We start from the raw sequence: 576,716 nt of genomic DNA on the forward strand, positions 1-576,716 counted from the left end.
CATGAACAGAATATTTCCCCAAGAGGACAGATAAATGGTCAACAAACACATGAAAATGTGCTTATTATCTCTAGGCATCAGAGAAATGCAAATCAAAACCACTTTGAGATAGCACCTGACCCCAGGGAGACTAGTTCACATCATACAGTCCCAAAGCTGCAGATTCTGGCATGGGTGCCGTGAGGGGAGACACTTATGCACTGTTGGTGGGATTGCAAACCAATACAGCCTATTCGGTAAAAAATATGGAGAATCCTCAAAGAGCTAAAAGTAGACATTCTGTTTGATCCCACAATCCCATTAACTAGATGTCTATCCAGAAGAAGAAAAAACATTTTATCATGAGGATATTTGCACTTGGATGTTTTCAGCAGCTCAATTCACAATGACAAAGATATGGAAACACCCCAAGTGCTCATGAACACATGAGTGGATTAACATACTGCGGTACATGTGTACCATGGAGTTCTGCTCAGCCGTAAAAAGATGGAGACTTTGCATCTTTTGTATTTGCCTGGCTAGAGTTGGAGAACATTCTTTGTAGTTAAGTATCTCAAGAATAGAAAAGCAATTTTCCAATGTACTCAATTCCATGTTAAAACTAGTAGATGAAAAATTATAGGCACACATGAGAAAAAACACAATTACATTCCAGAAAGGGGGAGAGGCTGGAAAGAGGGGAGCAAACTCCCCTTACCAAATAGGGACAATGCAGGAGTATGTGACACATTACCTGGGAGAAAGATTCACCTCAACTCAGACTTTACCTTACAAATGCAAACAATGTAACTGAATCGTAGGTACCCTCACCTCTTTCATGTTTCATGGATGGAGCTGGAACATATTCTTCTTAGTGAAGTATCTCAAGAATGGAAGAAAAAGTATCCTGGGGGAAGACTTCATGAAGAAGACTGCCATGGCAATTGCAACAACATCAAAAATAAACAAATGGGACTTCATTAAACTGAAAAGCTTCTGTACAGCTAAGGTGACAATAACCAAAGCAAAGAGACAACCCACACAATGGGAAAGGATATTTGCATATTTTCAATCAGACAAAAGCTTGATAACCAGGATCTATAGAGAACTCAAATTAATCCACATGAAAAAAGCCAACAATCCCTTATATCAATGGGCAAGAGACATGAATAGAACTTTCTCTAAAGACGACAGATGAATGGCTAACAAACACATGAAAAAATGTTCATCATCCCTATATATTAGAGAAATGCAAATCAAAACATCCCTGAGATATCATCTAACCCCAGAGAGAATGGCCCACATCACAAAATCTCGAAACTGCAGATGCTGGCGTGGATGTGGAGAGAAGGGAACACTTTTACACTGCTGGTGGGACTGCAAACTAGTACAACCTTTCTGGAAGGAAGTATGGAGAAACCTCAAAGCACTCAACCTAGACCTCCCATTCGATCCTGCAATCCCATTACTGGGCATCTACCCAGAAGGAAAAAAATCCTTTTATCATAAGGACACTTGTACTAGACTGTTTATTGCAGCTCAATTTACAATCGCCAAAATGTGGAAACAGCCTAAATGCCCACCAACCCAGGAATGGATCAACAAGCTGTGGTATATGTATACCATGGAATACTATTCAGCCATTAAAAAAAATGGAGACTTTACATCCTTCGTATTAACCTGGATGGAAGTGGAAGACATTATTCTTAGTAAAGCATCACAAGAATGGAGAAGCATGAATCCTATGTACTCAATCTTGATATGAGGACAATTAATGACAATTAAGGTTATGGGGGGGGAAGCAGAAAGAGGGAGGGAGGGAGGGGGGTGGGGCCTTGGTGTGTGTCACACTTTATGGGGGCAAGACATGATTGCAAGAGGGACTTTACCTAACAATTGCAATCAGTGTAACTGGCTTATTGTACCCTCAATGAATCCCCGACAATAAAAAAAAAAGAAAGGAAAAAAAAAAAAAACTTATAAAAAAAAAAAAGTATCCAATGTACTCATCTCTATTATGAAACCAATTTAATGGCTTTCATATGAAAGCTATAACTCAACTATAGCCCAAGAAGAAGGGGAAAGAGGAGAGGGAGGGGAGGGAGCCGGATGGGTGGAGGGAGGGTAATTGTTGGGATCACACCCGCGGTGCATTTTACAAGGCTACATGTTAAATTTACTAAGCGTAGAGTATAAATGTCTGAACACAATAACTAAGAAAATGAGGTGAAGGCTATGTTAACCAGTTTGATGAAAATATTTCAAATGGTATATAAAGCCAGCACATTGTACCCCATGATTTAATAAAAAATAAAAATAAGGAGAAAGATGAAAAATTAAAAACTTTATATGCTTGATGAATTAATTACTTTCAGAAAAACTGAGTTTTGGGGATATTCATATATTCCATACAGAATATCATATGGGATGGTCTTATTTATGGTATAAAGAGACTGATTGGTAGATTGGTAGATACCTGTGTATTGGTGATTGGTAGATACCTGTGTATTCTAATATGCGTGCAGCTCAGTAAGTGCTATATATATGAATGCTACAATACATGTGTCATTCGATAGCTATGGATGTATTTTACGACATTTTCGCCAATAATTTTCCACATTTTAGGATTAGGCAATCAATCATGAGAGATCAGTAATAATTGTCTGATATAAGAAGTTTGCCATTAGTATCTTATTTGAACCAGAAAAAAAATCATCTACTCTTATCGATTTACCACAATTATTTAGAAAGGGTCTTTTATCAAAAGACTAAATATATTTTTTCTACAAATATTTAGGATAGCTTCTCTTATGTTGTAAATTCTCGATTTGTGTCAGTTTTTATTCTTTTTAGTTAAGTTTGTTGGTCTCTATTGACAGTAAACGAGAGACACTAAATCAAACTAGCTTAGAGAAAACAAGGCTTTTATCGGCTTATAAAATTGGAGAGCACTGGCTTCAGGCACAGCTGAATTCAGGTGGTCAGTGGTGCTGGGAATCTGTCTCTTTCCATTTCTCCACGCTTCTTTCCTCTTGGGTTGACATGTTGGGAGGCAGCTTTCTCTGATGAGATGTCTGCCAGCACCCGCAGGCAAATACCCAGCAATCTTCAAGAACAGTGTCTGGGGAGTTTCTTTGTTTCTATAGTTCTGATCAGAGCTTCAAATTGAGTCTTATTGGTTCTAACTGGCCTGGCATGTGCACACAGTCCTCCATGAGCGGCGAGTGGTCACAGCTGACCAGAGCCTCCAGCATCCCAGCAAGCCAGGCCTGGGCCACGATTCTCAGCAGCTTCTGAATCATAAGGAGAGAGATCATGGGAATCAGAAAGGCAAATGCATGCCAGCCTGGCAAAAGAAAACAACAGATGTCCCCAGCTTCACTTCCCACATCCCCAGTGTTCCCCGTGTTTCTGCTGCAGCACCCGCACTGACTGTTATATGAGCAAGAGAGGGAGAGAGTGGAGTGTGTGACTGGGAGGGCCTGGGCACAGCAGGAAAGGAGACATTCAAAATGAAAAGAAGCAATCTCGCCCCTCAAAGGAGAGACACCTGTCAGCACTAAAAACAATCAGAGAAAAGGACTCTGGGATGAACATATTGATAGAGATGGCAGAAATTCAGAGCAAGAGAAGACCCTTGGAGGGGGGAAGGTGTTGGTTGATGGACCACATGGGGATGGGTGGAGCTTGCGGAGAGGACTACAGCTTTGAGGCATGGAGTTTTATTGGTGACATGGCTGAGAGTTGGACTGGTACCCCAAGAGCTATGCTGGGGTGCAAAGGAGGTGGTGGAGGGGGTGGGAAGCACAGTATGAGGCTCCTGAATTCCAGATGGAGCCACTTAGGCAGGAGCTCCTAAAGAAAGGCAAAGTTGAGGCAAGAGCTCATAAAGGGAGGCCAAGTTTTGACAGGAGGTGTGGGTTAAACTGTCCCACATATGCTGCGCAAGGCAAGTCTGTAATGGGTTAAAAATGGCTTTTGCTAACAGGGGCAAATTTTGGGAAGCCGAATCTGGTTAACAGGCTGCAGGATGTGTAGAAAGACAGCAGATGGTGGGTATCTAGCGTGGTGTGGAGGCCACCGCAGGATTGTGGAGTAATGTGACAGAATGAGATGTGGCCAAGGAGGAGGAGAAATAGTGATGTTGAGAAAAATATTAATATTTCAAAGAAAGGATAAGGAGGATTTTGAGGAACTAATGCAGAGGAGCAGGAAAGAGAAGGTGATTGTTAAGCCCTGGGTCCAGGTGATAGGAATTGTTAGAATGGGGTCACAGGGCCGGGCACAGAGTCTTACATCTGTAATCCTAGCACTCTGGGAGGCCAAAAGGGAGGATCACTTGAGCTCAGAGTTCAAGATCAGTCTAAGCAAAAGTGAGACCCCCATGTCTACAAAAGATAGAAAAAGTTAGCTTGGCATGGTGGCACAAATCTGTAGTCACAGCTACTCAGGAGTCTGAGGCAGGAGGAGTGCTTGAACCCAGGAGTTTAAGGTTGCAGTCAGCTGTGATGATGCTACTACACTCTAGTCTGCAACAGAGCCAAGAGCCTATTTAAAAAAAAAATGTAGTGACAGAAGCAATCATTTCATAATATTTACGCTGCTTTTCTCAGCAACATTCTCTGTCCCTACACTGTAGCTATTTACATGCATGTCTGTCTGCAGAGATGATAGCTAAGTCATTTATCTCTTTCACAGTATGAAGTTTGGTGTTTTGCACATGGGTGAATCAATGCATGTTTGCTAAATCAATTCAGAGAAACTGATTCCTGAGCAGGTTAAAAATTGTTTACTAGGCAAGTTAGTATGGCAGTAAGGGTCATCTTCTTGTTAACAACTTCCTGCTGCTTCGTTCTCTGTAATCTCATACCATCTTGGGGGAGAAGTGAATTTCACCAATATGAGCTGTCTGGTCAAAAATTGAAGCAGGCATCCATATTCTTTCATATATAAGCTTATAGTGCATTTCCAGATTACACCACTTGAAAAAAATCTCTTTCAAAGTTAAAGTATCAGAGGCAAGTCTCTGTGTGACCCCTTAAAACTCTTAGTGGATTTCATTTAGTTTGGCAATTTTTCTTTTTTTTTTTTTTTGCAGTTTTTGGCCGGGGCTGGGTTTGAACCCACCCCCTCCAGCATATGGGGCCGGCGCCCTACTCCGTTGAGCCACAGGTGCCACCCTAGTTTGGCAATTTTTAAATTTCAGAGACCATGGAGTTCTTCTGAGCAGCACTCCAGACATACTAAATCAGAACATGGAACTAGGGCTCCACTTAGCATTACAACAAATTCGCCAAGTGATTCAGATGCACTGAAGTTTGAGAGCCATTTGTCTATGGTAACATCCCTTGAATGACCTCATTGAACCTCTGATTTTTACACTTGAGTTTCAAATCGGTGTCACCTGGAGATCTTGTAAAGTCACTGATTGCTGGGCCCACCCTCCATTTCTAATTCAAGGAGGTCTGTGGTCTGAGAATTTGCATTTTTAACAAGTTCCCAAATGATGTTCAGGTGTCAGATTACTATAGGCAACCTTTTGCAAACCTCATCTCCCTTTAACAAAGGTCCTCCCTAGATGCTTTTGAAATTGGCTTTTGAAAGAGCTATAAAATTTCTGAGTTATCCATGAATGTGTATGCAGGACACAAAGACTCCATCCGATGAAATGTGTAGTCCCAGGAAGTGCCAAAGCCAGTTACTGGGTAGTCCCAGTAAAACTAACCAGAGAGGGCACACCCCTGGGGGATGCCTAATCCTTCCCTGCAAGCCGTGATTTATGGTTAAGTTGCAAAATTAAGGTTGAGGCAGTGCCAGAAAAAAAAAAAAAAAACAACCCAGAGCTAAAACCTCCCTTCTGAATTTCTGATTCAGTTTAATAAAATAGGGCTGTGGCACTGGGCTATCATCTGCTTCCGAACAGCAATTTGTGCATAGCACAAGATCACATCAGTGAGGGAGCCTGCATCTCCTTATCAGGAGAGACTAATTGGAAGCTGCAATTAGCTGGGTAGTAAATGCCAGGAATACGGAATCACAATTGCAAAGTAGCTTTCACGTGGCACCCGCATGTGTCCCGGCAGTGATGGTCACCGAGCAAGAAGAGATGGGATTCTTTGCCTGCAGGAGCTGAAGCTCTTGAATATAAATGGGTAAGTGTGGCAGATTCCCTCTCTCTCTCTTTGGATTGTTGAGGTAGAAGATGGGGAAGGAAAAGTTGGCATTGTAGGCTGAGCTGTTTGATAGGCATGAAACTCTGGATTCAATTTTGCCTCTGTCATCATTGGGGTGCAGGCTCAGTGCATGAATAGTGTATCTCCAGGGTGATTTGAATTTGACTGATTTGAATTTTGACAGAAGTGCCCTCTCCTGACCTTCAATCCTGAACGGCCTTTGAAAGGCTTCTTTCTTTAGAGAAAGGCTTTGGCTCTTCTGGAGTTCCATGGACATTCTAACATATGATGTTTTTCCATCACAAGAACGATATTCATTTCTGTATCTGTTTATTCCTTTGATCACTCATTCGTATGGTAAATAGTTATGAATCATTTATTACAGTTCTGGCATCATTTTGGGCAAAAGAAGAATGACTTCTGCCTCTAGGACTCCCTATCTCACCATCATATGTCCTGGTTAGTTTTTTTTCTTTTTTTAACCTACCCTGTTTCCCCGAAAATAAGACAGTGTCTTATATTAAGGTGCGCTCCCAAAGATGCGCTAGGTCTTATTTTCAGGGGACGTCTTATCTTTCCTGTAAGTAGGTCTTATTTTTGGAGGATGTCTTATTTTCGGGGAAATAGGGTAGGTTTGTTTTAAAAAAGAAAAAATGATCCTCGTGTTTATTCCTTATCTAGAATCTATAATATTTTTTAAAAAGTAATACAATGGATATTGAAGAAATGAAATTTTACCCTTTGAAGTTGGAGACAAAAAACTTTGAAAATTGCTACCAAACTTTTGTGCTTCTAAAGATGAAAAATGTTGATTTCCTTTGATAACAGGTTGTCTTACTTGGACATCAGGCCTCAGATTCTGATTTCTTTTTTTCACTCATTTAGTTAAAAATATTTGTTGAGCAACTTCTCCACATGAAGCACTGGGAGCTGTTAGTGAACAAGACAGGTTCCCTGCCCTTCTGGAGAGCACATTTAGATGGAGGAGAGAGACCACAGGAGGATAAATAAGATGTGGCATTTAGTGCTATGTGCTCAGGGAAGAGAGTGTGCAGATGGGGCAGGGAATAGACCCTGCAGGGGATGCTGTAGACCTGAATACAGAGCATGTAGTGTTCTCGGGTACCATCTTTGAAGCCATCATCACTCTGAAAGCAATTACCTTGAAATGTTACTTTTAGCATTGCGATGTAGATATTTCTTAAGAGACCATTTATGTATTTCGGCAAAACTTCTTTGAACTTATTGTTTGGCTTTGGAGGGTAAGTGTGAGACCCCAGTCCTCCAGAAAAATGTGACTTCTCATCTCATTTAATGATGAGACTGTGAGAAGGCTTGGTAGAGTCCTGTCTGAATGGGGCACCAAGCCTGGAGTGATTCAGATAGAAGATCTCCGAGCTGAAGAATGTAGGACTATGGAGGCCTAGCCCATCTTTTCGATCTAAGCAGGGATTAGTGTTCCCTCCAAAAGGACTAAAATCTCCCACCGCGGGCAGGATATAGGAAGGCATAATTAGGGGCCTGCATTTTGAGAGTTGAGAATACCTTGTTTTATATAGTGGGAATGTCTGAGCACAAAATCAATAACAGGATAGTAGAATTTTTCTTTGATGTGATAATCTATTTCTAGATTAACTACTAAGTCTACAGAACTCTGGAGCCTGGTAAAATAATACTGAACTAATAGATACTAAGGGTACCATTCATTTGATGTCTCTCGTAACTGGATGCCTTGTGTAGGATTACTGTCATAGCATTTGTAAAAGCATCGTGCCATGTGCCAATAGTCAATATAATACTTAAATGTGAAATATATAAGGTATCACTTTAAGCTGGAGTGAAATAAGGTTTCTCATTTTCATCAGTGTTACTTGTTATTCTGGAAATTTTGACCTACACAATAAGACATGAAACAAAAATAAAAAAGTGTAACTACTATAAAAGAGGATTGTTACCTAGAAACGTTAAAACAATTAGCTGAAAGAACTTCATAATTTGTAAGACTCAGGTAAGCTCCTGAGCACAGGCCAATATCTAGAGACTACCATTACACAAACATTATGCAGTTAGAAAATATAGGAAGAAAAAAATTCCATTGATAACAAAATCCAACCATAAATCTTCTGGGAAATCACTTACTAAGAAATATGTGGAACTTCTATAAGGAAAATGATAAAACTTTTCTAAGAAATATAAAAGAACTAGATAGGAAGGCAAACTACAGTGCAGGATTGAGGAAAGCAGTGCTGCTACATGATATAAATATACTCACTTACCTTACATTATTGTGTATGTTTAATGTAATTACATTTGGGAGCTTGCAGTATAAACCTTGTGTTATGTCTATAGCACCCAGAACAGTGTAGAATGTAATGTGAGAGCTTAATTTGGAACAAATGAATTATATTTCTAAAGGCAGGAGGCAGAAAATAAGAAATAGTAAGGTGAATGAACGTTATATCCATTTCCACAATTGCATCCCTGCTTCCCTTGTTCCTTCATTTGGAATGCCGTCCCTTATTCTTCTTGGCTACATCCTACCCTGTTTTCCCGAAAATAAGACATCCTCCGAAAATAAGACCTACTTACAGGAAAGATAAGACGTCCCCTGAAAATAAGACCTAGCGCATCTTTGGGAGCGCACCTTAAAATAAGACACTATCTTATTTTCGGGAAAACAGGGTACTTACTTTCCACTAAAGTCTCATCTTATCACCTCTTCCCTGAACTACTAAGTCTACAGAACTTTGGAGCTTCCTGGTAAAGTAATATTGAACTAAAAGGTACTGTGGGTACCATTCATTTGATGTCTCTCATCACTGGATGCCTTGTGTAGGATTACTGTCATAGCATTTGTAAAAGCATCGTGCCATGGACAAGAAGTAGGAGGGCATGTGTGTGATGAGATAACCAACTTTAGGACAGTGCTTGTGAATGGAGAGAGAGAAGAAAGAACTGAACTACTACAAAACATGAATCTGGCTGTGGGTCGTGGATGAATGTGAATATTCACTATTTAGTTGATTCTTTAATCTGTCATTGACAAAATCAGGGTTATGCATCTTTGTGTGTAGTTGGACAATCACTAGTTTTAAATATGAAAAACTCTTCAAAAGGACCATAAAATCATCCAAAAAATCTATTAAAAAATAAAGGCATAAAATACGTGTTACGAAGAATCCATAGAAAAATAAATTAATCCCTTTCAAATGTCAGCTAATATTGAAAGGCCATGGAAAAAGCATCATTCAAAATTTGTTGGAAAGTCAGGCTTTGATGAGGCAAATATAGGGGTCAAATAATTTTACTGTTAGGAGACTATTATTTCTAGCCCTCTTTTTCTCTGCCAGTATGAAGGGAAAGTAATATTCTTTACATTTGCAACACACGATGAAAAGACTGTGGGCAATTTAACACTCGAGCTTGATCTTTTTAGTTCTACAGGTGTGAGCTTCTAACGTGGAAAGACATTAGAACACTTCAATTTATTCGGGGGCCAATGGTGATAATCTAGGTGGGAGCAAAGCTACTAAATGGATGAGAGACGATTTCTTACACTGAAATAGAATCCCAAAGTTAATGTATCATCCCTTCAAAGCATCAGGTACTGACATTTATCGAGCCCTTTCTCTGTACCAGGCATTAGGGACACAGGTAAGCCCTTTCTTCATAGTAGCACATTTACCTTTGATAATAATCCCATGAGGTATTAGAATCCCCAGGTGACACACAAGGAGATTGTGGCTTAGAAAAGTTGAGTATAGCCCCAAACTCACACCCTCCAGATTTCGGAAATGTGTTTATGAACTTTATATATTTCCCACAGAAGGCAAATACTAGTCATGCAAATGTATTACCTGTTTCATGGTGAAGATGAAGTTTTCTGAATGGTAGTTTTCTTTCAACCTGCAAGAATTCCATGCCAGTCCGACACTGGTTGCAGTCTGTCAAATGATAGCAGCAAGTCAGGGGGAAAGACAGCTGTAATATTCAATTGTCTGTAACCAATGTGTTAGGAGTCACCGTCTTTCATCTAGACGGTACAGTTGCATTTTTAAAACTTCTATTGCCACATTAGGGGCAACTCATAACAGTCCCTTATAGAATGTTTGTCTCAATTGTGATTATTTAATGTCATTATACCAAATTTCAAAGTGTTCTTATGATAAACAGACATAGTGAAATACCAGATGAGTACAAACTCATTTTCAAGTTCTCAGAAGTCAGTGCTTCGTTTTCTATTTTTTTAAACTTATGTTTTAAAGTCTCCAATTTCTTCATGAATTACAAAGCTTCTTCATTAAAGATAAGACTTTCTTAACTTTTATTATTATTGATGTGGGTAAAAATCAACTTCAGAACAAATTGTCCAATATTTTGACATAGCTATGAAATGATGAACTTATCATGCATATATATTGTTAATAAACTTCTTGTAAAGAGGGAAAGTTATGTACGATGCTCACACATGTGCAAAGTCAGATGTGATGTTCCCTAGGTAAAAACTCTGTGTCAAGTTCTGGCTCTGGCAGATTTAAAGAGATGAGCCATCAGGTTGTGGTAGACACCTATAGTCTCAGCTACTAGGGAGGCTGAGGCAAGAGAATCACTTGAGTCCAAGAATTTGAGGTTGCTGTGATCTATGAAACCACAACACTGTACCAGGGGTTTTAAAGTGAGACTCTGTCCCCCAAAATAGCTGAGTTATGAACCCATGAATAATAAAAGGGTCAGACCGGAGATACTGCCAGACCCTTAACTCCAGCAGCACCAGCAGGCATGACTCTCAAAATGGAACAAATCACAGGAGACAGCAATGTGTTATCTCGGACCAGGTCCTAAGCAATTGGAAAGAGCTGGAAATTATCTTATTCCGAACTGTGGTTACATTTGTGCTTTCCAACCATTTCTTATCTCTTTTTCCAAAGGCACAAGGCACAGTTATATGCAAACAAAATTAAAAATAATTAGCAATATTTTTTATTGTTCTAATTTAATGTTATTAAAACAACATAATGTTGCTTTGGAAGAAAGTGGTGGAAAGCAAACTCTCTTAAACAAAAATTAAGTACCAATATGCTGGCATACTTTCTATACAGCTTGGCTAGATTACTTTCTATATCCCTGCCATGGGAAAGCCATGACACAAAGATATAAAGAAATCTTGAAATATGTCTGTAATTCCCAAAGCTGCTCTGACACTTTTAAGACGTGAAGATAGAAGAATTTTAAGTACACTGAGCCTTTCACAAAGCAGGGGTTTAACATTTGTTGCTAGGGATTCAAAGTACGTGAACAAATACAAAATATTGAAGTGCTTTCTTAGGGGAGGCATTCAGGATATCATGGAACTAATCCTAAATATTAGCAAATATTGACTCCAGCTTCAGGGTCAAAAACATGTCACCAACTTTAGCAAAAAATAAAAATGAGGTGCAGCAAAGGGTGTGTGACAAGATCTCAAATAATTATTTGATCTGTGGGCCCCTATTGTGCTATTATTTCTAGTTGTGTATTTTTGAAATTTTTAATAAAAGTTTATTTTCTAAAGTTATCACTTCCAGAAGGCATTGTGTGATGGTCTCTTCACTTCCTAAGTGTTTGGCTATGTATATCAAGGCCAGTTCAAGTAGGCCTATAAATACTTTCAACAAAATGTTCACCATTTTCCATCACACGTGAGTTTTAGTGCATTGCATGTTGCTTGAAGTAAGTGCTTGTGTGGGATTCTCTCTACAACTACAGTATTTGTGTAGCACTGGGATTTGCCCAGGTTTGATAAAGGCCTCTGCAAGGAAAACTACTTTGCAGAACTGCCATCTGAAGATGACCAACTGGGTCCTTTCTTCCAGTGGAAAAACCCGTAAAGCTGTCAGCACACATTGAATGCAGTCGCAGAGTCCCAGAAACATTCAGTGACCTCAGACATGAGCTAAGCAGAATAGTTAACAGATAGATTTAAAGCAAGCTGGGAAAGAAGATTTGGAGATGTCTTTGTAAACCAGGAAAAGCTATTGACCTGCTAATTCCACCTGGCCTGACCTCTGTTTTTAATCTTCTTAACTCAGAATAAATTGTCTTCAAAGTCTATAGTCATCTTCAGTTTTTTGTGTTTTTGTTTGTACTTGGCACAACCTGTTGGTCCAAGTTCAGCTCACAGAAAGCAAATCGAAGGACTTAACAGTTTCCTTGCTCCTCTCCTGGACCAGTGAGAAGGCAGCTGACTGTATGATGAGAGCACTTTTCTCCACTTGTCCTTCTGTCCTTCTAGAACTGCAGATGGGTGCCCACCCCTTCTGAGTCTGCTTCCCTTGTTTCTATTTCTTACATACATGGAGAAGGTCTGTCTCACCAAATCTCTCAGATCGCCACCTGATTTCTTGGGCTACTGGCCCACTTTATTCTTGCCACACTTTGCACTGGATGGAGTTCTTTTCCTACTGGGATAGATTTCCTGGAATGGCCATGCACTTCACCATCTCACTCTGGGACCTAAAGACACAATCCATTTTTGCTCCTCTAGATTGGAAATGTCCTTTCTACCCTTCCCAAACTATCCTGGTCCTGGGAAGGTTTGCCACACTTATGATACCACTTCCTCCTATCTAGGTTTAGTCCTTTTGTCATTTTCCACTTGTTCTTTGTGGGGCACTTTAACCTCCTTCCAGCAGGTAAACTCTGATAGAGCCTATCAAGCTATATGTTGTCCCACATGGAAAAAACCCCAGTGTTAAAAAAATGGGAGTTATAATGTTTATAAAGTGTAAATATATAGCATAGACAGTAGGATAGAGGTGTGTGCGTTAACTTCATCTTCACCTGAAAGATAGTCATACATCCTAATTGGGGGTTCCCAGGATGGGGCGGTCTCCTAGTATTTTATCAGGAGATTCACACTACACAGGTGGCTACTCTTAGTGCTTCTTCTGTTCTCTTCAGAACTGATTTACACCAAAGACTTAGAAAAGTAGTGTGATGAAAGATAGAAGTAGGTTATCAATGATAAAATTAGTGGGTTATTAATTAGCAAAATAGTTATTTGAAATTAGCCCTCATTGGTAATTTAGTGGTATTCAAGATAATGTAGAAACCCAACACCACAGTCCCAACCCTTGCCCCAGGCATCAACTCGGTTACCCAGGCTTGATTTTTCAGATAATCCTCCACCCCATCACTGAGTTGAAAGGTTTGGGGTCTCCCTACTCCAATAGATGATTATTTGCATCCTGCAGCTATAGAATTATCACATTTGTGCAGGTGAAGCTTTCATGAAGTTTTTGTGCTTTCATCTCTTGTGTGTAAAAAAGGACCTAGAGGCTGGACTTTATGAAGGTTGTTTGACTTATTTTGTGCCTACTTGCTAATGAATCTAAGTGTGACAAAATCTGGTCAGAGACTTGCTTTTGCTATAGTCTAATTTAGATGCAAACAGTGAGGTAGACTATACACAGCTGCTGATATCCACCAGAGTAACTGAGGTCAGTTTATTACAGAGTGTAATAAATACACTTTATGTATTTACAAAATTATGTGTCTACCTACCTGTTAGCCAAGTCTTTTTGGTGTCTAAAGCCTTCTTGCCTAGGAGTTGGCAAACCATAACCCATGTGGCACACAGACTATTTTGTAAATAAAGTTTTATTGGTACACAGCCATGTCCATTTATTGACATATCGGTTATGGCTGCTTTCATGTGCAGTAGTCACTGGTTATGGGTAATTGTGATGCAACCGTATGGCTTTCAAAGCTGAAAATATAATTACTATTTGTCCTTTACTGAAAAAGTCTATTGACTCCTGTTGTAGCCTATCAGGGTTTCATCCCTTTTTAAAAGGGCAATTAAATTCTTCTTAATTTTACTTCCAAAGACCACAAACTCTTAACGCAGTAGGAAGTGATTAAGGGAGAAGGCATGATCTTGTGTTAAAGATTTGCCGAATGGGGTGGCAGGCAGAGGGGCCATCTCTAAGTAGATGTTCATTTACACAGACATGTACCTCAGAATAGATCAAGCAAGTCTGAGACTTCAGGACTAAGAACTGTCATGTGTCTCCCCCATTCTTTTGATTTTGTCATGACCTCTAAAGCCACTCTTGGGCCTTACTTTTTGAAGGTCGGGGAGGAGTGAAGGCAGTTTTACTAGCCAATCAGAAAGAGGGGAGAGAAACCATCCATCTTCTTGAAACTGGGAATTGAAACTGAAGATAGAGTTTCTTTGATCCCCTTTTAGAGGGCCACCAAGTGTGGGCCAAAGCATATACCTACAAAAGGCTCTTACCTACAGAATTGTGACATTAGACCACCCTGCCACCTGCAAATTGCTCAGACATGCTAAAGAGCATGTCACATTCTCCCAGTTTTACTTCTTTTTTGACCTGAGCGACAATTCACTTGACAACTCTCTAACTTCATAACTTAAACAACCAAATATACCCACAAGTTCATTTCCTTCCTACAATTAAGTACCATGGTGGTGAAAGATATCGATAGTGTAAATTACTATGTGTCTCTGGAGTAATGAAGGACCCAGGATGAATATGATCTGTGTATTGATGAAGTCAAAATTTCATTCTTAATTTGTCAGCCACTGAGAGAGTCAGGGTAAGCATCACCCCTTAGCAGAGCACAGACCATGGCCGGACTTGCTTCATGATAGGTTCCCTCTGTTCTGTGCTTTAGCCTCAGAGAGGAAGAAATCCAGGAGCTGTTTTCCTCCCATGGTATCATCACAGGCACACTTTCTAGACATATAAACACAATTGTGAGGAGGACATTTAGGATAATTTATGCATTTCATAAATTATCCAGACATTAGCCAGACATGGTGCTAGATGCTAGATTTATAGTAGTGATTCTGATAAATACGGTTCTTTGGAGCTTAGAGTCTAAAAAACTCAACTCTCAGGAAGATGAAGGGTAAGATTTTTACCTCATTGTGAGTCTTCTCCTAAACCAATACATTTAGCAGGAGAAACGAACAACCCTATATCCCTATTTCTGTTAGAGTTGCAGAATCTAAGTATTTCATAACTTTTCTTTTTTTTTGAGACAGAGCCTCAAGCTGTCACCCTGGGTAGAGTGCTGTGGCATCACAGCTCACAGCAACCTGAAACTCCTGGGCTCAAGCGATTCTCTTGCCTTTGCCTCCTAAGTATAGGAGCCCAGCACAACACCCGGCTATTTTTTGGTGGTAGCCGTCATTGATGTTTGGCGGGCCAGGGCTGGATTCGAACCTGCCAGCTCAGGTGTATGTGGCTGGCGCCTTAGCAGCTTGAGCCACAGGCATTGAGCCAGTATTTCATAATGTTTAAACACTGAATTAAAATGAGTATGGTTAGGCTTTTCCTTATTTTTATATGTGTTTGTCACATTAGCTGAACATTCACAAATTTTAGAAACTTTTCAAGAACTGAGCTGCTATATTCTGAAATCATTACACAAACACCTTTAATAACTGATGTTGCAGAAAAACAAATTGGTAGCAATGTGTCTTAATCTGCTGGTGCTGCTATAAAAAAGGCTGAGTAATTTTTACATAATAGAAATTAATTTTCTCACAGTTCTGAAAGTAAAGGAGTCCAAGATTCTAGGGGCTTTGGTGACTGGTGAGGGCCTTGTCTTTGCTTTTGAGAGAGATGGTGCCTTGCTGGTTTGTTCTCTGGAGGGAGAAATTCTGTATCCTCACATGGTGAAAGGTGAAAGGGTTAAAGAGGCCTGAAACCCATTCCTCCTGACTTTTTATAAGGCACTAATCTTTATGGAACCCTCATGACTCAATCACTTCCCAGAAGGCCCCACCTTTCACTACCATGGGGATTAAGTTTCAGCATGAATTTTGGAAGGGACGTATTCAAGCTGTAGCACCATGTTAACATCTATTCATCTAGTCCTAGAATAGTGTTAAATGGTTACTGTGTGCCAAGCAGACAGAGGAAAGAACTTACAGTGACTGGAATCAGTTTCAACAGGGGGAAACCAGGGTGCAGGAAATCCCATCCATAGTAATGAGGCCTGCCCATGGAATCTGAGATTAAATTCTTGACACAGACAGTAATCGATACACAATGATGTGAAGTGAAATGTGCACTAAATAATAATGTGTGAAATGTCTGAAGTGAAAAATTCAATGTGGGACTTGTTTGAACTCTGCAGGTAATAGGTGGAAGATATTCCCATTGAATTCAACCAACCATGATATTCCAGGAAATAGGGAAAATATTTAAACCAGCAAGACTAAACAGATCCCTTGTGCCCTGTCTTCAGGCAGTTACTTTATCTTTAGAACTAAGAAAAAAGATTCAGCATTTGTGTAGCATCACTTAGATTGCTGCTGAAGAAATTAAGAATTATAAAATTCTACCAAATGTTCACAAAACCATGATCGTCTTACACGTACAAAAATAAACATGTTAAACATGTAATCCTACTTATTAATCAGCAAGGGATTAACTGAAGCGAATATAATAATTGGCTCAGGACAGAAACTTAAGGCCACAACATGTGTAGAGAAAGGAATTTTGAAATGTATGTGCAAATGGAAACTTTCTGGGGGTGAGAGGGAAGTCAGCTCTTCATCTACGGAAGAGAATTTGCATGTCTGTAAATAAGAATTACTTTCTGTTCTATAAGTTTACAGTTTACAGAGCTGTAAAGTCATTTCTGTGAAATCACAATCAGATAATCCTGTGGTATATCCTTCAGACTCTAGACCATACAGTTTTTCACTGAAGCGCAAATGCCTTCTTACAGTTCTAAACATGGAACCAGCATATTGTTTTTCACCATAATTGAGGATTACTAAAAACAAAATGGTCCATTCATATAATGAAACAAGTATTACAGACATCAAAGACATTTCAAAGTACGAAATGAGGTATATAGCAGGTGGTTGAAAAATATTTGTTGAATATTGCTACAGGAATATCATTAAGTAAATCATTCAGTTAAAAATGATAAGTGCAACAATGGAGTCCTATATGGCAATAAAATAAATCAACTACAACTGTATACAAAAATATGGATAATCTCACAATCAAAATATTGAACAAAAAAGTTAGGTACCGGAATTAGTTACCTCTTGGGGGGAAGGTAATAATTGGGAGTGAGCATGAGGGGAATTCTTGGGGACTGCCAGTGTTCTATATCTTGAAATGGGGGCTGGCTAAATGGAGCTATTTACAATGAGTTGTATAATTTTTGTATGTATGTTAATCCTTAAAAAACTTTATGAAAATGGTATATCTGTCTAAAAACAGCATCTTGGTAAAGTTGTGTTTACATTAAAGATATATGTTCATAATGTAAATATAAAACCATGTTAATAGTCATCTCTGGATGGTGAGATTATGGAGTTTTACTTTCTCCTTTTTTATTAATTTAGTCAACTTTGTATGCAATAAATCTGTACTTTTTATATTAAGAAAACTACAAAGTTGTCTTTAATGAAAACAGATATGAATATATGTCAGTGAATTATGAAATTAAAGATTAGGACTTTTGGACATGAGACATACCCCTATGAGGCTCATGTGATTTTGGAGGCTGAAAAGCCCTGCAAGTTGAAGACACAGGGAAGCTGGTGATATATTTCTAGTCCACGTCCAAAGCCCTGATAACCAGAAAAGACAATAGTATAAGTTTTAGTCCAAATCAAAAGACCTGAAAACCAGGAGGGGTGATGGCTGATAGTGCAAGTCTCAGTTTCACAACAGGAGGAGATTGATGTCCAGCTTAAACTGTCAGGCAGAGAGAGGACATTCTCTCTTCCTCTGCCTATTTGTTTTATTCAGGCTGTCAGTAGTTTGCATGAAGTCTGTTTACATTGGAGAGTAGCAATCTGCTATACTCTATCTACTGATTCAAATACTAATCTCATCCCAATACACGCTCATAGGCATACTAAAAAATAATGTTTAAATACCTGGGTCCCTGTGGCCCAATCAAGTTGACACAAAAATTAACCATCATATGCGTCTTGTTGAATTTATTTAAATCATTCTGATGAATTTCAGTGAATGTCTAGAAAAACTTTTAAAGAACCTTAGCTTAAATATCACAGGTAAGTTCATGGGATTCATTATTTTAAATAGAGGTGATTCGTGTTCATCACAGCTCTGTGATGGCATTGACTTCACAAAATCATTTCAGCCAAGAGCTCATCCTTCACAAATTTGTTGAGAACTCTCAGTCACCATGGTTAGGTATTTGTAATATCCCTCATGTTATCCTTAGAAAAGAAAACCACCTGGTTTTGTTTTTCAAATGTCCTGTCTTTAAGTGCACAATTGTAGAATTCTTGAGTGACTGAAATAGTGCAAACTCTTGGAATCAGTATTTTAGCTGTGGCCATGGAGCCACTTAAACCTTCCCATCTTGTTCGTTTTCAAGGTGGCAGTGAGATGGGTTTGCCAGCCTGGGTGGAGAGGTGGTCAGGGAAGGGCAGTAGAACTTACACTCTCAGCCTAATTTTGAACAACCACTATCTCGGTCTAGGCACAGGAAGCCCATCCAGAGTTGGCTTGTGTGCCGGGCAAAAATGCATTTATCATTTCAATGTTGTCTTGACGATGTTTTCCATGTCAGGTCTTCATAAAAATGAAAAATGTTGGTGTAAAATGCTATGATTTAAAAAAAAAAGCAATTCACATACCTTGCTAGGAAAACATTTGGCAAGAAGAAATATATCTGTATCTACAACTATAAAGAAAATCTGTGTTTCTCTATTTAAGACATAAGAAAAGAAATATTCTAGTACATTTCCTCAAAAGCAAGAAATTTCAGATAAGCTAATTCAGTTCAACACATGTATTTCATATTAGTTGGATACTGCTTCTTGAGGATGTGATGATTAATATACAACTTTTGCTCTGAGACTTAAGTTTTCTTAAAAGTCAAAGACTTCTGTGATTTTTATAAAAGCTATAGACTGTCTCAGAAAATACCCAAACCTTTTAAAAAATGCATGCCTTTTGTCTACTTTATACGTCTTACCATGCTCATGAGAGATGAGACAATAACAATAATACCCACATTGATTACTAGCCATGAGTCAGTTCCTGAGTTAAGTGAGGAAAGCTTATGGAGTTTACTCAAGATGACTTAGTGAATATATGGTTACCAAGCCCAGGTTGGCACTAGTCATCCTGAGTAGACATCAGTTCAGTTTCCAGATAAGTTGATGAGGTGCACTGAAGTAAAATTCTAAGTGGTTTGTTTGGTTATACACCTTAAATCTCAACTTGCTGTTTGTCCATGTAGTATTCACTATTAAAAGACAAGTTTACTTCTCACAGTTTTAGAATGTGAAAATGGAAAGAATAAAAAATAAGAAATTAAGAAGCATACAACTTTGGTAAAAATAATCACATAGCTCACAGAAGAGACATCTGCAAAATATAAAGAGAATGGACTGCAGGGGCCTGATTGCATGAAATAGGGCCCAAACGCTGTCCTTTTTTAGTTTATGATGTCATGCATCCCTTGACTCATTTCTCCAGAATTCATAGTACCCATCATTTGTAGACGAGTCACATAATTTCCCTCAAGCTATCCAGAGGAGCTACAGAAAATAAAACAATGATTTTATGTCATTGCTTTGCTAATGCCCTGGGAGCTATTCAGCCCACCCACATTCTATCAAGATGCCATTATGGGGAGAATAAGCTCTTTGTAACACAAGGCAATATAATTTCAAGAATGTGGTATTCTGTGTGCCTGTAATCATTATAAAAATGTCTATTCAAAGTAACCCACAGCCATCTCATGATGCATTGCTTTCACTAATTCTGCATTAGATCATTTGAATATAAAATAATCAAAAGTTCTTTCATACGTTGAGACAGAGAGTCTAGTTTGCTTAAGGACTCCACCCTCCACACCTCTCAATTCTATGTACAAAAGTGAGGCCAGAGCAGCTAGATCATAGGGTCACTATAATTTACCATGTTTTAAAATAATATGGATCAAGTGTGTAATAGAAACAGAATCAATAATGAAACATGTGCATTGAGAATGATATTTTCCTCTACTTTAGTCTGATTTTCTACCCAATTTAATATTTTTCTTTTTTATGATGAAGTATAATACATTCTCTCATAGTTTGTTGTATTTAGATGATTCTGTGTTTACTGGGAGTCAGTTTAGCCTGCTGGTTAACTGAACAGGCTGTGGAGATAAGACAGCCTGTGTTCACATTCAACTGGTAATTGACTAGGGTGGTGGTTCTAAAACTTTTGAGAGAGTGAGAATCACCTGGAAGACTTAATAAAAAATAGGTTATTGGGCCCCATCCCTGAAGATTTTGATTAAGTAGAGCCCAAATTTGCATTTTTAATAAATTTCAAAGTGGTGCTAATACTGTTGATCCAGAGACTCTACTTTGAGAGTCACATGTCAATTTAGCTGAGCCTCAGTTTCCTCATCTGTAGAGTAGAGATAGTAATAATAATTTCTACTTAGTAAGCTTATTAATTTCCAAAGGGTGATGTAGGGAAAAAAAATCTCAAAGTTTACTATTTTGATGCAGATTGTAAGTAATTGAATACATTGTGATTATTTAGTTTTGCTATTTAAGTAAATCTTACATCTGATGATCTGGGTTTACGTTAAGAACACACATTTAATTCTTCACTTTTAGAGAGCAGTTCTTTATCAAGGATTTTTTATTTGATCATGAGAATAGTTATCTTTTCTATACTGTTTAGAGCCAACTTTGATTTATAATTAGGAACATGCTCTGGTTATAACAGATCCTACCGGTTGCCCCCAGTTATTTCTCCATCTTTCCCTTTTAATCTTTTTGTTCCTCATTCCTCCATGTACGCACCTTCCTAAAAATGGCTGCATACTTTAAGGGAAGCTGGAGACGTTTCTTTCTGTGTCATGATGAGATTAATCTAAGCCCCTTATGGCAGTCCTGTCTTAGGAACACAGGATGAAACTCTGGCCAATGAGAAATATGGGTCAATCTTCCTGAGGCACTTCTGGGAAATGGCCTTTGTTCGCATAAAGTGACACTTAGAGTCACCTACTTTTTCTGCTGGATCTTGAGATGCCTGTAGGTTACCTGATATGGCTGCATTGTCTCATGACCATAAGAAGAGTCAGCCTAGAGATCAGAAAGATAAAAAGAAGTCCGGGCCTTTGATTATGGGATTGAACCATAGAGTAAACTAACCCCGGAATTACTATCCCTTCATGCTCACTGTTGTACTAGACAATAACATTGTCCTTATCATTTAACCATTTCCACTTGTATTTTTAGTTACTTGCTGCTGAAGGTTGTTAATTGATGTATCAATTTATAAAGCACATTATCCTAGAAATTAATTAAAATTATCAGAGTAGGGCTATTCCATGGGCCTCATTTTGGCTGCAGCATTAATGGGCAATGTAATTGAGTACATTATTTAATATCTCTTGGCTTCAATTCCCTCATTTGTATAATGATGTTGTTGGGCAGAATCATCTCTGAAGTCATTTTAAGTTTTAAATGTTGGAACTATTTGATTCCATGCCATGTGAAACATATTGATGCTATCTACATTGAACAATGGGTTACACATGTGTACCCTAACAACTATACAATGCGATGGCACATATGTAACATAATGACCACATATGTACTTTTATAATAGTTTAATGTCACACTAATTATATTCTCTGATTTATTTAGATTATCTGGTATTACCATGATGGAGTTAGTTGAAAATTTCAGCTCTTTAAATGGTACTATAGCAAGAAATAACAGATTTCTCACAGTATTTCTAATGGGGGACAAATAATACTTTTCAAAGGTTTACAAATGGCACATTTAAATATATAAATATGGACATGTGTGATTATTTTGAATTAAGTTTTCCATTAAAATGAAGAGAAATGAGAATACAATTTTTTTCTCTCTTTGAGTATCCTGAACTGCTATGCAGCTACAGAAAGGTAGCCATATGGGGATGGAAATACACAGATATTCTACCTACATCCAAACGAAGCTTTGCTGTTAAGATGGGGACAAATGTCATAAACTGTGTAATGCACATATGCAAAAATGTAATAGAAAATTTTCTTTGTAGTTGCACTGAAATTGGATTTTAATTCCATACCCTCTAATGGAAGAACAATTAAAAAAAAATAAGGTGAAACATTCCACTTTCTGAATGCTGTTAGTTCCTTCCTTCTGGATTAATTTTAATCAATTCAAGATACATTCACAGATGCCTTCTCCTTCCCTTCTCTTTAGTTTCAGGATGAGTATATTGCATCAGGGAAGAGACTTGTGGCCATTGGCCCCTAATACCAATGGTTTCTGCTAATACATGAACATTCCTTTGCTCTTAGATCACTTATCTCCGTTGTGTCTGCAGCTGATCTGTTCATGGCTACCATTCTTCTTTAGTCATTGAACCATGAGATCCCTTTTGTGTCCTCCTTACCCTGGCTATGAAATTTTTTTGGTCTCTGAGTCCACCAACTGCTCAGCCAATTCTTTGTCCCTCTTAGGTACAAAAGAAAAGATTAGACACTCCCCAATACCCCACTAGATGGGTGAACAATTCAGGGTAAATGGCTAGTGTAGACCCTGTCTATTTTTTTCCTTTCTGATGTTAGATATCTCTTATCTCTGTGTCTGTATTTATGTCTGGATATGATATCTGCTATATTACTGTCCTGTTTTTGTATTGCTGGGAGCATTTACAAGCTTGCCTAACAAGGTTCCTAACATTATTACTCTATTAAGGCCAGCATGATGATGACATGGAGACTTTTGTTTGAAGGTCATCATCATGTTAAGCATCACCCAAGAAGCAAGACACAAGTCTGTTCTCTGGTGGTCACACCCAAATCCCTCTGGGTTCTTTATCAAACCCCCTGTCATGGGGCTCAGCTGTGGGCAGGTAGCAGCAGAGCTCTGAACTCACTCCATAGCTTCTGATCCCTAGGCACACCCCTCTGAGTCTCCTCTTCATAGCTGGCTGGATGTTTACATACTTTTGCGTTAGAACACTGTCACTATGTCTTCTCACATTCCTTCAAGTCATTTAAGGCCTGAACTCTGCACCGTGAGTCCCTTAGGCAGCTCATCTTGATGTGCAAAGCTACATGTTTAGACAAAAAATATCTTAATAAGCTTGATCTTTGATATTTAAGGCCCCTGCCTGTGCTCTGAGTCCACAGAACAAGGAACCAGGAAAGAACAACAATGCCTAAAAGATACACCATGGAAATGATTTTAGAATTTAATCTTGTCTTACTTTAAAAACCAAGCAACCTGATTTTCCTTTTCTTTTTTGAAATTGTGACTGTGTGTGCAGCATGCTTATTTTCTTCCTTAATATATCAGCATAATGAACTTGACTTTTTGAGCTCTTTTTCTCTGCCATCAGTCTGTCATTGCTGTCCCCATCATGTCTACCATTGCCACAGCTTGCTTTCTTTTCTCACTGCCATCATTTTTCACAGGCTTTTATCACTTTTCTCTTTTGATTATTACGAAAGTCTACAGACTAGTTTCTACATTTCTTTTTTCCCCCCATTATAGTCCATCTCATATAAAGATTGTCCATTCATTCATTGATTCATTCATTCAAAAAACATTTATCAAGTGCCAACAGGGTGCTTGGTGCTGGGCTAGATGCTTTTGATCTAATATTGAGAAAGAGACAAAGAACTACTTCTTAAAGATCTTATAGTCTTTTAAAAGAGAAAAATGTAAAACCAAAGGATTAAAAAAGTGTGAAAAGAGTTATAATAGGTGGATATAGCCAGGTCATTTATTCTAGTCAGGGATACCAGGAGACAATTTCTACAGGCTGGAATTTTAAAGCATAGTCACTAAAGAATGAAGAGGATTTAGACAGAAAGAATATTGTTGGTAGGAAAAATTGTTTGTGAAAAGGATCAGAAATGAGAGGGCACGTGTCAGAGAAATGCCATTTGGTCAGAGTCTAGAGTTCACATGTTTGGGAGTGGGACAGGGCAGATGGGATCTGGAGAAACAGCTCAGAGAGGGTTATCAAAGGCCGTGCCAAGAAAACTGGGTGTCATCTTGAGGGCAATGTAAAGTGATTGATGGACCTTTCAACAGGAGAATGATCCGTTTCAGGGTTTAGACACATTAAGGTTGGTGGTATAGTTTAAAAAAAAAAAAACAACTGTATGCAAGTTAAAAAACTGAGACTACTATCCAAATGAAAAATGATGATTAGCTGGATTAGGGTCTGACAGTGGTAATGGAGAGACATGGAAAGGTTTGAGGCATTGATCAGTGCTAGGAGTATGAGTATTCAGTCAGGATTGTTGGGTGTCTGAGTATTGATTGATGGTAGGTGAGTGAGTACTCGGTCAGGATGATTCTTGGGTGTCTGAGTATTGATTGGTGGTAGGTGAGTGAGTACTCAGTCAGGATGATTCTTGGGTGTCTGAGTATTGATTGGTGGTAGGTGAGTGAGTACTCGGTCAGGATGATTCTTGGGTGTCTGAGTATTGATCAGTGGTAGGTGAGTGAGTACTCAGGATGATTCTTGGGGGTCTGAGTTATTGATCAGTGGTAGGTGAGTGAGTATTCAGTCAGGATGATTCTTGGGGGTCTGAGTATTGATTGGTGGTAGGTGAGTGACTACTCGGTCAGGATGATTCTTGGGTATCTGAGTATTGATCAGTGCTAGGTGAGTGAGTACTCAGTCAGGATGATTCTTGGGGGTCTGAGTTATTGATCAGTGCTAGGTGAGTGAGTACTCAGTTAGGATGATTCTTGGGGGTCTGAGTTATTGATCAGTGCTAGGTGAGTGAGTACTTGGTGAGGATGATTCTTGGGGGTCTGAGTTATTGATCAGTGCTAGTGAGTGAGTACTCAGGATGATTCTTGGGGGTCTGAGTTATTGATCAGTGCTAGGTGAGTGAGTACTTGGTCAGATGATTCTAGAATATCTGAATTGGGCAACTCTGTTCTGAAGGAGCATCATTTTCTGAATCAGTGAACCCAGAAAGAGTTGTATACCAGGATTACATTTTGGCCAGAGATCTGCAAAAACACATGAACCTTGCCTGAACAATCTCACACAACTATGGCCTCTAAAGACCCAGTGGCAATGTATACAAAAGAAAAAGGAAGGAAGAGTAAACTAAAAAACAGTTATTAGCAAGGATTTCACCCTGTAGTGAAAGTTAAAAGACAGACTACATGGGAGAATCTTGCAACCTTAGGCAAGAAGCCTTGATCTTTGTTGCCTCTACTCCTGCCAAAGCTGAAAGCTTCTCCTATTCATTAGTATTTTTATTCTTACCATACATCTTCATAATAGAGTTTAAGTTCCTTGAGGACTTGATTTGTTCACCTTGTCTTTATTTATTCATGCAGTAAATATTATTAGGTGGTCATTATATGTATAACTCTTTATTAGATGGTGAGATTACAATGTTGACAATTAAGTTTGCAAGCTCATTCTAGAAAAAGTGTTACATACTTCATTCCTGAATATCACTAGGGTCACCTTCAAAGTATCCCCCTTGGGAAGCTATGCATAGATGCCAGCTCCTAGTCCATCCTTCAAAGAAATTTAGGGGTTCTTCTTCTGGGATGGCCATCAGAGCTGTCATCTTAGGAAGTCTGGCAATTAAGTTCATGGACTTGTCTTAGGAAAAGAGATACCTACCACATTGGTGAGGGGTACAAATGGCCAAGGGGAGTACTTCAAAGGTGAGGTATGTAGTCCTTGTATATAGCATTCATTTTGTAGGATGGGAAATTGACAAGGATCTAGGGAAGTTTCAAGCAGAGTAAGAGGTCTTATACAGAGGTAGAGCAGGATTTGTTGGACTGAGGAGAGGGCCTGAACCCCATGGTGATGGGAACTTTGTAGTACAAGCCTGATGTTTTCACAAATAATGGTACACATTTACCAAATTAATTTTTCTACTATTATAGTTCAGTACTCTCATTCTTTTTTTCCGAAATTAGGAACTTTAATAAACTCTATTTTCCCCTATTAAAACTTTTATTCTCAGGGGGTATCCTCACATTTCTGCTTACCCCTGGCATATTAAGTGTTTCTACATACTGGGCAAGGTTATGTGCTGAAGAAAGTGTGTAGTGTGACTATGAGGGAGTAAGATTGCTGCAATCAGAAGTGGGTCGTGGCCCAGCTGGTGAGGTGGACCATGGCTACTTGGAGTGACAGCTGAGGCCTGAGACCCGCACATGGAGAAGGGGACCAGGAGACCTGTGCAGGCCCTACAGATCTGCCTGGCTGCCCATCGGCCAAGCAGCCTCAGAAGCTCCAGGTCCACTGGCCATGCCTGTGGCCATCTGGGCTGTGGCCCTCAACATGGCAGGGAAGAACTAGGTCCTAGGAGACAGGGAAGGGTGGGCTTCATAGAGCAGGTAGCTGCAGAAGGGCAGCACCATCTGCACATTTACTAGAGGAGCACTAGCCCTCATCAGATGTGTCTGTTTTGGCCAAGAGCTGGCTACTTTCTCGAGGGGTGTTTTTCTGAAAGTTTGAGAAAAAAATGTGGTTGTGCATTATACATGGCAAAATATGGTATATAACATTCTTGAAATTACCAGTTTGTTGAAATGGAGAACAAAGTAGTGGTTGCCAGGTGTCAAGGAAGAGTGGGAGGAAAAGAGGATGTGGACGTGTCTGTTAAGGGGCAGGACAAGGACTCCTGCGGGGGCAGACCTGTTCTTTATCTTGACTGTGCTAACATCAATATCTTAGTTGTGATTTTGTTACATTGTTGCATGATATTTTATTATTAGGGGAAACCATGGAAAAAGCTACACAGGGTCTCTTTGTATGGTTTCCTATAATTTCCCATGAATCTACAAGTATCTCAAAATAAAAAAAATTAAAAATTACCATCCAGAATTACTTCTGAAATATTGTCAAAAAATTTTCAGAAAATACTTTCAACTGGCTTACTCTCCAAGCATTCAAGAAAGGGAGAACTTTGGAGTTTAGTTGAGAACTAATTTCATTTATTATAATGCAGAAGGGCAACCTGCTATATTCATTTGGGGGGTTACCCACAAATATCTATGAGAAGGGTTCATAAATTTTTATTTTCATAAATCAAATCTATTTATCACTTAGCTCTCTTTCAGTTGTCAATAAAATAAATCCCAATGCAAAGTGGGATTAACAAAAAGGGAATATATTGGCTCATATAGTTAAAACGTTTGGAGGAAAAATCTTTAGGTGTGATTTTTATGCTGTTTTCAGATCTCTGCTCCATTTCTCTACAATTCTGATCTCTCTGTACTTAGTCATGTTCTATCCTTATCCTCAGGCCAGATCTCTCATGCTATGCTAGTTCTAGACCGTACAGCTTTAAGCCATGCCATTGACTTTCTTCTCAGAGAACAGAAGACAATTTTTTTTCCTGAGATTGCCAGCCAATAATACTTCTTTGTGTCTCATTGTCCTAACATGAGTCCCTATCCCTTTCCTAAACTATGGCCAGGAAAACAGGAAATGCTGATTGCTTCAAGAAGTCGGGGCCTGCCCTTCAAGGAGAAGATGGGTTACCCTGATGAGTGCTACAACTGGCCAGGGCCAGCTTGTGAGAGCCAATTGTTAAATTTTCAGGAATGTTGTTAAATACAGCTATGGTTAACAATAAAGTTATATAACTGAAAATTAAATGTATTAAAAACAAAGGTGACACATGCCCACAGCTTACTACTTCCTAATCATTTTCCTACATTTTACTTCTATCTATGTTCTTAAGATTATTCGTGTCTCTTCTATCCGGTAGGGTGAAAAAGGACATTGTTAAGCGTATTTTACATCTCTTAACAATTCCACACCTACTGATATCACTTTAGAGCTTTAAACTGGCCATTGTGAATGTATTTACAGGATGGAAATAGAAAATGCTAGAAATCAATGCTTCTCCCTCACCATCCCCAGTGAGATTATTGTTAAACATTTGCTGGCTATCTTGGTCCTTTATTGTTGCTATAGCAAAATTCCTGAAGCTGGGTAATTTATAAACAGTAGAAATTTACCTCTTATGGTTTTGAAGTCTGGAAAGGGGCAGCTCAAGCTATCAGCAGATTCAGCATCTGGGAGGACTGCTCTCTGCTTCCAAGATGCCAGCTTCCTGCTTTGTCTTCACCTGGCAGAAGGGCAGAGTGGGGCTGAACTTGCCCTTTTATAATGAACTCACTTCCCAGAGAGAGAATGAACCCACTTTAACGAGAACAGCTCAATCCGTTTATGGTGGTAGAGCCTTCATGACCAAATCACCTCTTAAAGGTCCCGCTTCTTAATTCTCTTTCAATGGTAGTTCAATTTCAACATGAGTTTTGGAGAGAACACATATTCAACCCCCTGAGTCAAAGTCATTCAATCCATAAACAGTGGCTAGAAAATGTAGGTTATTGCTGTAAAAAATAAAGGGGTAAAACTTCTCGATGGGGTGTCAGCCAATGTCCGCCATGTTGTACAAGAGGGTTGCACTTTTAAAATCTTTTATCCAACTCTTTCATACAGTGCTCTAGAAATTAATTTGGACAGAAGTTCCTGCATAATCAAAAGCCAAAGTAACATTTTTAGAGAATTGGTTTCATTCATCATGAATCCTTCTTTTTGACGCACTCCTGAGTTGGAACAAATTGAGTGAAATTTGAAACTGACTTATATTGGCATATGAATCCCCTTGTGAGGTAATTGGTTTTCCAGACTGTGAAAGCTGGAGGCAGAGATCCTGCTTAGAGACTTCTGGACACTGATTCTGCTTTTTCCCCACAGGAAATGAAGCTATCACATGACCTTGTAGCTGTTGAATGAAGCCAATATTTGTAAATATCCCCGTAAGTGGAAGCATTCATGGCAGAGGATACATAAAAGCCTTCTGAAAAGTAATGCTGGCCCCATCTACAAAAGGTTCCCAAATCTCTTAAGACCCTACCCAGCAGGGCCAATGTCACCAGCAGATGCACTCATCCCATAGGAGTTCAAGGAACTGAGGAACTTTGCCCTGACACGTGCTTTATTTGCTTTTTGTGGCCGTTGCTTTTACCCACGTTTCTGTATTCATAACCCTACCTGTGTCTTACAGAGTCTGGATTCTGTTATACAGAAGACCCTGTTCTGCTTAATCCCTTGTGAAGGTTAGATATGTAGCTCTGTGGGTACAAACTGAGAGCATTGAATTCCTTTGCAAAATAGAGTAGGTGTTTGAACCAAGGGATCCATCAGCAGAGGCAGCACTGGGGTAATGTAAAACTGTCTTTTCTACAAACCTTCTCTTCTCTGTGGCCCCATTGCCCTCCTGCAACCTTGATTAGAACTTACGAAACGACTGGTGAGAGGGGTTTACTTTTGGAACCCAAGGAAGAAGCTGTATTTCTTCAGTAGTTTGATTCAGTAAGTAGGGAAAAAGCATCAATTTAATGAAGAGCCTATAAAGCAGAGCCATGGAATTTGCCACAAACCAGCGGAGTGGGCTCGTTGGACTTGCACAGGGGTCTTGAGGGCCACATAAATTGTGCCTGCTATCTAGGGGACAGGGCTTGTCCCCAGACTGCACACCAGTACAAATGACATTCAAGTATTTCCAATTTATTTTTTTCAGTAGGCAAAGTGTTTTCTCTACAGTTTTATATAGACTACTAATTTACTTAACAAACCATTTCTACAAAAGTGAGCTCCACTAATTCTGGAGTTCAACATTGGAAACCTTAGAGGATGTTTTTTGGGAAACTTCAATAGAGGTTACTTAATCACTTTGAAAGTTCAAGTTCAAAAGCTCCCCTAGTACCACCACTCTGAAAAATTAGTTCACAGCATCTACTAAAGCAAAACATATACATAACCTACAACTCAGCAGTCTCACTCTTGAGTGTGTATACTCAACAGAAATGTTTGCATGCATTTACCAGAAGTCGTGTACTAGAATACTTATAGCAATATTATTGTTAATTGCCCCCAACTAGAAGCAATATTAATGCCCATTTATAGTAAATGGACAAATGAATTGTAGCATTATTATGCCACATAGCAATGAGAATGAATGATCTACATCTATACCAGTTTCACACCAATGAATATTTCACAATATGATCTCACAATGATTTCATTTATATAAATTTCTGAAACTGGCAAAACTTACAGTTATCCTGGGAGTGATAGTAGTGATGGTAAGGGGCATGAGGGGGCCTCTGGACTGCTGCTAATTTCTTGATTTAGGGGATAGTTATTTCACAGTAGGAAAATTCATTATATTATATACTTAGGACATGTACAGTGTCAAGCACTGAATTTTGGACCCCATAAATATATGCCCATATGCTATCTTGGAATCTGCGGCCATTACTTGATTTGGGGAAAAGTTCTTAGAAGGTGTAAAGATCTTGAGATAAGAATATCATTCTGGGTTGTGAGACACAAAAAGCAGCCCTAGGAAACTAATACATACGTTTTTCTGTATACGTGCTATATTTTAATAAAGTTTACATTAAAAGGCTACCCTACATTTAGCAAGTGGTTGACGGAGATACAAAGATCCTTTTAGCTTGATCCATTCAGGCATTTTACTTGCTTAGAACTGATAAGCGTGTGCACATGCATGTGCATTGACCTTTCAGGAAGAATAATTCAGTTCTGTCCAGCCCAGACCTCTTGGCAAATGCCACACTGGATTCTGCCCTCACCCAGAACGGACTTGCCCTAGGCTCTCTTAGTCTCTGCTAATGCTGTTGAGTTCTTCAAACTACTAAACTATATGTAACTTTCATATGTCATTTGTAGTCTCTTTCTTTATTGATTCCTGTACTAAGGCAATTCTAGTTTTCAGGAATGCTCTATATAATTTGAATAAAGCCTGGGGCACTTGGAGACCCAAGTTTTCCATGGTATGGTGCCTATAGAAGCATAGATCAGCATCTCAAAATGACTAGACATGCTTCCAATATGAATTGGTTGGGAAACATATAAAGGTATCAAATTTACAACTCATCACAACATCTTAAAAACCTCTCTTTTCTCTTTACCTTCAGTTAACTCCTGAGCTCATTTCCCTATTAGGCACCCAGAAGCCTCTCCATCCAGACTTTTCCATCAAATCTCTATTAACCATTCTTTTCCCACTTGAGCTCAAAAAATTTCTCTTTTCTTCCCTCTACTCTTGGGTTTCTCTATTCTCTCAAGAACTAAACTTGACCTTTTCTTTTGCAAATTCCTTTCTTTGCCTTTCTGATTCTTTCTTTCCTTCCTGTTTCTACCACCATGCTTCAAGATTTGAGATTCAGGTTCTTTCTTGGATGGTGGAAGATGAGGTTGAGTGGACAAAGGAAGCTTCCATTTAGCTGGTGAAGGAGGGAGAAGCTTGGGAAAGGTGGGGAGAAACAGACTGCAAAAACATAGAAACTTGAAACTTAATAATGACTTGAGATGATAAAGGAAGAAGGTTTATGGTGGCCAAGGCTCAGACTGGCCCAGGACAATTTTTTCATTGATTTTTAACATCTTTTTTTCTCTGTGGTGCCAGCAATGTGAAACTTGCCTTCTATCTTAATAGTAACAAAAAGGCAGGTAAATGCTATTTCTAAGGAACCAGGCACTGCCCTGTATATTTTAACTACTCGATTGTCGCAGCAACCTGCTGGTTATGGAATTCTTTTTTATTTTTTTTATTGTTAAATCATAGCTGTGTACATTAGTGCAGTCAAGGGGTACAATGTGCTGGTTTCATATACAATCTGAAATACTCTCATCAAACTGTTCAATGTAGCCTTCATGGCATTTTCTTAGTTATTGTATGTAGACATTTGTGTTCTGCCTTTAGTAAGTTTCGCCTGTACCCATTCTAAGATGCACAGTAGGTGTGGCCCCACCGATTATCCTCCCTTTACCCTAACCTCCCCGCTCCCTTCCCCTTCCTTGGCCCTTTCCTCATAGTCTTATGCTATAGTTGGGTTATAGCCTTCATGTGAAAGCTATAATTTAGCTTCATAGTAGGGCTGAGTACATTGGATACTTTTTCTTCCATTCCTGAGATACTTTGCTAAGAAGAATATGTTCTAGCTCCATCCATGTAAACATGAAAGAGGTAAAGTCTCCGTCTTTCTTTAAGGCTGCATAGTATTCCATGGTATACATGTACCACAATTTGCTAGTCCATTCGTGGGTCGGTGGGCACTTGGGCTTCTTCCATGACTTAGCAATTATGAATTGGGCTGCAATAAACATTCTGGTACAGATATCTTTGTTATATTGTGATTTTTGGGTATAAACCTAGTAAAGGAATTATTTCAATTTTACAAGTGAGGATCTAAAGAAATAGAATATTTGAGGTCATGTGGGTAAAATTCAACAGGCCAGGATTCAAATGCAAGATTTCCTGCCTTCAAAACCCAGGGCTACTCACTGCTTTAAATATTGCTTACCAGTATCTTTGAGCACCCGCTAGGTGGCCAGGCAGTATATTGGGTACAGAAAATATGGAGATAGAAGATAAAGTTCTTGGTCTTAAAGAACCACCGTGCCTGTGTGTTTCCCCTGTGACTCTCAGATTCTATCCCCTGGTTCTAATTTTGTTCCCAAGAATCATACTTGAATTGTATCTTACTGTTTAGCATATTTTCTTCCATAGCTTATAATAATCTATAGGAGTAGAAATTCCTTCTATAGATGCTTTAACACATAACATTTAAAATCAATTGACTTCAATAAACGATTATTATTAAGAACTTCCTATTGGCCTATCACCAAGCTGGATACTATGCCTTGGTGTATACAAAGGAGAATGAGACCCACTTTGACCCTCGAGCTGCTTGGTGGCTAGGGAGGAAGACAGCCACGACAGAAGTTTTCATAAGTAGGTATAACACTTAGAGCATTATACTCTGAAGGAAAATGTAAGAAATAGGGAAACTATTGAATAATTTTATGATTTCTAGGTTGGTAGCATTTACAGATAGGAGGTAGTTTATAATGTAGTTATATAGACAAATCTGGGGAGAAAAGAGTAGCCATTGAGGTTTGGATGCTGTAATATCTGTTTCTCATGCTGGAAAACCCATGAATTTTGATCTATTTTTATTTGCAATATTCACTTGGAAATGTCAGTTTGCCTCAGATGCGGAAGCTGGCTTTTCATGAAGCCATCCTTTCATATCCAATTTTCCAGCTGAACTGATGGTTTATGTTTCAGACCTTTACATGAGTTTGGGAGGAAGTGATGCTCGTAAAAAGGATACCAAGACAGAAACTGTAAGAAGGTCATGCTAAAAACTAAAAACAGACAGCAGAGATAGATGGGTTTATTTTTCCTCATTTTGCCAAACACCCGGTCCACTATTGCTTAGAATTTCAAACAAGACTTGATTTTCTGAGAAAGTGGTTGCAACAAGGGTGATACTGTGAGTTCATATGAAATGGTTTTGTACCTTACTAAGTACTTGATCTAAAATGCCTAATGAATAGAAAACATTCTGGGTTTATCTTTTAAACAAATAATACATCAATAAGTTTTGGATAAAAAAAATTATAGTTTTCCTCTTCATAGCCTTCTCTCTGCATCTTCATAGCCTTCTCTCTCTTTTTCATCTTAGCCAAATCTCTCATTCATCAAGGTTACCTGATTCATATAAATATGAAGATAGTCATCCTGTAGGACCTTTTCCTATGGATTTATTTACTTATAGATATACACCTATGTAGTATGTAGTTTTTAATTATTGTTGTGTAAACAGGATTAAACTGTACATGTTGTCTGTACTTGATTTTTTCATTTAATAGTACAGCCTAGAAAACTTTTCATGCCTTGTATGTAGATTTTCCATGGTCTTTTAAGCTGTTAAGTACTATTCTGTACTAAGGATGTAACCTATTTTTACCCATGCATTTATAGATGAATTTTTGGGTTTCTAATTTTTTTGATTTTAGACACTGTTTGGTAATATGCTTTCTCATATGTGCTTTTGGGAGCAAATAGAAGTATTTCACCAAATTCTTCAAAGCAAATTTTGATAAATACCGACCAATTTTCCTCTTGAACATGGTACTGATTCACATGCCTCCTGGTGGTGCACTGGTGTCCTTATTATCCAGATCTTTGCCAACACTGTATATTATTAATATTTAAAGATTTTGCCAATGCCATCAGGGAGAAATGACATCTTAAGTTTTAATTTGAATTTCTCTGCTTACTAGCAAGTTTGAACAAAATTTTCTTTCTTCTATAAATTATTTTTTATTCAAGAATTGCCAGTGTCTAGATCCAAGGAAAGCTCTGTTCAGATTCCTATGCAAAATTCCAGAGACGATTATACCCAAACATTTGGGGAATACAATGCTCATGTGATTAATGTTTAGCTTTCCTTGGTAATTTTTTAATACTGAAATAAATTGTCAATATCCAAGGCTGTTATCAGAATCACCGCTTTTTCTTTAGCTTTGCCTCAGTGGGGATCATTCTTGCATATTCACTTTTAACTGTGAATGATTTTTTTGTGTGTGCCTAGAGTCTTATTCATTTGCACTCGGACCCAGTAATCGATCACTGCCAACTGTCAAGTTTGTAACCAGTGTCTGCACAGACTGTCCCTTACACAACTATAAGCAAGACCTTGTCCCTCCTCCTTTTGTTCCCAGTGTCTGGGGTGGGCGTGGAAGAGCCAGCTCCCCCTGCCTCCCTCCACCTCCACTCTGCCAGCCAATGGACGCCCAGCCTCCCATTCTGTGCAGCTGCGCCCACATTCCTGCTGCCTGGGGCTCTTCTGCATCCCAGCTCCAGGCCTAAGGTCACTCAGGGGGATGATGTCACCACTGATGAAAACGGATTTGTAGAGGGAAATTAAAGAAAATAATAAACTAAAACTGGACCTTGAGCAGGACTTGGAAGGGTCTAAGGGGTATGTGTGTGTGTGCAAATTTAAACGACATCCAGGTTACTGTAAGTCCCTAGTGCTACCTCCCTCACAGCTCCCAGCGTCCATGGTTCCCCATGTCCCGGTCCTAGTGAGAGGGGAAGTGCTCCAGGCAGGCCGCGGTGCTGACAGGGGTGGGGAGCAGAGATGCAGAGCTGGGTGTCTAGGCAGACAGCGCCTCCACCCGCTCCCAGCGGTCGACCGGGCGGTTCCCCAAGGGCACTGCTGACTCCAGCTCCTGGTGTTCACGCTCTGTGTGGTCTCCTCCCACAACCAAGGAGGGCTTATGGGACTAGTAGAGCACAGCAGACGTGACCTGTGTGACATGGAAGCCGAGGTGGGGGCATGATGACTTCTGCCTGGCCTTCTTGAATCATTTCATTTTAGGAGAGCCAGCAGGGTGATGTTAGAACCCTCCCAGCCCTGTGGAGAGGTAAGGTGGGGAGGAAGCAGAGCCCCCCACCCCTTACAGCTGCACTAGCGCCCCACCCCTGAGAGTGAGCCACCTTTCAAACAGCCTCCAGCCACAGGCAAGCCTGGTGATGACCAAGATGTAGATGATACCTGGCACCTTGTGAGCCACCCGGACTCAGGATCACCCAGCCAAGCTGCTCTTGAATATCTGACCCACAGAAGCCATGAAATGCACAAATAATTATTATTGTTTTGAGCTACTGAATTTGGGGGGATTTGTTATTTAACATTCAATAATTACTACCAGCTATGTGACCTTGGGCGGTAACCACATGGATAAGATGACAATAATAGCACCTGCTTTATAGGATTGTGGAGGAGATTAAATGAGTCATATATGTCAAGTCCATATGCTGCTACCCACACAGAGCGAACACCACGTAGTTGCTAAGCATCAGCTGTCTTTCAGTACCCAGTCTGCACTGCATCCAGGTCTGGCTCGGGAGCATAGTCTCTCTCACCTCCCTTGTCCTGGACACTCCAGACCACAGCAGCTCACTCTGTAGTTTGAGTTATATGGAACTAAAAAGGACCACACTTATTTCTCTGCAGTAAATATTAATGATTCCTACAGACGTGACAGGGTAAAGCCCCATCTTCCTAAAGGCAACTTATCCACCATGAATTCTCCCTCGTTGCAGTCTTTGTAGGTCCCTGTTTCTCATGTTTACTTTCTTCAACTGACTTCTCGAACAGAAGAGCTTCGTATTCCCCATTCTCACCCTTGAAATGTACACCCTGAGCTTTCAAGGTTTAGATGTGGAACACGGGATCGGATACCAAAGGGCTTACAGAGAAGTGGCTCTTTTCTGTTTTCACGTTCAGAACTAGATATTGAGTACCTGCTGGCTTGGCTGAGGATGGGATTGTGAAGGTCATTTAGCTCAACCTTTTGTTCTAGAGATGAAGCTCTCAAGTTATCTGTCCTCGATAGTGGCTATTGGATATCAAGGATAGAAGTTCCTTTTGCCACACACCTAACCCTTCTTTTTGTTACTGTGCAGTGATTGCACAAGAAGAATTTCCGCTGACAATTGCACCTTGGCTGTCTTCTCCATTCGTTGCACCCCAGTTTTCTTGTTTATTCTGTCCATAGACTCAGGAAAGAGGAAAAAGGCTCCATCTCCACCTCTCCTGTTTCTCAGCAGGATTGTTAAGCTTATAGGATGCTTTCCAATTTCATGTCCAATGGGTTTTGAAATCTTTTAAAGCCATAAAGGCCTTTGTTGTGAACATATTTTTTGAATAGCACTCTGGTTGTGGTCTAGTCCTTGGAATTAGAACATTGCCTTACTCAGAGATGTTTTTCTTCCATTCGTGAACACTAGTGGGAAAGGTAACTTTTTTCACATGGCCCTAAAACTTCCAGATGTTTTGTCTGCCAAGCTGTGGGTAGATTCTAAAAGCGGCTAATTAGTGTATCCTCTATCTGGTGGCTCTGCTTGCTGTGTAAAAACATCAAGCATAGTTACCAGGCTCCAAATGGGATGTTCATAATTATCAGGAGGACTGTAAAGAAACACCTCTATGATTGAACTAGCAGAAACTTGTCTTTGCTGGAAAGCATAGTCTGCATCTGGCCCCAGAGTTTTCAGCCAAAGAGAAAAGATGGAATTTTGATATGCAGGGGTGGGAGGGGAGAGGCATTTAGACCATCTCTTGACAATCAGAAGTGCAATACACACAGAAAGGAGGTTCTCCTGGACATAGGCAAGCAGTGAATGTATGAAGCAATGAAACAAATTAGCACGGAAGCATCCGCTCTGCCTCTCCCTTGTGGCATTATTATTTAAAGTTCAAATGTCTTTGATATGATTAAATTAATCTTTTTAGGGTATTGCTATGTTTAAAGAACCACAAAAGGAGGCTGAATGAGCTGAGAGAAACACACAAGTGGATCAGCAGAATGACAGCGGCTGCACTGAAGTCTGGATTGTAATATGTCAGTTTCCAGCCCCTGACATAGAATCCAGACAGAGACAGAGCTTTCCGTCCGCCTCGTTATGATTCCCCTCTGTCTGATGCGGTTTGGGTCACATCTGTTGGCTGCATTCTCATCTTCCTGAGATCTGCATTGACGGATAGTTTAAACCCTGTGTTTATCTATGTCTGTGGCTCTTACTTCTCTCCCAGGGAAATTCTCCAGAGAAGCACAGTCTGCCCTGCTGTGAGTCTCTCGGTTTTATTAATCAATAGTCAGTGCCAACATTCAGGCAGTTCTGTATGCTTCCTGCTGGAACATTGGGTGTATTTATTACCTATATCTTCGGACACTTATCATCTCAGAAAAAAATACATTTGATGAAATACAAATGTAAGCCTACTTCCTGAATATCTCGAATGGATTTGAAACAGAACTGCTCTCAGTAAACAACCCAAGCTCTCTGCTTGTTTGACTTCTACATATTTTCTACTCCTGCAGTATGCTGTCTCTCATGATGAAATGATTGAAAATACTGCTTCAACCCTTCAAACTTGGCTAGTGAACTACATAAAGGTATAAACTTAGCATGCTTGTCTGTGCTCAAGCCGCAGAAATCCTTTTGTGTTTCAGCCATTGCTAATGTTTCATATCTACACATTGAATCTAACCCTTGATTTCCTTCGTAGACATATGTAATCTGAAGGCATGCAACATTTTGCAAATGTTGGCCCATATTTTTATTTCATAAGGTCTTATTTGGTCTGTCAACCAAGTTTTGATTACTTCCATATTGCTCTTAATTGCCTTAATATCCCCAAAGACTTTCCTATTTTGTGCAACCCTTTATCTTTCCTTCTTTTATGTCTTGCTGTGAGAGTACAAAATTGCTGACATATTCAATGTATTTAAATCCTGAGTGTTGCAGAAGAGTTTTCAAATCTGTTTTAATTTTCTGATACTCAGCTGAGGACCATTACACATTCTGTTCAGTTAATCTGTTTTTAATCATATCTGTAAATGCTAAAGTTGTACAAGAGAGAAATGATGCGTAAAGTAAAACCAGACTGAGTGTACTTTCGCATGTGTAAAATTAAATTTTTACTTTGTTCTATGTACAGGTTTTATTTTTCTATGGTGACATAGTCCTGACTTACACCAGACTTTATCTACAAAGAGTTTATGATACTGTACTGAAAAAAAAGAAAACACTTCTGCATGTTTAAAATATTAGTTGTCATTCATTCCCTTGATATGACAATGAAAATTGATGAATATAAGTGAACCTTCTATTTCATAATGTATTAGCTCAGACACATTCAGGTGCAAACAACTAATAACTGCATTAATTGTGGCATTGCCATAAAGATAGTTGCTTACTTAATGAAAAATCTGCAAGCTCCAGGTTCCTTCCATCCTTTTGCTCACCCATCCTTGGGCAGTCTGTGTTACTTCCCTTACAGCCACATCTCTAGTTACCTTACCCTCACTCTGCAGTGTCTAAATAGGAAGAGGAGGAGGACAGAAACAAAGACTCTCTCCCTTACACAACTCACACCTTTTTTCGAGGGAAATTCTTCTTGGAAGGCTGCTCAGTCTTATGTAGGCTAGAACTGAGTTACCCTTAAACTAATTACTAGCAAGAATGCAAAAATTTGTGACGACTGGCTTACACACTAACCACAATTCTCCTGGCTCTCACATACTACTGCTTGAACAAAGAGTTTTGTTAGCAAGGAATAAATTAGGCTGGATGGGGTGTGGGGTATGTGGAGAAAGGGATAGCTGTTTTCCACAGTTAGTAACTGTTCAAGGTTTAAGTCATGACTACAGCAGAAGCTACTGCTGTATTTAGACCTATGAAGTCAGCTAAAATGTTCTCAAGTGTTATGTGTTTATATAATACCCCTTGTATCTTAAAATAGCACATTTTATTATAATATTCTTTTTCTGAGTACAATGGTCACTATGAAATATGCTATTCTATGCATGCAGAAGGGAAAACAGCAAAAGCCTAGATGTGGAAAGAAAATTTAAAAAGAGAGAAGGGAAAGGACAAAGACTAAATTATAAAGTATTTCTCTTGCAAAATCATTTTTCTTGTATAACACACGAAGTGCTTTGTGTTTTGACCTACCAATGGTGAATTACTTCCTCAGAATAAAACTCTAGAGCTCAGTGGGTGAAGGGTTATAGTCAGTAGAGCATAATTCTACTGCAGAATCTAGCCAGTTATCTAAATGAATAAATATAGAAATGTGGAAAGCTAGTGTCTTTAGCCATGAATCTTCTCAGTCCTCTTATTCTTTGTGGGAGTTTGGTCCTCTGTTTGTTCTACATTAGAACACAAGTAAGTAGAAAAAGCTAATGTAGGTCAGTAACATTTTTATTCTTAGGGCAGCCTCTGAGTTGACAATTAACGCTTAGCTACCTGTTCAAGACCAGGGAAAAGAATGACTCAAGACACATTCAAGTTTTACTCTGAAATTTAAAGGAAGTACAATCACCCATGTTAGCATTCTGTTGGGTACAACTAATGGGAAATTATTTCACACTAAGCAGCAAAATACAGGTTTTAGGGGAAAAAATATTGGAGGAGCACTGAGACTGAAGGGGAGAACTCACTAATTGTAACTGGGAGGGGCAGTGGTGAGCTGGGACCCAGAGCCCCAATCTCTTCATGTATCTGCTTCATTTCTTAGCTCTGTGTTGTCCTCTGAATCACATCCTTATAGCAATGTGATCAGAGAGGAAAGCGCTGTTTCTCCAGGAGAAGTTTGAAACAGCCTAAGAAAGGACACTCTGAGTTTTCTAGCTCAGATCACCCTGAGTAGGCTTACAGCAGCCATTGTCACCTGCAGGTGGAAGGACGAAGGGATGACAGGGGATGAAGGGGTGACAGGGGAGTGCTTTGTGTTTTGACCTACCAATGGTGAATTACTTCCTCAGAATAAAACTGTAGAGCTCAGTGGGCAAAAGATCCCAGGATTGGTCCATCTTGGGTGGTGTTCTGCTCCCACAGTCAGGACAACTAGGATGGCACATACAGTCTCCCTCCAGACCCTGCTAGAACCATGGCTTTGAAGAAATATTTCCAGAACAAGGAGAGCTGCTCTCAGTGGAAATTGGTAGCAGTAACACAGGCCTCTCTCTTCTGGTATAGAAATGTGAACATGACTCTGATACAGTGACAGATGCTCCCCAGGAATTTGTGATGAGCTGGTGTGGACTCAGCACATACAAACAAACTGACAAAGGAAAAGCTCCACGTTGTATGTGATTCAAGGCCAGCTTTGAGAACCAGTTGAAGAACTCTAAAGCCCTCGTATCTTAGGCCCTACACAATTGTGCAGAAACTGGTCTTCCAGAAGTTATTATCTCCTCCCAAATGTCACTGACCCCCCATAGTCACACTTGCCCAGCTCATTCTTACCAAACTCAATACAGCATTTCAATATTCATCTATGCAAGCGTTGAACAATAGTATTTGATGAATCTGAGGGGTTGTGCTAAAGACAAGGTCCCTCAGTGATAACTTCATGAAAGAAACAGGGGATAAAGTAAGCCAGAGAATAGCAATTTAATTGCCATTTAGGATGAGTACCAGGAAGGAAGTAAACAGCAGACTGTGAAAGTAGGTGTTTATGAGCAATCTACCTAAATAGGATTTATTTGTCCAAAATTCTCCTTAAGGAAAAGAAACAAACAAACCTCTTCTCATCAATGGCGTTGGTGGCAAGCTCTCTCCTGGTCTGCCCCAAAGCTCTTTGATCCACCCTCCTCCGGATTTGCTTTCTTTCCCCTGTTTCTATGGCTTACCCGGAGAACAACTCACCGAGAAGGTGACTTCTGTTCTCTCAGTCCTTCCTTCCTTTCTTAAAGGGGCCTTTCCTCATCTATCTTCTGCTGCTGCCTCTGCCTCCTGCTATGCATAGAAATGAAATGATTGATCTTCTTCTAACTTTGTCCCCTAAGAAAAATGCCTAAAAGAAAGCAAAGAAGCAAAGATCCTTGTTGGCAGACAAATGGTTGGGGAGAAGGAGGGTAGTTTGGGGTCAGGTCTTCCCTGTAGTTTTCATGTTGCCAAAGCAACAACTTAGTTCAATTTCTCTGAATAGACAAGCAAAGCCCCAGGGTAAAATGGGCCGTATTTTTCTGTTCATATGCATTCTCCATCTTTCCATTTGTATTACCTCTTCTTGTTTCCAAACATACCGCTATGCTTATAACAAATATTGTTACCATAATTCCTCAGTATATAACAATAGGTAACTAACGGTGCTGAAGAAATCTCAGTGCTGCTTGGATCTGAGAAAATTTTCTTTCATCACTGGACGTTGTTCATACGCTTTCCGTGACCTTCCCTAGTCTTCCATGCAGATGAATGCTAGACTGTGCACATTCAACAGGAGACCAAAGCCCAGGAGAAAGGCCAAGCTTGTCATGTCTCAGCTGTCATGTTTTCTCTTGGGATAAATTGGTATTTGCCTTATTTCCAAGCTGGCCCGCTGTTTCGTAGCGATGGAAATCTGTCACCAAAATCTTGGTGGGGCTTCCCAGAATCCAGGCTGTGCTGATGTCAGTTATGGAGTTGAAAGGAGTTTGTGGCTTGGCAAAATGACATTTTATTTAAAATATTCTGGTAATGTTTATAAGGCACATTAAGCGCTTTTACAATATTTTAAAAATCAAGGAAAATTTCTCAGTAATAAAACATGTCTTCCAAGGAAATTGTTTTGAAAAGTCATGGTCCAATATTCCCCAAAGCAAATAATTAGATTCCTCACATTATAGCCACAGTGTGTTCAATCTCTCAGAGAGTGAGCCTTTATTAATTCTTCTCTTCCCTTTCATACTCAGGCTACTCTATAATAACACTTCGTTTTCTTCCTTCTGTTGCCACTATACACATATATATATTATTACTATTATTATTTTGGGGGTGGGCTAGCAGGCTCAATTTTTCTAACAGCTACTGGAGCTTTCATTATTATGATATACTTTTCTGAAATCTCTAGACTCTTCTGTTTCTTAAGTCTGTCTTATTAGATAGTCAGCTCATCAAACAGATAATGGAGAGAATGTATTAAATGTTTATTAACTGTTGTGTGAACAGGAATGGGTTATGGTAAGACGCAGAAATACTTCTGATCCATTTGGGACCAGAAAATGACAAAGGAACAAAAATGAAGCCACATGGGAAAGTGGGTCCAGATGGGTGGTTGTGGATACCCAGCTGGATCAGGTTCATTTAGGGGGATATTCTGGACCAATTGAGAGTGAAGGATTGAAGGAAGGACTGGAGTAAAACTGTCCAGGAACTGAGGAGGGGGGCCTCTCTCTACTAGTCCATGGAGTCACTGTGTGATTCCCGGAAGGAGTTCTGTTTCTGGCAGCCTCGTTAAGAGCAACATTATATCACTTGAACTCCTAAGTGCTGATCCGGTTTCCTAGTCTCTATGTATGAGTCAAAGGCAGTGTTGACAACTGTGCACCCCCATAGCAGTTCATTAAATACTTTCAGCTGGACATCGTAAGGGAAAGGAAGAGGTGGGTGTGTATGCTAGTTTGCCTAAGGAGTCTGGAGACACAGTAGCTTTAGAAATACTTTCTTTGCTAAAAAAAAAAAAATGTCCCTGAAATCTGTTCACTGTGGAAAATATCACATCTCCACATTTGGAAAATCAGATTGGATACAGAAATGTAAACCATTCTGAATTGCAGAAGCTCTCTGTTAACCCAGGGAGGATTTTAACAGATTTTAAAGCTTCTGTCTCTGAACTCTATTTTTCTTCCTCTGGTAAGTAGATAAGCAGAGTTAGCCTCACAATCTGACCAAGTGCTTCCTCTTAGCCTTGGTCTCTCCTTCTGGGGAGTTTGAGAGCCTCCCACACGGAACTTTCAGCAGTGTGTAGAAGGTGCCAGAGGTGCAAATGCCTTCCTGCCTTTGCCTGTGCCCAAGCTTTGCCTGGGATTCTCCTCCTTCCATTCTCTCATGCTCAAATATCTCCTGTTTATACTCAAAAGTCATTTCATCTCCTACAACATACCCTGCTTGCTTTCTTTTTTTTTTTAGAATTAAGCTCTTTTTTCTGCCGTGTTCCACAGGCACATGTATCAGATCCCCTACACAGACTTAGAGTACGATATCATCACTGAGAGGGCACGTTCTTATACCCCATCCTATTTGAGCTCTTCAAGGCTGTAAATGTGATTTATTCTATTTGTATCTTTGATCCTTAGTACCATAAAGGGCAGATATTATGGGTTCACATCATTCTTACAAAACAAGAATCAATAATCTGCTTTTGGTGGCTCCTTCATTTCCTTAAAATACTATTTCACCTTTTCTAGGTTTTAGACAAAAAAAAAAAAAAGGATTCCCTTGAAATATGTGTAACACTGCATAGAATTTCAAAACTGCCAATGAACTTGGAGTTCTTTTGATCTCAAATTCTTTGAACGCTTCTTATATCAAGTGCACTCTGGCAATTTGAGCACACAAAAATCTGTTTTCATGTTGCCTTGACTCTACAGCAGACTGTATTATTTCTTTTGCATATGCATTAAATATAGGGGGTCTGCCAGATATTTGATATAAAAAGTAGTGCATGAGTTTGATATTGTGAAATGAAAGTACATGGGAAAGTTGGTTATTTTTGTATTGTTTTCTAGTTAAACATTTATTTTACTGTCTTGTTTTCCAAACAATACATATAGTCAATACTATGTATTCATCCTTTTCTTTCCTCCTGGGAGTTTTATTTGCAGATTATATTTATATTCGAAAATTCTTAAGCATAAACATTCTTGTAAATTGTTGATGAACTTACGGAAATGATTGATATGTCAATAACGTTTATGTGCATATGTGCATCTGTGTACATATTCAGGATTTAAGTAGAATACTGATTTATTGTCAATTAAGGGGTTTTAGTACTAAATGCTATGAACAGTTTCACTACATTATTTTAATAATATAGTGATGAAAATAAGAATTGTTCGTATGTAACTGAAAGAGGAGCCACAAATAAAAATTTTTAAATGCCATGAAAATGGGACAGGGAAAATGGTGTGGGAGTTCACAGGGTGGGTTTTCTTACTAGTGGTGGGTCTGAAGCTTGAGTTCCTCACTTGTGCTTGCAGAAGACAGGGACAGGATATTTTAGTGTAGCAAAAGTGAGCAAAGGCAGAGAGATGACTAGTTTTGAGATCTGTAAGTCACTCAGCTTGGCCAGGGCTCATAGTACATGATCTTTCTTTAGCCAGATGTCACCTGCTCAGTCATTTTAATTCATAAACTGATTCAAAATTAGATTGAGAAAAAGTCAGAAATCTGGGATTTTAAAGAGTGGACTTCAGTTGTTCACTCCTCATTTTTTGGAGGAAAAAAATCCAACACGTATGAAATCAATACACAGAGCATATGCCAAATGCATCTGGGCTTTAGCACCAGTTTGAGTGCAGAGGCTTGATGACACCTTCCTGAGGCAGGTAGTTCACAGGGATGCTCCCTGTAACAAAGAAACATAAGCTGTAGAGAGCTGATCTCAAGGTTCACCCTGCAACAGTCAGGTACCCGGGCAGAAGACAGAGATGAGGCAGGCTCTCCCTGGCTCCGTACTCTAGTCTAGAATGATCAGAGCTAGGAGGGGGGAGGGTAACAGGATCATTCCTATTTAGCAATGGCTTTCTAGTAGCAACATGTTTGAAGGTTCTGTCCTCAAGTGCTCATAGCAGCATAGCTCTGAGAACAGGTGTGACAGGAAACAGAAAGACTAGATCAGAGCAATAAGGGACACACAACTTGGTAGCAACAGTGTTGGCTCCAATGCAGGCCACAGGGTTGGCAAAGTGAAGCTTTGATAGCCTTTCCTTCCTTTCCCCACCCCCACATGACCAGGGTCAGTGCAGAGTCTCTTTGTACAAGGTTCCTTTCAGGCTTTTTGTTTAACAAGATGCAGGAGGCAGCTGAGGAAACCAGGGCTGAGCATTAGAATAAAAGACCTGTTCAGTCCTGGTTGTGCCGCCAGCTGTGGTATGATCAGAGCTTGATCATAACTGCCCTTATCCTGAGCAGCCCTCTTCTGTGTACTTACCACAAGTCCACCATGATATTTCTTCCACTGAGCCCAAAAGATGATATTGCTACAGGAATCGTCCCAAAACACTTTCATTGTAAGAGGATTTTTTTTACGAGTGAAAAATTCATCAAGGCCACAAGGAAGTCATCAATAAAGTTTGTTGATAGAAGGTGGGAATGGTGTGTGAGTATCTCATCTGTGACACAAGAAACCAAAATCTGTGAGTAACTGCCTTCTTTACTTACCCACTCTAGGCAAGACTTCCTTCCTTCCATTTTCCCTCCCATCTTTCTCCTTTCCTTCCTTCCTTTCTTCTCTCTCTCCTTCTGTTGTTCTTTAATTCTTGTCAGAGAAAGTTGGAATGGGAATCTGAGAAAATGAAGATGTGGGATGGGCAGAGTCTTGCTTTAATATTCCCTAGGTCAGTGCTTCTCAACCTTCCTAACGAAGGTTATGCTATGAACCTTTAATATAATCCGAGGGGGTCATGACCCCCAGGTTGAGAACTGCTGCTCTAGATCAAGTCTAAAGCTCACCCATAGGCCAAAGATCACATCAATCACCACACTTGAGTTAGATTTCTAACTACTAAGGAATGCTCTGGGTCTGCTGAATAGGTGTGTTTTGAGGGGAAAAAATGGATAATTCTCCTTTATTGACCTGTGATCCTTAAGTCTAGCAAATGCAAAAGGGCAAAACCAAAACTATTACTGTGGTGGCAATAAGACAGTGTGCCTATTCCTTCATCCCGTATTCTGCTCATCTCACCTCTGTGAAAATGGGGATTTAGCATAATAAATGACCACAGTTATACTACAAGAGTGATGGCAAGAAAAGAGTTTCTGTCCTTTAAAAGCTCCACTCTCAAGACTATCTTATGTGTATTTCCAGAAAAGAAGACTAGAGGAATCTGGGTTCATCATCTCAAGACCCTGGAGATAGGGTAGTGTTAGGGGTCATGTAGAGTTGAAGGAAAAATGTAAATAAAGACATAAAGGTAAGAAGAGGAAAGGGAATTAGAGAGTAAAAGAGCCACCATTGCTCCTCATAGAATGGCTTTGATTGGACTGAAGGCCACCTGGCTAGGCAAAGTCAATAGAGGCAACTAAAATGTCTTTCAGTATGTGAGTCAGAAGTACACGCAGACAGTGGAATATTATTTAGTACCCAAAAGAAAGGAACAAATAAGTCTTAAGCATATGTGGAAGAGACTTACATGAATATTACTAAGTGAACAAAGCCAATCTGAAAAAACTACATATTTAATGATTCTAACTTTATGACACTCTGTAAAATGTAAAGCTATAGATATAATAAAATGATTAGTGGTTGCTAGAGGTTAAAGGAAAGCAAAGATCATCGGTGGAGCACAGAGAATGTCCAGGGCATAAAAGTATCCCCTACCATGGTGGACACGGGTCATTATAAGGGTATCCAAACCCATTGAAAATACTAAAAGTGAACAACTATGGACTCTAGTGATAATAATGTTTATCTGTTGTAATAAATGTACTACTTTGGTGTGTGATAATGATAGTGGGAGAGATTGTATACAACTGGGGCTGGGTTTATATGGGGAATCTCTCTATATGTCTCAATTTTTCTGTGAACTTAAAACTTATCTAAAAAAATTATTAATAAAAACAAAACTAAGTGTAAAAATGCATGCATATGGCTTTTAAAGAACTTACATCATAACAAGAGAAACACAAATTAAAACTATAGAAAAATGTCATTTCTTATCTCTCGAGTTGCCTCAATTAAAAATAGATAACACACTCTGTGAGGCTGTGGGACTCCGCAGATGTTTTATTATAGAATGCAAAATGGACCACTACCTATGAATGGAAGTCTGGCATAGGGAATATATGATATAAATGTTAAACCTTTGACCTAGAAAACCTTCACTATGAGTTTGATGAACCATATATAGGAATACGAACTATATGCACATTATTATTCAGTGTGGCATTATTTGTAATACTAACATGCACGTCCATAGGAGATTGGTGAATAACTTGTGGTATATCTATACAACATAAGCCTATGCAGTCATTAAACAAACAAACAAAACAAAACAAAACAGCATCCTTATGACATACAGTTGATTTATAAAATATGCTGTTAAAAAATGAAGATACAAAACAGTATAGTATGTGATTACTTAGGTTTTGTTTTGGGGAAAAAAAAAGAAAAACATACACACACAAAGAATAAACCAGAAACTAATGAAAATGTTTATTCTAAGGGTGCATTATGGGAATTATGAATGCTCCTAGCAAAATGATCAATAGTTTTATCTGCTATGAATGGAAATTTTTTGAGAATACATTTTTATGTGGTTTTGAATTTTCAATCACATAAACTTTTAAATATTCAAAAATGAAATTTAATGAAAAAGTATAACAAATTCTGAACTCTTTAATTGATTATAAATAGTAACAAATGAACTTAATTGTACACCAAGTTATTCTATAACTACTTAGGGAAAATAATAAATTTAAGTAAATTTTGCTCATAGTACTCTGTAAATCTCTTAGTGATATAATCTAGAGCCAAGAACAATGCAATCAGGATCTTTTAACTTAGTTAGATTTGCTATTATTAATAGTATGTTTGTTGCATTGGTGCAATGTGTAAATATATTAATGGTAAAAGGCAGATTTTCTACACTGGACACAGGGAAAGACAAATACAAAATGAAGAATGTGAAGAAGAATTGTATATTTGAATTAGAGGTATTCATATGAGTACATGTAAACTCATGATTAAAATATTTTATAGTGATTCTAAAGCTTAATGACATTTGCTTTTTTTTGTTGCTTTGAAACTTGGGAATCAAGTTTGAGGGGAAACTTGCCTACATCCCCAACCTCCAACCCTGCCCTAATTCTGTCTACTAAAATGCCTGGAATCTGTGACCCTCAAGGAACAATGGGTTCACCTAGAATCCAGATCTTGTTTCTAAATGGCATTCTCTGCTAAAGGGAACCAGGTTTTTGGAAAAAGGCTGATTCTTCCAGATGCAGAAAATATACGTGGTAAGCCTCAGATGCCATGTGCCAGAAATCAAGGAAGTCCTCTACTCCAAAGGAGTATGTCAAAGGAAAAAAGGGCTAGCTTGAAGGTTTCTACCAGGCAGGTTAGGTACAATTTGACATCTAAATAATAGTAATAATATTAACAGCAATGGATTAAAACACATAGGAAAAGAAATAGAAAAGAGAGAAAAAGAGAAAGAGAAAAAAGGGGGGAGAAAGACTTTTCTATACAGATGAATGCCACATAATAAATCTAGAATGAATGATAGAATTAGAAAAATCACCATTTTACATGACTTTGCAATCAAATCACTTTGCAATAAGTGATTTGAGCAAGGGTTAGCAATGGATGATAGATAATACTACTGGTGAATCTTTATTGGGAAATAAGATAGTTGTTCAATCTTAACGTACCATAACTCAGATGGTACTTTGAGTACCATCAGTACTCAGATGGTAACATTGTACTCTGTTATAGAGACATCTGATAATCAGCAACTGAACAAAATGGTCAAACTTTGTACTACCCATCATGGGACGGCCTGACATGTGGACCTCTTGATTGATAAGTTATAATAAAAAAGAATACAACCAGTCTGTGATATTCCAGACTAAAATCCTTAACCTGAGTCTCATGTGAGGAATATATAAAATTAATCCAAAATGTGTGATATATTCTTTAAGATAACTGACCCGGAATATTCAAAAATTTTTCTAAAGTTAGAGAAGCCGAGAGCAATGTTATAGACCAGGAGTCAGCAAAATTTTTCTGTAAAGGGCAGTTAGCAAATATTTCATGCTTGGGGTTACATAAGCTCTTTGTTGCATATTCCTCCTCCTCCTCCTCCTCCTCCTCCTCCTTCTTCTTCTTCTCTCTTTAAAAATTTAAAAATTATTCTTAGCTTGAACTACATGAAAATGCCAAGAATTGGTCCATGGGTCCTATTTTGATAACTGTTGTTATAGATTAAAAGAAAATGAAGAGACATAACAAATGCAATTTGTGAAATTTAGTTGACTCCTAGATTGAAAACAAAGCATCTATAAAACCCATTTTGAAAATAACAGGGGAACTATAAATGTAGGTCTGTGTATTAGAAGATACTTTTGAATTATTGCTGCTTTTTAAAGGTGTGATCATAATATTGTAGTTATATGAGAAGATGTTCTTCTTAGATGATACCTGCTGGGATATTCTGAAATGAAGTATCCTGATGAGCATAATTTACTCTCAACTATTTCAAGAAAGGAAATAAAAATAAAAGACACTAGGAATCAATAAGTGTTCTTAAATGATTGAATGAATGTTTATCCAATGTACCCATTCTTTTGCAAACATACCTGGAGAGCTGAAAGATCATAAAAATCAATTTCCAGATTCTATGCAGGAATGAATGAAATCGAACCTCTAGATTTGATTTGTAAGTATGTGAAGATTTGGCTCATACTTGAATGGTCAAAGAGGAAGAAAAAAAATGATAATCTTTAGAGTCATAAGGAAATATTAAGAGAAATAATAATGACAAATTGTTTCATGAGTTTCAAATCAGAATACTGGATCTTTAAGAACCATGGAGAGTATGACTCAACCTGCCCATTTTGCCAATAAGGAAACCACCACCTAGACAGGCTTTATTCTGCATCCAAATTATCAAGTGGTTAATTTAAGAACAGGGACTGAAACGCATGGTAGATAGGTCTTTCCACTGTACCATGGCTACTGAATATAGCTCAAAGTTATACATTTGAAAGCCCTCATTTACCTTAATTTATAAGATTAGTTTTCCTACTAAGCCCTTCAAAACAGCAAACTGTTCAATAGTTTTACTTGTTGCTAGCACTAGATAAAAACAGAATGAATAAGAAGTTAAATAATTTGATGGAAATTATGCAGTAAATTCAGGCTAGTGTGCAAACATTTTGGTAAACTTATTCTTAAATATGCAGCCCCTTCCCTCTTACAGAAACAAAACAAAGCAAGTCAAACTCAGATGGCACTCAGCAGTTGTGAAGGCGTGGTGACCAAGGTGTTTATTTGTTTGTGATTTACATTTCAAAGCACAGCAGTACTTGGAGAAGAGATCTATTTGCAAAGGTCTGATGATCTGTAAAGGCTCCTTCCTGAGTCAGAACAGCTTTTTCTTCCTGTCCCAACACAAGCAGAACTTGATGGCACCTGATGGATGATTAAATAAACCACATTCAAAGCTAAGGGAAATACAAGGTGGGGTCCTGGGAAAGGGAGGAATTGGAGGGGTATAAAGCACAGAAACTTCATAGTGTAAAGAGCCTCAGCAGAGAAGATGTGAAGTGGAGTTTTCCTTTCCTTCCAAGAGGATATTTTCATGGTTGGCTTTGAGAGGAAGCGTGAAGAACCCAGGTGTGAAGAACCCAGGTGCTTTGAAGATCCACTTTCATTTGATAAATGTGAATTCCCTCCAGTTTTATATTCAAAATTACTCCTTCATTTGAAAAAAAGAAATTGCAGGGATTGTGTGTTGATAGTGTCCTTAAATCTCTTACAGCTGGAATTATTAAAGTTCCAATTAGCTTATATTGGAGTTTGACATCCAAGGACACCTCTGTGAAAAAGAGGTTGCTGTGTGGTCTATTCTGCAGATAGCTTTGATGTCTTTAGTGAAAGGTGTCTTTTTCAATGTAAAAAGAAAGGAGCAGTGGTCTCCCATGGCTGCCTTCAGTGTGAGATGTGCTGGAATATTTTATTGTTGGGTTGGCATTGAAGTCTGCAGTGAAATGATTTTTATGAATGCTATTCCCTAGGAGGCTCACAGAACTGAGAATTTCATGTCATGAGGCCATGATCCCAGGGAACAGAAATCAAATAAATAAAGGTCTTGGGGAATTATGGTCTATAGGATATATTTTCTTCTCAAAATGAGTCCATAGTTCACTTTGATGGTGAGTTTAAATGGATCATACAAGAGCAGAAAAATACATCTATCTTTAAGTGGTACAAAGTTCCATTTAAGAATTTCCTCTGTAAAAGTAATGACTGAAGCCTAAAATTCAAGAGAAAAAAATAAGAAAAGAGAATAGTTACTATGAGAGAGGAAGATGGTACAGTTTTAGTGTACAGTGTACTTAGTGTACAGTTTTAAAACTTTTGATTTAATGATATTCATATTTAAGGAAATGAGAAAAGGCAAGTTAGAGCTTCTTATTTCATAAGGTCATATGCCTGAGGGTTCTTTTCTGACAGCCATATTGAGTTTCTCCTTAAGGACAAGGAGGCTAATTTGAAGAAGGAAGAGCCAAAAATAGGTCACCACAGCTGCAGACCAAGGAATGAACTTTAACTTGAAACAGAATAGAAGTAACTGCTGGTTATGTTCTCGGTCAGTGCAATCATCTCCAGAGCAGAATAATTTGAGATATTTCATATATGGATTCTCACACCCTGACCCCACAGAAATTCTGAGCAAATGTTCAGTAGGTCCAGATTAAGGAAATTTTATAATGATCTTTCAGGTAATATTAGGGAGGAGGCATGTTTTAAACACAATGGGAGAATAATAATTCAATAAAATCTTCATATTCAAATATAAGACACAGACATTCTTCAGACATTTATATTCTGGAAGACCATTAGATCAACACATGCATTACTAATAACAATGATTTTGACAATGCTTTGTAATGTAGAGTAAGACTATAAATACTTGAGACCACTGTGGTCATAGAACCTGATTGAAATCTAAGAGTAATAAATGCAAGACTTAAACATCTATAATAAAAGCAAAAGAAACATTCTTAGAAAAAGTTTTTTGTATCAGGGTATTAGGAGAGTCAAATGATGTAATTTATGAGCAAACACTGAAAAACCTTATGAAAATATTAGGAAAAAAGTAATGGTGCCAAGCACTAGTAAATGCTCAATACATGTACTTTGATGAATATTAAGCACTTAAAATTATTTGTTTATAACTTTTTCCTATTACATAGTCTACAAATTTGCTGTTAAAATGAGGTGAGTAATACCAAACATTAACATCACAGGCTATAATGTTGAATGCCAATATTCAAGTAAAACAGGATTGTTATTGTAGTGCCAATAAACAAGGACAATGCTAACATATGTAGGTAGAGATAATTCTTCATGTCTCTTTTAAGAAATAATCCTTTAGAATACATTCTAAATTCAGGTAGTAGGTTTCTGTCCAGCATGTGAGGGCTAGGATTTTGGAGACTCCAACATAAATAATAATATGACCAGAACAATGACTAATCTAAGAACAATAATGACTATCTGAGGATAAAACACAAAATGCTTTACCTAGTTTAGTTCCTTTCACTCCCACATGTCTGTAGAGTAACTTTTTTCTTATTGAAAGCAAGGCTAGGTAACTAGCCCAAGGTCATTCAGATAATAGCTAACAGAGCTAATGCCAATGCAACTTAGTCATCCTAACCAGGACTATAGCATTGTAGCTCAAGTTAGAGATGACACCTGTCCCCCTTTCTGTGTAGCCATGGGGTAGTCACCAAGTTCTTCATGTAAACAGTTCCTGGTTCAATGATGCTTTGAGGGGACTATGAGTCTTTAGGGTCCCTTTGTAGTCTGTTGACTGGAAGGGGGAGGACTCAGATTTTAGGAGATTTTTGCTTTAACAGCTTCTCCCAGTGGGTTAGTGTACAAGGTGAATAGAGAAGTGGGTATGCTTGGATCTTTGTCCAAGATAGGCACTTGTCTGTAAGTAACTCAGTCAGACTGGCTACACCAGATTTCAAAGGACCTTTAAGGAGGCAGAAATGATTGGTTCCCCCTTCGATGTCCAATTTGCTGCGTTGTGCTCATCTGAAGAATATAAATATGGAGAAAAATTTGTTCCCCAGAATCAGAGAAAAGTAACTAGGACCAACACTAAGAAATATTCTCCACATTTGACTGTAATTGGATATTTTAGTAAGGTACCAAGAATTACTTTTCAAAGTCTTCAGACTTAAAGACCACTCAGAAATATTCAAAGGAGTTCCAAGTAATTATATCAGTAATCTTCCTGGCTACACAATTCCCAGCTGAGCAAAATTATGACCCAAAATTTGGAGAGCAGAGTTGTGATTTACTACAGTAATTTCCAAAGAGATTCATCAAATGAAGATGGTGATGCAAACAGCCAAATGCTTGTCTGCAATTTTTATTGTGAATTGAAATTTATATACAATACATAATCACTTTTTTTATTAGAGTACTCCCAAAGTCAAATGGAAAATAGCAAGAAAGCAAGATTAAAAAAACATACACACAACAAAAGCACCAGCATATTCTATTTTACCTCTGCTATTTACCTCTCAAGTGACCTTTCATCTCTGACCTCAATTATCAACTAACCAAGTTTCTTCTCTTCCTCATTTCACATAAAAATGGTTTGGACATTGTGTTTGTGAAAGACAGAATGCACGAGACGGTTAGGAGTTGATTCTTTTCATGCCCTCCAATATCTATATCTCTTCAGTCCAAAATAGTAGTGGCAATTCCACATACAGAAGAAGACTTTCATATCCACCCTTTGTTCTCCATTCTCATAGGCATTGGCTATTTAATCCAGCCTTAAACACTATTTAGTGTCCTGCTTACATATCTTGAATATACCTCCTAAACTGCTACCGCTGTCATTTTTTTTCAAAATCAACTATTCAGTTATCCCAGTTTCCTAGTTAGAACACTTTATCTTCTAGGTCATGGGGATATATTAAAGTCAACTTTTAAGCAAGGTGTTTGCACTTCTTTACAATCTGTCATCAGTCTACAGTCCTCGTCTTCTGTGACTGTCAGATCCCTATCCCCCAAATCTACTCCTTAGATACCAAGTCATCCATGCTTTTCTAAATCTAGCTCTCAAAGTTAACCATGCATCAGACTAAAACACAGACACTTGGATACCATCTTTACAATATGGGATTCAGGAGCTCTGAACTAGGGCCCAAGTCTGCATTTCTAACAAGTTCCCTTGTGATGCTGATGATGTTGGTCTGGGAACCACACTTTTGAGAATCTCTTCTCTAAAGCAAGCTAGGTTTTCTATGAGGGCGAAATTCTTTGATTCAGCTCAAACATCCCTTTTGTTTTCTTTTCCAGTGTGGTCTGTTTTGACCACTTCCCAAGCATGCATACAGCTTCTTCTGAATAAGTATTATTTACAATACACAAAACTGCAGTTTGTTAATAAGGCTGTGTTCTTCCATTGAATTCCTTAAGGGTAAAGAGTATATTATACTCACTTTTATATTTCCAGACTCAGCACAGTGCAGAGGAAGTCAATTTCCTTTGCTGAATGAATGAATTTTGGCAATATCATATCTGTCTTCTGGACTGAGCCATTTTCCAGATGTAGAATTAACCATGCCTTTTGTTAACTTTGAATGCTACTGGTGCATGTATTTCAATGACCTTTTGATGACATTTCACATCTTTTAACAATTCACCAAAGGGAATTTTAAAGCAACTCTAATCTTACATTCTAATGAACAAAAGACACAGACATGACAGTCAGAAATCAGTCTGATGAAATTCAATACAAGATGAAACAAAAGACTTTAAAGTTATGCTGGAAGTTTTATGGGCCCCTGTCTAACATCATTTCTTTGCTAAAGGCATGGCTACTTGACAAAAACACAACAGGGATATTGTGTCAGTTAAATGAAAGGTAGCAGGTGAATGAAAAAAAAAAATGATCATAACAGTGGCTTGGCAATGTGTTAACTGTAGCTGATGTATGGTCTCCTAGTTGGTTGTTCTGTGTTAACACACAGTCTACAGGGCACACATGGATGGATTTGATCCGTGGAGGTACGAACAGGATTCTTCAGGCAGGCTGGATCTTTTTATTACTTTTAATTCATGATCCAAAATCACAGATTAGGCCAAGTAGGTGTCAGTTAAGGAGTTGGAACCCAAATCTTCTACTTTCAGAGTCAGTAGACTTTTAGAAGAATATTTCTCAACCTGTTAAGAGAGACCCAGTGGAACGAAAGGTTGGGACAGTTTTATAGCTTGCTGACTGGGCTGGTGAAGCTGGAGAGGGCTGAGGGTGGAAAAGCTGGCTTCAAATTTCTAAGGGCTTTTTTTTGACCTGCCAAGGAGTCTGAATTTGATTGTGGAGACAGTTGGGAGCCACCGACCTAATTCCAGACTGAGAATTAGAGAAAGTAGAAGCAGAGAACCTAATTATAAGACCATTGCAAAAATTAGGACCTGAGCCAACGTAAGGCATTAAGGATGGTGAAGAATACTTCAGAGAAAGAATTTATAGAACTAAATGGCTACATTCATCAGGGTTCTCCAGAGAAACAGAACCAATGGGGTGCGTATGTGTGTGTGTTTGTATCTGTTTTAAGGAATTGCCTCACTTGATTATACTGGCTGGCAAATTCAAACTCCGCACGGTTATTCCAGCAGGCTAGAGATCCAGGAAAGAGTTGATGTCGCTGTTCAAGTCTAAAAGCTGACTGCTGGCAGAATTCCTTCTTGACCTTGTGGTTAGTCTGTTATCTTGTGAAAACCTTTGACTGATTGGATGAAGATTACTTATATTCTGGGGGGCAATTTGTTTTACTCAATGTCCACCAATTTAAATGTAAATCTCATTTAAACATCCACACAAAAAATGCCCTCAGAGAATAATGTTTGACCCAATATCTAGGCATTGTGGCCCATCCCAGTTGATATATATAAAATTAACATCACAGTGATCAATTGGATGGAGAGATAAAAGAAGAAGAAAACAAAGGGTGGACATTTCTGCAGTTTTCATCTTAGATAATTGAGTGAATGGTGATGTTTCTAATGAAGACATGATTCCTGGGAAGAAGACCAAATTTTGACTAGAGTAGATATTTTATAATTCAAGAAACATTCATTGATCGTCAACCTTGCACCAAGTACTAAGCCACATATTTTCTTTGGTGTGTGAGAGGGGATAAATATATAGGAAATAGCATATGGAGATGAGCCATTATGTGGTGGGCAAGCTGTGCTTAGCAGGCAAAGACACTGAAGTTCTGAAACTTGGACCAGTTGCTTCACCTGTCCAACATTCGTCTCTAAAATCAGGTTTTCTTACTATTCAGTCATAAGAAAAGTTAGAGACTGTACATCTTTTCTGTTTACCTAGATGGAATTGAAACACATTCTTCTTAGTAAATATCATAACAATGGAAAGAAGCACCTGATATACTCAATACTAGTATGAAATCAACATATAAACAGCTACCCACCCACACACAAAAGAAAAACACAAGTATAGTCTAGCAAGGAGACGGGAGAAGAGGGGGAGGGTAAGAGGGAGAAGGGAGGGTGATTGGTGGGATCTTACCTAATGTACACAGTGTGAGGGTGTTCAGCACCACCCATTCCCCGGCTAAAGGGCTCAAATAAATAGTTTGAAATTTACCTGAGAAATGACAACAATGTAACCAAAATGTACCCCCACATCGATCTGAAATAAAAAAAATAGAATAAAATCAGGTTTTCTGAGAAGTAGAGAATATACACAGGGTGGCCATAAAGTCCATGTGCACATGAACTTTACAGCTACCTGTATAGCAGTGGTTCTCAACTTTCCTAATGCTGTGAGCCTTTAATAAAGTTCCTGTGGGTCGCGACCCACAGGCTGAGAACCGCCGCTGTATAGTATCTGGCTCATAAGTAATTCATTAAGAAATATCTCTAGAATGCTTAGCTGTACTTTTGCTGCATTGATTGTTGTAAGTACTATAGAATGCTGAACAAATTTGAGACAGAATTTTCCTCAGCCATGCCAGTCTCAGGGGATATGGCTGCTGGGAGGGTACTAAGTGTCTCCTTTTACACTATGCTAAATGGCCCCACAGTGGCTTGAAGCAGGTAATATAGCTCCCAAAGGACTGTGTTGGACCTAGAGAAAAACGCAGGCACTGGTCTCATTGGGGTCTATTATTCACACTTGCAAACAACATCTAACGGCTCTAGTAGTGTGTATAGAGTATTGTATTAAAGTTCATGAAGGTCAGAAATAAATTTAAAATTTAAAAAACAAATTCAAGCCTCTTTTAAACTATTTGATCATAGGTGCTAAGATTACATATATGCACATTTATAAATACAGACACATGGACTCAATACAGAAGATTTTCCCAGTTGATAAAATAATTTAGAATAGTTTGTTCCCTATATGAATGGAACATACAGACTGGTTACACTGCAGATATTTCAAAATCAGGGGTGATGCTATAAAACAGAGGTCAGAGAACCACAGCCTGTGGCCAAATCGACATCACTGCCTGTTTTGTAAATAAAGTTTTATTGAAACTGTGTCACACTCATTTGTGTGGTTTTGTCTATGCTGCCTTTGCTCTACAGGGGCAGAGTCGAGTATTTGAGATGGAGGAGACGTTATGGACTGCAAAGCCTTTTGAGAAAAAGCTTAGATCCCCGTTCTAAAAGGATTTTGGAAACATAGCTGTGTCAGAGTTCAAAAAAGCCCAAATGTGATAAAGGCCAAGCCTAAGGAGAGACTATAAATGCTTTGTGCAGATTAGATGGAAAGGACTGGTGAGACTGGGGAAAACTGGAGTCTGAACAGCATTGAAAGACAATAGCAGAATCTACTCTTTCTCATTTTTTGCCAAAGAGAAACACAAGCCCTACTGTCTTGCTTCTTCCAAATTTAGAAAGGAAGCCAGGTTTCCCTTTCTTTAATCCAATTTTCAGGTTCTGAGTCATTTTCATAATAAAGCAAAGAAGAAAATCCTTTTGCCACCTTTGGCTTAGAAAGTAAGATAAACACTATTGTGGAACAACAGAAAATAAGTGGAATGAACAAGTGACGCAGCTGATTCTGATTTTACAGATGGTATTTCCTTCTCTACACGCAGGCCTCAGTGGACAGATTGAAGCTACACAACGTAAAGAATGACAGACGGCCCAGAAGGAAGAAAGCACCAGGCACATCCATCAATTTCAGAATCAACCCTACCACTTCTAAGGGGACGATGTCTGCAGAGAGAGAGGACGGAGGCACGGTGATACCTGCACGAGGCTGAGCAACTGAAGAAGTAGAAAGATGCATTTACCTGAGCTGCCAAATCACAGCAGATGGTGAGCTCTGAAGGGAGATAAACATTAAGGCCTGGAAAGCAAGCAATTCATCCTGTCAGCTTTCAAGGGCTGGTACAGCTGAAAGATCAGCCCAAGAGCGAGATAGAAACTATACCACAGCAATGTTTGATGATAATGAAACCTGTCTGTCGGGTGGATGATGGAGAGGTAACCCACAGAGGGGAGTGGAATCTCTCTAGCGAAGCTCCCCCCAAACTGCTTGGTGTTAAAGGGCAGAAATTAACCAGATGTGAGAAACTGGATGAAAATAGGGAGTGCTGTACAGAGAAAACTAATTGGCAGACACGTGAAGTGATCACTCTCTTCAGGCAGTGCACAGAGGAGAGAGACAGCCCTCTGTCTCAGAGAGACAGCGAGGAAAGGATCTGAAGATGTTGGCTTGGTTTTTCTGATTTTTAGCTCTCAAGATGACTTGGAGGAACTTCAGCTGCTGCTTGAACTACTGGCAGGGTGATAGGTTGGGACATACGATTTTAAGAGGCTGCCTCCATGCCTAAGTGACTTTCCCACTCACGCTTTTGTTTACTCATTGATTTCTTTTTGTGTTTGTTTCTTAAATGTCTATTTGGCTAAGTGCCTTACTGTGTATCAGACACTGTCCTTGGTGCTGGAGATGGCACAGGGAACAAGACAGAGTCCCTTCCTGGAGCAAATAGTCCCTTAGAGAAGACTCCACCTAACAGATACGTGGCCCCTTAAGGTGTGAGAATTATTGAGACATTTCTGTAAGGAGAGCATTAATTACTATAATTAATTAAGATTTTTATATCTATTTCCCAGGTGCTTTTGGTGTTATCTTGCTAAGAAAGAGATTTGATGATGCCACTCCCTTCCTGGAAGTCTTTTTATTATATAGAGAAGGAATCAGCAAACTTTCTGTAAATGTTTAGGTAGTAAATATGTTGGGCCTTTGAGGCCGTACAGTCTCTGTCACAACTATTCAATTCTGCCATGGTAGAGAAAAGCAGCCACAGCAATATGTAAATGAAGGTGGGGGGCTGGGCAATTATCAAATTTACCGAAACAAATGGTGGGCTGAGATCTGCCCCAGGCTGTACTTGGCCAACTCTTGATCCAGTAGTCTAGGGCATAAAGCCCACTGTATGGCACTAAAAATTGTAATTCCTTCTCATGATCCTCTATCCTTGCTATAAAAATAAACAGCTTGATATTTTCTGATTCCATCATAGCTTCTTTTAAAAATCAATAATGTGTTCATTATAAATTACTCAAATAATGAAGACCTATATGCATAACCCTAATTTTCCCTCCAAAAACATGTTGTTGGTTACATTGTTTCCATCTCATTTTTCTAAAGGACTGCTTCTTATCTCGCTTCCCTGTGGATAAAACACCATTTGAACTCTGCCCTTCCAGCTTCTCACCTGGAGCGCATTTCTGCCTCTGCCTTAAAAAACTATTGCCTATTTGGCAATCTTCTTAAGCTCAAGAACCAGGTGAAATGTAACTTTCTCTGTAAAAATTTGTCCCTCACGCCCTGGGCAAAATTTGCTGTGGGTGGTGGTGGGAGGGGGACAATGTGTTAGACAGTAGTGACAGATGAAGTGTAATGAGTGAATCCTAGATGCCAGGATTTAATCCTTACCTGCATTAACTACCTAAGGGATCTGGTTTCTTGATGCCATGACCAAATTGATTGATATGTGTTTTACTACAGCATTCTAAATTTTAAAACAAGGTGAGTTGGCTTTTTTTTTTTCTTTTACATATAAGTAAAGGAATTATCCTTTATATGGTATTCAGGACCACGTGACCTTGTACATTGATCCTGGCAGATGCAATATAAAGCTGGCTTGTCTCTTCTTTTAAGCTCTGAGTTCCCTGATTGTGGTCATCTCATCAGGCCTTAATCACTTTGGTATCACTCAGGGCCAAGAGAGTAATTTGTTCATAGTTGCATCTTAGTAAATATTTGCCTAGTGAGTTAATGACTCAGCAGTAGAGGTGAGACAATGTACTGAATGAAAAAGGAGTTGGACAACTTATTATCTTTCCCTGGCCCAGTTTCTTTTTTTTTTTTTTTTTAATTTTAATTTTTTTTTTTTTTGTAGAGACAGAGTCTCACTGTACCGCCCTCGGGTAGAGTGCCGTGGCGTCACACGGCTCACAGCAACCTCCAACTCCTGGACTGAAGCGATTCTCTTGCCTCAGCCTCCGGAGTAGCTGGGACTACAGGCGCCCGCCACAACGCCCGGCTATTTTTTGGTTGCAGTTTGGCCGGGGCTGGGTTTGAACCCGCCACCCTCGGCATATGGGGCCAGCGCCCTACTCACTGAGCCACAGGCGCCGCCCCCCTGGCCCAGTTTCTTCATCTTCTAGGTGTTTGTTGTTTTAATCGCTCTGTTGATGGAAAAGATTAGGAGTAAAGGAGTTTATGGTGATATCATAACTCATAACTCATTACTCAAGTTCCAGTCTACAGAAGTTGCAGTTTTTCAGAACTCAAGTGTTTAGGAGAGAGCCTAAATTTAAAACACAAGAATATAATATGTCATCTAATACAGAAAAAAAGAGATATTTTTAGAGTTTTATGTAAGACTCCTGCACTAGAATCTATATAAAATATTCATAGGTGATTAAGCTCTGTGGAGACCTGGTTTCCTTGCAGATCATCAATGCCTTTTGTCTTCCATATTTGAACTCCCTATTCAAGTGAGCAAAGGAGATGTTTGCCACCAAAGAAGCAAAGTCAAATTGAGCGTCACACAGCACCGTGCATTTCCATGTCGGAAAGAGTATGGGGCAGTAGTTGAATCTTGATTTACTGGAAACTACAAGAATGGATCTGAGGATGGGCAATAAATTAGGGGCAATCCTGTACTCATAGCACTGAATTTTGTGGCTTCCTGAGCATGACAGGATAATCCAGTCACAACAACTATTATTCATAACACCAGATACTATGCAAATTGTGCTATAAATATTTTCTCATTTGATTCACATAATAACACTAGGATGTGAGTATTTTCATCCCCATTTTACAGATGAATAGAGACCTAAGTTAGATCCTTTAAAGTGCTTGTGGTCATGCCAATAATGATAGAGCTGGATTTGAGTCTCTCTAACCCCAGGCCCATATTTTGTTTCACCAAGGCAGTCATGACAAAGGCATTCAAACAGAGAAGTCGTTTGTAGATTTTTCCTTAGAGAATCTGACACAGTTTCACCTCATAAATCACCACTTAAGAAGGAAACCAGAAATTCCAGGTTATTATTCTTTAGCCTTGTATCCTAAACCATTTGATGAGTAGAGCTAGTGGATATTTTGAGCTTTTTGTATTGTAAGAAAATGTAAATGTTTTCTCCTCACGAACCTGAGGATGTGGAAGATTATTGTCTTCTTGAGAAATTCCTAAAATGGGAACAAATTGGGACAAAGAAGAACTGGTGAGGTTTATATTCATTTTCCTCAATATGAAGGCAATTCACATAGTGACTCAATTAAGGACCTGGTTCTGCCTTTACATGACTTGAGGCCAAATGAATGGTATCCCTATTATCCGCATGTGTGTGCGTCTCTAGAGCCAAGAAGATGCTCACAGATGCCCAGATTACTGTGCCCTCAACAACACAGTGGAACTTAGACACATTATGCCCGTTGGCTGCCACCCTGGAGTTACCCCTATGGGTGGAAGAGAGCAGAACTTACACGATCAGCAGCCTCCGTTAGTTTAAAAAGTATAAAGCTTTCAAGAGACAATTCTCTGTTGTCTCTCAAGCTTCTGCATGTCTTTAGAGCAGATACACTGAGTATCTTTTCAAGGATAGGTGTATAGTATACACCCTTGAAAGATACAGTCCCTCTCTTGAGAAGAGTCACTCTGATAAAGATAGATATCTATAGTAAAGATAAGTAAATAAGAAAAGTCACTCTGATAAAGATAGGTATCTACGGTAAAGATAATGCATCCCTGGGGGCAAGGCTCAGGCAGGTTTGCTTGTAGTCTGTTAAAAGATGGGAGTGCCATAAATTAGTTTCATAGTAGGGCTGAGTACATTGGATACTTTTTCTTCCATTCTTGAGATACTTTGCTAAGAAGAATATGTTCCAGCTCCGTCCATGTAAACATGAAAGAGGTAAAGTCTCCATCTTTCTTTAAGGCTGTAGAATATTGCATGGGTACATATACCACAATTTATTAATCCATTCATGGATTGATGGGCACTTGGGCTTTTTCCATGACTTAGCAATTATGAATTGGGCTGCAATAAACATTCTAGTACAAATATCATTGTTATGATGTGATGTTTGGTCTTCTGGGTATATGCCTAGTAGAGGAATGAAAGCTATAACCCAGTTATAACCTAAGAATAGAGGGAAGGGGGAAAGGGAGGGCAGGGAGGTGGGGGATGGGCGGAGGGAGGGTGATTGTTGGGATTACACCTGCAGTGCATCTTACAAGGGTATATGTGAAACTTAGTAAATGTAGAATGTAAATGTCTTAACACAATAACTGAAAATGCCAGGAAGGCTATGTTAACCAGTGTGATGAAAATGTGTCAAACGGTCTATAAAACCAGTGTATGGTGCCCCATGATCGCATTAATGTACACAGCTATGATTTAATAAATAAATAAATAAAAGATGCAAGTGCTCTACACTTAAGGGTCTTTAGCTGTGACCAAACCACCTATGTAGTTAACATCTACCCAAGCCACTTTGTATCACACCATCAGCCTTGGGAGGCAAAAGGAATGGAAATGAAAATGAAGTTTATACTGTTTGCTGTGCTGTGAGTAATAACATCCTTTGTTTCTGTCCCTGGCTCTCATGTCTTCTGTCAGGTTAACTTGTTAGTTTCAAGCAGGGTAGAACCTCAGGTCCTTCACAGATCTTGACAAAATCCCATGAATTTACAACTGCATGGAGCCCAAGATTATTTTAGCATGTTTAGATAGGCACAGCCCAGACAAGAGTCCTATTCTTTATTATTTATCTTGATCAGATTTTTTTTAATTGATGGTGGTAGGAGTATGTGGCCCACCACAACTTGAAAAAAAAACAAAACTGTCCTACTTCTTAACAGCAACTTGAAGTTCTTCATAGCTTCCCCTTCTCCTGGGGAAGCAAAATCTTCTTATTAACATGCATGTTACCCTTTCAGACCTTTGACTCTCATTGCCTCTTCCGAGTGACACTTACCATTTCATCACATTCACAGGACAACTCTGCCCACTCTTGCCTCATCCTATACACACTTCAGGCAGCTCCTTGGAAACTGTAGCCTAGCTCATGTTGGACTATTTCTTCTCTGCAGAGTGGGCCTTTGGATTGTGAGTGCTTTCTCTCTTCTGAGATGCTAAGTTGGCTATTCCCTAAGGCTTTGTTGCAAACAGAAGAAGGGAGAAGGCCTGGAACTCTTTACATGTGATTAATTTTTCTTCTATCATACCAGCCTTGTATTCAACACTGCTAACTCTCTAACATCTTGTAACTGGTGATCTTATCACCTGATGATTAAGGGCAACTGTTCTGTGTTTTGATTCTATATTTGGGTTTGCTTCCTAGCTCTGCTGGATAGGATTTCTTCTTAACAGCTCATATTCCCAGGGAGTTTATACAAGCTTTCTCAGCTGGTTCGGCAGGACAGTTAATTAGCACAGCCACCTCAGCTGTGTGACATTGGTTGATGATACCAGTGTAAAACCAGAAATGTTTTGGAATGATAGGCTGTATGAACTGATGCCAAAGAGCCCTGCTGACTTTTTCTCTTCTGTTCAAAATATGTTTAATTGTAAGTCTTCTTCCAAAGCACAGATAACACTAGTAATTAAAGAAAAAACAACAACAACAAAATTGATACTATGGCAAGGCAGATAGGAGATAATCACTGGCCATTAAACAAAATTTATTTCCAAAGAGACAATATAGAGTTGTATGGATTTGAAAGCACAAAACAATGTCATTTGTATCTTGTATCCAGTCCCACATATGGCAATCCTGCTGTGACCAGGCAAAGTTGAGAGACTTGTTACAGTGAGTTTATGAGCTGCAATGGGAACTTGTTCCATTTAATTTGTGCCAGGAGGCTGTTATATGCAAATCACTAATGTGGTACAGAGTTGGTTACAAAAGAAGTATCAGGACAGAATGGGGAGCTGCCTAAATGGGGAGCTACTCCATTTAGGAGTATCTAAATGGTATCGTTTTCCCCTATTAATTTTTGGAGACATTAAATATTAGCTGTCAAGCCTTCCCACTAAAAAAAGAAATATTTTTGATATTTTAGATGAAATTAAGGTCATAATATTTAATGTACTGGGAATTTATGCAAGCTGCCACTTTGAGAAGTCTTCAAATGATAACCCTTCCTTGACTAAGAAGCAGGTGGTTCCATACCCATAGGCTGGTTCGCTTTGTAATACTTGGCTTCAGCCTACTGGAAAGAGTTTGGCACTTCTTCTGAAGGCACCTGACATATGTGCTTTGACATGGCACAAAGACACTGCTTCATAGGGATACTTTTGGTGAAAAATGACTGGCTGAGTCAGGCACAAGTTCTCTTTGGGCTTTTGAATATGATACATTTTGAAAGAAACTGCAGACAGCAGAGTGACCCAGAAGATGAGAGACACACAGGAAGAGTATGAAGCAGCAAAAGCTTGAAGTGAAAAAGAAAGAAAAAGCCACGTGCAAGAGAGGAGAGGGGACTCCACTGACAAGTGAGTACCTGTCAAGACCAGTTGTCTTCCCATGATGGTAGAACTCTAACTCGGGGGTTTGTACTGATTGGACTGAGAGGTTACCAGGAGATCTGGTCACTGTGTACTTTGCTCAAGAGTTTACTGTTCTAATTTTCAGTTCCCACTTACTTCATGAGGCTTCCTGAGATGTTTTTCCCTGTTCCTTCACCCCTGTGAGGATTCGTACACTTAGACCCCCAGAACCCCAGTGCCTGACTATATATCCAGTCTTAGTAGTTCAAGGGTACTCAAGGGACACAGACTCTTTCAAACCACTAAGTTGAATCCTAGCTCTCCTGGAACTAGCAGTTATTTTTTAGATCATTTTTTGTAATCATAGAAGTAAGACAACTGCCTAAAATATGATTGGTTTCTATGTCAGGGACTGCAGATCAGGCAGAGCTGTATAGCCAATTAAATTGTTACTATAGGATCTGTCCTTTCCTATGATATTCAGTTCCAGTTTGGAATTCATGATCTTATTTCTATGTTTCTAGATGTCTCCTAGAATAATTGAAGTATTCCTACAAAGCATTTCTAGACATAAGCTAGAGTTGCCATCCCTTCACTTGGACACATGCAAGGCAAACAGCCCATTCAAAGTTGTGGTTGGGGGACTTCCAGCCCCTCCCTGTTCAGTAGACCTGGTCCGATTCACTGAACAGAACTATCAAGTTTCTTGAGTCAAAGTGAAAGCAAGGTACAGGGGAGGTGAGAAGAAAACATCTGGAACTCCAGTGCGGCAGAAAAGGAATACCGTTTGCTTAAAGTACAGTTTATTTAAAGTAAAGCATAGATAAGCATAGCCTTTCCGGAGAGATTGGAAAAGGGTCCCCCTCGCGAGTGGCAGGTGGTGCCACATCAAGGCAGGATATAAGTGTAGGTGTCTTAGCCCCCCAGAGTCATCTAAAAGCTCTTCATGGTCTCCCGGGTCCTTAGGTATTCTTGTCTACTTCTCATGGGCACAGATCACCTCAGCGGCCACCCGTGCCCAGTTTCTTCTCTTCTTAGCGACAATTGTTCCCTGCTACTTTCCTGACTATTGTATGATGGTGTCTGTTAGTCTCATGATGTTTGTGACATTGCTTGTCACAATCTGGAAAATGCATTTTGTGGAGAACAGGACATACTGGGTCAATTGAGTCTTAAGGTTCCCAAAACTTAGTGTTTGCTGCAAGGCCCTTTTTAACTTCCTTATCTAGGAGGTCAGACTTTTCTCCTGCTTCCTGGTAGCCCTTTCCTATATCCGTAATCACTTGTCACTATGGGATCTTGGGCACTATGGGTACTTGGTCACATTCAGGTACCACCTATGTTTTTGAGGAAACATGGTTCATTTGGGCAAAATGTTACCTTTATTCCCACTAGTTCCCCTGCATTCCCCAAAAGAAATGAAGCAGTTCTCTGAGTTGACAAAGCTTTAAATGATTTATGATTTAAAGAGGCCAACTCAAGGGACACTTTTTTTTTTTTTGAGACAGAACCTCAAGCTGTCACCCTGAGTAGAATGCCGTGGCATCACAGCTCACACAACTCACAACCAACTCCTGGGTTTAAGTGATTCTCTTGCCTCAGCCTCCCAAGTAGCTGGGACTACAGGTGTCCACTGCAACAACTGACTATTTTTTGGTTGTAGTTATCATTGTTGTTTGACAGGCCCGGGCTGAGCTTGAACCTGCCAGCTCTGGTGTACGTGGCTGGCACCTTAGCCGCTTGAGCTATAGGCGCTGAGCCTCAAAGGACATTTGTATGTGTGGGAGAGCAAGTGGAGACCTGTTAAACAAATGTGCGTGCGTGTGTGTGTGTGTGTGTGTGTGTGTGTGTGGGTGTCAAGTCACATTTTCTGGGCCAAAAGTAATTTCACAGAACTGGAGACTTTTAAAAACTGTGAAGGTTAAAAAATGTGGCTCAAAGGACCCCATAGGACTGGGGTGCCAGCCCCATATACTGGAGGGGGGGAGTTCAAACCCAGCCCTGGCCAAAAACTGCAAAAAACAAAACAAACACACAAAAAAAAACTGTGAAGGATTTTTAATAGCTAATGTTCTACAAACTTTTATATATCCCAAGTACTCAGTCAACAACAATTGAGTTCATGGAATCCAAATTTTTAATAATTTCTCAGCTGAAGAGCGGCATTCATTTTTACCTCACTGGTGGTATAATACCCATAAAATTACTTAAAATTAGAAAAAAATGTGAAAACTGGACTCAGTCCTGCTTTTAAAAAATTGTTCAAAAAGGATGCCTAGTATGTGCCAGTTGCTACACTCGATACCTTGTCAAATAAAACATCAACTAGAAGAGAATCCAGGAACCTGTGCACAGAGGTAGCAACTCATTGTTTGTCTGGATATTTGTTGGCAATCCTCTGATGAAGAAAGAATGTCCCCAAATTCCTGTGACACTCTTTTTGCATCAGTGTGGTAGGAGGTCCAGTGGAAATTGAGTCAGACGCAAACTCTGACTTCATGGAGCCTTCCTTCTGTTTTCCCTACAATAACAATGATGTTGTAACGTTGACAACACTGGTGAGTCAGAGCTTGCCCCAGAATGGCCTTATTGACTGAGCAGATGAGGGAAATAATGCAACATGCAACCTAGAAGAATTCTTGGATATAAGTCTCCCTTTGTTTGGCAAAAGGAGCTATGGAAAGTCTGCTTCTGTGAGTCAGGATTTTAAAGAACTGCTGCCTTTACAAAAAAGTGCTGAAGTCAATGGCTCAAAAATGGCATGTGCATTACCACATCAAAGACCATTTCACATTCTCAATGTCTGCTCAGAGACAAACTCTGGCTGACTTCTTATTGAAATTTACTTTCGAACACAATTGAAATTGATAAGACTTTGCACGTTTTTGGACTGATCTAATTAATTTTAGGAAGTTGCCATAAATATGTACGTGAAAAATGATAGTTGAACAACATACAAATTTTTGGCAATATTATTTTTCTATTTTGACATGGTAACATCAGTACTAATGTATAATTTGTGAATTAAGCTTATGCATTTTTATCTTGGAAGAGGATACTTAAAAATACATGTATCAGAGTCCTAAAGGGATTTACGTTCCAAAGAAAGGTTGAGCACCACTGCATTAAGTTATGGACTTTTGAGGAGTATTTTATTGAAAGAAATACACAGCCTCATATAGTTTTCTGGGATAACTGGCCGTTCAACAAATGTTGGCTGCCTGAGTGACGCTGCTGCCTTGGAGTGATTGCTTGAACTTTGCACTGAGAGAATGCATCTCCTTTCACGGCCCCAAACTGTTCTGCAACACACAGGTAATCTGGACTCAAAGCTAAGTGGCAGACCTGTACGAAGGGTTAGAATGAGAGGAGAGAACTAACTGGCTTATTACAAAACCAGTTAGTAAATAAAACTCCCTGCGTCTGTGAACATGGTAGACCTCTGCCTGAAAAGTTATTTATGATGTGTTTGTTTACTTCTCTCTTAGGAAATGAGGCTTATCCCCAAGGATGTTACTGATGCGTACAACTGCCCCTTGTCCAAGGACACACGCAGGGCACACTTCAGAGGCGGCCAGGGCATCACGCTTTCCTGACTGCTTTTTGTTTCTCTCCTCCCGGTCTCAGCCACTCCCTCTCCCGCTCTCTTCCTCTCCTGCCCTGAGTCCCCATCTCTCCTCCTCCATCATCCTCTCCTCCACGCTGTTCCTTTCTGTGAGTTAGCCCTCTGCCTTTGCCTCCGATTACAGGAAAGCAGTAGCTCATTTCACTTGCCTAGAAACTTAGAATTACAAATTAATCTACAGGAAACAATTGCTTGAGCAATTTAAAACTGATGCGAGCAACAGTCCACACAGTCCCCTTCCCGTGGACTCCAGGGCACAGCTGTGGAGGGGCTGAGGGCGACTACTGTGCTATTTCATGCCCTGCCTCCCTGAGAACATTCTCCAGTTAGCCTTTTAGAAGGGTTAAGGGGGGAGGGGATCATTGAAAATGTTTATAGCATTCTGTTGCTAATACAGCTGCTACATGGTTACATTCATTTTCAACTTGATAAAATTATTAACTATTTAACAGCCTTTTGGATTGTTTTGACTGCAACATTTTCACTTATACCTTACTGTAAAAATGTCAACTATAGAATTCCTGTTTGCTAGTGGGGATGGAGTGGTTAGAGGGAGCTTAGCATGCTCTATGCAAGTCCTACTCTGGTATGCATGCGACTTCTCCTTCTCTAGAAATTGCTACGGCATTTGAATTACTTTCTTCTCTTCCTTCCTCACTTTCTCTCTTTCTTTCACATCTGCTGAAAGTATTTTGTCACTTGTAAAGACCTCAAATCCAATATATTTTATATTAAAAAAACATTCTTGGTTCAGGCTAAAACACATTATTATACACTCTGGTTTATTCCCTTCATTATATACCACCATAGATATACATGTGTATGTATTGTATTTATATATGTGTATAAATATGTAAAATACATTTCAAGAAGTGATATAAAATAGAGTTTTTATGTCAACAATAGTTTTTGTCCATGTTGAGAACTTTCAGAGTTAGGAATCATAGTTTTCTCTCATCGTTTCCTCAGGGCCCCATTAGAAGGTAGGACCAGCTCGAGGTATGCTTAATTCTAAATTGTATATGGTTAGATTTCTTGCCAGAGTCAACATTTTAGGTAGCTTCTGTACTAACTTTTTTAATAGTAGTATATTATTACGGTTATTACTCTTGGTAATGATTGATCTTTGTTGATAACACTATCATTCCACTAGAATTCTTTGTTTTTGTTTGTTTGTTTTTGAGATAGGGTCTCGCTCTGTCATCCAGGCTAGAGTGCCATAGTGTCAGCCTAGCTGACTATAACCTCCAACTCCTGGGTTCAAGCCACCCTTCTACATCAGCCTCCCTAGTAGCTGGGACTACAGGTACAAGCCACCACTCCCAGCTATTATTATTATTTTTTTTTAATTTTTGGTAGAGATGGTGTCTTGCTACATTGCTCAGGCTGGTCTGCAGCTTCTGGCCTCCTACATTACAAAGATTACAGGCATGAGCCATTGCTCCCAGCCCCATTATAACTCCTAATTCAATACAGGGTTAAAAACTATCTACTATGATGTGAAAGGCACTATGCTGGATATTACAGCTGGCAGATGAAGGAGACAGAGTCTGGGCCTCGGGGACACATTACACATAATATCTAACTGTGTGAAATATTCCCTCATGTATTTGTTCAACCAAAATTTACTGAGGATCTGTGTTAATAATGCTGCACTTCACACCATAGACCAGAAGTAGATACAGCTCTTGCCTTAAGAAGCATGGCCTGTAGAAAGCATAGAAGAAAAAGAATGACTAAGATCCTAAAAAGAATGTGGTAAATAGAGCCAAAGTGCGGTGAGAACATTGAGGAAGGAAACAAAGTTTGCAACAGAAGGATCAGGGAAGGTTTCTCCTATTGCCCTGGGACTGGAGGAACCAGTAGGAGGAAATAGTAGGGACCAGTGGGTGGGATGAAGGGAGAGTATTCTGATCACAGCAAGAGCAAAGTGCTGGTGAAAAGCATCATGCCTGTCTAGGATAACGTGAGGAGTTGTTGGGAGTGCTTGGGAGCCTAAGACATGTGGCAGGTGAAGAAGTGTGCTCGGGTGAGAGGATGAGAACTTTGAAACTTTCCTCTAGCTAATGGGAAGTCATCAAGTGTACCACGGCATGTTGGTCTAACCCACTCAAATCTCCCACCAGAAAAGTATTAAAAGTTGAAGAAGAGATTAAAAGAGTTGGGCCAATGTGATTTTGCAACTATTCCTCCATTTCTTTGTTAAAACCAAAGAACACCTCAACAAAAGGGAAGCAGAATGTTTTATGATAGTTAGTAGGTAAACTGTACATTTTGGTATTAAGTTTCTTTTTTAAGCCATAATCATGAGTATCTCCATGTCCTTCTCTGTCTCTTGTCTCCTTTCCACTGGCCAGTCCCTTCTCCTCTCCACTCAGTGTCATGCTGGCCTTCACATAACCAACTTAACAGTTCTGAGGTTCTTAGATCTGAGGAGGCTTTTGTTTGGCTGAAAGTGGGATAACATAACTTAGCCTGAGTTCATTGACACCAAACAACTATTTTGGGGTTTGAGTTAGCTCTTTAGCTCTGTGGTTCTAATCTTTCCTTCATCCTGGGAATTCTGACTCCCTGTAAGGAGTACTGAACAGAGGGGGAAAGGGACCCTTTCAAGTAACCTGTACTATTACATGCCTCCGATAGAAAATTAATAGCTGGAATCTTATTTTCTAATGAAACTGGCAGCTTGTGGAACTTGTTAGTTAACTAGCCCCTTTAACAACTTACGCTTACCAGTGAGTACAAGGATTTAGTTTAAAGTTCAAACAGCAGCACGATGTTTGCTGAAATGGCTGGCTTATCCTCAGTCATGAATAAATCTCTCATTCAAAAATATTCTTTATTTTCTTGCATTGTTATTTGTCTGCTGATTAATTCCTTGATACACACTTTCTTTCCATGGACAACTAACTGATATATGTAATCTCTTCTGCCTGGGAAGCATATAAAACATAACATGACTTTTATACAGTATTTTTATTTATAAAATTGACCTTTGGCTTGAATGGACAGTTTTCCTCTTTATATGTGATGCATACACCTGGGAACACAATCAGAAGATTCTTATTGATTGTTCTGAAGCAATTTAGTTCTGGTCATGGTTGTACTGGATTTGCAATTATACTGAGGAGAGGTATTATTGACAGGCCTGGTAATTAGCACACTGACATCAGATTCAGCTGGAGGTGAAACCAACCTACATTTCCGTGTTGTTGTTTCTGTTACAACAGATTGGCACTGATTCTTCCAATCTAGGGGTGAACAACACATGATGTTTGTTTTAGTCACAGCAATTTATTTAACTATGCAGCTCATTTATTTTTGAGTATAAGCAACTTAAGATACTGATTTAAGAAAAATAAATAATGAGAAAGTTATTTATCGACCCATGCCACGTGTACGTTTGTCTAGCAGAACAAATAAGTCACCTTTTGTATCAAAACAATGCCTTCTGGAAAGTTCTTGTAAATAGATGGATTAGTGTTTCATGTATTTCATCAGATTAAATGTGGCCTACTAAATAGTGAGTCCACTTTTAATATAAATTTGTATTTCTTAGATTATAAGAAATAAATATTTATATATAATCTCCTAGCAATAACAGTATGGTTATCCTTAGAAAATAAAACTTGTATGCATGCCAAACTCATGTCTAATTGGTAGTTTGTGGTAAATTTAATGGATCATGTATGGAAATAAAGGTTACATGCAATAAGCTTTCTCTTTTACTTAATACCAATCCTGACTATTCGGAAAAAGTATGCTGTTGTAACAACACTTTGGGTCCTGCAGAGAAACTTGGCTTAACTATAAACTGCTATATATGCATACAAAAGTTAGGAAATGAAAAATATATTGTTCACACCTGACATATAATTAACAAAAATCTACAAGGAATTTGTTCAAAGTGACTTCCAACATGCATATTTGCTTTTACATTTTTCATAATAGGCATAATTTCCTAATTGAAATTAATGTAACTAGAAATTCTTATTAAGTACAAGAATATTTTATTTTTTTATTAAGTCATTTGTACATAGATCATAAATACATTTATGCCATTATGGGATTTGATGTGTTGATTATTTGTACAAATTGGAGTGCTTACATCCTACTAATCAACATAGCTTTCACCTCATTTACCCAATTACAGCATTAAGACATTTGTGTTCTACACCTGATAGATCCAACTTGTACTTGCAATGTGCTCCATAGATGTGGTCCCCCTACTAACCCTCCCTTTATCAACACACCCCCCTCCCCTCCCCTCTCCCTCCTCTTCCCTCCTTCATCCTAGGCTATAGTTGTGTTTCATTTTTCATATGCAAGTGTGAGAAGCGCAAGAATATTTTAAATTGGACTCTTTTTGTTTAGAATGATATCAGTTCTCTATTAGCCATTGAAGCACTGGGCTGTCAGGTTTGATTTGCGTGAAAAAGCAAATTGTTATGATTATAACTTGAACGTTAAACATTAAAGCAGTGTAAATGACTTCTGTCTATGGGGAAAAAATAACATAATTTCCCAAATCCAGTTTTGTTCTGCTCATTTTTTATTAACTTATCTTTAGACTAATATTTATATAAGGATATGGTTTATTTCAACAAACATTCAATTTATACTAGGAAATATGCTTTTTTTTATATTGTCTTGTGAAATACAACAATGCCAGGATCAATATAATAGTTTTAAAGCTGTTATATTGTACTCATCTTTCTGGACAGAACTTTTATCATTGTAGAGTTTAGATAGGATATTTCTATAATGGGAGATTCATCTAACAACTGAGAAATTCCTCTTAAAATGAGAGAATCTTGATCACATGACCTTTCTGATTTAATCGATCCAGCCACAAACACACCAGTCTAGGGATAGGCCTATTATGGGTATAGCCTGACTTTCTCCAATCCCTCAGACTCTTAGGTGAACTGGACTGTTGAGAAATCTGCATTTACTACTTTTGACCATACAGTATTTTAGAATACTAACTTTAAGGAGCTGGACCAATTAGTCGGAGGTAAAGTTGGTTTCTATGATTTCACTGGGGTCCAATTAACACAGAGAAGAGATATGCTCAGCTTTGCAGTCACAGGATGCACATAAACCTCTCCGTCATCATTTTACCAAGGGCACCTTGGTGTCCCAAGGTGCTTTTTCAGTACAAACCCTCACCTCCACTCAGAAAAACTGGGCAAATCTGGAGAAATGTTGAAGGAATCAGCCCAGTGCGATGTCCTGAAGGAGATGGATAAAGAGCAGGCTTTGGCTGCCTTTGGCCTGCTAGAAAGGTATTGGGAGGGGAGCCTGCTCCACTGGCACCTCAACAGCTCTGGCAAGCAAAAGTTTTATCTAAAATACTCAGAAAACTTGGGCAAAGGAAAATGTTCGATTTAAATAGAGTCAATAAGAGACTCAGTTTCTCATTTTGCTTTGGTAGCTAGGGCTGAGTTGATCTGTTCAGGAAGATAAAGAACAGTGTATTGTATTTAAGAATCTAAAATATTTCCAGAGATTTACTATTTCCAAAGGGTCATGCACAGACATGTTGGACGTAGAATATCTGATCTTTTTGCTGGACTCTAAACTCTTACCACTTAGGGATTATCACATTTTTGAAAAATTTATTCTACACCTAGCATATTGAGACCAACCCAGCTAGGCTGTGAAATAGAATTATTGAATAGTCACATTTACTAATGTTATTTCTTTTGAGAGAATATTTGCATCCCCATTTGTCTTCAGAGAAAATGCTGATTTTTCCCTTGTCATTCAGAATTACAAGTTAAACAGAACAAAACAAAACAAAATGAAGGTGTGAATGGAGTCAAAACATCCAAGTGAATTTTAAAAAAAAGAGAGAGAGAGATGATATTGAAGTCAGGACAAAAAGGTAATTTTAAAGAAAATAAAGCTGAAATGAAGCAATGATGGAAAAATGAGACTAGTAATCTGTTCCTTCCTCACTGAATCGAGGTGCCTTTGACACAGTCAAAAAATTGGGGTGTTTTTTGTTTCAAATCTTTTAGTAAATAATGTCTGGGGATAGCATTATTGCTATGGGATAATAGAATTATCCCATAATGTACTGGGATAGCAAGGCAGGACTTGTGACATTTCCCTGATCATCAAAAGCATTAAGCAGTCAATCAGGAGTTGGAGAACCAGAGAACAAAGAGAAATGCAAATACAGAGATTTAAAACCAATCATGAAAACCACCCTGTAGGAAAAGGGTTGAACTTCTACCAGTGTAATACACAAGTATAGAAAGTGAAACACCGCCCCTCCATATAAAGATACCACACTTTATTTTTTAAATACACAGAGAATTGGCTGTCAGAAAATATCAAGCATCTTAATGTGATTTTTTTGCCAGAGTTTTAGGGAATAATTAACTCTTAACATTTGCTAAATTGTGTTAGAGTGTTTAATATGCTGTAATATGAGGTTGAAACAGATGAGACTTTTTTTCTTCAATTAAGGGCCTGCAAAGTTTTGAAAACTTCTAGGGACAGACACCCCCTGACCTTCCCCTCCAAACCTGGGTGTATCCCCTGGCCTGCGCTGAGTGGGCGGGGGACACACAGACTGCAGGGCAGTGTGGCCGAGTTTTCCCGTGCTGTTCACAGAAGATGGGGCACACAGGGCCACCAATGTCCTGCGGTCCTTTGCTTGCCATGGTTAGTCACCGAGATCAGAATGGGCTGTCCTGAGGAATGCTGAACCGGACTGTTGCTCATGTCATTAAAAACTCAACTAGGCAGAAAGCTGGGAAGGAAGGGAGCAGTTGACAAAGATAAAGCCGAGAGCTCCGTGGCTTATCCTTAATTAGGTGTTGGCATCGGTTCTTGTCAAACATGGGGAAGGAGAGTGCGCTGACGCACAGACAGCCCTAGTCACAATTGGAGAGAGCGCAGAGTGCATTCGAGCTGGCATTGAAAGGGATTTAGATAAGTACTGGAGGTAACAAAAATCGAAAAAGGAGGATGATAGCAATGGAAGCTTTAGATGAATTGCAACTGAGTGCACCTTTATTACAGCGTATCAGTCTCCAGACAGCTACAAAACCAACCTTCCTAGTGCATTTCTCTTCGTGCTTTACTGGATTAAAGGTCAAAGTAACTCAAATTTATATGTTCTGTTGCATTGGCGTCCTGTCTCTCCCGTCGCTCACATACATGCCCCACGTATCCAGGTGATTTGGTATCCCGGCATGAAGTGTGTGCTCCTTGAATGAAAAAAGCCTTTCTAAAATGAAAAGATTCCGATCATCTAAAATAATTATCTCGTGGGAAGAGGTTGCAAATAATGCCATATTAAAAGATTACAAAAATGCTACTGGCGTAAATACACACGTGGCGACGTGCCAGCTGTAATTTCTCTTGTCCATAATTAATTATATTTTGCATCTATGTGACATGTTCAAAAAGCTAATATCCTGGTTTATTAGAACCCTGTCTATATGTATTCTCAACATACACAAAAGCTGTGTTTTCATAATATGTATAAGCACTTCAGACGGTAAGCTGTGCACATTGCAGCTAGCAGATGGTAGCTCTTATCACAGATAAAAGCACATATATATGTTTCTGTAACTACACCCTCAGAGAGAACGGATAAGAGAAGAATTCTCTCCACATCACAGCTTACATTACCCATCTACTTAGGCGGCAAACAGCATATGTTTTACCGCTGTGGAAAGGCAATACAGAGAGAAGAATATGATTAAAATAAACTTAGACATAACCTGATGAATAAATACCAAAAAAAGTGTTAATTAAAAGTTAATTGTGTGTGTGAGAGAAAGGGAGAGAGAAGAGAGGGTGACTGACTACATTCAGAAAATTAGACAATGAAGAGTCCAGCTCTCAGGGTTGCAAAATAAAATGCAGGATTCCCAGTGAAATCAACTTTTGGATAAGCAATGAATAGATTTTTAGTGTCAGTATGTCCCCAATTTTGCACATCCCATGTCCTATGTAATATTTGGAATAGTCCTGTAGTGAAATATCACTAGTTGTTGATCCCAAACTCAAATTTAAAGTGGAGTCCCACCCACGTACACACACAATTCATTTTTCTTGCTCAATTTTGCCACCATAGTTTTCCCATATTAAAGTTTTTAACCAGTGCTCCCAGGGTTGCAGGTGAAAGGAGCTGTCAACAGGCAAATCTATTTGGGAAGAATATGATTCAAGGTTCTTTCTGAGCATACAAAGCCAGCAAGGGTTTTAAGTATTATCTGAAAGATGCAATCAATAATAGAGCCGGTATGGATCATTTAGGAAATAGATTTCTTCCCTTCTCGGTTTTAAATTGTGGTTTGGAACTTCGTGGATAATTGTTTCACTTTGGCTATATGAGCTTACCTTTTTATTTCACACCTCCCCCCCAGCCCCTGGATTTTTGGATTTGGTTTATTATTTCAGACTAAGATCTATTTGCACTCATAATATAGGAGACAGGCTTTAAATACTCCAAGTATACACATTTGTATTCTTAGGGTGAGATCGGCATTCAACTGGAAGGTTAAATGGAGTTCAGATAATTTCTTTTTTTATTCTTTGCTCTGGCTTTTGTCTCTCATCTTCCAGCAAAACTGAATAAAGATGTCTCCACTTTACACCTAAGGATTCAATTACTTTTCAAATGCTGGGTAAACATCTGCAGATGAATGATCTTAACCAAGGTATTTGGATTCTGCACAAACTTATGTGACACTTTTTGTTTTCTCTCTCTAAGAGCAGAAAATAGATCCAAGCCTGCTTTCCCAGCCAGAGTTTCCTCTGCCACTAGCGCTGAACTTTTGGCTGTCAGCCAACGAATCTCTGTAGCCCAATGAAACTCTGATTCCATCTGCTCCAGCAGTGCAATATATTCCACTTCAGGTCAAAAGCGGGGAGCCAGCAGTATTAACATTACACTAATCTGTAAAGACATTTTCACTGGGCTAGACAGGCTAATGTTACACAGGCTTTCAGAGCTTCACGGGTAAGGAGCAACAGTGATTGTCAGAGGAAGATGCAGCAGGCAGTGGATTCTTGCCGAGAATATTCTAAGATAGGCTAGATGGATGGTTCTAAAGAATGAAGGAAGAAAGAAATAGCCTTTTAAAAAAGACAAGTCATTTGCTATCTTGTTAAGCAGTTATTTCAAACCCAGCTTAGGATCATTTATTTAGCAACTATGAACTCTATCATTCTTTTTTATTTTTTTCTGTTTACTCCTATGTTTTCAAAATGTAAGCATACTCATTTACAAGCACACACACACAGCCTTACACGCACACACATACAGCCTCAAACCCTACTAAAAAATTGATGAAAACTACATTTGCCTCTGAAAAACCTAGTTGGAAATAGATTTAGTATAACCTTAGCATTATAATCTGAGAACTATCCCTAAGCTCTTAAAAGCTTGTTAGATGAGAAGTGAGCTTCTGGCCAACTCCTCCTGCCAGCCTCTCCTCCCTCCCTACCCCACCTCTGCTACCTCTCTTTGCTTTTTTTGTTCTTTGCAGAAAACATGCTCAGTTTGGGGAAATGAGGCTCTGTAATCAATTCCTCTTTAAGCATAACCTACCAAGGACTTTATTATAGGCCCTCTATGGAAAATGTACTGAAGGGAAATACTCTGAAAGCAGATTAATGTATACAATGGAAATTTAATACCAGTAACAAAAAGGGTCTTTTTCATTTCCCTGGTTCTTCAGTTGGGGGTGGGGAGAAAGGTAGTTTAAGATTCATGCCTTCAGGCACATCAGAAACCATTAAGAACTACATTTCAGGAAATTGTAATGTATAAAAATTCAATTTAGACTGCTTGATTTTCTTTTAGTAGAAGAGGAAAAATGTTTGGCTGGAAATGAACTGTTTGAAAATCCCCACAATTAGGAAGTATACAGTTATGTTCCTGCTATAATTTGAAGTTACGCACAGATGATGTGAAAAATTACTTTTGTGCTAGAATAATAGATTTCCCTCTAGATGGAAATATGCTATCTCTATAATTTAAAAAGTAGTACAACCTACACATATTTTCAATTTTCTTTCATTATAAAGGAAGTGAAAACCTAGGGTTATTTTAGATTTTTTACTTATCTTCTTTTAACTTAAATATGACAGTTGTTCGGAAATTAGTAAAGCCATTACAATTTTCAATCTCAGAAAATAATAAAGGAAATTTGGCAAGCATTTTTATTGTACAGGCTTAACACTTATTGCCTCTCTATATTCCTTGTCATAAAAATGTGGTCATAAAATGAACTAAACTTGCATGGAATTGAAGATTCCCCTCCCCCCCCTTTTTTTAACAGTTCCCTATTTAAATGGAAAATTCACGCAGGGCACAGATTAATGAATATGCATGAAGCGGGAGGCTTCATGCATTGATATACATATGATTTCTCATCTACAAAGAACTGTTTGGAAGACTTGTTATCTGACCAGAAAAGCCTGTAGTAAGTTGAGATAAAGGAGACTGACTCCAATCCCCTCAGCCTTTGCAATTGCTTTATATTCTAATCACTGTGCTAAGCATCTGTCCCCAGCAGGCAGCTTGTTCAATCTAGCAGATAACGAATGCAGCCCATGGTGGCTGCGCTGGCCCTTCCCCACGCTCGCGAGAGGAGCTAGCGTTCCATTCCTCTGATTACACAGGCAGCAGGAAAGCGCTCTCAGAGCTGTAATTGCCTCCGTTATGAAACATCTTCACCTGTTAGCCAAAGCTAAGTTGAATCACAACAGAAATTATTAACAGTGGCTGTTTTCAAGCCGGCTTAATTTGAGCTGCTGCTGCTGCTCACTTAACACAGATGAATAGGTGTGCAGGACCAGAGTCTAAGCAGAGATGACACCCCAATGAATATTTGCTCCCAGCCCTGCTGCGGTGAGCTGGCTTGCACAACAACAGAGAACTGTTAAAATGCTGAGGGGGGCTGGGACATTGGATGGGACTAGCTCTGCTGCGGGCACCTCTGTGCTCCTGAGAACTTCCTGCCTAATGGTCACATCTGACGGCTAAATCATTTTTTCAATTAGTTTCCACAAATGTTGGCAAACACAAACTCTTTTTTGGGGGGTGGGGGGGCGTGCACAATGGTGCGAGGAACACTACCCTGCTTCCAATGTGGCCAGAAATACTCTTTTTTCAGAGAGCTGAACAGGCATTAAAATTTAATGGTCTGCTTTCATTTTCTCTGCAGTGTGCTTCAAGATGATTATAAATTACAGCATTCTGCTTACTTTTGACGAGATAAGTCATGTATCAGCATTTGATTTAGAAGCAATGTGTGCTTGACATATGAAACGCATCTTGCAGATGTGATTTATCACAGAGCTTTTTTTTGGTTGTTTCAGAAGAAAATAGCTGCAGGGGAGGGTCACCATTGTGACAGTGATAGACATCCTCATAGTAGGGAGATAGCTGTGGCTTCAGAGGGTTGACTCTTAAAAGTCTGAAAAACCTGAATATAACTTTATTTTTCGGATTGAGGAATCTGTTTGTCCTTCAAAGCTTGACATGGTTCCCAAAGATCTCACTTTATTTATTTATTTTTTCTTATAACTTTGCTTGGAAAAGATGAGCAAGGCATCACTAGATATGGGGATCATTTCCCAAAGTTGGATGGGGATGTCACAGAGCAAGACATCTCCCTGTTGTGCCAGGGCAATTTGGGAAGCTGCTGGCTTACAGGGTTTCTGATGCAATATGAAAGACCCAGGGGAGAGGTTGAGGCAGATGGAGGATTTGTTAGTTTGTATATATATATTTGGATAAACTACAGCTGATGGGATAAAGAGGATTTGTCATTTGAATGAGTATAGGACCAACCAGAGGGATAATCCTTAAAGGCAGTGTCCAATTCTGCTATCAGCTGGTATATTCCTTTGCCCCTGAGGTTATATCTCTTGGTGAACTGAGCTACAGCAGAGCCAGTCCATTCATTTAGTATTTCTTTACCAACACCTCTGCTGCCTGTACCCAAAATAATTCTGTGGGGACCCATACTGACCATTAAATGGTTTAACCAAAACAATCAATTGGGCCATGTTTTATTTATTAAGTTTGACTAATAACTATAATAGAGCTGCAGAAATCCTACATATTATTAAATCATACTTTGTGGTATTGGATAAAACTTGGCAATACATTCCCCTTCTTTGTCTGCTACTCCATAAAACCAAACTTATGTGTCATCTCACCTCCTGTGTGCAGCTTTATCAGCAACTCCAGTTACTAATGGCCTTTTCTATTCCGATACTTGTGACATTGTACTATAATTATCTGTGGTCTTTCTCTCCCCTTCCTCCATTATCTTTGAAGGTCTAACTCTTAATCATCTTCTTCCCCTCCATCCTTGCTTTGTAGCCTGGTACAAAATAGGTCCTTAATAACATGTTAGGGAGAATTAATGTTGAATGATGAATGTACAAATGAATAACTATATCCAATCAAAGGAAGAAGCGAGGGTGTGTGGCCAGGCTGGTAGTAGTCACTCATATCTGTTTCTCCTTTTCATATGGAAAAAAATAAATCTCAGTTTGTAGTTGAGCACATGGCTTCCTGGAATAATGACTTTACTTCCCAGCTTGGCCTACAGCTAGGTATGACGAGATATTATTTCAAAAATCATACTTTGTATTACAGGGCATAACTTGTACCTTGCAACCACAGGCATTAAAGTTAGTGCCTGCTCCCTTTAGGAATAGAGTCCTGTGTGCTGGAGCAGACCTAGCTCATATTTGGCCAATGGGATGTAGGTGGAAATAGTCCAGTAATTCAGTCAGCCCTCTTGATCATGACTGGAAAGTGTCTGTAATGCTGGGAGCTCAGTGGTCCTTTTGTACTCCGGGGTGCACTTGGGACTGAAACCCCTATACAGTAGAACAATAAGAGAAAAGGAATTAGGGGCTCTGGTACCACAGAAAACACACCAGCCCTGGCCTGATTACTTCTAGGTTTTTTGAATGTGAGAAAGAGAAAATAAAAGCAAAGGAAAAACCCAACCTCGTACAGTGTGGAAATTGAAATCCTTACTATGGTTTACCAGGAGGATCAGCTACAGAATTTGTAGGGTTTGGTACAAAATGAAAATAAGGAGTCCTTTGTTCAAAACATTATTAACATTTCCAAGTCAGCAACCACAGACATTAAGGCAAGTACAAGGCCCTTTTGACCATAGAACCCTGTGTGATGGAGCTGACCTTGCTAACAAAGCCTGGTATTATCTGACTCATGCCAAAACTTCTTTAAATTCACTTTGTACTGAGCCGGTCATCACCTATTAGTCACAGCAGCCTTCTTTCTGTTTCCTGGACATACGACCTCCTTCCTGCCTTAGGACGTTAGTGCTCTGCTTTTCCAAGCTGGGGACACTATGTGACAGGTCACTGTAGGACTCATGATTCTTGTGCTATCTTCTCTTCCTTCTTCTTTATAAAACAGCAGCCAAGGTTACCTCTTTAGAAAAGTCCTTTCAGCACTTCTTTGCCCAGTATTATAATGCCTTCTTATTTTTTTCTGCAGCACACCTATGCTGATTTCTCATTATATTGCTTCCTTTTTAAAATTACCTCACTGGCCTAACTAGAATGTAGGCTTCCTGAGGGTGGGTGCCCTTTGTGTATTATTCACTCACTGATACATTATTCTTATAGCATATTGCTTACTTAGGACATAGTAGGGGCTCACTGAATATTTGAAATATGCTAAATGAAGACAACTTCAATCATGTGGGTATTCACCTGGACCATTTAAGGTCAAGAGTAGATTTCTTGACATTTTTAAAACATTTGGCCTGATTTTACCAACTTGTCCTATGATTACTTGCTTCTCTATACTTGGTTATGTGGAAGTGGCCATATAAATGTAGTGCTTATTTGTCTGCAGATTTCCCTAACTTGTCAGATATGTGAAAAGGAGGGATTTCCTCTCTGCTGGCCATCTGGTCATACTGCAATGCACACACACACACACACACACACACACACACACACACACACACACACTCTCTCTCTCTCTCTCTCTCTCTCTCTCTGAGAATCCCTCTTCCTAAAGCTACTGTCTATGCAACATAACTACATTTAATATTCCTTATCTTTATTGACGTAACTTCATTATTCCGGGAGAGCCTTGCCTAGACATATAACTTGATTGTTCATTAACAGAACTTCCTGAAATACCCATCAACCCTTCAGCAGCAAGCGTTAACAGAGAGTTCTCCTCCCAGATTCTTTGGATCCTTGGCCTCACTTCTGGTCCACCAGTCTTAGTCTGCCATACCACGATCTTTACCCAGTCCTCATCAACTTCCTGTGTTGTGGGAACCACCTTGCAGTACAATTCTCAATACATTCTGACAGTCTTCTAGGGACTCCCGAAAATAAGGTGATAAGCTCCACTTTCGTGGTTGGCAATAAACTCAGTGTGGGCTTCTCAACAGGGTGTATTGCTGATACTGGGGGAGCCACTTTCAACAAATGCCCAGGCATATCAGGTCAAAGATTTAGATAAATGGGGATGCATAATGATCACCATGTGAATCAGAGAGTATACAAAGTGTATTTCTATGCTGATATTGTCTGGCATAGTAGGCCCTAAACATACGTGATTACTGAGCAGTTGCCATGTACTCGTCCAAATTGGAATATTCTGTAAGCATAAGATAACTTATGTCCCCAATTCAATAACTTAGTATGATAGAAGAAAGTAAAATATCTAATTACTATTTTTTAATATTGATTATATGCTGAAATGAATTATTTTGGCTAGAATATAAATATCTCATGTAATTTTTGGATATTATATGTAATGAATTAAATACAATATATTATATGTAACATATTAGTCAAATTAATTTTATCTGTTTCTTTGCACTTTAAAAATATGACCTTGGCCGGGTGTAGTGGCTCATGCCTATAATCCTAGCACTCTGGGAGGCCAAGGCAGTTAGATTACTTGCGCTCAGGAGCTCAGGACCAGCCTGAGCAAGAGCAAGACCCTGTTTCTAAAACTAGCCAGGCATGTGGCAGGCACCTGTAGTCCTAGCTACTTGGGAGGCTAAGGCAAGAAGATCACTTGAACCCAAGAGGGTTTTTGAGGTTCCTGTGAGCTATGATGCCATAGCACTCTACTGAGGTTGATGAAGTGAGACTCAAAAAAAGAAAAGAAAGAATCTGATCTCTAAAATTTTTTAAATGACCTATGTGACTTGCATTATATTTGTACTGAACAATATCACTCTCTAGTTAAAGAAGACAAAAAAAAAGACAAAATCCCAAACCTTGAAAAACTGCATTGCCAAAGGAGAGGAGATGATATAAATATTTTTCTCTTGTAATGTTTTACTACTCTAACCTTACTTATTTAATTAAAGATCCTTACTAGCATAACCATAGACACTATCTTCAACATGTAAACTATCCTTGGTAAGTGGTACTCTTAGTACACTGGAAAGAATGAAAGGAATTACCCGTAAAAGTTAAGAAGCATTTCCAAGTCATTTTGCTCATGAATTAACTTTTAGAGAAAATTCTTCCACAGTTAGCTTAGCAAAAGACATTTCAATGAATGGAGAAAGCGGGGATGCCTGAGTGTTGTTTTCAGTTTGTAGTAAATAGCTAGGCAGATCTGAGACTGCAAAGTGTAATTCAATTGTAGTGAGAGGCAGATGTGATGTGTAATTTTTCTCTGCAAGTGGCTCTTTTTTGCTGGAGAATGATGACTGGCTGATGCCTACATCATGTACTACAGAGAAAATATGTACATCTTCCTTCTGTTATATTGTTTGCTTAGAAAGACTCTAAGCCTGTTGTGTTAGAATATTGGAGGTAGTATACCGTTTCTTCTTGAAAGATACTTTGGAAGAAAATAAAACACAGATGAGACAATCTTAAGGTATTGACTGAAGTCAAAAACAGGAACAAGGCAAGGGCTGGCACAAAGTTTCCTGACCCAAGGTGAAAGTAGAGAGAGAGACTTGTTAGGACAAGAAGTGAGAACATAAAATGTCTACATGCCCTGGGAGGAGGCAATTTTATTCTTTACCATTGAGGACAAGAAAGCTCTGCTTTATTGCAACGTAAGACCCCAAAGTAAAACTAGATCCTGTCCTGGGAAGACCCCTGAGATCCTTGTTTTCTCTGTCCTTTAGGAGGTGTGTCCTTCTTGGAAGTCCCTGTTCTCTGAAGTTGTTCATATGATGGTCAAGCTTGATGGATGTTTCTGCTGTTTAAGTTCTCATACATTGCCAGCGTAGTGCTAACCATCACAATGTTAGCAATTTAAAAATACGTCTTTATTTGTAAGTTTCTCCCATGAACCATATCCCTCCTGTTTTAAGCTGGTAAATAGAAAATGTTATAGTAGCCCTGAATTTTGACCCTTTAACTACACTGTTTCAGCAGCAGAGTAATTCTTTCCTTGATGGAACTTCTGTAGTACAGTTTTCTTGGCATAGGGAATCAAGAAAAGAATGTGTGATTATATTGTAAGACAATCATTTCCCTGATTATTTTCAAAGAAACATTGGGAATCATTCAGAATGATGGGTTTTCTTGGTGACTTAAAACATTTAGAACAGGGCAGCGCCTGTGGCTCAGTCAGTAGGGCGCCGGCCCCATATACCGAGGGTGGTGGGTTCAAACCCAGCCCCAGCTGAACTGCAAACCAAAAAATAGCTGGGCGTTGTGGCCGGCGCCTGTAGTCCCAGCTACTCGGGAGGCTGAGGCAAGAGAATCGCTTAAGCCCAGGAGTTGGAGGTTGCTGTGAGCTGTGTGATGCCATGGCACTCTACCGAGGGTGATAAAGTGAGACTCTGTCTCTACAAAAAAAAAAAACAAAACATTTAGAACAGAAAGTTAGGAAGAAACTGAAATACAAATTAGACCTGGAATCATGATTACTTAAATACCATGACATGAATCTCGAGAGTTGGCCCCTGTCATAAAAGATGAATAGCTCTTCCTTCCTGATTTGGAGTATTTTGCTGAAAAGATCAGTTATATATAGTCACCCTGGACCGAGCCTCTGATATATATCTCTCTCTCCAGGGATCCAGTTTCTGGGGTGTCAAAATTATGTGCAAAAATTATTAGTCTCCCCTCCCTGGGTGTATTTCAGGGGAGGGGAGACTAATACTAAGTGATATCAGAACCCAAATGACTATCTTCATTGAAACATAAATTTAAAAACCTGTCACTGTAAGTGATGGTGGAATTTATAAATACTTATTCTTTGCTGTCTGCTTAATCTCTGGTCTAAATTACTATTTTTGAGCTTTTTTAGAAAGATAGAAGTATAAAAATGCATATCCATTTGTGATACATTTATATTTTATCTCTGTATCTTACTGCGATCTGAGAATCTTGATTTTTTTTGACTTTCAGGAGAGAGAGACCTCAGATGATGGTGAAGGGAAAAAATGCCATTCAAAATCTGAATATAAATCCCATTCATTATTAATTTGTTTTGATCAATGAACTCACTCTAGGCTTTATCTGTAAGGAATAATTTAATTTCAAGTGATAGAAAACTCGATCAAAATGGGTGTAAGTACAACGAGAACTTATTGGTTTGAGTAACTGAAAAGCTCTGGTTGTCTCAGCAGGTGATGTTTGATACAGCAGCTCCAAAGTTGTCACAGGGACTTTACATGCTCCCTCCAGACCACAGAATTGCTGCTTAGTTTGAGGACCACATCCTTCTATTTCTATTTTCAGGGAGGGGGAAATGCATGTTAGGATGGTGCCTCAGGAAAATTAATCTTCATCCCAGTGCTACTGTAAGACTTGTGTTTCCCAAAAATTCTAGTGGAAGTCCTATCTCTGAGGACCTCAAAAAGTGACTGCATTTGGAGACAGGGTCTTTAAAAGGTAATTAAGTTAAAAGAAAGTTATTAGAGAGGACCCCGATCCAATATGATTGATGTTCTTTTAAAAAGAGGGTCATAAAGCACAGAACCTCATGGAGGAGGCGGTCACCAACGGGCAAGGAGAGAGGCCTCCGGAAAGCCCCCAACCCTGCCTATATGTTTGCCTCAGACTTCTAGCTTCTAGAACTCTGAGATAATGAATTTCTGTTGTTTAAGCTGCCCAGTCTGTGGTACTTTGCTACGGCAGCCTAACAAATGAATACACCAGCATTCCTAGCAAAAGCTCAGAAAGTCACTTTGGGCTTGCTCAGATCATGCTACCGTGAGCCCTGGGACCAGCAGCGCTGAATAACTGACCAACTGGTGTAGGCATCACGGCGAAACTTGCCTCTCTTCCTTTAGTTGGTTCACTGAAAGATCAATGCACAATTAGGGCATATTAAGAAGAGATGATTTATTTCTAAATACCATGCACATGGGGAAAACCACAAGAATGATTATCCGATGTCTCAGTGATGGCCAGAGATCTCTTTAGAAGCCTTTTTGAAGGGTGGGGGAGAATGTGGGTGCAGCAAGTGGTTGGTTGCTAGGGAGGATGAATAGATGGAGGAAATGATTGACTTTTAAGTTAACCTGAGAGACAGGTATTTTGTTTTAAATGTCTTGGGGCAGGTCTGCTGGCCTTCAGGGCAGGAAAGGAAGTCAGCTGCCCCCATCAGGCCAGTCTGGTTTTATGCAGATGGAGGGAGCCCCTTCCAATGCTTTCTGGTGGTGAATGGCATTTAATTCAAAATATTCTATATGTTAGTCATATTTTGGGGTAAATTTCTTTAGCTCCTTCACCAGTGTGAGTCACTCTGGGCTTGCCCCTGAATGTGGGGACAAGGAGAGGTTCATCTCCCCCTGAACAACAGGCTGAGACTTGGGGAGGGAGGGGCTTGTGAAGCAAGTCTATGGGAACAGATGGGGCTTGAGTATTCACAACAGGCAAAATGCTGAGAATGCAGCTTCCAGCATGATGTCCTGTTGAAAGCCCAGGCAGATATGATAACCGTTATCAAGGTTCTCCCAGGGTCAGCAGAGGTCTCTCTCTTCTTGGTTCATTGGCTAACTCCCCTGAGTGGCATTTCTGCTCTTAAAACTAGAAGTATTTTCAATTATATCTGCCCTCTAATATTGAGGGGAGTCAATAGAAGGACAGTCTTCCTTTTATCACATTTTACCTTTATCTGGGTGTTATGAGCCTTCCTTGAGTAGCCTGTATAGCTGAGGTCCGACAGTAAACCAAGACTCAGTAAATTGCTGTGTGAGGAAATGGAGATCATATATCACCCACCATATAGCAAACAACTCACTGCAGCTCCTTCTTGAGGGGAAACTGGGCCTCTGGTCCATGCTGACTTCCTCATACCCTTTGCCAGCACTTCTGCTTTGGGGTCCTGCTCACCCTAATCCTGTTTATCTGTGATTCCTCGATATCCAGGTGGTGGGCTCCCTCCCTCCTTCAGGCCCCTGTTCAAATCCCACAGCACTCTGCCTCTCCACACTTCATCTTCATCCCTACTTATTGCTCTGACACCCTACTAATTTACCTTATTATAGTTACATTTTCTGCCTCCCTCTACCCTCTTCGAGGGAGAAAACTTTGTGTCAGACTTCCTGCTGTACCCTTTATTATTTAAAATAGGGCCTGGAATGCAGAAGTCACATGACAGACTTTTGTTGAATGAATGCCTTTCTTTTTCCACTGAGATTTCTTTTCAGCTGCCAATCAGTCATTCCTGTCCTCCTATTGACTCCCCTCAATGTTAATAAACACACACATACATGTGCATGTGGAGACACGTATGTGTACATGTATGTGCGCTCATGCACGCGTGCACACACACACATGCATTTTCCATGACGCTATTCCAGGTCTGTGCTGACTCCTGTTGCACCTGCCTATTGGCAGGGAGCAAAGCCAGGTGATCTCTCCAGGCCTCTTCCAAATCTGTCACGCAGGCCCCAGCCAAGCTCTGGAGCCCTGCGTTGAGTGGCACAGACAGAGGAATCCAATGTTTTCCTCATGTCTTCTTCAGTTACTGATCAAAGAGAAGTCATAGCAATCACATTACCATATTGAGGGTTATTTTTATTTCCGGCAGAACATTTGTCATTCTGAGATTTTTTTTTACTCTTTGAATGCATTTGCTTTTCTGAACCTTTCAAAAACATGTAGTACATTTTCCCTTGTCTTTTGTAGGAAGGACCCGGTTTTTCTTTACATGGCCTGTGTGTCTTACACAATCTGACCCTGTCTGTCTCATCCGTTCTATCACCTGCCACTTCTCCTCTCTGCCGTTCTTTTTTAATTGTGCCATCCCTGCTGGCTTTTCTTCTTCACATGTACTGAACGCCTCCTACCTCCTCAGAGTAGGTCAGAGGAGGTCAGGCTGATCATTGATTTTTGCATTTGTGCTCAAGGTCCAAATTCTTGAGCTGCCTCACACCTCTAGGACAGGATAAAGGGCTGGTGCAGAATTAACTTCATGAAACTCATCTGGGGCTCATTAAACAGAGGATGAAGAAGCAAAACCCATGAATTCTGTGACATTCTTTTGGTCTTTGGGCCAGTATGCATCGTGTATGAGTAAAGGAGCCAGGCAATTTGAATAAGCATGAGGAATGTACAGCATGGCTTTCCTAATTGAGTTTTTTGGAAATTGGACTGTCTAGACTTGCTGGTATTACACCATTGCAAATGGCCACTGTCGTCTAAGAATAAAGCCATCATTAGAGTTACTAATATCCATAAAGGTTCTGTTTCATGGTTTTTGGATTTCCAAGGTGGCACAGCACTCTGCTGTATCCACTTACTTGGTGGCCCAGACTGGGGTGGTGCCTTCTTTGCTGGCAGAGGAACCAAGGGCTTCAGCACAGGAGGCTCCTCAGGCCTTGGCCTTCCTCTCTGTCAAGGTTATGCTGGCTGAAGCATTCCTCTCCGCTGTTACCCCTTCTGCTGTTTTCTAAACTCAATGGAGACTGTGATACTGCTTATCTTATTTACAACTCATCTCCAGTGGCTAATGTAACACTTTATGCAATTACCTTTTTGTGTTTTTTTTTTTTTTTTTTTTTGTAGAGACAGAGTCTCACTTTACTGCCCTCGGTAGAGTGCTGTGGCATCACTTGGCTCACAGCAGCTCTTGGGCTTATGCGATTCTCTTGCCTCAGCCTCCTGAGTAGCTGGGACTACAGGCGCCCGCCACAACACCCGGCTATTTTTTGTTGCAGTTTGGCCAGGGCTGGGTTTGAACCCGCCACCCTCGGTATATGGGGCTGGCACCCTTACTCACTGAGCCACAGGCTGTGTTTTTTTTTTTTTTTCCTTACATTGGCTATTTTGTGCAGTCAAATGCTCTACCACTGAGCTATACCCCCAGCATTGACCATTTTGTAATAAGAGAGGCATCTTAACTCATTATCACATTTAGATTGGGTATTCTAGGAATCCTTGATTTCATCCATAGGATACAGATTTTATTTTATTTGTGTTTTCGTTTTTTAATTTAGTTTTGAGACAGAGTCCCACATTGTTACCCAGGCTAGACTGAATGTCTTGGCATCAGCTTAGCTCACTGCAACCTCATGCTCCTGGGTTCAAGTGATTCTCCTGTCTCAGCCTTCTGAGCAGCTAGGACTACATGTGCTTGCTACAACACCTGGCTAATTTTTCTATTTTTAGTAGGTCTCACCCTTGTTCAGGCTAGTCTCAGTTCCTGAACTCAAGGGATCCTCCCATCTCAGCCTGCCAGAGTGCTGGGATTATAGGCATGAACCACTGTACCTGGCCCATAGGATTTTATTAACCTTTTGGATTGTCTCCTCATTTTTCTGCTTTACCCTTTTCTTAATTTTGTATGTATCTTCAATGCTCTATCCTAGTAGGGGCCTTAATTTTTTATGTTTATTCAACCTTAATTCCAATAAAGGATTCTTTATAAAACAAACCTATGATGCCCCTTCTCCCAAACCTCCTTATACATCATAACCATATAATAATTATTTCTTACATTATTGAATGAATCTTATGTAGGAGCTAAATTTATATAATTAATGAAATTGATAATAGAGAGACAATTTGACATATGGCTTCACAAGGTTTACGTACCCGCAAGGCATCTTTAATCACTCAAGTCAGATAATCTTGATAGAAGTCACAGTAGATATGTAAATGTTTTCATTTGGAATGAACTACTGCTATAATATTAATAACACTGGAAATGGGTAAAGGGCTGAAGGAACAGCTATTTATTTAGCCTGTATCATTTGCTGGCACTTTAATAAAAATGTCCTATCTGATGTTCCTGGTAGGAAACCAAGACCTTGACCAAGTTCACATGGCTGAATAGGTGCTTAAGTTGGGGTTAAAGAAAACTGTATCTAGTTTACTGACAATGGCTATTTTGATATTTCTAACAGCCTGAGATAACTGATTTGTCCATCCTACTGTCTGTGCTTGGATCCATAAACCCTGGAGAGCAGTTCATAGGATAAAACAGAAGGCCTGGTGACCTAAAATCTCAGAAGGGCTGAAGTGGCCAGAGCAGGGATGCTTTGGACTGTAGTAGCAAGGGAGGAGAGAAAGACACAAGAGAAGTCAGGGGGTTTGTGGGAGCAGCTCCTCTCACTAAGAACATCTATTCTCTGAGAGTGCCTGGGTAAGAGAACAGCTTCAGAAACTTTCAGCTTGACCTGGATTCGAGAGGATAATAAGCACACCCTACACTGACATGTCTGATGATGTGCTGACTTTCTCAGTTGACCAACTTCCTGAATTTTCTCCCCTTCCTTCTTCCCTCCCTGCCTCCCTCCCTCCTTCCCTCATTTCCTTCCATCTTTCTATCTTTCTTCCTGGGATTAGGTTTTATTTCTGATCTAATTGTAATAGCTCTGAGACCAGCTGTTCCAAGAACCCTGTGAAGAAAATGTGCACTGGAACCTGGGCTGTAAAAAATTACACTTTAATCAGCTTCGCTAGATAGCCTTTTGTCCTTCTTTCCCTCCTGTACCCCTCTCCCCACCAAAAAATTTAAATATGATTCAAAAGCAGGATAAAAACCATAATGATCAACAGATGAGCCTTTTGTGAATTAAGAGGTTAGGAGGCGTGGAGCCCTGGAGCTATGCAGGAAACAAACTAAGGTGAGTTCTGAGATAGGCTAAGGGAACCGGGACTGGTGGCTCAATTGAACCAACGTGGGCTTTGACATTGTCATATTCATTCATGTGTCACATACATAGTGGAGAAAGGAAAAATGGACATTCAAGAAAGAGGTAGAGATAGGGGGTATAATCACTATAGGTTTAGAGATAAAAGGGAAAATAGAGTGGTAGTTTGTGGGGGACATAGGATAACAAGTGTTTTAAGTTTGTTTGTAGGTTGTCTGAGGTCTGAGGTCTGAGGTCTGAGGACAACAAATAAGCAGAGAGACTGAGGGTCCAGGAATAAATAATGAAATAACTCCCAGAATGTGTGTGATGACAGATAGGAGATGCTCTTATCTGTCTAACTGTTTTAGAAGCTCTTCCTCCAGAAGATCGAAGGTGTGTTGCTCATTGAATCACCTATGATACTGATCAATCTCACATATAGTCATTGACTGTTTATAGAATGTTTGTCATAGAATACTCTTTCAATAGGTTTACCTTGTATTGAGATTTTGAGGTACAAAGCTGAATAAAATTCTGTATCATCAAGTCCCTAACATTCTAATAAGGGTGACAAGTATATAAATAGATCTTTACAAATGTCTAATGCAATGATCAAACATTCACTAGGTATTATAGGTACCCTAAGGAGGGAATACCGACCAGTGGTGGCATATGAATGAATGAATGAATGAATATGAGTACTTCAAAGCTTAAGCTTGTTCACTTGAGCCACCCATCCTAGTTGCCTCAACTGTAAGGATTTGAATACATATATTAATATCACAATAGGAGTCCTGGAAGCAATGATGTGTGAGGTGAGCAAATTTTAAAATTTTATAGCATATTTAAAAAATTAACATGTATATAATACATTTATTATAGAAAATGTTTTAAAAAGAAATTAAAATTTCCTTTTATCTGAAATACAGCATCACCAAAGGAAAGACTCCTGGACTTAAGCCAAACTTTGATTTGGCTTGTGACTTTGACTCTGGACAAGTTTTATCACTTCTCTGGGTATCATTTTCCTCAGGTGAAAAATGAAGAGGTTGGTCTCCATGCTGCTTCCTGCCATGAGAGTCTCTGAGTCTTTGAATCTAAGTACAAATTAATGTGGCTCTGAGAGCATAAGTGATTTCTAATTGCTAAAGTGTGACAATTTAAAATAAGACCATTTTGGTCTCTGTAATTAGCTCTGACACATGTCCCACTCTATGACAAAGGTTAGTCATTTCAATTTCCTGCCTTGCTTTCTCCATCCTCAAAACAGGGATAACGTTTATGATACTTGCCTTTTTTTCACGAGTCTTTTGTCCAGATTAATAAGAACCGTAAGAATCTATTTCTCTGAAGACAGTCGCTCACATGTTGGGGCTATATTAATTCTTTTAGGCCATTAGGACACCATTTGTTTGATTTCAAAATGACAGCCATGCATCCATATTCTCTGGTAAACTTATGGCCTCAGCTTAAAAAACAGGAAAACTATTTAAAGAAAGAATATCAATAATCACAGAGTCTCCTTAGGAGAGGAGGCTGATAACTTTTTTGCCAGTTGGTTTTCTCTTTAAAATGTTATCATGCTGGTACTTAAACAGGCATTTCATTTCCTTTCACCTATCATCTATGAGATAAGAGATATATCACAAGCTGAGAAAACTGTGGGATTTTGCAAAAGTTAAATTCAAGTACGGATTGATTTAGACTCATCTGAGAATCTAGGCTGCTACTTTCCACCTCAGAGTCTTTGCCTTAGGAGATGCACAAAGTGACTCAAAAACCCTTGTTAGCAACCTTTTCTTAACTAGCAAAATGTCAGAAATTGGACCCTGTCATTTAGCTATGCCATTTGGAGTTATGATAATTGTTGTTTGGGCTTAAGTCAAAGAGCATTAATTTATCACAAGCTACCTGCAAGGCCTTGTGGTAGGGGATGTGAAGATGCTCTAAAGGCCCACAATTTAACAGGCTAAACCAATAACTCAACTCAAATAAGTGCATTGACAGTGGTACAAAGAGCTGTGGGAATCAGAGCAGAGGCAGAAATAATGAAGAAATAGAAGCCTTTGAGTGGGCCTTCACTCAGTCAAAATAAAACATTCCCATTAGCGTATGAAAAAGGAAAATGCTTCTTGGGTATTTTTTCCACTGGTTAAATTAGGGTGACCTTAACTGTTGATAGGGGGATTTACCTAAATCCAATTTCCCAAATAGTGTCAAAGAGATCTATTGTGTAATTAACTGGAATTGCTGAAACACTGATGCACCACAACTCTTTTTCCTTTCCATGGTGAACTTCTCTAAATTATAATAACTTGTCTACTTTAGGATTGCAGGTCCTAGAGGAAGAAATAAAATCTCCAGGCACTTTCGGATTAGGATATAGGTGCTTGCATGAAAAATAGCGATTTCCTTTTCCTTTTTCCCTTCTTTGATATTCTAGTCTCTTGGTGAAAAGCTAAAGGATGGTAGGAGAGAATGAATGGAGATTTGAAGAATTGAAATATTTGAAGTCTTAGGAAACATTTTATGCTTTTTTCAGAAACAAGCATATAATGCAAATAACTAAAAAATGATTGACACAAAGAATAATAAAAATGGTTTAAAAATTGTTGAGAAATAGGAATAGTATTCTATATGTTAGATAATGTTAAATTATTTTCTAAGGCTGTTGTACATATTCGTAAATCAATTTGTGTAAGACTCCTGTTCTGTGTCTTTCCAACTGTAGATAATATCTGACTTTTAAATTTTTGCTAATCTGGGGTGTGTAAAATGGTGTCCTGATACAGACTTAATATGTATTTTTTTATTTTAAGTAAAATTGAGCATGTTTTATATGTTTATTTATATTTTTCTCTCCTACTAAGTACCTATTTATTCATTATTTTATTTTTATATATTTTATTATATATAATATATTATATATTATTTTTATATATTTATATATATTTTATATTTATATTATTTATTATTTACCGATTTATTTATTATTTCCTTTCCAGGTGTGTTTGTGTTTAAATTTTTTTTTTCTTTCTTACTAATGAATAAGAGTTCTTTCTGTATTCTTGATTCTGATTCTTTTTCTGTTAGATGTGTTGCTAAACTTTGTTCGCTAAATTTTTGGTTTTTCTTTTCACTTTAAGATACACTTTTATAAACTAGAATTTTTAATTTTATTGAGTTTAAATTTATCAATCATGTTTTTTATATGTTGGGTTTATTGTATCTTATTTACAAAAACTTTATCTGAAGATTATAAAGATATTTTACGTCTTCAAGCATTTTTATAGTTTTGCTTTTTGAATGTAAGTCTTTAATATTTCAAGGGATATACAGAAATCGTAATTATTTATGTGATAAAAATAGGGTCCAATTTTGTAGTTTTTATGATGCTAAAATCAATTATTTCAGCACTCTGTATTAAAAGCCAAGACCTTTATTTCTTCACTGATTTCCCATGACAGTTTTGAAATAAATCAAGAAATCCAGATTTTTTTTTTTCTTTGTTTTTGTTTGTTTTTTATTGTTGGGGATTCATTGAGGGTACAATGAGCCAGGTTACACTGATTGCAATTGTTAGGTAAAGTCCCTCTTGCAATCATGTCTTGCCCCCATGAAGTGTGACACACACCAAGGCCCCACCCCCCTCCCTCCGTCCCTCTTTCTGCTTTTCCTCCCCTCCATAACCTTAATTGTCATTAATTGTCTTCATGTCAAAATTGAGTACATAGGATTCATGCTTCTCCATTCTTGTGATGCTTTACTAAGAATAATGTCTTCCACTTCCATCCAGGTTAATACAAAGGATGTAAAGTCTCCATTTTTTTTAATAGCTGAATAGTATTCCATGGTATACATATACCACAGCTTGTTAATCCATTCCTGGGTTGGTGGGCATTTAGGCTGTTTCCACATTTTGGCGATTGTAAATTGAGCTGCAATAAACAGTCTAGTACAAGTGTCCTTATGATAAAAGGATTTTTTTCCTTCTGGGTAGATGCCCAGTAATGGGATTGCACGATCAAATGGGAGGTCTAGCTTGAGTGCTTTGAGGTTTCTCCATACTTCCTTCCAGAAAGGTTGTACTAGTTTGCAGTCCCACCAGTAGTGTAAAAGTGTTCCCTTCTTTCCACATCCACGCCAGCATCTGCAGTTTTGAGATTTTGTGATGTGGGCCATTCTCACTGGGGTTAGATGGTATCTCAGGGTTGTTTTGATTTGCATTTCTCTAATATATAGAGATGATGAACATTTTTTCATGTGTTTGTTAGCCATTCGTCTGTCATCTTTAGAGAAAGTTCTATTCATGTCTCTTGCCCATTGATATATGGGATTGTTGGCTTTTTTCATATGAATTAATTTGAGTTCTCTATAGATCCTAGTTATCAAGCTTTTGTTTGACTGAAAATATGCAAATATCCTTTCCCATTGTGTAGGTTGTCTCTTTGCTTTGGTTATTGTCTCCTTAGCTGTACAGAAGCTTTCAGTTTAATGAAGTCCCATTTGTTTATTTTTGTTGTTGTTGCAATTGCCATGGCAGTCTTCTTCATGAAGTCTTTCCCCAGGCCAATATCTTCCAGTGTTTTTCCTATAGGAAATCCAGGTTTTATGTAAATGTGGGTATTATTGAAATCAGCCTCTCCGGATAACACTATAAGAAGAGACAAATCTGAGTTCGTTGCATACTCTAATAAGAGAAAACAACACCTGGCAAAGCTTTGACAGTGTCTTAAAGTGGGGCAAGTACGGTCAAAATTTACTTGGAATTGAAAGTATGGTTTAAGGCTAGTCTTTCACTGTGGGGTCTTGCTGAGTATTGGGTAAGGTTCCCGATACTTCAGGGTTGATGGAAAACGGAAATGAAAGATTTTAAGGAAAGAGATTTAAAGAACCTTAGAGTATAAACCATAGATAATTTCCATCAAAAAGTTGTTGCCTCTTTTGATAAGTTCCTATAATAAACAACCAAACCATTTGCTTCAGCAGGACAGTCCTGGAAAAGTAAGGCAATGCTATGACGATAGTAGAATAGCAGAGCCGTGTTAATACTGGCAATAAGGTGTGACTTCAGTTCTCAGTGTTCAGGCTGAGTCTAGAGGAAAAGGTTTGGTTTCTAACATATTTCTGAACTGTCTATGCTGTTCCATTGGTAATTTTCTCTCTGGTCTCCAATACCACCCTTTTAAAATAATTAAATAACATTCTAGTAAGTCAGCATATCTTGTAAGATAGGGAACTCCTGTCATGTTTTTCTTGATGAGTTTCTTGGCTGTTCTTGGCTCTGTCTCTATTTAGAATCAGCTTCCCAAGTTCCTTACACATACACATATGTATATACTCAAATCTTGCCAGAGTTTGATTACAGTTTTAATGAACTATCGATACTTTGCAGCGGAATTGTTTTCTTTGTAATATCAAGTCTTCTAATCAATGAATATTGTATATCTTTCCCTTTATGTAGTTTAAAAAAAATCTTCCTTCATTAAAATTACAGAATTTCCCCCAAAGAGCTTATACATTTTTTGCTAGATTTGTCTTAGTCACTTTCTAGGTTATTTTAGGTAGTATTCTAAGTGTTACCTATTAAAATTATAAATTTTTAATATTTGTTTCTGGTATATAGATAAGCAAGTAATTCTTATGTACCAAATTTGAATCTAGTAACTTTTTTTAACTTTCTAAATAATTCTAATAATTTTCTTATATCTTATTTTTAACTTTTAAAAATTTCAATAGATTAAGGGGGTACAAGTAAAGTTTTGTTACATGAATATATTGCATAGCAGTGAAGCCTGGGCTTTTGGTGTACACATCACCTGAATAATTTACATTATACCTAATAGATAATTTTATATCCCTCATTCTTTTCCCAGCCTCTCCTCATCTGAGCTTTTAATGCCCCTTATATTGCTCTTTATCCCCTCTGTATTCACATCATCTGTGATTAATGACAGTTTCATTTCTTCCATTCCAGTTTTTATACCTTTTATTTATTTATTTGCTTTGCTGTGTGGGATAGAATCCATCTGGAATATAAATGGTGATTTGAGGCATCTCTCTCTTTTTTGTGTGTGGGAGAAGTAAAATGTTTCGTCATCACCTAGGATGTTTGTGGACTTTTTTCTAGATGCTCTTTAACAAATTGAGGAATTTTTGTTAGTCCTGATTTGCTAAGAGCTTTATTTTTTAAAAATCATAATCGGAAGTTAAATCGTATTAAATATTTTTCATACGTATTAAATATTTTTCAATCGTATTAAATATTTTTCACCCTGGTTTTCTCAGGGTGATCATATGATTTATAATTAATATAGTTAATTATTTCCTGAATAGTAAATCAAATTTGATGTACTTCTGGATAAATCTACTTCTGCCATGTTATAGTTTCATATACTGCTAGATTTAAATTGCTAGGATTTGGGCAATTAAAGGCCTTTTTTGTGTGTATTTTTAACTTAAAGCATTGATTTGGCATTTTTCAGAATTTTTTAATTATATTCTACTTGGTTAATTTCAAAATATGCTTGGTAATTTCATCATACTATTTTGCTCAATAGTCACCTATCCCATCTCATTCAAAAAATGTATTCAAGCATATTTAATAATTTTAATAATTCCAATTACAGAAGAGAAAATTCAGCAAACATTAAATAACTTCCAAAGTCACGCAACATGATGCAATTTGGATTTGAACTAGACAATCTACGTTAGAGACCATGCACTTAACCATCCTGGTAAAGATCATCAAAGTTGCAACAGGTTAAAGTCTTTAAAATGTATCTTTAAAGTTTTGGATATTTCTAAAGATTTAAAATAAGTAATTGTTAGTACCAAATATTTGTTTAAAAAGATTACTATGCTAGCAGTGTGGTGAATGGAGTGATGTAGCTGGACTAGAGGAGGCAAGACCAGAAGGGCATCTGTTGTGACAATATAATGGAGGAAGAGTGTCAAGCTAGAATAATGGTAATGAATCTAAAGGAATGTGTGACTCATAAATTAGGGGGACAGGTAAATTTAGTTTTAGTTTACTTTTGTTTTATTTTTTTAAACTTGGGAAACTAGTAGATACTAGTTTTCCTCACTAGGATGAGAATAAAAAAGAATCAGCAGATGTCTTATTAAGTATTCACATGTTGAATTTGAGGCTCCATTTGGGTAACAAATGTTCAATAGTTGAGTAAAGGATATAGAACAACACGAAAGCCTTCCCCATAGTCTATATATCTCTACCCTTTTTATTTCTCTTTGATATTTATCCCCACCTTTTATCCATGTCTTCCTTTTACATGTCAGAGCAAGTGCTTTTACATGCATTTGACTTTACAACAGTCTGAGGGAACCTAGCGAAATTACCTATGTAAAAATCAGATGTGATACAGACACACAAGAGCAGTGTTTCTTGGAATTTAAAATAAGACACCCAAGAGCAGCATTTCTTGGAATTTAAAATACATTGCCTTCTTTCACCAAGCACAAAATCTCTTACTTCTTTTCATGTTATTTGTAATTTCAAAATAAATTATATAGCATGAAATAAATTTATACAGAGTGATTTTTGAATATGCCTCATTGCACAGAATGTGTCTCCCACCCCTTACTGATTCTGCAGAACTCCTCTAGTTAGTATGTTTCCAAGCCTAGAATTGCTGCTGGGATCTAAAGCAGAGATGTCAAATGAAGGCTCACATGATTTTTACACATGGCAGGTATGAATTGTCGTATTCTTTTCCACTTCACCCAAACATAGTATCTGAAGTCTTCTCAACATGACCATTCAAGTAGCCACACCAGTGGATCTGAGATGGCACATAAGACATCAACATTCCATCCTTGATGTAGGGCTATTAAATACTTGAATTTATGTGTAAAGGTCTATTGATCAAAATAATATGCATGCCAATGTTGCACATAGAACAACCGGATAGAACTCACCGAGCTGTATCCCTCTGATTACTCTAAAGTCTACCTGATCCAAGCATCTACCTATAATAACAACATGAATATCTGTAAATTCAAAATACCTTTAAAAGATACTTAAATTACATCGGGAGAATAACTAAGTATATATCCTACAATGTGAACTCTTTATTATGTGCCTTATATATTTATATATTACATATTACAGAAAGAATGTGCAAAGGATTTTGTTATGGGCCTCTGTTGTCTCCTAGTGTAGGACTATAGTCATTGAGCCCAGGGGAATGCCTGCGGGTCAGTTTCCAGGTTCATGGTCTCCACAATGCTTGTGTGCCACTAGTCAAGTATATTGACTATTTTATTTTGAGGCTGGAGAATTTCTTATCTTATTTAAGTTTTGCTAGAAAGAAGGGTCTTTGACTTTTGCATCAGAGTTTCTTATATCTGTGGTCTGTCTGCCAGTAGCATTTTTCCGACCTATATAAATTAGCAGCAAGTCTTTTAAAACTCACTGAAGTGTGTGTGTCTCTGTGTGTGCATGCACGCATGTGCACAAATGAGCATATGTCTGTGTGTGTGTGTTCAGGTAGTTAAGAATGTGCACCCCAGCACATGCTGCCTTGGCATATTGGCTATTTTGAGTTAAAGGCACTTGAAAAATAGCAGGTGCAAGAAGAATCACTCTGGCCTTCCTTCTGTGTCTCAGAAGCAGGAGGTGAAATTCTCATGTGAAAAATATCCTGCTTATTCCAGAAGGAAAGTATCCTTATTGTCAAGGATGGGAAGCTGCAGCTGAGAGAAAGCATTGTACAACAAACCTTGCTAAATGAACCTTTACCTCCTTACCACTTCTTCGACCAATTAACCTCTCAAGCTTCTTTGCCTTGTCACATTTTTATAATTTACTGCTCTTTAGCCAATTCAGTATGTCAATGTCCAGTTCTGACTGTATCTTTAGAGCTTCATTTCATGAAGCTCATAAAACTTATACTAAACAAACTTGTATGCCTTTCTCCTGTTGATCTGGCTGATGTCTATTTAACACTCAGGCTCAACCAAAACACCCCTGAGAGAGTAGGGTGAAATTTTGCCTATCCTCCATATTGCATATGTGTTTTCCTTTCTTGGAGTTCTAATTGAAAATTCCTTCTTCCATGTGCACAGTTTGAAGTCATTTTCTGCATATTATCATCAGACATTCTACCAGCAGCAGGAGTTCTGTTTATTTATTTGTTTTTTGTAGTTTTTGGCTGGGGCTGGGTTTGAACCAGCCACCTCCAGCATATGGGGCTGGTGCCCTACTCCTTTGAGCCACAGGCACCGCCCTAATTTTCTTTTTATACTAGTCAGTCCCAATGCCAAGTTGGACATGTGGAGAGTCCCCTATTATGAAGGTGGGGAGGTGGTTTCCAGATATTGAGAGCTGGGTTTCTCCTTCACAAACATACGCAGGTCCCTGGCTGCCACCTCTGATGTGGAGGATATCACAGGGGAGTGACTAATGGTGTTTCTTGGCCAGGGATGGGTCCCAGGGAGCTCAATATCTGACCCAACCCTGGCCAAGATACACCATGACATGTTAAATATTCCCATGTTTGACCCCAATGTCTGACCCACCCTGGCCAACATACACCAGACATGTCAAACATTCCCATGCTCCAAGTGTTTCATGGATGACCCAAAGCTGCCAGACACTGAGAAATAACTTGGACTTGAACACTGTCCATTCAGCAATAAGAAGTGTGAATCAAAGATTGAAGGAGGCTCTGAATTTCTTGCCTGACTCTGGAGGCTCAAAGAGGCAAAAATACAGAAACCTGACTTAATTTAATAGTGTGTTAAATTGCCCTTCCAAATTCTGCATATAGTATGTTTTTGCTTCTCTGGGGAAAAAAAAAATTCTTGTTTTCAGGATCTAAGATCATGAGAGGCAATATATACGTCTCTTAAGGGACAACCAACTGATCTCTCTACAGTTTGCTAAGACCACCCCACCCCTGCCTCCCTCCTGGGCAAGGGTGTCTTCACTTTACTTTCTCAAGAGTGGATTTTCATCTGTGTGCAGTTTACAATGAAATGTCCATCTTCTTAACTAAAGCAAAAAGGGAAAGGCTTGCGATTTCTTGACCCCTCAAAGCTATCTCTGAGATGTGCCCTTGTTAGTCTGGGCAGGGTCTGGCCTTTCTGTGATGTCGGCCATCCTATTCTAAGGCATTTCCCTGGAGGTATCCCAGCCATTGTGCTGGGCCTCACAAGGCAAGGCCCCTTGGACATGGTTGAAACTGTCATCTTGGCAACCAGCTTTCAGGCACCTGCTCAGTGGCTTCTCCCAAGCCCAGCAAAGTGTCAAATGCTGTGATAAAACTTCCATTTTCCAGGTGGTGCCTGTGGCTCAAAGGAGTAGGGTGCTGGCCCTATATGCCGGAGGTGGTGGGTTCAAACTCAGCCCTGGCCAAAAACTGAAAAAAAAAAAACTCCATTTTCCCTGTTGGCTGGATTTGAGCTCCTGCTCCTGATGTGGTCCCGTCTGTATGTGTCCTTTTGATGAGGAAGGTTCAGTTGATTCATCCCCAGCCCCTCTAGCATCAGCTTCTCTTCATGGGGGAAGTTGTGAGCAGTTTGGAGGTAAGTCAGACTAAGCTCAGAATGGAGCTGGCCATTTAGCCCTGACCCTGTCATGCCAGCAGCTCTTTCAATGGGTTCTGTTTGTGCTTTTTGAATATGACTATCCTGGGTCAGTGCCCTCTGAGCCATTCTCTAACCTTAGAATAAATGCAGACCTATTTTCTGGGGGGCCATTTGAGAACTTAGCTTGCCGTATGAACTTGATTTTAGTAAGCTCAAAGCCTGGACATTCAGCCTTAGTGACTGAAGCCCTGATGTTGTGACAATGTGAACACCTTCAAAAGCTGGACTCCTCAGGTGCTCTGAAACTCACCACCTTTTCTTGGACCTCAGGTATCTGACACTGGTGTGCACATTTTAGCAGTGTGTCACAACCAAGATTCACTCACATATATCCGTGTATTTCCTAGGAGTTTCATGCCTTGGAAACAACTTCAGTTTTTGGTGGGAAGTTATTTTTATGAAAGATAAAACAAACTCTTTATAGCCTATGCTAGCATGTCAGCCTTAGCCTTTGCCTTTGGTGACACAAGCAGTATTTGCGCAATATGGAATCTTTCCATAATTCATATTTTGAAATAATTCCATATTTCGTATTGCTCTGACAAAATAAGTTGCTGAATACTACCCTGTCCTTTCCAGGCACAGAGTCAGTGTTTGGAGAAATTCCAAGTCTGAGATAGGTTTTTACGTTTTGTTTTCAAGACCCTTGTCTTTGTAGATATTCTCAAGGTAGATTTTTGGGGGTTGGCATTATCTGCTAAAAATCCATCTTACTAGCAAATATCTATAATGTTTTGTGCATTTTTCTTTTTGTACTTTTTACTACCATCCTGTAGACACCTGCCTAGTCGTTTGAAAGTACCGCATTACTCTTTCAAACTCAGCCCATCACAGACTCACTGCATTTCGTCCGTCCACACGTGATTCTCCCAGAAGGCCACAGGTGGTTATTTTGAAAGCACAGGGTCCCAGTTTTAGGCATTTTGTAAGTGATGCTCACTGTGACTCAGCAATTCTGGATAAGGGCTACACTTGTATGTGACTCTACAACCCCACATCTTAAATATTCAAGAATTGTTTCTGTTCTTTATTTTCTTCATGTCAGCTTATGTCAGATTCAGCGAACCCCTGCGTGCACTATGCCTGGTGTTCCAGGAAGGTCAGGCAATTTGATGTCAATCACTATTGGGACTCTAAATCATTTCTATAAGCTAAATTAGTTTGCTCCAACTTTTTATGATTGTTTCAGGTTAATTTGAGGGTACAAAGAACAAGGCTACAATGATTGCATTTGTTAGGTGGCGTCTCTTATAATTATGTCCTGCCCCCAAGAGGTGTACCATACACCCTTACATTTTTCCCGTGAGGTAGGAGCACACCCATCCTCCTCCCCTCTCTCCATTCCCTTGTTCCCCTGTCCCCCAAAATTGATTTGAATTTTTCTCTTATGTGGGTGTGTATTATTAGATCATCTACTGGCTTCATATCAGTATTTTGAATTCTTGCTTCTCCATTCTTGTGATACTTTACCAAGAAAAATGTGTTCCACCTCCATCTGGGTTAATACAAAAGATCTAAAGTCTCCATCTTTTTAATGGCTGAATAGTATTCCATGGCATACGTATATCACAGTTTGTTAATCCATTTCTGGTTGGTGGGCATTTAGTTTGTTTCCATATTTTGGCTATTGTGAATTGACTTGAGAAAAATAATAATTTGTTCCAATTTTATGAGTTAAATTAGTCTGCAGCAAAACTTTGCAGCCTTGACACATTGGTCTTAATGATCCTTCATTGTGGGAGCTCCCCATGCATTGCGGAGAGCTTAGCCTTCCTGACCTCTAAGCACTAAATGTCAATAACACCTTCCCTGTTAGCTGCCACAGTCAAAACATCTCCAGACTTTGCTAAATTGTTGGCTACGTAATTGGGGTCCCAGGGCAAAATGTAAACATGGGGCTTTTTCCAAAGTAATTTATTGCTTATAAAACACAATTGGGTAAGGATGATTGTAGAAAACAGCATAAATTTACAAATTATAAAAAATAACACTTTGAGATCATATTTTTATGTAACACAACAAATAAAGACACATTATGAATGTGATATCTTTATCATAATTTTTTTCTGGTTTATTTTTCTGCAAATCCACTTATTAGGCCACCAAATTTGCACTTTTAGCTACTATATTTTATTCTGATATAACTGAAAGCAGTATCAGTTCTTGAAAAATACAAGATTGCAAATAATTTTTAATTTTGAGAATTATCTTACTGCCGATGCAATAATTACTAAGGCTGTTAAAAATATTTTATGGGCTATGTTGATGTTGGAATAAATTTCTGGTACATTTTTTCAAAATTTACATTTTAGTACCTCTAGAGCTGATAATTCTTGGGTAGCCATTTTTCTACAAAGATTTAACTCTTTATACACATCAGCTACACGTTGTCTGAATTTTGTTTTAAATGTAAATTTATACAATGGCATTTTAATATTTCCTTTGACATTTCCTGTGACTTAAAGAGGTCATATAACAAAACTAAAAGTGGTTTCATGATTTGTATCTAACTCAAAATGCCTACTTACATATTCTATCATTGTCTCTTCAATTACAAGGAGAAACTGATTTTAAAATGGTCTCCCTCATTAATAATTGATTCACTCAAAGCTTCATACAAAAATAGTGTATTATTCTGTCAAATGTGACAATAGTTCAGTTTAATTTATATTTCTAATCCTGTGGATGTTTGCTTTGTAATCTTGCAACAGTTTTTAAAACCAGAGATTCTAAGCTCTCTGAAGAATTCTAAGAACTGTTTGATATAATTAATTGCAATGTCCATTTGTACACTTTAATTTTGTAATAATTTACTGATAAAGTGTTTTACCTGAGCACCAGGATTTCCTGCCCTGGTTCTTAGGCCAGAGACTTGAAATTTGTGCAGAAACTCTAAGGACAGACTCTGGGAGTCCACAGACACTGGATCTGGCAATGGCACCAGGTACATCACCCCTCCTCAGAGTGCTCCCTTCCCAGTCAGACTTCACTCACAAAGCACAACTTACAGATACAATAAAAAATTTCCAAAGGCTGATACCAGAGCATTAAAGCATAGTTGAAAGGGGTGCCCTAGCTGAAAGGGGCCCTGTGCAACCACATGGTTGGTAGGCCCATGAAGCCAGCCGGCCACCCTAAGGATTCCTAGGTCATCTGAAAGGGCTACCAATAGTAGGGATGGATGTTCACCTGCAATCTTAGTATGCAGAAATATCACATTTCTCTATTAACTTTAAATCAACCCAAAGTTATTCAAAGCCCCTTTATACTTAATGTTAAAAATTTAATTTCCAAACCATCTTGGAGGCACTTCCATGTGAATAAAGATCCATGAGTGTTACACAGAACGAAACATCAAGGGAGATTTCTAGTACTGCCAGTTGAACCCTGTTAGCAAGGCGGGTGGTGTGGGACAGGGTGCTTTGCACTCATTCTGCCTTGGGCGGCCTAGGGATCTATCATCTCCCCAGATGCCCCGCAGCCAGTGCTCTGGGTGGTTCTGCACCTCCTCCAGCACTTGCTGGGCTGTAGGTCCTGAATCTCAGGACCTGGAAATCCACAGAACAGTCTCCCTTCCCAGCTTAGGGAGAAGAACCCACAGAGGCTCTCTTCTCTCTCCTCTCCCTTTTACTTAAAGTCCTCCAGAAGCTCCGGCTTCTGAAAAGCAAAACCCAGAAATCAGGATGCTTCTGTTTCTATCCGGTAACACAGTAGTCTCCCAGGCCAAGGGATCTCCAAGGCTCCATTGTGGATTGTGAAGTGTGGGTGTGGGGCTGGGGAAAGGGTATAGGAGCGTCATTAGGCTAAGAAGGGACAAATACAGATGGACATATGTTCAAACTCATTCTCGTTATTGAATGAGTGTGACTGGGCCCCCAGTATGTGCCACGTACTCTGCTGTCTAGGAATAAAGCAGTCAACCCACGTCCCCATCCTCCTGTAGTTGACATGTTTATTAGAGAGATAAGAATGAGCAAATAGGTACATAAAATATGCTGTGTTGGGGGAGTGCTATTTAGAAGAACAAAGCAGCACAAGGGGATTGTTGTGTCTGGGTAGGGATGTGATCTGTTATAGGGAAGTCCCTAGTGTGTCACTTGAGCGGAGACCCAAAGGGAATGAGGGAAGATACCTGCAGGTGGACACTCCCAGCAAAGCATCCCCAAGCTGCAGCTGTGGGTGGGCGGAGCATCCCCAAGCCTCAGTTGTAGGTGGGCGGAGCATCCTCAAGCAGCAGCTGTGGGCTGAAGAGAGTTCCACACACGTGGGGAATGGTGAGAGCCCAGCAGACTGAGTAGAAATGAGAGTGAAGATGAAAGAGTTGGGGAGCAGAGCTGTTGTCTGGGACGCTGTTATAGCACCTTGCTTTTCTCTGAAAGGGTTGAGGAGGTTTTGCAGGTTTGAGCAGAGGATTAGCCTGAGTCCTATGTTAAAAGGCCCCCTCTGGCTGTTATCTCCATGAATCATCCTGCCATGGAAGGCCCTTAAATGCCATTTAACTACTGTGCTGGCACGAGTTGCCTTTTGGGAGCTTTTCTGAGTTTATTTGGGGGGCAGAGAGGGATAGTGGGAACGGGACCCAGCTAGTGCAATGTGATGGTTAACTCTACGCTCTACGACTTGGGGAGTGATGTGTCTCCTGAGAGATCCCCCAGATGCCATTGATCCCAGTCCCTCGGGAATAACAAAATGTGGCCACTTAAAGCCTTTCCTGAATCGCTGTACTACCATCAGCAAGCAACTTGTTAGAAATGTGAACAGCAATTCCAGAGCACTGTCCCTCCATTTCTGGCAGCAAAGGGCCTCCTTTCAACGTGGTCTGGCTGTCTGGAAGCGCCTTGCTGCAAGGCGATATTGATTGGCACTTTGCATGGCTGAATGACTACCGCAGCAACAGTAATAACAAGGACGGGTGGTTGTGAAGTGGGTTTTGCAATCTTGAGAGGTTCTGCCCTGCTCAGCTATCATCGGTATGAAATCTGCTGGGTCAATTTGGAAAAGGCATTTTCTCCTGCTCTAGGCTGGCTTTGTCATGAAAAATAGTCTCTGACTTTGAAGAAGGTCATACAGGCCCCACTTGGGGGGAAAGCTCAGTGTTCCTTATTTTATTTTATTTTATTTATTTATTTTCTGAAACTAAGCTCAGCAAGCAACAGGAAAGTAGATCCCTGCATTTCAGCTGAGTTCATCACCCGTCTACATAGTTGTGCGTAATGAGTCATACCACTATTCACATCACTTGCTGTGATGTAGAGAATTATCTACCGCCTGCCTCTCAACTTAAGTGTAGACTTAAGGCCTTAGATTCATAAAAGTACAGATTCATAAATCTGACAGACTTTAATTCCTAAAATGAGATTCTCTGATTAGTAGTTCCCTGAAACAATGTATATTACAGATTGAGATGTGCGGATCTCAGAATCTCAGCGCTGATCACACTCCCTTACCCTCTGCACACATCTCTCCACCACCTTGTAATTTAACTGAAGATAGAAGGATGAGGTAGAGAGAGATTAGAACTGTCAGACCTTTAAAATGGAAAGCACCCTGACAGACTGAAGGGAAAAAAAAGAAAAACCAAGTCTTCTTTTTCCTATAATTTGACTGCGGATAGGTGTCTTGGAATTTTTCATTTGGTTGTTTTGCAAGCTTGGCATTATGGAAGAAAAATAGAATGTCAATAAATTCAACTTTGAACGTCTATTCAATGAGTTATTTCCTAGTAGGAGGAAAAAAAAAAAATGAACCAGGCTATGCAGTCTAAAGGGAGAGCGTGTAAATGACTTGTAACTAAGAGGATATGACCCTCTGCATTATTCATAATCATTAGTCTAAGTGACACTTCTGCAGTTGCTCTGCCAGAGCACTCTAACGTGGTGGGGCTAAAACCCAAACAGTCCACTCAGCAGCAGTCCCTGTGTGATCAGGTTGCTCTGAAAGACTACTCCCCGAGAGACTATATTTGGGATGCAGGATCTTTTTTTTCAAAATTTTTAAACAGAAAATGCTGGCTCAGCTTCATCATGTGTGCAATTTAAGGGTTGCTCAAGTGATTCTTTAAAACTGCATAAAAGCAATTCTGCTGTGCCTGGGAGACAGCATTGCTATAATGTTCTGTGCATACATCTGCATGATTTCTCAGAGCTAATTCAAATTTAATGCATTGGTAATTCCTTTTCTGCTGAAGCCACCCAGCAGTAATCTGAAGGTTACAGAATGATCTTCCAGCTCAAATAACACTTTTAGACTAGCATAAATGGGGAGGCAGGAATATAATGGGCAGAATTAGGCTTGCAATGATACATTCCACCCTCATTACCACTCCGAGTGAGGCTGACCAGAGTTTAGAGTGTTTTTAGAATAATCATTATAGAATTTCAATAAAACTGGAGTCAAGCTATAGTAGTCTTTTATCACAAATGGTGTAATAACCAAATGACAGCACGTGAACAAGTTAGAGAATATTTTCCTAACAATCGAAAGGACCATTCTCAGGGTAAAATTAAGGCTTTGATTAAGGCAGTTAGAGGAACCAACTTATAAATCCATTATATTTGGCATCAGAGACTAAAAATTCAGCTCAATTGTCATAAAAATAGAGCACAATTAAAGTCCATATGAATAATAAAAAGTAAATTGGGGAGTGTTTTTTTTTTTAATTAAATAAGCTTTTACATTTTAGAATAAAATTAGATTTTTCCAGAAAAATTTCAAGGTAGTCCAAAGAGTTCTTGTAAAGCCCACATGCAGGTTTTCCAATCAACATTTTAGATTACCATGGCACATTTGTCATAATGGATGAAGTGTTACTGACGCATGATTATTAACTGAAGCCCACACTTTGTTCAGATTTCCTTTAGTTGTAAGTACTGTCCTTTATCTAAGATATCACATTATAACACACGTTTAGTCATCATGTCTCCTTAGGCTCATCTTCCCTGTGACAGATTCTCAAACTTTTCTTGTTTTTGATGACCTTGACCATTTGAGGAGTACTGATCAAGTGTTTTGTAGACTGTCTCTCAGTTTGGGATTTGTGTGATGTTTTCCTCATGATTAGACCAGGGTTGTGGATTTTGGAAGACCACAGATGACAATGTCATTCTCAACACAGTATAGCAAGTGTTCATGTTACCACTGTGACTTCTCACTGTGGATGTCAACCGTGACCACCTACCCGGGGTGGTGTTTGTTAGGTTTTGTTTCTTTTCTATTCTGTATCCATTGGAAAGTACTCACTGCTCAGCCCACACTTGCAGAGTGAGGAGTTATGCTTTTCCTCCTTGAGGGTAGAACATCTCCCCGAATTACCTGGAATTCTTCTACACAGGGGATTAGTTTATCCTCCTCCATTTACATTTTAATCTTTTACTTTTATCAATATAGACTTTTGGATATTTATTTTATACTTTGAGTTATAATTCAATACTACTTATCTTTATTGCCCAAATTGTTACAAGTTTGGCCCTTTGGAGCTTTTTCAGTTGGGCTCTCTGTCCCTTTAATATGTCCCTGTCATTGTGGAGCTTTATTTTTTTTTAACACTTTCTTACTTTCTGGCCCCCCAAGATGATCCAGCCTCATTTTGTATGTTTATGGCCCCAGTCCTAGAGTCCATTATTTCTCCAACGAACCATGATTCCTTTTTGTAGAATGAACTTAGAAAACAAGGTCTGGTTATAGGTGTGTTGGTTGTCATTAGAGTGTCATCACTTCTATATCTTCTCAGCCCATGGAGCAAAAAATACACATGCACATGCTATCCATGTATATTTATCTGTCTACAAATATTTCTCTTTGTAACCATCTGTATCACAGTAATCTAAACATGAGTTCAAATGGAGGTCCCCAAATCTAATCCTCATGGATTATACTAGGCTCTCTTTCTTGCAATTCTGCAAGACACTTGACTAGTTTAGGAACATTTTCTTTCCTTCTCTTTTCTTTTGTTTTCTTTTCTATCTAGATAGCATAGTTAGTAACTCAAAGTCTTCTCTACCTGAACTTCACTGTAGAATGTCTTTCTACTTTCTACTTAACAGACTGACATCACTTAGAAGTAAGACAATTAACTTATTGATTTCTGAAGTGACTCATTGCCAAAGACTGAATAGGCATTTTTTAGCCTTAAATATTATTCCCTTAAGGCTTAAAAATTATGAAAGAGATTGCTTGGCCATTTCATGCTCTCTAGTGGTTAAAAAAAAAAGCATTTGGCTTCAAAAGTTGGCAACCTATTATATGTCATAGGAATAAAATCAATAAAAGCTGTTCTTTCCTGAAACCAAGTATTACTCATTGGCAGATGTTAACCTGTTAGGAAAAGGGTTGCAACCAGTAACTGCTGGGGATCAAGGTCCTACTTAATACAAAACCCTGACATCATCTGTGTCACTTACAAATCTGGTATTAATTATTTGATAAGCTTGGGGCTGATTTTCTAACACAGACATTTTGTTGTGTGAATGGTGAATGTCAGGGATGACTTATTACCCTCAACACATTTAAAAGGAAGGCTAATACAATTTCTTATAGGAAAGACCCAATGGCAGCTGCATCAGAGAATCAATTACAGTGTTGTGTGTGCTGCACAGACTTATTTTTCGCAGCCAGAGAAAAGGAAGAATAAGGCACATGAATATCTCCATAGTGATGATGTTTTTGCTTCTCTGATTTTTGGATTACAAATGGGAAAGAAAAAGCAAAGGGGAAAAGGAGGACTCTTCCTCAGTAATCTGCAAGTGGGCACATTCATTCTCCACAATGAATTTGTGAGATTTCGAAAGACCACAGAAATACTTTTAATACAATATCCGACTGAGAGGTCATGGAGAGGGTTGTCAGCATTATTGTTATTGAATACAGCTGGATTTTCTATCCTAACAACTCCATAAAGAAAAACCTCAGGACAGAAGTTGTTCAAGTCATTGTGTTTTGCTCATGTGGCTCATTATGGAAAATAAAGAAAATCAAGCCTTAAACCAAACTCCATGAGATGAACTAGACAATATGGCATGAAAATATTCCCTAAAAGCCAGTTTAAATTACCGGTATTTATTGTCAGAGGAGGCACCATCTTTGGATTGAACAGAAGTACATGGAAGGCCAGCCTGGGGTCCTTGCCTGCCTGCAAAGCAGCCCTTTATAGAAGGAAATGGTGTCTCTCACAGAAACAATCCCTTTCTGCTCCTGCCTGATTTTTTCTCTAAAAACTTCAAATTGTCCATATCCTATGTTGACAATTTGCTGACAATGTTGTTACTGAGAACACAGTTTTGTTTCTAATAGAGACACATATCATATGGGCAAACTGGGAACCTGGGTTTTGAACATAAATATATGCTTTCATGATGGCAGGGGATCAGCAAGGCAGGGCATTAACGGTATGTACCTATGGAATATGCTGAAGTTCATTCTATCTTTGAAACCTGGTCTTAGGAATATGGACAAAATCATGTGCATAGTTATAAAGAGACAAACAAAGGCCAGAGATGGCTCTGGATCCTCTCATACCTGGCGCAAGAAGGCAGACGTCCCCAGATACCTGCAATGGGGATGCTAGTGCCCCTTTGAAAATATTGTTTAGTCTTTCTGGGTTTCTACTCAATACAATGATGGCAAACTAAAGGCCCATATAGTTGCTATGGACTGAGTACGTGATCCATATTTGAATTATGAATGGAATACAAGTTAACCTCTATTCTTGACCTCACCTTTTTTTCTTAAGTCAGTTAAAGTAATGAGGTTGATTTAATCAGAAGAAAAAAAAATAAGTATTTGTTGAAAAATCATTGGTAACTGCATGGATTTCAATGAGTTTATGTGATTAAATACACAGGGTGGTGCCCTTTTCGTGACTGGTTCTCCTTAATTGGGAGCTTCCTTTCTCATTCCTCTTCATCCTCTTCCCAGGTGACTGCTAAAGCCTGAAGAAATGGCTTTAAACTTGACACATTTGTATATTTGTAATATAGGATATAAGAATACTTAAAAAAAATGACAAGAATAATGAAATAGAATTTAGTCATTTCCATTTTATCATCATTTCATTTTATCAACTTTTATCAAAAGTTAACTTTAAAAGACACAAAAAGTTTCAGTTACCTCTATTTGAATGGTATAAAAATTTTCTCAAAATCTATATCCAATAATGGCTAGCTAAGCTATGAAAGGATTCTCCATCATATTGATACTTTTTGTAAAAAAAAAAAAAAAAAGAAGTAGAAATAAAATAATCAAGAGAGGAATTTTAAACTATTATCAGTAAATTTAAAAGATTTGATGATACTGATGGCTGGCAGGTCTGTGGGTAAAAGCACACTGGATAAACTGTTGATGGAGGGATAAATGAAAAGATTATGGAGAGATATTTACATGCCAAGATATTTATATAAAATTGCAATTCAAAATATCCCCCAGAAAACTACTGAAATAGTCATCAGTCAAATCACTCAAATTGTTTCAGTCCTACAATGGAATGATACTAAGGTGCTAATAAAAGTGAGCTAGGGCTGTATATGTTGCCAGGAAAGTATCATACACGTGTAGCACAATCCCCTCAAGAAAAAAAAAAAACAACAAAAAACTCACAAGATGGAGATCAGTGTGTGTAGTATAATTTATTTATTAATTAGTATTATAATTTACTTTTTTCTTAAAAAATCAAAGAATTATTAGCCGTTTCCTATTGCAGAGAGACATTGGAGAAAAGGGCTTTTACTTCCTTCTTATATTAGTGTGTATGATTTTAATAACCCATATATGTTTATGGTTTTATTTAGAAAGTTGTCAACAAGGTTAATTGGGCATTGAGATTATGATTCATTTTTTTTCTTATTTTTACTTCACTGTATTTAAAAATTTTTAAATGCTTGCTGTTTAAAATTTGCAACAAGTACGGCCTAAGCTGCCTTTTTAAACTCGATTTCTTCCTACTCCTCTCCCAGCAACCTCCACACTTCATAACTCACTACTTTCAGAATGGGTCATATATTTTCATTTCTCTGCACATAAGGTTTTCTGCTGGGAATATCTTCCTCCTCCTTTGCCAATCTGGTGATGTCCCCTTTTATTGTTTGACACCAACTCAAATATTCTCAGTCCGTTGTTCTCTTTGTATTTTTGGTGTTTAAACTGATGCCTGGAAAATGTTAGTTGGCATTAATATTTTCCCTAAGATGGTCTAAGTATTATGGTACTATTTAAAACACAGCTTAATATTAGCAGATAAGGGTGGAGCTATTTTTTTATGTAGTTTTATTGGTAAAGCTTACAATAGTAGCTTTGGCTTATATAACAAATCTGGAATATTCTGAATTTTGAAGACATAATAGCAATAGTGTGACAATACCCATGTCCCTATCCATACACACCTTACGGAGCGGTGTGAGTGCACACCCAACCCTGGTCGTCCACCTCCCCAGTGTGAACAGCTACTTTTAATAGGCATTGAACAGCAAGCAAGAGGTTAGGATACATATTTTTTTTAACCTTCAGGGGTGGAGTGTGGCAGCAGAGCTAAGGGAGAAGTAATCAAGTGCACTGCATGAGAAATTTGCATTATTATCCGGTAGTAGATTGTTTTGCTTGGGTTGTTTTCCCCAGCCCTGTCCCTTGACAATCACCTTCACACTCAGCTGCACTTCATAGCTTGTTTACCATGTTGCAATGATGTTTACTCCCTAAGTTTATTTGATGTTGGCCATTTGAAAAAAATTATCATTTAAATTGGTTCCTGTAACTAATGAGCATATGTTTCATACGTGTTTCACAGGAACGAGCCAATGGGAGTGTCGGCGGGCAAGCACTATTTTGTAGTTAGACCTCTTAGCCACAGATTTTAAGCCATGTGAGTGCCGAAAGGGAGATCGCCTCTGTCTTGAGAAGACAAACAGAATTTTGTGAGGATGACAAGAGAATTGAAACCCAAAGTGAGATCAGTATAAGTCGTCGTAGAAGATATTTTTGAGTGCTAAATGCTTAAAACTTGCTTTGGGACATTTTGAAGCTATTGAATGAAATAATTATTCCCTTCAGACTTGCTGGAGGGAGATTGCAGGAATGTCGATTCCTCTCTATGACTACAGATTGCTGTGGAGGGTTACTCGGAGTAACAGTGTGCAGAATATACTTCTTGTAATGACACTGTGCAGGGCGCTGCTTGGCCCCCAGATCAATCTGATTTGCATATCCCCCCTCAACTTTGAGAACACGAAATAACTCTAGCAAAGCAGAAAGAGAAGGGTAATTAGGAATGAGATGTAGAACCTGAAATGAAATTCTGCAGAAACAGGGGGAAAAAAATGGCATTGAAGTGAAAATCAGCCACTTAGCATCTTTCAACACTCCTCTGTGACACGCACCTCCCCATTTCCCTGGTGAATCTTTTTCTCCCTCAGAATAAGGCTGTCTTGGTCTCTGACCAGAGGTGGGCGGGCAGGAGAGGGCAGCCAATCAGGACCAGGCATTCTCTTGGCCTCCTTGACTGACTTTGACCCAGGCATGTGACCCAGTGAGAGCCCATATTTGGCATATTTGGTAAGGATTGCTGAGAGAAATGCATGCTCGTTTTCTGCCAGCCCTGAACCTGGGATTGTATAGCTCTGACATTCAACAGGAAAGAGAAGAAGGCTGGGAGAAGAACCAGATTCTGCGGCATTGAGTCTCTGAATTGAGCCATAGAAAAAACTAGACCTACCCAGAACTTTTTATTTATTTATTTTTTTTTCCAGGTTTTGGCCAGGGCTGGGTTTGAACCCACCACCTCCGATATGTGGGGCCGGCGCCCTACTCCTTGAGCCACAGGTGCCACCCCCCCTACCCAGAACTTCTTAATAAACAAGATCCAATAACTTCCCTTTTGGCCTACAGGCTATGTTGGGTTTTCTGTCATTTGCAATAAAAAGAGTTCTGATACGCGACATGATCATTAGATTGTTTTACTTTTAAAAAGTATATAATTGAAGTTTCATGGATATCGAACCAGGTACTTGCTAAGGTTCTTTCCTCAGCTGAATTTATAACCCAATTCTTCTTCCATAATGTCAATTGGCTGTAACGGAAGAGGTTAGACTGTGGCCATAAACAATATGCCTGGACTTTTTTCAGCTTTGAGTGACATTGCCATTACCTGTTCCTGTGCACATTTTAATGTCACTCATCTTCCTTTAGCTAGAGTGAGTACTGCAACAGACTATTGAGCAAGCGTGATTTTAACACTTCTAAAAGCCTTTTTAGCTTTCTTATTTGGTCAGAAAGATCAAAAAAGCTCAAACGATATCCTAGGCATTTTTTTTAGCTCTGTTATTTTATTATAGATCTGTTTTATTTAAATCATTACGTGGCAAATCATGATTACAAAATACTTGCTTCCTGCTTTTATACACTCTTGCAGTAAACAGAATGTTTTACTTACTAACAGTGTCTTTTTTATTATACAATGTAACTTTGCAAGCATTTAGTACAATAAAAAAAAGCAACATTTGTAAGTCTTAGCTTGGGAACTAGATTTTGAGAAAGAACTTCTAAATGTTGCTCTAGAATGGAGGCTGTCCTGGATCTAGATACAGTCTTGCAAAAGACACATGTACAATTCTCTGTTGCAGAGACATTGTTTATGAGACGGGAAACCACTTAAATACCCACTGCTGGGAGAACAGATAATAGTATTATATTAATAAAAGAAGAACACATGAACCACAGCAACGTACAATAATAAGAATAATTTCATGAATTGATGTAGAATATCTTATGTACACAATATGATACATGTACCATTTCCAGAAAGCTCAGACTTTTGCAAAATTAATCTATCATTTAGGGGTGTATACATACGAGAAAATTGCTTTTGACAAGGGAATGATACAAGCAAATTCATGATGGTAGTTATCCTTTGGGTCAGGAAGTTGAAAAAGGCATGGGGAGGGCGTATGTAGCTAGCTGCCCACGTGAATGGGGGTGCTGTAGTGCTTGTGTTTGCTGGTGGCATAGCTGGTATTTATTTTGACTTTATGTTTTGTAATTTATATACTCATGCTTTTCACATATGTTCTTTTGCATGTACCAAATGTTACCTAATAAAAAATTTAAAAATGTTCAACTAACAATGTATATGTGCAAATACCCTTTACTATATAAATCTAATAGTTAAGGCATTTTTTACTAACATACATACAATTAAGACTGTGAAGGCAAAATCCATTTCTTACAGTTGAAAATATGTGTATTAGAATTTAATACTTAGTTTGGGTAGAAATGGACAGAGTCTCAGATTCTGGAGTATTTCTAATACTTCTTGTGTTTCCCCTCTCACTTTTCAACTTAAACTAGTAGTGAAAAGAGAGAATATTAGAAAAGTATATGAGAAAACTTGGTAGCCAATTTTTATTTCTAAATTTTACTTAATCTGTGAATTTAACTTAAGCAGCTTGTTTTCAGGTGAAATCCCCCCCTTTTTCTTAGGAATTATTTTCTTAAGCAAGAGATCATGGAGGTTGAAAATGAAAGCTTCCAAGGGTTTCAGTAAATGCTGTGCCCCTTACTGGTTGTGTGATTTTGTGGCAAGTCATTTACTCTCTTTAAACTTCACTTTGTTTTGTTTTTTTATTTTTTTTCATCTGTAACAAGAGGTTAATAATAATACCCACCTTGCTGAATTGTGAAGATTAAATAAAACAAACACCTATAATCGAAACAAATGTCTGTAATAAACTTGGCCACAGGCCTGGCAGCTAGTGAACATTCAATAGATTTTAATTATTATAATTATTATGTCAGCAAGCATACAGTAATAAAAGTGATGAAAATTATTTCTAAATATCAGAGAGAAAAAAAATCACTTGGGTCTCCCTAGTTAAGACTTACATTTGAGTTCTAGAAAGTACAAAAAAGAGGGCTAAGCGTCTCTATTGCAGGGTTTCCTTAGTTTGCCACACTTGAAGTTAATGGGTGTTCTGTAAGAAGGAGAAAGGCATTTGATAAATCTAATAACAAACCTATCTATGCTTAGTCATAATTCAGGACATATGACAGGTTAAAGAAACAAAAAATGGGTAACAGCAGAACTCCATGGTATTTTGAAATTTTAGACCCGTCCTTAGAATTTACTGTGTAAAAATATTAATGTAAAAACTCCCCAATTTTGTAAACCTGGCTTGTATATACATGTATAAGGATGTGTTTTTCTTATAATATTGTATACATTTCATTATCTGCCTCAGCAAACAGCTTATAAATAGAATGGATTAAAACAATTCAATAGTCAAACATCAACAGTACCACCACCAGAATAATAATGGCCTTTGGTCACGAAACAAGATAAAGCTCAACAATTTAACAATCTCCCATACTTGAAGAAATTCATTCTTTAAACAAATTTTTAAATTTTTAAGTGATACATAATATACATAATTGTACATATGAATGGGGTACATGTGATGCTTTGACACATGTATACGATGGTTAATTCTGGGTAAGTTGCACATTCATCATCTCAAACGTATCATTTCTTGGTGTTAGGAATAGTCAAAATTATCTTTTCTAGCTCCTTTGAAAAATAAAATAAATTATTATTAACTATAGCTACCCTACTGTGCTTTACAGCGTCTGACTTTATTCCTCCTACGTAACGGTAACTTTGTACCTATCAACCAACTCTCCCTATTCCCCACTCATGGCTCTACCACTGTTCTGCTCTCTACTTCTACGGGATCAACTTTTTTAGCTCCCCCACATATGGTTTACAACAGGCAGTTTTTGTTTTTCTGTGCCTGGCTTATTTATTTCACATAATGCCCTCTAGGCCTGCAGTCCCCAATCCCTGGTCCCTACCCAAGCTGCAGGTGATGGTGGTTCCCCTTACCCCCTCAATCCCCCCTGTAGATGGAAAAATAGTCTTATGTGAAACCAGTCCCTGGTGCCAAAAAGGTTGGAGACTGCTGCTCTAGGTCCATTCATGTTGTCAAAAATGACAAGATTTCTGCTTTTTGTTTTTGTTTTTGATGGAATAATACTCTTTCGTGTATATTGCCTTAATTTATTCATCCACTGATGGGCACCTTGGCTGATTCCATTTCTTGGCCATTGTAAATAGTGATACTATAAATATGAACAAACATATCTCTTCAATGTGCTGTTTTGTTTTCTTTTGGATATATATATCTCACTGCAATCCAGCAATGATCTTGCTAGGTCACATGCTATTTTTATTTTTAGATTTTCTTTTAGGAACCTCCATGCTGTTTTTCATATTGGCTATACTAATTTATATTTCTACCAATAATGTGTGAGCGTTTTCTTTTCTTTGCATTCTTACCAGCATTTGTTACTTTTTAGCTTTTTGACAATAACCACTTTAACTGGGATGACGTAATAGCTCATCATGGTTTTGAATAGCATTTTCCTAATGAATGGTGATGTAAATCTTTTTTTTTTTTTATCCTCATTGGCTACTTGTATGCTTTTTTGGGAGAAAAGTCTATTCAGATCAATTGTCTATTTTTTAACCATATTATTATCAGTTGCTGTTTAGTTGTTTGAGTTCTTTATTTATTATGGATACTAAACTCTTGTTAGCTGGATAATTTGCAAATGTTTTCTTCCATCTGTAGGTTGTTGCTTCACTCTGTGGATTGTTTCCTTTGCTGTGCAGAAGCTTTTTAGTTTCATATAATCCTATTTGTCTATTTTTGCTTTTGTTGCCTATGTTTTTGAGATTTTATTAAAAAAACTTTGCCTAGACCAATGTCTTGAAGTGTTTCACCTATGTTTTCTTCTAGTGATTTTATAGTTACATTTAAGTATGTATTTATTTTTATTAAGTCATATACACATAGATCATGAATACATTTATGCATATGTGGGGTATAATGTGTTGATCTTTTAATACAATCTGACAAGCTTACATCAAAACAATCAACATAGCTTTCACCTCATTTACTTTATTGTGTTAAGACGTTTATGTTCTACACTTGACAGATTTGACTTGTACCCTTGCAATATGCTTCATAGGTGTGGTCCTGCCATTTACCTTCCCTCTATCAAACCTCCCCTCTCCCCTCCCTTTCTGCTCCATTTTTCTCCTTCATCCCGGGCTATAGTTGTGCTCTATCTTTCATAAGAAAGTATGAGTAAATACAAGTTGGTTTTATAGAAGTACTGAGTACATTGGATACTTTTTCCTCCATTCTTGAGATACTTTACTCAAGAGAATATGTTTCAGGTCCCTCCATGTAAATATAAAAGAGATAAAGGCTCCATCTTTTTTTAAGGCTGCATAGTATTCCATGGTATACATATACCATAATTTATGAATCCATTCATAGGTCGATGGGCACTTGGGCTTCTTCTATGAGTTGGCTATTATGAATTGAGCTGCAATGAATAATATGGTGCAAATATATTTTTTGGAAAGTGATTTTTGGTCTTTTGGATATATTCCTAGTAGAAGAATTGCAGGATCCGATGGCAGGTCAATTTTAGATCCCTGAGTGTTCTCCAAACTTCTTTCCAAAAGGAACATATTAGTTTGCATTCCCACCATATTGGAAGAGGGCAAATCAAAACCACTTTGAGATACCATCTAACTCCAGTAAGAGTAGCCCACATAACAAAATCCAAAAACTACAGATGTTGGTGTGGATGTGGAAAAAAGGGAACACTTTTACATTTAAGTATTTATTCCATTTTGAGCTGATTTGTACATATTGAGAAATAGAGATCTAGTTTCATTCTTATACATATGAATATCAAGTTTTCTCAGCACGATTTATTGAAGAGGCTGTCCATATTTCAGTGCATATTCTTTCTTGGTACCTTAGTCAAAAATCAGTTGGCTGTAAATGCATGAATTTATATCTGGGTTTTCTATTCTTTTCCATTGTTCTATTTGCCTGTTTTTAATGCCAGTCCCATGCTATTTTGGTTAATATAGCTTTGTAGTATAGTTTGAAATCAGGTAGAATGATGCCTCCAGCTTTGTTCATTTTTGCTCAAGGTTGCTTTGGCTATTTGAGGTTTTTTGTGGTTCCATATGAACTTGAGCTTTGTTTGTTCCATTGCTGTGAAGAATGTCATTGATATTTTGATATATATTGCATTGAATTTGTAGATTGCTTTGAGTAGTAAAAACTTCATTTTTAATTGAGGCATTCGTAAAATAGAAAGACGTGCGAAGTATTATTTGGCCATTTTATTCTAACTTTGCAAATGTTCAAATATTAAGTTAATTCAATATCATTCATAAAAATCTCCTGCTTCTGTTACCAAATATAGATGTTTTCTCTGTGCTTTAAACACATTGTAATTTTGCAGTGAGTAACTGTGATTTATTTCAAACTTGCCTCAGGGAAAAGTTTAACCACTGAGTGTAGAAACAGTTAGTTGTAGTTGCAACTAGTCTTCCTTCTTCTAGATAGAGAAGTGACTCTTCTATTCACTTGAAAGTTAAGATTTAAAAAAACAAAGCTAAAAAAACAATGCATAGTCCTGCACAGTGCCTCTTTTTTTTTAAATTTCAGGTTAATGTGAGTATACAAGCAACCTGGTCACGATATTTGAATTTGTTATATAGAGTCCCTCTTATAGTTGTGTCTTGCACCCAAAAGGTGTGCCATACACCCCTACATTGTGCCCATTAAGTGGGAACACCCCAAGCCCTCTCTTTCCCATCTTCTTCCCCCATCTCAACTTGAATTGAAATGAGTTTTCCCCCTATGTGGGCATGAATTAGATCATCTACTGGCCTCGTATTAGTATTGAGTACATTGGATATTTGCTTTTCCATTCTTGTGATACTTTACTGAGAAGAATGTGTTTCAACTCCATTCAGGTTAATATAAAAGATGTAAAGTCAGCACCTTATTTACGGCTGAATAGTATTCCATGGTATACATATACCACAATTTGTTAATCCATTCTTGAGTTGATGGGCATTTAGGTTGTTTCCGCATCTTGGTGATTGTAAATTGAGCTGTGATAAACAATCTAGTACAAATGTCTTTATGATAAAAGGATTTTTTTTTCTTCTGGGTAGATGCTTAGTAGTGGGGTTGTGGGGTCAAATAGGAGATCTAATTTGAGTTCTTTGAGGATTTTCCATACTTCTTTCCAAAGAGGTTGTATTAGTTTGCAGTATCACCAGCAGTGTAAAATGTTCCTCTCCCTCTGCATCTGCACCACCATCTGCAATTTTGGGACTTTGTGATGTGGGCTGATCTTACTGGGGTAATGTGATATCTCAGGGTGGTTTGGATTTGCATTTCTTTGATGACTATAGACAATGAACATTTTTTCATGTGTTTTAGCCATTCATCGGTCATCCTCAGACAAAGTTCTGTTCATGTCTCTTACCCAGTAATAGGATTGTTAGCTCTTTTTTTGTTGATTAATTTGAGTTCTCTGTAGATCCTAGTTATCAAACCCTTGTCAGATTTGTAACATGCAAATATCTTTTCTGAATGTTATCTATTTGCTTTCAATTGTGCGTCTTTAGCTGTATAGAAGCTATCAGTTTAATTAAATTCCATGAACTTATTTTTGTTGTTGTTACAATTGCCATGGAAGTCTTCTTCATACAATCTTTCCACAGGCTGATGTCCTCAAGAGTTTTTCCCACAATTTCTTCTAGGATTTTTACTGTTTCATGCCTTATATTTAAATCTTCTATCCATCTTGAATTGATTTTGTAAGTGGTGAAAGGTGAGTTTCAGTCTTCTATATGTAGGGTTATCCTGTTCTCCCAGCACCATTTATTGAATAGGGCTTCTTTTCCCCATTGTATACTTTGGTTTGTTTTCTCAAAGATTGGATGGCTGCAAGAGACTTATTTCTACTCTTGGTTTTCTATTCAGTTGCCAATGTCTACTTTTGTGACAATACTATGCTGTTTTGATCACTATGGACTTACAATACAGCCTAAAGTCTGGTAAAGGGATGCCTCCAGCTTGTTTTTATCACTAAAAATTTCCTTGGCTATATAGGCTTTTTTTCTGGTTCCATATGAAATAAAGAACTATTTTTTTTTCCAGTTCTTCAAAGTATGGTGTTGATATTTTAATGGAGATTACATTGAATGTGTAGATGGCTTTGGAAAGTATAAACATTTTAATAATGTTGATTCTTCATAGTCAGGAGCATGCTATGCTCTTCCATTTGTTAATATCTTCTGCTATTTCTTTTCTTAGGGTTTCATAATTCTCTTTGTAGAGGCCCTTCACCTCTTGTGTGGGTATATTCCTAGATATTTAATTTTCTTTGAAACTACTATGAAAGGAATTGTGTCTTTGATTAGTTTCTCAATTTGGCTGTAATTGACATATACAAAGATTACTGATTTGTGGATTTTATATCCCAAGATGTTACTGTGTTTCTTGGTCACTTCCAGGAGTCTTGTGGTTGGAGTCTTTGGGATTATCTAATTATAAGATCATATCATGGGTAAAGAGCAAGAGTTTGCCTTCCTCTGTCCCCATTTGGATGCCCTTTATATCTGTCTCTTGCCTGATTGCATTAGCTAGAACTTCCAGCATTATGTTGAGTAGTAGTAACAGAAATGGAAAAGGGGAAATAACAACAGATATCACAGAGCTACAAGAGACTATCTCTGACTATACAAGAAACTCTGTGCCCAGAAATTTGACTATGTGGAGGAAATGAACAAATACCTGGAATCACACCCTCTGTCTTGAATAGACCAATATCAAGCACTGAGATCAAAGAAACAAAAGATCTTCCAACAGAAAAATTCCCTGGACCAGATGGCTTCACACCAGAATTCTATCAAAGCTTATGCCCATACTGCAGAAACTTCCAAAACATTGAGAAGGAAGGAATTTCTCCCAACACTTTCAATGAAGCAAACATCACCCCAAAACCAAAACCTGGAAAAGACCCAACTAAAATGAAAAACTACAGACCAATTTCAGTAATGAATATAGCTGCAAAAATACTCAGTACAATCTTAGCCAACAGATTGCAGCTGTACATTAAAAAATTACACATCATGATCAAATGGGCTTTATCCTAGGCATGCAAAGCTGGTTTAACATACACAAATCCATAAATGTAATTCAGCACATCAAAAGAAGCAAAAACAAAGAAGCCATACAATCCTCTCATAAGATGCAGAAAAAAGCATTTGATAAAATTCAGCATCCTTTTCTAACAAGAACATTTAAGAATATAGGCATCAGTGGCACATTTCTTCAACTGATTGAATCCATCTATGACAAACCCACAGCTAATATCATATTGAATGGAGTAAAACTGAAAGCTTTACTACTTAGAACTGGAACAGACAAGGATGTCTTCTGTCTCCACAGTGCCCTTTTTGTAGTAGTATATTTGTTTCTTGTATTCATTAAATAATGTGTTTGGTACCTTTTTCTTATATTGCTCTAAAATTTGTGCAAAAAGAGAAATAGAAAGTCAGACTTTTCAGGGTTTTCATCAGTGAAGGTCCTGCAGAGAAGCAACATTTGTGGGAAGTGTCTGGTCAAGGCTTTGCAAGGATTGTCCTCGCTTAAATTAGTGCTTGAAAATGAGCCTGTGATTTCCTCTGATAATTGATATATTTCTTAAGGTTGGAGATTCATCTTCTGTATCCTGTGTCTCCAACATACAGTATACTCTGCAAACATTTGCTGCTTTATCAAACAGAAGAGAACAAAAGAAAACAGTAAGAGTCATACAGTGTTAGGGATTTTCCTGCTTTATATTGAAACCAGTTCTATGCAGCTGAGTTAAGGCAGAAAATGGACCTAGAACTGTGGGTCATCTGCGTAAAACTTATGATGCTCCATTCCAGCACCTTTCTATGTGTGCCTGTGTCCAGGCATGAAGCTGGCCGCCCACACAGGTACATTGTGTTTGAATCATATGCTCTTGAAGTTTGATTTGCTCTGTGAGGACCTAGGTGCTGTCTTGATGGAGTAGCAAAAAAAAAATTTGTTTGATCCTCCTTCCCCAGGGTAATTATAAACCGAATTGAAATATCTCTGAAGTTCAGGAAAGTTCATCCAAGCTTTCTTTTGTTTGCTATACTTCCTCTTTCCTTCTGACCTTCTTGAGGTTCATGAGGGTTTTGTTCTAAGTATAGTCAGTGATGTAGCAAGAAATGCTTATTCTAATTTCAAGCTGGATAAGTCAAAGAGTGTTGTGCACCTTGGGAGAGCAGATTATATTTTGTGATGTATGGTGTATCTCAAAGAAGGTTATGAAAGTGGAGTTGTCAGGTGAATGATTCAGAATCAAGTTGTATTTGCATGTTTTAACATTTAGTGAAAAATAAGTTTCTCTTTCCCATTTTCACAAACTGGATGAAGGTCTTATTTCCTGTGGCTTTCTAACTGCTACAATAGCAAGAGGCTTCCAATGGTTGTCTCATTTGACTTGAAAAGTAATTTCAAATGATATCAATGTGTGAATGTTTGTGCATATGCCTCTGTGTATGTGTATGTGTGAGTGCGAGTGTGCACGTGTATATAAACTAATGGACATTCTGATCAGATAGGGATTATATTGTTTGCTTTTCTGCTTTCACTATAAATCCCATTCAAGACAACAAGGAACACCTCTTTAATTTGAAAAGCACAGATCACCACTATCTGTACCAGTTGGAGTTATTTGATGTTTAAACAACAGGAGAGCATCTATTTGGCTAGGGAATCAGAGCTACTTAGGATGGTGGACCACTTTTATTTACTAGACCCGTATTGACTTAATGAGGTTGGTCTGTTTTCCCAAAGGATAAAATCAAGAGGAAAAGGATTGGTTACATCCAACATAGTTTGTCTCTTACCTGCCCCCCATCCATCCCAATTCCAATTTCTAGTTCCTTCTCCTTTAATGAGGTCCAGGAAGATCTATAGACTGAGCCTAACTTAACCATTTTTTAATTGGGTTAACAGGATACTTGTGAACCTTATCTTCACACTCTGATATCTAACCTAGAATCTCAATAAGGTCCATAAATTTGAGTCTAAATAAAATGGCAAAATTGGAAATGAGCAATTTGTTTTTATGAGCCAGGTCTTCACAGCTTATAAAAAATGTTCATATGTGTATTGTGCATATGGGTCTTTTTTTTTTCCTTCTATATCATAGGTAGATTATACATGGGCCTTATTTAAGCTCTTAGAGGAATTCCTACTTGTCTTTGCATAAGTTTGGCCACCCTGAATGCCCAAGTCTTCCCCAGCAGTAGGATTCATTTAGAAGCTTCCTAGGATATAAATTTGTTTTTGTAATAGTGGCTGTCTCTTAAAAATGGATTTTAATTTTTTTACTTTTCTTTTTTTCTTTCTTCCTCCTCCTCCTTCTTTTCTTCTTTTACTTTTTCTTGTGTACATATGAACTTTATAAGTCTCAAGGTAGAAGCCAAGGCAAGGAATCTTTCTTGAATATCAAACACAGGCATTTTGTATTTGCTTTCTTATCAAGTTCTCCAAAGCATTCTGTAAGACAAGAAGACCTCTCACTGATAAGGACACTGAAGGCCCAGGATTTACATCATCTGCCTGAAGCCACTCAACCATTAAATAGAGGAGCAAAATCTGAATCTAAGTCTGATTCCTGAGCTGTTATTTTGTCCCCACTATGCTGTGTTCAGATCTCTGCTGGGATAGGAGGGATAAGATCTCAGTAGGAAGAGGTAGTGCATGAAAAAGAGACTCTGTGGAGACTAGAAAACTTAATTTGCAGAGTGATGGGAAGTGGTGTTTTTTTTTCATTTAAAAATAAAGGACTTGCCTGAGTATCTAGGCTTATGCTAAGCAGAATCTTTTATAGGAACTTCTTTTCCTTCTCCTAAAAGAGCTGGTTTTGTAGTCAACCAATAAAGAAGGAAGTAGGTATAGGGGACACACTGTAAAACATAAATCACATTCTGTTAGCAAGCTACAAATGATCATATGATTATTCTCTTTCTTCCTTCAATTTCTAGGAGACATTTTGGCTTTGTAGGGGATGGTTCCACTGGAAAGCAGTCATTCGCCTCTCCCTCATTCTCTTTTCTACACACGCCCTCAATCTTGGACTTCACTTTTAAAAGACACACTGGAAGGTGCCCGGAGAGCAAAACAGCACAAACAGCAGGTAAGGGTCAGGAGAGGGGACAGAATCAGGTCAGGATCCTCAGTGTCATTGGTTTGACAGGCACAATTGTGGGACACATACTTGATAGGTTTCTAAATCTTGATTATAGGTTATGAAAAATTCATACAAAGCTAGAGCAAAATATTCATAATGGAACCTTAATTGACATATATTCTTTCTGACTAGAAAGTAACACATTTATTTGGAAAAATGTCTTCAAGTAGAAAATAAACATCACATAATCCCACCACGCTGAGACAATACTGTGAAGATGGTGCTCTATTTTGGACTTTCAGCACACTGATGACTAAGAGCTTGTGTATTATTTCTGTAGGCTCTGTCCTTTGAATGTGTGTTCCTTCCTTTGTTTACCTTTACTTGGTCTCAGGGTTAGTAAACACAGCCTTTATGGAAGCAAAAGTAGGTAAGCTGCTGTCATCCTTTGAGTCTAAACTCAGTGCCTTTATGTGGCCCATATATGTGGAAAACCAATAATAAAAGCTGCTCTTTGTAAGTTTTCTTTTCTTTTCTTTTTTTTTTTTTCAGATTATTATATCTAATTTGCCAGCTTGGGCCATTTGTAATTTACCGTGGTTCATTTCTGAGGGTAGACATTGACAAAAAGGGGGATATTGAGTGGACTGACCCCAGTCCTGGCTCTGGGTACGGAACCATTGTTGTTTATTTCACTGCCTTTTCTTATACTCTGTGGATATGAGAAAGCTTATGCCAGGCTGAAATGTTAAGTTTGTAATTAATGACATTTAACCTCTTATTAAAATGGAATTCATAGTAACTAAAAACCACAGGGAATGTTAGAAAGGGAGAAAAACTCTCAGTGGACATTCAAACACATTTACCATGCAAATATATTTGATTTTTAGCTCACATCATTCCCAATGCTACAAAAAATTCTTATTACCGATCATTCTGTATTAGATCATTTTTTTCTTAACTATAATATTAAACAAAATCCCATGTCAACTAGTGTTCCTGTCCTCTATTAATAGATCCAAGATGCATTTTAATGCATAAATTAAAAACAATGATGCCTCTGTATTACAGAACAACATTCCAATCCCCCAATTCTAATTGGCTTTCCAAAAAGTTAGGTTTTTTTACTTATTTAGTTTTTATTCTAATGTTATATTTTTGAATAAGTAATTAAATCGCAGGGGTCAAATATTAGAAAATATTAACAAGTGGTCTGTTGAGAAATAATGTACCCAACCTTATCCTGATCTAGCTTTTTCTGCTCACTTATGTGTTCCTTCTCCAGTAAGGAACACAGCCCTGCCTACACTGATTTTAGTCCAAGACCCAGATGGACTTCTGACATACAGAACTATAAAATAATAAGTTTGTCTTGGTTTAAGCCTCTAAAGTAATGGTTGTTTATTACAGCAGCAACGAAAAACTAACACACCCTCTCTAGGGATGGCTTAGTACCCTTATCAAAAATTGATGAGGTTGCTTTCTCACGCACATAAAATGTGTTAGCAGGCTCTGAGAATTTCGACCATCTGATGAATAGGTAATTTCACTTATGTTATATTATTTTATGTTCCTTTGTATGTTAATGTGTATATATAAGCTTATTTTTTTGTAGATTTTTCTATAACAATACAACATTTATTCATATTATTTTTATATCTGCAAAAGATGATACGCCAAAGTTTAATCAGTCCCCTACTGGTAGACACTTGGATTTTTCTACTCTTTTGAAAGACAAACTATACCCCAAGAATTAGAATTAGTACTAAGAATTAGTTAGTACATGGGCTAATTTGTTTGTGTACAGCTCGGTATGTAGAATAAATTTCCAGAAATGAGATTACTGAGTCAATAATAAATGCATTGGTAATAAAGCAGATACTGACAAATTGCTGTGGTAGGCAGAATAATTGGCCCCTTAAATACATTCACATCCTAATCCTTGGAATCTGTGAACATGATGTTTTACTGGCAATAGATATTTTGCAGATGCAATTAAAATGCAAGATCTTGAGTTGGGGAAGTCATCTTGGATTATCTGGGTCCAATCTAATTACATGAGCACTTTAAGGTCCAAGAAGGCAGCAGGGTAGAAAAGTAGGTGGTAGAGATAGGATGGAAGAAGGATTGCACCTGCCCTTTGCTATCTTTGAAGAGGGAATAAGTGGGTCATAAGCCAAAGAATGTAGGCACCCTTTAGAAACTAGAAAAGGCTTTCAGTGGACTGCCATAAAGCCCTAAATTTCGTCAACAATCTGAGTAAGAGAATGAAGACCTCAGTCCTGGAATTTCAGAAAAATGGATTCTTCCCTAGAGTCTCCAGTAAGGAACACAGCCCTGCCTACACTGATTTTAGTCCAAGACCCAGATGGACTTCTGACATACAGAACTATAAAATAATAAGTTTGTCTTGGTTTAAGCCTCTAAAGTAATGGTTGTTTATTACAGCAGCAATGAAAAACTAACACACCCTCTCTAGGGATGGTTTAGTACCCTTATCAGAAATTGATGAGGTTGCTTTCTCACGCACATAAAATGTGTTAGCAGGCTCTGAGACTTTCGACCATCTGATGATGATGGGAGAGAATTTCAGTACAATTTTAATTTACATTATTCTTGTTGTAAATGGGGTTGAACACCTTTACTTTTATGCTTATTTGCATTAGTTGAGTATTTGATCATGTTTCTTGCCCATTTTTGTACTGGATTTTCAGGATTTTTCCAATCAAGTCCTAAAAGTTTATATATCCAGAAGATGAGGACATTGTACATTGGTCATTATGAAAGTTTTTGAGATACACAAAAGTCAAGACATGTAAGAACATATGGATGGAGACAAATGAAACCCGCCCAGCAACACTAATAAGCTGAGCAAGTTGAAACTTACACAGGTGAATAAAAAGGATGCTGTTGACTGTTGGAAGTGAAATAATGGACCACAGCAGTTTGTCTTAAAACACTGAAGTGACCCACATATATGCTAGCAATAGCAACTATTTTTTCCCCCAAATCCTTCACTTACTATATGAATTAAGGGCAAGCATTGACCTATTCTTCAATATTTTCTCAAGTTTCTATCAACTTTCATCAGATTATTGCGGATTTCTGGATCACACAAATTAAAATACCACCAAGAAAACATTTCTGAGAGAGAGAGAAAAAAAAACCCTCTTGAGTAAACTCTTAACTTTCTTCACCTTCTCCCCTTCAGCCTGAGTGATCCTCTTCTAAAGGATTAGCCTTAAGTACAGAAGTAGCTACCAGTTCCAGAGAAAAAAAAGACGGTTACATTCTCATCCTGTGGCCGCAGCAAGCAGAACATTGTGTAGCACTTCTTCGATGAAAACTTACATTTTTAGACTTAAAGCTGTCTGAGAACCAAAGTATTAATGCTCAGCGTTTCATGTCAGCCCAGGCATGGGTATTATTATTCACAGTGAAATGCTGACAGGCCCTTCTCTTCAATGACACCGGCTAGCTCAGGTTATAATTACCCTGTTACATCACCGCTTCTTCGTGCTCTTTGCACAGCAAGGGAGCTCTGTCTTGTGAGACAGATTTGTGTTTATAGCCAAAGAGTTGTTCCTTTCTAATTCAAACCAGGTTTGCTGATAGCTGGGAGGGGGGCAGGGAAGAAAAACAGTTGTAATTAGAGTATCGGGAGGAGAAACAATAAACACTTAATCGATGAGGAAGTCATCATCATCCAGTCTGAAACAGAAGATCGGGATTTCAGCCAGGCATTTCTGACAAGGATATCAGTACTGGGTTCATTAACTGCCCTTACTGCTTTCAGAATATTTTAAATGCAGCCATTTACATTAAAATGGATTTAGTGACACCATCTTCTCATTACTGTCAGTTTACATTTGGGTTCATAAACTATAATTGTAAATAAAATATGCTTTTCATTACAATGTCTATTTAGTAGAATATGGTAGGAAATTAGAGGCATAATCATGACTTAAATTATTAATTCAGTGACATTTTTCAGGTGCCATATGTAGACACTCCACTGTGCATAATGAGTACACACACAGTGGTTGAATTAGGTCTAGATCTGAGCTCGGCCTCCCCTTTCTGGCTCCTCATCTTTATTTTGTTTTTTTTTTTGCTTATTGACCTCTTCACAGTGGTGCGTGGTAAAAGAGGGGGGTTTCCCAAGTAGTTGTTGCTGTTATCTATGCCATTATTTTTATCTCATTTCCTCTACTGAGTTCCATAGGGATCCCTGATAAATAGATTCCCTTTTCTCTGTTTGTGTTCCGAATATGGTATGAAATAAGAAATAACAGATCAAGAAGTCAAAAAATCATCTTTATTATGGACAGAGATTAAATTGGAGGTTGAAATTTCATTTGTGAGCAAAGTAGAATTGGGGGAGATTCCTGGTCTGTCATAATCATGCTGGACAAAGCAGGCTTCCTCTTATGATGGCCATCCAAAGATGCAGGTCCTGATTCCTGGAGCCTGTGAATATTGTCTTACCTGGTAAAGTTTTTGCACATGTTATTAAGTTGTGGATTTTGAAATAAAGAGATTTTGCTGGATTACCAAGGTGTACCTTAAAGACCTTTAGAGATGTCCTTATAAGAGAGAGGTAGGTGGAAGTTAGACAAGAAGGGGCAGAGATTGGAAAGATACAGCCTCACAAGCCAAGGGATGCTGGTGGCCCCCAGATGGTAGAAGAACCAAGAAATGGCTTCTCTTCTAGAGCCTCCAAGAGAACATGGCCTTTATCTCCAACCAGTGAAACTGAATTTGGACTGCAGGTCTCCAGAACTGTGAGATAATGAATTGCTTTTGTTCTAATCCATTAAATTTGAGGCAATTTGTTACAACAATCTCAAGAAACCAATATGTTCTACAGTCATCTCCAGTGGAGATGGTGCTGAAAATGGAGACTCTCTAAAGGAAAAGTACTGAGAGGGTCACTCATGCCTAATCCTTGCTCTCAGACTCACACTCCACTTTTTGTGGGACAGAATGATTAGAGGGCAGGGAGGGCTAAGGATGTATTTAGGATAAATCTCTCTTTACAAAAAGTCTGCTCTTTGTCTTTGATTCATGAGCTTCCCTAAGTTCTAATAATTGCAATGTTGAAGTAATTTTCTGTATTTAAATATTATGGTCATTGCTAATGTTGAAAAATCATTAAGGCTGAAGTTGAAATGAATTTCTATATCAGAGAGCTTTGAAGGCCAAGATTGACATTGTCTATTGGTACAAGAACAAATGTTATCTATAAAGTGAAAATTGACTCATCTTTCTGCCTCACAACCACTTTCTCTGTTGTATGTTGATAGCAAGGAACAGGAAGTTGTCATCTTTTATTCTATCTAAAGAAAGAAGTACCATATTTTGCCATGTCTGATGTATAATGCACATCTACCATTTTTTGCTCAAACTTTCAGGAACATACCCCTTAAGAAAGTGACCAGCTCTTCCCTGGTAAATGTACAAATTGCACCACTTTCCTGTAGCTGTCCTCTCTGCGAAGGCTCCTCTCCCTGGGGAGTCAGTCCCCACCCCCACATCAGGGATATGGTCAAGATGTCTGGCAGGACAGGGGCTTCTGAGGCTACTTGGCCCACAGGCAGTCAGGTGGGTTCCCGAAGCCTGTATGGGGCTCCTGGACACCTCTGCATGGCTGGGCCTTGGGCCTTGTCCTTGCTCTGCACAACTGTGGCCTGTCCCAGCAACCTCACGGCTGATCTCTTCCCTGATCATGGAACTTGGAGGAGGCCATGTCAGCCTGTTCCCACAAGATTCTGGATCCCCCTGGAGTGGAACCCCACGTGCCTGGTGGGCCCAGGTGGGAGGGCACAGCACCCCCAGGAGGTCCACTGGGCTCCCCTGCTCGATACCCATACTATTTATTTATCATGTACATCCTCAAAAATTTGGGCCAAAAAATGCATATTATACATGGCAAAATATGGCATTTTCCTTTCTATTTCTTTTTGGTTGACGGTTTATAAAACACCTTGAGCAAATCTAAGTTCTATCTTTTGGTTTTATCTTGTTTTCATTTCTAGTAGACAAGTGTTTGCATTTTGGAATCTGTTGTATGCTATGCATATCTGTTCTTTAATTAAACTCAGCACAGTCCTACCTAGTAGGCATTTAATACAATTGTTGATTGATATAAGCATTAAGAGAAAATAATTACAAAAAAAGAGAGTTATCATATAAAAAAGCAAGTATGGTCAGTACAATATAAGGGGTAAAAAATAATTTTTGTGTTGTTTAATCCTATAGTTCTTCTAAGACCCTCTCCTTTCACTGTTCATCATAAAGTCATTTGCAAATTTGGAATGTGAGCATTTTTACAAAGAAATGAATTGGGATAATTGTTCATGATTTTGGAGTGCTGCTGAAGAGAAAAAATTTCTTTTAATTAACAGATTAGGTCAGGTGACTCTAAACATTAAAAACTCAACTACCAAAAAATATTTGTTTAGAACAATTATCGTTACTCTTTTATAGACCTCTAATAACATACTCTTCTTTGAATAATTTAATTCTCTTTCCTTTCAAAAGTATATTAGCCTCTTATTGACAGTTTACTCTTCAAAGTTTGTTTATTTGTGGGTAAGCAAGTAAAATTTCTTCCTGCAAATCACAAAACAATTCTTGGGTGTGAGGTTGACCCATAGTGACAGGCCTAAGGTATACCCACATATATAAAAAAAGCTGTTATTTATTGTGGTGAGAATGGCTGTTAAGTACTTCCTTCTTTCCTTCTCAAAATCCAATTCTTATAAATTTGAATGCAATCATTTTTCCTACATCTCTACCCAAAGAGTTATTTAACTTTTTTTTCTTTCTTTTCTTTTCTTTTTTTTTTTTAATTGTTGGGGATGCATTGAGGGTACAATAAGCCAGGTTACGCTGATTGCAATTGTTAGGTAACGTCCCTCTTGCAATCATGTCTTGCCCCCATAAAGTGTGACACACACCAAGGCCCCACCCCACTCCCTCCGTCCCTCTTTCTGCTTTTCCTCCCCCCCATAACCTTAATTATCATTAATTGTCCTCATACCAAATTGAGTACATAGGATTCATGCTTCTCCATTCTTGTGATGCTTTACTAAGAATAATGTGTTCCACTTCCATCCAGGTTAATACGAAGGATGTAAAGTCTCCATTTTTTTAAATAGCTGAATAGTATTCCATGGTATACATATACCACAGCTTGTTAATCCATTCCTGGGTTGGTGGGCATTTAGGCTGTTTCCACATTTTGGCGATTGTAAATTGAGCTGCAATAAACAGTCTAGTACAAGTGTCCTTATGATAAAAGGATTTTTTTCCTTCTGGGAAGATGCCCAGTAATGGGATTGCACGATCAAATGGGAGGTCTAGCTTGAGTGCTTTGAGGTCTCTCCATACTTCCTTCCAGAAAGGTTGTACTGGTTTGCAGTCCCATCAGCAGTGTAAAAGTGTTCCCTTCTCTCCACATCCATGCCAGCATCTGCAGTTTGGAGATTTTGTGATGTGGGCCATTCTCACTGGGGTTATATGGTATCTCAGGGTGGTTTTGATTTGCATTTCTCTAATAGATAGGGATGATGAACATTTTTTCATACGTTTGTTAGCCATTCGTCTGTCATCTTTAGAGAAGGTTCTATTCATGTCTCTTGCCCATTGATATATGGGATTATTGGCTTTTTTCATGTGGATTAATTTGAGTTCTCTATAGATCCTAGTTATCAAGCTTTTGTTTGATTCAAAATATGCAAATATCCTTTCCCATTGTGTAGGTTGTCTCTTTGCTTTGGTTATTGTCTCCTTGGCTGTACAGAAGCTTTTCAGTTTAATGAAGTCCCATTTGTTTATTTTTGTTGTTGTTGCAATTGCCATGGCAGTCTTCTTTATGAAGTCTTTCCTCAGGCCAATATCTTCCAGTGTTTTTCCTATGCTTTCTTTGAGGATTTTTATGGTTTCATGCCTTAAACTTAAGTCCTTTACCCATCTTGAATCAATTTTTGTGAGTGGGGAGAGGTGTGGGTCCAGTTATACATATAGATATCCAGTTCTCCCAACACCATTTATTGAATAGGGAGTCTTTCCCCCAAGGTATGTTCTTGTTTGGTTTATCGAAGATTAGGTGGTTGTAAGATGTTAGTTTCATTTCTTGGTTTTCTATTTGATTCCAAGTGTCTATGTGTCTATTTTTGTGCCAGTGCCATGCTGTCTTGACCGCTATGGCTTTGTAGTACAGACTAAAATCTGGTATGCTGATGCCCTCAGCTTTATTTTTATTACTAAGAACTGCCTTAGCTATACAGGTTTTTTTCTGGTTCCATACAAAACGCAGAATCATTTTTTCCAAATCTTGAAAGTACGATTTTGGTATTTTGATAGGAATGACATTGAATAGGCAGATTGCTTTGGGAAGTATAGACATTTTAACAATGTTGATTCTTCTCAGCCATGAGCATGGTATGTTCTTCCATTTGTTAATATCCTCTGCTATTTCCTTTCTGAGGATTTCATAATTTTCTTTTTGTTTGTTTGTTTTTTTAATTTAATTTTTAATGAAGTTAATTTTTCTTATTTTAAATTTCAGATTAATATGAGGGTATAGACGATTAGTTTACATTGTTTGCATTTGGTCCTTCACCTCTTTCGTTAGGTATATTCCTAGGTATTTCATTTTCTTTGAACTATGGTGAAGGGAGTTGTGTCCTTAATTAGCTTCTCATCTTGAATGTTATTGGAGTATACAAAGGCTACTGACTTGTGGACATTGATTTTATATCCTGAAACATTACTGTATTTTTTGATGACTTCTAGGAGTCTTGTGGTTGAGTCTTTGGGGTTCTCTAAGTACAAGATCATGTCATCAGCAAAGAGGGAGAGTTTGACCTCCTCTGCTCCCATTTGGATTCCCTTTATTTCCTTGTCTTGCCTAATTGTATTGGCTAGAACTTCCAGCACTATGTTGAATAGTAAAGGTGACAGAGGACAACCTTGTCTGGTTCCAGTTCTAAGAGGAAAAGCTTTGAGTTTTACTCCATTCAGTAAAATAGTAGCTGTGGGTTTGTCATAGATAGCTTCGATCGGTTTTAGAAACGTGCCACCTAAGCCTATAATTTTCAGTGTTCTAATTAGAAAAGGATGCTGGATTTTATCAAATGCTTTTTCTGCATCTATTGAGAGGATCATGTGATCTTTATTTTTGCCTCTGTTAATATGGTGGATAACGTTTATGAACTTGCGTATGTTAAACCAGCCTTGTATCCCTGGGATGAAGCCTACATGATCATGGTGAATGACTTTTTTGATGATAAGCTGTAATCTATTGGCTAGGATTTTGTTGAGAATTTTTGCATCTATATTCATGAGTGAGATTGGTCTGATATTCTCCTTTTTGTTTGGGTCTTTTCCTGGTTTTGGTATCAGGGTGATATTTCCTTCATAGAATGTGTTGGAGGAAGATTCCTCATTGGAGGAAGAATGTGTTGAAGGAAGATTCCTTCTTCCTCAATTTTTTGGAATAATTTCTGCAGTACAGGAATAAGCTCTTCCTTGAAGGTTTGATAGAATTCTGGTGTGAAGCCATCTGGACCAGGGCATTATTTGATTGGAAGATTTTTCATTGTTTCTTTGATATCAGTGCTTGAAATTGGTCTTTTCAGGAGCTCTATTTCTTCCTGGATGAGTCTAGGGAGAGGGTGTGATTCCAAATATTGATCCATTTCCTTCACATTGTCAAATTTCTGGGCATAGAGTTTCTAGTAGTATTCAGAGATGATCTCTTGTATCTCTGTGGAATCAGTTATTATTTCTCCTTTATCATTTCTGATTGAGGTTACTAGAGATTTTACTTATCTATTCCTCGTTAGTCTGGCCAATGATTTATCTATTTTATTTATTTTTTCAAAAAAACAACTCTTTGTTTCATTAATTTTCTGAATGATTTTTTTGTTTTCAATTTCATTGATCTCTGATTTGATTTTGGATATTCCTTTTCTTCTACTGGGTTTAGGCTTAGATTGTTTTTCTTTTTCCAAGTCAATAAGATGGCTTGTGAGATTGTTGATGCGCTCTCTTTCTGTTTTTCGAATGTAGGCATCTAAAGCGATGAATTTTCCTCTGAAAACTGCTTTTGCAGTATCCCACAGGTTTTGGTAGCTTGTGTCTTCATTGTTGTTATGCTCAAGGAAGGTAATGATTTCCTGTTTTATTTCTTCCTTCACCCATCTGTTATTCAACAGAAGATTGTTTAATTTCCATGTCTTTGTGTGGGGTTGAGCGTTTCTGTTAGAGTTGAGTTCCACCTTTAGTGCCTTATGTTCTGAGAAGATACAAGGTAAAATTTCAATTCTTTTGATTCTGTTGATATTTGTTTTGTGTCCCAGGATATGATCAATTTTGGAGAATGTTCCATGGGGTGATGAGAAGAATGTATATTCTTTATCTTTGGGATGGAGTGTTCTATATGTGTCTATCAAACACAGTTGTTCTAGGGTCTCATTTAAATCTCTTATATCTTTGTTTAATTTCTATTTAGAGGATCTGTCCAGCCCTGTAAGAGGATTGTTAAAGTACCCTGTTATTATGGTATTATGAGATATCATATTGCTCAGACTGAGTAAGGTCTGTTTCAAGAATCTGGGAGCATTTAAATTGGGTGCATAAATATTTAGAATTGAAACTTCTTCTTGTTGTATTTTTTCCTTGACCAGTATAAAGTGACCATCTTTGTCTTTTTTAACTTTAGTTGCTTTAAATCCACATGAATCTGAAAATAAGATTGCAACTCCTCTTTTCTTCTGAATTCCATTTGCCTAAAAAATTGTCTTCCAACCCTTGACTCGGAGCTTTAATTTGTCTTTTGAAGCCAGGTGTGTTTCTTGCAAGACAGCAAATGGATGGCTTGTGTTTTTTTTTTTTTTTTGTAGAGACAGAGTCTCACTTTATGGCCCTCGGTACAGTGCCGTGGCCTCACACAGCTCACAGCAACCTCCAACTCCTGGGCTTAAGCGATTCTCTTGCCTCAGCCTCCCGAGTAGCTGGGACTACAGGCGCCTGCCACAACGCCCGGCTATTTTTTGTTGCAGTTTGGCCGAGGTCGGGTTTGAACCTGCCGCCCTCGGTATATGGGGCCGGCGCCCTACCGACTGAGCCACAGGCGCCGCCCCAAGATGGCTTGTGTTTTTTAATCCAGTCAGCCAATCTATGTCTCTTCAGTGGGGAATTCAAGCCATTAAATTTATTGAGATAATTGATAAGTGTGGTAGTATTCTATTCATCTTATTTTGTGAGAGTCCATTGCTTAGTTTTGTCTTTTGCATCAGTGTGGAGGTTAGGTTCTTTCTTTTAATTTCTGAGTTCTTACTTTGCTGCTAATCCATTGTGGTGGTCAGTGTGCGGAACAGGTTGAAGTATTTCCTATAGAGCTGGTCTTGTTGTGGTGAATTTCCTCAATGTTTGTATATCCGTAAATGATTTGATTTCTCCATCAGTTTTGAAGCTTAGCTTGGCAGGGTACAGAATTCTGGGCTGGAAATTGTTCTGTTTAAGTAGATTAAAGGTAGATGACCATTGTCTTCTTGCTTGGAAAGTTTCATTAGAGAAGTCTGCGGTCAATCTGATGGATTTGCCCCTATAGGTCAACTGGCGCTTATTTCTGGCAGCTTGCAGAATCTTTTCTTTTGTCTTGACTTTGGACAGTTTCATCACAATGTGTCTTGGAGAAGCTGGTTAGAGTTGAGGCGACCTGGGGTCTGATAGCCCTCTGAAAGCAGTGTGTCAGAATCTTTGGTGATATTTGGGAAATTTTCTTTTATAATATTCTCTAGTATGGCTTCCATTCCTCTGGGGCATTCTTCTTCCCCTTCTGGAATTCCTATAACTCGTATGTTGGAACGCTTCATAAAGTCCCATAATTCTGACAATGAACGTTCTGCTTTCTGCCTCTTTTACTATCTGAGTTATGTCAAGAACTTTGTCTTATACCTCTGAAATTCTTTCTTCTGCATGGTCTAACCCGTTGCTGATACTTTCCATTACATCTTTAAGTTCCCTAATTGACTGTTTCATTTCCTTCAGCTCTGCTATATCCTTTTTATATTCTTCATATCGTTCATCTCTTATTTGATTCTGTTTTTGGATTTCCTTTTGGTTATTTTCTACCTTTTTAGCAGTTTCCTTCATTGTTTCCCTCGTTTCTTTCATTGTTTTCATCATATGTATTCTAAACTCCCTTTCTGTTATTACTAACATTTCTTTATAGGTGGAATCCTCTGCAGTAGCTACCTCATGGTCCCTTGGCGGGGTTGTTCTGGACTTGTTCTTCATGTTGCCTGGAGTTTTCTGCTGATTCTTCCTCATGAGTGATTTCTTTTATCTGCTTCCTTGCCCTAATTTTCCTTTCACTTCCACTTGCTCTTTAAGTTCTCATGCCTGTGGAAGTTGTGGGCAGGTTTAGACAGATTGAACACACGTGACCGCTTGCCAGTTTTCCACTGTTTTCGTCCTCCTCTTGGGGTCCAGAAGTCTCTTGCTGACTCCCTGTATCCTCACAGGGGTGTGATAGGCAAGATCCCACCAGCCAGAGATGCCTGGAGTCCTATCTCCCCAGACTCACGGTGCCCAGATGCAAGGAAGCTGTTACTCGTCCGCCATCTTGCTCTCCTCCCTCCGAGTTATTTAACTTTTTATAAACAAGAAAAAGGAGTTAGGAAATGGAAGTCATTTGTAACTAACATAACTTATAACATTTTGGAAGTTATAAGCAAATTACTAAACATTAATAAAGAAAATTAAAGAAGACCTAAATGAATGAATCACTATACTGTGTTCATGGAGGGAAACATTTAATTTTAAAGTGATGTCAATTCTCTACACATATATCTATAATTTCCTATTCCAGTTTTATTCTGTAAAATAGAAAAAAAAAACCCTCAGATTTTCTAAAATACTTTTAGAAGTTCAAAGGCCTTAAAATCATTAAGAAATTCTAATGAAGGCTTTCATGGAGGAACTTTGCATACCAAGCATTAACACTTAGCAGAGACCAATAGTAATTGAGACACTATAGCATTTTTCAGAAATAATCAAATGAACCAGTCAATCCAAGTGTGTAGAAACAGCTCAATTGATATGTATAGAATTTACTGTATAACAGCTGCAGCATTACCAGTCAGTGGGAAATAGAGGGTTTTTTAAGCAAATGATTCTTGAACAATTGTCTAGCCTTCTGAACATGGGGGTAATAAGAGTACCCTTATTTTCATAGCTGTTGTGAAGACTATTTTTTAATTTTCAAATTATTTTATTATAAGCGAAGGAAAGAATATTTGTTTATTTTATTAACAATTAATATTTCTTATGCTATGAAGCCCCTGTTCATATTTCTTGCCATTTTCCCATCGGATCATTTCTATTTTCCTTATGTGAAGTTTGGAAATTAAGAAAGTGAGCTCTTTATCATAATAATTGCAAGTACTTCTTTTGTACTTGTCGCCTCACTTACCGTAAAGAGATATCCTTTAGGATTTCTAGATTTTGTCTTCTGTTCAAAACAAAGCATTTCCTATTCTATGATTATAAATAAATTTGTCCTTTTTTCTTCCTGATTTTGTGTGGTTTCATTGTTCATATTTATATCATTGGCCCATTTGAAATTTATTTAATATAAGGAAGAAAGGTACTATTATTTTCTTTCTGAAATTTTCTGATAATTCTCATATATTTCTTTTTCACTGGGTTGGTTTCCCATTTAGTTTCATTTTGCTGAATGTGCTACCATATATTTCAAACATATTTAGAATTTTGATTGGCTTTGAGTAAACTCATTGAAAAGTTCCAAGAGATAAATAATTTTTAATGTATATTTGAACAGACTCAATTTTCTTTTTTACTAAAAATTAGTACCTCCAAAAATGAACATCTAATTTTACAATGGGAACTGACATTTTGGTCTTCTGAGTTCAGAATAAGGCATTTCTATACTCCTAACTAGTTTTTAAAGATTTAACAACAAATGTGAGGCATGAACTTTCAACTTATTTTTCTAGCCAAGATGTTCTTTTTTGTTTAAAAAAGAGGAGGAAGTGAATCAGGGGATGAGAAAATGGATATGAATCATATATTTGTGTATTTGAGATGTCCTTGGATTCTTTTCTACATCTATTTTTCATATGGTTAAAAAAGTCTGACAACAACTTTACAGAATATTAATCTTATCCTTTTCACACTTGATTATTGTTTATTTACTAATTCACTTTTGATCTTTATTTTGCTATCTCTCCAATGTCCTGCAAAATAGTTCTTTCTCTTCTGGAAGGAAAAGAATAGTCATGGTCATAGGCTAGATTTTTGGAGCATTCTGCAAAAAGTTCTATTTTTTCCTAGTTCCAGGGACTTGATGGTATTTAAGTTCATTAAAAATCTCTAATTTTGTTTGTTAGAGTTCAAAATTAAGTTTCGCTTCTTGGTAGCAGTGTAGTGTCACTGAGGTCACACAACTGAGTGGCAGATAGAGGCTATATAGAGCTCTTTCCTTTCTTCCCATTATGGCCATCACATTTGCTGTTTCTACTTTCTCATCTCTCATTACTTCCTCAACCCACTGTAATTTGGTTATCAACTAATTTCCTATAAAAACTGTTCTCTTCTTTAGACTGCTCTGTTCCATTTAACTTTAGACTGCATGTTCTATGAAAGCAGGGATTTTTCCTTTCTTCTTTTCTGCTGCATCCCAGTGTCTAACACAAAGAATGCCCTCTAAAAGTATTTGCTGTAGGAAGGAATGTGTGATTACACCTTTTTGAAATCCTACTCTCAAGCTTCACTGACATAGCTCTTGGCTTTATTTCTCTTTATTCTCTTGCAGGTTCCTCTTCCATCACCCGTTCCTCAGCTGTCAGGTTTCCCCAAGGTTAAGATGGAAGTCTTTCCTTCCTCTACATCCCTTCCACTGCACAGTATCCCAGGCTGCTGCATGCATGACCATGGTTTTAATTGCTACATATACACTAATGATTTATAAATCTCGTCTCAGTTCCTGATCAGATATAACTCCAGGCAGGGTTGACAGGCCACCATACTCTGACTCACCTGGAGTGTTTGTATTGCAATGAAAATTTCTTCTCTCTCCTTATTGATTTTTGGGATTGAATCTGGAAATCAACATTCTCAATAAACTTTATAACTTTTTTTTCTGAATGACCTTTAGACACAGAATTGTTTAGAAGCAGACTCAAGAAGATAGTGTCAATAACAGCCCAGTGACTGTTACTACAGGTGTGTTGAGGTAGAAGTGATTGTTGGGACAATCTGGCCCCCAGAAGAATGTGGGAACTCAAACCATTTCCAAATTCACCCACTTTCCTCATCTCCAGCACTAATTTCCTAGTCCAGACATCATCACCTTCCAGGTGAACTATGGAAATAATAACAATGATAGTTAAGAAGATCAGAAGAAGGTGAAGAAGAAAAAAAGAGCAAGAAGAAGACAAATCCCGCTGATACCTAACATTTACTGAATACTGAAAATTTGTAAGAATCCCCTATGAGTTTCATAAAAATCTCTTGAAGAAGATAATAGCCTCCTTACGAATATCATTCTTCTACTAAATATGTTGGGTGATACTTCCCAGGCTCTATGTTGACAAGTAGACTAATCCTCTCATGGCACATGATAGCACTTGGAACAAAATCCAAGCTTTTTGATGTGGCTTATGTCTCTCTCTAATCTCTTTCCCTGTTTTCCATCTTGCCCACACTGCTGGCCTTTTGTCCTTCAAACATGCTGTGTTTGTGGTTGCCTTAGGGCCTCAGCCCTTGGATTCTCTTCCTTCACATCTCCTGCTAGTTTTCCTTTTTCTCCTAAGGTCCAACTTAAATTCTGCCTCCTCAGCATACCTTTCCCTGTCTTCCCAATCTAAAGTAACCCTCCAGCTTCCCTTTATCATATTGCCCTTTTTAATTTTCCATTCTAAGTCTTTAATACTCTCTTGAAGTATCTTACTTTGTCATGGATTTGTTTATTTTTATTGGTCTTCTCTCCTCCATAGGAATGCTGTAATCTTGTCCACTGTCTCCTTTACTCCCTTACCATTGCAGGCACTCACAGGATGTTTGCTAGTTGCATGCTGAATGGTGGGTGTTTGGGTACAAGGGGGAGAGGATATGATTGTTGCAGTACCGCCACTTGTGAAGTACAGAGAACTGCTACTTGGAAGTACAAATGAGGAAAAGATATTATTCCTTCTCTCAATGGTTTATTATCCTCAAGAAGTAAGTATGATATGGAAAATAAACCACTTCTTCCTTTTATAAGTAAGCGATGTGGGAAGATTATAAAAGCAAAAGTAGGAGGCATATGTTTCACCTGAAAAAGGACCATTAGGTCTAAAATCTACCCACCCAGGCCTGTCTTGTTACCAATATTTAAGAAATTGTGGGCATTTCTAAATTTTTTTTTTCTTTTTTTGCAGTTTATGGCTGGGGCTGGGTTTGAACCCACCTACCTCTGGCATATGGGGCTGGCGCCCTACTCCTTTGAGCCACAGGCACCACCCATAAAGATAATAATTTAAGAGGTACCTACTTCATGCCACAGATGTAAAAATATACAACTATTACTGTGAATCACATATTTGCATATTTGTGTGCACAGTATAATGTATTAATAATTAACTGTGTACAGTTAATACTTGCATAGCATAGTTTTGAACAGAAATTGTCTCAGTAGAAAAACTATTTGAAACCAAAATGCCCAGAAGCAAATGACAAAGGCAACGTCTTAGTCGATGGTAGTTTAAAAATGATTTTGCAGAAACAAAAAACACACAACCCCCTTCCCTCCAAAGTGTATTTCTCTATGCCCAATCTCTATGGATGGCTGCATGATCACATATAAATGACAGGCATTAGTGAGTGTGCTATCAATTAGTCAGTGGAGTGGGAATTCTGCATGACTGCAAAAGTCCTCAAAAATCACTGGTCTCCATCTCACTAGAAGTGCCTGACTGTGATTCCACCACGGGAGGGGAGACTAACACACATTTGTAGATTAGGAACATATGGGTCTCATTTTGGGGCTAGTAAGACTAAAGAGTTAATTGTGTATATATGTCAGTCATCATCAGTCAGTCAATCAGGCAACTAATACCTTTAGGGGTCATGAATCTAACAGGACTGAAGTTGACAGGCAAGTTGACAGTCCAAGCCTGTTACCTAGATAACAGGTTGTGTGAACTAAGCCATTACTTGCTTGGGCAAATGGCAGGGAGGAAGCTTAGCTCCTGGGTATTCCTGACTTGATAGCTACAGCAGTCCAATGCAAAGCAGCAGAGGCAACCTCTCATGCACTTCTTATCTCTGTTAGCAACTGCCAGTCCATTTCACACAGGATCAGAGTGTAAATGGGATCTCATATGCTGAAGCCAAAAGGGACCTCAGGGCTCCCCTAAACCAACCTCACACTTAGCCACTGCACATACTGAACCCATGAGTTTGTTGCACAATTGTGTTCAGAACCCACATTCCTGACTCATAATCCAATTTTTTGTTTACTCCATGGTGTATAAAGTTAAAGTCAAACATTTGACAACAGAAATTTCTATGTCTGTTCTCTAACTGATGAGAGAGAGAGAGAAATCTAATTTTGCCAACTTTAAAATGAATATAGCAATTAGAATCTGAGCATGCAGCTTAATTGGGTGGATCCTTTAAAAATTTTACCATGAAGACAATCAACAAGAAAAAGAAAATTATAAGAAACATTAAAAAGTGGGCAAAGGACACAAATAGAAACTTTTTAAATGAAGACAGTCTAATGGCCAATGAACACATGAAAAGATGCTCAACGTCTTTAATCATCAGGAAAAGGCAAATCAAAACGACAATGAGACATCACCTAACTCTGGTGAGAATGGTTCATATCAAAAAGACTCAAAGCATCAAATAGTGGCATGGTTACAGAGATAAAGGAATATTCATTTACTGTTGATGGGACTGCAAAGTAGTACAACCTCTGTGGAAAGTAGTGTGGTGGTACTTCAAAGAATTGCTTTTGATCCAGCACTAGTAGGCACTTACCTGTTCACTTTGTGTGCTTCATGTAGGATATGTTTATTTCTAAATACTATCCTACACTTACCCAAAGAAAAAAAGACATTTATCCAAAAGACACTTGCACTAGAATATTTATGGTAGCATAATTCACAATCACAAAGATGTGGAAACAACTCAAGTGCCCATCAATACATGAATGGATTAATAAAATGTGCTGTATGTATAACATGGAGTTCTATTCAGCCATAAAAAATGGTGATCTAGTATTTTTCGTTACAACCTGGAAGGAACTAGAGACCATTATTCTAAGTGAAATATCACAAGAATGGAAAAACAAACACTATGTGTACTCAATACTAAACTGGAACTAGTTTATGCGCACTAGTAACACGTGCGTGTAAACTCAGTGGAACTCACTCAAATTCAGTGGAAATCTAATTGGGAGAGAGGGGAAGAAGAGTAGGGTAAATTCACATCAAATGACTACAATGCACATTTTCTGGGTCAAAGGCCCCCGTATAACATCGACTTAAAATGTACAAATGCAAATTATGTAATCAAAATGTGTGTACCCCTGTCATACTCTGGAATACAAAATAAATTTCAAAAATTTTCACCATGGAAATATGAACACATACGAAAGGCATTTAAATACTCCCAGCCAAAAATTCTTTTTTAAATGGATAGTAGGGAAGGTAACTAGAACAGTAAAAACATTTTGATGTAATATGATTTTTAAAAGAAATACCAAAAAGTCAGTCTCTATATCATTGGTTTTTAACCAGGAATCTAGCTGAGAATCCACCCGGAAGTTTTTAAAAAGCACCTGTGTCTGATCTCTGTCACAGAAGACTGCATCAGAATCTCTAGGCTTGGATACCGCATATGTGTGGTTTGAGAAAAAGATCTCCATATGATTTCAATATACAATCTATATCAACCATGTGCAAAATTCTACTCTTACAAACACTGGATAGAGAAATAAAAATTATCCATAGTTTAGACATTTATCAAAAATCCTTTCCTACCATGTTTCAGGACTCCAAACACCTTCACAGTCATACTGCATAAACGGAATGCATTGTGTGCAGACGTCAATACATAAAGCCATTATGATTTAATTATAAATTTGGTTTGGAAATGGTAAGAGCAGAGAAAAAGTCCATGGAAAGTCCTAAAGCCTTAGTTTAGCCAGGAATTCCCAGTATTTCCTCTCCCACCAAATCCTTTGACAGACTTGTTTCTCAAGTAGCCAGTCTGGCTGATTTGATTCCTATATCCTTGAGCTCCATGTGGCACAGTGAGGTCAAGAATACATAGCAGGAGAGAGAAAGGACAGGAACAAAAGATCCAGAAAATTTACAAAATGAAAAATTAATCCTCGAAATGAGTTGTCTAGAGTGAGGAAAAGAAATTCATCTTCCCAAAATTGAAATGGCTGCTGAAAAGGTGGTAAATGGTACCTGCGTACATTGTTGATATCTTTTTTTTTTTAATTATGAGCTTAAGAATAGCATACATTGAAGAAAAGTTTTTATTTTAGAATAGGGAACTCTGGCATTTTTTAAAAAAAATGATGGTTTATAAATCTCTAAAAAGAGAAACTGCTTCCCTTTTTAGGTAAAGATAAGAATAAAACAAATAGCAATTCAGTGTCTGAGATGGGCATTGTGAACTAGAAAGTCATGAGTTTGGAAATTTAAAGTCTCTGATACCATCTTTTCTCAGTTCTATCCTTTGCCTTAGAAATTTATCTACGGGGATAAAGTTCTCTTGCTTAGGGCAACCAAACAAAAAGAAAGGAAACACGCCCACTCCATGGCATTCTTGTTTTTAAGTCACAGTTTGGTTTCCCGGCAGCTATCAACACATTTTGTTTCAGCATGGCATTATAACCTTAGCAGTAATCCAACCCAGCCGGAACATTTGTTCTGGAGTGGAATGTCTTCCTATTGGAGAGAATGCAGTGGGAGGCCACTGTTTTGTGCTTGATTTCTCTCTTAACAGCCTCACCTTTCAATGACATCATTCTCTGAGATGCAATTGCACTTCCCAGCTGCCTGATAGTGAAGCAAAGGTTACCTTCTATCTCAAGGCAGCCTTGTCATCAAAGAGCTCTATTTCACAGGTGTGACATCCCAATGAATAAGATTTTCTCCAAGTGTGCAAAAAGCCAAAACAACCTTTATGGCAGGGAGACCAATGAGGCAGCAATATTCAAATAGCCTTCCTAACAGATAAAGGTTTGGCTGCCTCTGATATCATCCTACCCTTCAGAAGAGTGATTGCTTTGTGTTCAACTTTATCTTTGTTTGATTCTTTGGGGCTCAAAACAAAGCAAAAGGCCCATGTATACTGAATGGATGGACAGAATATAGATGTCTGCTAGCCTTTCATAGATAGTCTGTGTCTTCACAACAACTCGGATTTCCCAGGGACATAGAAAGGTAGTTTGATAGGATCTTTAAGAAAATCATTATGGGAATTTTAACCATTAAAAAGAAGCAGGTTGGGAACCATAAACCTTAGTGAAAACATTCTTTTGTGAATCATTTATTTTTTTACTAGTTTGGCACAAAGTTAATTACTGATTGGAATAAATGACTAGGGTTGAGTTTGTCATGTGCTGAGAAGAAGACATCTTGATTTTCAAGCACAGACAATGATTTCATAATGGGAGTGGAGCTCTGTACAAAATTGTTTAACCAGAAGCAAGTGTCATCTAAGTGGCTCAAAATAAACAAGCTGAGAAGCATCGCAATGGGCAGAAAATATTCTTGTTGCCTTGGTTCATTTGAACAATGTTCATTTCATGGGGAAAGAATAGCTCTGCTCTCCACTACTCTCGAAATCCCTTTGCAAATTGAAACAAACAAACAAAAACATTTGCAAACATTCCAAAGCTTTTTTCTCCTGTATGACTGTAATGCATGGGCTCTTACATAAAATAAACATCGAAGAAGACAGGGCATTTTCTTGAATATGATAGTTTTACAGAGAAAATGTGGAAAAAATGGCACTTGAATGTAGGGAAAATGCTCTTTTGGGAGAGGAGAGGAGGAAGGGAAGAGTTGTTTTCCTCCTCACAAGGCCATCTGCTGACAATTGGTGCGGTGAGTTTACGGTCTTTCTTCTCCACTCCTCATTCGCTGACCTTTGTCATGTCAGTGATGGTTTATTCCAAGGAAACATTCTTAGCCTGGGGTCCCACCACATACCATGTCAAATTCCTACCTGGACATCTGATACAGTATCTCTGCTCTAGAAAGGATGGAAGGAAAAATATTTCTTCTGGGATGTATTGCTCTTTGACCTCTTAATTTTCCACATTTTTCAACGTGTAGCTGATTTCCAATTTGCATTGTCTCTGAAGTTCGTGTGTCCCATTTTACCTTGTCTGAGAAAGAAAGAATATAATGAAGACTATGGGGTTTGGAGCTTGGAATACTTCTCTGCTGCTTTCTCTATGCCGGACCTTTAAAAAAAAAAAAATCACTTAATATTCCAAGTCTCAGTTTCAATGACTCAAATAAAGATACTGCAAACAATGGGTTACTTTGGTGATAACTAGGGTAATTAGGGAAACATTCCTCACAATGCTTGATATATAGTAGGAAAGCAATACATATCACTTGCCTCTCCATTCTCTGAATTCTCCAAGTCTGTTCTTTTGCATCTAATTCATATTCATAATTTGGAATGTGGAGGTATTGGGGCCAGGAGTTGGAAGGGCAGAGAAAACTTCTCTTTTGAGATTTATTGGCATGTGTGTTTCCTTTCAAGATCTGAGTATCTGAGTGGCAATTGGTCTTATAGGAAAGAGCTCTCACATTATTCCATCTTAGACTTGCATTTTAAATGGTGTGAGAATAGGGTAGAGTTAGTTTCTATTAAACTGTCACTTCTGCAAACCTAATTCAGTAGAACCTCTGTAAGTTGGTCACCCAAGGAACTTAACAAACTGGTCAACATATGGAGGTGCTTAACACAAGGAACTAGGCCTGCTGCCCTGATGTGTACATGCGGTACATGACCTGTCCGTGAAACTTAGTTCCACTTAAGGAGGTGGTCAACTGTGGAGGTTCTACTGTATTTGAGTTGGCTTACATGTTTTTGTTTTTTTAGGTAGCTTATCTCTAAATTCTGCTAAGTCCCTAAATTCTAGAAATATTATTTTTTTTGCTATTTGGGCCCAATTGTGCCAAATTGCCCAGCTGCATGCTTCATGAGAAAAAAAAAATACCACTGTTCATCAGTCCAAGTTCAAGAGTGAGAAGGTCTTGTTGCTGTAGAATCTTTCACCATTTTTCCTTTTCTCCTAGCTAAATGCCCATGTATTTAGAAGCATAATTTTTAACCAAAGTTATCCATTAGAATTACCTGGGCAGATTCTACAATAAATTTCTCCAATATCACAGTTCTGCTAAAGACCAGGGAAATCAAAAACTCTTGAGACTGAATGCAGGCATAAGTATTTTTAAAAAGCTGTCAGGTGCTGCCGGGCATGGTGGCTCATGCTTGTCATCCTAGCACACTGGGAGGCTGATGAGGGTAGATTGCTTGAGCTCATGAGTTCAAGACCAGCCTGAGCAAAAGCGAGACACCCCCCCCCCGTCTCTACTAAAATAGATAAACTGAGGCAAGAGGATTGCTTGAGCCTGAGAGTTGGAGGTTGCTGTGAGCTATGATGCCACGACACTCTACCCAAGGCAACAGCTTGAGACTGTCTCAAAAAAAAAAAAAAAAAATTGTCAGGTGACACCAATGTGCTTCTAGGATTGAGAACTCCTGATTCCCTGATTTAAGGACAGAACCCTCAGCACTGCAGGAGTCTAAGGTGTCATTTTTTTTTTTTTTTTTGCAGTTTTTGGCCAGGGCTGGGTTTGAACCCACCACCTCCAGCATATGAGGCCAGCACCTTACTCCTTTGAGCCACAGGCACCGCCCAGCAATTAAAGCTGAAGTGTAACAAGCATATTTTCTCTTTGTCTTGGTGTGTTTTTCCCCCCCTCATGCTCCTTGAATTATCTTTTGGATTATTTCAGTATCCACCCATGATATGATTTGTTGTAAAAAAGTAGTGATCTCAAACTAATTAAAAAAAACCCCTAATGCTGAAGCTTCCAGAGGTAGAAATTGAGTCTTGGGCTGGTAAGTGATGGTTGAGCCAGGAGGTCTGTGGTGGGTTCAGGAACAAGATTTCAAAATAAATAAAAATTAATACACAAAGCAGAAGTCCCATCCAGTGTGGGAAGAGTGATATCCAGCCTTACAACTACTCTCTTGCTTATACTTTTGTTTCTCTACAATCTAAATCTAATTTCCATACCAAAGCCTGAGTGATCTTTTAAAAATGCAAATCACTCTTCTGCTTAAAACATTCCAGTAGCTTCTCATTAGGCATAAAATGAAATCAAATTCCTTTCTGTGGACAGCTAGGGCCCAGCTTACCTTTTTGTTTCCAATACATAGCCTTCCCCAGGTTTCCCATCCTGTCCTAGTTCCTTGGGCTGTCTTCTGTGCCTTGGTAACACAGCTCACTCTTCATTGTGAGCATCTGTTCTTGTCCTGTTTGGAGTGTCCTTTACCTGGACTGTAGAAAGACCGGTTCTGAACTCCTCCCCCAAAGCATCGCCCTTCCCACCACCTTCATCTCTCTCCCTCACATCTCCTCAGTGGTTTGCTTCATGGTGCTGTTACTTTCAAATTGTCATGGTTGTTTTGTTCCCTACCTGGAAGGTGAGCTCTGCACCCATGATTTTGTCTGACTTGTCACCATGGTGTCTTCACCACCTATGGAGTGTTCAGGGTCTACTGTTGGCCCAAGATGTCTCTTTAAGAAAACAAGACAAAGTGCTCTTCTTGACCTACACCAAGCTGTATACCCTACCCCTCTGGCCCATAGTTCTGAGTTCTTTTGAGAAATTTAGAAAAATGTGTTCCTTCTCCCAGGTAGGTGCAGGACTCCATTCAGGTATGTAGGCAGACAGTGGATTGAATTTTGGTTCTTACTTACTCTGCACAATGGTAAATGCCTGAAATAAAGTAGGCATTCAGAAAAAAAAAAAAGATTATTTAATAAGTGAATACAAGAGGGCCAGTTGTGGCAATGTTCATCAGTGAAGCACATCCTCCTGGGTCTGGATGCAGCAAAGGAGACTCAGCAGGAACCAGTGGTGGCTGGTAAATGGATAACCACCAGCTCTACAGAAGAAACAACAATAGCAACAAAACCAACAATCCTCATTTGTTGTGTTTGTTGATTGGTAGCAATTAAGGAATAACTAGTCCATTTCATACTGTTGTAAAACCTCTGTAAGTTGATCACCCAGGGACACACTAACAAACAGGTCAACACATGCAGGTGGTCAATATAAGGAACTAGGCCTGCTGTACTGATACGTGCATGTGGTGCCTGTCCAGTCTATGAAAATTAGGCCAACTTACGGAGGTGGTCACTATAGGGAGGTGGTCAACTATGGAGGTTCTACTCTATCAACATGATGTCAATAGCTTGCATAATTCTTAAAATTTTAACAATTAGCTCTTGGGAGTTGGTGCAAGCCAATAACAGGACACCAGATCAAATTCTGTCTCAGCGTTGAACCCCAGGGACCTCAAATTCTGGGTCAGAGAAAATGACTAATGCTACACTTCCTTGCAGCAAAGGTAGAAGCTGTTTATATACTGACCCTGAGCATCTTTATGAGTCTGAGGACCAGGAAATGCCTTACCATCCAGGAAAAGAGGGAGCTTCAAGACCTTTCAGAAAATAGAAAGGAAGAAAACAAAATTAAAGCAGACACTAGTTAACTAATTCACTGATTCTCACTTTTATCATCTACAAAATAAACAATTTTGACTAGTCTCCATTTCAACTAAACAGACTCTAATTCTACATATTATATAAAGATTAATGTGAGGGGAGAGAAAGTCAAAAAATCTGGTTTCGATGTACGAATGAGTTCGTGGCATGTATATAAGGAATATATTAATCTTTCTGAAGTCATGAATTTTTTTTAGAGGAAAAAAATGATTTAGGTTAAACTTTCCCTAAAACTAAATTGGGCCTTAAGAACTTTTCAAAATGCCAAGCACATCGTTTCAGTTAATACTTGTCATACTTTTCTTTCTACCAAAGCTTGGATACAGATTTTCCTTTTTACGTCTCCACACACCCCATTTTACCTCTCCACACACCCCATTTTACCTCCTTTGTTTGATTCTGGCTTTCAAGCAAAAGTTAAACACGTGCCCAGCATCTCAGACAAGATGGAAATTCAAACCATCAAGCTGGAGGAGCATAAACTACTGTCATCAGGGGCTCAGTAACAGCTTTAAGGGTTATAATTTCTGATGTTGAGCTATCACTTTGCTGGGCAAATACCAGTGTTGAAATATGTTATTACTCCTCTTTCCCTGCTCCAACCACCAGAACAAATGTCCAGCTTCCCAGAGAAATTCACGTGTGCATGGCTAGGATGGGCACCCTAGGCAGCAGCCTTTAGACAGGGGACACCCAGCTCTGTTAAGTCTGTCATCCTCCCATGAGCCACTGAATCATGTTTATATATATCTTGCATATTAAAAAGCAACAGCTGATGTCAATGGTGCTGATATAAAAATATCTTAATAGCCAGTAACTGACTAATGAATACTACTGTAATAACAGTTTAATTTGAAGAATTCTGACAGCTGGTTGCTTTGATGAGCGTGGTTTCCAAGGAGTCCTAGTCCCATGCTGAGAACATCTCCAGCCTGCTGATTTATAGCAGCAGTGCAGAACTGTTTAATGTCACCACCTCTCAGCTAAAGTAATAATAAACAGGAATGTTATGGTTTATTTTTCTGTATGAATTGTTCAGGCTCTGTATGGTAAGTACCAACTCAATAGGGGATAATAGCTGCCATTCCCCTGGGAGTTGTAACTGGAGGTGAGCTTTTTTCTTTTTCTTTTTTATCAGCCAGGTTTATATTAATGTATCAGAATGAATGTAGAATTTCTTGGTTTTGTGGTGGATTTATTTTATTCTTTTACATAGCTCTTGCTCATTCCATTCTGCTTAGCAAATATAATTACTCTAGTTAAGATGTAGCTTTCCTATTATTTCTGAACTTCCCAAGATAGTTTAAAGCAGACAGCTAGGGCATGAAATATATGGTTCTACAACTATCTTAATTATACCGTGTGGCTCTGTGTTTGATATGAAATAGCAATGTCTGGGAAGCGAATTTAATCTCTACAGATTTAGGACGATTGCCAAAAAGATTCATTGATTTTTTTTTCTTTTGCAGAAGTGCAATCTTTTATTGTATAAATGTCAGAAGCTTCAAATTATTAGGAAATGTGTCAAGAAGCTCAAGGTATAATAACATTCTTTAGAGAGCTTGATTCTGAAGACAGTGCAATGAAATGTTCAAAAAGAAAACATGTCTTAAGTTCTTAGAGAATAAAGCTCTGGGATTCGTTTTAATTTGTCGTTTTGAACAGGATGAGGCTTCCACTGGGTCCTTTGATGTGAAAGCCCTGGGGATGATATACAGCTATTCCTTGGTCACCCCAGAGCCTTTATAAGCTCCAGATTGCAGAGACGTCAGCAGTCCTGGGAAAGAAGATACCGACTTGGGCTCTGAGGCTTCAGAGCTGAACTATGAAAAATTCACTGGGATTTGTGCTGGTGAAGATGTCCTAAAGAGTGGGTCAGGAAAGGAAGGAGACATTATTATAGGCTCTGTCACCAGCTGAGGTCCTAAAGAGTGGGTCATGGAAGGAAGGAGACAATATTATGGGCTCTGTCGCCAGCTGAGGTAGAGTGTCCAGTTATTCTAAAATCAGTTGCCATTATCATTGGGCAACATATTACTTAGAATAAATTTTTATTAGGAGTAATAGAAAATGCTAAGCCCATGTAGGTAAGAAAAAGAAGACTGTAGTTCACTTATCGGAAAAGTCCATAAGTTGGGGGGTGTCTGGCATGTGGGATTCAGATGCATTGACATCAGGAGGGTTTGAGCTCCATTTATGAGTCTTGTCTTGTGCTGTACCCTGTATGCTAGGCTTCTCCTCAGGCTGGCTCCTCGGGCCTCATATTTTCAACCCCATCCTTTATCTAAAAGCCTCAAGGAAAAGTCTTTAGGAAATGCAGAGGATTCAACATCACTTAGTCTTGATCACCTGCTCCAGCTTTGTAGCCTCACAGATGCCCAAATAAAAGTAAGAGCTATTAGGTAGAAGGGAAGGGATGGTGGTGAAGCAGACACAGAGTTTTCAGGAACGGACACACTCTTTCTAGAAAACTTGAGGCTGCCTGAAAGGCCAGGAGGCACAGATTTTAGTCCAAACCTCTGCACATCACTGTAGTATTCAAACTCAGCTGAAAACTCAATAACCAGTTTGCACTGTCTAAACAACACAGTCTAATTATTCACTTATCATTCAAGATATCATAGTATGAGCTCATCTAAAATTTCCAGGTTAGACTTCTACTGCCCTTCAGCCATAACCCTGCATTTCCAGTGGATTATTCTTATTCTACTTCTATGCCTTCGTGCTAACTGACTCATTCTCCATCCTGCATTAGTATTCTTTTCTCTGACCAATCCCATCTGACTCAGCCCTGAAGGTTTATCGGAAGAGGCAAATAAAGCTATTAAGACTGCAGGTGCTGGAGAAGGACTGTGTAAATTCAGACTCGGCCCTATTGCTATGTGGAATATTGCAAGTAACTTAACCATGCTTAGCTAAAATTTCCTTTTATTTAAGATGGGAATATAATGGTGCCTACCTCAGGTGTTGTCAGCATTAAATGAGTTAATATATGTTAAAGACTTAGGCCAGTGCCTGGCCTTTGGCAAGCAATTAGTAACTGTTAGCTATTATTTTAACGGTCTGTGAAATTGTTCCCTGAACACTCCACATTTCTCTTTATGCTATTGTACTATTTTGACCTGACCTCCTAATTTCATTCTTAGACATGTGCTGATTTGTATAGTCAGATAACATAGGATAGGAGCTCCTATTAGATACTTCTTGTTTCTCTGTACAGTACATGGTTTGATGCTGTAAGTCTGTATTGTAGTTATCTAAACAATTATACTAAAGCAATGGACTGTGGCTAAGAATACTCTGATTCATGTTCAGAAAGGATTCCATTTGGCTTAAAGTACCATGTAAGAAAACCCATGGAAATTAACCTCTCCAAGTAAATATTGCTTTGTGGCACAATAAAAAAATTACGTCCAGGGTGGCCCCTGTGTCTCAAAGGGGTAGGGCGCCAGCCCCATTGCTGGAGGTGGCAGGTTCAAGCCCAGCCCCAGCCAAAAACTGCAAAAAAAAATTACGTCTGTAGAGCAGTAAAATGCTGATCAGTTAATTATATAAATCAAGTTTAAAATTTTCATTCTTTACTCAGAAAACACTAACTGAGAACTATGTTGATATCCCTTCTTAAGTGTTTTCTTGGGTATTTTATTAGGTTAAAGGAATATGGTGGTAAATAAAATCTTAGACTTAACAGACAAAGTAAATATGACATATTTCAAGTATAAAGAATTGTAAAGGACATGAGACTGTTTATTACAGCTCAATTTATAATTGTCAAAATGTGGAAACAACCTAAATGCCCACCAACTCAAGAATGGATTAACAAGCTGTGATATACATATACACACACACACCATGGAATACTATTCAGCCATTAAAAAAGATGAGACTTTACATCTTTTGTATTGACCTGGATAGAGTTGGAACACATTCTTCTCCTATCACAAGAATGGAGAAGCAAGAATCCAATGTACTCGGTTCTAATATGAAGCCAGTAGAGGATCTAATACACGCCCACAGAAGAGAAAAGCTCAAATCAATTTAAAGTGGGGGGTGGGGGAGACAGGGAGTAGGGAGAGGGGAGAAGTGGGGGAATGGGTGTGCTCCCACTTAATGGGCACAATGTTAGGGAGGATGGTACACCTTTTGGGGGTGGGACACAATTATAAGAGGACTTTACCTAACGAATGCAAACACTGTAACCTAATTCTTTATACTCTCAATCAAAAAAGAAAAAAGAAAGAACTGTAAAGAAGAAGTGCAGATCCTATGTATTGAAAAGACAAGGAGTTAATCAGGGCAGGCAATGGCAGACACGCTTCTTCCATTCCCTTAGATGGACAGGTGAACATCTGCACTGTATTTTCACAGAGAGGATTGTTACATGTATACTAGGTAAGGATAACCACAGCTTATATCTATGTAATGCTATCAACTTTCAATAGTATGCCCTTATTTCTTATTTATTTTCACCATTATGCTGTAAAGAAATAAAGCTATTATTCTGTCCCTATTAAAAGTTGGGCAGACTAAATTTCAGAGGACCTATATGCCATTCTCAATATTGGAGACCTGGAGTGGGGTGGGGTTCTAGACTGCTGACTCCTCAGTAATCTTTGTATTGTATTGTAAGGTCTATGCCTTACCCATCTTTGAAGCTATAGTGTCTAATACAGTACCTGGTACAGATTGGTTTCCTCGAGTTTCCTGAATGAATGGATGATGTCTTCAAAACTCGGAAAGATACACAGCAGCATTTCACTAGATCTTGAAAAACAACCACCCTCTGTCTCACTTCCTCAAGATTGTCTAATGATGTCTTATTGAAAAAAAGTATGAATTCGCAAGGGAGAAGTGAATGTGTCTGTACCAGAGTGGGAGCAACCTTTTAGTGTTTTCATGAAGATAACATGCAAGCCTGGTGCTGTTACTAGAATGCAACTGTTTCTTAGGGTTCCACACAAATGAAGAAGCAGCGTGACTTGCGAGTGGTTTAAGTTCGGAAGATAATTATAATGAATTGTGAATTCAAACAGGGACAAAACTTGTCACACTGACTTTTGAGATCAAATGCTAAATGTTCTTGAAAAGAGGGATGGAGGAGTTAATGGAGAAGCAAAGAGGAAAAAGGAGTAGGGAGAGAGAGAGAGGGAGAGAGGAGAGAGAAGGAAGGAGAGAGACTCTTACAGGGCCTTTTATATTACTTTAAAAAGTTTAGCCTTCAATTTTATATTCTTAGATTCTATGAAGAAAATAAATTCCTAGGAAGGTCTTTTAAAGTTTAGTGTACATAACTCAAATTTTATATCTACAGAAAATTAGTAATTGTCTTTTCTATGGGTTAAATCCATCAATTAGAAGTAAGAACATTTTAGTATTACACACAGCTCCACAAAGAGAGCTAGACTAGAAATCAGGATATGTTGTTTCCAGGTGCAACTTCATGGGTTCTTGGCTTCATTCCTTATAATTAGAATAGTTTTGTTAATTAATTTTTTTATAGTAAGTTAGGTGGTGCAAGTGTTTTTCGTTATATGGACAGATTGTATCATGCTAAAATCGGGCTTTCAGTGTACCTGTCACCACAATAGTATACATCATACCCCATAGGTCTCACTCTCACACCACCCTCCAGCCTTCTTAGTTTTCCATGTCCATCACACCACTTTATGACCATATAGATCCCTCATTTAGCTCCCACTTACAAGTGAGAACATGTGGTATTTGTTTTTCTATTCCAGAGATACTTCATTTAGGATAATGGTCTTCAGATCCATCGAAGTTGCTGCAAAAGCCATTATCTTAATTCCTTTTTATGGGTCAGTTGTTGTCCACGGTACATATGTATCACATTTCCTTTATCCATTCATCTGTTGATGGACACTTAGGTTGATTCCATATCTTCATGACTGTGAATCATATGGCAATAAACATTAGGATGCAAGTGTCTTTTTTATAAAATGACCTTTTTTTAAATTGGGTAGATGCTCAGTAGTGAGATTACTAGATTGAATCGTAGGTCTACTTTGAGTTCTGTGAGGAATCCTCATATTGTTTTCCATTGTGGTAGTACTAGATTACATTCCCACCAATTATGTATAAGCATTCCCTTTTTACTGCATTCATTCCAACACCTATTTATTTTATTTTTTTTTTACTTTTTTAATAAAAGCCATTCTGACAGGTGTAAGATAGTATCCCATTCTAGTTTTAATTTGCATTTCCCTAATTATTAGTGATGTTGAGCATGTTTCATTTTGTTGGGCATTTGTCTTTTGAAAAAAATCATTGGCCACTTTTTAATGGGATTGTTTGATTTTTTCTCAGTTGTTTGAGTTCTTTGTAGATTCTAGGTATTAGCCCTTTGTTAGATACATAGTTTTGGACTATTTTATCCCATTCAGGTTGTCTATTTACTCTGTTGATTATTATTATTATTATTATTTTGGTGTACAGGAAATTTTTAGCTTAATTAAGTTGTATTTATTTAATTTTGTTGTTGCTATATTTACTCTGACTAGAATCTTAGTCACAAATTCTCTGCCTAGGTCAATGTCCAGAAGAATTTTTCTTACATTTTCTTCTATAATTTTTATCATTTCTGGTCTTATATTTAAGTCTTTAATCCATCTTTTGTTAATTTTTGTATATAGTGAGAGACAGGGATACAGTTTCATTCTTCTGTGTGTAACTATCCATTTTTTCTGGCATCATTTACTGAATAGGGGTCATTTTCTTAATGTATATATTCGTCTTCTTTGTTGAAAATAAGTTTGTTTTAGCAATAAGGCTTTATTCCTGGGTTCTCTGTTCTGTTCTATTGGTCTCTATTTCAACTTTGATTCCAGTACCTTACAGCGTAATTTGAAATCAGGTAATGTGATATCTCCAGATTTATTCTTTTTGCTTAGGATTGCTATGGCTATTTGGGTTCTTTTTGATTCCATGTGTCATTTCAGATTGCTTTTCCTAGATCAGTGAAAACTGATACCAATACTGATATTGGTATTTTGATGGGAATTGCATTGAAGTTGCAAATTGAGTTGGGCAATATGAACATTTTAACACAATTCTTCTAATCCATGAACACAATGTGCTTTTCCATTTGTTTGTGTCATCTGCAATTTCTTTAATCAGTCTACTTGCATGGAGCTTTCACCTCCTTAGGTAAGTATATTCTTGGGTATTTTATTTTCTTTGCAGCCATTGTAAATGATATTGAGTCCATGATTTGACTTTTAGCTTGACAACTCTTACAATATTAAAATGCTACTGATAGGTGTACAATAATTTTAAATTCTAAGACTTTATCAAACTTATTTTCCATTTCTAGGAGTCTTTCACTGAAGTCTTAGGGTAATTTAGATATACAATGATATCAACAGCAAAAGGGATAATTTGGCCTCCTCTTTCCCAATTGGATATCCTTTACTTTGTTCTCTTGCCTGATTGCTCTGGCTAGAAGTTTTAGTACTATATTGAATAGAAGTGGTAACTGTGGGCATCATTGTCTTGTTACAGTTCTTAGAGGGAATTCTTTCAAACTTTCCCCACTCAATATGATGTTGACTGTGAGTATATCATATATAGTTTTTATATATTTGAGGTATGTTCCTTCTATACCCAGTTTGTTGAGCCTTTTATTATATATAAAATTTTATTGAATAGATGTTATTGCTTTTCTCAATTTATTGAGATGATAATATGGTTTTTGTTTGTCTTCTGTTTATGTGGCGAATCACATCCTTATTTGCATATGTTGAACCATCCTTGCATCACTGGGATGAAACCCACGATATCATGGCAAATTATCTTTTGCTGTACTGTTGAATTTGGTTTGCTAGTATTTTGTGAGTAGTTTTTCATTTATGTTCATGAGAGATATTGGTCTTTCTTTTTCTTTTTTTGTTGTGTCCTTGTCTGGATTTACTATTTGGGTGATATTAGCTTCACATTATGAGTTAGAGAACATAATCTTCTCTGGATGTGACAGAACAGTTTCAGTAGAATAGGTGCCAGCTCTTTGTAGGTCTAATATAATTTGGCTGTAAATTCGGCTGTCCTGGGATGGCTTGTTTTTGTTGCTTTTTATTACACTTTTTTATTACTCTTTCAATCTTACTAATTGTTATTGCCCTGTTCACGATTTCTGTTTGATTCAAGCTTGGAAGTTCGTGTGTTTCCAAACTTTGTTCATTTTCTCTAGATTTTCTAGTTTGTGTTCCTAATTTTCATTGTAATCATGAATAATATTTTGTGTTTCTGTGTTATCTGTTATAATGTCTCCTTTTTCATTTCTGCTGATCTTATTTAAGTCCTTTTCTCTTCCTTTTCTGGTTAATCTAGATAATCTCTTTATTTTCCTTATCTTTTCAAAGAACTAACTTTTTGTTTTTTTGACCCTTTGTATTCTATTTTTTTGCTTCTATTTCCTTTACTTCTGCTCAGCTCTTCTGCTAGCTTTGGGTTTTATATATTATTCTTTTTCTAGTTTCTTGAGATGTAATATTAGGTTGTTGAGTTGTGATATTTCTGTCTTTTTGATGTAGGAATTTGTGGCTATAATTTTTCCTCTTAGCATTACTTCTGTTGTATCCTAGAGATTTTTGGAAGCTTATGTTGTCTTTTTCATTCCATCTGAAGAACTTTTGATTTTCATTTTGGCTTCTTCATTGACCAAAGGATCATTCAGGGGCAGGCGGTTTAATTTCCAGGTATTCATATAGTTTTAAGAGCTCCTCTTAGAATTTATTTCTATTTTTACCACTTTTGTCTGAGAAGATACATAGTATGATTTTGATTTTTCTGAATTTGCTGAAACTTGTTTCGTGGCCTAACATATGATCTATCTTGGAAAATGTCCCATGTGCTGATGAGAAGAATGTATATTCTATAGTTTTGTGGTAGAATGTTCTGTAAATAGCTTTTAAGTTCATTTGTCCTAGAGCCCCAGTTAGGTCCAGTGTTTCTTTGTTGACTTTCTGCCTTGACAATCTGTCCAGTTTTGTCTATAGAGAGTCAAAGTCCCTGTTATTATAACGTTGTCATTCATTTTTTTCCTTAGATCTTGTATAATTTGTTTTATGAATCTAGGAACTCCTATATTAGGTGCCTATATATTTAGGTTTGGTGTATCCTCTTGTTGAATATAGCTTCCTTTGTCATTATATAATGACCATCTTTGTCTTTTTTTTCCCTAAACCATTGTGATTCAAAGTCTATTTTATTGATATGAAAGTAGTTGCTTTTGCTTGTCTTGGATTATTATTTGCATGTAACTTTTTTTCTATTCCTTTACCTTGAGTCTGTGAGAAGCTTTGCATTTTTTAATGGATTTCTTTGAGGCAGCATATATTCAGGTTGTGTTTTTTATTATCCATCCAGCCAGTCTATATCTTTTAAGTATAGAATTAAAAGTATTTAGTTCAATGTTAGTTTTTATATGTGAGATACTCTTCTGTTCATCATGTCCATTGTTACCTAATTGTGTTGTTTTCTCTCTTGTGTTACTGTTTTGTACAAGTTGTGAGTTTTAATTGTCATATGTTTTTATGCTTGTTGGTATCAATTATTGTGTTCCATATACATAGAACTTTTAAACATTATTTTTGCACTACAGGTCCAGTGGTGAGAAATTCCATTAATATTTGCCTATCTGAGAAAGATTTTATTTCTATTTCATTTTTAAAACTTAGTTTTCTAGGATATAAAATTCTTGGCTGACAGTTATTCTATTTAATAAAACTCGAAATAGGACCCCAATTCCTTTCTGTCTTCTAAGGTTCCTGCTGAGTATTCTGTCATTAGTCTGATAGGTTTACCTTTGTAAGTGGCTTTATGCTTTCATCTCACAGTTTGTGGGATTTTCTCCTTCACTTTAACTTAGCCATATTGATGACTATGTCCCTTGGTTATGTCCTATTTGCCATGAATCTTTCATATGTTCAATGACCTTTTTGTAATTGGATTTCTAAATCGCTAATGATACTGGAGAAATTTTCCTCAATTATTCTTTCAGAGAGGTGTTTCATGCTTTTTGTTTTTTCTTCTTCTCCTATAATTCTTATATTTGTTCACTGTACATAGTCCCATATTTCTCAGAGAGATTGTTTTTTCTTCTTGATTCATTTTTATACATTTTGGACTGACTGGTGCAAAAGCCTGGTCTTAAATCTCTGAAATTCTGTCTTCTGTTTGATCTAGTCTGTTGCTAATGTATTTTGAAATTCTCTAATGACTCTTTCATTTCTAGAAGTTCTATTTTTTTTTTTGTCTTTAGTAACTTTTTCATTCATGTCTTGAATAATTTTTTTGGTTTTCAAACTTTCTTCAATCCCATTGATTTCTGTTGGTTTTCAAACTTTCTTCAATCCCATTGATCTTACTTGCCATCCATATTATGAATTTCATGTCTGATATTTCAACAATTTCCTGTTGGTTGGAGTACTTTGATAGATAATTATTGCAATTCTTTGGTGGCATAAAAATAGCCTGTTTTTTCATATTTCCAGAGTTCTTATACTGGTTTCATATTATTCAAAAGCTCTTCTTTTAGCTCAAGGCAGACAGCTTTGCAGTATACCTGTTTTCCTCTGTTGGGAACTCAGTTGCTCAGTGAAGTTAAAGAGAAGTCCCTTGATTGTGTGTTTGAGTCCTATTTTAGAAGATTGACCAAGCAGTAGAGGGGCAGGTGCACTGTGATAATTTAACACTGTTGCTTTCCTGTCTTTCTGTTCCACGGTGGATGTCCTAGGCAGTCATTGTGTAATGGGTAGTGGGCACACTCATTGGGCATGCAGCAGGCAGTGGGCATGTATGGCATAAGCATTCACCCTGCTCAAGTTCATTGGAAGGACATGAGAATTCTCTCTACCCAGTCCAGTGTGGCAGTATTCATCAGTATGTGACAGTGTGTATATTCTCCTGCCCAGGTCCATTATTGGCAGCATTACCCAGGTGACAGTGGTGGTGGTTGTGCCACCCAAACAGCAGTAGAAGGCATCCAGGGCCACAGAATATCTCTCTGTATGACTCCTGTGACCGGTATGGCTAGTGAGGGTCATTTAGGCAGCAGCAGAGGGCTTTGGATCTTCCTGGTCACAGTGGGAGTATCTAAGGGATATGCAAGAGAGGTGGCAGCAATGGACCCCCAAATACATGCAGCACCCTGGGGTTGGGACCTCTGTATTGTGCCAGCCACAGTGTGCAGGGTTGAAAAGCCAGAAGAACACCACTATGCCTTATCTCTACAGCAATGCTGTTGTACTGTCTCCAGTCAGCTCCATGTATCAGTCTGGCAGCATGTTGCAATGGAAAGACCCTCCCACAGCTCCATTTTCAATGTCTACATGGGAAACATGGAGCTCGTGCATTCTCCCTTCTGTCACTTTCCCACTGTGAAGGCACCTTCCCCTTATACCTCTAATCCTGCATAGTGTGTCACCCACCTCCCTCTCTTTTCCTTTGGGAGCCTTTTGTGACCTCTCTGTGACCTCAAAACAGACTGAGATAGTCCCTTCAAATTTTAAAGCATTATGTTACAAAAACTTTATGGGAGTATGGAATAAGCAAAAAAAAAAAAAAAAAAAAAAAAGAGTCATATGTAGTATGGACAATAAAAACATCAAATTGCAATAAAACAATTTGACAAAACTGAAGTCTCCAATATATCAAATATTGGACAAAAAAGAAAGACTCTTTACTCCAGATGGCTAATTGAGTAGAGTATTTGTGTAAATGCACATGAAAATGGCATGCAAAGACATAAACTTGGTGTGAAATAAATAAGACCAATCATGCATTTTTTTAAAAATGTGGAAACATATTTACAGTCAAGGAAACAGAGGAGTAAAGACAATAAGATAAAGAAGCACACGTGACCCATTTATATACTCAAGGTTCATGACTGTAGTGAAAATGACAGATAAAAAGACATTTTGGTCCTTTTTGGTTGTATTATAAGCCATTTGTAGAGACTGAATACTATTGCTGCTAATTTATATAGAAGCTCTTATTCTTCCCACTAAGAAAGGAAACTTTTTCAATACTGTGACTTTTAACAGTCAAAGAGATTAAATGGAGCATGTGCTGAAACTCTTCATCTTTGGCATTCCAACTACCTTTTCATAAAAAAAAAAAAATCCCCCAAACAAAAAACACTGTATTATAGACATAACATGATTAGCTGCTATTTCTCCTGCTTGATAGGACTTTCTCTTGGTCCAATCAGTTCCATCTTTCTGACATAGAAAATGTGGGGGATGGGGGAAGAAAAAATAGCAAACATGAAATCAATTCTTATTCTTTTTAAGACATACATTAAGTGAAGGGGAGGAAAAAGATAACAGATTAGTTACCTACCAAAGTGCCTGGACCATAATGGACAGGAAGATGAAATGGAATAAATTGTTGTTATTATCAGTGAATTTGCATCAGATTTCTTAGCTGTTGATGGGTGTGTAGCAAAATTGTTCTTCAGATCAATCTCTGAGAAGTTATGGCAAAGCAACTACACATTGTTTCCACTCCATCAACAATAAAGCAGCACAGACTGAGTTCACAGATGCCAGTTGCTGCTAAAACTGCTCTATCCTTGACTTGCAGGGCAGAGCTGCAGCTGTAGCAGCCAAGGAGGTTTTGAGGTCAGAGACAACATTGCACAAAGATTTTATATCGTGCAAGACAATATGGAAAGATCGTTTATTCAGAAACAGATAAATCTAGGTCAAAAGAAACACTTAGAAGGGGCAGTCTATGTTGAATTTGACTCACAATAAACAATGTCTTGAGAGAGCTGTCATTCTTGTCATAAACTTTGCAAATGTGATTCTACTATCAATCATCCAAAGCCCACATACGAACTGTCCTTCATTTTCTAAAAGCGATAAAAATTACAGATGGCAAGAGCCTTCAGAAAACTAAATAGCAACTAAGTAATGAGGTGTTTGAAGGAATCATGTTGAGACAAACCAGGCGCTAGATAAATCAGCATAAGTGTTTTTTTACTTATTGCTGAGAATTCCATGACCATATATTTTTGACAGTGGAACAAAACTGTAGGATTTCTGGATGTTTTTTTTACCAAAGAAAGAGTGAATAAAAAGTCTTTTTCTTTTCCAATTTTACCTAAAAACTAAACAATAAACATATTGAGAACAATTAGAATATTTGTAAAAATAAGAATTTTTTTTTGGTTTGTTTCTAATTTTAAAAAATTAACATCATCCATTAGTGATATGTACCTTAAATTAAAAAAGAAAACTCTAAGGTTACATTTGCACTGTGTAGAAAAAGGACATTCTGGTATTTTAGCTCAGTAAAGTTCACAATTCAGACATGTGTGGTAAGGAACTAAACTCAATCATCCTCAGGTAAATGCTGATACTTGAATATTGTTTTAAATACTGTAGAACCTCTGTAAGTTGACTACGCAAGGGACGACATACAGAGCTGGCCAACGTAAGGAATGAGGCCTACTGTACTGACAGGTACACATGGTGCATGTCTGGTCTATGAAAATTAGGTCAGCTTAAGGAGGCAGTCAAAATAAGGAGGTGGTCATCTAGGGAGTCCTACTTTATATGAAATAGCACGTCAACAGGCTAAGATTTCTTGAAAAAAAAGTCACCTTTAGACTACAGACTTCTTTCAAGATTGATTCTTCTCTCCCATTAAGAAAATGTTTTATTATGAAAAATTTCAAACATGCCACAAAGTTAAAAGACTAATATAATGAACATCTGAATATGAATAACTGAGATACACATTCCATTAACATTTTGCTGTATTGCTTTATCCATCTGTCTATCCATCCCTCTAGACATCCATCAATCCGTCTTGTTTTTTGATGCTTTTCAAAGTACATTGAGGACATCAGGACATTTCTCCCCTAAATACTTTGTTTTGCATATCATTAGCTATTAACCAATATTTCTTTACATTTTTATCTTTATGATATGAAATTGACACATGATGAAAGGCATACATCTTAAATGTATATTCTGTTTTGAAAAATATTTGCTAGAACTTTGAGCAAGATGTTAAACATTGCTATCACTCCAGAAAGTTCCCTAGACCCTTCTAGTTCCCCTGAGCTCCCTGAGGAACAACTGTTGTTCCTACATTTGTTTCCACCATATATTAGTTTTCTCTAGAACGTCATATAGATGGGGTCATATGACACACTCTTTTTTTTTTTTTATTAAATCATAACTGTATACATTGATATGATCATGGGGCATCATACACTCGCTTCATAAACCATTTGACACATTTTTCTCATAGTGGTTAACATAGCCTTTCTGGCGTTATCTCAGTTACTGTGCCAAAACATTTACATTCTACATTTACCAAGTTTCGCAAATACCCCTGTAAGATGCACCACAGGTGTGATCCCACCAATCCCCCTCCCTCTACCTACCCCCCCCTTTCCCACTTCCCCCTATTGTTAAGTTGTAGCTGGGTTATAGCTTTCATGTGAGAGTCCCAAATTACTTTCATAGTAGGGCTGTGTACATTGGGTACTTTTTCTTCCATTCTTGGGATACTTTACTAAGAAGAATATGTTCCATCCATGTAAACATGAAAGAGGTAAAGTCTCCATCTTTCTTTAAGGCTTCATAGTATTCCATGGTATACATATACCACAATTTATTAATCCATTCGTGGATTGATGGGCACTTGGGCTTTTTCCATGACTTAGCTATTGTGAATTGGGCTGCAATAAACATTCTGGTACAAATATCTTTGTTATGTTGTGATTTTTAGTCTTCTGGGTATATGCCCAGCAGAGGAATTACAGGATTGAATGGCAGATCTATTTTTAGATCTCTGAGTGTTCTCCATATATCTTTCCAAAAGGAATGTATTAATTTGCATTCCCACCAGCAGTGCAGAAGTGTTCCCTTTTCTCCGCATCCACGCCAACATCTCTGGTCTTGAGATTTTGTGATATAGGCTAGTCTCATTGGAGTTAGATGATATCTCAAAGTAGTTTTGATTTGCATTTCTCTGATGATTAAAGATGATGAGCATTTTTTCATATGTCTGAAGGCCTTGCGCCTGTCTTCTTCAGAGAAGTTTCTCTTCAAATCCCTTGCCCAGCCTGCGATGGGATCCCTTGTTTTTTTCTTGCTGATGCGTTTGAGTTCTCTGTGGATTCTGGTTATTAAACCTTTGTCAGAGATATACCCTGCAAATATCTTCTCCCATTCTGAGGGCTGTCTGCTTGCTCTGCTTACTGTGTTCTTGGCTGTGCAGAAGCTTTTTAGTTTGATCAAGTCCCAGTAGTGTATTTTTGAAGCTGCTTCAATTGCCCGGGGGGTTCTCCTCATGAAATACTCACCCAGACCAATTTCTTCAAGGGTTTTCCCTGCATTCTCCTCTAGTATTTTTATAGTTTCATGTTTTAAGTTTAAATCTTTAATCCAATGAGAGTCTATCTTAGTTAATGGTGAAAGGTGTGGGTCCAATTTCAGTCTTCTGCAGGTTGCCAGCCAGTTCACCCAGCACCATTTGTTAAATAGGGAATCTTTTCCCCACTGAATGTTTTTAATTGGCTTGTCAAAAATCAAATAGCAGTAAGTAGCTGGATTCATCTCTTGGTTCTCTATTCTGTTCCAGATATCTACTTCTCTGTTTTTGTGCCAATACCATGCTGTTTTGATCACTATCGATTTGTAGTAAAGTCTGAGGTCTGGTAGTGTGATTCCTCCTGTTTTGTTTTTATTTCTGAGTAATGTCTTGGCTATTCGAGGTTTTTTCTGATTCCATATAAAACAAAGTAATGTTTTTTCAAGATCTTTAAAATATGACAGTGGAGCTTTAATAGGGAGTGTGTTGAAATTATATATTGCTTTGGGTAGTATGGACATTTTGATAATGTTGATTCTTCCCAGCCATGAGCATGGTATGTTTTTCCATTTGTTAACATTTTCAGCTATTTCTTTTCTTAGAGTTTCATAGTTCTCTTTATAGAGATCTTTCACGTCTTTTGTTAGGTAAATTCCCAAATATTTCATCTTCTTTGGCACTACTGTGAATGGGATAGAGTCCTTAACTGCTTTTTCAATTTGACTGTTGTTGGTGTATATAAAGGCTACCGATTTATGAATGTTGATTTTGTAACCTGAGACGCTGCTGTATTCCTTGATCACTTCTAGGAGTTTTGTAGTAGAGTCCCTAGTGTTTTCCAGATACACAATCATATCATCTGCGAAGAGCGAGAGTTTGATCTCTTCTGACCCTATATGGATACCCTTGATCGCCTTTTCTTCCCTAATTGCGGTGGCTAAAACTTCCATTACAATGTTGAAAAGCAATGGAGACAATGGGCAGCCTTGTCTGGTTCCTGATCTGAGTGGAAATGATTCCAATTTAACTCCATTCAATATGATATTGGCTGTGGGTTTGCTGTAGATAGCCTCTATCAGTTTAAGAAAAGTCCCTTCTAGACCAATTTTCTTGAGTGTTCTGATCATGACGGGATGCTGGATATTATCAAAAGCTTTTTCTGCATCAATTGAGAGAATCATATGGTCTTTGTTTTTTAATTTGTTTATGTGCTGAATTACATTTATAGATTTACGTATATTGAACCAGCCTTGAGACCCTGGGATAAAACCAACTTGGTCATGATGTATAATTTGTTTGATGTGTTGCTGGATTCTGTTTGTTAGGATCTTGTTGAATATTTTTGCATCTATATTCATTAGTGATATTGGTCTATAATTTTCTTTTCTTGTTGGGTCTTTTCCTGGTTTGGGGATCAGGGTGATGTTTGCTTCATAGAATGTGTTGGGTAGTCTTCCTTCTTTTTCTACATTTTGGAACAGGTTGAGTAATATAGGTACTAATTCCTCTTTAAAGGTTTGGTAGAATTCTGACGTGAAACCGTCTGGTCGCGGGCTTTTCTTTTTAGGGAGGTTTTGTATAGTTGATGCTATTTCTGAACTTGATATGGGTCTATTCCACATTTCCACTTGATTCTGGTTAAGTCTTGGAAGGTGGCGCGCTTCCAAGTATCGGTCTATTTCCTTCAGATTTTCATATTTCTGAGAATAAAGTTTCTTGTAATATTCATTAAGGATTTTTTGGATTTCTGATGAGTCTGTGGTTATTTCGTCTTTGTTGTTTCTGATTGATGATATTAGAGATTTTACTCTTTTTTTCCTGATTAGGTTGGCCAGAGGTTTATCTATTTTATTGACCTTTTCAAAAAACCAGCTTTTTGATTTATTGATCTGTTGTATTATTCTTTTGTTTTCAATTTCATTTAATTCTGCTCTAATTTTGGTTATTTCTTTTCTTCTACTGGGTTTGGGGTTGGAATGTTCTTCCTTTTGCAGTTGCGTGAGATGTCCCATTAAGTTGTTAACTTCCTCTCTTTCCGTTCTCTTGAGGAAGGCTTGCAGTGCTGTAAATTTCCCTCTTAGAACTGCCTTTGCAGTGTCCCAGAGGTTCTGATAGTTTGTGTCTTCATTGTCGTTTTGTTCCAAAAAATTGGCGATTTCTTTCTTAATCTCATCTCTGACCCAGCTATCATTCAGCATAAGGTTATTTAACTTCCATGTTTTTGTATGGGTATGCAGATTCCTGTTGTTACTCAATTCAAGTTTTATTCCATGATGGTCCGAGAAGATGCATGGAATAATTTCTATTCCTTTAAATTTACTGAGGTTAGACTTGTGACCTCAAATGTGGTCAATTTTGGAGTAAGTTCCGTGGGCTGATGAGAAGTATGTGTATTCAGTTTTGTTGGGATGAAATTTCTGTAGATGTCTGCTAAATCTAAATATTGGATGGTTAGGTTTAAATCTAAGATTTCTTTGCTCAGCTTCTTTCTGGAGGATCGATCCAACACTGCCAAGGGAGTGTTGAAATCTCCGACGATTATGGAGCTGGAGGAAATCAAGTTGCTCATGTCTGTTAGAGTTTCTCTTATAAATTGAGGTGCATTCTGGTTGGGTGCATAGATATTAATAATTGAGATCTCATCATATTATTACCCTTAACAAATATGAAGTGACCATTCTTGTCCTTCCTTACTTTTGATGGTTTAAAGCCTACTGTATCTGCAAATAAAATTGCAACACCTGCTTTTTTCTGATTACCATTTGCCTGAAATATGGATGACCATCCTTTCACCCTGAGTCTGTATTTGTCTTTTAAGTTGAGATGTGACTCTTGTATGCAACAAATATCTGGCTTGAGTTTTTGTATCCAGTCAGCTAACCTATGCCTCTTTAGAGGACAGTTTAAGCCATTCACATTGATGGAGAGTATTGATAAGTCTGGTGGAATTTTGGGTATCGAGTTTTTCAAAGGTCCAGTGGACATTTTTAATCCTTTCGCCAGTGTGGAAGTTGGAGTTTGATCCGAAGTTTCTGAGTGAGTTTACTTTTGTGGTATAGGATTGGGTTGGTCATTGTGGAGGATAGGTCTGAGAACATCCTGAAGAGCTGGTTTACTTATGGCAAATTTTTTCAACATATGAATGTCATTGAAGTATTTAATTTCTCCATCATAGATGAAACTCAGTTTAGCTGGATACAAGATCCTGGGTTGAAAGTTTTTTTGCTTTAGGAGATTAAAAGTTGATGACCAGCCTCTTCTGGCTTGAAAAGTTTCAGCAGAGAGATCTGCAGTTATTCTAATATTCTTACCTTTGTACGTTATAGTTTTCTTTCGCCGGGCTGCTTTGAGAATCTTCTCTTTCATGTTAACTTTAGTGAAGCTAATTATGATATGTCTGGGGGATGACTTATTGGGGTTGAATCGTGCTGGGGTTCTGAAGCTGTCTGCTATCTGAATTTCAGATTCTCTAGGCATGTCTGGAAAATTTTCTTTCATAATTTCATGCAGAAGGGCCTCTGTTGCCTTGGAGGCCACATCATCGTTCTCAGAAATTCCTATAATCCTTATGTTGCTTTTTTTCAAATTATCTGAGAGTTCTCTGAGTGAGTGATCTGTTTTTGCTCTCCATTTCTCTTCCTCTTTGAGAGATTGGGAGCGTTCGAAGACTTTATCTTCAATGTCAGAAATCCTTTCTTCTGCTTGCTCCATTCTGTTACTGAGGGATTCTACTGTATTTTTCATATCTTTGAGGGCTGTAAGTTCTTGCTTCAGTGTGTCTAAGTCTGTGGTGGTTTTGTCTTTAAATTCGTTAAATTCTTGAGACAATTTTTGAATTTCTCCTCGAATTCCTAATTCCATTTTATTAATCTTGTCTGCAATCCAAATTCTGAATTCGATTTCTGACATTTCAGCCAGTTGTTTATGAATGGGATCTTCAATCACATCTGCCGTATCTTTTCTTGGGGGGGTTGATCTATTCTGGTTATTCATGTTACCAGAGTTTTTCCGCTGATTCCGCCCCATGGTTATTTTACTCCCTTTGGTTTTTCCCCTGGGGTTTTATCGAGGGCCCGTACAGTGTTGTGGCCTGAGAAACTGGGGCCCTGTCTGGTGTGGTGGAGCAAAGTGGTTCTGTCTTGTTTTCAGCTGGTTTCTGTTCGAACCTATTGCAACTTCTACTCTGGCTTGAAGTCTCAGCTGTGTGGAAAAATCAGCAATTAAGTCACCCCGCCTGCCCACCTCTGGCCCCAGTTGGAAAAAGAGAATCAAACCTTCCTACAATCGCACACCCAGGGCACCGCCTGAAAAGTCCTCAGTCTATTAGCCCAGTTCAAAAGGTCCAAATCCGCTGTCTCAATCGGCACTTGTGTCGGGTGGGAGAGTTCAAGAGGTCTCTGGGAACTGGATCACAGGGGCCTGGTGACTCCTCTGACATGGCTCACCCCAGTGCAGCGTGGAGTCAGGAGGAGCCACCCAGCAAACAGAGCAGTCTAGGAAGGTTGACGTCTCCTTCCCCACTTTGCCCCTCCGTCGGACCCAGTCACTGGTATCTCTGCAGATGGCTAACCCAGTTGCCTGCAGTGAACAGACACTCCAGGGGTTTGCACCTGCCTGAATCACAAGGAAGTCTGCCAGGCCCCCGCAGACTGCCGCTATGTAGCAGGAGGAGATGGGGCCTGACATCTTTGAGTGTTTGATGCAGGTGATGGGAAGGAGGTGTTCACTCAGGCTTAGCCCCGTCCCTGATGGATGCTGCTAACAGAACAGAACAGAACAGAACAGACAACTTTGCGGGGTTCTGTCTCTGTTCCTGTCGAAATCGCCTACAGAAGACAGGCTGTTTTGAGTTCAAATGTCTTTGCTGCTGGAGATTTGTGTTCGAACACCTCTCTGGGTCGGCCCCGCCCTGGAAGTTTCCCGGGTTTGTGAGCCTGTCAGGAAATCCCCCGCTCACCGGTGGCCTCCTCTGGTTGCCCAGGGAGACAGGGGGTGTGGCCTCAGAATATCCAGAAGTGAGTGTTCTGCCGTTAAAGAAAAAACGGCTGTTGATCTACCTCCAGGGAACTGCTGCTCTGGTGTGGGCACTCAGGCAACCCTTTTGTCCTCTGTCCCGCGCCCCAGAGTCAGCACTGAGCAGCCGCAGTTTGTGCTGGGTCCACACCCCTCAAGAGATCCCCCAAGAATCAGAACTGTTGGGGGATGGGCCCCCAGAGCCTGATTGGGAGTGGGGGGGGGGAGCTAGAGTTTCATTCAGTTTTATGCAACACTACGGCCGGGGAGGGCTCCTGCACTGCACCGCAGGGAAGTGCTGCCAAGGCTTGATTTCCCCTCAGCAGAGTGCCCTCTCCTTGCTCACGTGTCCCAGAGTCAGCGCTGACCTGACGCAGCTCAGGCACTGTGCACTCCCCTCGAGAAATCACCCAAGGATCCGAACTCCGGGGGGATAGGCCCTCAGACCCCGAGTGAGAGTAGGGGCTCTCAGCTCTCAGCGGGGAAGCTAGAGTCTTATTCAGTCTTGTGCCCCGTAATGTTGCCTGGGGAGGGTTGGTGCACTGCACCGCAGGGAAGTGCCGCCAAGGCGTGACTCCCCTTCAGCCCGGTGCCCTCTCCTCACTCGCGCGCCTCCGAGTCAATGCTGACCTGTCGCAACTTGGGGACTGTCCACTCCCCTTGAGAAATCACCCAAGGACCCGAATTCCTGGGGGACAGGCCTCCAGACCTCAGTGGGCGGGAGGGGAGCGCCAGGGATTCAGGGTTGCCGGCAAAGGATTCCCAAAGTTTTATTCAGCCCTATGTCTGGCAGGAGAATGCCACGGCACCCCAGTAGGGGAGGTAGGTCCAGTTTTTAGAAGGTCTCTCCCTGGAGTGTAGTGGGAGGGCCTTTAATTTCTGCCCGCTTGTTCAATTGTGGGGCTCTTGAGCCGGTCTCATGGGGGAGGGGGACTCCCGTCCGCCTGGTGGTGGATTTTGTACCTTTTGTTTGCGTCCTTGTGATCACAGCTTGCCTCAGCGGTGTTGATGTACGTTCTTCAACCTTCTCTCTTGGTGAGGCTCAAGTCCACCAGGACACCTACTAAATTCCTGTCCCTTAACTCTCCTTCTGGACGGGAGCCTCTGTTGAAAGCTGGCTTCAGTCTGCCATCTTGTCTCCCTCAGTCAACACACTCTTGAGTAAGGCTTCTTTCAAGGAACACGTTATTTGGTGTATGTGTTGTAGGAGGCACCTGTGAGAAATACCTTGGCAATAAGGAATTGGGGAAGGGATATAACATCATTGGCTCTGGTTAATGAGATGCACCAGAACACGAAAGTATGTACATCATTGGTTAGCTGTCTGCACACCTGTGGCATAGACAGCCACGGGCTTGGTGTTGGGAGAAGTTAGCCAGGGTTCATCCTTTGGCTCAGCTTCTTGCTTGGAGGATGCCTGAACAGTGCTCCCCTACTAAGACTGCTGCTGAGAGATTGCTTCTGAGATGTTCACTCCTACTAATACTGACTGTGACTTCTAAGGTGCTTCAGCACCCAAGACTTGAACTAGACCTACCTGGAGTAAGCTGGTGTAGTGGCCCCTGTCCAGACAGTTGAGTGGGACTGGGGCCGGAGACCTACAGTCCCAGCTCCAACAAGGCCCTGGGTGGGCAGAGACACGGCATCTCGGACCCTGGCAATCTGTAGTTTCTTTTTTATTGCTGTGGGATTCTATATGATCATACCATGATTTATTTATTCATTCTTTTATTTATGAACATCAGAGCTGTTTTAAATTTGTTGACTATTATGGATAATGTTGCTATAAAAATTCCTGTACTAATCTTTAGATACCACATCTCATTTTTAGGTATTCTCAGCCTGTGTCCCCAAAGTTAAGAGTCCACTGTTTATGTGGAACAGAGGACTGTGTACTTCAGAGAACCAAATAAGTTTTAATTCCAGGCCTTGCTTAGACTTCATAAATTCAGGGTAGCATTCTTTTTTTTTTTTTATTAAGCATTTGAGCACAGATGGAAAGAATTAAAAAAGGAAATAATGACCTTAGGCATATTCTTGAGGTGTGAATGCACTGTTTTCTTCAAATAACTAATATGTGAAATATCAGTTTGTAATTCTAGGAGGAAAAAAAAAAAGAATTGCTGTATAATCTCTGTACTTCTTCCATAAAGATTGACTGTGACTTGAAATAGCCTGGAGTTATTAATGCTGTAAATCTTTCTGAAAGAGATTTCAGGGCTTGTTCTTCTTGCTCTCAAAAAAATAAAAATAAAAAATTCAGTCTAGATTTCATCTAGATCTCACATAAAGTGACACAATTTCAAACTTTATCAAGATTAGACTATTATTAATGCCCAGAGCTAAAATGAATTATGGAATGCTTAAAAGTTTCTCTAAATAACTAAAAGCATTAAAACAAATTTTTGCTGGTATAGATAGACCATTTTAATAGCTTTCTGACTATTTGAAGTTTGACTTCTCTAAGAATACATAAGGAGGATGATTATGCTATTGAATCAAATTCTTCAAGGGTTACCATCAATTAATTATGTGTGACTGTAAGTTGCAACAAGGTATTAGGGTGGTAGGGTTCCTTCTAGCTCGTGGTTTTGTGCCAAAAGTTATTATGCTGTCATCTAGAATTTTCTTGTCTGGAAATCTATTACTACATGAACACACAATTAAAAGTCCTGTATAAATTTCATAAAATGTATCTTATTAAATATGGAATAATTTTTGAGATTCATATATAGAGAGAAGTTATATATGTATTATTTAAAAATAAATTTAGGCATTTTCTATGAATTTACCTACATTTCATCTCTAAGACTTCTATTTTTCATAAAAAAGACACAAAACAGATGAAATTGTTTTATTAGCTTAATATCAAGACAGTTAAGTGCAAGTACAATGCATGATATCTATATTGATAAAAATTAATAATAATTTTACTGTAGTGAAAATCATACCAGCCATTGAAGTGACCATTAATAAAAGATCCTATCAGAATTTTGTTTTTATTTTATTTCATTTTTTTTTATAGTCAAGAACAGGAAAGGGGCTCTGGGTCAGGAGGGCCATCTGGCAGTAATTTTAACCACCACAGAGGAACCAATAAACCCTGCACTAATATGTGTTCCAATCTACTCACTAATGGAGATAATCAGAACATATGGTTGGGGTTTCCCTTTACTAGGGTCTCCTGCAAGGATTGCATTAGGTATTGAAGTTCCTATTGAGCTGTGTTGACTATGAACACCAGCTTCCTCCACCCTATGTCTGTCTCACTGCAGCCAGGCAAATCACCTTGCCTCAAGGCGACCAACATTCCAATTCTCATCTGAGCTTACAAAGAAAACATGTCATTTACTGATTCTAAGATGCACCCCCAGCATCTATTGTTATTGCTGCAATTTTGCCTAAAGTCTGACTTCTCTTTGTCTAAACTCTATCTTGGATTCCTGCTCTCATATTGTTCAGAATCTGCTTTGCTCATCTACCCTTGGTTCTTCAACCTCCTCAATGCTGCTTCTTTTTGTTCTCTGACTTAAGCCCTTGTTGCTTCCCCAGCGTCCCTGGTTGCTTCCTCATTTCTACACTTGTCCTCTCTGCATTGGACCCAATAGTTTTAAACATCTCTATGTATTTATATATCTGTGTCTCCACTTTGCCTAATCCAAATTACGATAAAATAAAAACTGAACCATAATTCTGAGGTACATGGATACCACTTCTAGCCTTCTGGGGTTTCTATCCCTGCACATCGTGGAGAAGCCCTATATCCAAATTTGCTTCTAGGTCTAGCATTCTACGTGACACATACCTCTGTGGTAATAATCTTTATCATCCACTGTGTGCTAGTAAGTTTCTCAGTTATGATGATTAGCCCCAAATAAATGCGAAAAATCTCATCAACAGACAATTGCAATAGTTTTCTCTCTGGCTGCACATAAGAAATATATGGAGAACTTTTACAGAATATATTCCCAGGATCCCCTTTAGACCAATAAAATCCAAACCCTGCAAGTAGGGTGTATGTATTTTATAAAATCATCCACATGCGATTCTAATGTATAGCTAAGACCGTGAACTATCAATATGAGTCAGCTTATTGAACCCAGACTTTTTAAATGACACTTCCAAGGAGTAAATCAGACAAAAAATGTCCTGAAACAACACAGAACATTAACAAATACGTAAATGAATTCAAAAAGTAAAATGTGACAAAGCTTAGAAAACATGAACATAATGATGGGGCCCAAACTTTATTTGACTCATGTACTCATTGGTTTGTCTAAAAACTAATAACTCATCAATCTTTTAACTATAATAGAGATGCTGGTCTTTTAGAAATTGCTCCATTTCCCTTAACAATTGGGTTATATATATTCTCACAAATCAAGAATCCAGCAGGGCGCTGACTGTGGGGCTAACAAGACAGACCTGCAGATGGCTTTGACCAGGAAAATCACCTGGGTTTCCTTGATTGGTTATAAATTGATCTCATTACCTTTGCACACTCTTGCTGCTAATAATGAAATTTCACACATATTCACACAAGTCTAAAATAATAAGAGCAGAGGACAAAGCCCAAGAGTAAGATAAAGTGGGTAACAGAGGTAATCACTGTGTATTACTGCTGCAAAAATCAATAAAACAAATATGTTATCCTTTTTAAGTGTTGTATGACAATAATGTTTTTTGAAGACTGTTGTCTGCATCCACTTTAAAAAGGCATCTGCTTGTGTTTGCTTAAAACAAAAGGGTGGTTGACTTAATGAATTATGTACAGGCGTGCAATATGGCAACATTGTCATTATGAACTCTCTTCTAAGATCTCCCCTGGCTACTGCTGGCAGGGTGTCAATTTGCTTGTTTTTATGGTAGGTGCAAGAAATTGTGAAGCTATTGGAAGAAATGAGCCTCTACATTGGACTTCCTAATGCACACAGACCCAATAAGAAAGCTATGGTGACAAGAATCACGAAAACATTTATTTGGCATTAACAATGTATAATGCGGAGTTCAAGCAAAGAAAGAACCATTAGAATTACATAAAGCTTGACAACAGGCCCCCGGCTTAAAAGAAATCAGGACAGGCTTAGGAATGAAAGAAAATACGTAGTCTGTGACCTCTTTCACTACCTCTCGGTATCTCAGTAAGAAAATGTTGGGGATGTTAATGTTTATGCCCCACAGTGTAAAGCAGAAGAAATTAAATGAACCTTGGCATTTAAAAACAAACAAGCAAGCAAAAAAGGCTGAAGAAGAAAAATCATGGATACAAAGCAGCTTGACAGATCAAAATCCAGTTATTTTCTTTGGCTTCATCCTACCTATCCCAAATTTGCTAACACTTCCTTCTAGTCAACCTGTGGATCTAGACAGCCAGCCTATCAAGGCAGGTGACTGTTAGCTGGAAGCAGGTCAGAAGCAACGGAGGCCAAAAAAGAACAAAACCCCATCAAGACTGTAAACTACTTTGAAATAAGAGCCGTGTGTAACCTGGCACGATGTGTCCACTCTAATCGCTGATCAATGATATTGGCTGATGGAGTGAATCGATTGAAATCAAATTTTGTTTTTATAAAAAAGTGAGCTTGGGATACGATTTTATAAATCAAAATCAGTTATTATTGGTGATTGCTTTCCCAAGAGCTCACAATGCCAGTCCTGAAATACGAGAAAGGGGCTATGGGGGGGAGAAAGTAGGAGTCGGAGCTCTGTATTTACTTTTCTGAAACTATTTGGTCATCGTCCACGCTCTGTATTTACTTTTCTGAAACTATTTGGTCATCGTCCACGCTCGGCCTGGAGGAGGCACAGGAGAAGGGGATCCACATTTTCCCCTTCCTGGATATTACGATCTCTAAATTCCTCGTATAAGCCTGTCCTTTTTTTAGGCCTCAGACCTGTTTTCAAGGCTGCTTAATTTACTTTGTGCAAGTCTACTGGTTCTTTCTTTACTTAAATACTCTAAGCAACTCATTGGTAGCATTAAATAAAGGTTTTTATCATTCTTGTCATCATAGATTTTTTACTAGGTCTGTGTGTCTTAGGAAGTCCAATGTAGAATTTCTACTTGAAAATCTGATGGGCTTTGGATGTTAGAGATTTTGGAAGAGGATTAGTACTTTTGGCCTAAAATGTTTATTACACTCTGAGGGTCTTAATAGCCATCATTTCATAAGAATCAGACACTAAAAGATGAATGTAGTCGATTTTCTTATTAACTCTTTAAAAGACAATCTCTTAAACGCTAATGAGAATGTGAATGAAGAAGTACAATATATGCTTAATGATTGAGCATCCTCTCATGATGGCATGAATGGATTTTATTGTGAAAATCGTAGCTTCCAGGTAAAGAGGCCTCTGGTGGATTTGCAGGGCCTGCATATAATTCAAATTGTAGCTACAGCATTTTCCATTCTGAAGGAGGGAGAAGAATGAGGAAAATCCCCCAGCGCCCCCACTGGACTAAGGCCTTCTCTGACCAGCACAGCTTTGAGATTCTGCTTAAAGGAAGTCAGAATTCAGGAAGCATCAGGCCAGAGGGGAGGACTGATTATTTTACCCCGGCTCTAGAAACAGATCAAATTCATCAGGAAGTTGCCACAAGTACATTTGTTCTTTTGTGGTCCTAGATATACATTTCAGGTTGGGATTACCCACTCTAGTGAACTTTTTATCTTTTTATGGTGCCTGTAGCCACATTACTTTGACACTCTGAGGGTGGCAACAGAAAAACGGCCAAGAACGTGGACTCTGATTTCCAGCAGTCCTGGGCATCAGCCCTGATGTGGATGAGCTACGCAGCTTTGGACAGGCCATGTAACATTTCTGAGCTTCTATTTTCTTATGAAGAAATAAGGAAAATAATAATTATTATTATCATAGCACCTAAATAAATAGATTGACATAAAGTTAAGATAATTCAAGTAATAGCTCTTAGTTTAATAAGTATAATACAAGCTCAAAAACATTAAACTTTTATTTTTATTATCATTTTTTTTCATTTTTTTCTACCAATGACCCCAGACAATTCTTCAATACTATGTCAACATGACAATTTTTATAGATCTCCTCTGTCTGAGGGGAGTCTTCCTCACCAAAGGGCAGCAGCCCAAAGGTACACCAAGTCCAAGCAGACGTGACACTCAACGTTTAGCTTTCCCAAGCATGTCCTAGTTCCTAAGATGTGTGGACAGAACGTACAGGAGCAGAGAGAGTTAGGCTGGATAAGAGGCTGTAGGGATGTGATGTGGGCTGAGACAGTTGGCTGGCACCATCAGCTAAGGGAATAACCAAAACAGGGCTGAATGGCAGTTGGAGCCACACCTTACAGACATCTGGAAAAAAGGCACAAAACCAGCAGGAAATCCTGGTGAATGCAGCCCTGACTGAACCGCGGTCAAGGTCATAAGTTACCCCAGATACCCCCAGATGTGAGCCATGAACGCTTCCAACACCAGCAAGACATAGATAGATAAATAGCTCAGTGAGTTGGGGGCCGGCCCCATATGCCGAGGGTGGCGGGTTCAAACCCAGCCCCCGCCGAACTGCAACAGAAAAATAGCCGGGCGTTGTGGTGGGTGCCTGTAGTCCCAGCTGCTCGGGAGGCTGAGGCAGGAGAATCGTGAAAGCCCAAGAGCTGGAGGTTGCTGTGAGCCCTGTGACACCACGGCACTCTACCAAGGGCGGTAAAGTGAGACTCTGTCTCTACAAAAAAAAAAAAAGACAGAAAGTTTGAACGCGAGGATCCTAACTCTTCCCCACTCCTGGAATGTCTCCCACACCACACCTTTCAACCAGTTTGCCCAAAAACATCACAAAGAAAGAAATCAAGGCTGGCAGGTACCTCGGAGAAAAAACGTACCTGCTCAAAAGACTAAACTCTATAAATGGGCTGTTTAAATGATCAGACTGGATCACACTTTAAACAGGATTGGACATTTAGTAACCTTTTTCCTGTTGAACATTAGGTGGGAGAGGAGGAATTGGGGAATGCCAGAGTATGGATAATTGACAGGGTTGAAAGAAAGTGCTTAGGTTTTCTTCCTTCATTTCTTTCTTTCTTTCTTTCTTTCTTTCTTTCTTTCTTTCTTTCTTTCTTTCTTTCTTTCTTTCTTTCTTTCTTTCTTTCTTTCTTTCTTTCTTTCTTTCTTTCTTTCTTTCTTTCTTTCTTTCTTTCTTTCTTTCTTTCTTTCTTTCTTTCTTTCTTTCTTTCTTTCTTTCTTTCTTTCTTTCTTTCTTTCTTTCTTTCTTTCTTTCTTTCTTTCTTTCTTTCTTTCTTTCTTTCTTTCTTTCTTTCTTCTTTCTCTCTCTCTCTCTCTCTCTCTCTCTCTCTCGCTTGCATGAAACAAAGTTTATTGAAGAAAAGAAAGGTAGGCTTACAGAGTAAAAAAACTTACAAAGCAGGGAACAGGCCTCCGTTGCCAGGAAGGCCCTTATGGCAAAGAAGCCCTTATGTTCTTTGAACATCTGAGTTTTAGTATGAGGTAAATTTGGTGAATCTGCTACATATGATTTTTTTTTAAAAAGGGAAACAGTTTCAAAGTGCTAGAACTGCATACCCCTCAGGACTCTTCCTTGTGGGAAAAATCCGGCAATGACAGATTTCTGCAGATTGCCATCCACCCCTACCTTTATTAGATGGTGCCCTGTTTGTTAAAAGTATACTGTTTCTACCTCTATTCTTGTGAAATGTAACACAGAAGACAGACAAGTGCGCACAACAGCGCCAGGCTTTTCATGTTTTCTTCCCAATCAGTGCCCTGGAAAACTGAGCCTGCCAAGAACAATGTCAGAAACATCAAGCGACTACAGTGATAACAACACACCCCGAAGGCAGGTTGTCTGAAAGAAAGTCGCAAAAAAGAAATTCTTATACCTGTGGAGCAGCTGAGTAGTTCCAGGAAGGTGGTCCATAAACAATAATAAGGGCCACACAGAGTAGCGGAAAGGTCTTCTTTTAACCCAGTGGGAGCTTCCAGAAGATTCTGAGCCACTTGGCTTTACCCAGTCACTCCAGGACAGATATGTGTCTTGCTAAAACATTGCAAGTATTATTGAGAAAGCAACACCCGAGGCATTGAGCACTTCTTTCCTCATACCTATCTTTAAATTTCACTTTAAGGACTCAAACTTAATCTTCTCTCCTGATTAATTGGTTACCAGATGTGATTGCACGAGTACAAAATGACTAGAGGTAAGAGGGCTAGCATAGCTTTGCATTCATGCTAGGTTGCTTTAACTAAGTCTTTCAACTAATGTTTGAGTGCGCCGAAATGGCCAGCTATCTAAGCAGTAGGAGGAGGTCTAAGCTTAGATACTGGAGAGCTTAATTGTGAAATGAGTGTGAAGTTTCTGCCTGGGTCAGAACATTTGGGTCCTATCAGTTTGTGTCTGTGTCCAGGGGACATGGCCAGACAAGTATGTTCTTGTCAAGATGGCTGGGAAAGGCTGAGAGTACTGAATGCAAGAATGGAGATGGGGTGTAAAGCCCCCAAGACAGATGAAGAAGGTTTGCACAAGACCATGTGTAAGTCTTGAGAAGGATGTAGGAGAAAACAGCACAGAGTTCACAATGTCATCACCTGGTAAAATTCCAAGATCTGTGTGGATTCAAGTTCGTTACTCATTTGCACACAACTTGATCTGTTACTTTTGGATTATGCAGTGTTACGCACGGAGCCTTTAAGCTGATTTGGGGCAGGGGTATTATGTCAGGCAGGGCCTCAACAGAATGGCACCTTCAAACCAGGAGAGTTCAAGAACTGTTTCATATGGAACCATTCGGAAAGGTGTGGGCAGGGTGGAAGGCAATCACAAAGGGTAGTAGAGCACCCCGGGATAAATAGAGGGGCTATTGCCACCCTAGGCTCAAAGAAAGCCAGAGGTCAGGAGTCTCAGAGAGAGGCTCAGTGCCACCTGTGTTACAGAGGCCAGACAGAGGTGCAGGCTGAGGAGAGTTCTCCCTCCCCATCTGTGGCTCTTCTCCCAGGCCTTCCCCTCCCTGTAGAGCCCACTGCAAAGCCAGAGAGGTCAGGAGTCCGGGAAGCCCCTGGACCTGAGGCAGGATGGAGAAGGGCTAAGAGTGGATTAGAGAAATTGAGGACCCCCGGCAGAGGGGTGTTACCCTTTCTCTTTTATATCCACAGCACCTGCCCCAACGGCCTCAGTAACCAGCTGTGTGATTAAGAGTCTGCTCATGGCATCACCTTGCCCCCTGTTCCTTATCTGTATGGGTGTGATGCACCTGCTGCTTCCAGTTCCCACAGGAAAGGGATGGTTTATATCTATTTGAGGTGTCCTAAAAGAACCTGACTACAGAAGTGATTTTCAAGCATCATTTAAACCAAAGCAATAACAGATCCCTTAAAGCCCTGATCAAGAGCCCTAAATAAATTCACCTTCTGTAATTGCCAGTGCACATCTATGTCCTCGATTTTCTGAACCAACGCCAGCATCCCAGAGTTTCCATCCCTCCTCGATCAATCTTCAGTAAGAAATTTACTTCTCTAATAACACACTTCCCAACATCAGGCAGGTCCCAGAATGACCATCAAACAGAGGCAATGTGAACAGCTGGGAGTATCTGATAGTAGTAAACACAGATGTACCTGACAGGACATTAACTGCTTAGCAGGTTGATGTAACTGACTTTCCCACATTCAACAAAGCTTTGCGGTGTTCCCCTCTGCTGTCTGGTGAAGGAGCTTCTGAAGCGGTGCTTCGCTCAGTGTTAATTACGAGATCAGCTCCAGGCCCGTGATTTAGAAGCTGGGCTCGGAACCTTTCTCAGTAATTCAGTTCCCGTAAGTGAGTTATTGGCTCCTGAATGCACTTGCTTAAGCTAATTAAAAAATGAGCTCAAGAAATTCATTTCTTATGCAAAATTAAATCTGGTTTACATACTGAATATTGCACCTTGTCGTGTTCATTTCTAGCTCAATTCTCCCTTTTATGGCCCACTTTGCAGCTTAAGAATCCCCATTTAAAGCAAATGTTTGGATTCTTGAAAAGACTGAATCAGCCTTTTTGAAAATGTTTGGTTATAAATGACTTTGATAAAGCACAAAAAAGATTTTTTAATGTTTCTTTTGTAGCATCACCAGTCAACCAATGTCATCATAAGGCTGACCAATTGGTAGTCTAATGGTGAAACAGGAACCATCCTTCAAATAACCTGTCCTTTGCATCAGAAAATGGCATTGGTAGACCTGATAGGAGTGTGGTATCAGCATCGATAACTTGAAGAATGGGGACTGTCATCTCTCCCTTGTCCTGCACAGCCTACCTAATCAGTGTCATGGATATATTTGCAGTGTAGGCTGATGAAATTCAGAGCAGAGCGCCATTAGCTTTTTAAATCTGTAGTATGAGAAAATAAATGCATGAAACTAAAAACTGCACCCAGTTTTAGACCAATGTGCTCTAGGTCTGTCCTCATGTAGGATTTTAGAGCAGTGGAAAAAAGTCTTAGGGCATAGTCACTTGCTAACACTCGAACTTGCACCAACTCTCTTGCAAATGTATTTTTCAGACACAGGCTATGTTAGTCAGTGACAAAATTACTGCTCCAGAAAATTTTCTGAACAGCCCCAAAATGACTCTCAGTGGGTGAAGAGTGCTACCATCACATAAAACACTTAGTAAAGACCTTCAACAACTGGAGTACATTTTTCTATTAGAGAATTACTAAAGTCTGTATGGAAACTAGGTCTCATCTCTTGGCAGTTCTGATTATTTAGAGAAGTAGATTCTAGAGCAATGCATTGAGGAGGGCTCTCAGGAAAGCCCTGGGTTCAACAGAAAGAGGGAGGGTTGGCTTGGAATTGCTGGAGGCATACAGCTGGCTCATTACATCAGCCCTTCATCTGACTGCCTCTGCTTTCCAGGTACTGAGATAAACCAGTATTTCTTAGGGTGCACTTGTGTGACTCATGGATCATGTATGTGATGATTGTATTATCAGAGTTGCATAGGTATAATCTATATGTCTAGATCATTGATTTATATAGAGAAAAAGGAAAACTAGCCCATAAAACTATGAAGGAATTCACAGGATTTGGCTAAGTAAAATGAATGACTTATCTACATAAAGAAAAATATCTGAGTTCATAGGAGAGTTGAGAAATAAATATGACAAAAATCATATAGTTTGAAAATAAATTGCTGTAGTTTGGAAAAATTAGGATATATAATAGAGATGCAGAGATAAACATAAAATTGATTTCTACCCCTGAAGAACTTACCATTTTTTCTTTTTCTTCTTAAATTTCTATTTTCACTCTCACATGCAGGTCAGCTATAGATTAGAGATGAATCAGCTTAATCAACTACTAGCTTTCTTGGGGTCTGAATGATATAGCAGCTTTTGAATTCCTAAATGTGCCTTAGAAAGAAGTGAGGTAATATCTTACCTGTCCAATGATTAGCTGGCTTGGGGATTTTGTCAGTCCCTAGATTAGGGAGTCCCATCAGTTATCATCCTAGGGCATTCTCAGCAGGTCACAGCGACAAGTTATTGATTTATGCTGGAAGTTCTAACTATTAACCAGTTTCAAATACTTGTGTTAACCTATCAGGGTACTCCTCCCACTGGGAAAAATAAATTAAGATCAGATGTCTGCTTGATTAATGAATCAAAACAATGGGAACTGAACTGTTATCAGTTTTGTGCTAAGAGATCTTTTCAAGCTCAGTCAGTTTGATTTGAAATTCTCATTCTCTCTCTCTCTCTTTATGTATATGTAATTTTTTTCTTTTTTACCAACTGAAGTTTATGTTATAAAAAATAATTCCCTTTCTTTTGGGGAAGGAAATACAGTTTTACATAGGGATTTTTTTTTTTTTTTAATAATATGGTATGGTTGGATGTTTGGGTCCTCCAAACTTCATGTTGAAATTTGATCCCCTGTGTTGGAGGTAGAATCTACCGGGAGGTGTTTGGGTCATGGGTGCAGATCTCTCATGAATGGCTCGATGCCCTCCACACAATAATGAGTTCTCACCTATTAGTTCACATAAGAACTGATTGTTTGAAAGAGCCTGGCACCTCCTCCTCCTCCTTCTCTTTCTCCTTCTCCCATCATGTGGCATATCTGATCCTCTTTTGCCTTCTATCTTGACTGGAAGCTCTCTGAAGTCATCTGCCACTGGAACAATCTGGAGAAAGATGAGACAAAAAACTTTTCTGGCATTTCTTTGTAGCAGTGCAAAATGGACTAATATATAACATTATTTCACAATGATAATGTGGAATAATGATAAGATTTAACTCAGTTGCTGGAGCTTCTCCAAACCCTGACTGTTTTTGGCCTTCTATTCCAGAAGGGAAGGTGTGTGACTCCCTGGTAGAGCTTGATAAAGAGATAGGCTGGGGTGCTACTAATGAGAACATCACAGCAGAGGTGCCGGAGGAGCAGCAATAGTGTAGGGGCAGTGGTGGAGGCCCCAGAAAGCTGCCTCTGATCTCTTAGAGGCCAGTGATTGGTGGGAGGTAAGAATGCAACGGGTGTTATCCTAGGCATTAGGCCACCAAAGAGAAAAGACAAACAGAGAGGCAGGAAATGCAAGGAGGTTTGGGCCAGGATGTCAGTTCTTAGAGAGGATAAAGATACTGAGTTCTTAAACACAAAAATAAATAATTGCCCTTCTAAACTGTGTCACATGTTGTATTCTTAAACATAAACACAAGAGTAATAAAAAGATGCCCCAAGAGGTTATGTTTCAGAGGTGGAACACATTATTCTTAGTGAAGCATCACAGGAATGGAGAAGTATGAATCCTATGTATTCAACTTTGATATGAGGACAATTAATGACATGGTGGGGCATGGGAGACACCAGATAGAGAAGGAGGGAGTGAGGGAAAGGAAAAGAAGAAGAAAAAAAAAAAACAAGAAAAGAAAAGAAAATAGTGACTAATTCTCACACAAATTGGATTTAATTTTGACCAAATTACATTACTTAAACATTAATTTTTAATTCAACTTGTTAATATGTTGTTTAGGATATTGCATCCTCATTTATAAGTGACATAGGTTTGTAATTTCCCCCTTATAATAATATATTTTCTCCAATTTTAATATCAGATGTACCCAGATCAAGTAGAATGATTTTGAAGTATTTCTTCTTTTTCTATTGCCTATAAGAGTTGACATGATCAGTTTTTCAAAATTATCTTTTACTTTTATTTAAAAATATTAGTTGTCTATTTCTTGAGACTTAAATAAAAATAATAAGAAGTTAACTGATGACTCCATACTGAATCTCAGAGTCAAAACATTCTATGATAGACATACTCTTATTTGACAATGTGAATGTTACTTTCTTTGCATTATTATTATTGCTTAATATTTCAATATAGCAACTGTCTGATTCCTTTTCTGAATGTATTTATGTTCATTCATTCCTTATGAGGTTTTTGTTTCTAGTCCTTATCTTAAACATTGTTATGGTTATTAAATTTTAAGCCTTTTTAATTTTGTGAAGGCAAAAAAATGGAAACATAATAAACACATGTATATGTAAAAATAAAAATAAAAATTTAAAAAAGGTTATGTTTTCTTTCTTAAAAACATGAAATATAAACTATTTTAGAAAATGCATATGCTTAGTTTTAGATATTCAATGCTAGTCTGTAAGTATTTGAGACATGGTAGAAGCTCCATAGATGACCACCTCCCTACTTTGACCACCTCTTTAAGTTGACCTAATTTTCATAAACCAAACGTACAGTACACCTAGTTCCTTATGTTAACCACCTCTGTATGTTGACCAGTTTGTTTCAGTCCCTTGAGTGGTCAACTTACAGAGAGAGGTTCAACTGCAGTTGTAGAATTTAGCTAATTCAGCTCTGTGGGGATAGGCTCTGCTCATTGGTTCACCATGTTATGCCCAACTGGCATGGTGTTCTGAGCACTGAAGTAATTAATAAATATTTTCAGATGGACAGATAGATTAATGATAGATTAAATGTATTCTTTTATTATTATTAAATCATAGCTGTGTACATTAATGCAATCATGGGACACCATACACTGATTTTATAAACAGTTTGACACATTTTCATCATACTGGTTAACATAGCCTTCCTGGCATTTTCTTAATTCTTGCGTTAAGACATTTATATTTTACATTTGCTAAGTTTCACATGTACCCTTGTAAGATGCACCACAGGTGTAATCCCACCAATCACCCTCCTTCCGCCCATCCTCCCCCCTCCCTTCCCTCCCTTTCCCCCTTCCCCATATTCTTAGGTTATAACTGGGTTATAGCTTTCATATGAAAGCCATAAATTAGTTTCATAGTAGGGCTGAGTACATTGGATAATTTTTCTTCCATACTTGAGATGCTTTACTAAGAAGTATATGTTCTAGCTCCATCCATGTAAACATGAAAGAGGTAAAGTCTCCATCTTTCTTTAAGGCTGCATAATATTCCATGGTGTACATATACCACAATTTATTAATCTATTTGTGGATCGATGGGCACTTGGACTTTTTCCATGACTTAGCAATTATGAATTGGGCTGCAATAAACATTCTGGTACAAATATCTTTGTTATAATGTGATTCTTGGTCTTCTGGCTATATACCTAGTAAAGGAATTATAGGATTGAATGGCAGATCTATTTTTAGATCTCTAAGTGTTCTCCAAACATCTTTCCAAAAGGAATGTATTAATTTATATTCCCACCAGCAGTGTAGAAGTGCTCCCCTTTCTCCACATCCACGCCAACATCTCTGGTCTTGGGACTTTGTGATTTGGGCTAATCTTACTGGAATTAGGTGGTATGTCAAGGTAGTTTTGATTTGCATTTCTCTAATGATTAAAGATGATGAGCATTTTTTCATATGTCTGTAGGCCATGTGCCTGTCTTCTTCAGAGAAGTTTCTTTTCAAGTCCCTTGCCCAGCCTGCCTTGCCCAGCCTGCGATGGGATCACTTGTTCTTTTCTTGCTTATACGTTTGAGTTCTCTGTGGATTCTGGTTATTAAGCTTTTGTTAGAGACATAACCTGCAAACATCTTCTCCCATTCTGAGGGCTGTCTGCTTGCTTTATTGACTGTGTTCTTGACTGTGCAGAAGCTTTTTAGTTTGATCAGGTCCCAGTAGTGTATTTTTGAGGCTGCTTCAATTGCCCGGGGGGTCCTCCTCATGAAATACTCGCCCAGACTGATTTCTTCAAGGGTTTTTCCTGCACTCTCTTCTAGTATTTTTATAGTTTCATTTCTTAAGTTTAAATCTTTAATCCACTGAAAGTCTATCTTAGTTAATGGTGAAAGGTGTGGGTCCAGTTTCAGCCTTCTACAGGTTGCCAGCCAGTTCACCCAGCACCATTTGTTAAATAGGGAATCTTTCCCCACTGGATGTTTTTAATTGGCTTGTCAAAGATCAAATAACGGTAAGTAGCTGGATTCATCTCTTGGTTCTCTATTCTGTTCCAGACTTCTACTTCTCTGTTTTTGTGCCAGTACCACGCTGTTTTGATCAGTATCGATTTATAGTATAGTCTGAGGTCTGGTAGCGTGATTCCTCCTGCTTTGTTTTTATTTCTGAGTAATGTCTTGGCTATTTGAGTTTTTTTCTGATTTCATATAAAACGAAGTATTATTTGTTTAAGATCTTTAAAGTATGACAGTGGAGATTTAATAGGGATTGCATTAAAATTGTATATTGCTTTGGGTAGCATGGACATTTTAACAATGTTGATTCTTCCCAGCCATGAGCATGGTATGTTTTTCCATTTGTTAACATGTTCAGCTATTTCTTTTCTTAGAGTTTCATATTTCTCTTTATAGAGATCTTTCACATCCTTTGTTAGATAAACTCCCAAACATTTCATCTTTTTGGCACTACTATGAATGGAATAGAGTCCTTAACTGTTTTTTCAGCTTGACTATTGTTGGTTATATTTAAAGGCTACCGATTTATGAATGTTGATTTTGTAACCTGAGATGCTGCTGTATTCCTTGATCACTTCTAAGAGTTTTGTAGTAGAATCCCTGGTGTTTTCCAGATATACAATCATATCATCTGTGAAGAGAGAAAGTTTGATCTCTTCTGATCCTATATGAATACCCTTGATCGTCTTTTCTTCCCTCATTGTGATGGCTAAAACTTCCATTACAATGTTAAAGGGCAGTGGAGACAATGGACAGCCTTGTCTGGTTCCTGATCTGAGTGGAAATGATTTCAATTTAACTCCATTCAATACGATATTGGCTGTGGGTTTGCTGTAGATGGCCTCTGTCAGTTTAAGAAATGTCCCTTCTATACCAATTTTCTTAAGTGTTCTGATCATGAAGGGATGCTGGATATTATCAAAAGCTTTTTCTGCATCCATTGAGAGAATCATATGGTCTTTGTTTTTTAATTTGTTTATGTGCTGAATTATACTTGTAGATTTATGTATATTGAACCAGCCTTGAGACCCTGGTATAAAACCGACTTGATCATGATGTATAATTTGTTTCATGTGTTGCTGGATTCTGTTTGTTAGGATCTTTTTCAATATTTTTGCATCTATATTCATTAGTGATATTGATCTATAATTTTCTTTTCTTGTTGGGTCTTTTCCTGGTTTGGGGATCAGGGTGACGTTTGCTTAATAGAATGTATTGGGTGGTCTTCCTTCTTTTTCTACATTTTGGAACAGGTTGAGTAATATAGGTACTAGTTCCTCTTTAAAGGTTTGGTAGAATTCTGATGTGAAGCCATCTGGTACCGGGCTTTTCTTTTTAGGGAAATTTCGTATGGTAGATGCTATTTGAGAACTTGTTATAGGCCTGTTCAACATTTCCACTTGATTCTGGCTAAGTCTTAGAAGGTGACATGCTTCTAAGTATTGGTCAATTTCCTTCAGATTTTCATATTTCTGAGAATAAAGTTTCTTGTAATATTCATTAAGGATTTTTTGAATTTCTGAGGAGTCTGTTGTTATTTCGTTTTTGTCATGTCTGATTGATGACATTAGAGAGGTTACTCTTTCTCTTCTGATTAGGTTAGCCAAAGGTTTATCTATTTTATTGACCTTTTCAAAACACCAACATTTTGATTTATTGATCTGTTGTATAATTCTTTTCTTTTCAATTTCATTTAGTTCTGCTCTAATTTTGGTTATTTCTTTTCTTTGCTGGGTTTGGGGTTGGAATGTTCTTCCTTTTCCAGTTGCTTGTGATGTCCCATTAAGTTGTTAACTTCCTCTCTTTCCGTTCTCTTGAGGAAGGCTTGCAGTGCTATAATTTTCCTCTTAGGACTGCCTTTGCAGTATCCAAGAGGTTCTGATAATTCATGTCTTCATTGTCATTTTGTTCCAGAAATTTGGCAATTTCCTTCTTTATCTCACCTCTGACACAGCTATCATTCATCATACGGTTATTTAACTTCCATGTTTTTGTATGAGTATGCATATTCCTGTTGTTACTGAGTTCCACTTTTATTCCATGGTAGTCCTAGAAGATGCAAGGAATAATTTCTATTCCTTTAAATTTACTGAGGTTAGACTTGTGACCTATGATGGGATTGATTTTGGAGTATGTTCTGTGGGCTGATGAGAAGTATGTGTATTCACTTTTGGGGGGATGAAATGTTCTGTAGATGTCTGCTAAATCCAAATGTTGGATAGTTAGGTTTAAATCTAAAATTTCTTTGCTCAGCTTCTTCTTGGAAGATCTATCCAATACTGCCAAAGGAGTATTGAAATCTCCGACTATTATGGAGCTGGAGGAAATCACGTTGCTCTTGTCTGTTAGAGTTTCTCTTATAAATTGAGGCACATTCTGGTTGGGTGCATAAATATTCATAATTGAAATCTCATCATATTGAGTATTACCCTTAACAAATATGAAGTGACGATTCTTATCGTTCCTTACTTTTGTTGGTTTAAAGCCTATTGTGTCTGCAAATAGAATTGCAACACCTGCTTTATTCTGATTACCATTTGTTCTGTGGGAAGGTGTCTGCCATTTTGGATGATTCAAAATGTCTGTTTCTCAGGAGGGATCCCTTCCTTTCAATTTTCCATCAGGTTGCTTAGCCTCTTGTGGCTCTGAACAGGACCCATTTTGGGTTGCTAAACTTGGCACAGGAATAAATTTTTGTCAATTGGGTTTTGCCAGGAATTGCAAGCTGCTGTCCTCCTTGAGGGAGGGGCCTGCCGGTCAGCATGGCCAAGCAGGGGAAATCTCTACAATAGAGTCCATGGTTTTAAATTACACCTCATATACAGCAATCTGCCACTTTGCTGCACATTTCCAGCTGTCTGTCCAGACCAATAATCCACACGGGGAAAAGGTCCAGATCCCCCTTCCTCTCTCCTGATGACTTGGGAGAGGTGGACTACATGTCTGTCCCATCCGCCATCATGCTCTGCCTCTGGATTAAATGTACTTTGTAACAGAACTTTTACTAATTCATGCCTATCATCTTGGGAGTGGAGTTGAAAGGAAAGGATATTGTACAGTTCATCGCTAAGACCAGAAAATTGGTAATGCATCCTATTTTCTATAGCTTTTGATCTAAAAGTAGACCTGCCATTTGATCCTGCAATTTCTTTACTAGGAGTATATCCAAAAGACGAAAAATCACTTTATAACAAAGATATTTGCACCAGATTGTTCACTGTAGCTCAATTCATAATATCCAAGTCATGGAAGAAGCCCAGCTGCCCATCAACCCATGATTGGATTAATAAATTGTGATATATGTATACCATGGAATATTATGAAGCCTTAAAAAAAGATGGAGACTTTACCTCTCATGTTTATATGGATGGAGCTGGAAAATAATCTACTTAGTAAAGTGTCTCAAGAATGGAGGAAAATGTATCCAATGTACTCCGTAATGTTATGAAACCAATGTACAATCGCTCACACTTTCATATGAAGAATAGATCACAACTATGGCCCAGGATGAAGGAGGGAGGAGGAGTAGGAAAGGATGGGGGAGGCCAGCTGGAGGGAACATGAATGGTGGGATCACACCTGTGGTGCATATTGCAAGGGTACATGCTGGATCTATTAAGTATAGAGTATAAAGGTCTTAACACAATAATTAAGTAAATGAGATGAGGGATATATTAAGTATGATGTAAGCATTCCAAATTGTATATGAAATAAGCATATTGTACCCCATAAATGCATTAATGTATACATGATCTACCTCTTTATGATTTAATAAAGAAAAAAGTAAAAACAAAACAAAACTGCAGCTGGTGTGTTATTTACATTCTACTTCCATCATGCTATACAGAGAATCAGTCAGTATGACTACGACTCATCAGTTTCCAATAAAAATGCAGCTAAACCTGGGCAATTTCAATTTGAAAAAAATCATTCACAAGATAGATCTTTCTATTGTTGTACTGTAAGAAAACTCCATTGCTTTCTTGATTCCCTTTCAATGAAATCAAGGTGATAAATGGAAATGAAAGGTGATAAATGACCTATTGGCACCTTACTCAACGATGAAAAACAAGACATATAAATAGAAATATTAATCAATGCTCTGAGCATAACTTAGGTGTTAAGCTGTGGAATGTAATACATCCCACTGCTTAATTATTATTTTTATGGATATAGTGGCCCAATGTACCCCAAGCAATTGCATCAATAAAATCTTCTGCTACAGTGAGTTCAGCACAGGGCTGTGCTCCTTTTCTGCCAGGAGAACAGCTATGGATTTATGTTTGATTCATGCTAATAGCTTGAATGGTGTGTCCTGGATTGTCTTTGTTTTAAACACACAGTTAAAGACACCTGCATTCGGTTTCAAGAGGAACCTTCATTTTTTACTATAGATGTGCCTGCTCACACCAAAAAAAAAGTGAACTGAACTGAGCCATGTGGTGCTACATAAAATCAAACTTGCTACAAAAATAAATTGACTAAAACAAATGCTTTCTTCAGAAATATCACTGCTGAACAAGAAGTAAAAGATTTTTTTCCCCCCTCCTGGCTGAGAGTAGTAGATTACAAAGATTTTTCTATCCTGGTATTAAATGCTAAATAGAAAACTTTACAGAGAATTGCAATTGTTTAAGGTTTATGAAGAAAGAAGTTCAAGATTTCTCTCTTCTAGCAATGAATCTTTACAAAAATAACTTATTTTTCTGTAGCCATACTTTGTAGGACAAAAGCAAAACACTGGGAGGGCGTGTCATGCTAGAAATTTTCTTTTCCCCTGGGTTGTCATGTTTCAATCTATCATCACTAATTATGTTATCATCTCCTACCAAGAGTGATAAAAATAAATGTTCCTAGATGACCAAAAGCTTGAAAAGAATAGAGAAAATCCAAGGAACTCTGACTTCAACTTTCTCTAAGAATTCTTTCTACACACACCCAAGAGACATTAAAAACATTTATTCGCTGAAATAGAATTCTGGCTGTGATTGCCAGGTTCAAAATACTAACTCAAGTAGAGAAGCCAGTCTGAAGCACAAAATGCTTTCCTTACATTCAGTGCTGTTTTGCCAATTCCTTTTTATAAATGTTCAATCACTTTTATTCTGTGACACAAAAGATTTTGATTTTCATCCCTCTGGCTCTTCATTGGCATGATTTTTCATACTTTGTAGTTTCTGCAAATATGATTTTTAATATGTAGTATCAAGTGAATTATATATGGCAAATTTTTATAAAGCTATGGAATGGTAATCTTATATATTGGAGCCATATCTGTCTACCTTGCAGACATACAGATGTAAAGAAGAAAAAATGTTCAACCATCCAGATGTTAACTTTTAAAGAACTTTAAATATTGGAATGTTTTGTCTACACTGTGCCAACCAGATTAATGTGTATAGTTGTTCATACTGTGTAGACAAAACAGATGGATAATTTGACAGCATCATTCATTTTTTAAAATGCAGATGTTCTGCCTTCCTGTTGGGAAAGTCTTTCTACAGTCGTTAACAGATTATACTTGATAAAACTTTAGATCACTTTTGTTACATTTGGTAGTTTTCGCCCAAAACTCTTGATTTTTAAACTTTCTGAATGTGTACCCATTGTTATTCTGAGTAAGTAAATATTCCGTCCTTGTTGAGTAGATTATTAAGTACTGTTAATATGTTGTTAGTGCAAGAAAACAAATTATAACGCACACACACATACATACACATGTATGCCTATATAGAACATTGTAGATTTTTCCCATTTCATATATGAATCTTGTTCTGTTTATTGGCTAGTGTATTAATAATTTCAGATGAGATTCTGACATATAAATAAACAAGGAGGTAAATACACATATGTAGCTGAAAATTTCACTCTCACACAACTTAATTTCAACCATTCTTTTTAGGGGTATGCAAAAAAGCCCAGGCTTGTCTGAAATGTGTTTTTTGTAAGGAGACAGGATCTTGATATAATTTTGAAATTCTGAAGATTTATAGCTTGTGTGGTTTTTTTCTTCTTCCATGGTAATGACATGTGCCGCTTACAGTAGGAATTTTAAACCAAGTGTATTTCTTTGCATTTCTTCCAAAGCTCCAACTTAAAATACTCTTGTGACAATAAATATCTTTGTTTCAAGAATCTTGCATAAAAAGTAAGAGCTTTTAACGTGGAATAAATAAACGCATTGTTCTCTGAGATTAGGTCAGTGTCTTTGAAATACACTGTGTTAGAATGTTAATCGAGTTTGACATCAGCATGGATATGAAATGCAGCGTGCCACTCAACTTACCAGCAGTAGAACTGATTACCAATTCTAATCATTGTCTGCATGGTGACAGCATACTGAGATGGAGATGTTGAATATTTTAGTTTGTGATATTATCATGGTTGTTTAAAGTACTGACTACGTGTTTTGAAACCAATAGAAGTAATTGGTATGCATGTAGGAACTAGCAGGCTGAGCACATCATTTATTTATAGAGTCTTTTGATGTAACTCTATGGGGGAAATGTTAATAAAACATGGCTCAAAGATAAATTTACACTCACTGCTGTAATATGACATAAAGCACAAATTATTGTACCAAAAAACTGTTTTCTAGTGAAACATGTTCTTTATCCTTTTTTAAAGCCATTTCACCAAACCAAGAAGAAAAGGGCTGGAGAAAAAAAAAAAGATACATTCATATTGCTAATTCTTTTAAATTTTTCTAAAGCAATGTATGACAATAAAAATCCAAATGCCAACAGAGGTTTAGAGAGTTTCTAAATCTTCCTCTTTTCTTCCATAGAGTAGATTATTATAATCTTCAAGGTTGGGTGACTTGTTTATCAACTAGTCAGGATTAGAAGCTGAGAAGGACCAGAAACATATTTAGGAAGCAACATGGTGGCCACCTCAGAAAGGTCAGATGTAGAGGAAGATTCTTCTGTTCAAACCCTTCTGTGGCCAGGACACTGACATGCCCAATCTCTATTGAAACAGGAAAGTGTATTTTACAACAATATTAACTACATGTCTAACTGTGGTCAGAGAATTACTAACTTCAAAGTTGATTTGCCTTAGGCAGAACCAAAGATTACAACAATAAGATGGCATAATATTAAAGTGTTGGCAAGAAAAAAAATGTATCAAGACTAGTGAGATAGGCAGAGGTAGAAAAAGCAAGAAGCAACAAGGATGCTGTACAGAGACAGTCATCCATGACCCCTCTCGTTAGCATACGTACACATGTCCTGATCATGAGAGGCCACGCACGGCAGTGGGGTGGGTATTTGGCCTGGATTTTGACTTTCACTGACAACTGTGTGATCTTAGGCAGGGTTTCAATCCTTTGGGCCTTATGCTCTTTATCTTGGACTGGATGGTTTCTTACTCAGCTTTTAAGTCTATGGTTCCACAATACCTTCTCTCAAGAATGTCTTTGAAAAGAGAACTTACAAGTCTAAGAAATAGAAAAGAGTCAGTAAGAACTTCATAACGTTTTTGTTTTTTTGAGACTGAGTCTCATTCTGTTGCCCCATGCTGAGTCCTGTGGCATCATAGCTCACAGCAACTTCAAAATCTTGGGCTCAGGCAAGTCTCCTGCCTCATCTTCCGGAGTAGCTGGGAATACAGGCACTTGCCACATGGCTGGATAATTTTTCTATTTTTAGTAGAGATGGGGTCTTGCTCTTGCTGAGGGTGGTCTTGAACTCCTGAGCTCAAATGAACTCCTTAGCACGCCCAGAGTGCTAAGATTATAGGCGTAAGCCACTGTGCCTGGCCTAGAGAACATGTACAAGTTTTTCATCAAATGCGTCATTAATATTTTTTAAGCACAACTACCTTTCTATGTATGAGAACCTATATATGTACAAAACAGCCTTTATTTATTTATCTTCCCCAGTGAGTGCTTCTAACATTTATTTTGAACATCAAGTACCATTTGTGGCAGGTTGGGAAGATGTGACCAGAGTAGCTTTGTCCAATGATTATGAAGGAAATAGCACATGGGAATATGTAACTGGGGATATCAAGAATGTCTTTTTATGGAATTGTGCCCTCCCCAACCCAGTGAGCCCACACCTCAAGGCTTGTAGGTCTAGTGATTTCATTTACTCCTTCTGGCTCCATTGACCAAAGAACTTCTGAAATTCTTCCAGAGTAATGAGGAAAGTAACTGGGTGATGTGTCCGCTCATTTGTATTCCTATTTTCTATCAATACTTTGTACTGCTCACTGCTGGTTGATAGTACATTGGTGAAAGAGCAACAATGAGCAAATCTGAGTCTTGGTCCTTGTGTCATTTGTCTAATGCTACACAGAAAAGCTATGCTCATAACAGTTTGCACTGTCCCTCTGGGATGAGTCCTCTCTGATTAGAGAGGGGTTGGCTGGACTCAACGTAGGCATTTGCAGTCTTTTAGCAAGTTGGCTGGTAACTGGCAGGTCCCAGATGGCCTCCCTCCTATGTAGGATAATATTTAGAAATAAACATACCCTACATCAAGCATCCTATGCCTGGCAGTTAGCTGAAGCTTCTGTCCAAGGTGAGTCTATTCTCTTCTTCATGGCTTCTACAGCACACTGGCTGGGGCTTCCTCACATGGCCGGGTTCTAAGATGAGAGTAGAAATTGCAAGACCTTCTGAGGCCTGAGGTCAAACATTGCACAGTGTCACTTCCACCACAGTCGAGTGATCAAAGCAAGTCACAGAGCGAGCCCAGGTCCAACTGGTGGCAAAAGAGACTCCATCTCTCAATGGGATGAACTTCACATCCTCCTTGCCTCTTGTTTAGACTTCACCCGCCCAGCCCCAATGTTAATGCCACATACTTCAGGTATTTATTTTAATAACTATCCACCTAGTTACAACTTCTGTTTAAAAAAAAAAAATCTATGTAGTATAACAAAATACCCCAAAATTTAGTGTATAAATGTAACACCCATTTATTTGGTCGTGATTTATGGACCATAAGGCAGGTCCTAAAATAACTTCTTCAGCTCCATGGGATGGGCTAAGCTTTCTTATGCATTTGTGATCAGTTGACAGGTAGGCTGGAGGCCATGGTCCTAGATGGTCTTTCTTACTCATGTATCTTGCTAGTGTCTTGGCTACTAAGCAGGAGGTCTTGATTCTCTGCTTGGAAGCTAAAGGTCAGCTGCTTCACACAGTAGCTAGATTTTAGGAACAAAACATTTTTTTAAAAGCTTTTCAAGTTTTTATACCCAGCTAATAGACATGTACAGAGATTAAATTAATGTCTAGACCCTAGGAAAAGAAATTGTGCACAGGTAGGTAAAAGATGAAGAATCCAATGAGGATAACAGTGCAAATGCCTCAATTGGTGTGTACTACACAATGTTATTTTGATAAGCTAAATGCCAAATTAATAAGGTAATATACATTTATTATCAGGATCATATTAAAAAATGATAAATAACCTTTCTGTTGTAGTTAAAGATAAGAAAATTTGACCACATAACATAAATATAAATACTTCATTTATTTTATCAATTTTTTTTCTCCAACTACCTAGAAAAGTTTACCATTTTCAGCAGTATCCAAGCCAAATATCGAAAAATATACATCCTGGAAGAGGTTTTAACTCTTTTAGATCATGTTTGTATCATGACATATATTTACAATTGCCCTATTAAAACATATTCTATTAATAAGACTTGACTTAGTGACTGGGGACTTGTATAAACAACATGAATTTTACATGTAACAAATTTTTAAAAGCACTCATGTAAACAGGCTTTTCAAAACATTCAACGGTCTCCCACATCAGTGTTTCTCAAACTTCCTTGAATGTAAAACTCACATGTGGTATTTATCAAACAGAAAAATTCTCAGACCTCAACCTAGACCTACTGAATAATAATCTGGTGTGTAATTTGGTAATCTGGATGGTTAGTAATCACCTCCAGTAATTCTTACCATTAGAGGAGTATAGGAAGCACTAACCTAGGTAATAAGTTTGAGATTCACAGGGCACATTTTCATGTTTTCCTCTCACACCTGACCAAGAGTCTTGCAAACATTTTAGGTGTATCTGAAAATATTAAAAACAACCCAGTTAATGCTTATGGGTATATGGTAAACACAATATACATCTCTATAAGTCAATATTAGGTTGCTTGGTGGGGAAAAATATCAGAAATTTAAACTACCACAGGATTCTAGTGATAGTTTACTCAATTTAGAAAGTAAAAAAGAGTATATGAAGTAAAAATTAGTTTTATAAAGAAATTTCAAAAAATTATGCTATATCCTCCCAAATTTAATTATACTAAATTTCACAAACTGATGATTATACTAATTATACTAAATACACAAACTGATACTTTGTGTATTTAACAGTATCCCATTTTTACTGTGACTTATACTTGTATAAAGCTTCATCTGACGTATGAATTTGATTACTTGCATGCATTGAAATTCACTTAGCAAAACTGCAGCAGATTTTTCAGTGCAAATAAATATAATTAAATGCAACACAAAAGTGGTTTTATGGTTGTAATAAGAAATTATACAAATATATTATTTGAATAATTAATACCAGAGTCAATGAAAATACTTAAGATAAACAAACAAGAACATATTAAATTACTAATTTGTTGAATAATTCTGGTGTACAGGTACTGTTTGCAGAGTTAAATACACACACAGGATGCTCTAGATTTATGATGGAGTTACTTCCGGGTAAACCCATTGTAAGTTGAAAATATCTTAAGTAGGGTGGCACCTGTGGCTCAAGGAGTAGGGTGCCGGTCCCATATGCCGGAGGTGGCGGGTTCAAACCCAGCCCCAGCCAAAAACCACAAAAAAAAAAAAAAAAAAGAAAATATCTTAAGTAAAAAAATGCATTCAACACATCTAACCTGCTGAACATCATAGCTTAGCCTAGCCTACCTAAACCGTGCTCAGAACACTTGCATTGGGCTACAGCTGGACGAAATCATCTAACACACAGCCTACTTATAATAAAGTTTGAATATCTTATATAATTTATTGAAAACTGTACAGAAAGTAAAAAGCAGACTAGTTGTCTGGGTAATCAAACTACATTTTCTTTCTTTTTTTTTTTTTGTAGAGACAGAGTCTCACTGTACCGCCCTCGGTAGAGTGCCGTGGCGTCACATGGCTCACAGCAACCTCTAACTCTTGGGCTTACGCAATTCTCTTGCCTCAGCCTCCCGAGTAGCTGGGACTACAGGCGCCCGCCACACACCCGACTATTTTTTCTTTTTGTTGCAGTTTGGCTGGAGCTGGGTTCGAACCCGCCACCCTCAGCATATGGGGCCGGCGCCCTACTCACTGAGCCACAGGCGCCGCCCCAAATTACATTTTCTACTGAGTGAATCATGCTTTGACACCATTGTAAAGTCAAAAAATCATAAATGGAACCATCGTTGATTACATTGTAGTTCCAGCTCACAAGGACTAGCTAATAGTGTAGTTCAGCGGTTGGCACACTTGTTCTGAAAATGGCCTGATAGTAAATATTTTAGGTTTTCTGGCCATAAAATCTCATTCACAGCTACCCAGCTCTTTGTAGCATGCCATTGTAGCATGAAAACTGTCACAGCCAATAGGTACACAAATGAATCTGTGTTCCAGTAAAACTTTGTTTACAAAACAGGCATTTGGTTTGATTTGCCCATAGGTTATATTTTGCTAACTCCTTGTCTAATGGGGTAAAAATCTCTCTCGAGATACAGTAATAGATAAAGCTTACCTACGTTTATTCTCTTTCCTGTCTCTAGATACTATTTCTCAGATCAAAAGGCAGAACTTACTTTCCTTCTCTTTGAATTCTGTCTTATCACTGGCTGTGACCAACAGAATGGCAACTTCAAAACAAGAAGTGATGTTCTGAGACTTCCAAGTTGCCAGCCTTAAGGGGACTGCTAGTGTCTGCTTTCTGCCTTTTGAAACCCAGTTTCTGTGCTATGAAGACATGAAATCATAAGGAGAGACCGTGTAGGAAAAAAATGGAGGTTCTGTGGTTGACAGCCCCAGCTAAGCTCCTGACTATCACCCAGAGCCAACGGCCAACCATTCTGGACATTCGGGATGTCCAAGGGAACCTCCAGATGATTGTAACCCAAGGCCATACACGTGGAGCAGAAGCACTGACGAACTGAGCCAGCCAACCTCCAGGGTGCCGAGAGATGGGAGATGACAGAGTGGTTGTTTCAAGCAAATAAGTTTTGGGATGGTTTGGGATACAGCAGTTGATACTTGCAGCACGTCAGTATTGACACTATTTGTGTCCAGTTGTTTATGCTCATCCATGATTTGGAAACCTAAGCTGCAATAACTACAAGTTGAGACTAGTAGTGTTAGTGAATCACTAAACAACTGTTGTGGATTTTTGTCCTCAAATGTTCTAGTCTGAGCTATGTTTTCCAAGATTTGATTCTGGGAATTTTGCATAATATATTCAGGAATGTGTATTATCTATTTCAACATCTTCTGAATGTAACTGAAAGACATTTTTAAGAAGCCACATTTATAAATATTTGAAAAGTTAAATGTTGGAGGATTTATGATTTGGTGTATCTGGCTGGGGGTCTCTCCTCTTATCTGCCAAAGGCACAGATAGGAGCTAAACAATATAAAACTCCTCCCCTCTCCTGTATATCAAGAAGCCTACCAAATGCTGGGCACAGCGGCTCAGCCCTGGAATCCCAGCACTCTGGGAGGGTGAGGTGGGCAGATCCCTGAGCTCAGGAGTTTGAGACTAGCTGGAGCAAGACTGAGACCCAGTCTCTTAAAAAAGAGAAATACAAAAATTAGCCAGGCATTGTGGTGGGATTCTTTACTCCCAGCTATTCAGGAGGCTGAGGCAGATGAGTAGCTTGAGTCCAGGCTTCTGAGGTTGCTGTGACCTAGGCTGACACCAGGGCATTGTAGCTTGGGGCAACAGAGTGAGACTCTGCCTTAAAAAAAAGAAAAAAAAAAAAAGCCAGTCGGTGCCTGTGGCTCAGTGAGTAGGGCGCCGGCCCCATATGCTGAGGGTGGAGAGTTCAAACCCAGCCCCAGCCAAACTGCAACAAAAAAATAGCCAGGCGTTGTGGCAGGCGCCTGGTAGTCCCAGCTGCTCGGGAGGCTGAGGCAAGAGAATCGCGTAAGCCCAAGAGTTAGAGGTTGCTGTGAGCCGTGTGATGCCACGGCACTCTACCCGAGGGCGGTACAGTGAAACTCTGTCTCTACAAAAAAAAAGCCTAGCAAGTATAATATAAAGACACTGGTACTTTAGGAATTTGGTTTTGTGATCAAAAAGAGAAAACATATATGTTATTGTGTTTACTATGTTCTAGATGTGATTGTAGGGCTTACCTGTATTATCTTACTAATTCTTCCAACAACTTGGTGAAATATTATATTCCTGTCTTTCAGATGTGGAAGTCAGAATTCAGTCTTCATATAGAATTATAATGAACAGAGCCACGATTCAAATCCAGACTGTTTGGCTTCCAAGTCCAGGTGTCCAGTTGGACCATAGCACAGCTCGTGCCTGTCCTGTGTTTAGCCCAAACCTTTCTGCTAAATGTGACCCTATATTTTGTGACCAAGTGACCTGCTGTGGGGATTGGCTGGTACAGCCAGACAGAATCAGCCTGAGAAGAGCTCCCTTTCATCCATATACTGTTTGTGACTCGGAGAGAAGTCTTATCTTCAGGTCAGGTAGGTGGGGACAGGGATGAGGTATTTCTCGTGATGTCTCCTCTTCCGACTATTTCATCTCTGTAGTTGAGCCTTAGCGTTGAAAGTGTCTATATCAATAGCACTTAATTCAATCCACCCCACACTCATCACGCAGCACATCCTAAACCCCAGTTTATGCTGACGTTCCTGGTCATGTACAATTTTTGAATAAGGCCTCATGGTTTCTGTGTGGCCACTTTTGATAAAAATAGGGCTATGGAATGAAAGCAAATAGTCAGAAAAATGCTTTGCCATTCTCCCTTCCTACCTGCATGTATGTGTTGGAGCTGGTACTGCCTTGCTGCATGCTGAGCTCACACTCCTCCGTCCCTCACAGCCGGCAACTGCAGGCCTGTCATCTGCTTAGGCCCATTCATCATTCCTGCTATTGCTTTCTTGTCATTGTGGAGGTGAGCATAAGGTACACTTCTCCGAGGTCTGTGGCTATAGCAAAGCTCAGCAAGAATGTTCAAGTCCTGTTGAACACTGGATAAGAAGAGGGGAAATAAAAGATCTTATCTTCTTGTCCTCTGGAGGGAAATGACATCAGTGTGCATAGAAGAGAGAGCTATCTTTTTTGGCCTCTCCTATTTGAATTTGATCACCTCTTCTTGATGTTTGGACATTATTTTTCTCACAGGGCCCCGTGATGGTTCTCAGTAGTGTCTAATACAGATTAATGTTGTTTCGGCCTAGTTTCAAATTGCTTGCTATTGTGATTTTTCAGATTCTCATTCTTAACTAAAAGAACAAATTTCAGGAAATTTCATAAGTAACGTGTTGATGGATTTCTTGATGTGTGGTTAGTTCATCACAGGAGAGACGTACAATTTAATATTCTAGAAAGGATAATTCCACCTTTATCTAAAAATAAAGTGTGCATAAAACTTAGCCCTTTCTAAGGTAGGAACATAGGTTCACAATACCTATATTTATTGATCAAATAAATTAAGGATAGTAATACTTTGGTGGAGCTAAGGGATTTCAAAAGTCTCTTCTCAGGCTTGTGCAAAATAAATGAATAACATAATACACAGTCAAAAATTAAAGAGGTCCTCATTCATTCCTGTTTGTATTTCTACTTTTCTTTTCCCTTTTCTTTCTTCATTTTTTTTATGATCACAGTTTATTGACTTCGTACCTCTTTAAAAAATGATGTGATTTTTACAGACTTTACACCTCTCTCCTTTTGCTTACCTTGCATAATATAGACAACAGCTAAGTAGTAAGTGAACCAGAAATAGGAAGGAAAACCCAGTTTTTCACTGATATTATCCCCTCACGTATACAGGTGTAATAAAAATCAACTCCTCAGTATCTTAGAACAAGGTATTTCAATTGAAGTTAGGACAATAAAAACAGGAAAAATAAATTGGAGAAGTCACTTCTATAGACAGTTCATTTTCCGGTTGTTTTAAGCTGTGGTCAGTTGCCAAATCCATTCAACACATTGCTCATAATGACTGTTATAAATATCTAATGTTAACCATGTATCAGATACTCCACCAGGCACTCACACACTTACTTCACTTAAAACACAGATCTGCCTGAATCTGTTTGTCCAACTGAGAGTTCAGATCAATTTATTAAAACAGGTGGATGAAGACTTAACATTTAGGAAAAAAAAAAAAGAATAAATTAAATTTGAGAATTATAGTGCATAGCCCATATAATAATAAGTACTACTTCTTAAAATGTTTGTTTCAGGATATGTGTGAATACGTGTGCCCCTGTGTGTGTGCTGAGTTGTAATGCAAAGGGTACTTTTTACTGCTAGACACAATTTTAACACTTCGAAAGCCCTGCCTCATAAGATTGTAGTATTGTGTTACTTTTTTCAGGGAAAACAAAAATCAAATAAAAACACCCAGCGTTATAACTCTATCTTCTAAGGTTTCCAAATGCATTGGCTTCTCCAAGAGTTCTTTGTGGCTACTAAGATATTGTTATTGTTGCACTTGGCTTCTTGTCTCCTGGTTTGCATTTACTTAGCATCAAGGCAGCCCTAACACTGGATGATTAAATCTCAGATCAGGCCATCTGTGCCATGGAGTAAGTGAGATACTTCAAATAAGTGAATGATGAATTCTGTTCCAGACTGTCCCATAAAATTATAATAAAAATAATAATGAAGTGCTCTATAATAAAAAGAAAGTCGTTACAAATACCATGCTATTGATTTCAAAGGGCAGTAATTTTAGAGGAGCGCTTTCATCTGTGTTATAAATCTTGGCAACCAGCGGAGAAAATGTCAGGATTTTAAAAGCAAACAAATAGAAAAAAAATTGCCTTACTGCTCATCTTTCACGCTGTTTTGAGTAAAACTAAGGTAGCACAAATATTTAAACAGATGGCTCAATGATATGCTTTTTTCTTTACTAATCATAGTTATTAAAGCACTCACTTTATTTTTATTGTGTTTTAAATGGGCAGAGAAAATCTGAGTCTGATAATGACCTTTGTACATCATGCTGCAAATTGATTTTGATGACCTTTCACTCTCCGATAATTAGGCTGGCTTCATGAACATTCTTCTCCCTCCTTCCACTGTTAAAGCGCAGGGTGCAGGGTTTTTTCCTGCCACCCCCTCAAAACCCTCTTCCCTTCCCCCTCCTCCAGCTTTGTCTCTCTCATTGCTGGATTGAGTTTCTATCTCCTCCCTGAAAGCCACAGATTTTTGAATAAAGAATGAATAGAGGTATTTAGAGGCTGACAAAAAAGAATAGTTATTTTACTGATGTTTTGAATGATCAAATATCTGAATTGTCATGTAATTATGACCATTACAATGGTGCCATTGCCATAGTCATTTGGCGATTGTGCACATTGTGTGGAAGACTTATTACCGCATTGAATTATAACCGAGTAGTTTAATGAATTTTATAAGGCTGTTTCTTTGTGGCTAATGGGAACAGATGGTGGAAGTGGAAAAGAAATAAACTGTGCGTCATTTTCCTGTACATTTTCTTTGTCGTTATGCACTGAAATTAAGAGAATCAGGCTAACACACATTTATACACACATGTTAAACTATAATCCTTAAAAAATACATTTTATCAAATATCTCCAAACCTCATATTTTCTGCCTTCTTTAATTTTTTTTTTACTTTTTTATGATGGTAAAAATGTGACATATTATTTATCATTTTAGCCATTTGTGAGTGTACGATTCTGTGGTATTAAATACATCCAACAAGGCTGTGCAGCCATTGCCACTGTTCATTTCCAGAACTTTTTCATCATCCTAAACCTTTAGACATATTCTTAACCAACCACACAGTTTTTGTCCATTAGGGAACATCTGTTTTTCTTTCTTATTACATATGTGAGATTCCTTAAATCATATTCTTAACATAATTGTTTATGTATGAATCCCTAAGCCTGAGGTTAATTATAATGTATTTTCCTCAGGACTATAGGATTCCAGGGGACAGTTTATTGGGGAATAGTAAGACAAGAAGCTTTATAGGTCATAATATCTAACAATTACTCTGTGCAAAGCTCTAAGCTAATTACTATAATGTTAAGGAAGAAAACTAGATAATAAAAGCTTGCTTGAAACATTCCCTTAAGGCAAAGCTGGTGTTGTTATTATTAAGTTAACCTTTCCTACAAGTATATAACCATTCAGTTTTTCACATGCACGTGCCCTGTCACCAACCCTGTTAAATAAGATCATGGGCAAATAGGACCCGTCTTCAAAGTTCGCAGATCCCAATGTTAACTCTATTTCTTCCCTCTTGGAGTTGGAAGTAGGCAAATAGAAATCATACTATGATTTAAAAACTTGGATACAAGTGATGGGAATGCTAAAAGCCACCAAGCAGTAACCCAGGTATTTGCAATCATAGGAAGCCACTGGTAGGTTGCAGGACCAAAGTGGTGATGCAGTTACTAGATCCCAGGAGTGGAAGTCACCTCCCGGGAGCTGGGCCATGAAGGACACAGAGCCATGGCTGGAGACATTCTTCCATGGGAGGAAAGTAGGAAAAAGAATACTGACATCTCTTCATTTTACTCTACTTACACTTTCTACCATTGGACACACCCATCCAGAAGTCCCCTGACCTACATCCTGGGAAGCACAGTCTGGAAGGGGAGCAGCTCTTTCCTTCCTGGTGTCACAAAGATCAGAAACTGGGAGGGGCAAGGAAGGGATGTAGGGGCACCACATCAAAGACTGGCGCTGACTTTTAAATTGGGAAATACCGTAACCTCCTCTGACAAAGATGGAAAGAGGGAATTGTAAAAAGATTTGTGGAGGAGGTGATAAGCCCCAAAGTGAAGAGCCACGGTTTGAGAAAGCTTCCCCAGGAAGCCACCATCTCTTCCCTTTGTCATCCTGGAATCTTTCCCCACACCCTCCACATCCAATTCATACACAGGCCTTACCAGCACATCCCCAAACCCACTTCATCTCCTACTACTGACATCGCCTCCATGGTACTGCTGGCAACTCTTACTTGGGTTTCTGTGATCACCTCCTAAAATGGTTGTACTATTTTAATTTTTTCTCTCTTTAAAATTGATGGAAAATTTACATATAATGAAATGCACAGATCTTAACTGAGTTATGAGAACATGTATCTGGCCATGTGACTAACACCCTGATCAAGAAATAGAAGTTTGTATTACCTTGGAAAATCTCTTTATTCCCATCAGTTTAGTCAAATTTCACCTTTCATGGCCAACCACCATTCCAATTTCTAATGCCACAGATTTATTTTGTCTTAACAGAATCATACAACACGTATTTTCTCATGGCTTTTTTCACTCAGCCTAATGTTTTTGAGTTTACCCATGTTGTTATGTGTATCGGTAGTCATTATTCATATTCATTTCTGATTAGAATTCTGTTTTTAGATACACTGCGATACATTTATCCATTCACCAGTTGATAGACATTTGGACTGTTTCTGACTTTTCATGATGAGTAAAGCTATCATAAACTTTCAAACACATGTGTTTTTGAGAGGGCATATGTTTTAATTTCTATTGTGTAATTCCCTAAAAGTGGAATTGACCGATTGTATGGTATATGTTAACTATAAGAAAATGCTACACTCTTTTCTGAAGAGGTTACACCATTTTACACTCCCACTACCAATAGTAGAGAGTTCAAGTTACTGTACAGTCTTGACAATGTTGATATTGCCAGAATTTTTAATTAACCATTCTAGAGAGTGTGCAGTGGTATCTTATTTTAATAATTTTGCTTTTAATTTGCATTTGCCTGGCAATGAATGATTTTGAGATTTTTACATGTTTATGGCTATGTATATACTTTCTTCTATGAAGGATTTTTTCAAGTTTTTGTTCATTTCTTGTGTATTTGCCTTTTAGGTGAATTTTAGTAGTTCTGTAGATATTCCGAATGCAAGTCCTTTACTTACCACAAATATTTCTTCCAGTCTGAGGATTGTGTTTTTATTTTTTTTAAAGTTGTGCTGTTAGGTTTTAATTTTGATGAATTAATTTTTTTTTTTTTGAGTCTCACCATGTCACCCTCAGTAGAGTGCTGTGACGTTCTAGCTCACTGTAACCTCAAACTCTTGGGTTCAAGCTATCCTCTTGCCTCAGCCTCCTGAGTAGCTGGGACTACAAGTGCCTGCTATAATGCCTGGCTATTTTTAGAGACCACTCTGGCTCAGGCTGGTCTCAAACCTATAAGCTCAGGCAGTCCACCTTCCTTGGCCTCTCAGAGTGCTAGGATTACAGGCATGAGCCACAGTGCCCAGCCAATGAAGTAAAATTTTTAATTTTTTTTCTCTTATGGGAATTTCTTACTATTGCTAAGAAATCATTGCCTACCCCAAGGCCATGAAGATACCTTGTTATGTTTTCCTGGGTAATTTTAAGGTTTTAGCTTTGTATGTTTATATGTACCATCTATCTTGACTTACTTTTTGTGTATCATTTCAGATGGAGGTCAGGATTCATTTTTGTTTCATACATTTATCCAATTGTTCCAACACTATGTCCTGAAAAAAATGTCTTTGCACATTAAATTGCCTTTGTCCTTTGTTGAATTACAAATATATGTGCACATCTCTTTTTAGACTCTGCTATTCCATGGAATTTTATCTCTGTCCTCATTTGACATTCCTGACGGTCACTGTAGCTTTGCAATAAGTCTTGAACTTGGACAGTGTATGTTCTCCCCCCATCTTCTACTTTTTCAGGGATATTTTAGGTTTGTGTATTTCCCTGTAAATGCTAGAAACAGCTTGTCAATTTCTACATAAAAGCTCGGTTAGATTTTGATTGGACTTGTATCATATATTAATTTGAGGAGAATTGATGTTTTTTACAATACTGAGCTTTCCAACACATCAACATAGCAAATGTCTTAACCAGCTCAGTCTGCAATAACAAAGCACCATAAACTGGGTGGCATATAAATGACATAAATTTATTTCTCCTAGTTCTGGAAGTTTGGGAAGTCCAAGATCAGAGTAACAGGCTACCAGAAAGGTCAGGTTCTGCTAAAGCTCCTCTTGGTTGGCTGTGGACTGCTGACCTCTCTTTGTATTCTCACACTAATTGCATCATGGGCTACATCCTCATGACAAAAATTACCTCCCCAAAGCCCTACTGGGGGTATATTTTAACATACAAATTTTGGGGAGACACAAACATGCACCTCATAACAACATATCTTTACATTAATTTAGGAATTCAATTCCTCTGAGCAATGCCTTGTAGTTTTTGTGTAGAGATTTGCATGCTTCTTAAGTTTATTTCCATATTTTAAAATATTTTCTGGGTGCTTTAGTAAATACTATTTGTGGTAATCAGTTTGCAAGAAAATGTCCAAGGATTTTCACTTCCTATGTTTGCCCATGTCTAAGTACTCCCCACTGAATAAGGCTCACCTGTGAAACCAGGGCATTTGAGAATGACTGAGTTGACCTTTCAAAGCTTGGTAATAAAAGAAAGGGGTCTTTTTTCTTAATTTCTTTTAAATAATTCACTTTGGATGAAGCTACTATTATGTTAAGAAGATACCTAAGAGGCTTTATGGAGAGACACATGCAGCAGGGGAACTGAGACCTCTTGCTATTATCCTTTGGCAATTTGCCAACCGTGTGAATGACCCTTCTTGAAAAGTGGTTCTTTTAGCCCATTGCAGCCTTCAGAAGACTGTCACTCTGGCAAACACCTTGACTACAGCCCCATGAGAGTGCTCCAAGACAGAATCACCAAGCTAAGTTGTTCCCAAATTGCTGATCCATAGAAACTGTGTGAAATAATGAATGTTAATTACAGGGTTAGATCACTAAATTGTGGTAGTTTACCATGCAGCAATAGATAACATTATTATTTTTTTTTTTTCTAATTTTGGTTGCTAAATTAGAGGAAAAAAGATGAAGGGAGATGAAAAGAAATAAGGAAGGACAGAGAACAAAAGCAAGGAAAAAAGGAAAGAAAAATATTAATTGGCAATGCTCTTTATGGCTTATGTGAAAGTGTTTGTGTTTGACAGTGTTTCTCAAAACATCAGTTGTATTCATCTGGTGTTTGCATGCCACAAATTAGTTTGCTTAAAATAGCAATAAAAAGTAGCTGGCAAAAGGGAGGTAAAGAAAAATGCTAATTATATACAAGTGCCCAAAATTTATAATACATTTTAAAGCACAAAATAACAATTTATATTAACTGCTCTTTGAAAATGGTGCCAGGATCACACAACAGAGAAAGGGCAGTATCTTCAATAAGTGGTGCTGGGAAAACAAAATATCCACACACAGAAAAATGAAATAAAGATTTTTGTCTTACCCTACATAAAAAATCAACTCAAAATATATAAAATTATAAACAGAAGATCCCAAACTGTAAAACTACTAGAAGAAAACATAGTGTAAAAGCTTCTTGACATTGGTCTTGGCAAAGATTTCTTGGATAGGACCAAAAAGCACTGCCAACAAAAGCAAACAATAAACAGATAGGCTTACAGGAAACTAAAAAGTTTCTGTACAGAAAAGGAGACAATCAATAGTGGGAAGAGAAAACCTACAGGATGAATACAAATATTTGGAATCCATATATCTTAGGAGGTGTAAATATCCAAATATATCCCATAAAGAACATAAACAACTCAATAACAAGAAAACAAATCCAATTAAAAATGTGCAAAGGATCCAAATAGACACTTCTCAAAAGAAGACACATAAATGGCTAATGGATAATGAAAAAATGCTCTGTATCACCAATCACAAGAGAAATGAAAATTAAAACCACAATAAGATACACTTATCAGAATGGTTTCTGTCCAAAAAAAATATATAAATGTTGTCAATGTGGAGAAAAGGGAACTCTCATAAGTTAGTACAGCCATTATGGAAAATAGAATGGAGAGTTTTCAAAAACATAAAAATAGAACTACCATATAATTCAGAAATCCCACTTCTGGGTATATATCCAAACAAGATGAAATCAGTATGTCCAAAAGATATCTGCACTCTAATGCTTATTGCAATACTACCTACTGTAGTCAAGATATGGTATCAACCTAAGAGTTCATCACAGATGATTGGATAAAGAAGATGTAATATGTAAGCATAATAAAATACTATTCAGCCTTACACAAGAAAGAATCCTATCATTGGTGACAATATGGACAAACCTGGAGGACATTATGCTAAATGAAATAAGCACAGAAGGGTAAATAGTGCCTGGTCTCCCTTATACATGGAAGCTTAAAATGAAGTCACAGAAGCAGAGAATAGAATTGTGGTTACAAAATATTCTCTACATGTTGTCCACCTCTTTGTAAAATCCTGTAATAAATATTTTAACATAAAGGTACATTTAACTACAATTTCCCATTTTCCCTATGTTTGGTGACTTTATGAGTCATTTCTGGGACATGCTGTATGCATATATGTATATATAAACACATGGGTGCATAAACACACACACACACACAAGTTCTGACAATTAAGTTTGTGAGCTTCCCACCATGTGCTTGCATTGGCAACACTGTGCAAACAGCTTGGTAAGGTTTCATAACCTTGGTTCATCAGTGTCTCACAGCTGTGCTTGAGTCAACCTGTAGCAGTGCCTTTCTAAGTGGCCTTCATTATTGTTGTTGCGTGTTTTTGAATGCCATCATGAGAATATTGTAGCTTGAATTAGAGCAATGAACTAACATTAGATTTCTTGTTAAACTTGACAAGAGTGACAAAAGATGGAGACGTTATATCAGTGGTTCTCAACCTTCCTAATGCTGTGACCCTTTAATACAGTTCCTCATGTGGTGGTGACCCCCAACCATAAAATTATTTTTGTGCTACTTCATAACTGTAATTTTGCTATGTTATGTATCATAATGTAAATATCTGATATGCAGGATGGTCTTAGGTGACCCCTGTGAAAAAGTCGTTCAACTCCCAAAGGGATGGTGACTCATAGGTTGAGAACTGCTGCTTTACATCTTCTATGTTTACCTGGATGAAGTTGAAACACATTTTTCTTAGTAAAGTATCTCAAGAATCGAAAAAAAATTCAATATATTCAATACTAATATAAAACCAATATATAACAACTACATGCCCACATGAATGATAAAACACAAATATAGTTTAGCAAAATAGAGGGGAGAGAAGTGAGAGGGTATAGGGGAGGAGGGAGGGTAATCAGTGTGGGAAGAGAGGGTAGTTGGCAGAATTTCACTTAATGTACACAATGTGAGGGTGTTTGACACGCACCCTGGGAGAAGGGCTTAACTTCAACTTGGACTTTACCTTAGAAGTGAAAACAACGCAACTTAGAAATTTATACCCTCATATTAATTTGAAATAAAAAAATAATTATTTAAACTTGGCAAGAGTGAAAGTAAAATCAGGGACATGTTAGTCCAAGTTTATAGGAATAATTCCATAAAGAAAACAGAAATGTACAAATGGATTAAATGCTTTTTCTGAGACCAGAGAAAGCATCACTGATTAAGAGAGGGTCAGGGCAGCCAGTAATTAGCAAAACTGATGAAAACATTATAAAAGTTTATCTATTTGTGTGCTGTCTATAAGAAGCATAGCAGACCAAGTGAACATTGACAGAGAAATAGGACCATCTCAAATGAAAATCTTGGCATGAGAAAGGTGTGTGCAAAACTAGTCCTGAAGGAGCTCACTGATAAACAAAAGCAAAGGAGAGTTGAAGTTTGCCAAGGCCTTTTGTTGAGAGAAGATGATGTTTTGGTCTGTGTTTACACTGGTGATGAAGTATGGGGCATATCAATACGACCTGAAACAAAAGTCAGCCAATTCTCCATGACCAAAAAAGTTCTATCATTTTAAATTAAGAGTCAAAATGATGTTGCTAAACTTTTTTGCTATCACAGGGATTATTCATTATGAATTTGTATCAACTGGAAAAATAGTTAAACAATATTACTGTTTGAAGGTGCTAAAAAGGTTGCATGAAAAAGTTGGATGAAAATGACCTGAACTTTTCACTAACACTTACGGCTCTTGCTTCACGACAATGCACCAGCTCACACATCACTGTCTGTGAGGGAGTTTTTAGCCAGTAAACAAAAAACTGTGTTGGAATACTCTCCCTACTCACCTGATCTGGCCCCTAGTGTTTTTTTTTTTCTTTACCCAAGATAAGGAAATATTAAAAGGTTATTGTCATTCTCCATATAACCTATCTTTCATGTTTTATATTTCATTTGGAATATGTTCATTGAAACTTTGTAAATTTAAGGGAAATTGATAATCTTTATCATAAATTCTTGAATACTACTAATATACACACAATGATACTTAAAATAAGATATAAAAATTACTGGCACTTTTTCAGAGTGTGCATACATGTACTTCTCTATCTAATGACAAGAAAATGTGCCCTTGGCCTGAGAGGTAAAAAAAAATGTGGAATGAAGTAAGGATAAAGGCGACTGGCTTAAATTGATCAGAGGCAAATAGAATAATAGATGAATATCTAAACTATAGTCAATTTACAAAGAAATTTTTGGTGGGGATTATTGTGAAAATAGGCACATGTCTAAAACACTGCCTTATACCCTCTGTGTTTTTTAACCTGTGGGAGAAATATATAACTTCAAAATAACAAATATTTGTAATGTTGATTATAAGTCAACTAAGGATCTTCAGCTAGAAATGATTAGTGAACTAGTTAGGCTGAACCCATTTTCTAGGAAAGAAATGCTGTGAAATTCAAGTTTTGAAATTATAATCCCTATTATTCCATAGAACAATACTTCAGGAAAGGGCTAAAAATGTTTGGGTCACTGAAAACTTGCCTGGGCAAAAAACTATAATAAAATAAGTTGTAGAAACCAGTTCTGTTTATAGAATTGTCAGCCAGGTGAGCAAACAGGGCTTGTTCACACCTAATTTGGATGTTTGGACAATGTTTGATAGTTCTATCAACATTAGGTAGAGTCATAAAGTTAAAGAAAAAAAAAAAGTACATGCATGGCCAGCTTATGGAGGTAAATGATAGGAGACTGCAGAGGGTGACATTTCTCTCTTGTTTGCTATAATACAACAAGTCTGATCTTACTATCCCTGTGGGTTGCAAAAGTGACCCAATTTACACAATAAATTCCATTATTACCCATCGTAAGTGTTAAATCTGTTTCTTACTATGAGAACTTGAGAACTTGGGTGAGTGCTTTCAAGCTTTACTTTTTTTTTTCTTTTTTTGAGCCAAGGTCTCACTCTGTCGGTCAGGCTAGAGTGGCATGATCCTAGCTCACTGCAGCCTCAAACTCCTGGGTTCAAGTGGTCTTCCTGCCTCTGCCTCTTGAGCAGGTAGAACCACACACCTGCCCCACCATGCCTGGCTGATTGTTCTGTTTTATTGCAGAGACAGGGCCTCACCATGTTGCCCAGGCTGGTCTCAAACTCCTGGCCTCAAGTCATTCCCAGCCTTGGCCTACCAGAATGCTGGAATTATAAGCATGAGCTATTGCTGGAATTATAAGCATGAGCTATTGTACGCAGCTCAAGCTTTACTTTTAAAATAAGAATAATACTATCTAACTAGTGATGTAAATTTTATAACTCAGGAAGCAATGTACTTGTGCCTGGCCGGTTAGTTCATAGCAAATTGTTATTTCTTCCTTGTCTGCATCATCCTCAGTAAGATAATTAAAGCTCTCCAGTGACATGACACTGTTAGGCCTTTTTCCTTCATCTATCTTTATTCCTGTCAACCAAAAATATTTGATTAAAAGATAAAAAGATTTTATGTTATTTGGGTTTACCCCAATTGTTTTATTGGGTAGGGTGCACATAATTATACGATTTGAATATTTCCAAACTTATTGAACAAATCTAAATTTTAAGTAAGTTGTTCCCAGTTTTAAAAGTATTACATTTTTATGTATATATTAAAATATAATTATTTTGTATAATTTTATATAATTTTATATTTATATTTTGTATAATATTATATTTTGTATAATTTTGTAATGTTTTCATTACAAATGAATACATCTGTATTTTAATTATATACACATATATATTTTCTTTATTGATTGAATTTGAATTTGTTTCAGGGTCAGAAAAATTAAAACTTTTTCATATGCTATTTAATTGTTTCTTTTCTTATAAAGTGCTCTCTTTTATTCATTAGTTTATTGTTTTGCCTATTTTGATGAGTTTATTCTCTACTGTGAAAATCAATCTGTAAGGTTTTTTTTCTAAATTAAGATAATTGTTTTTTATCATGTGTTTCTTGTTAAATGCTTTTCTTTTTTTTTAAACACAGATTTATTTATTTTTTATTTTATTATTATTATTTTATTTTTTTTATTAAATCATAACTGTATACATTGATATGATCATGGGGTATCATACACTCACTTCATAGACCATTTGCGAAACTCAGTAAATGTAGAATGTAAATGTTTTGGCACAGTAACTGAGATAATGCCAGGAAGGCTATGTTAACCATTGTGATGAAAATGTGTTAAATGCTTTTCATTTTTATGATGGTTTAGTCTTTTTTGAGTTTTTTCCCCCTTAACTGTTCAATCAGCAGATTTATGGCTTCTGAATTTTGTGCCTGTTCAGAAAGACAACCCCATCCCTAGTTTATAAATGTGTTTAGTCATGTTTTCATCCAGTACTTTTATGGTTTCATTGTTTACTTTAAATCTTTGATCCATCTGGAGTTTATTTTTATGAACTAGTGATTTGGTTTTAGTTTTTCTAATGACTATATAGTTATTAAAGATTTATTGAAAAATTTGTCTTTACACACCCTGGTTTGAAATGCTCTTTATGGTAATTTCAAGACGTATTTGAGTCTATTTCTGAACTTCCTCTTCTACTGATACTTCTGTGTATTTCTGGGCCGTTATCGAAGTGATTTGAACTGGAGATTTAGCATATGTTTCATTATCCGGTATAATTCCTTACTCTTTATACTTTTTTCTAGCTAGTTTAATGTTTATTTTCCAGGCTAATGCAGCAGCATGCTTTCATTATGTAGATTTTAGTTTAGTTTTGCTTTGTTTTAAAGAATTGATGACTTAATTTTGAGTCATTACTTCTAAAACTAAAATAAACTCCAATTTATTAAAGGCTCATATTAGATCTTTTAATAGATTCTGAAAATATTTCACCTGGTATTGTCCTACACATCTCATATAAAGTTTGCTTCTGTAAAGATCTTTCTGTTTAGAACTACAGTTGAGATTTTTTCCTTTATTGGATTTTAAAATTATTTTTACATGAGGATTTATATTTATTATGTAAAATATCATAACATAGTGTATAAATAATACTATAATAATCCTATAATCCAGATTTTCCAGAGCTACCATATCATGCAATTTTATTATTTTAAGTAAAAACAATATTTCATTGTGAATCAAAAGAGCACTTCATTTTATGTTTTTCTGAAACATTAGTGAATTCACAAATTAGAAAAGGAATGATGATCATAGGAAGTCTTGTTTTATGTTTTATTATTCATTTCAATGGAAATATTTATTCATGTTTATTTATACCATAAATGTTCATTTACACATTATATCTTTCCTAAAAGAAAAGGGAGGTATCATGCTCAGTAGACTCATCTGCATTATCCATTTTAAATATTAACAGAACCTTCTGTGGTGTGTTGCTCAATATAGGCATTCATTAAATATCCTTTAAGCAAAGACTCAAATAAACCCAACCATGGAGAAATAAATGGAATCAGAGAGCATGTATTTTTCAGATTCCAGGGGCTATAAACAAATGCAATGGAAATACTGTGTTATTCTATCTTTAGAAGACAAGAGACAGTATCTTACTTCCCTCTCCCTAGGACATGTAACATTCTTTAATAAGAGGAAGATATTTAATCAGGAGCCAGTGTGGGCAAAACACTGAGCAGAGGTTTGAAATGTTAAATGCTCTTTCATCAAGGAAGAATTTTTCTCCTTAATGCATATGTGTTAATTTTACTCTAATCAGCTAGTTTTTTTTCCCTTAGACTCCATGGAAATTGCAGATAACTTGTTTTAACTGTAAAACCTGATTTATATGCTTCAGTTAAATGCAGAGATTTCATTTATGAATGTTAATCAGTGATTTATTTCTTTATTTTTTTTTATTTTTTTTGGTTTTTGGCCGGGGCTGGGTTTGAACCTGCCACCTCCGGCATATGGGACCGGCGCCCTACTCCTTGAGCCACAGGTGCCGCCCTAGTGATTTATTTCATTGTTTTCCTTTTTGGACAAGTCACTACAAAAATTTTTTGCAATATAGGCAAAATTTTAATACTATCCTACTTTTTGCAAGTAGGATAGTATTAAAAACCTTTTCTGACTGCAAAGCCACTCCCCTAGCAGTATCAATAATACTCTGTCATTTCTGTCAGTTACTTCATTACATTTGATAAACAAACCAACACAGCCCCACATATCAAAAAACTAAAGTGTTCAGCCCTTTGATAATCATCTACAACAGCTTCTGGAGCCTCTGTAATATTTCAAAGAATTGGCCTTTTTCCATTTGCTGCTGATATTGGGATTTGAGTTAATTGCTGATGCATCTCAAACAACCGAGCAGGTGCTCAGAGAAAGAACATTCTGGGTATTTTCTTTGTTATTTATAGTCAAAGCTCTCTGCACTAAACCCTTGAGCTGGCTTTTTAGAACCCACTGTATAACAATTTCATTCACTTTCATGTCAACAAGCTTTGGCTTGATAAATTAAAATGAAAAAAAAAAAATGCTGGCTAAAGCACTGTAGCCCTACATGATTCATTCTGCTGCAAGTTTCTGGCAGTTGCCCAAGAATGACCTACTATTTTCCTAGTGTCCTTATCATTTTCCCATCTGGAAAGGGCTAAACCTTACTGTACACTGGGGAGTTAAAGGCCTGTGCAGGCTGCATTCAAAGGCCATTAACAATCATAACTCTAAAAATCATCACTCTCTTCCAGGCAAGGTTAACAGTAGTCTATTGAATAGATAGGAAGGTCAATATTTTACTTGTATTTAAATAAATACAAAAAAAGAGACATGATTTCTTTGATAGCATAGGACTGCATGCTAATTTGAACCATTATATTTTCAAACTTTTTGATCTTCCTTAGAACTAGTTCATTCTAAATTAAGCAACTTCTGGTATTAGTTGTCATTTTACTATTTAAACAAAAATATTCATTCATGTATCCTTTCTTTAATCAAAGGTATTTCTTGTAAAAGGTATTAGGTAGGATGGTTATTTTCGTAATTATTTTAACAATTAACTACCAAGATGTAAAGACCATTAAGGGAAAAAAGTAAACATATTTTGGAAAAGAGAGGATAAATGATAGCGGAGTAACTATAAATTCTAGTATTTCATCATAGCAAAGTATTTTTAAATTTATAAGGACGTTTCTTAAAACAATACTGTAAGTTGTTTATAATTAAGTTAATTTTAAAATGTGATACTGATTAAGCATTTATCATCCAAGGAATTATCAAAACATGAGCATGAGACTATAAAATCTAACAATTAAAATTTTTAGGAGATGAAAGCTCCCTATTACTGGATATTTAAACTAATAGTATAGAATGCTTTTGACAGTTAACTTATAAGGCATATTGGTGATTGTTAGTCTTCCCTCCAAGATGGCAGAAAAGTAGAGAGGACCAGAATTTTTGACCAGCCAGCATGGCTTAGGGTAATAAGCAAGATCTAAACACAGTGGGCAAAGCCAATCAAAATGCCTTGTCTAACAAAGAAGAAAGAAGACAGAAAGAAGTCAAGTTGGCTCACTACCTCTCCCCAGTAGGTAATTTTTTTAGGGAGTGTAACCACTGACAGAGGTTCTGGGTGCCTACAGAAGTCCAGAGACTTGAACCTTCAATCCTGCCTGGCAATTGAAAGGCTGAAGAGGGAAGGGAAAGGAAGCAAATATAATTTCAGAACTTGCATTGCTGGAGTTTAACACTGGAATTCTGCCTAGGTAGATGCCTATTTAAGGGAACAAAACTCTTCCAAATGAGATTTTGTTTATATAAAGCCAATATCGACTTCTAGAAAGGAAACTGAGAATTAAATGTTTGTGAATAATAATGGAAGAGGCTATCTCCACTGTTGGTAGAATTGAGCCAGTGGGGTGTTTCTATGCCTGTGTAGCAGATGTGAGAATGGCCTATCAGTCTCTCTGTGAGGGTCAAGACTTGAAGTGGGAGCCTTAACTCCAGGTGAAGAGAATATAGTCAAAGACTTTCCCACTACCAGTTAATTTTCAACTTTCCATTCTGTCATTTAACTAATACTCATTTATTGGATACCTAATCTATGCTGACATTATCTAACGGCATAAATGATCCTAAAGGATCCCTGAGATTGGGTATGGTTGACAGGCTGTAAGAGCAGGAAGTCTTACTTACATTATTTTTCTTTTCTTTCTTTCTTTTTCATATTGCAAATCTCTACTTTACTTTCCAGGTGTTACTAAAGTCTTATTAAACCCCACAGCCTCATCTCAGATTATAGTTAGAAATTTTAAGGGAGGGATATGTTCTAGTTTTAAAAAGTGTCTTTACCATATAAAAATTTATGGGCAATATTAAAAGAGAAGAAAATCATTTTATGTGATGACGACAGACATCCAGATAGAATGGGGGAAGATTCAGGCTTGCTAGGGAGACCCGTAACCACAGAACTAAGTTGTGCCATGTATTAGCCTTCCTCAAGAGAGTCTCAGAAAGGCTTCTGGAGGGGTGTCTAAATGGCCCAGAGGGATCCCTTTGGTGGCTGGGACTGAACAGGCCAACTGTGCCTTTGAGGTGGTGTTCCCTGAGCCAGGGAAGCATGAACCATGGTCCATCTTTGTCTCTGTTGGGGCATGCACTCATATTCACTGCCACTTCATCAATAACCAAGGTTTACCAGCTACTCCCAAGGAGCTTCCAGACATTCACTTATGGGACAACACGGGACTCTGTGTGGCCAGGCCCCAGTTTCGGGATGAGGAAACAAAGTGGAGTGTTCCCACTGGCCAGCTTTCTATTTTTCTGTGGGATCATGCACATGGGGCTTAGAGAACAGTGCTGACATGCTGACCCATCTTCATGTACATGAAACATAGGAACATTTTAGGCTTCTGTTCTAACAACCATCTACCCCTGACTTTTAAGTTTGAAGTCTGGGTGAGGGCCATATGTTGGCTTTTTGAGTTCCTACCATAGCATCACCTCAAGTCTACAGAACACATGTGTGGTAGCACCCCTATCACTGGCACCCAGGATGGTCTATCCACCCCTCATCAGGCAGTCTTGGGAGAGCAGGCTTATCTCTGAAGAAGTCAGTCAGGTGCTAGGCAAAGCCAGTGGGCCCTTTAATCTGTATCCTTCCTTGCTTCCAATTAATGTCATGATGCTTTGCTCCTGCTGGCCTGTCTATGGTCACCACATGAGGAAGAGTTGACTATGAAAGAAATTACATTATAGTAATGCTATGATCCTGGCCTGCAGAGACATTGTTGAAAGATGTGTATTTTTATATTTTTACCCTGTGAATTTTTGTATGGCAAATTTTACATGACTGGAAAGCAAAATGTTGTTCACATTTTCCTGCGCACTCTGGATATTCTCATGTGGTGGCCATATGCAGCGAAGCTTGATAACAGGTGTTGAAAGGATCATCAGAAGTCATTATCCATAGGCAGTAGGATGGGATGAGGTACCATAATTAAGGATGGAACCAGCAGTAAATTCCTGGTATTAGATATTAGAGATAAGAAGGCCTATATTTTCTAATACAAATAATTTCTAAAAAGCATGGAATTGTTGTCAGTAATAGTTTTGCTACCTTCCTCTCCCCTGAGTGGGAGATAATAAAATTGGACAAGGATGACACACCTTTGACATAAAGGGACACAAGAGATGGTTTTTGCAGACTAACTTCTCTTGGGAGTTACATGGCCTGTCTCATCGTGGATAGCTGTTACGGCTGAGGATTTTTTACCTTGGATTGAGCAGACCTAAAAACCTTTGAATTCAAATCAGTCTCATACGCATCTTTTCTGTAGGCTCAATTCTTGTACATGGCTCTTAATGTTGCTCAGTGATCAAAGAGGAGAAGGAGAAAAAAAAGAAGAGAAGAGAAGAAGGAAAACAAAATGAAAACACTCAGGGAAGAACTGGTTCTTCCTAAGGCAAGGATCAAACATTTGAGAAGCTGTAATGGCCCCTGGCGGCTGCATAAGTGAGGGCAGCAGATGGTGGTCTGAGACAAGAAGGAATGGTGGGAATTCTGGCACATGCATTCCCTGTCAATGTGATATAGCTACTTCTACATGCAGCTCCAGGCAGTTACTACCACGAAAGACGCTGGACCCAGTATTGTCAAATCTTTAAATTTTTCAACAGCATCTAAAATTGAAACTTTAGGTGAACTATTACTAGTTTTAAATGTTGGTCACTAACTAAAATGCTTAAAGTTCTGTGCAAAACACAGGACATGTCTCGCTCACCTAGTTAGTTTGCTAGCTCAGTCCCGAGAACTGGAGAATGGCATAGGTGGGCAAGCCAATGACACTGAGGCCTTCAAAGGATGGAGAAATCCCTATCAACAGGAAATACATCAACTTTGGGGAAGGGAAACAGGGAATGATATTGAGAGACCGAGTCCAAAGAGTACTGGAAATTAAGAATTCTTGATTAGTTCTCTCATTCCTTCCAAATCTCTGCTCTCCAGCACTGTGGCCCTGATCTAATTGCTTTCTTCTTCTTCTTGGATATAAAGTGGGAAAAGGCTGTGCTGGACTTTGGATAATTTCTGGAATGGTAACATACTGCCTGTGACCTTTAGGATGCTGCATTAGAAAAATGGATTAAATCTAATTTCAAAGACATCTTTATTGGCGTTTTGGAGGAAGATAAATTATGGGAACAGCTTTTAAGACAATCTGCCTGGTGAAGAGAGAAACAATTTAAGAATCAACCCTCTTTAAACACATGCACTAAGTGGGGCCGTAGAGAGGGGTGAGTGATTAGGCTATATTGCCTTGACTAAGGCAGCCATCTTAACTACACATTAGTAGGTTGAAATTATATATATAGAGAGAGAATGCCAAAAAAATGTATATACATTTTAAGAAAGGAAAAATCTGTATTAAAATTGTAATGCTGGATATATACCAAAGATGAATACAAGTCACGTTGAGCACCTCTTATAATTGAAGAAGTCAAATGTGATTTGAGTAGTACAAATTTGATACAGTTTTTTCCTTTCTTAAAATGTGTATACATGTTTTTGGCACTCTGTGTGTGTGTATATTTGTGTATATTATTTATATGTGTGTGTACATGTATATATAATTTGTTCTTCCCTTTATGTAAAAGTTAACTATAAAATAGTATTAATGGAGGGTCTTGGGATATCCTTGCCAGCAATTTTATGGCATTTACAATATATTCTAAGGTCTCTTGCATATATTATTACTTCATTGAAATTTCATTATCACCCTAAGGCATAGGTAGTATTTCTTTCTTTTTTTTTGAGACAGAGCCTCACTACGTCCCCCTCAGTAGAGTGCTGTAGAATCATAGCTCACAGCAACTTTCAACTCTTGGGCTTAAGTGATTCTCCTGCCTTAGCCTCCCAAATAGCTGGGACTACAGGAGCCTTCCACAACACCCGGCTATTTTTTGGTTGTAGTTTTCATCTCTGTTTGGCAGGCCCAGGCTGGGTTTGACCCCATCAGCTCTGGTATATATGGCTGAAGCCCTAGCTGCTGAGCTACAGGAGCTGAACCCATAGGTAGTATTGTTATAATACTTTTTCAGGTGAAAAAACTTATGAAAAGAGAAATTAATCACTTGCTAATGTTCACATAGTCAACAAAAAGGGAACCCAGAAGACCCAGGCAGGCTGGCTGCAAAGTCTGGAGCCTCAACTAGATGAATTCTCTGTGAGAGTACCTCTATTTTTTCACTGGAGATTTACTTAAGTTGTGAAATAAAATCAACTGCTAATCAAAGGTGAAGAATATTGACCGAGGTTGATTAATCTGAAGAAAAATAAGATCAGCAAGTTCTCTCTCAGATTCAGATTCTTTGTGAGCTCAGTGCCAGAGGCACCATGTGGGGCAGAGAGTACAAGGCCAGTGGAATTGTTCTGTGGGAAATGATGCAGTTTCTCCTGTGCTGAGGGAATAGTTCAGGGAAACTCTTGTTCCCTGTGGAGGTGTCAGGTTGGTGAAGAACATTAAACTCTTCCCTTTAATAAACAAAGAAGAATAAGCTAGTAAACTGGAGGTGAGAAACTTTTCTTTTTTGAAGGGGATAGAAAGTCAACTTCAGATTAATGAGAAGGGACAAAGGAAGGGCTTTCAAGGGAGATGCAAGGAAAGCCTGGCCTGCTGAATATGAAGCCTGGAGGGCCCACAGGAACATTCTGGGAACATTGTGATCAGCACTCAGCAATTATCACCAAAAAAGGGGAAAGAATGTGAGTATGAGGGAACCATACTCACCAATAGCAAAGGATAAAGGTGCCTGGAGGTGCAGAGGGACCAATGAAAGAGTTATAAGCAATTTCAAACAGAAAGGAAGAGGGCGTTTAACCTCTACACTGCCTTTGCATCTCCATCTCTCTCTTTTTTTCTCTTCTCACTCACGAGAGGGACCCACTTCCACCTCTCTTTGGAAGTGCTCTAATCTTTCCCTTTGTCCTTGGACAAAATTCTCTTTGCTATACTAAAGCCTGCGTGAGGTTACTTCTCCTTTCTAATCTGTGCTGCACAGACAATGCTGTCTGTGCTGCTCCAGTTTGCTTTCCATTTTACACTCTTTAGTTTTCTTTTCTTCTGTGCCTCTTTTTAAATTTCTAATTCCACCAAGTAATCAAACCGGGTCAACTGAGTTCAAGGAACTGGGACCCCCAACAGTTAGCAGATTTTAGATTAACTGGGTTTAACATTTCCTAGCACATTGTAACAATCATAGTATCTCAGAATCACCATTTATTGGGCAATTCCATCTGTCAACTCTCCATTGGCTTTGTAGGTATATTGCTGACTTACGTTATTGTTACCAATTTTACTAATGAGGAAGATGACTCAAATTAAATAATTTCCTTAAGATTGTACAGCTAATAGGGAGGTGAGTCAGAATTTGGAACTCTTTCTTACAGCAAAATCTGCACTATTTCCATTGAATTAATATGAACTACTCCACCTTTATTTATTAGTATGTGAAATGCATTGACCAGATGATGTGCTCTAAAGCCATTCTCTTGTTTCCTTCCTTCTACTGCTTGCTACTGAGCCCATGCATTTTTCTTATAATCCTTAAAGGAGCTCAGGAAATTTTGTCCCAAAATATGATTCTTTGGTATAAGCAGTATTTTGAATTAAAGGCCCTTAGAGATCAACAGGCCCTTGAAAGGGGCTTTCCCTCTTTCTGCATAAACCAGACAAACCCATGGGAAGAACAATTTGCTTCCCTTTGCCTCCTTGTTGTCTCAATATGTTGCAGGCAAGAAGATCAAGAATGCAACCAGACCTGGCCCAAATAAGTTTAAACATAATATGTCTCTCTCAGGTTAATTTACAATTCGGTCTGTTTCCCCCATCTATTCATCTTCCCTAGCAACCGTTTATTGCCCCTAAACAGAGTTATGAATATTCCTTATCTCCTCCTTTATTCTAAAAGGAGGTTATAAAAAATGTCTTGACCTCACTGGGATATTGGGTAACTGCTTTGTGATTCTCTCTGTGTACAAGGTAAATAAACCTCTTCCTTTTATTAATCTGCTTTGTCAGTTGATCTTTCAGTGAAAAGGGGAAATTTTCCCCTTACCCCCATACCATACAATTTCTAAGGGATAAGGATTATTCTCCACCAAAATAACAGGTTATTTCTTTTCTTTTTTTTAAAGTAGGAAATTAAGAGTCATAGTCATCAGTGCTTCACCAGATTAAGTGTCTTCTATTTAACAGGCTGTGCATGCATAATAGTTTTTACAGAGGAAAATGATAGTACCTTCAGAAAACAATCTTAAAATTGCAATTTCTCTAAAGAGAATGGCAACTGGCACCTAACAGTTCACCAAACATGGTGACACTCAGATTCCGCCTTTTTCAAACATCGGCTGCCATCCAAAGCAATAAATTGTAATATTTTTCTTACAAATGACAGAATGTAATTGTAAAACCATACACAAGACACTTTATCCAAAGAATTAACTCGCTGGATTCATAGCCTTTTTCAAAGTCATGTATTGAGGAGTATTAAACATAGAGCATCTTTACATTTTATTATAAGATATTGTTTTATGCAATGTCACTTTATTGATTCTTCTAAGTACATCAGTCTGGTGGCAAAGCTTATGGGTTGGGGTTGTCTGTGAGGAACTGGGTAATTCCCTGACTGCACACAGTAGAACACCTGTTAGGACTGCTCCACAGTCAGATATTTGAGGTTTGGATCAATGCTGGAAGTGCAAGGGGGAGGAGGGGCAGGATGAGACTGAAGGGTCTCCGTACTGCAAGTTATTCTTTTTCTTTGATTCATCTCTATAAGCATTAAAGCAATTTTTTTTTTTATTGTTGGGGATTCATTGAGGGTACAATAAGCTAGGTTACACTGATTGCAATTGTTAGGTAAAGTCCCTCTTGCAATCATGTCTTGCCCCCATAAAGTGTGACACACACCAAGGCCCCACCCACCTCCCTCCTTCCCTCCTTCTGTTCCCCCCCCCATAACCATAATTGTCACTAATTGTCCTCATATCAAAATTGAGTACATAGGATTCATGCTTCTCCATTCTTGTGATGCTTTACTAAGAATAATGTCTTCCACGTCCATCCAGGTTAATACGAAGGATGTAAAGTCTCCAATTTTTTTAATGGCTGAATAGTATTCTATGGTATACATATACCACAGCTTGTTAATCCATTCCTGGATTGGTGGGCATTTAGGCTGTTTCCACATTTTGGCGATTGTAAATTGAGCTGCAATAAACAGTCTAGTACAAGTGTCCTTATGATAAAAGGATTTTTTCCTTCTGGGTAGATGCCCAGTAATGGGATTGCAGGATCAAATGGGAGGTCTAGCTTGAGTGCTTTGAGGTCTCTCCATACTTCCTTCCAGAAAGGTTGTACTAGTTTGCAGTCCCACCAGCAGTGTAAAAGTGTTCCCTCCTCTCCTCATCCACGCCAGCATCTGCAGTTTTGAGATTTTGTGATGTGGGCCATTCTCACTGGGGTTTGATGATATCTCAGGGTTGTTTTGATTTGCATTTCTCTAATATATAGAGATGATGAACATTTTTTCATGTGTTTGTTAGCCATTCGTCTGCCGTCTTTAGAGAAAGTTCTATTCATGTCTCTTGCCCATTGATATAAGGGATTGTTGGCTTTTTTCATGTGGATTAATTTGAGTTCTCTATAGATCCTAGTTATCAAGCTTTTGTCTGACTGAAAATATGCAAATATCCTTTCCCATTGTGTAGGTTGTCTCTTTGCTTTGGTTATTGTGTCCTTAGCTGTACAGAAGCTTTTCAGTTTAATGAAGTCCCATTTATTTATTTTTGTTGTTGTTGCAATTGCCATGGCAGTCTTCTTCATGAAGTCTTTCCCCAGGCCAATATCTTCCAGTGTTTTTCCTATGCTTCCTTAGAGGATTTTTATTGTTTCATGCCTTAAGTTTAAGTCCTTTATCCATCTTGAATCGATTTTTGTGAGTGGGGAAAGGTGTGGGTCCAGTTTCAGTCTTTTACATGTAGACATCCAGTTCTCCCAACACCATTTATTGAATAGGGAGTCTTTCCCCCAAGGTATGTTCTTGTTTGGTTTATCAAAGATTAGGTGGTTGTAAAATGTTAGTTTCATTTCTTGGTTTTCAATTCGATTCCAAGTGTGTATGTCTTTGTTTTTGTGCCAGTACCATGCTGTCTTGAGCACTATGGCTCTGTAGTACAGACTAAAATCTGGTATGCTGATACCCCCAGCTTATTTTTGTTACAGAGAACTGCCTTGCTATACAGGTTTTTTCCGGTTCCATACAAAAGGCAGAATCATTTTTTCCAAATCTTGAAAGTACGATGTTGGTATTTTGATAGGAATGGAATTGAATAGGTAGATTGCCTTGGGAAGTATAGACATTTTAACAATGTTGATTCTTCCCGTCCATGAGCATGGTATGTTCTTCCATTAGTTAATATCTCTGCTATTTCCTTTCTGAGAATTTCATAGTTTTCTTTATAGAGGTCCTTCACCTCCTTCGTTAGGTATATTCCTAGGTATTTCATTTTCTTTGAGACTATGGTGAAGGGAGTTGTGTCCTCAATTAGCTTCTCATCTTGACTGTTATTGGTGTATACAAAGGCTACTGACTTGTAGACATTGATTTTATATCCTGAAACATTACTGTATTTTTTGATGACTTCTAGGAGTCTTGTGGTTGAGTCTTTGGGGTTCTTTAAGTATAAGATCATGTCATCAGCAAAGAGGGAGAGTTTGACCTCCTCTGCTCCCATTTGGATTCCCTTGATTTCCTTGTCTTGCCTAATTTTATTGGCTAGAACTTCCAGCACTACGTTGAATAGTAAAGGTGACAGAGGACAACCTTGTCTGGTTCCAGTTCTAAGAGGAAAAGCTTTCAGTTTTACTCCATTCAGTAAAATATTGGCTGTGGGTTTGTCATAGATAGCTTCAATCAGTTTTAGAAATGTGCCACCTATGCCTATACTCTTCAGTGTTCTAATTAGAAAAGGATGCTGGATTTTATCCAATGCTTTTTCTGCATCTATTGAGAGGATCATGTGATCTTTATTTTTGCCTCTGTTAATATGGTGGATAACGTTTATAGACTTGCGTATGTTAAACCAGCCTTGCATCCCTGGGATGAAGCCTACTTGATCACGATGAATGACTTTTTTGATGATAAGCTGTAATCTATTGGCTAGGATTTTGTTGAGAATTTTTGCATCTATATTCATGAGTGAGATTGGTCTGAAATTCTCCTTTTTGTTTGGGTCTTTTCCTGGTTTTGGTATCAGGGTGATGTTTGCTTCATAGAATGTGTTGGGGAAGATTCCTTCTTCCTCAATTTTTTGGAATAATTTCTGCAGTACAGGAATAAGCTCTTCCTTGAAGGTTTGATAGAAATCTGGAGTGAAGCCATCTGGACCAGGGCATTTTTTGGTTGGAAGCTTTTTCATTGTTTCTTTGATCTCAGTGCTTGAAATTGGTCTGTTGAGGAGCTCTATTTCTTCCTGGCTGAGTCTAGGGAGAGGGTGTGATTCCAAATATTGATCCATTTCTTTCAGATTGTCAAATTTCAGGCCATAGAGTTTCTGGTAGTATTCAGAGATGATCTCTTGTATCTCTGTGGGATCAGTTGTTATTTCCCCTTTATCATTTCTGATTGAGGTTACTAGAGATTTTACTTTTCTATTCCTCGTTAGTCTGGCCAATGGTTTATCTATTTTATTTATTTTTTCAAAAAACCAACTCCTTGTTTCATTAATTTTCTGAATGATTCTTTTGTTTTCAATTTCATTGATCTCTGATTTGATTTTGGATATTTCTTTTCTTCTACTGAGTTTAGGCTTAGATTGTTCTTCTTTTTCCAATTCCATAAGATCTCTTGTGAGATTGTTGATGTGCTCTCTTTCTGTTTTTCGAATGTAGACATCTAAAGCGATGAATTTTCCTCTCAAAACTGCTTTTGCAGTATCCCACAGGTTTTGGTAGCTTGTGTCTTCATTGTTGTTATGCTCAAGGAAGTTAATGATTTCCTGTTTTATTTCTTCCTTCACCCATCTGTTATTCAACAGAAGATTGTTTAGTTTCCATGCCTTTGGGTGGGGTCGAGCATTTTTGTTACAGTTGAGTTCCACCTTTAGTGCCTTATGGTCTGAGAAGATACAAGGTAAAATTTCAATTCTTTTGATTCTGTTGATATTTGTTTTGTGTCCCAGGATATGATCAATTTTGGAGAATGTTCCATGGGGTGATGAGAAGAATGTATATTCTTTATCTTTGGGATGGAGTGTTCTATATGCGTCTATCAAGCACAGTTGTTCTAGGGTCTCATTTAAATCTCTTATATCCTTGTTTAATTTGCGTTTAGAGGATCTGTCCAGCTCTGTAAGAGGAGTGTTAAGGTCCCCTGTTATTATGGTATTATCAGATATCATATTGCTCAGACTGAGTAAGGTCTGTTTCAAGAATCTGGGAGCATTTAAATTGGGTGCATAGATATTTAGAATTGAAATGTCTTCTTGTTGTATTTTTCCCTTGACCAATATAAAGTGACCATCTTTGTCTTTTTTTGACTTTAGTTGCTTTAAATCCACATGTATCTGAAAATAAGATTGCAATTCCTCTTTTCTTCTGAGTGCCATTTGCCTGAAAAATTGTCTTCCAACCCTTGACTCGGAGCCTTAATTTGTCTTTTGAAACCACGTGTGTTTCTTGCAGACAGCAAATGGATGGCTTGTGTTTTTTAATCCAGTCAACCAATCTATGTCTCTTCAGTGGGGAATTCAAGCCATTAACATTTATTGAGATAATTGATAAGTGTGGTAGTATTCTATTCGTCTTATTTTGTGAGAGTCCATTGCTTAGTTTTATCTTTTGCATCAGTGTGGAGGTTAGGTTCTGTCCTTTAATTTCTGAGTTCTTACTTTGCTGCTGATCCATTGTGGTGGTCAGTGTGCAGAACAGGTTGAAGTATTTCCTGTAGAGCTGGTCTTGTGGCGAATTTCCTCAATGTTTGTATATCCGTAAATGATTTGATTTCTCCGTCAGTTTTGAAGCTTAGCTTAGCAGGGTACAGAATTCTGGGCTGGAAATTGTTCTGTTTAAGTAGATTAAAGGTAGATGACCATTGTCTTCTTGCTTGAAAAGTTTCATTAGAGAAGTCAGCGGTCAATCTGATGGACTTGCCCCCGTAGGTCAACTGGCGCTTACTCCTGGCAGCTTGCAGAATCTTTTCTTTTGTCTTGACTTTGGACAGGTTAATCACAATGTGTCTTGGAGAAGCTCGGGTAGAGTTGAGGCGACCTGGGGTCCGATAGCCCTCTGAAAGCAGTGTGTCAGAATCTTTGGTGATATTTGGGAAATTTTCTTTTATAATATTCTCTAGTATGGCTTCCATTCCTCTGGGGCATTCTTCTTCCCCTTCTGGAATTCCTATAACTCGTATGTTGGAACGCTTCATAAAGTCCCATAATTCTGACAGTGAACGTTGTGCTTTCTCTCTCTTCTTTTCTGCCTCTTTTACTATCTGTGTTATCTCAAAAACTTTGTCTTCTACCTCTGAAATTCTTTCTTCTGCATGGTCTAACCTGTTGCTGATACTTTCCATTGCATCTTTAAGTTCCCTGATTGACTGTTTCATTTCCTTCACCTCTGCTATATCCTTTTTATATTCTTCATATCGTTCATCTCTGATTTGATTCTGTTTTTGGATTTCCTTTTGGTTATTTTCCACTTTATTAGCAGTTTCCTTCATTGTTTCCATCATTTCTTTCATTGTTTTCAACCTGTGTATTCTAAATTCCCTTTCTGTCATTCCTAACATTTCTGTATAGGTGGAATCCTCTACAGTAGCTACCTCATGGTCCCTTGGTGGGGTTGTTCATGACTGGTTCTTCATGTTGCCTGGAGTTTTCTGCTGATTCTTCCTCATGGGTGATTTCTTTTATCTGTTTCCTTGCCCTAATTTTCCTTTCACTTCCTCTTGCTCTTTAAGTTCTTGTGCCTGTGGACTAAGGGTTACAGGACCAGAAGGGTGAGAAGGTTTAAGAGCAAAAAAGGGATAAAAGAAAGGAGGACCGAGTGATAAGGAAAAAAAAGAAAAATAGAAAAAGGAGAGGGGGTGGGTAAAAGGAATATTGACAAAAAGAAGAGAGGCACAGAAAGAGGGAGACAGATCAATATAGGTGTACAGTAGGGTACTTTGATACAACCTTAAAAAAAACCCACCTTCTGGGGGTGCCCAGTTGGGTCGTTCCCTTGAGGTCAGCAGCTCTTTGCTAACCTGATCAGACACAGTACCCCACCTCCACCAAGTAGAGAGGAAGGACAAAAATGCTATAAATCAAACCAAAACAAGCAAACAGAAAACTTTACGGGATAAAATTGGCTGGAAAATCCAAATAATAGCGGTAGAAACACTAACAAAAATGAAGTTCTAATTATTGAAATAGGCTGCAATGGGAAATTATAATTAAACTAGAAAAATTTAGAAAGAAAAAGATCTGTATGGAAAAGGTTGAACTTAAAAAACAAAACAACAATCCACAACATCAAAATAAACAAGAAAAACAACCAAACCAAAAAAAAAAAAAAAACACAACCAAAAACAAAGCAGTATGTATGTGTTTTTGAATATTGTCTGGGCAACACGTGGTCTTCTGGGGTATGAGATGTTAATCACAGTTCTGATACGACTGGAGGCTGCTAGTTTCTCAACCCCCAGCAGGTAGACACCCTAAATCTCTCTTCAGCCCACTTAAAAGGCACTTTGAACTTGTTCACTTACTGAGCAGAAGCTTTCTCAGGGAAGTGCTTGTCACTGGAATCACTGCTGAAGTGGCTATCCACTTACCCTGTGTGTCAAAACTGGTCTCCCTCTGCCCCCGAGGGTTAGGGCTGCAAGGCGGCTCAGACCCCGCCCTTAGGCTACTTGGTCGCTGGGTTACCAGCTCCCACCCAATTCCAGCTCTGCGACCCTGAGGGCGGAGCTTGCCGGGGCAGATCGCTCACAATGTCTGCCTGTGACCCAGAGCCAAACACTATTAGCTCCGTCTGGCTCAGCGGCTCAGACTGGGGCCCTAGACAAAGGCCAAAGTTCTCCGCACTCCCTCTCTGGCTCTCCCCAAGGCAGTTCAGCTGAGTGCCAAGTCCAAAGACACCAAAACAGTTCACAGGTAAGGCCTTTCTTGTTTGCAGTCTCGCTGCTACTGAACTTACAGTTGCGGGCGGGTTTAGACGGATTGAACACAAGCGCCCACTTGCCGGTTTTCCACTGTTTTAGTCCTCCTCTTGGGGTCCAGAAGTCTCTCGCTGACTCCCTGTATCCTCTCAGGGGTGATGATAGGCAGATCCCACTAGCCCAGAGATGCCTGGAGTCCTATATCCCCAGACTCACGGTGCCCAGATGCAAGGAAGCTGTTACTCGGCTGCCATCTTGCTCCAAGCAATTTTTTTTTTAATTCCTTTTTTTTTTTTTTTTTCAGGTTTTTTCTTTTTGGCCGGGGCTGGGTTTGAACCCACCACCTCCGGTGTATGGGGCTGGTGTCCTACTCCTTGAACCACAGGAGCTGCCCCATTAAAGAAAATTTTAAAGTAAGAGGAAATGAAAACATCAAGCCTCAAACTGAAAAAAAATATCATGCCATTTCCTCAAAGCCCTGCCTTATCTGTCAGCATCTTCTTGATTTCTTCTTAGTAAAACCATACATTCTGACAGCCTTGTAGTTGCAAGCTACAGGTTCCTAGGGGCAAATCGCATGCCTTTAACTCTTTAAGGAGCAAGAATTCTGCCCCGTAAGTATTATTGTGTGTCAGTTTAGCTATGAAGGAACATGAACCAACTTGCGTCTCCTGCAGCACTGGATGACTAAGGTACTCAGCCATAAAGCCCTTGAGTGCAAGAAATGGAAGAATCACTTATGAACTTTGAACAAAATAGAGACATTAGCAGTTATTATCTGTGCATCAGTGAGATTTACAATTCTTAAAATATGCAAGCAAAACGTTTGTGAAGCAGATAAAAAGCTACAAAACATCCAACGAAATTGTCTGTATTAACATATAAAAGAAATATTACACTGATGCATGTTAGCCCGAATGATTTAAAATACTACTTACACTTCAAGTGGCTATCCTGTGAGCACATTATTTTTCTTGAAATGAAGAACAATTATTCAAATTCTTAAAGGCTTTTAAATATGGAGTGTCAAGGGTTATGAAAGCAGCACCATCAAGTTAATATCTTACATATACTTAAGGATCCAAATTGGAAATATTTAGTATTTGGACTGAGGCTCATATAACATGAACCTGAGGAAAAACATGCTTGAAAACACACCACACACACACACAAATGAACACAGAAATGAAGCCAGTGATGTTGGAAAAAAAGTCAGGGCATAGGAAATAACAAAATAAAACAAAGTAGGGGAAATGTGTCACATAAAAAACGAATGCTCCTGTATGATTTGGCAGCTACATAATTGACATTCATATTTTTTTGTAGGCCAAACATGAATGTTTTGATTTTAAAATAAAAAAGATTCTGGTAGAGTAGTTTTAAATAAGAAAACAGAGTTAGGGACTTTACTTTCCTTGTAAAACCTTACCGAACTTTTAAATACCATTTTTAAAGGAGTGAATAAATTTCTGATTGTTTTTGTGCTGATTATATCCAATCGTCTAACTAGTGACATTGGGAGAAATTCCTTGAGAGAGTGGCCATTTGCAGATCTGTAACAGAAAACAAACTTGGGACTTCTTTCTTGTGATCTGCTCTTCTTCCTCATGTGCTAGAGACTCTGCAAGTGTTCAAAAGTCAACACAAGGAACAGGGCAGTGTTGCAGCTGGCAGTAGACAGGGGGCAACGTAAAAGAACAATGGATGTAAACTGGACTCATTGCAGATTCTGTTCAGTGCTGAATTTCCAAAAGAGATACAGATGTAGATTTTTTTTCTATTATGGGGACTATTCTTTTTCCATTTTATCAGAGATTCTACATTACTGTCCTGATTCAGGTTATCAGCATCGGGACTTTTCTCCTTTACTGTGAAGATCACCCTATAGCCAGATAAGGTCTGAGGCAGCTATTGGCAGGCATTGCTTTTAGGGAGAAACTCATTTGTTAGGAGCTGGGCATGCCAGGGTCTTTACATGGTGTAGCAGTCAGGGTCCTGGAAAGAAACAGATGGTGCACTCAAACAGGGTGATCAAGGACACTTTAATAAAAAGGCGATTTACAAAGATGCTTGCAGGATTCTTTTAGGGAAACTAGCAAAGGATGTTGCAGTGTGAGACTAGCAACAGTAGGGATCTTTGACTAACTCTAGCAAAACCCAGAAAAAGAAGGGGCTTCTTAACAACAGCTGTGGCCCTCAAAAGATTGATACCGTTCACCCACAGAGACCTAGCAGGGAGAGAACTGGGGAAATAAATATCTTCACTACACTCTCGTGTCTTCCCAAAATCCTTTTGGTGTCTTTGATCTGCCAATCCAAGCTAGAAGTGAGGGAGCAAGGCTGCCTGTTGATTCAGTTAGTTCAGTTGGTACACATCAGCTACCTATCACACAGAAGGGTGCGGAAGGTGGAAGAATAGATCTGGAGCGGCCGATACAGAATATCCAACACACACAGCATCTCATCACCCCCGACCACATCCCAATGAAAAGGGCATCATTAACATCTGAAATTTATAGCTAAGGAAACTTAAATTCAGAAGACCAAGGAACTTTTGCCAGGACGCACAGCTCATGAAGGAGTGATGGCACCAGAATTGAAACTTAGGCTCAAGCCAAATCTGTTTTGCTTTACATATAAATCCACTTTTTGAAGTTTTTCATAAGAAAGTGAGAAAGTTTGGTGGGGGGTGGAAATGAAAAATATAAGAAATAAGTGGGAAAAAAAAAAGAGTAGGAAAGAAAAAAGTGGCTATGCATTCCGAGCACTATGTCCCAGGGGTTAGCTTAAGCTTTTTAAGTGCAAGAGCTCACTGATCCTCTCATCAGCTGTATGAAGGAGGTACGGGTATCCCGCTTTATGGAAGAGGAGGCAGAGCTTTAGAAGACTTAATGAGTCATCAAGGTCGCCCGGAGTAGTAGACTCAGATTTTGAGCTTGTATAGATCCTAGAACTCATACTCCCAACAATTAAATTGTAGAGAATGTGGAAGGAAAAAGGAAAAGAAAAAAGAAAGAAAGAAAGCAAAAATTCCAAGTATCTGGCATAACTACCTTGAACCTTTAGGATCCTAAATGCTTTCACTTAATATAGTCAAAATTCACTTCACTATTCATATATTACAATGTCGATGGTGATGATAGTGGCAGAAAAGGAAATAAACCCCGTTTAAGCCATTTTGTTATTTGGGGGACAGCTGCCCATGTCCAAGAGGCGTATTCAAATCTGAATTCACCATTTTCCCTCTTAATCTTACCACTCTCCTTATGTGCTCTCAACTAGTGGCACAATCTACTTTTCATCTTAATCAAAACCCTGGTTCCTTTCCATATTATTATCTTACAAGTATATTTACTGGATTCCTCTTTAAATGATTCTTTAAAATTATTTTATATCATTCTGAAACCACTGCAATTAGAATATTTATTGCACTCCTTTGCAATCATCGAGACAGGTATACCTGTTATCAGACACTGTGTTTTTCCGTGTTGCTTTCTAGTCCTCAGTGTGGCACCTGGTAGATAATAGTTCTTCAATAAACAGTTTCTGAATGACTGAAACTGCCGTTTATAAAACTGATAAAGAGCTCCAAGGAGCAGTGAGTTGTAGGGACTTGAACTCTATAAAGTTATAGGTATAGTTTTAAAAAAACAGGAACAAACCCAGCCATTATTCTCTAACTTACTTTTCTGTAATTGCTTATGACTCAGGAGTCACATTGCTAATGATCATAAAGATGCTCAGCTTCCTTCATTGCTCACAGAGAAAATATCACCCTTGTGAAGCTAAGGCTGAGATATCGTCCAGATCCTGCATTCTGGTGGACTGACAGACCCAAACAGACCAGCGGCCCATAAGGAAACAGAGTCAAATGTTTTGAGATCCTCACCCAAGAATTGACTAACCAATCACAATACTGATTCTCTAGCCTCCTCCCCACCAAAACCTAGTCTCTGAATTCTCCGGATTTCAGAAAATTCCCCCACTCCTGGTTGGCACCCTGTGTTATTAAACTCTTCCTCTGCGGCAACCCGAGCCGTCTCAGTGTATCGACTTTTCTCTGGCACGGAGCAAGGCAACACAGTTGGCAGTAACAGGACCAAATGGAAATTGGGCCTCTCTAACTTCTCTAGGTAACAGGAAGCATTTGATTTGCTATGAACGTGTTGAGAAATGGATGCCTTGGATTTTTCAGCCTTTCTTTCTTAGCAAAGTCCTGGTGGTAAGACTGTGATTGCCTGAGTTCCTTTTTGTTTCTTTTGATATCTCACGCGACGTAAGCCCTGCTGTTTTTCAAATGTCAGGCTGACTTGGAGCCAGTCCTTTGATTTGCTGTTTCATGGGCCCTGCAGATACCAAGTGAGGTGCATTTTGATTCTCTTTGTTTCATTTCCATGGACTCTTCTGGAGAACATGGGTCAAAAAGACCTCAAGGTTAACTGATACTTAAATGGCATTTTCAATCAAGACTGTATTTTTAAACTCTCAAATACTTTGGACAGCTAGTCAAATGTTTTGGCACGTGTCTCTATCATTAGTAATGATTTAAAACCAGAGGTGTTGGCAAGGAATTCTTGAATCAAAGGTACTAACAGAGTTTCTTTAAGGTCACTGAACAAAAAGCAAAATCCCTTAGCATCCAAAGGAGGTGTGTGCAGCTTGCTCGGAAGAAAACACATGGGCTACGCTCTTCAGGCTTCGGATGCTACAGGAAATGTCTCTTCTGCTACAGAGGCCCATGCATTCTAAATCTCTCTCTCTCCTTCTCTTCTCCCCATCTCTCTTTTTCTCTGCTATAATGATTATTTTCATTAGCCCTCAGCTTCCTTTTCAGCCAGACATCTTCCTGAGAAAAGAACTTGGCCTGGGCGTGTAATGTTTGTGTTTAGTGGATTGTTTTCCCCGATGGATGGCAACCTCTCATCTTGAACCCACGTTCCACTCCACTCACTGTTCCCAATGGCATCCGTTATGTCTGTAGCAGCTGCTGCTGCTTCTGGCTGAGAAGTCTCGGTGTTTGCCTTTAAAATGTCATTTCTTCATCTCTCTCAATGTTCAGACTTATTCATCGATTTGCTTTCAGCTGCCCTCAAATGTGCTAAGAATAAATGATGTACAAAGGACAGTTTAAAGCCAACAAAGTAGCCATGGGTGAGGCATCTCCAGTTCACAAGGGCTGTTTTTCCCTAACAACAAGTGTTGCATTGTCATTTAAATACATGGCTGGCACAGGACACACTCTGCTGTTTATCTCCTGTAGCAATAAGAACATATTTAGAGGTTGCCAGGAGGAGAGGAAAAAAAGATCAGATGAAGTGGGTGTAGAATTATCAGTTGCCCTCCTTTGCATTTAAAAAAATTTAACCTTTAAAAACATTTAGTTTATGGCTGAGCATGGTGGCTCATGCTTGTGATCCTAGCGCTGTAGGAGGCCAAAGCAGGTTGATAGCTTGAGCTCATGAGTTCGAGACCAGCCTGAGCAAAAGCAAGACCCTATCTCTACTAAAAATACAAAAACTGAGTCAAGAGGATTGCTTGAGCCCAAGAGTTGGAGGTTGTTGTGAGCTATGATGCCATGGCACTCTACCCCAGGTGACAGCTTGAGAATCTGTCTCAAAAAAAAAAAATATATATATATAATATATTTTGTCTATAATCAATACATAATAATTGTACATTTTTATGGGGTACTGTATGATATTTCAATACATGTAGAAAATCAAATTAGGTAGTTATAATATCCATCATCTCAAACATTTATCATTTCTTAGTGGTGATAATATTGAAGACCTCCTTCTATACCTATCCTGAAATATTTTATGAGCTATCATCACCCTGCTGTGTGATAAAACACAGGAACGTATTCTTCCTATCTAACTGCAACTTTGTGCCCATTGATCAGTCTCTCCCCATGCACCTCTCTGTCTCTCCTTCCTGGTCTTTGGGAACCACCATTCTCCTTCCCGCATCTATGAGATCAGTATTTTTACACTCCATATACGAGTGACATCATCCAGGCTCTGTCTCTCTGTGCCTGGCTTATTTCACTTCCTATGACATCCTTCAGGTTCATCCATGTTGCCGCAAATGACAGGATTTCATCCTTTTCCATAGCTGAATAGTATTCTATTGTATACACAGACCACATTTGCTTTGTCCTTTCCTGTATTGAGAGGTATTTGGGGTGATTTCCTCTCTTGGCTATTGTGAATAGGGAGGGGGCAGATAACCCTTTTCTGTACTGACATCATGTTCGGAAGCAGTTTGCTAAATCATTAGTAGCTTTATTTTTAATTTTTTGAGGAAATTCATTTTGTTTTCTGTAATGACTGTACTGATTTACATTTCTAGCAACAGTGTCTAAGTCTGCCCTTTGCCGCACCCTATCCACCATTATTTTCTTTTAGATAATAGCCATTCAGGTCAGGTGAGATAGATGATAGATTTCATTGTGACTTTAACTTAAATTTTCCTGATGATAGGTGAGGTTGAGCATTTTGTTATAAAATTGTTGGCTATTTGCATGTTTTCTTCTGAGAAACATCTATTTGGGTCTTTGGTCCCTTATTTGAAAACTTGGATTACGTGTTTTTTGCTATTGAGTTACGTGAGTTCCTTGTATATTCTGATAGTAACCCTCTGTCACATGCATTGCTTGCAAATATTTTCTCCATTCTGTAGGTTGTCCTTTCACTCTAGTAATTGGTTCCTTTGCTGTACAGAAGTTTTTTAGGTTGTTATAATACCATTTGTCTATGTTCACTTTTATTGCCCGTGCTTTTGAAGTCTTATGCCAAAAAATCCTTTCTTGCTCCAATGTCAAGAAGCACTTCCTCTATGTTTTCTTCTAGCAGGCTTATAGTTTTGGGCCTTTCTCACTATCTCTATTATTAAATTGGGCTTTATGGTGGCAAAATTCAAGATATTTATCTCATTCCTGCATTTAATACCTTCACCCTTTCTCTCCATGGCATCTTTGCACTGTGTTGACATTTAAGTTCTCAACAAGTTCTCAACTTGAGGTTCTCAAGTTACATATTTTATTATCTTGGAAATTAGAATATGATAAGGCCATTGGAAATTTTATTTGTATGTGAATTACCAAATATGAGATATTATCATACAGTATGCATGCCAAAATATCACCCAGAATTTAGCCCTTATAATTTAAATATTCTCTTATAAGCAGTAAGAACAATGTAACTCAATTTATATATTTAAAGCATTAAATTAATTTATTAAAATGATATCACTTCCTCCCTACCCACTAGGACAGAATTTTTAATAATTTTTCTAGTGGCTATTTGATAAGTGATGAGTATACATTTCCACCGTGTGGTCTCCCTCATGCCTCATGGTTAGCAAAGGCTGAGAGTTTAGTCTGTGGCCAAGAGCAGAGCAAAGCCACATGACCCATTTAGACTTTAAATCTATCACTTCAACCTCTACAGAAATATCTAACCACAAATATAGTCATTAAAAAGTAAAGTTTCCTTTCTGGTAAACTCAATCTTAACTTTTGAGATCAAGGAAGCTGAAAAATAATCATTTATTTAAGCCTAAATCACTCTATAAATAATAATCACTCTATAACAGCTTCCCTGTGCTTTTCATTAATATGCTTTTCTTATTAATAAGAAAATAGCCTGCTTCTTATTGCTGTAATCATAGTGCACATTGTCTACTTCTTGCTATGTACTGAAAGCTGTACTTGAATGCACTGTGTGAGTTATTCCTTACAAAGCTTTATGATTCCTTGATCATTGATGGGGAAACTGAGGGACATAGCGATGAAGAAGATTGCCCAGTAACACACAGTAAGTGGTAGAACTGGTGTGTGATCTGAAGCTGTCGCCACAAAGACTCTTGACAACTTGCACGGCCCTGCCCGCCCCACTGACCTTGAACTACTACCATTTGCAACAAGTGCAGACCAATACTTGCTTTCTCCTTCCACTTTTCCTTTTTTGTCATGATCCTAAGCACTCACATGTCATGATCCTAAGCACTCTCAATCACTTTGCTTCAGTCGTCACCGAAACAGTAGGCTCATCGCTGTTCTCATAGCAAGTTATTAGTTCCTTTATTTTGACTTTACATATTAATGCAGGTATTTATTTTTCATCTTTCTTTTCTACCAGATGAGGACCACATAGTGGTCACATCTAGAATCTATACAGAATCTGGCCTATAGTAAGACCTCAATATTAATTTATTGAATTGTATCTGAATAAAATAGTTGAGACTTGGCTTTAGTACGAATCTGAAAATTAAAAAAAGGAATTTATACAGCTGGGTATTCTTAGATGATAATACATAAAGTATTCACTGGGCTTATTTAACATATATTTAGTACCAAAATTTGAGCAGGTGTGAAAATTAAAGTGGGGCTGGGAACTCTTGATGTAAAAGGGTTCTTGGGGGAAAATATATTTTACATTCTGGTACAGGTGTATTTGTAACTCTGACATGTGACAATTAAGTTTGTGAACTTACCACCATGTGCTAATGTTGGCAGCCCTGTGCAAACAGCTTGGTAAGGTTTCATCACCGTGGTTCATCAGTGCCTCACAGGTGTGTTCATGCTGACATGTGGCAATGTCTTGCTGAGTGGCATTCATTGTTGTTGTTGCATGTTTTTGTGTGCCATCTCAAGAATGTCAGAGCTTAAATGCGTTACTGATGAAGAGAGGTCAGGGAGGCCAGCAATGAGCAGAACTGATGAAAACATCACAAAAATTTATCAAATTGTGCATCAAAATTATTTTCTGACTATGAGGAGCATAACAGACCAAGTAAACATCAATAGAAAAACAGGAAAATCTTAACTAAAAATCTTGGTGTGAGGAAGGTGTGCATAAAAACAGTTCCAAAGGAGCTCACCAGTAAACAAAAGTGGAATTGAAGTTTGACAAGACTTTTTGGAGAGGCAAGACAGTGTTTGGGGGTTTGTTATCATTGGTGATGAAATGCAGGTGTGCCAATACAACCCTGAAACAAAGTGTCAAAGTGAACAATGGAAGCCAGCCAATTCTCCACAGACAAAAAATTTCTGTTAGTCCAAATCAAGAGTCAAAATGATGCTGCTAAACTTTTTTGATATCAGAGGGATTATTCATTGTGAATTTGTACCAACTAGACAAAAGTTAACCAGTATTCCTATTTGGAAGTGCTGAAAAGGCTACATGAAAAAGTTAGATGAAAATGACCTGAACTTTTCACCAGCAACTCATGGGTTTTGCATCATGACAATGCACCAGCTCTCACAGCACTGTCTGTGAGGGAGTTTTTAGCTAGTAAACAAAGAACTGTGTTGGAACATTCTCCCTACTTACCTAATATGGCCCCCAGTGATTTTTTTGCTTTACCCAAAGATAAGGAAATATTGAAAGGAAGATGTTTTGATGATACTCAGGACATGAGGGTAATATGATGACAACTCTGATAGTCATTGCAGAAAAAGAGTTCCAAAATTTCTTTGAAGGGTAGACTAGGCACTGGCATTGGTGCATGGCTTCCCAAGGGGAGCACTTCAAAGATGATCATAACGTTATTCAGTAATCAGCTATGCACCACTCTTTCTAGGATGAGTTTACACTTGACTGTCAGACTTTCATAGCTTTTCTAATTTGCCTTCTGGCTTTCATTCTTGATTTCTATTCTTATCTACCTGCAACCAGAATGAGAACTTGAAATTATAAAGCAAATTGTGTCCTTCCTCTGTTTTCAGGCCTCCATTTGTTTCTACCACACTTAGAATGAAATCCAAATTTTTTAAATTACCATAACCTTTCAACTTGACCCTTCCTATCCTTTCAAACTCATTTCCCACCCCTCTTCCACTTGCTCACACCACTAGAAATAAACTGGCTTCTTTGATGTTCCTCAAACTTGTCAAAAATATTTCTATTTCATGGCCTTTGTATCTGCCCTACAGACCCTCTTTCTGAAATGTTCTTGCCCCGCACATTCACAATGTTTGTTCCTGCTTAATTTGTCAACCTGTCAGAGAGTACATGTCTAAAAATTCCCCTCCTCAACCCCACTCTATATTTCTAACTTTATTTTTCTTCGATGTTTTGGTTTATTTATTGTTTATCTTGTACGAGAGTGTAAACTCTCTGATATCCAGGACTATTCATCGTCTTATTCCTAGCAGGTACATGTGGCCTATAGTTAGTATTCAATTAGTATTTGTTGAATAAATAAAATTCAGTTTAGTTCTAGACCTAACATACGAGTTCTGAGTAGTGTTTCTGCTTAGTGCTGAAATCTGAGTGACTCAATTTCAACCACTACTAGTCACCTTTTAGGAACATGCATTTATTTATTTAATCTTCGAAGAATGTTAACTGACATGGAGGTAGAACAAAAGATGATCTGGGAATAGATTTAGGGACACAGGAATAGAGAAAGAGTAATTAAAAGGGAGAAAGAAGGGAACCTTATTGTTTTCAACAATTTAAAATGTGAATACTATATTGAACCACTTCACGTATCAAGATCCACTTCACCCTTGTTGATATGACTGACATGAATGATATGGGACTAGATATTAACATTTTTAAAGCCTATTTTTAAGTTAGTAGATTTTAGACAATGCTTTACAGGGGCATCCGATCTGTAGCCTGCGGGCAGCATGCTAATTTTATGAGAACATTGTTTTGCTTATCTGTGGTGTCAGATCTCATAAAGTATGCACAGATCTTTTTTCTGCTAATCTACTTTCGTTAGTGTTTGTTTGTTTAGTGTGTGGCTCAAGACAATTCTTTTTCTTCTAATGTAGGACAGAGGAGAAAAGAAAGTTGGACATATTCTTCTAATGTATGGCAGAGAGAAAAAAAGGTAGACACACCTGCTTTAGACTTTGGGCTCTCCCAAATTTGCAGTCCTTTTAGAAAATTTTATCTGATCTTTGGCACCTGAGAAAAATTTATAGAAGGAGCTTAAGTTTACAAATAGAGGGAGGAATTCATTGCATTCTTTGTGGCTTGCCCTTGTGGCAAGTTGGAAGTTGCAGGCCTCTATGTCTTTCACTGTGGATACTTGCCTACATTTGAACCCCACCTGTAAAGATTTGTACAAAAGTAGTGTCAGCTGATAAAGCCTAGATTCATTGTAGCTCAAACCTTTATTTTGAACTACTCAGTTGTATGCTTACTCAACGATTTTCTAAATTAGGAAACTGCTTAGCATGCTTGTCACATCACATACTCTCCGTGTCATCTATTTTGAAAGCACAGCTCATACCCAAGTTGACAGCATCCCACTGCTCTGCCCCCAGTGATGGTGCTGACCATAGAGGGGCAATTCACCGAGGAAACCACAAGATACATTTTGCATTGTGGATTTGATAATGGATTGTATCCCTTCACTATTGGAAAAACAGAATTGCATAATTTTGGAGCAATGAGAGACTATGTGGCATCTACACAAACTCTCTCTTTACAGTTATACGGAAATTAGTCCCCAACTAGGGAAGTGGCCACCCATGCTCATCAACAAATGAGCTATCAATAGAGGTGACACTGGAACTTGGTCATCCAATTGATAGTCCAGAAATCTTTTCTGGGGTGGGGGGAGGGTCATATTTTATTGCAAGATTCACAAGTGGCTCCCATGATCTTCACCTCCCAGTATTATATCCATAAATATGTTTTCTCATGTGCCAAGAGAGATTTTCCAAATATAACTCAGCTGGCATTAACGTAAGTAAATTATGCTGGATTGTCTATTTGCACCCAGGATAATCACATAGACTCTTAAAAGGAGAAGAAAAATCAGAGATATTCAAAGAATGAGAAGGACCCGATGTGCCACTGATGGCCTGGAGGTGGAATGAGAAACGTATTGCAACAGCCCAGGAGGAAATGGTGACCTCAGTCCAAAACCCAGATGGAACCAAATTCTACTTATAACCTGACAGAGCCCAGAAGTGGATTTCCTGTGCAGCCTCGAGGAGGAAATTCAGTACTGATAATAAATGCAGTACTGATAATACCTTTATTCCAAAATCTAGCTGACTCATGGAAACTGAAAAAACAAAGGGGTATTATGTTAAGCCACTAAGAGTTTGGTAACTTTTTTAATAGAAGCAATAGAAAAGGAATATAACCAGTTTGTCAAAATTCTTTTCCATCTTCTCTTAATCTTTGGACAAGTGTCCTTATAAGTGTGACATTTCCCTCCCTCCATAGGGAAACGTTTATGCCGATGTCAACTTGCACAATAGCCTCTACTATGGTTTCACCTACGTGGGCAAAGTGTCTTTCTAGATGTCTCGGGTGGGATAGGTTTCTATCTACCATCACATCAGTGATCCCTGTCCCTCCTGCTCTGGTCCCTCTTGTCCATTTCCACTACCTCCTCAATGTCCCAGCACATCATGAGATGTCTTACATCTGAGACAAGGGAGGTGCTGCAGGATCTCAGAAAGCAGGAACTGGGTCTGGGCACGGTGGCTGATGCCTGTAATCCTAGTAGCCCTCTGGGAGGCCAAGGCAGTGGCTTGCCTGAGCTCAGGAGTTTGAGACCAGCCTGAGCAAAACGAGACTCCTGTCTCCAAAAAGAAAAAATAGCCAGGCATTGTGGCAGGCACCTGTAGTCCCAGCTACTGAGGAGACTGAGGCAAGAGGGTCACTTAAGCCCAGGAGTTTGAGGTTTCTGTGAGCTGTGATGCCATGCCACTTTATCAAGAGTGACAAAATGATACTGTCTCAAAAAAAAGAAAGCAGGAGCTGAGTGTGTTCTACCCAGAGGAAGGGACCATGGGCTCCTCTGTCTTAGCCCCACTCCTTGTCGCTGGGCTCTAGAGCAGCTCTCCCAGTGTGTGGGAGTTTCATGAGGGCTTTTCTACTTCCCCTCACAAAACCCCTTCATTGCCTTCCTCTTTGAATCATCTCTTCCCAGAAGAAAAGTAAAAACCGGTGTATGAGACCCGGTGCAGGAACACCGCCAGCAGCTTTCCTTTTTCTCTTCCATTTTCCTAACCTTGCCTACTCACCCACTGAAACATATTTTCTTCTGTTATAAAACCCCAACTCCCACCAACTCTAACAAAGAAAAGCTGGAGATGAGGCGTGAGTGTGTGCACGCGTCCGCCCGTGTGTATGTGCGTGTGTGTGTGTGTGTAATTTTTAGTGGTGGCCAGCACAAATATTCCTTGTAAGTCTATGAACATATATCATTTATATTTTGCCAAAATAAATCAGACAACTAGTCAGACAACTTTTCCAATCTCTCCTGTCATGTTTTGGTGATTGACATTATAGTGAGCTGAATGGTGTCCTCAAAAAGATATGTGCTGCTTATCACCAGAACCTGTGAATATTGCTCTATCAGGGGTCCTCCAACTGCGGCCCGCAGGCCACATGAGGCGGTGCGATTGTATTTGTCCCATTTTGTTTTTTTATTTCAAAGTAAGATATGTGCAGTGTGCATAGGAATTTGTTCATAGTTTTGTTTAAACTATAGTCCGGCCCTCCAACGGTCTGAGGCACAGTGAACTGGCCCCCTGTTTAAAAAGTTTGAGGACTCCTTGGGCGGCGCCTGTGGCTCAGTCGGTAGGGCGCCGGCCCCATATACCGAGGGTGGCGGGTTCAAACCCGGCCCCGGCCAAACTGTAACCAAAAAATAGCCGGGCGTTGTGGCGGGCGCCTGTAGTCCCAGCTACTCGGGAGGCTGAGGCAAGAGAATCGCTTAAGCCCAGGAGTTGGAGGTTGCTGTGAGCTGGGTGAGGCCGCGGCACTCTACCGAGGGCCATAAAGTGAGACTCTGTCTCTACAAAAAAAAAAAAAAAAGTTTGAGGACTCCTGCTCTAGATAGTGAAAGAGGGGATTGAGGAGGATGAGGGCAGAAGTTTGTCCCGGGTAATTCATGTGGGCCCTAGATTCAAGGACAAGTATCCTTTTAAAAGTGAGAGAGAGGGGGAATGTGACAGACATGCAGAAGGTAGGCAGAGGAGGAGGAGGCAAAAAGCATCTTGGAGATGGAGATTAAAGTGATGCAGCCTCAAGCCAGAAAATGCCTGGATAGCAGAAGTTAGAAAAGGGAAGGAACAGATTCTCCACAAACACTCCTGCTTGATGGAGTGCAGTCCTGCTGAGACCTTGATTTCAGACGTGTGGTCTCCAAGGTTACAATCATTTGTTATGGAAGCTGCGGCAAACTAATACACCCTCAGATTTTAAAACTGTGTTGACTATGCACAACTCCATCCATTTTAGACACTTGGCTTGTAAACAGCAGAGCTCTAGTGCATGTAGATTAGTGCTAACACTATCAGAAGTTGAGTTAAGAATGTTTGGTCAAAGTATTTGTCATTGATGAAGTGCTCCTTAAAAGCCCAGAACATTGCACTGTACATTGCTAATCAATTTGTATTATTGACAGTTTACGCTGAGTAAATCGAATCAATATGCCAGAAGCTATGAGGGAAGGGAAAACAGTGAAGAAAACAAAAAAGTAGTAATGAGGATGCCTAATACTCACACAGCACTCCCTGTGTGTCAGGCACTGCTGCAGGTGCACTTAATCTTCCCAACATCACCATGAGGCTGACACACCGAGGCACTGAGGTCCTCGGTGTGGTAAGTGGCAGAGCTGAGATTCAGTCTGTACTCACTTGACTGCCACTGAGCTTGGGTGAAACGCACCACAGAGGACAACTACTCAATGAGAGAAGCTTCTGATTACTGTCGAGCTCAGCAACAGCCCAAATCAACGTCAGCAAAAATCACTAATACTTTATTGTTATCTAGGAAAATGTCTACAGGGTCAGTCCAGACTCTTAGCAAACTTTGTCATAATAACTTGTCCTGAATATCCATTTTCCTCCTCAGGGCTGGATGGAGGACTGATGAAAGAGGTGGGGGGAGGGGCATGCAGCATCTAAGTTCGTTTTTTTTCTGTCTTCTAAATCAGATATTTCCAGGCCCCAACGTTCTCTGCCTCATCCAGCTTTTGTCTCCAGCAGTCAAGACTATGTTTCTGCAGGGCACAATCCCACCCCCAGAACAAAATCATTTTTTTCCAGAAAGGATCCCTTGTCAGGGAGGCTACGGGGGTAGGCATGATAAGAACTGTTTGCTTTACTTCTTGTGGTCCCTTCTCTAGAGCAGGCTTGAATGTCCTGGTTTGGCTGCACCAACACAGGCAGACATTTCAAGCCCTTGTGCTCTGTAGAGGTGAAATAGCTGACAACTTCTGAGGTTTCTCTTGTTCACCAAGGTGATGGACAGGAGGCTGTGCATTTTGGCTTTGACGTAGCCAAAAGACATGCTTGAGGGTTGACACTGCCCGTGGGAAGAGATGGCTTCTCAGGAAAGAACTCAGGATGTGTGAGGCCGTGTGCCCAAACAGTTAGCAGGAATTACAAAGCCACTTCGATTTATGCTGTTGCACAAAAAAAAAAAAAAAAAAAAAAAAAAAAAAAAAGAGGGAAAAGAGGAAATTGAACTTCCAGTGAAGTCTGGTAATTAAACTCAGGAGTACTGACAGGGTAGCTGAGCACAACAGATAAATAACTACTTTCCGGTAATTATAAGGCAGGATGGCAATGTATTAGACAAGCTGGTTCACTCGGTATTTTCAAGGCTGACATTTTGATTCTAGGGGATATTTGGATCTGTGCTAACAGATTTATTTTCTTTCTCTACAGTCTCTTCCCCTCCCCACCCCTTTGCTTGCTAAGAATAGAATGTGATTCTAAAGTGCCTGTTTCCGGCGGCATGTTCCACGTGTCCCCTTCACATCCATGGCAGAACTCAAAGCCCATTGCTGCCAGACACAGTTGCTGAGGTGGGATCTACTTTTCTAAACCTCACAACGTATTTAAAAGATACTCAGGTGTTCCCTAATAGAAAAACATAGTGCAAATTACATATTCCATTCACAGCCCTTTACTGGTCATAGACTCCTAAAGCTTTTAACAAATCATTTCATAGCACAGACACACACATTCTCACAAAAAGGAAATGGAGGCAGAGAGTACTTTTCTAAATGTACTGTTTTCAATAGAAATGAAAGAGACACTTAAGTAAAGGGAGCACAACCTTTGTCTTTTGTGAACAGAGATCACACTGAGATACAAGTTTTCCTCCTCTCTTTGAGAATAATGTTAGAATACTTTTAAAAGCATAATAGATACAGATTTTGCATAATAGATACAGATTTTGCCCTTTTCTATGCAACAAGTAGCCTGTATGGGTGGCTGGGTCCTCAGGCAGGGAGAAAACGACTGCTTTTCCTGGGCCTGTCCAGTAATCAAGCCAACCCATGAAGAACTCAGACATTTCCCTGGAGGCCGCCTGCCTGCGGGATCTGCAGTGTCAACCTCAAACTCCAGATGGTTTAGATTTTATTTTGTTGACCCCAACCTCATGTTCCTCATGTTTTCTTTATCTCTTTTTCTTTCTTTTTTTTTTTTGGCTTTTAATTCATAAAAGCAGTATCATAATTTATTAATTGCTGTGGGGGAAGGAACTACCAACGCCCATTGCATGCCCTGGCAGGGAGAAATTTCCCAGTTCTATTTGAGAGGGCTGTCCACCCCGCTTGGCATGTGAACAAGCTGAAATGGAATGTCTTTTGTTGTAAACACCTAATTTGTTCATTTTGAACTGTCTGAGTAACTAGATCAAAGACCAGTGTCAAATGCCGAAAGCAGTGTTTGTCAGCAGTGGACTTTTTTATTCTTCTTGTTCTAAAGCCACTGAAAGGGAAAAAAGACTCGTACTGTATTTCCACAAAAGCGTTGGGAAGCTCGCATTGGCAGCCTCTTGTGACAGAATGAATACATGCTGCTGAGTACAGACCATTTGTCTCCTGATTACAACAGACCCCAGGGGAGCTGGTGTTGGCTTTGAATTCCACCTCTCTTTTTCTCAGCGCCTCCTTTCCACGGCAGTTCCACCCCCAGTCCTCACGGCACAGAGCGCTGGGGACTCAGATCTCCTCTCTGCTGTGGGTTGGAGTCTGCTTTCTAAATTCCAACAGGGCCCTCTTGTTGGAAATGTGTTGGCTTATCTTGAACAATAATATATATTTTTAAACTGTTCTCATTTGGAATTCAGGGGTGGGCATAATGAATGTGTTTCTCATGCATGGCAACAAGGGCTGACACGGAGAGGGAGCCGGCAGAGAAGAAGAAAGGCGTAAAGTCTAGCTGGTTTGTGGTGTTGTTCAAGTCCTCTGCTACCCAGCCCCTAGCAGTAAAAATGGTGCCTCCCAAACCTGCAGATGCTGGTGTGGATGTGTAGAGAAGGAAACACTTTTGCACTGCTGTGGGATTGCAAACTAATATAACCTCTGTGGAAAGAAGTATGGAGAATTCTCAAAGAGCTGAAAGTTGACCTTCCATGTGATCCCACAATCCCACTACTAGGTATTTATCCAGAAGAGAAAAACATCATTCTACCACAAGGACATCTGCACTAGAATGTTTATTGCAACTCAATTCATAAGTATCAACATGTGGAATCAGCACAGGTGCCCATCAAACCATAAATAGATTAAGATTAATAAGTCTGGTGTATGTATACCATGGAGTCCTATTCAGCCATAAGAAAAGATGGAGACTTTAGTTCTCTTGTATTTATCTGGATGGAGTTTAAGCACAGTCTTAGTAAAGTATTACAACAATGGTGAGAAGCAAGTGCCCAAAGTACTCAATACTAATATGAAACCAATATATAAAGAACTACACACCCCCACAAGAGAAAAACACAACTATATTCAAGTGGGGAGGAGGGGAAGGAGGGATGGAAGAAGGTGGAGGACTAAAGGGGATTGGTAAACTCTCACCTAATGCGCACAATGTAAAGGTGTATAGCCCACCCCTTGGGTGAAGGGCTCAACTATAACTTGAACTTTACCTTAGAAATGCAAACAATGTAACCTAATCATTTGTACCCTCATATTAATATGAAATTGAAAAAAAAAAAAAAAAGGTACCAAAATGGTAGCAGGTTATATATAACCAGTTGTGCGTAAGCCAACTTGGTCTTGTTGCTTATTTATTTATTTTATTTTCTGAAAACTTTATTGTTGGGGAGTCATTGAGGGTACAAGATGTGTCCCACACTGCTCATTGATTTATGAGGACTCATACCACGTTTTTCTCCCTGCAGGATTATTGTTTTGACATGGGGCGGAAAAGACTTTTATTATCCTAAAAGTACAGCTTACTTATTAGGTAGTCTTGAGGGTTGCTGGGATGTATTCTCCTCCATTACACCTGTTTTCAATGGTATTATCAAAACCACTCATTCTGCCATTGAGAGGCAAAATTTAACCTGGAAGTTTCACTTCATACTGAGAAGCAATTGAAGTCATTGACTATTTTTTTTCCTTGTTTAGTTTTGTTTTATTGTCCATTTCCTTTAAGTGAAAGTAAATCACAGGATACTTGTTTTGAGAGGAATGTTTTCTCTATTTCAGATTATTTAAATTTGTTTTATGCATTTGTCTCTTCTATTCCTACTTTATTTTCTTCCTACACAATCATTTTTTTAATATTAAAAAAGGAAGAAGAAAAGAAAGAAGTGAGCTGTCTTTTGGCAGTTTCTTTTCCATTATGTTTTTACTGCTAAGAAATGCTAGAACAAAGGCATCCAAAGAGTTACTGAACGGGGATCAACATTCAGCCCTGTTGGTGAGGCTGTAATCAGCTGCCTGAAGAGGATGAAAACACATGCTTCTCAGCACTGTTTCGAGATGTTTGTATTTATCTCTGGAATGCATGCTTAGCCCATGTGGTCAATTGAAGCGTTTTTGCCAAGTCTTTAAGTGTCCCAGCCCTTTCTGTGGTAGAATGAAAGAAATTGAATGTGACCTGTCAACCTTTAGTCGGTAGGAAGTAGCTCAACAGACACTTTCCACTTAGTCAATGTCAAATTGTAGAACCTGTTTTTATCAGAGATTCAGTACCGGATCTGCAACTGAGGAAGCCATGCCATTTCTGCTGACATATTATCATTGAATGGTTCTCAATTTGGGGGGCATAAAAGCAAGAATGGGATGAACAATAAGGCAGTGGGCATCCTCCAGCCAGGAGAAGGTATGGGCTGGTTATAGAGGCCACAACTTTATGTCATCTATATACCAATTAGAAATAGAGCTTTTCTACCACCCAAGGAAATTCGTATGTATCCTTTTCCACGTTCTCACCCTATACGTAACCACTCTTCTGACTTCTGTCATTATAGATAAGTTTTGCTATGAACTCAGTTACTTTTAAATTGCCAAGCCATCTAATGTAATAGATACAGCACATCGGAAAAACAAATACTGGAGTATTCCTTTTGGATTCAAAGTCATGGGTCTAATTTATATAATAACACTTGGATTCATTTGACAGTGTCAAATGTAATCTCTGTGCATTAAAGATTTATTGAGAATTGTTCCACAATTTTTCTCCCTAAACTAGTTAGTATTAATCTTTTTCCTGAGACATAGAGAGATTTAGTGGATGTTCTAAGCATTTAGTTTATAAACTCTTAAACATGGATCCTCAAGTTAAAGCTTGAAATTAGCACAAAGGCTCCAAGTGTTCCACAGAGATTTATTTTTTCTCTTAACCTCTTTGAATTAGTCAAAGTTATCTTTCTCTTTCTCTCTGTAGAACACAGTGCGTAGTGCTGACTGTACTCTTTCTGCCAGAGCCTGACTGGTGGGTTGTTCTCAGATGGATCTGAGCATTGGCCCGCTTTGGTGCATTGGTGCCTAACAACCATTTATTGTGTTTATACCATACAAGTTTTATTTCTTATTGTTAACATTTAATTTAATAAATATTACACTTTGAGGTCAAATATGAATGTCAAGAAAAGAGTATTGAGATTGGAAAGAAATTTAATGCCAAAGAATGACTTGATAAAGTTGATTTGTTTAAAAAACAAACAAGCAAAAAACTTCCTATCAAATTAGGTAGACTAGATAGCTGTGAAGAAGAAGAAGAGGAAGAAGAAGAGGAGGAAGAAGAAGGAAAAAGAGAAGGAAGAAGAAAGAAGGTCTCTTTAAATTCTCAGTTATCTAAAACAACTAAGTTGGAAAACTGGAAGGCAAAGCTGATGCATTATGGGAGCTGTTTATTTTTGCATATTTAATAAACATTTATGTGGCACTTTCAATGAGCTAGTTGCTGGCCAGATTTTTTTTAATTTCAAATTAATATGAAGGTATAAATTTTTAGGTTATGTTGTTCTCACTTCCAAGGTCAAGGTCAAGTTGTAGAAGAGCCCTTCACCCAGGGTCATGTTGAACACCCTCACACTGTGCACATATGTGAGATCCTGTCAATTACCTTCCCCCCCACCCCACCCTCCTCACCTGCCTCCTTGCCAGAGTGTATTTGTGTTTTATCATTCCTATGAGCATGTGATTGTTTATATGTTGATTTCATATTAGAATGGAGTACACTGGATTTTTTTTTCCCCATTCTTGAGATACTTTACTAAGAAAATGTATTTCAACTCATCCAGGTAAACAGAAAAGATATAAAGTCTCCATCTTTTTTATGGCTGAATACGACTCTACGGTATACACATACCACAGTCTGTTAATCCATTCATGGGTTAATGGGCATTTGGGTTGCTATCATGACTTGGCAATTATGAATTGAGCTGCAATAAACCTTCTAGTGCAAATATCTTTGTGGTGACATGATTTTTGTTCTTTTGGGTAGATACCTAGTAATGGAATTGTATGATCAAATGAAAGGTCAACTTTAAGCTCTTTGAGAATTCTCCATACTCCTTTCCAAAGAGGTTGTATTAGTTTGCAATACCAGCAGTGTAGAAGTGTTCCCTTCTCTCCACATCCATGCTAGCATCTGCAGAGTTGGGATTTGTGATGTGGGCTAATCTCATTAGGCTTAGGTGATATCTGAGTGGTTTTGATTTGCATTTCTCTGATGATTAAAGACAATGAGCATTTTCTCATGTGTTTGTTGGTCATTCATCTGTCATCTTCAGTGAAATTTCTGTTTAAGTCTCTTGCCCACATAGAAATTGGGTCATTTGTTCTTTTCCTGTTGATTAATTTGAGTTGTCTATAGATTGCAGTTATCAGGGCTTCTGACAATTGCAGCAACACTGGTATTTGATTAAGCTAAAAAGCTCTGCACAGCTAAGGTGTAAGAAAACTGAGGCACAAAAAAGCTATGCAAGTTTCCATAAATAATACAGCTAGAAAGTGGCAAGGCTGAGATTCATAACATGGGCAGCATTCCCTCCCCACTGTGCTACCTGGCCTCCTATCCACAACAGTCTATGCACCTCTCCAATTAGCACATTCACTTGTAGGTGAGAAAAAAAGCTATGTTCCTGTATCAAAAGACTGCAAATAAATGAATGTCTTAACATAATTTATGTTTTAGTTAAATTAAAATGCTTATATTATCTGTTTTTCTCACTTACTTTTTGAATACTAGCTCTAGCCCTCTTTTACTTATTGACCTGATTCTGTTGGATAAATGAGCTTCTGCTGTACAAACAACAGCTCAACATAACAATTTAGCATCAAGTTTTAAGAAAGCACAGCTGTTTACTGGATCTGTTAGCAAGGCCAAGGTTATCTACAAAATGAAAAAGTTGGATTAGATGATTTATCAGATCATTTCTAACACTAATGTTCTGTGCTCACATGTGTTTAGCCTGAGTAGTTCCTCAGCTTTACTTTGCTTTATGATTTACAGATGTACATACCCTTGACCTCACTCATGCATTATATAATTGGAAGATAGAGAAGGAGGTTGTTTAAATAAGCCCAAACTCTCTACTCTTGGCAAAAACAACTGTTGACAAGTCATTTTCTTAAATAACGGAATAAAATCAATCCCTCTATTTTTTTTTTTTTTTGATTTCTGGTTCTAATGAAAGAGAAAGATCTGTGAAATACTCAGATCTTAAGAATACAGTTCTATGAGTTTTTATAAATGTATTCACCAATGTAACTTACACCTTAATCAAGAAATATATCGTTTTCATCACCCCAGAAAAGTTTTCTTATGCTTATCCAGTAAATTCTCTTCATGGCCTACTGGTAATAATTTTTCTAATTTTTATCCCCATCAATGAGTTTCTCTGTGTGCACATTTGCTTTTAAATTGGCAGGCAATTTAAAATACAGCACTTCAGAAAAACAAATAATACTGCTTTTGGAATTGAAGTCTTAGGCCTAATTTGTATAATACTTGGATTCATCTGACTATATAAAATGTAATCTGGTAGTCAAATATTACCATGCCGATGTCTTCATCTGCTGAAATACTGAATTTTAAAATATCATCTGAAAGAGGCAAAAATGTCACTAGAGGTGTGTGACTTTCTGTAACTCATGGAATCTCGCATGCTCTCCCTCTCTCACTTGGTTCACGGGCAAATTGAGAGGGTTGGAAAAGCAGCCTCTAAGGAAGGCACCTTCTAGGTTTAACCCTGTGATGCTCCATCATTTTCTCAGAGCACTACATTTAAAAGACATTAGAAATTCACAATAAAAGTAATTGCTTTTTAACAAAATTTTTCTTTGGATCATGGGGAAATCTATGTAGATGTTATAGAATGAGATGCCTTAAAAAAGAAAAAAATTAATTTCAAAGCCATTAGTTCAACTAATATTCATTTATTTATATCACAACATTGTTTATTTTGTCACATGCTTTTTGAAAATAACGAGTGTTCTGTTTTTTTATTGCCATGTAAGAAACTTCCCCAAAACGTGTGGCTTCAAACAATAGTTTATGACTGTCTCTCACAGTTCAGCTGTGCATTCTAGGGTTGACTGGGTTCAACTGGGTGGTTTTCCCTAGGGTTTTTTTTATGTAATTGCAGCAAATAGCAGCTGGCAGTGGCTGGCAGGGGTCCTCAAACTTTTTAAACAGGGGGCCAGTTCACTGTCCCTCAGACCATTGGAGGGCCAGACTATAGTTAAAAAAAAACCCAAAAAAACAAAAACTATGAACAAATTCCTATGCACACTGCACATATCTTATTTTGAAGTAAACAAACAAAACGGGAATAAATACAATCACACCGCCTCATGTGGCCCGCAGGCCACAGTTTGAGGACCCCTGAATTCTAGAGCCATCTGTAGACTTCTTTCATGTGTTTTTTGTTGGGCTTTGGAATGGCTAGAAGAGCTGGAAAGGTAGGGTATCCCTCTTTATGCAACTTCTTCACATGACCTCTTGGTCTTCTCATGGCATGGTAGATTCAGAATATTTAATTTTTGTTTCAATACAGCGGTTCACTCAGGTTTCCACCAGAATGTGTGATAAAATGGCAAAGGCAGAAACAGCTAGACTTCTGCAGGCAAAGAAGCTTAGCCACTATCTCAGCATTCTATAAGTAATTAAGTCACTGCACCTACCCAAATCCACTCCCAAATAGAAAGAGCCACAGAAAACTTGCAGCCATCTTTAATCTACCACAATGAAGTTTAGGTTTTTCAAAATGTACCCTAATCTCTCTCTTTTGTAAGCTTATCAAACTTTGATGCATAATGAATCATTTGGTAGGAATGTGATCTATAAGTCAAAGGATCCATTTGGTAGGAATGTCATCTATAAGTCAAAGGATCAGAGAGCTCATATTTTTTAAATATGAAATCTTGACCAAATTACCTTTCCTGTTTGAAATGTGAACTTTTCATCCATAAAATCTGTCCTTTCTCCTTTTTTAGGAGGATTGTATGGATCAGATTTGATGACATATGTGGAAGTGTAAAACTATAAAAAATCATGGAAGTGTAAGGTTTTATCTTGGTTACCATTAAAATAATGATGGCTCAATTCTTCTACAAAAGAGTGAAACAAAATAAATGTCTTCTTAAAGTAGTTGAAGTCCGTACGACAGTTCTAGATATGTCACAAAGGCCACGTTCATTGAATCCTGTCCTGATATCGACCCTAACAATAACCTCTGACTTGCTGAAGAGCCTGCCATGTGTTTATTTTAACAACAGTAACACTAGCCTGTACCCAAAATGATATTACATATTCACTGATCCACTTATTTGTTTTCTGTCTCTTCTAGAACAGACATTCCTGTGGGCAGAGACTCAGCATTTCCTTAGTACTTATAAGTAATTGACATATATAGGTACCAGGTATTTAACAAACATTGTTAAATAAATTAACAACTGAATCAGGTAATGAGTGGTGTTATTGCTGTTGACTCATGTGGCATCCTAGATTTAAGGTTTCTTTCCCTTTTTAACTCTAACAATTTTTATCTGTTTTTGACTTAAGCCATACAGTTCATCTGGAAACTAGTAACTTCCTGCAATGATTCCTTTTTTCAGTCTGCCTTTTCTGATATGGCCTCTTACAACTATAATAAAACCTTGGCAATCTGTTCTAAAGCATGTCTCTGAAATAGGTCTCATTCTTTTAATTCTTACTACCATTGTCTCAGGCCAGGGATTCATCATGATCTCTGATCTCTTATCTAACTGTTTTCTTCTTCACCATCTTCCACCAGCATCAGTATCCTAAGACACTGATATTGTAACGTTATTATGTTCTTCAGAAAACCTTAAGTGGCTTGCCCCTGCCTGGTGGATGAATTGCAGGCTCCTAAATATTGTAGTCTTAAAGTAGTTGTATCCTAAATTTGGATCTGTATCTAGTTGCATTTGTATCTAGTTTCTGTCTACCTTCTCCAATAGCAAGGACTTCCCACTCTGCAACAGTGCAAGCACTCTAAACTAGTATCTTCCAGTCTTTAGTGGGTATACAAAGACTGGGAATATTACTAAAATACAGATTCTGATTCAGACCTTCAAGGGTTGAGCTTGAGATTTTCCATTTCTAGCAAGCTCCAGGTGGTTCTAACACCTCTACTCAAACTCTCCTGGAGTAGCACGACTTCATTATTGACACTGAGTGCACATGCCGTGTACTTCCTCATGTCTGTGTCTTATTCTGTCCTTTTGCACCAATTTTTTTTTTAACCCAACTCACCATCTGATGAATTCCTGTATTCTGAAGACCTAGATTAAATAATCTTCTTAAAGGCTTTCTTTCTACCTTCCCCAGAAAGAATTAAACATTATCTATTTTCTCACAGCACTATGTTGATAATTATTAGGTTGTTTATTATACATTTAGTCTAAGTTGCACATTCCTTGAAGGCAGTGACAGTGCCATAGCAGTTTAGTTGGGAATGAAAAACTCATGTGCAAAGTAATTATATATAATGTATAAATCATATCCATAAAAATCTAATGAAAATATTGAAGTACCTGAAATAATTGTCATCTGCCAATTATGTGCTGGTTTCTAATACATGCCCAGGAGGTATTCAGTACATATTTGCAGAATTATTTTGAAGAATTATCTTAAGTCCAAAAATTTACTATGGAAAATGCTGGTCTGATTGTCTGACATGTTTATTTTGTGCAGGAAAATTTGTTTGGATCACAAAAAATTATCTTTCTGAAAGAAAGTATAATTCAGAGGGTGCCATGAAAGGTATACATGTTTTAAGAAAGGAAAAAAACTATATTAAAATTGTAATACTCAACATATATTGATAATAAAAGAAGAATACAAATCCTGTCGAAGACCTCTTGTAACAGCAGAAGTCAAACATGACTTGAGTATTTCCATTCTAATACAATTTTTTCTTTCTTATAATGTATATGCATTTTTTGACACCCTCTGTGTTTACTATCTTATTTAATGATCCAAAATCTGTACTGAATCAGAAGTAGAAATGTTAAAGTAATTACATTGAGAAGTCAATTTAATGAATGACCAATATGTGAAAGTATTATTTCTGTAATCTTTTTTATTGCCTAATTTATCATTTTTATTGTTCATTTACTTATGTTATATAGTTTGAGAATGAATTATAATCTCTATTTCCCTCCCCCATTTTTTTCAAGCATGAGCTCTTATTAAGCCACAAAAAGCTTTTATTTGAACAGAGTTTTTATATTTGTTAAAGTGAATCTATTTGATTTTTAATATGCTTTGAATAATTTCCCTACAGTCTTCCCTTAATTATATCATACATGTGTTTAAACAAGCATTTGCTTTCTTTCACTCCAAATTCTTTCCATGTGATCATCCAGGGGGGCCACAGGACTCAAATTGTTCTGTTTACCGTCACTTAATAGCTGTACTCATCTAAGCACAGAACTCTGAGTGGAAAAGTAAAGTCTTTGCTTGGTGTAAATATTTGTATTTCACAAATAGCAGTCAGAATGGCTGACACAAGTCATTATATGACTTTGCCCACCCCACACCCTCCTTGGATGCAAAATAAGAAGTAACACATGTCATTTGTTGCCATCCCAGTGAAGGAGTTTTTCCCATCAGAGTATACAGAGAAAAATCTATAGGAATGGAACATTTGATAACAAAAAAACAAAATGAAACAAAACAAAAATCTCTTCTTCTTCAGCATTAGTCTCTGTTAAGAATGTCTTGCACAATTTTGGCCTAAATTTGTACATTATATACTTATTATAAAAACCTTTAACTGAAGCTTTACAAAGTGCTTTCAAAGCATGATCAGATCAACAGAATAATGATACTTCTTCCTTCCAAGTTGGTTGTATGAGAGAATTTTAAGATTCAAATAAATATTAATATATAACGATATTAAAATTTTTCTACTTTGAGTATGAACTGAACAATTTGAGAGGAAATAGAACAGTAATCCATTGTCTGAGGTGTTCTTGAACCTTAAACAGAGATCGAATGATAATGATTGATGATGTTGACAAAAAATGGGGAGACTTCTGAAGTAAATTCCAGAAAGGAGTCAAACATTAAAAAATGAATTAGACTTTTGGATTATTTGAGTTTGTTTTCTACCTTGGTTTACACTAAAATAAATTTTATTTCTTCAACAAGTTGATAGGATCATGAAAATGATATCTGCCATGCGACTTTATTTTGGAATTTAGGGTGGCTGTAAGGGATGAAGTGAAATTGTCATGTTCTTAATGTGAGGGAAAAATCTTTTTGAAGACTAGTTTTTTTAACTGATTTTGATTAAAAAGAACTGGTAGGTGCATCTTAGCTGATAGAAACTGCTGATGTGTTAGTTTGGTTGGAGTAGATGCAGAAATATCAAACAAATGCTACTTGATAAACGTACCAGTATATGTTGTGTTCTGAGGGTGACTGCAAATTACAGGTTTGATAAGTTCATGGTCCCATAGACAACATGGAAACTTTCTTTTATTAATTTGGATAGTGTGGACCAGAATCAATTCAATTCTGTCTGTGAATGGGTTGGCCGGTTTATTGAAGGATGATTCCTTGGTAGCCATAGTGATGACTATTACTGGTGCCACATGGGTAGCTCGCTAGCTTTGGTGTTTTTCACAGTGATGGAATATCCCATTCGTGAACAACCATCCTAAAATTGTTCACAGTTGTTCTTTGCAAAAAAAAAACAATAAATAGAATTGGGTGTTAATTAGCACAACACATCTAGGCTTCTGTCTCTGAGGATAAAAACATGTGCCATAATGGTGAATCTCAGGCTTTATCTTTGCATCTAAGACATAGTAGAAATTATTGGTATTATACATGGAAATCAGATTTTTATCTTGTTTCAGTTCTTATGTGGCTAATATATTGGGGCAAGGTTCTCTAAAGCAAAGAAGAATGTATGTTCCCTGCATCCCAGCCAAGGCGTGGTAGAGAGAAGGACTTCAAAGCCGGCAATAGAAGTTACATAGCAAATAGCAGGTTCCCCGGAGGCCTGGGGGCTGGTGACTGGTATTATGCATGTGACTAGCAACAGGAGAAAGGGCAAAGAGAAAAAAGCACTGCCTGGGAGTGTTTTTGGTTTTTTTATTAAGTCATTTGCTAAAATAGCTTGAAGTACCAGAGAAATAAATAGCTATTTCCTTCACTAAGATTAAAAGTTATCAGCTATCTCGGAAAGTAAAGGAAGGGTAGCAAGCAGAAGCTGCAGGAAACACAGGGAGAGGGTTCTGCGCCAGAAGACAGCAGGAAGTGTCACAGCAGTGGTGCAGCTGGGCAAGGGAAGATTGTTCTCTGCCACCTCTCTCACTTACAGACCCAAGAGAGTGGGACTTCATGAGATATTGACAGAGCAGACTTGGACTGTGAGATTAATGCTTGTTGCTTTCTGTTATATTTCATCCTAAAGTTTCTGTGAGAAGCTTTTACCTGTCCAATAAGAATCATTTTCCAGCTGCTGAATGGGGGCTTCATGTGAAGTGAAAATCAAAGCCTCTTAAAAATGTAACCAGTCCCTAGGCCAGCGTCGCCTTAATACTAGAATGAAATTACACTAACATAATTTAAAATTGAAGGTGCTTTTCTTATAGCATAATCATTTCATCTCTCTGCCGTTTGTCCACAGAAAAAGTCAGATAGTAACTTGTTAAAGAACAAGCTCAAATGTAAGTTTCATTATATAATAATTCAGCACAGAAAAGATCTCGTGATTAATACAAATATGTAATATGGTGTTTGAACTTGTTTCATTATGACTAGAAATGCTGATGTAAAATTTCTTTGAGATGGAATTTTGCTAGGTTAATCTCTTTTCTTTCTTCTTTCCTTTCCTTCTTTTTTTTTTACAATTTCGTTCCCTTCCTTTCCTTTCTCTTTTCCTTTTCACTTTCCTTTTATTCTAATGTCAAGGTAAACATTAGGAGTTACTCAGGCTTTTTGGTGATTTTTTTCTTAAATAAAAATTTTTGCTAATATGGGACATAAGGAAGTAGATTCCCCACACAAATACATGTCGTCCTAGTTTGTATTAAAAAGCCAGTTTCAGGAATGGTGCTTTGCAGATACTGTGAGCCTAATACCACCGATGGCGTGTGTGTACCCGCAGGAACCCTGGATTGTGAATTGTCCTGAAAGCTCTAGCATTGGTAGCTAATGTAATTATCGAACTCAGAATGATGGTAGATTCTAGATTAGACTATTTTGGGAGGTGGTGTTGGAAATGAGGACAAAATGATTTTTTTCTATGCCTGCCCAGAGTATGTAATACCTGGGAGACACAAATAAATTAAAAGAACGAAACAACATATAACACTCCAGCAATGTTATGAGTTGGCAGTAGAAATGTTCCTTGTCCATCATGGGAGGGATGCTGAGTTTCATCCATTTCAGGTCATATAATCCCAGTAAGCTTTGGGTGCTTTTTTTCACCCCCTCAGGCAGTCTCAGTTAAAAAAAAACAACTCAAAACATTGATCCTGCCAGTTTAGATTTTGCCAGGGATTTAAAATCCCTGCCACCTTCTGCAGGGTTCATTCATGCTCAGCTGGGCCAAATAATGGCTTAGCAGGAATTGGTTTACAATCCTGGTGAACTCCTGTAGAGCTAATAAGTCCAGAAATACTACTTGGAAGGAAACATACGATAATCATATGATGATTTCTTTTACCCATTCTGTAGTTTCATGTATAAAAATAAAAAATGCACCAGGGCTTAGATATCACTTTATTGTATCAAATTAAATTGGATTTAATGCCCAGCTGTGTGTCATCCAGCTCAGACCCATTTGTACAAGGCTGTGGCGTGCAGAGCTGGTTCAGATGAATGAATAGCTTTCTCAGGACTTCTCCCCCATTCTGCTGTCTCTTTTCCTGTCCTTTGTATTATAATGGAGGACAGCTGTGGCAGTGAAGTGAATATTAACTAACCGCAGTGCCTCAGCCGATTGTGACTTTAATCCTTGCAAATACCACTAAAATCAAAATTTAATTACACTCAGAGTAGCTGTGTTAATGCCTGAAAAATATTTAACAATTAGTGGTTGGCTTAATTAAGCAAACTGCCTTTCACAAAGCAACCTGAAAAGTCCTCTGAGCCCATCCCCCATCCTTTTTTTTTTTTCTCATCCCTTAGACTAATTAGTCTGATGTAAGCTCACAGTCCTTCATTTACTGTTACTGAGTCTCCTGTTTAGCTGATCTAGGCTCTGAGCTTAACAGCTTGTAATAGAAGGGAAGTTGTAAAAAGAAAGAAATTAGGTTTATAGCACAGAGCTACTTAATAAAAAAGAATCCTTTTAATAAACCACTAATTGTTGTTAGTCATTTCCTCATTCATATAATACACATATGTCAGAATGACTATATTTCAGTCATAGTGTCAGTTACGGGAGATTCAAGAAAAACAAATAAAAACACCCTTATCGAAATATTCTATGTCTGCATAGATTGGAAACACAGTGTATATTTCTGTTCATAAACCAAACAAGCAAAAAAACAAAAACAAATAAAGAATGATGGAGAGATAAGTAGTTAAAATTTCAGTCCTACTCTCTGACGGATACGTGATCTTACCTGAACTACCCGGTTATAAGTTCATTCACTCATCTGAGCATCAATCGTTTATCCATGATTTAATGTGACTTGCTGGGGTAATACAAATACGTTATTGTAAATCTTGGCATTGACACCTATAGAATGTTTTAAAATATCACAAAAGGATACTTTATGTGATGTATTTATTGACCTTCATTTTCTTCTTGAATTCTTATGAAAGATCTTGCCACTAAATAATTGAGAGAATAAAATAAAGTAACACTTCAAAAGGAGGTCGTTTATTCAGCAAAATAAGAAAAGAAACACAAATTTTAAAATAACCACAGCAACAAGAACCGCCATGGAGAACCTAAATAAGTCTGAGAACTGTTGAGGCACTTAAAAACCATTTAGGTCCAACATCATATTTTACAGAAGTGAAAAGTGAAAAGTGAAATTTAGAGAGTTCAAGTGATCTTCCAAGACTTTAGGAGGAACAGATGTCAAGCTCATCACAGGGTCATTTTAGACCCCTCCAGGCCTCCATTCTAGACCTTTTACATGATACTGGACACAATTACAGCAAGATGCATTATTTGATTTCCCAGACTGTGGCAGATCAGAAGCCACAAGTTAGAGACGGGAGAATTTCTAGAGGCTTAGTGTTCAGACGCTGTGAAGTAGGAGAACACATGATAAAATCTGGAACCTGCTAAGTAAAAATGAAAGTGATCTGGAAAAAGATAGTCTCTTAGCAACACTCAAATCCCAGCGACAAATAAATATCACCAAAATGTCTTCATTTTACAATGCAGGTCTGTGTCATCTTACATAAGCAATTTCTGTATGTGTGTGAGAGAGAGAGGGAGAGAGGGGTGGGGGCAGAGATCTTCCTTCAGGGATTTTAAGATAATGCCAAAAAAGATGAAGATAATAAGCAGATTTAGTTGTTTTCTATTTGAAAATAGCAGAAGAAAAATCTTTTTCTTTGCTCCTACTAAGTTCTTATTGAGCATTTTAATGTAAATGATATGTTCACTTTTCAATCTGGAAAGTAAGACCTGCAATCTCATCTTCATTAGATATTTTCAGCTGTATAAAGTTCTGTACCTTCCTATTATTCTGTATTTAAAAGTAATGTTTAAGTGTTTTGGCTGTTGCTTAATTCAATAATTAAGGGGGAAAAGAAAGGAGCAAGTTTTATTCATGTGTGTGCATCTGGAGGGAAGTTTATGTACACCCACACCTGGCTGCCAGCAGTCTCCAACCCCATATGATTTTGTACATTCACTCTTAATTGGCAGGCTAGGTTTCAAGCCTCATGGTTGGTTGAGAATGAAGATGGAATTGTGTTCATAATACAGAATAGGCAGTACAGATGGGTTGTGATTGAGATACTTGTATTTTGACTGAAGAATTGTGCAGTATCCGGCAGGTGTATAAAACCTTCTGTGGCAGCAATTTAACTATTTAATAGTAGAGGAAATGGCATATTATATTTCAAAATTGATGGCTTTGATAATGCATATTAACATGATGATATGAATTAATTTGAAATCTTCTTCTGAGTTTTCCAGGCATAATTATACTGTAATGGTATATGTAACTTGTGTTTCAAACTCTTCTATTAGTCACATACATATACTTTTATTTCTTCTTGAATGTATGTTGCTCAACTATTAACCAAATGTTCATTCACCATCAAATTCTGTTTCTTCAATGTGTTTTCTCATTCAGAAGCATATAACGACTCTCCTTGATGACACAAATAATCCACTCCTAATGGACTATTATACCTCTTTTCCATTCTTGAAAAGCATTATTGCTTTTATTTTCTTAGTATAATATACTTAAATGATCCTTACGTTTCCCTGTAAAAGAGCAGTAAGTATTAAAAGCCAAACGGAAAATTGGCCAAAGTCAATTCACCTTGATTCAACTGTCAAAACTTTCTCTATGAAAAATGAATGGAAATGCTCCTCTATTTCAAGTAAGCAAATTTGGGGAGATAGCATTCTCTTTTAACTGTGAAAATCATTTGAAAACAAAAAAAGATTGTCTGTTCTTGTTTTCAATTTGCAAAGTTTCAGCTGTGTCCATAAAATACACACTGAGCCTCATCATCTTGGCTAATAGGAAAAGAAACTGCCCTGTCTTGGAAGGTACAATAAATCTTTCATGTTCTCAAGTATCACTTCATGTTTATCAGCAAGAATTTATCTAATAGTGTGTTGCTGACATAAACATATAACACCACCTCTGCCGTACATCCTACATTGCCTAGACATAACACACACATACACACAGACACACACTAATGTGTGCACACACTTCCCCTCCCCAACCCTCTACCACTAATGCCCTGAGAAGAGAAATATATTCTTAACTATGTTTAATATTTGTTTTGTTCTAAATATAAGACAATTTGTGTTTAACTATATGGATTTATTTAATATTTGATCATGGCATAGTGAAAAGTTTTAATAAATGTTTGCAGCCTAGAGGAAATAAAACCTTAAGTTCTGACTCTTACAAAGCTATATATTAACAGAATAATAACTTCTGAAGGACACAGAAAACCCAACCACCTGACTTCAGACAGGTTACTTTCACCACTTAGGACAAGTTAATTTTCAAACTTTTGTTGAAGATCTCTAGGGCTGGAGATTCTACAGTTAACCAGAAGTTAATCATAATGGTACTTAGTTTTTTTCTTAAGCCCATTTGAAATTTTCCATTTCCTTCTATGATTGTCTATGGTGGTCAAGAATAGCTGGTTATGACATTCCCTATGCAATGGTGACTGACTCACTCCTTCTTTGTGTTAGGACAAACTTCCAGGGTTTGATTTAATCCTTCCTGTTAAAACTTAAATACTTTCCAAATCTTAGATGCTCCTGATTGTTCTTTTAGGAGTCACCCTTCCCTTTAAAGCCCAAATAGTCTCTTGAACTCCCATTCCAGGAATACTGGAAATGTGGTCATTTACCATGTCTTCTTCCCAACTGAGTTTCTGGGTCTTGAGAGAAATAATGCAATTAACATGAGTCTGAATGGCTACTTATAATTTTTAAAAGGTTCCTAGCTTAATCCACTGACTCTTCAGAGCACAACAGTCCAGCTCTCTCAGACTGTTGTTTGTATCCAATAGCTCTTCACTCTTAAAATAGAATTCAGGTAGTATTTCCAAATTCCTAACAGATAATAATCTTCGGGTTCATGAAATGAGAGATCAGAATCCTCATTCAGTTCTGAAATCATAAGTTTGTCCCATTGCTCATAATATTTTTTCCTGTGGTAATGAGATAATGATAATCATTACTCTAATAATAAACCATTTTTATACTAAAAGTTCATGTAAAAATGATATAGTAATAAAAGCATGGCTTTCACAGGATTATATTTCAATAACATACAAAAATGATCTCTATCTGATATAAAAATTGAATGACAGAAATATTAAAGAAAATAACATTCAAATAAAATAAGGTCATTTAAATAATTTAAATGACAAACATAATTTAATATTTAACAATTAGAAATTATCTGTCTTAAAATGAAAATTTAAAATTCACAAAGCATTAATTACTCATTATATAGACTTGGTCTTTTTTCATGATGAATATTTCAGTCTGGAAAAATTTTTAAATATTTTTCAGTAATATTGATCAAAATGTTAAGAAGATGTTCACAAGTTTTTATTATAAATCGTATTTCCTTTTAAATAATGAGAATATTTTCTTTGCATTTGATTTGAATTTTGTCACTGAAATTAATATTACCTTTATTAATATGGATTTAAGATCGATTTCTAAATTCCTGTTGGAATGTTCCACTATGGGACATTTCATATTTATATTTCTTCTGTTCAAATATTTACAAAGAACTGTACTATAGCACACATCTAATAAATGGGAAATCACAGAGGACATTACTTGGTAGCATTCAAATGTTAATTAACATAACACTAAGATCTTCTAGCAAGATTAATAGCAATACACAAAATGCTAAGTTAAAAAAAATTTTTTTTGAGACAGAATCTCACTGTTACCTTTGGTAGAATGCTGTGGTGTCACAACTCACAGCAACCTCTAACTCTTGGACTTAAGTGATTCTTTTGCTTCAGCCTCCCAAGTAGCTGAGACTACAGATGCCTGCCATAACCCCTGGCTATTTTTTGTTGCAGTTGTCATTGTTGTTTAGCAGGCCCAGGCTGGGTTCGAACTCATCAGCCTTGGTGTATATGGCTGACAACGTAACCACTGTGCTACAGGCCCTAAGCCAGTAACTTAAAATTGTTAACTTAAGGACTTATTATCTTTTGGTTCTAAACATATTTCTTAATCACCATTTACAGGATTTGCATGAAGTATGATATGTGAATCAGCTTATTCACATTTCTATTATTTGCAAAAATTAGTCACTTTAAGCACCAGTCAGGGCCAGGGGAAAAAAAAAAAACAAAACTGCTACAACTACCAGATCAGAACTACTTCTTGCTAAGGTGTCCTTCTTCTGGTTCCTGCAACTATCAATCAACCTTAACCTTTTACTTCCATGTCAGTATTGCTTCTCTTCAACTGGACATTGGCAATTTTGTTTAAGTAATATTATCTGATTTTGATTATTAAGCTTTAAATTGTACAAGGAAATTAAAACACTTTCTTCCCATTTTCCTGACATTTTTGAGTAATTTATCTGAGGATTTAGCAGGAGGAAAAAAAAAAAAATATATATATGTGTGTGTGTGTGTGTGTATGTATGTATATATATTCTGAGACATGATGAGAAAGTATTTTTACATGAAAAAAACAAACCAAATCATTTCCCACTTCTTAAAAAACTGTAAGATGGTCATGAGGTGGGTAAATACTTAATTAGTTTTCCCTTCATGTTTCTGATTTTTATATTTAAAGGGTCAAATGTATAAAAATTAGAATACTATAAAGAACTTCTATGTATACATCACCCAGTTTCAACAATTACCAACACATGTCCAATTTTCTTTAAGTTATACATCTTCCCACTCCTCCCATCCTCATCACCTGGATTACTTTGAAGTAAATACTAGATATTGTACCATAGGTTCTGGCCAATTGAATGTACATATGCAAATGAATGAAGTTGGACCCTTATCTCATTAAATAAACAAAAACTTACTCAAAATGTATCAAAGACCTAAGCATAAGAGCAAAACTATAAAGCTCCTGGAAGAATATTTTTTGATATTGGATTAGGTAAAGGTTTTTCAGATTTGACACCTAAAACACAAGCAACCAAAGAAATAACAGATAAATTGTACTTCAACATAATTAAAACCTTTTTGTTATTCAAAGGATACCATAGGAAAGTGAAAAGATAACCCACAGAACAGGAAAAATATTTGAAATTATATATCTGACAAAAATTTAGTATCCAGAATATATAATGAACTCTTTCACCTTAATAACAAAAATACAAATATTTCAATAATAAATGGAAAAAGCATTTGAATAGTCATATCCAGAAAAGCTATTGAAATGGCCAACAACCCCCAAGAAAAAAAATTCTTAAAATTGTTAGTCACTAGATTGATGCAAATCAAAATCCCAACAAGATACCACTTCATACCCAGTAGGATGGCCAGAATAAAAAAGACATATAACAAGTGTTGAGAAAGATGTGAATAAATCAAAGCTCTTAGACAAAGCTGGGGGGAATGTAAAATAGTTTAGCTGCTTTTGAAAACATTTGTCAATTCCTCAGAAAGATAAACATAGTGTTATGATCCAGCAATCATTCCTAGGTACATAGTGAACAGAATTTAAAACATGTTCATACAAAAACTTATGCATAAACAATCATAGCAGCATTATTTATAATAGCAAAAAAAAAAAGGAAAAAACCAAATGCCTGTCAACTGATAAAAAGAGAAACAAAATGTGGTATCACAATACAAGGGAACATTAGTCACCCAAAAAGAAATGAAGTATTGATACATGCTACAACATAGACAAAACTTCCCAATATTATGCTAATTGAAAGAAGGCGGAAAAGAAGGCTACATATTGTGTGACTCCATTTATATGAAACACCCAGAATATTAAAATCTCCATAGAGAGATAAAGTAGATGAGTGGTTTCCAGAGTCTGAAAATAAAAGAATGAAGAGTGAATGTTAATGAGTATAGGGAGGGTTTTTAAAGGAATGATAAAAATATTCTGGATTACATCTTGTGTAATGTTAAAAACTGCTAATTAGTATTATATACAAGGTTGGTATACACACACACATACAGCTGACCCTTGAACAATGTTGGGGATAAGGGTGTTGACCCCTCACACAGTCAAAAATCTGTGTATAATTCTGACTTTCCAAAAACGTAACTACTAACAAGCTTACTGTTGATTGAAAACTTTATAGCTAACATAAGCAACCAATAAACACCTGTTTTATGTGTGATTTGTATGATATACTGAATTCTTATAATAAGCTAGATAAAAGAAAATGTTATAAAGAAAAGCAAAGAGACAACCTACAGACTAGGAGAAGACATTTGCATGCTACACATTCAAAAAAGGGCTCATAACCAGAATCTTAAAACTCTCAAGCAAATCAACAGGAAAAGATCAAACAACCCCATTAAAAACTGGCAAGAGACACAAACAAAAACTTTTCTTATGAGGAGAGGAGACAAGATGGCTGACTGAAGCCAGCTTTCCACAGAGGCTCCCATCCAGTAGGAGAGTTAAAGGACAAAAATTCAGCAAGTAATCTGGTGGATTTGAGCTGCACTAAGAGAGAAGGTTGAAGAACGCACATCAACCCTGCTGAGGTGAGCTGCGACCACAAGGATACAAACAAAAGGTAAAAAATCCATCACCAAGTGGACAGGAGTCCCCTCCCCCATGAGAACAGCTCAGAGTGCCCCACAAATAATTGGGCAGAGTTCAAAGGTCCTCCCACTACACTCCACGGGAGAGACCCTCTAAAAACTGGACCTACCTCCCCTACTAGGGTGCCATGGCATCCTCCTGCCAGGCATAAAACTATATAAACTGTATATAGTCTCTACCTGGAATTCTGAGCTCCCAGAGCTCCCCTTTATTCACCCTGAGGTCTGGAGGCCAGTCCCAGTCAGCGGAGAGGGGACCACACTGGAGTGGCAGTTCCCTGAGGCACAGTGCAACAGCCGTCTTTTGGTGACAATACGGCCAGGCATGAAACTGTGTAGAGCTGTGTATGTTCTCTGCCTGCAACCCCAGGCTCCCAGCGCTCCCCGCACTCCCCTCTACTCTCGCTCCAAGGTCTGGGGGCCTGTCCCCTGGGGGTCCAGACTCTTGGGCGATTGCTCGAGGGGTGTAGACAGTGCTGGGCTGCAGCCGGTCGGTGTAGACTCTGGGGTACGGGAGTGGAGAGAGGACGGTTGGCCGGAAGGGAACTACACCAGAGCAGCAGTTGCCTGAGCCATGGGACAGCAGCCCTCTTTTGTTAGCAATATGGCTTACTACCAAATATTCTGAAGCCACACCCCCTGTCTCCCTCGACAACCAGACTCTGAGTATAGGATTTGCCTGAGGCTACTCCAACTTGCAAACCGGGGAAACTCCCAGGGTGGGGCTGACCCAGAGGTCCACTTTACTAAACCTAAGATGCACCTGGCCCTCAGGGGATCGTCAGCCTATAGACAATACAAGAGCAAAGACAAGCTGATTTGGAACTCAATTCAGCTTCTCTTCTGCAGGGGAACCGCAGAGTTGTTCTGTTCTGTTCTGTCAGTAACATTAATCAGGGGCAAGACTGGACCTGAGTGAAAACCCCCCAACCTTCATCAAGCTCCTGAGGTTGTCAGGCCTCACCTCTTCCTGCTAGAGAGAGGCAGAGCGCAGCGGCCTGGCAGACTTCCTTGTGATTCAGGCAGGTGCAAACTCCTAGAGTACCGATTCACTACAGGCAACTGGGTCAGCCAACTGCAGGGCTATCAGTGACTGGGTGTGACAGCAGTGCAACGTGGGGAAGGAGGCATCAACCTTCCCAGACTGATCTATTGGCTGGGTGGCTCCTCCTGACTTCACGCAGCACTGGTGCAAGCCACACCAGAGTAGTCACCAGACCCCTTTGGTCCAGTTCCCAGAGACCTCTTAAAATCTCTCACCCAAGACAGGTGCAGACTGAGACAATTGATTTGGACTTTTTGAACTGAACCAATCGCTGAGGAAAAATCAGGTGATGCCCTGGGTACACAGTGGTAGGAAGGTTTGATTTTTCTTTTCCAATTGTTTGCCGGTGGGGGGTGGGGTGACTTAATTGCTGATATTTCTCCACAGCTGAGACTTCACTCAGAGTATCTGTTTCACTAGGGTGGAACAGAAACCAGCTGAAAACAAGACAGAACCACTTAGCCCCACCACACTAGACAGGGCCCCAGTTTCTCAGGCCACAATACTGTACAGGCCCTCGACAAAGCTCCAGGGGAAAAAATCAGAGGTAGTAAAACAAACATGGGGCGGACTCAGAGCAAAAACTCTGGTAACATGAATAACCAGAATAGATCAAGCCCCCCAAGGAAAGATATGGCAGATGCAATTGAAGATCCCATTCATAAACAACTGGCTGAGATGTCAGAAATCGAATTCAGAATTTGGATTGCAGACAAGATTAACAAAGTGGAATTAGGAATTCAAGGAGAAATTCAAAAGTTGTCTCAAGAATTTAACGAATTTAAAGACAAAACCACCAAAGACTTAGACACACTGAAACAAGAATTTGCAGCCCTCAAAGATATGAAAAATACAGTAGAATCCCTCAGCAACAGAATGGAGCAAGCAGAAGAAAGGATTTCTGACATCGAAGGTAAAGCCGTTGAACACTCCCAAACTCTCAAAGAGGAAGATAAATGGAGAGCAAAAATGGATCATTCTCTCCGAGAGCTCTGGGATAATTTGAAGAAGGCGAATATCCAAATCATAGGAGTTCCAGAAACAGATGAAGTGGCCTCGCTGGGCACAGAGGCCCTTCTGCATGAAATTATGAAAGAGAATTTTCCAGACGTGCCTAGAGATTCTGAAATTCAGATAGTGGACAGCTTCAGAACCCCAGCACGACTCAACCCCAATAAGACAACCCCCAGGCATATCATAATTAACTTCACTAAAGTTAATATGAAGGAGAAAATCCTCAAAGCTGCCAGGAGAAAGAAAACCATTACCTTCAAAGGGAAGAATATTAGAATGACTGCAGATCTCTCTGCTGAAACTTTTCAAGCCAGAAGAGGGTGGTCACCGACTTTTAATCTCCTAAAGCAAAATAACTTTCAACCCCAGATCTTGTATCCAGCTAAACTGAGTTTCATTCATGATGGAGAAATTAAATACTTTAATGACATTCAGATGTTGAAAAAATTTGCCATAACCAAACCAGCTCTTCAGAATATTCTCAGACCTATCCTCCATAATGACCAACCCAATCCTATACCACAAAAGTAAACTCACTCAGAAACTTCGGATCAAACTCCAATTTCCACACTGGCAAAAGGATTCAAAATGCCCACTGGACTTTTGAAAAACTTGATACCCAAAACTTCACCAGACTTATCAATATTCTCCATTTATGTGAATGGTTTAAACTGTCCTCTAAAGAGGCATAGGTTAGCTGACTGGATACAAAAACTCAGGCCAGATATCTGTTGCATACAAGAGTCACATCTTAACTTAAAAGACAAATACAGACTCAGGGTGAAAGGATGGTCATCCATATTTCAGGCAAATGGTAATCAGAAAAAAGTAGGAGTTGCAATTTTATTTGCAGATACAATAGGCTGTAAACCAACAAAAGTAAGGAGACAAGAATGGTCACTTCATATTTGTTAAGGGTAATACTCAATATGATGAGATCTCAATTATTAATATCTATGCACCCAACCAGAATGCACCTCAATTTATAAGAGAAACTCTAACAGACATGAGCAACTTGATTTCCTCCAACTCCATAATAGTCAGAGATTTCAACACTCCTTTGGGAATGTTGGATCGATCCTCCAACAAGAAGCTGAGCAATGAAATCTTAGATTTAAACCTAACCATCCAACATTTGGATTTAGCAGACATCTACAGAACATTTCATACCAACAAAACTGAATACACATACTTCTCATTAGCGCATGGAACTTACTCCAAAATCGATCACATCTTAGGTCACAAGTCTAACCTCAGTAAATTTAAAGGAATAGAAATTATTCCATGCATCTTCTCAGACCACCATGGAATAAAACTTGAGCTGAGTAACAACAGGAATCTTCATACTCATACAAAAACATGGAAGTTAAATAACCTTATGCTGAATGATAGCTGGGTCAGAGATGAGATTAAGAAAGAAATCGCCAATTTTTTGGAACAAAACAACAATGAAGACACGAAGTATCAGAACCTCTGGGACACCACAAAGGCAGTTCTAAGAGGGAAATTTATAGCACTGCAAGCCTTACTCAAGAGAACGGAAAGAGAGGAAGTTAACAACTTAATGGGACATCTCAAGCAATTAGAAAAGGAAGAACATTCCAACCCCAAACCCAGTAGAAGACAAGAAATAACCAAAATTAGAGCAGAATTAAATGAAATTGAAAACAAAAGAATAATACAACAGATCAATAAATCAAAAAGCTGGTTTTTCAAAAAGGTCAATAAAATAGATAAACCTTTGGCCAAACTAATCAGGAAAAAAAGAGTAAAATCTTTAATCTCATGAATCAGAAACAACAAAGATGAAATAACAGCAGACTCCTCAGAAATCCAAAAAATCCTTAATGAATATTATAAGAATCTGTATTCTCAGAAATATGAAAATCTGAAGGAAATTGACCAATACTTGGAAGCACGTCACCTTCCAAGACTTAGCCAGAATCAAGTGGAAATGTTGAACAGGCCCATATCAAGTTCAGAAATAGCATCAACCATACCAAACCTCCCTAAAAAGAAAAGCCCAGGACCAGATGGTTTCATGTCAGAATTCTACCAAACTTTTAAAGAGGAATTAGTACCTATATTACTCAACCTGTTCCAAAAGGTAGAAAAAGAAAGAAGACTACCTAACACGTTCTATGAAGCAAACATCACCCTGATCCCCAAACCAGGAAAAGACCCAACAAGAAAAGAAAATTATAGACTGATATCATTAATGAATATAGATGCAAAAATATTCAACAAGATCCTTACAAACAGAATCCAGCAACACATCAAAAAAATTATACATTATGACCAAGTCGGTTTTATCCCAGGGTCTCAAGGCTGGTTCAATATACATAAATCTATAAATGTAATCCAGCACATAAACAAATTAAAAAACTAGCACCATATGATTCTCTAAATCGATGCAGAAAAAGCTTTTGATAATATCCAGCATCCCTTCATGATTAGAACACTTAGGAAAATCAGTATAGAAGGGACATTTCTTAAACTGATAGAGACCATCTACAGCAAACCCACAGCCAATATCATATTGAATGGAGTTAAATTGGAATCATTTCCACTCAGATCAGGAAGCAGACAAGGCTGCCCATTGTCTCCATTGCTTTTTTACATTGTAATGGAAGTTTTAGCCACCGCAATTAGGGAAGAAAAGGCAATCAAGGGTATCCATATAGGGTCAGAAGAGATCAAACTTTCGCTCTTCACAGATGATATGACAGTATATCTGGAAAACACTAGGGACTCTACTACAAAACTCTTAGAAGTGATCAAGGAATACAGCAGTGTCTCAGGTTACAAAATCAACATTCATAAATCGGTAGCCTTTATATATACCAAGAATAGTCAAGTTGAAAAAACAGTTAAGGACTCTATCCCATTCACAGTAGTGCCAAAGAAGATGAAGTATTTGGGAATTTATCTAACAAAGGACGTGAAAGATCTCTATAAAGAGAACTATGAAACTCTTAAGAAAAGAAATAGCTGAAAATATTAACAAATGGAAAAACATACCATGCTCATGGCTGGGAAGAATCAACATTGTTAAAATGTCCATACTACCCAAAGCAATATATAATTTCAATGCAATCCCCATTAAGGCTCCACCGTCATACTTTAAAGATCTTGAAAAAACAATACTTCGTTTTATATGGAATCAGAAAAAACCTTGAATAGCCAAGACATTACTCAGAAATAAAAACAAAGCAGGAGGAATTACGATACCAGACTTCAGACTATACTACAAATCGATAGTGATCAAAACAGCATGGTATTGCCACAAAAACAGAGAAGTAGATGTCTGGAACAGAATAGAGAACCAAGAGATGAACCCAGCTACTTACCATTATTTAAACTTTGACAAGCCAATTAAAAACATTCAGTGGGGAAAAGATTCCCTATTTAACAAATGGTGCTGGGTGAACTGGCTGGCAACCTGTAGAAGACTGAAAGTGGACCCACACCTTTCACCATTAACTAAGATAGACTCTCACTGGATCAAAGATTTAAACTTAAGACATGAAACTATAAAGATACTAGAGGAGAGTGCAGGGAAAACCCTTGAAGAAATCGAGATGGGCGAGTATTTTATGAGGAGGACCCCCCGGGCAATTGAAGCTGCTTCAAAAATACACTACTGGGACTTGATCAAACTAAAAAGCTTCTGCACAGCCAACAACACAGTAAGTAAAGCAAGCAAACAGCCCTCAGAATGCGAGAAGATATTTGCAGGTTGTGTCTCCAACAAAGGTTTAATAACCAGAATCCACAGAGAACTCAAACGCATTAGCAAGAATAGAACAAGGGATCTCATCGCAGGCTGGGCAAGGGATTTGAAGAGAAACTTCTCTGAAGAAGACAGGTGCGTGGCCTTCAGACATATGAAAAAATGCTCATCATCTTTAATCATCAGAGAAATGCAAATCAAACCTACTTTGAGATACCATCTAACTCCAGTGAGACTAGCCTATATCACAAGATCCCAACACCAGAGATGTTGGCGCAGATGTGGAGAATAGGGAACACTTTTGCACTGCTGGTGGGAATGCAAATTAATACATTCCTTTTGGAAAGAGATATGGAGAACACTTAGAGATCTAAAAATAGATCTGCCATTCGATCCTGTAATCCCTCTACTGGGCATATACCCAGAAGACCAAAAATAACATCATAACAAAGATATTTGTATGTTTATTGCAGCCCAATTCATAATTGCTAAGTCATGGAAGAAGCTCAAGTGCCCATCGATCCACGAATGGATTAATAAAGTGTGGTATATGTACACCATGGAATATTATGCAGCCTTAAAGAAAGATGGAGACTTTACCTCTTTCATGTTTACATGGATGGAGCTGGAACATATTCTTCTTAGTAAAGTATCTCAAGAATGGAAGAAAAAGTACCCAATGCACTCAGCCCTACTATGAAACTAATTTAGGGTTTTCACATGAAAGCTATAACCCAGTTACAACCTAAGAATAGGGGAAAGGGGAAAGGGAAGGGAGGGAGGGGTGAAGTGGGTAGAGGGAAGGGGATTGGTGGGATTACACCAGCAATGCATCTTACTAGGGTATATGTGAAACTTGGTAAACGGTTTGTGAAGCTAGTGAATGATGCCCCATGAATATATCAATGTACACAGCTATGATTTAATAAAAAAAAAAAACAAAAAAAACTTTTCTTATGATGATAGGCCAATGGCCAAAAAACACCTGACAAAATGCTCATTATCTCTAATCATCAGAGAAATGCAAATCAAAACCACACTAAGATATCACTTAACCCCAGTGAGAATAGCCTGAGTCATGAAGTTCCATAGCAACAAATGCTGGTGTAGATAGAGAGAGAATGGAATATTCTCATACATGTTGGTGGGACTGCAAACAAGTTCAACTTTTATGGAAAGTAGTATGGAGATTCCACAAGAACCAAAAATAGACTTACCATCTGGTCTTGCAATCCCACTACCACATATTTACTCAAAAGAAAAAAAAAAAAAACATTTTATTATAAAGAATCTGCACTTGAATGTTTGTAACAGCACAATTGACAATCACAAAGATGTGGAAAGAGCCCAAGTGCCCTTCAATACATGCATGGATTAATAAATTGTGGTATATGTATACAACACAAGGCATGGATATATAAAAAATAGGGAGATTTTGTATCTTTTGTAACAAGTTGAATGGAATTGGAGATCATTCTCCTAAGTAAAACATCACAAGAATTGAAAACCAACACTACATGTACTCATTGCTAAACTGGATCTGTTAGATTAACACCTACTTGTTCACATGAGAGAAAAAACTCAATGAAACTCAAATGAGGGAGCAAAGGGTGTGTAAATTCCTATCCAGTGCCTTCGTTGTATGGGTAAATTCCACACTTCCCAGGTGTAGGGCATACCTACAACTCAGACTTTAACCCTACAAAAGCAAACTTTGTGACTTAATCATACTTCCATATTAATCTGAAAGTTTTAAAAAGGACCATCAAAAAAAAAAATTAGCAGTCTCAAAAAAAAGTCATTGGGAAGATAAAATATATTTACTAAGTGGAAATGGATTATCATAAAGGTCTCCAGCCTTGTTTGTACATTATGTAGTCTCAGGAGAAGGAGGAGGCTTGGTCTTAACGGTTTCAGAAGGGCAGATGCAAAGGAAGAAAATCCACATATAAGTAGAATCACACACTTCAAGATTATGTTTTTTAAGAACCCACTGTATAGTTATATAACCAACTATTTGTGATTTATATATTTCTAGTTTTGTACCTTATCTTTAATTTGTTCATACAAATTAAATAGATATGTATTGGGTGCTTCTCCTGGAAAGCTAGTATATGTAGTTCTTTATAAAATACTTGTAACTGGCTATATGAACACAGTGCAATAACCTTTACATGTTTTTTTATAGCCCTCTCCCTTAACTTACTCCTTGACCTTTTGAGTTGTTTGCCAGAAATGGTGGATTTTCTTCAAGACAAAGAGTTGAAAGTCTGAAGGCCCCCATGCAGACTTCCTGAAACCAAAACTCACCATCCCCCCAGAATCTGTCCCCAGTGCATACGGCTGTTTGTCAGCTACAACATGGCTGCCCCAAGGAATGCGGCCCATCTTCAGAAAGATGTTAGTCTGAGAGAAGGATTTGAGGCAGCTTCTTCTGCTGTCCAAAAAGGATGTCTTTCTTATTTAAAAATTCCTTTCTTCCCTGGGAATCTTCTTTGTCTCAATAATTGGATCTTTGTGCAGCAGCAACTGGACCTAGGATAAAACTCCCCTGAAGTTTTGATAATATACCCAGTTTTCTGGTATTTTGTGCAAATAGCACCAATGGACTGAGACAGAAATTGATATCAGAGAACTGGTGGATTATTACAAAAAAATACTTGAAAATACAACATGACCTTGGAGCTAACTAATGGGTAGAGACTGGATTAGTTTTGAATGGATGCTGATAAAAGCTTGTACTGCCACAGAGCATTAAAGATGATCCTAGTGAGGACTCAGAAGAAGAAAGAGCTGCAATAAAAAGCCTCCATCTTAGAGATGACCCAAATGTTTCTTAACAAAATAGTGGGAGAAATATGGATAGTAAAGGCCATTTTGATGATGTCTCAAATGGAAATGAGGGATAACTTACTGAAAACTGGAGAGGAAGGCCATCCTTGCTACAAAGTGGCAAAGAAATTGGCCTTATCCGCCTAATGTCTTGTAGAAGGCAGAATTTAAGAGCAATGTACTAGGATATTTGGCATAAAAAAAAAATCTTTAAGCAAAGTGTTGAGGTGGCTGCATGACCTCTCTTAACTACATATAGTAAAATTCAAGAAGAGAGAAATGAGTTAAAGATAGAATTTTTAATAAAAAAAGGCAGCAGAAAGTAAAGATTGAGAACATTCATGGGCTGGCCATTTAAAGAATAAAAATTATTTTAGGAAAGTAAACCAAGAATGTGACCAAGTGATTTGTTGATAAAGAGATTAGGATGAGTAGAAGGAAACAGATGCTATTTATCAAAACAATGAAAGAATGACCCTGAAAGTATTTTGGAGATCTTTCAGGCTGCCATTCTCATCACAGGCCCAGAGTGCCCGGGCCTTAAGGGCAGAACTGTTACAAGGGAGGGGCTCAGGAAGCTCTGTGACATCAAGGCCTGCTGTCCAGGACTCCCTTAAATCTCTGCTTCCTGGATTCTGGTGCAGGGCTCCTTATCTCTCCAATCATGGTTTAAGTGGGCCCAGGTGTGGCTATGACTCTAGACGGTACAGCCCATAAACTGTGGTGCTGTCCACGTGGTGCTGACCCTATAAGTGGGCCTTTTCCCAATGATAACTGCAAAAATAGAACAAATAAACTCCAAAATTACCAATATTGCATCATGATTAAAATCACAATTTTAAAATGCTTTTATCAAATTCTGCCCTCTACTACCTTCTCGTTTCTGACCTCCTCCAAGTTACTTAACTTGTTATGCCGCAGTTTTCACGTCTGTAAAAAGAAAATAAAAATGACGTCAATTTCAAAAAAGGTGTTGAGAGTGTCATTTAAGTTAATACAGTTAATGGATACAAAATGTTGAGAACAATGTCTAGCATATATTATATGAAGTGAACAATAAATGTTACTTTTATTATATCTCTTTTTCTATTTTGATTTAGGAATTAATATGTCATCTTTCTCATGAAAAAGGTTTGTTCGGTCTGCTGACATATTAGGACACTTTAAAATCTTATTTCTCTGAAAATAATTTTAGTCCTAGTCCATGCAGTGACCAAGATCTTAGTTGAGGAATTATACCATCTTTAAAAGAATAAATAAAATATTTTTATTGAATAAAAACAAATCAGAATACTGGCTTACATTCTTTGCCAGAAATTGTTTTCGAAGTCAGAAAGGTGTGTGCAGACAGAACTCAACACAAATAAGGTATTAGGGTCTTAAAAGTATGATGTCTGGTTTGGAGTTGATCAAAACATAAAGACACAGTTACTATATACATTTAAAAAGAATGTCTTCATGGATTAATCTCCAAATGTTGTGTGTGGAGTAAGGTTAAAAATCTAAAAGAAGGTAAAACATGATAATTTTTATCACAATTTATCTTCGACATGAACTATAGCACTCAATAGGAAAATCAAAGTTGTTTAGTTATCATTAATTGCTTGCTATGTGTCAGGCAATGTGCTAAGTACTTCACATGGATTATTTTACTTAATCATCAGAATGAGCCTTTGAAGTAGATGCTATATTAAAGCTCTGGTATATGGGAAAGGAAGTCTCAGGGGAATAAAATCTTTCAGCCAAGAGTCTAAGCAAAGTCATTACTCCTGTTTCTGCTTTCTTAAACACTATGCTATATTATTTATATATACGTATATATATATATTTTTCTTTTTGCTTAATGTGATGTAGTGAAGTGTATCCATTTATTTCTTAGATAGTTTTTTGTCTCGTTTCCTGTTTAACAAGATCTTTTTGATCCCAAGAGCATGCATGCCTCCACTTCCATTTATCTTATTTTATACTTAGATCAGAAACCCAGCAGGAATTTTTATGTCTGTATATCATGTGTGGCAAGGATCTATTTTTTTTCCTCTATGATATACCAATTGTTACAACAAAATTTATTGAGTTGTTCATTCATTTGTCAAGTTTACTTGAAATGCCATTTTATTTTTTTTTATTTTTTTTGTTGTTGTTGGTATTGTGTCTGATACTAGTTTCTGTCACAAAAGTTTTGTGTGTCAGTTGTCTATATAAATACAAATTTTGTAAATTTTGGCAATTACAGTTTCTATTTTGATTGGCAGAACACTGCAGCTTGTTTGAATATAGTCATAAATTTTGTACACATCACAAGCAATCCCAAATATGTTTAAGTTCCATACATTTTTAAATTGGTAAGAACACTGTTTTTATTACAATGCTGTGCTCCTCCAACAATAGCATTCACAATCTCATTTTCAAAGTTGAACTTTTTTTTTTTTTCTTTCAAGCGTCTTGTGGTTTTGCCTTTGTTTTTTGTTTTTTGTTTTTTTTTATTTTTATTAAACCATAGCTGTGTACATTAGTATGGTTGTGGGGCACCATACACTTGGTTCATAGATCGTTTGACACATTTTCATCACATTAGTGCCATTTTAATATGAAATAAAATGTACACACGTGTGTGTATTTGGGGCTGTATTTTATTCTGTTAATATAGTTATCTGTCAGTATGCCTTTGTCATACCAATTTAAGAATAGTTTTGTAATATAACTTGCCATCAAGTAAAGGAAATTTCCAGCATTGCTCTCTTTCAGATTTGTTCAGGTTCTTCCCACACGTTTACAATCAGATAATATTTTGAGAATCAACTCCTTGAAGGCAAGAGATTTGTCAGACTCCTCTTTGCATTTCCCCACTAGTGCTATTGATTTATGTCATGCCCACCCTTCTCTAGTTTGCTCTGTGATGTAAAATACACGTGCTACCCTATGTAGTTGGCTCCCTGTTACTCTGCACCCATAAGAGGCACTGGAGGGTCATTTTCCACTTGCGTTTGCAGGAGCTGAAGACATAAAGGTGCTTGCTTCAATTTCTTTTGGCGCTGCTAGCACTATCTAGCTCATGCCTTCCAGTGGTCTGAACACCAGCTTGCTCTGTGAGTGAAATACCAGCTGTACCAACACCCCCCACCCTACTCCCTGCCTTTCAAATGCTAGCTGTGCCCTCATGCCAACACCAGCAGACTGAGCATCTATGGTGGGGCATCATCTCTCTGAGGTCCTCGCTATAGGGCACTTTCCTCAGAGGTCTGGGCAGCAGTCACAAGGCCACTTTCAGATTTTCAAGCCACAAGTGCTTTTCCTTCAATCTTCTCCTTTGTGTTAACATCATCTCTTCCATTTAGTTGCCTCAGCCAGAAAGATGCTAACTGCTCCCTATGCCTTTCATCTTTTGATGTCCAACTTTTCTTCTTTGCTCCATCAGAATTTCAACACCCCTTAACTAATTCTCTCTCTTAAATGTTGTCTGTTTATAACACATAGTGTGGTTTCTGCTTTTCTACCTGGTCTTTTACCTATTTACCTACAGTGCCCTTTTCAATAAATACTAGTAGTAAATCCACTATGTTTAAATTGAATTGCAAATTCCATTGTCTTCTGTAATTTTTCTTAGTTTGGTATTTTGGATAATACTTTGAACAAGCAAATATTTCTACTTCATTATTTTTAATGTAATAAAAATTCTAAAAATTGCAGAAAGCATTCTTTCTTTTTCCCTCTAAATTCTAGGGATTTCTGATAGCATTATTTTAGCACTATAATCAGGCCAAAAGTTAAAATGGAAAACATTTTTTTCTAAATATCAAGTTGGTTTTGTATGTCATTTGGGGGTAAGATAATTTAAAATGATCTTATTCATTTTTAAGATCCTGGTTTAAAACGATCTTTTTGCTTAGTACCTACCAGCCACATTTATGATCACATAAATGATCACACAAGACATGGATTGACAGCACAAGCTACAAGAGGTGAGGCTAACCATAGGTGCAGGACAGCACCGAGCACTTCTCGCAGAGTCCTTTTATTGAGAAGATACATAATGAGCAGAAAGATTACTAAGCAAAGACATCCAAGGGCTGCGTGCTCAGGGAAATGATCTCATAGGTGTCAATCTAGTATGTATTCAAGGAAATGATCTTCAAGGGTGGTAAGGGAAATAATTTCCAAAATACCACATGCAGTTTTTCTCTACTAATCCTTCAAGGAACTGCCATAAAATGCTTAATATTTAACGTTAGCTTTATTACTACAGGACTGAACTTTGCTCCTCCGGGATTACTGAGTTACTTGGTGGCTTGCCTTCCAAGTCACAAGAGATTTCCAGGCTTGCCAGGAGAATACCTTGTTCTCAGTAATTCCTCAGATGAGTATGATGTTTAATCCTCTATAACACATATTTATGAGGCAAACATTTTAAAACTAAGTAGGTAAGGTATCTGTAGGACTTAATGGGCTCTAAACACCATAAAGGAAAACTGCTTTTAAGTTTAAAAGAGAACAGATGGAAGATTCACATGGTATTTTGGACATAATTCCAGCATAAAGCAGAAATGTAAAAATGAAAAACAGGCCAAAATTGGACTGAAATGTTAAAAAAAAAAATCACGTGTACTTAGCAAATTATAGCAGTTTTACAGCAGTCAATAGGTTAGTATAAAGGAAATATTATATAATCCGTATTTATACATTTTCTCTGTATCTTAAAATTTTGTATATATACATATACATATCCAATCAGGTGCTTGACAGATGTATTATCAGGTTTTGATGACTTACCAACCTAACACATAATTAGGAAGGCATTCAAAGCTAGTTAGCATGTTACTAAGTCCAGAAAGTTCATATTGGATTTCCTTATATTTGCGAGGTACTCTCATTTTCTGGGAATGTGTCAGCTTTTTCTACAGTTAAATCAGTTTAATGTGTAACATAATCACATAATGTGGTGAAAACAGGCAAAAAAAAAATCCCATTTCACTCCTTTGCTTCTTATTTTTATACTGTTCTGGGTATGATCATTCCACACAATTTAGTATTTTTTATAAATTGGCACACTTATAAATAGGTAATAACCTTCCTTTTAACTGATTTTTTGAACCCCAAAGAGTCCAAAATGTTACATTAATGCCTAATTTTTTTCTCTGATACCAAATTTAATAACAACTTGTGGCTTAAGCCAAATGAGTTGACATATTCTTTCAGTTTATATTGAAAAAAATATTTTCCTTAGGAAAAGGTAGTTATTAATAGATAATTGTTGATTCTTCATTATATGTCATTTGTACTTGCTCATAGCACAAAACATAACCTTAGTGATGCAGGGTATTATCAAGAAACAGAAGGAACAAGGCATGAGGAGACTATTTCAATGTTCAGTATTTCAAAATCCTTGAGAATGGAATAGAGTAGTTTTCAGTTACTGTTAAATCTGCAAAATCAGTTCAACATTTTAAAACTGGTTTGCCATTCAGTTCTTTGAATTCCTGTTTTAAATTTCCTGAACATGGTTTAAAAACAGGTGAAATAAATTCTATGAAAATTTTAAGTATAAATCTCTGCATTTGATGAAAATGTTAAAGTTCATCATTTGATGAAATGATGAAATGTTAAGTTCTAATGTGCTCTAGAACATCAGTATTAATTGGTATTATTCTTATAATCAAAGCCAAATACCTTACTAGAGAAATTTAGCTATAATTCACATATTACCTCGACATCGCTTTACTTCTCAACTGTTCGCTACTTGTAGAGAAAGGGTCACAACTGAGGAAACCTGCCAGGTCTGCCAATTACTCATACCATGGAGGATTGAAACGTGGCCCATGCGTAGCAGTGAGATGTGGTGATTATCTGACTAACTGTATCACCATAGCCTGCAGACATAATTCAAAAGAGGAAAATCCTTTAGGATTTAACATATTGAGTTTGTCTGTCTATTGATCAAATTAATTGGATGATTTCCAAATCTCCACTTTACAGAGTATTTTACTGACATAACCTTTGACCGAGAAACATATAGATTTAAAAATGTCTCTTTTATAGACAGAAAATCAATTTAGTTATTTTAATAAATATAATTGTTTGAGCAAAATAGTTGCCTGGACAATTAAAGGGTATCTACTGTCCTTCCTTGGTGGGTATGGGGCAGGAAAGTGGAGTTGAATGTAGAGGGAACATATTTGCAACACTGGTAGTGCTGTGAGGAAGTGATGTTAAAACAAAAAGAACTAATATAATAATTTTGAGTCTATGTAGGAACGTTACATTATAGAAAGAGTAGACTTTAGATATTTATATACATTTTAAATGCAATTCAATAGCATACAAAATATGAATTTGGACTCAATTCAAGAAAGCATTTTCTTAAAAAGATAATAAGTAAGTTGTCTTTAGATGATTATGACAAGTCTGCTAATTTCTTCAAGATGACATTGGTTAGTCATTAAAAGCAGACTTTTGAGGTTGAAATATCAGCTTTACCTCCTATTAATCAGTTAGCCTCTCTGGACCTCAGTTTCCTCTTTTGTAAAGTTAGAAAAAAAATAATACCTTGTAAGGTTGTTGTGAGCATGTAATAGGGTCAATACACAGAGAATCAAATTAACACAATAAAATGAATCACTCAATAAATTTTAGTGATTATTTTGTTTTTATGTTGAAATACTAAATACATTCCCCATTCATTTACTAATGAATTTGTATGTCCTAAAAAGGCAACTTTCTAAGAAATAATTTTAAATTGAAAATGTTCATTTGACAGGTTTGATCATTTTGGCATGCATTTCTTTTTTTTCTTTTCTTTTCTTTTTTCTTTTTTTTTTTTGAGACAAAGTCTTATTTTGTCACCCTAAGTAGAGTGCCGTGGTGTCATAGCTCACAGCAATTTCAAACTCTTGGACTTAAGCAATTGTCTTGCCTCAGCCTCCCAAGTAGCTGGGACTATAGGCACCTGCCACAGCACCTGGCTATTTTTCGGTTGTAGTTGTCATTGTTGTTTGGCAGGCCCAGGCTGGATTGAAACCGCCAGCTCCAATGTATGTGGCTGGCACCCTAGCCACTGAACTACAGGCACCAATCCATTTAGCATGAATTTCTTTTCATTGATTAGAAGACTATCATTGTAATTCCCTCATTAGAAAAATATACATAAACATCTCTAAATTAAAGCGAAGAAGTAAATGCAAAAAAATTTTAAAATTACATTACCATTAGAGTCCTTGAAACTACACTGTACATAGATAACAGCCATTAAATATAAAGTTATCCCAACTTTAATTCAAATCTTTAAAAGCATTCTAAAAAAATTAATGCATTTTCTGCTTTGTAAAATATCAGTTGGTTGTATGTGTGTGGTCTTATATCTGGGTTCTCTATTCTGTTCCATTGGTCTATGTCTCTATTTTTGTGTCAATACCATACTATTTTGGTTACTGTAGCCTTGTAGTATAGTTTGAAGTCTGGTAATCTGATACCTTCAGATTTGTTCCTTCTGCTTAAGATTGCTTTGGCTGTTCAACCTCTTTTCTGGTTCCAAACAAAACATAGAATTATTTTTTTCTAGATCTGTGAAATATGATGTTTGTATTTTGATGGGGATTGCATGGAATCTATAAATCACTTTAAATAGTATGGAAATTTTAACATTGTTGATTCTACTGATTCATGAGCATGATGTGTTTCTCTATTAGCTTGTGTTGTCTGCAATTTTTTCCTCATTATTTTGTAGTTCTCTCCCTAGTATGTTCCTAGGTATTTATTTTCTTTGTAGTTATTGTGAATGGTATTGTGTCTTTAATTTGACTCTTAGTCCAACTGTTATTGGTACTGATTTGTGTATATTTATTTTGTAACCTGAGACTTTGCTGAATTTATCTAACAATTCTAGAGTCTATTGATAGAGTCTTTGGGGTTTTCTAGATATAAATTCATATTATCAGCAAAAAGCAGTAGTTTGCCCTCCTCTTTCTCAATTTGGATACTCTTTATTTCTTTCTCTTGCCTGATTGCTCTGGCTAGGACTTCCAACATTATGATGAATAGAAGTGGTGAGAGTAGGCACCCTTGTCTTATTCTAGTTCTTAGAAGTAATTCTTTCAACTTTTCCTCATTCAGTAATATAATATGGAATTAATACAAGTGCCTATCAATTCATAAGTGGATTAAGAAAAGGTATATATATACCACAGAATGCTGTGCATCCATAAAGAAGGATGAAATAAGGCCTTTTGCACCAATTTTAATAAACCTGGAGACCATTATCTTAAGTAAAGTATGTAAAGAATGGAAAACAAATATCACATGTACTTGTTATTAAATTAGAACTAACCGATGAGTACAAATGTGCAGAGAGAAAAGTAAAATCAGTGGAAATCAAGTATGGGGAAGACAGGAAGAGGGGTTGAGCAAAACCTACCTAACAGGTACAATGAACATTTTCTGGGTGATGGGAACACTTATAACCCTGACACAAGTGTAGCAAAATTGATACATGTAACCAAAAACATTTGTACCCCTATAATCCTTTGAAATTTTAAAAAGACATAACGAATATTCTAACTATTTTTACTTTTGTGGTAGATGTGATTCAACTAATATTTAATTGCAATTAAGAAAAGAATACTTTAAAGTAACATTTTGAATAAAATCTGAAGATACTTTTAGTGTAATCTGAACATTCCTAAAATCTACAATCTAAATATTCATTATCAGTGGCAACATTTATTTGGAAAGCGTGGTTGATTAAAAGCAATAGCACTAGAACAAAATCAATGCATTCTGTGTCTCCTCAGATTATTAAGCATATTCATTCCAGCAATATTTGTTCTGGGCACTGGTAATTCATATTACCATGTAATTTTTTTAAATGGCCATATGTGGATATAATATAAACTATTTACTATTTAGTAATGCCATTTTACATAATTAAATTATCATGGCTTTATTCTTTCAACAGAAGAATGACAGCATATCTAGACTCTGTAACAGATGACCTAACTATATCAAATTGTATCTCCAAATGGGAACAGAAGCCTTGGTATGTGTACATTTTTATTAGAGCAGAAGTGAATCCAAAATACAATCTCTTGAGTTAAATTATAAAACCTATATGCTTGAGTGAATGCATGGTAAAAATGTGCAACTTCATTACACATTAGAGGCACTACAAATTTCAGCTTTGATTCAAAAAACACTCAGATTGCTAATGTGGCGTGTACAGCTAAAAAGCTAATATTGCTATGTAGAGCGATATAAATGGGCAAGTGGAAACATCTATAGTTTTTCTGCTTTGGGAACATAAACTTTTAATCCAAGGGTATATCTACATTGAGGATAAAGCTGACCACAACAAGGAATGCTTATATTATGGTACCTAGTGAAGAGTGATGGCAAAGAAAAAACAGACAGAGTCATAGGAATTAAACAAGTTACATCTGAACTACTGGTGCCAGGATAAAAATACTCTTAAGGTCATGAAGCATTCTTGCTCCCTTTTTCAGGATAATTTAAAGATGAACATCTCTAGAGCGGTCTTTATAAAACCGAGATGAACATGAAGTAGTAAGGACAATCTGAAGTACTTGCCAAAGCGAAATGCAACAGGTGCCCCAAAGATCTTTGGGTTTATAAATCTGAAGATTTGGTGATTTATCAAGATCTTTAATTATAAAGAAATGGTAACTAGGGGCCTACTTAACTCTCAGTAATTGGTTGATACACAAAAGATGTATATACAGTGGTTCTAATACCTAAAAGTTTCTTGAAAGAATGAAAGTTTCAACTTTATAGTATTTCTAGATGAAGTTAATATCATGGAAAGATCAACTAGAGGTTGAAACTTGAGAAGTCCAAGTTCTAGCTCAATTTGCCGGCTTTGGAATCTGAACAAGTTAAAATTCTCATTTGCCTATGTAGAAAGCAGATACACATTATCTTACAGAACCATTGAAACTCAGTGGTATGTGGAAATTATTTTGAACTCATTAAAATAATGTTTTCTATAGAGCACATATTGCATTGTATTTTTCCTTTATTTATTCTTTGAAAGACTGATTGACAGACTTTAAGATGGTGCCATGATCCCTACTTCCCACTGTTCATGCCTTTGTGTAACTCCCTTCCCTTTATATGGACAAAACATGTGACTTGCTCCTAATCGATGGATTACAAAGAAGGTGGTGGAATAAAAGTAATCACATGTAAGTGATTACATAAGAGTAAAGTATTTGTCTTCAGTCTTTCCTCTGCTGATTTGAAGAAGCAGACTGCCATGAATCCTACAGCTGCAAGGAAATGAATTCTGTCCACAATCTGAGGGTATGTATGTGAAGTGACATTCTGACCTGAGATCATAACCCAGTACTGATGGACACATTGAGTGCAGCCTTTTGAGACTGTGGGCAAAGGAAGACCCAGCTAAGTTTCACCCAGATTCTTGACCCACGTGAACAGTGAGATTATCTAATAATGGTGGTGTTTTAGGTTGCTATAATTTATGGTCATCTTATTAAAAGACTAATATGCAGACATTGTATGCATTTCTTTATGTAAAGATATCACATGTACATACTCATTTATACATTCATTTACGTTATCTATTTTAGATTTAGGGGGATAAATGCATGTAGTTCACAGCCTCTTTCCCATACAGATGAGTTATTGCAGCCATCATAGTGCAGGAATGGCCACCAGGAGAGCCCAGTGTCCACTGTGCCAACTCGCTCAGCAGTGTGATTGCAGGGGGAAGAACCAGACTGGTCATGATGCTCACTGCCAGGAGTGAAACATATGGTACTGAAGATACTATGTGGATAATCCATTGAAATTCTGTATCTCATATTTAAAATAAACCTGGAAGAAATTTTCCCAAATTTGACAACTATCCTAACAATCATGGATGAATTGTGAAGCTGAGAATAAATTTCCTAATTTATAAATAATAAAAGGATTTCTCAATCAATCGTTTCAAAAGAGAAGCAAAATATCTTTCAATTCTCATTATAGAAAACAGTATGTCAAGATCTTAATTATATGAAGAGGAAATAAAAGAATACATAGCCAACACTGTAAGGGAAAAAAAACTATGAACAAGTTGCATTGTCTTTTGTCCTTATTTTTTGATGTTGGTGATATTTTTATTACTTAATAACAATTATTTAATTTAATACTATTTAATACTTTTAATAATAGTTTTCAATGTTTATAGGTTTTGTGATTTTTCATCATAAATACTTTTATGTATAATATAATAGTATTTTTCTATTCTTTTTGTTAAGTGGGGTATCCAAAATTGTAGCTTCAAATTCCACAAAAACTAAATTCACCCTTGTACACAAAATAAGAGCAGAACAATATTTTAAAAAATGATGCTGGCAGCTACAGTAAGATGAAGGCAGATTATGGGCCTGTAGAATAGGCAACATATAATCACCACTGACTTTGGTAAGAGCTGTTTTAGAGAGCTGCTATGGCCAGGAAGCAGATGAGGAGAAGGGGCAATGAACGAGTAGCATTATGGCACAGTGGTAGTGGGTAGCAACAATTTCTATGAATAGTTTGGCAGTGGGATTTGGCAAATAGATTAAGTGGCAGATGGAGGGGAATATGAGGCCACTGAAGTTTTCTCTTTTGGTAGCAGTAACTTCGAGTGCTAAGAGGAATGCTCCAACAATAAGGGAGGCGTTTTCAATTTAGGCTGACAAGGGGTAACTATGTGTGGTAGACATCTTCAAGGTGACCCCCAGTGATCCCACCTCTTGTTATTTGTAACCTTAGTGCACATTTATAAGAGTTGGTCTGTGTGACCAATGCTGCAACAGAAGTGATGAGGTGGTCCCTTCTGAAATTAAGTTGCAATAGATACCATTTGGTCTCTCTCTCTCATTACTTGTTCTGGGGGAAGCAAGCTATATCATTATATCATTCGCAAACCTATGGGGAAGCCCCAGTGGAGGGGAAATGAGAAATGAGGCCCCACAGTGAGAAACTGACCAGTGATCATGTGAATGAGTTTGGAAGACAGTCTTCAGCCCCTGCCTGCCAGTGCTATGACCACAGTAGCCACTAACGGCTTGACTTGTGAGAGACCTTACTCAGTTTCATCCCACTAAGCTACTTTTGGATTCTTGACCCTTAGAAGCTATAAGATAATAAATGTTGTTCTAGCTGCTGTGTTTCAGAGTAATTTGTTATGCAACAATAGATCACCCATACACCATAGGAGCAAAGTCCTTGAGAAGACAAGATAGGAAGTGGTACACAGCACAATTGAATACATTGTCCATTAGCAGAGACAGTGATCTGTCTATCTTTTTCACAGGAGAGAAGATAAGAGCTTGTGAGTACAGATGCACATGAGTTTATAGATATGTTGGCTGGATCATTAGGAAATTTAAATTTTATTGGTTTTCTTTAATTACATATGAGGCAAGATTTTCATTTGTGAGTAATGTGAAGGGGAGGTGGGAGGGATAACACACTTAAGACTAACAGAAAAATATGAAAAATGAGAATGAAAACTTAGTAGAAAAATAGAGTCAGATCAAGAGTAGTGTTGAATGCTATTTGAGGTGTATATGTTATACTTACAGTGACTGCAGTAAATAAATTCACTGATTTTTCTCCAGCAATAGTCAGTTGCTTCGGTTCAGCTAGAGAAAAAGCAGATGTCAAGGTTTAACCAGAGTCACCATTTGCAAAGTAAGGGCAAAGGAGGGACAGAGGGCAGGAGATGGCGGGTATTTGCAAACAAAGAATTTCAATGATGGCTCCTGGAGTTCCACTGAGGAAGAGAAGGGAGAAAGGTAGGCTGGCAACAGTGAAAGAGAGGTGGTGCAGATAATGAATTGGAGCCTCTGCCCACATGTGATTGAACAAGGCAGTACCCAAGTAAAGGAGATAAAATGAGCTAAGCTAATGAAGAGGTGACTCACCTGAAGGCAAGCACTCCAAGTGTGGTAATAGAATGTGTGGCTGAGGTGGGGTGGGGCACGGTAGGAAACGGTATCCAGGTTTGCTTGGAGAGATTGATTAGTGGAGTTAAATTAGTAAATTCAACAGACAAATATCAGTGAGTTCTTCAGCAGAGAATACTTGTAGAAATGTAGGATGACAGACATTATTTGGCCATAAGAATGAGGGGGCCAAGATATTTTAGCACCATGAAGAAATGGAATTCAAAGTTTTGGTGGGAGCCACACCACGTGCAAAATGGTTCTTGTTATCTTGGCAATGGAGACCAAACCTTGCTTTAATGCCCTTTTACTGAGAACACTCACAAACAAGGAGTAATTGGAGACTGAGTCACACAGTATTTCTCTAGTTTCCACCTTGAGTGACAGTTCGGAAAACAGTTTGGACACAAACTTATCTCAAGACAGTATGTTTGAGAGCTCTGGGCACTGTTGACCAGAGCTTTCTCTCTTTCTTCTTCCATTTCCTCCCTCCCTTCCTTTTTTTTCTCTTTCTCCCTTCCCTCTCCTCCCTCCTCTGCTCCCCTTCCCTTCCCATTCTTCACTTCCCTTCTCTTCCCTTCCCTTCACAGAGGATAAATTTGTTGAGGTTTAAGCAATTTAGCAAGCAGCTATTACTATTTCACAGCAAGTTTGGGTTGTTCTGGAGGTGGGAGTGGACACAATGGTTACCACTATAATTCAGCAGTTATTTAAGTCCATAGTTGGCCCTTACAATGCTATTGGATAATTACATTAATAAGTAAGTGTGGATTGGTAAAGCAATAATTCTCATTCTTATAATTCTCAGACATATCACACGAGTCCAAGGAGAAGAATACATATAATTTTAATATATATTAGATTTCATAGTTTTATATTTAGAAAATAAATATATATATTATTATAAAATAAAGTCATACAAAAAAATACAAAAATCATGTAACAAATAGCTATGTATACATTTCCCACTTGAGAATCAGGAAAAACAGATATAATCAAAACTATCTGCTTAGGAATCCAATCACTTCTTTTTCAGAAGTAGCAGTTTTCTCAATCTTGTATTTTCCTCTAAGCACTTTTTATACGTTTTTGAATTTTATCTCCAAAAATAAAATATGCTCTAATTTCACATGTCTTTAAACTGTGCAAATGGCTCCTAAAAGTCTGTAGCATTCTCCAACTTCGTTTTATTCCCCTCATTATTTTGTTTTTAGATTTACCCATTTGTCACACATCGCTCTGTTTCATTCAGATTGATTAATGAATAGCTGCTATATCTCAAGGTGCCCCCCAGAGTTCGTGTGTTGGAAATTTGATCCCCAATGTGGAGGGGTTGAGAGGAAGGACCTTTAAGAGGTGTTCAGGTCATTAGGGCTCTGCCCTTATGAATGGATCAATGCTGTTATCAAGGGAGGGAACAAATTTGTTATAAAAGGATAAGTTTGACCCGCACTTTCCATATCTCTTGTCTTCTTTTTGCCCTTCTGTTTTCTGCACATGAGGACACAGTGAGAAAACCCTCACAAAGTGTCAGTCTTTTGTTTTTGGACTTCCCACACTCTAGAACTGTGAGGTTATAAATTATTTAGTCTGTGGCATTCTGTAATAGCAGCACAAAATGAACTAAAAAAACAGTACTCCACTGTCTGTATCTATTACAATTCATATAGCTACTCTACTAATGATAGGTATTTAAGTTACTTACAGTTTTTTATGTATTACCAGGGATGCCACAATTAGCATTTTTAGACTTTATCTGGGTGCACATGTATGATAGTGAAATTGCTGGGTCCTCGGCCATGCATAACTCAGACTTTCTGGTACTTTGATCAATTGCTCTCTAAAGTGGTTGTACCAGGTTACACTCCCCTCCCTAACGGTATTTGTTGCCAGATATCCTCTGTGGTACTTCAAAAAGTTTAGTCTCATGGTTCTTAGGTAGGTTATTTTAATTTGAAGTTCCATGACAATCTGTACTTTTAATGGAAAAAGAAAATACCAGGAAATGAAGTGCTGCAAACACTTTCTGACTAGTAGGGTAACTCTGTACATTGACTCTGAGGTGCTCACTGGATGGGTGAAGGTGACGTGCCCTGCTAGGAGGAGGTATGGAATCTCCTAATGTGAGGCATGTGGTGTTTTGGTCATGTAAAGGCAGCTTGGTTTTAAAAGGTAGGAAAATACTGGGTAGAGAAAGGAAGGCCAAATGGAATCACATGGTTCCATTACTATGGAATGAGCGAAGGGCAAGTTGGTGCATTAAAAAAGTAAGAAGTGATCTGGGATGAATGAGAATAAAAAGAGTTGTTTGAAATTATGAATGATACTTTGGTTTTCTTTGAATCTGCCTGTTTAAATATTCTTAGTTTGCACTTTAAAGTCACCAAGGTATCCAACTATAGCCTACTTAGAGCAAATGGTTTGCTGATATTGATCAAAGAATCACAGAATTATAGTATGGGTAGGAATCTTAGGCATTGTTTCATTTTGTACTTGAGAAAACTAAAGTACAAAGAGCAGTTCCACAGCCATAATGAACAGGTTTTTAATGAAATTAGTGAAGAAAGAGACAGTGGGGCTTTCTACTTACAGGTCTATATTGGGGGATTAATGTACTTACAAATACAGATGAATGATACCACTATGCTACAACTTTAAAGTGGTGGTTGAGAGCACAGGGTTAGAATGAGAAAGGCCTGAACTTGTCCTTTAGCTCAGCAAATACGAAATGTATGATCTTGATCAAGGAAATTGGCTTTGTTAGCCTCATTTGTTAACATAGTTGTAAAATAGGTAAAGTTTTCATTTCTAATTTTTCAGGTCTTGTGAAGAATGGATGAGATAATATCTTATCTCACCACCTGGCACCTGGTAAGCAATTCTAAATGGTAGATAGTCTATGTCTGAGGCATAACATAGTGATTTAGTGTCTTGACTTTAACTATCATCGGCAGAATGGGGGAGGTTTTGCTGGAGCTAAGCAGATCAGTGATGGCTGGCCTTGGTCTCTGTCACAGTTTAGGATACATTTAACTGTATTTTTAACCTGAATTTAACAATTTCTTTAAAATGCAATGCTTTGAAAGAGTCCCTATTTTATTTCTTTTAATTGTTTTTTATTAAATCATAACTTTGTACATTGATGCATTTATGGGGTTCAGGGTACTGCTTTGATATACAATGTGAAATGCTTACATTGAACTAAGTAACACATCCATCACAATTATACTCATATCTTAATAGTTTTGAAATGAGAGTTCCCATTTTGGTTATATGATTCTCTTCTTTTTTTTTTATTTATTTTTATTAAATCATAGCTGTGTACATTAGTATGATCATGGGGCACCATACACTTGGTTCATAGATCGTTTGACACATTTTCATCACACTAGTTAACATAGCTTTCGTACCATTTTCTTAGTTATTTTGCTAAGACCTTTACATTCCACATTTACTAGGATTCACATATACCCTTGTAAGATGCACCGCAGGTGTAATCCCATTAATCCTCCTCCCTCCACCTACCTTCCCCCTTCTCCCTATTCTTAGGTTGTAACTGGGTTATAGCTTTCATGTGAAGGTCCTACATTAGTTTCATAATAAGGGTGAGTACATTGGGTACTTTTTCTTCCATTCTTGAGACACTTTACTAAGAAGAATATGTTCCAGCTCCATCCATGTAAACATGAAAGAGATAAAGTCTCCATCTTTTTTTAAGGCTGCATAATATTCCATGGTGTACATATACCACACTTTATTAATCCATTCGTGGATCGATGGGCACTTGGGCTTTTTCCATTACTTAGCAATTATGAATAGGGCTGCAATAAATATTCTGATACAGATATCTTTGTTATGGTGTGATTTTTGGTCTTCTGGGTATATGCCCCGTAGAGGGATTACAGGATTGAATGGCAGATCTATTTTTAGATCTCTAAGTGTTCTCCATATCTCTTTCCAAAAGGAATGTATTAATTTGCATTCCCACCAGCAGTGCAAAAGTGTTCCCTTTTCTCCAAATCCGTGCCAACATCTCTGGTGTTGGGATCTTGTGATATAGGCTAGTCTCACTGGAGTTAGATGGTATCTCAAAGTAATTTTGATTTGCATTTCTCTGATGATTAAAGATGATGAGCATTTTTTCATATGTCTGAAGGCCGTGTGCCTCTCTTCTTTAGAGAAGTTTCTCTTCAAGTCCCTTGCCCAGCCTGCGATGGGATCCCTTGTTCTTTTCTTGCTAATGCGTTTGAGTTCTCTGTGGATTCTGGTTATTAAACCTTGGAGACATAACCTGCAAATATCTTCTCCCATTCTGAGGGCTGTTTGCTTGCTTTACTTACTGTGTTGTTGGCTGTGCAGAAGCTTTTTAGTTTGATCAAGTCCCAATAGTGTATTTTTGAAGCAGCTTCAATTGCCCGGGGGGTCCTTCTCATAAAAAACTCGCCCAACCCAATTTCTTCAAGGGTTTTCCCTGCACTCTCTTCTAGTATTTTTATAGTTTCATGTCTTAGGTTTAGATCTTTGATCCAGTGAGAGTCTATATTAGTTAATGGTGAAAGGTGTGGGTCCAGTTTCAGTCTTCTACAGGTTGCCAGTCAGTTCACCCAGCACCATTTGTTAAATAGGGAATCTTTTCCCCACTGAATGTTTTTAATTGGCTTGTCAAAGATTAAATAACGGTAATTAGCTGGGTTCATCTCTTGGTTCTCTATTCTGTTCCAGACATCTACTTCTCTGTTTTTGTGCCAGTACCATGCTGTTTTGATCACTATCGATTTGTAGTATAGTCTGAGGTCTGATAGAGTGATTCCTCCTGCTTTGTTTTTATTTTTGAGTAATGTTTTGGCTATTTGAGGTTTTTTCTGATTCCATATAAAATGAAGTATTGTTTTTTCAAGATCTTTAAAGTATGACAGTGGAGCTTTAATAGGGATTGCATTGAAGTTATATATTGCTTTGGGTAGTATGGACATTTTAACAATGTTGATTCTTCCCAACCATGAGCATGGTATATTTTTCCGTTTGTTAACATTCTCAGCTATCTCTTTTCTTAGAGTTTCATAGTTCTCTTTATAGAGATCTTTCATGTCCTTTGTTAGATAAACTCCCAAGTATTTCATCTTCTTTGGCACTACTGTGAATGGGATAGAGTCCTTAATTGTTTTTTCAACTTGACTGTTTTTGGTATATATAAAGGCTACGGATTCATGAATGTTGATTTTGTAACCTGAGACACTGCTGTATTCCTTGATCACTTCTAAGAGTTTTGTAGTAGAGTCCCTACTGTTTTCCAGATATACAATCATATCATCTGCGAAGACCGAAAGTTTGATCTCTTCTGACCCTATGTGGATACCCTTGATCGCCTTTTCTTCCCTAATTGTGGTGGCTAAAACTTCTATTACAATGATTAAGAGTAATGGAGACAATGGGCAGCCTTGTCTGGTTCCTGATCTGAGTGGAAATGATTCTCATTTAACTCCATTCAATATGATATTGGCTGTGGGTTTGCTGTAGATGGTCTCTATCAGTTTAAGAAATGTCCCTTCTAGGGCGGCGCCTGTGGCTCAAGGAGTAGGGCGCCGGTCCCATATGCCGGAGGTGGTGGGTTCAAACCCAGCCTTGGCCAAAAGTCACAAAAAAAAAAAAAAAAAGAAAGAAAGAAATGTCCCTTCTATACCAATTTTCTTAAGTGTTCTGATCATGAAGGGATGTTGGATGTTATCAAAAGCTTTTTCTGCATCAATTGAGAGAATCATATGGTCTTTGTTTTTTAATTTGTTTATGTGCTGAATTACATTTATAGATTTACGTATATTGAACCAGCCTTGAGACCCTGGGATAAAACCAACTTGATCATGATGTATGATTTCTTTGATATGTTGCTGGATTCTGTTTGTTAGAATCTTGTTGAATATTTTTACATCTATATTCATTAGTGATATCGGTCTATAATTTTCTTTTCTTGTTGGGTCTTTTCCTGGTTTGGGGATCAGGGTGATGTTTGCTTCATAGAACATGTTGGGTAGTCTTCCTTCTTTTTCTACCTTTTGGAACAGGTTGAGTAATATAGGTACTAATTCCTCTTTAAAGGTTTGGTAGAATTCTGACATAAAACCGTCTGGTCCAGGGCTTTTCTTTTTGGGGAGATTTTGTACGGTTGATGTTATTTCTGAACTTGATATGGGCCTGTTCAACATTTCCACTTGATTTTGGTAAAGTCTTGGAAGGTGACGTGCTTCCAAGTAACGGTCAATTTCCTTCAGATTTTCGTATTTCTGAGAGTAAAGTTTCTTGTAATATTCATTAAGGATTTTTTTGATTTCTGGGGAGTCTGTTGTTATTTCGTCTTTGTTATTTCTGATTGATGAGATTAGAGATTTTACTCTTTTTTTCCTGATTGGGTTGGCCAAAGGTTTATCTATTTTATTGACCTTTTCAAAAAACCAGCTTTTTGATTTATTGATCTGTTGTATTATTCTTTTGTTTTCAATTTCATTTAGTTCCGCTCTAATTTTGGTTATTTCTTTTCTTCTACTGGATTTGGGGTTGGAGTGTTCTTCCATTTCCAGTCTCTTGAGATGTCCCATTAAGTTGCTTAATTCCTCTCTTTCCATTCTCCTGAGGAAGGCTTGCAATGCTATAAATTTCCCTCTTAGAACTGCCTTTGCGGTGTCCCAGAGGTTCTGATAGTTCATGTCTTCATTGTCATTTTGTTCCAGAAATTTGGCAATTTCCTTCTTGATCTCATCTCTGACCCAGCTATCATTCAACATAAGGTTATTTAACTTCCATGTTTTTGTATGTGTATGCAGATTCCTGTTGTTACTCATCTGAAGTTTTATTCCATGATGGTCCGAGAAGATGCATGGAATAATTTCTATTCCTTTAAATTTACTGAGGTTAGACTTGTGACCTAAAATGTGATCGATTCTGGAGTAAGTTCCATGGGCTGATGAGAAGTATGTGTATTCAGTTTTGTTGGGATGAAATGTTCTGTAGATGTCTGCTAAATCTAAATGCTGGATGGTTAGATTTAAATCTAGAATTTCTTTACTCAGCTTTTTGTTGGAGGATCGATCCATCACTGCCAAAGGAGTGTTAAAATCTCCAACTGTTATAGAGTTGGAGGAAATCAAGTTGCTCATGTCTGTTAGAGTTTCTCTTATAAATTGAGGTGCATTCTGGTTGGGTGCATAGATATTAATAATTGAAATCTCATCATATTGAGTCTTACCCTTAACAAATATGAAGTGACCATTTTTGTCCTTCCTTACTTTTGTTGGTTTAAAGCCTATTGTATCCGCAAATAAAATTGCAACTCCTGCTTTTTTCTGGTTACCATTTGCCTGAAATATGGATGACCATCCTTTCACCCTGAGTCTGTATTTGTCTTTTAAGTTAAGATGTGACTCTTTTATGCAACAAATGTCTGGCCTGAGTTTTTGTATGCATTCAGCTAACCTATGTCTCTTTAGAGGACAGTTCAAGCCATTCACATTAATGGAGAGTATTGATAGGTTTGGTGAAATTTGGGGTATTGAGTTTTTCGAAAAACCAGTGGGCATTTTTAATCCTTTTGCCATTGTGGAAGTTGGAGTTTGATCAGAAGTTTCTGAGTGAGTTTACTTTTGTAGTAGAGGATTGGGTTGGTTATTATGGAGGATAGGTCTGAGAATATCCTGAAGAACTGGTTTGGTTATGGCAAATTTCTTTATCATGTGTATGTCATTAAAGTATTTAATTTCTCCATCATAAATGAAACTCAGTTTAGCTGGGTACAAGATCCGGGGTTGAAAGTTATTTTGCTTGAGGAGATTAAACGTTGATGACCACCCTCTTCTGGCTTGAAAAGTTTCAGCAGAGAGATCTGCAATCATTCTAATGTTCTTCCCTTTGAAGGTAATAGATTTCTTTCGCCTGGCCGCTTTGAGAATTTTTCCTTCATATTAACTTTAGTGAAGTTAATCATGATATGCCTGGGGGATGTCTTATTGGGGTTGAGTCGTGCTGGGGTTCTGAAGCTATCTACTATCTGAATTTCAGGTTCTCTAGGCATGTCTGGAAAATTCTCTTTCATAATTTCATGCAGAAGGGCCTCTGCACCCAGTGAGGCCACTTCATCTGTTTCAGGAATTCCTATGAGTCGGATATTTGCCTTCGTCGAGTTATCCCAGAGCTCTCTGAGTGAGTGATCCATTTTTGCTCTCCATTTCTCTTTCTCTTTGAGAGTTTGGGAGTGTTCAAAGGCTTTATCTTCGATGTTGGAGATCCTTTCTTCTGCTTGGTCTGTTCTGTTGCTAAGGGATTCTACTGTATTTTTCATATCTTTGAGGGCTGCAAATTCTTGTTTCAGTGTGTGTAAGTCTTTGGTGGTTTTGTCTTTAAATTCGTTAAATTCTTGAGACAGCTTTTGAATTTCTCCATGAATTCCTAATTCCATTTTGTTAATCTTGTTTGCCATCCAAATTCTGAATTCGATTTCTGACATCTCAGCCAGTTGTTTGTGAATGAGATCTTCAATTACATCTGCCGTATCTTTCCTTGGGGGGGGGGGTGATCTATTCTGGTTATTCATGTTACCAGAGTTTTTCTGCTGATTCCACCCCATGATTGTTTTACTCCCTTTGATTTTCCTCTGGTGTTTTGTCAAGGGCCCGTACAGTGCTGTGGCCTGAGTAACTGGGGCCCTGTTTGGTGTAGAGGGGCTAAGTGATTCTGTCTTGTTTTCAGCTGGTTTCTATGTGACCCTAGTGAAACAGTTACTCTGGGTTGAAGTCTCAGCTATGGAGAAATACCAGCAATTAAGTCACCCTACCCACTACAGGCAACAAATGGAAAAGGAAAATCAAACCTTCCTATAACCATACACCCAGGGCACCACCTGGATAGTCCCCAGGTGAGTGACTCGGTTCAAAAGGTCCAAGTCAATTGTCTCAGTCAGCAGCTGCCTCGGGTGTGAGAGTTCAAGAGTTCCCTGGGAACTAGATCATAGAGGTCTGATGACTGCTCTAAAATGGCTTGTTCCAGTGCTGCATGGAGTCAGGAAGAGCCACCAGTAAATAGATTAGTCTGGGAAGATTGATGCCTCCTTCCCCACCTTGTAGCTCTGTCACACCCAGTCGCTGCTAGCCCCACAGGGCTGTGATCCAGTCAGTTGTCTGCAGTAAGCAGATACTCCAGGGGGTTGCACCTGCCTAAGTCACAGGGTAGTCTGTGTCTGCTCAACTAGGCCGCTATTCTCTGTCTTTATCTAGCAGGGGGTGGTGTGGCCTGTCAACCTCGGGCACTTGATGGAGCCTGGAGGTGTTCACTCAGTTCCAGCCCCACCCTTAGTTTCTGTTACTGGGTGAAGGGAACAACCCTGTGGGAGTTTGTTTCTGACCTTGCCAGATTCCTCTGCAGAGAAGAGGCTGATTTGAGTTCCCAGAACCTGTGCCTCAGGCCCTGTCTTTAGTTCTGTGGGTTTGTATTCGCAGCACAATCAGTTGTTGGCTGTAGCCTCTTGGCCTCCTTTGTCTATAGGCTGGTGATCCCCTAAGGGCCAAGTGCATCTTAGGCTCGGTAGAGTGGTCCTCTGGATCAGCCCCACCCTGGGAGTTTCCCGGCTGTGCAGGTGTGTTTTCTAGTCCCCGTGTTCCACCCGGGTCGGTACCATCTCAGGAAAATCCTTTACTCATGGGGCCTGTGTTTCAGTCCCAGGTCTGTTCTATAGTGGTTGCCATCTAGGAAGATGCTCGGCCTCATCTGGTTGCCCAGGAAGACAGGAAGAGAGGCTATGGGATATCTGGGGGTGGGCCTTGTTATTGCTGAAGACGGCTGTTGCTCTGCACCTCGGGGCACCACCGCTACAGTGTAATTCCCTCTCAGCCAACCGTCGTCTTCTCACTCCTTTGCTACAGCGTCAGCACTGGCCAGCTGCAGTCCAGGTCCTGTCTACACCTCTTAAGAGTTCACCCAAGAATCTGGACTCCTGGGGGGACAGGTCTCTAGATCACGGAGTGAGAGTGGAGGGGAGTGTTAGGAGCTCAGAGTTGCAGGTCGTAACACCAAGCTCATTGAGACCAAATGAACAAATAAACAGATACAAAGGTTACCCAGGCACATGGGCCCATAGATACAGAGACAGACGGAAACACATAGACATACAGGCAACAGCCACGACAACAGCAATATAAGAACAACTGGTGGCTTGGGAGAGGTAGGCTACACGTCCGTCCTGTCTGCCATCATGCTCCGCCTCCCTTGATTCTCTTCTAATGAAACTATCTACTACACAAATACTATTTGGGAGTCTTCGAAGAAAAGAAGCAGAAGCAGTTTGTTTCTCGACATTTCTTGAGTATTTTTTCATATCTAGATTGAGAAGACATAATTTAACTATTTCTCTTACTCAAAGTTTTTATTTCCAAATTCTAAAATGTAACCACCTCAAAATTTTCCCACATTTTTGAAAAATAGTGGCCACTTAGACTTGGCACCTATAGCTCAGTGACAAGGGCGCCAGCCACATACACCAGGACTGGTGGGTTTGAACCCAGCCTGGACCTGCCAAACAACAATGACAACTACAACAAAAAAATAGCTGGGTGCTGTGGTGAGTGCCTGTAGTCCCAGCTACTTGGGAAGCTGAGGCAAAAGAATCACTTAAGCCCAAGAGTTTGAGGTTGCTGTGAGCTGTGATGCCGTAGCACTCTACTGAGGGCAACAAGGTGAGACTCTGTCTCAAAAAAAAAAAAAAATGGGGGCCACTTAAAAAATAATTATGAGTCTTTTTACATAGGTATTCACTTTTCATTACATACCCTTTTGCCAGATACCTTTACCTTGCAACCTACCTTCAATTTAAATACATTTTTTATTTCAAAATATTAAGTCGGTACAAATGCTTTTTTTACATGACTATAGTGTGCAAGTCGGGGATTTTAGTGAGCCTATTCCCAGATTAGTGTCCATTGAACGTGAAAGGTAGATTTTTACCCCTGACCCTCTGCCTTCTTCCCTACTTGATTTCCAGTGACCTTTATATCTGTTTACGTCCATGTGTGCCCATCATTTAGCTCCCTGTTATTAGGGAGTATATGTGGTGTTTACCAATTCCTGAGAAACTTTACTCAGGCTAATGGTCGTTAGTTCTATCCAATTTGCTGCAAAAGACATTATTTCATTCCATTTTATGACTGAGTAGTACTCCGTGGTAAGTGCGTGTGTGTGTGTGTGTATATATATACATACACATACATATACACAAATTCAGACAATTAAGTTCACAAACTTATCCTTGAAACAGTACTACATACCTCATTGCTGAATATAACTACAGTCACCTTCTAGGTACTTCCACCCTTGGAAAGCTTTGCACCAACCTCAGCACTCTAAAGAAATTTTGGAACTCTTTTTCTGGAATGCCATCAGAACTATCATCATATAAGGTCTCCCCTTCGAAGTACTCCCCTTGGCCATCTGGTGATCATAGTGATATATCAGCAATGAGGTACAAAGCACATTTTCTAAGATGAGTTTAATTGTCAGACCTCTTACAACACATTTTCTTAATCCATGAATGAATTAATCGACACTTAGATTGATTCCACACCTCTGCAATTCTGAATTGTGTTGTGAGAAACTTTCTTTGTTTTTTTTTTTGGGGGCCGGGGCTGGGTTTGAACCCGCCACCTCTGGCATATGGGACCAGCGCCCTACCCCTTGAGCCACAGGTGCTGCCCAGTTGTGAGAAACTTTCAAGTGCAGGAATCTTCTTTACCCTTGGATAGATACCCAGTAGTGTGATTGCTGGGTCAATTGCTACATATACATTTATTTCTTTGAGGATTCTCCATACTGTTTTTCATAGAGGTTGTAGTTCATTTGTAGTCCCACCAACAATGTATAAGCAATCCATTCTTTCACCCGTGCCAGTATATATTGCTTTCTTTTAAAAATTTTTTTACCAATGGCTATTCTGACAGGGCTAAGGTGGTATCTGATCATGGCACATTGGTCTATGTCTCTATACCATGCTATTTTAGTGTCCTTTAGTGTAATTTGAAATCTGGCAACGTGATGCCTCCAGATTTGTGTTTTTACTTAAGAATTCTTTGGGGAGTTGAGACAAGATGGCGGACTGAAGCCAGCTTTCAACAAAGGCTCCCGTCCAGAAGGAGAGTTAAGGGACAGGAATTTAGTAAGTATCCTGGTGGACTTGAGCCTCACCAAGAGAGAAGGCTGAAGAACGCACATCAACACCGCTGAGGCAAGTTGTGATCACAAGGACGCAAACAAAAGGTACAAAATCCACCACCAAGCGGACGGGAGTCCCCCTCCCCCATGAGACCGGCTCTAGAGCCCCATAATTGAACAAGCGGGCAGAAAGTAGAGCCCTTTAATTTCCACGGTCTCTCCACGGGAGAGACCTTCTAAAAACTGGACCTACCTCCCCTACTGGGGTGCCGTGGCGTTCTCCTGCCGGACATAGGGCTGAATAAAACTTTGGGAATCCTCTGCCGGCAACCCTGAATCCCCGGCGCTCCCCTCCCGCCCACTGAGGTCTGGAGGCCTGTCCCCCAGGACTTCGGATCCTTGGGTGATTTCTCAAGGGGAGTGGACAGTCCCCTTGAGTGCGACTGGTCAGCATTGACTCTGAGGCGCGCCGAGTGAGGAGAGGGCACCGGGCTGAGGGGGAGTCACGCCTCGCGGCACTTCCCTGCGGTGCAGTGCACCAACCCTCCCCAGGCATACGGGGCCCAAGACTGAATCAGACTCTGGCCTCCCCGCTGAGAGCTGAGAACCCCTACTCTCACTCGGGGTCTGAGGGCCTATCCCCCCGGAGTTCGGCTCCTTGGGTGATTTCTCAAGGGGAGTGGACAGTCCCCGAGTTGCGACTGGTCAGCATTGACTCTGAGGCGCGCCGAGTGAGGAGAGGGCACCGGGCTGAGTCACGACTCGCGGCACTTCCCTGCGGTGCAGTGCAGCAACCCTCCCCAGGCATACGGGGCCCAAGACTGAATCAGACTCTGGCCTCCCCGCTGAGAGCTGAGAGCCCCTACTCTCACTCGGGGTCTGAGGGCCTATCCCCCAGGAGTTCGGCTCCTTGGGTGATTTCTCGAGGGGAGTGCACAGTGCCTGAGCTGCGTCAGGTCAGCGCTGACTCTGGGATACGTGAGCGAGGAGAGGGCACTCTGCTGAGGGGAAATCAAGCCTTGGCGGCACTTCCCTTCGGTGCAGTGCAGGAGCCCTCCCCGGACCGTAGTATTGCGTGAAACTGAATGAAACTCTAGCTTCCCCCTGCCCCACTCCCAATCGGGGTCTGGGGGCCCATCCCCCAAGAGTTCTGATTCTTGGGGGATCTCTTAAGGGGTGTGGACCCAGCACAAACTGCGGCCGCTCAGTGCTGACTCTGGGGCGTGGGACAGAGGAGAAAAAGGTCGCCTGAGTGCCCACACCAGAGCAGCAGTTCCCTGGAGGTAGATCAACAGCCGTTTTTTCTTTAGTTTTTCCTTAACGGCAGAACGCTCACTTCTGGATATTCTGAGGCCACACCCCCTGTCTCCCTGGGCAACCAGAGGAGGCCACCGGTGACACGGCTCACAAACCCGGAAGCCTCCAGGGCGGGGCCGACCCAGAGAGGTGTTCAGACGCAATTCTCCAGCAGCAAAGACGTTTGAACTCAAAACAGCCCGTCTCCTGTAGGCGACGACAAGAACAGAGACAGAACCTCACAAAGTTGTCTGTTCTGTTCTGTTCTGTTAGCAGCATGCATCAGGGACGGGGCTAAGCCTGAGTGAACACCTCCTTCCCATCACCTGCATCAAACACTCAAAGATGTCAGGCCCCATCTCCTCCTGCTAGATAGCGGCAGTCTGCGGGGGCCTGGCAGACTTCCTTGCGATTCAGGCAGGTGCAAACCCCTGGAGTGTCTGTTCACTGCAGGCAACTGGGTTAGCCATCTGCAGAGATACCAGTGACTGGGTCCGACGGAGGGGCAAAGTGGGGAAGGAGACGTCAACCTTCCCAGACTGCTCTGTTTGCTGGGTGGCTCCTCCTGACTCCACGCTGCACTGGGGTGAGCCGTGTCAGAGGAGTCACCAGGCCCCTGTGATCCAGTTCCCAGAGACCTCTTGAACCCTTCCACCCGAGACAAGTGCCGATTGAGACAGTTGATTCGGACCTTTTGAACTGGGCTAATAGACTGAGGACTCTTCAGGCGGTGCCCTGGGTGCGCGATTGTAGGAAGGTTTGATTCTCCTTTTCCAACTGGGGCCAGAGGAGGGCAGGCGGGGTGACTTAATTGCTGATTTTTCCACACAGCTGAGACTTCAAGCCAGAGTAGAAGTTGCAATAGGATCGAACAGAAACCAGCTGAAAACAAGACAGAACCACTTTGCTCCACCACACCAGACAGGGCCCCAGTTTCTCAGGCCACAACACTGTACGGGCCCTCGATAAAACCCCAGGGGAAAAACCAAAGGGAGTAAACCATGGGGCGGAATCAGCGGAAAAACTCTGGTAACATGAATAACCAGAATAGATCAACCCCCCCAAGAAAAGATACGGCAGATGTGATTGAAGATCCCATTCATAAACAACTGGCTGAGATGTCAGAAGTCAAATTCAGAATTTGGTTTGCAGACAAGATTAATAAAATGGAATTAGGAATTCGAGGAGAAATTCAAAAATTGTCTCAAGAATTTAACGAATTTAAAGACAAAACCACCAAAGACTTAGACACACTGAAACAAGAACTTACAGCCCTCAAAGATATGAAAAATACAGTAGAATCCCTCAGTAACAGAATGGAGCAAGCAGAAGAAAGGATTTCTGACATTGAAGATAAAGTCTTCGAACGCTCCCAATCTCTCAAAGAGGAAGAGAAATGGAGAGCAAAAACGGATCACTCACTCAGAGAGCTCTCAGATAATTCGAAAAAAAACAACATAAGGGTTATAGGAATTTCGGAGACTGATGAAGTAGCTGCCAAGGACACAGAGGCCCTTCTACATGAAATTATGAAAGAAAATTTTCCAGACATGCCTAGAGAATCTGAAATTCAGATAGCAGACAGCTTCAGAACCCCAGCACAATTCAACCCCAATAAGCCATCTCCCAGACATATCATAATTAGCTTCACTAAAGTTAACATGAAAGAGAAGATTCTCAAAGCAGCCCGGCGAAAGAAAACTATAACGTACAAAGGTAAGAATATTAGAATAACTGCAGATCTCTCTGCTGAAACTTTTCAAGCAAGAAGAGGCTGGTCATCAACTTTTAATCTCCTAAAGCAAAATAACTTTCAACCCAGGATCTTGTATCCAGCTAAACTGAGTTTCATCTATGATGGAGAAATTAAATACTTCAATGACATTCATATGTTGAAAAAATTTGCCATAAGTAAACCAGCTCTTCAGGATGTTCTCAGACCTATCCTCCACAATGACCAACCCAATCCTATACCACAAAAGTAAACTCACTCAGAATCTTCGGATCAAACTCCAACTTCCACACTGGCGAAAGGATTAAAAATGTCCACTGGACCTTTGAAAAACTCGATACCCAAAATTCCACCAGACTTATCAATACTCTCCATCAATGTGAATGGCTTAAACTGTCCTCTAAAGAGGCATAGGTTAGCTGACTGGATACAAAAACTCAAGCCAGATATTTGTTGCATACAAGAGTCACATCTCAACTTAAAAGACAAATACAGACTCAGGGTGAAAGGATGGTCATCCATATTTCAGGCAAATGGTAATCAGAAAAAAGCAGGTGTTGCAATTTTATTTGCAGATACAGTAGGCTTTAAACCATCAAAAGTAAGGAAGGACAAGAATGGTCACTTCATATTTGTTAAGGGTAATACTCAATATGACGAGATCTCAATTATTAATATCTATGCACCCAACCAGAATGCACCTCAATTTATAAGAGAAACTCTAACAGACATGAGTAACTTGATTTCCTCCAGCTCCATAATCGTTGGAGATTTCAACACTCCCTTGGCAGTGTTGGATCGATCCTCCAGAAAGAAGCTGAGCAAAGAAATCTTAGATTTAAACCTAACCATCCAATATTTAGATTTAGCAGACATCTACAGAACATTTCATCCCAACAAAACTGAATACACATTCTTCTCATCAGCCCACGGAACTTACTCCAAAATTGATCACATTTTAGGTCACAAGTCTAACCTCAGTAAATTTAAAGGAATAGAAATTATTCCATGCATCTTCTCGGACCATCATGGAATAAAACTTGAATTGAGTAACAACAGGAATCTGCATACCCATACAAAAACATGGAAGTTAAATAACCTTATGCTGAATGATAGCTGGGTCAGAGATGAGATTAAGAAAGAAATCGCCAATTTTTTGGAACAAAATGACAATGAAGACACAAACTATCAGAACCTCTGGGACACTGCAAAGGCAGTTCTAAGAGGGAAATTTATAGCACTGCAAGCCTTCCTCAAGAGAACAGAAAGAGAGGAAGTTAACAACTTAATGGGACATCTCACGCAACTGGAAAAGGAAGAACATTCCAACCCCAAACCCAGTAGAAGAAAAGAAATAACCAAAATTAGAGCAGAATTAAATGAAATTGAAAACAAAAGAATAATACAACAGATCAATAAATCAAAAAGCTGGTTTTTTGAAAAGGTCAATAAAATAGATAAACCTCTGGCCAACCTAATCAGGAAAAAAAGAGTAAAATCTCTAATATCATCAATCAGAAACAACAAAGACGAAATAACCACAGACTCATCAGAAATCCAAAAAATCCTTAATGAATATTACAAGAAACTTTATTCTCAGAAATATGAAAATCTGAAGGAAATAGACCGATACTTGGAAGCACGCCACCTTCCAAGACTTAACCAGAATCAAGTGGAAATGTTGAACAGACCCATATCAAGTTCAGAAATAGCATCAACTATACAAAACCTCCCTAAAAAGAAAAGCCCGGGACCAGATGGTTTCACGTCAGAATTCTCCAAACCTTTAAAGAGGAATTAGTACCTATATTACTCAACCTGTTCCAAAATGTAGAAAAAGAAGGAAGACTACCCAACACGTTCTATGAAGCAAACATCACCCTGATCCCCAAACCAGGAAAAGACCCAACAAGAAAAGAAAATTATAGACCAATATCACTAATGAATATAGATGCAAAAATATTCAACAAGATCCTAACAAACAGAATCCAACAACACATCAAACAAATTATACATCATGACCAAGTTGGTTTTATCCCAGGGTCTCAAGGCTGGTTCAATATACGTAAATCTATAAATGTAATTCAGCACATAAACAAATTAAAAAACAAAGACCATATGATTCTCTCAATTGATGCAGAAAAAGCTTTTGATAATATCCAGCATCCCTTCATGATCAGAACACTCAAGAAAATTGGTCTAGAAGGGACTTTTCTTAAACTGATAGAGGCTATCTACAGCAAACCCACAGCCAATATCATATTGAATGGAGTTAAATTGGAATCATTTCCACTCAGATCAGGAACCAGACAAGGCTGCCCATTGTCTCCATTGCTTTTCAACATTGTAATGGAAGTTTTAGCCACCGCAATTAGGGAAGAAAAGGCGATCAAGGGTATCCATATAGGGTCAGAAGAGATCAAACTCTCGCTCTTCGCAGATGATATGATTGTGTATCTGGAAAACACTAGGGACTCTACTACAAAACTCCTAGAAGTGATCAAGGAATACAGCAGCGTCTCAGGTTACAAAATCAACATTCATAAATCGGTAGCCTTTATATACACCAACAACAGTCAAATTGAAAAAGCAGTTAAGGACTCTATCCCATTCACAGTAGTGCCAAAGAAGATGAAATATTTGGGAATTTACCTAACAAAAGACGTGAAAGATCTCTATAAAGAGAACTATGAAACTCTAAGAAAAGAAATAGCTGAAAATGTTAACAAATGGAAAAACATACCATGCTCATGGCTAGGAAGAATCAACATTATCAAAATGTCCATACTACCCAAAGCAATATATAATTTCAACGCACTCCCTATTAAAGCTCCACTGTCATATTTTAAAGATCTTGAAAAAACATTACTTCGTTTTATATGGAATCAGAAAAAACCTCGAATAGCCAAGACATTACTCAGAAATAAAAACAAAACAGGAGGAATCACACTACCAGACCTCAGACTTTACTACAAATCGATAGTGATCAAAACAGCATGGTATCGGCACAAAAACAGAGAAGTAGATATCTGGAACAGAATAGAGAACCAAGAGATGAATCCAGCTACTTACCGCTATTTGATTTTTGACAAGCCAATTAAAAACATTCAGTGGGGAAAAGATTCCCTATTTAACAAATGGTGCTGGGTGAACTGGCTGGCAACCTGCAGAAGACTGAAATTGGACCCACACCTTTCACCATTAACTAAGATAGACTCTCATTGGATTAAAGATTTAAACTTAAGACATGAAACTATAAAAATACTAGAGGAGAATGCAGGGAAAACCCTTGAAGAAATTGGTCTGGGTGAGTATTTCATGAGGAGAACCCCCCGGGCAATTGAAGCAGCTTCAAAAATACACTACTGGGACTTGATCAAACTAAAAAGCTTCTGCACAGCTAAGAACACAGTAAGCAGAGCAAGCAGACAGCCCTCAGAATGGGAGAAGATATTTGCAGGGTATATCTCTGACAAAGGTTTAATAACCAGAATCCACAGAGAACTCAAACGCATCAGCAAGAAAAAAACAAGGGATCCCATCGCAGGCTGGGCAAGGGATTTGAAGAGAAACTTCTCTGAAGAAGACAGGCACACGGCCTTCAGACATATGAAAAAATGCTCATCATCTTTAATCATCAGAGAAATGCAAATCAAAACTACTTTGAGATATCATCTAACTCCAATGAGACTAGCCTATATCACAAAATCTCAAGACCAGAGATGCTGGCGTGGATGCGGAGAAAAGGGAACACTTCTGCACTGCTGGTGGGAATGCAAATTAATACATTCCTTTTGGAAAGATATATGGAGAACACTCAGAGATCTAAAAATAGATCTGCCATTCAATCCTGTAATTCCTCTGCTGGGCATATACCCAGAAGACCAAAAATCACAACATAACAAAGATATTTGTACCAGAATGTTTATTGCAGCCCAATTCATAATAGCTAAGTCATGGAAAAAGCCCAAGTGCCCATCGATCCACGAATGGATTAATAAATTGTGGTATATGTATACCATGGAATACTATGCAGCCTTAAAGAAAGATGGAGACTTTACCTCTTTCATGTTTACATGGATGGAGCTGGAACATATTCTTCTTAGTAAAGTATCCCAAGAATGGAAGAAAAAATACCCAATGTACACAGCCCTACTATGAAACTAATTTGGGACTCTCACATGAAAGCTATAACCCAGCTACAACTTAACAATAGGGGGAAGTGGGAAAGGGGGGGGTGGGTAGAGGGAGGGGAATCGGTGGGATCACACCTGTGGTGCATATTATAGGGGTATTTGCGAAACTTGGTAAATGTAGAATGTAAATGTTTTGGCACAGTAACTGAGATAACGCCGGAAAGGCTATGTTAACCACTGTGATAAAAATGTGTCAAATGGTTTATGAAGTGAGTGTATGATGCCCCATAATCATATCATTGTATACAGTTATGATTTAATAAAAAAAATTAAAAAAAAAAAAGAATTCTTTGGCTATTAAGGCTCTTCTTTGGTTCAACATAAAGCATAGAATTACTTTTTCTGGATCTGTGAAATGGCATTGACATTTTAAAGAAGATTATGTTAAATCTATGAATTAATTGGAGCAATATGGATCTTTTAACAATTTTCATTCTGCCAACCCATGTGCATGAGATGTTTTTTCTTTTTTGTTTTTTTTTGTAGAGACAGAGTCTCACTTTATGGCCCTCGATAGAGTGCTGTGGCCTCACACAGCTCACAGCAACCTCCAACTCCTGGGCTAAAGTGATTCTCTTGCCTCAGTCTCCCGAGTAGCTGGGACTACAGGCGCCCGCCACAACGCCCAGCTATTTTTTGGTTGCAGTTTGGCCGGGGCCGGGTTTAGAACCCGCCACCCTTGGTATATGGGGCCGGCACCTTACCGACTGAGCCACAGGCGCTGCCCGAGATGTTTTTTCATTTGTTTGCATCATCTATGATTTCTTTCATCAGTGTGTTTGGGTTTTTTTGTTTGTTTTTATTGAGACAGAGTCTCACTATGCTGCCCTTGGTAGAGTGCCATGGCATCACAGCTCATAGCAAACTCAAACTATTGGGCTTAAGCAATTATCTTGCCTCAGTCTTCCAAGTAGCTGGGACTACAGGCACCTGCCACAAGCCCAACAATTTTTTTTTCTTTTTTTTTTTTTTTATTTGTTAGGGATTCATTGAGGGTACAATAAGCCAGGTTACACTGATTGCATTTGTTAGGTAAAGTCCCTCTTGCAATCATGTCTTGCCCCCAGAAGGTGTGGCATGCATCAAGACCCCGCCCTCCTCCCCTCTTCCCTCTCTCTGCTTCCCCCCCATAACCTTAATTGTCATTAATTACCTGAAATCAAAATTGAGTACATAGGATTCATGCTTCTCCATTCTTGTGATGCTTTACTAAGAATAATGTCTTCCACTTCCATCCAGGTTAATACTAAGGATGTGAAGTCTCCATTTTTTTTAATAGCTGAATAGTATTCCATGGTATACATATACCACAGCTTGTTAACCTATTCCTGGGTTGGTGGGCATTTAGGCTGTTTCCACGTTTTGGCAATTGTAAATTGAGCTGCAATAAACAGTCTAGTACAAGTGTCCCTATGATAAAAGGATTTTTTTCCTTCTGGGTAGATGCCCAGTAATGGGATTGCAGGATCAAATGGGAGATCTAGCTTGAGTGCTTTGAGGTTTCTCCATACTTCCTTCCAGAAAGGTTGTACTAGTTTGCAGTCCCACCAGCAGTGTAAAAGTGTTCCCTTCTCTCCACATCCACGCCAGCATCTGCAGTTTTGAGATTTTGTGATGTGGGCCATTCTCGCTGGGGTTAGATGGTATCTCAGGGTGGCTTTGATTTGCATTTCTCTAACAGGGATGATGAACATTTTTTCATATGTTTGTTAGCCATTCGTCTGTCTTCTATTCATGTCTCTTGCCCATTGATATATAGGATTGTTGGCTTTTTTCATGTGGATTAATTCTGTGTAGATCCTAGTTATCAAGCTTTTGTCTGATTCAAAATATGTAAATATCCTTCCTCATTGTGTAGGTTGTCTCTTTACTTTGCTTGTTGTCTCCTTGGCTGTACAGAAGCTTTTCAGTTTAATGAAGTCCCATTTGTTTATTTTTGTTGTTGTTGCAATTGCCATGGCAGTCTTCTTCATGAAGTCTTTCCTCAGGCCAATATCTTCCAGTGTTTTTCCTATGCTTTCTTTGAGAATTTTTATGGTTTCATGCCTTAAATTTAAGTCCTTTATCCATCTGAATCAATTTTTGTGAGTGGGGAAAGGTGTGGGTCCACTTTCAGTCTTTTACATGTAGACATCCAGTTCTCCCAACACCATTTATTGAATAGGGAGTCTTTCCCCCAAGGTATGTTCTTGTTTGGTTTATCAAAGATTAGGTGGTTGTAAGATGTTAGTTTCATTTCTTGGTTTTCTATTTGATTCCAAGTGTCTATGTGTCTATTTTTGTGCCAGTACCATGCTGTCTTGACCACTATGACTTTGTAGTACAGACTAAAATTTGGTATGCTGATGCCCCCAGCTTTATTTTTATTACTAAGAACTACCTTAGCTATACGGGTTTTTTTCTGGTTCCATACAAAATGCAGAATCATTTTTTCCAAATCTTGAAAGTACGATGTTGGTATTTTGATAGGAATGGCATTGAATAGGTAGATTGCTTTGGGAAGTATAGACATTTTAATGATGTTAATTCTTCCCATCCATGAGCATGGTATGTTCTTCCATTTGTTAATATCCTCTGCTATTTCCTTTCTGAGGATTTCATAATTTTCTTTATAAAGGTCCTTCACCTCCTTCATTAGGTATATTCCTAGGTATTTCGTTTTCTTTGAAGCTATGGTGAAGGGAGTTGTGTCCTTAATTAGCTTCTCATCTTGACTGTTATTGGTGTACACAAAGGCTACTGACTTTTGGACATTGATTTTATATCCTGAAACATTACTGTATTTTTTGATGACTTCTAGGAGTCTTGTGGTTGAGTCTTTGGGATTCTTTAAGTATAGAATCATGTCATCAGCAAAGAGGGAGAGTTTGACCTCCTCTGCTCCCATTTGGATTCCCACCTTTCGGGTGCTCAGTCACTAGGTTACTAGCTCCTGCCCAATTCTTGCTCTGCAACCCTGAGGGCGGACCTTGCTGGTGCAGTTCATTCCCAATGGCTCCCTGCGGTCCACAGCCAAACACTATTAGCTCCATATGGCTCAGAGGCTCAGTCTGGGGCCCTAGACAATGCCCAAAGTTTTCTTCACTCCTGCTCAAGCTGTCCCCAAGGCAGTTCAACTGAGTGCCAGATCCAAAACAGTTCACAGGTAAGGCCTTTCCGGTTTGCAGTCTTGCTGCTACTGTACATACAGCCGTGGGCGGGATTAGGCCTATTGAACACACGCCACCTCTTGCCAGTTTTCCATTGTTTTTGTCCACCTCTTGGGGTCCAGAAGTCTCTCACTGATTCCCTGTAACCTCAAAGGGATGATTATAGGGAGATCCCACCAGCCAGAGATGCCTGGAGTCTTATCTCCCCAAACTCATGGTGCCCAGATCAAGCCCAGGTATTTTTTCATTGTAGTCGTCATTGTTGATTGGCAGACTGGGTCTGGGTTCAAAAGCCAGCCCTGTTGTATGTGGCTGGTGCCCTAGCCGTTGAGCTACAGGCGCCATGCCTTGATCAGTGTTTTGTAGTCCTCCTTGCAGAAATCTTTTTTTTTTTTAATTTACTTTTTTTTTTTTTTTATGTTGGGGATTCATTGAGGGTACAATAAGCCAGGTTACACTGATTGCAATTATTAGGTAAAGTCCCTCTTGGAATCATGTCTTGCCCCCATAAAGTGTGACACACACCAAGGCCCCACCCACCTCCCTCCTTCCGTCTTTCTGTTCCCCCCCCATAACCATAATTGTCATTAATTGTCCTCATATCAAAATTGAGTACATAGGATTCATGCTTCTCCATTCTTGTGATGCTTTACTAAGAATAATGTCTTCCCCGTCCATCCAGGTTAATACAAAGTATGTAAAGTCTCCATTTTTTTTCATGGCTGAATAGTATTCCATGGTATACATATACCACAGCTTATTAATCCACTCCAGGGTTGGTGGGCATTTAGGCTGTTTCCACATTTTGGCGATTATAAATTGAGCTGCAATAAACAGTCTAGTACAAGTGTCCTTATGATAAAAGGATTTCTTGCCTTCTGGGTAGATGCCCAGTAATAGGATTGCAGGATCAAATGGGAGGTCTAGCTTGAGTGCTTTGAGATCTCTCCATACTTCCTTCCAGAAAGGTTGTACTAGTTTGCAGTCCCACCAGCAGTGTAAAAGTGTTCCCTTCTCTCCACATCCACGCCAGCATCTGCAGTTTTGAGATTTTGTGATGTGGGCCATTCTCACTGGGGTTAGATGATATCTCAGGGTTGTTTTGATTTGCATTTCTCTAATATATAGACATGATCAACATTTTTTCATGTGTTTGTTAGCCACTCGTCTGTCATCTTTAGAGAAAGTTCTATTCATGTCTCTTGCCCACTGATATATGGGATTTTTGGCTTTTTTCATGTGGATTAATTTGAGTTCTCTATAGATCCTAGTTATCAAGCTTTTGTCTGATTGAAAATATGCAAATATCCTTTCCCATTGTGTAGGTTGTCTCTTTGCTTTGGTTATTGTCTCCTTAGCTGTACAGAAGCTTTTCAGTTTAATGAAGTCCCATTTGTTTATTTTTGTTGTTGTTGCAATTGCCATGGCAGTCTTCTTCATGAAGTCTTTCTCCAGGCCAATATCTTCCAGTGTTTTTCCTATGGTTTCTTGGAGAATTTTTACTGTTTCATGCCTTAAGTTTAAGTCCTTTATCCATCTGAATCAATTTTTGTGAGTGGGGAAAGGTGTGGGTCCACTTTCAGTCTTTTACATGTAGACATCCAGTTCTCCCAACACCATTTATTGAATAGGCAGTCTTTCCCCCAAGGTATGTTCTTGTTTGGTTTATCAAAGATTAGGTGGTTGTAAAATGTTAGTTTCATTTCTTGGTTTTCAATTCGATTCCAAGTGTCTATGTCTCTGTTTTTGTGCCAGTACCATGCTGTCTTGAGCACTATGGCTTTGTAGTACAGACTAAAATCTGGTATGCTGATGCCCCCAGCTTTATTTTTGTTACAGAGAACTGCCTTAGCCATATGGGTTTTTTTCCGGTTCCATACAAAACGCAAAATCATTTTTTCCAAATCTTGAAAGTACGATGTTGGTATTTTGATAGGAATGGCATTGAATAGGTAGATTGCTTTGGGAAGTATAGACATTTTAACAATGTTGATTCTTCTCATCCATGAGCATGGTATGTTCTTCCATTTGTTAATATCCTCTGCTATTTCCTTTCTGAGGATTTCATAGTTTTCTTTATAGAGGTCCTTCACGTCCTTCGTTAGGTATATTCCTAGGTATTTCATTTTCTTTGAGACTATGTTGAAGGGAGTTGTGTCCTTAATTAGCTTCTCATCTTGACTGTTATTGGTGTGCACAAATGCTACTGACTTGTGGACATTGATTTTATATCCTGAAACATTACTGTATTTTTTGATGACTTCTAGGAGTCTTGTGGTTGAGTCTTTGGGGTTCTCTAAGTATAAGATCATGTCGTCAGCAAAGAGGGAGAGTTTGACCTCCTCTGCTCCCATGTGGATTCCCTTTATTTCCTTGTCTTGCCTAATATTATTGGCTACAACTTAAAGTACTACGTTGAATAGTAAAGGTGACAGAGGACAACCTTGTCTGGTTCCAGTTCTTAGAGGAAAAGCTTTCAGTTTTACTCCATTCAGTAAAATATTGGCTGTGGGTTTGTCATAGATAGCTTCAATCAGTTTTAGAAATGTGCCACCTCTGCCTATACTCTTCAGTGTTCTAATTAGAAAAGGATGCTGGATTTTATCCAATGCTTTTTCTGCATCTATTGAGAGGATCATGTGATCTTTATTTTTGCCTCTGTTAATATTGTGGAAAACGTTTATAGACTTGCGTATGTTAAACCGGCCTTGCATCCCTGGGATGAAGCCTACTTGATCATGATGTATGACTTTTTTGATGATAAGCTGTAATCTATTGGCTAGGATTTTGTTGAGAATTTTTGCGTCTATGTTCATGAGTGAGATTGGTCTGAAATTCTCCTTTTTTTTGGGTCTTTTCCTGGTTTTGGTATCACGGTGATGTTTGCTTCATAGAATGTGTTGGGGAAGATTCCTTCTTCCTCAATTTTTTGGAATAATTTCTGCAGTACAGGAATAAGCTCTTCCTTGAAGGTTTGACAGAATTCTGGAGTGAAGCCATCTGGACCAGGGCATTTTTTGGTTGGAAGCTTTTTCATTGTTTCTTTGATCTCAGTGCTTGAAATTGGTCTGTTAAGGAGCTCTATTTCTTCCTGGCTGAGTCTAGGGAGAGGGTGTGATTCCAAATATTGATCCATTTCTTTCACATTGTCAAATTTCAGGCCATAGAGTTTCTGGTAGTATTCAGAGATGATCTCTTGTATCTCTGTGGGATCAGTTGTTATTTCCCCTTTATCATTTCTGATTGAGGTTACTAGAGATTTTACTTTTCTATTCCTCGTTAGTCTGGCCAATGGTTTATCTATTTTATTTATTTTTTCAAAAAACCAACTCCTTGTTTCATTAATTTTCTGAATGATTCTTTTGTTTTCAATTTCATTGATCTCTGATTTGATTTTGGAGATTTCTTTTCTTCTACTGAGTTTAGGCTTAGATTGTTCTTCTTTTTCCAATTCCATAAGATCTCTTGTGAGATTGTTGATGTGCTCTCTTTCTGTTTTTCGAATGTAGGCATCTAAAGTGATGAATTTTCCACTCAAAACTGCTTTTGCAGTATCCCACAGGTTTTGGTAGCTTGTGTCTTCATTGTGGTTATGCTCAAGGAAGTTAATGATTTCCTGTTTTATTTCTTCCTTCACCCATCTGTTATTCAACAGAAGATTGTTTAGTTTCCATGCCTTTGGGTGGGGTCGAGCATTTTTGTTAGACTTGAGTTCCAGCTTTAGTGCCTTATGGTCTGAGAAGATACAAGGTAAAATTTCAATTCTTTTGATTCTGTTGATATTTGTTTTGTGTCCCAGGATATGATCAATTTTGGAGAATGTTCCATGGGGTGATGAGAAGAATGTATATTCTTTATCTTTGGGATGGAGTGTTCTATATGCGTCTATCAAGCACAGTTGTTCTAGGGTCTCATTTAAGTCTCTTATATCCTTGTTTAATTTCTGTTTAGAGGATCTGTCCAGCTCTGTAAGAGGAGTGTTAAGGTCCCCTGTTATTATGGTATTATCAGATATCATATTGCTCAGACTGAGTAAGGTCTGTTTCAAGAATCTGGGAGCATTTTAATTGGGTGCATAGATATTTAGAATTGAAATGTCTTCTTGTTGTATTTTTCCCTTGACCAATATAAAGTGACCATCTTTGTCTTTTTTGACTTTAGTTGCTTTAAATCCACATGTATCTGAAAATAAGATTGCAACTCCTCTTTTCTTCTGAATTCCATTTGCCTGAAAAATTGTCTTCCAACCCTTGACTCGGAGCTTTAATTTGTCTTTTGAAGCCAGGTGTGTTTCTTGCAGGCAGCAAATGGATGGCTTGTGTTTTTTAATCCAGTCAGCCAATCTATGTCTCTTCAGTGGGGAATTCAAGCCATTAACATTTATTGAGGTAATTGACAATTGTGGTAGTATTCTATTCATCTTATTTTGTGAGAGTCCATTGCTTAGTTTTATCTTTTGCATTAGTGTGGAGGTTAGGTTCTGTCCTTTGATTTCTGAGTTCTTACTTTGCTGCTGATCCATTGTGGTGGTCAGTGTGCAGAACAGGTTGAAGTATTTCCTGTAGAGCTGGTCTTGTTGTGGCGAATTTCCTCAATGTTTGTATATCCATAAATGATTTGATTTCTCCATCAATTTTGAAGCTTAGCTTAGCAGGGTACAGAATTATGGGCTGGAAATCGTTCTGTTTAAGTAGATTAAAAGTAGACGACCATTGTCTTCTTGCTTGGAAAGTTTCATTAGAGAAGTCTGTGGTCACTCTCATGGATTTGCCCCTATAGGTCAACTGGTGTTTACTCCTGGCAGCTTGCAGAATCTTTTCTTTTGTCTTGACTTTGGATAGGTTCATCACAATGTGTCTTGGAGAAGCTCGGTTAGAGTTGAGGCGACCTGGGTTCCGATAGCCCTCTGAAAGCAGTGTGTCAGAATCTTTGGTGATATTTGGGAAATTTTCTTTTATAATATTCTCTAGTATGGCTTCCATTCCTCTGGGGCATTCTTCTTCCCCTTCTGGAATTCCTATAACTCGTATGTTGGAATGCTTCATAAAGTCCCATAATTCTGACAGTGAACGTTGTGCTTTCTCTCTCTTCTTTTCTGTCTCTTTTCTGTCTCTTTTACTATCTGAGTTATGTCAAAAACTTTGTCTTCTACCTCTGAAATTCTTTCTTCTGCATGGTCTAACCTGTTGCTGATACTTTCCATTGCATCTTTAAGTTCCCTGATTGACTGTTTCATTTCCTTCAGCTCTGCTATATCTTTTTTATATTCTTCATATCGTTCATCTCTGATTTGATTCTGTTTTTCGATTTCCTTTTGGTTAATTTCCACTTTATTAGCAGTTTCCTTCATTGTTTCCATCATTTTTTTCATTGTTTTCAACATGTGTATTCTAAATTCCCTTTCTGTCATTCCTAACATTTCTGTATAGTTGGAATCCTCTGCAGTAGCTACCTCATGGTCCCTTGGCGGGGTTGTTCTGGACTGGTTCTTCATGTTGCCTGGAGTTTTCTGCTGATTCTTCCTCCTCAGTGATTTCTTTTATCTGTTTCCTTGCCCTAATTTTCCTTTCACTTCCTCTTGCTCTTTAAGTTCTCGTGCCTGTGGACTAAGAGTTACAGGACCAGAAGTGTGAGAAGGTTTAAGAGCAAAAAAGCGACGAAAGAAAGGAGGACCAAGTGATAAGGAAAAAAAAAGAAAAAAAGAGAAAGGAGAGGGGGTGGGTAAAAGGAATATTGACAAAAAGAAGAAAGGCACAGAAAGAGGGAGACAGATCAATATAGGTGTACAGTAGGGTACTTTGATAGAAACTTAAAAAAAAAAAAACACCTTCTGGGGGTGCCCAGGTGGGTGGCTCCCTTGAGGTCAGCAGCTCTTTGCTAACCTGATCAGACACAGTACCCCACCTCCACCAAGTAGAGAGGAAAGACAAAAATGCTATAAATCAAACCAAAACAAGCAAACAGAAAACTTTACGGGATAAAATTGGCTGGAAAAACCAAATAATAGTGGTAGAAACACTAACAAAAATGAAGTTCTAATTATTGAAATAGGCAGCAATGGGAAATTATAATTAAACTAGAAAAATTGAGAAAGAAAAAGGATCTGTATGGAAAAGGTTGAACTTAAAAAACAAAACAACAATCCACAACATCAAAATAAACAAAAAAAACAACCAAACCAAAAAAAGAAAACACACAACCAAATACTAAGCAGTATGTATATCTTATTGAATATTGTCTGGGGAACACATGGTCTTCTGGGGTATGAGATGTTAATCACAGTTCTGATACTACTGGAGGCTGCTAGTTTCTCAAACCCCAGCAGGTAGACACCCTAAATCTCTCTTCAGCCCACTTAAAAGGCACTTTGAACTTGTTCACTTACTGAGCAGAAGCTTTCTCAGGGAAGTGCTTGTAGCTGGAATCACTGCTGAAGTGGCTATCCACTTACCCTGTGTGCCAAAACTGGTCTCCCTCTGCCCCCGAGGGTTAGGGCTGCAAGGTGGCTCAGACCCCGCCCTTAGGCTACTTGGTCGCTGGGTTAGCAGCTCCCACCCAATTCCAGCTCTGCGACCCTGAGGGCGGAGCTTGCCGGGGCAGTTCGCTCACAATGTCTGCCTGTGACCCAGATCCAAACACTATTAGCTCCGTCTGGCTCAGCGGCTCAGACTGGGGCCCTAGACAAAGGCCAAAGTTCTCTGCACTCCCGCTACTTGCAGAAATCTTTCACCTCCTTGGTTAGGTATATTCCTAGGTATTTTATTTTCTTGGTAGCTATTGTAAATTGTATTGAGTCCTTGATGTTATTCTCAGATTGACTGTTATTAGCAAAGAGAAATGCTACACTTTTGTGTACATTGATTTCATTACCTGACACTTTGCTGAATTTATTTATAAATTTGAGACGTCTTTTGGTGGAGTCTTTAGGATTTTGTAGATACAGATCATATCACCAGTGAGCAGAATCCCTACTCTTTCCTGATCTGAATGCCACTTGTATCTTTCTTTTGCCTGATTGCTTTAGCTATGTTAAATAGAAGTGGTGACTTTGGGCACCCTTGTCTTATTCTAGTTATTTATTTTTGGAGTTGCTGCAATTACCAGGCAGGTCTTCCTTATAATTTATTTTCCCAGGCCAATATCTTTAAGTGTTTTCCCCACATTCTCCTCTAGAATTTTTATTGTTTCATGTCTTAAATTTAAATCCTTTATTCATAGAGAATCAACTTTCATCAATGGTGAGAATTGTGGGTCCAGTTTCAGTCTTGTACATGTGCATAACCAGTTCTCCCAGCACCATTTGTTAAATAAGTATTATTTCCCCAGCACGTATTTTTATTAGGCTTGTCAAAGATCAAATGATGATATGTGGTTGGGTTCATCTCTAGATTCTCTATTTATTCTACATCCTTTTTTGTGCCAGTACCATGCTATTTTGATCACTATAGAGTTATAGTATAACCTGAAATCTGGTAACATGATGCCTCCAGATTTTTTGTTTGTTTCTAAGAACTGTATTTGGTATTTGGGTTTTTTTTTTCCCAGTTCCATAGGAATCAAAGTACTATTTTTTCAAGTTCTTTAAAGTATGATATTGGTGCTTTGATGGGAATTGTATTAAATCTGTAGATTGCTTTGGGTAGTATGGACGTTTTAACAATGTTGATTCTTCCCAGCCATGAGCATGGTATGTTCTTCCATTTATTGATGTCTTCTGCTATTTCTTTTCTCAAAGTTTCATAATTCTCTTTGTAGAGATCTTTAACATCTTTCGTTTGATATATTCCCAAGTATTTCACCTTCTTTGGGACTACTGTAAAAGGAATAGAGTCTTTGATTTTATTCATGGCTCGACTATGAAGGAGAAAATTCTGCAGGCAGCCAGGTATAAGAAAAATATTACAAAGGGAAAAATATCAGGATGACTGTAGATCTTTCAACTGAAGATTTTCAAATCAGACGAGGATGGTCATCGACCTTCAACTTTCTTAAACAAAACAATTTCCATCCAGGATCTTATATCCTGCTAAGCTGAGTTTCATTTTTGATGGAGAAATCAAATACTTTATTGAGATCCATATGTTGAGGAAATTTACCATAACTCGATCAGTTCTGCAAGAAATTCTCACCCATTCTTCATAATGATCAGCAGTTTCACCAAAGTAAAAACCCACCTAGAAATTTAAGAACAAAGCCTAGCTTCCACAACAATTAAAGGGATAAAAATACGCTCTAGACCTCTGAAAAACAAGATGACCAAAACTCTTTCATATCTATTAATTCTCTCAAGGTAAATGGTTTGAATTCTCCTCTAAAGAGGCATAGGCTGGCTGATTGGATACAAAAACTCAGGCCAGATATCTGTTCCCTACTAGAAACTCATTTTACCTCTAAGGATAAAACAAGACAGGGTGAAGGGATGGGCAATGGTATTCCAGGCAAATGGAAAACAGAAAAAATATGAGGGTCTTATTTTATTTGCACATGCAATCAGATTCAAACCAACAGAAATAAAGAAAGCCAAGGATGGTCACTACATATTCATCATGGGAAGCACACAACATGACAAGATTTCAATAATTAACATTTATGCACCCTATCCGAATGCTCCTCAATTTATAAAACAAACCCTAACTGATCTGAAAAATATGATATCTTCCTGCACTATAATCATTGGAGATTTTAACACCCGCTGGCAGTACTGGAAAGATTCTCCAAGTGAATTCTATTTTTGATGTACTGGTAGATTCAGTTTGCTAGTATTTTATTGAGGATTTTTACACCTATGTTCATAAGGAATATTGGTCTATAGTTTTCTTATTTTTTGTAATGTCCCTTCCTGGCTTTGGTAATAAAGTGATATTGGCTTAGTAAAATGAGTTAGGGTACATTCCCTCTTTCTTAATGTTACAGATTAATCTCTTTTGGATATACTAGTTCTTTTTGTAGGTCTGGTAGAATTTGGCTGTGAATCCATTTGCTCATGTTTTTTTGGTGCTCTAAAGTTTATTTTATTTAATTCACTTGCTTCTTTGCATTGGTTTTCAACTTTCTCTTCAATCCCATTCATCTTATTTTCCATCCATATTTTGAATTCCATTTCTGACATCCAAACAATATCCTTTTTATTGCGGTCTATTGCTCTAGCTCCATTTTGATCCCCTAGTGGTGTGAAACAAACTTGTTTTTTCATGTATCCAGAGTTATTTTTCTGAGTTCTTTTCATATGAAAACTTTTCTCCCAGCTCAGGGAAGATAGGTTTGCAGTATTCCTATTCTTTTTTGCCAGGAACTCCCCTACTTAGTGAGAAGCAGAGGACCCTAGATGGCACTTATGTGACCTACTCTGGAACACTGACTTGGCATGACAGAGGTGGATGCACTGAGATCCTGTAATACAGTTATTCTGTTCTATCTCATTCCCCTTGTGATTATCACAGTTCAATATTTCAAACCAAGGCTTGTTAATCTTCAGGCAACATGGTGGGTTGTTCCCAGGCCACTGTTGGAAGCTTGGATTGGAGGCTGGACAAGACCCTTTCCATAGAGGGTGGAATTGCAAATGATTGTTCTGCCTAGGAGGCAGAACCCTCACACACACACACTGAACACCCCTATGAAAGTGACCATGGTAGCTATGCAAAGCTGTCTAGGTAGTGGGTGGTCTAGACTATAGGTGTTTACTTCAACTGGGTCCATGTATGATGGCAGCCTGAGGCAAAGAGGTCCCTGGTAGAGAATTGGACCAGTAGGGTGGTTCCCACAAGGTGGCTGGTTGGAGCCTCCGGATGGTGCTGCGGGGCCTATAGATGGCAGCAGGAGCCTCTGTGTAGGGTCTGTGGGGCCAAATGATAGTGATATAGCCTCAGGAAATAGTAATGAAGCCTCAAGCATAGAGCTGTAGGCCCTGGGGACAGAGCTGTGGGCCTGGGGGGCAGGGCTGTGTGCCCCAGAGGAAATGCTGGAGCCTTGGGAGTGGAGCCACAGAGCACTTGGGAGTGGAGCCACAGAGCACTTCCCTGACCTGGCAGTGAAGCCTCCTAGGTGGAGCCTTAGGGCCTGGCAGCTGTGCTGGAGCCTCCAGGGTGGAGTGCAGGGCTTAGGAGCAGTGCTGGAACCTCAGGGTCAGGGATATAGGACCCAGCATCAGTATTGGGACCTCAGGGGTGGAGTTATGGGGCCTGAGGGCAGTAGCAGAGCTTCAGGAGTGGGCCCATGGGACCCAAAGGCACTGTAGGACCTGTGGGGGGATGGGGTGCGGGGGGGCATCCACTCAGAGAGTAGAGCAGAAACCTTGAGAGCAGAGTTGCTGGGCTGGGTGGCAGCATGTGGCTTACAGTGTGGGGCCGCAGGTCTAGGCTTCTGGGAATCAGGTTCTCTCCCCCTGTCCGTCCCACAGAGGCAGTCTCCATAGGGCATCTCAGGTGGCTTCTGTGGTGTCCATTCGGCTCAAATTCCTCATAGGGGTGAGGGGTGCCCAGTTCCCAGTCATAGGGCACATGTCTTCCCTGGCTAGTCAGAGCCAGGACTAAGGTGAGCTGAGTGAAGTGATTAAAGAACTTGGATGCAAAATTGGGGAAGGTGCCCCCGAGAAAACATTAGTGATTAAGATTAAATAAAAGCAACACCAAAGAAATCAGTAATGCTGACTTTTGCCTCATGCTCCACTGTGGCTTGACACAGCACTGTTTGTGATCCTGTCTTTATTAAAGTTTTGTCATTTTGTCCCCTATAAATATTTGCATTACTTTTGGCTTTTTTCAAATATTGCACTAAACCATTATTTAGGGTGATTACTGTGTGTTCTAGCAACAGCTTAAATTTAGTATCTGAGGCGAGAATATCACTTGCATCATGAGTTTCACCTTCATCTTCGCTGTATGAGTCCCCTTCAGATCAGAGGTAGCAGACTCGGGCTCTAAGGCTGTTGGGGGATATTTACTTAAAGGATTGTGAATCACTTGGTCAGATGCCACTCTTAAGGTGGCTGGCTCTGGTGTTTGACATAGGGATAAAGCCCGGACATAAGTTATTTAAATAATGTGGCAACTTTTCCATGGGGAACTTACTGAGTGAGTTTTGGGCTTAGGGAAAGAAACAGATCAGGGGTCTAGATAACTTTTGTGATGTGCAAGAATCGCCTGTATGCTACAGATAAGCTTTCAGGTACCTTGAAAAAAACCAACTGCACAATATGCTCACTGCTCCCAGCCACCAGGCCCTTTCCTGACTCTTTGCTACTGATCATTTGCTACAACCAGGGATATTTACTTGACCGGGGGAAGACCTCTTTAGTCCTTATAGATCAATTACCAGGAACATTAGAAAAAAAAACAGTGTGAAATAAACATCAACCTAACTACATAAAAAGATAAACTCCCACCCAAGAAAGTAAAGTCGATACCAGAAATAGGTGTTCACATCCCCAGAGATTTGACAGGATGCCAAATTCACAGGACAAGAATAGGCTGCTACATGCAGGTGGAGTAGTGGAAGTTTGAGAAAACTTAGTGCAAATTCCAGATAATCTGAAGCAAAGCCAGAAAAGTAGTGAAATAGGACAGTCACAACCTGCATGTAAGTTCCATGGAAACAAGGATAATTTTATGTTTATTCCTTTACAGTATCATTAGCACTAAGATGAGCACGTTGTTTATCTTGTCAGAAAAACAAGCTGCAATTACTGAAGTAAACCATGCCATCCTTTCCAGTTGTTCTGTACCTTCCCCATTCCCCTAAGAATTAAAACACTACCATAGGGGAGGAGCTTGTTTCAAATGTCTCAGCCCCCTCAATGCCAGGCATGGCTGTGGCTTGCTTCAGCCAAGAGACAGTGAGCAAATGTGAAAACAGCATATCCAGTTAGGTGTTTTGAGACTCTTAAATACTTTAGTCCACTATTTATCTGTTTGCCAAAAGAATGGCATGCCTTAAAGAGTGACTGCTCTTTCTGGAATGAAAAAAGTATAGATAGTTGAGTCACAGTCAACCTGCAATTTTCACAGATGATATAAAACATAAGAAAAAAATGAGCTTTTTGTGGTAACTGAAGTTTGGAGGTTATCATCAAAGCAATGATGACTAAGTACAAGTTACTGATTGATTTTAAGATTACATATTTGAAAAAAAGAGAATCAAATAAAATGTGACAGATGAAACAATACTCAGGAAAGGAAAAGGTAAAGAAGCGAAGTCATAAGAAGAAGAAAAAAAATAAGAGGAAAACGTAAGGGAAGATAGTAGAAATAAAAATAAAAATTTTAGAGATAACAATATAAATGCATTAAAATCCTTTATGAAAATATTAGGGACAGGAAAGGAACAAAGGAAGGAGGAAAAGAAAAGCAGACAATTGCTGAGACAAAGAAAATTAGGCAGTTGCTGAGACAGAGGAAATAGACAGTTCCTTCACTTAGACATGAGCAGTGTAGAGAAGAGGGACTATTCTGGGTGATGAAAAAAGGCAGAAATTGTGGTTAGAAAGTTTTGGAATTCAGACTCTGCTCAACTCCTAAGACCCATACAGAGGGCTTGATCAGTAAGAACATTTTAAAGAAGAAACTAGCCAGCATCCCATGATTAACCAATGCCATATTAATATCCTGGAGACTTTCCAAAGGAGAAGTTAGTTAAGAATAGTGTGGAGTCTGCTTGATTAAGACCCTAAGTGAAAAAAATGCATAACCATGAATAAGGAAATGTGTAAACATTAGGAGGAGCAAAGCTAGGAATTGGAGAATAAATACAGGGGGAAAGTTTGCAAGGGGTCCTTTCTCTCTATTGTTCTATTTGCTTATAAACTTCCATCTGCTTATAAATTTAAATGTGTTCTATAAAATAAAACTTCGCTAATTGCAGGCTGTTGCTGTATAACTGCCTCTTTTTGTGCTGGCTCTGCTGCTGCTACTGGGTTTCCTTTTTTTGTTTTTGTGAAGTCAAAGTGCTTTCAGATTCAGGGGCCCACTTGCTAGTGGCACTGAGAGAAAGCCCTAACTGAGGCTGGGGTCTTCAGAGCCCCTGACAGAAAACACAATTTCACATTGACTAACTCCTGTTAAAAAATAAAAATTAAAATCTGATAAATGCAAGCACTTTTCTTTTGCAATTTTAACTCTCATTATTCTAAAATTTAATTTTAATGAGAATTTAAAGATATTTATACAACATTTGAGTGTTTAAACAATTACACAACAATAGTTATTTTCATTATTCCGAACTATCTGTTTAAGACAAAAATAAATATATGTGTAAGTATATACTGTGTACATTCATATCCTGGAAAACCTCTGATTATGGCAAGTTTTCCCTAGACTAACTTTTGTATTATTTAACTGAACATGGCTGACTAAACTGCATAATATTTTCAGGGATATTAAGAAGAAGGAACAAATGGCCTGTCCTGGTTCACAGTGGAATTACCCTTCTTACACCCCTCTTTCCTTGACAAAAGCATAAACCAAACAAACAAAAGTTCACCCTCATCAGGAAAGGACTTTCCATCATTGGGCAACACAAAACAAACAAAACAGAAGGAAATACCCTCAAAGCACTTTTTTGGCACACAGATTGCCAATCTCTACTCATATTTGTGGTGACTACCTAAAGTTCTAGCATAATTATTAGTAGCATTCTTTTTAACTTTCAAAATTACTCTGGTTAGGTTGCTAAATCCTTGGTATTCATGTACCAGCATTACAATGATTTATTACCATGTATTTAATAAATGGATATACGACCACAGAGATTTTATCCAGGGAGATTTACTCTTTTTCCTAACAAAGTGCTATAGAATCTAGGGGATTCAGAGGAAAATGGTAGGTACACAAAAAGAATTATTAATGGACCCGTAATCTAAATCTGTTACTGTCATTAAGTTTCTGTTTTAGTTTAGTCATCTGTAAAACAGAGATAATAATTTTAGTGACTTTCCAATATTCCACTAAAAGTTGGATAATACTGTAGACAAGAGACCATTTTGAGTACTATGTGGTGCTTTAAGCATGTCAAATACCAGTTGTCTGATTATAATTTTTGATGTAGCTTTAAGCTACCATTATTCCCACTGATTATTTAAACATTATTTAGAGAATTTAGGCTGCTTAGCCTTATTGTTTTCTCTTTGACGATCATGTATACAGATTTATCAAGATCACAATGTCCTGAGGCAATGATGTAATATACTATTTAAGCAGGACAACATTATCATTCAAACTAATTTTTGACATTGTTTAATTTTGTAAAGGGAGAAATCATGTGGTCGTATTTCATTCCTATGATTTTCTTAGAACATCTTTATATATAAACCAAAGAAAAGCCAATAAGGCCATTTCATGTCCTTGAAGTCCCTTTCTCCCAACATGGAAATAGGCCCCAATTAGCTCAAAGTTTACTTTGAAACAAATGGCATGAAGAGAAATTTCTCTAATTTTCCTGGGAATGGTTTATGGTACTCAGTGAGTTTTTATGATAATGAAATATACCATCTTCATTAATGACTTTTAAATTAGCAATATGCAATAAAAGCAGCAATGAGAATCAGATTTTAGTTTTAATTTCCCTAATCTCCAAAGTCTTAAATTAGTTGTCAAAATTTTCGCAGTCTGACTTTCCATCTACTGACATAGCACGGCTCTATAAATTTAATGAACAGCCTGTTTTAGCATGAGTTTTTAATTGTTCACATTTTAAACCCAGAAAATTCACACCTGAAGTGAGAATCAATTTCACGTAGCTCTGTCTTTGGCAAGGCCATTTTTTCTATTACTTGAAGAGTGCAGTTCCTTCAGCTTTGTCTTATCCTGGTAAATCCAGGAGAAAGTTAACAGGGCATAAAAATGTAGAGAAGAGGCTTTCTGGTGACCTTGTTCTAGACCCTGCACAGAAGACCCTGCACAGATAACTGGTTTCAGTAGTTACAAAACACTATTTGTATTATATAAACAAGGATACTACTTTTCAACATAATTTTGAAGACTTTGTACACAACAAGGCCTTTAAAAAATGCAACAATTCCTGCCATTGTGTACAATGACAGGGCAAACTATTGACATTGATAAGACTCTTCAGAAAGCCTGGATCAACCCTCTTGATTGTTGATGAATACAAAGAAACAGAAAAATCTTACCATGTGGCATCAGATGAAAGGTGTACAAGGCCAAATGGAAATATTGCTAGCACAAGATAGGCATTTATATGGTTTAGAAAGGTTGCAGCAAAGACAGCAACCTGCTTCCAACATTGAGACAATTTTTAAAAAATAGTCCCCAAGAATAATGTTATTGAGCAAACTCAGCAAAATTCATGTCCTTCCTGGTATTTTTATGACTGAGAATAAGATGTGTGAACTTTTTTCTGTGCACTAGTGATTCCTTTAAAATACAGCAACCGAACAATAAGGGGTGTCATTACATCATTCTTGTAGCAGAGATCTTAATGAGAGGAAGGCCATGTTGCTCCTGAATTCTTCCTTTCACTTTACACCTAATTAACACCAGGAAGGCCTTAGGCAAAAAGAAAAATAGGACTCTTGGGATTAAGTAATCTCATCACTGACTCCAAGTAAACTCAAAGATTACCTGTCAACCTGGTAGAAGGCAGCTGCAGTTAGAATTTGCAATCTGAGTTTAAAATCCTTCTATAGGGAAATAAATGTGAAGGTAGAAAAGGACAACCTATTTTACATTGTTCCAGGAGGCACAGTTGAAATCTTTGGGTGGAAGTTTCAGTAAGCTGATGATTTTGGCTTTCATTATTATTATTATTATTATTATTATTGCTTTCTGCTTAATACAGGTTAACTGTTTCCTGTGAGAAAGGGGGCCTCCTGTCATGTAAAGTACTCTACCCATTGACCATCTGTAGGGAATATGTCTAAACAATTCTTTCATTTGGTAAGATTTTGAATTAGAACAGCACATTGAACTTTTTTTTTTAAGGCTTCAGAAATGCATGTTTATTTTTAATGCCAAAAGGATAAGAATAATTTTTAAAATTAAAATTTACAAAAAAAATAAATTATGCAATCTTATAAAAGAATTATTGTTGTGCGCAAATACATTGCAAGAGATTCTTTTATTCTTTCCCTTTGCTGGGTACTAATTACCTCAAATCTCCAAACTCTAGGCCTTTCTATCCAGTTCCTTTGTTCCTTTTCTTTTCTTTCTTTCTTTTCTTTTTTTTTGGTTGGGGATTCACTGAGGGTGCAAGAAACCAAGTTACACTGATTGTGTTTGTTAGGTAAATTCCCTCTTATACTTGTGTCTTGCCCCCAAAAGGTGTGTCACATACCGAGACCCCTATCCTCTCCCCCATTTCCTCTCTCTGCTCTTCTTTCTCCCACCCCTCCCTCATTCCCATTCTCTGCTCTTCCTTTCCCCTCTCCCCTTCTCTCCCTCTCTTTGATCCCCTCTTTCCCCACCATGTACTAGGTCATCAACTGTCCTCATATCAAAATTGAGTACATAGGATTCATGCTGCTCCATTCATGTGATGCTTTACTAAGAATAATGTGTTTCGCTTCCATCCAGGTTAATAAAAAGGATATAAAGTCTCCAACTTTTTTAATGGCTGAATAGTATTCCATGGTATACATTTACCACAGCTTGTTAATCCATTCTGAGTTGGTGGGCATTTAGGCTGTTTCCACATTTTGGCGATTGTAAATTGAGCTGTGATAAACAGTCTAGTGCAAGTGTCCTTATGTTAAAAGGATTTTTTTTTTCAGAAATGCATGTTTATTTTTAATGCCAAATTAAAATAATTGCCATATACAATTAATACAATCCTAATGTAAAATGGGATTACAGGATCAAATGGGAGGTCTAGCTTGAGTGCTTTGAGGTTTCTCCATACTTCCTTCCAAAAAGGTTGTATTAGTTTGCAGTCCCACCAGCAGTGTAAAAGTGTTTCTTTCTCTTCACATCCATGCCAGCATCTGCAGTTTTGAGATTTTGTGATGTGGGCCATTCTCACTAGGGTTAGATGATATCTCAGGGTGGTTTTGATTTGGCTTTGTCTGATAATTAGGGATGAAGAGCATTTTTTCATGTGTTTGCTAGCCATTCATCTGTCTTCTTTAGAGAAGGTTCTATTCATGTCTCCTGCCCACTGACATATGGGATTGTTGGTTTTTTCACATGGATTAATTTGAGTTCTCTATAGATCTTAGTTATCAAGCTTTTGTCTGATTCAAAATATGCAAATATCCTTTCCCATTGTGTAGGTTGTCTATTTGCTTTGATTGTTATCTCCTTAGCTGTACCGAACCTTTTCAATTTAATTAAGTATCACTTGTTTATTTTTGTTGTTGCAATTGCTACAGAAGCCTTCTTCATGAAGTCTTTCCCGAGGACAATATCTTCAAGTGACTTTCCTATGCTTTCTTTGAGGATTTTTATCCTTTCATGCCTTAAATTTAGGTCTTTTATCTTTTTGAATCAATTTTTGTGAGTGGAGAAAGGTGTGGGTTCAGTTTTCAGTCTTCTACATGTGGATATCCAGTTTTCCCAGAACCATTTATTGAATAAGGATTCTTCCCCCTAGTGTATGTTCTTGGTGGTTTATCGAAGATTAGGTGACTATAAGGTGTTAGTTTCATTTCCTGGTTTTCCATTTGATTCCAAATGTCTATGTCTCTATTTTTGTGCCAGTACCATGCTATTTTGACCACTATGGCCTTGTAGTACAGCCTAAAGTCTGGTATGCTAATGCCCCTGGCTTTGTTTTTATTTTTAAGAACTGCCTTAGGTATACAGAGTTTTTTTCTGGTTCCATACAAAATGAAGAATTATTTTTTTCAAGTCTTGAAAGTACAATGTTGGTATTTTAATAGGGATGGCATTGAATTGGTAGATTGCTTTGTTGATTCTTCCCAGCCATGAGCATGGTATGTTCTTCTATTTGTTAATATCCTCTACTATGTCTTTGTTTATGGTTTCATAATTTTCTTTATAGAGGTCCTTCACCTCTTTTGTTAGGTATATTCCTAGATATTTCATTTTCTTTGAAGCTATGGTGAACAAAGCTGTGTCCTTAATTAGCCTCTCATCTTGGCTGTTATTGCTGTATACAAAGGCTATGGACTTGTGGACATTGATTTTATATCCTGAGACATTGCTGTATTTTTTGATGACTTCCAGGAATCTTGTGGTTGAGTCTTTGGTGTTCTATAAGCATAAGAACATATCATCAGCAAAGAGGGAGAGTTTGACCTCCTCTGCTCCCATTTGGATGCCTTTTATTTCCTTGTCTTGCCTAATTGTATTGGCTAGAACTTCCAGCACTACATTGAATAGTAATGGCGACCGGATAACTTTGTCTGAATCCAGTTCTAATGGAAGCTTTCCATTTTACTCCATTCAGTAAAATATTAGCTGTGGGTTTGTCATAGATATCTTCAATCAGTTTCAGAAATGTGCCACCTATGCGTATACTCTTCAGTGTTCTAAGTAGAAAAGGATGCTGGATTTTATCAAATGCTTTTTCTGCATCTATTGAGAGGATCATATGGTCTTTGTTTTTGCTTCTGTTGATATGGTGAATAATGTTTATGGACTTCCCATAAGTTAAACCAGCCTCATATCCCTGGGATAAAACCTACTTGAGCATAATGTATGACTTCTTTGATTATAAGCTGTAATCTATTGGCTAGGATTTTTTTTTGAGAATTTTTGCATCTATATTCATTAGTGAAACTGGTCTGAAATTCTCCTTTTGAGTTGTGTCTTTTCCTGGTTTTGGCATCAGGGTAATGTTTGCTTCTTAGAATGTGTTGGGGAAGATTCCTTCCTCCTTAATTTTCTGGAATAATTTACAGAAATGGGAATAAGTATGGGAATAAGCTCTTCTTTGAAGGTTTGATAGAATTCTGGTGTGAAGCCATCTGGACCAGGGCATTTTTTGTTGGGAGATTTTTTATTGTTTCTTTGATCTCAGTGCTTGAAATTGGTCTGTTCAGGAGATCTATTTCTTCTTTGCTAAGTACAGGGAGAGAGTGTGATTCCAAATATTGATCCATTTCCTTTACATTGTCAAATTTCTGAGTATAGAGTTTCTTGTCATATTCAGAGATAATCTCTTGTATCTCTGTGTCATCTGATGTTATTTCTCCTTTATCATTTCTGATTGAGGTTACTGGAGATTTTACTTTTCTATTTCTAGTTAAACCAACTCCTGTTTCATAGATTTTCTGAATGATTCATTTGTTTTCAATTTCATTAATCTCTGATTTAATTTTGGGTATTTCTTTTGTTCTGCTGGGTTTAGACTTAGATTGTTCTCTTTTTTGAATTCCGTAAGATGGCTTGTGAGTTTTTTGATGTGCTCTCTTTCTGTTTTTTGAAAGTAGGCATCTGAAGTAATCAATTTTCCTCTCAAAACAACTTTTGCTGTATCCTACCTGTACTACCTAGGTACTGCTTTTGGTACCTTGTATCTTCATTGTTGTTATGCTCAAGGAAGTTAATGATTTCCTTTTTTATTTCTTCTTGCACCCAACTATCCTTTAGCATAAGGTTGTTTAATTTCCATGCCTTTGTGTGGGGCTGAATGTTTTTGTTGGAACTCAGTTCTACCCTTAATGCCTTGTAGTTTGAGAAGATACAAGGTAAAATTTAAATTCTTTTGATTCTGTTGAGGTTTGTTTTGTATCCTAGGATATGATCAATTTTGGAGAATGTTCCATGAGGTGATGAGAAGAATGTATATTCTTTGGCTTTGGGATGGAATGTTCTATATACATCTATCAAGCACAGTTGTTCTAGGGTCTCATTTAAAAGTCCCTTATATCTTTGTGTAATTTCTGTTTAGAGGATCTGTCCAGGTCTGAGAGAGGGGTATTAAAGTTCCCTGTTATTATGGGTGATATCATATTATAGGATATCATATTGCTCAGACTAATTAAGGTCTATTTCAAGAATCTGGGAGCATTTAAGTTGGGTGGATAAATATTAGAATTGAAATGTTTTCTTGTTGTATTTTTCCCTTGACCAATATGAAATGTTCATCTTTGTCTTTTCTTGACTTTAGTTGATTTAAATCATGAACATTTTAGTGTTCTATTCATCTTATTTTGTGAAAGTGCATTGCTTAGTTTTATCTTTTGCATCATTGTGGAAAGTAGGTTCTGTCCTTTAATTTCTCAGTGCTCCCTTTGCTGGTGGTCCATTGTGATAGTCAGTGTGTAGAACAGGTTGAAGTATTTCCTATAGAGCTGATCTTGTTGTGGTAAATTTCCTCAATGTTTCCATATCACTAAAAGATTTGATTTCTCTATCAATTTTATAGCTTAGCTTAGCAAGATATAGAATTCTGGGCTGGAAATTCTTTTGTTTAAGTAGATTAAAGGTAGATGACCATTGTCTTCTGGCTTGAAAAGTTTCATTAGAGAAGTCTGCAGTCATCCTGATGGATTTACCCCTGTAGGTCAATTGGCAGTTACTCCTGGCAGCTTGTAGAATCTTTTCTCTTGACTTTGGACAGGTTCATCACAATGTGTCTTTGAGAAGCTCTATTTGAGTTGAAGTGACCTGGGATCCGATATTCCTCTGAAAGGAGTGTGTCAGAATCTTTGGTGATATTTGGGAAATTTTCATTTATAATATTCTCTAGTATGGCTTCCATTCCTCTGGGGCATTCTTCTTCCCCTTCTGGGATAACTATAATTTGTGTATTGAACACTTCATGAAGTCCCATGATTCTGTCAGTGAATGTTCTGCTTTCTCTCTCTTTCTTTCTGCATCTTTAACTGTCTGAGTTATCTCAAGAGCTTTGTCCTCTAACTCTGAGATTCTTTCTTCTGCATGGTCTAATCTATTGTTGATACTTTCTATTGCATCTTTAACTTCCTTAATTGACTGCTTCAGTTCCTTCAGCTCTGCCATATCCTTTCTATATTCTTCATATTTTTCATCTCTTATTAGATTCTGTTATTGGATTTCCTTTTCATCATTTTCCACTTTCTCAGCATTTCCTTCATTATTTTCATCATCTGTATTTTAAATTCTCCTCTGTCATTTCTAACATGTATTTATAGATGGAATCCTCTGCAGTAGCTAGCTCACGGTTCCTTGGTGAGGGGTGGGGGTGGGGGGAGTGTTGCTCTGGACTGTTTTTTCATGTTGTCAGAATTTTTCTGCTGACTCTTCCTCATGAGTGTTTTCTTTTATATGTTTCTTTGCCCTGATTTTCCTTTCACTTCCTCTTGCTCTTTAACTTACCATGCCTCTGGCCTAAGATTTCAATGAGTCCTTTTGGTATAGGACTTGGCTAAGCAGAAACTTTCACAGGAAAGTACTTGTCACTGGGATCTCTCCAGAAGTGGCTGCCCACTTATCCAAAACCAGCCTCACTCTATGCACCCCCCCCAAGGGCCAGGGCTGTAAGGCAGTCTTCCCACTGCCAAATACTGAAAGTTCTACTCTTCCCCAGTGTCTCAGTCCCAGCCACTGGGGCTGCTCATAGTCACTAGATCACTTACCCAAGGTCTCCCAGCCCAAGCCCCACTCTGCGACTCTGAGGGCAGATCCTGCAGGGGCAGTTCTCCCACAATGGCTGTGCCCACAGCCGAACAATGTTAGCTCCATTCTGGCCCAGGAGCTCAGACTCATGACAGCACTTAAAGTCACCCACACTCTCACCCAAGTTCTCCCAAGGTAATTCAACCAAGTGCCCAAGTCCAAGCAAAAAACACAACCCAGAGGGAAGGCTTTCCCTGTCTGCAATCTTGCTGTTGTTGTAGTTACAGCTGCAGCAGCCCCGTTAGCAACCACTTGCCACTTGTCCACTGCTTTTGTCCTCCCCCTGGGGTCCAGAAGTCTCTCATTCTCCCCCTGCATCCCCAAAATAATGTTTCTGGGCAGAGTCCACAAGCCAGAGATGCCTGGAGTCTTCTCTCCCTCAATCTCACTGCTCCCAGTTGCAAAGAAGCTATTACTTGGCCACCATCTTGCTCCTCCCCCCAGTACATTGAACTTTTAAAAAATATTGTTGTCATTAGCAATTTTGAAAAATTGAAATCTTACTCAGAATTTCAATCCCTTGCATTCAAAAATTGAAAATTCCTCAAGTGAGTCTGAATTTTTGCTTTTGGGGAAAAATATGCCATGGTTCATATAATTCTGCTCCCATATGCTATTGGGACTCTTATCTTTCAGAGAGAAAAAGATTGACAGCTTACTCCAGGCCATGACTCTGCTTGGGAATTTTTGTTTCAATATACTAGGAAAGGTAATTTAGAAGTAAATGAAGAAATAAAAATTCTAGGACTGCCTGAAAATTTGTTTCATAAACTTGTAGATTCTATCCTTTGAGTAAAAGAACTGTCAACTTCAACTTATTAGTAAACTAAATTAGAGTTTTGAATTCACAACTTAGTTACAAATTAATTTGGAAATGTGAATATTTTCTAAACAAAAGTGATGTTTGCTATTTTTAACGTGCTAAATTTCATGGTGATTAGTTATGTAGCAATAAAACCCAAAACAATAATAAATGCTTCTAAGAAATTTTCTTCCAGACACATTCATTGTTTCTGATAATTGAGGAGAAATTACTCAGAGATTTTATAAGTGCCAAGACAGCATAATGTGGCCATGTTCTTTTTTTTTTTTTTTTTTTATCCTTTCACAGGTGCTATCATAGGTCTTAGTGATACTGGAATTTCTTCTTCAGTGGGTCCTTGGTCTCAGAGATTTGAAGAATGAACAGAGAAAGCATAGATCAGTGTAATAAAATAGAATTTTATTACAAAGGAAGAGAAGAAGTAAGAAGCACCAGAGCTTCTGGAAGGGGGAAAGAACTAACTGGGGAGTCTCTGTGTGGGCTCTTTATCTAGGGGTATTAGGTCTTGAGAATTACACTTGGCTAGACTTGGTGGGTGGAAAACCATCTTTTCAAAGTTAATGAGTGCATTAACAAATGGACAAATGTACTTCCTTCTCCACTAGGGCAAAGTTATCAGGTCCTTATGTCTCCCTACTCAATGTGGATTAGGGTATGGGCTCCCTACTCAAGGTGGAACCACCCAAAAAAAATCTCAGGCTGCTTTGTTCATGATCTTTACTGATGTTAAGTCAGGCCAAGATTAGCTATCTTATGATAAATCTTAAATTTCCATGTTAAAAAAGTAGATACTTTTCTGAGGGAAGAGATAGAGAATTTTCCTAAACCATTACTTAAGTTTATATAAAATATAAATCACATTTGTATTACAGTTAGGGAAGGCCTTTCTAACTTGATACGATTTAAGCCCAAAGCTACATCTCAACATAACTTTGTCTTTCCTTTACTTGTAATGAACCTTCCTTCCTCCAAGCTAAATTCCCTTAACCTTTAGGACTCAGAATAGTCGTAGCCCTTCCCCAATTTCTGTTGTCTGGGTTTGACATCATACCCCATTTGGAAAAAAAGGCAAATACCAATTTTCTTTTTCAAAATAGCTTTAATGTCTTTATAAAAAATACATATTTATTTAAGAACAGTATAATATGTTACATGACTACTGAAGTATTTCCTTCCTGTTACTAAACTGATTAAATGAGTGATTGTCAAATATAAGTCATTGCAGCAACGAACCTAAAAGCAGAAGAAATTTCAGTTACAGATTCTTGCAATTTGTTGCAAACCCCCCCACATTCTAAATACATAATAATAGACATTTTCAATGCTAAGACACATCCAAATCTAAATATCTACATTCATTTTCTTGTTTGTACCTTACAATCTTTCCTCCAACCCCTGACATATTGGTTAACTCTAACAGTTATATTAATTTAATTTCATTTTAGGGAAATCTCTGTTTTTGAAATTGAATGAATTTTGAAAATGAATGAATGACATTTCTACCTCTGAGCCTGTGTTTAGGATTAAGTGAATTCACATTCTGTAAGTAGAGTATTTTCCTATACATGTAAATTGTACACATTGATGATTATATGACTTGTTTCCTTTATAACCTTAAGGAGTGAATATTCAGGATGTCATAATTATTTAGTCAACAAGCATTTATTGAATAATTATTAAAGGTGAGGCCAGGTACTCAGATTGGAATGTTGAGGAAGATAGATTCCTTACTTTCCAAGCATTTAGAGTATAAGAACTTGAAAAAAAAAAAAATACAAAAACAGCAACCAATGCTGCATAACTGTTATTTTAAAGATTCCATAAATAACTTGCACATCCTCTAAAATATAAGTCACAGCAAGGAAATTCTGTCTGTCTCAGGAAGATGCTTGGAATAATTTCCAACTAGATTATGTTGGTTAATTGACAATGGCAGGAAAGCCTTGATTCAGGTACACCTAGACTATTTGAGTTTTTTGAACTCATTCAGCATACTGATGTAAAAACTGACTTGAACTCTGTCAGATATTTAAGTGACTGTTTATTGTAATAAACATGAAAGTTTAAATCTGACAGCAAAAATTCATCAGACTAAGTCTGTCCTCATCAAAATAGCCAAGACCACAATGAAGACCAGAAACACCTGCCCATCCTCAATGTGTTTCCAAGGTCACAGTGGGCTGCTCTATACACATGTCAGCTCTGAATTGACTTTATCAATATGCTACACATTTGGCCTGAATAAGTGGTTCCTTCTTTTAGCTGGGATATTCCTGGACATTGTGTTATAAAGTGAAGAGTTGAAATATAGTCATCATAGCACAGTTGTCTGTTTGGACACGGTCAGAATGGGCAAAGCAAACTGTAGAGTTGTGAGTAGTGAAATGCATATTTTTCTCAAAAGCACAGGATGAAAATCAGGGTAAATGGGGATGCTAACATCTAAATTGTAAACTAACCCAACTCCTAGGTCTCAGGACTATTATAAGCAATTTAAAAAACAATTTCAAGTGTTTTTCTAACAAAAACATATGTAATTCCCTAATTTCTCCATTTGCTCTAGGGAACTGCACATAGAACCTATATGGTAGGTAAAAGAAATGGTACGGGAGCATGCCTGCTCCTTATTTAGAAAACTGTATGTAGCAGAGGAAAAAAATGGAATAAATCCTGTATTTGCCATGATAACAAACTGAGAATAACTGTTCTTAAATGGGCTTTTTGTACTCAAAGCTTATCATCTCAATCTGTTGTGAGTGATAACTCACATCAGTTTCTAGAAAATAGAAAGTTTCTAGAGAGTCCAAAATGTCTTCTGTCTTTATTTTCACAGGTATACATTGATGTGCACATGACTTTCTTTCTTTCATGTAAATTGAATTTAATATGTAAAATAGAATATCTGAATAAGTCACTTGTCAGGGAGAAAAAGGTAGTGTGAATGAACCCTGATCACTATAGAAGAAAGTGTATTTGACAAATTGGAAACAATACAGTTACAAACGATTGTAGATCTACACTATATTGTTTCTGTGGTCTGATCAGTGACAATATAGTCATTTAGGCTGCCATTGTAGTTACCAAAGAAAGGATACCTATTCTACATTACCTCCACCGAATTTGCAGTAACAAGAAAACTACAGATTTCCTTTTTAATATTCAATACGGAAATAAAGAGCTTCTTATTTTTAGCCACTACATACCATATATTTGAACTGCTGAGTCTTCCTCCTATATTTATTTATGCAAAAGAGCGGTTAAAGTTATGCATCACAAGTATCCTAGAATTTTAGTTTTGAAAAAAAAAACAATGACAATCATGCCAGCCAACTCTGCTATGTCACAGATGAAGCTCAAAGAGGTTAAATGAGCGTCCAAAGTCACAGGCAAATCCAGGGCTAGACCCTAAGGCTTTCTACATTATCCTAAGCTTGATCTAAGGTCACCACTATCTAAGTTAGTGCATATGAGGTTTTGTAGTTCTAGCGATGAGGCTAAAGCTATGCTTGTTCTGGTTTGCACCAATGAGACCATGTGAGGTCATAGCATTTCTGTCTTCAAAGCTTTGCAGATCAGCACACTACTGAAACCCTATCAAACCACGAAGGGTAGAGAAACTTTACAAATGAATAATAGACTATTTAGGAAAAATTAAAAAGATAAGCCTCTCCAAGTTGGCTGGAACTTTCATTAGCTACTGGGTTTGTCCTGCAAAGAAGTCCCATGTGCCCAATGAGATCATTTTATCATTTTCTTCTCCAAATTGTGCTTTTGTTCAGAGATGCTCGATATAAAATGGCCTGATCCCAATACAGAGCTATTTGGCAATGGCAGAAGTTTAGAAGAGAGAGTTGGGAATTAGACCCTACACCAAGTAATCTACTCCTCAGTAACTGGACGCACCATATTTCATGCTATTCAGGTTGGCTGAACAAAGCTCTAAATTTTTGTCAACTCCCTTTAATTAATCTTGTCGTAAGTCCTATGGTGAGGTGGGTGAACTTTCAAACATTAAACAGTGGAATTACTCGCCGGGTGGCTTTTCCCAAACACCCCCAACCCCAATTAAAGAGCTGTGTTTTGGTTTGGGTTTCCTCAAATGGAGCTCTTGTTAACACTCATCAAACACAGGAAAAATAAAACAGCAATTTAACTGTGCCCGCAGTGTGAAAGGCTTGTGCAAATAATCAGCACATTTCTAACTGGTTAGTAATAGACAGAGGAGTGCAAAAAACAAATGACCAGATTTATACCACTGGGCAGGTCTGAAAGCAACATTACAGCCGAAATATATTCATTTACAATGTAAAGCAAGCCTTTCAGTGAATAATTGTTTACATAATAGTGAAGAGTGCTCCTGCTGCACAACTGGGATCCATTTACAACGTGTTAACCAAATAATGCATGTTTACAAAAGATTTAGAGTTTGTTTTTGGAGAAAAGAATAGTGGTACCCATGCCAAAAAAAGCAGAGCCGAATGTACAGTTAGTAAATCTTTTCTTAGCTGCAAAATTAGCATCAACTTGCTTGAGCCCCGTAAACTACATCAGCATAAGTCACTCTCAGTATCTGATGTGTGAGGGTAGTCTTCTTAAACAGAAGTTCTGCTCCATTCTAATGTATTTATTTAAAAAAATAATGCCAAATAATGAGGTGGGGGTAGAGTTCCTTAACCAGGCCAAAGGAAAAAGAGAGCGGAATGATCTTAAAACGGCCATCCTGGATTTAATAGCCTACAACAAAACCCTAAGCAGGTCAACTTCATGGTTCAGCAATTCCTAAAAGCCTTGTCTACTTCTCCAAAGCTTATCGGTGACGGCTGGTGTATAAGAGCTCCCAATGAGGACTGATTTACAGCGCTGAAGGGCTTTGCAGTGACAAAGGAGGGCCAGGGTCCTTGAGTGCCTTCTGTATTTTTCAGATCCCAGAAAATGATGTGGTTCTGTGATAGGAATCTCTTACACTCTAACACTGACACAAACAGGTCACAGTGCCTGCAAAGCTTATGCAGGAGTCAGAAGCACATTCTCTCTCTCTCTTTTTTTTCTGGGTCAGAGTCAGATTTTATCGAATCAAGCTATCTAATTGAACACAAACCATGTGATAGGACCCAAACGGAGTGCATTAAAAATGAAACAGAAGGGGCCAGGTTTGTCTCAGGCTGGTGCTATTACAAGGATAAGTTTCAGACATCGCTCGAATACAAAATGACTTTTTTTTTTCCCTACCTTGACAAAAGTCTGTCTTTCAGAGGGGTGGGGGGAGTTGAGAATAAAACGCACGCAAACACACACAAATCTAGTTTCATGCTGGATGTATCTGTTGTGAAGCAATACATTGGCTAAATAGGAAAAGTCAGGTGAGTTAAAGTCTCCTGGCAGCCTGATTCAAACCATAGCTACACAAACCAGAGCTCTGTCCAGAACTCAGGAAAGTGAATTATATATAATAACACTTACAGTTTCCTAGTACTATTAGATTTGCCTTCTTACATAAATGCTTAAGTTATGATAAAAAACAGGGCCATGTCAGTTCCTTTCAGTCTCAGCACATTTGCTATTAGCATAAGAAATGCTGCTTATGGCAGAGCTAGTCGGGCTTGAAATTTCTGAATTAATGGATTTGATTTCCTCTTGAGACAAACCATCAGCCTTGCAGTAATGGAAATAGATACAGTTGGTAAAACAAATAAAAAGCTGGCATGCAGATAAAATGGGTTTCAGTTTAAAATAGTAATGTTGTAATTGAAGTGAACAATTACAGGGTTGCTCCTAGGCACAAAAGAAATACCATGAAAATGAAGTAATGTTTTTGTTAAGTATAGTCATTTCACGAAAATGTAGAGCTGCAGATGTCATTGTCTGCCAAAGGGAAAACTATACTTATTCTTCTATACAAAGATCATTTAATAACATTTGGCTAATTTTAATAATAATCGGTAATATTAACCCTATATTTCACTGGGAGTTTGAAGACAAAGGCTCCCGCCCCCGCCCTGCTCTTTTCCTTTCTTTGGTAGTGAGCCAAGGAGAGCGAGTTCCTGTAATAAATAAGCCTTTGGCAATGAACTCTCAGAGTGCCCCCACCCCCAGCAGCATCGTCCTTTTTAACGTCTTATTTTTCTTTCTTTGTCAAGCATCTGTTATCAGAAATGGAGCCTGTTAGTTTGCAATCAGAGGTTCAGGGACTGAGAGTAAAGGGAGGGTGGAGAGTGGGAACCCCAGGACAGGAAAGCGGGCTCTGGAATGTTCACATCTGATCCCCTTTACTTTTTATTTTTATTTTTTTTTCTTCTGTCTGTTTCAACTTGTCTGTGAACCACATGAAATTCAGAATAGAAACTTCCATTTTTAGAACGTGAAATCTTTTCATGTTCATACACACACAAACGGAGACAGCCAAGGCCACAGGATATCACAAGAAACATAAGTGTCTCATTGACTCTGAGAAGACAGTGACACAAATACACTTCAACAAAATGCTCAGCTGGGTCCCAGCCGCTGCTGGGGCCTCCCTCCCGCTCCTCCGTTTTAGGGCTTTGCAGGAAGCCACAAGCACTGTGCTTCCTCCTCAGGTTTTAGTAATTAAAACAATACTGTAGCTCTGTGAAATTTTATTTGGAAATAGACTGTGCTTTGTTCCCTACAACGCTGACTGGCGCACACAGCCTATTTGGCTCATTTGGCACCTCTTTATCCAAGGGGAGCGCTTTTGGGGGGATTGGGTTTTTCTTTTTCTTTCTTTCTTTCTTCTTTTTTTGGCTTCACAACATGAAGAAGCCACCAAGGAGTGAGAAATGAAAGTCTCTTCAAACAAAGGATTGAGCTGTGACTTCTTCAGAGAAAAGGTTAAATAGACCGGCTGTGTGTCTTGGAGTGAAACAGAAGAGGGGCCCCTTCCCTTTTGACTCAGCCAGTTAGAATAATTCATTTCCTAAGGCAGCCTACCTATGACAGTCACAGGTGACCTCCCTGCCTGCTAAGCTCGGGTGATTTCCCCTTCCCATTGCCCAAGTACAACTCCTGCCAGAAGACAAATGTACTGCAAGCTGGAGACATATCTGTAGCGCAGAGGAAAAGCAGCCTGTCTACATCTGTCATTTTAAAGCCTCGCCTGGAGATTTTACTGCTTTCTTCACACTCTCACACTTACATAAATACACCCACACAGTACAGGCAAGTTCCTGAGACTCCCAAGCGTTCATCTTCCATTAGGAGGCATTTTAAAACAAATTAGCACCCTCCCCCAAAGCCTATTGGCCTAAATGTGTTTATTACTTTGTTTGGTGCTTTAAAAACTCCTCCTAAAGGCTTCACTCGACACTGGGGAGTTCTTCCAGAATTGAACACACCCTTCCTCTGTTGAAGAATATACACGTCTGACAGACACTGAAATCTTTTTTCCCCCCTCTTGACACAGCGGCTGGTGACACATAAATGTACTTTTTTCTTTTGACAGAGTAATAAAAATCTCATTATCTCTGAATAGGCAGCAATTTCGTTATCTAATCTTTTTACCAAAAGGTTAGTTAATTAATCAGAAACAAATCCTGATTATTATTTCAATAGAATTAGAAAGACAAATCACCCGAGTACAGCTAAATAGGGCAGGCCTGCGGTTTCACCTGCCCATGGCCACGCTGGCCTCGTGACTGGCGGGCTCGCAGGGCACTTGGCCTTTGGAGCAGCAGCCAGCAGATGGCTGCTCAGAGCGGCCAGCCTGCCTCTGCTCCAGCGCCTGTGATCCCATTACCTCACTGAATCCGTTACCAGGGTAACTGTTAAATTGCTGTGAAAGGCATGGTAATAAAGTAACCTGTCACATTGGCAATAAAAGGAGCAGAATTTTCCTGTTCACTGAACTTTGCAGCTCATCAATAGTCACTTGATGTAGAAATTCACCACGACTCCAGGGTCAGCCGCAGGAATCTTTCCATAAGGCTTCTGAAATGCAAACGAAAGTTTATGTAAACACTGGGAAGATAGAATGAAAAGCTGGATTCTTAGCTGCAACAGAGTGAATGCTTTTTTCTGGGGAAGGGCTCTGGGAGCTTGAAGAACATCAGATTGCTCCCTTTGTTGTTGTTGTTTTAATTTAAGGCGTGCTAGATAAAAATAACCTCTGGTGGGGAAAGACAGCTGTGATTAATTCAAGACTGGGAAAACAAAGCACAAGGCAAAAAAAAAAAAAATCCTTTGTTCCTAAAATCTTTCTTTTTCAGATCCTATCTTACTGGTTGTTTTCATTACAGGGTCATGGTACTTAAAAAAAAAAAAAGATTTGGATTTGATCATTAAGAAAAAGAAAGAATGGAAAGCATTGGTTTTCACAATAATGAAGAGAGGAAAACATCTCCTCCCCCACCACATCCTACTCCACCAGTTAAGGCCCATCAGCTCTAACTGGGATGAGAAGGATGTGTGGACAGACGTGCCTGCATGCATGAGGTGGCCGTGTCTATAAATGCTCTACAAAGGTTTCTATGTCACAGATTCTAGCGGTGACACCAGCAGGTCTAAAATCCGCTACAATTAACTGAGATTCTTTGAGGTAAGACAGGAGAATAGCCACATACTCTCTCAGTGTTAAATTAAGGAATAAGAAATAAATAGAAAACCTCATTTATCTCAATTACTTTTTGCAGCCAAACCTACAAACCACGTGGAAAGTGGGGTCTATCTATCCAGCCCTCATTATTAGGCATTTGCAGACATCATGCTTTTGGCTTCATTTGGTGGTGTCATTAATTAGGCAGTATTAACCTTAGAATACTTCGGAGCTTGCCTATTGAAATAACTGTGCGCACGCTCCTTTTTCTCCCTCTCCCCCTTTGACTTGCAAGAGCTTACAGCTTGTTATTTAAAAATGGACAGTATTTCTTTGACCAGCCCACAGCAGACATAAACCATACTTCTAGTGGTAGCTGCAAGCCATGAAAAGAAATGCCTCCAAGCAGGAATTGTCCTCATTACAGAGTGCTCAGCATGGGGATTACTGCAGAGCTTCATGGGCTGGTCACCATCAGACAGGGCCTTCGAGGGGCATCCCAGTCATGGTGATGCTTTTAAGAATGAGGTGGCAATGTGCTTTGTATGGAAAAGTGGATGGGTTTCTAGTCAAAAGTGGAAAATGAAGGCTTTGACTTCATGACATCTGAATTTGTTTGAAAATTGAAAATTGCTTCTATCTGGTTAGAAGCAATTCTGAAACATGGAGTCACCATACACATACACACACACAACATGAATCGTAGAATGTGTATTTTACTGTCGATACTTAAAGTGTTCCCTACACTTACTCTTCCCATCCTTCTGCATTTTGATAAGGCTTCCAAAAAGGACAGGAAGAAGTAGAATTACAGAGGTAACTACCCGTGAACACCGCCCCGCATCTCCCCTTGACATATGGCCAACCCTATGAAGGCTCCCCATGGGTGCCAGGGCAGAAAAGTCTTTGTCTACATCAAAGATTGCCCAGCTAAATTTGGAAAAATAAGATTTAGCATAAATGATGACCAAAAACGAGCTAGACCTTCAGATCTGGTATGTATCAGTGAGGTTGGCTGAGTTACATAAATGTGTTGAGTGGATTAGAAGTGAAAAGATGGGAAATGGTAGCCCTATGGTCACCTAGACAATCCATTTCCTCTCTAAAGGTGACTGTATTATTTAATTCCCATCCGTGGTTCCCAGGTACCTAAGGGGACTCTGTCCTTAGAGCTCTTAACTTTTCAAGAGCACCCAAACAAAAACTTTTATTAGAAATTTTCAATTTTTGATATCCAATGACATGTATGGGTTTGTTAGAGATCATAACAAACTACTACAACTGAGTGGATTGAGTAACAGAAATTTATTTTTTTCCAAGTTTTGAGGCCAGAAGTCTGAGATGAAGGTATAGGGGTATTTCTCCTCAGTCCTCTCTCCCTGGCTGGCAGGTGTCTTTCTTCTCCCTGTGTTTTCACCTGGACTTCCTTCTGTGTCTGTATCCTAATATCTTCTTCTTATGAGGACACCAGGCATTCTGGATTAGGGCCAATCCTAATAATTTCATTTTAACTTAATTACCTCTTTGAAGACCCTATCTCCAAATATAATCACATTCGGAAATACTGAGGATTAGGACTTCATGTGAATTTTAGGAGGACACACAATTCACCCTGTAATACCAATGGAGGCCAAATAAAACCCTTGTTCCAAGGTATATTTTGGCAATGATTATAATTGTACTGTGCTTACAATGCGAAAGGCATGTTTGGAGGCCTTTTCAACCAACTAACATATTGAATTCTCACAGCATCCTTATGGGCTACGAAATGTTAGGATGTTGCATGAAGGCAGAGTGAGGTTAAACAACTCAGCCATCAACTGTCTGGTGAAGCTAGGAATGAAATTCAAACTGCATCTTGTCTGTAGTGTCAATTTTAGCTGGTTCAGAACTTTCTTGGTGAGAAATGCAGTATTATGACCTTGAGGCTAGAGAGTGGAAGGGGCTTAAGAGTTAAAAGTCAGAGTTTTATAATCTCCATAAATGCAAATCATCCTCATAAAATCAGTCTTATAAAAGGTTCTATGTATGTACAATTGTTCTCACACCATGGGTTTGGTTAGTCCCTTCTGTTTAATCAACTAGATTTGAAATAAAGTACTCTATCATCTAAAGAAGGTCCAGCAACTGAAGGAAACTTTAATTTTCTTAAATTAATACTAAAGATATCAGCAAGGGTCTCTGGCTATCTGAGATCATTACCAGACAAAGTTGGGAAACTTCCAGAAACACTGGACTTTGCTCTTGACTTGCTGCTTCTCCCTGCAACCACCAATAGCATAAAACTGAAAATGAAAAAATATTAAAAGTTTCAGTCTATTTTCCAGCTTGCTAAAGAAAGAATTGAAGATATCATATCCTACTTAGGAGCTAGTCTTGGGAGACTGGTATCCTCAAACTTGATGGTAGCCCCAAAGAGTAAAATCTGCCCAAGAATTACACACAAAAAAAGACCAGAATTTTGTGAGGAGGTTGTTTGCATTTCAAAACTGGTATCTGAGACTTAAGCAGGTGGAGACACCTTTGGGCATCTTTCTGTTGGGGGTGCCTAACTCAGCCACACACAGTCCTTTCCCCCTGTTGCTCTTCTTCTACTTCTAAGACGAAGGACCTAGTTAGCAACACCCCCTCTCCCTGCCCAAATTTCCAAGCCAAAGGAACTTTCTGAGGAAGCTGTGGAATTTGCCAACCCACGATGGCCCCATATAAAATGGGTCTCCAACTGCCCCAAGCCATTCCAACTGCCACCTTTACACTGCCCAGGAGGGTCATTCACCCCTTTCAATAAAACTGGTCTGAACATCTCCACTCCAGTCTCATCTGGTGGTACCACTGCTTTCACTTTCTGACATCTTCCTATTTAGTTGTCCTCTCTTTCTCTCTCTCCTTCCCTCCCTCTTTCTTATTGTGATGTGGAAGAATAAAGCAATAGGGAAAAAATGAGCTTATTCACATTTTCTCTTCCTGTTTCAATGAAGTAATTTCCCTATCAGGCCTATTTACCTATTTAATTGATTTTCCTGACCAGGCATTTTGGAAAAACAATTGAGCTTTGTGAACCTTTGGATGTTTTTCTCACTGCCGACTTGTGAGGCACACACCCACTGTTCTTTATATTTCTAGACTATGTCATTACAGCACATATTAAAGCATTTTTTCCATACCTTCTATTTGCATGTAATTTTCTTCCCTGAGTATTTTTTTTTTCCCTCTCCTTATGTTCTTCCATGGAGGCGTTACAGGAAATGAAGATTCTGTTTGGAGCCTCTGATAGCAATTTGAGACTGTAATGCCTAAAACTGTTATCACAGGTCCAAATGAGACTATCATAATTGTGATGTGTACCAACTTAGAGAAAGCTCTGTTTTAATGTAAGAAAAGATTTTGATTTGCTGAACAATTATGTGATCATCATAGGTAAGCATTTATTTTAATTTAGCTGAAATTATGTTTACATCTAAAGAGAAGCAAGCATGAGGTGAGTGGGAGGGAATAAGTAGGACAATTTTGATTTGATGTATTAACCCAAGACATATGGGATGTTGCTGAATTACATTTTTCTTTGCATCGTATTCTCTTTAATTCAAGATGGGATTAAAAGTTCTATTTACTAGCCCTTAATCTATTGAAATTTGTAAGGATATTCTCCCAGTCATCTATTTTCCCTCCTAGGTAATATGACTGCAATTTGAGGGCACTCACAAGGTAACAAATAAACTAATGCTTTGGAACAATGTGGATGCTAAAACAACTTAGCGGTTCTCTTACCAGTTTTCAAAACAAAATAGTTATACATGCATGCGAGTGCTGAAAGAGCACATTCGGTATATATATATATTTACATATATGTATATATGTATATATACACACACGCACAAATATATATGTGTGTGTGAATAGAAAAAGGATTGAAAAATGTTATATTAGTTGAGTCATTTTTTCTTTTCTTCCTTGTTTATTTTTTATTGTCAATCACTAGATGTACATACATATGGATGACTTCCTTATCGTATCCCTAGCTTCAACATCTTTAAGTCATCGACTTTTTCCACTCTGATCTAGATATTTTTACTTGGACGTTCAGATAAACTCATTATAATGTTCAAAAATTACTCTGGTTCCCCTATCTCTGTTTATAAACCATTTTTTCCTTTCGGCTATGTAACTCTAAATTCTGGCAAGTCTAAATCTGGTCTTGATTTCTGGTGTCTTACTTCTCACAAGTGGTCAAATTTAGTGGGTGATCTCACGCCATGATCTACAGAGCCAAGTCTTCTCCCTGTTATCTGTAGTATTAATACCCAGTTCCCTGTTATTTCTCATGTTTATTCCCAAAATAAGGAATCAGTCAATAGGCTCTTAAAACATAATTTCCACTAAAGTTAAGATATTTGTAAAGGTCTTAGACATAGTTCTGTTACAACCTCAATCAGAGGTAAACATATTGTTATAGAAAGGATTTTTCTTAGATGTGCTAAATAATGGTAAATTCTGCTCTCAATCTGTAAATGGTTTTTCTGAAAAGCACAGGCATTTTGAACTATAATCTTCCTCCAACCAGATTAAGTCTACATAAACCTTAATTCTAGGTAGTGCTAATTATCTGGATTCGGTATTCTAAACATGCTCTTTTCTGGTTTGCACATGGCTTGCTAGAACTTAAGATAGTTAATGAAAGATTAAAAGAATTATTTTATAAAAGCATACCAATACTGCCTAACCTAGTAAACGTTGTAACTGAAAACCTTTTGATGGTCAGTGGGCTTCTTAAAGGAAGTTGAATTTAATAAGAGTCAATGGTAGACCAAAAAATAGACTGTCACATGGCCCATGTGAATTTCCAGGGCCAGTGTGGTAGCAAAGCAGCTGATCAGGGTAAGTTTTATCTGTAAAGAGGAAAGTGGTCAAGTCATGGATAGCTTTCTTCACCTCTAAGCATGCTGTTAATGACAGCGTTGTTTTTTGTTTTAAATTATTTTATGTGAGTCATGTTTATAATCGTTATAGTAAGAAAAAACTTAAATCATTAAATTATTCAGAAACTGATTTGTTATATAACAATCAAATATAGATATTCTGGTCACTTCCTGTGTCCATAGGGGCTATTAAGCACACAAGGAGAAATGTGTCCTGCCTGTGAGATGTACTTCCAACTTTCTTAAGAAAAACATCAAGGAACATATATCTACTTTCCTACTTCAGAATCTGCTGATGTTATTGAGTGCAATGAGGCCCCAAAGCCTCAGAGATCTTCTTCCGCACTCATTTAAACTTACTAAGAAGACTGTATGAGTACTGAATTCCATTTTACCTTAAACTCTCCTCACTTTGCACTCAAATTTCTACATAAATTTTATTTATGAAAACATTGAAATATGCAAATATATATTCATTTTTCTCCAACATCAAAACAAAAAAATCTTTAAAATTAAAAAAAATTAAATCTGGTAATGATTATCGGATTAAAGCCATACTTACAACAATTATTTAGAAACATTTTTCCATTTCTCTTTAACAATCCAAAAGACCAGAATGGTACTGAAAAGAAAAACAAAAGCAAACCAAGGAATATATTTGGCCTTTTTGATAAAATTGCCTTAATATCCTTATTTAGGAAGAAGATTTTTAAAGAAAGAGTAGAAACCCTAAATGGTAATTAGCTTTTGAGACTATCAATTAACTCTGCCCAGATTAATTTTCATTTACATATATTTTTAATTTTACATCTCAAGGATGCTGATAACAAAACTTCTCATTTTAAAATATACGACAACAACCTAACTTTAAAATTTATGGAGACTATGACTATGTCCAAATAGTTTTTCCCTGTTTTAGCTTTGGAAAATTTTGTATTTTTACAGTTTTATTTATTTCTAATAAAGGAAGCAGAGACCATGGAAGTCTAAGCTTGGGGTTCTTTACCTATGTGTGTATATATACATACATATAGGAGATATTTCAGATACCCTTGAATTAAGGTAACTAGTACATATTCTGTATGCCAATAAAGCACTTACAAACATCACTTTTCTACTTTTTATTTAAAAAGGTACTATAAATAATCAGCAGCAATATTATAGAAGGAAAAAGGTCAAGCCTCTAATTTGGGCTTTAAACCTAAATAAAGTTAATTTTGATTATGAGTACAAAGTATTTATGTTTTAAAAGTAAAAAGATGAAAAAGTCTCCATATTTTAAATTCACTGTACTGTATTAATTTATATTCACGTTTGTAGCTAGAAGCATACAATGCTTCAGGCTAAAAAAGGGTTATGATTATTGATTCTAAGAATTGTTCATAACAGTCAATATTGAACAAGAAAAAAAACTAAGTTTTTTTTTATTGACTCTTCTACTTTGTAATACCAATTTAAGCTCCTTAAGGAGAGGAGATTTGTCCAGTAGTGCTTTAAACACAACCTCTTAAAAACATATACGGAATGATTATTTCTGCAAATTTTAGTTTGCAGTAGCAACATATGTAGTGGCAGCTGAGTACTGGAGGTTGGAGACCAGGAATCTTTTGGAACCCAATAGAGAAATTGTGACTTGCAGGCAAAATGTACAAAAATCACTTTTCCCTAGTTCTAAATTATGCTGAGACTTCAGGGAGATTAAAAAGACAAAGAAACATTGCATTTTCAATCTGATCATCTTCAACAGAAAGCTAAGCAAATTAAGATGAAATGAATATGAAAAATACCCTCCCCGCTCCAACCCCAATCCCTCAAATCATATTGAAAAATCTTTCTCTTCCATAGCAGGCAATGTGGTGTTGGCTACATTTGTTTGCTCATTAAAAAAAAAAATACCATTTTTATTGTGTCTTCTCAATATTATTAGAACATTCAAGGCCATGGTGAAAGATCCAGGAGAAAATTTATTCTTCAGGTGTTGACTTTGTTCCCAAATCACTCGAGCATCGCTCCATCTCTCTGTGGCAGCCCCAGTACACTCTATTCAATTATAGGCTGCAGCCACGAGGGATCATGTTTTAATCTGTGTATAAACAAAGGGATAAAATAAAAACATCACATTTACAAATTCTAAAGATGCTGCTTTTTATAATCTGGTACCAGGAATTATTGCAATCATATTACTTGCTTTCCATAATGGGAAGCAATGGGGCACATCTGTATGTAAAGCCAGGCATCCTCAAATGACAGACAATTAATGTGAAAATCACCACCCTCTGGAAGACATCTAAGAATGCCATACAGTCATGTATTTAATGATAGTGTTCATGTCTTAAAAGTTGCACATTTGCACATTATTGCCTTTCCAAGGAACCTGATTCATGTTGTTGCCTGGAAATAGGAAAAGAATCAGGACAGGTGAGCTCAGCTTTCTAGCTACAGTCTAGTCCTATTTTAGGTAGGCTTCTGGAATCTAAATGAGATTGGTCTTTTTATGAAAATGAAATTGCTTTGGGGAAGAATGGTTGCCACTGTCAGTGTGCTGCTATGTAGATGCAAAGAAGAGCCCATAAAATCCTCTCACAATCTAATGACTTGTTGTAACCCACCTGCCAGCTACCTGAATCATTTAGTATACCTCAATAAAAACTGTATTACTTTAACACTAAATGTGATTAAAGTTTTATGAAGGCACTTAATTAAAGCTTTCTAAATTTTTGTGTTATTGCTGCATTTCCTTTGATCATCAATTTTGCACATAAAAAAACAACAAGCTGATTTAAAACATTCAGGTACAAGATACTAGGAAATAATATATTACAGCATATCAATAATTTTTCAAATTGGTGAGTAGGGCAAAGACAGAGCTCTTACTGGTCTCTCTTATCCATAGGTCCATATAACACAATAGATGCATAACCAGGTGACCTCTTATTGTTCTCTTAAGTCGAAAACATCAGTCATTCCTGTTACTGGAAAATAATCACTCAGGGTTTTTAAGAATAGGTCTAAAGGTTATTGTGAACCTCCATTTGTATCAGAAAAGTGAGAATTCATTCATGTCTGAAAGATACTTCCTCAATGTTTAAATCAATAACCAGCTGCACTGGAAAAGTGCAGTTAGGTTCGGTGCAGGCTTCCTACCTTTAGTGTCTGTCTTTTTGACCAGAAGAAAAGGAGTGTGTTGATCTTAGGTCTCACCTAGGGTTGGTTAAACTGGTTAGCTGGGCTATATTTGCTAAAGTCTGATAGGCAACAGAATGAGACCAATGCATGTCAGTAGTTCACGTGGGAAAGGAAATCGCAACCTTGATGAGGCTTATTTAATTTCTTCCCAATTGTAGAAAAATGAAACAGCTAGGAAAATCATCCAGCTACACATTTTAGTACCCTACCGCAGAATATCTAGAGGATGTATTTTAAACAATTGCGTTTAAAAGGGGGAACAATTCAGTTCTGTTCGTGGTGTAGAAATGGAACACATTACACCTCAATATCTATTTCTTTTATATGTGCCTGAGATAATGCTAATACCTACATTTGATAAATACTATGAATGACATAAATTAGTACCAGCATAAATAAATACTAATGCCCATGCTGGATGAAGAAAATGAGTGATTTGACTTGCTCTATTGATTAGTTTATAAATTATGTTTACTGTCATATAGAAATTGAGGCTGTCTTATACACGGCTAGTTAATTTGCCACATTAATCTGATAGTAGCAGAGCTTAATTTCTCTGTGTCCTCTCCCAAGTAAATATGCCTGGATTTTTCACCACCGTGGTTGTTCTGAAATGTTTCCACTTCAGCAAAACTATTAATATCTATGCCCCAAAACATAATTGTAGCAATAACTCCCCACTAGAAAATTTAATTAGTATTTCCAGGTAGAAGAGAGTATAACTTTAAGCACAATTTAAGCTTTCAACGTGGCTCAAAGATGTCAAAGAATCACTGATTAAAGACAACCATATCATTCAAAAGACTCTATTCAAGATATTGCTATTAATAAGTACTCTATATTTATCACCAAATGAAGTTGGAACACAACCAAGTTGTTGGTGAAGTGTGGTGTAAAACTGACTCCAGAGTACAAAAGGCAACTTTTACTGGAAGTTGGAGGTAATCTCCAAAAATTTTTACTAGAAGTCTGAAAACTCTGCCCTTTGCATTGACAACTTCTGTAGTTATACATACCACAAAAGATATATTGTCACCAAAAACTGAAACCCTGGCGCCTTGCTGAGTAAGTATGGAGCATGCAATCTGACCTCTTTTGGTTGATGTTTTATTGATAAAAATTGAAAAGAGACCGTCCATGAACTTGTAATTAGTTTACCATGCAAAGTGTTGACAAAAGCTCTGGTTTAACTCCCTGCATCTCCCCCATGCTTGACTGAATGTGAACAGTTCCTGGTGGCAATCATGCTGGGTCATGAAACTAATTGTGCTTTGTGAGAGTGAAAATTCTCAATTTCCGAGCAGGGGACACTGCGGCATGAAGGATGAATGTTAGAAATGTGGTATGCTGTGCTCTTTCATCTCTGTCACTGGATATTTATTCTGACTCGGCTTCTAAATTATTCATTTTCTTTAAGCAATCAATATTAATAATCTGATTTGCTCCCTGGCATTTTTAGTCACACTTCTGTTTAACTGGCTGTAAATAAAGGTCACTTGGAGGCTTCCTGCTGCTGTTCAGAAGGTCTTTGCCTAATTAATTCCCAACACTTTTTTCCCTATGACTGTGATTAGCAGTTGCAATCAGGTTGAGCAATTAGCTGCCTCCTTGCACTGTGATTTGCTCTGTGCAGCCCCCAAGATGAGGCTCCATTCGGCCATTCAGTCTTCCTTCTTAAAAGAAGCCCGGACAGGGAGGATTTATTTTTCACTTCAAGGTTTACAAATTTGCAGATAATTATAGAGGAGATTATTAAGCCCATCTGCCAGCTGCTTTAGTAATCTCCTTGTTTAGAGTCTTCAAATCCTGAGCACCTTGGGAAAGAGCAGCTTTTGCTGGTGTTGTGGGACCAGGAAAGTTGGGCTTCCAATCCATGCTTCACTATTTACCTTGACCTTGGACGAGTTATCTGCTATCTTTGTCAATGAAGGATAGTTCTTCCTCTGAGTTTGTGGTGAAGATTTAAATGACATTAAATTCAGGAATATATTCAACAAATGTTTATTAAAACCAGCAAGTTCTGGGTGTAGGCTGTTTTGAAGAAAATAGATATGGCAGTAGGCGGGAAAGAGAATCATTATGTAAACAAGTAAATTCATAAATTGTGATTAATCTTGTGAAGGAAAGGGAATAGATGGTGTGAGAAAGGAGATTTAACTTTAGATTGGGTGATGAAGAAAGGCTTGCTGAGGAAGAGAATTAAGTTTAATGTGTTTGAGAGCAGAAAGGGAGTATGTGTGTCTGTGGTGCAGAGAACTGCAGGGCAGGTGGAGAGCATGGAAGGTAGAGGACATGCTGGAGGCCAAGTCCATGCAGTACCCTTGGGCAGCTCACTCAGGGGACAGGATGGCAGAGTGCCTGTGGCTGGATTCAAACCCCAGATCCACCACTTACGAAATCCGTGACACTGAGCAAATTATTTCACCTCTTTATATCTCCTTTTCCTTACTCTTCAGATTTTTTTTTTTTTTTTTTTTTTTGCAGTTTTTGGCCGGGGCTGGGTTTGAACCCACCACCTGCTGGGCCAGCAGCCCACTCCTTTGAGCCACAGGCACCACCCTAACTCTTAAGATTTTTAAGGGTATTAAATAGAAGGACATAAAACATTCAAATAAGGCTTGAAAATAGTAAGCACTCACAGATGATAAATAGTATCATTGGATACTGACAAAAAAAAATGGCTTTTGTTAATTACAATGAGAGGAATCTGGATCATTTTAAAATCCTTTTAAAAGGGTGCTGTAGCATGAAAAATGTTATTGGAAGGGAAAAAAGTGAAGACAAAGATTATGACTGGACGACTACTTCAGAAATCCAAACTCTTGCTCCAAGTTGACTGATGTGGACATGGAGAGGTGCAAAGTGAGAAGCAGACAAAGTGCCCACTGCACAATAAGAGCTCAGTAAATGTTAGTTATCAGCACTCTGATAATTGACCTGCCCACTTATTACCCTCTATGTATTGCAGCAGTCCTTGTCTTGTCAGATAGATGCAGGCAAACAGGTTATATGACTATTCATTTGGAGCAGGCTTCTAAAAATATGACAATGCAGGGAGGTGGCCTAAAAGGAGTATTTTGTATTATCCCAGGTTGTGGCTGGCTAGCAGGTAGATGAGATAAAATTGGCAGAACTGGACGTGGGTAAGAACTTGGGCAGGGGAGTGGGTGTCAGGGCCTGATCCAGGCAGTGCGAGGTCTAAGGCAGCAGAGGGCAGGGATTTAGGTCAGGAGCGAGGCAGAACATCCCATGGTCAGGAACAGGTTAGACTCAGAAGATAGCAAATGAGGAGCAAGCAAAGTCAAAGCAGTCAAGGGGTAGGATTCATCATTCATTCATTCATTCATTGAAGAATCATTTATTGAATCCTTACTATAGGACTATTCACTCTTCTGGGACCTGGAGATTCAGACATAAAGGACAGAAATCTGTGGCCTCATGGAGCTTATGGTCCAGAGAGGAAAAGCAAATAAACAAGTAGTAAATCAGTGGATTACCATGTTAAAAGATGATAAGAAAAATAAAGGAGGAATGGAATAATATCTGAGAGCATTTTCCTGCCTCAGTGAGATAGAGGCTCCTGGAAGGTTCTGAGCAGAGGAGTGGCACGATTTATGTTTTAAAAAGATCTCTCTGGCTCAGAATAGAGAGACTGTAGGGTCAAAGGAGATCAGTTGGAGGTTGTTACAAAGTGCCTGACAAGCAGAGTTGGTGACTAGAACATGGATGGTGGCAGCAAAGGGTCTTAGAAGTGGTGGGATTCTATAAATGGTTTACAGGCTGAGCCAATTAGATGTATTTACACCTGAACTGGATGTGGGATGTGAGAGAGAGAGGTAAGTCTCCAGTGGTGAGCTAGAATTAGCACACACCAGCTTAGAAGAGCTGAGTATACCATCTCTCCTTAACTCTACACACAGTAAAGTCACATTGGTAGCTTAAAAACAGACAATCAGCCATGGTTAAAACAGTTACACCATAGAAATCAGCAAATACTATACAGATACATGTGTATATTTACAGAGGGTGCCAGAGTATTGAAATTGTAAGACTCAGTATATACTAATATAAAAGATGAATACAAGCCATGTTTGAGCACCTCTTGTAATGGTAGAAGTCAAATATGACTTGAGCTTTACAATTTTAATACAGTTTTTCCCTTCCTTAAAATGTGTATACATTTTGTTGGCACTCTCTATATACATACACATATACATATATACAGTTGACTCTTCAACAACATGGGTTTGAACTGTACAGACCTACTTATGCACAGGTGTTTTCAACACATATATCAGAACATTATTTTCTTTTTGACATTTACAACCATTTGAAAAAGACTCACCATGTAGCCTAGAAATTAAAAAAAAACAAGAAAAATGTATGTCATGAATGCATAAAATATATGTATATATGCATATTAGTCTATGCCTATCATTTACTACTATAAAATATACACACATTTATTATGAAAATGTAAATTTCATCCAATATTACACACACAAACATAGATGATACATGGCACCATTCCCAGTGGGGAGAAATGTAAACAAACATAAAGATGCAGTATTAAATTATAACTGCATAAAAAATTAAGTGTAAGACATTTCGTACTACTGTGATGATTTTGTAGCCACCTCCCCTTGCTGTTTTGGTGAGCTCAAGTGCTAGAGGTATCGCTTAAAATGCCACGTGATGCTAATCATCTCCATATGAGTATTTTGCCCCCCCCCAGTAAATTACTTATTTCAGCAAAAAGTGATATTTCCGAGTTCTTGTGTATATTTTATAATGTTTGATTCAATACTATAAACATTGAATAACATTGTAGGATATATATGAAGTTCCCCACATGATAGTGGAAATGTTCCTCAGAAACAAAGTTGTGACATGGTCAGAGAAGGTTGAATTTCTTGATCTGTGCCACACATTATGTACAGCTCCTGATGCCCACTCTTCCAAGGTAAATGAATTCAGCTGGGCTCAGGGGCTCACACTTGTAATCCTAGCACTTTGGGAGGCCGAGGAGAGGTGCGTGGCTTGTTTGAGCTCAGGAGTTTGAGACCAGCCTGAGCAAGAGGGAGACTCAGTTTCTACTAAAAATTGAAATAAACTAGTTGGGAGTTGTGGGTGCCTATAGTCTCAGCTGATGCAGGAGGATTGTCTGAGCCCAATAGTTTGAGGTTGCAATGAGCTATGACGTCACAGCACTCAACCCAGGGAGACAGAGTGCTACTGTTTCAAACAAACAAACAAAAAAAGTAAATCCCCAGAGCAAGAATCAGGCGGGAGCTAGTAACCCGGTGACTGAGCAGCCTAAAGGCAGGGACTGAGCCACCTTACAGCCTTAACCCTCAGGGGCAGAGACTGGTTTTGGCACACTGGTTTAAATACAATTTCCCAGGGGGAGGATACAAGATGGCTGACCGAAATCAGCTTTGCACAGAGGCTCCCGTCCAGAAGGAGAGTTAAGGACAGAAATTTAGCAAGTAACCTGGTGGATTAGAGCTGCACCAAGAGAGAAGGTTGAAGAACACAGATCAACCCCCTGAGGTGAGCTGTGACCCCAAGGATACAAACAAAAGGTACAAAAACCATCACAAAGCGGACAGGGATGAGAACGGCTCAGAGTGCCCCACAAACAAACAAGCAGAGTTCAAAGGTCCTCCCACTCCACTCCACGGGAGAGACCCTCTAAAAATTGGACCTACCTCCCCTACTAGGGTGCCACGGCGTTCTCCTGCCAGGCATAAAACTGTAGAAAACTGTATATATTCTCTACCTGCAACTCTGAGCTCCCAGCACTCCCCTCCACTCTCACTCTGAGGTCTGGAGGCCTGTCCCCCAGGAGTCCAGATTCTTGGGTGATTTCTTGAGGGGTGTTGACAGGGCCTAAACTGCAGCTGGTCAGTGCTGAGTCTGTGGCACCGGAGTGAGGAGAGGATGGTCGGCTGAGAGGGAACCACAAAGGAGCGGCGGTGCCCCGAGGCGCAGAGCAACAACTGTCTTTTGGCAACAATAGGGCTCACTCCCGGATATTCTGAAGCCACACCCCTTGTCTCCCTGGGCAACCAGAGGAGGCCGGTAACCACCACGAACAGATCTGGGATCGAAAGACAGGCCCCGTGAGTAAAGGATTTGCCTGAGGTGGTACCGGCCTGGGTGGAGCGCGGGGACTAGAAACGCATGTGCAGAGCCAGGAAGTTCCCAGGACAGGGCTGACGCTTCACTGAGCCTAAGACGCACCTGGCCCTCAGGGGATCATCAGCCTATAGACAAAGGAAGACAGGTGGCTAGAACTGACAGGTAACCAAATACAAACCTGCAGGAACAACAACAGGGCCTGAGGTGCAGGCTCTGGGAACTCAAAATAGCGTCTCCTCTGCAGGGGAATTTAGCAGGGACAGAAACCAATTCCTGCAAAGTTGTTCTGTTCTGCTCTGTCAGTAACATCAATCAGGGGCGGGCCTGGAACTGAGTGAACACCCCCCACTCTCCATCAAGCGCCCGAGGTTGTCAGGCCTCACCTCCCCCTGCTAGATAGAGGCAGAGCACAGTGGCCTGGCTGAGCAGAAATATATTTCCTTGTGATTCAGGCAGGTGCAAACCCCTGGAGTATCTGTTCACTACAGGCAACTGGGTCACAGCCCTGCGGGGCTATCAGTGACTGGATGTGACAGAGGTGCAAGGTGGGAAAGGAGGCATCAACCTTCCCAGACTGATCTATTTGCTGGGTGGGTCCTCCTGACTCCATGGAGCACTGGAGCAAGCCATATCTGAGTAGTCACCAGACCCCTGTGATCCAGTTGCCAGAGACCTTTGAAACTCTCCCACCTGAGACAAGTACTGACTGAGACAATTGATTTGGACCATTTGAACTGAGCCAATCGCCTGAGGACTATTCAAGTGGTGCCCTGGGTGTGTGGTTATAGGAAGGTTTGATTTTCCTTTTAAATTGCTGCCTAGGGGGGCGCGGGGTGACTTAATTGCTGGTATTTCTCCACAGCTGAGACATCAACCCAGAGTAACTGTTTCACTAGGGTTGAACAGAGACCAGCTGAAAACAAGACAGAACCACTTAGCCCCAACACACAAAACAGGTCCCCAGTTTCTCAGGCCATAGCACTGTACAGGTCCTCGATAAAGCTCCAGGGGAAAAATCAAATGGTGTAAAACAATCAAGGGGCGGAATCAGTGGAAAAACTCTGGTAACATGAATAACTAGAATAGATCAACCGCTCTCCTCCCCCCCAAGGAAAGATATGGAAGATGTAACTGAAGATGTTAAGCCCACGTGGTCAGAGACTTACAATCTCTCAGCTGGAGATACGGGCCAGAGGTTGACAGGTGTTAAAAACACATTGTCTTTGGAGCCTAAAGGTCTCTGCCTTGTGGAAGAACAAAGTCATTATTCCATTGTGAGGCAAACTAAGTGTGTGCTTGAGGGATTTTGTTTCCCCTTCTTCCCCAGGAGTTCTTTATGATTTTTATTTGGATACCTTGCCTCAAGAATTAACATATGTCTGAGAAGAAAGAAAAAGCAGAGGAATTTGTGCTGATTTGTAGACTTGATGTCTCCTCACAAGTTAAGGTTAGATAGAAAGAGTTAGAGATCATAGATTAAGTGTGTACGTGATCACTAGTGTATATAAGGTGATCAAGAATAAAGATGTTTCGCTACACGCCATCAAAAAAAAAAAAAAAAAGAAGATCCAATTCATAAACAGCTGGCATAGATTGAAATTGAATCCAGAATTTGGATTGCAAACAAGATTAATAGAATGGAACAAAATTCAGAATTAGAAATTTGAGGAGCAATTCAAAAGTCGGAATTAGAAATTCGAGGAGAAACTCAAATGTTGTCTCAAGAATTTAACGAATTTAAAGACAAAACTACCAAAGATTTTGATGCACTGAAGCAAGAATTTGCAGCCCTCAAAGATCTGAAAAATACAGTACAATTCCTCAGTAACAGTGGAGCAATCAGAAGAAAGGATTTCTGACATTGAATGCCTTTGAATGCTCCCAAACTCTCAAAGAGGAAGAGAAATGGAAAGCAAAAATGGATCATTCTCTCAGACAACTCTGGGATAATTCGAAGAAGGCTAATATCCACCTCATTGGAATCCATGAAAGTGATGAAGTTGCCTCACACGGCACAGAGGCCCTTCTCCATGAAATTATGAAACAGAATTTTTCAGACATGCCAAGAGATTCTGAAATTCAGATAGCAGACAGTTTCAGCACGACTCAATCCAAATAAGACATTCCCCAGTCATATCATAATTAACTTCACTAAAGTTAATATGAAGGAGAAAATTCTGAAAGCAGCCAGATGTAAGAAATCCATTACCTACAAAGGGAAGAACATTAGAATGACTGCAGATCTCTCTGCTGAAACTTTTCAAGCCAGAATAGGGTGGTCATCGACTTTTAATCTCCTAAAGCAAAATAACTTTCAACCCCGGATCCTGTATCCAGCTAAACTGAGTTTCATTTATGATGGAGAAATTAAATACTTTAATGACATTCATATGTTGAAGAAATTTGCCATAACCAAACCAGCTCTTCAGGATATTCTCAGACCTATCCTCCATAATGACCAGCCCAATCCTCTACCACAAAAGTAAACTCACTCAGAAACTTTTGATCAAACTCCAACTTCCACAGTGATGAAAGGATTAAAAATGTCCACTGGACTTTCAAAAAACTCGATACCCAAAATTTTATCAGACTTATCAATATTTTCCATTAATGTGAACGGCTTAAACTGTCCTCTAAAGAGGCACAGGTTAGCTGACTGGATACAAATACTCAGGCCAGATATTTGCTGCATACAAGAGTTACATCTTACCATAAAAGACAAATATAGACTCAGGGTGAAAGGATGGTCATCCATATTTCAGGCAAATGGTAATCAGAGAAAAGCAGGTGTTGCAATTCTATTTGCAGACACAATAGGCTTTAAACCAACAAAAGTAAGGAAGGATAAGAATGGTCACTTCATATTTGTTAAGGGTAATACTCAATATGATGAGATTTCAATTATTAATATCTATACACCCAACCAGAAAGCACCTCAATTTATAAGAGAAACTCTAACAGACATGAGCAACTTGATTTCCTCCAGCTCCATAATAGTTGGAGATTTCAACACTCCTTTGGCAGTGTTGGATTGATCCTCCAATAAGAAGCTGAGCAAAGAAATTTTAGATTTAAACCTAACAATCCAACATTTGGATTTAGCAGACATCTACAGAACATTTCATCCCAACAAAACTGAATACACATACTTCTCATCAGCCCATGGAACTTACTCCAAAATCAATCACATCTTAGGTCACAAGTCTAACCTCAGTAAATTTAAAGGAATAAAAATTATTCCTTGCATCTTCTCGGACTGCCATGGAATAAAAGTTGAACTCAGTAACATGGAATCTGCATATTCATACAAAATCATGGAAGTTAAATAACCTTATGCTGAATGATAGCTGGATCAGAGATGAGATTAAGAAGGAAATTGCCAAATTTTTGGAAAAAAATTCCTCTCCTAGGTATATACCCAGAAGACCAAAAATCACGTTATAACGAAGATATTTGTACCAGAATGTTTATTGCAGCCCAATTCATAGCTGCTAAGTCATGGAAAAAGCCCAAATGCCCATCAATCCATGAATGGATTAATAAATTGTGGTATATGTATACCATGGAATATTATGCAGCCTTAAAGAAACATGGAGACTTTACCTCTTTCATGTTTACCTGGATGGAGCTGGAACATATTCTTCTTAGTAAAGTATCTCAAGAATGGATGAAAAAGTATCCAATATACCCAGCCCTACTATGAAACTAATTTATGGCTTTCACATGAAAACTATAACCCAGTTATAACCTAAGAATAGGGGGCAGGGGGAGAGGGAGAAGAGGGAGGGGGGAGGATGGGCTGAGGGAGGGTGATTGGTGGGATTACACCTGCAGTGCATCTTACAAGGGTATATGTGAAACTTAGTAAATGTAGAATGTAAATGTCCTAACACGATAACCAAGAAAATGCCAGGAAGGCTATGTTAACCAGTGTGATGAAAATGTGTCAAACAGTCTATAAAACCAGTGTATGGTGCCCCATAATCGCATTAATGTACACAGCTATGATTTAATAATTAAAAAAAAATAAATAAATACAATTCCCATTGCTGACTTTTTCAATTAAAAAAAAAGTAAATCAATTCAGCATAAAGAGCATTGTAAAAAAAAAAAGGAAATTCATGAAGCTGATTTTACTGTAGCTACACCAGCATTTGCAATAAGTTTACATTTTTTGTGAATAACATTTTATCTTACATAGAAAATGCAGTTTGTATGTGGGTGCAAGATTGCTGTAAGAAAGGCATACCTATAGGCTCTAATATGATTTTAGAATAATTGAAGATATTATATAACAACTGAAAGCAAAAGGAAAGGTGAAGGGTCTAATGCTGGAGAACGGAATGCCAGCAAAGGATAGTTTGATAATTTTAGAAAGAAGTTTGGCTTAAAAAAAAAAAAAAAAAGATCAAAAGCAGTTTCTGCTATGTAAGAGGCAGCAGATGAGTTCCCAGATATCATTAAGAAAATCATTGAGAAAAAAGAATATCTGCCTAAACAGATTTTTAATTAAGACAAAAATGCTCTATTCTGGAAAAAAAGTGCCACAAAGGAATTTTATTAGTAAGGAAGATAGGTAAACACCAGGCTTTAAGGCAGGGAAGGCTAGGCTAACTCTGCTATTTAGGGCAAATGCAGCCAGGTTTATACATAAGTATCGAGGACTGCTTTTATTGATAAAGCTGCTGCTTCAGGAAAATTCTGGGACAGCATAGAAAAACTGCCCCACTGAGGGGGGGGGGCAAGAGATCAAAGAATGACTAGTCTGGGTTCATGAGTTTTTTTTCTTTTGCAGTTTTGGCTGGGGCTTGAACCTACCAACCCTGTTATATGGGGCCAGCACCTTACTCCTTGAGCCACGGGCACCACCCTAGGTTCATGAGTTTTTTACTTACAAGGGCGCTTGCTCCTGGACAGCATGTGTGTGTCTTCCATAGGAGCTTCTTGCTAGCAAAATCTACATCTGCCAGTCATGTGTTGCTTTAAATCTTTTCCCAATGAGTAATATAGAATTTTTACAGTGTATCTCTGCTTGTTCAGAGAGACAAACCTTGCAGGCTCAGTGCCATCCTGATACACTGTCATGCAGCCCATGTTAATATGAATGATATAATTTTCCACTAGTATCACAATTAGCTAACGGACACTAATGACAACCACAGTGGTTCTAAAGGAACTGGGGCTGGTTAGAGCCAGTCCTTTCATGGCAGGAAGTGCTGAGGCACCCAGGAACTGTGGTAGGCCCTCTAGTTACCTTGGTACCTATTTAATGTACCTTGAAATAATGTAGTCTAGAGCATTCCAGGCTGGCACCCTGTTTCTGATATGTTGTGGGAAACTTGCATTTGTCCCTCAGCTGCTAACTCCCCAGTCTTGAGGGGGAAAATATAAATATCATCTTCTAGTCTTTGTACAAGGCCTGGACAGTGAGTACCCTTTTCCTGGATTGGTTTTGATCTATGCTTTGTTCCTAAAATACCTTGTTAGTAAAGGACTTCCTTTTAAAGTTCTTGTGCTATTTCGACAATGCTCCTCTGGCAACCTACAATATCTTGAGGTCAACACAGAAGGGTACTAAGATGGTCTGCTTATCTGCAAACACAATGTCATTAATTCAGCCTCAAGATCAGGGAGTTACAAAGACCTTTAAGTCTCATCACACATGGAACTGGAAAACACCGCCTGTGCTATGGAAGACAGTGTCAATGGAAGGAACATCATGAAAGTCTGGAAGTATTACACCATAAAAGATACTAGTGTACCATCATGTTACAGAAAAAGGCGTCTCACAGCCATCAAGCCTGAAACAATAAATTCGTGGTGGAGAAAATTGTGTCCAGAGCCTGAAAGGGGAAAGTGTATTTTGAGATTGGGGTTGGATCTGAAAGTAGTGTTCTTGGTCTGTGGAGTAAATGGGAGGTAACTGTATCTGCAGGAGATACATACATTTGCAGGTTGGCACCAATAATAACTGGAGCAGCTGCAAAGCAGTTAAGAGTTCCTTGAATGCATGTATTTATTTGGGAGGATTTGCATATTATCAGAAAGCAATTTGAAGACAGAGCAAATTTCTCTTGGCAAAATATTCTCCCTAAAGTGTCTAAATGGAGATGCCCAAGGAAGTTGTACTTTTCTAAGGAAATCTTTGTTAAGTGGCTGGATGAAGTGCCCATTTTTGCTGCAGGCACTGGAGCTTCCTCTTTTCCCTGACATCTGAAGCTGAAGCAAGGGTGCCCCTGCAAAGGCAGATTTCCCTTTGCCTTTCTGTTCTGTTGAGCTTGTTCATTTAATCTCACAGGGGGAGACAGGGGATCTGACAGCTTTCTCTAGCAGCTCCTGTAGCATTTCTTTGGCACTCAATGAGAAGCTCAGTAAGAGAGAAGAAAGAATGCTGATGGCGACTCCCACGCAGAGACCAGCTATGGGCTATGTGAGCAAAGTCTGCCTGTTTCCCGAGTATCTAGTGCTCAGAAGTAGGACTAGGAGTAGCAATTCCAGCACTCTGTCATTATGACAGCTCAGCTAATGAAGGCAAGCGTTCAGCATAACCCATTTACTGGACAGTGGATGATTCATATCACTGAGATGTGCTATAGAAAATGTCAAGTGCTTTTAATTTATGGACTGCATACACAGTTCATGTGGCTAAATTCTCTTCTTCCTGACACACAGAACAGGCGATGGGTATCTTCCCCAGTATATCCTATGTTGATAGGAAAGACATTTTGACAATCTACTCAATTTTGCTCTCAGATTAGCTCATTTTTGTACTCACTGGATAATCAAAAGATTCTGCTCACCCAACTGGACTTTTCCCATGGTGACAACTCAAGGTAGAAGACCTGCTACCCTGTTTCCCTGAAAATAAGACATCCTCCGAAAATAAGACCTACTTACCGGAAAGATAAGACGTCCCCTGAAAATAAGACCTAGGCATCTTTGGGGGCACACCTTAAAATAAGACACTGTCTTATTTGGGGGGAAACAGGGTAGGAAGGTCACGTCCACCCAGGACCCTGCCACTGATCAAACTCACCAGCACGTCCCCCAGATACTGTCTGCAGAGCACATCTCCAGAGAGCCCTCCTATTCCAAAGGGTCAGGTATTGACTAATTAAGCCTCTACATTTCAGCTTTCTCCTGCTTGCAGACATCTTCTTGGCCTACCCCGTGATATAAAAATATGTCCTTATGATCACAGGAAGAGGCCGATTCAGATTTTGGATTTCAGGACCAATAGCTCTTTGTCCCATAGTATTTTCTGTGAGGATGAGAATGTGCTTTACTTGCACTGCCTGATGTGGTAGTCACTAGGCACATGTGGCTTTGGGATAAATCAGGGGTGGGTAGTTTGAGCTTCTGAATTTTTACCTTAGTTTTTTTTGCTAGGATTAACTTAAAATTTTAATGACCACACGTGTCTAGTGGTGTTTCTATTGTACAACCCAATGGATGCAAAGCATCCTAGGCCTTTTGACTAAGCCTGAAAGGCTATTTCAGTTCTTAATGGACATTTCTGGCATTGAGTATCCTCTAAGAATCCTTTTAGATAGGACCTGGCTCAAGAAAGAAATGTGTGGTCCCAACAAGTAGACTTTGATACCTTAAGCCCTTTCCATCTCCAGGGCACTAATTCACTCCTGTATCATGAGTGTCCTATTATTTAATTTGGGGTTTAAGACTTGAAGTTGTATGAAGCTTGGGATCCTCATTCTGGTCTTATTTTATGTCAGTTCATCTCCTGGCACATGATTCTGTAAAATGTGAATGAATGACGCCCTCTGGAGTTGTGTAGAATTGGTGTGTACACAGGGCATTTGACAATCTTCTAGACTAAAGGGTAATTTTTCTCTTATGTTTTAGAGCTCTCCTGATTTCCCATATGGTCATGAGTCAGGGAAGAAGAAACGGTGCTAGAAACAGAGTGAGGGTGGGGGACTCTCCCTGAACTATGACCCTACATCATCATGAATAAGTTACTTTCTAGTCTCCCTGTGTGTACATCCTGCCTGATCACCTCTTCCCATGTTTCTCTTAAGGTAAGAGAAGCTTTTGAAGCCAGGTATGATTTGCTTGGTAATACAAGGCTAATCATTAAGATTTTTTTTTTTTACCTTTGTTTTTTTATTTGTGTGTGTGTGTATAAATACAGAGGATCTAATCTCTTAGCAAATACCATATATGCAATATGGTATTATTACTATAGTCATTGGGGCATACATTAGACCCTCAGGATTTATTAATTTTATTTATTTATTTATTTTTTTTTTTTAATTTATAAACCATATAAGTTTATTTCTCATAGTTCTAGAGGCTGTGAAGTCCAAGATCAAGGAGCTGGCAGGTTGGTCGTCTGGTGAAGGTCCAATTTCTGTTTCTTTTTTTTTTTTTTTTTTTTTAATTGTTGGGGATTCATTGAGGATACAATAAGCCAGGTTACACTGATTGCAATTGTTAGGTAAAGTCCCTCTTGCAATCATGTCTTGCCCCCATAAAGTGTAGTCATTAAGATTTTTAAAGCCACCATCTCTCTTACTGAGATTTCCTCTGTTTGGGGGATCATGATAAATAGCACTAGCCTGGGAGTCTCATGCTCTCACTTCTCTAGTCTTAGATTTTCTTAGAAACTCTTAGGAACTTCTCTGAATTTCAAGTTGGGAGAACTAAATACAAAGATGATGCAGTATTAGCAAGTATGATATTAAGAGCAGAAAAGAAAACTTTCAGGCATAGAGGCTTGGCTTACTGTATTCAAAAATAAAAGTTTGCCTCTCTAGGTCCTGGATCTGAGATTTGGGGCAGAGTCAAGAGACTGTACTGCTGCTGCCCCTGAATCCCCTTCAGAGAGACCAGGGTGGGTCACCAGGTGGCTCTAGTGTTTCTTCTCCCTACAGCTGTGAAGCAGTATCACTATGTCATGGTGACTAACTTACCTGAGTCTGGTGAGACAGAACATTTCTCCACATACACCCATTTTACATGAAACAGGTTTGTTACTCTCAGGCAACAAAGGACATCAGAAACCTAGGAATCCCTGAGAGCTCATCCCTAAGGCTCAAGGAAACTGCCTTTGATTACACATGCCCCACTTGCATCACAGCTTAGAGACTCCAGAATGTGACCCATTTTGAGTTTTATACCTCATCGTTCATAATATCCATGGGGCTAAAGTGTTGAAGGGCATCTTATTATGGGTTGGGGGCTTGTGGAGAGGGACAAGGATGGAGCCCAGGCTTTATCCAGTCAGTTTCTCCCCTGTTTCAGAATGTGAATTCCCAGCACTTTCTCCAGTTATTTTTGTGAACTGAAAGTGAGAAAGTTGGGAGAACTGGGTTGGTTCAAGATTACCAGGAGAACTTTTCTACACACTTTTCATGGGGACCCTACAGCACCTTTACCTACTTCTGACAACCTCTTCAGGATCGTTTTTGTCTTCAGTTACTCCCCTCCTGATCCTTCAATTGCTTCAACTCAGACGACGTGGAAGTGAATGAGGTTCAGAACCCATCTGACGATGCTGGCTATCCAGAGGACTGATTAGAAGGCTGAATCCTTGGCACAAGTACAGGACCCACCTGTGATGCATGAGTTGCAGGTATCGCTGGGGAAAATATTCTGAGACACTGCCAAGTAAACAAAAATCACAATTTAGCATCCCCACCATGATGATTACACTGTCTGCGTCAAGGATAAGCTCTTATACACTGTCACCAAGCATGGGTGGAATAAGTCACTGGGGCTCCTTCTCCAAAGAAGACAAAGCCATGCCTGAAGACAAGCATGCAGATGTCTTTGTGCTCAAAGGAAAGCCCATGAGTACCGCTACCAAGATGGCACTGTTGTGTTCCATAGTGTCTTAATCAGACTCAAGGAGATGGGGCCTGAATCAGGGTTTGAGTGTGCCTGTGGGAATAGGGGGTGACAAAGCATGATGAAAAAATTTTTTTCTGGTATGTGGGGCCAACACCCTACTTCTTGAGCTACAGGTGCCACCAGATGAAAACATTTCTATTTCTTTCTGCAACCTGGGATCTTCTCTCCTCTTTTCATTGTCTTGTTCTTTTTCAATTACTCCACATCCAGCTTTCTTCTAAGCTCTCTGCTTTATCTTTTCCTCCAACACTGGTGTCTTCACAGTAGATGTTTCTACTTTTGATGACCAAGAAAACCTCATGGACTGCAATGATGCCATTAGAACAGGCTACATGAAGAGACCCTGTGGAGAGATTTGCATCCCCAAGGTACCCACCTGTGAGGAGAAATCTTTGTCTCATACAGTACTTCCCAGATAGACTGATGTGAGAGATCTCTAAGCAGCATCTACCCTGTTCTTAGGCTCTGTCCTGGTCAACTTGGTGTCGCTCATAGCAGTACCCCCGACCCCAACACAGACACACTCCAACCAATACATACTCTGTTCTGAGTCCATTGGCCACTGGCTACTGATACAAATGTTAAAATCACTGTTTCAGGAGAATGTTCCTATCCCTGGTCCCCTTCAGAGCTGGAATGTCATGGGATGAGAGAGCTGGCCTTGGTCAGGGATTGATTGTCATGTTGAACTTTGAATCTAATTTCAATCTATTGACAAGAGAATTATGTACCTACCACTTGAGTATATACAGGGATTTCTTATCCAAGCTTGTAAATTGTATGTTCTTTTTCCCCTCCTGTCTTTCTCAAGATATTTTCTCTTCTCTACTCAGATGGATATTTTCCCATCTGGTAGGAAGATCAGAGAAAGGACATTGCTTTACAGCAGGGGTCCTCAAACTTTTAAAACAAGGGGCCCGTTCACTGTCCCTCAGACCATTGGAGGGCCGGACTATAGTTTAAAAACAAAAACAAAAAACTATGAACCAATTCCTATGCACACTGCACATATCTTATTTTGAAGTAAAAAAACAAAATGGAAACAAATACTATCACGCCACCGCATGTGACCTGCGGGCTGTACTTTGAGGATGCCTGCTATTTCTACCCTGGGTTCATATTGTTCAGCAGTCAGATAGCCTGAGCTGCCACACACGTATTCGTGCACATGTAACAATCCTGTAGAGCAGTCTGCATCCTCACTGGTGTTGAGATAAAAGTGGAAGAGAGGTAATATGTGACCAGGAATATTGAGCATAAGTTTCCTTTGCATTCATTTAGGGTCATTTAGTTTCATTCCAACAGCACCAAAGAAGCCTATTTGACAGTGTCTGTGTCTCCCCAACACATACACAGAGCTGCAGATTTAGAGCTCTCTACTTCACTAGAATATTCACAAGGGTGAAGACAGGCAAGTGGTAGACTGCAGTTCATTTTCATCGAGGCTAACCTAAGAGGTGGGGAGCCGGCCCTGCTCTCAACTTCTACAGGAAGGGAAGAGGCTCTTTGGAAGTGCCAGCTATTCCTCACCACCAGGTTTAGGATTATGGAGTGCTCCCCTCATTTCTGAATCCATGCCTAATCACCCCCAAACATCCAGTTTCCATTGTTGTGCTATGTAAAGCTATTTGGTCTCCTCCCCTTTTTGGAGTCTGAGTGAGGAATTTCTTGCTCTATTATAGCTGTGTAAATCCACTGACCACCTAAAGCTGCATGGGGAGTAAGAGAAACTGGGGGATTGGATCTTTGATATATTTTCTCACTTCAAGAAGTTTGTAAATGTTTTTCTAGTAAACTTTAATGATAAATTTTAGGGAGTATCACAGCATTATAAAAAAATAAAGTATGTGACATGTGATCAGGTGTAAATGAAAGAAGCCAGAATGGAGGCTGGACATACAATGCTGCCATGAACTCCTCTCTGTGATCTTGGTTACTTATAGGACCCAAAGTAGGCACTCTTATCCTCATGCGCACTGTACTTCTATGGTTGGAGTCTCTTGGAGGGCAATTCCCCCACTCATTTGTCAGGTCATTTCCACCCAGTGCTCAACTTGCGGTCATCTCTGGGTTACTTCTGTGGACTCCCAATTCTGCCAGGCTTTGTTCATGATGCTAGGTTTGAGGGGCTGGAAAATTTTTTTGCTATCATCTTCAGTTTGATGTGGCTTTGTGAACCCATGACCAATATCATCTCAAGGCCATCTGGCACTTATCTGCCACAGGAAGGGTGGTGACAGGGGGAGGTTTGTGCCTCATGAAGCTGGATATTTGTCTCCCTGACCCACCCACTTCAATATTTTCTCCAAGAAGCTTGGCAACCTCATCTATGGATTCCACTCTCAAAACATGGTGACTGAGCAGGAAAAGACAGACTATAGAAGATGCCAGGAGTGTGTCTCTCTCATCTGAAGTTTTAGAGTCAAAGACCTTAAGGACAAGGTCTATTTCTGCCTCACCCCAAATCATATGATGGGAGCTTCTAACATCTGTTGAGTCCTCTGATCTTTTCTATTCCTACAAAATCCTTCTCCACCCCATATTAGTGTTGAGGCATATTCTTCCCTAGTGCCCAAAAAGAGATAATCTCTTACCTCAACTGAAATTTAAAATCTAAAATGTCACTTGTTGCAAAAGAAGCTGGAAAGTTCATGATGCTGCCCTCTCTGGTCCCCAGATCTCAGGAAGCTCTTGGTCTTCCAGCTCACTCTCCCCTTCATTAGAACCCCATCTCCAGGCTTCTGTGCTGTAGATCTCTTTTCTTCCTTCTTTTTAAGAAATAATGTGCTATACATAGATTAAGATCCTTCCCATTTATCCCATTTTCCTTTCTTTTCCTGGAGGTAGCTATCTTCATGAAGTTGGTAAATATCCTGCCCGCCAAGGGTCTCAGGTTTTCACAAGGACAAATAGCACGGCATTGAAGAACATATTCACAGGAGCCCGTGCTGCTACTTTTTGTGTGACCTTGAACAAATAGTGTTCTTAAGGGTCCGTTTTAAATTCTGTATAAACATTAGTTATCATTATTTTATCACAAATATTTGTGCATGTGTGTGGTCATGTTTTATATGGAAGATTACAGTGTACTTTTTCAGTCAGCATTGTGTCTCTGTGATGTACCCATGTTGATACATTCAAACAGTGAATTACTTTTAACTGACTTATAGCATTCTACTGAATTTTTATATCATTTTTTTATTCTTTCCCCATTGACTGACATTTTTCTTTCTCTTTTTTTTTTTTTGACATTTTTCATGTATCCATTTTTTTTGTTATTATGTCAGGAGAACTCTTGTACATGTGTCCTGGCAGACATGTACACATTCTAGTCATTTGTATATCGCAGGAATTGATGCCTTTCCAGATATGATAGATATCAGTAAGTCATTATTTAAGTAAACTGTCTTTTTATGCATAGTGGAAACACCATAGTTAACCACCTCTCTACAATGACTAGCTCCTTAAGTTGACCTAATTTTCATAGACTGAACATGCACTGCATGTACAAATCAGTACAGTAGGTCTATTTCCTTATGTTGACCACCTCTATATGTTGACCAATTTATGTGATCTGGGTAGAGTGATGTCAGACCTGTGGCTAGTACAGTGTATCTTTCATATATGAGAGCTGAGCACAATAAGTGAAGGGTTTGTGACAACTATTTAAGGAGCAAAAAACACTAGAAGTTGACTTGAGGGGTGGTCTTAAAAAGACAGCTTGGTAAGTGAAACTCATACGGACATATCATTCATCTGGCCTTCTTTAAAATAGGCTTCGATTTGCCATCTTTGAAAGAGAAGGATATTACTCAAACTATCATGAAAACGTAGAAATGGCAAGCCTCAGCATTCTAAAGTATTCCACGACTCCATGACTTTGCCTGATTTTGCCTAAAATGCTGTTCCTCGCTGGCAAGCTTCTAAACGTCTGCAATGCTCCTGCATACAAGAAGCTTCCCAGCCTGGGTTCAGGTTTTATCACATCACTCTGTGCTTTTTGTGTTATTAGAACTACAGAACTATAGTTATATTATTAACTATAGAAAGTAATTCTGCCTCTGGACTTGATGGACCAGCTCCTATTGCGCCAACTGTCCTATCAAGAATAACTAGAAGAGCTAGACAAAAATCACAACCACCTGCTTGAAGGCACTGGGAGTTCCTGAGGCAGCAAGCTCTGGCAGGGTAAAGGGATTTGGGAGAAAGAAAACCCATCAAGGTGAACATGACATTTTGCACTGCTTTTCCCTTTGGAGCATTTGCCAATTTATAGGTAATGGAGCTCTACAAAATAGTAAGGAGATTATAAAAACAAAATTTCTGCTATTGGTCCCCCCTGAGGGAAAGGCAGGATGTCTTGAGACAGGGCACAAAATAGATTTTGAAGGAACAGGTTGTATTTTATTACTTAAGCTGGATTGTGGTTACATAATCAGTTCGTTATTTTCCTTCAGAGCATGTATGTGTACATATGCACACATATATATTCTTCTGCATCTGTATTTAGCTAGGAAAAAAGGAAAATGATAAAGACTCAAAACTAAGAGCTTCTATCCACAGAGAACAAATTTTAGTCCCCAGTTTGATTTTGTATGTTAGCAGTTTCCTCTCAGAGCTGCTGGAAAGCTTGCTCTTCGCATCCATCTTAAGTAACTTCTGCTATTCCCAGTGCTAATATAATTCTCCAGGGCTGGAAGATCCATGTTGCCAATTGTAGGAATCTTCTCCTTAAAAAACCTTTAATCAGAAACAAGACTATTAAACTTGCTGTGTGGCCTCATTCTAGGGGGAGATTAAAAAAGAATATGAAGAAGGCAATGTTTATATGAATTGAAGAAAGCATGAGGAATGAATTCGTTTCCAGAGTCTCCACATGTGACAGTTCTTACACCTGTATACCTGTGTACGTAAGCATATATGTAATGCCTACATACATTCTGGATAACAGGTATGAAAATTAGAAAGAAAAGATAAGAATAGGGTAAAATAAGATTAGGAAGGGGGTATGGAGATGCTGGCTAAATTTATGCAAAACTAAAAGACAGAAAAAGAAGTAAACAAGAATAGAGGGGGAATAAAATGTCAGAGAAGGAAGGAATAAAATAATAAAGTTATCATCACTTTAGGGAGGAAACTCCATAGAGAACAAATTTCCACTGGAAATGAGAATAGGAGAAACTATGGTTTCATACCACGAGTTTCACATTGCTTACAGATTTCCAAAGAGTTTCTCCTTCATGTCTTGCCCTACAAATTTTGTAAAGAATGGCCTTGGGAGAAACTGACCACCGCAAGGCAGTTGCCTTTTACTCTGCACCGACATTCGTACTTCTTTAATCTCAACACTACTTAATGTACATAGTTTAATGCTTCGACTAAGAAGATAGCAGCTTGAACAATTGTTAGAAAAGAAAAATGCTTGGTCTTAAACAAATGCCTATAAGAAAACATAATGTCTAATATTGCAGATATTTACCAGCAAATGCAAGGTAACTCAATTATTTAACTTTGAAGAAATAGGCATTATTCTTGTAGAAAATATTTTACTGGATCTAAGAAATATAATAAAAGTCACCTGAGCTCAATGGCTTTAGTTCCTTGAAAAAAAGGGAGAGGAAGGCCCTAAAGTGAACATGATGTGTTAAGGATAATACAAAATACAATATTAAAATTGTATAAGGGGCAGACAAGAAGGCAAGAAGTCTTTCTGGTCAGTAGTAAAAATACAAGCACCAATAATGCGTACAAAGTATGCATATAATAAATAAATACATAAAAATGTGTACATGCCCGCAGAGGGTGAGCTTCGCCAATGAATCTCTAAATATAGAGAGATTCACATTAGAAAATCATCCTTATTATGTTTGCCCCATCAGACCATTGCTGGCATTTTCTATTTGTAAGATTTATTCTTACACATTACCATGTATGTTTTCTCCTTGTTTTCTTAGTGCCCTTAGGCAAGGTGGAAGAATTATCCCCTAATTCAACAAACCCTTACTTTGTTAATGATTTCAAGAAGTGTTATAATTTTTTTAGCAATTTGAAGCAAAATTAATTTGCATTTACTTTGCTTTTTACAGCCATTTAAAATGTTTGCCTTATAATTCTTTAGGCAGAAAATAAATCACGCTGTTAATCATAAAAGCAAAAACAGCAACTCAAAGTAAGTTTCCCATATAACAACAATTCCCATAGCTGTCTCCAAAATGTGTCTTGTGTCCATCTGATCTGTCCATTTTTCTTCATGCAGACTGCTGCCAGCCTAATCCATGCTATTTTCTATAGCCAAAGCTACTGCAAAAACCATTCACTGGTCTCCCTGTTTTTTTCTCCTGTCCTCAAAATTTAAATTTGAATATTTCATATATGTTTTATAGTAAATGTTAAAAATATCTAGATCCTTCTGTACATGGAGCAGAGGGATGGGATGACATGAGATTGGGGCACTAGGCAAGAGTGAATTTGGAGGCCATCAATGGAGTTTGGAGTTGAATTTAAAGGCAGTGAATAACTCCATGCAGTCCTGATGTCCTGTACCTCAGAGCTCAGAATGGCATCAGTTTCAGAAACCCCAGATTTGTGGCCACCAAATCCGGTTGTGCCTTCTATCTGGTGCAATGTCTTTGTGCAGACTACAGACAGCTCCCCAATCATTCTAGAGGTTTGTGGTGAGGAGCCCCCTCAAAGCTCAGGCTGCAGTGCCTGTGGGTTGAGTGTGGAGCCCCAGGGCTGTCTCTTCCTGACCTTCCTCATGTGTGAATGCCTCCTCAAAGTTACTTTGATCTTTCAAAATGAATCACCTTGTCACTTCTCCAGAGTTTTACAATGTTCTTTCCAGGAACAGCTGTGCATAGGTAGGCATCTACCTGCAGCTTTCAATCCTCTCTTCAAGAGCAGCATATGAGGACTGCTTTTAGCCTGTCATCTTCTCAATTCCCTTCATAGTTAGATTTTAGTTTTGATGAAAGTCTCCATGTTTTTAAAGTGTAACTAGATAAAAATGTATACTTTAAAATGAAATTATTATAACCCCCAACTAGAAAACAAAATATCCCTACAATTTTAAATGGAGAAGAATTTTAAAAACCTGACTATTTCCACATGAACATAGGATACATACTAGGGAGGTAGGGTACAGAGTGTATAGGCTGTAAACTAATTTAGAACTCATGGGCATGGTGACATTGACACGGAAGAGAGCCAACATTTTTTTTTCTATTATTAAATCATAACTGTATACATTGATATGATCATGGGGCATCATACACTCACTTCATAAACCATTTGACACATTTTTATCACAGTGGTTAACATAGCCTTTCCAGCATTATCTCAGTTACTGTGCCAAAACATTTACATTCTACATTTACCAAGTTTCGCAAATACCCCTGTAATATGCACCACAGGTGTGATCCCACCGATTCCCCTCCCTCTACCCACCCCCCCCTTTCCCACTTCCCCCTATTGTTAAGTTGTAGCTGGGTTATAGCTTTCATGTGAGAGTCCCAAATTAGTTTCATAGTAGGGCTGTGTACATTGGGTATTTTTTCTTCCATTCTTGGGATACTTTACTAAGAAGAATATGTTCCAGCTCCATCCATGTAAACATGAAAGAGGTAAAGTCTCCATCTTTCTTTAAGGCTGCATAGTATTCCATGGTATACATATACCACAATTTATTAATCCATTCGTGGATTGATGGGCACTTGGGCTTTTTCCATGACTTAGCTATTATGAATTGGGCTGCAATAAACATTCTGGTACAAATATCTTTGTTATGTTGTGATTTTTAGTCTTCTGGGTATATGCCCAGCAGAGGAATTACAGGATTGAATGGCAGATCTATTTTTAGATCTCTGAGTGTTCTCCATATATCTTTCCAAAAGGAATGTATTAATTTGCATTCCCACCAGCAGTGCAGAAGTGTTCCCTTTTCTCCGCATCCACGCCAACATCTCTGGTCTTGAGATTTTGTGATATAGGCTAGTCTCACTGGAGTTAGATGATATCTCAAAGTAGTTTTGATTTGCATTTCTCTGATGATTAAAGATGATGAGCATTTTTTCATATGTCTGAAGGCCGTGCGCCTGTCTTCTTCAGAGAAGTTTCTCTTCAAATCCCTTGCCCAGCCTGCGATGGGATCCCTTGTTTTTTTCTTGCTGATGCGTTTGAGTTCTCTGTGGATTCTGGTTATTAAACCTTTGTCAGAGATATACCCTGCAAATATCTTCTCCCATTCTGAGGGCTGTCTGCTTGCTCTGCTTACTGTGTTCTTAGCTGTGCAGAAGCTTTTTAGTTTGATCAAGTCCCAGTAGTGTATTTTTGAAGCTGCTTCAATTGCCCGGGGAGTTCTCCTCATGAGAGCCAACATTTTTTAGAAAATATTAGGAGACTATTTAGCAGAGTCTCAAGAAATATTTAGCAACTGGGAAAACACTACAAATCATGAACAGTTATGTAATAAGATCAAGAACCTTTTGAAAAGAATCAACAGAATTAAACAATAAGAACATAAGGAGAATTCAAAATTGTCTACTTGTCATTTCCATCATGTCAGATAATTTTATCAGCCTAAAATTTGAGTTTTATATCAAAAAACATCTTAGTCAAGATGTTTTCAACTAAAACTAGATTAAATACATACAGAACTTTTTTCTTTTTTGTTTTTGTTTTTTTGGCCAGGGCTGGGTTTGAACCCCCACCTCCAACATATGGGGCCGATGCCTTACTCCTTTGAGCCACAGGCACTGCCCCAATTTTTTTTCTTTTTGCTATTGTAATTTAGAAGGACACAATGATAGCTCTGAGGCTAAAGTTGTAAAAAGAACATCAGAAAACTTGGCCCTGGAGAGTGCAATTTTATACTTCAAGCCACTAGTGTTTGATATGTCTGACTTTCTTCTATGTTTGGCTTATTTTTGAGTTAGATTCTTATTTTCTCTTTTTCAAATCCCACTACTCCACCTTAAAGATGATATGTCTGACTTTCTTCTATGTTTGACTTATTTTTGAGTGTGATTCTTATTTTCTCTTTTTCAAATCCCACTACCTCATTAATGTTCTCAGATCCTCGTAAATCTAAATCATAGTACAAATGACCCCTGTTCCCCTCTACTCAGTGTCAGTTATAATATTCTGATAAAATATTATCTAGATAAAACTAGATTTTATTTTGAAATCTGAAGCTGACAAATAACATTTCCTTCAGCCGTCTGTTGAGTAGCTGGAATCTGAAGTCATGAGGCTCCCGAGTGATCATTTTCCACCCAATTGTGAAAAAGCAGGTATCACTGGCATATAGTGGAAGATAAAATGAAAGAGAAGTATTCTTCTTTCTGTTTGTTCTAATTTGAAGTACAGTAATTGTCATAATAAAAATAACTGCAAAAACTGGACAAAATACAATAAAACTATGTTAGAAATGTTAAGCTATCAAAAAAGCTAGCCCTTGTTAGGCCAATATCCCTGGAAGAAGAAAAACTTACTGAGATAAACATGACATTTTATGTTGATTTTTGCCTCAATCCATTTGCTGATTCATAAGAAGCATTGGCTGACATGGTAATAAATGAAACAGAAACAGTAGACTAAGAAGTATAAAAGCAGAACATAGCATTCAGCAGTCCTGTAGACCTGGGGAGAAAAATGTTGGCATTCAGGGTTAGCAAGGCGGTTCAAGATTGAGGCACCACTATTTTGAAGAGAAAGTAAACTCAGAAATGTAAACCTGACAGTCTGAGCTCCTTTTCCCTTGAAGCATTTGTCATTTATAAGTGAAACAGACTGCGAGTCTGGGGAACCAAGCAGAAAACAGTTGCTATGAGGCTGAAAATGTAAGTATAGTTATTAATAGTCTTTCTGTGCTGGAAAATAAAAATCTGAGCTAAGAACCTACCAAGTTAAAGAAGAAAAAAACCTAGTAATTATTCCAACCTTCAGTTGAGACATCTGAAGAACTATACCATCATATTCATCTGGAATTAAAAATAAAAGTCTGATTGTATGGTGTCTTCCTGTGGAACTCTTTGGTTCATCCGATTAGGTGTGTATTATGCTTCCCTGATCTGGGTTTTTCTTGGGCATCTAGTGGACCCCAACCTGGGACAGAGGCCAGCAAGATAGACAGTGCTGAGGAAATCATGAAACTTACACCAAACTTAGTGCATAAAGCCTGGAAACCTGGAAAGGCATACACTGTTTCACGTGCTTGGTGGCAGCATAAAAACAATGCAGCACCTGTCCTGTTTCCTGGGATCTTTTTTTGGGGTACGTAACAGAGTATATATGCAAGGATGCACAGCAGTCAGTGGTCAGAAGTCAAGGTTAAAAATAAAAGAGGGAAGATAACAGCCCCCAGGAAGGTTAAGTAAAGGGTAAGCAAGAACATAGGGCAATGGAACATCTGTTCTTTCTTCTCTCTCTCCATCTTCTAGTACTGCAATAATGGGTATATTGTTTTGCTTGATGGTATCTTATAATTCCCTCAATCTATCTTCACTCTTTTTCATTCCTTTTTCTTTTTACTCTTCAGATTGAATGACTTCTATTGACTTGTCTTTACGTTTGTTAATCCTTCTGCTTAATGTAGTCTGCTATTGAATGCTTCTATTGAATTAAAAAAAATGGTTATTCTTCAGTTTTATGATTTTTGTTTGGTATTTTTAGTATTTTCTCTCTCTTTGTTAAAATTTTCTGTTTATTCATACATTTCTATCCTTACTGCAGTGAGCATCTTTATGAGTGTTATTTTGAATTCCCTGTCAGATAAATAACATATTTTTTATTTCATCAGGTTTGGCTTCTGGAGATTATTTTGCTCTTTTATTTGGAACAAATATCCAAGTTTCTTAATTTTTGTTGACTCTCTATGTTGGTGTCTGCACATTAAATAAGGCAACTATCCCTTACAAACTGAAGTATGGTCCCCAATAAATGTAGGAAAAGACTGGGAAAAGTTCATCTATTCTTATTTTAACATCCTGTAAGAAGACAAAGAAAATTCTCTCTTGAAGTAAAGCCACATTTCCAAAGACTCAATTTTTCTTTAAAAAAATTCCATATTCAATAAAAATGTACAAGGCACACCAAGAGATAGGTACAAGAGGAAAAGCAGACAATGGAAACAGTCACATAGATGATCTAGACCTTGAGGTATTCAATAACTGTCACTATTATATCTGATAAAAACATGGCAAGATGGAGACTTTCTGCTGAGAAAGAAAGATATATTTAAAAATTAACAGGAGAATTCTAGACCTAAAAAAGCTGCAATTCATGTACTCAATTTTACTCATTCTTAATTTTATTCCAGGTACATACTATTATAATATAATTTCATATTATAGGAACAACCTACTGTGGTTTTCATTTGCATTTCATAGCCTTTGTGAGAAGGAGGAGCAGTTGGAGACTCTCTAAATTGTGGGTACATCCAATTTGAAGATTTGTCTAGCAATATTTGTTAAATAAATATGTGCCTAACCCATGACCAAGGATTTCTACTCCTCACTATACATACCCCCCCAAAAATGCACAAGTACATGCACCACAAATGAGTTACAGAATGTACACAGAAACACTTCAATTACCAAAATAAAAAACAAGTTGAATTTCCAACCCAAGTAGAATGGATTAATTATGTCATATCTACACAAAAAAACTATGATGTATGAAAACAAATGAACTACATTTAACATTATGGATAAATAATATTTGATGACAGAGGCCAGACATAAAAAAAATCCCAAATACATGTTATATCATTCCATTTATAAAATGTTCAAAAACAAGCAGAACTAAGTTATAATAGTAGAAATTTACCTTTAAGGAGGAGAGAGCTAATGAAGAGCTAATGAAGACAGAAGGGGGCTACCAGCTATGAGTACTGTTCTATTTATCAGTTCAGATGATGATTTCACTGGTAAAGTAATTTTGTGAAAATTCATTGAATTCATGGCTTTTATACATCTTTGAGACAATTTATTTAGAGAGAGAAAAAAAGAGAAGTGCATAGAATGTGAAGAGAGAAGTAGAGATACAAATCCACCAAGTCCAGAATGAGATTGAGAGAGGTTCCTCAGCTCCTATTGGTTCCCTTAGTCTTACACTAATTTCTTTGGAACGTAATAATTGTTTTCCTTATCTTGGGTTTTGTGAAATATTTTTCAATAATCCCTCCTGCCTAAGCTGTCTAAGTAAACCTTGAAAACGTTCCCTTAACCCAGGACTTTTTGAAGGGAGAAAAATAAATGAGGATTTGCTGAGAATAACAGGAACCCACACACTACAATAGTTATAGATTTTTATTCTTGAAAACACTCTCAGGAAGATTCTTATATACATGCACAATCCCTGAATAACACGATTTGTAAGAAACGCTTACGGGGACATAGCACCAAAATGAAATTTTATGAGCAATTTTTATTACTTTTTAGGGGAAGATTAAGTAAAGTAAATTGTTACATTATCTGAGCTCTTTTCATTTGAGGAATGTTTGAATTAATTCAAAATAAGCAAATGTTCCATTGCCCAACTTCTAAAAAGAACCTCTGGAGGTTCAGTCTAAAATAAAACAACAGGGCTGATCAGAAAGCAGATAAATGAAGTAAATATTGAAGTGTCTAGATGTATGTGTTTATGAAGCAAGGCCTAACAGTGACATTTGAAGAGTCTGTGCTTTCTGAAGATTTTCAAATAATTGACTACATTCAAGTACATTTGACTCCATATCTATCTGAAATCAGTTCTAAAGACATTTTCCATGCATCATATTTATCTGAGCAAGGCTTAATTTATGTGATTTTAATACAGGTGACTTTGTAGGCAAACCTCAGTTATTTTGTCTGAAATATAGCCAAACACTAACTTTAGCAAGAAACAAAGGTATTTGAAAATATTGTTACCTTGAAATGCTTGAACACCAGGTCTTTTACTTTATAAAGAGATTAAGCTGCTGAGTTGTAAGAGGTTTATTTTGGCTTGTTATTAACATCCCAAAGCATCTATTCACAAGATTCTATTTAATTGAATATTAATGTGGAAAAGTTTAAGACACTTCCACGTACAATAGCTCTATCAACCCTAAAAAACTGATACAAAAAAAAGAGTGGATATTATATTTACTTTTTCAGAAAGAAAGTGAACGCTTAAAAAAGTTTGGGTACATTGTTTAAGGACATGGCTTTTGTAATGGACAGAATCAGCGATCAACCACAGGTTTCTTTTCTTCTAATATAAAGTGCTTCTGGGTGGCACCTGTGGCTCAGTGGGTAGGGTGCTGGCCCCATATATGGAGGGTGGCGGGTTCAAGCCTGGCCCCAGCCAAACTGCAACAAAAAATAGCCGGGTGTTGTGGTGCCTGTAGTCCCAGCTACTCAGGAGGCTGAGGCAAGAGAATTTCCTAAGCCCAGGAGTTGGAGGTAGCTGTGAGCTGTGACGCCACAGCACTCTGCCAAGGGTGACAAAGTAAAACTCTGTCTAGGGCGGCGCCTGTGGCTCAGTCGGTAGGGCGCCGGCCCCATATACCGAGGGTGGCAGGTTCAAACCCGGCCCCAGCTGAACTGCAAACCAAAAAATAGCTGGGCGTTGTGGCGGGCGCCTGTAGTCCCAGCTACTCGGGAGGCTGAGGCAGGAGAATCACTTAAGCCCAGGAGTTGGAGGTTGCTGTGAGCTGTGTGATGCCACGGCACTCTACCGAGGGCCATAAAGTGAGACTCTGTCTCTAAAAAAAAAAAAATAAATAAAATAAAACTCTGTCTAAAAAAAAAAATGCTCTTCCTAGTACATAGCACGGCTATTCATTAGCTAGATGTTATACAAATACATTTAGATCCACTTTCCTTATAAGAATGTACTCTTTTCTATATAACTCACAATTGTTATTACCATTTAAAAACAAAAAAGCATGAAAATTTTACATTTGTGTTCACTTTTTCATTATTAGAATTTATAAGCTCATGTCAATAGGTAAGTTACATTATGTACTTCTTCACTCAGCAATGGAGCAACTTAATATTTTCTACGTCAATGACAGGTTTTTTTTGTTTATTTTATTGATCTCAAGAAGACCACTAAATTGTGAAACTTCTCTGTGTGTGTAGAATAAAAAGATTTAGCATGTGCCTACTACTAAGATTCACACAGTGAAGAAAATTAGAGAATGAGATGTTGATTATTTTTTTCCTCATAATGTTTTCTTTTTTCTTTCTTTCTTTTTTCTTCCAACTATTGGATCTCTGCTGAGCTTCTATTTTCAACTTTTGATTTGTACTGGATCTTTCTGAATCCCTGAGTTTCACTTTCTCCTGCTCTTCACCAAACACTTCCTTCCTTCCCTGGTCTATGTTGCACTAGACCAGAACACGAGGACAGCTGACAGCTGACCCCTTCAGTAACAAATTAAGACTTTGTCTTCCATGCAAGGAGCCCATTTTGAAACAACTGTCTTGCTAAAACTTTTCACCATTTTTTTTCTGTCTTCATAAGAAGCTTTCCCCAACATCAACAGTTTAACACTCTCTTGGCTAGAGGGGGTCTACCTTACATTTCACTTATTTAAATCCCCCTTCTCATTTGTATGCTGGTTCTGTATCCTGAGGACATAGTCTTTTTCTTGCTCATTACACAGAGTACCTAGAGAGAAGCTTTTGAGAGTCCTGATGAGCTACTTTGGGCTGTGCCCCAAAATTTCTTTTCCATGGTTGCTTATTTTCTCTCCACTCCTCTTCAGGAATCTGGCTCACCATTTCTTCCTGGCCAATTAGAGAGGTTTGAACTCTTACGTGTAATCCTTCCTACCCAGAGAATTTTATTCTGGAATTTGGGGTGAAGTGAGGAGGAAGGCTAAAGGCTGACAAGGCAGAAATCATACATCTGGAAATTTCTAAAGGCTTGGCACTGACAGAAAATTGTAACTATACCATATTCATGTGGATTTTTAACCTCCTAAAATGTGTTTCTCTTTTTTCCAATCACAAAAGCCAGCATAAACAATTTAATTCTGCAATTACAGGATGAAGAACTAAAAACAGAATAGCCTTAGGCAAGAAGTGAGCATCTTCACACTCTATTCTCATTAGTGAGGATAAATGTCCCATCTCTGGGCAACCCATTATGTATCCCTGATTTGTGTATTAATTTAAGAAAAAAAGCTTGGTAGCATGAATCTACGTGACAGAAAACCATACAGTTCTCTAACTTCAAAAAATAGTGTTAAAAAAAGCAGTTTTAGGTTCTAATTAAAAAGGTCTGTATTTTAGACCTACACTGCCCTGCACATATGGTCATGGCTTTCTGTCTCCCATGCTGCCTCAGAAACGTGTTACCGCTGTTAGAACATTGTTTTTTTGGATGGGAATTGGAGAGCAAAGGGAGGAAGGGAAGTTTATCAAGAAGAAAAGGGATTTCCATTGTTTCCAGGAAACTGCTAAAATCTGTGTATATGTGCGTTTTCTGAGCATTTCTCACACATTTTCAGGGCTCAGTTTCCCACCTCTGATTTTTTTTTCTCCATTTTCTGCCTAGCCTGCTCATTGCTAACGTCAACAGATGGGATCCCCCAAATGTGAGAAAACGTGATTAGACAGTGACTCCACAGGACAAATGGAAGACTTCTTTGCAAATGGGAGAGAAAAACATTCCTGTACCATTTCAGAGCAGAGTTTTTCGCCGCCCCCCCCCCGCCCCCAATGATTGGAACTGACACAAATAAAAAAATTGGCAACATTTTGCTCTTCTGACGATGTGTAAAAAATCAATTGCCTTATATTTAAAGGAGACTTCAGTACTGTTTTCCTCAGGACAATTAGAAGGTAGCTGAAAGGCAATGTGTTTGAAATTGTATATAACTGAAGTTTCATTGAAACAGACAGGAAGACACAGAGAATATTGGCCACTATCCACCGACTCTCCTCACGTGCTAGTAGTGCCTTGCCATGAATTTAGAGAAGGTTTCCATCTTTGTATGGTGGATAGCTGCGCTCTGCTGCGCACATGATTTGAGACATAACAAAGGGGGCTCTCTTCTTATACAGGGTAGCCATAAAGTTTGTGTGCAATTTCTACTTAAATTGAAACTTTGTGGCTACCCTATAGGAGAAACATTTCAAAATAAGATAAGTGTGAAATATTGTTTTCCTAGTCTTCCTGGGCCATTACTTACTCTCGCCAGTTCAGGCGATTTTGACTGTGCCAAGACTTGAACCACTCTGGCAAATAGGAAAACTAAGTGCTTTTTAGGTTTAAATATTTAAATGAATGAATGGACATCAAGATAAATGCAAAGTTTCCAAGTTAATAAGATCATTTCTTAAAAAAAAAAAAATTTGAACTTCTTAGAGTCAAAGCCCAACCTCTAGGTATTTTCACATCTATGGCAATTTTTGAGCCAAATCATTTTGTTTATTGGGAATCTTGTATAGATGGTTAAAACAGTGAAAAAACAATGATTTCTATCCAAGATCTTATATTTAAGAATGGATAGTTCACTCCCCCATGCTTATTCCACTCCAGAGGCGGGGCGAAACCAGTGCTGCCATCCTATTCCAGTTCCAAAGCTTATGGAAATCAGCTTAGCTCCTAGTCCAGGCAAGACTCAAAATTTTAGCCAATTAGAAAGGCATTTATAAGCATATGTTGCAATTTTTGGAGGCCATTCTTCCTGGCATTTCATCTATACCCATGGTCTCTTCAGTACAGTATTTCTTTCAGACCAGTTACACATGCATCATCAAATGGAGACAATTTAGGAGCTAGGATATTAAGTTCAAAAATAAATGTAAGGCTAGAAGGAAAGTGATTCTCCCCCTGAAAAATTATACCTATTTTGTAGTACCTCCTTTGCGGTACTCAGCACCATCTCTTTTACCTGGTTCTCCACCCCACTTCTGCCCAACGTGTTTTAATTTGAGCTTTGGTGTACATGCTGCTCAAATACCAAAGCCCTCTGTTGATAGCCAGAATCAAGATAAAAGAGAAAACTGGACACTAGACTGGGCTTTTATGGTCCCTGTATCCCTCTGAAAAAAAGTAATGTCACTGAGAGCAGGCTATTACCCCCCATATTTTCCTTTCTTTAAAACCAACCCCCATTGCCTTCCTGGGTATGCCTCTTCAAGAAAAACAACCACATCGGCTAAGATATTGCCTTCATATAAGCTATTTTTTAATGATAGCTATTCAAAAGAATTCCCTGATCCTTACCTCAGTGATTTGCTGAATTTGAGTAATCATACCTGGTCCATTTAAATGGATTATTGTCGTTATTCAAGAGATGGTTGTTGTTCAAAATGCATGTATATTAAAACTACTTCCTACGGATTAGATGTTATAAAATAACAGTTAATTAATACCAAGGCCTCTTTCATTGCTGCAATTCTGAATAAAAGAACTTTTCATAAGAAACACAACATTGCCAGGCTGAAAAGCATGAGAATAATTATTGTTATTTTGTCATTTCTCTTTCCTCCTAAAGACTCTCTAAGCAATAGGCAAGCCTGATTCACTGTTGTATCCATTACTAAATAACTATGGGGAAGAACTAAACTGAACCACAGTCTGTTCTTTTCCTTATGTAAGCTGTTTTATTGCCTTCATAATCACTGATAGTGACCCTCTCTCCCATCTGTTGATTTTTTTTTTCCTTTGCTGAAACAGTGCTTAGGTTTCAAAAATACAGATCTCAAAATCATTAACCTAGAAAGAACCTGGCCTTCATCCACTCTGTTTATGGGTTGTTAAAGCAGTCCCAAGGGTTTGCTAAAATAAACTAACGGGCTGTGGAGGAGAGGAACACGCCATCTGGCCAAGGCACTGAGGCTGAGAATAGATAGCCTAGGTAATTACTTTAGGTAAATCTATCACAACACATGGAAATGACAGGAAGTTTGGATATTTTCTTTCTTTATCCTGTGAATCTTCCTACCATAGAATGATAGAATAATCAGCTGGAGGAAACAGGATCTGGAGGTAATGTAGAGCACGGATAGCATGAGTGATGGGACCAGTGTTAAAGAACATCAATGATTTCCCATTCCAATAGACTTTTGTTGTTCATGGAAGACAAAAATTCTCAGTTTATGGAAAGGACTGTGTACAAATACATTTTCCCTTTCAATGTATTGAATCGCTCAGTACACTAAGGAATCTAATTAATATAAAAAGAAAGTTGTATTGAAATATATCTTTGTTTCATTAATTTGTATTTTGTAAGAATGTGTATGCCTTGCGCAGGCTCTCTCTCCCTCTCTCAGATTTCTTCAGAAAGAACTTTTCCTGGTTGAGACCTAGGTTTGATCAATTCAGAAATACTTTTTAAGGAAAACCTGCTAATAAATAGGCCACTTTACCTCCATCTATCTTAATTCAGTCTTATCTCTGTCCATACTGTCCCTGTGCTCTCATCTCCTGCTACTTAACAGGCTGCACTGACTGAGTTTTTGCCCTAGTCATTCCTTTTTGCCAAATACAAACGCATGCCCTGCCACTTCATGTTACTTGACTACTCTGGGGCATTCAATGCAATTATCTCCTTCTCCTCAGAATGTTCTCTTAAGCTTGCTTTCAGGACACGACACCCACTTACTCCATCTCTGCTGCTTTCTTGGACTCTTTTTTTTTCTCTCTCTCTTTTTATCTCCTACACATCACTTTTCATAGAACTCAGAATGTGGGCCTCTCAGCACTCTTCATTAGGCAATCATTTTTTCTGATCACATTAGAAGCCACTAGTACACAAAATTGAAATAGTTGAATAAAAACCTTGGAGTCCTGAATTTAAAAGGGAAACATCAATATGAAAATGGCATGTACCTGCTGGCTGAATCCACTGACAAGGCCCAGAACCAGTGATCAACCTCAGACCAGTGAGTGACCAGATGGCATTCTTTTCAAACTAGTAAGAACTGGGGTTCCTAAAAGAAATGGTTCACTGCAAGTATAAGGCAGGAAATATGTTAAAATTTCCTAGAAACCGAATTAAGGATTTTGCCACATTAAATGAAATAACACATCTACACAATGATTGTCAATAACTGTTAACGTTAAAAAAAGCAACCACACCAAACATTTTGTGCCAGTTTGATGAACATACATAGCACCACCTATGAATATTTTTGAGCAAAAATTTACTGTAGCCTCCACAACCATGCTTAGTCTTCAATGCTGTCCTATTCCTTACTCACTAGCAGCTCTGTGAGCTTCAGCCACTTGAACTTGAACACAACATCCAGAAGCTTTTTTTTTTTTTTTTTTGTAGAGACAGAGTCTCACTTTACGGCCCTCGGTAGAGTGCCATGGCATCACACAGCTCACAGCAACCTCCAACTCCTGGGCTTAAGCGATTCTCCTGCCTCAGCCTCCTGAGTAGCTGGGACTACAGGTGCCCACCACAACGCCCAGCTATTTTTTGGTTGCAGTTCAGCCGGGGCCAGGTTTGAACCCGCCACCCTCGGTATATGGGGCCAGCGCCCTACCGACCGAGCCACAGGTGCCACCCCCATCCAGAAGCTTTTAACACATGATGTTTCTAATACTAAGAATTCTATTCTTTAAACAAAACATGTGTACCCTCTAATATGAAATTCTTAAAAAGAAAGCAATAAATTAAAAAAAAATGCTATTCCTATGTATTATTCATTCCAGGCTTTTAAATTTTTCCCAACTCTAAAATCTCTTATTCTTCACCCCTTATTTGCCATCAGAGTACATTTTCCATTTCTTTTATTGTAGTCATCTCATTTATAATTATACATTTATTTCCTTATATTTTTAATTACCTGTGTACCTCACTAAACTGTAAGTTCCACAAAAGAATATGATATTGGTTTAGTACATAAATACTGTTGTCTAGCATGTAGTAAGGACTTAACACATACTTGTTGAATAAAAATTGAAAAATGAAGAAGTCCTATTATAAATGGAATTTGATGCTTGTGTTCCAAATTTCAGAAAGTAGACCCTTTAGAAATGTAAATATTTAAGTATTAATGTTTATTTTCAATATGGTTCAAGAAAAATCTAATTTGTACCTGTAGTTATCTAAGTTGAACACTCATAGTAACTTACATTTTAATTTAATGATTAAGTGTGGATGTACTCAGGTTGAAATTGAAATCATATTTCTCGTGTTCAGCTTACAACTCTCAATTATACCTTAAGGAAATAGTTATTAGAGAAAAGTGGCTAAATATATTATTTGAATTTTAACAATTTTCTTTTTTTTCCTTCAACTTTTATGTAAAACACCATAGGGTAAGTGGAAAATGTTTATTTCCACACCTTAAGTTCTGTAGAATTATTTAAATGTCTTCTAAGTGTAATTTTATCTGTATTATGAAATAAGATTTATACATTGTCACCAGAAGAAGCATAGTTCTGAGAACATAGGTTCAGTAGAAAGCGGTAGATGTAGCAATAGAATTGTCATCTTAGGGACCCTTCCTTACTTCACTTCTTCCTGTGGTACAAAGCAGGAGCCTCTCATAGGCATCTGAAGTCACTGGCTCAGGCCTTGTAAAGTAGGGATATGTATCTTAAGCACAGATGTATAACTTTCAAAGGAATAGTGATCCAGAATTGGACAGCAGAGGACCAGAATGTAGGAAGTCTTGGGATAGCTCTCTCCTGGATATTTGTGTTGAACAACCCCAGATTCAGGCTGATATAAGCACAGTGCAGTCAAAGACAAATAATGTGATATAAGTACTTGGGATGGAAAAAGATTTATTTAATATGATGAAAGTGAGAAAATGGGAGAGTAAAATCTCTTCAATCCTTCTTATCAGGAGATGAAGCAGTAAGCTTTTACGTGGGAGGATGAGAGAGTGGGGAATTTCAGGGAACCCAAAGAGGGAAGTCTGTGTTGCTGATAGTCTCAGATAACACCACCAGTAACCAGGCAACCAGACTTTGGGCATTAGCAGTTAGTCTCAACTTTTTCAGGGGCATTTATTCTTTCTGCACAATAAACTCATAGATTCTGCCCCCTGGTCTTGGAGAGTTATTACTTCCTGTTAAAGAAACAGTATACTAGTAGTTAATAATTATTGTCAGAACAAGGGGTGCTGAGCAGGAAGCAAGCTGTTTTTTTTTTTTTTTTTGGTTTTTGGCCGGGGCTGGGTTTGAACCCACCACCTCCGGCATATGGGACCGGCGCCCTACTCCTTGAGCCACAGGTGCCGCCCGGAAGCAAGCTGTTAACATGTGCAAACTGCTAAGGGCCTACTCCAATTTCACATTATATCAGTTATTTAAAAAAATGTTATGGTCCTAAAATCCCAAGGGGCCTACTACAGAAGGATAAGAAAACAAGAGAAAATAATAGTCCATTCACCTGTAGAGTTTATTAGGCTCCAAAGGTAATGCTTACATTTATAGTACATTTAATAATGACAGCAAATAGGTTTTTCTGTCTCTTTTTAAGCTGTAACATTTTATTCTAGGCCAATGTTTCTTAAACTTGGAAACACATTAGAATTATCTGTGCAGTTTTAAAAGTCCCAATGCACAGACAAGATTCTAGACCAATTAAATAAGATTCTCCAGAGGTGGTCAGAATTTTTTTACTATCCAATTGATTCTAATCTGTAGTCAAGACACACTATTCTAGGAATTCCTCAGACAACGCAGGGCATAACAAAATGATTATAAAATGCACACACAGGGGAGGAAGGAAGATGGCTGACTAGAGGTAGCTTTTGCCAGAGGCTCTTGTCCAGAGGGAGAGATACTAGACAAAAGAGGAATCAGTGAAGCCAAAAGTGGAGACCTGAGCTAAGAAAGAAGATAGACAAATGCACATCATCTCTGCTGAGGCAAGCTGTGACTCCAAGAAAGAAGATCCAAGAAAAAAAATTCCAGGTACAAAGCCCATCACCACAAGGACAAGAGATGCCTCCCCCAAGTGAGAGGCTCACTGTAGGCTATCTTTAAGCAAGCAGGGAACAAAAGACCTCTCATTTTATCCCACATGAGACAGCTGCTGTACAGTGGACCTCCTTGTTCAGGGAAGTCCCGCTTGTGAGCCTAGGCATCATCCTCCCCGGCATAAAATTAAACAAATATTTTCCCCACAATTCTGAACTCCCAGTCCATCCTGCCCCTGTCTCCTGGCAGTCTGAACATCTGCCACCTGCAGAGCCCAGAGTGTTTGTCAATTCTCTGAGAGGTCTGGGTATTGCATGGAAACACAGACTCCCACCTTAAGTCTGTCTCTCATAAGGAGAGAGAAGGGGACATGGGATAGAAGGATGCCCTGCAATGATGCATAGGCAGAGGCACATATGCATCTGTTCCAACTATGGCGGGCAAAATTTTGAGTCTATTGCTCACTGGAGGAGTTGAGGCTCCAGTCCCTCAGCTTTCCCAGGGACAGCGCATTGCAGGGATGGAGGAACTGACTCCCCTGTTCTGACTTTTGACAGGCAAACTTTCTGACTCTGTTGCTCACTAGAGGGGACCAGTATCCAACCCCTTGGGTTTGCAGGATGGTTTGCCCATGGACCCCTACTGTTTGGCCACTGGAGGCCCTTTGAATTCTCCCTGCTGATCAGCGATTGTACTGCCCAGGACAATTTTTTGGAACTCTTGACCTGGGCTGTCTATCTGGGAATCCTCTGAGGTTGACTGGCAGTTATTTTGTAGTGGGAGGGACCTATTCTCCTCCTCAATGGTAGGGGGTGGGGCATTGAAGTTGCTTGTAACTCCCTCATCTGACATTTCAGCTAATGCTCCAACTAATTAGGATTGGGTAGATGCTGGCTGACTTACAGACAGAGACAGCTTGTGTCATCTCACCAAGCAGGTCCTCAGAGCCTCTGGATGCAGTTCTGTAAGGGACCTTTGTCAGGCTGTAGGGGAAAATCCACAATCACAAGCTCATTGGTAAAGGGCTGGTTAACTCCATTTCCTGGGGCCCCCAATGCAATCTCACCTAACCAATTTTAATTGACAAATTATGGAAAATATTCATAGGGTGGAACCAGTGGAAGAACTCTGGCAAAAAGAATAATCAGAGTAGATCAACTCCCCAAAGGAATGACAATGGAGATACATCAGAAGACACCATTCATAGACAAATGAATTGTCAGAAATAGAATTCAGAAAATGGATGGAAAATAAGATGAATAGAATAGAGGGAAAGATGGGAATAGAAATCCAAAGAGTAGTTCAAAAGTTGTCTCAAGAAATTAATGAATTCAAATACAAAGTCACCAAGGACATGGACATGTGAGAAAAGATATAGCAGAACTCAAGGAATTGAAAAAATTATTCAAGGAGCTTCAAAATACAGTAAAGTCCCTCAGCAATAGACTTGAACAGACAGAAGAAAGGACCTCAGAAATTAAAGACAAGGCTTTTGAACAACCCCAAACATTCAAAGAGGCAGAAAAATGGAAAACAAGAACAGAAGATTCCCTGAGAGAGTTGTGGGATCATTCTAAAAGATCAAACATCCAACTTATAGTGATTCCTGAAGATGAGGATCATTCTGAAGGCACAGATGTTCTACTCCAAGATATTATGGAGGAGAATTCCCAAGCATTATAAGAGATACAGAAATTCAGATAGTAGATAGTTTCAGAACCCCAGCCTGACTCAATTCAAATAAAGCATTTCCTAGACACATTGTAATTAACTTTGCCAAAGTCAATATGAAGGAGAAAATCCTGCAAACAGCCAGATGTAAGAAAAGCATTACCTACAAAGGGACTAATATTAGTATGACACATCTTTCAGCTGAAACTTTTCAAGCTAAAAGAGGATGGTCATCAACCTTCAATATCCTAAAACAAAACAACTTTCAGCCCAGGATCCTATATTCAGCTAAACTGAGTTTCATTTGTGATAGAGAAATCAAATACTTTACTGACATCCACATGTTGAGGAAATTTGCCATAACTAAACTAGCTGTCCAGGAAATACTCAGACCCATTTTCTATAATGACCAGCATAATGGTCTGCTACCAAAGTAAACTCACCCAGAATTTATCAAATAAAACCTAACTTCTACAACGGTGAAAGGATTAAAAATATGCACTGGACCTTAGAAAAACATGACAGCCAAAATACTACCATAGCTTCAATTCCCTCAATTGATGTGAATGCCTTAAATTATCCACTAAAGAGGCACAGGTTGGCAAACTGGCTACAGATATCTATTGCCCACAAGAGACTCATCTCACCTCAAAAGATAAAAAAAGGTCTTGAGTAAAGGGATGGACATCTATAATATAGGCAAATGGAAATCAGGAAAAAGCAGGGATTGCAATCTTATTTCTAGATACAATAGGATTTAAACCAACAAAGATAAGGAAAAACAAGAATGGAAACTACAAATTTGTCAAGGGAAACTCTCAAGATGAGATTTTAATAATTAACATTTATGCACACTTCCTGAATGCTCCTCAATTTATAAAGCAAACCCTAATGGATATGAACAATTTGATATCTTCTGGAACTATAATAGTTGGAGATTTTAACACTTCTTTGTCAGTTCTGGATAGATCCTACAAGAAGAAACTAAACAAACAAACAAAAAAAAATGGACTTAAATTTGACCCTAGAACAAATAGACTTAACAGACAGCTACAGAACATTTTTTTTTTTTATTAAATCATAGCTGTGTACATTAATGCAATTATGGGGTACAATGTGCTGGTTTTATATATAATTTGAAATTCTTCCATCAGACTGGTTAACATAGCCTTCACCACATTTTCTTAGTGTTAAGACATTTATATTCTACACTTTATAGATTTAACTTGTACCCTTGTAAAATGCACCATAGGTGTGGTCCCAATTACTCTCTCTCCACACATCCTCCCCCTTCCCGTCCCCTCCCTCTCCTCTTTCCCTTTCTTCTTGGTATATAGTTGGGTTATAGCTTTCATATGAATGTGTGAGTGTTTATAAATTGGTTTCATAGTAGGGCAAAACATTATATCCCAATAAAACTGAATACACATTCTTCTCATTAGCCCATAGATCATCCTCCAAAATTGATCATATCTTAGGACACAAGTCTAACCTCAGTAAATTTAAAAGAATAGAAATTATTCTTTGTATCTTCTCAGACCATCATAGAATAAGAGTTGAATTCAACAGCAACAGAAATCTTCATAGTCAAAGTCATAGAAACTAAATAACTTCAGGCTGAATGATAGCTGGGTCAAAGATGAGATTAAGAAGAAAATCATCAGATTTTTTGGAACAAAATGATAATAAACATACAAATTATTGAAAACTGGGATATAGCAAAAGCAGTTCGAAAAGGGAAATTTATAGCATTAGAAGTCTTCATTAAGAAAACTGAGAGAGAAAATCAACAGACTAATGGGTTATCTTAAGCAACTGGAAATGGAAGAATAATCCAACCCAAAACCCAGCCAAAGAAAAGAAAATTCAAACAGAACTAAATGAAATTGAAAATAAAAGAATCATTCAGAAGATCAACAAAACAAAAAGTTGGTTCTTTGAAAAGATTAATAAAATTGATAATCCTTTGGCTAGCCTAATCAGAAACAAAAAAGTAAAATCTTTAATAACATCAATCAGAAACAACAAAGAAGAAATAACAGCAGATACCACAGAAATTCAAAAAATCCTCAGTGATTACTACCAAAAAACTCTATTCTTAGAAATATGAAAATCTGGAAGAAATTAACCAACACCTGGAAGCACACCACCTGCCTAGACTCGCCCAGAAAGAATTAGAAATTTTGAATAGACCTAAATCAAGCACTGAGATAGCAACAACTATGCAAAACCTTACAAAAAAGAAAAGTCCAGGATCAGATGGTTTCACATCAGAATTCTACCAAACTGTCAAAGAGGAACTAGTATCTATATAATATAACCTTTCCCAAAATATAGAGAAGGAAGAAATCCTCTTCAACATATTCTATGAAGCAAATATCATCTTAATCCCCAAACCAGGAAACGATCCAACAAAGAAAGAAAACTATAGACCAATATCATTAATGAATATTGATGCAAAGATATTCAATAAGATCGCAGTAAACAGAATTCAATGACACATCAAAAAAATTATGCACCACGATCAAGTTGGTTTTATCCTAGGGTTACAAGTTTGGTCCAACATACATAAATCTAAAAATATAATTCACCATATAAATAAATTAAAAAAAAAAAGACCATATGAGTCTATCAATTGATGTAGAAAAAGCTTTTGATAATATCCAGCATCCTTTCATGATTAGAACACTTAAGACTATTGGCTTAGATGGGACATTTCTTCAACTGATAAAAATCATCTACAGCAAACCCACAGCCAATATTATATTTAATGGAGTAAAATTGAAAATATTTTCACTCAGATCTGTAACTAGATAAGGATGCCTATTGTCTCCATGGCTAATCAACATAGTACTGAAAGTCCTAGCCATCACAGTTAGGCAAGAGAAGGGGATCACAGGTATTCAAATTGGGTCAGTGGAGATCAAACTGTCACTCTTTGTGGAAGACATGATTTTATACCTGGAAAACCCTAAGGACTTAACTATAAAGCTCTTAGAAGTGACCAAAGAATATAGATGTATCTCAGCATACAAAATCGATATTTACAAATCAGTAGCTCTTATATATACCAACAATAGTTAAGCCAAAAATATAGTCAAGGATGCTATTCCTTTTACAATAGTGCCAAAGAAAATGAAATACCTGGGAATTTATCTAACAAAGGATGTGAAATATTTGTATAAAGAGAATTATGAAACCCTTAGAAAAGAAGTAGCAGAAGATGTTAACAAATGGAAAAACATACCGTGCTCATGGCTGGGTAGAATCAACATTGTTAAAATGCCCATACCACCCAAAACAAGCTACAGACTATCAAAGCACCAATGTCATACTGTACAGAACTTGAAAAAATAGTGCTTTGTTTTATATGGAATCAGAAAAAACCTTGACTAGCCAATACGTTACTTAGAAATAAAAACCAATCTGGAGGCATCACATTACTAGACTTCAGGTTATACTACAAAACTATAGTGATCAAAACAGCATGGTACTGGCACAAAAATAGAGAAGTAGATATATGGAATAGAATAGAGAATCTAGAGATGAACCCAGCCACATATCATTTGATTTTTGATAAGCCTAACAAAAACATGAATCAGGGAACAGATTCCCTATTTAACAAATGGTGCTAGGAGACTTGCTAGCAGCATATAGAAGACTGAAACTGGACCCCCACCTTTTACCACTATCAAAATTTGATTCTCACTGGATAACAGATTTAACTTTAAGACATGAAAATGTAAAAGTACTAGAAGAGAGTGCAGGGAAAATGCTTAAAGATATTGGCTTAGGAAAATATTTTATGAGGAGGACCCCTCCCCCCCACCCCTGGCAATTGAAGCAACACCAAAACTATCTTACTGACATCTAATCAAGCTAAAAGCTTCTGCACAGCTAAGGGCACTGCAACTAAAGCAAACAGACAGCCTTTGGAATAGGAGAAGACTTTTGTCGGTTATGATTCTGACAAATTAATGATAACTAAAATGATACAGAGAACTAAAATTAATCAGTAAGAAAAGAATGGACAAATCCATTTCTTTGAGGGCAAGAGTCTTGAACAGAAACTTCTCTGAAGATGACAGGTGAATGGCCAAAAAACACATGAAAAAATGCTCATCATCCTTAATCATCTGAGAAATGCAAATCAAAACCACTATGAGATATCACCTAGCTCCAGTAAGATTAGCCCACATCACAAAATCTCCAAACTGCAGATGTTGGCATGGATGTGGAGAGAAGGGAACACTTCTACACTGCTGGTGGAACTGCAGCTTTTCTTTTCAGAACTTTTCTTTCCAGAAAAGCTGGTGGAACACAGCTTTTCTGGAAAGAAGTATGGAGAATTCTTCAGGAACTAAAAGTTGACCTACTGTTTGATACCACAATTCCTCTACTGTGTATCTAAGAAGATGAACAAAAATCATTTTACAACTAAGATATTTGCACCAGAATGTTTATTGCAGCCCAATTCATAATTGCCAAGTCATGGAAGCAGCGCAAATACCTATCAACCCATCAATGGATTAACAAATTGTGGTATATGTATAGCATGGAATGCTATGCAGCTATAAAATCAATGGAGACTTTACATCTTTTATGTTTACCTGGATGGAGTTGGAACATATTCTTCTCAGTAAAGTATCTCAAGAATGGGGAAAAAGTACAATGTATGCAACACTATTATGAAACCAATTTACAATCACTTACACATTTATACAAATGATAAAACACAAATATAGTCCAGAAAGAAGGAGAGGAGAGAAGGGAGAGAGGAAGAGAGGGAGGGTATTTGGTGGGATCTCATCTAATGTGCACAATGCAAGGATGCATTTCAAAGCAACTAAGAATATATTATAAATGTCTTACCACAAAAAATAAGTAAGTGAGGTGATGGTTATGTTAATCACTTTGATTTAAGCATTCTATATAGTATATCAAATAACCACATTGTACCCCATCAATGTATACAGTTATGATTTAATAAAAATTAAATGTAAAAAATGTACACACAGATATTTGCACACACAATTATATTGGGAATATATCCAGATGCAAAATTATATTAGCTGATTTATGTCCTTTGGTTATAATGTACCAAGATTGTCAAGAATTTGAAAGACTCGATTCTTATTTCTTTCAGCATATCTCTCTAAGTAAATGGGAGAAAAGTAGAACAAGTTGTACTAAAAAGTTTTAAACAGGGCAGCACCTGTGGCTCAAAGGAGTAGGGCGCTGGCCCCATATGCCAGAGGTGGCAGGTTCAAACCCAGCCCCAGCCAAAAACTGCAAAAAAAAAAAAAAAAAAAAGGTTTTAAACAAGTGTGGAAATTTATGCTCCCTAATTTAAATATTGAGTATATAGAATCATTGATATAAGGCATAAATCCACTGTTCTCTCCAGGCAATAGGGAAATCTCTCCATTTTGAACCATCATTATCTCCACTTTTCCCTTGTGGCCTCTGTAGTTCTTTGCCCCAGCTCCATAGCTGATGAGGAATAGGAGGCTGGCTTTCAGATTCTACTATGTAGCAAAGGGGGAAAAAGGGGACTGCTCTGTGTTTTAACCTCAATGTGGGATGATTTCAGGACAAGAACCCAAGACTGACAAGAGTTGCCTTTGGACTTTTTGAGAGTCCTTGGTTTTGTTTGTGCCAGGTCTGGAGAGAGAAAGGGAGAGAAAACTAGAGAGAGAGAGGGAGAGAAAAGAGAGAGAGCGAAAATAGAAAAGGTAAAAATAACTCTGGCCACCACATTTAGATGTGTAATTATGTATTTAATTTCTGACCTTTTCAATAGTTTGTGAGTTCATGGGAGGAAAGATCATATCTGGTTCACATTTGTACAGTGAGAGTGGAGATTGGGAGGACAGGCATACATCAGATCTGCAACAAATAATTGTGAATGAATGAAAGAAGGAATAATTGAGACTGAAAGAATTTCACTTTCAAGCAGGAAATGCCATATTGGAGACTACCAGTAAATCACGTAATAATTCAGACAAAATGCTGTTCAATCTAAGCACTGACACACAACTGCATTTTCCAACTTTCTCTTATGTTACCACTTTGACAGTGTTTTTTTTTTTTTTGTTTGTTTTTTCGCAGTTTTTTGCCGGGGCTGGGTTTGAACCCACCACCTCTGGTATATGAGGCTGGTGTCCTATTCCTTTGAGCCACAGGTGCTGCCCTTGACAGTGTTTTTTTATAGAAATAAAATTTGTATTACAGTTTTAGTATGTATTTAAAATATTCAGCTCATTTTTGTTCCTAGTAAATTATGCATAGCTCAGTTTCTCTAATTATCTTTTCTTCTTCTATTTATGAAAAATTATTTTCTGATTTATTTGTGTGGTCTTGTGTGTTTTTAAATCTAAATTAGCATTACATGTTCCTTCCATCTTCCAGTCACACATTATACTTTTAAATATTGTTGGGCAGTTGAATTAGATTAAGAAACTCCAGGTTAAATACATTACAGCACATTAAATGAGTGCATATGCACTAGTCATTAATTTTGGTAATTTATGGCTATATAATGACATAGAAAAATGTTCATTATCTCATATTAAATGGTAAAAGCAAATGAAATAACTGCATGTAGAGTATGATACTATGTCTCTAAATAAATGTTTTCTTATATATAAATAAATGACCATAAAGAGATATACCAAAACTTTAAAATATTTTTAAAATTTGTATTATTTTGTCATCTTATCTAAAGTAGTCTGTATTGCTTTTGAATAATAAAGAGAAAAATTAATTATTATTTTAAAATATATCACAGGCATTATAGTTCATGCCATACTAAAAGAAATAGAACCCCATAATCAATCATTTGAAATAAGCAAAGAACATACCTATATACAACATGGAAGTTAAAAAGTTGGATAAAAGGAAATTATGAAAATAACAATATTGTGAAAACTGATCTGCAATCCATTGGGCAACATTGGATTATTTGTCCACTGACAAGGTAGATAAAAAGAGAATAAAAAATGTGTTGGCAAGATATGTCCCTTGTAGGAATTCCTGGATGTGAAAAATTAGGTGGTTTCTCTTAGATTAAGTAGATTGAAGAACTATTGGCTTCTAACATGATACCAAAAATACAAGCAACTGACTTTTAAAAGGCACCTTATCCTATAGAAGAAGTGGGTCTTTCCACTACCATGGGTGAAATGACAAGGGAGCCAGGCTTTCTGCCAGTATCTAGACAGGAAAGATACCTATTGAATTATCCGTGAAACACTTTTCATCCAAGCAACTGGAAGAGATTATAGTACATGTTTTAGAACATTTACTCTAAAAAATGAGGACTGATAAGCTGAAGCACATTCCAAAGATAAGTCACGTTCAGATTTTCTTAGGCTGTTTACTGCCACCATGTCTCATCATTTAACCAGTCCTCAGACCATGTATTTACTGTCATGCGGTATAACAACTAGGCTGAAGGAATCCCTCTCATCCCCAAACTCTCAGGAATCACGAATCAGTATTTTGTCAACATTTCTATTCTCGACCCAGAAAGAAGAACAAAGCCCTTCACATATCTCCCTGGAAAACTTTCACCCCTAGGCCATGGCACCTTTCCTATATAACATTGACACAATTATAGATTTACATAAATATGTGTAGGATTATTGATGAAATGTCTATCTTCCCATCTAGGCTGTACACTCCATGAGAGTAGGCACTGTGCCCAATTTTGCTTACCATTATACACTAAAGTTTTTTTATAGTGCATGCTTATTGAATAAATGAGTGAATGAATCATTCTGAATCAAGAAAAGGAAAAATGTGGTCCCATGAGGAATGGTGCTAGTGTAAGTTACATTCATGACACTTGTGACTGTCATGAAAGAGGGACCACCCAAAGAGATCATCACTTTTTTTTGATAGAATCATCTGGGTAGCGAATCATTTTATCACACAAGAGAAAGTATGAGAGAATCTAGCAAGGTTATGAAAGATATCTAATAAAAGGCATCAGGGCTTTGAAGTAAGAAAGGATGAAGAAAGATATCTGGGGGGGAAAGTCCTCAATTTTATAAATGAGAAAATGGGCTGCATGTTATTGATTAATCTCAGCAAAGAAACTATGTATTAAGAACTGCTTTATAAAAACATCAAGGCAATATCATATGACTACTAATCAGATGAGAGGATGCTGGATGACTTGATAAATCACACTTGATTAAAATTAAGAACTCTGTTCAAAAAAAGAAACCATCAACAAGGTGAAATGTGTCAACAAAATAATAGGAGAAAATATATTTGTAGTACAGGTAATTCACAAAAGATTCATGTCCAAGATGCATAAATATCTCCTATGAATCCATAAGAAAAATGCAGAAAATGCAATTAAAATATGGAGTGAAAGACCCAAACAGGCAGTTAACACAAACACAAAAAGACCTCCCTACAATCAATAATCATCAGCTCTCTGGGGAACACACACATTAGAATGAAGAAAGTTGAAAAGAATGACAATGCCAAGTGTTGCGAGGATGCAGAGCAAGTGGCATTTTAATACCTTCTGGGGAAATTTTTCTGAATTTAGGTGTATCCCATGACACAACAATTCTACTCCAAAATACAAACTCAACAAAAATGTGTACATATGTGCTACATATGTAAACACACTTTGGATGCAAACTTCATTGTAGCATTGTTTGTATTAGCACCAAATGGAAACAACATCCACAAGATAGACATATACATTTTGGTATAGTCATATAATGTGATACTGTGCAGCCATGAAAAAGAAGAGATTTACACTACATTTAGCATTATGGAGGAGTTTCAAAAATATAACAGAGCAAAGAAACTAGACACAAACAGTACATACACACTATATGATTCTATTCATAAAAAGGTAATACTAGTTGAAAAATAAGCACTGTCATAGAACTCAGGATACTTGTGGGAGCAGTGGTGTCTGGAGGAAGAAGTAATGGGGGTTTCTTGTGCATTGCTGTTGTTTTTTTTCCTTGATCTGGGTGGTGATGACCCAGGATATTCACATTTAAAAAATGTATTGAGCTGTCAACTCATGATGCAACAGCTTTTGGGGGGAATTTACTAAAGTTCATAAAAAATTTATATTAAAAAATACTATGATGGAGTCTATCATGGATGCTATAAAATAGTGCTTCTCCAGCTGTGGTCCAAAGATTAACTGCAAGAAAAAAAGTAGGTACGAACGAATTGGAAAGCATTTTACTAAATCTCCTGTGGTTTGTTCAAACCAGTTTTGTCACACCCGCCTGATTACAGATCCTTAGTAACAACTATTTACATTTCTCAGCATTATTGTTTTTTGGAATATCTTTAGGAAAAACGTGGATGTAAATACACCAGAATACTTGAGGTTCTTACACAAGAACAAGCAGGCTAGGAGGGAGGAGACTTCAGGGCAAATCAGCAACCAACAGACAGTGGTTAAGTGAAAAATTCAAATATCAAAATTCAAGATGGGACAGGGACAGGGCAGCTCATTGTTTGTAAGCAGTTTATGTAGAGAGAACTAGAAAAATGAAGGGAAAAACTCAGTTCATTTGAAAAGCTCTCTGGATCATTATACAAGGCTAACGGCTATGTCCAGTAGATGAGGGGACAAGGACTTAATTGTCCAGAGCACTTTCGCCAATAAGAAACTTAAACATTGACACACTGTCCCCACGCCATGTCTTGTTTGTCTTCAGCTTTTTAAAATTAGAACCTTAAAACACATGATGAATCAAGGCCTAAAAATAAGAGTCATAAAATCCTACGATGAATCAAGGTCTGTAAATTAAAGTCAAAATGCATTCATTCTTTTATTTTTCAATTAACGAGTCGCTATTGAATGCCTACTGTGTGCCAGACTTTAGAGGTGCTTGTCTGCTTATCTATTTAGAGTTTTGCAAGAGCAAGAAACATTAACAAAATCATTGCACGTGCATAACAGTCAAGAAAAGTATTAGATGCTGTGGGAGCCTGAAGTGGTTACTGATATCTAATTTGTTGTCAGGACAAAAATTGCACAAATAATATAACAAAAATGCAGACATTTCAGAGAAAAATCAATTACACACTGATAAAAGCTAAGATTTAGGAACTTAAGAATTCATTTCTATATCATTAGTGAGCGTTTGGTATTTTTACAGTCAGTAAAATAGAATTTGGGCTTTTGGTATGCTAATGCCTAGTTTTACTATTCAGAAGCTTGGGGTCAAAAGTAAGAAAAGTTTCCATTAAATTGTTGAAAAAGTGAGGAGTGTGTATCCTTACTTAATCCAATATGACAACGTCCTTGATGTCCTCTTTCAGAAAAGAAGTGCCACCAGTGAGGACAGGGGCTTAGTAGATGAAATGAGTTTCTTTTAAGGATATACTCTGAAGTCAGGAAGCACATAAAAAGCCCTAGTTGGTACAGAAGAGATTTCAGGGAGTCCTGGAACAGAAGCTAGGATACTCCAGCTCCAGGGTCCCAGGAAGGATCAGATAGAAGTTCTCACGAGGCAGCTTTCCTGGTCTCTGCCTCTGGGCCTTTTCTACCGCACACCTATGGGTTTGTGGCCAGTTTGCTCTCCACCTCATGGCATTTCCTCACTCCTTGCTATTTCCTCATGCTTGTATTCACTGCTTTCTACCTGCCTCTCATTTTTCTTGCTTGTTGCGTTTCATATTCAAACATCCAAGAAAAAATTGGATTCTATCAGTTCTTCCCTGTCTAGAAGAAGATTTACCTTTTGACCATATTCTCCAGCCACACTGCTTTTTCCATGACAGTCCAGCCTGCACATTATTGCCCCAGGGCAAAGCATGATGGGGCCTGCTCAAGGAAGTCACAGAGTTAGGCTTTGCCTTCAGAAGGGGACACTGTGAGGCAAGCAAAGCCCAAAGGCTTACTCAGGAAAATGCCATTGCTCCCCAGCTATGTAAAAACTTACTGACCAATCAGTGGACTTGTTGCCTGATAGCACGTAGAAGACACTACTAAGACATCAGACCTGGCTCCTTGCCAGGAGGAATACTCAAATCTCTCTCCCAAGCTGGGGGCTGGGTCAGGTTTTATAACACAGGGTAGTGAGGCATGATCTTATTGGATCTAGCAGGGAAGTAATACGGGGAGGCAAGGTGTCCTAAATCCTGCCATGGGGTGAAGCCAGGGCTCCATCTGATCAGATCCTGGATCCTGCCATGTGGTGTCTGCCTCTCAATTCAGCCTGTTCTCTGGTTGGAGCACTTTTGTTCCACTTCTGTTCACTCATGTGGCTCATCAGGGATTGATGGGTTGTGTGATGTTCAAACTAAGGGTCCATAGCAACAGCACCACCACTAACAACAAAAACCCTCACAACTCTGTTACACAAAAGTCAAATCAGATTGCTCTGGTGCAGTTACGAAACCTGATTTCTGTTACTATGGCTGTGGACCTGGAGAAGACTGAGTCAGGATGGAGCAGGATGGGCTGCAAGTAAACATGGAAAATAATATGCTGTGGAAAAGAAAGCCACTTAGCCAACAAAACTTACAGGTCTCTGGATTTAAGGAACAAAAGTATTAAACCTATTTGGTAAATCTATTAACTATAGCATCTATGATAAAAGAGAGTAATCCATAAAAAAAATCACAAAATGTGATAAAAAGGAGGAGAGGCAAAGTATGCTTAAAAGTGAGCCTTGAATGTGGCCTCCAAAAAATAGTATAATTTGCACACGTGTAAGTAAATTAAAAGGATAGTGCTATGAAACTGTTCTAAGTTAGCTAAAAGAATTAGGATAAAAGCTAGAACTGTCCTAACCTGTTCATTAAGTTTCATTTATATAAAAATATGACTTATGTTGATTATAGTCGCTAGAGAAGTAGATAAATGGAAATGATTAAAAACTGTCCCATCCTCCACTCTTGGCCCTAAAACAAGATTCCTTCTCCTGGGATTCTTCATGGCAGAGGTGGCTGGCATTAGATTCTGTTTGTGATATTTGTTAGCCCTTAACTTGCCTAGCCTGCCCCCTCAACCCCCGTCACTAGCTGGTGCTTTGAATAAGAGAAGACAAAGGCACAGGGTCAGGGCTTCAGTATAATCTTATGAATACTTCCGTGGCTGCCTAACTTCAGTAGGGTTCAGTGTTCTTGCAGAGCCTAGTTTTTACTTCTTTCTCTTAGAACGGATACCCACCAGTCCTTTCAGCTAGGGTTTCACATTCCTAGAAACAGAAACCCTGATATTATTGTTTCCAGTGTTTTATTTTACTTAAATTTTATTTAACTAATGTTGCATGCAAAAATACTTATGGCTAGATTATTGAACTAGCAAATAAGTATATTGAAGTTCTTTGCTCAAAAGAGCATTTTAAAAATCCTTACTCAGTCACTATCTTGACATTACAAGCTTAGATGACGGTCATTTTGCCTGTCTTCAAGTGAAGCCATCATACTCCTCATTAGGAAATTTCATGTATAAAGAATCAGAATTATGAGTCCTGAATCCCCAAAAGGTCATCATGGGATATCGAGAAGTCTTGCATCACAATCCTTGTGACACAGGATTCTAATCCAGCTCTACTGCTTACGAAATGCTTGAAGCATTTAGACAAGTTACATAAATGCTCTTTGCCTCTTTCTTCCCATTTATAAAGTGAAAATAATGACAAAACCAACTCACACATCGACACCAAGTATTCAATGAATTATAAAAAGTAGAATGCTCACACCAGTTCCTGTCATCTAGTAAGCACTCAATAAACATGTTCTTAGCTGGAGTACAACTTCAAATGTGTTTAAGAATTTCATCAGAGAACAAACATGAGTCTATGAGCCATCTGTGTTAGCATCAGAGACACAGTAAGTGATTGGACCCAAGGCCTTGAACGGTGCAATGACCCATGTGCTATTAAGTTTCCAGACCAGAGGCTTTACGTAATTGGAGTTGTCTGCGCGTTCTTCTCAAGGAAGAACCTGGCATGGCCAATCCATTTCAGCAGCAGGTACAAATGACCCCCTGCAGGGAAAGAAGACGTGATTTGAGGTTTTCAGAAGTAGATAAAGATATCATAGCTTATGTCTCCACAAAGATATGAGTTTCTTTTTTAGGCCATGCTGAAGATGAAGTGGGGAGTGCAAAAGCACCTTTCCCAGCTTGTGGTATAGAGTGCGCACAGACTACAATGAGGGAACCACCACTTTCCCATTCACTTACCTCTCCTGAAGCACAAATAGACATCTCATAGCACTTTTCCAGACACGTTCTGAGAATCGTTTCCCCTCTAACCACTTAACCTCCACCTCGACCCTGACCCCCACTGCAAAGATGTCAAAGTTTACTTAGTTTGGGAAAAATTGTGTCTTTAAGTGCAGGACAGAGTATATACAATGCTCAGAAGCATCTTACCTGCAGTCCTAGAGAAAGAAAGCTATTTTAATCTTGTTTAAATGACCTGTTTATCTGTTGGCTCCAGAACACCATTCCCTGCTTTGCTCTGAGGTGCTGGGAACTGCATTTACAAGGCTGTCTTGCCAAAGGGAGGAGCAGTTGGAAATTGGGGACCACAAGGATGGAAGAATCCAGTAAGTTCACACTTTAGTTTCAGTGGTGTCTCTTTCAGAGGCCGTATCTTTAGGGTGATTCCAGGCCCATTGGAAAACCCTTCCCTTCATAGTCCTAGCACCCAGAAGTCATCCCCAAAAGGGGCCTAGCTAAAAGTGATGCTTGCCCTTGCTGGTGGTGGCAGCTTTTGCTGTTACTAATCTTTGCCCAGGCCTGTGTATCTCTTCAGCTCTAAAGTCCCTCTAAATTTTTCCTATGACACTATTAGAATCCTGATAATGTCAGGAGTATTTCTCAATGCAGATAACAATGCAAGAAGTTTTGTAACATAAAAGCTATTATCCTTTGTGGGGATAGGTTGAGATGTTGGGAAGTGTCTAACTCACTCAGAAGGCAAAGCAGGTTGGAATGGGTCAGACATTTTGCAAAAACATATGCATTTACATTTATATATATATTTTTTCTGGTTAACTATTTCCCTTGATGAAATTAAGCAGTTGCTCAATAGATTCTATCCCACTTTGTCCTATATAGGCAGAGCCTTCATCTCATTTCAAGTAATGGCTTTTCCCAAAGGAAGTGTTTCCTTTCAGGATATCATAATAAACTAATGGACTGAGTGATCAATGTTGTGTGCGGCAGAGCGCTAGAAATGTGCCATAAAATATGGAAAACAATTCAGCCACTCTCTAATGCAGGCAATTCTTGTAAAAACTATACATGAAAAACATTTTTTTTCAAGCCCTATGACAAGATTAGATGCAATAAAAACCTTGTCTTAGCAAATCAGCATGTTAGAAGATACTGTCAGCAATAACTTTGCAAAGACATGTCCATTACCAAAGAGGGGCATTATCCTAAATTTACTCTCATTGAAGATTGATGTCTGCTATAAGCCACCATCTGTCTCTAGATTCTATGGGATTATAATGCTGTCACTCTGCACAGTGGAGATGGTTTGTGGCTTCTTGTTTTCTCTCTGCATTTTCTTTTCATATTTAAGAATGGACAGGCAATTGTCAGAACAAAACAACCTGGTATGATTGACCATGTAAAGTATAAGGATCAAGGCCAAATAAACATTTTTTTCCCCATTTTTTTTCCCCTTAAATAAGATGCAGGATGCATCAAATGAATTATGTGTGATTATTTAACAGTGATTTATCCTAGGGAATCATCAGCTATTTTGTGACAAGAAAGTATATTTCAGCACATCTGGTCAATTTCACAAATTCCCCAAACTAAATAGCTTAGTGACATTTTTACCAAGCAAATAAAGATTTTCCTGATATGAGTAATTTTTTAAATTTGTTTTCTAAAGGTTAAAGGAATAAGAATAGATGTTCTTTGTCTTAAAGCTACTTATTAGTCTCCAGCTCTTCTGATTCCTCTTCTTTGTAAGTAATGTTTGAGTATTCAGTTCCAATAAGTGTTTATTTACAAATGATGCCTGAATTTTATAGATATGCATTACATTACTTATATATATCATGTACATTATAAAATGTACACAACAATGTAAGTATGCTATTTTTAAAAATTCTCCTCAAATAAGAACAGAGAGAATTTCAAAATTAGAGATGAGGAAGTTGAGACTTGATGAACCTTAGTAGAATAACTTCCCGGTAAATGTTACTAAGTGACAGAGTGGTATTCAGACCTGAGAACTTTCTGAATGTTTTCCTTTACACTGTACTTTTTTCCCTCTGGGTTCATACTTCATTCATAGTACTGAGTGCCAAATGTAACCTCTTTCTTATTTGTCGCCCATTTATACAAGGATGAATACCTAAATTTGCCACTATATAAAAGCAGGTTCACAGGTCACTAAAATTGGATCAGAACAATATAATGTGCTTCTATATTCCAATTTACTGGCTTAACTCTAGAAACAAATTGAAGTTGAGCCTCCAGAATTTACTCTGCCAAAGTCAACATCCCTAAAATCCTGGCCATGCACTTTAGTTCAAAGGAGGTTTTCTAGACTTTTCCTAATCCTGACTTTTCACACCACCTTGCCTCCCACCCCCACCTAGAAACTTTTGGTGCCACAGATGGCCCATGTAACTGATTGTATCCTGTAGTTCTGAGGAGGCCCAAGCCATTATAGCACCTAATACATCTTTTTGATGCTCTGAAACCAAAGTTCAACCCCTGTGGGGTGATACAGCCCCTGTTGATGTTTAATCCTGTAGCTGACTTTCCACACCTAAAAGCATCTTAGCAGTACAACCTTAGCACCTAGTTATTGGTAGAGCAGACTGAGTCAGGGTTCGTGAGCTCTGCTTTGAACAAGCTATGTAATCTCAAGGAATGGAAATTTTTTGGTCTTCAGTCACCTGAATTCTAACACAAGGGATTATATTGAATTAACTTCCAAATTCCTTCCAGTTGAGAAACTTCATGAATTTATGAATCCTATTTAGTGGCTACTTTTCTCATTTACTTTTGGAAACTACATAGTTCATGAAGTTAAAGTATAAATTAATGGTTTCATTTGCTGATGAGAAATACATGGTACTTTTTCTTCTTGTGTGATCTGTATTTACATTATAAGACAGCAATTTTGTACCCCCACAGGAGTCTTGGTGAATATTTTGAGCTGTTATTTCCTTTAGGGCCCCTGCAGTCACATCAGTGGAGGCCTGCGTGATCTGGTGTCGTCAGAGAGATGGATTTCTTTGGTAGTTTTGGGTCAGAGGTACAGGCTTTCATGGGACCTGAGTTTGTCATTATGTGAATTAAAATGGAGTAATGAATTGGTGCTGTGTTCCATGGCTTTAAGGTAGACTTGACCTTTGAATCACATTTAACATGTGCAATCATAGGTCACAAATCAGAAAGGTTTAAATAATGTGCCCTTTTATTAAGAAAAATGTAGTCCAATTGGATTTTACATGGTTCTCAAGAGAACTCTAAAAGATCACTGTAAGTTACAGATATCTATTAAAATAAGAGAATGTTAGCATTTGTAGGATTGCATAAAATCCTACATGCACATATAAAATGAATTTTATTTTTATATATTTTATAATATACTTCTATGTTTACAGCTGTAGCTTATCTTGGGACCTAGAAATTGCAGGAATCAAATGATCAGAGAAAGAATTTTAAATTAATTGTGAATATGGCTGGGGACTTCTATATTAAGGAAAACTGTTAGAAATTTGATATAATGAAGAATTATTTTATATGATGAACAATTCTCTTAACTTCATTTATCTGTTTCATAAATCTGTGTTCTGCGGTACTTATTTTAAAGAATGAGGCTCATGCTCATATTTTGCTGGGTCTTTTCTAGTTCTCTGTTCATTATTTCATGCTTTCTCAGGAAGGGGCCAATGGCTTTTCTCAATATTCCTTGAAGTGAGTTTAGATTTTTTAGATTATTCGGAGTAATATATCCACAAAAGAAATAACTTTTTGTTGTTTATTTTTTTTTATAAATATTGGCCATTAAATATTTTCATGGAAAATTGCTGATGTTACCAGGCGGGGTGACTCATACCTATAATCTTAGCAATCTGGGAAGCTGAGGCAGGTGGATCACCTCAGCTCACGGGTTTGAGACCAGCCTGAGCAAGAGCAAGACCCTTTCTCTAAAAATAGCCAGGCTTTGTGGCAAGTGCCTATAGTCCCAGCTACTTGGGATGCTGAGGCAAGAGGATCGTTTGAGCCCAGAAGATTGAAGTTGCTATGAGCTATGACTCCACTACACTATGCCGAGGGTGACAAAGTGAGACTCAGTCTCAAAAAAAAGAAAGAAAGAAAACTGCTGCTGCTTTGATTGTAACAAAGTCTCTGTCCTTTTGCTTGTCTTAAAAAGAACTCTCTTTATCTCATTAAGGGTGAGAAAAGGAAGTAAATGAGTGTGTGAAGGAGGTAAGATACTGTTTTCTGCTCATGATGAGTATTAAATTTCTAGTATTTGGAATTTTCTTTTAAATTACATTATATGCATGTGTTCTACTCATCACAGAAATAATAAATTACAATATATTTTACTAGCATATTACTCCATCCTCCCATTCTGCATAGTTGAATTTAGGAATGTGTTATTTATGGGTGCATTAATATTATGTGTTATTTAAATGTGACATAAAGACCAAAATCTTCCTAGACAATTATTATTAATTACAAAAGGATTAGATACATATATTCATCCAGTAGACAGTATTACCTTTGTTTGTTTTAATCTGATGAACTAGCTCTTATCAAACTTAGCCGTTGCTTATTTTTGGATATCTTTCAACTCTTAGGTTTGTTTCAGATTCATAAAAAATGTGCTGAATAGCACCTTTACGGCCTATTAATGGAGAACATATATCAATTATAGAAATCTAACAAAATAGTAAAATAAAAGATTCTTACAACATTCCAGGGAAACCTACTTGGACAGAAAAAGAATGGTACAAAATTATATGGTCATTTGGAGATAGCAAGAGCAAGGAGAGGCTTTATGTGGTGCAAGTTGGACTTGAGTGAATTCATAAGGGCGTTGTATACTAGATGCAAATCAATGAGGGATACAAGTGAAAAAATAATAGTTGGATTAAGTTTCTTTACCATTTGGAATAAAGATAAGATCAAGGATCAAAGAGGAGGGTTAGTCTTGAGAGAATTCAGAAGGGGAGGAGATGACGTAAAGTGAAGAGAGGGATTTTGAGCTGGACAGGAAGTCTGGCTCTAGCACAAGTGTTCTCAAAAGTGGTTTGATGAGTAAAGGCTGTAGGACCCTCAGAGCACAGAAGTAGCCACTATTGGTAGAAGCTATGGGACATGGATTTTAGTGCATCCCAGGGAAGTGCTTCCTAGCAATCCTACCTGTTCATAAGTAGAAAGGGTGATCTTGGGAGATACTGGGTTCTGATTCTTACAACATTCTAGGGAAACCTACTCGGAAAATTGTTGCAGAGAAGCACACAGGAAGCCAGGAAAAGAAATCAGGCTGACAGGATAAAAAGCTTTCAATCAGAAGGCCAGTTAAGGGCCGCCTAGTCCTCTTATAATGGATAACTTTCTTTAGTAGGCTAGAAATGGAGGCAGAAAATAAATAGAACATTCATTTTTAGCTAGAGGAATGAGAAAAAAATGGATACAGCAACAATTGGAAGGGAAAACAAAACCAGAAAGAAAATACTCATTTGGAAAAATGGGGTTTGAAGTGCTAAAAGGTAAAATATTTGAAGAATGATAGGTACATGAAAATTACCTCTCTGAAAGGCCCTTTCTCTTCTTTGCGTCTTATAAGTTCTTCTGCCAACCAGTTATTCCTTAACGTGCCTGATAAAGTGTTGTCCAAGAACTTGCATGGTAAGTTAGTATAAAACAATCCAGGAATAACTCTCTGGCTATAAGCAAGTCTGTTAAATTGTTTTAGGCGCAAGACTTTAGGGGCAACAACAATCCCACTATACTATCATGAAGAGTGTCAATTAGTTGAGAAGCTATCTCCCCCCCCCCCCAAAAAAAAAAATCTTTGCCATATTTCTTAACATTTTATGAGCTTAAGCTATTTCATTCCTTATAAGTTAAATGGAAATCTTAAAAAAAAAAAGAAAGAAAGAAACAAGCTCCCCAAAAACCAAATATGAAAGTTACTAATAAAATAATATGACAGTGTATAACACTTAAATTGTAAATACACTCAACAATCTCTAAGCTAAAATTCCTTCCCAAATACCCCCAATACTTCCTTTTCCCCTTTAATTTAAAGCAAAATTCATAAATTGGAATGAGCTCACAATACACAGAAATCAATTTGTATCCATTAATTCTTTCATCATTGTCATGCCAATAGAAGTATTTTGGACTCCAGCTGAAAGACAGAAAATTCTGGAACAATAAAGCGTGATCAGGAGGTGGTTGCAAGAACACTTCACTAAAGGAAAAAGTACATCAAGGACTTTCTTCAAGTGCATGCCTTCCTCAAAATGTTTGCCTGCTGAACCTGAAGTGATATGTGGAAACAAAACTCAAGGTAAGGTAGGCTCTCACCACATTACACCATGAATAAGAATGCAGGCAGATACCCCACCTAATGGAGCTAGACTTTTACTCCTATGAAGATAAAATTTAAGTTTGTGCAGAACCTAATCAATCTAATTTTGCAAATAAAATACCACAGTCCACAGACCAAAGGCTGTAGATAAAGCATGTGTCCTATATTGTATGACCCTTGCATCCACAGCTCTATACATATCATTTGTCACTCTTAAAACAAATGTTTTAGTGGTTGCATAAGAAAAGAAGAGACCCAATTTGTTCTGGGGCTCAGCATATACCCAACCAGTGACTAATACAAAATAAGAAGAGGGAAAGGTTGTGTTGCCGATGTGTTTCAACTAACTGCAGAAATAAGCAAGTATTTGAATCACAAGGTGCTGTGATTTTATTAAGACCACAACAGTGTGGTTATTTTTCTTAGAAAATATACATGCCTGAGTAAGGAGATGGACATTTTGTAGAAAAAAATGTACAGTTATTTCAGGGGCATTCAGTTGTCCCCTTCATTGAGCCCCTTTGTTTCTTCTTTTCTGTTCTCCTGAAAATTCATTATGAATCCAGTAAAAATAAAGGAATTACTACTTATCTGATCATGCCAATCATGGGAAAGTTTTTGTCTCATTAGAAGCCGTGGAGGATTTAGGTGAGGAGTGAAGAGGAAGAGGAAAGAGGTGGTGGATCTAGGTAGCTAGTGTCCATACCACTTCATCAGACACCAACAAATGTCTATTTTACTAGATAACATTGATAGAAATAGTTTACACAATTACTACCACAGTTCTTTAAAGGAAGGTACTGCCTGAATAAGAATTGACTCTGATGATTTGTTCAACTAGATTATAAATCCTTTGACATCAAACATCTAATTATTCAGTTTCCTCTATGGTCTAATAAACAATCTTGTTCATAAAAAGAAAACTGTTTAAAAAACACTTGTAAGCTAGACTAGAGAGCCTGCCAAACCAAACTCTTCTCCCTGATCACTGCTGTTTCTTTAGAGTCATAGGACCTTTTAATAAAAACAAAAGCAGTCAGCTTTTTATTTTGAATAATTCAGATGAATTTTTTAGTTTCTCAGAGGGGTGCTTCATTAAATCCACCCGTAGTTCACAGACTAAGCCTCTAAATGTTTCATGTCTGAATGGCGCTCTCTAGCCTACTGAGTGTGACCATCACCCTTAGGATCTTTATCTTTAACAGTGAAGACCTACACACTTAACACTGATGGGAATGCTCTTTCCAGCTTCTTTTTATGCTGTACTTTCAAGGTCAGCTCTTTGCAGTCTATTAGGGAATGAGGGCTCTAGAAATCTTGTGTTTACCTTGCAGCTACATAATCTGGAAGCTCATAGCAGAGTTACATCAGATTGATGATGTGCCATATGAGGAAGCGTTCGTCATCTGAACTTGGCACAGAAATGACAGTTCTTTCTGTCCAATATGTTCTATGCTTTTCCCCACATATAGCATATTCTACTTAAGAATGAGTTGTTTTCAAATTTTTTTCTGCATAAAAGGCAGGCTGTGTTGTACTCTAATTCCCCTGGATATCCTGAGGGAATCTGGCTAACCATGATATGTAAATTAGCCATCCATGTGAGCACATGAACATGAAATTCTTTTTTTTTTGGTAGAGACAGAGTCTCACTGTACCGCCCCCGGGTAGGATGCTGTGGCATCACATGGCTCACAGCAACCTCTAACTCTTGGGTTTACACGATTCTCTTGCCTCAGCCTCCCAAGCAGCTGGGACTACAGGTGCATGCCACAACGCCTGGCTATTTTTCTGTTGCAGTTTGGCCGGGGCTGGGTCCGAACCCACCACCCTTGGCATATGGGGCCAGCGCCCTACTCACTGAGCCACAGGCGCTGCCCGAACATGAAATTCTTAAACATATAATATTCTTTACACTTTCTTCTTAAATTATACGCAGAATATCATTCTATGATTAACCTAATTGAAGATAATCCACATACAAAATAACTAATTATCTCTTTGAGACCCATCTATTTTGGGGAGATAAAATGTTTTGAACTTAGATTTTGGTAAAGTTTGCACAACTTTGTAAACATTTACCAAAATCTATTGAATGGTACACTTAAATGGGTGGATTTAATGGTATTTAAGTTATGCCTCTGTAAAACTGTTTTTTTTTTTGAGACAGAGTCTCAAGCTGCCACCCTCAGTAGAGTGCCATGGTATTGCAGCTCACAGCAACCTCAAACTCTGGGGCTTAAGAGATTCGCTTGACTTAGCCTCCCAAGTAGCTGGGACTATAGGCACCTGCCGCAATGTCTGGCTATTTTTGTTGTTGTTGTTGTTGCGTTGTCATTGTTGCTTAGCTGGCGCGGACTGGGTTCAAACCCGCCAGCCTCGGTATATGTGGCCGGTGCCCTGCCCACTGAGCTATGGGCCGCCTGTAAAACTATTTCAAAGGTACTTATGGCATCATTACTTAAGTTTCATATGAAAGAGGTTTTTCCAAGCAGATCTTATGCTAGACTATAATTCATGTCCGTCTATGTCAAACACAGGTAGATGTGCAATAAGTGCCTCCTGGGATTGAGTTTCTTTTCACATATCTCATCTCACCTAGTTTGGAGGATTCCACCAAACAACGCCCCCAAAATCCAATAAGCTTGTATATTTTCTGAATCAATTTTGTTAAATGAAGAATAAGGTAAAGTTTTAAAGTGAATGCTGAATAGCTATAGAGTAGTGAGCAATAATTTCCTGTTGAAACTGATAGAGAGTTCTTCCCAGAAGAAAATGAGCACAAAGTCAAGGATTTAAAGAAAAGAATTTGGAAAATTCTGGATATTAAGATGTATAAATACTTCTTACCAGAGTTTAACAGACCACAGGGAAGTGGTGAACTCAACAGAGCCCATCGACAAACAAGCAGGAGGCGGTCATCAGGGGAGCCTGGCCACTGGTACGAGGCAAACCTCTGGACAAACAGGTGGTTAGAGTCAAGTACATCATGCCCAAAACTTAAGTTCAAAGCAGTAATGTTGTATTTAGGAAATCAGTCTAAGAAGACTTACACGATAATCTACTGAGATACTGAAACAGGCATAAGAATAAAAATTAGGGAATCATTCTAAGTAGATGAAACACCACTTAGAGGCTGACAACCAGGAACAATGGCAAAGTCCAGCTTCTAATTCTGAGACAGAAGGTCAATGTCAGTGTAGGGATAGGAAAAAGTGTTTGGGTTGTCTCTCCCATTCCCTTGGATATGGGACAAGGTGAAGTTCTCTCCACTTTCTTCCCCCGGGAAAGCACCTTGTGTTCCTAGACAGCCACAACTGTGTACAGTGAGGTCATACTTACGTACCTGAGGCTGGCCATGTTGCCACTTTTGTTCTCTTGGGTATAAAGGTGCACAGGATCTTTCCCCAGTGTGGACTGCAGATTGTGGATCACAAATTGCGATGTGTAACTTCACTCCCTGGCCGCTGGGACCTAGGGCGGACCTCCCATGCAACCTACCTCACCAGCCGCTGTGAGCTGAATGAAGCATGTTACACCTGCCCTCCCTACACCTGCCTGAATTTCCCTCCAGTCTAGCCAAATTAGAACACTGGCATTACAGTTAGCTAAGCCAAAGGCTGCCTTGAAGTTGATTTGCCTAAGATACTTACCTAGGCTTCCGGAAATACTTTCTGATTTGTTCCAGAACCCTGGCTGGGGGTTCAGGTCGGGGCTAAGTGGCTCCAGCTGTGGAAAATAGTTGTCTCATCACAGGGTCTATAACTGGGATGCATAACCACTGTGTTATAGATTAAAAAGACATTTAGCTGACTGGCACTTGCTTACTTCTCTGCCTTCCCTCTTTGGCAAAAGTTGTGGCTTGATTCTTCTCTCCTCTTCCTTCTTACATGTCTCATAGAGTTTGAAGCAGAGGCTTGCATACAATAAAATTTGGATTGTGGGACACTTGTCTATCATGTCTAGCTGAATATGCTCATTGCTTTTGGATAATGGCAAACAAACTTTCAAGGGATGGCCCACTTTCAAATGATGTTTGTATTTATATACAAGACCTAAACCTAAACATGCATAACATGGAGCAAATAGTTTGACAATTTATAAGCTAAACTCAGAAATTACCAATCTTGCTCTGTCTTTCCACAAAAGCTTAGGCTGGATGATATAATGAACTCCACCTAGAACTACTGTTCAAGAAGCCTTGTTCATGCACACAAATCCACAGAATCTCTGCAAGATGAATGCAATAGTTTATCAACTTAACCAAAATAAAAACAAGAAGAGGAAACTAAAATAGTTATCAAAGGCAGATGCTCCATCCTTTATAGACTGTGAGTCCCCCAAACCAGAATGAAAATATGGAGAGTGAGAGGCCAAAAACAATTCTGCAAGTCAATACAATAAATCAAGCCCAGATGTCATAAACACAAGAAATCAATTCAAACTGCCAAACCACTTCTCTCAACCTACTGGATTTAATTAAAACCACCACTTGGTTCCTAAGAGCCTTCTAACAGAGCAGATAATATCACTCAGGCTCAACCATCCACCCAAATCTGACATGGGAGACACAGCATGTTGAATTTTAATCTACAGCTGGTTAAACATGGTGAGGTTTAGTAAACGTCCATCTGCAGCGACACACTGCCATCTCTTTAAAGCCTTCTCATCCTGAAACATTCAGAATGCTATCAATCAGCCTCTACCATTATGATACAGTAAGTGCAACAGGAAGCTGTAGGAATATTGACTTTCTGGTCCTTGTTTTTGTGTTACAAATACAGCACAGACATTGAAAATAGACCAGTGCATTTAATCAAATGTCGAAAACAAATAGTAGTGGCGTGCTTGATGGCTTTTAGGTAACTCTTTACAGAATCTTCCTGAGACATTCTAACTCTAGCTCAGTGTTTATAAAGATCTGTTCCCAAAGATCCTATAAATACCACTCAGGGGGAAGATAGAAAGAATGAGAAAAAAAACAAAAACAAAAGCAATGAAACACAAGCTATTATGAATTCACAAGGCTGACAAAGGGCGCAGGTTTGAAGGCATCTTCTAGGGCTGGAGAAATCTCATTGGCCCTAAAATAAAAAAGATCCCTTGAGTTTACTACAGAAAAGACCCAGAGATACCCACCCACGAGGTTGTTTTAACTTGAAGGATGACATTATTCATCATGAACAATCTCTAAACGCAGCCAGCAGAAGCCTTCCTGGCAGTTTCCTGTGTATACTTGGCTCCATTTTATAAAGACAGAACAGACTATGTTTGGCATTTTTGCCTTGAGTTATTGACATGTTTTAAATTATGCTGTTTTATGTCCATTCTTAATAGAACAGAAATCTGCTACAAACGATCTTTATTAACAGACTGCCTCAGGTGCTGAGCAGACTCTCGATTTAACAACATCTCCAAACAGACAGGCAGAGAGCTTGTTAATAGGCTTTTCCAACCCTTTGGCTTCTGTGAGATGTAAGTGGATTACGGAGGTTTGTTTGTCAGGCTATCTTTTTACATCACTGTCTGAATAATTGCCACAAAGGCCTATTGCTTTGGCCTAATTATCAAAATGTACAAAATCCTAACCACAGAACTTTTATTAATCTCTATGGGGAGCTTATGAGCCCCATGACTTCTGGCCCAAGACAGATGCTCTTCATGACATACACACTGGACTTACTGTATGTTACTATATCAAGAACTTGTTAGAAAGTTCCAGAAGAAACCATGTTTATTGGTCATAGTTTAAAAATCAGTATCTTTGGCACGGGACAACTTCTTATGCAAATTTCACCATTTGTTTACTATAAAACTGTTCTAATACTATCAGTTCTAGATTTTTTTTTCATGGGAATTGATCCTTGAAGAAGTGGATTCTGCAGTAAAAAATACATGGTTAAGAACCAGAGTTTAATGTGAAGACAACATGACTGCAATGTAATCAGAAACATGGGGAAGAAATAAGAATTAATTCATTGAGAACTTCTTATTAACTAAATAATAATTTCAACAAGTATTTCAGAGTCCCAGTTTGTATCTCCAGTGCCGGGAGACTGACTTGGGCACAGGGACAAACTAGGGAGAAAGAACAAGGGAGTGACCCTGTTCTTCTGGAGCTTTTAATATTGAAATTGACATATTCTTGAAAAAGTCAGGTACTGACGCCCAGTGACTATTTCCACATTCGATTATACTTAACTTTTCTTACTCAGAAAAAGCCCATGGGATAAATTCTTTTTGATGACTTAGAAATGTTAAATTGACCATGGGAAATGAAGTCAAACACAGGCATTTTTTTTTTTTGAGTTTGAGAAGACACAGGAAATGAACCCCATTTTGAAATGGGAAGCAGGGCAAACTTTTTAAATGTGCTTATATACACAAATAGGTTATAAAGTTTTGTCTCCTTTTTTTTTCTTGTTTAAATCAGCCAACCAACTGAGTACTGACTGCATAGCAACTAAAACATTAAAGTCAAACAGTTGAATTGGCTTCAGCTGGGAATTCAGCTAGAGCAATATACATAGAATTAAATTAACTCAGAAAACTTGAAAGTCCTGGGGGTAGATTGTATTTTTGTTTTCTTTTGGCTTTTCCAGGATGAAAGGGGACAGCAGCAATTATTTTTTAATCTGAAAAAGTTATCTTTTGTCTAATCAGAAATATGTGCTGAATCTCGAAGAAATTTCACCCTTAAGTCTGCACATATAGCTCTAAGCACATGCATGGACATTCAATAACATGAAACTGAATTCATAAGCAATGTGATGAGCACCTGTTATGTGCCAGCTTCTCTACTCCATGCTAACTATTCAAGATGAAAGTCATAGCAGGTGTCTTCAACTATAAAAAGTGAACATTGGAGTGGAACAGGACCAAAGGGTTAGGTTGGTCAAGGTCAGTGGGCAGAACAGAATATAGTGGGTAGCTCTTGGGTATTCTTATAGTTAGAAGGATAGATTATACCTAGAAAAGACAACCTCTACTGTCCACTGGGGAATTGAAATAAAAGGCAGAGATTGTCTTCTTTTGGATCAATAGCAGTAAGAATAACAGTACCAAAAATTAATGCAAGCTATCTTTTGTTGAAAACACTGCAGTCTCCATTCCTCCCTGTTAATGATTTCATTCATGACTTCTTCGATCTTAACAACAACCCTCCAAAAGTAGGTATTACTATTTTCTCTATTTTACATGTGAGGACACAGAAAGAGAATAGGAATTTGCTCATGATTGCCAAGCCAATAAAAGGTAGAATCAGTATATAAACCTAGCACCAATTCTGAAATCCAGGCTCTTGTGTGCTGCACTAAATTTGCCAAGGTTTTGACTGATGCACAGGCATTTTTGGTGGTTGTGGAGTGAGTGAGTGAGACCGTGATTCATTGCTCTTTACACAGCCAGTTGTTTTCCCTGGATTTTGCAAGAGATCATGTTTAAGGTAAACTGGTTATCACCTGCCTGGACACCAGTGATTTACGATTATTTCTTTATTAAGAAAATGTTTAGTATGTGAGTGGTCTCTCTCTGAAAAAATGCCAACGGAGAGGCCTTGTCAGTTTTTTGGCAGAGACGCATCTAAATACATAAAAACAAGTTTAAACACTATCATTTATACATAATTCTTTCTTGGCATCATCTCTCACTTGCCACAATTTGCAGCCAGAAAACACTTATTTCTATTTTTCTTACTCTAGAAATAATCCAGCCTTAAGTGGGTCTAATTCCTTCCCAGAACAGCCTTGTCAGGACTTGGTGGTGTGTGCTGTGTTTGAGACATCAAGGTTTCCATTTACAGCACAGCTGCACACACTCTGAGAGCTGGTGCTAAGCCAGAGCTCTGTACCCACGGAGATCTGTAGTCTGGAATGATAAACACACAGCTGCTTGTGGTGAGGGCCACGGGCATAATAGATGGCCACGTCTCAACCAGAGTCAGGCGAAGCCTACACAAATCATTAATCCAACTGCTTCTATGTTAAATATCACAAAACATGTGCAAAATGGTTAGCTGCCTCTGTGGAAGAAAAGGAAAAAAGCAGGGCAATTCAAGGAAACGAGAGAGAGTAAGTAGCTGTGAGTCCTTTGTGAAGTCCCGCTCCAGAGCTGATTTATTGCCATGAAGCCCTCTTGCTGCAGAGAGTTCATAAAGCCTATGACCTGAGTGCTTGCCCACGGGACCACAATAACATTTATCTAGCATAAATTAATGTGTTTCAACTACTAATTCAATTTGGCTGTCTCATTCTTCTGGTTTTGGCACAGCCTAGTCCTGCTATAAAGTCACTCCATGACTCACGCAAATGGCTGTGTTTGTTAAGGAGTCACACACCACTAGGAACAAAGAGTGCTATTAGCTGAGTAGTCATAAAAATATACCTCCAGAGCACATTTGGAGCTGTGCTAATTGAAACTTCCTTTTCAGAGGAGCCTGATCAAAACCAGCTGGAGGAGTCACGCGGGAGCAGATTTCAACATCACATTCAAAGCCCAACAAATTCAGCAAGAGCAGCCTGCGAGAAGAGGGCATTCTGGGTTGGACAAATGCTCTAATTGGCTCCCAATGTGGGGCTGAGAAAGCTTGTGACCTGGGCCCCGAAGAGCTACAGAGAGAAACTCCTCCATGAGTAAGATTTGAAAAAAGGAACTTGTGGTACAGGTCTCCTCATTAGGTTCCAGATCTGCCAACATTCTCAAGGAACACATATGCAAAACCACGATAGAGGAGTGAATTTAGGAAAATGGAATGGTATATTGTTCTGAAAAGGGAAAAACAGAGCTGGAGTATTTTGGTGGGGAATGCAGCCTTTTAAGGACATCCTATGGGTGTTAAAAACAAAAACAAATCTTCCAACTCTCAGAAGAACAAACAAACAAAATCCAAATAAGGAACAAAAACCTGGACGAATCATAAAAATAACACAGACTATGTTTAAAGACCAAATGAGAACGATCTTTTCCTCTTTGGCGGCTTGTACATTTCCTATTCCAAGACATAAGGGCTACATTCTGCCAATGTTTGTGGAAGAAAATGCATCCATAGGTTTGCAGAAAATGTGGAATAATCACACATTTTTGGTGGCTCCTTTATTTAAGGGTGGGTTATCCATTTGCAAAGAAAGCAGAAATTGATATATAAATAGCATATTCTAATCATCAAGTATGTAAATTTTGTTTCATTTTGGTGAGCGGAGAGCCTGGGAAAGGCTACTTGCAAGTTTTGTTTTATGACCCCCTTAAGGAGCATATAAATTGGGAAGGATTGCTGGTCTTTTTAATTTATTTATTCACCAATTTAATGGTGTGTCTAGTTTCGGAGGTATGTCACAGTGATTCCTAGAAATATGGGGTGGGGAGGTTTATTCATGTAGACACATAAGGGATAGTTATGTTTTATTTCACAAAATAGTAAGAGTCACTATATGTAATATGAGAGTTGTGATGATTATTCTGCACGACATAATTATAGCTTCACAAGTAATAACCATGAATGGCAAAAATTCTCTCCACTTCCACTCTCTTTTTGGAATGCATCAAGAGGTTAACCTCGCCTTACTATTTTCTGCCTCTCTTTTATCCAAAGTAAAACATATTAAACTAACTCACTCAGGTTACAGGCAAAACAAAAAGCACCAACACAAAAGAAAAGATTATATTATATACTTACATAACTCTGTTTCTGTTTCATTTTTATGCCTACCAATTTGCATCTAGAGTTAAACAGACTGGCATACGATGTGGCTACTGGTGCATGTGATGTGGTCTTCTGAGTTTGTGAGGATATCAGAGGAAAGTATTTCTAATGTTTCTGTATTATTCATATGACTAGTCAGATAGCGAATTATCGCATTCTTAATGCAATTCACATACCAGTGCTATGCCCTTGATTTCATTTATCTTGTTTGTCTAAGTACTGTAGACATTACAGAGTTATGTTGAGTCATCTTAAACTGGATAAAAAAGGCTGAAAAGTTTAAAACATTTTTTAAAGGCAATTCAAGGTTAAGTGATGAAAATAATAACATGTAAAAATTTTAAAATGTTTTAAATAAAATAATTTAATTCAACACACAACAATATTCTGATTTGAAATAGGGGTCTAGGAAGTAATCATTGAGTCAATTTATCCTACTTTTCCCACTAAAATATTTTTAAAAAGAAAAAATAAGAAAGGTTGAAATCCAATCTTGTCACCAAAACTGACTTGAAGTTTCTGGATACTAGAATCTCAGAGCGTTTGACTGTCTAAGAATTAAAACAGTAACAACAAAATGCCTTCCAGGTTCCAAATGATTAGAAACCATGGCAATCAGTCATTTGAAAATGGTTAAAAGGCCCTCATTTCTTCCCTATTGCTTTACTCCTGGTTTATAAAACTGTCCTTACTAAAAATAGTCAGGACCGAGGGCGTTCCATTCTGAGGCCGCACAAAGCCGTCCCCTTCTGCCTTTCACACCATCTGTGACTTCTGACTGTGACAGAAAGAGAGGGTCCAATGGAACTCACAAAAATCCAGGCAGAGAGTGGGTGGGTTGCTTTGAGAGGTGGTGTCGAACATTCAGGAATTAAAAGACAAATGCAGGGTCAGGACTGAGCAAAGAATCTACCTCAGGTCAGCAGAGCTGTAGGAGATAAAACCTGATAAACCCTGGGAATTAGGACAGTTGAGTCTGATCTTCTCTGTAGTGGGAGGATAGGCCAGATGTCCTGAAATTGCACAGAGGATAAGCCCAGAGAGGCATTTCTTTATTATGGAACAATTTTTTAAAATTCATCATTAGCCACATAAAAAAATACTATATAACAAGAAAAAAAAATTATCATCTTAAGGATTCAGATGAAGACAGACCCCTGAGTCAGTGAGCTGCAAGACCCAACATATTAGTTTAGAGTCTCGATTGTGGGTCCCTGTGGCTCCTTCTTCCTGGGCTGTGCCCTGCAAACACATTCCTCAGACCTCCCAAATGGAAGGTCAGTGAGTAGATGTTCCTGGATTTAAAAATGAAACAAAATCACAAAAATCTCTTTCCCTGACCATCTACTTATTTTTCCTATTGATTAGAAATAGATGACTATGCACCCTTAGAAGACTAATATTGGAAATGGCAGTGCTCCTTTCAACCATGGTAGAATAGGAAAATTTACTCTCACTATGAGAATGACTAGAAAAACTCGATATTTTTAAATATAGTAAATTTGCTTGAATATAATTCATAGCTAACAAAGCAGTGAAGAACTATAGGAATAAGATGAATAATTAATCAAAGAGAAAAAAAAAACAGATAAAAGAACCCAGTAGTTGGAAACAGTTTCTCCCAAGGGAAGCTGCCAATTCTGGGAGAGCTGAGTGAGAAAGTCAGCAGCTGAGTAGGGCTTGTGACTCACCTGCAAAACTAGAGGGACAAAACCCTGAAGTCCAGGGACCCTACAGCACTGTGAGCCAAACCTCTGATGGCTATGCCCAGGAGTAAGGCTGTATTGGTTATAGCCCAGGTGTTTCAAGGACTGGCCCCAGCCTCAGGTTACTTTAATCCATTTTAGTGACAGCAGAGATCTCATACTGCTTGTGCCATGAATTGTCTGCTAAAAACAAATGAAAAAAATTTTATTTTACATTTGTCTTTAATTGGTCGATGTTTTTCAAGTGACGTGTAGTATTGAGATACAATTTACATTCAGTTCAACTTTTCCCATTTAATGTAAGTTGTATGAATTTTGATAAGCGAACACGCTTGCATAACTACCACCATCGTAAAGATATAGATATACTTTTATTGTCCCCAAAGTTCCCTCATGTCCCTTTGTGATCAATTCATCCCCACACTCCTTACCCATGACAACCACTGGTTCAATTTTTGTCCCTATGGCTTTGACTTTTCTAGTATATCATATAAATGGAATCATGGAGTATGCCCTTTGAGTCTAAATATTTTCACTTACCATAGTGCATTTGAAATTCATGTCTGTGTTTGCGTAAATCAATCATTTGTTCCACTTTATGGCTGAGTAGTATTACATGGTATCCATGTGACACAGTTTATTAGATCAGTTTATGGACATTTAAATGCTTTTCAGTTTTGGACATTTTAAAGTAAAGCTGATATATAGTCCTACGTACAGTTTTTTGTGTGGACATATATTTTAATTTCCCTGGGTAAATTCCTAGGAGTGTGATTATCAGAACATATTGTAAGTATACATTTAACTATAAAATAAACTGCTCATTTGTTTACTAAAGAGGTTAATAATTTTGCATTCCCACCAACAATATACAAAAGCTCCAATTGATTCACATACTGGCAGCACTTACTGTGATCAGGGTTTTTTGTTGTTGTTTTTCCTTAAAAAAGGAAAAAAAAAAGAAGTATTCTAAATATACAGCTGTATTTCTTTACGTCTGAATTTTTAATTTCTTCATGACTAATGATACTTAATTTATCTGCATGTGAATATTTTCATTGTTTTTTTATTAATATTAAATCATAGCTGTGTACATTAATGAGATCATGGGGCACCAGACATTGGTTTTATAAACAGTTTGACACATTTTCATCACACTGGTTAACATAGCCTTCTTGGCATTTTCTTAGTTATTGTGTTATAAGACATTTATATTCTACATTTCTTAAGTTTCACATCTACCCTTGTAAGATGCACCGCAGGTGTAATCCCACCAATCACCCTCCCTCCGCCCATCATCCCTCCTCCCTCTCCTCCCTTTCCCCCTTCCCCCTATTCTTAGGTTATAACTGGGTTATAGCTTTCGTGTGAAAGCCATAAATTAGTTTCATAGTAGGGCTGAGTATATTGGATACTTTTTCTTCCATTCTTGAGATACTTTACTAAGAAGACTATGTTCCAGCTCCATCCATGTAAACATGAAAGAGGTAAAGTCTCCATCTTTCTTTAAGGCTGCAGAATATTCCATGGTGTACATATACCACAATTTATTAATCCATTCGTGGATCGGTGGGCACTTGGGCTTTTTCCATGACTTAGCAATTATGAATTGGGCTGCAATAAACATTCTGGTACAAATATCTTTGTTATAATGTGATTTTTGGTCTTCTGGGTATATACCTACTAGAGGAATTATAGGATTGGATGACAGATCTATTTTTAGATCACTAAGCGTTCTCCAAACATCTTTCCAAAAGGAATGTATTAATTTGCATTCCCACCAGCAGTGTAGAAGTGTTCCCTATTCTCCACATCCACACCAACATCTCCGGTCTTGGGATTTTGTGATATGGGCTAATCTTACTGGAGTTAGATGCTATCTCAAAGTTGTTTTGATTTGCATTTCTCTGATGATCAAAAATGATGAGCATTTTTTCATATGTCTGTAAGCCGTGGGCCTGTCTTCTTCAGAGAAGTTTCTCTTCAAGTCCCTTGCCCAGCCTATGATGGGATCACTTATTCTTTTCTTGCTTATATGTTTGAGTTCTCTGTGGATTCTGGTTATTAAACCTTTTAAACCTTTGTTGGAGACATAACCTGCAAATATCTTCTCCTATTCTCAGGGCTGTTTGCTTGCTTTACTTACTGTGTTCTTGGCTGTGCAAAAGCTTTTTAGTTTGATCAGGTCCCAGTAGTGTATTTTTGAAGCTGCTTCAATTGCCCAGGGGGTCCTCCTCATAAAATACTCGCCCAGACAGATTTCATCAAGGGTTTTCCCTGCACTCTCTTCTATTATTTTTATAGTTTCATGCCTTAAGTTTAAGTCTTTAATCCAGTGAGAGTCTATCTTAGTTAATGGTGAAAGGTGTGGGTCCACTTTCAGTCTTCTACAGGTTGCCAGCCAGTTCACCCAGCACCATTTGTTAAATAGGGAATCTTTTCCGCACTGAATGTTTTTAATTGGATTGTCAAAGATCAAATAACAGTAAGTAGCTGGATTTATCTCTTGGTTCTCTATTCTGTTTCAGAAATCTACTTTTCTGGTTTTGTGCCAGTACCATGCTGTTTTGATCACTATCGATTTATAGTATAGTCTGAGGTGTGTTATCGTGATTCCTCCTGCTTTGTTTTTAATTCTGAGTAATGTCTTGGCTATTCAAGGTTTTTTCTGATTCCATATAAAATGAAGTATTAATTTTTCAAGATCTTTAAAGTATGACAGTGGAGCTTTAATAGGGATTGCATTAAAATTGTATATTGCTTTCAGTAGTATGGAAATTTAAACAATGTTGATTCTTCCCAGCCATGAGCATGATATGTTTTTCCATTTGTTAACATTTTCAGCTATTTCTTTTCTTAGAGTTTCATAGTTCACTTTATAGAGGTTTTTCACATCCTGTTAGATAAACTCCCAAATATTCATCTTCTTTGGCACTACTGTGAATGGAATAGAATCCTTAATTGTTTTTTCAGCTTAACTATTGTTGGTATACATAAAAGCTACCAATTTATGAGTGTTGATTTTATAAACTGAGATGCTGCCATATTCCTTGGTCACTTCTAAGAATTTTGTAATAGAATCCCTGGTGTTTTCCAATATACAATCATATCATCTGCGAAGAGCAAAAGTTTGATCTCTTCTGACCCAATATGAATACACTTGATTGCCTTTTCTTCCCTAATTGCGATGGCTAAAACTTCCATTACAATGTTAAAGGGCAGTGGAGACAATGAGCAGCCTTGTCTAGTTCCTGATCTGAGTGGAAAAGATTTCAGTTTAACTCCATTCAATACAATATTGGCTGTGGGTTTGCTTTAGATGGCCTCTATCATTTTAAGAAATGTCCCTCCAGGAGGCGCGTATGGCTCAAGGAGTAGGGCGCCAGTCCCATATGCCAGAGGTGGCGGGTTCAAACCCAGCCCTGGCCAAAAACCACAAAAAAAAAAAAAAAAAAAAAAGAAATATCCCTTCTATACCAATTTTCTTAAGTGTTCTGATCATGAAGGGATGCTGGATATTATCAAAAGTTTTTTCTGCATCAATTGAGAGAGTCATATGGTCTTTGTTTTTTAATTTGTTTAGGTGCTGAATTATACTTATAGATTTATGTATATTGAACCAGCCTTGGGAACCAGCCTTTTATCCCAGAACCTGGGATAAAACCAACTTGGTCATGATGTATAATTTGTTTGATGTGTTGCTGGATTCTGTTTGTTGGGATCTTGTTGAATATTTTTGCATCTATATTCATTAGTGATATTGGTCTGTAATTTTCTTTTCTTATTGGGTCTTTTCCTGGTTTGGGGATCAGGGTGATGTTTGCTTCATAGAACGTGTTGGGTAGTCTTTTTCTACATTTTGGAACAGGTTGAATAATATAGGTACTAGTCCCTCTTTAAAGGTTTGGTAGAGTTCTGACGTGAAGCCATCTGGTCCTGGGCTTTTCTTTTTAGGGAGATTTCATATGGTTGATGCTATTTCAGAACTTGATATTGGCCTGCATACAATCTAGTGGATATTCAACATTTCCACTTGATTCTGGCTAAGTCTTAGAAGGTGGCGTGCTTCCAAGTATTGGTCAATTTCCTTCCGATTTTCATATTTCTGAGAACAAAGTTTCTTGTAATATTCATTAAGGATTTTTTGAATTTCTGAGGAATCTGTTGTTATTTCTGATTGATGAGATTAGAGATTTACTCTTTTTTTCCTGTTTAGGTTAGCCACAGGTTTATCTATTTTATTGACCTTTTCAAAAAACCAACTTTTTGATTTATTCATCTGTTGTATAATTCTTTTGTTTTCAATTTCATTTAATTCTGCTCTAATTTTGGCTATTTTATTTCTTCTACTGGGTTTTGGGTTGGAATGTTCTTCCTTTTCCAGGTGCTTAAGATGTCCCATTAATTTGTTAACTTCCTCACTTTCCCATCTCTTGAGGAAGGCTTGCAGTTCTATAAATTTCCCTCTTAGGACTGCCTTTGCGGTATCCCAGAGGTTCTGATAATTTGTGTCTTCATTGTCATTTTGTTCCAAAAATTTGGCAATTTCCCTCTTAATCTCATCTGTGACCATCTACCATTCAGCATAAGGTTATTTAATTACCACATTTTTGTACGAGTATGCAGATTCCTGTTGTTACTGAGTTCAACTTTTATTCCATGGTGGTCTGAGAAGATGCAAGAAATAATTTCTATTCCTTTAAATTTACTGAGGTTAAACTTGTGACGTAAGATGTGATTGATTTTGGAGTATGTTCCGTTGGCTGATGAAAAGTATGTGTATTCAGTTTTTTGGGATGAAATGTTCTGTAGACGTCTGCTGAATGCAAATGTTGGAACATTAGGTTTAAATCTAATATTTCTTTGCTCAGCTTCTTATTAGAGGATCTTTCCAACACTGTGAAATGTATGTTGAAATATCCGACTATTATGGAGCTATAGGAAATCATCTATATTCATTACTGATATTGGTCTGTAATTTTCTTTTCTTGTTGGGTCTTTTCCTGGTTTGGGGATCAGGGTGATGTTTGCTTCATAGAACGTGTTGAGTAGTCTTCCATCTTTTTCTACATTTTGGAACAGATAGAGTAATATAGGTACTAATTCCTCTTTAAAGGTTTGGTAGAATTATGACGTGAAGCCATCTGGTCCTGGGCTTTTCTTTTTAGGGAGATTTCATATGGTCGATGCTATTTCAGAACTTGATATTGGCCTGTTCAACATTTCCACTTGATCCTGGCTAAGTCTTGGAATGTGATGTGCTTCCAAGTATTGGTCAATTTCCTTCCGATTTTCATATTTCTGAGAATAAAGTTTCTTGTAATATTCATTAAGGATTTTTTGAATTTCTGAGGAATCTGTTGTTATTTCATCTTTGTCGTTTCTGATTGATGAAATTAAAGATTTTACTCTTTATTTTCCTCGTTAGGTTAGCCAAAGGTTTATTTATTTTATTGACCTTTTCAAAACACCAACTTTTTGATTTATTGATCTGTTGTATAATTCTTTTGTTTTCCATTTCATATAATTCTGCTCTAATTTTGGTTATTTATTTTCTTCTACTGGGTTTGGGGTTGGAATGTTCTTCCTATTCCAGTTGCTTGAGATGTCCCATTAAGTTGTTAACTTCCACTCTTTCCATTCTCTTGACGAAGGCTTGCAGTGCTATAAATTTCCCTCTTAGGACTGCCTTTGCGGAATCCCAGACGTTCTGATAATTTGTGTCGTCATTGTCATTTTATTCCAAAAATTTGGCAATTTCCTTCTTGATCTCATCTCTGACTGAGCTATCATTCCAAATAAGGTTATTTAAATTCCATGTTTTTGTATGAGTATGCAGATTCCTGTTGTTACTGAGTTCAAATTTTATTCCATGGTGGTCCAAGAGGATGCAAGGAATAATTTCTATTCCACTAAATTTACTGAGGTTAGACTTGTGACCTAAGATGTGATTGATTTTGGAGTAAGTTCCGTGGGCTGATGAGAAGTATGTGTTCAGTTTTGTTGGGATGAAATGCTCTGTAGATGTCTGCTAAACCCAAATATTGGATGGTTAGGTTTAAATCTAAAATTTCTTTGCTCAGCTTCTTATTGGAGGATGGATCCAACACTGCCAGAGGAGTGCTGAAATCTCCAACTATTATGGAGCTGGAGGAAATCAAGTTGCTCATGTCTGTTAGAGTTTCTCTTATAAATTGAGGTGCATTCTGGTTGGGTGCATAGATATTAATAATTGAAATCTCATCATATTGAGTATTACCCTTAACAAATATGAAGTGACCATTCTTATCCTTCCTTACTTTTGTTGGTTTAAAGCCTATTCTGTCTGCAAATAGAATTGCAATACCTGCTTTTCTCTGATTACCATTTTCCTGAAATATGGACAACCATGCTTTCACCCTGAGTCTATATTTATCTTGTAGGGTAAGATGTGACTCTTGTATGCAGCAAATATCTGGCCTATGTTTTTGTATGCAGTCAGCTAACCTGTGCCTCTTTAGAGGACAGTTTAAGCCATTCACATTAATGGAGAATATTGATAAGTCTGGTAAAATTTTGGGTATCGAGTTTTTCGAAAGTCCAGTGGACATTTTTAATCCTTCTGCCAGTGTGGAAGTTGAAGTTTGATCAAAATTTTCTGAGTGATTTTACTTTTGTGGTAGAGGATTGGGCTGGTCATTATGGAGGATAGGTCTGAGAATATCCTGAAGAGCTGGTTTGGTTATGGCAAATATCTTCAACATAGAAATGTCATTAAAGTATTTAATTTCTCCATCATAAATGAAACTCAGTTTAGCTGGATACAGGATCCGGGGTTGAAAGTTATTTTGTTTTAGGAGATTAAAAGTCAATGACCACCCTATTCTGGCTTGAAAAGTTTCAGCAAAGAGATCTGCAGTTATTCTAATATTCTTCCCTTTGTAGGTAATAATTTCTTATGTCTGGCTGCTTTCAGAGTTTTCTCTTTCATATTAACACTAGTGAAGTTAATTATGATATGCCTGGGGGATGTCTTATTTGGATTGAGTTGTGCTGGGGTTCTGAAACTGTCTGCTAACTGAATTTCAGAATATGTTGGCATGTCTGGAAAATTCTCTTTCATAATTTCATGGAGAAGGGCCTCTGTGCCTTACGAGGCCACTTCATCACTTTCAGGGATTCCAATGAGGCAGATATTAACCTTCTTCGAATTATCCCAGAGCTATATGAGAGAATTATCTGTTTTTGTTCTCCATTTCTCTTTCTCTTTGAGAGTTCGGGAGCATTCAAAAGCTTAGTCTTTAATGTCAGAAATCCTTTGTTCTGCTTGCTCCACTCTGTTACTGAGATATTCTACTGTATTTTTCAGGTCTTTGAGGGCTGCAAATTCTTGCTTCACTGCATCAAAATCTTTGGTGGTTTTGTCTTTAAATTCATTAAATTCTTGAGACAACTTTTTAATTTCTCCTCGAATTTCCAATTCTGACTTTTGAATTGGTTTTTGAATTTCTACTTCAAATTTTGCTCCATTCTATTAATCTTGTTTGCAGTCCAAATTCTGAATTCTATTTCTGACATCTCGGCCAGCTGTTTATGAATGGGATCTTCAGTTACATCTGCCATATCTTTCCTTGGGGAGGGGGTTGATCTATTCTGGTTATTCATGTTACCAGAGCTTTTCCGCTGATTCCACCCCCATGATTCTTTTACTCCATTTGACTTTTCCCCTAAAGCTTTGTTGATGACCTGTACAGGGCCACGGCCTGAGAAACTGAGGACCTATTTGGTGTGGTGGAGCTAAGTGGTTCTGCCTTGTTTTTAGCTGCTCTCTGATTGACCCTAGTGAAACTGTTACTCTGGGTTGAAGTCTCAGCTGTGGAGAAATACCAGCAATTAAGTCACCCCACCCCCCACAGGCAACAATTAGAGAAGGAAAATCAAACCTTCCTACAACCACACACCCAGGGCACCACTTGACTAGTCCTCAGGTGATTGGCTCAGTTCAAAAGGTCCAAATCAATTGTCTCATTCAGCACCTGTCTCAGGTGTGAGATTTTCAAAGGTCTCTGGCAACTGGATCACAGGGGTCTGGTGACAACTCAAATATGACTTGCTTCAGTGCTCTGTGAATTCTGGAGTACCCACCCAGCAAATAGAGTAGTCTGGGAAGGTTGATGCCTCCTTCCTCACCTTGCACCTTTGTCACAGCCAGTCACTGATATTCCCGCAGGGCTGTGACTAAGTTGCCTCCCATGAGCAGATACTCCAGGGCTTTGCACCTGCCTGAATCACAAGGACATCTGTATCTGCTCAGCCAGGCCACTTCTCTTTGCCTCTATCTAGCAGGGGTGGTGAGGCCTGACAACCTCGGGCACTTGATGGAGGCTGGGGGGTGTTCACTCAGTTCCAGCCCTCCCCCTGATTGATGTTGCTGACAGAACAGAACAACTTTGTGGGCATTTGTTTCTGTCCCTGCTAAATTCCTCTGCAGAAGAGAAGCTGTTTTGAGGTCCCAGAACCTGTGCCTCAGGCCCTGTCTTACTCCTGCAGGTCTGTATTCGTAGCATGGTCAGCTCCAGCCTCTTGCCTTCCTTTGTCTATAGACTGATCATCCCCTGAGGGCCAGGTGCATCTTAGGCTCAGTAAAGTGGTCCTCTGGGTCAGCCCCGCCCTGGGAATTTCCCAGCTCTGTGTGTGCGTTTACTAGTCCCCGCGCTCCACCCAGGCTGGTACCGCTATAGGCAAACCCTTTACTCATGAGGCCTGTGTTTCAGTCCCAGATCTGTTTTGTAGTGGTTGCCTCTGAGAATATGCCCAGCCTCCTCTGGTTGCCCAGGGAGATAGGGGTTGTGGCTTTGAAATATCCGGGGGTGGGCCGTATTGTTGCCAAAAGCAGCTGCTGCTCTGTGCCACAGGACACTGCTGCTCCGGTTTGGTTCCCTTTCAGCTAACCATCATCTCCTCACTCCTGTGCCACAGAATCAGCACTGACCAGCTGCAGTCCAGGCCCTGTCCTCACCCCTCAAGAAATCACCCAAGAATCTGGATTCCTGGGGACAGGCCACCAGAACTCAGAGTGAGAGTGGAGGGGAGTGCTGGGAACTCAGAGTTGCAGGTGAAAACACCAAACTCATTGAGACCAAATGAGCAAATAAACAGATAAAAAGGCTACCAGACACACAAGTCCACAGATGCACAATCAAAAACACACAAACATACAGACAACAACAAGAACAACTACAATAAAAATAATGATAATCATAAAATAATTGAGAAAAGGGTAAAAAACATACAAAAAAATGAACAAACTAACAAAAAACCCTCTATAAATCTGATGTTAGCACTCTCAGAAGCCATAGGAAGGGAAGAAAAGGAAGACAGAAGGGAGAAAAAACAAGTGGTATTCATAAAAAAGTTAAAAAAGAAGAAAGAAAAAATTAAAAATAGAAAAAATAAAAAATATATAAAAAATAATAAAAATTGACAATAATTCTTCCAAGAAAATGATGAGAAAAAAAGGCACCAACCACAAAAATATTATTCTTGTATATATGTAGAAATATACATCTATACATATGACGTAGGGATTAACTTTTGTAGGAATATATTTATAATGCAATATACTTTCTGGACACCAGGTAGCACTTTGAGCGGTTCCCAGGCTTGTACCTGATTCACAGTTTATGCTATTACCATGGTAACTACCATACCTGGCTGATCGCCATTTTGGAGTTTCTGTAAAAGTTTTTTTACCTAATTGTTGTGCAACCTCAGCTGCTCTGTTCCAGACAGCACTCCTATCTGACCTCCCAACTCAGTGCAGGAGTCCATGCTTCACAAATCTTTCCACTCTGCTCCCATTCTCCTGCACTGTGACAACTGCAATCGGCTGTGGGGGAGGGTTCTGGCAGCCACTGGGTCTTGCTGGTGCCAGCTACCATGGCTGCTGCTGGGTCCCACGGGTGCTGCCCGTTCTCGCTGCCACCGCAGCTGCAGCTCGCAGAAACCTTATACTCAGTTTTTGTGGCTCTGGAGTTTTAAGTCCAGCCATCCGCCAGTTCGCTGCACAGCCTGAACTGCCAGCCCACACCAATATTCCTCACCAGGAATGGTCCGGTCTATTTAATCACTCCTATTGTTCTGGGGGAAGGTGCCTGCCATTTCAGACAATTAAAAATGTCTGTTTCCCGGCAGGATCCCTTCCTTTCAATTTTCCATCGGGTTGCTTAGTACCTTGTGATTCTGAGTGGCTCCCCTTTCGGGTGCCAAACTCTGCTAGGGAATAAACTTTCATCAGTTGGGTTTTGCCAGGAATTGCAAACTGCTGTCCTCCGTGAGGGAGGGGCCTGCCAGCCAGCACGGCCGAGCAGGGAAAATCTCTACAACAGAGTCATGGTTTTAAATTACACCTCATATACAGCAATCTGCCAATTCGCTGCACATCTCCAGCTGTCTGTCCACACCAATAATCCATGCGGAGAAAAGGTCCATACCCCCCTTCCTCTCACCTGATGACTTGGGAGAGGTGGGCTACATGTCCGTCCCATTCGTCATCATGCTCCACCTCCTGCATGTGAATATTTTCTATCAGCTTATCTTTTTACATGTTTAATCTTTTTTAATGTTTTTGTTTTGTTAGTTTTATCTTTTTAAGAGCTCTTTGAATAATATGGATACAAGTCAATTATGAGATACGTGTCCTGCAAATAGTTTATCTTAGTCTGTGGCTTATCTTTTCATTGTCTTCTCAGTGTAGTCCTCTTTAAACTCAGTTTCTCTCAGTTTCTCCTCTTTAAACAGGAGAAATTTTAATTTGAATGACTTTCTATCACTTTTATCTCCTATAGTTTGTGCCAAAGGAGATAAAAGTTATTCCAACAACATTCACTGAAAATACTAATTTCTCTACTGAATTGCCCTGAAGCATGTGCTGAAAAATCATTTCACCACATTTGTGTAGGTCTATGTCTAGAGTGTTGGTTTAGTCTGTTTCATTGACCTATAAAGTTGTCCTTTAGCTTTACCTCACTGCCCTTAATTACTGTAAATTTTTAGTAGATTTTATTGGCAAGAGCTGTGGTGAGTCTATCAGCTTTGATTTTTTTTCAGTTTGGGGGGAATATTCTAATTTTGTTACTTTTCCAATATAAGTTGTATAATCAGCTTTTTGATTTATTTTATGTAAAAAAGGTTTTTCTAATTTTAATTAGGATCACATCAAATCTATAGACCACATTTGAAGAGAATTAGCTTCTTATCAATATCGACACCTTTAATCTACGAACATGGTACTGTAGTTCTTGCAGCCACATCTTTCATGTATTTTGTTACATTAATCACAAAGTGTTTTATATTTTGATGTTACTGTAAAATACACTGTTTTGTTTAAATTCAGTTTTTAAGTTTTCCATGCTAGTACATTGAAAACATTGATTTTTATATATTGACTTTAGGTTCTCCTTGCTAGTCAATTGAAAGCAATTGACTTTTATATATTGACTTTGACCCAGTGATCTTGCTAAACTTATCCATTAGTTCTAGGTGCTGTTCTATGGACTCCTTAGGATGTTTAATACAGACCATCATGTCCTTTGTGAATAGAAACTATCTTATTTCTTCATGACAATCTAGATGCCTTTTATTTCTTTTTCTTACTAATCACATTAGCTAGTACGTGCACTGAACAGAAATGAAAAGGTAGACATTTTTGCCTTGGTACCAACCTTAAGTGGAGAGCATTCAATACTTCATTCTTAAGTATGATGCTAGTTGCAGGTTTTTACAAACACCAATTTTACCAACTGTATCTGGTTGACGAAGTTTTCTTCAATTCATATTTACTGAGAGACCATTTTTAGACTATATCATTAATGGATATTGAATTTTGTCAAATGCATTTTGTGCATGTATTGAGAAGATTATACGATGTTCCTCTTTAGCCTGTTGATTAAGAGTACATTGATTATTTTAAGCTGTTGAACCAAGGTGGCATATATGAGACAAATCCTGCTTTTCATGATATATTATCCTTTTTTAATATTGCTGGTTTTATTTGCCACTATTTTGTTGAGAAATCATCTTTGAAAAATAATTATTCCTATACAATGTCTGGTATTCAATAAAATACATGATTATAGTCACAAGAAAATAATTCAACTCTAAAGGAAACTAAGAAAAATGAGAAGACTATGGAAATATATTGAAAAGGTCTAGAGTATAGCATGAACAGAGACATAATTTTAAAAGTCTATACATAATGTATTCTTTGTAAATGAAAACAAGGTTTGGAATTTTGGCAGAGGGCTGAAGGGTTGTGGATCTGTGCCATTTCTGTTAGCTCTTTACCCAATGGGTCTTTTGTGTAATCCTATTAACATTCCTTTTGCACAGGTAGTGCTGGCCTGATTTATGTGAAAATAAGACTGTTCCAAAGCAATGTGAGAAAGAGGCAAGACCAGAACATAAAACCTTTTCTGACAAATCTCCTCCCATCTCCTGACTTCCACTCAAGACTGCTGGTTTTATTGCAATCTGCCACCACACAGTTATTAACTCAAATAGACCACAGTCTCCTTTCTTGTATTATTGAAATTTGCCATTTGATACTGAAATGTGTTCTTTAATAAACGTGGTTATGTTATATAGCATTTTAACGTGCATTTCTCATTTTACGTTTGTTTGCCAATGACTTTTAAGATTTGGAGGGTAATTGGTGGGACCACACCTATGGTGCATCTTACTAGGGTACATGTGAAACTTACTAAATATAGAATATAAATGTCTTAACACAATAACTAAGAAAATGCCAGGAAGGCTGTGTTAACCAGTGTGATGAAAATATTTAAAATTGTATATAAAACCAGCGCATGGTGCTCCATGATTGCATTCATGTCCACAGCTATGATTTAACAAAAAATAAAATAAAATAAAGATTTGATGTGTCGTTTAGTTTCTTAAACTAAAATATGGGTTTGATGGAGGCAAAAGAAGATGACAAGTGTACATCTTGTTAATTCCTACATTTTCTGCATGTATGCACAGAAATACGTTCCCATGCTTTCAGTAAAACACAAAGTGAGATAGATGTTTCAGTATCACAATGATACCTCCCTTTCCTTCTTCATTAATATCTTTAATCCTTGCAAATTATTTGCTAAGAGCTATTTTTCTATTTTATGAAATTCAAGTTGAATATGCCTGACTGTAAGAACTTTGCTATTTAAATATTTAACTTTTATATACATTTCTGAAAATCAAGCATCCTATATTTACTGGTAAGGAAGTGTGCTGTGTTTTTAAAATTCCAAGAAGCTGATATTGAATAAAAGCTATTAATACTAATAACAGAGAAACTAGAATTTAAGACAAAAAGAAATAATAAAGAAAATAGCATACATGATGACATAACAATTCACTAATTAAGTAATCTAGATAATCGATAACCTAATAACCAATAACCAGTCATGGTATTAGTAGCTGTTTTAATATCAAATGTAATATCAGATACAGCATAAATATTTACATTGGTACAAAAGGAACTGGAGTTTTTGTATCGTTAAAATTTGCCATTGGATACTGAAATATATTCTTAAATGTGGTTATGTAATACAGCATTTTAATGTGCATTTCTCACTTTATGTTTGTTTGCCAATGACTTGTTACTTGCTCTTTAGTTTATATTTATTTTGGACTATCGAAATGATGTTAGACAAAAAGCAACTCTGAGTGATTTTCTTGTTCAAGTTCAAAATGGGTGGGAAAGCAGCAGAGACAACTGGCAACATGTACAGCAAACTCAGCCCAGGAATTGCTAATGCACGCACAGTGTAGTGGTGGTTCTAGAAATTTCGCAAAGGAGCTAAGAGCCTTGACAGTGAGGAGCACAGTGGCTGCCATCAGAAGGTGACAATGACCAATCGAGAGCCATTCTGAAGCTGATCATCTGACAGCTACATAAGAAGTTGGCGAAGGACTCGGCATCAGCCTTTCTTTGGTTGTGGCACATTTGAAGCAAATTGGAAAGATGAAAAAGCTTAATAAGCAGGTGCCTCATGAGCTGACTGAAAATCAGAGCAATCATGGTTTTCAAATGTCATCTTCCCTTATTCTATGCAACAACAACTCCCCATATCTTGATAGGATTGCAACGTGCAAGGAAAAGTGGATTTCATACAACAGCTCAGTGATTTGACGGAGAGGAACCTCCAAAGCACTTTCCAAAGCCAAATTTGCACCCCAAAAAAGTCATGGTCCCTGTTAAGTGGTACTGCTGGTCTGATCTTCTACAGCTTTCTGATTCCCACAAAACCATCACATCTGAGAAGTCTGCTCAGCAAATCAATGAGATACACTGAAAACTAGAATGCTTGCAACCAGCATTGGTCAATAAAAGGGCCCAGTTCTTCTCCAAGACGACACCCAATTGCAGGTCGCACAACCAAGTATTCCTAAATTGAACTAATTGGGCTATGAAATTTTGCCTCATCTGCCAAATCCACCTGACCTCTCGCCAACCAACCACTTCTTCAAGCATTTTGATGACTTTTGCAGGGAGAATGCTTCCACATGCAGAACACAGAAAATGCTTTCCAAGAGTTGCTTGTATCCTAAAGCATAGATTTTTATGCTGCCAGGAGAAACAAATGTAATTCTCATTGGCAACGATGTGTTGATTATAATGGTGCCTATTTTGATTAATAAAAATGTGTTTGAGCTAGTTATAATGATTTAAAATTCATGGTCCAAAACTGCCATTACTTTTGCACCAACCTATATACTATTTGTATCTAGATGTTCCAATACTAATATTAGGCAAAGTGCAATTTAGGCTCTGTGACACTCAGGTAGTTGTGCCTTTCAGATTTTCCTTCCTTCCTGAAGACTTACTGCCCGGGTGGGGGTGAGACAGTCATCTGCCAGCCTGCAGCTGCTGCCTCTTCAGATTTCACAGGGGATTCATGCCCAGGCAATGCATTCTCTGTACTGCTCCCAGCTAATGCCTGAGCACGGTGGGGTGGTAGGGCAGGACTATTTCTGCTCAGTATGGGACCCCTCTCATGGAGGCCCTGCAGAATGTCACGTTAAGCCATTTCATCCATAATATCATGTTGATCAGGTGGGAAGAGTGCAAAGTGGCTAGTGCACAGGGGACTAACTACAGACAAAGATATCACAGTTCTACCGCTGTGGTTCTGAATCTCTCGGTCTCTTTATAATTCTATTTTTACTCCATACTTTGAAATTCTATGGCTTTGTTACTGATTGTCTGGATTATCTTCTAAGTGGATTAATTCTGTCTTAGTTGGTAATGCCCCCTTTTTCATCTTTAATGCCTTGGCTCTGTGTTAATGTAAGTTCTCTGGAAAGCAGATGCTAAATCACAAATATGTATGACAGTTATGGAGGGAAAGGCTGTGAAAGATTAAATGAAGGGAGAAAGGTTTGGGCAGGGAATGCCTTCAGCTCATGGTGGCGGTCTGTCTCCTGTAAAGGAGGAGGGGGAAGGAAGGAGTATTGGGTAGAAAGAAATTCTGACTGTAATTCAAGTTCTGAGTGAGTCTCAAGCAAGTCAAAAGGGAGTTCCTGAGTAGAGGGCAGTCCCATGCTGGGCAGAAAAGGGCCTAGCATTGCTCTCTTCCTCCATCATGGGCTGGTAGTAATTTGGTATAAGTGAGTCTCAGGCATGAACACCATGGTGGATCCAAAATTGGAGCATAGGAAGATTATTCATCAATTGTGCTTTCCCTAGCACTGTTTCTTGAAGGCAAATCAGAGTTGTGTACCTCCATGAAGCCAAATGTACCCCCAGGGCCACTCAGATCTCATTTTTCCTGAATGTTAGAGAATAGTAATTCCATAATTACCTTGGGCTTCTTTTCCTGAGGAGGAAGAAAATGATATACTGGAGGCCAAGGGACTTACAGAAGATTGCTAACAAACATTTAATAGATTATCTTCAAACAAATTATATCAGTGACTACAATAAAAGGAATTAAAAATATTACTTAACAAGCATTAGCTTCAGCTATGTGTGCCTAAAAACCTTAAAATAATAGCATTTTAAGCAAGCTAGAACTTCATTACACACACACATGCCCCATCTTCAGAAAGCCAGGTTCTAATCTTTCTTCACCACCATCTTTAGTGTGTAGGCTTCCATTTTCTAGATCATGTTATGGTTCAATATCACAGACAGAGCTCTGACAATCACATCCAGTGTGCCAGACAGGGGAAAGCAGAAGAATCAAAAAGCACACTTTCTCTTTTAGGAAAACTTCCTGGAGAGCTCACGCAATACTTCTGTCTATATCTCTTTGACTAGACTAGAAACCTCTCATCAGACTTCAATATTGTATAAGCAAAATGCCATCAGAAACAGATCATGTGGGAAAGTGGTAGCCCTTCCAGACCTTATTGCCTGGTCACATCTAGATGAAAGCAAACAGGAAATACGCTAGAATATCGTCAGAGATTTCCTACCAAGAATGAAAGGGAGATTGAGAGGTAAGTAGATGTTTCTGCTGCACTAATCAAATCACTCTGGTACAAAAATAAAACTGGATAGACAATATAAGAAAAGAAAATGGGGCGGTGCCTGTGGCTCAAGGAGTAGCGCCGATCCCATATGCCAGAGGTGGCGGGTTCAAACTCAGCCCTGGCCAAAAAAAAAAGAGGAGAAAAGAAAATGATAGATATATTATACTATCTATACTAATAAAAATGCATTTAAATAAAATGTGAGAAAAAACAAATCTATCTAAAAATAAAAAAATAAATAATATACCTTTATCAATCACGATTTGTCCTAGGAATTCAAGCACACTATTAGTGAAATTCACCACATGACATGATTAAGTGATATAAACCATGTGATAATTTTAATATAGAGAGGGTTTTTTTGATAAAAATAAAAACTGATAATTTTTTTTTTTTTTGAGATAGTCTTACTTCATCACCCACAGTAGAGTGCTATGGTATCATAGTTCACAGCAACCTCTAACTCTTGGGCTCAAACTATTCTCTTGCCTCAGCCTCCCTAGTAGCTGGGAGTAAAGGTGCCCATCACAGTGCCTGGCTATTTTTAGAGGCAGGGTCTCACTCTGGCCCCGGCTGGTCTTGAACCTGTGAGTTCAGGCAATCCACCCACCTCAGCTTCCCAGGGTGCTGGGATTACAGGCATGAGCACAGGCGTGAGCCACTGCACCCAGCTCCAAAACTGATAATCTTTTAAAAACATTTGTAGACTATGAATAAGAAATTGCTAAAAGGTATCTATTATAAACCTATAATACACATCACACTTAACAGTAAACTTGAAAAGCATTTTAATTAAAATACAGACAAAATTATATATACCAATGATACAATTCAGCATTTTTACAAAGGCCCTAGTTAACGCACAAATAGAAAAAAAGAAAAGGGATAAGAATTTATGATAGAAAATGTGTGATCATTTGTGGTCGGTAAGATTACATATGCAATATGAGAAGCTCTAGAGATGAATAGTTAAAATTAAAATGAGAATTTAATAACTCTTCCAAAACCTAAAACCAATATTCCAAAGTCAAAATTACTCCTACACTGACCTATTAAAACCTAATCCAATAATTTAAGAAAGAAAATATAAAGATGTCATCCCTGATAGCAACAAACATTTTAAGATAAATATACATAAATCTCATGAAATATGCATAATATGTAAAAAAAAATAGTTGTTTTTTTTTCTTTTAGAGACAGAGTCTCACCTTATTGCCCAGGGTAGAGTACTATGGCGTCACAGCTCACAGCAACCTCAAACTCCTGGGCTTAGGCAATTCTCTGGCCTCAGCCTCCCGAGTACCTGGGACTACAGGCGTCCACTACAGTGCCTGGCTATGTTTTTGTTGCAGTTTGGCAGGGGCCGGGTTCAAACCCACCACCCTTGGTATATGGGGCTGGCACCCTACCTGCTGAACCACAGGTGCTGCCCAAAAATATATATTAAGAGATAGTTATCATGGAAAGACTCAATATTTAAGGATGAAATTTTTCCCAAAATTAATTTATAACTTTAATGTACTTTAAAGAAATTGTGTCTATTTTCCCTTTTCATCATCATGGCAAGCTATAATAATTCAGAAGTTCATATAGAAGACTAAAGGGGCAAAGCTATTTTGAAGAACAGTGAGGAGAGATAATTTCCCTAGGAAATATCAAGACTTATCAAAAATGATGGCAGTTATAACATTCTAAGTGATAGCATGACACATGGACAAGGAAGCCAAAGCAGAGGGCTCCGAGAGAGAACCATGCTTAATTGGAAAATTATTATTTGGGATGGGTAGGGAAGTGATTATGCATTCACTAAATGGTGATGTGCCACTTGTTAATGGATATTGAAAAATTAAATTTCTACCTTATATAATAGTAACAAAATTTAAATAAAAATCTAAATTGCAAAGGCAAAATTTAGAAACTCTTAGGAAGACATAGAAGAGAAAATCTTATGACCTTTGGATAGGGAAGGCTTTCTTATTATAGTTTAACACTAATTACACAAAGAAAGGTGTTGATAAATTTGATTATATTATTAATAAACTATTCTTCAGTATGACCCCAGAAACAAAATTAAACATAAAGTACATGCTAGGAGACGGTATTTGAAAAATATAAAAGCAACAAGAATATTCCAGAATGTCAAGAATATAAAAGGAAAAGTGAGTAATTGTTATAAGAACCAATTTATAGACCAGATAATTAGAATAAAACATACACATATTCATATACAAATGGTTTAATTTGTATATATATATATTTTTTTCAAGTAAATGAAAATTGAAGGCATGAACAATAGTTCGTACTATTGATATTGGCATATATTTTAAAAGTTTGAGAATACATCAATTGTTTGCAAGGATAAGGGGAAATTTGAGATTCCATATGCCGGCTGTGGAAATTTAATTTGATGTAAGTATTTGGAGAGCATTTTGGTAATATCTAGTAAAATATACTTCCAACCCAGAAATTCTGTTGGTTGGTTTATACCCTAAAGGAATGTCCTACTGCCATTCTAGGGTTGGGACCACAACTTCCTTCAGTGCAAGATTTTCAGGGTCCCTTGGCACTGCCCTCTCATCTGACAGCAACCTCTGCTATTGGGTGAATTGTGTCCCTGCCACCTGATTCATCCGATGACATCCTAACCTTTAGTTCCTCTGTTGAATATATGGAGACAGGGTCTTTACAGAGGTAATTAAATCAAAACAGGGTCATCAGGGTGGCCTCTCATCTGAGATGACTGGTATCCTTACAAGAGGAGACTAGGGCACAGACATATTACAGAAGGGAGAACTTGTGACGACACCAAGAGAGGAGGGCCATCTACGAGCCAGGAAGTGAGGCTGCAGAAGCAATAAATACTGCCCACACCTTGCTATCAGACTTCTAACTTCTGCAAATATGAGAAAACAAATTTCCACTATTTGAGCCATCCTGTCTGTGATACTGGGTTATGGTATCCCTAGATAAGCAATGCACTGTAATGGAAAGAATACTGCCTTGCATTTCCAAATGTTCCTGGGGAGGCCTTGTCCCTGCATGAGAACCTCTGCTTTAAAGGATCCTTGCCCCACTACATGTACACTAGGAAGACAGGATTTTTATTGCAGCTATCAATTGAGATGAGCCAACTTGATTGTATGCATGTCACAATCACAATGGAGAAGTCATCCAAACATACTGTTGAGTGAGAAAAATAAGAAAGACACATTGCAGCTGCACATGATTTCTAGCATGTTATGAAATATGAAATATGAAAAAAGTACTGTATACATGGCAAAGTGACAAACATTTGGAAAGAGTGCAAACCTAGATGGGGAGGACTTGCACCACTTTGGGAAGCTTGGTTACCTCTGGGAGAGAGGAGAGTGGTGTTGGAGGGGGGTGGTTAGGAGGCTATAAAGGGCTAAAACTACTGCTTCAGAGTCATGTTGGTTTCAGAAAATGTAAAGCAGATATGCCACATTTTGACAATGGTTAAAGCTGAATAGTAGGTAAATGAGTTTGTGTTAAGTTACTCTCTTTAGTTTCCTGAATGTCTGAACTTAAAAAAAAAAAAAAGAAAGAAAGAAAAAGGGTAATCCTATATTTTCTTATTATATTATATAACAAGCCAAATTTGGAAACATAGCTTCCTTCTCATCAAGGAATTTGCTTTTATTTATTTATTTTTTTTATTTTATTATTTTATTTTTATTAAATCATAGCTGTGTACATTAGTATGATCATGGGGCACCATACACTTGGTTCATAAACCGTTTGACACATTTTCATCACACTAGTTAACATAGCTTTCCTGGCATTTTCTTAGTTATTTTGCTAAGACCTTTACATTCCACATTTACTAGGATTCACATATTGTAGGTAATAGCTGGTAAATTTGGGAAGTTATTTGAAGGCGACGGTCATCTGTTGCAGCTCCCCTCATTTACTCCTTCCCCTTTGTATGAACTCCAGCTAACCCAGCAATTCATCTGCTTGCATTCTCTGCAGCTGTGTGCTAATTCTAGACTAAACCCCTCAAATTAGCAATGGATAATAATACACTAATTAAAACTGGAACACAAAGCAGTTTTTGCAGAAGCAATGTGAAAAAACTCCCTGATTATTATCTGTGTATACTGTAACAGTTTTAGAGGCTCATTACAGACGCTTAGAAAGAGATATGCTCAGATAAACATGCTCCAAGTTGCTTCTTGAGTAATATTGATTTCACTTCTCAGCTTTGGAATATGCACCAATGTCTCTATTTGTGGCTCCCCTTCCCCTCTGCCTTCCCAGAGCCTGAGAACAAATACATCAAAACAACATAAACAGAACAAAGCAAAACAACCAATGCAATTAGAAAAAACTTTATTATATTTGCATTAAAAATGACTCCTCCAGGCTATCTACTTACTTTTTGTAAGCCTATTTTACTTTTGCCTGATCCCAGGTAAATAAACTAATGTGAACTTTCTTTTTAAAATTAAGTAATTCTAAGTTGTATTAGTTACTGAGCAGTAAAGTTAATTGAGAGGACATTGTTTCTCAGTCTTAAGGTAGATGTGTAACTCTGAAAGTCCTTAAATATTTAGAACTAAACAGAGCACGTATTGTCATTAAAACAGCAGTTCTCAACCTGTGGGTCATGACCTACAGAAACTGTATTAAAGGGTCACAGCATTAGGAAGGTTGAGAACCACTGCATTAAACTAAAATAAAATAATACGTGATTTAGCCATATAAATATTATAATTAGATATCTAATTTTTACTATGCAACAGACTGAAAAATAATTAGAATTAGCAAAGTTTATGCTTTAGATTTTGTTATCTAGAAGGGTTTTTAGGTTCATGCACATCTAGAAATCTATCGTTATATTCCCTAAACCTACATTTAAGTGAATGAGTATACAAGACGTTTTTTATTCCCTAAGCTTGAATATCTTAGGGAAATAAAATATTCCCTGTGAAATAAAAATATTAGTATTTTTAATTTCACTATTCTTTTTTTTTCATGAGACAGAGTCTTACTCTATTGCCCTGATACTGCCCTGAGTAGAGTGCCATGGCAGTGGAGATCATAGCAACTTCAAACTCTTGAGCTCAAGCGATCCTCCTTCCTCAGCCTCCCAAATATCTGGGACTACAGGCACTGGTCATGACAGCCAACTAGTTTTTCTACTTTTTTAGTAGAGCTGGGTTTTGCTCTTGCTCAGGCTGGTCTTGAACTCTTGACCCCAAGGAGTTCAGCCTCCTAAATGCTAGGATTACAGGCCTGAGCCACACCATTCTAACCATCTTTTTTTTCTGTTTGAAAGCAGTTTAGGAGACTCTGACCTCATTCATTCATTCATTGTAAAATAATAGAAGCTCTATATTCCTGAAAGAAAGAAGAGAAGAAAGGAGGAGAGGGGAAAGAAGGAACCAGACAAGAGCTGTTTTCAGAGGCCAGATAAAAGAAGACTATAGTTTGTAGCATGTTAGCAGTGGAATTAAGAAAAGTGAACATACTGAGAGTTAGGATGGAGGAGGAACCATCAGGCTGTGGTTTGCTGATGTTTGTATGTGAATTAGGAAGACTTGAGGAAATAAAATGGAGATGTCTAGGGTTATCCTGAGAATTTTGCCTTGAGCAAGTGGGTGGATGGTAATGTTATTGAACTAATGGCAATAATGAGGAAAGAGAAGTTTTTGTAGACTGTAAAAAAAGGGTTATGTTTTGACTATACCAGTTTGGGATGTCTTCTGAGCTTTCATGCTGTGATGTCAAGTAAGCAATTATGTATTTGGATTTGGAGTTATAGGAACAGATAGAGCTAGAACCCTTGATTTGGGGAGTCATCAATAGAAGGTGATATTTAAAAGAGGTGCTACTCATTAGGTCACACACAGAAAGCCTGTTAATGAAAAGACAGAAGCTCAGTATGTTAATGAACTGTATGTGGCTCATGTACTGCCTAGATTAGAATGATTAAATTGGAAAGGAGTAAGATAGGATGGATTATGGAATGTGGCTTTGTAACTGAGTCTGAGCTTGTACCACTTGCTGCAGGACAGTGGTGGAGAGACAAGATGTTGGTTTGCTGGTTCTCCTTTAATCAGAGAGCCAGCAAACTGAGAAAAAAAGGCAGACTGGTGTCTCAAAGAACCATCTTAAGTTAGTATAAACTTTAGCGTCCTTTTTATCCTAAGGGAAGGGGAAAGGGGATGTGGGGGTATTGGGTTGCAAGAGATAATCAAAGACCCCTGATTGATATCTGGGTCTCAGGGAGGGTCTGAGGAGATTGTAAAACTTCTCTGTTCTTCATTAGTTAATTTTGGAAGATGAAGGTCAGGCCAGGATGCTCCTACCAATCTTGAATATAGTGTAGTTTCTTAGATGGATGCTTTCCTTATCTCTAAGGGAGTTAGTTTGGGGAAAGGAACAGTTGTCACCTTTCTTACAGCCTATGTGAGGAGTTAAGCAGAAGCATTTAACCTAAAGAATATTATTGCAAGAGGCCAGAAACAAAATAGAGTTAGTTATGCTAAGCTTCTCTTTCACTATTACAGCTTGCCCATTTGGCCATAGAGTCGGTGTCTAAACATGCTGACTTACTGAAGCAATTAGAAAAGCATGACTTTCCTATAAAACTAATTTATAGCCTCTCAATGTAGATGGGGACTTTTTTTCTAGCTAGTGGACTTTCAATTTTCCTCAATTACATAAGACCAAAGATCAGGGGTCTCTAATTTGAATCAATTTTGGCAATAATTTAGAGGGATCTTGTACTATTCCTTTTCTGGCTTGCAGGAGACTTTGTTCCTTTTTAAGTAATGTGGATATTATTCCTCTCTTGTCCAGTGTGCAGTAGGTACCGCCACGCATTAGTGAATACCTGAACCTAACCTATTGTATCTTTTTGTCGTGTTAGCATTAATGGCAAATGGAGAACGGGTTTCAGGAACAATTGGATTAATATGCTAAATTATCTAAAATAAATAGGAACTCCATGTGTAATTTTCATTTCCTAAGCCCTGCAACAATTATAGTTATTCCGCTCCAATATCTGTAGCAATGAGATCAGTGACAAAAATAGTGCTTGAAAAACAAGAGAAGAAATGGCAAACATGTTATTTATTTGCTTAAATCTATTATAACGGGACTGGCAGTGTTAGTCTCATTAACAGAGAGACCTTTCTTTCCACATGCCAGCTGGAATAATAAAGGCAGCTATGTGACATTTAAAATGCAATTGCTCTGCTATCTGTAGATGATTCTATTTCTGATAGTTACTGATCACAGAGGAAAGAGATCTGAGTAGAATGTAAACCATCTTGCTCATCATCTGCATTCCCAACAAAGATAGCATTAGGGTTAAATGCTATCATATGCCAACAAGGGTATGCTTAAAACGTTTTGATGTCCAAGTGCGCGAACATTTATTTGAAGCATTTATGCAATTGTTCTTTTGCCATGTCACAGTCCAAGAGTTGGCAGAAATACATCTGTTGTGTTTTTCTTGAATAGGCAAAAATAAATTCTAATTAGGAGGATGCTGCTTTGTGCAGATAAATATACTGCATCTTTTGAAACAAGTTGTTCCAAACAAATGAGAAGCATGCAGATTTCCCTCTGAATAGTTAGCTAATGCAGGCTCATTGTGCTACCTTTGTTTGAAGAACAAAGTAATGATCTTGAATGGAAACACACACCTTTAGAGTTTAGGCATCACAAGAGAAAAGGAGTTTCAAGATAATGTAAGAATATGAGTTATTCTAAATTCTTTGCATTAAAGATTTGTCTGAAGCCTCAAATAGGAAAATATTACTCGATAATTTTAAATCCATTCTTTTTTTTTTTTTTAAGAAAAGCGTTCCTTTTTTAATATTTCTTAATCCACCCTAGCATTCATACTTATTTAAATCCATTCTTACATGTTCCAACATGGATCCCAAAACAAGGGGATTCAGGGGAAGACTCTTGAGCCTTCCATTTTTTGGTTGGATGAAGAAACAGGAAACTCAGATGCAAATAATGGCCTATATAATATATTACTTGGGTGGCCAAGCCTCTCAGTACCTCCAGGTTCAGGCTGGATTTATAATGGATTCCAATTTTACTTGACCCAATTTATCCTTTTCCACTAGATAGTCTTATCCTTTACACACCAAAGACATGCAATGAACTGTAAATCATCAGATTATAAAATTTTATTCTTACGTTTTTAGGAACTACATTTATTTCACTTTCTGCCTATGTAATGAGGTCTCGTAACTTCTTTTTTTGATGTGAAGAGCTATGCAGAATACCTAAGTGAGAATATAAGTCAAGTTTTCTACTTTAAAATATTCGAATCTAATACTATTGGGATTCTGGGGCTACACAGTTTCTCAATGTCTCTGTCATACACATGCACACTTCAGTCAGTATTGCTAAAATTAAAAAATTAGTAGAATACTAAAAACGTAAGATTAAAAAAAGAAAAGAGCAGGGTGGCGCCTGTGGCTCAAAGTAGTAGGGTGCTGGCCCCATATACCGAGGTGGTGGGTTCAAACCCAGCCCTGGCCAAAAACTGCAAAAAAAAAAAGAAAAGAAAATAGCATAACATTATTAAGAAACAAGCCGAAAGGGACTATGTAAAAAAGGAAAAAGAATAGCTACACAGTCTGTTTCAGTCATCCCATGTCCATACCAACAGCAAGAGATCTTTAGGCAGTCCAGCAATCTCATCTCCTTTGAAGGACCAGTTTCACTGGTCCAGCAAATCACACACAGTTGGCATTCAATTGAAAAGCATCTACCAGAGCCACATTCCTGGGGCTTATTTTTCCAGAAACCAGTTGGAGAGGATACTCCCTACCAAAGTTAGAAAATTACTGTAAATGACGCTTCCCTCATGAATATTCACAACCCATAGTTTACTAAAAGTGCTAAGAAGCCTTTCAGTGAACACTTTTAACTACTTTTAACATAGGGTTTCTTAAATGTATCTCACAACATACACTCTTTAAAAAAATCACTTCTTATTCACATCCACGAAGTGATACGTTGAACTCAAATCATGCTTCTCAAACTTTAAATGAGTATGAATCAGCTGAGTACACATGCAATGCTCATTAAAATTTCAAATTTCTGGGCCTAGCTTCAGCAAGTCAGATTATTTGGGTTTGGGTAGGAGCCAAAAGGCTTCATTTCTAACAAGCATTCAAATAGATTCTGATGAAAGATTTCTGTGGGGCCATTATATGAAATATTGTCCTGGAAACTAAAATGAGGTGCTGTTAGTAAAAGCCAATGCTGAGATAGGCTTTGACCGTGGGACCCCCTGGGGCTTTATTGGATGGAGTAAGAGCAGTTCCTATTCTGCTCTAAATTACACTCTGGGTTACAAAAGGGAACTGTCCATTACTGGTGCCAAGAATGCATCTTCAAGAAATGGTGGCTTTCGTGATGCTGATTGGCCCCCAACCTCCAATTCTGCTTTCAACAAATATTTGTCATTTGTCTTTTATGTTTTACTGTGTACATATTCAGTCAAATTGCACTCAAATGGCATATAGTACTGTAAACGATGAATAAAACATAGAGAAGCACAGTGCCAAAGATTTTCTTTTTTTTTTTTTTTTGGCCGGGGCTGGGTTTGAACCCGCCACCTCCAGCATATGGGACCGGCGCCCTACCGGCTGAGCCACAGGCGCCGCCCCACAGTGCCAAAGAAAAGAGAAAAGACTATACCACGTCTGGACAGGGCATGGCAAAGGAAGTCTTTACGGAGGAGGTGACATAGGAACAGGCTGGATGGAAGTGGAACACATTATTCTTAGTAAAGCATCACAAGAATGGAGAAGCAAGAATCCTGTGTACTTAATTCTGATATGAGGACAATTGATGACCTAGTACATGGTGGGGGGTGGGAGAAAAGGGGTGCAGGGGGGAGGGAAGGAGGGAGAGGGGTAGGGGCTTATGGGGTGTGACACACCTCTTGGGGACAGGACACAATTATAAGAGGGACTTTACCTAACAGATGCAATCAGTGTAACCTGGTTCTTTGTACCCTCAATGAATCCCCAACAATAAAAAGAAAAAAGAAATAGGCTTGATTTTAGCAGTGCGGGCTTAGAGGAATTGTCTTTTAGGCCAGAGGACTGTAGGAGCATATATTGTGTAGTGGGTGGAAATATCATTCAGGGCTCCTTTAAAGTAATGGTGGACAGGAGGAAAGTCTGGCAAAGGAGCTGATGGCAGATTATGGAGAAGCAGTAACTGTCTCAGGAGTATTTCATAGAGAATAAGGATTTAGTGCAGTGGTTCTCAATCTTCCTAATGCACGACCCTTTAATACAGTTCCTGTGGGTCACGATCCACAGGTTGAGAACTGCTGATGTAGTGGAACATGGGATATTAGATTTTTATTGAAGATCAGTTTGAATACTGAATTTAAACACAAATTTCCAGGAACTGCGAATAGCATTCTGAACATAAAGGAGACTGGTGTACCATATGTTACCCAATGATACTGCTCTTAGTGATTTTAAAGAACAAGCACAGGTAAAGTTAGAATACTATTTGGATAACCCCCCGGGACTCTTTTCTGTTTCTGTGATCTAGGAATAGCCATCTTTATCACGTGGTCCGTTTTGAGCCTGTGACATGCCTCTGATGTAGCATATTAAATGTGTCCTTTGCATGTTTTTTTATTGAAAATCTTGTGTGTATAAAGGGAGGGACTTGGTATAGAACTAGTTCTATGACAAGTGATCTGCTCAGATTAAACATCTTTAACCACAATAAACTGCCCACTATGTGAATTTTAGGAATGGATTTTTAATGCACTGAATTATTCCATTGTCTGAAGGTCCAAATATAACATTTACTAATATTCATGAAATGCTAATTGTCAGGCAATGGATATAGTGGAAATGAAAAGTATAATAAAACTTGGTAGGAACACCGAAACACAGACGTTTCCATGAGAGAAGATATAGAGTAATAGTTGACCACATTTAAGGTGTAATCATTAACACAGCTTTGGGGACCCAAACTGAGAGTTGATTCAAAATAAACAATTAGGGAATACACTGACTTTTTTTTTTGCCAAAAAAAACTTGAAAGTTATTAAACAACAGATTGATTTTTTGGATACTAGGACACACGTGGGTTACGATGAAAGTTTTGAGACAGGCTGTGCTGTGGTCCATTATTTCACTTCCAAGAAATATAGTTGACAGTGTCCTTTATGATTGATCCATGCAAATTTCAACTTGTTGGGTTCATGGGTGCTGCGGGGTCGGGGGAGGGTAGACCACGGGGGGCTTCCTTTGTTTCCATTTGCACAGATGTTACATTTCTTGATTTTTGTGTATCTCAAAACTTTCGTAATGAACCCCATGCATATTTTAGATGAAAAAAGAGTACAGTTTACATCTTCGTAAATGAGTTAGTGATCTGTAATTAAAACGATACCTTTCCATGTAGCTCTAACTAAATGGCCAGTAGTTTTTAGCTATTAGGTAGTATACTGCTGAGAAATTGATTAGGTAATTGCAGTTGGTTGTAATTCAGTGGCTGATTGAAATAATAGAACTAGCTATTTCCTGAGCTGGTTATTCTCATCATCTTTTAACTTAATCGCTTGATGTATACATTAATTACAGAGTGTTTTCATTCCGACCCTTTACTCCACCACATACCCACAATAGATTGAGTTGGTTTTCTATATTCGATCTTGATTCTTATAAAATATGCTTCTCCTTGAAAGAAGCTATGGTATAATATTTGGAAATATGGATGGGCTTTGAAGCCCTGGACTATAAACATGGTTGTGAAGTTAAGTGAGTTAGTGGAAGTAAAGCACTTAGCTTACCACCTGGTCCAGATTAAGAATAATCATTATTGGCTATTACTCTTAATATTTTCCTTAAAGAAAGAGAAAGTTATGTAACAAAATAAACCTTTTTTGTCAAATATAGAAAATCTGAATATAAAGGCCACTTACTCTAGGATTCCTGGGAAGTTTGTTTATACTACTTTCCTTACAACTCCATGATAGAATACAAGCAAAAAAACCAACATATAGGTCAAGATCAAAGAATCCTGCTGACACATCACATTCAGTGCAGCTACAGACTCAGCGAACCTTTCTTCTCTTTTATGCCCTGGGAACTTAGTTGCTGCTTCCTCATTCACAGCAAGACAATAGAGCAGTGATTTCCAACTGGTGTGCCCTGGCATACCAATGTGAGAGAATCTTTGGTGTGCTGTAAAATTTTTAAAGATTATTAATTAAATTATTTTTGAAAGAAGCACAGTAAGTATATTTTCCCATCCCCCACCTTATTTTGATCAACATAATTTAAGTGTGCCACGGAAGTTTAGCTGCAAGTTCAAGTGTGCCGTGAGATTTAAAAAAGGTTGAAAAACACTGCAATATCATATACTGGTTTAAGGTGTAGATTTGGGAATAAGACTCCCTGGATTTGAACTCCAGCATCTCTGTTTCCAAGAAAATCACCTAATTTTTCTGGGCTTCAATTTCTGTTCCATTAAAATAGGGATAATATAGTACCTTGCAGGGTGGTTGTTAGCATTAAATACAAGAAAATAAAACGTTCAAAATAATAGTACCTTGGACATAATAATCAAAGTACTATTATGTTACCATAATGTTAACTTACTATTTTTATTATTATTAAACTTTTTCTTCAAAAATATATATGTTTCTTTAGAATAGAATGAGGTGATAAATCTATAATATACATGAATATTCTCTTTGACCAAAGATAAGTATTCCTTGCTCTTCCAAATAGATTTTTATCAAGGGAAAGGCAAGCTTGGGAATAAGCCTGATCTTTGTTCTTGTAATTCTTTAGCATTGCTAATGCCAAGGGAAATTTTAAAAACTGGAATGCGAAGTACCATGTAGAAATATTTTGAAAGGTATTTATATAAAGTATTCACAAAAGTCTCACAAAAATAAACAAAGATGTGAAATAAACTCCAAGTACCCCTAACTTAGAAAAGATAAAACTTTCTATGACTACATTTTGGTCATAAAAAAAATTGGTTTTTATTCCTAGTTTAAATGTTATCAGAATAATGGTGCAATTTACAATTGATTTTTCTAATTTCCCTTTGACCAATGTGACTATTTTGGCAGTAGGCTTGATATATAGATGTTACTGAGTATAAGATGACGAGGACTATTCACCTGTAATAGGACTTGATTATTTCAAATAAAATTTCAACATCTATGCTTTTCTCTTTTATATTAATTCAAGGAAAATACAAGAAAGAATTGCATACATATGTCATTTTGTCCCAAAGGCACAGAAAAACCCACCTTGCCTTGCTTTAAAATTTCTCTCTATGTTATTTTCATATTTGACAACTAAATCAAATAACCAATGATCTTACTCTTTCTCTGATCTAAATAATTTTACAGAGAATACCTTGCAATTGTCCCAAGAGATGAGCCGCTCACAGTGAAAAATGTACTCAGCAAGAAATTCACTTAATGATAATGATTATTCTTCTGTGTAATGGACATTTCATTGTCAGTAAAGTGTAATATTATTCTGTTGAAAGGTTTACATATGCAGTCAGCTCCAAAGGCATACTAGCTTAACTTGCTTGTCTCACTTTCTGGTTTTATCATTTGTCTTTTTGCATATTCAGCAAAATCTTTTCACGCTTGATATGTGGACTGCTTTATGCTAGTATTGTTCACTTTTATTTTAAAAAAACTTTATAATTGGTATGGATACGCGGATTCATGAAAGCATTAGACATGGCATTTTGTGGTAGAAGATGACATCTGTTATTCCATCATATGTTGGTGCATAGCTAGCAATTATTTTTCTATCACCAGTAAAGCAAAGAATAGTTACTTTGCTGCTTTTACCAATTACGAAGTTTTAACCTTGTCAAGTTTTCCAGTCAGTACAGGAAAAGGATATTCTTTACTGTATTTGAATGGTTGAAAGTTTGCCCTTGCACACACACAAAATCCCTGTAAAGGTTTTACAAGATGCAAGCCCACAAAGATGTTTGCCTGTGGGTTCAGCATCAATGGCCTACTTTCTCTCCAGAATGGAAATACTCTGGAATGCAAAATGATGACATCTCCACTTTCAGATGTCACTCCTCCAAAGAAGGAAAGCTCCAACTGGGTTGACTGCCCGCTTCATTGAGCAGGAACACTGAAATAAGGCAAAAGGCCAAAAAAGAACAAAGATGTGTTTAGGACCCTGAACCCTAAAAACAAGCCTGGGATTCTTCCCTATTGAATCATTAAGCTGAAGACTACATTTAAGATCAGATTCAGAAATGGAGAATGTATTTCTAATGACAGTTGTCACCTTTTGTTCAACTCACAGCAGGGACTCTCTGGAGAAGGAGTTCCAGCTTCCAGCAACTCACTCCCATGGGGTGAGAAAAGAGGACCTCATTTCACTGCTCACTATTAGAGATCCCACAGCACGCAAGCAAGCAACTTTCTTGGGGGAGGGGATGGACACACATCCTCTTCAGGGTGGGTTCTGTACCTAAAACTTGTTTCCTTGAAGTCACAGTTTGCCTCAGCAGAGAAGACGTGCAATAACCAATCTCTTCTCTCAGCCCGGCTCCCACCCTTCAGCGTTGTTGGGTTCTTTCTGGCAGTTATCTCTCCCTCTAGACAAGAAGTTCTATTGAACACTGGCTTCAGTTGGCTATCATCCCCCACTCCCTTTTGCTCTTGTTGAATGTAAAAATTGTAGTTAGGGAAAATAGCCAACCCAAAGATTTAGCAGAACACAAGGCACATTGAAACAAAACAAACAAACAAACAAACAAAAAAGCAAACAGACACACAGACAGACACACAAACAAACAATCAAAAACAAACAAAAAACTTGAATCACCTAATGTAAGCACTCTCAGCAACCATAAGAAGAAGGAGAGGGATCAATGCTTGTAGCCCAGCAGCCAGGGCACCAGCCACATGCACCAGGTTTGGTGGGCTCAAACCTCACCCAGGGCCCACCAAACAACAATGACAACCACAGCCAAAAAACAGCTGGGTACCATTGCAGGCACTTGCAGCCCCAGCCACCTGGGAGGCTGAGGCAAAAGAACCGCTCAGCCCAAGAGAGTGAGAGGTTGCTGTGAGCTGCAACACCATAGCACTCCACTGAGGGTGACCAAGGGTGACATAGTGAGACTCTGTCTCAAAAAAAAAAAGAAAGAAAGAAAGAAAGAAAGAAAAGAAAAAGAGAAGCAGACAAAAAAAATAATTTAAAAAACCTTTAACAATAACTTCTACAAGAAACAAAAGAGGAAGAAAAAGCAAAAAAAAAAAAGTAAAAAATCGAGCAAAGAAAGAAAAGTAAGGCAACAAAATTTTATATATGTATATATATGAACATATGACTATATGCTGTAGGGATCAACTTTAGTAGGAATATTTTTATGTTGCAATATACTTTCTGGACACCAGATGGCATGTGAGTGGTTCCCAGGTTTATCCCTGTTTCCTGGCTTAGACTGTTCTTGGTGTCTGCCCCACCACTCACCTGGCGCCTAGACTCCCCTGAACTGTTGATTCCACCCATCTCAAAAAATCTTCACAGGCAGGTTTCACAAATTCTCCCTGCAACAGTTCCCGTGAAGTGCGGGACACCCTGGGCCAGTTCCGAGTGTGGACTTTCTGCCAGTGAGGGTCAAATCACCGCATCTGGCCTGCACAGAAAGGTTCCTGTGGTAACTGTCATCTCCCGAATTTTAAAACAATGGCCTCTTCCTATCCGGGATCTTTCCCATCTGAGGGTCTCTCCCACTGCCTAACTGGGGTGGTGCCACACCAGATGGCACCCCACTTTGGCCGCTTAATTCCCCTCAGGAGTCCACACTTCACCAATCTTTCCACACGACACCTAGTTTCCCCCGCCACAGCTGTAGCCTCTGCACAAGAACTTTTCTGGCAGTCTCCACCACTCTGGATTACACTCTAAGTCCAGTAATCCGCCACCTCACTGCACACTCTGAACTGCCACTCCACACCGATATTCCACACTGGAATGATCTAGCCCACTCACTCTCACCTGTTGTTCCAGGAGAGCTGAGCTAAACGTTCTTCCCATCCACCATCATGCTCCACCCAGATTCTGACATCTCTTAATGCATATAAACCTGAAACTCTAGAAGGGAATCACACAGGGACACGCACATGATAATATAAAAATAGGATTATAGTAGTTTTAATAATTTTTGAGATCTAATTTATATACAATAAAATCACCAACTTTATACATTTTTATGTGCTTTGGCGAGTTTATGCCAGGTAACTCCCACCACAGTGGTGATACTGCTCACTTCTCTCATCCTAGAAAAGTTCCCACATGCTGCTTTGCTTAAGTTCTACTCACTGTCCTCCACCTGTTTCCTGCTGCTATAGTATGCTATTAATTTATTTATAGACAGAGTCTCACTTTGTTGCCCTTGGTAGAGTGCTGTGCTGTCACAGCTCACAGCAACCTCAAACTCTTGGGCTCAAGTGATTCTCTTGCCTCAGCCTCCCAAGTAGCTGGGACCACAGACACCCACCACAACCCTCACCTAGTTTTTCTATTTTTATTTATTTATTTATGTTTTTATTAATATTAGTGATATTGTTCATTAATGTTCAATTTGTTAAAAAGCACCAGAGTGATGAGACATTTGAGTTGATTATACCTTAATCTTCCTACATCTTGTTGCTATCTTTCTGCTACCGCATGAAACCTGTGGTCAATCTTAGCCAAGCTCTTGACACATTTTGAACATGTTACTTTCCATAATATTTTTAATTAAATCATAACTGTGTACATTAATGCATTTATGAGGTACAATGTGCTGATTTTGTATACAATTTGGCATGCTTACATCAAACTGGTCAACATAGCTTTCACCTCACTTTAGTAAAGAAGGGATCTCTCTGTTACTTGGGCTGGTTTCAAATACCTGAGCTCAAGTAATCTGCCCTCCTCAGCCTTCCAGAGTGCTAAGGTTATAGGTATGAGCCACTAGCCAGACATTTCTTTCCTTTTTTTTTTTTTTTTTTCTTTTTGTTAAGCAGGCCCTCACCAGGTTCAAACTCACCGCCCCAATGCACAGGGCCAGTGCGCTAACCACTGAGCAATAGGCACCCAGTACATGGTTTGCTTTTTATAAAAATTCACTTAAAAGAAATTGTACAGCATGCCAGCTTTGAGTTTTGTTCTTCTACTTAGCATAAGACACTCAATAATTACCCATGTTGTTGTGTAATCTTTATTGCTAGCATTGTTTCATGGTATGGACCCCACGCATCCATGTATTCACACAGCAGTTGAAGGAGAGTTTGTTCTGTTCTTCAGTTGTTGCAGGTGTTTTCAGTTTGGGGTTATTATAAATAAAGCTGCATTTGAGATTTTGTATATGGAGATATATCCATGCACACACACACACACACACACATAAAACACTTTTTTAGGCAAATACAAATAAGTGGTATTTCTGGGATATATGGCACAGACATATTTAACCTCACAGGGCACTGTCACATTGTTTTTCCAAAAGGCCGTACTATTTGGCATTCTACCATCAATGTGGGAGAAATCTATTAACACCACATCTTTAACAATACTCTCAGATTTTCATTACTCTAGTGAATGTATGGTAGTTTCCCACCCCCCCCACCCCGTGTTTTTAATTTAATTTCCACAGTGACTACTAATTTTAATTATCTTCTCATGTGCTTGTTTGCCATTTGGATATTTTTTTGGAGGCAGCTATTTGATTGTGAGTTGCATAATAGTTTCCTAGGGTTGCCATAACATGAAATATTAGAAATTTATTCTGAAGGCTGGAGGTGCGGAATCAAAGTGTTGGCATGGCTATGTTCCCTCTGAGATCTGTGGGGGACAATCTTCTCTCACCTCTTTCTAGCTTCTGGTGGTTTTCGAACAATCTTTCTCATTCCTTAGCTTGTACCTGCAGCACTTCAGTCTCTGCCTCCGTCATGACATGACATGTCTCTCTGTACACCCCAGTCTCTTTTCCTCTTATAAGGATATTGCTCTTTTGGATTAAAAACTGACCTCTTCTCAGTCATTACATCTGTGATGACTCTATTTCCAAATAAGGCCACATTTTTATTTACTGGGGGTTAAGATTTCAACAGATCTTTGAGGGGAACACAACTCAACCCAGAGTGGCTGTTTCTCTTCTAGTAATTGAGTTGTGTAAAATCTTTGTCCTACCTAGATAAAAGTCCTTAATCAGATGTAGGTTTTCCAAATATTTTCTTACAGTTTGTGGTGGTGTGCTTGTCCATTTGCTTAACATTATCTTTTGAAGGGAGTGAGATTTTAATTTTTATGAAGTTTTATTTTTATCATTTCTGAATTGTGAATCTTACCTAAGAAATATTTGCTAAGGTAAGACCACACAGAACATTTTCAATATTGTCTTATAGAGGTTTTATATTTTAAAGGTTTTAAACTCATAAACTTTTAAACATTATATTCAAAGTTATTTTTGTATATAATGTGTGTAAAAAAAATGGCAAATTTTTATTTTTCCTTTGTGCATGAATATACATAAATGGGCTGTCTTCATCCTGTACTAGGCTCTGAAAGATCCTTTGCTCCCATAGGGTGTATACAGGTCAAAGAACGTGTTTTGGGGGGTAGTACAGGGAATACATACCTAACTAATAATGGAGTTTCTTATGTGAGAAAGTGGCCCAATTGGAAGGGGATATGTCCATAGTTCAAAGAGTGTTAGCTTATTGTCATAATCTTTTCTCCACCTAATTCAAATAGCTAAATTAGCCCCTCACTAAGCTGCTGAAAGAATATGGCAATTTACAGTAATTACTAAAATTGACCTGACTTCCACTTTTTGTTGGTAATGTCACACACATAGAGCTTATTATTTTATTTTCACAGTAAAAAGAATGGAGTGATGAAGGCCAAGATTTCACACAGTTTTTAACCCCAGTTTAAGTTAATCAGACTGTTGGTGTTTATTATTTGACACATTTCCATTATCCTCATTCGCTTCATTATACTTCTTATCATTTCTTTCCACGTAAAACACTTCTTCAAAGGAAAATGTCTCAGTGGGAGTATTGACGAGCAGGTTGGTAATGAAACTCTATTTCAGTGGCTCCAGATGCCAACACTCTCAGTTTGCAGTCACTTTGGGAAAGGAAGTTCATGCAGGCAAACAGAACATTTCTGTTTAGGTGAACCCAGAAAAGCAAAAGAAGCATCCCAAACAATAATTTTCTAGCTCTGCGTCTCCTGAATGTTTCCAGCTGGTGGAAAATTGTTTCTTAACAGATGGCATTCAAAACTCTTTCCTATGAAATCGGCATGATCAGGGAAACATCACAAGGTTCTCTTTACCTACCTTTGGACCCTAAACACTGAACAGGGGTTGTGTCTGTTTGGTTTTCCTCCACTTGTTTTAATGAGTCCTTCTTAGTTTGGGCTGAAGTATCTTACAGCAAATCTCAGTCATCAGCATTTCAGCCCTTTATTCTTTAGCATGCATCTCTACATGTGGGGAGACAAACTAAGAGAAATTTAATATTAAAATTTCACTAATTACCTTAAAATGTCTTGAAAATTGGTTTTCCCTCACTGCAGTGCAGACTAGGTTTGTGTGACTACTAAGTTTATGTAATGTAAAAGTACTTTCTCTTCTTATTAATTGTTCTTGTATTATTTGCTGGAAAAAAGTCAATAGTTTTATAATCCTCTATTCCAGACATTTCATATGCATTAAATGTTAGTACTTCAAGCTGGATTGAATTCATGTTCAAGTTGGACAAGAACATTCAATAGGTGATACTATGTTCTTCATGACATATTACATTAGCAGAACAATGTCTGCTCATCACCTATATAGGGCATATAGAAAGGACAATAGCTACACACATACACACATATGTCTTTTGCTCTTATCACTGAAGCCTATATTCTGGGAGCAATTATGCAGTATAGAGGCCTTCCTTATTTCCTTTTATGGCTAAATAGTATTCCATTTTAAGGGCATATCACAGTTTATTCACACAGTACCATCTTAAAAGACACAAGTTATTTACCATCTTTTGCCATTGCAAATAATACTTCAGTTAATTCCCTAGTTGCTTGATAGTTTTTCAAGCATATATTTCAGATATAATCATATAAGCAAAATTCTGTATTAAAGAATAAAGACATATGCAATTGTTAGTTTTTGCTAAACTCACAAGGGTTTGAGTGTAATAGCTTACGCTCTGACCAGAAATTCATGAAGGTAGATGTCACTTAGTGCTCTTATCAGATGAGTACATTGTAAATCCTTGGACATCTGCTAATCTGATGTGTCAGAAATGGTATTCAGATAAAGTTTTTGTTTTAATTTGTTTTTTTCTTATTGTGAGTTATATTGAGCACATTTTCATATGTTTAACAGCCATTTTTATTTTTTCTCTTAATGAACTGCCTATTCATCACATTTGCCCATTTTTTCAAACTGTTTATAAAATCAATGTATGGTGCCCCATGATCGCATTAATGTACACAGCTATGATTTAATATTAATAAAAAAAAATAACAACTACAACAAAAAATAGCCAGATGTTGTGGCGGGTGCCTGTAATCCCAGCTACTTGGGAGCCTGAGGCAAGAGAATCTCTTAAACCCAAAGTTTGAGGTTGTTCACAGCACTCTACCGAGGGTGACATAGTGAGAGTCTGTCTCAAAAACAAAAACAAACAAACAAAAACCTCATCTTTTTCTTTCTGACTTGAGATAAAACTTGTTATCATATGCTAAGTTTTCATAAATAAACATCTATTTCTGGACTTTGATTATTAATGAGCTAATGCAAGCTCATTTTAATTATAATGACTTTATAATATATTTTAGTATAAGGTGAGGTACTAATTAGGTTGAGGCACTAATATATTTAGTATTAGGTGAGGTACTCTTTTCCCCAGTATGAGCATTTCTTTCTTTTTTCAAGATTTTACTGAATGTTCTTGATTGCTTATTTTTCCATACGGACATTTAAATCAATGTGGCCTGGAGGCGGGGGGAGGTAGATATTTGTGTTGAGATTATGTTAAATTGATAAATTAATTTAGGGAAAATTAATGTCATTAAAAGTTATCTTCCTACCCACACACATACATAGTCTTACAATCATGTACTCACCACCTCTCCCTCCACATGCAGGTACAACACAAATACTTAATTTCCTTTTTTTTTTTTTTTCAGACAGAGTTTCACTATGTCACCCTCAGTAGAGTATCGTGGTATCACAGTTCACAGTAACCTCAAACTCTTGGGCTTACGTGATTCTCTTGCGTCAGCTTCCCAAGTAGCTAGGATTACAGGTACCCACCACAACACCTGGCTATTGTTTGGTACCAAGTAGCTGGGACTACAGGCGACCACCACAATGCCTGGCTATTTTTTGGTGGTGGTGGTTATCGTTGTCACCTGGCTGGATTCGAACCCACCAGCTTGGTGCATGTGGCCGGAGCCCTTACCACTGAGCAATGGGTGCTGAGCCTCACAAATACCTAATTTCTTATTGTGTGATCTGTTTCCTTTTTCCATTGATCTCTCTCTCTCTCTCCTTCTATCTTTCAGGCAGCTGAGTACTTCTTTTGATATTTAGAAGTGTTTTTATTATTCCAGCCCTGGCTTTATGCTAATCCTCTTAATAGAGCACCTTAGTTTTCTATGTTATTTCCAACTAAAGCTGACAAGTCTACACTAAAGATTACCAAAGTATTTGTCATAGAGCACTTTTTATAAGCTGTGATAATTTTAAGCACTCAAAAGTTTTTCTGAACAGAAGCCAGAACTGGAAATGTTTATTAGCAATTTTAGAAGGTGATCACTGAGGAGTTATAATTTCTATCTCTTGCTCTTATAATGAATTTTCATAAGATGTTTGTAAGTTGCAATCAATCACATTAAAAATTGTATCTTCTCCTTTTCCATATTTAACTATAAAAAAGTTTTTCTTAGAAAAAGAATAACAATCTAATTTCAAGTCTCATATCAAAGGCAACATTCTTGCCTGTATGTGTGCAATTGTGTTGTGAGTGTGGCTGGTTGTAGTATAGCTATTTCTTCATACAGAATATCCTACTTTCTTAACAGTTTCCTATACAACATTTTTTTTTTAATTTGGATCACTGCTTGTGGATTGTCTTGAACCTTCATTGTAAAACAACATTTTGTCATCCCAATGTAATTAAATCGGAAATGAGAGCACGATGATTCTTATTTTGCAATCCTTTTATGGTGAAACTAATTAATAGCATTTAAAGGTCCTTAGGATTGCATTATGCTTTTATTATCACAATACTTCCACAGAGCAAAAGTAAGCCCCAAAGCCTTTATAATATGATGGAGATTTCCACTGAACTCAAACTGCCTTAGCACTTGTAATTTCATATCCCAGGTAATTACTTTAATGCTCTTTACTGGTACTTTCCCTTGCACTTACCCACTGTGGCCTCTTTTAGAAATGTTTGTCTCATGTCACTAACTCATACAGCCACAATGCCTTGAGAAAAATAAAAGACAGCAAAGTGGAACATTAAAATTAAAGCCGCCCGCAGATTGATGACAGAAAGTACAGGTTCATGGGCACCAGGATCTTGAACCAAGAGTTGTTTGGTGATGGTAGCAAAGGTTGTGGAGAGAGACCCCCTGTATATCAAACACAGAAAGTTCCAAAATTGCATTTCTTTGCTCCTCTGCTGTGCCATCTAACTGTAGACCTCCTGAGAACAGCTCTGGTAGCCCAGTGTGAGTTTTGCCTGTTAGTTGCAGTCCTGACCATACATCAGATGAAATCCAGGGTAGCTGCATTTAAAATTAAAAGTAGTAGTTCATCTGCAGCAACACAGATGGAACTGGAGGTCATTATACTAAGAAAGTAAACCAGGCACAGAAAGACAAATATTGATATTCTCACTCGTATATGGGAGTTAGAAAGATTGATCTCACTGAGGTGGAAAGTAGAACGACAGTTACCGGAGGCTGGAAGCTTCCCACACTGGTAAGTGAGGCAGTGGGTGGAGAGTGAGAGGGAGACGAGGAGAGGTTGGCTAATGGGCACAAAAACACAGCTGGCTGGAAGGAATAAACTCTACCATCGATAGCACTAAAGGGGGACTATGGTTAACAATTTATTGTATAATTCAAAAGCACTTGAAGAGAAAATTTGAAATGTTCCCAACACGAAGAAATGATAATTGTGTGAGATGATGTATGTGGCTTGATGATTACACATTGTATTCATGTATACATGCATCAAACTATCACCTGTATCCCATAAATATGGACAATTACTATGTGTCAATAGTAAAAAGTGGCTCACTAAACATTCTTTTTTTTTTAGAGACGAGGTCTCACTCTGGTTCAGGCTGGTCTTGAACCTGTGAGCTCAGGCAATCCACCTGCCTTGGCCTCCCAAGTGCTAGGATTATAAGTGTGAGCCACCACACCCAGCATCACTAAATATTCTTAAAGAGGGTAACCAAAATTCTTAATGACATTCTTTCATATCATGGCTTAATGTTTTCTAAAATTTGTAGCACAGAAAGTTATTCCTAAGTGAAGCACTATGAAAAAAAAATTGCTTTCAGCAGCGAGTTATTTATGGCATGCCCCCACTGTAGAGTCACAATTTCCTCATGAAGACCTATGCGGTGTAATTAATTAAACCTACTAGTTTTCAGTTCATTTAACCACACACTTCTTTTATTCCCCTTTGTTACACTTTTTAACCTCCTGTGGAGCTGATATTATGCAGAATATATTCTGAAAAATGTTGTTTTGGATTTTCCAAATTTATAACTTACTGAAGTTTGGGGCTGCATCATATCCCCTTGGAGGTGTAGGTGGGTATAAATTAAACCTATAAACCTTTGAAGTTGGTCTTTTGAGTGCCTCCAGGAGTGTTTCTGCAAATATCAGCTTAATAAACAAACAGCAACATCTGATTTTTCATTACTATCAAGTCCATAAAGTAGGTCTGTAGCCAATAAGCTGCACATATGGTGAATTACCAGTATCATAAAGCTTTATTGAAAAGCATAATATTTACATCAAAGTTAACATTTGAGTTATGCTGGATTTGGGCTACTGTGAAAGCTAAGATTTAATGGTAATAATTAAGATGTGGTGGGAATTATTATATGATTTTCACTCATATTATTTCTGGAAACTCTTGTCACAACCCAGTGAAGGAAATAGGATAATAGTATTACTCTACTTTTTAAAAGTTGATATGCTACTTTTTTTTTTATTCTGAGAACATCTTTTTGTTGTTTACATCTGTGTGTACGTGTGTGTTTGTGTGAGAGAGAGAGAGACAGAAGTGGGGAGGGAGAGAGAGATAACTCAATGCTTCAAAGACAAGAAGTTTCAAGGTCTTTATTGGGCATTCTCTTAACTTGTCACAATGTTATGAATGACACTACCAAGTACTCTGATGTTATTTTCTAAAACTGTAAAGTTAAACTCATGTTGGCTATCATTATGTACTCCCGTGGGCATACATGTAATCCCATCTAAACATATTATTGGTTTTTGCTACAAATTTGGACACCATTGATAATTATTAAAATATTCAAATCCTTTTTTGTTCTATCATTCAAAAAAGATTTGTTTACTACCTTTGGAATAAGGTTGGTTTGTGTAGTATTTTTGTTTGTTTTGTTTTACATTTTCTTCCCCAGAAATTAGTGTATCACTGGGCAAATAGAAGGTATTCACTAAAGGCTCTGACTTCTTATAGGTCCTAAGTGTCATGGCTCCTCATTAGATATCACAAAATTTGCAGATTTGTAAAGGTAATAGCTAGATGATTAAGCATTTTACTTTTACCCAGTTTGACAATTTATATAAGCTTTTCATTGAAGTAGAGCATAGATAACTACATAGATAAGTACGTAAATATAAGCATAAAGCTCATTTTCAAAAAGTGAACATAGCAGGTGACCAAAACCCAAAATGTAAATGCAGTTAGTACCAATTCCTCCGTACCCCTACCAATCACTATCCCCACCAACTCAACCACTATCTCTACTTCTAGACCATGTATTTACATAAGAGAATTATACAAGTATGATATATTCTCTTCTCTCTGTTTGGCTCTTTTGAGTCAGAGAGTATCTTTCACTCGATACTTATTTTTCGGAGACATCTATCCTATGTGTAACAGAGGTTTGTTCATATTCTATGCTGCAACATTCCAATGTAATTTTATCCATTCTGCTGTACATGAACATTGGATTATTCACACTTTTTGGCTTTCACAAACAGTCCTGCCATTTCACAAACATTCTTGTATGTTTCTTTTGGGTGTTCACTTAGGAGTAGAATCACAGGGTCTTAGGACATGCGAAAAGTTCAATAAAGTAGACATTGTCAAATTCCTTTATCAATGAACTCACCAGCCGTGTAAGATCATTCAAATTGCTCCACATGCTCACTGACACTTGATTCTGTCACTTAAAAAAATTTTGCCAATATGTTGCGAATTACCATGTTTCTTTTAAATTTAATTCTCAATCAATTTTAATGAGGTACAATTTGCATGCAATAAATTGCAACCATTTAAAGTGATATGTTTGATAACAAATGTATACGTCTGTGTAATTACTATATCAATCAAAATAGAAAACGTTTCTATCACTTCCAGAAAATTCCCTTGTGCCCCATTTTAGTCAATTCCCTCACCGCCAGCCCCAGGCAACCATGACCTGATTTCTGTCAGTGTAGAACAGTGTTGCTTGCTGTTAGACTTTACATAAATGTAGTCATACGGTATGCACTCTTTTGTGTCTATTGCTTTTATTAAAAATAATGTTTTTAGTTGATCTTCGCTTTTAGGTGCATCAGTAATTAATTTCTTTGTAGTGCTGAGTAGTAATCCATTACACAAATATAAACTACAGTTGTTTATCTGTTCACTTGTTGATGTAGATTAAAATTATTTCAAGATGTTGATGTATGAAGAATAATGCTGCTATGAACATTCACACAGAAGTCATCTTTGTAAGTGCATCCTATGACAAGTATGTGTTTACTTTTGTAAGAAGAGTCTAACTTCTTTTCCAAAGTGATTTCACCATTTTAGACATCCACCAGCAATAGATGGATCCCAAGTACTTCACAGTATTGCCAACATTTGGTATGTTGGGTGGTTTAATGTTAGCCATTCGAGTTGTACAAATTGTTATTTCATTGTGTTTTTAATTGGCATTTCTCCATGATAAATAATGCTGAAAACTTTATATATGATTTTAAACATCTTATTGGAGATTTGTTAATCTTGTTTTGTGAGGTGTCCTTTCAAATCATTGGCCCAGTTGGTATTGGGCTATTTGCATTTATTTTGTTGAGCTATGAAGAATTTGAAGTGATCATATGATGACTTTCTTGATTTTGAGTTACACTGATTAATTTTCAGAGCTTAAACTAAGCCTGCATCATTTAGTTTAACCCTTTTGATCATGATTTCTTAACTTTGAATGTATTTTTCAATATATCATTCTGGATTTAATTACCTAAATGATTTTTGTATCTTCATGCAAAAATCTGTCCTTTTATTTTCTTGTAATATTTTTGTCAAGATTTTATTTCACGGTTATGCTTACCCTTGAAATTAGTTTGGAAGTACTCCCTTCTTCTCTATTTTCTTATACATTTTGTGTAAAGTTAATAGTTTTATTTCTTCCTAAATCTTTTACAGCACTCTAGTGAAAATACATGGGGCTAAAATTTTTTATGACATAATACTTTGTGAATTCAGTTCTCTCTCAGCAGTTTAAGCTAGCTGAATTTTTCAAGGAATTTGACCACTTCACCTTAATTATCAAATTTATGCACATGAATTTATTTCTAATATTTGCTATTAACCTTTTAATGCCTGTGGGATTTTTTTATTACATCACCTCTTATTTCTGATATTGAGATACCGCTTCTCTCTTTTTTGCTTGATTACTTTTTCTGGAAGTATATGCATTTTAAAATATTTTCAAAGAACCATCTCTTAGTTTTAATTTCTCTTTCTGTTTTCTATGTGATTAATATGTGCTTCTATTTTTATTACTTTACTATTTATTCAAATGGATATTTAATCATTCATTTTAAACCTCTATTTTGTAAGACATAGCTATGATTTAAATGATTTTGTCCCTTTCAAAACTCATATTGAAACTTAATCCCCAATGCAACAGCATTGAAAGGATTAAGGCCATTATAAAGAGTTTGATGGAGAGAATTTGCTTTCTCTCCCTCCACACTTCCATCTCTGCCATGTGTTGACATAGCAAGAAGGCCATCACCGGATGTCCATAACCTGACACTGAATTTCCCAACCTCCAGAACTGTGAGCCAGGAAATTTCTACTCATTGTAAATTACCCAGTCTGTAGTTCATTATACCTGCACAGAACAGGCTAAGAAATACAGATGCTCTTTGACCTTCACTGGGGTGGCAGCCAGATAAACCCATTGTAAGTTGAAAATATTATAATTCAAAAATGTATTTAATCTATCCAACCTATAAAACATCATAGGTTATCCTAGTCTACCTTAAACATGCTTGGAACACTACCATTTGCCTACAGTTGGGTAAAATCATCTAATACCAAGTCTATTTTATAAATCTCATGCAATCTTTGATTATCTCATGTAATTTATTGAATACTGTATTGAAAGTGTAAAACAGAATGGGCGTATGGGCACTCAACATTACTTTAAATAGCTGAAGAACCCCAGGCCTACAGATTCAGTAGTATATTAATTTTCTTTACAGTACATGGGTCATTCCTACAGACAGCTAAACCTTAAGTAACATGGATTTAAACTGCATAGATCCACTTATAGATGGATTTTATTTCAAATCTGCCACCTCTGAGACAAAAACATTCCATCTCTTCCTCCTCTCCCTCAGCCTATTCAACTGAAGATGATGTGAACAAAGACCTTTCTGATGATTGATAATCCTCTTCTGTTTAATGAACAGTAAATATATTTTCTATTTTATTTTCCTTATAATTTTCTTAATAACATTTTTTCTCTAGCTTACTTTATTACAGTATATAATAAAACTATATCTTAATTAACTGTTTATATTATTGATAAACCTTCTGACTAATAGTAGCCTACTAGTTGAATTTGGAGGGAGACAAAGTTATATATGGACTAAGTTGTTTGTTTGTTTTTCAGATACAGTCTCACTCTGTTGTCCCAGGCCAGAGTGCCCTGGTGTCAGCCTAACTCACACAGGAACCTCAAACTCCTGATGATGCAACCTCAAATGATCCTCCTGCCTCAGCTTCCTGACTAGATGGGACTACAGGCACCCACCATGATGCCCTCCTATTTTTTTCTATTTTTAGTAGAATCAGAGTCTTACTCTTGCTCAGGATGATCTCCACCTCTTGAGCTCAAGCAATTTTTCTGCCTAAGCCTTTCGATCCTGCTAGGATTACAGGCATGAGCCACTGTGCCCAATCTATACATGGATTTTTGAATATTGACCCTTGTTTTTTATTCCCTGCTCTTGTGTGACAAATGATTTAAATGAAATAAAAAAATAATACACACTACAAAGGTGTACAAAAAAATTCACATTTTTACTGGCCATAATTCTTACAATGAATGCCACTTCTTTCCATGTAGTTTATGTTTTGGTATTTATAGCATTATACCTTATATTTTGTTATAAGCTACCACCCTAAGCAAGTTTTTAATATACTTAAAAACTATTTCCTTAATTTAATGCTAGAATTTTAAATATTTTTATATAGTGCAAGAACTTTTATGTTAACTTTTATATATTGGGTTAATAAAAAATATTAGTATACCTCACGTTAATAGGATATATGGTGTATGGTTACTGGGATATATTGCTTAAATAAACATCCTACCTTGCCTATTTAGTCACATAATACCAATACTACATAAATACTATGCCATTTCATAGTCATAAAGGTTTCATTATCACCATTTACATTGCCTCTTTCCATGTAACTAATTTATGAGGCCATATTGTCCATTTAGGAACCAATCTCTACAGAGAAAACATGAAAGATGGAATGGAGAAGAAGATTTTTCATGGTATACTGTAAAGTACTACTAATATGCCATAATACCCCATCTTAAGAAGGAATATTGAAATAGTTGTGTTGGCCTGTAGTCCCAGCTGCTTGGGAGGCTGAAGCAAGAGAATCGCCTAAGCCAAGAGCTGGAGGTTGCTGTGAACTATGTAACGCCACGGCACTCTACCCGAGGGCGGTACAGTGAGACTCTGTCTCTACAAAAAAAAAAAAAAAATTAAAACCTATGATCAAACATAAAAAAAAAAAATAGTTGTGTTGTTGTTTAACTGTGTAAAATTGAGAGGAAAAAATTTTGCAAACGATTGGGAATGAAATGGCATATGAATATTTGTAAGTTCTGGAAAATACTACACTCCTACTCATACAAAATTATGCTATTTGGGGGCCCCAAATTTGCTTTTCTCCACAGGTATTTGGGGAAAATATAATACAGAATGTATAATATGAGGCTGTTCTTCCAAAAGGTATGTTTGATTCTAGGTTGTAGTAATCAATAACAAATATTTATTTGGATTTATCATTAAGGCATTAAATTATTGTATTGAACTTCTTTCAATTTTGAATATAATGAATTATCACTCAGCAGACCAAAGTTTCTTCTCAGAGAAAATGTATAAGTTAAATAAAACATAAAAAAAAGACCTTCTGTTTGAAGGCTTCAGAGGAATGCTGGGGCAGCCAGGCATTAGTTAGACAGCCAAGACTCCAGATGGAAGGAAATCAAAGAAGGTGGAACTGACACTGTACAAGCCCGCTCATAGTGGCACCTACTGATACTTGGCAAAGATGGAAAGGTTGAGAATATGGGAATGTGCCCACAGATAAGGGGGGGAAAAAGCAGCTGGCAATACCTCTGACAATTTCCCAGAGCTAGACAAAAATTAGTTTAAAATCTAGGACTGTATAGAATGTTAAGACTTAATAGACTAAGATCAAGAAAGATGTGGAGAATATGGGTTTTCCCCAAACATTTTCCAAATATATCAATTGCAAAGAGAAAATTACTAAGAAGGTAAGCAAAAAGTTTTTGAAAAGCAGAATGAAATTTCTATAGTCTTAGTATGCTAAAGAGAAAAAACTGAAGATCTGAATCTTCCAAAGAGAAGACTCCCTAATAAACAGACCAGGATCTCAGTTAAAGCCCAGGGTAAAGTGTAGTAAACAAAGGGAGAGTGTGAACCCAGGATAGTTTACACACACACACACACACACACACACACACACATATATATATATACTCTAGCCTGGTGCCAACACAATCCCTGGCTTGACTGAGATGACCTGATCTTTATCTGTCCTTTCATCAAGATCTTCAACAATGTTTTACATATAGTATCTTATATTTAATCAGAATTTACCATATATGCAGAAACAAAAAACAAGTTTAAGAGGAAAAATGGAACAAACCATAGGAAAGGGCATAAAGATTGTATTTACTAGCCAGCATAACCTTACTATGAACATATGACAAGATGTTACTTAAGAAAAATTACAGGGCAATTCGCAGTTGCAAAAATACTAAACAAAATATCTCATGTCAAAGTGAGTCATTCTAATATTATGAAGTTAACTTAATAGTCAAAATTCTATTAGTATAATTTGCAACCTTAACAGAATGAGAGGAAAAGATGCAGAAAATAAGATTTGGTGAAATTCACTATCCATTCGAAATTAAAACTCTTAGAAACTTGAAATAAAAGGAAACATCTTTGATCTGATTTAATAAAAGGCTCGCAACAAATATCAGATTTAGCTGTGCTGTACAGAGACCTTTACTGTAAGACCAGAAACAAGACAAGGATACAGGACTAACTGGGATTATCATTTCTCTTTCCATTTCAGTGAAAGTCATAGCCAATGCAGTAATGTAAGCATAAAGGAAACATAAGAATTAGAAAGAAAAAATAAATATAATATTATTCACAGATAACATTGACACAGGACAGGTGGCGCCCCAGCCAACCTGAGCTGAGCTGGAGGACCCACCGCCTCCGCCTGGGTGGTATTGGTGCAGCGGCAGCCGCAGAAGAACCAGCAGGCTGGAGGGTAGCAAGGGGGGACCCCCCCACACCAGGCTCTAGTAGTCAGGGGGGCCGGACAACTACTGGGGAGCCACTGGCGCATTGGTGTCTCCTTCTGCTTGCACTTGTGACTGAACAGGAAACCCTCATTTCCTATTCCTAGGTCAATTTCATGCAAGTTTCCTAGGCCTCAATACCATGAATGGACTAGGTCCATTCATTAATTCATTCATTCCCCTTGCCCCAGGGGAAAGGATTGTATCCATTAATTTTCTGTCCTCATACACAAGGAGCCCATGCACCTATATATACCCCTGGACAAAGAGCCCAGAGAGAGAGCTTTTTTCCCCCCGACTTGGGTTTTTTTCTCTCTGCCAGGAGCTTTGGTGTTTTTCTATTCTTTTCTTTTCTATACATATATTCCGTCTTATCACTGATCTGTGGCTCATGGATTCATTCTTCGAATCACTGAGCCCAAGAACCCACTGAAGATGAAATTCCGGTATCAACATTATCTTCTTTGGGATTATTTCTTCACCAAGGCATAGCAATATGAAATCCATGCCAAAGGTGAAAAAAATAAAATGGTCTTAATGAGTCAACAGACAGAAAATCTGCTTTTTTCAATAGCCTTACTCATGAGAAGTATTTCCAATTTATGTTGTACTATTTTTGGATAATTTCTCCTTTATATCCACAGATTCTATTCAACCACAGAGTCGCAGAAATTAACAAAACTGATCATGTGAAAACCCTAAATTAGTTTCATAGTAGGGCTGAGTACATTGGGTACTTTTTCTTCCATTCTTGAAATACTTTACTAAGAAGAATATGTTCCAGCTCCATCTATGTAAACATGAAAGAGGTAAAGTCTCCGTCTTTCTTTAAGGCTGCATAATATACCATGGTGTACATATACCACAATTTATTAATCCATTTTGCAACCTAAGAATAGGGGGAAGGGGGAAAGGGAGGGCAAGGAGGGGAAGGTGGGTAGAGGGAAGGAGATTGGTGGGATTACACCAGTGGTGCATCTTACAAGGTCTGTGTGAAGCTAGTGAATGATGCCCCATGATCATATCAATGTACACAGCTATGATTTAATAAAAAAAAAAAACGATCAAAGGTTTTGACTCTTTATATTTAAAATTGTGACATTTTCTTATCTTAGAAACTCATATTTTTAGACTGCAAAGAATCCTAAACAAGGGTAAAACAATTTTCAAAAATTTCCAAGCTTGGCTTTCTCTGGTAGCACAGTGGTTACAGCACCAGCCACATACACCGAGGCTGGCAGGTTCGAACCTGACCCAGGCCAGCTGGACAACAATGACAACTGCAACAAAAAATAGCTGGGCATTGTGGCAGGCACCTGTAGTCCCAGCTACTTGGGAGGCTGAGGCAAGAAAATCACTGAAGCCCGAGAGTTTGAGGTTGCTGTGAGGTGTAACACCACAGTACACTGCTGTGGGCGACATAGTGAAACTCTGTCTCAAAAAAAGAAAAAAAATTTTTTTTTCTTTCCAAGCTTGGCTCACATCCTTATGTACTCAAGAGTAAATAAGTCTCTAAAGATTGCATTTGTCCTGACTTCCAAGCATGCTATTAGGTCTAGGGTCTACATGATTTCATATATTGTGTTTGATTGTTATTGAAGTAATTTTCCCAGAGGAGCTCTCTCTTTATGCTCCTCAAATCATCATACTGTAGCTAATTGACACTGCCAAACATTTTATGCCTTTTGTCTTGGCTTACCATGCCTAAAACATTTTGTCTCATATTTGAGAATTAATTTTTTTTAAAGGAAGAAAGGAAAATCCTGATATCCTTTGCTAAGTGGGAATTCATAATAAAAACCTGATTTTAAAGAATAAACAAAAGTGACTTCTTGGTTATGAGGAATTGAGAGAAGTGTTTATAATCATGATTCAGGTTTATCTGAAAGTCAACTTTTTTTTTTTTTTTACTAGAAGAAATAATGAATGCTGTATTTATAAAAGACTTAGCTGTCCACTCTTATTAGCATAAGTCTCATATATCCTATTTGAAAGATACTCCTAAGAATGTCAAATCACAAAATTTAAATAAGTTTTGTTGATTTTTCTTGAACAGCTTAAAACAGTAGTTTAATGTCAGGACAGAAATTACACCTGGGAGCATATAGCAAGGTCTATTAGACATGATACAAAAAAAAATTTCTGAGTAAAAGAATCTGGAATTTCTAGTTTAAAATGGTTTAAATGCTTCTCTAATTCTAATTATAATTTTAAAAACAACTAAATATAGGAGAAAACATTTCATCATAAAAGGAACAAGAAACAAATTTTTGAGAACAGATATTTAATATCACTTGCCGAATCATTGTCAAAATGAGAGATTACAGAGAGTGTGTAGATTTTCCTGAAGTTAAAATGGCATAGAAATTGATCATCATTAATTAGGTTAATTATAATATGAGGTCTAGGGTTGTCTAGAAAGATGGGAACAAATGTCCTAGTAGAGATTTAGTTTGATAGAATGATGAGGAAGTCAGAAATAAAAGACAAAAAAAGAAAAGAGTCCATTAAGGTAAAGGTTGCAGGCAGACTTCTTGAGATTTTCAGATACATCTTGATCTTCAGCCCATCTTATGCCCCGTTTGACTCCCACATATCATTCTATTAGTAGCTATCAATATAAACATTCAAAAATGAGCCACGTCATGCAAGAGGGTCACAGGCACATCCCTGGTGTCTATACTGCCCCAATATAGCATAGAATTTATTAGGGGAAACATTCTGGTCAGAAAAACAGTAGAGTCAGAATAGTCCTCAACCTCCCAGTTTTCTCTAACATAGGAAACAGAAATTATGTACGCATTAAAACCAAAGTTTAAGAGCAAGGGTCTGACCAATTCGGGATGCTGATCACACAACGAAGTGCTCTGGAAGTGAGCACATACCTAGCACCATACCTAGTATTCATGGATTACCGGAAGAGGGGGACTGCAAAAAACTATGCTTCTTAAACTTTTTATGTAAAGGATCAAATAGCACATATTTTGTATGGAGAAAGCCTCCACAGGCCACACAGTCTCTGTTGCAACTACTCAACCCTGCTGTGGTAGCAGGAAAGCAGCCAGGGACAGTGTTAAGTAAGTGGGCATGGCTGTGTTTCAGGGAAACTTCATTTATGGGTACTAAAATCTGAATTTCATAGAACTTTTGTGATTCATGAATTATTATCCTTTGGAATTTTTTCAACCACATAAACATACAAAAACCATTCTTAGCTCATATGCCAAACAAAAATAGGCAGCAGGCTGGACGGGGCTTATGGGTTGTAGTGTTTGCAGATCATTACACTAAACAATGACGAATACATCAAGTTGTCTCTAGACCTTGGAATTGTACCAGGAAATTTACATACTAAAGTCCAAGATGCACAAAGCAAGAGCCCTGGAAACAGCCTTCCATGCCAGGAATGCAAACATGAGCCAAAGGCCCTGGCTCTTTGAAAACCAGTTCAGTCCACTGAGCCAGCTCTCAGTTAAGATTCCACAAGAAAGAAGGAAATGAGCCTCCAGAGCCATCCTATGTGTCTCTCATCAATGAATAATCTCAAGACCTCCAGTAAAAACAGCAACTTATCAAAACATGCTTGCTATAGAGGATTAAAATCATTTAAAAAGGCAGATGAAGAAGAGCTAGCATAAAAATAACTGAAGAAATACAAGTCAGAAAAATAGGAAGAAATTGCAGCTGATACTATAAATTCAAACAATAGGCAAAGAGTTGCAAGTGTTCAGAGAAAGGAATATAGTAGAAATGGTCAAAAGTGAGTTTCTAAATCTTAAGAAAGAAGTGCAAGTGAATAAGAAAAATATGATGGTTCTAAAAGCTACTTTAAAAATAGCACATAAAAATAAACAAGCATTGAGGGCAGCGCCTGTGGCTCAAGGAGTAGGGCCCAATCCCATATACCAGAGGTGGCAGGTTCAAATCCGGCCCTGGCCAAAAACTGCAAAAATAAATAAATAAATAAATAAATACATAAGCAAGCATTGAAATTGAAGTCAGCAGTGTAGTGGATGAACAGTACTAATTCCCACAAACTAAACAGTAAAAAGGAAAACAAAACATAAACATGAGTATGGAGAAAATTATAGACATAGCAAAAGTTATGGACCTACAAATAACTTGTGTTCCTAAGAAGAGAACGATTATTACAAAATTCAGACACAGTTAAAGTCAACTTTCCTGAAAGATGGTGGGCTTAAATCTGTAGATTGAGTCTGATGATGTTCCAGAAAAAAATGGATACAGAGAGACTCATATCAATGATATTATTAGTGATTTTTTACATTTCCTGGGTCTTTAAAGAGAAAGGAAGAATCATACTGACATTCATGAATTAATAAAACCTCAAGTTATATAGAAAGGTGGTTTTTAGAGGTCTCCAAAGAAATATACAGTGGCAGAAATAGTGTAGATATAGCTGCAAATGTCTAAGATAATTAAATATCACTGCAAATGTGTATTTAGTGAAGTTGTCCTTTATATTTAAAGTAAATGGTAGAGCTTCTCCTCCTATGCAATGATAATTAGCCAAACAGGAAATGACACAAAATAAAAAGATTAGGAAAATTAGAAACCATAGAAAACCAGGCTTAGCAATAGTTAAATCCATTTATACCAATATTGAAGTCTAAAGAACTAAAGTAATTATAGTTATATAATCTAATATGAATATTATACTTTTGGAAATGTCAAAATGACAATATAATTAAAAGTGGAGGCTAAAAGAGCAAATGTGGGAGGAAGTATGAGTGATATTTTCCTCATATTTCTTAGCAAGGAGTCAAATATTTTTCATACTTAAAATACATAGTTAAAAATAACTCCTTTTAGACACATAAGTGCACAACATTTTTTCTCCCGTGTACAATTTCTCAGTTACTATTACTGGATGTGCTCTACAAAGAGAAGGAAGGAAAAGATGAAAAGGAAATGATCAAGTCAGGAAACAAGAGACATGCCATGGAGAATTGTCATATACGACTCAACACTTCACGTCCCAACAATAGGATAAGTTTTTATATTCTGAGTCCCATCTTCCCAGATGTGAAATACAGAATGTCTACTTCCCTAGCTACCTTGAAGCTGGAGGCACACGGCCAGGCTACTAAACAAGAGTTTTCCTTCCTGTGAATCTTCAATTCCAAAGCAAGAGCAAGACATGTAACAAACCTGTCTCTATTTAGTTTTGTTGCTTTGTTTGTTTGTTTGGTGGAGGAGGTCTGTTTCTTAGGGCTTCTACACCATGAAAAAGGTATAAGTTTTTCTTCTGGGTTTCCTAGCACCAGCAAAGATGATGCAGGTCAGGGGTCTGGGTTCCCCAACTCAGTGGACCTAATTCAATTACTCAGCTGAGCTAGAAAGTTCAACTGAGGCATAGCAGAAATTCAAGGCCAGAATGAATGGAAATAGAAAATAAACCTGGAGCAGCAGAGGCAGTATAAATAGAGAGCAAAAGTAACCTGCACACCTTTTAGTATAACAAGGAGAAACTTTATTTAAGAACCAGGGAAAGTTTAGAGCACTTCCAAAAAGAGTTGGAAGTGGTTGGGTCCCACTCATGAAAGAGATGAGAGAGACCTGGTTGTGCTATTATTGTTATTTGCTTTGCTTGGTTTTAGAGTGGATGGCCAAATATATGTCCAGATTTTAGTAATACTTGTTATCAACTAATGTCTCCAGCTTCTCAGATGTGAATGACATCAGTGGGAGCCCACTGTTAGTCACGCTGGATCTTTGAGATAGTTCTGCGTATTTTCATTGAATATTACCCATGAACTGAACCTCTCCCATCTATTCTGTAATATAATTTAGTACACTGGAAATTTTTGCAGGAAAAAGACCCCTAAATTCTGCTGTTCTCAGCTACAAAGCTGTCTTAGAAGGTATGTCTTGCATACAGACACATGTACATGTGTGCAAAGCTTTAGCAATTTTAAGTGTCATCTCAGTTTCCTTTTCTTCAAAATCAAGTAACATGAAACTTATTTTTAAGTTTAAAATACTTTGCATGATACCATTTTATTGTCTGTCTGTTTCTGTTTTTCAGGCTGTTTGAGAGGGGATAAAGGGAGTCTATGTTGATGTCTATCATAACTAAAGAAGGATGGGGTGGTGCCTGTGGCTCAAGGAGTAGGGCTCTGGCCCCATGTACCAGAGGTGGCGGATTCAACCCTGGCCCTGGCCAAAAACAGAAAAAAAAAAAAAAACTAAAGAAGGATGGGTGGTTAGAGTTCTAGTAAATTTTTGTTATCTTTTCTGTAACTTTCCATTTGACTTCATCTTTTTTGGCTTTTTAAATACATTAGCGGGCATTTTTATAAAGGGAATAAAATAATTATACTAAACATTTATGTAAATGAATGGCTTCATTCAAAATATTCATTACACACCTAAGAAAAGTTTTCCCTGGGTGAACAATTCATCATATATAAATGTGTATTTTACATGTGTTTGAGCATGTTTGCCAGTGACTTAGGAAAATAGTTTGCTGTTGAACTATTTTTTTTTCTGTTCCTTAGTATAGATTCATACTGCATTTACATATCTGAATAGAAATTGAGGAATGTAGAGGTCATAATTTCACATGACTCTTTCTCATCGCAACACATATTAAAACTTGTGTACACATATACATTTTTATGACATATATGGCATTTGCAAAAGAAAATAAGACAATTTGGCATTCATTATTCTACCATGCCAAAGCTTTCTTCTTCATAAAGAAACTAGAGAAAAGAGAAGAAAAACGCATACATTTTTTTTTTCAGATCCAAACATCATGACTATCTACCAGAGGCTTATCTCCCGTAGCAATATGCAATGCTAAGTGCTCCATATCCAAGAACAAACTGAAAGAGAGACTGCACTTTACATAATTATGCAAATAGATCTTTTTTATAAAAGTAAAAAGCAGAAATGACAATATGCTCATACGGCAGTAGCATTGAATATGATAAGGATTATTAAGAACGAAGTGTTTGTTCATGCCCAGAGCCTTTTTGTACTTCATGTTTTTTCATGGCACACATACCTCCAAAGGAAATACTCAGAAAAGAAAAGCCCCCTAATTACTATACTTTTTCATCTTAAAATCCTTTACATACCCCTGGAATAAATAGTACATGGTATTGCAATTAACATAAATGTTGTAAGAAATGATGCTTTGATTGCAATTTGCTGCATATTCCAGCTTATGAGCCAGAGTTACACAGTGTATATATGTGGTATGAGTCAACTTATTATTAGTGTAGTGGCTTTGACTAACCTTAATTAAAAATCTGCATAAAATGATCTACCCCATTGTATAGAATACACCACAGGAATATATAACAAAAATTAATATTTGAAGAGGTGAATAATTCATATTTTCCAAGGAAATATTTTTAAAATAAGTTTTCAAATGGAGGTAAGTCTCGTAAAGGTACATCCAAGATAAGTGGTTGTTGTGATCTCTTTTCTCAGCCTTATGTTTAATTATGGATCAAGTTCATTATTCTATGAGGTCGTGTGGAGCTGGGGTGATAACATAGATAAAAATTTGATATTATTCACCTGCCTAAATTATCTGCAGAACATCAAACATGAGAAAGAGGTAGGGAGGAGGAGGCCTTCAGAATACTTTGAATTCAAGTAAAAAGATAAATTCAATTTCATTACTCTAAAACAAACTCAATTCATTCTGAGAAAAAGATTTAAGAACCAGAGATAATATTATTTTCTAAGATAAAGTCCGTGACAAAAAAAGTAACCAAAATCCAAAAAATGAAGTTGTTCTTTGCTTCTAGCATTCATAACTCAAAGCATAACTGAAGATAGTATTTGCATAATGTACAGCTGAGGAGATCACCTGCCATCTCTCTGAAAAAGAGAGTGGTATGGGAAAAGGGAAGTGAGAAATGATAATATAATATTATTATAATATAATGTAATATAGTACCTTGCTTATTCTAGGTCAAGGGAAAAACATATTATTTCAAAAAGTCCAAATTTCAGGCAGTGCCTGTGGCTCAAAGGAGAAGGGTACTGGCCCCATATACCGGAGGTGGGTTCAAACTCAGCCCCAGCCAAAAAAAAAAAAAAAAATCAGAATTTCTGATTTTAACTAATAATAAAAAAAGTAATTTACCTTTTCCCCCCCGAAGTAGGCAATCTTGTGTAAACAAAAGATTTAAAAGAATAGTGAGAAAATGTGCTAGTTCCCTTTTTCCTGCTGACTATGCATTTTGTGATCAGTATCCTGGGGTTTTCATTCTACATCTACAAAATGAAGTGGTTTTGTGGAGACCAAAAGTAGCATGATTCTAAGATTGTCTGAATTATTTCAGTTATGAAGTATGAAATGTCCAATTTCCTTAAGTATGAAGTTTGACAGTTGGTAGAGATGATACTTCACTTTAACATTTTCTGTTTTATTTTTATTGTGAAGATACAGCCTCATGCTTTCAAGTGCATGTTTTGGCTTTTGATTATCTTCCAATTTTTTTTTTTTTTTTTTGTAGAGCAACTTGTGAAATCCTGGGTAAGTCAAAAATTCATGTTATTTTTGAATATGAATTCCACCGTGGAGCCAATGTAGTGGAGACAGCTTGAAATATCAACAAAATATTTGTGAATGATGTGGCTAATGAATACACAGTTCGTTGATGGCACGAGATGTTCCATTCTGGTGATTTTAATCTTGAAAATGAGCCATGTGGGTGACCTGAGACCAAGGTGAATAATGACAAGCTGAAAGCTGTAGTGGAAGAGGATCCATTCAACCTATGTATGAATTCACAGCAAAGTTAGACATTATTATTTCAACAATACTGGACCATCTGAAACGAATTGGCAAGGTAAAGAAGATGGATGGATGTGTTCCACATGAATTAAACAAGCATCAGAAGAGGAATAATCTCAAAGCTTGCTTTCCTTTGCTATCATGACAAAAAGGTAAACCATTTCTATGCCATATCATTATGTGTGATGAAAAATGGATTGTTTCTGATAATCACAAGTGTTTGGCACAACGGTTGGGTAAAGATGAAGTGAAAAACACAGTCCAAAACTGAATATTCATCTAAAAAAAGGCTAATGTTGTCTGTTCATGAAACCTGGTCAGTCAGTTATGGTGGATGCCTACTGCAGCCAATTGAATGACATGAGGAGGATGCTTGTGATGAAGCAGTCGGAACTGGTCAATAGGGGCAGGCCAATCCTCTGACAAGGTAATGCCTGAACACGTGTCCCACAAATAATACTGCTCTAACTGCAGAAGCTGGACTTGGAAACTCTTTGTCATCCACAGCATTTAATGGACCTTGCATCAAATGTCTACCACTTTTTCCAGGCATTGGACAACTTTTTGCAAGGAAAAATATTCAATTCTCAACAAGCTGTGGAAAATGGCTTTTGTAATTTCATGACGACTTGCTCTCCAGACTTTTCTGCTGGCATATACCAGCCTACTGTTGAGATAGCAAAAGTGTGCAGATAGTTTAGGCACATACTTCGATTAGTTGTATGTACTGCTTCATGTTTGAGATATAATAAACTACACTTTTGATTCAAAATTAGACATTTCATAATTGATGACCTAAATATTTTTTTCCATTCTTTTTTAACATCTCACCAGTTAGGTTTTGCTATCCTCACATTTTTGGGTCTACTCATCATTCTGCCACTCTTCTACTTTTTTAGTTTTATATGCTCAGTTATTATTATTTTATAATACTTTTTGGAGTGAAACTTACCTGTAGTATCCTATGAAATCTACAAATGTTACCTGCACAGCTTTTTTTTTTTTTTTTTTTGTAGAGACAGAGTCTCACTTTATTGCCCTCAGTAGAGTGCCGTGGCATCACACAGCTCACAGCAACTTCCAACTCCTGGGCTTAGGCGATTCTCCTGCCTCAGCCTCCCGAGTAGCTGGGACTACAGGTGCCCGCCACAACGCCCGGCTAACCTGCACAGCTTTTAAAAATACAGCTGCATAACCTCATGCCTCTCACCATGTAGAACATTATGTATCATATAAAGGTCTTCTGTAGACTTATTTAGTTAATCCTCGGTCCCCAAGGCAACCACTTATCTGATTTTTTTTTTTTTTTTTTTGTAGAGACAGAGTCTCACTGTACCGCCCTCGGGTAGAGTGCCTTGGCATTACAGCTCACAGCAACCTCTAACTCTTGGGCTTACGCAATTCTCTTGCCTCAGCCTCCCAAGCAGCTGGGACTACAGGCGCCCGCCACAACGCCCAGCTATTTTTTGTTGCAGTTTGGCCGGGGCTGGGTTTGAACCGGCCACCCTCGGCATATGGGGCCGGCGCCCTACTCACTGAGCCACAGGCGCCGCCCTTATCTGATTTTTTTAAAAAAGTGGAATAGTTTTACCTCTTCTAGAATTTCCTATAAAAGAAAATATAAAGTATATAATCTGTTGTGTAGCTTTCTTTCACTCATCACAGTCTCTGTGAGGATTCATCTATGGTATGTGTACAAGTATTTCATTCTTTTTATTGATGAAGAGAGTAATCCATTGTGTTAATTGATTGAATTTCCTATTTAGATATTTAGGCTGTTTCCATTATTTTGGCTTTAATTAGTTAAGTGACTATGTACATTTTTGTACCCATTTTTATTTCCATTTCCCTTGGATATACCCAAGAGTATAAATAATTGGTTAAAGGATCGGCATATGTTTAATTTTAAAATAATCTGTCAAAACTTTTCTCCAAGGGGTTGTAACATTTTACATTCCCAAGAAGAATGCATGAGAGCTCCATATCTCCAACATTGGATATTGTCGGTTGGGTGTCTTTAATTACATATAATTTATACCAAATAAAATTCAACCTATGAGTTTGGAAGATGCAAATTATTATGAAACCACCACCACAATCAAGATATGGAACATTTCTGTCACTCACTGACCCCCAGACTCTGGAAATTGCTGATAAATTTTTAGCTCTTATATTTTTGTCTTTTCCAGAATATCATGTAAATGGAACTGTACACTATGTAGACTTTCCTGGCTTCTTTCATTAAGGAAAATGCAGCTGCAGTTCTTCCAGATCAGTACATATGTCAACAAGGTGTCCTTTAAATTTGTTGAGCGGTTTTCTGTGTATTAGTTACTCATTCACCTATTAAAGGACATTTGCATTGTTTTGGTATTTACTAATTATGAGTAAAGCCACCAGAAACATGGCTTTATATAAGACTTTATGAAAACATGAGTTTTTATTTTTCTTGGATAAATGCCTAGGACTTGATTATAGGTTGTATAGTAAGCATATGTTTAACTATATGAGAAACTGCCAAACTGCTTTCCAAAGTGAATATACCATTTTACATTCCCACCAAAAAATGTTTAAGGGTTCCAATTGGCCTGAAATTACTTCATCATCACTACTTGGCATAGTCTTTTTAATTATTGAAAAAAATAGTTTTCTAAGTAAGTATGTACAGTTATTTCTTTCTGGTTTCAGTATCATTTTTCTAATGACTACTGTTGATTATTTTTTCACATTTTAATTGCTATAGGCATGTTCTCTTTGGTAACATATATGTTCAAATCTGTTACCCAGTTTTTATTGCACTTTTGTTTTCTTTATATATTCTGGATCCAAGTCCATCAAATATTTTAACGCAGTCTGTGATTAAAACTCTTGGTATCTTAACAGTGTTGTTTGTAAAGCAGATGCTTTTAGTTCTGTAAATGTTCAATGCTCAGTTTTTCCTTTTATGGATTTTTCTTTTATTTTTTCATTTTGTTTTAATCCTATCTAAGAATTTTTTGCCTAACTAAAAGTCACTGAAGTTTTCTCTTTTGTTTTCTTCTAAGAGTTATATACTTTTAGGTAGGGGATTTATGTTTTGATCTATTTTGCTATTTTTCAATAAGATAGGAGATGTAGATTAATATTCTATTTGTTGAATATGGATATATTCAATTGTTCCAACATCATTTGTTGAAAATACTAGCCTTTCTCTATGAATTGCTTTTGTACGTTTGTCAACAATCAACTGGCCGTATATGTAAGTGCCTATTTCTAGACTCTATATTCTGTTTTGGTTTCATATGTGTGTTTATTCTTTCATTGAAGATCTGAAAGGACAGCAATACAATAATAGTAGGAGACTTCAATACCCTACTTTCAATCATGGATTCAGCATCCAGACAGAAAATTAACAAAGAATTGACTTGAGCACCACTATAGATGAAATGGATTTAACAGACATGCACAAAATGTATTACCCAACAGCAGGAGAATAAATGTTCTTCTCAAGTGCACACAGAATATTCTTCAGTATAGATCAAATGTTAGGTCACAAAACAAGTCTTAACAAATTTAAGAATATTGAAATCACCAAGCATCTTTTCCTGCAACAATATAATGAAACCAGAAATCAATAGCAACAAGAAAATGGATCAATTCACAAACACATGGGAACTAAATAACGCACTCTTGGACAACCACTAGTGTCAAAGAAAATCAACAAAGAAAAATACCTTAAGATTAAAAACTAAAACAAAACTTATCAATACTATGGGAGGCGGCAAAAACAGTACTAAGACACAAGTCTATGGCAAAAAATGCCAATATTAAAAGAAGATATTAAATAAACAACCTAAAATTAGAAAAAGAAATCCTTTCTTACCCATTACTCAATCTTCCTAGGGAACGTAATCTCCCCTCTCTCAATCTTAACCTTGAGTGCTGACGACTGACTACTTTGCATCCTTGCACATATACTCTGTTATGTACCTAATAAAAAGATCCTGGGAAACAGAACAGAGGCTACATTGTTCTCATCCTGCCCCCCCAGGTACATGGAACAGTGTATGCCTATACAGGCTTCCAGTTTTATGCACTAAAAAAAGAAAAAACTAAACACAAAGTTAGTACATATTAAATATAGAGAAGAAAAAATATAGAAAAAAATCAATAAAACTAAGTGGGTTTTTTTTTTTTTCATAAAGAAAGAAAACTGAAAAACCCTTAGACTAAGAAAAAAGAGAGAAGACTACAACAAATAATATCAGAAGTGAAAGAGGATATATTATAATGGATGACTTCAAAATAAATGAGATCATAAGGGATTATTATGAACAATTATATATCAACAAATTGTATAACCCAGAGGAAATGAATAAATTCCTTAAAATATAAAACCTACTCTGTGAGTAGACAATAACTCCATGTAGATAGTGTCATATTCCACAGTTTGAGGGCCTGGTCCAGTAAGATTATCTCTACCTTCCCTTCCTACCAGTCATAAGTCCAGGCCTCCCGAACTTTTGGCCCACTTCAAGTTGGGGTTCCCATGACCACTTCTTTGGGTTCAATCAATTCAGTAGAGTGGATCATAAAACTCGGGGAAACACATTTATTGATATATTATAAAGGATATTTTAATGGATACAAATAAACAGGTGAAAAGATACATAGGGCAAGGTTTAAAAAGATCCCAAGCATTGAAGCTTCTATTATCCCCATGGAGTTGGGGTAGGGGTGTTCCACCTTTCTGCCACATGGCTGCATTTATTCACCTGTTAGTCTCCATGTGTTCAGCTTTCCAGAAGCCCCCTCAGCCCTGTCCATCTGGGTTTTCATGAAGTCTTCTTTATGAAGGTGTGACTGACTAAATCACTGGCCATTGGTGATCAACTTAATTTTCAGCCTCTCTCCCCTCTCAACCCTCTAATCATGCCTTGGCCATTCTGATGGCCAGCCCATCTTGAAACTACCTAGGAGCTACCATCCATTGATCACACCACAGAAAATAAAATCACTTTGGAGAGTCTAAGGATTTTAGAACTTGTATACCAGGAAATGGAGTCTGAGACCAAATATATACTTTATGGTATCACACCTACCAAAACTCAATCAAGAATAAATACCCTGAATAACAAAGAGATTTAAGTAATGAGCAACCTCCCACAAAAACAAACCCAGAATTAGTTGACTTCCTGGCTGAATTCTACCAAACATTCAGATACCAATATTTCTAATTCTCTACTCTTTCAAAGAACAGAGGTAGAGGCAATTAGTTTCAAACTCATTTTATGAGGCCAGCATTACCTTACCATCACAAGAAGAGAAAACTACAGGCCAGTATCTCTGATGAGTATAGTTGCAAAACTCCTTAATAAAATACTAGCAAATCAAGTTCAACAATACACAATGACAAAGAGGAATTTATCTCTGGGATGCAAAGTTAGTTGGACATAACCAGATCAATTAATATGATATGTCATATGAACATGATGAAAAATAAAACCACATGATTATCTCAATAGATTCAGAAAAAAAATATTTGACAAAGTATAATATACTTTTATAATAAAAACTCTCAATAAAATAGGTATAGAGGACAATTTTCTCAACATGATAAAGGTCTTTTTATATGATTGTATTAGATTTATTTATATTATGTTAAAAATTTGGTCTACTTTCAAGAATAATTTTGGTATGTTGCTTCAAATTCATGATTTGAATGTCTGGCTGTGTTATTAAGATAATTCTGAACGGCCGGATATTGTGGCAGGCACCTGTAGTCCCAGCTACAGACTATGCTGTAGTCCCAGCTACTGAGGCAAGAGAATCACCTAAGCCCAAGAGCTGGAGATTGCTGTGAGCTGTGATGCCACAGTGCTGTACTGAGGGTGACAAAGTGAGACTCTAAAAAAAAGATAATTCTACTTTCAAAAAAATGAGTCCTGAAGTGATTTCTTCTATTTGTGTTCTTAAAGAATTTATGTAAAATTAGTATTATTTATTCCACAAATATTTGATAGAGATTGTCAGTGACTTTGTTTAGAAATATAATTTTTGTTGTTGGTGGTGGCGGTGGTGTTAAAAGGTGTTTATTCAGGTTTTCTAATACTTCTTGAGTGAACTGATGCTTTCCAATGATTCTGTTTTATGTTGTCTAGGTTACTAAAGTTATTTGCAATGTTCTTTTATTATCATTTTGATGTCTATACCATCTGTAGTGATGTCTTATCTTTTATTTCTGGTAATTTTGTCTTTTTTGTTCATCTGGGTCAGACTGTTTAGAGATGTATGATTGTATCAATCTTTTCAATAAAGCAGTTTCCCATTTAAATGCTTTCTCTTATTTTTTCCCTCCTCTCAACTTCATTGATTTTTCTCTCTGATATTTATTATCATATATTTTTCTTACTTTGAGTTTGAATTACTATTCCTTTTCTAGTTTCTTAACAAGGAGTCCTGGTACATTGGTTTGAGACCATTCTTTTATAAAATTTTCCTATATGCCATATATTAACTGCATTCCACAAATTGTTATTGCTTTTATTTTATTCAGTTATTTTTTCCCTAATTTTTCTTGATATATTTTGTCCATTCATTTTTTATTATTTAGAAGATTGCAAATACCCTGTTTCCCCGAAAATAAGACATCCTCCAAAAATAAGACCTGCTTACAGGAAAGATAAGACGTGCCCTGAAAATAAGACCTAGCGCATCTTTGGGAGCACACCTTAAAATAAGACGCTGTCTTATTTTCGGGGAAACAGGGTAGTTTAATTCCAAATATTTGGGGATATACCAGTTGCATTTTTCTTATTGATTGCCAGTTTAATTTTACTGTGGTCTATAACAGTCAGCGTTGTCTAGAGGGGCAGAACCAACAGTATATAGGAAGGGGAATTTGTTAGGGAGAAGTGGCTCACATGATTGCAAACTAAAGTTCCATGATAGACTATGGAACTTACTTTAAGGCTGAGAGTCAGAAATGCCAATTGAAGCTTTGCTACTTTGTACAGGCACATTTAGGATTTAAATTCTAAATCTTTATGCAATGTCTCTCTTGATTACCGCTAATATTTCTTGTTTTAACTTCTACTTTATCTGATGTCAATATAGCTACTCAGGTTTTTATATTATTAGTGGTGCATGGTATATCTGCTTATTTTCACCTAGCTGACTTTATTTTTAAGTAGATTTGTGTGTGTGTGGTGTGTGTGTGTGTGTAAATAGCCTACATAGTAATTGGATCTCATTTTTTAATCCAATCTGAGAGTCTCCATCTTTCAATTGGTTTTAGACTACTTATATTTCATGTAATTATTGTTACAACTGGACCAAAATCTATTACCTTGCTAGTAGCTTCTATGTATTCCATTTTGTACATTTGTTACTTTTTTCTTCATGAATTTGGTTTGAGCATTTTAAAATATTCAACCTTCTTGCATCTCTGTATTTAAGGTATATCCTTTTTAAAGAGAATAGAATAGGCTTATGAAATTTTATCCAGTCTGAAAATTGATGACTCTTATTTGTAATGTTTTGTTCATTATATGTAATACAATTTTTGACAGAATCAATTTAATGTATTTTGTTCTTTGCTTTTATGCCTACTATTCAGGGTTCCTCACAATAATTTCTTTTAACAACCTTTTCTTTCTGTTTATGCAACATATTTTCCTGTTCTTTTTATGTCTTGTTAGTTTTTTTAGTCAGAAATTGGACATTTAAATATAATGTGGCAACTCTGGGAATGAAATCAAATTCTTTTTCTGGGTTTGTTGTTGTTACTGCTGCTGCTGTTTGTCTAGTGACTTTTCTGGACTAATTCTGTGAAGTCTAATTTTCAAATTTAAGTTTAGTCACCAAATTATTTGCTTGGTTAGCTTAAGTCAGCTAATGACTAGATGGATTTTTCCTTAAATGCCTTGAATCAATGTTTCTCTTTGCTGAAGGATTCTGTCAATTACAGCTCTGCCTTAACCTTTGCTGTAGAGCTTCAAGGTCAGCCAGAGAGAGAGATTTGTTCTTTCCTATATCTTTTCCAGAGCATGTGTATTCTGGATCACCTTCTATGCACCCAGTCGGTGAGGAAGAAATCACCCACCCTAAATAGTACAAGATGCCTGAAAACATGAGAGCCAACATTGGAGAGATGAGCATGACTGGAGTTGATTAGTGCCATATACTCCACAGTGTGTAGGAGGGGACACCTCACCCCATGCAGGGCCACACAGGGTTGCACGTGGATACAGAATGAGCAAGCAGGGGCTTTGGGAAGTAGGCTTTGTCATACAAGAGGGTGGGGTGACCTCTGGTTCCCACAGGAGGATGTGATTGGCTTGTGTGAATAATTCAGGAAGATGGTAAGGAAATGGAACCTGTGTGGGATAAAGACAGTGAGGTGCAGCTGGTCCCGATGAGAAGCAAAGTAGCTGGGTGGGGGATTTTTCCTGCTAGTTGGGGGTCATATTTGGTGAATTTAATACTGCATTTTAAATTCAGATATTACCTTACTATTTGCAGAGCCCTGCTCAGGCCCGTGGCCTTTTATGTGAGCACTTTCAAAGTCCCAATAAACTGAAGTTGCTTTTAAGTGTTTTGTTTTATTTTTTTAAACCAACCACTTGTTTGTCCAACTGTTTTCACCACTTTAGGCCTCTGTGATATAGAAAACTTCAAACTCAAACAAATGTTGCTTATTATTTTTAAGAACCACCCTATGGACAGGACCTTCCCTATTGAGTAATTGTGGTCAGGTTAAATAAATACAAGACCTGTAAACTGGACTTTTAGGGAGAACTGTCACACAATTTTTTAGTGACATGGATTTTAGGAGAGCTCCAAACAAGTTTTGTCCCTACAGTGGCTGCTAATTGTTTTCATAGCTTTCATGGTTATAAGGTTCATAATTTTCAAGGTTTCCACCAAGTTAGCAAAATGAGGATGGATAAAAGGCAAGTTCATCTACCATTATCTTGCTTATTGTACCAAGATCCAGCCATTTTTCTTGAATAAATGCTCCTAAATTATTCTAAGACTGGTTAGTTTGAAGAGTTCAGAAAAATGTTCATCTGGACCATTTCCCACCGTTCTTGGTGTTTTTAAGGAAGAAAAGATTTTCGAAGGTTTTCACTCTACACCTGGAAGTGTGCCTCTGCAACTGATTTTTATTCCCCAAATTTGGTTTTAGCTCAGATTTCCCAGATTGGTTAGGTAGTGCAGAGAATTTAAAACAGAAAATATAACAAAAGAAAGACACTTTGATGCATCAAATTCAAGTAACTCACTGAAATCAAAGATAAAGAGACTGTTATAAAGCTGGGGTCCCCAAACTCCCAGGCCATAGACCAGCAAGAATCAGACCACATAGCAAGAGGTGAGCAGTGAGCCAGCGAATGAAGCTTCATGTGTTTCTACAGTTGCTCCCTAATGCTCACATCACTGCCCACCCCCTGTCTCATCAGTGGGGCATTAGATTCACAGGGGGTGGCAGGGGATGGGTGGGGGGGGACAACCCTGCCATCAACTTTCATGCAAGGGATATGGGTTCCGGGCTCCTGGTAAGAATCTGATGTTCTTCTACTCCCTCATCTGTGGAAAATTGTCTTCCATGAAACTTGTCCATTGTGCCAAAAATGTTGGGGACTGCTTTTATAAAGGCATTCAGAGAAAGAAAAAAAAAATTTATGCATAAAGGAAGAATGTTCTTTTCAGAAACTATGGGAACCAGAAGACAATAGAGTAACATCCTTAACGTGGGGGGTGTCAACCTAGAATTGTACTAAATATTCTCAGTAGAAATATCTGCCAAAAACAAAGGAGAGAAAAACCTTTTCTGATAAGTAAAAGCTGAGAGAAATCATTACAGCTGAATACTGATTCTGTCACCTAAGAGAGTATTATATTTTAGTTTTGCTTTTCACAATATTCTTTTTAAATAAACTCTTTTCTGAGATAGATTCACATGTAATTATAAGAAATAATACTGAGACATTTTACATATACCCAAAGATACTATTTTGAACAACTATACTACAATATTATAATAAGGATCTGGCTATTGGTACATTCAAGATAAAAAGCAGACCTATCACAAAAAGAATCCCTCATTTTTCTATTTTATAGCCATAACCACCTCCTTCCACCAACCCTACCCTCTGATAATAATTTAGTTTTCATTTTCATAATTTTGTCATTTCAAGAATGGAATCAACACATGTTTTTAGATTGGCTTTTTCAACTGAGCATAATGCTCTCAAATTCATCCAAGTTGTTGGTTTAACATTGTTAAATTTTTTTTTATTACTGATTAATAATACTCTATGCTGAAGAATTATACCATAGTTAATTCAATCATTTGCCAGTTGAAAGACATCTGGATTGTTTCTAGGTTGGAGCTATTTGAAATGAAACTGTGACAACAATTTGCGTATAGATATTTGTGTAAGCCTATCATTTTTCTAAGATAAACACCCCAGAGATGAATTGCTTTGCTATGCTGTGATAGTTGCACATATAGTACAGTAATACAGAAGGCTATCAAACTGTTTGCCAGAGTGAATATACTATTTTAAATTCCCATTAATAATGTAAGATCAACCTAGTTTCTATACATTCCACCAACATTTTGTGTCATAATATTTTATTTCAGACATTTTCATAGTTATGAGTATATAAAGTTCATTGTGGTTTTAATTTGCATTTCCCAAATATTTTTTCATGTCCTTTTTTGTAATCTGTATATCATCTTTCATGAAATTTCTTCTATCTTTTACCAATTTTCTAATTGAATTTTGATATTTTTATAGTTGAGTTTTAAGGTTTTATATGTACTCTATATAAAATTCTAATGTAGAGATAAGGCAGAAAAGGGAGGTTGAGAGAGCCTGAGTGCAGCCATTTTCACTGGAACCAGACCCTAACCATCATTGCCAGCACAGTGCCACCCAGGACCACTTGAGGACAGGTGAAGAATTAGGCTAGATGCCTCATGAGCTGGTCACACTTATCTTTCTGTGATAGCCATTTATGACTAACTTTTGTTGCCTGACATCAACACGATGATGGTCATTTATGGCTGCTTCCTAACAAGGTTTATGAACACATAAAAATGTTACCATTGCTCCATGAGAGGTCTTTGATGACCAGAGGAGGACCCCCACTCTGTCTGTGGAGTAGGATCCATTGTCTGTTTCTCTCTTAGTGAAATTTCTGTTGCTGGTTGGCTCACACTTGAATTCTTTCCTGCACAAAGTCAAGAATATACTTGATGAGGTCAAGGGCTTTCCTCATATCTTGGGGAAACCCCCTGAATATGGCCCTTGGTCAGTTATGTGGTTTGCAAATATTTTCTCCCAGTATGTAAAACTACTTTTCACCTTCTTGAAGGAGTCATTTTTGGAGCGAAACTGTTTAATTTTGACAAAGTCCAACTTAAAAATTTTAAACAGTATGGATAGGGCTTTTGCTGTAAAGCCTTAAAATTCTTTCCCTAGTCCAAGATGTAAATGTCATTAAAGTATTTAATTTCTCCATCATAAATGAAACTCAGTTCAGCTAGACACAGGATCCTGGATACAGGATTTTGTTTTAGGAGATTAAAAGTCAATGACCACCCTCTTCTAGCTTGAAAGTTTTCTGCAGTCATTCTAATATTCTTCCCCTTATAAGTTATGGTTTTCTTATGTCTGGCTGCTTTCAGAATTTTCTCCTTCATATTAACTTTAGTGAAGTTAATTATGATGTACCTGGTGATGTCTTATTCGTGTTGAGTTGTGCTGGGGTTCTAAAACTGTCTTCTATCTGAATTTCAGAATTGCTTGGCATGTCTGGAAAGTTCTCTTTCATAATCTCATGAAGAAAATCCACTGTGTTTTGTGAAGCCACTTCATCACTTTTAGGGATTCCTATAAGGTGAATATTAGTTTTCCTTGAGTTATCCCAGAGCTCTCTGAGAGAATGATCTGTTTTTCCTCTCCATTTCTCTTCCTCTTTGAGAGTTTGGGACCATTCAAAAGCTTTGTCTTCAACATCAGAAATCCTTTCTTCTGCTTGCTCCATTCTGTTACTGAGAGATTCTACTGTATTTCTCAGATCTTTGAGGGCTGCAAATTCTTGTCTCAATCAAAATCTTTGGTGATTTTCTTTGAATTGGTTGAATTCTTGAGACAACTTTTGAAATGCTCCTTGCATTTCTAATTCCAACTTTACCTCTATTCGATTAATCTTATTTGCAATCCAAATTCTGAATTTGATTTCTTACATCTCAGCCATCTCTTTATGAATGGGATTTTCAGTTGTGTCTCCCATTATCCTTCCTTGGAAGGGGGGGCAGGGGGGATGATCTACTTTGGTTATTCATGTTACCAGAGTTTTTCTGCTGATTCTGCCCCATGATTTTTTTACACCGTTTGGCTAGATGAGCAGATAATGAGAAGTTGGGTTGGGGGTTCCAGGAGTAGTGATTAACCAGCCTTTTGCCCAAAAGCTGGGACTGGTGTCTGTATCTTTTCCCCTAGTGCTTTGCCAAGGACCTGTACAGTGCTACAGCCTGAGAGACTGGGGGCCTGCTTGGTGTGGTGGGGCTAAGTGGCTCTGTCTTGCTTTCAGCTGGTCTCTGTCCTACCCTAGTGAATCAGTTACTCTGGGTTGAAGTCTCAGCTATGGAGAAATACCAGTAATTAAGTCACCCCGCCCCCCCACAGGCAACAAATGGAAAAGGAAAGTCAAGCCTTCCCACAACCACACACCCAGGGTACCACTTTGGATAGTCCTCGGGTGATTGGCCCAGTTCAAGAGGTTCAAATCAATTATCCCAGTCAGTACTGGTCTCAGGTGGGAGAGTTCAAAAGGTCTCTGGGAACTAGATAGCAGGGGTCTGCTGGCAGCTCAAGTATGACTCACTCCAGTGCTCCATGAAGTCAGAAGGACCCACCCACCAAATAAATTACTCTGGGAAGGTTGATGCCTCCTTCCCCACCTTGCACCTCAGTCACACCCAGTCACTGGTAACTCTGCAGAGCTGTGACCCAGTTCCCTCCAATGAGCATATGCTGTAGGGGTTTGGCCTGCCTGAGTCCACTCCTTTGGCAGTGTTGGATAGATCCTGCAATAAGAAGCTAAGCAAAGATATTTTAGATTTAAACTTAACCATTCAACATTTGGATTTAATGAACATCTACAGAACATTTCATCCTAACAAAACTGAATACACATTCTTCTCATCAGCCCATGGAACATACTTCAAAATCGATCACATCTGAGGTCACAAGTTCAGCTTCAGCAATTTTAAAAGAATAGAAATTATATCTTGCATCTTCTCGGACCATCATGGAATAAAACTTGAACTCAGAATAAAACTATGGATTACAAACACATAAAAAAATAAAGTTGAACTCAATAGCAACAGGAATCTGCATACTCATATAAAAACATAGAAGCTAAATAACTTTATGCTGAATGATAGCTGGGTCATAGACAATATTAAGAAGGAAATTACCAAATTTTTGGAACAAAATGACAATGAAGACACAAATTATCAGAACCTCTGGGATACTGAAAAGGCAGTCATAAGAGAGAAATTTATAGCAATGCAAGCTTTCCTCAGGAAAACGGAAAGAAAGGAAGTTAACAATTTAACAGGATATCTCAAGCAACTGGAAAAGAAAGAACATTCCAATCACAAACCCAGTAGAAGAAAAGAAATAACCAAAATTAGAGCAGAATTAAATAAAATTGAAAACAAAAGGATTATACAACAGATCAATAAATCCAAAAGTTGGTTTTTTGAAAAGGTCAATAAAATAGATTAAACCTTTGGCTAACCTAACCAGGAAAACAAGAGTAAAATCTCTAATTCATTAATCATAAATGGTAAAGACAAAATAACCACAGACCCCTCAGAAATTAAAAAAATCCTTAACAAATATTACAAGAAACTTTATTCTCAGAAATATTAATCATAAATATGAAAATCTAAAGGGAATTGACCAATACTTGGAAACACGCCACCTTCTAAGACTTAGCCAGAATGAAGTGGAAATGTTAAACAGGCCTATATCAAGTTCTGAAATAACATCAACTATACAAAATCTCCCAAAAAAGAAAAGCCTAGGACCAAATGGCTTCATGTCAGAATTCTACCAAACCTTTAAAGAGGAACAAGTACCTATATTAACCTTTTCCAAAATATAGAAGTTTTATTTTCCCCTAAGATTATTCATTTGTTCTAGTGTCTTGAAAAAGCTATTTCACTTCCATTGATTTGCTTTGCTCCTTTCTCAGAAAATTAGTGGGAAATATTTTTCAAAGTTTTTTCAAGTGTTCTTTTTTCTGCTCCATTGGTTTATCTGGATGTCTCTGCCTTTGCCAATACCACATTGTGTTGAGTCCCATAGCTACATGTAGGCCTTAACTCTAAGTAGAGTGATTTCTATTTTGCTCTTCTTTTTCAAGAAGTTTTAGCTATTTTCTATATAGATTTTATAGATTTCATAATTATATATATATTCTATATAGATTTTAAAATTAGTTTGTCCATATGAACAAAAAGCCTTGCTGGAATTTTTTAGGAATTACATTAAACCTGTAGACCAATTTAAGGAGAATTGACATCTTTACTATGCCAAGTCTTCCAATTGATTCATGAACACTGTTAGTCTCACCATTTATTTTGGTCATATTTATTTTATTTCATCATTTTATAAATTTGCACTTTGTAATATTGACCCTTTTAAATTAGATTTATAACTAGGGGGGAGCATGTAAATGATATTGTGTTTTAAATTTCTTTTTTTTTTTTTAATATATCTTTTTTTTTTTTATTGTTGGGGATTCATTGAGGGTACAATAAGCCAGTTACACTGATTACAATTGTTAGGTAAAGTCCCTCTTGCAATCATGTCTTGCCCCCATTGTGTTTTAAATTTCTGTTTCCACATGTTTATTGTTAATATGTAGAAATGTTATTAATTTTGTGCATTGATGCTGTATATTGTGTCTTGTGACCTTGCTGAATTCACTTATTATTTCTAGGAGTTTGTTTGTTTTATTTATTTTTTTGTTTTGTTTTGTTTGGCCTGGTAGATTGCTTGAGATTTTTTATATAGATAATTCTGTCATTTTAAAGTAGGATAGTTTTAGTTCTCTATTCCAATCTATATGTCTTAAATTTATTTTTCTTGTCACAAGTCTTAGGGAAAGGCATTCAATCTTTCACCATTAGGTATGATATTAGATAGGCTGTTTGTGGATGTCCACTACCAAGTTCAGGAAGTTTCCCTGTATTACTAACTTGTAGTTTTTACTACAAATGACTACTGGTTTTTGTCAAATGTTTTTTTCTGTCAATTGATAATATCATATGATTTTTCTTCTTTAGTTTGTTGATATGGTTGATTATAGTGATTGATTTTTTAATGTGGAACCAGCTTTACACACCTGGAATAAATCCAATTTGGTCAACTTATAAAATTCTTTTTGTACATTGTTGGATCTGTAAGGGAAAAAAAGTAATATCTTTTCTTTACCCACAATAAGGTTTATATACATATTATAAAAAACAGATTAGCAAGGGAAAAGCATACAAATTTATTTAATTCAAATTTTATGTGTCATGGGAGACTTCCTGCCATTTTGTAGGTTATATGAATTGTTTAAAGATTTCAACTTGGGCGGCACCTGTGGCTCAGTGAGTAGGGTGCTGGCCCCATATACTGAGGGTGGCGGCTTCGAAGCCGGGCGGGCCAAACTTCAACATAAAAGTAGCCAGGAGTTGTGGTGGGTGCCAGTAGTCCCAGCTACTAGGGAGGCTTAGGCAAGAGAATTGCCTAAGCCCAAGAGCTGGAGGTTGTTGTGAGGTATGATGCCACAGCACTCTACCCAGGGTGACAAAAAAAAAAGAGATTTCATCTTTATCATCTTTATTCATTTATATTATTTTGGAGTGTGTTGCTTTGTACACCTTTCTTAGTGGTCTCTCTGTGTATTATAATATTCCAGTCTTCTGTATCAACCTTTTAGAACTTTGAATGAATTGTGGAAACATTTTTTCTTTAGTTCTGTCTATGATCTTTATCTTAAAATATTATTTTATTATGTATCATGGGGTTGTATAATTTTGTTTTTAATCCTTATGTGTGCTGTAGAAAACTCTTGAGGAGGAAAAAGTCTTCTATTTACCCACATTTATGCTCTTATCCAGAGTTCATTCTTTCTTACTGATGATCTGAGATAGTTCCTTTATAATTTCCTTTCTGTTTGAAAAACTTCAGTAAGCCATTCTCTAAATCTAAATCTGCTAATATTCACTAGAAGAACTCACAGGAAAAAAATAAAAATGAAATCATCTGCGAACAACATTTAGTTTTCTTTCATCTAAAAATGTCTTTATTTTTCCTTTCATGAAAAATACTTTTATTGTGTATAGAATTCTTAGTTGACATTTCTTTTTTCTTTTCCCAACCCCTTGAAAACTGTGCCACTTCCTTCTGGTCTCCATGGCTGCAGATGAGACATCCACCTGCATTTAAGTTGGTGTTTCTCTGTAGGAAATCTGTGCCTTTTCTCTCTAGCTACTTTAAATACTTTTCTTTGCAGTTCTCAAAAGTTTAATTTTATTGTTTCTTAGCATTGTTTTATCTTATTTGGGCATTACTTGCCTTCTTAGTCTTTGGGTTTATTTTTTCTAACAACTTTGGAAAGTTTTATCTATTATTTTTTGAGCACTCTTTTAGCCTCATTCTTTCTCCTTTCATTGTGGATTCTGACATTAAAAAAAAACCAAACAGTCAAATCTGTCATTTTCCTGCAGGTCCCTGATGCTCTTTTCATTCTTGATGGACAGACAGATACAGAGATAGATATAGAGACAGATACACATACATAGAGATGTAGATTTCCTTTCTGTTCCATTGATTTACCAAGTTCACTGATTATATCTCATTATCTCTACTTTACCATTGAGTTTTTATTTCTAGTACTGTATTTTTTAGTTCTATAATTAGTTATTATATGAAATATTCTTTAGTTATTTTTTTATAACTTTTTACCTGAGATTTTCTATTCTTTAATATGTAGGTATTTCAAAACATTTGTAAGTGTTATTTAAATAGTTTTTATTATGGTTGCTTTAAAATTCAAATCACATAATTCTAACATCTGATTCATCTCAGTTTTGGCATCAGTTGATTACCTTTTCTCATTCAATTTGTGATTTTCATGGTTCTTGGAATGGCAGATGATTTTCAATTTTATCCTAGATATTTTGGCTATATGGTAAGAATTTTGAGATCCTATTTAAACATTTTATTTTAGCATGCAGTCATCCTGTTTAGGCTTAGTATACAGGGCTTGCTCTACTTTTGTGGGCTGCTGTCTCAGTGACAATCTAATTTTTAGAACCTGTTCTATTTTGGTCAGTTTGCTTTATCTTGTGTCAATGAATCTCTCACCAGATCCGTCCAGTGTTGTTTGAGTAGATGAAGGCAGCTTCTCCATGATGGGCTATTGGGTGTCACTTGGTGGGAGAAGGAAGTCTCCAGCCCTTGGAATGAAAGCACTTCTTGGCCTGGAAGTTGTTATGTGAGATTCCTCTTGGAAGTGTACCTCAACTCTGTGCTATCTCTAAATCTAAAATTTGGTTTTATTTGGCTAAAATCTAGGTATCGTTTGGATTGATTCTTGCTGGAAGCTCTAGGAGAGAATACGAGGCCTGACAATTAAGTTTCCAAACTCATCCTAGAGAAAGTGCTACATATCTCACTACCATCACCTTCAAAGTACTCCCCTTGGGAAACTATGCACAAATGCCAGTGCCTAGTCCATCCTTTAAAGCAATTTTGGAACTCTTTTCCTGGAATGGCCATCAAAGTTGTCATCATACTACCTTTGATGTCCTGAATGTCATCAAAAAGATTTCCTTTCAATATTTCCTTTATTTTGGGGTAAATAAAAAAGTTATCAGAGGTCATATTAGGTGAGTAGGGAGGGTCTTTCAATATAGTTATTTGTTTAGTGGCTAAAAAGTCTCACAGACCATGCTGTGTGAACTGGTGCATTGTTGTGATGCAATAGCCCTAAGTTTTTAGCCAAGATTTTCCTAACAGTTTCTCTATCAACATTTACTTGGTCTGATATACTTCTCACCATCTGCTGATAATTTTGACCCACAATTTGATGAAGTTTTGCAGTGTTTTTATTGGTTCTGTTTATTATTGACTGCCCTAATCTCACTTCATCAGTGATGCTTTCTCTCACCTCAGAAAAACATTTAATCCATTTGTGCATTGCCATTTTATTCCTAGTATTATCTCCATGAACTTGGACTAATATGTCCGATTTCACTTTCACTCTTGCCAAGTTTAACAAGACATTTATGAATGTTTGTTCATTGCTCTAATTAAAGCTCTGACATTCTCCTGATAGCACACAGAACATAGGATAACAATAATGAATACCGCTCAGCAAGACACTACAACAGATTGACACAAGCGCAGCTGTGAGACACTGATACATCAAGGTTAGGAAACCTCACCAAGTTGTTCATCCATTGCTGCCAATGTAAGTAAGCACAGGTGGGAAGTTTGTGAACTTAATTGTCAGATCTCCTACACTCCCTTCCCTTTTCAGTTTTTTGTAGTAGCTCCCTGTATGCCTTGGCTTGTAGTCCCTTTCTCCATATCCAAAGCCAGAAGCAGCATATTATCTTCAAGTTATCTTTGCTTCCATCATGACATAGCCTTCTCTTTCTAACTCTGATCCTTCTGCCTCCTTTATGTAATAACCCTTGTGATGACACTAGGCCCTTTCAGATAATTCAGCATAATCTCCCCATTTCAAGACTCTTAAATTAATCACATCTACAAAGTCTCTTTCAGCATGTAACTTAACATAGTCACAGATTCCAGAGATTGTGGTGAGGAGGTCATTCACGACTCTCAAGCATTTCCTCACACTATTTCTTGTGCTGTTTCCTGCTCCTAAAGAAGCAGGAAGAAGAGAGTGTACATCATTTTGCATGGATTAACAATATGATGCTATTTTTGTCTCTAGCTTTGTGACATTCACATTTTAAGTACTTATTTAGTGTTCTTTAAAAATTAAAGTTATTGGGAAAAATGTTGAACAAAACAAGGCCAACCACAGAGTCATATTGCAGTGTGGGAATGTCTTACTCTATTCTGGCCCTCTTGGAGTATGCCTGGGAATTTATGAATCCATTTGTTTAAACTATCACCCAGTCCCTACTTTTCCCCATTTCCTCTAAAATATACTAAAAATGTAATAAAGGAGCAATTTTGCAGAAGGGGTCAATGAAATAAAAATAACTATGGCATTTCCTTGATAATCTAGTTAATTTTATGAAAAATAAATTATATTCCTTTTTCATTACACTTTTCCTTTTTAATAGGCTATGAACTTTGTTTATCTAAATCATCTCAAGTTCTCTGCTTCATAAAACATAGAATTATAGCAGAAATAGTCAGATCACTGTTCTGAAATTTCCCAAATCTGTCTTTTTTCCTTTTGAAATTTTTCTATTTGTATTCTGATTGCATCTTTGGAACTTCGCTACACTTTGATCCTGAACATTATTACTGACAGTTCTAACATCCGATTTTCAGATCCTTGCTTCTTAGGATGTTATCCTTCTTGGTCTGAAGTAAGATGTAATTTTAAAATAACCAAGCCCCTTTATTAATTTCATTTTTTTATCTTGGTATTGAAATTTCCTCTTTAAAACTCATGTTTATGCTGACACTTCAAAAATGGTTCTCACTACCGGAACTTTTCATCCATCTATTCACTCAAACTATGCAACACACTGATGAGTGACAGGCACTGAGCTTGCCCTCAGGAATATAAAGATTAATAAATTGATAACATGGAAAACTTTCGTGTCACCTGTTAACTTTGTGCCATTTTCCCCGGTGGTGATCCTAGCTCTTCTTTGTTCACAGTCTGGCTCTGAATGTGGCTTACAAAGCCTTTTCCTGTCTTTAGCACTTTCCACAAGCCTCAGCTCTGTCCCATAACCTTTCTGACATTGTTCTTCTGAGTCCAGGCTGCTCTTCTATTTCCATCCCTGGCTATGCACCCCTCCTTCTCCCTCTTCTACGTGTCCTTTTATATTCCAAGCTTTTGAGAAAATGTTCTGTGCAGTTAGATCAGTTCCCTTAGAAGTCTTTTCTTCTCCATTCGAAGACTGTATAAACTGAAGTTCATTTTTCCACCACACCCCTTGAGCAACATTCCCTTTTAAGGCTCATACAAAGGACTGACCTGCTACTTTTTTTCTAAGTACTTTTGAATCTACTTTAAAAAATATCATAGTCCCATGTCAGGTTATAGCCAGCATTTATTTTGTTCAAAATGACAAGCTCAAAAGTGCTTACCCATTTCTCACCATGAATAATTTTCTTGTTTTCTCATCAGAATTGGGTTCACAGAAGCAGTATCTTAATTTATTCATTCTATTTTAGAAAAGTAAAAAGAATGTCTTAGAGTTTCTTTCTTTAGCACAATTAGATTCCCAGATGGTTGAAACTTATCATGACTCTTCTCCTAATAATGTTTCCATTTTTCTCCTGTTTATAGTAAAAATCATGTTTCATGACAATCTTGATTGTTTTTTCAAAACACTTTTCTAAACAAAGACAGAAAAACTATTTTTCCACCAGTTCCCTTACTTGAATATTATAAAATTTTCACAAACACAAAGAGCCATGCCTATACTTTTGGCTCTACTTACAGCAAACCAGCTGTCTGCAGAGCTATCAGCAGGGTTTATTTTTCTTGGCTTAAATGCAAACCTGTAGTTATTAATATGGGTGTAAGTTCTCCTTGCTGAAAATTTAAGATAAAGTAAATTAAAAGTGGCATAAATGAGCACGTGTGTGTGTTCATGTGTGTCACCAAGATTTTTTCCTGACATCCTGAAAGGTCTCCATTGAGTAGACAACAGGAGCAACCACTGTAAGTAACTCGACACTGTTACAGGGTAGGCATTCTCATTGATTTGTATAAGTGACAGATGCAGCAAGTGATTGTAAATTAGCAATGGGAAGTTAGTCCCAAGGGATCTCCAAGCAAGCTCCCCCAACCTCCCACTGCCCAGCAATTATTTGGCCTCTTCCCAAGCATTTAAACATTTCCTCTGACTTGCCACAGTGATTCTTCAAGGTTTTAGTGTATTTCTTTATTTTCTCTTTCTCCTTAATTTACAGTAATTCAAACCCAAGGAACAAAATGTCAATATAAAAAATTATCTTATCATTCCAACTATTCTCAGTTTCATATTTTGTGGCCCTGGATAATTATTTTATTTCAGGACCCTGTTTGTATCGTAATGGTCTTCTAACTTTGGTGTACATGAAAACCACCTGTAGTAATTTATTAAAAATGCTGATTTCTAATCCCCTGCCCAGTGATTCTAACGCAGGAGGTCTGGAAGGCAGCCTGTGGTACTGTGTATTTAATGTGCTCCCTAGATAATCTTTATGCAGGTAGTTTATGAACAGGCTTTTGAGAAGCATTCAATTCAAACCTTAATCTCTTTTCAGTCTTATGTGTTTCTTTCTATTTTTATTTAGTTTAAATTTTCCTTCAGCACCATTTTAATAATGAAGATTATCACCTTCATTTTTGCAACTGTGGTTCAACCATGTTAAAATTAGCTCTCTGAGGCCTGAAACATTCCACAGTGTCAAAAGCAGGACACAAGCGTACAAGATGCATAGAGCAATACTGATCATAGGTTCGGCGGTTCATATTCTGCCATTTACATCCACAGTGAGGCCTGTTTAGAATGTATTTCAGCCCACGCTTGATAATAGCAATGTGGCACTCTTGAGAAATTCTTCATTTAAATATTTAAAATCAAATTATATATTACCTTTACATAGCTACATTTTTTGAAAAATAGCATGTTCATATAAAATATTTAAATACTACTAAATGTATAAGGCAACTAATACATTAGCACCTTAATCAGAAGCAAAATGCCATATGATAAAATGGCATGATTTCACAAAGCGTAGGGACAAACGTTGGCCCAGACTAAATGTCAGGAGTAAAATACTTGCTAATGAAATGAGCAAGACCAAAGGTCAGGCTTCCATAAAAGTCCCAATCTAGCGTCAGCTTCATTTTAAATCACTTCACATTATATATGGAAAGTTGTATATATTTTCAAGTGAGACATCCTTCTTGCAAACTTCAAGCTGGGTACTGCTTAGGAGGTGTGGAATTTTCCAGGCCAGGAAGATACCCTTAGAGCGTTCTGTCTTCTTTTCTTCCTTTTAATTTTAAAAGTCTCTTTTGGTGACTAGATTTCTTTTTAGAAGAAAGTTCAGCAAAATGGCCTGTGATATTTTATAGAATAAATGAGTGACCTGTGATCTCAGATGTCCTGTTTTGTCAGGAGAATACAACCTTATAACTGTGGCAGATAAATTATAACTATTAATTATTTTTAGCTTCTAATTTATTGAAATGCCAAATTTTTCATTTTAAGTCATATGGACATTTTACTTATGGTCAATATACAGAAGACTTGACACAATTTTAAATACATGTACCCTGGCTGGGCAACGTGCATTAAACATCCAATGCAAAAAATTAGTTATATACTTTAATCATAGGGCATGAGGAAGGGCAGCATTGTCTCTGCCATGTTATAAAAATCACATAGAATTGTTAGTGCAGCTTCTTAAGACAAATGATGAAATTAGACTATGACATTTGAAAAATGTGGCTTTACAGGAGCCACCAAATTAACTGAATTGACTTGAATTCTGATGCTTCCCAGGAATCCATCTTTCCAAAGTTCATGTCACTGGACATTTGATAATATTTCAAGAAACAGCGTATTTTCTAAAAATAAATCCCCCAAAGAGACACTTGTAGGTAACAAAATATTTTTGCTTTTGTCGCCATAGATACTTTTTCTCTTTTTCTCATTAAATCATAAATGTCAGGAAGACCAAAGATTTTTTTTTTTAAATCACACTTTCTTTAAGACAAAAGATTTGGTAAACTGAACTCAAACACAATATATGCAGGTACAGAAAATCTTTATAGAATCTCTGGATTGATATATTATTTCAGTTTATATGTTAGAGCTCAAAAGCCATACACTTCTTATATGGCAAACTGAAGAACTGAGCAGATAGTAATCTCAGCACAATGATGGACAGGTAATCAGAATGGAACCAGCATCCACATGCTTCATGTGAAGAAATGTAGACCAGGAAAGACTAGGTTTAAATTCCCATCACTAATTGTTATCTGAGACAAAAATCTCCTCATCTTCCACTGATGAAGTCATGTTTTTTCCCCCTGAAATAGCTAACATTTATTGAACACAATTTTTTTACCAGGTATTCTTAGCTCTCTGTATGAACTACTTAATTTAACAGTCAATGTGATATAGGTGTCCCCATTTTAAAGAAAAAGAAACTGAGGCACAGAGAACATAAGTAACTTGTCAAGTTCAGACAACTGATAAATGGCTGAGCAAAGACACAAACCCAGTCAAGCCAACTCTAGAGTGTATGATCTTAACGTCTACAATAACCCTTAATCACTGTTAGTAAATTCATTATTCTCCTTTTGCTCCTGTAATAAATTATGTAGTTTACACAGCACGAATGTATTATTGTATTGTTTTAGAGGTCAAAAGTCTAAAAAAACTTTCACTGGCTAAAATCAAGGTGCAGCAAAGCTGCATTCCTCTTGGAGGCTTCCTTGCCTTTTCCAGCTTCTAAAGGCCATCGGCATCCTTTGTTTTGTGGCCCCTCTCTCTAGCTACAAAGCCAGCAGCACAGTGCCTTTGAAAGTGTTTTTATTTATGCTCCCAATCGTCACATTCCCTTCTCTATAATTCCGATGTTCCTTCCCCTGTTATAAGATGGAGAACCCTTGTAACTTCACCAGGCCCACCCAGATAATCCAAAATAATCTCCCCATCTCAAAATCTTTAACTGAGTAACACATGTAAAATCCTTTATACCATGTAAAGTAATATACTCATAAGTTCAGAGGGATAAAGGCATGGACATCTTCAGGGAGGCAGTATTTACTTTACCACAGTGAGTCAGAATTAATTTGAAATAGGAATACTCCAATTGCTTATGTGAATTGAACTGACTGTTGTGACTCTTGACCTCATTTACCTCCCGTGTTTTCACATCTGAATTAAGAATCCCTTCTTAAATAAAACTAGTCAGCACTATCTCCCTGTTCTATAAGGAAAAAGCTGCTGTGAGGTCTTGTTAGATAATATGTGCATACTTCATGATTATGGCTGTTATTTTCAAAAGACTATTCTTGCTTATTTCTAGGTACACACAGACTTTAAGCCAAAAACTGCACAAAGATATGTGGAGAGACTCTAGTGTGGAAATAATCTCTTGCCAGACCTGACTCCACTGATGTGGACTCAGGTGCTGAACCTGAAAACAGCCTGTGATTACAGATGTCAGGTGGATGCGGCTAAAGATAGCTCTAGCTGGAGAGAAACTCCCTCTTTATCTCCTTATTGTTTCCCTATGTCAGATCTAGAAAATCTGAAAGATGAATTTGTGAGCTGGAACAGTATAACTTATTTGGAGGAAAAAAAATAAAGGAAATTCAAATCTAAGCCCATCATTAGATAATATTAGAAAATCCCCATATGTAAATCAAATATGATAATTATCTTTCTTCTTAGTTCTTACTGCAGAGAATGGAATTTTAATGGTTATTCATGTTGAGGGAGGAATCAGGGGGGTGGGAAAGACTCACAGAAGATACTCTTGGGAATTTCCTGCCTATGGCTTCAGCATAGACCCATGTAACAAGTCCTCTTGTAAGCAGGGAGAACAAAAAACCATAGCCAGCTCAAAACTACCGGGTATCTTTCTTGATAGATGTTTTAAAATGTTTATTGCACTAAGAAAAGGGTAAATTTACATATATATGTGTGTGTGTGCATGTGTGTGTCTATATACAAAATACATACACTCATCTCTTTGTTGTGCTTCAAAAGTATGCCTCTGTATTCTCAGAGGGTATTTTAAAACACTTTAAAAGAATGTAAGGAGACCAGTCAATTGGTTTAAATAATGGCCTATTTGAAATTACCCCTGATGTTTTAACATGCCTCTTCAAAAAACTGTACACAATTGCAATCAGAGCAAATAGAGAAAATTTGCTTTTACAATGAAGTAGCTTAATGCTTTCCTTAAAGGTGCAACTTGATTAATTTCTTTTATGAGGCTAAGCAGGATGATCCAAGAAGAAAGGTGCCATATAGCTACGGCACATTATTATTCATTATAATAAAGGCCATGAAATGGCAACCCAATAACAGAATATTAATAGACTTTATATACCAATGACACGATGGAATTTCCAGCAGGCAGAAAGCAGATTTACAGAAAATGGGAAGCTCTCATGGCAAGAAATGGATCTTGTTTATCCCAAGGAAAATGAAATAAAGATTGGTTACCTTTACACTTACATTGTCAGGAGAAGCTTTACACTTACACTGGCAGGTGAAGCTCCAATCATGGAAGCACATGGAGCCCCTTCCCAGTGGATACAGGGAGAAGTTACTCCCATCAGCTTGTGTTTAATGTTAGGAGTCGGACTTACGTGTCAGCACCATGATTCGTGACAGCAAACAGAGAGTGTGAAGGCTGCATTTCTGTGGGTTGGGAATAGATTAGAGTATTTAGACAGCTTTCATGGCTAGTTTCAGCCAGTCTTGCTGGACATAAAAGAAACTTCAGAAAATTCTCCATGTCTATGACAGGCTCAGAGTGAGAGCCAGGGAGATGAATCATGACTTGCTGAAGGCAAGTGTCAGGAATATATCATCGAAGTCTACACAAGCAAGCTTGGGGAAAATTCTATTTCTGTGTGTGAATAAAAAATGCACATTAATCCTAAACAAAAATTAGAGATCTGTGTTAGGGAGGTTTTCTTTGGCCAGGGCTGGGTTTGAACCTGCCACCTCCGGCATATGGGGCTGGCGCCCTACCCACTTGACCACAGGTGCCGCCCAGGGAGGTTTTCTATGACTCTGTCCTAACGGGCTAGTGAAAAACTACCACGGGAAGAAGACACATGTGTGCACATGCATTTCCCTGACAGGTGAATGAGGTAGGGATTTTTCTTTATTCAACACAAACACCTTCACCTGTGGTTTGAGTGCTACTTTTAGTAACCATACCTCAGGATGTGGCCCTAAATTTCTTCTCTCTTTGGTTAATCAACAGTTATTAGGCTTCTGTCACATGCAAGGTATTATGTGCTAGGTCATAGAGATATCGATTTAAAAGAGAATATAAGCACAAAAAGAATTCAGTTGAAGAAAAGTCTAGAATCTGCCCCCAGAAGTTATGGTAAAGTTGTATGCAGAGTGGATGGGAAACCAAAATGAGCATTTCTAAGGAGATCTGATGAAATGAGTGAGGGGCTGCTTCCTGGGGATAAAGCATATGCATTTGTTTTTGTAGGATGATTAAAAGCCTGATATTTGGACAAAAGGGGAAAGGAGGAAGAGGTACTTTGCTTAGAAAGAATAGTGCATACAAAAGCATGGAGCAAAATAAATAAATAAATAAAGATTGTGGCATATTAGAAGAATAACTCGTGTATCAGAGTGCTGGAATCCAGGACTTATTCCTGACACAAGGAAGGAAGGGCAGTGACACTTAAGGAGCGGGTTGGTGAAACTTGCTAAGAAAAACATGCTACATAGAAATTTTTATGTATTGATTTTATATTTCATTTGATTGCAGTTGCATTGTGGGTTAGAAACACAATGCTGGTGGAAAGAGGCTGGAAAGAAGGTAACAATGGAGGGGAGAAGAATTGACGGAGTGAGAAGGAATGAGGCCAGTTAGAATGAGATGCGAGAGAAGAAATGAAATTGGAAAATCTGGTGGAGATGAAATTGAGAGTATTTAGTGATGTAGATAAGAGACAAAAATAAGGGTTTGTGTTTCTCTTAAGTTATGCTGTAAATATCACTGCTTTTAGGGAGGCAGGTGGTAGAGTAGCAGAAAGAAGGTAAAGTTTACCAAAAACAAAAATTGGCCTGAAGCAGATTGAGAGAGGATGTATAGGTGGAAATACCCAGGATCGGGTTGGGTTTGGGAGTCAATTCTGAGCTAACTGTAAGGACTTGGGAGCCTGAAGGATGGTGGCAATCTTTCATGCCAAGGTGATAAAACAGATTTCCCAGAGGCACGTGTTGGCAGAAAAGACAGTGGAATACAAAAAGCAAGTTAGTGCAAATTAGAAACATGTTGATTTTGCTCTGCCCATGAAGTCTCACCTCCGCTGAGTATGTCTGAAAAGAGGAAGGGCCTAGATTTGACTCCCAGATGATGCTGGGTCCTCCAGATCCCCTTTCCTATGCCTTCTTCACTCACCCATTATGCGAGTCATGTGAGTATATGACACTTTACTGAGGTGTTCAAGAAAATAACAAGCTCACAATATATGAAGAAAGGACTTTGAATATTCCATCATTCAAGGGAAAAGCAGTTTAGAAGCTAAACCCTACATGAAGTGTCTTGCCAGGATACACCCTGGACCCTAAGCTTACTCAACATCCCTTTGAACCCACCTTCCTGACCTACTACACGGGTGCACAGCCTTCCTTTAAAATATACTACCCACTTTCTAAAAGCTTTCCTCATAGGGATACTTCCTTCTCCCTTAGCAAAACATTTTTGCACATCTGGATTATTTAGTGTAGAATAACATACTCCACAGGCTTTAGACAAAAGAATCCAGGGAGATTACAAGCATTGCAAGTCCAGTCTCCTTTGGTTCTTCCCCTGAATTCTATGTACACATATATCTCATTAATTTTTTGAGTGTCCAGTAGATAACTGTTGGAGTATGCATGCATACAATGTGTGTGCTCAATCACACACACAAACACACATGCGTGCCCTAGCTTCTAAGTTACAAACATCAGAAAGTGCTATTCTTGGCTCGTCACCTGTGTAGCACAGTGGTTATGGCACCAGCCACATGCACCAAGGTTGGCGGGTTTGAACCTGGCCCAGGTCAGTTAAACAATAATGACAACTGCAACAAAAAATGGCCTGCAGTCCTAGCTACTTTGGAGGCTGAGGCAAGATAATTGCTTGAGCCCAAGGGTTTGAGGTTGCTGTGAGCTGTGATGCCACAGCACTCTACTGAGGGTGACATAGTGAGACTCTGTCTCAAAGGAAAAAAAAAAAGTGCTATTCTTCTAGTTTCACTAACATTTAAGGATTGTGCCAGTTAAACAGACTGAAAAGATACAGTCAATGAATTGAAAGACCAAGTAAATGAGAGCTTCCAGAAACATGTAATCAAGAGTAGGGCATGCAAACAGGAGAATGAATACATTGTGTACTGGAAAATAAGTTACAGGATAAACCTCGCTGGTCTAAGGATAGATTAGCACGAATCCTAGGAGTATCTGAGAACTGACTCTGATTCTTGTCTCCCGCCCCTAACTTCAGAAATGTATTTGGCCCATGATGCAATAGTTTGAAAGTCTGAGGATAAGAGATGTTAATACTTGAGTGTAGCCACTGTCCTTCGTTTTCTAGTATTTTTACTATACCTGTGAGAAACCATAGGTTTTCTGTTTCAACTCGGAAATATATGAGGTTTAACAATTAAGTTCTCAAACTCATCCGGGAAAAAGAGCTACATACCTCATTGCTGAATATCACTATGATCACCTCCAAAGCTTCCTTGGGAAGCTGTGCATTGATGCCAGCACATGGGCCACCCTTCAAAACAGTTTTGGAACTATTTTTCTGGAATGACCATCAGAGCTACTGTTGTATGGCACACAAAAACACACAATAATAATATTGAACTTGACTCAGCAAGACATGCATTAACGTGCATTAACGTGAGTGTGAGACACTGTATAGCAAAGTTATGAAAATTTTACCCAAATGTTTATATAGTGCTGCCAATGTAAGCACTCAGTGGTAAGTTCATGAACTTAATTGTCAGACTTTCATAAATGATAATTCTGACAGTCATTTCGGAAAAAGTTCCATTTGCTTTGAAAGGTGGACTAGATGCTGGTGTCAGTGCATAGCTTCCCCAGGGGAGTACTTTGAAGGTGACGATAGTGATATTCAGCAATGAGGTATGCAGTGCGTTTTTCCAGGATGAGTCCACAAACTTAATTGTCAGACCTGATATTTGTTTCACATTCTGTTTTTCAGATGGAATAATCTCTCCATCCTAACAAAATTGTGACTTTGCTCAAAGCAATAAATTGTCTTGGCTCTGGTGATGCATAATGGCAATTAGGGTGACCGTGTGACCTGCTCCTAGTCAATAAGAACTTAGAAACTTTGTTTAGAAAGTGGTGATCCCAAAAGGCTTTCTTTGCAAAAGGAGACAGATGAGGCAGGTTCAGTTGTTCACTTTTTCTTTATGTCTCCCCAGCAGATGTAGTGGCTGGGTCTGCAGCAGACCGATTATGCCAAGAGACAACAAGCATGGAGGTAGAAACCTGTATTCTCTGATGATAAAGCAGAAAGGAAGAAAGGTCCTAATCACATGTTTGAGTCAATAAACCAACACCATCTTGTTTTGCAAGGGAGAAAATACATATCCATTTTGTAGCTGTTTTTGTTTATGTATTGTTTCATGTAGCCAGGTACATTCTTACTGATATACTATTGGTATATCAGTAAGATTTTTTAATCTTACTGATTAGTAAGATTTTTCTTACTCTCTAGCTACATTCTTGTCTTTTTTTCCTCTGGCACTTGGTTTTCCAGAGAAGCCCAACCTAACATTTTCAAAACATCCTGTCCCAAATCTTCATTCACTTCCACTCTCAGTTGTTATCATGTTATGTTACTAGCCTGGTTCGTCTGTCCTAGCAGCTATCCTCATTCCCCTGACACTGTTCATTTTATAGGTTAAGGGTGATTAATTACTTCACCTTCATGTTGACTTTGACTTCCACACAGTTCTCCTCACAGACAGATGTACCCATTATCCTTGGTTCTTAGGATAGTTATTATCACCACAACCACCTGAGAGCCTTATACAGACCCTTGGCTATTGATGCTTCTGACAACCATTCATCAGTATTTATTGAAGCCACACCATGTGCCACACGTGGTAAGTAGGGCAGAAGACATAGTCCTTATGCAAGGATGCTCCAAAAGTAAAATTCCTAGGCTAAAATCCCATGACTTTGGACAGTTTAGGAAATGTTGAAGTGCATTAATCCCCATCTGCAAAATGGGATCAGTATTATCAAATATGGATTAGAACCTCTGTAAGTTGACCACCCCAGGGACTGTAACAAACTGGTCAACATACAAAGGTGGTCAACATAAGGAACTAGGCCTACTGTACTCATACATACATGTGGTACATGTCCAGTCTATGAAAATTAGGTCAACTTAGGGATGTGGTCAATATAGGGAGGTGATTAACTATGGGGTTCTACTGTATCTGCAACAGCATATAAGCAGGCTAAGATTTCTTGAAACAGATTTAGAATTAGGTATGATCAAGGTGACTAAAAGTAAACTTCAAAGTGTTATCAGTAAAGCTTCTTTTTTCCTTTCAACCCAGTGCATTTCACAGAAAATTTAGACAAGTGGATTAGCCAAACGATGACTGAAAAGTTCGTCTTAAAAATAGATCATTTATGTCATTTTCTTTTTTTTTAAGTTTTTTCTTTCCATTTTTAAGGGTTTTTTTTTTTTTTACACTATTTTCAATTGTCAGCTTTATTTTTTACAACTCACTATGCCGTATTTCACCTTAGAGTCATTTCCAATACTAGAAGTATTGGAAGCACACCTCTTGGGGATGGGTCACTATTAAAAGAGGGACTTATCTAACAAATGCAATCAGTCTAACCTAGTTCTTTGTGCCCTCAATGAATCCCCCTTAATAATAATAAAAAAATAAAGTGCATTAATGCAATGTTGACTCTGTGTAAGCATTGTGTGTGTGTATAAAAATGTTGAAACTGCCTCACTAAATGAAGAGATGTCCTAAATTTGTGAAAAATAAAATTTCTTGAGATCTTGGCTGTTTGGGTGACTGGTATGGTGGTGATGTATTGTGGTTTTTGATTGATCTCATTAAAAGACTTAGGTTATGGCTCATGGTAATTCAGATGACTGCAGTTATAAAGCTGGGTACACACAATTACCAACCATAATGATATGTGTTTATACATTTCACTTTTCCACATATCTGTTAATAAATAAGGTTTGTCTGCTCACAACTGTTATACCCATGTGACTGTCATTAGTATACCTAAGTGTTATGTTTGCAAAAACATGTATGTGATTATCACCTATTTTATTGTGTAAGATGGCCTATGAAGTATTCTGCTGTTTTATATGTCTCTAAAATAAATCCCTTTTCAAAAGTGTAAATAAATATTTCCTAAAGAACTTTTAAATTGTTTTTTGAAGAATATATATTTTTGGAGTTTGATCTTTTGGGATTTCAACATTCAGGATGATGTCTTTCAGCATTATGATTGGCTATGTTTAGTCATCAGAATTTCTGCCACGGTTGTCTTCCTTCCTAGACAGCAAACAGCTTAAGGGTCAGAGTGTGTTACATTTCTCCTTTATATCCACCATGGCACAGCATCTAGCTAATCAGTCAAAAGAGAGTTCTTAAAAATTAGGCTGGGTGTTGTGGTTCACGCCTTTAGTCCTAGCACTCTGGGAAGCTGACACAGGTGGATTGCCTGAGCTCAGGAGTTCAAGACCAGCCTGAGAAAGAGCAAGACCCTGTCTTTACTAAAAATAGAAAAACTAGCCTGGCATGGTGGTGGGTGCCTATAGTCCCAGCTACTGGGGAGGCTGAGGTAGGAGAATTCCTTGACCCCAAGAGTTTGAGTTAGCTGTGAGCTATGACACCACAGCAGTCTAACCAGGGTGATGGAGTGAGACTCAACTCGGTGTCAAAAGAAAAAAAAGAAAGAAAGTTCTTAAAAATTACTGTTTATTAAATATCCAATAGAATTTAAACAATATGTGTTAAATTAAACATTACAGAAGGAATTACTATTCTTATGGATTATTATAAGTTATGAAAGAAAACACGTAAAAAGGAAGATAGAATCCCAAATATGATTCTTTGGTACAAAATTTAGAAGAATGAGGGAGTAGAAATGGGGAGTTGCAGGGGAAACATGGGCACTGAAGTTTTTCAGGCCAGGAACTGTATCTTCTAACTTTACATTCTCTATTCCTAACACAGTGCCCAGTGACCTGGCAGGTGCTCAAAGGTTTTGCTGAATAATGATTAAAGCAGTGAGCAGCCCTGGGCTTTGGAGGCAGACAATCTTGCCTTTGAATTCTGGCCTGATAAATTTTACCCATGTGACCATTTAACTATTCCATTCCTTATTAGGCTTCTCTTGCTCTATGTTTATATAAGTAAGTCCCCCAGCAACCTTTTAGAGAAAGGAATATGCTGTCTTTGACCTCACCCAGAATCAGGTAGAAACCTTTCTAGGTAAAGGGGGAAGACACACAGAGACAAGCACGTACACAAACGTCTTCTCTGGCACTGCTCTGATCACCACCTGGTTCAGCTTCCCCCTTCTTATTTCACTGGCCCCATAACATTTGAAGCTTTTTATATCAGTGGGCTTTTCTTACACTGCAAACCCCTACCTAACCTCTGCCTGCATTCTGCTGTCCTTGCCCCTCTGCCCAAGCTGCCGTTGGGCCCCAGAAGTGAGAAACTGCTCAGGCGCCTGTCAGAGCCCCAGGGCTCACTGAGAAACTGTCAAGTCTGCTCCGTGCAGCCCTCACCCTCCCTCTGCTCTTGCTCTGCCCCTCTGTCACTTATCTCCTAGTGTTCCTTATATTCACAGCTCTCACTCCCACAAGATTGAATGCAGGGGTCACGACCTGTTCATCGACAAATCACCCAGAATAAAAAGCAGAGCTGCGGCAGCTCATCTGTGTGTTTTTAGCTCGGTTCAGTGATTCCCAATCCCTGCTCCACATTCCTACAGCAGAATAATCTCTCTAGACGTGTCTGTATTGCACACAAATGCATAACTGCTTCCTGTCGCCTAGCCCATCAGATTTACCCTTCTCAACTTGATCATCGAGGATCTTCTGGCAAAATCCCCGCCTTTCTTTTCTCATTTCTGTTATCACTGGCGTTGTTCACTCCTCTACAGACAAGCTACGATCAACAAATACTAAGCCCATCCCCAGTTCCTCATCCAGAACGTGCCCCTTTTTCTGTGCCTTCGCATATTTTATTCCATCTCCCTTCTTCTTTACCAACAGTCGCTCATCTCCTTTCAACTACTCCTGCAGAAAGAAGAAACCATTCACCTGGCTGCCCATTCTCTTCTCAGGAGGGCCCGAGGCCTCGCACACATCTTTTACCTTCCATTTCTCTTTCTTCAGCAATGACTTTGTTGGCGCATTCACCTTCGCCACTTGGGTTGGCTGTTTTCCTAACTGGACCCCAGGACCTTGAAGGCTGTTGTTTTTGGATCATACCAATGGCACCTGGAGTGCACTTGGTAAATTTCACTGATTGATTGTGCTCAAAGATAAAGATTCTGCTTTGTTTGTTTTTATGGTAGCGACATCTCCCATAAAAAAGAGGGAAGACTTTCTGATGGGGAAATGGCTGTTGTCCTTAACCTTGTAGTACAAAAATACGCTTTTTAAGTTTGTTTTCCTCCGTGTTTCACACCACTTAGAAAAATGACAGAAATTCATCTTCCAAGGCTCTTGTTTTAATTGCAATATACTAGAAAGTGTACTAGAGGAAAACAAAAACAAAAATCTGTGGTTGTAGGGTGCTTCTTGAAATAAAAATATCTGTCCTTTCTTAACATGGACAAAAAGGAAAAGAAAAATGCTTTGTGCTAGTTAGGGGCAAGTTCAAGCATCTAATGGATCTTTTTGTCAGTTGTCGTTTGTTTCTGCCGAATGCTACATACCTTTTACCAAAGATGAATACTCCTCGCATCTACAGAAAGACCCAGGGTGGCTCGGGGTGCCGTGGCAGGCATTTCAAAGTCATTCTGCTACGTCTCTGACTGTGTTGTTCAAGTGCCTATTTTCAATTTGCAGTTGTGCTGGGAAAACGTTTTGATTCTTGATTTAGAATGTGCACTCCCAGAAGGTTCCAAGAGGGTTTCAGGCACAGAGATAAAGCCCGTCTCTTTATGCTTCTTTGCAGCGTATGCTCTGTGGCAATAATACATACCCCATGCTGTGCTTAAATCCCTGGTTTTATGAAAGTCAGTCCAATTCTTATTTGGTGGATATTCTGACACACAAGTAATGTTCCCCAAGGAAGAAAGCCAGTAGCAACACTATCACGTCCTCTCTTTGTTTCCCGTATTATACATAATTCTTAGGGAAATTGTACCATGAAACACTCAGGAGAAAATGAAACTGCAATGAAAAAGTTAGCTGTAAACAGTCGATTTGACATTGCCTTTGACAGTGAAAAGACCCTTTTTTATGAAGATAGTCAAGCACAGCGGCTCAGGTTCTATGCTTGGAGTTAGGGTGAAACAAATACCCAGGCATCAAACAGCTGAGGCCCCAACTACCTGGGCCCACTGAGGGCCCACAAACATTCTTTCTGCAAATAAGTCAAGTCGAAGAAAGCTGAGTGAAAGTTCAAATGCATCATATGCTAAGGCTGTCAGGCCAAAATAGACAATCAGTCTCTGTCTGGAGCCAGAGGAGTTTGATCACACCTCCAAAACAGCCTTTCATCTAATAAGGTACTAAAAAGACTTCCAGAAATTTTACCACTGTTGCCAAAATGTATCTTTCATTCCATGAACAAAGTGCTGTGAATGTGTTGGAAAGGAGAATCTATATTTATGCAGAATGTTTTGATCTAGATGTTGGTATCTGTTAGATTTTATTTCATAACATTTGCCCCCCAATCAAACTGGCTGGATTGAATTTCAGAATTGAGCTTTCTTTTTAGTGGTGTGGGGGGGGGGGAGGTTGTTGAGCACCAAATCAAAATCTAATGAAGTTTCTAATGATCAAATAAATAATCACTTGACATTTATTGCCTTGCTTGGCAATCTGCAGAAATGGAATAGAGGAGATATGCCTACGGCCCCATTTCCCATAGATTTACATTATGCTATCTCACAGAATTAAGCTGACATAAGCTCTTTAAGACCCACTAAAGCAGCAGATTTTACACAACTTGTTTAGATTTTTTTTCCTTCTGCATGATCCCATATTCCCTGAATAACTCTTCCTATCCATTTTCTATTCCTTTTGTTTTTGAGAGGCCTGCTGGAGCCTTCCCTTCATGTCATTTCAGGCTATAACCCTGCAGTTTGAGTTTATCTTAGCTGTAAAATGCAACAGTAATTTATATGCCCCCTTTCTCCTGCCTCCTCTGAGGCACTGGCTGCCAGCTGTCTACCCAGCAGTTTAAAGAAAGAGCTGTAATGAGCGAGAGTGCAGCAGGGGAGGGGCGGCGCCAAGCACATCAGAGCCCTTTATTTCTGCTTCCTCAGTGAGCACTGGATCCGCATAAATGGCACGTTCGGGGCTGACTGGCAGCCGCATAAAGTCTCTCCTCTCCGCCCCTCCGCCTCTCCCTCCCCACGCCTGCCTCCCAACATCCTTAGGGGGACAGCTTTCCTCCTTCCAGCCTTTCATTTCTGAGTCAAGGAGAACACAGCAAAAGATGCAGATGAAGCCTGGGGCAGCTGTGAAGCTGTGGCGTGGGGTAGGAGCCACGCGTGCAAACCTTGCCCCTCTGCCCGGAGAAACGCTACGTAGGGAGACACCAGACAAAAGCTTTGCAGGAGCTGGATGCGCTCCACACCCTTAGATTTACAGCCAGGCTATTCAGACGGTATTTTTTTGATGTGATTCAGTTGAGGTCTTCTCTTTTCAAAAACATTCCAATAATAGGCATATTGGCTTCGGATTTTTTTTTTTTTTTTAAATAAGACAAAGTCACTTTTGTCTTGCATTCAAAATCTATTCCCTGGCACTCTCTTTCTTTCCATGTTTTTTTTTTTTTTTCTTTTTTCTGTTTTTGGGGGGAAGTGAGAAAATCTGCCCTCTTTCATCCACAGAAGAGCCCACAAGTTCAATGAGTGTAATTCAGCACAAAGCAGCCACAAAGAAGTTTTCCCTGATACTGCTAAAATCACACGACTCTCCTGTGCCAGACTATTAAAAAAAAAAAAAATCCCAACTTGACAAAAGGGAAAGAAAAGGATTAAAGTCTGTGTGCCTGTTCCGCACGGAGGCGTCACTCTGCAGGAGGATGGCTCCTTTTCTGTGATATTTTTCAACGCGTTGACTATTAACATCTCCCAGGAAGATCTTGTCATTTCAGGATTCTTATCTTCTCCCTCCCTTTAGTTTTGTGTAATCTTGATTTTTGTCCAAAGCTGATATATCTTGGCAGACACTGACAAAGCAAAACCTAGGAGCCACATGGAAGGAAGGTGAGCTCCAGATCAGAGGATCAATTTTAGGGAAGGGTGGCGCGACAGTTAACGCCTACAAGGGATGATCCTTCCTTCCTTCAGTCACAGAAGAAAGGTCTTTTTGTATTATTTTTTTTGCTGACGAATCTGTTGATCACAATTATACTATCTACTGAGTATGACTTGCCAGTCTGATAAAGACTTCAAAAATTTTTTTCTTGTGACTCGCATTATTTATTCCTCCATAAAGGAAAAAATATAGTAAGTGTTCTCATGTTTAGGCAATGTAACATTTCCTGAGGTTTCATATTGAGGATGGTTCCTGTTTAACATGACAACATTGTGATACTTCATTATAAGTATAATTATTTGGGGGGGAATTTACAAAAAAAAAAACAAACATGAGAAAGCTAATGATGATTTAACTCTCTTTCTCTATTAATCCTTCTATGCTTTTTGCAAAAGATAATTTGGGATCTTTCCAACCTTTCACCTCATTTTACTTCCCTCTGGTACTAGATTTTTGAAGAAGGAAAATAAATCAGAAAGACTAGGGAATTTCTGGTGTTTTCTAAATGCATAACACACAGCCATTTTACTACCAAGGAATTACAATGTACTTACTGGTTCTAAGGCCTTTGAAGCACAAAGATTCCAGAAGCTACCTCTACTGAAAGGGGTTCTTTGAGAAATAAAACAAACAAAAAATGCCTTGGAAAGCCCAAATGGGTATACCTTAGCCTACTTACATATTAGCCTAGAAACTAAGCATCTTTCCAGGTCCGAAGCACCATGGAATAAAATGACAAAAGTGTAGGAGGAGGAGAAGGTAGATAGGTCATTTCTATCATCATTAGGGGAAATTCTGAGCATAAAACACACATTACAAACAATTATTTTTCTGGTGTTGGTGGGGGTTAGGCAAGTAAGAGGCTAACAGTGATGAAGAACCTTTGTTCATTTAAACTAAGGAAGCAAATGAGTCATTAAAATTTATGTACATGGTAATATATTACAGGGAACAATTTAAGAAAGTATTCTTTGAAAATCTAGAATTGATGGTTGATCTTTCTAGGTCAGCATTTGCTTTTCAATAATATTTAAACATAGACAATATAAGGGAAATAAATTTTCTTTACATGGAATTAATTGTGCTTTTCAGTGTGTAGAAAAATTTAACTCAATCTTTTATAATAGACTTGGATACACTTTAAGTTAAAGCCTCCCAATTAAGCAAAACCTTAGCAAACATTCAATCTTCAACTCCCTCTAAAGGTATCTATTAGCACAATCACTGCTTTCTAGCAGGAGGACTTTGTGAGCAGAAGTTAAAACAGGAAGAATGATGCAGGATAAAAGAATAAAAATGATCTTAAAACGATATCAGGAGCAGACTCTGCTGGAGGGTGATGAGCAGAATGTGTGACTCCACTGTCTCTGAGACACGCTGTCCCTTAGGGTTCTGAACGGGATCCCTGGAGAAACCAAGTAGACATGTCAAAGTAAATGCATCTACCCTAGGATAGAACATGCAGAGAATAATAGTGTAGAGCAGTGTTTTGCAACCTTTTTAGTCTCACAGCACACTAGAACCAATCAAAGTTCCATGGCACACAAATTGTGTTGATCAAAAAAAAAAAGAATATACTTACTGTGCTTTGAACTTCTTTTGAAAATAATTTAATTAATGATGTTAAAAAAAATTCATGGCACACCTAAAATCCTCTCACTGCACATCAGTGGCATGCAGTTGAAAATTACTACTCAAGACAGCATGGTACTGGCACAAAAACAGAGACATAGACACTTGGAATCGAATTGAAAACCAAGAAATGAAACTAACATTGTACAACCACCTAATCTTTGATAAACCAAACAAGAACATACCTTGGGGGAAAGACTCCCTATTCAATAAATGGTGTTGGGAGAACTGGATGTCTACATGTAAAAGACTGAAACTAGACCCACACTTTTCCCCACTCACAAAAATTGATTCAAGATGGATAAAGGACTTAAATTTAAGGCATGAAACAATAAAAATCCTCCAAGAAAGCATAGGAAAAACACTGGAAGATATTGGCCTGGGGAAAGACTTCATGAAGAACAGCCATGGCAATTGCAACAACAACAAAAATAAACAAATGGGACTTCATTAAACTGAAAAGCTTCTGTACAGCTAAGGAGACAATAACCAAAGCAAAGAGACAACCTACACGATGGGAAAGGATATTTGCATATTTTCAATCAGACAAAAGCTTGATAACTGGGATCTATAGAGAACTCAAATTAATCCACATGAAAAAAGCCAACAATCCCTTATATCAATGGGGAAGAGACATGAATAGAACTTTCTCTAAAGACGACAGACGAATGGCTAACAAACACATGAAAAAATGTTCATCATCTCTATATATTAGAGAAATGCAAATCAAAACAACCCTGAGATATCATCTAACCCCAGTGAGAATGGCCCACATCACAAAATCTCAAAACTGCAGATGTTGGCGTGGATGTGGAGAGAAGGGAACACTTTTACACTGCTGGTGGGACTGCAAACTAGTACAACCTTTCTGGAAGGAAGTATGGAGAAACCTCAAAGCACTCAAGCTAGACCTCCCATTTGATCCTGCAATCCCATTACTGGGCATCTACCCAGAAGGAAAGAAATCCTTTTATCATAAGGACACTTGTACTAGACTGTTTATTGCAGCTCAATTTACAATCGCCAAAATGTGGAAACAGCCTAAATGCCCACCAACCCAGGAATGGATTAAGGAGCTGTGGTATATGTATACCATGGAATACTATTCAGCCATTAAAAAAAATGGAGACTTTACATCCTTCGTATTAACATGGATGGACGTGGAAGACATTATTCCTAGTAAAGAATCACAAGAATGGAGAAGCATGAATCCTATGTACTCAATTTTGATATGAGGACAATTAATGACAATTATGGTTATGAGGGGGAAACAGAAAGAGGGAAGGAGGGAGGTGGGTGGGGCCTTGGTGTGTGTCACACTTTATGGGGGCAAGACATGATTGCAAGAGGGACTTTACCTAACAATTGCAATCAGTGTAACCTGGCTTATTGTACCCTCAATGAATCCCCAACAATAAAAAAAAAAATATGAGAAAAAAAAAAAAAGAAAAAGAAAATTACTACTCTAGAGATTGGGCCATAGTCAAGATGACTTATTTATATATCTTTTATATTTAATGTCCTTTGTAGTACGAGTGGTTTGAGGCTATTCTAGAAAGAAACTCTACAGCAGTGTATAATGTAGTTTGAGCCAAGTCTTCGCCCACTCCCAATTGGAAATCTGCCCTTTCGATTATCAAGTCTAGCACATTCTCGCTACATTTAATAGTGAATTAGCCATTGCAATTGCTGGAGTAGTAAATGCTGGCACATAGACCCAAGTTTCATATCACTGGTGTTATCACTCCTCACCACTAGGTATTAATTTGACCAAAGTGACATTCATCATAAGCTGTTTCTAAAAATTCTGCAATCATAGTTTGTTTTCTTCTAACTTAAATACATAAACTTGGAATATTTACACAACCTAACTTGGACTGAAAGTGTCCTTCCATACGATGGAAATTTCCTTTTGCACCTAAGTTAACTGAACAGCCACATGGAGCAGATAGATGATTTTCCTCCACCCAGAAATGTAGCGGGTAATAAAGTCTTGGTAGTAAACTAAAAACTCACTATGTAAAAGTCTCTAATTTGGTGAATAAGTTAAACACACCTTTCTATAAAATGGTTCCAGCTCTGGAGGAGCTTGTAACTAGTGAGGAAGGGGGAAAAGCTTACAATACTTGGATAACAGCCAGCAAAAAGCTATCAAGGAGTGCCAAGTGAGTGGTGCAGAGAGCAAGGGCTCTCAGACTTCAGGGGCATGCGCTGGCTTGGATTAGAGTGACCTGGGAAGCATTTGTGCAGCTGGTAAGTTATTTAAAGTTAGAGAATGGAAAGGTCTAGGTATATGTGAATAATGAGAAAGACATGCCAGGCAGGAAACAGGAGGGAGAGTTCAGAGTAGAGAATGCTGCAGGTAAAAACAGAGATATGAGTATGTGAGGAAACTATTGAACTGAATGAATGGGTAACTATTATTTAAAATACTGTAGGTATCAAGCACTGCTCTATTTTCTGAGAATACAAAAGTGATGAGGTCTTTGACATTAAAAGATCCTTAATGACAGAGACCATCTTTATAGGGCTGTAGGATGTTACCTAACAAGAAGAGCACTGCCATAGGACAACCCAGGTGCCAGCCCAGCTCTGTTATTTATTACATGACCCTGTACACATTCTATAACCATTCTAAATCTCAGTTTCCTCGTTTATAACATTGGCATAAGGATGACTTTTCTGTAAGTTTGCTACAGAAAATAAGAGAATGTGTGTAAGTACAAAGACTCAGAAACAGGCATACACTGACCATTCTATAAACCTTAGCTATTCCAGAAAATAAAAGAATGTGTATAAGTAGAAAGACTCCGTAACAGATATACAGTGACCATTCTATAAACCATACCTGTTTATACAACTCACTGTGCCTCCCAAAGACACCACCCCATATGTCATAGTGACCAAATCAATTCAACACCCACTCGTCGAGGGCCTGTTATGTACCAGGCAACATGCTAGTCTACTACACAGTTTAGAACATGAGGTTCACTTTTAAGGAGCAGATTCTAGAAGAGTGTTAAGAATAGGGGCTTTAAAAAAGCATTCAGTTCAATGGCATTGGGTATATTCTCATTGTTTTGCAAGAACTTTTTTTTTTTTTTTTTAGTTCTAATTCAATGTTCTTGGTAAGAAAATAGAATCAATGTTATAGCAAAAGTTTATGGTTTTTTCTGCTTTGGTCAGTGTTTTTGAGAGTACTTAATAAAATAGCCAATGGTATGTTTAACAATTTCTGTCTCTTTTTAGCTAATATACTTCAAAGATAAATTATTAACTAAAGAAATGTTGATAATTAAGAAACAAAACAAAAACAAAAACAAACCTTTTGACCTGACTTCCATCTCTTCAATTTACTAGATTGCAACCATGAACAGTTTAACCAATCACGATCTCATTTTCCTCATCTTTAAATTAGCAATAATAATACTCCCTACTTTCTTGAGCTCTAGTGAGAAGTCTAATAAAATTTATATTTTTATTATTTAAAAAGATCATGAGTACTACAGATAGTATACACACACATAGATCATGAGTACTATAATAAAATTTATTAAAAGCATATATTAAGTACACAAAACATGTTAGCTGTGATTAAGAATGGCCCATGAAACTACATTCACTCTCTCAACTGTGTATTCACTCCTTTTTACCTTTTCTTTATGGATGAGGCAAACTGATTTCCTCATTGAAACAAGTACAGATTGGAGAGGTAGAAAGAATCAAATAAATAGTTAAAAAATATGTAACAGGAGTATCTAATGTTATTTGTGAGCATGCTGAGTGTGAGAAATTATTCCAAGTGCCTTACATGTATCAATGGGTAAATTATTCCAGTAACACTAGCTATCACTACAGATTCTCATTCTGACAAATTACATATTATTTAACAAAATGTTTAACCTTAAATAATACTGGCACATGATAATGTTTGGCTGTCTTCAGAAAGGACACGGCAAAGAAACAGGAAGCAGAATCCACTTGTTTTATTGGGCAGTTTTGTTTCTATTTAATCTGTGTGGTAAGGAAAAATAAGACAGCTACACTTATGAAAAAACAGGAGGTGCGTAACAATCTCAGCCAGGAGTTTACAGTCAGGAGCTGAATAAACACATCCTCAGATGAAGATGGCCAAAGTCCTGGTTTTCACACTTGGGCACTTTCCGCATGGTGATGTGCAATTAACTTTAATTAAATGACAATAAAGAAAAGTCATGTTTAAGCTACTGTACTGTGGCCCCATCAAACATTACACATTAGATGCGGTGTGTAACATTTCCCTTTGTTATAAGATGATCAGAAATAAGAAAGCTTCATTCAGTAATCTGCATGATTGCTGACAAAAAAATAAATCAAATGTTTTGTATTTTTTTATTACTTTGCAAAATAGAAATAAATACACACCCTGGAGATAAAATCTCATTGCACTGGTACCTATCTGTTGTTTCAGGAAGAATTTTACAGATTACTATAACAATTTTGCTTGGAGCTTTGGACATGTGACACTTTTTCTTTTAAACTGTATAATTGGGACTTACAACCCATAGTGATCATATAACTATTGCCCCAAATTGCAAGACAGTTTCTTTTTCTTGAAAGACAACTTATGAAACTATCTGAAATATCTCTGTGCTTCATATAGTATTTACCAAAATAATAAAATTAAAAGAAAATGAATAGGAAATCTATTACTAGTATTCTTTTAACAAATAACAGAGAACTTTAAAAATAAATGGCCAATTTATTTGGCAAAATGACAGGGTTCGGTTTTAGCCCACCCTAATTTGTAAAACCCTATTTCGTGATAATTATAAGACTCTGAATATAATCCTAATTCAACATTTACCTCATTCTTGAGTGATTTTTGGAAAATATATTCAGTGAATTATCTAAGTCTCGCAGGCCCCCCAAACATTCTGTGTTTAGTCAGTTACTCTTGGCAGCAAAAAAATGTGGTCTGTCCTCAGCAGGGAATGTTTTATCTTGGCCAGAACTTAGATCTCAGAGTCCAAATAAGAGATAAATCCATAAAAATCTCTACATAAGAATTTTCTTGTTAGAGGAAAATAGTGGAGAAAAATGAGGTTTGGGATTTTACAACTTTTCTTCTTATAATTCACTTTTGTATTTTTTAGGCTATGCCTTATTTTTTCCCCCTTTCCCCCCAAATTTCCATGTTCAGTAACTTTCCCAAAGCCTCTCCCATTTCATTAGTTGCTGTTTCATTGTATCCTCCTTTAAAGTGCTGTTTTTCCCCCTCTCTTTGTAGATCTACAGATTTAGGGATCTATCAAATGTGTGTATGTGAATATTCATTTATACATACAGTTTTGTGATTAAGACTACGTCAAACAGTGCAAATCAGGGCAGGATAACCAGGGACAGGGAAGTCATGGTCATGGTATCTAAGAGACATTGTCTATTGATGAGAAACCAGAGACTAAGAAGTTTACTCTCAGCCTTGAGTCACCTAATTGCAGAGCCACCACCTGACCTTAGGACTCTGGACTCCAAGTACCTGTCTGCTGTGTGATGCTATAGAGCAGTGGTTCTTAACCTTCCTAATGCCGCAACCCTTTAATACAGTTCCTGTGGGTCGCGACACACAGGTTGAGAACTGCTGCTATATAGTCTTCTTTGAAATGTCAGAAGAAGCATTAATAGAAAAGTCAAGATTAATTTTCATTGCTGTACTTCCTCCAGCAACAATTCACATGTAGCATGCACGTCTAAGGATAAATGAATTCACAAAGTATGAAGCTTAGAAGAAAAGCAAAGAAAAAGAAGTGGACACTTCAGAAGAGAGTCAGATTATGTTACCCCAGACTCTTATGCTTCAGGTTCAATAAGTAAAATCAAGCAATGCAGAGGAACCACTTGGTTTAGAATTTCACTGAATTCCTTTAATCCCTTAGGCCAGTTTAAGGGAAATGATCTGACTGCTCTGCATCTGCTGGTGATTGAAGACAAATGGGAAGCATTGCGCGAGTTCCTGTTTAAGAAATATATAGTACACATGGCTATTGTCAAGGTAAATGCTGCAAATCGCAGCTGACCCAATCTAACTAATAAACACAGAGACACCTCCGACATATGGGGAACTGATGCTTGAGCAGACACAGGAGGAGTTACCAAAATCATGCCAAAGAGAAAAAGCAAAGATAATTTATTACAAAATACACGTGTATTAGTTTCTATGTTACACTCGGCTTTATAATCTATTATAAAATAGAGGGAGTTATTTATAAGGAAGCTCTCTTGAGAACTCCCCTACCCTTCCCCCTGCTTTATTTCTCTAAGCATGCTTCTGAGGACGTCAAGGCAACGACATAACAGAAGTCTGATTATCTCGGGAAAATTCACAGGCATTTAAACCAACATTACTGGCATGTAGCATTGGTAGGATTCCCACATGGCTTGTAATGAATAGGCTGTGATTCAGGAAAAACACAATTTGTGCTCACCAAGAGGTGATATCCGTAACAAAAGGAGGGAAAGTCAAGCCAAGCCACTTGCACTGTTCCTACTAAATCAGTCCACGAATTATTGCAAAATGAGGGGTATGTCTTCCTGCTGCCCACTTTAACGACTCTTGTTCCTGACTGCCATGAACTAGAAAGTCGGAACACAATCATGTGGTAGAGGTGGCATTGGTTTTTGGAACCAAGGGTTGAATGGGAATCTTCATTCAAGCCAAATGTGTCCCATGTCAGAAATTCATTGGGCTGAGCTCAAATTTAACTTCAGACTTAGGTTTTCTAGAGGATAGAAAAAGATCAGAATGAGGAAGAAGAAAGTGAAAGAAGCAAGTGAAAGAGAAATAAAACTTTAGGCAAAAAAAAAAGGTTTAAAAGATAACAAAGATATAGATTATACCTTTTGCTATCTCCACATGGCTGGTAAAAATAACAGATACATTTAAAATTCATTTTGATACCCTCTAATTCACATTTCTCTTTTGAATATGTACTCAGCATATTCATATTGCATTTCTAAAGTCCAAAGATAGACCAAGTCCAGTTTTTACTTTGAAAGTCTCTTAGGGTTGTTATTAATTTTTCTCTGATTAACATTGAAAATGATTTTTGTTTGGGAAAAAGAAAATTGACTCATCTTCAACTTTGAAACCAGCAACCTCCAAGAACTGGTTTACTTATTGATACCATTGCCAGACTATATTTTAGATTTTTAAACAAATATTATTGAAATCACTTTTTTCTGAAAAAAATGCTTTTATTCTCATGTAAAGCTAACACAATAATAAATATTTGAATATTAACCATTTGAAAATATAGTTTTCAAAATGAACAAAGTAGATCAACCTTAGGGAAAGTGCAGAATTCCTAAAGTATTCAGAACTGTCTTGCATTTTTTTTATAACAACTTGAATAACCATGGCAAGTAAGTAAAGAAAGAGTAATAATAAAAGGATTTGTTGCGTTCATGTTCATGTCATATTCAAGAGCCTGTGAAATTGTTTTGCGTGGGATTCTGAAATGCTAGACTAGTTCTTGGCATAACTCAAAAGTGAGCACTTACATCTTCACACTTCTTGTTCTTTTCCAAATATAACAAGAACAGCTTTGGAAACTCCTTTGCAAGCAAAATATCTTTGGGGGAAAAAAATCCACACTTTAATTCTAGCTATAGGACTTACTTTGGAGATGTCTGGTTCTATTAACAATGGCATATTTTTACTTATGAGATAAAAGTTTCATTTTGGAAAAAAAAAATCTGACATTGAATTTTGTCTTGTTTTTAAGAGAAAGTATAATAGGACAATGCTGTTTTTTATAGTTCAGAATTTCTAATGTTGAGGAGTGAAGACAATCTAGGTAGCCAAAAAGTATAGTTACTGTGATAAAGTCCATCTTGGTTATGAGTTTTATATTTACTTTAGTATCTCTCACCTTGATTACTCCTAGGAAGTTTGTTGTACCTTTATGATTCAAATGAAAGCTAACTCTTTCTTTGACCTCCCTTAACACAATTGAGGCATAACAGATAAAATCAATGAAAACAGTGGTCCCCAGGCAAATACATTACAAAAAGGACCTCACCACAGCATATTATATTCAGAATATCTAAAATCAGTGTGAAATAAAGAATTTTAAAATTAGCAGAAGAAAAGTGTCTAGTAACTTATAAATGAAAATCTAGCAGACTAATAGTAGACTTCTCATCAGAAACTTTATAGGCTAAAAGAGAATGGGTTGCCATTTCAAAGTTATGGAAGAAAACTATCATCCAAGATGTTATATTCTGCCAGAATAAGCTTCATAAATGAAAAAGGAATAAAGTCTTTCCCAGACAAGCAAATGCTGAAGAAATTCACCAGTAGACTGACTCTACAGGGAAAGCTCAAAGAGGTCTTAAACATGGAAATGGCCTGGGCACAGTGGCTCATGCCTGTAATCCTAGCACTCTGGGAGGCTAAGATGGGTGGAGCTCAGGAGGTCAGCCTGAGCAAAAGCAAGACCCTGTCTCTATTTAAAAGAGAAAAATTAGCCAGGCATTGTGGTAGGTAGCTGTAGTTCTAGCTACTCAGGAGGCTGAGGCATGAGGATCATGTGAGCTCAAGAGTCTGAGGTTGCTGTGAGCTATGATGCCATAGCACTCAACCCCAGGGTGACAGAGTGAGACTCTCTTTCAAAAGAAAAAAAAAAAAAAGGACATGAAAACAAAAGGTTGATATTAACCATCATGAAATATAAAACTTATAGGCCTCATAAAATAATTACACAAAAAAGAGAATTAGAGGGATCAAATGGCAACACGACAGAATTTCATCAAACCACAAAGCCAGAGAAAAAGAAAGAAAGAATTTACAAAACAACTAGAAGGCTATTAATATGACAGGAATAAAGCTTCATATATCAATATTAACCCTGAGTATAAATGGGTTAAATACTCCACTTAAAAGATATAGATTAGCAGAAAGGATTTTATAAAATGCAACATGATCCAACTATATGCTGATTACAAGAAACTCACTTTACCCATGAAAGACACATAGACTAAAAGTAAAGGGGTGGAAAAATGGACTACACAAAAACAGAAACCACAAGTGAGCAGGAGTAGCTATACTTAATAATGGATAAAACAAACTTTAAATCAAAATCAGTGAAAAGACAAAGAAAATTATTATATAATAATAAAGAGATCAATTCAGCAAGAGGATATTAGAATTCTAAATACATATACATTCAAATTGGAGCACCAAGATTCACAAAATGAATATTACTGGACTTAAAGAGTCAGAGCTACAATAATTGTGGGAGGAATAACACTGCACTCATAGCATTTGACAGATTATAGACACAGAAAATCAACAAAGAAACATTGAACATAAATTGTACTATCTCTTCTATATTCAGTTTTCCTTCCTTCAGTAGCATGTCAGCTAATTCGAGGTTCTCTGGTGAGATTATTCAAAATTTCAAGGGGGATATGCTTGTGTGAGTATTCTACAGTCTTCTACAGAAGGCACCAAGTGGAAATTCCTTTCTTGTACCATTAAATAGCAGCAATCCTATTTCTCTTGGTAACTAGGAAAAATAACACCATTAAGAAAAGGGATTTTTTTTTTTTTTTGATGATTTGTTTAGTGGCATGAAGAACTTAAAATGATCAGAAGCAGTTTCAGCTTTTAATTCAATGGGATCATTGATATGTCCCCTGGTGGAAACATTCAAACATTGGGTCCTACACTGTAATCTAGTAGAATCTAGAGAAAAGGACATGTGGAGCAAAAATTTTGGAAGTAGATCATTAACTTCAAGAGTGAAGCATCCACTTTCACTTCTGTCCCCTTTTTCTCCAGACCTGAGTTTTCTGGTCAGGGGGAAAAGGACACAAATTGTTAGCTACCAGTTTGTTCTATACCAAATTCCACAACATAGATACTAATCTCATAAGGTCTTCAAGTAATTGCAGTAATTAAGACCTAACTAGGCCTTTTGTATTTTTATACGGCCAGATAATACGAGGTCAGACAACTAAGTTTGCAAATTCATCTTAGAAAAATGGCTACATACCTCATGCTGAATATCACTATGGTCACCTGAAAGCATTCTCATTGGGAAGCCATGCACTGATGCCAGTGCTTAGTCCACCCTTGAAAGCAGTTTTGGAACTCTTTTTCTGGAATGACCATCAGAGCTGTCATTGTATGAGGTCTGAAAATGAAGTTTACAAACTTATCCTAGAAAAAGTGCTACACATCTCAGTGTTAAATATCACTGTGGTCACCTTCAAAGTACTTGTTTTGGCCATCTGGTTAAAAAGAAATACACACACACACATATACATGAAATGATGAAGAAAGCATTTAATAAGTCCATAGGCAGTGCTATTGTCAGAAACATTGGAGACAAGGAAAGGGAATATAAGACTAGATATTTGTCTATATCAGAAGAAGAAAAATTAAGTATGTATTTTCAACTATCATCATATGGTTGGCTGGCTCACGTAAGTATGGCACCATAAGAGGTCTCATGATAGATCACATTGCTTGCAAATCAGTCCCCTATGAGTGAGGGTAATCAGGTTAGTTTTGGTGGAGTGAATGTGTGTTGGAAAGCCCATGACATTTTTTATTTATTACACCATGGCCATATTGTTCATGACCCTTTTAAAAAAGCACTTAGGTGGCTTCCTTGCCATTGAAGAAGGCTGTCTGACATCTATATGGTAGATCATGTTGTCTTCCTGAAAACTAAAAAAATCTCCACAATGGAGCCTCATCACGATCATTCGTACATGGAAAAAAACTTATTTTTAACTTTTGAGAAGTTAATCCTATAATTCTTAATCTTCTTTGTTACAAAACAACCCCTCTACCCTCCATCCTACTCGAAATCTTATTCCTTCGACAATTATGCAATTAGCTATTGCTTCTGTATCAATGGAGGTCTGTACCTTCAGACTTTTTTTTTTCTTTTTTGGTCAAACAAAGTGAACTATGAGGTGCACCACTTGGAATTATGACCTCCAGTACTCTTCAGCCCTCGTTTGCTACAATGGTCACAACAGTCTACTTCTGGCTTCTGTTCGAAGATAGTATAAAGTTTTTTGTTATCCAGGTTTAAGTGACATCCTCATTGGGCTATGGAAACTATGCTTGAAGCCATTGTGTTGAATTGAGTAGGGATAGTATTATGGGAACTGTGCCCAGTGGAGAGTTAACATTATATATTTGTGCTTTCAAGCCAAGTCTTATGTATATTACCTATAATGAATGCTACTTTTCTAACTTATAGTTTCCTGGGAAGTTCGAAATTGACGTCTCAGGTTACATGGACAAATGTCCTGTGACCAGGCATCAGTCCATGTGGACCCAGAACAAAAACCAGAGCTATTTCATGAAAGGAAAAGAATTACTAGGTGAGGAGCCTGGCTTTGCTCCACAATTCTAGAGTCTTACCTGTAGTTCTCTGATGGTGTGTCTCCTCCAGTTCTGACAACTTCCTAATATGCTACAAACACACCCAGCACCATTGAGTCCACTAGTTCATAAACAGCAGTGGTCTGATTTTGCTTGCTTTGCAGCCAGGACCAGCAAGAGGCCTTTCTCAATCTCTATTCATCTGTCAAGTATAAATTGTTCCTGAATAACAAAGAGATCTACCAGGCATTCTTTGGTTTGTTTGCTTATTTGTTTTAAAGGTAGGAGGTATAAGATAGAGCAACTTAACTTTCACTTTAAAGGGCTTATTTTGACATATTACAGATCAACAGAGTCAAGAAACATCACTGAGGTCCCAGAACCCTATATTTTGATGTAATTTATTTTCTGCTTTCAGGCAGTCATGTTATCTTTTATGGCTTCCAGAATACTCACTACTGTCTAGGTCCTGTAAACACATCAGTTTAGCTGTTGCAGACTTGATGCAAGTTGATGAAGGTAAATAGCAATCTGTCAGGTAAAAGCGAACAGCTTTCAGTGCTCTTTGCCTATTGACATAAAGAAAAGCATTTGCCAGCTCAGTAGCAGCACAGCCATCACCCAGGATGGTTTTGATTTGTCCACACACATAATAGCAGCTGTAATGAAGATGTCACCTAACTAAGCTCATAATGATCACGGCCATCGTCTCAGACCTGTCTGTCTTCTGCATAGGTCAACCAGGTAAACGAAGTGGGCTTAGTAACAGAAATCTTCATCCAGTCATCTCTCAAGCAATCACTTCCTACCCTCAACACTGATACCACAATCTGCCATCTGTCCAACTTCAAACTAATAGAAATCATCTTCCTTTTCCCCCCAACTGACCCCTTATGCATTATTTTCATACCCATTTTCCAAATTTTGGCCGATACCCAGAAAAAACACCTCACAAGTGCTTTGATGAATAAGCCTTCTCCACCCAAGTTTGCAATTAGTCCCCTTAGAGCCTTCTATGTGATTTGATTTTTGACATAGGTATAAAGGCAGTGAGACCTGGTGGAGGTGGGACTTAAGAAGTATTAGTTTCCTCTTCAAAGGTAATGAATCCAGTTTAGATCAAATAAAGGGCTTCCAGCACAAACAGATCAGTCTAAGTAAGGTGGAGGAAGGAGGTGGCTGCTGCTTCTAACAAGGGGTCCTCAGTAGAGCTTGGAGTTTGGGGTATTTTGAGTTATCTAATACTCCCTTTAAATGTTTTCATTCCATTATTTAGGTCATACCGTATTCCCATCTTCAATTCCAAGTAGCATTGTATTAACAGAAAGAAGACGGAGTCATCCAAATCACCAGCCCTTTATTTCTATTGTTATTGATGTGTAACAAAGAGACAGTAAATATTATTGGTGACAGAAAAGTCAATTCTATGAAGTGCAAAGTTACTCCTCTGTTCATCATTTTTTCTAAAAGCATGCGTGGTGAACAAAGCCTTTCTTTATTATTCTGTTGCATTTATTCAGCAAGTTTTAAAATATATAACACATTCACAATACAGAAGTTAAATGGTCCTACTGACTTTTCCCCATTTGTATGACAACCTAACGTGAAAACCCTAAATGTAAGAACTATTTTATACAGTGGAAGACTACAGAGTGTAAATTCGTTGGAAAATTAGATTTAAAGATAAAATTCTAAATTAAATAACCATATGAAAATGATAGTAGGCAACTCCAGGGCCTACTTTGCTGGGCTATTAATATATGCCTCAAGCAGCTGAAGACACCCAAGGCGTGCGTTAATAGACACTAAAACACACGCTGTCATGCTTTAATGCTAAATTAATTAAGCAATAATGTGACCTGTATGAAGGTCCTTCTTGGTCCAGCAATTACTGAATGGAAGAAATAAAGGTGTTGTCAGACACTGCTTGACAAACAACTGTTAGTTTGCATAAATGAACAGAAACATGTTCTATAAAATAAAGTACAGTTGGGGATTCTGTTTTGTTTTGTTTTTCCTTGCTCCTCCCACCATTTAGTCCTAAGTTAGATTCAAAATTAGGACAAAAAAGATCAATTTTTAACTCTTTTAGATCATAGTTATTTAAATTATGACTTTTTGAGCTTATAAGCATAAATGCACATCTGAAGACTTTAGTTTTCACATTTTTTTGAGTACTATCAATCTCATTTGTGAATTATAAAAGTAAACGCACAACAAAGACAGATTCAAAATACCTATGTACTTCCTAGGTTAGGAAGCAAGTTTCTAATACACCAAGTTTTTTTCACCACACGTACAGATTCTTTCCATTAATTTTTGTTTTCCTTTAATGCTGAATTTTTCTAAATTTAACTTCAGAATTATTGCTAGTGAGAGAAAGCTCTTAAAATATTTTAAATGTTAATTGCCTTTTAAATATAGATGCTACTCTTCAAATGAAAAGAAGATAGGAAAAATACATATTAGAAAATACATGTAGGGCGGCGCCTGTGGCTCAAAGGGATAGGGCGCCAGTCCCATATGCTGGAGGTGGTGGGTTCAAACCCAGCCTTGGCCAAAAACCACAAAAAAAAAAAAAAAAAAAGAAAGAAAGAAAATACATGTAGCATATGGTGTGGAATAAATTAGGCATCTTTTCCTTCTATTTCAAACTATAACTTAACATTTATTATGTCAGCAAAGAAGAAGATTTCTTAAATAAGATATATAAGGCAGAAACCTACAGAAAAGATTATTATTTGACAATAAAATTTTAAAAATCTTCAAAAGATACTATGAAACAAGTTTAAAGATAGGTCACAGATTGGGAAAAGTTATTTGCAATTCAATTGAATTAAAGCTAATATTCATGACATATATAAACAATTCCTATAAGTCAATAGGAATAACCCAGAAGAAAAATGAATATTATATGAAGAGGTAATTTATAGAAGGAGAAAACTGGATATGCCAATAACCATCTGAAGAGTTGCTCATGCTCACTGATTCTTACTACAAATTTAAATAAAGAAATACCATTTCCTATTGATCCAATTGGAAAAACTGAAAGTGTCTGACAGCTGATGGGAATGTACATCTATGTAAGAGAGAAATTGAACAATTCCTGTTGAATTAAACTTGTATAAACCATAGTCCTCAGCAATTCTACTTCTGAATATAGCCAATGTGGAACGTCCAATCCAAGTACACAATGAATCATAAGTAAGGAGGACCATTTTTAGCACATATTCAAAGTGAAAAATTGGAATGAACACAACTGTTTATTGATGAAGGAAAGAGTGAACAAAATGCTGCTGATTCATCAAAAAGAATATCTTAAAGTAATTAAAAATATCTAAATGAATAAATGTAAAACATTATAATGAAAAAGTTGTTCACCAAAAATTATGTACAGGATATATAAGAAAAATTATAACTATAAATTAATACTATATATTTTTATGGCTACTACATGGTTAAATTATAGTCATGTGAACACTTTAAATTTAGAATGATAGTTTTCACTGTGAAGAGAGGGGCTAGAAATGGGTATGTACAATAGAAACATAGCTGACACTTTACCATCTTATGAAACAAAAATATCTTAATGACAACATCTCTTAAATTTCTGGAGGGATACATAACAACTTGCTATAACATTTTGGGGTAAAATAATTCAGAAATAAAAATTAAAAGTCAAATATAAAAAATTAGAGTTTGAAGTAATAAATGCTGTATCAAATATCTGCAAAAGCATTTAAAAGAAAACATTTCATGATGTATTTTATTTTGCAGATATTTTTAAGGTTTCATATAAACTTTATTTTTTTGTTTGTTTTATTAAATCATAACTGTACATTCATGGGGTTCAGTGTATTGCTTTGATATACAATGTGAAATGCTTACATTGAACTAAGTAGCACATTGATCACAATTATACTCATTTCTTAATAGTTTTGAAATGAGGAAAAGTGCTGTTCTCTGGGATTTCTGAGTAAGCAGTAGTACAGCCAGTTCTGTGCAGAACCTTGGGAACTGACAATGTATGTTTGATCAATAGAGAATTGGAGGAAAAAACTCTGGATCTCATTCATTAATTCACTTAACAATTATTTACCAAGTACATGCCATGTTCCAAGCAATAATCCAGGCATTAAATATCTAAACAGACAATGTCCTTGCTTTCATAGAACTCACATATGAGAGAAATGGAAAAATAAGAAAAATAAGAGGATAATGTGTGCATACAGAAAAAGGAAGAGTAGGACGAGGGGCTAGGGTACCAATGTGGGGGACTAGAAGATGGAAGAAAATTGAGGTATTAAAGAGGGGTGGTCAGGTAAGTTTCTGAGAAGGTGACTTACGAGAAAAGACTTAGCAAAAAGTTGAAGGGGAAAGCTTCTCCATAAATACAAGATAGCTAACTCAAGTTGGATTTTGGAGGTATATTGAGGACCAGGCAGGGATAGAAATTAGTATGATGGACCTGAGACAGGAATGTATGTAGCATAGTCAAAGAAAATAAAGATGAGATGATCAATGTGGCTGAAGAAAAGGGGAATGGAGAGAGAGAAGGAGGCGACATCAAAGAAGAAAGAGGCCCGGATTAGGTGAGTCTTGTCATTGTTTATGGATTTGTACCTTGAGTTCAATGATTTTGAGCAAAAGATACACTGACTGATGTGCTGAGAAATACAGTATAAAGGGAAGGATGATCAGTCAGGTGACAGCACTGGCTCAAACCAATGGACAGGCAGATGGTACGTATATAGTGAACTAAAGCCATCTGGATTTGTTGAAAAATTACATCTGTAGAGGGAAAGCAAGATAAGAGGTGATAATGACTCAGGTTTGGGGCCTGACCAACCAACAGAAGGTAGTAGCAATTTATTGCACTGGGGTTGAGCAGATAGCAAATATTTGCAAAGAAACAAAAGAATGGTACATAAAAGTTTAAAATGATACCAATAATCAGGAGCTAATGAGGGAAAAGGAAATCCAAGAGCATGTGTTGCCTGGTGGCAATGAGAAGAAAGACTGTCAAGCAGTGATGAACCCTGCCAATTGCCACTGATGGTGGAGGGCTGGATTCATCAACTTAAAGTCAAAGAATGATCTTGATAAGAGCATTTCTGATCTAAGAATGTGGGTAGAGCTTCATTGGACTGGACTTAAGAGACAAATGGAAAAGAAGAATTGGAAAGGCTTAGCATCAAGAACTATTTCAAGGAGGTTTTTAATTTTTTTTTTTTAGTAAAGAGAAACAGAAATGGAGTGAAAGGTGCAGTGGAGGGGTCCATTCTCGAGTGACTGCCACTTACTCAAGTAAGGTCAAGAGAAGGAGATTTTAAAGATGAGAGACATAATGGTATATGTATATGCTGATAGGAATGATGGGAAGAGAGAGACAGAAAGAAATGGAGGGAGAGTGAGAGAGCAGGCACAACAGAAAGAGAGAAGACCCAAATAGAGAAACATCTGCCCTTCTGTATGTACAAGGCTATTCCTTTCTCTATAGCATTAAAAAAGGCAGACTATGTAGACATGTTGGTCCTGATTCTAATACAAAAGTAGTAGATGTGGGGACGGAATTTATGAAAGTTCTTTTTCACCTTTTTTGATTTTCTTAGTGAAATAGGAAATGATACTTCCAGCTTGAATATAAATAGAGGAGAAAGTGTTGAACGTTTAAGGTGAGAAGAAATTATATGAATTATTTATCTAGGACAGTGGAGGTGTAGATCATTTTTAGAAAATACAAAAAGTTTGCTGGGCATTAGTAAGGCCCAACTCCAGTTAATGATCACAGACTAAAACTGGAGCCAGGCAACACAGTTAGGTGTTAATCTCCAGTTATGCTCAAACGTACAAGTACAGTTTTATTTATTGAGGGTGTGTTTGAAAAGAGATTGTGGGTTAAACAAAATATAAGCAAGATAATTACAAATGTTTGTGAGGAAGTAGTTAAAATTATTTAACACAGAGTTTAAGCTGGTTAAGATAGGAAATGAGACAGGTTAGGGGTATTGAAAAGATGATGAGATTGTGGTTTATCAGAGCCGATGGAGTAGAAAAATTGTTGTATTAAGGGTGAGAGAGAGACAGAAACAGACATTGGCAAAGATGAGAGGCGTTCAACAGGGAATGGATACCTCTCATTGTCTTGGATGGCCAAGACCTTGACTTGAGAATCCCAAACAGGTATGGGCATGGGGAGCCCTGATGGGCATGGGGAGCAACCCCATGTTTTCTTTTTGGGATAAGATGTCAAGGCTGCTATGCTGGGAGGAAAATGTTCTCATAAGTCATAGGAAAGGTATGTGATGGCCAAATGAGAGACACAGTTGTCTCATTGGGCTCCATGATTGAAGGGTCAAGCAGATGAAACACAGATACACATCTTACTTGGTGTCAAATGTATGTAGGTCAGGATAGAAAGCTGGGCACCCCCTCCTCACTGCGCCATGCCATGTATAAGTCTAAGAAGGATGGTGGGAAGAAGACCCCAAATTTGTCTGAGTTGAACTTGAAATAACTAAAAACTCACTAAAATTAAAATGACCAAGTGACCGGATTTATTCGTAAGTAACAAGATCAAATTTTCCTCCATTGTGCTAAAATACAGCCCAACATAAAAGTGAAGTACCAGTTTCAGGGAAATAAAGTTCTATTTTTGTAGACTCTTGAATGTATGTCTTCTGAATATTGTATCTGCTATATATTGATGACTCAGGTGCTAGTGAATTCTCTTTTCCATTTAATAGTTCAATGTTGTGCCAAAATAGGTCACTCCTTCCCTGAATTTGACAGGCATCCAGCTCACCTCTGCTAAATTTTGCTGTGATTTCTTTCAGTATGATTACCCTCTAGTTCACTAATACTCTGAACATACCCTGAATATACAAAATAATAATGTTCACCAAGTATTGTCTCTTTGGCTCTTATTACAGTGCTTTATCTATGGGAACCCAAGGTTAAGATACTATTTCCTACCATTATTTCTTCTGTGCCTTTACCTCATGCCCTTAATACTCTGAAGTTCTAAAATTGATTTGGAAGGATTAAGAAAGTTAAGGAGTAAGGAAGTAGCTGTACTTTCAGGGCCAAAAAAATCATTAAATGAAGAAAAAGGGTATATTCTGGATTTTCTATAGGGCTCTGGAGCTAGGAGAGAAGATGATGAGAAGACCAAGGGCTTTCTGGTGTTTCTGGAGGCAGATGGGCTGCTTTGTTTTATGATTAAAAAAAAAAAAAAAAAACACAAGTAAGCAACTGATTGTTTTCTTAATCCAGCTCCAGCAGCTTCCTATTTAGTGAAAATTCTTCTGTGTTCAGGAAATAGATTGTTGTCAGTCTTACTGTGGGTTTTATCGAGTTTGTCTTTTTCTCTACCTTGTGTATCTTAGTGAGAAATCCAAAGAAAGGACGGGTTAAGAGTGGCCTGCAAGATGCCACTTAAACTGAAATTATCTGTGTTTGCTTTTTTATTACAAGGCCTCCTTATAATCTTTATTTAAATTATTGTAACAGCCAATTATCTACTTCCCAGGCCCATTATACTCCCATGAGTGCCCTACCACACTGTTGCCCGGCGGATTCCATAAAACAGCTATGACAACTAAATTCTTTATGGTCCTTTGCTATTAGCTGCCACCAGTATAAAAATTAGCTCCCCTAAATTGACATAAAAAATCAGTTAAAATCTAGCCCTAAATGATTTCCAAATTTATTTGGAAATGCCATTGCTCATCCATTGTCCACTCATGTTTCTTTTATCTTGTCACTTTCAGTGTTTTAATAATGTCTATGTCCAGATTCTTACAGTCTTTTTTCCATCCTGTGTTTTCTTCATGCTGTTCTCCCTGTCTGGAAGGTCCTTGGAAATTTACCTTCATTCAGAAAATTACTCTCTAAAGACCTATCTCAAGTGTCATTTTTAAATTATGAGTTTATGGGAGGGAAACCATATTTTTCCAACTTACTTGATAAGAAAACACTTTCTTTTGGGGCGGCTCCTGTGGCTCAGTCGGTAAGGCGCCGGCCCCATATGCCAAGGGTGATGGGTTCAGGCCCGGCCCCGGCCAAACTGCAACCAAAAAATGGCCGGGCGTTGTGGCAGACGTCTGTAGTCCCAGCTGCTCGGGAGGCTGAGGCAAGAGAATCGCTTAAGCCCAGGAATTAGAGGTTGCTGTGAGCTGTGTGAGGCCACGGCACTCTACCGAGGGCCATAAAGTGAGACTCTGTCTCTACAAAAAAAAAAAGAAAACACTTTCTGCTCAGTCAAATCTGTGGGATTTACTCTACAGAACTAATTTAGGAGGGATACTCAGCTACAGTGCTGGTTCCATTGGCAGGCTGGAGAGACAAGAAGCTTTAAGCAGAGCCCAAGGATAGACTGAAAATAAAGGCTGAACCTAGGTTATGTAGATAATCTGTGGGCTGTGCAATGGAGATTTTATCCTGAGCAATGTGGCAGGAAAAATTGATTTATGAACTGCTGCAAAGGCAGTAGTGAACAATTGTTTTATTCCATTTCCTTCCCAAAAGAAAATTATAATAGTTAGTAGACAACTTATGGTTACCTGAGTATACAGAAAGTTCTGGTCCTCAGATTCTGTCCATTCTCAGCCTCAATGTCCTCTTTCATTTCATAATAGGTAGTTGACGGTTTAGTGATTTAGATGGAATCCAAACTATGATGGGCAGCTCCAAAGATGGTCATTTGGTGTCTCATGTCAGGTACTCCTTTTCTACCAGAACCCAATGATAGGGCAGAAGTTGATTTGCAAAAGACATGTACATGTCTACAGATGGCATGCCCTTGCTCTAGAAACTCAGGGGCTTATCTTTCTAATATTGGGGTTTGTCGTAAGCTTCTCATGGCATCTTTTACCAGCACTGACACTTTTAATACAAGTGTCTTCTGGGTCACATTGACTTAGTGGCAAGGCCATTTGCACCACAGCCTACCTGCTACAGGGCCTTTTCCTGCTTGGAGTGGGTATAGGGTGCTCACTCAAAGTTGGTGGCATTTCCTATCAGCCATTATAAGGACAATCAAGGTACTACCAGCAGTATTCTGCCTCCAGAATATAAAGAAGCCTACTAAATATTGTGCTTCTTTCTTTGTGGAAGGATATAAATACTGTAATAACTTGTCTCTTACTTTAGAGGGGATATCTCAGCATGCTCCAAAAATCTGGGACTCAAAAAATTTATATATAGTAGACCCATGGCTCTTTTTAGGATTTTATTCACACTGTCTCAGCTCTCAAGCAAAGGGCTTGCTGAGTCCTTTACCATGCCACTTCTAGCTTACCTGGCCAGGCTAACTTAATATCATCAATGTAGTAGATCAATCTATTCAACAGGATGTCCAGATAGTCCAGTTAACATAGCCCCAGAGCATATGCATAAGTGCATATTGCTGCCTTTTTCATATGAATTTAAGTGCTAATTCTGCTTTATGATTGAAATAAACAAAAGCATCACCAAAGCAACACCCTCAAACCATGGACCTGAGATTATGTTAAATGGTACTAGAAAAATAACACATCTGAAACAGCAATTGCAATTAAGAATACTACTTAACTGAGTTTGCAGTAGTCTCCTGTCATCCTTCAGGATCCAACATGTTTTTTTAGTGGTCAAACCAATAAATTAAGTGGAAACAGAACAGGGACCACCACCTTTCATCTTGTAGATCGATGCTGTATAATCAGGTAATCACTAGGTACATGAAGGTATTTAGCTCTACAGTTAAACTAAAATTAAATAAAATCCAAAATTAATTTCTTCAGTCATACTAGCCATATTTCAAGAGCTCAATAACTATATCCATGATTGCAGATATTCTAATGGACTTCGCATCTTTAGCAAAAGAACTATTTTCAGCCATTGTCCTACTCTGTTTTTGACATACTGTTTTACAGGGGAGAAGGAAATGCCATTTCAGAGGTGTCTATTTGGCTTTTCACAATATGAAAGTTCATATATCAAAGGCCAAAGACCCAATGTAGGGGTTGATCCAACTCTTGATCTCAATTGAATATTGAGGACTAGAAATATGAACACTGGATGGTGGGCCAGCCAATCCAAAGGACTCACTATAAGCCAGATGTTGGTCAAGACTCCTTTTATGACTTGGTTCCAAATACCTCCACTCTAACAGGGTAACCATGATGAGACCTGGCTTCCTGAAGTATCAGTGTCAACTTGTACCAAAGCCCAAGGTATTTCCCTTTCCACAGAGTGAAGTTACCTGAGTAAATGAGCAAAGGTATCCTTGAGAAAGGACTGAAGGGATTACTATCATGTGTACTTGCTGTGGTATCACAGGGTCCTTTCTCAGGGACTTAGTCTGAAAACTGGCTTGATTCAGAAACTGGATAAGAGGTTCCTTATTAGGGCAAGAATTCTCAGCTTCTGGGTGATGACCCAGATGGTTTGAGCTGATGACTACCCATATATTTAGCCTTTCGGGATGCATCTTCATAATTGTATCTCTATAATTCTCTACAAGTCGGGTCCCTTGGCCATCACTCCAAATCTGCATCTCATTATAATAATTGTATCTACTTGGCTTCTTGCATATATGTATTGCCACTTGGCCTTTATTGTTTCAAAGTCCTGTCTGTTCTATAATGCCTTTCCTGCTGTTAGCCGTGGCTAGCAGGAGAGAGCCATCACTGAGCATGTCACTGATGTTTGTGCTTCTCTGAAAAAGTCATTCCTTATGGCCTCTTCATGAAATATAATGGCTTGATGAGTCTTTCAGCTTTACAGCCTTGACCCTTGAACAACACAAGGGTTAGGAGTGCAAGTATCTACCACATCCATGCAATTGAAATCCAAGTATAACTTTTGACTCTCCAAAAGTTTAACTACTAATAGCCTACTGTTGAGCAGAAGCTTTACCAATAGTAACATACTGTATATATATATGGTCACATATTGTATATGGTTTATGTATTATATTCTGGATTCTTTCAATAATGGAAGCTAGAGAAAAGAAAGCACATTAAGAAAATCATAATGAATAGAAAATATAGTTACTATTCCTTAAATATAAGTGGATTATCATAAAGGCCTTCATATTCATTGTCTTCACACTGAGTAGGCTAAAAGGGAGGAGGAAGAAGAGCTGGTTTTGCTCTCTCAGGGGTGGTAGAGGTAGAGCCATTCTAGTGGCTACTTCAACCATCTCCAGGGGCCTTTCCCAGGATAGATATCTTTTGTAACCCAGGAGAGACCTCCCATATGAACTTTCCACTATCCAATCTTACAATCTGATCTCCTTAATCAAGCACCCTGAGAATCTAGTTCTTTCCAACACATCCTAGTTAGTTCTTATAACTCCTCTGGGGTATCATCCCTTTCTTTGGTCATCTTTCTATATGCACCTTTCTGCCTCTGGGTCTGCTTCTCAGGCAAGCTGAGCTAAGAAAACATATAAATTGTATTTGTAATCATTTACCACCATGTATCCCTTTGCTAGAACCCTCACCAAAATTACAGACATAATGCTGAAATTCATTTGCAAGTAATAATATCATATTGTCAGAGGCCAAACAGAAAAACAAATTAAAGCATGTGTGAAACAGAAAATGAGAAGAGTTGTGTAATGTTTCCAAGGAGATTAATGCTAGCAGGGTGTATTTGTTTGCAGAAGATAGAGGAATTGTGGGGAGAATAGTGAAGGAACTAAAAAGAGGAAAATGGGAAGAGAATTGGCATCAAAAGGGTTTATGGGAGAGAACAACTAAAAGTGATGAGGATGCAATGGGAAGCCTGATTAGACGAGTAGCACCCTGTTAGAGGTCACTTGGGTGGCAACATGTTAAGAGACTGTCAGTCAGGAGAGCTCATAGGTGCCACACCACAGTCGATTCAGCCTAGATGAGAACTGATGGAACACCTGGTGCTTTACACTGTTGGCTAAGCCACATCACACCTCATTAATGGTGTATCTATTCCCTTTCTTCCCTCAGCAAAACATTAAAAACTCAAGATTAAAGCGTGCCATTCTAAAATATATTTGGCTCAAAGAAAAAGATACTTCCCAGGACTACAAAAGATCTTTCTTTAATGAAACTTTAATTAAATTTTGCTTTAATTTGGATCACAATGAAGAAAATAAGGGGCTGTTCAAAAATTTTTCCTAAGTGCAAGGAGTCAGTATCTCTTGTGAATAAAAATTTGGCATTTAAGGGTCTCATCTTTCAGCACTTTTAGCCCCACTGATAATTGGCTATGACAACAAAATCAATTGCGTACAATTTCATTTACAAATAGATCTGTCTTTAGGATGGATATCAGAAATATATTTTGGTATGCCCACTCAGGTGTTAAAAGTAACAATGGAAATTAGAGGGTACAAAGGCTGGGGAAATAAGTTTCAGAGCTGGCTACAGCTCAGCCTTTTACATTTAATGAAACAATAGGTGACATCACTGAGGCCCTGTCAAAAGAAGTAACCAAATGGCAACATATAATTAACACAAAACAATACTATTCAGAAAAATTCTTAGGTGCTAAAAATTTTGTTATCTATAAAGAACACATAATTTGAAAAATGTCAACTTCAGAACAGACTCAAGCAGAGCCTTTGAATGTGTCAGGTTTAGAATCTGGTCTGCTTCCTAGAGAATGTTCTCACTGTCAATGCCAGTGTCTGGTACCTCTCCTCTGAGAAGTGCTCCTACGTCTCGGCTTCACCCTTGACCACAGACACTTGCCAAGGAGAGGCATGAAAGGTATCCTCTTTTGTGCAGAGTCGGAGAAGAAAGTTCATCTTTTTTTGAAAAAGTATTTAAATGTCTCCAAGGAACTGAACAGTATGCCAGGTGTATGGATTACAGAGTGGAGTAAGTGAGAGGCAGCCTGGCCTTGAGAACTAAGAGGTGGTGTTAATGGGTGAATTTTCCCTAGACTCAACTTTCTTAATCATTTTGCTCCAGCAGGACAAAATCTAGCAAAATATTTCTTTCTAATCTAGGGCAAGGGTCTGCAAATAATGGCTCTTGGGCCTAACCCAGCACCCTTGTTCTTATAAATAAAGTTTACAGGAGCATAACCATGCTCATTTATTGATGCATTGCCTATGGCTGATTTTATGCTCCAGAGTGGTTCTGATAGAGGCATTATGGCTCACAAAGCCTAAAAATATTTATTGTCTGTTATTTTACAAAACAAATTTGTGTTTTTTTAATCTAGGTAAATAAAAGCACATTTGGAAACAGATCTTATTTATGTGATGACCAGGATTCAATATAGTAAAGTAATACAACAGCCAAAGAGGCATTGAAAGGCTTACATAGGCACAAGTGGCCTGTAAGTTAGCTTAAATTTACAAAGGACTCCATGCAGAGTAATTCTTTTAAATGCATGCCCCATTCCTTTTGGTTTGGTTGTCTCATATATATATGTCTCATATATATATTATATATATATATATACACACACACACACATACATAAACACACATATGATGTATAATTATAATTTGCAATACGATTAGTGCACAGTCACCACACATTGTCACCATGCTATTAATTTTCCGTACATTGTATTAGCTTTTTAATGGTAGCCATGCTACTCCCATGTACTATGCTCTAAGTACAGTCAAGCTTCGCTTAATAATAGGAATACTTTGGGACATGCATAGTTAGGGCATTACATCTTATGTGCATATGACAGAATGTTCCAATCTAAATGATACAGGTTACTACATACTGAGGTTAACCTGTGAAGCTTGGTAGTGTACTAAATAATGGAGGACACTGGGACACAACAGTATTTGTATATCTAAACATGCACAAACCTGGAAAAGGTGCAGTAAAAATTGGGTATAAAAGATAAAAATTGGTCCACGTGTATAGGAACTCACCTTAAATGGAACTTGTAGGACCGGAAGTTGGTCTGAGTGAGTCAGTGAGTGAGGAGTGAATGTGAAGGCCTAGGGCATCCCTGCACACCACTGTAGACTTTATAAACACTGAACAGTACACCCAGGCCACACTAAATGGATAAGAAAATCTTCTCTTTCTTCAATAATCAATTAACCTTCGCTTTCTGTAACATTTTTATTTTATGCATGTGTTAATTTTTTTTAAACTTTTTGATTCCTTTTAACAACATTTAGCAGAGGACACAAACACATTGTATAGCAGTTCTAAATATTTCCTTTCTTTATATTCTTATTCTATAAGATTGTTTCTATTTTTCAATTTATATATTTTTTTATTGGAAGGTTTTTGTTAAAAAGTAAGACACCAACACACACATTAGCCTAGGCCTACGCAGGGCCAGCACCATTGATAGCACCATCTTTCTCCCCTCCCCTCCCACTAGAAGATCTTCAGAGCAGTAATACACTTGAACTGTTATCTCCTAGGACAATGATGCCTTCTTCTAGAAAACCTTCTGAAGGCCCTGCCTGAGGATTTTTCTGTTCACTTTATCTTTTATAAGAAGTACATTCTAAAATAATGATAAAAAGCATGGAATAGAAATTTCCCTTTAGCTGCAGAAGGTTTGCTGAAAGATCAACTCACAATAAGACAGATTATTAAGAGAAAGAGATTTATTTATTTCCATTTACTACATATATGGGGAGAATCATAGAGTTATTACCTAATATCTCAGTGGGGTCCAGAATCTTATATACCCTCTTTTTAGAGGGAACTGGGAGATGAGGAATATAGGTAATTCTGTTTAGGGGCAATAAATGGATGATGTTTTCGAGAATGAATGGATGAAGGAAAACTGGTTGACATGTATGTGATTCTCTTTACAAGTTAAATTAGCCTGAGAGGCAGATATTATATTTAAAATAATTGGGCCAAGTCTGGTTGCATTCTTGATCTTTTTTCCTGTAATACATTGAGATAACAAGGAAAGAAAGGTAAGTTGACTGTTTTTCATGGATCTGGTTTTCTATGAAGAAAGTGGGAAAGTCCTTCCAAGACCTGTTGATCTCTAAGAGCTTTTAATTCAAAATACTCTTTATGCCAAGGAGTCATATTTCAGCGTGAAATTTTCTGAGCTCATTCTGCAAATATACAAACCAGTAACATTCTATTCTCAAGTAGTATATGCTGTACATACCTGTACGCACCACACGTTTATACCACCAGCAGGTCAGCAGTTGTTTAACCCAGCATCACCATTCACAGGAGTTATGTGTTACGCTGCAATGCTGTGATGGTTATGACATCCCTAGGTGCTAGGAATTTGTCAGCTCCATTAGAATATAATGGGAGCACTATGGTATATGTGGCCAATGATTGACGAAAATCTTGTTATGTGGTGCATGAATGTAATTTTCTGAGCTTCAATATAGTGAGTGTCTGGCTGCCTTGAAGAAAATAAAGACGTTTCTAATATAAAAAAACAGAAGGTGAGGCAAGTTTAGAGCATTTTCACTCTGAATTCAGGCGCTATTCTGTGTTCTCTAGAATGCGTTCCCAGGACATCCTAACAGCAGCCTTCACTTGGAAGGCTTTCCATGCTTTCCTTGTTGAAAGGTGGGATTGATCTATTTCTGGTCTACACATCAGTAGCTGATGGGTGTGGAAAAGTGGGAGCACTGAAGCACCACACGCAGGTGAAAATGAACAGCTCAGTCCTCATGAGTGATGCATCTCAAGATGGCCTAGACTAGAGGCAATAAGGAGGGGTGGAAGCTCATAAAAGAAGGGTCAAGTCACAGGAACAAGTTAATTTATTCCATCTATGCTACTTTTAGAAGGATATTATTTTGAGGTACTAATCAATAAAATATAGAATGTGTGGACCTCAGCTTGAGTAATGGGAATTATAGCAGGGAAATAAGAATCAGAAGAGCTGAGTTACATCTTAGCAGATGTCTGGGGATCCAAAGGTGACTGAAGCAGCCCCTGCCCTGGAGAGCAAGTTTCCACAAGCCCCTTCCACTCTCCTTTCTAGACTCAGTGCCCACAGACAGAAGGAAAGGGACAGGTGCGGGGGAGACCACAATATAGCTCATATAAGCCTTGCAGAAGCTTTTAAACATTCAGAATTGACTGAGTTTAAATAAATTTGAATAAGATGAAGCATATCCCAAATTGACAAAAATATGCTTTCTACCATCCTCTACCCTTAGAGCTAAATTCAGTTACAGAAATTTTAAAAGGTATGTTTTGCACATATAGATCCATCACTGAGTAATTTATGGCAGCCCAGGGACAATATTCTAGTGCTTTATCCTAACATTTGCCACTTTTGTTACCCTAGGTTGGACTTAATTAAAGGAGGCTCCATTTGAGAGCAGAACTTAGATGCTGCTGTCTGGAAGTGGCGGCTGAGGCACATGCCTTGTGGTCATGTATCTCTCCTGACCTAGGCAGGGTCCCAGCCTGCTGTATTTTGAGCAGTTCTTCATTGCACACGGACAACAAACATCCTCGAGGTGCATCAGCCTTATCTTTTTTAAGCTGTCAAGACTCCAAAGTCCATGACTAGAAAAAGCTGCCAGTTACTTGTTAACTGTGGGCAGTACAATATGTTACTTTACACAAGGAAAATGCCAAGATGTCTTTTTCTTTCACGTCATAGTTTTGTGCTTTCTACCTGTCAAAGTTAAAATTAGGCATTGACTTGTCGGAATGGAGGGATGCCCAAGTGGGTGGTGAAGCCTGGCTTCTGAATGTGTCTGTGAGGGTCTTACCAAAGGAGACTGATGTGTGAGTCAGCAGATTGAGAGAAGAAAGTGCACCCTTGATGTGGGCAGGCACCATCCAATTGGTTAGAACAAAACAGGCAGGAGGAGGACAAGTTGTTTGCCTGACTTTCTTTCCAGGCTCCTCCTCTCTCTCCTGGAGCAGGACCCTTTTTTCTCCTCCTACTTTTAGATGTTAGACTCTAGGTCCTTTGGCCTTTGGACACCACCATAGGAATACTTACTAAGGTTTTTTTGTGTGTGTTTCATATTAATATGAGGATACAAATGTTTAGGTTATATCAGTTTCAATTCTAAGGTAAAGTTCAAGTTGTAGTTGAGGGATTCCCCGGAAGGGTGTGATGAATGCCCTCCCATTGTGTGCAATAGGTGAGAATCCGCCAATCACCTTCCCTCCTCACTTTCCCCCCTCCCTCTTCTCCCTTCCTCCTGGCTAGATTACATTTGTACTCATTAAGTTTTATTTTTCTTCTACTACCTTTTATCACCCTGACTGGAATATGAACACCATGAAATAACAGAAGCACATGGTTATTGCTGTTGCCCCAGCACTAAGCCAGCAGACAGTGAACCCATGGCCCTTCCTGACTTGCCCAAAGTAAAGTCAGTTTAGCCCATCTCTGTGCTCTCCATGGTGGCCCCCATTTTTCCAGGGAACTAGATATTGCCAAGATGAAATCTGCTACCACTTTAATCAACATCGAAAGAAAAGTATTGTTTTCTAGTGGAAGAAAAAAATCAAATGCGCTACTTATTTTTGTAAGCAGGATAGAATTGTTGGTCTGAAAAAGGAAATAGTTATGTGGAGAAAGAGCAGTTTTTCTTCATGGAGTAGACGCTATTATATAAAATCCTAGGACACAAACCCTCAGAACATGCTACAGCTTCTGAATCTGCTAATATTTGGCAGATGCACAACTTATGGCTCTTCTCAGCCCCTGGGTGGCAGGGCAGGGTCTGGGGCATCTGGAGTCCTCAAACTGGTCTCTTCTGGCTGAGAGTGGCCTTTTCAGTTCAGTGTGTTATATACAGATTGCCATGTTCTATGCAAGTCTTGTGAAAAGGAAACACTGAGAGATGATATAGCTCCTGTAACCTCTGAAGATGCTGCATGGGTGTTCATAGATATTGAGGCATTCGAGAAACTGAGCTCCTGAGTTATGGTGATAGAATTACAGGTTCAAGTCTGGGCAGAGGTTTTTGCCCCAGGGAACGAACTTTTTCTCTGCTTCTCTTTCTCTGTACTGAAAGTTCAGAGTGTCCTCTGTCAGGACATGGATCCCTTAAAGAGAGGGAGGACCTGTGTCTCCTGATGAAGTCATAGCATGTTCTGAACTTGCTTGTAAAAATTGTCCCTTCACTCTTAGTATAACCTCTTAGACCCTTATAATCATAGGGGTCTGTGACATTGTGAAGTATAATATACAGAGGGAGCCAAAAAAGTATATACATATTAAGACAAGAAAAACTGTATTAAAATTATAATATTCAAGTCACATTTGATTTCTGCAATTATAAGAGATACAAGATACTATATGTAACAAATGTTATTGATATATATTGAGTATTATAATTTTATTTTATTTATTTATTTTTTTTGGTTTTTGGCCGGGGCTAGGTTTGAACCTGCCACCTCCGGCATATGGGACCGGCACCCTACTCCTTGAGCCACAGGTGCCGCCCCGAGTATTATAATTTTAATATGTTTTTTCTTTTCTTAAAATGTGTATACATTTTTTTTCGGTACCCTCTGTATATTTGGTCTTTCACTCCTAAAATCTTTAGAATCTCCAAAGGGATATCTTTTTGTATACTAATGAGATGACTGGTGGCTGGCAGCCCCTGGGTAGGTTTAGGATGGGACTAGTCATTGGAAAGACCAAGGTATAATTAGAGGGTTGGGACTTTCAGCCTTACCCCCAAACTCTGGAGAGGAGAGTGGAACTTGAGGTTAAGGTGATTACCAATGGCTAATGGGCTTAATCAATCATACCTTAATAATAAATTCTCCATAAACAGCCAAAAGGACTGGGTTTAGGTTGCTTCCATATAGGTGAACACATGGAGGTTCCTGGAAGTGGCACTACCAGGGAGGGCATCAAAGCTCTGTGTTCCTCTACCCTACCTCGCCCAATGCGTCCCTTCATCTGAACTCTTTGTAATGTCCTTTGCATGCATGATAAAGCCATACTTGGAAGTCCTACCCAGAGTTCTGTGAGCTGCTCTAGCAAATAAATCAAATCCAGAAAGGGAGTTGTGGGAAACCCCAACTGAAGCTCATAGGTCAGAAGTTCTGAAGGCCTGGACTTGTGACTGATGGGAAGGGTGGGGCTGTCTGGTGGGACTGAGACCTCAACCTATGGGATCTGATGTTATCTCTAGGTAGACAGTGCTAGAATTCCAGAACGAACTGCTCACTTGATGGTGAAGGCAACCTTCCTCCCACACATTCTTTCTTGTTGATTATTGCTCTTGAGTGAGAGAATAGTAAGAACTTTTTGAGTGTGTGTGTAGTGTTTTGTTTTGCTTTGTTTTTTCTCTCCTCTCAGGCTCTGATACAAAACGTCTTGTGCAGTCAACAGTTAATTCAGCAGACTTGGTTTGCTCAAACCCTGCACATTTCCTCCAAAGACCTGGCCAGTTCCAGGAGATGATCTCTTAACATATTTTGCCTTAGAATAGTGTTTTTGTATGCCTGAGGCCTTGAGCCATGAAGTACTAGTTTGATCAGATGGGTTTATATGACTAGTGGTCAATGCTTATTTTTGTTCTGGGGGTTGGTGTCTGAGTAGCTGAGGTCAGTCATGTTGGCTCTGCTTGTCTATGTGACAGACCCCAATGAAAACTCACCTCACAGCTCAGGCAAGCTTCCATGGTTGGCAACACTTTGTTTTGCTACATTTTAAGCTAATTTGACATAGCTTGGATTTTTCTCCTAGTATCTCCCGTACTTCTTTTAGCTTTGGGGTTTCAAATCTAGTTTGCTAGATTTTTATTTTCATCCCTTAGTTCTATGCTTAAAATCTCCCCTCCAAAGCTACCATATCAGGTTGAGAGGTCCTGTTTTTCCTTTTGGTTCTGCCCAGTCCCTTTTCATCAATGCTCTTTCCTTAGACCTCTCACCTGCTCAGGCATTGTGTGTGAGCCCTGGAGTCTTTTCTGATTAAGTGGCCTTTGATCTGTTAATGTGCTAAGTCATCCCTGCAGCTAGTCCCATTGTCATACCACCACTCTAAGTGTGCTCTTTCCTCTGTGTTTCTACTTACTTATATAGTTCACTTACTTTGAACCTGGGGCAGTGTTCTTGTTTGTAAGATATCTACAAATCTAACCATTATAAAAACCTGAATATATTTAAGAACAAAATTTCTGCTTTTCTGTAAGACTACAGTTACCTTATACCCAAAAGAAAATACAAAATGTTTTCTTCTAATGTTGCAATATATATTTGGACCCCAAAACAACATTATATTCATTAAGACATTATTGTTTTAAAGAATCTCAAATCTTTCTCAGTGGCTACATTAATTTTCTTTTTTCTTTTTTTTTTTTTTACATTAATTTTCTATTGCTGCTATAATAGATTATCAAAATCTTAGCAGCTTAAAGCAACCTATAGTTATTATCTCACATTTCTTTTTTGTTTGACAAAGAGTCTCACTATGTCACCCTTGGTAGAGTGCTGTGGCATCACAGATCACAGCAACCTCAAAATCTTGGGCTTAAGTGATTCTCTTGCCTCAGCCTCCCAAGTAGCTGGGACTACAGGTGCCTTCACAATGCCTGGCTATTTGTTTGTTGTTATTGTTGTAGTTGTTGCTATGTTTGGCAGGCCCAGTTTGGGTTTGAACCCACCAGACCTGGTATATGTGGCTGACACCCTAACCACTGAGCACAGGTGCCAAATCTATCTCACATTTCTGTAGGTCAGAATGCTGGGTTGTCTTCAGTAGTTTCTCTACCGTAGGTGTCATAAGGCCACAAAGTGTTAGTCAGCCAGGCTCTGGTTAGGATGGTCTGGAAGAATATCATGCCAGGGCTGAATCAGGGTTTGCTCACAGAATATTCCCTGCAGCTGCAAAACTAAGGTTCTTGTTTTTTTCTGGCTATTAGCTAGGGACCACTCTTAACTCTTATAGGTCCTTCTCTCTGGTTCATGTGATAAAATTAGGTCCACACATAGAATCCGGATAATCTCCCTATCTTAAGGTTCATAATCCTAATTACATTTGCCATGTCATGTTTCAAGTTCACAGGTTTTGGGATTAGGGTGTGAATGTCTTTGGGGAGCCATTGCTCCTCCTGTCATAGTAACTGGAACTCAGCCCACATCAGTGTAGTGAGAAAGTGAAGCTTTATCCACAGGACTCTGCGACTGCCCATCTTGGTATCACTTTTTCTCATTTAGCACCATTCCTAGGCCCACCCATATTGTGGGAAAGATGGTTACCCCATGCTCTCAGCTTACACAGGCTCAGTTAAGAGGCAAACATACCATTTGTGAGATGAACATGGAAGTCATGTTTTCAGGTTTCCTGTCAAAGGGAGTTGAAAGCATCCATTGCAGGGCTAGTAAGAACAGATCCAGGTCCCTGACACTGTAGCTATAATTCTAAGAGAGGACAGGTGTTGGAAGAGGATAGCAAGTGGTACACTTGTAGTTAGGAACAAAGAAGAACAGAGATAGGACACTGAAAATCATCTATCTTGGTACCTTCTTCACAACCTAGGGAGAAGAAGCTTACAGTAAGCAAGTAACCTCAGTTCTTACACTGATATTAGTGATCAAAGTAAAAATATATATGTATCCTTCAAATTCAAACTTGGGTTTATCTGATATCAGTCATGAAATCCATTATATTCTAAAATCTCAACTAACTCTAAAGAAGGGTATATAAGTTAGAAAATATTTTGGCTACACATAACAGAAGAGATAGCAAGTGAAGGAAACAGTTATTATCTCACATAAAAAAAAAACAGAAGTGGGGTGATTCCAAGGCTAGGAAAATAAATGTACCTTCAAAAATAGATTCTGTATATGTCTGTTTACTCCCCCAGAGTTTTCACTCCTCTTAGGCACGTTCACTCCAAGGTCCTCAGATGGTTATCTCAGTTCCAGATATCACATGCAGATAACAATGTCAGGAAGAAGAAAAGAAAATATCCTTCTCATTTCTCTCCCTTATAATATAAATGAAGAGAATCTTTTCAGATGTTTCCTAACATTTCATTGGCTAGAATCATGTCATGTGATCATGTTTTAATCAATCAATCAATCAATCACCGTAGACCAATTGGCTAGGACCAGTCAAGATTCTCTCCTATAGCCACTTCCCCATAACTATATAGACACATGGGGTGATGAAAAAACTAAGAGGTTTGTCAATAAGAAATATGGAGGAAATGACTACTGGTAGATGCCTGACCGTTTCTTTAACAAAAGGTGAGGAATATTTACACTTATTATATGGTTCATGAGAGAAAATATTCAAAAACATTGGAGCAGCAGTATTAGCTTGCCAATAGTTATATTTATTTTTGAAGACAGAGTCTCACTCTGTCACTCTGGGCAGACTGCTGTGGTGTCACAGCAACCTCAATCTCTTGGCTCAGCCTCAGCCTCCCAGGTAGCTGAGAATACAGGCGTCTGTCACAACACCTGGCTAATTTTTCTATTTTTAGTAGATGTGAGGTCTTGCTCTTGTGGAGGCTAGTAACAACCTCCTGAGCTCAAGAAATCCACCCACCTCAGCCTCCCAGGGTGCTAGGATGACAGGTGTGAGCCATTGCACCCAGCCAACAGTTGTTTTTTAAATATATTAGAAGCACTAAAATCTTTTTGATTCTCTCTTGAATCTCATCGGACATAATGATTTTCTTGTTCTGCTCCGATGTTGGAAGATGTCCAGAGTTTAGGAATTGCATGAAATGAAAATACATGTAACAGGAACAGTTATGGCTTCTAGGAATGATTTTCCAAGTGATCTGAAAAAGAAGAAACTTCAGGAATTTGAATTATGTGCCCATCAATGTGATATGAAAATGATGTGCCTCTCATGACAAGAGGTTAGTGACAATGCTGAGGACATTCTTTGGCCCTCAGACACAGCTGATCACTGTTCAATTGAAGCCTGCTCAATTTGAAAAACTGATAGTTATTTTAGAATATACAAAGTTTATGAGAAGAGTGAACAGAGTTGATCAATACTATGATTGTTACAGATTTGCAAGGATGTCCTACAAATGGCCGAAAAAAATTATTCTTCTGGCTGATGGAAGTTGCAGTTGGGAACAGCTACATCCTTTACTCATTAGATAAAGAGAGTGGAGAAAATGTGCAGATGCCCCTTTCTTAAAGGAGAAATTTCATCCCTCAGATTGTAAGCCATGTGGAGAACAGAAATTCAATAAAGAAGGGAGACCATCATCTTCTGACACTGAAGAAAGGCTGACTGAGAAGATATATTTTATAATGCAAATGAAAAAAAACTCAAGAATTGCATTGTTTGCAGTGGAAGAAATGAGAAAGTTGGAAGGAGAGAAACCATTTTCTACTGTGAGGCACCTGAACTTCATCCTGCAGATTGCTTCAGGAAGTATCACACTCAAAAAGAATCATCCACAAAATTAAACACAAGATTTTAATTATTCTATATAAACTAAAATAGATAACAAAATCATCAGGTGAATTCATATTTGCATTTTTCTCTTTTAAAACTGTAGGATAATTAGAAGTAATCCACTAACCTCTTTCCTACTCCAAATAGATATCAGCTGGGGAGTATGCAGATGGCAGAAAAATTGGATTGGAAAGAGTTTTAACATCTTTCTTTGAATTGGATGACAAAGTTTTAGTCCTTTAAGCAAGTGAAAAGAATAAAACAGAGATTAAAGAAGGACATGAGACAAAAAAAAAAAAATTAAGCATCTCAGCAAAATGGGATGGAATAAAAAATGTGGGACACACAGAAGATCCAAATAGCAAAGATGTTAATGCTCTTCCGTGTTCTTCTGTGAAGAATTAACACCAGGTTTACAGGGAGTATAAACTGTATATTAATATTAGAATGCAAGAGGGCTTGTATGAAAGAATTATAGTAAAATTCATGTATTGTTCTCAGGACAGAGATTAGTGTGTGTGTAGAAGGGCAAATACTTGGAAAATACCAGAACATAAGTGCAAACAGCACAGAAATGGTATCTGTTTTAATTCTCCATCTTAATCCAGAGCCTGGCCTAACTTACACTTATTTCTGGTGAAGAATGTTTTAACTTGTCAACACAACCAATCAGCAAGGTAGATGTTTTCAAGAATAGCATTCATTTTGTCCTAACTGATAAGTGAGTTTTCTGGAGGCATGTAGTTTTAGAATAATGTTTAAGCATTCTTTTAATTATGATAACATAATTCTTCGATATATGTTTTTACATATATCTCTGACTCATACGATTCTTTAGGGGAAAAGTTATTCAATAAAGAACCAGAAAGATAATATCTGCAGGGCCATAGTTTCCTCAGCATTATACAATACCATTTTTTTCTATGTGTTATGCCTGAAATATGTTCATAAAAGTTGAGGTTAAAAGAACCATAAAGCATATCCAACTAACATCATAAAATCAATGAAATTCCAAGCATGTCTGTGGCTGCATCCTGAATTCATCTCAGATCCCAAGTGATAAAATACAAATGAAATGGAATACTTCACCCCATTCTACAAATTCCCTCTGCAGCCTTTACAGCAAGATGAGTTATGGACCAGCTGAAAGACTCCAAAGCTCAGTGCTTGGTACCGCTCTTTTGTTACATGTGACAGGTAGGGTCTTTGAGAGTCAGGACTAAATTACGGTTTGAGCTAGGTTCCAAGCAGTAAGCACTTTCCATAGATCAGTCCTGCTTTGGGCAGTGGGGGCGGGGAAGACCCTGCATCTTTTCAGGAGCGGTAGCATCCTAGGCTCCAGGCTGAGGCTGCCCTGTGCCTGTTGACAAGCTGGGCACATTGCCTGTGTCTGTTCCATAAATGTTCTTTTGGCTCTCTTCCTCACAGCTGAATGCTGGAAAGTGACAGGTGCAAGTGTAGACCGAGCTGGCGCATATCTGACTGAATGACTGGGACTTTCCTTCTGACAGGATTTACCCAGTCATGATGGATGGTGGCTGGAGTACAGGAAAAAAGAAAGGGAAACAAGAAAGGAAACTAATGGTATTACACCATGGGGGTCTGTAAAATGCCCACCTACAAAACGATCTGAGGAACTCAGTATCTGACAGGAGTTGAGGGAATTAAGAGTAATTTGATTACAGGTGCTCAACTGGCATTCATTTTCCTCTTATTATCTGAGAACCCTCCCTGGAGAGAGAACACTAACCTCAAAAGGAGCAGATGAATGGCTCTATTAAAAGCGCTGTAGTTTGTTCGTGGCTCTGTAGCATCTGACCATTTTATGAACCCAGTGGAATTGTAAATAGGAAACAGAAGAGAGGAAACGTCTTCCTCAAACGGTATACAGATGACTGTATTTGTCTTTAGTGATTTGTAATACAAAAAGGGTTTGCACACTGAAAAAAGGAGGTAAAATCACGCCTGCTGCCACCCCCTAATCCTCCACCCTCAATATTTCCCCTACAAAAGATAGACATTTCAATACTATGTGATTTCAAGCTGTGATGGTTTCCTATTTTTTAAAAAAAATCTAAGTTAGATATGCTTAGTTTTAAATAATTTGCTGTTGAAATTTTATATGCATCTTGTCCATTTATATATACATATATTTCATTTAATCTCAGTTAAAAATGCATCTCTAGTCCTTTCTCAATATCTACTTTCAAACACAAAGTCTGTGACAGTAACAACTGTGAATGGAAAACATCTGAGTGATTCATAAATCAAAAAACTTCACTGAAATTTAATAGAATTATATAACACTAACTTTTCTCATCCAGTAAAAGGTGGGACAAATACAATTTATTTAACCCAATGTCTCCAGTATTGATACTATTGGCATTGGTTATTTAATCTTTATTTAGAGAAAAGAGTAAACGTTTCTCTGGGGTTATGGCTGGTTTATTTCTGGTGTATCACGTAATAATGTTCAGCTCTTATCAACTGAAATAAGAACATGAATATAAATCTGTAAAATACAGAACAGCACTAAAAGATTCAAGAAGTTCAGGCACAACATATGAGATAGAAATAATTTTGTAAGCTCATTTATTCTTTTCATCAAACCCAGGCTAGGAATGAACTTATCTTAAAATTCTGATAATAGGAGTCTGAAAGGAAAGATTCCCTCTTTTATCAAAATACATTAACTGCACATAAATTACAATATGCCATGTTTCTGTATTAACTATATGGAACATACTCTATATATGTACATTTGTACACACCAAATTAATACACAAAATGTGGTGACTATTTCACAAATTCATCTTGGGGGTGTTCAACAATTACACTGCTCTGAAAACCACTTTCAAAACATCTTAGAACTTTAAAATATGTGATATTTTATTCAAGATATCCTGGAAATATCTAAAGTCAAACTTAATTTTGTTTTTTTGCACAAAAATTGAGTCAGAGCTATAAAAATCATAAGAATTTGTAGGCAGTTTAAGAATAGGCTCAGAATTTAATTTTAAAACAGAATCAATGCCACCTATCTTTTATAAAGTGTAATCTGTGCCAACATATGAATTTCAAAATATGTTCATCAGTTAATAAAATCACAAATTGTGCAAATACCCGTTTAATAATTACTTATATTGTATGACATACCTGTATGAGTATTCATGGTTACAAATATATGTTCAACATGGCCAAAAGAAACAGCCAATTCTTAATGATTTACACTAATATGAGATTATGACATAAGCAGATAATTATTTAATTCAATCGTCTACATAATCTTAAAACTGTAAATACTAGGTTACTTTTCTGAACTATGTGAAAATTTACTGCCTACCTTAGAAATTTACTATAAACTGAATGTTGGTTTAGGTGGTAGCTGCATTTTCTTTTTTTTAACTATAACCACCTACTTGGTGCCAGGCATGAGAAAAGGATTTTCCTCTCATAATAATGATTATCATTGGGTTCATTTTACAAATAGGAAAACTGAGGCTTGGAAGTTTAGAAAGTTAAGACATTTTTTAGGAAAGTTAAATTTTTCAAGGTCATGTAGTCAAAGGAATGAATGAAGACACAATGTAGAACCAAATAGATCACAGTCTAGTTACCCAAAAGCTCTCCACAACTCCTGGCACAATACTTGCAAAATAGAAAACAAAACAAAACTTCCTAGTGAAAGGCTAAAAGTGCAGTCAAGTCTCAAAACAATTAGATACTCAAGAATATGAAAGTAAAAATGATAAAATAAGATGCCTCCATGAGAAAATTCAGGAAAATATAATCTAAGCTATCAAACAATTGATAACATTATGATTACTATGTCCTTACAAAATCTCAGTCAGGAAATTATGAAAGACTTAAATTTAGAACTGTTTCATTTATACTTCAGACTCCTGCTCTGGGAGGAAAGTCAGTAAGTTAGAAAATGCTTGTAGACCATTCCATGAGCAGGCACACAGAGCAGATGTGCACATAAATGTCCATATACATTCAGTTATACTTTGCTTAATATTTACTTTAGACATCTAACATTAAGGATGGGCAAGTAATTCACCTTTTTGTGCGTAGTATTGATTCTATGCCATAGACATTTACTGCTCACCAGATATCCATGCACTTTCTAATACCTACACCCTCTAGCAATTATACGGATTTATGTCACTAGATTCAGCCAATAAAACAATGGGCGGAAATGATGTCAGTCTTCCGTCAAAGCATGGAAGAGCAGGTCTGAGTTTTCCATGCGTGCTTGCTCTATCTCTCTGTCTCCCTTAGCCACTGGTAGGGTTCCAGATGACAGGACCACCTTAATCACTCTGGGATCCCAAGTAACCATGTGGAGCACAGTCTTTTCCACCAGGCAGTGTAGGAGATTGAGCCCTGGGCTTGTAGAAGGGGCCACCAGTTCTTCAGGAAGGCGCTGTGAGTGGGACAATCTCCTAGCAGGCATAGAGATGTTTTCTAGCCTGGAGACAAGCCCTCAAGCAACTGCATGTGTTAGTGAGGTAAGATCAGTCGCTCATTAGCAAGCAGGTGTTACACTTTGGACATTTGTGGTATAACGGGGTGGGAGTAGAGCCCATGGAGAAAGAGCACAAAGGAACCATTAAGCGCAGGATCCTAGTACGTGAGCCCCCACACCTGTTGTATAATGTTTCAATAAAAGGCCATGACAGAGGTTATTTGGGGCTCTCCCTGCACCTATGGGAAGCCCATCTCTTGCAAGCTTGCCCCTTCAATCCATGTCCTGGCTGTTTTTATTTGTGCGGTGATGGGGTGCCACGGTGGCACCTACAAAACAGCATGAAATGCGTACCTTGAGCAAGAAGCAGACTTTTTAGTGTTAGGTTATTGACTCCTGGGGCAAATTTTTTTTTCAGTATAACTTAGCCAATTCTGACTTGTGCAAGCATTTTCAGGTGTATAGATCTTAGAAAATCAAGAGCTGTCACTGTACTCCAAATATCTTCTTAATCATAATGATGCTAATCTAACTCCAATGAGACTAGCCTATATCACAAAATCTCAAGACCAGAGATGTTGGCGTGGATGCGGAGAAAAGGGAACACTTCTGCACTGCTGGTGGGAATGCAAATTAATACATTCCTTTTGGAAAGATATATGGAGAACACTCAGAGATCTAAAAATAGATCTGCCATTCAATCCTGTAATTCCTCTGCTGGGCATATACCCAGAAGACCAAAAATCACAACATAACAAAGATATTTGTACCAGAATGTTTATTGCAGCCCAATTCATAATAGCTAAGTCATGGAAAAAGCCCAAGTGCCCATCGATCCACGAATGGATTAATAAATTGTGGCATATGTATACCATGGAATACTATGCAGCCTTAAAGAAAGATGGAGACTTTACCTCTTTCATGTTTACATGGATGGAGCTGGAACATATTCTTCTTAGTAAAGTATCCCAAGAATGGAAGAAAAAGTACCCAATGTACACAGCCCTACTACGAAACTAATTTGGGACTCTCACATGAAAGCTATAACCCAGCTACAACTTAACAATAGGGGGAAGTGGGAAGGGGTGGGTGGGTGGAGGGAGGGGGATCGGTGGGATCACACCTGTGGTGCATCTTACAGGGGTATTTGCGAAACTTGGTAAATGTAGAATGTAAATGTTTTGGCACAGTAACTGAGATAACGCCAGAAAGGCTATGTTAACCACTGTGATAAAAATGTGTCAAATGGTCTATGAAGCAAGTGTATGATGCCCCATGATCATATCAATGTATACAGTTATGATTTAATAAAAAAAAATCATAATGATGCTAAGTAAAATTCTAAAACTGTCTAAATTTTATGGCTAATTTTTAAAAATAATCTGTGTGACCAAACTAAACCTTTTCTTCATTAGCACATTCTGAATTACCAAAATTAATAGGCACTAACTATAATATTTGGGATAATAAAGACAGAGACTATTAACTTCAGCATAGGACATACTGAAGAGGTATGGGACTTCTCTGAGGGATCTATTTATCCAACAAATATTAACTTAATAGATAATGTGGCAAGCACTCATCGCAGTATGAGTAAGCATTGCCATAGGCTGGGCCCTGCAGCTCAAGTCTATAATCCTAGCACTCTGGGAGACTGATGTAGGCAGATTGCTTGAACTCAAGAGTTCAAGACCAGCCTAAGCAAGAGTGAGAACCCCATCTCCAAAAATATAGCCGATCATGGTTTGGGGCACCTGTAGTCTCAGCTATTCCGGAGCCTGAGGCAAGAGGATGTCCTGAGCCCAAGAATTTAAGATTGTTGTGAGCTATGATGCCCCACCAAGGGTGGCAAAGTGAGACTGTCTCAAAAAACTATAAAAACACTTGCCCCCTACTCTCAGTCTAGTGGCTGAGAGGCATAAATAAAAATTAGTTACACAAAGCAAAAGTCAAAACTACAATAAAGGTGAAGGTAAAGGTCACAGTGACATAAATGTGCATAGTGTCATTAGAACTCTCCTGAAGAACTGAATGTTGAGCTGAAATAGGAAAATAATAAGGAGGTGTTTCATTGGAGTGGAGGAGTCACAGAAGTCAGAGGACACAGAACAAGCACAGGAGCAAGTTGACATTAAACATTTTTGAGCAAGAGGAAGGTCAGAGGCTAGAACAGAAGTAGACGAAGGCATATGCTAGTTGAGAAGCAGGTAGAGCTCTGGTTTTGTAGATTCTTGTAATGGCTTGCCAAGAACTCTGTGCATTATTTTAGAGCAATAGAAAATACTGAAAAGCTTTAAGTTGAAGGGAGAAACTATCATCAGAAGTGCTTTGAAGATGACTGATTTTAGATTCAAAGAGGATGTAAAAGAGCCTTTGGGACAAGATGTTTCTGTGGAGCCGAGTAACAGCTTCCTTGCATCTGGGCACCGTGAGTCTGGGGAGATAGGACTCCAGGCATCTCTGCTGGTGGGATCTGCCTATCATCACCCCTGAGAGGATACAGGGAGTCAGCGAGAGACTTCTGGACCCCAAGAGGAGGACTAAAACAGTGGAAAACTGGCAAGTGGTCGCGTGTGTTCAATCCGTCTAAACCCGCCCGCAACTTTAAGTTCAGTAGCAGCGAGACTGCAAACCAGAAAGGCCTTACCTGTGAACTGTTTTGGTGTCTTTGGACTTGGCACTCAGCTGAACTGCCTTGGGGAGAGCCTGAGCGGGAGTGCGGAGAACTTTAGCCTTTGTCTAGGGCCCCAGTCTGAGCCGCTGAGCCAGACGGAGCTAATAGTGTTTGGCTCTGGGTCACAGGCAGCCACTGGGAGCGATCTGCCCCGGCAAGCTCCGCCCTCAGGGTCGCAGAGCTAGAATTGGGTGGGAGCTGGTAACCCAGCGACCAAGTAGCCCAAGGGCGGGGTCTGAGCCACCCTGCAGCCCTAACCCTCGGGGGCAGAGGGAGACCAGTTTTGGCACACAGGGTAAGTGGATAGCCACTTCAGCAGTGATTCCAGCGACAAGCACTTCCCTGGGAAAGCTTCTGCTCAGCAAGTGAACAAGTTCAAAGTGCCTTTTAAATGGGCTGAAGAGAGATTTAGGGTGTCTACCTGCTGGGGTTAGAGAAACTAGCAGCCTCCAGTCATATCAGAACTGTGATTAACACCTCATACTCCAGAAGACCACGTGTTGCCCAGACAATACTCAATAACATATACATACTGCTTTGTGTTTCGGTTGTGTTTTTTTTTTTTTTTTTTTTTTGGTTTGGTTGGTTTCTTTTTGTTTGTTTATTTTGATATTGTTGATGTTGTTTTGTTTTTAAGTTCAACCTTTTCCATACAGATACTATTTCTTTCTCAATTTTTCTAGTTTAATTATAATTTCCCATTGCTGCCTATTTCAAGAATTAGAACTTCATTTTTGTTAGTGTTCCTACCACTATTATTTGGTTTTCCACCCAATATTATTCCGTAAAGTTTTCTGTTTGCTTGTTTTGGTTTGATTTATAGCATTTTTGTCTTTCCTCTCTGCTTGGTGGAGGTGGGGTACTGTGTCTGATCAGGTTAGCAAAGAGCTGCTGACCTCAAGGGATCCACCCAACTGGGCACCCCCAGAAGGTGGTTTTTTTTAAGGTTCTATCAAAGTACCCTACTGTACACCTATATTGCTCTGTCTCCCTCTCTCTGTGCCTCTCTTCTTTTTGTCAATATTCCTTTTACCCACCCTCTCTCCTTTCTGTATTTTTCTTTTTTTTTTCTTATCACTCGGTACTCCTTTCTTTCATCCCTTTTTTGCTCTTCAACCTTCTCACACTTCTGGTCCTGTAACCCTTAGTCCACAGGCACGAGAACTTAAAGAGCAAGAGGAAGTGAAAGGAAAATTAGGGCAAGGAAACAGATAAAAGAAATCACTCATGAGGAAGAATCAGCAGAAAACTCCAGGCAACATGAAGAACCAGTCAAGAACAACCCCGCCAAGGGACCATGAGGTAGCTACTGCAGAGGATTCCACCTATAAAGAAACGTTAGGAATGACAGAAAGGGAATTTAGAATACACATGTTGCAAACAATGAAAGAAATGATGGAAACAATGAAGGAAACTGCTAATAAAGTGGAAAATAACCAAAAGGAAATTCAAAAACATAATCAAATAAGAGATGAACGATATGAAGACTATAAAAAGGATATAGCAGAGCTGAAGGAACTGAAACAGTCAATTAGGGAACTTAAAGATGCAATGCAAAGTATCAGCAACAGGTTAGACCATGCAGAAGAAAGAATTTCAGAGGTAGAAGACAAAGTTTTTGAGATAACTCAGATAGTAAAAGAGGCAGAAAAGAAGAGAGAGAAAGCAGAACGTTCCCTGTCAGAATTATGGGACTTTATGAAGCGTTCCAACATACGAGTTATAGGAATTCCAGAAGGGGAAGAAGAATGCCCCAGAGGAATGGAAGCCATACTAGAGAATATTATAAAAGAAAATTTCCCAAATATCACCAAAGATTCTGACACACTGCTTTCAGAGGGATATCAGACCCCAGGTCGCCTCAAGTCTAACCGAGCTTCTCCAAGACACATTGTGATGAACCTGTCCAAAGTCAAGACAAAAGAAAAGATTCTGCAAGCTGCCAGGAGTAAGCGCCAGTTGACCTACAGGGGCAAAACCATCAGAGTGACCGCAGACTTCTCTAATGAAACTTTCCAAGCAAGAAGACAATGGTCATCTACCTTTAATCTACTTAAACAGAACAATTTCCAGCCCAGAATTCTGTACCCTGCCAAGCTAAGCTTCAAAATTGACGGAGAAATCAAATCATTTACAGATATACAAACATTGAGGAAATTCGCCACAAGACCAGCTGTACAGGAAATATTTCAACCTGTTCTGCACACTGACCACCACAATGGATCAGCAGCAAAGTAAGAACTCAGAAATTAAAGGACAGAACCTAACCTCCACACTGATGCAAAAGATAAAACTAAGCAATGGACTCTCACCAAATAAGATGAATAGAATACTACCACACTTATCAATTATGTCAATAAATGTTAATGGCTTGAATTCCCCACTGAAGAGACATAGATTGGTTGACTGGATTAAAAAACACAAGCCATCCATTTGCTGTCTACAAGAAACACACCTGGCTTCAAAAGACAAATTAAGGCTCCGAGTCAAGGGTTGGAAGACAATTTTTCAGGCAAATGGAATTCAGAAGAAAAGAGGAGTTGCAATCTTATTTTCAGATACATGTGGATTTAAAGCAACTAAAGTCAAAAAAGACAAAAATGGTCACTTTATATTGGTCAAGGGAAAAATACAACAAGAAGACATTTCAATTCTAAATATTTATGCACCCAATTTAAATGCTCCCAGATTCTTGAAGCAGACCTTACTCAGTCTGAGCAATATGATATCTGATAATACCATAATAACAGGGGACCTTAACACTCCTCTTACAGAGCTGGACAGATCCTCTAAACAGAAATTAAACAAGGATATAAGAGATTTAAATGAGACCCTAGAACAACTGTGCTTGATAGACGCATATAGAACACTCCATCCCAAAGATAAAGAATATACATTCTTCTCATCACTCCATGGAACATTCTCCAAAATTGATCATATCCTGGGACACAAAACAAATATCAACAGAATCAAAAGAATTGAAATTTTACCTTGTATCTTCTCAGACCATAAGGCACTAAAGGTGCAACTCAACTCTAACAAAAATGCTCGACCCCACCCAAAGACATGGAAACTAAACAATCTTCTGTTGAATAACAGATGGGTGCAGGAAGAAATAAAACAGGAAATCATTTACTTCCTTGAGCATAACAACAATGAAGACACAAGCTACCAAAACCTCTGGGATACTGCAAAAGCAGTTTTGAGAGGAAAATTCATCGCTTTAGATGCCTACATTCGAAAAACAGAAAGAGAGCACATCAACAATCTCACAAGAGATCTTATGGAATTGGAAAAAGAAGAACAATCTAAGCCTAAACTCAGTAGAAGAAAAGAAATATCCAAAATCAAATCAGAGATCAATGAAATTGAAAACAAAAGAATCATTCAGAAAATTAATGAAACAAGGAGTTGTTTTTTTGCAAAAATAAATAAAATAGACAAACCATTGGCCAGACTAACGAGGAATAGAAAAATAAAATCTCTAGTAACCTCAATCAGAAATGATAAAGGGGAAATAACAACTGATCCCACAGAGATACAAGAGATCATCTCTGAATACTACCAGAAACTCTATGCCCAGAAATTTGACAATGTGAAAGAAATGGATCAATATTTGGAACCACACCCTCTCCCTAGACTCAGCCAGGAAGAAATAGAGCTCCTGAACAGACCAATTTCAAGCACCGAGATCAAAGAAACAATAAAAAAGCTTCCAACCAAAAAATGCCCTGGTCCAGATGGCTTCACTCCAGAATTCTATCAAACCCTCAAGGAAGAGCTTATTCCTGTACTGCAGAAATTATTCCAAAAAATTGAGGAAGAAGGAATCTTCCCCAACACATTCTATGAAGCAAGCGTCACCCTGATACCAAAACCAGGAAAAGACCCAAACAAAAAGGAGAATTTCAGACCAATCTCACTCATGAATATAGATGCAAAAATTCTCAACAAAATCCTAGCCAATAGATTACAGCTTATCATCAAAAAAGTCATTCATCATGATCAAGTAGGCTTCATCCCAGGGATGCAAGGCTGACTTAACATACGCAAGTCTATAAACGTTATCCACCATATTAACAGAGGCAAAAATAAAGATCACATGATCCTCTCAATAGATGCAGAAAAAGCACTTGATAAAATCCAGCATCCTTTTCTAATTAGAACACTGAAGAGCATAGGCATAGGTGGCACATTTCTAAAACTGATTGAAGCTATCTATGACAAACCCACAGCCAATATTTTACTGAATGGAGTAAACCTGAAAGCTTTTCCTCTTAGAACTGGAACCAGACAAGGTTGTCCTCTGTCACCTTTACTATTCAACATACTGCAGGAAGTTCTAGCCAATACAATTAGGCAAGACAAGGAAATAAAGGGAATCCAAATGGGAGCGGAGGAGGTCAAACTCTCCCTCTTTGCTGACGACATGATCTTATACTTAGAGAACCCCAAAGACTCAACCACAAGACTCCTAGAAGTCATCAAAAAATACAGTAATGTTTCAGGATATAAAATCAATGTCCACAATTCAGTAGCCTTTGTGTACACCAATAACAGTCAAGATGAGAAGCTAATTAAAGACACAACTCCCTTCACCATAGTTTCAAAGAAAATGAAATACCTAGGAATATACCTAACAAAGGAGGTGAAGGACCTCTATAAAGAAAACTATGAAATCCTCAGAAAGGAAATAGCAGAGGATATTAACAAATGGAAGAACATACCATGCTCATGGATGGGAAGAATCAACATTGTTAAAATGTCTATACTTCCCAAAGCAATCTACCTATTTAATGCCATTCCTATCAAAATACCAACATCGTACTTTCAAGATTTGGAGAAAATGATTCTGCCTTTTGTATGGAACCGGAAAAAAACCCGTATAGCTAAGGCAGTTCTCTGTAACAAAAATAAAGCTGGGGGCATCAGCATACCAGATTTTAGTCTGTACTACAAAGCCATAGAGCTCAAGACAGCATGGTACTGGCACAAAAACAGAGACATAGACACTTGGAATCGAATTGAAAACCAAGAAATGAAACTAACATTTTACAACCACCTAATCTTTGATAAACCAAACAAGAACATACCTTGGGGGAAAGACTGTCTATTCAATAAATCGTGTTGGGAGAACTAGATGTCTACATGTAAAAGTCTGAAACTGGACCCACACCTTTCCCCACTCACAAAAATGGATTCAAGATTTATAAAGAACTTAAATTTAAGGCATGAAGCAATAAAAATCCTCCAAGAAAGCATAGGAAAAACACTGGAAGATATTGGCCTGGAGAAAGACTTTATGAAGAAGACTGCCATGGCAATTGCAACAACAACAAAAATAAACAAATGGGACTTCATTAAACCGAAAAGCTTCTGTACGGCTAAGGAGACAATAACCTAAGCAAAGAGACAACCTACACAATGGGAAAGGATATTTGCATATTTTCAATCAGACAAAAGCTTGATAACTGGGATCTATAGAGAACTCAAATTAATCCACATGAAAAAAGCCAACAATCCCATTTATCAATGGGCAAGAGACATGAATAGAACTTTCTCTAAAGATGACAGACGAATGGCTAACAAACACATGAAAAAATGTTCATCATCTCTATATATTAGAGAAATGCAAATCAAAACAACCCTGAGATATCATCTAACCCCAGTGAGAATGGCCCACATCACAAAATCTCAAAACTACAGATGCTGGCGTGGATGTGGAGAGAAGGGAACACTTTTACACTGCTGGTCGGACTGCGAGCTAGTACAACCTTTCCAGAAGGAAGTATGGAGAAACCTCAAAGCACTCAAGCTAGACCTCCCATTCGATCCTGCAATCCCATTACTGGGCATCTACCCAGAAGGAAAAAAATCCTTTTATCATAAGGACACTTGTACTAGACTGTTTATTGCAGCTCAATTTACAATCGCCAAAATGTGGAAACAGCCTAAATGCCCACCAACCCAGGAATGGATTAACAAGCTGTGGTATATGTATACCATGGAATACTATTCAGCCATTAAAAAAAATGGAGACTTTACATCCTTCATATTAACCTGGATGGAAGTGGAAGACATTATTCTTAGTAAAGCATCACAAGAATGGAGAAGCATGAATCCTATGTACTCAATTTTGATATGAGGACAATTAATGACAATTATGGTTATGGGGGGGGAAGCACAAAGAGGGAAGGTGGGAGGTGGGTGGGGCCTTGGTGTGTGTCACACTTTATGGGGGCAAGACATGATTGCAAGAGGGACTTTACCTAACAATTGCAATCAGTGTAACCTGGCTTATTGTACCCTCAATGAGTCCCCAACAATAAAAAAAAAAAAAAAAAAAAAAAGATTGTTTCTGTGGCTAAGGGGCAACATTTGTATTACATTGGATGTCTTTTTAAGTGGGTGTTCCATGTTACATACCTACCAGCAAAGTGTAAGAGTTGCAGTTTTTCCACATCCTTGCTAGGGCCTGTTAATTTTTTATTTGAGCCAGTCTAGCATGAAAAAAGCAATTTATTGTTGTGGTTTTGATGTTGAATATCTTTTTATGCTTTAATGCTTATCAGCCATTTGTCTATTTTCTCTGATGCAATACCTACTCAAATTTCTTTCCAATTTTCAAATGAGATTTTTTTCTTCAGTTAAAAGTTCTTTATATGTTCTGGCTACAACTCAGTTTTCAGATACAAGATTTTAAAATATTTTCTTCCACTCTGTGTCATGTGCTTTCACTTTCTTGATAGTCTCTGGAAGTAGAGTTTTAATTTTGATAAGGTCCAGGTTATAAGTTGCATTGTTCATCACTTATGCTTTTGGTACCATATCTAAGAAATCATTCTTTAATATAAGTTTATGAAAATTTACCCCTGCGTGCTCTTCTAAATGCTTTACAATCTTAGCACTGAGATTATTGTCTGTGATATATTTTGAGTTAGTTTTTATGTTTGGCAAATTTATCTGTTGCATGCAAATATCTAATTGCCCAGAATTATTTGTTGAATGTTTGTTTTAAAAAGCCAAATAAAGTCCTGTATGATAATATCAATCAAACAACTGATTGATATTATCATATAGTTACATCCAAAGAAGTTAATTTTGCACTAAAAAAAAAAAAATTTAGTTATCTACTTGTCCCTGGCTTAATGTGAGGCCTAGTGTACAGTGGAGACATAAGAAAGTCTTGAAGAAAGTAAAAGCCAGAATTACAGAAAGCACATTTAAAGAAGTAAAGGAATGTATAAGAACAATGACTTTTAACATTGAAAATACCAATAAAATGATAGAAATCAAAAAAGTGTACCAAATAAAATTGTACAGTTAAAACTATAATAATTGAAGTGAAAAATGTACTAGAGGCATTTTATATACGATTCAAGCTCACACATACCCCAAAGGAAAAGAATCAGACAATTTCAAGATAGATAAACACAGATTATCTACTCTGAAAAACAAAAGGAATTCTATCCTTAGGAAGGTCAGAACCTCAGAAACCTGTGGCATACCACCAAGCATGGCAATTCATGGGTGATGGTAGCATCAAAGGGGAAAAGAGACACATAAAATACTTGAAGAAATATTTCCATATGTGATTAAAGACATTAATCTACACACCCAAAAGGTTAGTGAACTCCATGTAAGATAAACAAAAAGATAACGTCCAGGTAAATCATAGTAAAATGGCTAAAAGCCAAAGAAAACTCTTGAAGATAACAAGAGAAAAGCAAGTCAGCACACAAGGAAACCACAATAGGATTGAAAAGCAACTTCTCATTGGGAGCAATAGAGACGGACAGAAAAATGACAAACACAAAGTGTGAATAAAATGTTAAAAAAACACAACAATCTTTCAACCAAGATACCTATGAAAAAAAAAAACAATAAAAAGCCTTGAAATATGAAAGTAAAATAGAGAAATTTTCCCAAAAGCAAACACTAGTGTAATATGTTGCTTTCATAGCTGCCCCACTGAAAATATGTAAAGAAATTCCTCCAGGCTTGAAAAAAATGACATCAGATGGTTACCTGAATCCACATTAAAAAAAAAAAAAATACAGAGGAATAGAAAATGCAAGTACATAAGTAGGTTAATTTAAAATACTGAAAATACTTGTGTGCATACATAAAACTTCTTTTCTTTTCTTCTTTTGAAATCTAAATCAATTGCATCAAAATTTTAAATCTACATTTTGCAGCTTGGACTACATTAGATGTAATATGTGTGACAATAGCATTATAACAGAAGGAGAAGAAAGACAGCCATATTAAATCAAAGCTTCTATATTTTACTCATTAGTTTTAATCTTAAGAGATTATTAAAAATAAAAGAAAATACAATAACTTCTAGGCAAATCACTAGAATGTGCTTTGGATTCAAATACACAAATAAGTTGAAAGTAACATATGATGGAAAATGTATAATATGTATAATACACAAATAGTGAGCAACATCTGTGGCTCAGTGGGTGGGGTGCTGGCCCCATGTACCGAGGATGGCAGGTTCCAGCCCAGCCCCAGCCAAACTGCAACAACAACAACAACAAAAAATAGCCAGGTGTTGTGGAAGGTGCCTGTGGTCCCAGCTGTTCGGGAGGCTGAGGCAAGAGAATCACCTAGGCCCAGGAGTTAGAGGTTGCTGTGGGCTGTGACGCCACGGCACTCTACCAAGGGCAATAGAATGAGACTCTGTCTCTAAAAAATAAAAAAAAATACAAAAAATGCTAATAGTAACCAAAGCTAAAGGAAATAGCAACATTAATATTAGAAAAAAAGTGAAAAACAAAAATATTTCTAGAGACAAAGAAGGTCACTCTAAAGAAATAAAAATATTTATAAGCCAGTTATAACAATTATAAAAGTAAATGTACCTAATATGTGCTCAGCACACACATATACACACCCTGTCACAAACTGAAGGAATTTCCGAGAGTCACAGATAATTATAAATACCTGAAGAATTCAAGAACCCATATCAATAATTGATAGATCAACTGAAGAAAACCAGCAAGAATACAAAAGATTTCAACTATAGTATCAAACAATTTTACCTAACTGATATGTATATTAATAGAACACTATAAGCAATAATAGCAGAATATTTATTCTTTTCATGTGTATATGATAGATATAGTCTCAATAAATGGTTGAAATACAAAGTGTTTAAATGGTTGAAATACAAAATTCTTTAATAATTTCAGTAGAATTTTATAAATCAGAAATCACCCAAAATATATTCTTAGACCATAATGGAATGAAATTAGACATAAATAAAGACATTTGGAAAACCCCTAATATTTGTAAATTCATCACACCTTTAATCAACACATTTAATCCATGGATCAAAGAGGAAGTCTCAAGGGAAACTACAAAACTTTTCAACTAAACGAAAATATAGCTTAACAAAGTTTCTAAAATGCTGCTAAAACACCAATTCAAGGACAATTTATAGCATTGAATGTCTATATTTGAAAAGAAAAATATATCAAATCAATAATCTAAATTTGTACCTTAAGAAGCCGACAAAAGAAGAGCAAACTAAAGTCAAAGGTAGTGCAAAGAAACATATGAAGGAACTATATGAGGTAAACCTGGAAAATTAGTTTGGACTTTGACAATACAAAGGGTGGGTGGAGACACAGAGTAACTTAAAGGAAATAAAATTTTCCCATATCATATTGGAGAGTTATTTTTTAAAGACACAGTGTTTGCATTTTAGTTAAAATTATGGAGGTAACCTAAGCATAAAAAATAGAAGTGGTTAAACTCGATTATTTATGGGAAATAGACTAGAACGGGACAGGACAAAGATTGTTAACTTTCATTGACAGACCTATTTTTCACTTGATTTTTACCACGTGTAGCCTGTATCATTTTGATTATCAAATAAAACGAACAAATATAGAACCCCGCAATGATTCTGACATTCACTTCGTGGGTAAGTTATGTCTCATAACTCTACAGGAGATTAAATCAAATATTATTCAACAGATTGTGAATTGTTCAACAGTTGTGCCATTGTTTCCAAAGAACTGGGGATCTATTTCTGTAATGTTACAGCTAAAGAAACTGTAGTCCAGAGAAGGTAATCCTACTGGACAAACACGGAGGGCTATAACCCCCTAAAAGGTCCTCATACTATAGGCAAATACAGTTCAACCCTACAAATTCTTTTCTTTTTTAATTTTCAGATTAATATAAGGGTATGTTCAATTAGGTTACATTGTTGGTGCTTGTTAGGTAAAGTCCAAGTTGCAGTCGAGCCCCTTACCCAGGAGTTGTGCTATATACGCCTACGTTGGACCTGACAGGTGAAAGCTTACCACAGCTCCCGGCCCCCTCCCACGCTGTGAATTTGCAAAGGATTTTGAAATCTCAAATTCTTGCTGCATATGTTAAGAAAAGAAACCCCATTATTGGTGATTATCTTGGTTGATTTCCCCTTGAAAGCAGAATGTGCAGCAAGTAAAGTAAATGGGAGGTGATTTGAAGCAGGAGTAAGGGCGGGAGACGACAGAAATGCACAAAACCCACCAATCCTGAGTGACACAGATGTCTGGTGGGAAAGGAGGGCTCGGTGTCAGCAGTTCCTCCCAGGAAGTGGACTGAACACTTTCTAGCAGGCTAGTGGGCAGGGGCACTTGTCCCAGCTGACCTCTCTGGAGGCGAGGGTGCTGCGGGGACACTTGTGCTTACATATTCCTGCAAATGCTGAGAAGCCCCTGGGTCAGAAACCAGAAGAGCAGATGGCGAGTGCCTAATGGGACTCTGTCAGGGCACTGAAAGTCCAGCATAATAACGAAGGTGAGGGGATCAGGAGGGGATGTGACGTGACCTGGGGCAACACGGGCATCTGGTAGTGTCTTAGTAAATTAAGGCACTTACCTGTGGCATGATTTAGAGTGATTTATAGCTAACTCTGCTACACCTCGATTCCAGCATATCTCTTACAAAATCAATATATTTAGGCACTTTAGGGCTGCCTCTATATTTAGGTACTTTATTACAAAAAAAAAAAAAGCATCAGTCTTATGTTTATCTACCAGTAATTTGAAATCTTCTCGAGATATTATTTTTCTATCTCTATTGCAAACTGGATTTCACTTGCATGCTCATTACCAACACATGGCTATCCCAAAGAGAAGCACAAAAATTTTCCAAACCCATCTTTCTTTTTCGACGCGCCTCTCTTCCCACAGGCTGTGGTAGTCTAGTAATAAAGCAAACAGTGCTTTACTAAACGTTACTCACCGTGATTATACAGTTAACCACTGAAGGGCCTTTAACATGCAATTCTCATACCTTTACCTTCCTTACATAGAATGTCATATGCACACATCATATACATTACGGGATAATTTAATATGTTCACTTAAACATGCCTCACTGAAGTCAAGCCTTTCTGAAAAAAGGCCATGAAGATATATTAGCCTCTCTATAAAGTTTGGGAGTGAATATGGACTTCTTTGTTACAAGTTAATTCCTATTAAAGATAATATCATTTTGATGAATATTTCTATATTCAAAGAAGTCCATTTTATGTACTAGGGGCTAGAGTGAGGCAATAATTATGCCCTTTAGAAATTTAATTAACAAATAATGAAAGCCTGCTCTTCTGCATCTGAGGAGGTGGCTGCCGCCGAGCTGTCAGTCTTCCCTGGCTGTGCAGCTTTCTTTTGCCCTCCTCACCCGTGCTGACAGGCCACATTCATCTAAACTCAGCTCCCTTTGCTATGACCAATGGCAAAGCCATGGTCAGATGAGTTGAACCCTAAACTCCTTTCTAGATCTACCATCCTATTCTTGTTCCATTTTAGATTCATGAAGTGGTTGGTTAGTGTTAAAGGCATATTCTATCCTCACTGAATAGAGAACAATTAATTGTCTACACAATACCTGCATCCAGAGCCTCACTAATGTCTATACCAATGACACAGAATATTACAATAAAAATGTTCATTGGATTTCCTGACTAATGTAACTTACTATGTACTAAAGGGGGAAAATGCAAAGCTTATAGACAGATGATTTTCTCCACCACAAATTCATCAAGACTCTTCATCCAATGTGATTTGGCAAATACAAATTTCAAGTAGAGTGACATCATATGACCAATTATCCTGCTTACCTGTATATTTTCCTCTGGTTTGGGGGTTTTTTGTTTGTTTGTTTTGTTTTTTTGAGACAGAGTCTCAAACTGTCACCCTGAGTAAAATCCCATGGCATCATCATAGCTCACAGCAACCTCCAACTCTTAGGCTCGAGTGCTCCGCTTGCCTCATTTTTTTCTATTTTTAGTAGAGATGAGGGTCTTGCTTTTTGCTCAGGCTGTTCTCGAACTTGTGAGCTTGAGCAATCCACCTGCCTCAGCCTCTCAGAGTGCTAGGATTACAGGCGTGTGCCACCACACCTGGCTCTTTCCTTTAGTTTTGACTATAAAATTTTAGTTATTTTTTTCTTAAGCTTTATATTTTAAATTTTTCATTTATATTTTCTTTTGCTGAATGTGGTTTAATTTTAAGATGACACTGATTATTTATGGACTGATTTGAAAATTAAAAAGTGAAAAGGAAAGGGAAGGGAGGGAAGGAGAAGGAAGGAAGGAAAAGGAAGAGAAGAGGAGGAAGAGAGGGAAGGAAGGGGAAAGGAAGGAGGGACACTCACCGGCAATCTTTCTCTAAATTGCCCCGGTGCTTAGAGGAAATTACTACTTCCTATTAAAGTTAGGAAAGGTAAATATAATCAAAGGAAGAAATGGATAAAAACCAGAAAAAAATAGATGCCAAGGATGGATTTTAGAACTATGAAAAGAGACTATTATCTCCTTTTCTTGGATGCAAAAATCTCTTCTTTCCAAAGAGAATATGCCTGCGAGACTAATCATGCTTTAACAGAACATCATTTCTCTGTAATGCCCATTATAATTAGATTGACATATATTGCCCAAACTGACTTCAAAAATGATTGCCATTTTTAAATTCAGTTTTTAAAAGTGGGACAAAATAACAAAAAAAAAAAAAAAAGAGAGAGAGAGAGAGACAAAGAAAAAGAAATAGACTTGTGAAGACTCTTCTTTTTCCTGGGAAATGGTCCCAGGGGAACTAAGATCTCCCTGGCAACTCAGGAAGGTTCATGCAACTGCCGTGTTTTGGGAAGATTGTCTGTCAGTTCAGGGAACACATGCCCCCACGCTATGCTCAGAAATCACTCTCTGGGACACTTGCAACCAGAGCTGCTTGAAGCTTGATGAGAGGGCACTGGCACAACTCCCCCACTGCAGCATGTCTTGGAGTGCATGGCTGCAATTACAGGTGTCCACACAGCTGCCTACCCTTTTAAAACTACTTTCCTATCTGCTGCCAGTGACTGTAAATTTAATGAGAGCACCTGCTGCCCTCTTACTTAGTTAATTCATAGTGATCTGTCTGAACTAAAGAAAATTTCAGCAAAGCCCGTGTTCTTCAGTAATAAATTACCAGTCTCTACTGTGGCCTGAAGGGTCTTTGATTCATGTCATATCACACTTACACTAAGCACTGATGACAGTGGACACATTTAGTTTTTCTAAGTAGTGTTGGGGCTGGGGAGCAGGAAATGTCTGCTAAGATTAAAATGAGGTGATCAATTGTCCACCTGAATATTGACAGCTGGGAAACTCATCATCCCTGACCTCAGATATGATGAATATTTTTTTAAATGAGGGATGAAAGCACTACTAATAAAATAAAGATTGGAAGAGTACAATATAAAAAGTAATATCATTTACCTTTTGAAAATAATTTAAGGCAATACAATGGAATAAAGACAGTGTTGTCAACACATGGTGCTGAAACACTGGATGTTCACAGGTCAAAAAAAATAAAATAGAATCATAAACTTTACACCCGTCACAAAAATTAACTCAATATGGACCATACACTTGAATGTAAAATATAAAACTATTGAACTCCTAGAAGATAATGTAGGTGAAAACATAAATGACCTTGTGTATGACAATAATTTTTTGGATACAACACCAAAGGCAAGATTCATGAAAGAAAAACTTGAGAAGCTGAATTATAACTTAAAAATTTAATGGGAGGAGACCGGGCATGGTGGTTGAGACCTGTCATCTCAACACTTTGGGAGGCTGAGGTGGGAGGATCTCCTGAGGACAGGAGTGAGGCCAGTGAGGGCAATATAAAACCTACATCTAAAAAGAAAAAGAAATACAGCCAGGTGTGGCAGCACATGCATACAGGTGACCCTCCTGTAGTCCAGGGTACTCAGGAGGCTGAGGCAGGAGGAACACTTGAGTCTAGGAGTTTGAGGTTGTAGTGATCTATGATCAGGCCACTGCACTCCAGCCAGTATGACACAGTAAGAATCTCTCTCAGAACAAATATATTTTTAATGAGAGGGTGTTAGGGTGGAAGGTGGATGAAGGATGAGAAATTACTTAGTGGGTATAATGCACATTATTCAGGTGATTGTTACAATAAAAGCCCAAACTTAACCATCATGCAATATATCCATGTAACAGAACTGCACGTGTACCCTTTGGTCATACAAACAAAAATAAAATAAGCAAAATAAAATTTAAAATGTCAGCCTCATGAAATATACTGTCGATAACAAAAAGACAAGCCACAGAAGGTGAGAAAATATTTGGCGAAGATATATCTGATAAAGGACTGGTATCTAATTGGAGTTACAGCTTCCACTTGGAGAGGGAGAACTTACACAGGACAGGTGGTGCCAAGACCTGGCACCTTAGCCTTGGTGGTGTTGGTATGGTGGCAGCTGGTGGAACCAGCAGGCTGGAGGATGGGCAAGGGGGCCCTGAGGGGTTCCAGTAGCCGGAGGGACCAGACAACTGCGGGAGGAGACACTGGCGCCTTGGTGTCTCCTTCCCCCCTGCCCTTCTGGCTGAAGGGGAAAACCCACCTTTTCTAAGGCTGGTCAATTTCATGCAAGTTTCCAAGGCCTGAGAGTTGTGGCCCCCTGCTGCTAAATGGAAGGCTGGCTGTAACTTTAGAAGACCTACTCCCTAAAAGTAAACATTGAGTTCCACCAAAACAACCCCCTGCCACTATATATACCCCTGAGCAGAGAGCCCAGAGACAGACTTCAGAAAGGGGTAAGGGATCTTATTCCCCCACCTGGGTTCTCTCTGCCAGAAGCTTTGATCTTTTATTCTTTGTTTTGTGAATAAATCCTGTCTTACCACTGATCCGTGGTCCGTGGATTCATTCTTCAAATCATTGAGACCAAGAACCTGAAACTCCGGTATCACTAGGAGCAAATGTGACCAGACACATCTGACTCTCTCTAGACAACAGGAAAAAAGCAGTGGTTTTATAAAGACATACAGGTATGTCTAATACTAATACTTCAGGGGATTCATCCCCTGGAAGCAGTGCAGTGCCTCATGTACCCGTGGAAGGGGTTTATGACACTTTTCCAGTGGCTACTTGGTGGCCTGCCTTCTAACTAACTTAAATTGGGGAGTGAAAAAGGCAGACAACTGTTACCCTACTGGCTGCCTTAGAAGCAGATCGGCACCGCTCCAGCTTTCTCTCCCAGCTCACTGCAGCTATAACTTCAGGTTTGAAAGGAATTTGCCCACACTTCAAGCATCTCATAAGTTAGACCTCCCACCCATGGGACGGCATCCTAAACCTCCTTGCAGAGGGGACTGCTATATATGTCTCTCTCTAGACCAAATGGAAAAGGTGGAGGTTTGATGTCATCACAAAAGCATTTCTAGGGCTTTATATCCTGAGAGAACTGCAAAGAAGTGACTTTGAAAGTACAACCTCGTTTCTCCCGGAAGGGGTATATGACACACTTGCAGGGGCTACTGGGTGGCTTAGCTTCTAAATAATTTGTGTTAGGAAGTTGAAGGTGCAGACAAGTATTAGCTCACAGAAAGCTTGAGAAACAGATTGGTACTTGCTAAGCCTTCTCCCTGACTCTCCTCAGTGATAACTCCAGGTTTATTAATCTCTTTTGGAAGAAGTTTGTCTGCACATTGAGCACCCCAACTTTTACGTCTTCTACCTGATACTGCTTTCAGAACTTCCTAGTTCTCAAACAGGGCTAAGTATATATGAGTCTCTTTAGATCAAAGAAAAAAATAACAGTTTTATATGTGCAGGTAAGCACTTTCAGGGGATTCATCTTCCTGGATCAGTACAGAAAAGATGATTTAAAAACACAGCTCCTTGTTTCTTCCTGGAAGGAATTTATGCCATGTATGGAGTACCCTAACTTTTACAGCTACCAACAAAGACTCCATCCTAAACTTCTGAGCTCTGAGAGAAGGAACTACATACACGCAAGTCTCTCTAGAGCACAGAACAAAGAAGTCATTTTAAATATGTGTGCAAACCCTTTCAAGTGCTAAATCTACTTGCAACAGTGCAGAAAAAGGGAAGGAACATGTATTTTCTATTTTCATTACAGAAAGGGCTTATGGCACACACTTCAGTTGAGTACATAATGGCCTGGCTTCTAACAAACATACATTGGAGGCCTAACAGTGAAAATAAACAATAGGCTTCTGTCAGTCTAAGCCAGAATGTGAGATTTCATGAGCCTTTCCTCTCGCTCACTCCAGTGATAAATCCAGGTCTACTTATTCTTTCTGGAAAAAAGTTGTGGCTATGCACTAAGTGCTACAACTTCTAAGCCACACCCAAGGGACAGTCTCCTTAATGACGTATCTCTGGGGTCAGTGGGGCTTTGCTTTCCTAACTGATTCCACAGTAAACAAATATGGGGACATAGAACATGTTCATTTTCAGCATCTATCTCCTCACCTTTAGGGGGTACAATCTGAACATGAGCACAGGTATTTGCCACAGATCTTTTCCCTGATTTAGGGCAGAGAGAGTGAGAGGTAAATGCTTGTTCTCAGCTTCACTATGAAGATAAAAGAACTAGAAGAAATCCAGCACCCAACCGTTTCAGCTGCATCTAGACGGCCTGGCACCTACCTTACAGGCCTTGACAAGACACATCCTAACCTTCAAGGGGCCACGCAAGACAGACACAGCAGTCTAGATAAACACAACAATTTGAAAGGCTCTTAGACTGATGAGGTCTTTTTACAACATGAGGTCAGTTTGATAAGACTGGCAGAAATAGTTGGACATAGAGCCCAACATAAATGAAAGTCAGGAAAAATGAAGAAATGAGTGAATATACTCCAAATCAAAGAATAAGATAAATCTCCAGAAATGAATGTAATAAAGTGGAGGTATGTGATTAACCGGGCCGGGAATTCAAAATAATGTTCATGAAAATGTTCTCCATGGTCAGCATGAAATTTTCAACAAAGAGATGGAAAGTGTTAAAAAGTATAAAATTTCAGAGCTGAAAATTACTATAATTGGATCCAAAATTCAATAGAAGGATTCAACAGCAGACTAGATAAAGCAGAAGAATTACCTGTGGCTCAGTGAGTAGGGCGCCGGCCCCATATGCCGAGGGTGGCGGGTTCAGGCCCAGCCCCGGCCAAACTGCAACAACAAAAAAAGAGCCGGGCATTGTGGCGGGCGCCTGTAGTCCCAGCTACTTGGGAGGCTGAGGCAAGAGAATTGCATAAGCCCAGGAGTTGGAGGTTGCTGTGAGCTGTGTGAGGCCACGGCACTCTACCGAGGGCCATAAAGTGAGACTCTGTCTCTACAAAAAAATAAAAATAATAAAAAAAAAAAAAGCAGAAGAATTACTAAATTAAAGGAAAGTTGCTGGAAATCATATGATCTAAAGAGCCAAAAATTAGAAAATAAAAAAGAGGAGGTGGAGAGAGAGAAAGAATGAATGAACAGAAGTGAGAATAGTTTAAGAGACTTATGGAACACCTTAAGTGTAACAATTTACAATTGCCAGTGTTGCAGTGGAAGAAAGAAAGAAACAGAAAACATGTACAAAGTAACAATGGCAGAAACCTTCCCAAGCTTACAGAAATAGAAACACGAATCTGGGAAGCTAAAAGGATGCAAAATAAAATGAATTCCAAGAGACTAACATCAAGATACATCAAACAATATTGTCAAAGGTTAAAGACAGAGTTTTGAAAGTAACAAGGGAAAAG

The sequence above is a fragment of the Nycticebus coucang genome, chromosome 17 (genome assembly GCF_027406575.1).
Source record: "Nycticebus coucang isolate mNycCou1 chromosome 17, mNycCou1.pri, whole genome shotgun sequence".
Classification (NCBI taxonomy): domain Eukaryota; kingdom Metazoa; phylum Chordata; class Mammalia; order Primates; family Lorisidae; genus Nycticebus; species Nycticebus coucang.